The sequence below is a fragment of the Schistocerca americana genome, chromosome 2 (assembly GCF_021461395.2).
Source record: "Schistocerca americana isolate TAMUIC-IGC-003095 chromosome 2, iqSchAmer2.1, whole genome shotgun sequence".
In the NCBI taxonomy this organism is placed as follows: domain Eukaryota; kingdom Metazoa; phylum Arthropoda; class Insecta; order Orthoptera; family Acrididae; genus Schistocerca; species Schistocerca americana.
Window position 1 is genome coordinate 133,092,539 of NC_060120.1, and position 576,716 is coordinate 133,669,254.

At 42.8% G+C, this 576,716-nt stretch overlaps 2 protein-coding genes across 2 annotated transcripts in view; both read left to right on the plus strand.

Moving 5' to 3' along the window:
- Positions 1–1,084: 1,084 nt before the first annotated feature.
- On the plus strand, positions 1,085–344,659 carry LOC124596135 (cytochrome b5 reductase 4). The gene is made up of 10 exons (XM_047135155.1): positions 1,085–1,210; positions 36,768–37,000; positions 201,610–201,780; positions 223,312–223,412; positions 224,468–224,612; positions 238,986–239,477; positions 249,466–249,766; positions 305,132–305,221; positions 313,413–313,580; positions 343,547–344,659. Exons 2-10 carry the CDS (start codon positions 36,934–36,936, stop codon positions 343,599–343,601), a joined length of 1,590 nt encoding a protein of 529 aa, XP_046991111.1. The 5' UTR covers positions 1,085–1,210; positions 36,768–36,933; the 3' UTR covers positions 343,602–344,659.
- A 109,154-nt stretch (positions 344,660–453,813) lies between these two features.
- The window catches only part of LOC124593824 (sialin-like), a 538,743-nt gene continuing 415,840 nt past the window's right edge, over positions 453,814–576,716 (plus strand). The window contains exons 1-2 of the mRNA XM_047132173.1: positions 453,814–453,944; positions 557,030–557,200. Coding sequence (XP_046988129.1) covers positions 453,814–453,944; positions 557,030–557,200 — 302 coding nt within the window. The remainder of the gene's footprint in view (positions 453,945–557,029; positions 557,201–576,716) is intronic.

Here is a 576,716-nt window from a genome sequence, read left to right on the forward strand (position 1 = left end):
TGAATGTGATTCTGTACTACCTCAGATGACTATGTTGGTGAGTATGGTGGGGAACTGGTGTGTGGTCCCATTCTTCCAGTGTTTTGGCGAGGGACAGTGGTGTTACTCTTGGTGTCATGGTGTGGGGAGCAATTGTGTAGGAGTTCAGGTCATTGCTGGTAGTGATTGAGGTAACTTTGATGGCACTATGGTACATTGTGGACGTAATACATCCGCATTTGCTATTCTCATATGACAATATACTGGTGCCTTTTTTGAACAGGGCAGTGCTCATCCAAACATGGTGTGCGCTTATGAACTATCTGTGTGATGCCGAGGTACTCCTGAGGCCAGCAAGATCCCCAGATCTGTCTCCGATAGAATATGTATGGGACCAGCTCGCAGGTCAATTCCCTCCCAGCGGCAGTCTCCTGAATATCAGGGACCAGTTACAACATTTGTGGACCAGGAGAAGGTACAACGACTTTATGACACTCTTCCCAACCGAACAAGTGCATACATCCAAGCCAGAGGGGTCCTAAAGAACAGAAAGTAAGTATTCGTATCGCAATATTATGTGTGGAATTCCTTATTATGAGATGAATTCAGCTTCAAAAAATTTTACGCTTATTACAAGTGTGGGAAGTGGGGTATCGGCGTTGTGATTTCAGAATAGTGACACAGAACAGAGATACGATTTCCACACTATTTATTAATAAGCTCCTATGCATAACACACATAACTCGTAAGTGTTAACTGTTATGAGCGTACTGGGCATGCTCCCTTCCAATCCCTCACCGGGCAGCGATCCTCATTTACCGGGTCAGAGATGTTACGCCGCCACAGCAGGATAAATAATCACATAGGGATTATACCATGGTTGTCATTAATTCCTGCATTGTTTTTGACATCACTTTCTTTTTTCTAATTCATGAGTTGATACGAAACTGAAATTCATATTCTAATCTTCAAAGAAACGTACGAAGTGCTGCAATGATAGTTGTTCGGCGCATTTCGATCTATTTACAATTCTATCGATACTGTGCAGTTTTCGATAACCAATGCAGTTCGAATGTCAAACGCGGAAGATTGACAATGTGTTTAGGTTGGTTGTCGTCTGCAGTAAACAACTTGCGGCGGTAAATTTTTGTATCTTAAAAATAGATTAGTGGCGCTGTTGCAAAGTTAGTTCGCTGTTTGTGTTATCCAGCTCTCAGCGTGATATATCAAAGTAAGTAATGCAAAGAGCTAGTGCAATTAATAATAACTGTTGCTTAAAGACTTGAGTTATGAAGTTGTCCGGAGTGCCCCGAAAACGTTGTTTTGAATGTTGACCAGATACACATCACACAGAGATATTTAATAATTCCAAGCAGTCTTTTACTTAAATAGCTTTTGTGAGTTTTTTGATGCAGTTAAAACATGTTACAGAACTCACAGAATCGTGCAATTAGTCTACATGTAGCATAACTATCTTTAGGAGTAATAAATAAATATTATGTAAATTGCTGTAGAAGGAAAATGCGGGATGAATCATTTGTTCGGTATTAATCAGATCAGGGAACTGAAATAGTTCATTTGTACAATGAACGAGATTGTTTGGAAGAGCAGCAAGCCGGTTGGCACCTCCTCAGCAGGCACTAGAAGCTGGTAACTGGCGGTAGTGGGTGATGAAGCTCAACAGTGATGAAATGCATTCTCGGCAATTTATTTTCGTGGATATAATTCCTGTGTTTCTCTTTTACAGTGTTGTACAAAATCCCATTACATGGCGTTGTCCATTAATGTAAAGGCTTTCACCCAGCTCTCTGTATGCAGCAATTTTGGGCCATTGTATTGTCAGCATAAGTGGAATGTGATCTGTAACTTTTTTTAATCTGAGGTGTGATACTGCACTGTACCAAAAACCTGTAATCACTACCAATCAGCTATCAAATAACAAACAAGCAATTAAATATATCCTTCAATACAGGAACTACTACACACAGAAATAATACATAATAAAAAAAATATTTAAGGAATGTATGTAACAGAAGTGGTACACACTCAAAAAATTTGCAACACAGGTAATGAAAAGCCATGAAGCACACTCCACATAGTGAAACCAGCAAACTGAAGACAGCACACATGGAATCATCCCATCCCTCCTTCCCTCCCTCTCTGCATACAAGAAGCAAAGTATAACATATTTACTTGCTATATGAGAATTGTCTACAAATTGGCCTATTATCTTGTTGAAATATGAACATCATGAAGAAAAGCGTTCTGTGTAGACAACATAACATAGAAAACCTTAGAACACACTAATACATAGTTTAAACATGCAACAAATTCAAAACAGTATTTGAGTGGCCAAGAACCCTAAATAGAAAAAGTTCATATTCCACATCAATGAGTCATTTAGAGTCCACAACCATTACCGACATAAATGTAGATACACTGTCAATAATTTATACATCTATCCACAATCTACACAGAAAACTCGCCATTGAAGAAATTCCCACGTAGAGAGAGCACTTTAGTAGTCGGGAAACTTATTTTAAATGAATATATGAAATTCTGAAAGAGAATACTACTCAACACATGAAAGTGATCATACATGAGACAGACAGCCCATGAAATTACACTCAAGGTACTAGATAAAAACAATTGAACAGTGAATGCAGTGGCATATACAGTAAGAATATAAACTTTTGTTGTATGAAATTTGTCTCCAGTGAATCAAAGTGCCATTTATAAATAACATGTGCAGTGTTTTTGATGAACATGTGCACAAAGAGAATAGCACTGAAGAAACTAAATATCTACAGAGAGGGAAAAAATACATACAGTCTAATATAAATGGTTTGTGATTTTCATTACTGTCACCTGTCTTACAGAACAACCACGTTGTTGCAGATGAAAAGCTACATAGCAGCAACAATTGAACATCACATCCTTCTCAACCAATAGTCGTAAAAATTACAATTGTAACACTAAACAAGCTTAGGCTTAAGTTTTCATCAATATTGTTACTTTTTTAAATATTAAAAAAAGTTCATATAATACAGAGGTGCTGTAACGTATACTATTGAGTCAAAACATTATGACCATCTGCTTAATAGTGTGTTGGTCTACATAGTAAGCTTCGATTTTGTGTGGCATGAAATCGACAAGACCTTGGTAAGTTTATGGAAGAATGTGGCTCAAGATGTTTACCCACAGGTCACACGTTTTCCTCAAATTGCATACTGGTGATTTGAGGATACAGAGCTGGTGCCCAAATGTGTCCCATCAGGTTAAGATAAGGAAACTTTAGTGGCCGAGACATCATCAACATAAGTTCTCTGTAGTGTTTCTGAAACCATTACAACAGAATTCTGGCCTTGTGACAGTTATCTTGCTGGAAGATGCCATTGCTGTGAGTGAAGACATTATGTGTGACGGGGTGAAGGCAGCCCCAATAATATTCATGTAGTCCACAGCTGTTGAGGTGCCTTGAATTTATGGCAAGCCTAAGTGAATGTACCTCATAGCATAATGCTTCACCCATTGGCCCATTCATGGTGCAGTGCATGTTTTAAGCAGCTGTTCACTTGGATGGCCACTTATCTGGACATGACCATCAACTTGGTGTAACAGGAACTGATTCATCAGACCAAGTGACACACTTGAAGTGATCCATTGCATATGTAACTGATGATGTCAACACAGGAACACATAGGGGGTCATAAGTGGTGGAAATCCTTGTTCAGTGATGTTTGCTGAATGGTGTGCTTCGAAACACTTGTGCCTTCACTAGCACCATACTGTTGTCAGGCCTGCCACAGATCACCACTCTTGTGTTATAGAGCAGGCAGGCCTCAGACTTCTGTGTTCCATGAAGTGGTGTGTACAGCCAATGCATTGTTACCTACTTATGGTTTCTCCATCTGTGAAACACTTCCCATAGATACTGACAATAATAGCACACAAATAGCTCACCAACTTCATGGTTTCTGAGATGGTTGTTCCCATGTGCCAAGCAACAACAATCTGCCCTTTGTCTTCCAGGTGGCTTCCCCTTTTATTCTTTCCCCCAGTGTATTTTCTCCTACTGTTTTTTTTTCCATCTCCTATCAGAATTAAACTTTTGCCTCCCTTAACTATCTCAATAATTTATTTTATCTTCTCATACAGTATTTCAAACACTACATCTGTGAAGCTAGTACTGTGGTGGGTGTTGAGTTCATGTCTATCTAGGCTATGATAGTTCATTCACTGTGCTGTTCACAGTAGTTTACCTCCATTATTATTTTATTACCATTAGACCTACTCTTGCATTATTTGATTATTATTTGATTTTGTTTTTATATCCCTGTACCATACTCGACTGACCAGAAGTCCTATTCTTCCTGTTATCACGTTTCACTAGTTCTCACTCCACCTAACAGGAACATGTCAATTTCCCTTTTTAAATTCTATAAGCTAACTACCAGAATCAGAATTTGATTGTCTTGTGATGTACATACATAAATCATTGATTTAAAGTCCAGGAGACTCATCAATATAGATAATATTCCAGAGATACATACAATGTGTCAAACGAAGAAAAGAAACAATCTTAATTTACAAAAGTTATTACAAATTTGTTCAGTCGCTCTACAAAAAAATCTTTATTATCCTCTAAAAATTCCGCGAGTGAATAACAACATTACTATATTAGGATGGCATGTAATCTTATTTTCAGTAAACCGAGTCCCACACTACGAAAGTTTTTCATTTTTAATTTATTATAACTTTTGACAGCCATTTAATGAGGAATCTCGGAGTAGTGTTTTAGGCTATGGGATGGCAACATTAAGGTATAGTTGTTTCTTGTGTGACACAAGTGTTGAAAATGATTTTCTATAAATAATTGTGGATTGTTATTATTAGAGACAAACAGTTCATAAAGGTGAACAAATGAAATGGAAATTTTTTTAGATCCTTGAGTAAAGGTCGACATGATCTGCTAGCCTAATGTTAAATACATTTCTAATGACAGCTTTTCAAAGTAATAATATTCTATTTGCACTACTTGCATTCCCTCCAAAGATTATTCTGTATCGTTCAATGGTTTCAGAATATATGTGGTAAGTAACTTTCCTAGTGTCAGTGTCACTTGCATAGGACAGTATTGTCATCGTGAATTCTAGACTGTTCCAGCTTGTTTGCCAAGTAAATTATAGGCTATGCAGAGACCAAGCAAATTTTTTTTTTCTATGAATATCCCCAGGAATTTGACAGATGCAGATTCTTATGGTTAGTTCGGAAGTCACTTGATTTTGACTGTTTAGTTTTAAACTGTATCAGATGTTTTTTTTTCCCTTGTTTTAGCTTCAATCCATTTACATCAAACCAATGTTCTAAACTATTTATGGTGTTAATAACTCTTTGAGCAATTTGCCTATGGTCTCACTTTCAGTGATTACATATGTGTTGTCTGCAAATATGATTGAGTGCGATGTTATATTTAGCTGTAAATCACTTAGATAAAATAGAAACAGCATTGGATGGAACCTTGTGGTATGCCCAATGAAATAATTTTTCATTTGAGAAACAATTTACTGTACTTGATGTTACAACTAATCTTTGATTTCTACCTGTTAAATATGGTTTGAACCATTTCAAAGCACTACCATTTATTCCATATCTTTCTAATTTATATAACTATACAGAATGGTTTACACAGTTAAAAAGCCTTCATAAGGTCACTCAAGATTCCTGTGACATTTTGGGATTTACCCAGAGATGAGCAAATTTTCTCAACAAATTTGTTGGTAGCACTTATTGTAATTTCCCCTACTGGAAGCCAAACTGATTTAATGTGATAGATTTTGTCATGAAATTTCGAATCTGGATTGCAACAACTTTTTTGAATACTTTTGAAAATATTGGAATGAGACTTACTGGATGGTAGTTTGCATCTTCCTTTGAGTGTTTCTTAAATAAATGCTTTACTACTGCATACTGTAGAGCACTGGAAAGCATAGATCTTCAAGTGACTGCGTTATTATTTTAGATAGGGTTGCTGATGTTACACTTGAAATATTTTAATTGCCCCAGTGGGTATTTCAGGCCATCCAGTCAAATTTTTATTTTTAAGGAAGGATATTACAGTTTCTACATCTTTAGCTTTAATTTTTTGGAGTTCAGTTATAACTTGCTTTTATCGTGACTGACGCCAGAGGGTGGGACATTATATAGGTAAAAACTTACATTAACATCTGATTTTTGATACATTTATGAAAAACTCATTGATACGTTCTTATATTTCTGAAGGATTTACAGTGGATTGCCACCTACCTTAATTTTGGGAATTATTGGTCTGCTGGATATTACACCAAGTTCAGGTGTTCAGCCTTTGATTTATCTGTATGGTTCAGAATGAATTTGTTGTGTGCCATTTCTTTTGCTGCCTTTACCATACTTCTAAATACAGTTTTATACCTTTTTACATAGTTTATAAAATCTGAATTCGTGCAGTTATCTATTTCAGTTTGCTTGTTAGTTTTTATGCAAACTGTTGGGGGAAATAAAACCCAATTAAGGAATATAAATTCCACACACCCACCCCCACCTCCACCTTCCCCCCATAGGGTACCAGTTATCTTTCTCCTGATGACATCATCCTCCTGTCCACACCCAGAGAGCCAAATGGGGGACTACTTAACCTTTGAAATATTTTACACAGCAGGATGCCTTCATCAGTAAGCCATAAATTTAGACCTGCATACTGTCAAGAAAAATAACACTGCAGTATCCCTCCAACTCTTTCAGTCAATCACAATACAAACATGGCAAGGCCATGGTGGCTAATGTTAGTAGCCAGATCAGTCAGTCATCCAGACTTTGCCCCTGTTCAGAAACCACAAGTTTTTCTGGTGTCTCCACAAATACCCCTTCTTTATTGTTGCACCTAAGGTACTCCTATCTGTATCTTTGAGGCATACAAGCCGTGTCACATTTTTTAGGTCTGTGCTTCATGGTGGGACGTAGTTTGTGTGGAAAACATTGGGTGTTTTAAATATTATCTTAGCAATTACAAATCATTTATTACTGGCCAGAAAGATACTATTTTCATAAAATCTAAGATGTCGTTGTTGGGGTCTTCAGTCCTGAAACTGGTTTGATGCAACTCTCCATGCTACTCTATCCTGTGCAAGCTTCTTCATCTCCCAGTACCTACTGCAGCCTACATCCTTCTGAATCTGCTTAGCGTATTCATCTCTTGGTCTCCCCCTACGATTTTTACCCTCCACGCTGCCCTCCAGTACTAAATTGGTGATCCCTTGATGCCTCAGAACATGTCCTACCAACCGATCCCTTCTTCTAGTCAAGTTGTGCCACAAACTCCTCTTCTTCCCAATTCTATTCAATACCTCCTCATTAGTTACGTGATCTACCCATCTAATCTTCAGCATTGTTCTGTAGCAACACATTTTGAAAGCTTCTATTCTCTTCTTGTCTAAACTATTTATCGCCCATGTTTCACTTCCATACATGGCTACACTCCATACAAATACTATCAGAAACAACTTCCTGACACTTAAAGCAATATTCAATGTTAACAAATTTCTCTTCTTCAGAAACGTTTTTCTTGCCATTGCCAGTCTACATTTTATATCCTCTCTACTTCGACCATCATCGGTTATTTTGCTCCCCAAATAGCAAAACTCCTTTACTACTTTAAGCATCTCATTTTCTAATCTGATTCCCTCAGCATCACCTGACTTAATTCGACTACATTCCATTATCCTCGTTTTGCTTTTGTTGATGTTCATCTTATATCCTCCTTTCAAGACACTGTCCATTCTGTTCAACTGCTCTTGCAAGTCCTTTGCTGTATCTGACAGAATTACAATGTCATCGGCAAACCTCAAAGTTTTTATTTCTTCTCCATGGATTTTAATACCTACTCCGAATTTTTCTTTTGTTTCCTTCACTGCTTGCTCAATATACAGATTGAATAACATCAGGGAGAGACTACAACCCTGTCTCACTCCCTTCCCAACCACTGCTTCCCTTTCATGTCCCTCGACTCTTATAACTGCCATCTGGTTTCTGTACAAATTGTAAATAACCTTTCGCTCCCTGTATTTTACCCCTGCCAACTTTAGAATTTGGAAGAGAGTATTCCAGTCAACATTGTCAAAAGCTTTCTCTAAGTCTACAAATGCTAGAAACGTAGGTTTGCCTTTCCTTAATCTTTCTTCTAAGATAAGTCGTAAGGTCAGTATTGCCTCACGTGTTCCAATATTTCTACGGAATCCAAACTGATCTTCCCTGAGGTCGGCTTCTATCCGTTTTTCCATTCGTCTGTAAAGAATTCGCGTTAGTATTTTGCAGCTGTGACTTATTAAACTGATATTCGGTAATTTTCACATCTGTCAACACCTGCTTTCTTTGGGATTGGAATTATTATATTCTTCTTGAAGTCTGAGGGAATTTCTCCTGTCTCATACATCTTGCTCACCAGATGGTAGAGTTTTGTCAGAACTGGCTCTCTCAAGGCTGTAATTAGTTCTAATGGAATGTTGTCTACTCCCGAGGCCTTGTTTCGAATTAGGTCTTTGAGTGCTCTTTCAAACTCTTCATGCAGTATCATATCTCCCATTTCATCTTCATCTGCATCCTCTTCCATTTCCATAATATTGTCCTCAAGAACATCGCCCTTGTATAGACCCTCTGTATACTCCTACCACCTTTCTGCTTTCCCTTCTTTGCTTAGAACTGGGTTTCCATCTGAGCTCTTGATATTCATGCAAGTGGTTCTCTTTTCTCCAAAGGTCTCTTTAATTTTCCTGTAGGCAGTATCTATCTTACCCCTCGTGAGATAAGCCATGTCCTCTAGTCATCCCTGCTTAGCCAATTTGGACTTCCTGTCAAACTCATTTTTGAGACGTTTATATTCTTTTTTGCCTGCTTCATTTTCTGCATTTTTATATTTTCTCCTTTCGTCAATTAAATTCAGTATCTCTTTTGTTACCCAAGGATTTCTACTAGCCGTCGTCTTTTTACCTACTTGATCCTCTGCTGCCTTCATTGTTTCATCCCTCAAAGCTACCCATTCTTCTTCTACTGTATTTCTTTCCCCATTCCTGTCAATTGTTCCCCTAATGCTCTCCCTGAAACTCTGTACAACCTCTGGTTTAATCAGTTTGTCCAGGTCCCATCTTCTTAAATTCCCACCTTTTTGCAGTTTCTTCAGTTTTAATCTGCAGTTCATAACCAAGAGATTGTCATCAGAGTCCACATCTGCCCCTGGAAATGTCTTACAATTGAAAACCTGGTTCCTAAATCTCTGTTATACCATTATATAATCTACCTGAAACCTTCTAGTATCTCCAGGGTTCTTCCATGTATACAACATTCTTTCACGATTCTTGAACCAAGTGTTAGCTATGATTAAGTTATGCTCTGTGCAAAATTCTACCAGGCAGCTTCCTCTTTCATTTCTTAGCCCTAATCCATATTCTCCTACTATGTTTCCTTGTCTTCCTTTTTTTACTTTTGAATTCCCGTCACCCATGACTATTAAATTTTCGTCTCCCTTCACTACCCGAATAATTTCTTTTGTCTCCTCATACATTTCATCAATTTCTTCATCATCTGCAGAGCTAGTTGGCATATAAACTTGTACTACTGTAGTAGGCATGGGCTTCATGTCTATCTTGGCTACAATAATGCGTTCACTATGCTGTTTGTAGTAGCTTACCCGCATTCCTATTTTCCTATTCATTATTAAACCTACTCCTGCATTACCCCTATTTGATTTTGTATTTATAACCCTGTATTCACCTGACCAAAAATCTTGTTCCTCCTGCCACCAAACTTCACTAATTTCCACTATATCTAACTTTAACCTATCCATTTCCCTTTTTAAATTGTCTAACCTACCTGCTGATTAAGGGATCTGACATTCCACGCTCCGATCCGTAGAACGCCAGTTTTATTTCTCCTGATAACGTCGTCCTCTTGAGTAGTCCCCGCCCGGATATCCGAATGGGGGACTATTTTACCTCCGGAATATTTTACCCAAGAGGATGCCATCATCATTTAATCATACAGTAAAGCTGCATGCCCTCGAGAAAAATTACGGCTGTAGTTTCCCCTTGCTTTCAGCCGTTCGCAGTACCACAACAGCAAGGCCACTTTGGTTAGTGTTACAAGGCCAGATCAGTCAGTCATCTACATCCACATCCACATTCATACTCCGCAAGCCACCTGATGGTGTGTGGCGGAGGGTACCTTGATTACCTCTATTGGTTCTCCCTTCTATTCCAGTCTTGTATTGTTCGTGGAAAGGAGGATTGTCGGTATGCCTCTGTGTGGGCTCTAATCTCTCTGATTTTATCCTCATGGTCTCTTCGCGAGATGTATGCAGGAGGGAGCAATATACTGCTTGACTCCTCGGTGAAGGTATGTTCTCGAAACTTCAACAAAAGCCCGTACCAAGCTACTGAGCATCTCTCCTGCAGAGTCTTCCACTGGGGTCATCCAGACTGTTGCCCCTGCAACTACTGAAAAGACTGCTGCCCCTCTTCAGGAACCACACGTTTGTCTGGCCTCTCAACAGATACCCCTCCGTTGTGGTTGACCTACGGTACGGCTATCTGTATCGTTGAGGCACTCAAGCCTCCCCACCAACGGCAAGGTTCATGGGGTGGGGGATCTAAGATAACTCCCATTACTATCCATTACTAGTGTCAATAACAGATTATAGAGGAGGGGGTGGGGGGGAATTGAAATATTTGTTCCAGGTAAATATTTCAGATCTCACAGGTAGCTGGGGTCTGCCTTGCCATTGTTTGATTTAGCCAAAATTTTTGCACAGATTTTTTTATTGGTGTAAGGTAATTCCATTGTCTGGCTGCTGTTAGTCTCCAATCAATGGTGTGGCATGACACAAAATGTTCTGAGGAGTCCATTACTTGTTCTTGGATGGCATGTGCAGATGTGACGGGGTTATGATGGGCTTGGTGCCCGATATGACTGATTTCTTGTAGTAGTCAGAAATGGTTGCCAGGAATGTTAAAAACCAGTATACTTACATTCACACACAGTTCAACATTGGGCCACTCACATCAAAATGCTCCACAAATCTGCATATTGCATATTAGACCAGCAAGCCAAATAGAGATACAAATGAGGCTGTCTTCAAAGTGTCAGGTATCGACACGCTGTCTCACATGAGTGTGCAGCATCTCCATGTCCTTAACAGTGAACATTCATCAGATGCTGTTCACACTCCATATATACCCTACTATGACTGGTTGAGTTTGATGATGTAGTCCATTAATGAATGGAAATGTACAGAATAAACTGCTTGCTTTGTTTTTAAATCACCTGTAGCAGTAGTTGTATGCATGCACTATATTATTTTAGGCAGTGGATTTTCCATTTAAAGTTGTTAAATATTCCTAGTTCCAAAAATATAACACTTTCTACTGCTTGTGTTTCATTGTTTGAGGAGATATTTTTTTTTGTGCTTTATGGAATTCTATGAAAAGTTCTTGTGGGAATGAAGTGGTTTCTGCTGCTATGGTGAAGATAGTAGCATTACAGAAATTTGCGTAACTTCTCTTATAGTAATTAAGAGAGAGAGAGCAGATAAGATAGGTACTTTGTACATTCAGAAAAATTTAAAAGCAATTGTTGCATCTTTGAAGAGTGTCAAATGACTTCAGAATGGCACTCCACTGGCTGAAAGAGTTAAATCACAATAAACACAAACTTTTAGGGTCAACAAGGTATGATGGCTACTCTAGAATAACTAAAACACATAGGGGTAGCCACTTACAGCAATATACAGCAATACAAAGGAAACTGACTTAAAAGGAACTTCAAGAAGAATAGTGAAATGTGTTACACAGGGAAAGAACATTTTGAAGAAAGTAAATGGATCACTATAAAAAACAGCAACTTTTTTATTTATTTATTTTTACTGTCCTCTCCCATACTACCAGTGCATGTCATAGCTGAATTTATCAAGTTCAGAGTTAGACCTCATAACAAGCCCTGTTATTGTGATCTTCAGTCTGAAGACTGATTTTATGCAACTCACTGCACTGGTCTCATGTGCTAGCCTCTTCATCTCTGTATAACTACTGTACTCTACATCCATTTCAACATGCTTGCCGTAATCGAGTCTTGGTCTCCCTCTACAATTTTTACACACCATGCGTCCCTCCAACAATAAATTAATGACTTTGTGGTTCCTTAGGATGTACCCTATCAACTGATACCTTCCTTACATCAAGTTGTGCAATGAATTTCTAACATTATGAATTGTTTTAAAAGCCAAAAATTTGGACATGGAACTCTTTATTGTGACTGTGAAGCTGTGTTATGCGGATCTGGACGGAAAGACCTTGAAGCAAATGAATTCTGTCTATCTCGATTAAAGGCTGTAAGTTTTTCAAATGAACATCCATTTAGAACAGGGATTGCTATCTTTATGGCGAGGTAAGAAAAAATAGGGAATTGAAGATGATTGGGGAGTGACTTGTGTGATGAGCCCACGAAAAGGAGTGAGACTTTCGGGGAAAATTTAAGCCTTCATCAGAAAAGGTGATAAAACACACACACACACACACACACACACACACACACACACACACACACGGCCGCCGTCTGTGGCAGTTCAGACTGGAATGCCATAATAGTCCAAGCTGCTGGAGATGGCGGTCATGTGTGTGTGAGCTGTGCTTGCTTGAGTGAATGAATCTGTGTGTGTTTCTCTTTCTTTTTCTGACAAAGAACGAGACCAAAAGCTAATGTGTAAGTGTCTTTTTATTGTGCCTGTGTGCAACTTCACATCATTTATATGGTATGTAGCAATCTGTCTTTTCCTTACAGTGTTGACACTCAAACCTGGAGATTCCATCGTTTAATTGGATCCTTCTATAGGCACACCTCCTGATGTAAATGAAAATATTAGAGAAAATCTCAGTTTGATAGTAATCAGGTTTCCACGTCCAGAGGAAACTTTGGATCCAACAGTCAGTTGGGATTATTACTGTTTTGGTAGCGGTGGGAGTGAAACATCACTGAATGCCTTTTCTGAAAATGACTTGGAACAAATGATTCAGAGCTCCACTCAAGATGGAAATATATTGGATCTAATACACCTGACATCTTTGAGGTACACATTGAAACTGGTCTTAGTGACCATGAGGCAACTGTAGCAACAGTGATTATTGAAGTACAAAAGGCACGTAAAAGAAGGAGGAAGATTTATATGTTCAGTAAACTAGATAAAGAAGCAATAATGTCATATCTCAGTGTGAAACTTGAAGTTTTTAGCCTGTGACAAGAGCATGTAGAGGAGCTATGGCTCAAGTTTAAAAGAACAGTTGACCATGCCCTTAATAGATATGTACCCAGAAGAACAGTTAGTGATAGGAGAGACACTCCTAAAGAAACAGACTACTGAATAATGAGTGTAAAACAAGGCAGAGAGCTGAAACTTCATGGCAGATTAAAACTGTGTACTGGACCAAGACTCGAACTCGGGACTTGTAGGAGACGAGGTACTAGTTGGAAGTAAAGCTGTGAGGACAGGTCGTGAATTGTGCTTGGGTAGCTCAGGTGGTAGAGCACTAGCCCGTGACAGACAAAGGTGCTGAGTTCGAGTCTCGGTCTGGCACACAGTTTTAATCTGCCAGGAAGTTCCATAGCAGTGCACATTCCACTGTAGAGTGAAAATCTCATTCTCAAGGCAGAGATATGTGGGATGAAACATGTGTGGTGGCTCTGCATCACAGGGCCCCGTTTCGATCCCCAAGCAGGTTGAGGATTTCCTCGGGAAAGCACCGAGACTGGACAGTTCTAAGATACGGAATTTGTATGTGTGGGTACTGATAACCACGCAGTTGAGCACCCCACAAACCAAACATCATCATTATGTAAACACGCTTGGCTGCCAAAAGAGCGGTGTGTTGAGCCTTCAATGACTACTGCAGCAGAATATTTCAAAAAATTTTCCTCACTACCCAAAGACACAATAGTGGTATGTAAAGGCTGTTAAGCAATTGAAGTGTTAGTGACCTGTCAGTTGCGGACATGACATGAATTTAAATTTAGGACAGCAGAGCAAAGTTCATCATATGTTGTAATGGTGGCATGCAGTAAGTTGGAAAGATGCACTCACTGGTGCAGTTTCATTTTGTCTGTATGGTAATGTACTTACATCTGAACCTGAATTGATAAGGTAGCAATGGTTTACTTGCTTGTACATAATGTTAAAAGGCATGATAATGTAAACCAAAAGTGCTTGATTTGATGCCTGTGTGGACATGGTCAATTTGTCACTGATAACAGGGCCAATTTTGAGGGTTGTGTCTTGTTTAATTTTGTTTGTGTCATCAACAGTACTTCTAAGACTAATGATGGCTCCTGCATTTATGGTTGGTGCTTTTGTGAAACAGTGTGGCCTGCTGCACCTACTGCAGGCAGCTGAATCTGTGAATGTGCATGGAGATGTGCACCTTGTGGTGTGGCTGCCAAGATGCCTGTGGTACCCACACACCTGGGAATGTTGTTTCTCCTGTGCCTTTTGACCATACATTTGTCTCTGTTGGCAGAATGATTGACTATCTGCTATACCTTACCTGGTGCGGGACCACTTTTTTACTGTCAATGCAAATAACTGCTTCTGAAGTTTGTTAATTTGATACTGCAGACTTCAGAGCTGTTCGTTAATGTTTATTTGCTGCGTATGTTGTATATCGGTGATCTCACCCCAGCCAACATGGTTAGCTGCTTGTGTCACCACTCAAGTGTTTGTTCCATCATAACATGAACTTTTTCTGCTACTGATAGTAAAGGCTTAACATCATTTTTCCTCATGACTGTTTTTACGTGTAACGGTAGCTGTACTAGCCAACAATGACATTGCATTGCATCCAACTTTCCTTCTTTCTCAACAATGTTGCTTAGGCGGCACAAAAACATCTGATAGTGTTCTGTTGCCGAAACGTTTAACCAGAATATTTGTTGAAACTTCCTGGCAGATTAAAACTGTGTGCCCGGCCGAGACTCGAGCACTTGCCCGCGAAAGGCAAAGGTCCCGAGTTCGAGTCTTGGCCGGGTACACAGTTTTAATCTGCCAGGAAGTTTCGTATCAGCAACACTCCGCTGCAGAGTGAAAATCTCATTCTGAGAATATTTGTTGCTTGTGTTGATTCATTGATTTACACATTTGTCTAAGATTTCCCTCAAGTGGAAATATTGCTGTTATGGGGGTTGCTTTAATACAATATCTGAAACCATTGTGAGTACTTGGGCATCTAAGCTGTGATTTCTAGTAACTTTTCCATGAATATCGAATCTAACGTTACGAACCGGAGTTCTGGTTTCTCCAGTAGGAATTTTGGAATTTGTACTGTCATTTGCAATATAGAATCTACCAATGGTTTCGGCAAGTGAATTGTTGTCATATTTGTGATTTGTACCACTGCTTGTGGGAATAACTTAATGTCACTGCTTGTTGCAAATTGAGTTTGGAGACCACTAATCTGATTTTACAGTTCTTCTTGTAGTCGTAGAATCTGTCTTTCCATTTGAACCCATTTGAAGTCACTAGAGATCACTGTTTGACTTTGTGTGTTGCTTGGGATGTGTTCCTCTCTACACGGTAATAATTCAGTAACATGCATGTAACTGAATAAACTGATTCTGTTCTTAAGATTATGAAGATAAACTGTGAGAATAGTAAGTGAACATCTTAGTCAGATGAAAGTGTAAATCAGTAAATCAACACGTGCAACAAGTATTTTGGTTTGAACTTATTGGTTACAGATCTGTCAGAATTTTTTTTTGCCACATAAGAAATATCATTGAAAAAGAAGGAAAGTTGGATGCAAAGCTGTCATGTTTAGCTAACACAGCTACCATTACCAATAAAAAGAGTAATGACTACATGGGAGGAAAAGTGACACTAAGCCTTTACTTTACGTGGCGACACAAGCCTTCTGACTGGTTTGATGCAGCCCCCCACAAATTGCTCACTTGTGCCAACCTCTTAATCTTAAAGTAACACTTGCAACCTATGTCCTCAATTATTTTCTGGATGTATTCCAATCTCTGTCTTCCTCTAATGTTGCCCCCAGTACCATGGAAATCATCCCCTGATGTCTTAACAAATGTCGTATCATCCAGCCCATTCTCCTTGTGAGTGTTTTCCACATATTCCTTTCTTCTCCAATTCTGCACAAAACCTCATTTTTTATCTTATCAGTCCACCTTATTTTCAACATTCATCTGTAGCACCACATTTCAAATGCTTGAATTCTCTTCTGTCCCGATTTTCCCACAGCCATAAATGCTGTGCTCCAAACATATATTCCCAGAAACTTCTTCCTCAAATTATGGCCTATGTTTGATACTAGTATATTCTCTTGGCCAGGAATGCCCTTTTTGCCAGTGCTAATGTGCTTTTGATGTTGTCCTTGCTCCATCCGTCGTTGGTTATTTTGCTGCCTAGGTACTAGAATTCCGTAACTTCATCTACCTCGTGACCATCAGTCCTGATGTTAAGTTTCTCACTGTCATTATATCTGCTACTTCTCAATAACTTTCATCTTTCTTCAGTTGACTCTCAGTCCAAATTCTGTACTCATTAGATTATTCATTCCATTCAGCAGATCCTGTAATTGTTTTTCACTTTCACTGAGGATAGCAATTTCATCAGGAAATTGTATAATTTATATTCTTTCACCTTGAATTTTAATTCCACTCTTGAATTTTTCTTTCATTTCCATCACTGCTTGTTTGAGGTATAGATTGAACAATAGGGGTGAAAGACTACATTCCTATCTTACTCCGTTTTCAATCCGAGCATTTTGTTCTTGGTGTTCCACTCATATTATTTCCTGTTGGCTCTTATACATGTTGTATATTACCCAACTCTCCATGGTTTATCCCTATTTTCCTCAGAGTTTTGCGGATCTTCCACCTTGTGACATTGTCAGACACATTTTCCAGGTTGACAGATCCTTTGAATGTCTCTAGATGATTTTTTTCCCCTTGCTTCCATTATCAACCGCAACATCAGAAGTGCCTCTCTGGTGCCTTTACTTTTCCTAAACCCAAATTGATCGTCATCTAACACATCCTCAATTTTCTTTTCCATTCTTCTGTATATTATTCTTGTCAGCAACTTGGATGCATGAGCTGTTAAGCTGACTGTTTGATAATTCTTGCACGTGTCAGATTTTACAGTCTTCTGAATTGTCTGGATGATATTTTTCTGAAAGGTAGATGGCATATTGCCAGACTTATACATTCTACACACCAATGTGAATAGTGATTTTGTTGCCACTTCCCCTAATGATTTTAGAAATTCTTATGGACCGTTGGAAACTCCGTTAGGAATATCAACAATGTTGGAAAAGACATATTGCTACTTACCATAAAGAAGATATGGTGGAGTTGCAGACATGCACAGTTAAGACGCTCACACAAAGCTTTCAGCCACAGTCTTTGTCAATAAAAGAGAAACAGGCACCATTCATACACACAAGCAAGCACACCTCATGCACACTTGACCGCCAACTCCAGTATGTTGGGCTGGAATTCAACTATCATCTGGGACGCAAGCAGCAATCTGGATGGAGTGGGGAAGGGGAAGGTATAGTATTGTATGGGTGGAGAGATAAACGAATGCTGTCTGGTAGAGTGTGCATGGGTTAGAGTGCCAACAGGTGCAGTGTCAGGAGGTTGTGGATCAGGGAGGTTAGGAAAAAAGGAGCAAAATAGAAGATGAGTGGGCAAAGATGGGTGGATGCATTGGTAGAGGACAGCAAATAAACAAGTTAGGAGATGAGAATGGGAAGGAAATGATAGGACAGAGGGGGTGGAAACTGTTGGATGGAACGTGTGGGGACAGTATGTTACCACAGGTTGGGAGCAGAGAATGTGTTGTAAGGATAACTTCCATCTTCACAGTTCAGGAAAGCTGTAGTGAAGCATCCAGTGAAATCTATTGTTTTATTTTCATCTGCATGCTGTGCCACAGGATGGATGCCTTACTTTGCTCTTCGCCATTATTTGGTGGTGGCTGTTGGTAGTTGTACCAATATAAAAAGCTGAGCAATGATTGAAGCAGGGCTGGTAAATGGCATAGCTGCTTTCACAGGTCACCTGGCCTGTGATGGGGTAGAATGAAGCTGTGACAGGATTGAAATAGGAATTGCTGGGTAGGAGGATTGGGCAAGTTTGGCACTTGAGCCTTCCACAGGGATATGATCGTTGCGGCAGGGCGCTGGGATTGGGAATGGCATAGGGATGGACTAGGATGTTGTGGAGGTTGGGTCGGCCACAGAATACCACATTAGGGTAGATGGGAGGTATCACAGGTAGGATGTCCCTCATTTCAGTGCCCTGACAAAAGATGTAGTTCAGTTTTTCCAGTCCGGGTTGGTACTGGTTGATGAAGGGAGGAGAAATGGCATGGGAGATCTATTTGCAGACTAGGTCTGGGTAATAGTGCCTGTGTGTGAAGGTCTTGGTGAGACCCTCAGCATACTGATGTCACTGCAGATATGCTGTCCCCAGGTGGTCAGGCTGCATGAGAGGGATTTTTTGGTGTAAAGGGATGACCGCCTTCAAAATGCAGGTACTGTTGGTGGGTTTAATGTAGACAGAGGTGCGGACGGAGCCATCAGAGAGGAATAGGTCAACATCTAGGAAGATGGCATGCTGGATTGAGGACGACCATTTAAGTGGATGGGAGAGAAGGTGTGAAGTTGTGCGGGAACGAAGGTAGGGTGTCTTGGCCCTGAGCCCAGATCAAGAAGATATCATCAATAAATCTGAGTCAGGCTAGGGGTTTGGTGTTTTGGGAGGCTAGGGAGGTCTCGAGATGGCCCATAAATAGGTTGGCATTGGAGGGTGCCATGCAGGTGTCCATGGCTGTATTTCTGCCTGCATGGCACCCTCCTATGCCAACCTTTTTATGAACCAGCTAGAGATGACCTTTCTAGCCACCCAAAACATCAAATCCTAGCCTGGTTCAGGCTCATTGATGATATCTCCATGATCTGGACTCAAGGCCAAGTCACCCTATCTTCATTCCTCCAGAACCTCAACACCTTCTCTCCCATCTGCTTGACATAGTCCTCCTCAACCTAGCATGCCACCTTCCTAGATGTTGATCTCCTCCTCTCTGATGGCTCCATCTGCACCACTATTCACAATAAAGCCACAACCAACAAACAGTACCTGCATTTTGACAGCTGTCATTCCTTTCAAACCAAAAAATACCTCCCATACAGCCTGGCCACTTGGAGACGGGGTATCTCCAGTGACAAAAACTTCCTTGATCAGGATGCTGAGGGTCTCATCAAGGTCTTCAAATACAGGCACTATCCCGCAGACCTAGTCCGCAAACAGGTCTCCTGTGCCATTTCCCTCATACTCATATACTCCCACCATCCCCAAGAACCAGCCACAAAGAAGCGTCCCCTTCATCTCTTTGTACCACACCAGACTGGAATCACTGAACCATATCTCTTGCCAGGGCTTTGATTACCAATTACTATGATCTCCCCATTCTCATCTCCCATCCTGTTTTTTTTTTTTCCTGCCCTCTGCCAATACATCCACCCATCTTTACCTGCTCCTCTCCTGTGTTGCTCCTTTTTTTCTCCATCTCCTTGCTCCACAAGCTCCTGATGCTGTGCATGTTGGCACACCACCAGACAGCATTCGTTTCTCTCCCCACCTGTACACATCTATCCCTTTCCTTCCCCGCTCCATCCAGATTGCTGCTTGCTTTCCACGTGATAGTTGCATTCCTGCCCAAGATGCTGGAGTTAGTGGTCAAGTGTACATGAGGTGTGCTTGCTTGTGTGTATGAATGGTGTGTGTCTCTCTTTTACTGATGAAAGCTGTTGCCAAAAGCTTTATGTAAGTGTCTTTCAAATTGTGCCTGCCTGCGGCTTGATGTGTCTTCTTTACAGTAAGTAGCATTATGTCTTTTCCTACAGTGTTGATGAATGTAGGCTATCCAAGGTGCCTTATTGGATCTTAAGTCACCCAAAGCTCTTTTAAATTCTGATTCTAATACTGAATCCCCTCTCTCTTCTATATCAACTCCTGGTTCTTCCACTATCACATCAGACTAGTCTTCTCCCTCAGAGACGCCTTCAGTGTACTCTTTCCACCTATCCACTCTCTCATCTGCATTTAACAGTGGAATTCCATTGCACTTTTAATGTTATCACCCTTGCTCTTCATTTCACTGAAGGTTATTTTGACTCTTCTTTATGCTGAGTCAGTCCTTCTGACAATCATATGTTTTTTTGATTTCTTCACATTTTTCGTGGAACCATTTCACTTTAGCTTCCCTGCACTTCTTGTTTATTTCATTCCTAAGTGACTTGTATTGCTGGCTGGGGTGGTCGAGCAGTTCTAGGCACTTCAGTCTGGAACTGCGCGACCGCTATGGTCGCAGGTTCGAATCCTGCCTCATGCATGGATGTGTGTGATGTCCTTAGGTTAGTTAGGTTTAAGTAGTTCTAAGTTCTAGGGGACTGATGACCTCAGATGTTAAGTCCCATAGTGCTCAGAGCCATTTGAACCCTTTTTTTGACCTGTATTTCTGTATTCCTGACTTTTCCTGAACAATTTTGTATTTCCTTCTTTCATCAGTCAGCCGAAATATTTCTTCTGTTACCCATTGTTTCTTCTCTGTTACCTTCTTTGTAACCATGTTTTTTTTCCAACTTCTGTGACTGCCGTTCTTAAAGACATCCATTCCTGTTCAACTGAAGTGCCTACTCAGCTGTTCCTTAGAAAACTTAGTGTCTCTCTTCATGCCTTAGTACATTCTTATAACACTTCTTTTCACATTGATTCTTCCTGGCTTGCCTCTTGAACTTCAGCCTACTCTTCATCACTACTACATTGTGATCTGAATTTAAATGTGCTCCTGGATATGCTCTTTCAATCTAGTATCTGATTTCAGAATCTCTGCCATACCAAGCTGTAATCTAACTTAAATCTTCTCGTATAGCTTGCCTTTTCCAAGTGTAGCTCCTCCTCTTGTGATGGAACTTACGGGTGCTCAGTGGATAAGTTATTAGTGTCTTCTTGTCATTATTGAACAGAGTATTTGCTATTACTAGCTGAAATTTATTGCAGAACTCAATTAGTCTTTCTGCTTTCTCATTCCGAATACCAAGCCCATATTCTCCCGTAGCCCTTTCTTCTATTCCTTCCTTTACAACTGCATTCTAGCCCTCATGACTATTAGATTTTCATCTCCCTTTATGTACTGATACCCATTCAGTATCCTCACATACTTTATCTCTCTCTTCATCTTCAGCTTGTGACATTGGTAACGTGTACTTGAACTACCATGGTTGGTGTTGGTTGGCTGTCAGTTCTGATGAGAACAACCCTGTCACTAAACTGTTCACAGCAACTCACTATCTGACCCACCTTCCTATTCATAATGAACCGTGGGCCCGTTGTACCATTTTCAGCTGCTGTTGATATTACCCTACATTCGTCTGACCAGAAATCCTTACCTTCCTTCTACTCCAATCCGCTGACTATCACTAAATTTAGCTTGAGCCTTAGCATTTCTCTTCTCTTATTTCCTAGCTTCCCTGCCATGTTCAAAACTCTGACATTCTGTGCCCCAACTTGTAGAAAAATATCCTTTCATTGGTTTTCTATATTCAGTATTCAGGAACAGTATATATACTTTTAATTATTACCAAAGTCAATGCTTTTCACAATAATAATAACTTCTCGCACCAACTTATATAGGGTATCATTCAACCTACACACTTGTTTCAGTCTCTGTGGAGTGAACTATGTAGTGGTTCCGCCTGGTTTATTTTCTTTGTTGTCCTCGGTGTCGACGTACTGCGTTGCTACACTGCTGAAAAATGGGATTTGTAATTTGGACACTGACTACGGTAAATATTGTGGCCAACAAGTGCACAGTTGTGTATCACAGTCTTTTACTTTCGCAACCCCCCAATAACAAACAGTTATATACAGGGTGTTACAAAAAGGTACGGCCAAAATTTCACGAAACATTCCTCACACACAAAGAAAGAAAATATGCTATGTAGACATGTGTCCGGAAACGCTTACTTCCATGTTAGAGCTCATTTTATTACTTCTCTTCAAATCACATTAATCATGGAATGGAAACACACAGCAACAGAACGTACCAGCGTGACTTCAAACACTTTGTTACAGGAAATGTTCAAAATGTCCTCCGTTAGCGAGGATACATGCATCCACCCTCCGTCGCGTGGGATCCTTGATGCGCTGATGCAGCCCTGGACAATGGCGTATTGTATCACAGGCATCCACAATACGAACACGAAGAGTCTCTACATTTGGTACCGGGGTTGTGTAGACAAGAGCTTTCAAATGACCCCATAAATGAAAGTCAAGAGGGTTGAGATCAGGAGAGCGTGTAGGCCATGGAATTGGCCCGCCTCTACCAGTCCATCGGTCACCGAATCTGTTGTTGAGAAGCGTACGAACACTTAGACTGAAATGTGCAGGAGCTCCATCGTGCATGAACCACATGTTGTGTCGTACTTGTAAAGGCACATGTTCTAGCAGCACAGGTAGAGTATCCCGTATGAAATCATGATAATGTGCTCCATTGAGCATAGGGGAAGAACATGGGGCCCAATCAAGACATCACCAACAATGCCTGCCTAAACATTCACAGAAAATCTGTGTTGATGACGTGATTGCACAATTGCGTGCGGGTTCTCGTCAGCCCACACATGTTCATTGTGAAAATTTACAATTTGATCACGTTGGAATGAAGCCTCATCTGTAAAGAGAAAATTTGCACTGAAATGAGGATTGACACATTGTTGGATAAACCATTCGCAGAAGTGTACCCGTGGAGGCCAATCAGCTGCTGATAGTGCCTGCACACGCTGTACATGGTACGGGAACAACTGGTTCTCCCGTAGCACTCTCCATACAGTGACGTGGTCAAAGTTACCTTGTACAGCAGCAACTTCTCTGACGCTGACGTTAGGGTTATCGTCAACTGCATGAAGAATTGCCTTGTCCATTGCAGGTGTCCTCGTCGTTCTAGGTCTTCCTCAGTCGTGAGTCATAGGCTGGAGTGTTCTGTGCTCCCTAAGATGCCGATCAATTGCTTCGAATGTCTTCCTGTCAGGACACCTTCATTGTGGAAATCTGTCTCAATACAAACGTACTGCGCCACGGCTATTGCCCCGTGCTAATCCATACATCAGATGGGCATCTGCCAACTCCGCATTTGTAAACATTGCACTGACTGCAAAACCACGTTCGTGATTAACACTAACCTGTTGATGCTACGTACTGATGTGCTTGATGCTAGTACTGTAGAGCAATGAGTCGCATGTCAACACAAGCACCGAAGTCAACATTACTTCCTTCAATTGGGCCAACTGGCGGTGAATCGAGGAAGTACAGTACATACTGACGAAACTAAAATGAGCTCTAACATGGAAATTAAGCATTTCCGGACACATGTCCACATAACATCTTTTCTTTATTTGTGTGTGAGGAATGTTTCCCGAAAGTTTGGCCGTACCTTTTTGTAACACCCTGTATAGCCAGTGCACTATTGTTCAACTTTTGATAAGCCTCATTACTAGTTTGCAGGCAAATCTACATGTACTGCTACTATAGTTTACTGTTAAACATCTACGATCAGTAAAAACATATCCACAAAGTTCACAATTCTTTTGGAACAATCAGGTATGTATGGAAACATACACTGTCATTGCATTAACACGTGGCCTATTGGTGTTACACTTATTTCACTGTTGAGTTGATACATTGTTGTCATTCTAACCAACACAGGTTCCTCATCTGAAACTCTGCCATGGACTGACTGACTCATGGCCATAAATCGGGCCCTTATGTATCATCACAATAATAGGTGCTGAAACTACACTTTGAAGCTTAATTTACAGAAATTGCAATTAAAACTTAACTCATTAAATTAACTGGCTACATTGAAAAGTTACGTCTTTTTAACAGTTTCTTCTACTACAAGGGTTCAGCCGAATTATTTGTTTACTTCATGAAATTAACAAATTTAATTACATAAACAATACTTTTGACAAAACTTAATTAATTTGAATTTAATTAAGGTCTGGCTTTGCCCACTGTGGGCCCGGGGGTTAGAATAGGCCCTAGGTATTCCTAACTATCGTAAGAGGCGACTAAAAGGAGTCTCTCACCTTTTGGCCTTTATGTGATGGTCCCCTGTAGGGTTTGACCTCCATTTTTCAAAATTTTCCTGAAGAGCAATCTAATTGGGGAAGGGTGCCGTACGTGGTGCATCATGCCCATCATGTATTGAGATCTTTAGCCTACTTTCTTGTCACAGCATTGCACGCCCACTCATCCTCCATCTCTTGGGCGAGGACACCTTCCTGGGTGCATTTTCCTCCATCCACTATGCAGTGTCTTTTCTGCACTGACGATGACCATGGAATTCTTCGCACCTCATATCCAGTACAGTAGCCAGTCCGTTGTTATGGGGCCACCACATACGCTATTGGTTGTAGCCCCCTGACTACACAGGGATCGCTCTGCTAATGCTTGCCTATTAACTCCCCATAGGGGAGGTGGAAGGCTTAATCAAAATGCAATCAGGGTCAGTCTTAATAAAAACAGCATCCTCTGACCAGTCACGGGCATTACTCACTTGTGACAAGCTGGGGGGTGTTTCCTTTACCACCATACCTCATAAGAGCCTAAATATGGTCCAGGGTATTATATTCCACAGGAACCTTCTTTTGCAGTATGATGACGAGCTGTGCTCCAGCTTAGAGTGACGAGGAATCCATTTCGTCCGGCACGTCCATTGGGTTCTGAGGGATAATCAGGTTGTCACCAGTGCCTTCATTTTGGTGTTCGAGGGTGACACATTACCTGAGAAGGTCAAGGTGATGGTCTGTCGCTGTGATGTCAAGCCATATATCCCTTTCCCAATGTGGTGCTTTAAATGCTGGAAGTTCGGTCATATGTCTTCCCACTGTACTTCCAGCATCACCTGTCGAGATTGTGGACGTCCATCCCATCCCAATACTCCTTGTGCCCCGCCTCCCATCTGTGTCAGCTGTGGAGAGCATCTTTCCCCTTGCTCACTAGACAGCGGAATTTTACAGCGAGAAAGGAAAATCATGGAATTCAAGACCCTGGACCAACTGATCTACACTGAAGCTAAGAGGAAATTTGAGCACCTACATTCTGTGGCTATGACCTCCTCTTATGCCACTGCTATGAGAACAGTTGTAGCCCCATCAGTTCTGTGAGTTCTAGTCAGCTCTCAGAGCCGGAAGACTACAGTTGCCCCCTTGAGGGTGGGGGGCACTTCCCTCCCTGTTGCTCCCATACCCTACCTAGGGAGAACTATCCCCCAACCATCAGGGACACCAGTCCCCACTTCTCAGCCAGAGAAGCGTAAGTCTTCTTCGGCTCCACTTGCTAGGAAGGATCCCTTTGGGTCACTCCCTTCCCAGGTTTCTGGTAATGGGAAAGATGACACCCGCCAGTGGCTGAAGTGCCCAAAGGCAGCTGGTCGTAGGGCTTCACGATCATCCTCTGTCTCGGAGATGGAATCAGTGAAGCCCTCCCAGCCAGGGAAACCCAAGGAACAGCAAGAGAAATCTAGAAAGAAAACCCCCAAAACCAAAGGAATTGCGGTGGCACCCACACGATCACTGCCTACAAGCTTTGCGTTTGAGGATGAGGTGAAGATTCTGGCATCTTCTGAGGACCTAGATCTCGCCAGAGCCTCAGACACAATGGATATAGCTGTTCAGGAAATAAGTCTGTGGCAGCAGGTGACCCTGAGGCGTAGACTGCCTCATTGAGTGTTTCATGCCTTCCCAGTCTCACGATCACGTCATCCTCTAATGAAATTGTGGCAGTTTTTTCCACTACCTGGCAGAGCCACGGCAACTGTTAAGCTTTACGCCTGCTTTCTGCATTGCCTTCCCCGCAATGTGGACCCCTGCACTTCACAGTTACAGGGGATGTTACAAGAACTGTAGTGAATATAATAGTGTGTCAGGTGGAGTTTGTGTTTATGTCCTGAACTCGGTACGCAGTGAACCTCTGCCCCTTCAAACTCGTCTTGAAACTGTGGCTGTCAGGATACAGATGACGCAACGTATATCTCCCTCCAGATGGTGCGGTACCCCTGAATGTATTGGCTGCACTGATTGATCAACTCGCTAAAACTTTCTTACTTTTGGGAGATTTTAACGCCCATGACTCCTTGTGGGGTAGCACCATGCTTATTGGCTGTGGCAGAGATGTTGAAAACTTACTGTCGCAAATCGCCCTCTGCCTTTTAAATAATGGGGCTGCCATACATTTCAGTGTGGCTCATGATAATCACTCGGCCATTGTATTATCAATTTGCAGCCCAGGACTTCTCCCATCTATCCACTGGAGAGCATATGACGACCTGTGTGGTAGTGACCACTTCCCCATCTTCCTGTCATTACACCGGCATCATGCGCACAGATGCCTACCCAGATGGGCTTTAAACAAGGCAGACTGGGTAGCCTTCACCACTGCTGTCACCGCTGAATCTCCCCCATATGGTGGCATCGATGTTGTGATTGAGCAGGTCACTACAACTATCATTTCTGCAGCAGAAAACGTGATCCCTCATTGTCTAGGGTGCCCCCAGCAAAAGACAGTCCCTTGGTGGTCACCGGAAGTTGATGAGGCAAGCAATACAGCGACATAAGTGGCACCCTTCAATAGAGCACCTAATAGCCCATAAGTGTCTCCATGCTCGCATTCGCCTGCTTATAAAATGACGGAAACAGCAGTGTTGGGAGAGGTACGTGTCGACCATTGGGTGCCATACGTCACCTTCCCAAGTCTGGACGAAGATCAGACGTCTTTTGGGATACCAGCCATAACAGGTGTCCTTGGCATTAACATCAATGGTGTGCCCTGTACCGACGCAGGCGCGATTGCCGAGCGCTTTGCCGAGCGCTTTGCCGAGCGCTTTGCCGAGCGCTTTGCCGAGCGCTTTGCCGAGCGCTTTGCCGAGCGCTTTGCCGAGCGCTTTGCCGAGCGCTTTGCCGAGCGCTTTGCCGAGCGCTTTGCCGAGCGCTTCGATCGAGTCTCTGAATCGGAGACCTACCCCCCAGCCTTTCACACCCTCAAATGGCAGATGGAAGAGAAAGTCCTCTGGTTCACTACACACCACAGTGAACCCTATAACACCCCCATTACAGAGTGGGAGCTCCTCAGCGCCCTTGCACATTGCCCCGATGCAGCTCCTCCGGTTCCACAGTCAGATGATTAAACATCTCTCATCTAACTACAAGCGACATGTTCTTGTCATATTCAACCGGATCTGGTGCTATGGCATCTTTCCATTGCAGTGGTGGGAGAGCTCCATCATTCTGGTGCTAAAACCCAGTAAAAATCCGCCTGATGTCGATGACTATCGGCCCATCAGCCTGACCATCGTTCTGTGAGCTGCTGGAACATATGGTGTGTCAGCAGTTGGGTTGGGTCCTGGAGTCTTGTGGTCTACTGGCTCCATGTCAGGACAGCTTCCGCCAGGGTCGCTCTACCATTGATAGTCACTCTACCACTAATAATCTTGTGTCCCTTGAGTCTGTCATCTGAACAGCCTTTTCCAGATGCCAGCACCTGGTTGCCGTCTTTTTTGACTTACATAAAGCATACGACATGACCTGGCGAGATCATATCCTTGCCACATTGTATGAGTGGGGTCTCCAGGGCCCGCTCCCAATTTTTATCCGAAACTTCTTGTTGCTTCATACTTTCCATATCCAAGTTGGTGCCTCTCATAGCGCCCCCGCCCCCCTCCCCCGTATTCAGGAGAATGGCGTTCTGCAGGGCTCCTTATTGAGAGTATCTCCATTTTTATTGGTCATTAATGGCCTAGCAGCAGCTGTAGGGCCATAGGTCTCCCCTTCTCCATATGCAGATGACTTCTGCATTTCGTATTGCTCCTCCCATACTGGTGTTGCGGAGTGGAGCCTACAGGGAGTCATTCACAAGGCTGAGTCTTGGGCTCTAGCCCACAGCCTCCAGTTTTTTCAGCTGCGAAGTCATGTGTCATGCACTTCTGTCAGCTTTGTACCATTCATGCGGAACCAGAACTTTATCTTAATGATGATCCACTCACTGTAGTGGAGACATATCGATCCTTAGGACTGGTTTTTGACACCCGATTAACTTGGCTACCTCACCTTCATCAGCTTAAGCAAAAGTACTGGCAGCTCCTCCATGCCCTCCACTGCGTGAGCAACAGCAACTGGGGTGCAGATTGTTCTATGCTGCTGCAGCTCTACAGAGCCCTCGTTCAATCTTGCTTTGACTATGGGAGTTTGGTTTATGATTCGGCGGCACCCTCAGCATTGCGTTTACTCGACTGAGTGCACCTCTGTGGATTCGCCTAGTGATGGGAGCTTTTAGGGTGAGGCTGGGGTCTCCCCGCCCCCCCCCCCCCCCGCCATTGTGGATCCAGCATGCATAACTGCTCACCAGTTATGTTGCACCCATTCTTAGTTCTCCTCAGCATCCGAATTACCGTCTCCTTTTCCCATCCGCAGCAGTTCATGTCCTGCATTGGCAGCCCAAGTCAGGGCTCATGATTGCGGTTCATGTGCAATCCCTTCTCTCCGAACTGGAGTCCTTCCGTTTACCACCTCTGTTTGAGGTTCATTCATGTACAGCTACATGGTGTACATCTCACCCGAAGCTTTGTCTGGACTTTTTGCATGACCCTAAGGACTCCGTTAACTCTGCTGCTCTCTGTTGTCTCTTTCTCTCAATTCTTGACATGTTCCATGGCTCTGAAGTTGTTTACACTTATGGCTTGATGGCTGATGATAATGTTGGCTTCGCCTATGTCCACAGAGGCCATATTGAACAGGTACATCCATTCCTGTTCTGGTGAGTCGTTACTTCTCTGTTCTGACTCCTTGAGCAGCTTACAAGCTATTGACCAGTGTTACATTTGCCATCCTTTGGTAGCGAACATCCAGGAGTTCATCTCTGCCCTGGAACAGTCCAGTCGTTCAGTGGTGGTTGTGTGGACCCCAGGACACTTCGGAATCCCAGCCAACGAACTTGATGACAAGCTGACCAAACAGGCTACGCAGAAACTGCTCCTGGAGATGGGAATCTCTGAAACTGACCTGCATTCTGTCTTACACCACAAGGTTTTTCGGTTTTGGGAGATGGAGCGACATAACAGTATGCACAACAAATTGTGTGTTGTTAAGGGGACTGCGAATATGTGGAAGTCTTCCCTGTGGGCTTCTTGCAGGGAATCAGTTGTCCTTTGTTGGCACCACATTGGCCATACGTAGCTCACACATGGTTATCTCCTCTGTCGTGAGGACCCACCTCAGTGTCGCTGTGGCTCTTGCCGGACTGCCCACTTTTAGCCACTCTGCGGTGGACTTTTAGCTTTCCCAGCACCCTACCTTCGGTGTTGGACAACAATGCCTCAACAGCAGCTTTAGTTTATATTTTATTCATGAAGGCGTGTTTTATCATTTTATCTGAGTTTTATCGCGTGTTCTTTGTCCCTCTGTGTACTACACCCTAGGACTTTTAGGGTGGAGGTTTTAATGTGTTGCAGAGTGGCGTGCTTGTCTTATTTTATTCTCATGGTCAGCCAGCCATGGGTATCTGCTTTCTTTTTTTGAATCTCTTCTCCCTGTTTCTTGCGTCTCTTTGTGGTTTTCTTGTCCTGTTTTGTCCATTGTAGTGTTTGTTGTTCTTCTGTCATTTTTCTGGTTCTTCCTTTCGCCTGTTATTGTGCTGAATGTCTTCTTTGTTTTCTTCTTTCCCTTGGGTAATTGTTCTCCTGGGAACAAGGGACCGATGATCTCGCAGTTTGGTCCCTTCCCCCCCCCCCCCCCTCCCCCCCTTTAAACCAACCAACCAAGGTCTGGCTTTGCTAACATGTTTTCAAATAGAGCTAAATAAATACTTTAAGAATACTATTAGTTGTTCCTCCAAATGCTTATAATTATTACAGAATTTATATTTATTTATATGTCAACAATAGAATGTAAGTTATGAAACAATTATTGATTTCACCCTATAACAAATGATACTAACTAGAAATAGTCAAAATAAATTGGAAAATCAATTACATACCTAAAACCAAGAACAAAATTAGATCTCTTGTTATATTCTTTAAAACTAAGGGCCAATCTTTCTCTTTCATTGAAATGTAGATTATACTCATGTTTGTTAATGGTAATCAGTTAAAATCGAAAAAATGAATTTAAGGAGGCAGATGGCAAAACGAAGGGGATTAAAAATATCCCAGCCTGCTTCATCACAACTGTTCTAGGTTGTAGCAGTTGCAGCAATTACTCAAGCAGTTTATACTCCATTCTTATTACTCTTTTGTAAACAAACACTCAAGTGCCCTTAACTCACCTGAGTAACTTATGCCATTGTTTCTTAAAAGTTATGTTTCTGTTCAGTGTGCATTTTGTTATTATTTTATGAGCCACTTTAAATCTCCTCATAAAACAAGATATCCTGTGCCAGGTGTCAATCTCACTTTATTCTTACAATTATTTCAGTCAACTTCCGTACTGTGCAAGGAAACACTAGCTTCAATGTGTTGCTATAACTGTAATGGAGGAACTAAATTTTCTTTTACAGTATTTGTCTTGCTGATGCTCTCATTCCAGATTGTGGCCAAGTGAACCAACTTAGTATATATTTGATTTAACCCTTTTGTGAGTGCGTTTTTTGTAGCAACTCAATGAAGATAATAATTCTGGCATTGTGTTAGAATTGTGATCAGTTAACTGTCTACTTTTTAAAATTTTACTTTTGTGATTTAGGACCAGAAACTATGATGGTACATATAGTGAGATGACAAAAGTCATAGAATAGTGATATGCAGATGGAGGTAGTATCATGTACACAAGGTATGAAAGGACACTGGATTGGCAGAGCTGTCATTTGCACACAGATGATTCACATGAAATGGTTGCCGACATGATTATGACTGTAAGATGGAAATGAAAAGGGATAAATGTGGAGTGGTAGTCGAACCTAGATGCATGGGACATTCCATTTCAGAAATCATTAGGGAATTCAATATTCAGAGATCAACAGTGTTAAGAATGTGGTGAGATTACCACATTTCAAGCAATACCTCTCATCACAAACAACGCAGCGGCCAGTGGCCTTCACTTAACAACCAAGAGCAGCGGTGTGTGCATAGAGTTGTGACTGCTAACAGGCACGCAACACTGTGTGAAACAACCACAAAAATTCATGTGGTATGTATGACGACATATCCGTTATGACAGTGCAGCAAAATTTGCCGTTAATGGGCTGTTACATTAAACAACCGATGCGAGTGTCTTTGCAAACAGCACTACATCACCCTCCTGTGAAGACTTCCTCCGTCCCTCCAGCCAAACACCGCCCGAATCTTCCTCTAACCGGAAAGGCTCAAAGAAGTCCACTAAAGGCAAATGTTCTTCTCCTTCACCAACTCGAAGATCCTGTTAGATGGTGTCGCCGCATAGTACCTTAGCCCGGCCGACCTCTGTCTCACCAGTGCACACCACCAACCGTTTTTCAGCGTTGGACTCCATGGACCGACCACACAAGCACCCCATGGAGCAGGATCCTCCTGCCTCTGTGCCCTGTAGTAGTGACTACACACCGGCTGTCACTTGTCGACTGTTGAGTTGAGACCCCTACATCTCTTCCTCCTCCTGACTGTCCTCCAATGGAATGTTCACGGCCTTCGGTCCCACAAAGAGGATTTACAGCTGCTTTTAGCATCACAGCATCCCCTTGTACTCTGCCTTCAGGAAATGAAATTGCGCCCTCAGACAGATTTTAGCTTTCACATTACTTACTGATTACTTTTGACCTTCCCCTGAGGTCGATATTCCATCTCATGGGGGTGTCATGGTGCTCATATGGGATGACATTCGTAGTCAGCCCATCTCCCTGACTACCCATCATCAAACTGTTGCAGTTCACTTCTTCCTTCCTCCGTTGACTTTTTCCCTCTGTACCATTTATTGTCCCTCTGTCATTCACTGTCACTTCAGCTTATTGTGCAGCTACCTCCCCCATTTCTGCTACTTGTTAACTTTAATGCACATCATCCCCTTTGGGGTTCTCCCAGGACCTGTCAGAGAGGTGCCCTCTAGGCTGATCTTAATGAGCTCAACCTCTTCTACCTTATGGCTGGAGCACCCACCCACCTTCCTTTCAGACTCCTTGCACACTTCTGGACTTATCCTTCTGCACTGCCCAGCCTGCCCATCATCTTGCGTGGTCCATTCTTCCTGAAACCTACAAAAGTGACCATTTCTTGTATGCTACCCGTTTGCTGACCCCTACCCCACATAAATGGCAGCTTACTAAGGCTAACCGGTGGTTTTACTCCTCCCTGGGGACCTTCGAAGAAGAAGATTTCCCTAGTTCTGATGACCAGGTGGAATAACTCTCAAATGTTATCCTTACTGCTTCAGAACATTCCATTCCTCGCACTTCCTCTTTACCACACTGTGTCCCAGTCCCTTGGTGCATGCCGGGACACAATTTGCACTCGAAGATGTGCTCTCTGCGTTTTTAACTGCCATTCTTCAATGGTAAACTGCATTCATTATAATCAGATGGGTGTAAAATGTTGTTGCATTCTTCGTGATAGCAAAAAAGTGAGCTTAATTTCGTTCACTAGTTCTTTCCACAGTTCCATGCTTTCCTCTGTCGTGTTGGCCAACCTCCAACGGCTCTCTGGGACCAAGATCCACTCCTCAATTTCTGGCCTGACAGTAGCAGATGATGTCATCATGGACCCAATTGCTATGTCCAACAACTTAGGCCACCATTTTTGTGTAAATTTCATGCACTTCCCACTATCACCCTTCCTTCCTCCATTGGAAACGAGCAGAGGCGGCTCGGGCTATACACTTCTCTCAGAATCGTGAGTGCTACAATGCCGCCTTTACTACGAGGGAGGTAAATCATTCTCGCAGTTCATCCCGATCCTCCGCCCCAGGGCCGCACGCCATCCACGTTCAGATGTTACAGCACCTTTCTCTTGCGGGCAAGCACTTTCTGCTTAACACGTATGACCACATCTGGACGGAGGGCATATTTCCTGGATGCTAGCATGAAGCCACCATCATACCCATACCTAAGCCCGGAAAGGACAAAACCCTTCTTTTTAGCTACCGGCCCATCTCTCTTAACAGCTGTGTTTGCAAGATGATGGAACGTATGATTCATGGCCGGCTGGTATGGTGGCTCCAGTCTCGCCATTTACTAATGAATGCACAGTGTGGATTTCATGCATAACGTTGTGCAATTGATCATCTCGTATCTTTGTCCACCCATGTCATGAATGGTTTTCTGCAGAAGTCCCTGACAGTGGCCGTGTTTTTCGATTTGGAAAAGGCCTATGGCACTTGCTGGAGAACGGGTATCCTCCATGCTCTTTACATGTGGGGCTCCTGTGGTTGCCTGCCCTGTTTTCTTCGAGCATTTTTATAAGACCAAGTTTTCAGGGTGTGTGCGAGTTCTGCCTTGTCGGACACCTTTATCCAGGAAAATGGTGTGCCTTAGGGTTCTGTCCTGAGTGTTGTCCTCTTTGCTATTGCCAATAACCCTGTAATGGCCTGTCTCCCACTGGACATCTCCGGTTCTCTTTTTGTTGATGATTTTGCCATCTATTACAGTTCTCCATGGACCTGTCTCACTGAGTGGCGCCCTCAGCACTGTCTTGATCATCTTTACTCTTGCATCATTGATAGTGGCTTCAGTGGCTTTCACTTTTGCACTGAAAAAACTATCTTTATGAATTTCTGGTGGGGCAAATGGTTCCTCTGACCATCTCTACATCTTGGGCCTGTTGACCTTCCGTTTGTTGAAACTACGACTTTCCTGGGGCTCATGCTTGATAGGAAACACTCTCGGTCCTCACATGTGTCTTATCTGGCAGCCTGCTGTATGCGGACCCTCAATCTCCTGTGTGTCCTCACTGGTACTTCCTGGGGTGCCGATCGAACTACTCTCCTCCGTTTGTACCGGTCTGTTGTCCATTTGAAACTTGACTATGGGTGCTTTGTTTATATGTCTGTATGACCATCATTCGTATGCCGCCTCAACACTATCCACCACTGTGTCATACATTTGGCCATGGGCACCTTTTACACCAGCCCTGTTGAGTGTCTGTATGCTGAAGCTGCTGAACTACCACAGTCCTATTGCCGTGGCTTTCTCCTCAGCAGGTATGCCTGTCATTTGTCTACCATGCATGGCCACCCATCCTATGCCGCCTCCTTTGATGATTCCTTTGAACACCAGTGTGGGGCACATCCCTCTTCTGTTGCCTCCTGGAGTCCGCTTTTGGCACTTGTTTCAGCAGCTTAACTTCACACTACCTGCAACTTTCCCAACAGATGTGAACTCTTCACCACCTTGGCTGCGTGAAGTGGCCGTGTTAACCTTGGCCTTAATTCACTTTCTAAAGACACTATTTCAGCCTCGGTCTATCACCTCCAGTTTCACAACCTTAGCATGGAACTTTGTGGTAGTACCTTTGTATAAACTGATGGCTCTCAGACCAACCTTGGGGTCGGGTGTGCCTTCATCATTGGCACTCGTGTCTTTCGATATCGACTTCTGGCACACTGCTCAGTATTTACAGCCGAGCTCTTCGCCTTGTATCAGGCCGGGGAGTACACCCAGTGACACAGCATTTACAATTGTGTCCTCTGATTAGACTCATTCAATGCCGTTCAAAGTCTATGTGCACTGTACAGTGCCCATCCCTTAGTGCAGCGGGTCCAGGAAACCTGTGACTTGTTCACTGTTGCTGGAGCCAGTGTCATGTTTCTGTGGGTTACTGATCATGTCGGTCTGCCAGGAAATGAGGCTGCTGATGCTGCTGCTAAGACTGCAGTCCTTGTACCTCAGCCCAAGAGTACCTATATTCCCTCCGATGATCTCTGAATTGCCGTCTGTCAGGAGGTGGTGTCCCTTTGGCATCGCCAATGGTCCTCCCTTCACAGGAATAAGGTTCACCTTATTTACACCTCTCCCACTGTTGTTTAAGCCTCTCCCACTGCCTTAGACAACTTCCTCTTGGCTCTCCCGCCGGGAGGAGATTATTTTAACTCGTCTGCCTTTTTAGCCATCGTCATTTGCTCATTGGCGCTACCTCACCGCTTTGTACACATTAAGCACAAATTTTAACTGTCCACCACTTCCTGCTGGACTGCCCTTTTTTTAACCATTTATGGTCCAGCTTGGGTTTGCCGCCTGATTTATCAGCCATTTTAGTGAATGACACGCAGGCTGTCAATCGCGTTTTTCTTTGTATCTGCCAGGCAATATGGTGAAGGCCATTAATTTTTAGTTTTGGACCTCCATTACTGTATGGTGTTTTAGCCCTTTTTCCATGTGCCTGTTTTTAGCTGTCTCCTATTCTGTCTATTGGGACTGATGCACAGTCATTTAACTCCACTCTGTGTTTGTGTTCTCTTGTTTTGATTTGGGTGTGTATGACCCCAGCTGTGTTTTTGCTTCCTAAAGCAAAACTAAACAAACTCTTCCTGGTCCTTGAACGTATCAGTTGGATGCTAGATGACTGGAAAACTGTGGCCTGGTGAGACGAGTCATGATTTCACTTAGTGAGCTGATGGTAGGGTTCGAGTGGGTGCAGGCTCTACAAAGCCATGGAACCAAGTTTTGACAACCCATGTGCAAGCTGGTGGTGGCTCCATAATGGTGTGGACTGTGTTTACAAGGATTGGATTGGGTCTTCTGGTCCAACTGAACCAGACTGGAAGTGGTTATCTTCAGCTACTTGGAGACCCTTTGCAGCCGTTTATGAACTTCATATTCCCAAACAACACTGTCATGTCACTAGGTCACAGTTGTTTGTGACTGGTTTGAAGAACATTCTGGACAATTAGAGCAAATGATTTGGTCACCCAGATCGCCCATCATGGTTTCCATTGGAACATAATCAAGAGGTCAGTTTGTGAAACAATAAAGTATTCTGCAGAAGCAAAGCAATGTGTTCCAACAACGGTAGTGATTCCATGACAGTTTTCATACAATTGGTGCAGTGAACTACCACAAAATGCAGGCATATACAGTGGTGGTAAGACGTATTTCTAAACGCCTTGACATACCCCTAAGTTGGTATAAGTACACTGTCTAAGGACCGCAAAAGACAGATTACTTTTAGGTAAGTATACTTCTCAAGCCCCTTTCAGAAACTACTTTGGTGGTAAGCATACTTCCCATGAACCCTTAAAACACAATTATTTGGTTGGATATGGTTGAATATATGTTTCCCACAACCCTAAGAGCTATATTCCACAACAAACAGAAACTACAGCTGGTGGAGTGGACTACCACTGTCAGGAGCACACAGTAGAGAAATATAGTTAGTGGGAAGTATATCCCCTACGGCCCGCAAGTGTTCAAAATAGTTCGTCTGGCTATGGTTCTATATCCATCATGGTATGATGTACAATCTAAGTTCTTTAACACATAGAGCTAGGTTAACCTGTAATAAAGATTTTTGTGGAGATTTTTCTAAGATAACAATTTATCCTGTACTTCTGAGGACTCTGAGAGAAACGTTGGGCACGATAACACCTTTCATAATATCAAAATGACTTTTGATAATGTCAGAACGAAGAATTATATAAATATTAAGCTTTTATGTAATATCTCTGTTCAAAACCATTATTATTTTTTTCCAGAATAAAGAAAATCAGATGTCCTTGCTGTGACAAAGCCAGTTTTAATGGATGTCATGTGAGACTGGATTGAGACATGGAATTTCTTCTTTTCTGAATGTGACAAACTTTTAAGTGATTGTGACTATATATTTAAAAAAGTCCTTGAGGTGCCAAGGTATCTACCATAATGTCTGAGAAAGAAAAGCAACGACTTCCACAGAGCAGCAAGAATGAATCATCAGGGTCAGCGACAGGTAATTTTCTAACATTTTTCTGTAAGAGACCACTGTTTCATGACTCATTTATAGTTTTAGTGTTAGTAGCTGTTTTGACTGTGATGTGACAGACTATTGCAGATTTTCAGTAACAGCTTAGTATTGATCTTTGTATTTTAATGAAAGAATGTGTCATTTACCTCTAAGGTGTGCTTGCACTATCAGTTTGTACCAGTTTTTAATTGCAAAGGTCTGTATCATGTATTTGATTTTGATAATTACATGTTGCAATTCTGTGTCCCTACATTACAAATCACCATAGCAAAAAGGGGTGCTTCCTATTGCACTATGTATGAGGGTTTCTTCTCATTCAATTCACATGTAGAGATGCGAAGAATGGCTCATTAAATCCCACTGTGCACTGCGTCATTTATCCAAGGATTATCATAGTGATATAGGACAGGTCAACAGTTATACAATGAAAACCAACCATTCAAAAATATACATACATGCAGCATACTGTGTATACTTTATGAGGCCAGGAGAGGTATTTGGCCATGGTCTCTATGAAGGAACCATCCTAGCATTTGCCTGAAGTGATTCAGGAAAACCACAGGAAATCTAATCAGGATGGCCGGGTGGAGCAAACTCCATCTTCCCGAATATGAAGTCAGTGTCTGAACACCTGCTCTGCCTCATTCAGTTGGGCTCTATTGTGAAATGTTCTTTGATTTATACACATCTTACTTCAGATTACTTGTAATAACTTGAATACATGGCATTAATAACATCAATACCTACAGTGGAACATCAATTTTATGTTCTCTCCGATTTTACATTTTTCATGATTCTATGCCATAAATTCATGGCACCCATGAAAAACCATAAGATTAAGGCTAAAAATTCCCTGATTTTAAGTTTCTCCCTAGTAAGGTTTACCTCGATTCTACACTCTTACTGAAGTCTCGTTTGACTTCATCCTGTCGTCTTCCTATTGATATTTAATGTGACTGAATGAGCTAGAAGTGCTACAGAAAACAGATGGTTTGCACCATGAAGTTAAGGGAATATTTTAGGCCGTTGTAGAGAGGGGAGACATGAGAGAGAGGAAATGCTGATGTAATCCATGATCTGTGTTACCAACACAACTTGCAACACATAGCTTCATCGCGCGATCATGATAAAACCACTGCTAGGTTGTGGCAGCAATGGAAAAACAGGACAGTTGACACAGTGTCCCAGACTGAACCAATGTGTGATGAAGGTGCCCAGCCACCACCTTTTTTTTGTGCCACTTATAACTCAGCATCATCTTTTTGCATGGATTTCTGATGTACTGTATTCAGCAACAATATCGATCATCAACCTTTTAAATTCAAACACCGAATATCGAAGGATATGTTGGGTCAGAATCAAGGAAATGTCAGCCATTTCCACCTAGTGAGCTCTTATTGGCTGGCGATTTGTTACATCATCCAATGGCCAGTGCAGACTACTCACCACACTAACACATGTAAAATGAACTTTCCTGCTGGATTTGTGGAGAGCGGGAGTGGCTCTTCAATGATGGGAGTGCATCAGGGGTGAAAGTATTTTGTGAAGTGCTGAAAATCCACTTTTCGTATAGATCATATGCTGTGGCAGAGATGTCACCGAGAAATAGAGCAAGGGTTTTGCGACAACACATTTTAAAGACTTTAGTGGTCAAATGTGACATGATACAGTTTGCAACAACTACATACACTACTCATTTATTTACTTTGCACTACACACAGTAGATCGTAAAGATCGGAGCAGTTACAGAAGACATGAAGCAAAACTTTAGTGCCTGAGCTTTCTTCTAAATGTACATTTTACACAGTATACAGAAATTCACTGAGCTGACTTCTAATAAGCTTCTAACATCAATTGGGGAAGTAGACTCATTTTTCACATCTGTTTCTCTCATCAAGCCTAGAATAACACAGTGATAGTGTGCACATTTGCCTTTCTGTACCAGCCAAACCCACTTTGTTTAGCTCGCTACATAGTAAGTTTGCAGACCTTACCCTACAAAACATTCGAAATTCCTAAAGTACTGGAGTATAAAGTACAAACAGGCACAGAAGCTATAAATCGAAGTTGGTGCAAGAATTTCATTCTCCTCCTCCTAGGAAGCAATTTTACCAACGCTTGTAACATCAACTGACATAACCAGATTGCAAATCCATAAACAAACAAGAAAGAAGTTTCAAAGTATTATGTCATCTAATAGACTTACTAGGAAAAAAATGTGGATTTTGCCATTAGTAAAACAAGGATACGTAACCAGTTGATCCATTTCCCAACACTACTACCATAAATTATACTTTACAACACCCAAGTTTGATGGTTCTTTCATTTTTTGTTCACCTCAAAAATAGTAACAAAATTGATAGCCTACATGGTAAAATAAGCTGAAAACTGTGAAAAACAGTGAAAACTGCTGAATTACATCATCTCAAATGTTTGTAACAGATCGGATGTTTGTTTTCCACCTGCAGCCAATAGCTGTATAGCATAGTGATGTTATGCTAGAGCTGTGGCGTATAGCATGATAAACAGTGAGCTTACTTGGTGGCTTGTTCCAAAGTATAGCTGATATGATTGGTGTATAGTAAATGGAATGACTGCAGCTTCCACTTAGGTATGCCCTTCATTATTGTGCATTAATTTTACTTACAGTACTTCTGCTTGTAGCCTGTTGACAGAATCCGGAATGTATCATGCCTCTACCAACTGCAGCCGATGTAGACTACTCCATTTGCTATGTGCAGCACCACAATTAATAGGAAATGTTCAGTGAACAGTTACTGGTATAAAAAGTTCCACATGTGAAGGAAAACTTGTGCATATATATGTGCTTTCACGAAACCTGAACAAAGTTTACAAGCAATACGTTAGAGGTCACTGCTCTCAAGTAACCAGAGTATGCTGCACTGCCATTGGTTACAGACGGAAAACACCTCCCTCCCTCCATCCCTCCCATTTTAGATTCCAATGCCTTTCACTGTAGTTGACAGTGTTTGGTTTAATTAATCATGTTCATCAATTTTTCTTTTTTCTGGGTGAGCATAAAGGAAAGATTTCACATAAATACATGTTTTGATGTGCAATTTGTGGTCGTAGCACATCGGAAAATAGCTCAATCACCTTATACCTAGGTACCAATTTCAGCCTTTTGACGAGTTTTTACTTGCTGTTATACAATTGTGATTTTTTAAGGACTGATGAAATTCATTACCACAAATTATTGTATAAATATTGTATTGTACATTTAATTTCCTGCATTTACAAAGATTTTATACACTGTATTGGAGAGGATTATGATCTTTAATCATATATGCCAATTACGTATGTTTCTGCTCTGTTTTGGAGGTTTTAATGTTTTCCTCCTACTGCATTTTTCTCAGTTTTGTGCTTTTTAAGTCTGGACAATACGAAATGGTAAAATAGGGATTTCACTGTCCAGTCTGCTTGGAAAATGGATCCAGAAAAATCCAAAGTAGGAAATAGGGAACCAGACATATAGTACTGCAGTCTTGGTTTTCAGGATGGCAGTTATCCAGCAGGGACATCCACTGGTCACCGTCACTTTGTAGCAGATGGAGCTTGTTCAGATGGCTCTTTGAGAAAGTCGGGGGGGGGGGGGGGGGGGGGGTGTTTGGACAAGCCCAGGACCAAAATTCAGGAGGGTCTATCTAGACTAAGGTGCCTTTATCTTTGTCTGTGAGGGGATGGACTCAGTGGAGTGGCTTGAGGAGATGTTACCCAAGATATCTCAGTGGAAGGAGGTGAAACTGCTGGTCAAGACAGTGGTTGAGCTCTTCAAGACTACAGAGGTAACAGTTTGGGCACCAATACTTCATAAGGATATCCCCCCAGGAGGCTTGCCACTCATTGGCGCGTTCGTGCTTGGCTACCATGGGGCCCCAGCCTTTGCAGCATCTTTTCCCTTCCATGCTGAATGTCTATCCTCTTGCTATTCTTTTTCCCTTTCCCATGGGGAACATGTCTGGGGTGTTATTGGTAATGTTCCATGTTGTCTGTCACTGACATAAGAACAATCTCACTGCTGTTTTTCGTTCCAGTTTCCTTTCTCTGTTTCTCTTCTCCTCTCATTCCTCCGCTTTGGTGTTTGAGGTTCCTCTTTTTCTTCTTCCTCCCTGTGCTCTCCTGAAGGCCAGCCCATGTGTCTGACATGTAACAGGTGACTGGGTAACACGTAATTCCCAGCCCTGGGTCAATAGGTATGGTTCGAACATACCCCCTGGTACAGGCCAGGCCAATGGAGGGGTGACTGCCTGAGTTGTAACCTTCCCAAATTGCCGATTGGTCCCTCCATCAGGTATTCAGGAGGTGTGGTCTGAGGTGTGAACAATCACCGAAGGCGGGTGCGCCCCCTTGTGAAGGACCCACCCAGTTGGAAGGAGTGCACCATCAGAGCCACTGGCAATAATGGGGCATTTTCTTGCAATGAGCCAATCATCTTCACAACCAACATCTACAAAACATAAATGGAATGAGGCTACTGATTCAAAGACCCTTCCAGCTGCACCACAGTTCCTCATGATTTCACATACTGAAGACAGTCAGTCCTTCACAACTGTAAATCCGTTTATTATTCAGAAAGGTGTTGGTGCCATTGCTGGCCCTGTGAAATCCTGCTCTCATTTATGGAATAGCACTTTGCTTTTGGAGACTACTTTTGATTCTCAAGCACAACAACTGCTTGCCACCTCAATTCTCCACAGCTGTCCTGTTCGTTTCGAGGCCCTTAGAACTCTGAATTCCTCCCGTGATGTTATTTACACTAGGCTACTCAACAGTCTGACGGAGGCCTACATCCAGTCTTACCTCTCTGATGAGGGTGTCATTGCCATCCATCAGGTGATGCGGAAGGTAGATTCCTCCTTAGTGCCCACCCACACTCTTTTTCTCACCTTTGATAGAGTGCTGCTTCCGTCCAAGATCAAAGCAGGCTATTAAATTATCACAGTCCAGCTGTACATTCCGAACCCGATGTTCTCCTACCAGTGTCATCGCTTCAGCCACACTATAATGTCTTGTCGACATACAGCCAAATGTGTAACCTGTGGGATGGATGTGCATGAGGGCGATTGTCCTCCTCCTCCTCCTTGCTGTATCAACTGTAGTAGTGGCCATGCCACCTCCTCTTGGGATTGTCCCATGTATCTTGATGAGCGGGCTGTCCAGGAGATCTGGGTAAAGGAAAAAGTGCCTCACCCAGTCGCTCTCAAGTTTTTGGCTAGTCTCAAACCCTGCATTCTTCCATCTGGCACTTACAGTTCTGTTCTTGTTACCTATCACTCCACAAAGGACTGGACCATGCAGACATACAACCTCAAATTCAGCTCTGGGGTTGAGAAATCACCCAGTGTCAAGGTATTGTCGCCATCCCTCTGTTGAGCTGTGCAAAAAGCCATCAAACTCTTGCCTCAAAGGGCAAAGCCACCAGCTACACAGCTGGTAGGCCGGAAAGGTCAGGAAGAGTACTCTTGTGAAGACTTCTACATTCCTCCAGCCAAACAACACCTGAGTGTTCCTCTACTAACCAGAAAGCATTGAAGAAGTCCAACAAAGGCAAATGGTCTTTTCCTTCACTGGCTCGAAGATCCTCTTCGACGGCGTAACTACATGATACCTTAGCTCGGCCCACTTCCATGTCGCTGGTGCGCACCACTAACTGTTTTTCTGCATTGGACCCTACAGACCGACAGCACAAGCAAGCTGATACTTCTGTGGACCTCATGGAACAGAATAATCCTGCTTCTGTCCCCTGTAGCAGCAAATTTTTGCAGGCTGTCACTCGGCAGCCACCGAGGTGACACTCCCTTAGCTTCTTCATCATCATCTCTCTCCTCCAATGTGATGTTCACGGCTTTCAGTCCCACAAAGAGGATTTACGGCTGCTTTTAGCATCACAGTGTCCCCTTATACTCTGCCGTCAGGAAACAAAATTGTGTCCTCATGACCACTTTGAGCTTTCACATTTTTTCCCGGTTCATTTTGATCTTCCACCTGGCATTCCCTCTCATGGGGGCGTCGTATTGCTCATACAGAATGACATCCATAGTCAGCCCATCTCCCTGACTACCCATCATCAAGCTGTTGCAGTTCACTTTTTCCTTGCTCCCATGACTTTTTCCCTTTGTACCATTTATGTCCCTCCGTCATTCGCTGTCACTTCAGCTTATTGTGCAGCCACCTCCCCCATTTCTGCTACTCCTTAACTTTAATGCACATCATCCCCTTTGGGGTTCTCCCAGGACCTGTCAGAGAGGTGCCCTCTTGCCTGATCTTAATGAGCTCAACCTCTTCTACCTTAAGACTAAAGCACCCACATTCCTTTCTGACTCCTTGCACACCTGTTACCTTCTGGACTTATCCTTCTGCACTGCCCAGCTTGCCCATCATCTTGAGTGGTCCATTCTTCCTGACACCTACTAAAGTGACCATTTCCTGTACGCTACCCGTTTGCTGACCCCTACACCACATACATGGCTGCTTTCTAAGGCTGACCAGTGGCTTTAGTTCTCCCAGGGGACCTTAGAAGAACAAGATTTCCCCAGTTGTGACGACCAGGTGGAATATCTCTCAAATGTTATCCTTACTGCTGCAGAACGTTCCATTCCTCGCACTTCCTCTTTACCACACCGTGTCCCAGTCCCTTGGTGGACTGAGGCATGCCAAGACACATTTTGCGTGCAAAGACATGCTCTCTGCATTTTTAATTGCCATCCTTCAATGGTAAACTGCATTCGTTATAATCAGATGGGTGTAAAATGTTGTTGCATTCTTCGCAATAGCAAAAAAGTGAGCTGGATTTCATTCACTAGTTCTTTTCACAGTTCCATCCTTTCCTCTGTCGTGTGGGCCAACCCTCGACGGCTCTCTGGGACCAAGATCCACTCCTCAATTTCCGGCCTGACAGTAGCAGATGTTGTCATCATGGACCCTATTGCTATGTCCAACATCTTAGGCCACCATTTTTGTGGAAATTTCGTGCACTTCCCACTATCACCCTGCCTTTCTCCATTGGAAACGAGCAGAGGCGGCTCGGGCGATACCCTTCTCTTCTCAGAATCGTGAGTGATACAATGCCGCCTTTACTATGTGGGCACTAGATCATGCTCTCAGTTCATCCCTATCCTCTGCCACAGGGCCAGACACTGTCAACATTCAGATGTTACAGCACCTTTCTCTTGCGGGCAAGCAGTTACTGCTTAATAGGTACAACTGCATCTGGGCAGAAAACACGTTTCCTGGACATTGGTGTGAAGCCACTGTCCTACGCACACCTAAGCCCAGTAAGGACAAAAACCTGCTTTCTAGCTACTGGCCCACCTTTCTCACCAGCTGTGTTTGCAAGGTGATGGAATGAATGATTCATGCCCGGCTAGTATTGTGGATCGAATCTCGCAATTTACTGATGACTGCGCACCGTGGTTTTTGAGCATAGCGTTCTGCAGTTGACCATCTCTTACTTTGTCCACCCATGTCATGAATGGTTTTCTGTGGGAATTCCAGACGATGGCCACATTTTTCAATTTGGAGAAGGCCTATGACACTTGCTGGAGAACTGGTATCCTCTGTACTCTTTACATGTGGGACTTCCTTGGCCACCTGCCCTGTTTCCTTCAGGAATTTTTAAAAGACCAAATTTTCAAGATGCGCGTGGGTTCTGCCTTTGTGGGATGCCTTTATCCAGGAAACCGATGTGCCTCAGTGTTCTGTCCTGTTATGGACATTAATCCTATAATGGCCTGTTTTCTGCCGGGCATCTCTGGCTCCCCTTTTTGTTGACAATTTTGCCATCTATTGCAGTTCTCCATGAAGCTGGCTCATTGATGTATCTTCAGCAATGTCTTGATCGTCTTTACTCTGGAGCATTGACAGTGGCTTTCATTTTTCCACAGACAAAACTGTCTGTATGAATTTCTGGCAGTGCAATTGGTTTCTTCAACCAGCTTTACGTCTTGTTGCTCTTCCATATGTTGAAACTAAAAAATTCCTGGGGCTCATGCTTGATAGGAAACACTCTTTGTCCTCCAATGTGTCTTATCTGGCAGCCCGCTGCACATGGTCCTTCACTGTCCTACATGTCCTCAGTGGTGCTTCCTGGGGTGCAGATCGAACCACACTCCTCTGTTTGTACCAGCCCTTGTCACGTCGAAAGTAGACTGTGGGTGCTTTGTTTATGTGTCTGCACGTCCGTCCCTCTTAAGCCGTCTCTCTGGTACCGAGCGCCGCGGGTTTTGAATCTGCATCAGACAGCAAGTACCTTGATTACCACTAGAGGTCTCTACAGCTATCATGCCGTAAGCCGTGGCTGCGCACGTTCCTGGTGGCTCATTTATAACATGAGGGCACCACAGTGGAGCATGTGGCCCCAGCAGCCAATAGCGATGTACCACATCCTGTATATAAGTGCCTGCCTCTCGCTCAGCTAGGCAGTCTGAAATTCGTGGAATCTGTTGATATCTCAGCAACAGACAACATGTTTACAGTACTTTGTTTTCGTGACTAGTGGACTTTGTGGATTCGTTTGGTTGTCTTTTGTCACCCTGTTGCTTCTTGCGTGTTGTTGGCGTAAGGTCTCACTCAGTCGTCCATCGTTGTTCGTGTCCGTTCCTTCCCGTTCATTTGTTGTTTCTCAGGTTGCTCCCATATGGTCCCGCCGCTCTTCATTCTCAGTAATCCTGCAACCATAATGGTCACGGTTACAACAGTCTCAACACTATCGACCATTGTGGCATCCCATTTGGCCACTGGTGCCTTTTACACTAGCCCGGTTGAGAGTCTGTATTCTGAAGCTGCTGAACTATCTGTCATACCACTGTGACTTTCTCCTCAGAGGTATGCATGATGTTTGTATGCCTTGCATGGCCACCCATCCTATACCTCCTTCTTCGATGATTCCTTTGAATACCAGTATGGGGCCTATTCCTCTTCTCTGTTACCTCCTGGAGTCTGCTTTTGGCACTTGGTCCAGCAGCTTAACTTTGCACTACCTGCAACTTTTCTGGTGGATGTGAACCCTTCACCACCTTCGCTTTGTGAAGCAGCCCATGTTAACCTTGGCCTTCATTTGCTTCCTAAGGACACTACTCCAGCCTCGCTCTATCACCTTCAGTTTCACGACGTTCACAAGGAACTTACTGATAGTATCTTTGTGAACACTGATGGATCTCGCCCTGACCAAGCTGTCGGGTGTGCCGTTGTCATTGGTACCCACGTCTTTCGATATCGTCTTCCGGCACACTGCTCAGTATTTGCAACTGAGCTCTTTGCCCTGTATCAGGCCACAAAGTACATCTGGTGACACAGACTTTTCAATTGTGTCCTGTGCTCAGATTCTCTCAGCACCCTTCAAAGTCTATGTGTGCTATACACCGCCAATCCCTTAGTGCAGCGGATCCAGGAAAACTGTCACTTGCTCACTCTTGGTGGAGCCACTGTGATGTTTATGTGGGTTCCTGGTCATGCCGGTCTGCCAGGAAACAAGGCTGCTGATGCTGCTGCTGACAAGGCTGCAGTCCTCATAACTCTGCCCATTACTTCCTACGTTACCTCCACTGTTCTCTGTACAACTTAGGGTTCTGTAGAACTTAGGGTTCTCACAGTTTGGTGTCAGGATAATCAAAGACCCCAGAAGTGACCAGGAGGCGGTGTCACTTTGGCATCGCCAGTGGTCCTCCCCCAGATTATTAAGCCTCTCCCAGTGGCTTGGACGACCTCCTCTCAGCCCTCCCGCTAGGAGGAGCGTTTTAACTAGGTTGTGTATTGGGGACTGCCTTTTCAGCCATCATCATTTGATAAGTGGCATTCTCTCACCTCTTTGTACACATTGCGACCAAGTTTTAACTGTCCTCCACTTTTTGATGGAATGCCCATTTTTTAACCATTTACGTTCCCACCTGGGTTTGCTGTCAGAGTTATCAGCCATTTTAGCAAATGATGCATGAGCTGTCGACCACGTTTTACTTTTTATCTGTCAAAGCAATATGGCAAAGGCCATTTAATTTTTAGTTTTGGACCTCTGTTTCTGTATGGTGTCCTTAGTAGCACTTTCTCCACGTCCCTGTTTTTAGCTGCCTTCTCTTATGTCAGTTGGGACTGATATATAGTCACTTTTTAATTCCTCACTGTCTTCATGTTCTATAGTTTTGACTTGGACATGTATGACCCCCAGTTGTTTTTGTGCCACAAAACAAAACAAAACAAAACAAAACAAACAAACTTCGTAAGGATATTCCTCCAAAGACTGGCAAAATAATGGTGCAGAACCAGAAGGTCTTGCCAGAGGGATTGGATGGTAATTAACTGAAAGGGATTGTACTGGACAGACAGAAGTCAGGGAAAAATTCCTGATGGCAGAGCAAGAACAAGTTCTTAAATTGTACTTAGGGTTCTCACAGTTTGGTGTCAGGATAATCAAAGACCCCAGAAGTGACCAGGGCAGTAAGCTGGAGGCTGCAAGTGTGCAGCTAAACCTGCAACACAGTAAAGGGGCAACTGCCACCCTGAATCTGTTTTCTGGGAAGACAGAAGGTGGATGTGGCCCTCATGTAGGAACCATATCTATATTCAGGTAAAAGGGGGCATTTTGGGCCTCGGAAAAACTGGAGGTAAGATGATTTATGCTAGAAGTCTAAAGAACTCCAGAACATCCATTTATGTGAAGAATGGAATTTCATTCATGCAAATGACAGACTTAGTGACCATCAGGATGAAACAAAATGAGGAAGGAAGCACGAGGGAAACTGTATTGGCCTCAGCTTACCTTCCTTGAGAGTTCAGTACTACTTCTTCCCAGGAAGTGAGCAGACTGGTAGATAGCTACTCACGGCAGAATGAACAACTGCTGATTGTGATGCCAACGCCCACAACCTCATGCAGGCAAGCAGCGACACAAACAGTGGATATGAGCACCTACCAAAATTTTTACTAGATAATAATCTGGATATCTTAAATAGGGATAGGGAACCTATCTTCAAGAATAGGAGGAGGGAAGAAGTACTTGACATAACTTTTGGGTCCACCCTGATGGACCCACACTTATACAATGACATGTATAGTAAGTTTGAGGTTAAAATGGGCACTAAATAGACCAAGGCCTATAAGGTTCCTAACAAGGGAACCTCCCCATCGCACCCCCCTCAGATTTAGTTATAAGTTGGCACAGTGGATAGGCCTTGAAAAACTGAACACAGATCAATTGAGAAAACAGGAAGAAGTTGTGTGGAACTGTGAAAAAATAAGCAAAATATACAAACTGAGTAGTTCATGGGAACATATCCAACATCAAGGACAATAGAATCGCAGGAGCGCCATGGTCTCGTGGTAACGTGAGCAGCTGCGGAACGAAAGGTCCTTGGTTCAAATCTTCCATTGAGCGAAAATTTTATTTTTTATTTTCAGTTTATGTGGCAAACTCTTATGTTTCCATCACTTTTTTGGGAGTGATTATCACATCCACAAGAAAACCTAAATCGGGTAAGGTAGAAGAATCGCCAAGTGTACAAGTTAGGTGGGTCAACAACATATTCCTGTCATGTGGTGCACATGCCTCCTGTGGAGGAATCGGTTGACCTATGACCTTGCGATCAAATGTTTTCGGTTCCCATTGGAGAGGCACGTCCTTTCGTCTACTAATCGCATGGTTTTGCGATGCGGTCGCAAAACACAGACACTAAACTTATTACAGTGAACAGAGACGTCAATGAACGAACGGACAGATAATAACTATGCAAAAATAAATAAAGTAAAATTTTCACTCCAGGGAAGACTTGAACCAAGGACCTCTCGTTCTGCAGCTGCTCACGCTACCACGGGACCACGGCGCTCCTGAGTTCACATTGTGCATGATGTTGCCTATGTGGCCCATGGACTACTCAGTTTGTATAGTTTGCTTATTTTTTCACAGTTCCACACAACTACTTCCTGTTTTCTCAATTGATCTGTGTTCAGTTTATCAAGGCCTATCCACTGTGCCAACTTATAACTAAATCTGAGGGGGGTGCGATGGGGAGGTTCCCTTGTAAGAAAATATGCTACAACTCTTACAGGAAAAACCTATACTCACAGTTACTTGAAGTCACAACTGCAATAAGGAACCCAGTAGATTTTGAGGAAGTGGCATATGCAGCGATGTCTGCCATTATAACATCATATTTAGAAAACTGTCCAATCACAAAGAAGTGCACGAACAAAAATGTACCTTGGTGTCTTGAAGTGCAAAGGAAGCAGGTAAGAATTTTCAACCTTGCAAGATTGGAAGGACAGTGTGTAATATATCAGGAGGTTCTTGTCAAATACAACCTTGTGATCAAGGAATTGAAGCTATCCCTCTGGAAGGCATTCTGTGAGGAAGTGAAAGGCACAGCTACTTGTACTACGCTTGATAAAATCCTCACTAGATTACCAAATAATGCAGGAGGTACTCTAGGGGAGGAGGATGGTGAGTATGCAACGACAGCAATTTAGATGCTGGATGTGCTCCTCTGGACTTATTTCCCTTGTAGCCTACCTGTTACCTGTACAAATGTCCTCGGTAAACGTGCATCTCTTGAACCTAACTGAAAAGTTGATGATGAAAACAGGCTATTGTCAACAATGTTGCACTGTCTTTCAGATTTAAGAGTAAAATCAGTTTGAAAACAATGTGCACAGTAATTGTCATTGTCGGTAGTCGTTAATCGGTTGATCTCCTGCCTACCATCAGATAGGTCTCAGCCCCTGGAGCTGCCTGAGTATTGAACAGGAAAGCGGATCCCAAGAGGCACCGTTGCTGGCTTCTTCGTTGAAGTTCAGTTCTGGCAGCACCCTGCAATGTGGTGTTGTCGGAAGACAGTCAGTTTCCCCATCAGTAGATGGTAGGCAGCGAGGAGCATGGAGTTCATCAAGTGAAAGCCATGATCTCGAGTACATATGCCGCTAGTTCATGGACTGTGCTGGAGCATCTAGGACACAGATTCGCTACAGTATTGTAATTTCAAGGTGTACCCAGGAGCAGATATAGACACAGATCACAATGTAATAGTGAAGAAGAGTAAGCTGGAGCTGAAGACATTAGTCAGGAAGAATCAATAAGCAAAGAAGTGGTGTACAGAAGTACTAAGGAATGATGAGATACGCTTGAAGTTCTCTAAGGCTATAGATACAGCAATAAGGAATAGCTCAATAGGCAGTACAACTGCAATGGACAACTCTAAAAACGGTAATTACAGAAGTTGGAAAGAAAAACATAGGTACAAGGAATGTAACTGTGAAGAAACCGTGGGTAACGCAAGAAATGCTTCAGTTCACCGATGAAAGAAGGAAGTACGAAAATGTTCAGGGAAATTTAGGAATACAGAAATACAAGTCAATGGGCAGTAAAATAAATATGAAGTGCAGGGCAGCCAAGACGAAATAGCTGCATGAAAAATGTGAAGAAATCGGAAAAGAAACGATTGTCGGAACGACTGACTCAGCGTAAAGGAAAATCAAAACAACCTTCGGTGACTTTAAAAGCAAGGGTAGTAACACTGAGCGTGCAACTGGAATTCCTCTGTTAAATGCAGAGGAGAGAGCGCATAGACGGAAAGAGCACATTGAAGGCCTCTATGAGGGGGAAGATTTGTCTGATGTCATAGAAGAAGGAACAGGAGTCGATTTAGAAGAGATAGCAGATGCAGTATTAGTTCAGAATTTAAGAGAGCTTTTGAGGACTTAAGCTCAAATAAGGCAGAAGGTATAGATAACATTCCATGAGAATTTCTAAAATCATTGGGGGGAAGTGGCAACAAAACGACTACTCACATTGGTGTGTAGAATATATGAGACTGGCGACATACCACCTGGCTTTCGGAAAGAAGTCATTCACACTATTCCGAAGACTGCAAGAACTGACAAATGCGAGAATTATCACACAATCAGCTTAACAGCTCATGCACCCAAGTTCCTGACAAGAATAATATACAGAAGATTTGAAAAGAAAATTGAAGATGTGTTAGATGATGATCAGTTTGGCTTTAGGAAAGGTAAAGGCAACAGAGGCAATTCTGACGTTTCGGTTGGTAATGCAAGCAAGACTAAAGAAAAATCGAGACACATTCATAGGATTTGTCGACCGGGAAAAAGGTTCGACTATGTAAAATGGTGCAAGATGTTCGAAATTCTGGGAAAAGAGGGGTAACTGTAGGAAGAGACGGGTAATATACAATTTGTACAAGAGCCAAGAAGGAATAATAAGAGTGGACGACCAAGAACGAAGTGCTCGGATTAAAAAGGGTTTAAGACAGCGAGGTAGTCTTTCGCCCTACTGTTCAATCTGTACATCGAAGAATCAGTGATGGAAATAAAAGGTAGGTTCAAGGGAGGAATTAAAATTCAAGGTGAAAGAATGTCAATGATACGATTCGCTGATGACTTAGCTATGCTGAGTGAAAGTGAAGAAGAATTACATGATCTGCTGAATGGAATGAACAACCTAACGAGTACAGAATACGGATTGAGAGAAAATCGAAGAAAGACGAAAGTAATGAGAAGTAGCAGAAATTAGAACAGTGAGAAAGTTAACATCAGGTCTGATGGTCGTTAAGTAGACAAAATTAAGGAATTCTGCTACCTAGGCAGCAAAACAACCAATGACAGACGCAGCAAGGAAGACAACAAAAGCAGACTAGCACTGGCGAAAAGGGCATTCCTGGCCAAGAGAAGTCTAAAAGTATCAAACATAGGCTTGAATTTGACGTAGAAATTTCTGAAAATGTGCGTCTGGAGTACAGCATTGTATCGTAGTGAAACATGGAGTGTGGGAAAACCGGAACAGAAGAGACTAAGCATTTGAGATGTGGTGCTACGGACGAATTTTCAAAATTAGGTGGACTGATAAGGTAAGGAATGAGGTGGTTCTGCGCAGAATCGGAGAGGAAAGGAATATATGGAAAACACTGACAAGGAAAAGGGACTGGATGATAGGACATCAGTGTATGACTTCCCTGGACTTAGAGGGAGCTGTACAGGACAAAAATTGTAAGGGAAGACAGAGATTGAAATGCATCCAGCAAATAATTGAGGACATAGGTTGCAAATGCTGCTGTGAGATGAAGAGGTTGGCACAGGAGAGAAATTCGTGGCGGGACGCATCAGGTCAGTCAGAAGACTGACGACTCAGAAATCGTGATCATGGAATCGAGTGCTATTACTGTGAGTGCCATGGATCCCTGACGAGAGCTGGGGAACTGAGGTATTTGAAGGGAGCTCGGTTCGTAATGACCACATGTGTCACCCTTATTCTGCTATATTCACTAAACAAGCTGTTAACTGCTGTGTCGCTTCCTTGCCATGTGCTCTTGTGAAAGTGTGCGTTTCTTGCACCATTTCATTGCTTGGCTCGCTTCCTGTGGTTTTCTGCCGCAGTCTTTCTGCTGAATGCGTATCCTCACCCAGCAGTGTCGGTGTGTAGACTACCTGACCCACTTAACGATAAGTTGACTCGCTTCCTGCTTCCACCTTTCTGGCGTGATTTGAGTTTGCCTGCGGCAATGCGATGAGTTTTAATAAAATTTTGTGTTCGCTACTCCTTACTGTTCTGTGCTGCTAACAGTACTGACCAACGAATTCTTCAGACAATTTATCGAGGGTGCAGTTGTTCGTGACCGCTCCGTACGTAACTCCAACGACGATTCTCAGCTGCACAATAAACTGAGCGGTCGACAGGTAGCACATGGGCGTTGTTGTCAAAAAGAAGACAGTGTCCATGCCAGAGCAAATGCGCCAGCGAAGAGTAAGGAAGACAACATCGCTACGTCATAACAAGGTCTTCCTGCATTTCGTTGCAGTGTTCTTCTGTTGCAACCTCACTACTGGAAACTCTACCGTCTGCGAACAGCGTGATGGGACTTCCGATGCTCAAGTTAAGCGGTATTTCATTCTCTTGTAGCTATAAGGAATTTACACTTCGTTTTTACCTCGATTGACGTATGCGTAAGGTTGCCATACGGGACCTGGGACCTCGGACCTCGTCGGGACACTCTGAATGGGGGTGTAGAAATAAAGTAAAAAAATTAATACAACTACTTTTTATTTAGAACACAGTTACGTAGAACTTCTTGCTGCAGAAATAGTTGGTACACCATATTTTTCAGAATAATTCACCTTTTTCAGTACGTTCTTGTATATATAAAACTCCATGCAAGTCAGCCTGTAGCTAACTGGCACTGTAAGATTGATTCCACAGTTCCTGGCAGCAGTCGATTTCTTTCATCATCCACTGGCCCACATCAGCGAAAATACACTCCACAGTGGCGTAGTGTGCGGGAATAGAAAACAAATGCTCGCACAATTTTAGCACTTGGCATTTGCGTTCAGGATTTTCGGTTTCCTGAGAAATTAATTCTACCTTTCTTCCACGGAGTGTTTAGACTTCCATTCTTTCAAGTCACATTTAGTTTCCAAAAAGCTCTTCAGATACATATATTCCTGAAGACAATTGTAGCCTAAAATCTTCACACTATTTTTAGTTCGGTATACAAGTGTTTTCAATCACCACCCAGTATGGGGTTTCAAATAGCGTCATCTAATCAAATACTCTATAGTTATTAAAAGAAATACCTCATTTCTGTAAGTAACCAAATGCTGTGGTATAGACAACCATTGTCTCTTCCTGAGATTTCGAAATCAAATGAATTATTTCTTCGTTAGGGTTCTCATTCTTGAATTTGTGCAGATTCATTCTGGTTTGCATGCCAGTTAAATTGGCAGCCTTCCTTTCATTCAAACATCTTTGAGCGTCCATTAATATATTTTTTATTTCATTTATCTACACTGTATTCTTCTCCGCGTTTTTTTTTTTTATTTTTCAGACGGAGCCGAGTTTGACTGCAGAAACATTGAAGTAAATTTCAATGAAAAAATTTGAAGTTATTTTAGGTGGTCTGTCTTCGGCGTCAAACTTTTCTAATGGAGTCCAAAGCTTAAGAATTCTCTAAACTGCGGCCGTTAACGACAGCCATCTTGTTTTTTAGTGAGACAGAAGAGTCTGATGATTGATATTAACGTATAAGCAGAACTCTTTCAGCTTCTGTCCTCACCGTAAATAGTAAAATATTTTCTTGCTGATTATTTCAATGTCGACAGCAGCGATTGATATTTGTGGAGAATATGGGCAGGGCATGCAATTCCTTCTACATTTTTCCAAGTTCTTTTTATTTTGGTGAAACACATTCCGCTGGCCTTGTCGATGGAGCCCTCCGAAGTTGGTACTAGTATTGCCTCCACAAAAAAACATTAATTTTTCTAATCGTATGTCTAGTTTTCTTACAGTGTGTAGACAAACCTATGGACTCTGTCAGTTTCAGTGAAGTTTTCAACTACTAAAAGAAACATCTTTTCAGCCTTGTGGTTCGATGCATCGGTCCGTATGCCGTGAAATGAAATTTCTTGCCATTGTTTTATGCATTCGGACGCGGAGTGTGATGCGAGAATATTTTTAACAATCGCTGTGGCTCTGGTCCTGGCTGTAGACTACTTTGCGGCGACTTTGAGTCAGGACGCATTGCGGCATTCAGTTTTGCCATACAGTCAAGAGAATTGAAGGATTGATGATGCTTGACAACTTTATAAGCTGTTGTTAGTTCTGCAGCAGCAACGAGAAATTTTTCCTGGGTATCGTATTTAATCATGAATGTAGGAATAGGCATGATGTCAACGCTACCGCGTATCTGTTTGCATGATTCTTTGTAGAAATGTGATACCCCACATCTACCACACCTCCTTTAGTTACTGAGATGAAACGGCTACAAATCTCACACAACGCTTCCTGATCCGTACGACGTCCTTTCTTGACGAAAGACCGCTCTTTTGTGTATTCATTTGAATAGTGACACTTTCTCTTTCCATACTTACGCAATTTCGTAAGTTATGATAAGTGTATTAGACGGTAAACAGTAGACAGTAACACTTTCGTCATAGAAGTACACATCACTGTACACTTTACGCCCTTCGTACCCACAGTAAACACTTCTCAAACATTACTTACTTGCATTCGTTGTTCGTATTACGTTTGGAAAGAATCGTCTTATCAGATCGCTAGTCAAATGGGAACTGCTCGGTTCTTCCGTGTGCGCAGCTTAAATAGTTCCAGCCCCGTACTACTGGAGAAGTATGGTATTTTCTCGTATGATTGCGCTAGATCTAGAAGATACTTGCATCGTCGATACAGGATACGCAACGTGCAATACCATGTGTGAGACGACCGTGTCAACATAAGCTTGTTGATATAAATAAAATTAACTGAGGCCGCATTTACATGTTGCGCTATCGGATGGTGTAACTTCAGTACTTGAGCCAAGCTCGCAACAGTATATTGCAAAATCGAGACAAAATTGGGTCTTGTCGGATGCCGGTACAAGATGATCAACGCCGACAGTTTCGATATATTGGAACGGGTGGCAACTCTACGTGTGCGGTATTTTGTGAGCTTCACTTTCATTGTTTCGCTGTAAAGAATTGGGTATATATATAAAACAGGTCGCGCAAGGTACGGTGGCCGATGCGCAGTGACCACAGCGCTGTAGTCAAGTAATGGGATACTTTTTGCTCGCAAAAAAACAAAGTGGAAGATTTTATTTCTTCGTCTTGGGCATCTAGATGGGGTTACATTGAATCCAAGTTTTCGATCTCCAAACCCTCGGAACAACTTTTGTGGCCAAAAAAACCAATAAATGTTGACACTTTCCTCAGGTTTTCGCCTGTTGTTCAGAAACTATGCTTCCTACTGAAAATTTTAGTATTACCAAAATGAAGGAGCGCTAAATTTTGCGTTGAATGACCTACTTAAATGTCAGAATCGGTGCAGCCGTTTGGCCTCAATCAGTTGTCGAAGTTCATTTATTTTTACCAACTTGGCGAAAAATGTCAGCTCCAAAGCCTGTAACTAATAAACGGCTACTCCAAATGAAAAAGTCAAGTTATCAAAGCTGTTCACCATGAAATTTCATGTTACAAAAGTATCCCAAGTTTTTCAATTTTAGGCACTATCAAGCATTCATACACTTGAAAGTCAAAGTAATTCCATTTTATTGTTTTTTTTTTTAATATATATGTAAGTCAAAGTTATTCAGTGAAATGAAATTTACAGTGGGAAGACGGCTCTCTGTTGAGCACATATGTGTTTTCTCTGTATATTTTTTAATTTTTTGCAGTTATGTGAAATTTTATTCATTTATATTTTTATTAATTTTTATCCATGCCTTAAATGGTGAGAGTGGGTTGCTAAAATGAAAACAAAGTACATAGTAATGCCCAATATGTATATACATACAAGTTATATAAAAATTTGTACAAATGAACTAATAAAAGGCCATGGTAATATTAAAAAACACAGTTTAAATATCAGTAAGAAGTAATATGACAATACCCGTTTCACAATGGGACATTGGTGACGGTCACCGACAGAGATACATTCGTTTGAACTGCTTTCACACCGGGACACTACACTGGCCCACCGAGCCACTGTGACGCAGCAGTGACTCCCCTCGCCACATGTGACGGACAAGATCACTGTGTTCACGGCAGTCACCGCCGGATATGCATTAGTTTGAATTGGAGTGTTCGCACTGGGACACAGATCACAGACCAGCGCTGCAGATTTGCCAACAGACGGCAGTCATTTTTGAGACAGTGACGTGAAACATCCATTCTACATTGTACTGTACACATTGTAGCCATGAGTTCAGATTTGATTAACACGGAAGACTTTATAAATGAAGTAGAAAGTCGTCCTGCTATATGGGATGTCAAAAGCGACGACTATAGCAACAAAGTGGTGAAAACGAATGTTTGGCAAGAAATTATAACGAAGTTTATACCTGATTGCCATAAAAGAGTAGCGAAATTTAGTTGTTACGTCTGTAAAGGCTAGATGGGTAGTAACCTTCAAGCACATTTGCTCCCTTGCCCCTTTTCGTTTGCATTTACCAGTTTTAAGTGTACCTTTACGCAGTCGTAATGCGATAAGAAGGGACAAAATGGATGAGCGTGGAAACCATGAACTCACACAGGGCGAATGAAGAAGAAATTAAAAAAAAAAAATACTTATTTTTCATAATTTTCATAACAAAATTAAGTGTGCATCTTGTCGTCGGCTTAATGCGCTCCGCCTTATGGTCCGAAAAATACTGTTAAAATATTATTGTCCATTCCTGTAATTTCTTCTTTCACCTCTCTTAGTAGTTCATCAAAGAAGTTATCGACATTCGAAAATACTGAAAAAACTTCTTATATTCTCTCAGATCAACATAAAGAGTATAAAACAATATTTTCCCCAGCCGATCTCATAGCAGTGGATGTAAGTGTAATGAACGTTTTGTCCTCATTCTCCCCCCCCCCCCTCCTCCTCCTCCTCCTCCTCCTCCTCCTCCTCTTGATTAGGAGTACTAAAAAAGTTCCTCCTCGCTCGAAATCCACTTCACTAACTAATCAGTTAGCAATACCTACGGTGTCGGACACCAGTGATCCAGGAGAGTTCATCACAATTACCTGTGACAGTCGCTGGAGACTGTCACCAGTTTTCCAGTGTGGAAGGGGCCTTACTGCTCTAGTGGACCCATGCCCACTCAAAACTTTATCCAGACCATTTTCAGCAAATATTATGGCCAGGAAGTCTCTCAAGTCACTTCCTGCCATGATTATATCGATACACCCCAAGAAGGACTTAAGAAGGTGAACCCACATGTTCTAATCACTGCCTTCGCTTCTTACAAAATCCATCGCCTTCACATAAAGTGGCCGATCGAAAGTGACAAACCATCACCTTTGACCAGTTTTATGCGGTTTTTCAATGCTGTTTGAAGAGATGTACCTGTTGTATCGTACAAAGTTGGAGGATAATTTTAGAATGGGAGGCACTTTATTTTTGAACGAACCGACTGTCGGTGATTTGTGGCTTCTTCCATGAATCCATTCCACTATGGCACGTCAGTGAATTTCTTCCACTTTCCATAAAGCCACAGATCTCATATCCAGAGAGCGATAACTTTAAGCACTCAGGGTCGTCGAAATTGGGATCGCTTATAATAACACTGTTTAAGCCAACATCATTTGCTTTTTGACAGGTGACGAGCTGAGGTCCACCAACTGCAAAGATTCAGAAGCTGAACGTCTTCCTTCCAGATCAGTGTTCTTGTCAGACTCCATAGTTGTGTAGGGAGTGACTGCCATGATTCCTCCCATGAATTGGAAAGTATTCAACCCGCCAATCATGCAGATGTTAAAATCGACATTATCAAAGAAGAACGCGGATGAATCCTTTACTGCTTATATTAGTATGCTCAGGTCATACAGTCGAGGGCATATGGAGCTGCGAATATAATTGGACTAAGAGCGTGGACGATAAGTCTTCATCAGAATATTTTGTACATGAATGTACTGAGCTCAATCAATGGTGAAGACAGAAATGACCGTGGTCTTACTGCAGAACTCAGTGCATGTGACAAAGCAACACTTTTTTTCGATTTATCCAGAGTTCCTCGTTCGGTTTTCAAAATCAACGTCTCAGAGAAATGGAGCAATGATTCAGGGATCACTGACTGGACATCAGACGAGAAATCAGCGTGTGTGTGTGTGGGGGGGGGGGGGGGGGGGCGCTTATTGCACTGTATCATAGAGTTGTGTACAGATGGCCTCACGCAGTAAATCTGCAGCAGCGCGGCCAATTCTCAGACGCTCGTCTCGTGGATGTGATAGCTTGCTATGATAGAAACTATCAGACAGTATCTTACAGCCTGTGCTTTTGAAACACACTACTGTGTTCTTTTTATGTCTGTCAACAATAATTATTTCTGTGGTATCGATAGCTGCGATGCCACAACGTAAGTGCGCTCTCGTAGGCTGGCACTACGAGAGCGGACGAACGACGCCGACCACAGCGCCCTGTAGCCGACGCTTTTTTTTTGTGGTTTTAGGGCGCACAACTTCAATGGTCATTAGCGCCCAGACTACGTTAGGAATGCACCGCGAGGCGCAAGTTTAAAACAGCAACTAAAAGGGAAAACACGATAAAAGATTGACAGGCATAGGATTAAAAAAAACGGCAGAATCAAATGTCCTTAGACAGGTGTGTCAAGTTAATAAAACGAAGAACGCGAGCAGCTGCTCCTGGGTCATCCACTAAAATGGCATCGAGAGTACATGGTAGGCCAAGATCAAGACGCAGTGTAGTAAAATCCGGACAGGACGTTAAAATGTGGCGGACCGTCAGCAATTGCCCACATGGGCAGAACGGCTGCGGCGCAGCCGTCAGCAGATGGCGATGGCTGAACCGGCAGTGTCCAATTCGTAACCGGGCCAAAACTACCTCCTCCCGCCGAGAAGGGCGTGAGGAGGACGTCCAGGCCGCGGGAAGAGGTTTCAAGGCCCGAAGCTTGTTGTCTGTAAGTGCAGCCCAATCGGCATGCCACAGCGATAAAATGCGCCGACAAATGACCCTGCTACAACCTGATGACGGGACACAACAAGAAGCTGTCCAAGACTGGAGGACCGCAGCCTTGGCCGCGGCATCTGCAGCTTCGTTCCCAGGGATACCAACATGGCCAGGAACCCACATAAAGCTAACCGGGGAACCGTCGTCCACCAGCTGCTGAAGAGAGCGTTGGATCCGGTGCACGAAAGGGTGAACCGGATACGGATCACTGAGGTTCTGGATGGCGCTCAGGGAATCGGAGCAGATGACATAAGCAGACTGTCGGTGGCGGCAGATATAAAGAACAGCCTGGTAGAGGGCAAAGAGCTCAGCTGTGAAGACCGAACAATGGCCATGGAGCCGGTATTTGAAACTTTGTGCCCCGACAATAAAAGAACAACCGACCCCGTCATTGGTCTTAGAGCCATCTGTATAAATGAAGGTCATATTAATGAACTTCGAAGTTCGACAAAACGGGAGTGGTACACCGAACCGGGGGTAACCTCCTTTGGGAGCGATCTGAGGTCAAGGTGAACACGAACCTGAGCCTGGAACCAAGGTGGCGTGTGGCTCTCGCCCACTCTAGAGGTTGCAGGGAGTGAAAAATCAAGGTGTTGAAGGAGGCGACGAAAGCGAACTCCAGGGGGTAGCAGGGCAGAGACATACAACCCGTATTGACGATCGAGAGAGTCGTCAAAAAAGGAACGATAAGACGGGTGGTCGGGCATTGACAGTAGCCGACAGGCATACCGGCAAAGCAGTATATCGCGCCGGTCGGTCAGTGGCAATTCACCGGCTTCAGCATGAAGACTCTCGACGGGACTAGTATAAAATGCTCCGATCGCAAGACGTAAACCCCGATGTTGTATGGAGTTGAGGCGGCGTAAGATGGACGGCCGTGCAGAGGAGTATACGAAGCTCCCATAATCCAGCTTTGAGCGGACGATCGACCGATATAGGCGAAGTAGGACGGTTCGATTCACTCCCCACGACATACCACTGAGAACACGGAGGACATTTAGAGAACAGGTACAACGGGCAGCCAAATAAGACACATGTGGAGACCAGCTAAGGTTCCTGTCAAATGTAAGACCTAAAAATTTTGTTGTCTCCACAAATGGGAGAGCAACGGGACCGAGTCGTAAGGACGGTGGGAGAAACTGTTTGTAGCGCCAGAAGTTAATACAGACCTTCTCGGCAGAAAAACGGAAGCCATTGGCGACACTCCGGGGGTAAAGATGGTCAAGAGAACGCTGAAGACAGCGCTCCAGGGAACATGTACGCTGCCCGCTGCAATAGATGGTAAAATCGTCCACGAAAAGGGAGCCTGATACATCAGCTGGGAGGCAATCCATTATTGGATTGATCGCTATGGCGAAGAGAGCGACGCTTAAAACTGAGCCCTGTGGCACCCCATTCTCCTGGCGAAAGGTGTCTGACAGGACAGAACCCACACGTACCCTGAACTGTCGATCCATTAAAAAGGAATGAATAAAAAGAGGGAGGCGACCGCGAAGGCCTCATGTATGCATGGTGCGGAGAATGCCCGCCCTCCAACAGGTGTCGTAAGCCTTCTCCAAATCGAAGAACACAGCCGCGGTCGGGCGCTTCCGCAAGAAGTTATTCATAATGAGGGTCGACAAGGTAACCAGATGGTCAACAGCAGAGCGGCACCTACGAAATCCACATTGTACATTCGTAAGTAGGCGTCGAGATTCGAGCAGCCAAACCAAACGAGAGTTAACCATTCGCTCCATCACCTTACAGACACAGCTGGTAAGCGAGATGGGTCGATAACTGGAAGGCAAGTGCTTGTCCTTCCCCGGCTTAGGAATCGGTACAACGATAGACTCGCGCCAACATGCGGGAACATGTCCCTCAATCCAGATGCGATTATAAGTACGAAGAAGGAAACCTTTACCTGCAGCAGAAAGGTTCTTCAGCATCTGAATATGAATAGAATCAGGCCCTGGAGCGGAGGACCGTAACCGGGCAAGTGCATTTTCGAGTTCCCGTATGATGAAAGGAGCATTATAACTTTCACGATTCGAGGAGCGGAAGTTAGGTGGCCTAGCCTCCTCTGCCTCTTTTTCTGGGGAAGAAGGCAGGGTGGTAATGAGCGGAGCTCGAAACCTCTGCGAAAAAGCGGCCGAAGGCATTGGAGACATCCTCAGGGGCCACAAGGACGCCATTCGCGATCGTCAAGCCAGAAACTGGTGAGTGGACCTTACTGCCAGATAGCCGGCGCAGGTTACCCCAGACAACAGAAGAAGGAGTAAAACTGTTGAAGGTGCTTGTGAAAGCAGCCCAGCTGGCTTTCTTGCTTTCTTTAATAATACGACGGCACTGCGCACGTAATCGTTTATAGGTGATACAATTCGCCACTGTAGGGTGGCGTTTAAAGGTGCGTAAAGCACGTCGACGAGCACGTAAAGCGTCTCTACATGCTGCGATCCACCAGGGGACCGGTACGTGACGTGGAGAAGAAGTAGTGTGAGGGGTGGAATATTCAGCAGCAGTGAGAATGACTTCCATGAGGTGTGCGACCTGACGATCGCAGCTTGTGAAGGTTTGATCCTGAAAGGTCGCCCTGGAAGAGAAGAGCCCCCAGTCTGCTTTGGAGAGGTTCCAACTAGATGAGCTCGGAGAGGGGGTATGCTGCAGGAGATGGATAACACACGGGAAGTGGTCGCTCGAATATGTATCAGAAAGTGCATACCACTCAAACCGGCGTGCAAGTTGGGTAGTACATATAGAGAGGTCTAAATGGGAATAGGTGTGAGATGTGTCCGAATGAAAAGTAGGGGCGCCAGTATTGAGGCAGACAAAATTGAGCTGGTTGAAAAGTCTTGAGCTGGTTGAAAAGATCTGCTAACAGGGAGCCCCTTGGGCAGGATGCTGGAGAGCCCCAAAGGGGATGGTGGGCATTGAAGTCTCCAGTTAAAAATGGTGCAGGTAGCTGAGCAATAATTTGCATCATGTCTGCCATGGTAACGGCAGACGACGATGGAGTGTAAACGGTACAAATGGAAAATGTAAGAAGTGGGGAGAGTAATTTGGATAGCAACTGCCTGCAGGCCGGTGTGCAATGTGATGGGATCGTAGTAAATATCATCCCGGACCAGCAACATAACCCCTCCATGAGCCGGAATACCTACGTAGGAAGTCTGCACGGGACGGTTCCTTCTTGAAGGCCCGTGCATCTGACTTCTGGGTCTTCGTCTTAGCAGAAGCTGATGAAGGTGCTTGTGTCTAAGGGGTGACGGGAGGAAGAGGAGACGTCGACTGCGCGATCTTAGCACTGGCCGAACGGACGACTGTGGTGCTGAAGGTCAGATCGCATGTCTGTGTCGCCACCTCCCTGGTAGTCCAAGGAGAGGCGAGGACAGTACTGTATTTTCCCGCTGGGAGCAGCGTGCGCTTCCTACTAGCAAATAGCTTGCAAGCAGCCGAGGTGGACACTTTCTCTTTGACCCAAATTTCTTGGATACAGCGTTCTTCCTTGTAGATGGGACAGTCGCAGCAGGAAGCTGCATGGTCACCCTGATGGTTCACACAACGAGGAGATGGAGGTGGACAGTCACCCTCATGGGCATCCCTGCCACAAGTGACACATTTAGCCACATTGGAACAAGACTGGCGAGTGTGATTAAAACGCTGACACTGGTAGCAGCGCGTAGGTGTCAGGACATAGGGGCGAACAGAAATAACCTCGTAGCTCGCTTTGATACGCGATGGCAGCTGAACACTATCAAAGGTCAAGAAAAGTGTCGGGGTCGGTACAAGGTCATTGTTGACCTTTTTCATGACCCTATGGACAGCCGTCACGCCCTGCTCAGCGAGGAAAGACTGAATCTCCTCGTCAGTCAATCCGTCGAGTGATCGAGTATAGACCACACAACGAGACGAATTCAAAGTGCGGTGAGCCTCCACCCGGAAAGGGAACGTGTACAGGAGTGTGGCCTGAAGCAGTTTTTGTGCCTGAAAGGCGCTCTCAGTTTCTAGTAACAAGGTACCATCACGCAACCTGGTACACGACTTGACAGATCCAGCTATGGCATCTACGCCCTTCTGGATAACGAAAGGGTTGACAGAGGAAAAATCCTTGCCGTCCTCAGATCGAGAAACTACGAGGAACTGTGGGGCAGGCGGTAGCACTTTTGTCACTGGTGGCTGGTCAAGTTTCCGTTTGTGGGCAGAAGTCGAGAGAGAAGAAGATGAGAAATCCATTGCGGAGGAATCCCCCATGATTGCCAGCGTCTCCGATGGCGCGCACCTTCTTTGTGGGGACCCTCTCAGAGGGCACTCCCACCTTAGGTGAATGTTTGCACCTCAGGTCACACCTCCCGAGAAACAGACGGAGGGACCAATCGGCGTGGTCAGAAGGTATCAGCTCAGGCAATCACCCCTCCCTGGGCCTGGCCTTTACCAGGGGGTACGTGCGTGCCTTACTTGTCTACCCAGGGGGGGGGGGGGGGGGGATTACGCGTTACCCCGTCACCGGCTACGCGTGCGAACGCGTGGGTCGGCCTTCAGGCGCACACAGGGAGGAAGGAAGAAGAGGAAAAAGACGAGAGAGAGGGAGAGAGAGGACAGACTGTCTCAAACGCCGAGGCGGAGACCAGAGAGGGCAAGGAGAAGAAGGCAACGGAAAGAGTAAGGAAGACAGTGAGATGGAGAAGAACAAAGTAAGGAACCAACCAAAGGAAGGAAGAAAGAAACGAGAAGAAGTGAAAAACCAAAATGACCGCAAATATAGGTGGTGGAACCGTCCGTCTCCGGACGCAGGCGCTAACTACACCCTTGAGGGGGAGGGACTCCTTTTAGTCGTCTCTTACGACAGGCAGGAATACCCCGGGCCTATTCTAATCCCCGGACCCGCAGGGGGGGGGGGGGGGGGCTAGCCGACGCTGTGGAGCTCGACGATCGCCGCTCCACATTCAGCCCATTGGATCACGAGTAGAAGACCAAGCAACATTGTTTCTATTTCATAGTAGGCGAGCCACTACAGATTTGCCTTTGTGACTTCTAGGAGCTGTTAGCTTTGATACGTGAACGGTTTTCACCTACGTGCTCATCTGTACGCAAAGTTAAGTAATATTATAATTTGTATATGTTTATACACCAGTAAAAGAGCTTTAACTTATACGCACTATCGAAATACTTCACCTTCTCCTGCTCCTGCTCCTACTCGCGTCCTTCACTCTCGGCCTATTTTGCTGAAGCAGTTCACAGGAGCAGATCCACACGCCGCCTATCCAGGCGGGACACAAACATTCTTCACCATACTTCGAAAGAGGCGGGTTTTCATGGCCCTTACATCCGCCTCCCAGCCATTCGACAGTTATCTCTTAATTCAAGTTTCATCACTTTATAAACAATATTTCACTTTTCATGGGGAAGTCTGCTACGTTTCTCACAGTTAGCATCGATTTCCTCACCACAGCAAAAGCAGTGTTTATTCAAATCAAATACCTTCTATGATGATCGACGATTTGACACCGATGGTGTTTGTCAAAGATGATCTAATTAGTTTTGGGTTGTTTTACTTCTTCTGACTAGCACCGTGCACTTCAACTTCAGCCAGACTAGTTAAAGATTTTGCTGTATGACTATTATGCAAAACTTCATTATCTACCGTGCTATTCCACTAACCACAGATTTTTCCGATGAAATAATGTAATTTTTAAGGGCCACCGATAGCTGGTGAAACCAGAAATGCTACTTGGAACGACGTAAGTCAAGTCATTACACATTTATTTTGTACTGAGGATATGCTTTTTCATACGATGATGGACCTTATTTTTCCTCAGTTCCTCACTTAATAAACCACTGTTTCAGAACTCTCTCGCAATTGCGTCTGCGCAACATGGTAATGAGGTGAGACTGCGTAAACTCTGCTGAGTTTTGGTAAAAGAAGCAAATTTTAAAATGGTAACGATGTGTAGGTTTTACTCAAAATTCCCCGCTAGTGACACCTCTCTGTAAGTTACAAATGGTTAACAAGGCGAAACTAAATCGCTGGATTTTTGGCAGAATTCTTTTTAGATACTAACCGAAGAAGAGGTCACAGATCTTTTTGAATGCTCACCTTGCAAGTGTGGTCATGAAGGAGCCCTGCTTAATATTTGCGAAAAATGTGAGTGTAGGCTTCAGTTTAGGACAGCACTTCCCCTCCAGCGCTCAGCATTTGCCCTACAGTGCCTGCCCACGCAGCCCCCATCACTACCGCTCTCTCCACACGTGCCCTGCGGTTTGCGCATCTACCGGCCACGGTATTCTGCGTGCAATATTTAAGAACAGGTGCGCTGAGTCAATGCTATACGGAGGGGGTGGGGAGATAGGTCGTTATCCCCCTCCTCCCCCACCCCCCAGGCGTATGGGTACACACGGCTGCCAAAACTGACCGATGAAAAACTGGAAAAAAAAGACGATTTAAGAATGAACCGAGCGAGCTATTCGCATGTAGAATAATTTGGGGGGGGGGGGGCATTTATTGGTACCAGGAGTACCCTCTGCTAGAGACACCGTCGGATGCCTTGCGGAGTATTGATGTAGATGTAGCTTCGTGAGCTCTCCTACCCGTCCTGTTCCGCCACCCATGATAAGAAACCCTTCTGTCACCCGGTGACTGTAAATGCACACTCTTGGCACACTTTCGATAGTGGCATTTCGTCCTAGTAGCATCGTCGAGAAACCGCTACTATCGAACAGCCACGTGACGCTAACATTGTTAGTGGCAATAATGTCGGTTCACGAACAAGCTGCCTATACAGCTCGCTCGTGTTCAACAATGGAGGTCTACTGCCAGTGTTGCCAGGCCCTCTGGAATTTCGGAATATTTTCCGATTTTGTGAGTTACTCCAAAAAATACATTTTGTGTTGTTGTTGTCGTCGTCTTCAGTCCTGAGACTGGTTTGATGCAGCTCTCCATGCTACTCTATCCTGTGCAAGCTTCTTCATCTCCCAGAACCTACTGCAACCTACATCCTTCTGAATCTGCTTAGTGAATTTATCTCTTGGTCTCTCTCTCTCTACGATTTTTACCCTCCATGCTGCACTCCAATGCTAAATTGGTGATCCCTTGATGCCTCAGAACATGTCCTTGTCAAGTTTTGCCACAAACTCCTCTTCTCCCCAATTCTAATCAGTATCTCCTCATTAGTTTCATGATCTACCCATGTAATCTTCAGCATTCTTCTGTAGCACCACATTTCGAAAGCTTCTATTCTCTTCTTGTCCAAACTGTTTATCGTCCATGTTTCACTTCCATACATGCCTACACTCCATACAAATACTTTCACAAACGACTTGCTGACACTTAAATCTATACTCGATGTTAACAAATTTCTCTTCTTCAGAAACGCTTTCCTTGCCATAGCCAGTCTACATTTTATATCTTATCTACTTCGACCATCATCAGTTATTTTGCTCCCCAAATAGCAAAACTCCTTTACTACTTTAACTGTCTCATTTCCTAATCTAATTCCATCAGCATCACTCGACTTAATTCGACTACATTCCATTATCCTCGTTTTGCTTTTGTTGTTAATCTTAAACCCTCCTTTCAAGACACTGTCCATTCCGTTCAACTGCTCTTCCAAGTCCTTTGCTGTCTCTGACAGAATTACAATGTCATCGGCGAACCTCAAAGTTTTTATTTCTTCTCCATGGATGCCCAATTTCCAATAGCGTTTTTGTTTTGCTTGTTGGTAGTCCAGTTGCTATGGGTTTATTTATCTACTGTCATTTTTATTTGTAGTCCATTGTAACCATTTGAGTTTACATATTGTCGTTTTGTCATTTGGAGATAGTGAGTGGAGCTGTGGAAGGTAGAAAATGAAATGCAATGTGGAGAAAATGATTATTTCTGGCATATTCTTATGTTTGAGTTAATTAGAGTGGTGATAGCAGCGGAGGCAGCCAGAAACATTTGGGCTGTGTGTGGGGGAATGCCACTGGGCAGAGCACTGCAAGCAAATGGTGTTCCCGTTTTAACCTTTAACTAACGTAGTGGCAGACATGGGACACTTAACACCCTGGTGCGGTCAATCTGACTTAATTATAGGTGGGTGTAATGTTAACAATTTGAATCCCTTTGAAATTCTCTGTTTTGCATATGGCAGAGTTTTTAATACAATGTAAATAAACATGAAAAAACAAAAGATTAACATTAAATAATTATTGATAAACTGGCATTCAGATATGTTCAATACACGTCTCTTAAACTAATACATTTATATGTTTTTCATAAGCTAATAACGAAATTAATGCTTCGATAGATTTTGTATTTCTTCTTGAAGAACTAGCGGAACAAAAAATGTAACTTTTTAACTTGAAAAAGTACCTCATGAAGAATCAGAGCCGTCCAAATCACAATTTTTCACAACAGTGCTTGCAGACCTGGGAACAGCATTGCATGCTTTTTGGTCTCCTGCAGACGTAGCAAACATGCGAATTCATCCTTTTCTTGCTGTCTGGGCAGATTCTGCACGTTTTCCAATTCAGAGGGCCCAATTCTGCTTCCACTGCTTCTTCTGTTGGAGCATCGGTGCCTAAAATCCGGCGTGTCATTGATCGTAACTCCTGCAGAAGTCGTGGGTTCTGAGCTCGCTTTTGCGTATGTTTCAGCACAAGACTACGGGTCAGCTCTTTCAGGAAGATACCTCTGTCGACAGGAGCTTCATATGATCCACTCTTCTGAAGAACATATGCATGTACCGTGCTGATGTCCTATAAACGGTAGAATAAACACATCGGCCAACGTAGAGTTCTTCGACTGCAGGAGTATATGGAGCACTTTTTGTCAAGTTCATCGGCACCTCCTTTAGTGGCATCGTAGTATGATATTATTTCTGGTTTCTGAGAAGTCAAATCCTCAGCTGGGCTATGATGTATGGAAGAGACAAGAAGAACCGCTTTGTTTGTCTTTGGCACATGCAGCAACAGAGTGGTGCCTTGCGTAAAACCGTACAAAGACGAACCAACTGGCCTATGCTTATTTGGTTGGAAAGCTTGCGGAATCTCTTATTCTTTTTTTAGAGTTTCGACAAAAGTCAATGCTCTTTCCCTTAACTCTTCTACAGTCTATACTGAGCTGAACCAATTGTCAGCAGTAATGTTGCGATTACTGCCATAGATTGGTTTACACAATCGCAACAGAGACTGCTTTGGTATCATCAGTTTCTTATCATTGTCCGGCAAAGTATCGCCATCAGAGCCTTTTCCAGAGTACATATACCCATTATAAAAGTAACTGGTCCTTGCGTCACACAAGGACATTATTTTTAAACCGTATTTACCAGGCTTCTTTGGCGTGTAGACCACAAATGAGCATTTGCCAGAGGAAACTAGTTGCTCATCTACAGTAGCACATGTGCCTAAGTTGAAATATTTTTGGGAATTTTCCACAATTTTTTTTAAGAGAAAAGAGGCTGCTGCCATTTTGCTAACTTTGAGACACTCTTTTCTAGTTCGAAAGTCATCAAACAGTAAGCAGTTCAACAACATTAGGAAACTGTTCCTAGACATGACACGTTTGAAAATTTCCCGACCTGAACCATCAGTTGCAAATTTATAATTTACATTTTCGTGGGTCGACTTAAAGACAGAAGAATATATCAGAAGTCCTAAAAAATCCAAAAGTTCATCCAAATCCAGGTTCTGAAGTTCAGCTTTGCTTTTGTCAGAGTACTTCTGCCTGACGCAATCCATTTTAGCATTTGTCCATAGTGCTTTTCCCCATTTGTACTGATTCTTGCCATAGAAGTAATTGCTTATCCGTTGCTCATAACATGGATCACTACTTTCACCAGAGTAATTTTCTGTCGCACTTTGTTCTGACAAAGTGTCATGCTCACTTACAGTGGGTTCAGTTTCTTCAGGATTATCGTCACAATCACTATCGTCTGATGCCTCCAACCCTCTGCTCACAGTTTCCGCAAAGTTTCGGTCTGAAGTGTTCACACGCTGTCTGCTACTTGCATCAGACCCTTTACCTGTAGAATTACTAGGTTCCGCCATTATTTCAAATGCTGTGAAATGGAAAATATGGAGAATATGTAAGGAAAGTAATTGCAGAAAAAGTTACACAAACAACGTAGTGCGGTCAAAATGACCACGACTGATTTTCAAAAAGATGTCATATCTGTAATAAAACCACATGCGTTGCTGGTCAACTCGAAGCTAACGAGCCTACAGGCGCAATAATGGGCAGGCAACTGGCTAAATCGCAATTGTTGACAAAAGCACGCGGTCAAATAGACCGCACCACGTTAGTTAGAGGTTAAGGAGGATTGTTTTGACATTACTGACTCTCCACGTTTGGGAAGACCTTCGGGGTTTGGTGAAGACTGTTCAAACTCATTAAAACCACAATGATCACCATCAGTATACACGAGAACCGGCACATTTGATGAATTATGATTGTTCCACCATTGTGCGACATTTACATGCACTGGGGAAGGTTCAAAAATTGAGTGTATGGGTACTGCACACTGTAAGCCAAATATCACGAAAATTATCAGGTCGCTATATGTGCATCTCTGCTTGCTCTTCATCAATTGGTCTGTGGACCCCCCCCCCCCCCCCCCCCCCAGGGGGCCCACAGTCCCTTTTGTGGGTACGTGTGTGGTGCGCACAGGGCCTCGAGCTACTGCAGTCTTTTTTCTTTTTCCAGGCTGCATTACTGTCCCTGTTCCCCTTCTTCCCTGTCTTTGCTCCTTTCTCCCTGCCCCCTCCCTTCCCGTCTTGGTGGACTTCTGTATATCGACCTGGCTATCCTCCCAGCCTTGTTTTGGCATGTGCTGTTGTTTAGTTTGCTGTTTCCATCTCCTTTTGACCTCCATTTCCAATGTTTTCTGTTCAGTGTGAGCCATTTGGGGATGAACTCACAACCTAGTTTCCATGGTGCAGGCTCAGCTCCCCTCCCCCTCCCCACCCCCCTCCTCTTCCCCTCCCTTTTCTCCTTGCACCCTGGCCCCCTTCCTGTTAGGTCACCAGCATGGTAGCCAGTCCGTGTGGGGGGGCTGTTAAGTACCCACTTGGCTGAGCCCCCTGACAACAGAAGGATCACACTGCTAGTACCTGAGCTCTTACGGCCTCGTGTATGCTAAGGAGTCAATGCTCATCACTTTGGGGCATCAGAACCCCTAGCAATGGCTGCTGTGCCAGACGGCCCTTGCTATGGTTGGGTGGCGCCTACAGGGTGAGCCCCTGTTCAGAGTGGGTGGTACTAGGGTGGACACCTTGCACATGAAGCGGCAAAACGTCAACATCCTGGCCATTCTGTGGCCGTCTCTAAGAGTGATAGAAGACGACACTCCTTCTTCTGATCCTTCGGCCTTCCCGTCCTGGGCCACCCCAGGGAAGAGGGTCAAGCTCGCTGCCTTGGGTTGAAACTTTTCCCTCAGTACCTGGTTTGTACCAGGACAGATGGCGAAAGTTTTGCCACGACCAAGTGTGCTTGTGACCATCTCGGTGACATCCCAGTCTCTGTCACACCCCACCAATCTTTGAACTTGGTACGGGGCATCATTTTCCAGTGGGATCTTCTTCTCCAAACTGACGAGGGGGGGATACCCTCCCAGAGAAGGTAAAGGTGATAGTGTATTGGTGTGATGTAAAACCTTACATTCCACCACCAGTGAGATGCTTTAAATGCTTATGGTTTGGACACATATCTTCCTGCTGTACCAATGATCCCCTCTGTGGTGACTGGGCGCCCCCTTCATGAGGCGCCCCCTCCCAGGACTCCTCTTCCTGGCAGCCCCCTGAAAGGCAATCTGCAGCTCCACATTGGCTGTGCAATCTGCAGCCAGTCTGTGCCAAGATTGCCAGGTGTGATTCTGTGCCTGACCTCGCTGCAGGCTGCCCTTCTCTTCCTTCACAAGAGAAGAAGCAGAAACACAAGAACAAGGGCAAGGCCCTTGCGGTACCCCTTGAGGTGCCGCCTTCCCCTCCTCCAGCCAATGAACCAACAGAGTCTGCCCACCTATATGGACATTACCCCATCCTTATATGTGACGGATCGTGACTCGGTGGTGTGACCAGCTCCGGTCCATTCGCCTCCCATTTGGACTCCAGCTTGAACATCCTCCAGTGGAATTGTAATGGCTATTTGTGTCACCTCCCGGAGTTGCAGCCCCTTCTGTCCTCCTACTCTGCCGCTTGCATTGCTCTCCAGGAGACCCATTTGTCAATTCTTACTCACGCACCCTTCATGGGTTCCACGCTTTCTGTCAGAACCGAATTGGCCCCTTGCAGGCTTCTGGTGGTGTTTGCACCGTGGTCTGCAAGTACATTGTTAGTATATGGGTTCCTCTCCATACCACTCTGGAAGCAATTGCTGTCAGGGTCCAACTGCCAGTCCAATCACAATTTGTAATCTCTACCTCCCACCTGACAGGCCGCCCACATCCCTTGCTCTAACCACCCTTCTTCAGCAACTCCCTTCTCCCTTCCTGCTTCTAGGGGACTTTAATGCCCACAACCCTCTCTGGGGTAGTCACATGACTACTGCCCTGGGCAGGACAGTTGAAGCTGTTTTTGCAAGGCTTGACCTCTGTCTCCTAAACACTGGCACTCCCACACACTTTATTATTGCACATGGCACTTTCTCTGCCATTGACCTCTCCATCTGCAGTCCCGCCCTTCTTCCCTCCATTCAGTGAGGTGTCCACGATCACTTATGTGACAGTGATCATTACCTGATTGTTTTGACCTTCCTTCAGTATATTGCACTCTGTCACCCTCCCAGGTGGGCCTTCTCTAAAGCTGATTGGGGTGCCTTGTCCTCTGTTACCATCCCCCCCCCCCCCCCCTCGTACTACCCCACAGCAGTATTGATAAGCCTACACAGACTTTGATTAGGTTTTCTATGATTTCCCTAAATCGTTTCAGGCAAATGCCGGGATGGCTCCTTTCGAAGGGCACGGCCAATTTCCTTCCCACTCCGTCTCTAATGACCTCGTTGTCGACAGGACGTTAAACACTAACCACCACCACCTCCTTTACCTAATCAAATTTCAGAAATGGGCTTTCTGCGAACGACATGTGCCTGCCATAGGACCGCACACCCCCTCTTCACAAGTCTGGAAGAAACTCAGGCAAATTTTTGGCCATTGTCCTCCCACCGGCATTGCAGGAATTTCTGTGCATGGTGTTGCCCTTACCCATCTGGTCTTTGTCACAGAGCATTTCACTCAACACCTTGCTCAAGCCTCTACATCAACCCAATATCCACCCATGTTCCTCCTCCTGAAAGAGCACTTGGAACGACTGCCTTTGTCTTTCGTTTATCGCTGCTTGGAGCCTTATAATGCCCCATTTAGCAAGTGGGAATTCGCCAGCGCCCTCACCCTTTGTCTCGGCACGGCTCCTGGACTGGACTGGATACACAACCAAGTGCTCCAACACTTAACGATGGCTGGCCACCGTCGCATACTGACCCTTTACAAATGTCTGTGGAGTGAGGGGCTATTTCCTACCCAGTATCAGGAAAGAATTGTTATTCTGGGGTTGCAGCCTGGGAAGCCCCAGTTGGATAGCTACTGTCCAGTTAGCCTTACCAACTCCCTCTGCAAGCTCCTTGAACACCTGGTGAGCTGACAGCTGTTTCGGGTCCTTGAATCCCGTGATCTTTGTCATCGACTCAAGATGGTTTTCGCTGTGGCCGCTCTATGGTGGATAACTTGGTCCACCTGGAGTCTGCTATCCGGTCAGCTTTTGCCCATCAGCAGCACCTCATTGCAGTCTTCTTTGACCTGCATAAAGCCTACGACACCACCTGGCACCACAACATCCTCACCACCCTTCACGAATAGGACCTTCGTGGCGCTCTGCCCGTTTTTATCCGTAACTTTCTTGCTTGTCGCTCTTTCTGGGTCCAAGTTGGTTCCTCCTACAGCACTTCCCATCGGCAAGGAAATGGTGTTCTACAGAGTTCCGTGCTGAGCACCCCTCTCTCCCTCGTCGCCATTAGTGGACCGGTGGCAGCTGCTGGGCTGACAGTGCCCCCTCTTTGTATGCTGACGATTTTTGTATCTATGTCGCTTCCCCCAACATGGGCACTGCAGAACGCTGTCTACAGGGGGCAATCTACTGGGTACAGTCTTGGGCTCTCTCCCATGCCTTTCAGTTTTCGGTGGTCAAGTCATGTGTCATGCATTTCTGCCGTCGTTGTACAGTCCATCCCCATCCAGACCTGTTCCTTGATGGCCAATCCCTCGAGTTGGTGGACACCCATTGCTTCTTGGATCTGGTCTTCGATGCCTGGTTGACATGGCTCCCTGATTTTCGCCAGCTGAAGAGGACATGCTGGTTACATCTCACTGTTCTTACATGTCTCTGCAATACCACCTGGGGTGCAGACCGCTCTATTCTCCTGCGATTGTTCAAAGTGGTGATCCGGTCTCGTTTAGACTACGGGAGTCCTGTCTATGTTTCTGTGTCACCTTCGTCATTGCAGATACTTGACCCCCATCCACCACTGTGGGGTACGACTTGCGACTGGTGCCTTCCGGACTAGCCCCATGATTGGCCTTCTTGCAGAGGTGGATATTCCACCGCTGCGAGTTTTGCGCCAACAACAGCTGATATCTTACGTGATCTGCATTCGCTGCACCCCAAAGCACTCTGATTATGGTCTTATTATCCAGACATGGAGATCAACCTCTCACGGCAGCAGCCACGATGTGGGCTTACCATGGCAACCCGCATTCAGTTGCTCCTTCTGAGCTCAAGAAGTGATTTATACTGATGGCTCCATGGTTGCTGGTCACACTGGTTATGCTTACACCTATGTGAGACAAACGGAACTTCATACCTTGCCAGATGGCTGTAGTGTTTTTACTGCAGAATTGGTAGCCATCTTCCGCACACTGGACCATGTCTGCTTCTGTTCAGGACTGTCCTTCACTATCTGTAGTGGCTCCTTGAGCGGTTTGCAAGCTATCAGCCACTGCTTCCCTCACCACCTGTTGGTCATAGCTATCCAGGACTCCTTTTTCTCGTTGCTCAACGTGGATGCTCAGTGGTTTTCATTTGGACCCCATGCCATGTTGGGATCCCTGGCAATGAACTTGCCAATTGACTGGCTAAATTGGTTACTAACGGGCCATCTCTTGCTATTGGCATTCTGGAAGTATACCTTCGCTTGACATTATGTCTTCAGATTTTGGGACTGTGGAATGCAGAATGGCACACTCTTTCGTCGCTGAACAAGCTCAGGGCGATAACGGATTCTACAACTATGTGGCGGTCCTCCTTACGGACCTCTCGTAAAGCCTCTGTCGTCCTTTGCTGGCTCTGCATGGCCATACTTGGCTGACTCAAGGTTATCTCCTCCGTAGTGAGGATCCTCCTCTCTGTCGTCATGGATCAATGTTGACTGTGGTTCATCTCTTACTGGACTGTCCCGACTCATCCACGATGTGACAGACTTTTAGCTTTCCTGATTCGCTACCCCTGGCGTTAGCTGAGAATGTTTAAGCGGCTGATCTAGTTTTTCGATTTCTTCATGATGGGGGTTTTCATAGCTTTATTTAAGGTTGGGGCCTTCAACCTTATTGGTGGGTGGAGGGGGATGGCAGGCCGTCTTGCTCCCCTCTTCGCCCTAATTGGACTGGCTTCGACTGGCCTTGGTGGTTTCCTCCCACCCTTTGCCTTCCCACTCCTTTCTTTATGGGGTCTATTTTATCTTGAGTGTTTATCTTGTCTTCCTGTGCTTCTTCGTTCATGCCCCTGTCATTAGTCACTTTCTTTCCCTCCTCCCTTCATCCGCCTTCTTCCTTCCTTCTCTGTCAATAATTTGTAATTTTATGGCCATTGTAGTTCCCTCTTACAGTGTGAGGTTTTACCAGTTTTAGTTATTCCAAGGTCAGAGGGACTGATGACTGCGTAGTTTGGTCCCTTCTCCAATCCAACCAACCAACACCACCAGCCATTCCTATCTTGTTCCGTTAGTGGTGACGAGAAATGGTGTCTTTATGCTAACACTAGCGAAAGAAGGGTTTGGTTGAGCCCAAACAAAGCAGCACCTCCCCATACAGACTTACGCACATCCATGGAACAGTGATGGTGTCTACGACATATTGCTTCCCCCAGTTGTAACTATGACTGCTGATATTTGTCAACAATTGAAACGTCTTGCAGATGCAGTCCAAGTACAACTACCAGGAAGACTGCATGAAGTGAAGTGATTCTGCTCCACTATAACACCCTCTCGCATTCTTCTAGAGTGACAAACACAATACAAGAGTTGAATTGGGAAGTCATTCAGCACACTCCTCGTTCACCTGATCTTGCACCCTCAGATTTTCACCTTTTCAGCTATCTATGGAAGAACCATCAAGAAACTTCATTTCTGGATGAAAGTGTGCTCCGAACATGGCTCGATGAGTTCTGTGCCTCAAAACCATGTTATTAAGCTTACGGAAAAACGCTACACATTTATGCACGAGCCCAATATATGCTGCTACACAACACATACGTGATCACAATGAGACACTGCCTTAACAATGACTACCGCTCTACTAATACAGGATTGTTTAGGCGCAAGGACCGGCAAAGGCATGAGAAACAAATATTGCCCAGCTGACGTATTCAAATTTTGTCGTTGCAGCAAAGGAGCATACGGCTAACAAAGTGAGTACAAGGCACTGGGCACTTCGTGACTGTCACAGGGTTACGCCATAACCTTATGCAATATAGTCGGATTGTAAGGCTGCGGTGAAAGCGCGTAAAACGGTAAAATGTGCTACGAAATATAATCCCAATGGGAAAAATAAACAGTTTAGTGTTTGGATCAGAAGCTGCAAGAAAGGCCCGTATGATGTCTGCTGCTCTGCATGTAATTGTGGTCTGAAAATAACGTCTGGTAAAATTGATATAGTAAAGCATGCAACTCGTAAGAAGCAAGTAATTAATTATGGTGCCCAGCTAAGGCAACTTAAACTTACTATTACGTCATCAGTTAGTGGCTACTCAATATTACAAAAAACAGTTTAGGCCAGTGAAATTCGCCTTTCTAGTTTTGTTTCATAGCGTGATTTACCACTTCTGGTTATTGAACATGTACCAGAACTCACCCAGGCAGTGTGTCGTGATTCACAAGTTACAAAACATAATCAGTGTAGCAAACAAAAGTAGGTAGAGTCATAAATAATGTTACAGGCAAGGTGTACGCTGTTCACTTACAGGCCTGTGGCCCTGTGTTAGTACATTTAGTTTTGAGCGTGTAGTGCGAGAGGACTCAATGTCTTCCCCTTGTTTCCACTCATAATAATTAGACCAAAGACAACCTTGTTGATTCATAAACACTCTCTTCCGTATTACTTTATAGGTGCAATATATAAAAAGTGCACAAGGTGCCCGCGAGCTGCGGCCGCCGGCCGGGGTGGCCGAGCGGTTCTAGGCGCTACAGTCTGGAACCGCGCGACCGCTTTGGTCGCAGGTTCGAATCCTGCCTCGGGCATGGATGTGTGTGATGTCCTTAGGTTAGGTAGGTTTAAGTAGTTCTAAGTTCTAGGGCACTGATGGCCTCAGAAGTTAAGTCCCATAGTGCTCAGAGCCATTAGAACCAGCTGCGGCCTTGGCTGGACGAGACATACGTCTGCTCGCTGCAGAGTTTCTGGGCTACCTGCTGGTTGCTTACAACAGCCGACCAGCTTACTTGCGCGCACAAAGGACCTGGGAAGTCCACTCCTGCACACACAGTTACAATGTTGCCCAAAAGGGAGCAAATTATACCAGTGAGTCTAACCTGCCCAGTTTTCAAACTGCCGCTGATGGCTAACAGTGGCAAGTGAGTTATTCAACTCAACATACTCCTACTCTAAAATGAATCTCCTCATTTTACAAATAGACATAAATTTAGCAAACAACAAGGTTCAAAACAAGGAAAACAACAAATATAATACTAGACAGAAAATCCGGGTACATAAATATGGAAGGCACAAACTTTTGATTGCACAAACCAACCACTGTTACTGTCATACGGGTGACAGACATTAAACACAAAAGCAACAAAATATTACTATCACACTGTATATGAAATATATGAAGTCATTACTGAGAACAGTCAGTCCACAAAAGAAACATGCACATCGTCTCAAGCTGATATTATGAATTAAGGATTTGTTCCTGTAAATAGCAATTTGGTAATGGATCTTTATCGTGTACCACCACACAAACCTGAGGGAACATTTAACTGAGTCACTGCTTAGGCACGGAACTCAGTTTTGGTGTAGGCCTTTTAACCTGCCCATTAACAGTTTTCACCATCAATACACGCACATGATTATCAGGTCCAGGAAACATCTGCTCGATCACGCCCAGCCTCCACACCCCTCCACACCAATGGAGGCAAGTTATCCTCCTTGATTAGGACTGATCGCGTATCTGGGGCTGCCATGCTACTTCCGATTTCCATTTACTGCGTTGCTGCAGTTGATGCAGGTACTAGTTGGACCACCACCTCCAAAAGGGCTAATGCAGCTGCAGTACAAGTTGCCACCTGTGCACCCTTTTCGCAGGAATCTCAAGGACAGAGGATTCGGGATGGGCACAAAGTGGTTGTCCAGTGAGGAAATGTCCAGGAGTGAGAACAGATGGAGAATGTTTGTCATCAGAGGGAGCACACAGTGGGCTTGAATTTAGGCATGCTTTTATTTAATACTGTAGTTAGTTCTTCAAAAGTCAGTACTGTGTTGCCAGCGACATGTTTGAGGTGTGACTTCATACATTTAACTCCTGCTTCCAACAGTCCACCAAAGTGAGGGGCACAAGGTGGAGTAAAATTCCAGTTGATATCCTCTGAGGTCGAAAAGTTCACCCCACCTTCAACTGTAGCATCATTGCAGAAAAACGTTTAAGCTTATTGTGTGCACCTACTAATGTAGTACCATTATCACCATACACATGAGAAAGTTTTTCTCTCCTCGCAATGAAACTCCCGAGGGCAGCCAGAAATGAGCTGGTTACTAAGTAACTCTAGATGGATGGCTTTGGTTGCCATGCAAATGAATAAGGTAATATAGGCCTTGGTAGTAGCCTTACCCTGTCTTCCACGATGCTTCACAGTAACAGAGCCTGCATAATCCAATCCACAGTGCTGAAAAGGATGAGATTGTTTTACTCTAGATGCTGGTAGTTGACCCACAAGTTGAACTGCAGTCTGTGACTTGAACCTAAAGCACTTCAAACATTTCCCAATAACTCCCTTGACTGTGTTGGGCCCATTGGGAATCCAAAACCTCCTATGCAGCATGTTCAGCCAAAGCTGTGACCCAGCATGCAACAGATTTGCATGTTCATAAATGATGAGAGAACTTTTTCAGATGGTGCTTCCTGTATGCTTGCCACAATCTAGTGTTGTTAGCAAACCTCAGTGCATAAGCCAAAACCTTTTAGATTTTCTTGAACGAGGAATATTTGCACAGCAATTCATCATCAAGGTTAATAAAGGACAACAAAGAAACTTGCACACACCTCCTTTCAGGCGCTTCTTCTACCACAAGTGAAGGACAACTGCTGTGGTCCAAGTCAGAATTGGATAGCCATGAAGGGCCAGACCATCACTGCACAAGTGACCTCAAATGTGCTGGACTATTGCCATGTGATAAGCGGTCAGCAGGATTGTCTTTTGATTTGATGTCTCCAGTTGGGAGCTGAACTATGTTCCTGAATTTCAGTGACTGTTGGCAACAAAAGTTTTCCAGTGACTAGGATTACGTTGCAGCCAGCAGAGCACTATTGTGGAGTCTGTCCACAGATGGATATATCACTATTGTTTATGACGTCTAAGGCATTGGCTACATTATAAGGAGTCGAGCAAGAAGAATAGTAGAGAGCACCTCATAATTCCAGTCGTGGAAGATGTTTCAGTTCGATAGGAGCTACACGAGATTTGGCTGCAGCTAATGAAACTACAACCTTGTTGTTGCAAAGAGCACATTTGACATATACGCAAGCACCATTTGCCAGCTGTGAAGCATCACAAAAACCATGAATTTCGAGTTTATTTAGGACAGGGAACGATCTTCCTTCCGATCGAAATGTCTTTTAGGGAAGGTACAGGGTGTTTCAAAAATGACCGGTATATTTGAAACGGCAATAAAAACTAAACGAGCAGCGATAGAAATACACCGTTTGTTGCAATATGCTTGGGACAACAGTACATTTTCAGGCGGACAAACCTTCGAAATTACAGTAGTTACAATTTTCAACAACAGATGGCGCTGCAAGTGATGTGAAAGATATAGAAGACAACGCAGTCTGTGGGTGCGCCATTCTGTACGTCGTCTTTCTGCTGTAAGCGTGTGCTGTTCACAACGTGCAAGTGTGCTGTAGACAACATGGTTTATTCCTTAGAACAGAGGATTTTTCTGGTGTTGGAATTCCACCACCTAGAACACAGTGTTGCTGCAACAAGACGACGTTTTCAACGGAGGTTTAATGTAACCAAAGGACCGAAAAACGATACAATAAAGGATCTGTTTGAAAAATTTCAACGGGCTGGGAACGTGATGGATGAACGTGCTGGAAAGGTAGGGCGACCGCGTACGGCAACCACAGAGGGCAACGCGCAGCCAGTGCAGCAGGTGATCCAACAGCGGCCTCGGGTTTCCGTTCGCCGTGTTGCAGCTGCGGTCCAAATGACGCCAACGTCCACGTATCGTCTCATGTGCCAGAGTTTACACCTCTATCCATACAAAATCCAAACGCGGCAACCCCTCAGCGCCGCTACCATTGCTGCACGAGAGACATTCGCTAACGATATAGTGCACAGGATTGATGACGGCGATATGCATGTGGGCAGCATTTGGTTTACTGACGAAGCTTATTTTTACCTGGACGGCTTCGTCAATAAACAGAACTGGTGCATATGGGGAACCGAAAAGCCCCATGTTGCAGTCCCATCGTCCCTGCATCCTCAAAAAGTACTGGTCTGGGCCGCCATTTCTTCCAAAGGAATCATTGGCCCATTTTTCAGATCCGAAACGATTACTGCATCACGCTATCTGGACATTCTTCGTGAATTTGTGGCGGTACAAACTGCCCCAGACGACACTGCGAACACCTCGTGGTTTATGCAAGATGGTGCCCGGCCACATCGCACGGCCGACGTCTTTAATTTCCTGAATGAATATTTCGATGATCGTGTGATTGCTTTGGGCTATCCGAAACATACAGGAGGCGGCGTGGATTGGCCTCCCTATTCGCCAGACATGAACCCCTGTGACTTCTTTCTGTGGGGACACTTGAAAGACCAGGTGTACCGCCAGAATCCAGAAACAATTGAACAGCTGAAGCAGTACATCTCATCTGCATGTGAAGCCATTCCGCCAGACACGTTGTCAAAGGTTTCGGGTAATTTCATTCAGAGACTACGCCATATTATTGCTACGCATGGTGGATATGTGGAAAATATCGTACTATAGAGTTTCCCAGACCGCAGCGCCATCTGTTGTTGAAAATTGTAACTACTGTAATTTCGAAAGTTTGTCTGCCTGAAAATGTACTGTTGTCCCAAGCATATTGCAACAAACGGTGTATTTCTATCGCTGCGCGTTTAGTTTTTATTGCCGTTTCAAATATACCGGTCATTTTTGAAACACCCTGTAGTTGCCTGTAGAGGACATCCCAGTCATCAGTTAGATTGGGTGGCAGAACTTCATCCCAATCAAGGGTTGGCTGCCACAAGCGCTGCAAGAATATCTGTCCTGCAGTAACCTTGTGACTACTGGAACACCATTTCCTCAGTGGACCCCCCCCCCCCCCCCCCCCCAGAAGCAAATAGTTGAGTCTGCTGGATTTGAAGTTCCTGAGCTTCAGTTTCTGTAGCTGATCCACCTAAGAAGCCATCCATATAAAATCTAGACAACAGCGCTTGTGATACCACTGGAAACCTGTCTTAATTTTCCAAAGCCAACTGTTGGAGACATGTAGCCACAAGAAAAGCAGCAGGAGCGGTTTCATAGGTGACTGTAGACAATATATATTCCTGCATCGGTTCAGGCGGTGATTCCCGCCACATAATTCTCTGGAACTTCCTATCATCAGGATGGAGAGACACGTCGCGATACATTTTTGTTATGTCAGCTGGCAGAGCCACATTAAAGGATCGAAATTTTATAATAATGGAAAATAAATCTGGCTGGACGGTGGGACCAACCGTCAAGATATCATTGAGAGACACACTATTAGAAGTGGCAGCATAGCCATCAAATATTGCCCTTAACTTAGTAGTGGAGCTGCATTCCTTGAAGGCAGCATGATGTGGAAGGTAGAAACTTGGACCAACAATATCCTGAGAAAGAGAGACCTCCATGTGTCCTAGTTCAATATACTCGTGCATGAATGCAGGATATTCCCCCCCTCACGCTCGGTTGCCTCTTAAATTTACTCTCAAGGTGCTCCAGTCTCCGAGAGGTCTGTTCTCGTGATTCGCCTAAGGGTTTGCAGTAAGGTTTCACTGGCAGTTGAACCACAAATCTCCCGTCTTCATCTCGAGCTGTATGGCGCCGAAAGTGAGCCTCTCACATTTTATCCTGCTTACTCGTCGTCTTGATAGAAAGTTCCTCTATCTCCCAAAACCTATGCAGTTTGGCATCTAAATTATGACTCCTATTAAATCACGAGGTCACTGTGGAATGAGGCATGTCGCATGAAGTTGAAGGAATGCTACCAGACAAAATCCAGCCGCATTTAGATTCAGTCAGTAATGGATGATTTGGTTTCTCCAGCCTTTCCATTCGAACATCGAAGAAAATCTAGCACCAAGAATTAAATATACTGTGGCAGGCTTGTTGAACTCAGGATCAGCAAGTGGTGGCTCAAGTGAGACATTCCAACTTTTTATGTCTATATAGCTTTGCTGGTTGGTCACAGGGGACATTTTCAACAATAGCAGAAGTGGTTCTGATATTAAAGTCGCTAAGCCTAGACGACAGTTAAACATTACACTGAGGCTGCAAAGGCATTGTTTATGCCATTCACAGGAACTGACTTTATTTCTTTTCAATTTTAATTTATCTGCTATACCCTTAGATATAAAGGACAGCTGGCTCGCACTATCTAGCAGCACCCTAAAAGACCACTGCCTACCCATGCTGTCTTTAATGTTGACAACAGCAGTTGCCATCAAAGCATTACAATTTGTGTTACATCTCCCCTTTGTAGCCTGGTGGACAAGGAGGGGTTCCAGATTCATCAGTCTGTCTATCTGTTGAATCAGCTGACTTGGGGAGCAGTATATTGTGCCTTTTCTTACAGGTCTTACAAGGAGAAACTTCGCATTTACCCGAGAAGTGACCAGGGCACACGCACAAAAATTAAAGCTTATTTCTTGTTACAAATGCCCGTCGCTCTTCTAGTGCTTGAAATACCTTGCATTTGCTGTTAGCATGAGGTTCATTACAAAATTGTCATGTCGCCTCAGCATCGGCATTAGGCAGATTAGCCTTCGTCACATGCTTAGTTTGATTTGAGTTACTGGCATTTCCTTCTTTATTACGTGAGGTGATGTCCGATCAACTCAAGAGCCTGACATTTTGTTTCCGAAAAATCCATCAGTTGATTCAGTGTGGTGAACGCGGACCCAGACATTTTTACCTCCCACTCATACCGGTCTGTGGGTTGCAAAACAGACAAAATTGCTTCAGAAAGAATCACTTCATTAAGTGGGACTTCAGGTTTAAGAGCTTCTAAGGCCTTCAAATGGCTATATATCCGATTAATTAATTGCCTATAGTCGATTGCTGTGCCATGGCCGACTACGGGCAGAGTTAACAAAGTCTTTGCATGTCTGGATGCAGTTATTTTTGGATTATCATACCACTGCATGGTAAGTCCCCAAGCAGTTGATAGATTTCCTGACGTTACAGGTATATGTTGTAAAAGGTTCCGTGCTTCACCTCGCAAGGAGGAGTTTAGATAATCAAATTTATGTACGTCATCAACTCAATTATTGTTCATAATGAGACTTAAGAAGGATCTCTGTAGGACTACCACTTACGGTATTCCCCTTCCAAATTCGACAAATTAATGGCAGGTAGTTTTAAAGTACTGGCACTGCTTGTCGGACTCGACTCCATAGGCTGTAGCTCAGCGTGCCCCTTGATTAAACCCTTGATAGTCGATTCAATCAACTCCCACGAATCTTCGAATTCTTCGCTGTCCTTGCTGTGATCTGCGGATTCGTCTTCAATTTCCAGCCGACCTTGAGACGATTCGGAATGGCTGATGCTGCGTCAGTCTGCTTATTTTGCCTCTAGCATTTCAATGCTACCACTATCTGCATTCTGCAAAAAGGCACTATGCGTGCTAGAGCGGCCTTAGCAATCCCTCTCTGTTTGACTAATTTTCTTCTCTCACAGGAACACTTTTTAGGAATGGGCATGTTGCAGCGGAAGTACAGGACAGTACGAACTGGAACAGCAGCGGCATCACGGACTTTGGCAGCTGGCGTGTCAGGGGCTGCAGTCTCCGATGGCGCGAAGTTACGGCGAGAGCAGAAGGTGACGTCACAGATGATGATGACACCGTCCGTGTCTCTACTTCTCGCGTGTAGAGCTCGAAATGCATTAAACATCAGTGAAAAATGTCTCCGATCAGCGGTGCTAAGGCTGCTGTTATCAAAGTTCCGAACAGACCTTGGAACACTCCATAGCGCTTACCGACGAAACCGGAGCCTGCGAAACTCACACGTGGTTATCTTCTCGCTGTATTTTATGCGTTCACAAATACCGGAACGAACACGCGCGCGAACGTAACTATTCCGCGTGCTGACAGTATCCGTCTCGGAGGATCAAAAACTGTACGCAGTTCACTTGCAGACCTCTGGTCCTGCGTTAGTTCGTTTAAGTTTTGGGGCATGTAGTACGAGAGGACTCAATGTCGTCCCCTTGTTTCCACTTGCAATAATCAGACCAAAGACAACCTTTTTGTTATACAGGGTGTAAACGGTATAAGGCGCCAAAATTATACAGATGGTACATCTTGGTGTGCTTGACAAAAAAGTCTTATGACATTTTCTTGAATCGTGTACTTTATTTTTGTATTATTAAAACCTAATGTTCGTAGGATAGATAGTATACGCATTTCTGTTTACGTAGTCAACCGACAGTACACGGCGTACCGAGCTTATTGCCTACAATGACGGGGCGGCCAGAGAAAGGCAACGAGCCGACCAGACGATTGAAATCATTAGACGTGTACAACGACGTGGTGTGATAATCAGGTGGTACCGGAAAAAGGAATGTAAACGGTTTTTGGGTTGTCAAGAATGTGTAATTCGCTTTACGTGAATTGAATACAACCAGTCTGTTTCTCAACAAGTCGATAACGAAGGTCTTAGTAGTAATGACAAGCTAATATCAAACACAATGTATTTCCATTAGTAAAAATTCAGTCACCAAGTAGATAGTTGTGCATTAATTACAATCAGCTGTTTCATCTTTTTACGGCAATGCCATAACGAATACTAAATTCACATTATTTTCCTTCTGTACAACAACATCGTAACGAAAAGAAAACCCATTACTTCGTTTCCTCTTACACCAATACTACAATAAATGTTCGAAATGACCACCATTCGCTGCTACGCGGCGAACCCAGTTTCGTCGCACTCGTTCACACACATGCACATTGGCCTTCGTGGTATTGGCAGCATCTAAAATCTGCGTCAGTTGCAAAGTGCGATGAACGACAGTGTGCGATATACCCATGTGGCGGGCGATGCTTCTAGTACTCTGAGAAGGATCCTCCTGGATGCGGTCCAGAATTCTTTCCTCAGCTTCCAATGTACGATCGGTGCGTTGTGGGCCTCCGCCTTCTGCGCGGGGCAGTAAAGAGCCAGTATCTCTCAATCTAAGGGAATTAAATACGTACTCGTCAGTTGTATTCTGTCATGATGTAACAAAAGCGGAAAGCATATCAGAACAGAAGATACGTTTCGCATGCGGACGAAAATTTACAAAGGTGCAGATAACTACTGTACTTTATTAAGACGTAAATGCATAATAATCGCATACAAGTAGAGAATTACAATGACACAAACCTTTGGTGCACAGCAGCAAATGTCTTTCGTGCAGGAAGTCGTCGTTGTGGGAAGCATTCTCGATAAATTCGTACAACTGCCCTCGCAACACCTTTTGCCTCGCCATAAATTAAATGCATATCGCATAGTTCAGCTATAGTAAATCTCCTTTCCATCCTAACAGTTAACAGAGTTGCAATAACGTATGCACAGGTTACTCGCCTATTGTCGTCGCTCGGTGTATTACAATGATGCAGCCAATCAGGCCGCAGTTGCCTATGTGTTTACGATTTACGCTCGCGATGTCAATACGCGCAGCGGGCAATAGCAGGAACCGATTGCTTATTTACGTGCACGGCTAAGTATCTAATTTTCCAAAACCATTACCCTGAGACGAACTGTTTTTTTCTGGGACAACCGTAGGAAATACGCAAACATGTTACTAGACTTTTTTGTCAAGTATTGCGAGATGTGCCATCTGGTTAATTTTGGCGCCTTATACCGTTTACACCCTGTATATACACTTTATTCCGTATTACTTTACAGGTGCTATTCAGCAATATTTAACAAGTGCACAAGGTGCCCGCGAGCTGCGGCCCTTGGCTGGACGAGACGTAACGTCTGCTCGCTGCAGAGTCTCCGGGCTACCTGCTGGATGCTTACAACAGCCGACCAGCTTACTTGCGTGCACAAAGGACCTGGGAAGTCCACTCCTACACACACAGTTACAATGTTTCCCAAAAGGGAGCAGGTTATACCGGACAGTTTGACCTGCCCAGTTTTCAAACTGACAGTGGATGGCACTTACTGTGGCAAGTGAGTTGTGGAACTCAACACGAGGTAAGTTTCGTGAAATTAATTTGCTTGAAAAAATAAATTTAGCCTCGTTGTTGATGAATCAACAGATAAGAGATGCATAAAACATTACTATGTTTAGCAGCCTGTGTTCTGAATGAACAAAACGAAATAACGGTAACTGATGCCTTTCTAGTACTGAATCAGGTTATTGATGCTACTAGTGATACTTATGTGAGGAGGTTTTCAAGTTTTTCTGTGACAGTAATATTCCTTACAAAGAGAATATGATTGGTTTCGCAGGGGATGGAGGGATTACTATGTTAGGGGCCTATCATTCCTTATACTCTTCATTTAAGCAAGATATTCCAGAGCTCTTCATAATAAAATGCATTTGCCATTCATTTGTGCAATGCGCCTCTTACGCTTGCTTAACCCATCCTAAGGGCATAGAAGACCTTGCGAGGGATGTAATTATTTTAAGTGAAACCCTAAACGTCTTGGTAAACTGAAAGTGTTTCAGAACTCCGTGAATGTGAAACAGCACAACTTACTTCATCGCATCGAGAAACGCTGGCCCTCTTCATAATTATGGTTGTGTCCACGCATACGATTCGCTGGAATTATTTTTATCGATGCTGTGGTTAGTGAGAATTCTGGCAATTTCTACGTAAATAAATGATAATACTACAGGGCTTTTTCTTAATTTTCTGGATTTTGTGTAGCCTGTCACTACACTTAATCTGAAGATGCGATCAGTCTCCTCAATTCCACACCATGTATCGGAACGTTGAGGCAAACCTGAAAGTGGTGTTAGAATGTTACAAGAAGGAAAAATATCCAGAATCTGGATATTATCTAAGCCCCTTGAGAGAAGTTCAATATCGAATTGCCACTGATTTTAAATCTCCCAAACTGTATTTAGGAGCAAGGCTTTCTTTGAACATTGATAAACATATATGTTTGATTTGTGGCCAGTTGAAGAGCTTTAAACTTCAGTACTTAGACTTTTTGACTGAGAGTACTCAACAGATATTAAACGGTTCCCTTTCAGTGATAATGTTGTAAAAGATTCGGAGGTACAGTACTTGACCCATTTAGCGTTAGAGACAAGATTCCGTCGTATTGCCGGTCTTACATCAAAGTTTCCAAGTGTAATTAAAGATGGCATTCTAGAAAGTAACACTGAATGGGGCCTGTTGAAAAACGCAGGACTAGGAACGAAGAACACAGATCCGGCTGTATTCTGGAATGCTGTCCGTAAGCTGGAACACGGAGATGGAACACGTATGTTCCCTAATTTACCAGCCATGATGATGTCGCTGTTGTGCTTACTCCATTCATCGGCGACTGTGGAAAGAGTATTTTCGGCAATAAACAGAATGTAAACCAAAGAAAGAAACAGGCTCATCACCGGAATGATAACCGGACTTCTCCGTTCCAAAAGGAATTAGAGATTTGTTCCGTGTCAAGACTTTCGTATTGACACTGAATTTCTGCGTTTCATGACTAACGACATTTAGCAGGTTGGTGGGGAGAAGGAAGCAATGAAAATTACAAAAATATGTCTTCTCTCAGCTTCCGGAACTTTTAGCTGCATCTTCCGAAAAAAAAAAAACGGACCCAGGCAACACTGCGCTAATGCTGTTTCGCTGCGGTATTCTAGGGCCTCACAGGCTGACGAGCGGGATACGGATGCAAATATGCTACATATTTGGTCAAAGGCTCCCAAGTTTTGCTGATTTTTGCCGACTGAGGGCTGGAAGCAGATGCGGCCGTGGATGAACCATAAAAATAAAAAGGTAGAAGGGATATGTAATTTCCTTACCCCTCCAGGCAGTACTTTTGTTGCTCTTAGATTTCGTTTGGTACGATCTGGTGTGCAACAGATAAATAATTCAAGAATAATCCTTCTGTTGCTGATTAATGAAATTACGGGAGTCGTTAGTTGTTGTATGTTGACAGCAATAGTCCGTTCATCGTGTGGATGCAGTTTCAGCAGACTAAGGATGGTAAAAGAACGGCATACGGTCGAGTATCGGTGAAAGCAGACCTAACAAATTTAGATATGTTGTCGAGAGAATACGGCAATGCTGCTAATCTTGACTTCATTGACACAATCAATGAGATTTTCGCATAAAGCAACGTGAAATTATAATAAAAACACAGTTCCTGGAAAAGGATATTCTCTTAACCTCTAATTACAGACATTGTTTTATTTCTAATCAATAAATTGAGGAGCAGATGAAATCTGATATTAAACACATACCAAAACCAATGTACACTATCTGCAATAAACAATAAGATATAGATTTTGTTTTACTTTACATTTTTTAGAACGTTTATAAATCTTGTATTTCTCTAATGTGCCACATTTACTTTGTTGTGAACAATATTTTCATTAATATAGTTCACTTAACTAATATTTTTCAACACTGCTAAATTTTTACGAAACCAACTTGCAGAATTATAAAACTGGCTAAGTCTGCGTAGAAAACGTTTCGGGACGGTAGGTTTGGTGGAGGATGGCGGGGGGGGGGGGGGGGCGTAAGATTTGGCAGTTTGCCAGGGCTGCAGGACACATCGGTACGGCTGTGTCCAGGGCGGCCGATTGCCAGATTGCCATAGGAGGTTAAGGGGAAGGGACGACTCGAGACCGATCTTCATATATCGCCACGGGCTGAGAAACCGAGCTGGGGGTTGGGGGAACAAGCCACGTTTGTCTACAGCAGTTGTTGCAGTTCAGGCATCTTATGCTGGCTTCATGCTCCCGCAAAAGCAGAAGTCACACACGGAGGTATAAATCGCGTGAATGTTCGTAATCTAAACTGATGTCGTCATACGCACTGACATCTTTAATAAAGACCGTAACTGCAAAAAATTAGGTACACTTGTGAGAAGCAAAGGAAACAGCACAAAATAAAGTTCAACACAGTAGATAACAAAGGCTCTCACACATAGTACCATCAGCTAGGTAAAGTTGGCTTGAGCCAAAAACAAATGACTTTGGCCGAAGCCTTCAGATTTCTACTTTAGGGATGGCGGTTATCGCCGAAAGAACTGGTGTCCGGCTACAGTGCGTCTTTTTGTCTCCAGTTTTAACCTGACTGTTAAAACCGCTCTAAATAAGTTTTTCGGATATCGTTGCTGTTATTTTCAGTAATAAGTAGATTTCGAACAAAGATTAAAAAATTGTAATGAAGTTGAAGGAGTAAGACATCAGGGTCGATATGAGGTTGAGGCTGCGGTAGAAACTGGTCTCATTGTCTCAAACAGAGATTGCGAAGGTGGAGGAGACGGGCGTGGCGACAGCGAGAGCAAAAAGTCCCAAGTCGATGACTTCCGTGCAGCGACACTTTTGAATGGGGGTCAGTTTTCGTCGTGAAGCGACACAAAATTAGGGGTTCAATTATTATGCCGAGTTTATAGCTCGTCAATAAAATTACAGATATGTTAATCAAATTTACCTTCTCTTCCAAAGAACATTGTGGATAGTTTCTGCTTACATGATCTCGCAAGTTAGTTGTTCCCCCTCCCTTTTTTAATCTTCTAAAGCAAATGGAACGCTGTAATTCGTTCCCACCACACTTCGTGAAACACTTTCAAGCAAGATATGGTACCATTCCGGAATACGACAGATGTCTGAGGACGACATTGAGAAATCACAGTATAGATCACGTGGGGACAAGTCTTGCACACAGCGCATCGTCTAATAGACAACGCCATACGGCAGCAGTTACGTTGTCTCCGCAATGATGTACCAATTCTTATGTCATGTGTTTGTTGCTACTTTCTAACTATGGGCGTCGTAATTATTTCTTTATTTTCTCAACTTCTATAACAATCCTGTATATCAAAACAAAGAAAATTTTACAAACAAACATTACTCGTTTTTTAAAAAATTATTAAAAAAAATTTAGCAGTGTCTCATTAGCCACAGCATCAATAAAAACAGTTTCAGGGTATCATATTGCTCAACAAGCCTTGGCGCAACCATATTTACGTAAAGAGCGCCCAGCGTTTCTCGATGAGATGAAATAATTTGTGCTGTTTCACTTTTATAGGGTTCTGAAACACTTTCATTTTACCACCCTTAGGAAGAGTTAAGTAAGCGTTAAGAGGCGCATAGCAAAAATGAATGGTAAATGCGTTTCATGACGAGCAGCTTTGGAAATCTTACTTAGACGAAGTGCATAAAGAATGACGGGCCCCTAACATAGTATTCCCTCCATCCGCTGCGGAACCAATCATATTGGTTCTCTTTGTAAGGAATATTACTGTCAGAGAACAACTTAACAATCTTCTCATGTAATGTATCACTAGTAGCATCAATAAGTTGAATCAGCACTAGAAAGGCATCAGTTACTGGTATTTCGTTTGTTTCACTCAGAACACGTACTGCCAAACACAAATGGTTTATGCACCTCTCACCTGTTGATTGATCAACAACGAGGCTAAATATATTTTTATTCAGTGTGACAATTAATGCCACGAAACGTGCCTTGCCTGCAACATTATTTATGATTTTAACTGCTCCTGTTCTATTACAGTGAATGTTTTGCATGTTGAGAGTCAGGACACACTGCCCGGTTGAGTTCTGATAAATCTTCAATAACCAGAAAGGTAAATCAGGGCCAACTGGTATGCCGGTTTGTTGACCCAGTTATAAAAGAATGAGAAAAATGTATCACCGAGAATAGATAGATACTGAAAAACCGGTTATTCAGAACTAAAATACTGGTATCAGTTGTTTTAACCGGTCTGTTCTTCCCATCCTTACTTCCACCAAGTCGGGACTAGGAAGCGGATCGGTCAATGTTCAGGTGAGATATTTTATGTGTTTAGTGGGCTATATTGAGGTAACTCTCAAACGAATAAGAATTCTTAGGGACACGCCAAAGATAGTCCCATTGACACACATTTAATGCAGCCGTGGAGGGAGAACTTCCGGAATACCGCCACCTCTCTATAGGGTTGTGTGATGCGCTGTGCCGAAGGACAGGTGTTCTATTTCTGGCGCCGTCGGTGCCGGTGCAGCGCAGGACCAGCTGCGCGCCCTGAAGCACCCTCGAGGGCACGTGCTGTTTATTGGCGGCCGCCGCTGAGTGCTCCCAGCTGCCGCCCTGTAAGTGTGTGTGTGTGTGTGTGTGTGTGTGTGTGTGTGTGTGTTCGCTTCCCTTGACGCGCTGCTCCGCTGTGCTGGGCTGTCGATAGCACCCAGCAGTCCACTTTCTTCATCCGCCAGCGAAGCATCTCGCAGGGCGAAGAATACAAAAATCATACAGTCCCATTTTTTACGCAAGGTTTACAAGACTCTCCTTAGCTTACGAGAACCGCAACGAGAGAATGAAGTTGAGGGGTGGGGCTATTTCCAATAATACGTAATTAGAATAAAAATTTGAAAACTACGGTAAGCAGTAGGAAATCTAATCCACGAGAGCCGCAATGAGTCAGGAGCAACCCATTGTTGCAGTTCCGATTCCATCAGTGTAACAGAAACGACTGCGTGTTCGTAATCAGACTCTACACCACATGTTGCCGTATTGTGACGTCATTAGCGACTACCCCTTGCCCACAGCCAGTACTTCCGAGGTGGACATCATCATTGTTTCGCTTCGATAACGTGCCGTTATTGAATTCATTGTTAAAGCGAAAAAATGTTCTGCCGAAATACACCTCAGACTTTAACGTACAGGTACCTGTGGAGTTGTCTGCATGGGTGCCAGCAGTCTTATGAGGTGGTGAAACATTTCAGAGACGGAAACACGAGAATCCACGGTCAGTCTCGCAGTGGTCGCCGTCGAACTGCCTGCACGGAACGCAACAAGGAAAGATTCTGACTGATATTTCTTGAACCTGGACGAACCACAAATCCTGCCCGCTACATTTAGACACTTTCGAAACACCGTCGTCTATTCCGCGATAAACGGCCTGGCAAGATGATCATCTTGCAGGATAATGCGCGTCCCCACACTGCTCGTGTCATTGTGGTGATCAGGACAGTTGGATGGGAAATTCAACATCATTCCTGTATTTCCGATTTGACGCCGTCCGACTTTCAACTTTCTGGTTCTGTTAAGGAAGACAAGCGAGACCAACGCTGCGAGACGATGGAGGATGTTTGACAAGCAGTGCGCCATTGTCTTCGGGAAGCTGGAACGTAGTTCTGTCGTAGCAGTATTTTCGAACTTGTAAAAAAACAATGGGTAAAACGTGTGCAAAGAAAGATTATGCTGCAAAATGACAAAAAACAGGGGTGCGCAAAAATATGAAAACATCAAAAATACATTACCATATGTGTAGCAAAACCGTTGGCACTCCAAATTGCTTCCAACCGTCTCGGAATGGATAAATAAAAGTCCATTATGGTTTTCAAGAGAATCATACGCCATTCTTCCTGCAAAATACTGACAAGTTCAGGGTAACGATGATAGAGGTGGATAGCGATCACTCACCCTTCTCTCCACAGTAGACCACAAAGGCTCAATAATATTCAGAACTTGTTACTCTGGTGGCCGGGGAAGACGAGACAATTCATCCTCGTGTTCATAAACCAGTCCTGTGAGCAGGACGCCCGTCGCCTCAGAACAGAGCGTCGCCATTGGGGGACCTAACAGTGTACATTGGGACGAACCTGATCAGCCAAAAAATTGTCACATACTCCTTGGCAGTAATGCGACCTTGCAGAGTACACATGGGGCCAAACTAATAAATGATATGCCTGCCCAAATCACTGCCGAAGCCCCACCGTGTTTCATTATTGGGGCAGAAGTTGTAATCAGTGTGAAACAAGACCCATCCGATCAAATGACTTCTTTTGTTGCTCCACAGTCCAGATTTTATGGCTCCGGCACCACTTGTACTGTTACGGGCATTTGTATCCCTAATAATTGACTTTGGAATTCCAGCTCCACCTGCAGTTCGCAGTTTCTGGAGCTCCTTTCGTGTTGTCTTGGTGCTGACAGGTTCGCGAGTGCGACATTCAGTTCTCCACTGACTTTCGCAGCTCTTGTCCTCTTACTTTTAGTTACAGGCCTCTTCAATGACCATCTGTCATGGTTACCCGATGCACACTTTCGTCCGTGTTGTGACAGGGCGGATGATGTTTTTCGCTTTCTCGCGGTGTTTCCATATTTTTTGCCAACTCTGGTATGTAGATTAGTATGATGTACTAGGTTTGTCTAAAAACAAAGGTTAGAAGTTTTAAAAATTGTTGCTCATTACTTCCAGTACGGCCCTCATGATGTGGCTGTAACTGTGTCAGTAAAAAGTAGCAGATGCAGATTATTGGATGGTGGTGAAGATGTTTATTTCTTAATAGCAGTTTTTTTTTAGCTCACTGTTGCACTCCAATTATAAAACAGACTGTTTTGGTCTATATGTCTGTCTCCAGATATGTGGTCATCACAAAGTAATCCTTTACAGTAGGAAACCCTGTGGCCGATAAATAAATAATACCTGTATTTTTATTGGGGATACCCTCTCGTCGCCTTTTAAGTTGTTATAGCTGCCTGTGAGTGCTCAAGTGGTGTATATTTCATTTAGATGTGGCATTGCTTGCTTCAGTATCAAGTTCAGGGTGTCACGATCAAGACAGTGGTCTCGTGTTTGCGAGGACTGAGGCTCACGACCTCACTAAACCATCTGGATTTTAAACGAATTTCTAAACTAAGCCAGAATGGTTCCTACAAGATTACGACAGCAAATTCCAAATTTTTTCCCAGTCAGAGTTAGTGCACCGTTTCAAATGAACTGGCAGTCGAAAAGACACACTTTTAACATTAGCTTCTTTTTTATTTTGAGAACACAATGTGAAGTAGTGGGGGCGGGGGTAGGTCGCAAGAGAGTCTGTTAGAGTAAAAGAAACTTCGTTATATGATGGAGGAGCAACACATGTATCGGTATTTTTCTTGAGCGTTTCTTTCTAAACTTTCGAAGCTGAAATATAATGTAATACACAATCTGTTAATGTTTTCTATAACTGAATTTGCAAGTTTTCAAGAACTTTGGATTTTTCCTTGGGTTTTCTTTCGGTTTTATTGTCGCTGCTTCGATTTCCTCTTAAGTGTTTTTAATGACTGTTTCCCTAGCATACTACTCGGACTGCAAGGATTTGGGCTCTTAATGATGAGCAATGTGTAATTTATGTATCATTATCATCTACATCTACGTGCATCGACTAGAGAGACTCTTCAGATAGTTTTGACATACCGGCCATCGTCCCGTCATCGTACTGCAATGGAGAAACCCTTATAGGGTCTTCGTTTCGTATTCCTGTTTCTCTCAAATATTTTTTCTGCTGTTTTTATTAGTAATTTTCCAATTTTTCTAAGCATACTGCTGCAGAATTACTTTACTTTATTACGAGGGGTATTCATGAAGTTCATTTATTACCTCAAAGCAATAAAGTAACGTAACTAATTTTTATTTGCTGTCCTGGTAATTACTGAAATCACCGCGCCACAGTAATTACAAACACTAAAGAGGAGATCGAGGTAGCGGCAACAAAATTGAAAGAAAACCCTGGAAAAAATCCATAGTTCTTGAAAAATTGCAAAGCATATCGTGCCTTTATTGAAAACATTAACAGATTCTGTACGACTGGTGAGGGTACTTTATATGATGGAAAACAAGCAAGGCTATATTCATTTTAAAGAAATATGCCCCATACTTAAGTGGAGAAAGTGTTCGCGTGAGTACGTGTATAAATTCACAGAGCACCCTGGTCTGATATAAATATCGGAAAGGCAAGTTTACTGAAGATGATATCCACCTTTTACTTCCGCTATGTCATCTGTTTCAAACTTAGGCAAAATTTTAATATTCTGTAAGTAAAAACTGTTTAATTTATAATAAATTTTGCGAATTTTTAACGCGCCCTTAGAAGAGTCAAAGTAGCGCTGCCAGTTAATGAAGTGCAGTGTCGTGCTGTAATTTTTCTGCATTTTAAGGAGAACACCGCTATGACAATTGATGCTCAGTTGGTGAAAGTGTACAACAGTGTACCACCATATAATACAGCAGAATTAGGTGAGATGGCGCAGATGCTCCCAGAGAGGTTAAACAAGTCCGAATAACAAAGAACGGAGAGGCAGAGGATGTGTCTAAGAAGAACCGAGAATCGCAAGAAAAGTGGAGCCTTGTTGCTAGAAGGCCTGAATGTTACAATGGAGGTGACAGTGGGAAAATGAAAATCTCTCAAGGATCAGTTTTAGCATCTTGAACGACATTTTGAACATTACAGCGGTCTCCACCAGCTGGTTCCGCGACTGCTCACACCCAATTGAAACAGCCTCCCGAACCGAGATATCAGCGGTAATGTTGCAGCTGAGACAGATGACTTCTTTAGCAGTCTATTCGCAAAGAACGCATGCTGGTTCTATGACCATGGCCTCGAGACAACGGGACAAAAAAAAAAGGCATTAGGAACACGTCGATTTATCACCGCCAAAAATCTGAAGACCCAACCATCGCCGGCAATATGATGCTGGGAGTTTTTTTTGCAACTGCCGTAATGTGGTGCTGACATTTTTGTCATAAGGAACAATCAGCCGTAGGAGCATACTACCGAAATCTGACGTCGTCACGGGAAGCAGTCCAAGGTTGTGTTTTTGCTCCACAACAACGTTCAGTTTTGCTTTGGGCTACCTATCAAATTGTGCCTTACACCCTGTGCCTTTCTGAAATGACATCCAGTGAGTTCTTATTCTTTCCTTGGATGACGAAGCCATTACGTGATAGGCATTTCCACAATGAAGAAGTAGTGATATGTCAAGGTGGAACGTTTCCTGAACAGCCCACGTGTAAGCTTCTACAAGCAAGGTCTCCACCAAGTCTCCCATGTTGGGGAAATATGTGTCTCATGCAAGGGTGAATATCTGGGGGACTAACACTATCAGCAAGTTTGCTGATCGCAGCTTGATTTTTTTCCTCCTCAGAGGCGATAATTAAAACTTTGACGACAACTTTGACGACCAATCGTATTTAGTGGTTATTGTGACCTTGCACTCTCGTTTATTCAGTTAGCGGTCGCCGTTCTTACTTCGTGTACTGATATTTGAAATTCAAGGATTCACCGAGTGTCGCATTCTTCAAGAAGAATCGCTTAATTTTCAGTTGTTTATCGCTTCTGTGAGGTTTAGGCTTACAGGTCGACGTTCTCTGATCATGTAGAGGTGGTTTGCTTTAGTCTTCGTAAGTATTTTCCGTCCTTGGATGGTGTTCATTCACTCGTGTCGTGCCCTCCTCACTTACGAGTAGGACAACACTGTAATCACTCCAGATGAATTACTACAGACTGATCGTACGGTTATATTGGAACCGCCAGAGAAATAGCGGGCGTTTTACAATTAAAACCAACCAACGAAAATTTTTGAAAGATATTGAATTATTTTGTAACTATTTTCTGACAGCGCTTCTAGTACATCGTCGCTCTGGAAATTCAAACGACTAATTTTTCTGTTCCTTGTGTCTTTTGCAACCAGCTGTTTGAGACCCACCTCTTTGAGGCCTTCACCAGCATGAAAATATTACCCTCCGAAAAAGTCATACAGATTTGTAAAAGACTAGATTGTGCTGATCGAACATAGAAATTTTGGCATCGAAACTGTAGCGGATTAGTGTTCTCGCGACAACACGAAGTATGCCCTGGTTGCAATAATATTGCTCGTGGGCTTCTCTGCCATCGTTTTCAATCCCATACGTGATTTCCAAGTGTTATATGCCCTCACGTTAAATTCAAGGCTGTGGTCCGGTGCATCGGAATCGGGAGAAAGTAAGTTTCCGCTGTGCGTTGTTTAGTTTGTAAGGACGTCTATGTACGCATTTTGTTGCAGGTCTTGGGCACTCATCATTAAAGTTCAGCAACAGAACGAAGCGGTTGTTTCCTTCCCAATGGAAGTTTGACGCTGTTGATTGAAAGATGATCCTTCACTAACGTTTTCTCCATAAAACTCATTAATTTGACGATGAACAGCAATCGCCCCTACAGATAAAACCACGTATCTCGCTTTCCAAGAAGAAGTGCTTTCAAATTTCTACGACACACACACACACACACACACACACACACACACACACACACACAGCGTCTGTTGAGACCTGCTTTCTGAACATGTTGAATTAATGATTTTCGCTACTCAACTATCTTGTGCAATTGAAAACAAATTGCTGCACCTTTGTATGTATTTGTCTTTGTCTTTTCTTTTGATGATCCAAACTACTTATGTCATCGACGTCAGCCGCTATATAAACAGCGTGTTGCATCTCTACCTAGGGAAAAATTTGACTTCTTACTGAGCACCTAGAGCTCGAAAGTGGTTTCTATAACACAGTTAAATTGAGAGGCTTTGTGCGAGGCGGGGAACAACAAATTTTTGGAACTATGGTAATATGGCTCCAGTGAAGGAAACTTACGACAGAGCTTTATAGTAACTTTTTTTCGGTGTAATTTTACCGCACTGTGATGTTGAGTCCGCCGGAACATGTAGAGGAGAATGTTGTACCTAGGAACACAAGATATTTTCTGGTCGGTGTTTCAATCTAGTGGCCGATTTCAGAATAACACGGACGAACACACAACAGAGTACCATAAACAGTTTCTGGAATTTTTTACAGTTTCCTGTTGTAAAAAAAGAAAAAGACGCAACATGAAGGAATTATCCGAATGGGGCGGAAGGAAAATGTGATGTACATTTACGGACAAACAGGTGATTGCAATTAAGAAAAATTGAATAATTTATTCAAGGGTAAGAACCTTACAAATCGAGCGAGTGAATAACACATTGGTCCACCTCTGGACCTTGTGAAAGCAATTATTCGGCTTGGCATTCATTGATAGATTTGTTGGATGTCCTGAGGAATATCGTGCCAAATTCTGCCTAATTGGCGCGGTAGAGCGTCAAAATCCCGAGTTGTTTGGAGGACCCTGCCTGTAAGGCTCCAAATGTTCTCAGTTGTTGAGAGATCTGGTGACCTTGCTGGCCAAGGCAAGGTTTGACAAGCACGAAGCCAAGGAGCTGAAACCTGCCGAATACGGGCTGAAATGTAAATCCAAGATTGCCATGATGGACAACAAAATGGTGTGTAGAATACCGCCAACATACCGCTGTGCTGTAAGGGTGCCGTTGATGACAACCAAAAGGGGTCCTGCTATGAAAACAAATGGCACCCCGGACCATCACTTGGGATTGTCGGGCCGGGCCGTATGGTGGGCTACAGTCAGACTGGTATGCCACCGCTTTCCGGGGCGCCTCCAGGCCTAAGTCATAAACTGCAATTGACTTCCTCAGTTTCTTAAGCTCTTTCCCTGGATTAAATCATTAAGTTTTTCAGAAATAGTAATCACTTGTTTCTGTTCATGTGAACCTACGGATTTCCGTCCTATTCGGATAATTCCTTCGTTGTGCGTTTCCTTTTTATCTCTCTTCTCTTAGAATGTACCGCGCGCGCCATATACACTCCTGGAAATTGAAATAAGAACACCGTGAATTCATTGTCCCAGGAAGGGGAAACTTTACTGACACATTCCTGGGGTCAGATACATCACATGATCACACTGACATAACCACAGGCACATAGACACAGGCAACAGAGCATGCACAATGTCGGCACTAGTACAGTGTATATCCACCTTTCGCAGCAATGCAGGCTGCTATTCTCCCATGGAGACGATCGTAGAGATGCTGGATGTAGTCCTGTGGAACGGCTTGCCATGCCATTTCCACCTGGCGCCTCCGTTGGACCAGCGTTCGTGCTGGACGTGCAGACCACGTGAGACGACGCTTCATCCAGTCCCAAACATGCTCAATGGGGGACAGATCCGGAGATCTTGCTGGCCAGGGTAGTTGACTTACACCTTCTAGAGCACGTTGGGTGGCACGGGATACATGCGGACGTGCATTGTCTTGTTGGAACAGCAAGTTCCCTTGCCGGTCTAGGAATGGTAGAACGATGGGTTCGATGACGGTTTGGATTACCGTGCACTATTCAGTGACCCCTCGACGATCACCAGTGGTGTACGGCCAGTGTAGGAGATCGCTCCCCACACCATGATGCCGGGTGTTGGCCCTGTGTGCCTCGGTCGTATGCAGTCCTGATTGTGGCGCTCACCTGCACGGCGCCAAACACGCATACGACCATCATTGGCACCAAGGCAGAAGCGACTCTCATCGCTGAAGACGACACGTCTCCATTCGTCCCTCCATTCACGCCTGTCGCGACACCACTGGAGGCGGGCTGCACGATGTTGGGGCGTGAGCGGAAGACGGCCTAACGGTGTGCGGGACCGTAGCCCAGCTTCATGGAGACGGTTGCGAATGGTCCTCGCCGATACCCCAGGAGCAACAGTGTCCCTAATTTGCTGGGAAGTGGCGGTGCGGTCCCCTACGGCACTGCGTAGGATCCTACGGTCTTCGCGTGCATCCGTGCGTCGCTGCGGTCCGGTCCCAGGTCGACGGGCACGTGCACCTTCCGCCGACCACTGGCGACAACATCGATGTACTGTGGAGACCTCACGCCCCACGTGTTGAGCAATTCGGCGGTACGTCCACCCGGCCTCCCGCATGCCCACTATACGCCCTCGCTCAAAGTCCGTCAACTGCACATACGGTTCACGTCCACGCTGTCGCGGCATGCTACCAGTGTTAAAGACTGCGATGGAGCTCCGTATGCCACGGCAAACTGGCTGACACTGACGGCGGCGGTGCACAAATGCTGCGCAGCTAGCGCCATTCGACGGCCAACACCGCGGTTCCTGGTGTGTCCGCTGTGCCGTGCGTGTGATCATTGCTTGTACAGCCCTCTCGCAGTGTCCGGAGCAAGTATGGTGGGTCTGACACACCGGTGTCAATGTGTTCTTTTTTCCATTTCCAGGAGTGTATTTTTATCCGACCACTCCGTAAACATGTGTGTCGACTTGAAACCTCCATGATTTTCAAATACAGTTAAAAGGACTGTGAGACGTCGACACTTGCCGTTAACGGAATCATGTAAAGTAAATCAAATTAACACACACCTACAAGGACTCATTTCGTAACCCTTAAAATGCCCGTAAGATATTGTATCTCAATCCGTGTTCATAAAAGCACGTCTTTGACGATGGAATTTATTGCATCTACAATTCTTCTGCGGAGATCGCCAGTGTCACGCATAGGAGAGGCATTCACATTTTCTTTCACATAGCCTCACAGGAAAGCATGCGGAAATCGCGGTGGCTAGTTGGCTTAGCCATCGCGTCCTATCCATCAATGAGGAAATGTTAGGTCCTTCGACTACAGTCTGTAAAAAATACACCATGAAGCCATCATAAAGGAAATGCAACGTATTCCAAATATGATACAGTGATCCAAAAGAGGATGCTGTAATGCGCAGAGAATGATTAAGCAAAATACAGTGTAAAAATTATTATTACGAAGCTACTACAGTTAGATGTGGTTACGTCACATGTTCTTGTTCCGAGGAATGTCATACGCTATGTTTGAAATTTGGTTGCACTGTTTGGCTAAGGGACGTCCGCCGGAGAACATCTTCAAAGGGCTCCATGCAAGGTGAAGGGCAAAGCCAAAGCAGAAAACTACTGCTAGCACTCAGAAAAACCAGCGCCGCTTAAGCCCCTTATACATGAACGACTTTCTTAAATCGACAGACTAGTCATAATAAGTGAATCTGTTGTAGCACCCCTTGTGTGTTATTGCTGTAACTACACTCACTTGTCAAAAGTGGTCGTTATTATTTAAACATGGACGCCAAAATTTACGTGTGAGTGCTGTTTGTGGTGCAATTTGGCACCTGAATGGTGAAAGTGAGGTTATGAGGGACCATCCTTCTTACAAAAGATCGAAATAAAGTGACAGTTAAGGAACTAGCAATTATAATAGGGAGAAACACATTTTTTGTCATTTGTTTTTATTTTTGTGACTTAGGCGTCGAATTATTATCCCATTGCCTAGTATTGCCACGAGTAGTCGATCGAGACAAGATAGTACATAATCCTGACCAAAGTCCTCGGATTATTCACTCGGCATTTTTGATGAGAAAAAGTGTAGACAGTATAAAGTATTGGAGGCCCATAGGATGGTGTTACTGCTTTAAGAATTAAATGTTGGGAAGACAAGAAATGTGTGGTCCATACAGTAACAACAATATCTAGATATAATGAACTCTTATCATGCTATAGAAAGTGTAACAATTGGCTCAACAGTTTTTTCCCCTCTAATCGTGTTTCACCATGTATCCGCAGTGCACTCTATAAAAATAATAGAGCTTTTTATTAAGCAAAGGAAAATTTACTTTGGATGTACTTCATAAAGAGCGTGTGGTAAATTTTTCACACTGCTGGGGACTAAAAGAATATGAAAAGTGTCATCTAAACAGTTCAAGACCTCATTTGATTTTACGAGAAAATGTATGCAATAACATCAAACAAGTCTGTTAGGAGTATATAGCGAGTTTTTACTTTATCTTGTGAATATCAAATAACACCGAACATAATTTTTTGCTTCAGTAGAGTAGATTTTCTCCCTGTTTAAACAACTTCCATTAAAAAAAACGTTTTTCGTCTATTTACATTCTAATTTATGCACAGTGTAAGCATTTTCTTCGCCGAAGTATTGTTAAACCTGAATAACTTTTTACTTCCAGGTATTATATACCTCTTGGGGAGGAAACGCTATATATATATAATATTCCTCGTGCGAGCTTTCGAAGAGGGGAAAACATAATAATAATAATAATAATAATAATAATAATTTAATAATAATAATAATAATAATAGTAATGAAAAAATCCGTTACTTTGAGCGAGCGAGGCGAGAGTTGGTGAACTTCCGATATTCGCTGACGAAGTTGCTCTCTGTTTCTGCGCATGCGCAGTTTTTAGCAAACTCACAATTGATAAAACTCTGCACAATCAGTTGATCATAGACGTGACCGAACTACTTGCGACACGATTGGCGTCTGACAACCCTTGCATGTGAATCACACCTGTCACGAGTCGCCTAATTTGATAGAAATTCATTTGTGCAACACAGGCTTTAATCGCTTTTTTACTGTCCATGCTGATATTGTCCGTACTCTGCACGATGAAGTATTGTGGCAGCAAAAATATCGGTAGGTGGAATGAATGTGAGGATCATCCTGACAGCAGTTCGTGTTGCTGCCACAGGAACTTAACGATTGTTTCATATAAACGTAATGTTAGCATCATACGATGAAATGTCGTAGCATCACCAAAATTGGCTCGACTTACATACCATGTCAAATATCAGTTACGACACATTTTCCTAATTGTTCGTTAAAAAAAAAAAAAACGGCGGATTTAGAAAACTGCCGGCCAGGACTAAGAACGTACGAAGAGGCGTCCAGTGTCAATCGATGAAAGATGAAGCGAACACCGACACTTTCGGCTTCTCTCAATGTTGCAACCACTTATCACTTCTTGCTATTATGAAATGTTTCGACAATCGTAGTCTGTCTCCTTTATCCACGCTTTCCCGGGAACTCTTCTCCGTGGCGTGCAGCGCGCTCCACTGTAGTCATAAGCGAACTCGCCCGTCAGCCTGAGGCACGCGCGCGCGCCTATCGCAATCAGTCGAAGTGCGATATTGATCTAGGCGGCGGTGGAGGCGCGCAGGTGGGCGGAGCTGGCGGCGCGCTGTCCTATTGATCTAGATGGCGGTGGCCGGGCGGGCAGTCGTGAGGCGGCGGTCATGCCGTGGGGCTGCTGCGGCCAGCGGTGGGGTGCGGACCGGACGGTGGCGGAAGCGGAGGAGGAGGAAGCAGCGGCGGCGGAGCAGCAGCCGCGGCGAGAGCAAGGGGACGTGCAGCAGGCGCAGCCCCTGCCAACAGGTTGGTCCGGCCGGCGGGTAAACACGGGTCGCGTGGGCGCAAAACGCCCGCAGCATCCGACCATCCTGCGCGCCGATTACGTACCTGCCAACGCCGTGGCGACGGAATTTGCGGTTTCCGTTAGAGCAAGCAAACAAGTGTGTTTTATGCCACTGTGCCGAGGTTTCGAATGAGCTCCGCAGCACCGGACGTTCGTTTCAAATATCTTGAATGCTCGGTGCTCCGCAGCTTTCAGATATTTTTTAAAGACATTCTATAGACAGTGAGCTGCAATAGAAATGTTTTGTTTCCAAACACCGGGTTTGGGTTTATAACCCATTATCAGTGGCATCTGATACAGAGGAACAAACAAGTGTATTGTGCATCGATTTCTACAAAATAACTGTGCAAATATAGCAGTAATACTAGTCTACTTAAATTATCCACTTTTATAGCAGTGACATGCCTGCCAGTTAATACTACAGGCTCTGAAATATGTCCTATAACATAGCACACAGATTGTTATGCATGTTAGGGCTGGCAACTTTTAGGCAGTAACAGTTCTTCGTCTGTGACTTAACTAAACACGAAACTGACAGGTCAAGGGGTGTAAATTACCTGTCTTTTGTTATTTCTAAAATTATATTTATATGTGTCTATGACACATCATATAATTATGTAAATTATCGTTTTTCACAATTGGTATGTGAAGGTGATACATACAAAAGGTATAAGATTGCAAAATGAACCAATGGAATAAGATGTGTGTACAAAATTACAACAGTGTTTTAATTGAATAATTTTGATTTGGAGTCTGTGTCCTGTCTAATTTGGCGTGATATGTTGGGTCATCTTGCAATGTTATACCTCTTGTATTTCTATCTTCACAAGCCAGTTGCCAAAAATTGTAATTTACATAATTATATGAATGTATATCACAGACGAATATAAATATGATCTTGGAAACTGCGAAAGACAGGTAATGTACACCCACTGACTTGTCAGTTCCGCGTTCACTCTATATGACAGTTATGTCAAACGTTGTCAAGAACTGTCACTGCCTAAAATTTGACAGCAGTAGCATATGTGATAAATTGTGTACAATGTTATAGCACATATTTCATAACCTGTCGTATTAACTGACAAGCATGTCATTTCTATAGAAGTGCATAACATAAGTAGACTTATATTTCTGCTATATATGTACAGTTATCATTTTGTAGAAATAGACGCAAACACTGTTTTTGGTTCCTCTGTATCAGATGCCACTGACCTTTCTAGTGCAGCTCATGTTGTTCGGAATATGTCTTTTAATGAGTGTTGTAGTGTCTCGGTGTATTAAAAGTTGCTTGAAATTGCCCCTTTTGAACCATTCAGAAAAGGTGTATCTGATAAACTGATTCCTTTTTCGAGTTAAAGCAGCGTAAAATTCTGTTGTTTATATCGCAGTCGTCTTTTTTATTGTTTGTAGTGTCTTCCACGATCAATTATTATACCCTTTATTACTTCAAAGCGCCAACTAGCCAGTTTTTTTTTAATATAGCTCTATTCGTGCGAAGACGCGTCCGTGTAAATGTATTACAGCGACTGAAAATGCGTGAAAGCCCTAAACGCGCCTCGGCGTGAAGAAAACCATACAAAAGTGGTTATTTTCTTTATTTAGTAAAAACTCAGTCCACAGCCACGGAGCTCAACCACTATTAACATGGACGAATTACTGTTATACCCTTTATTCGTAAGACCGTCCTTGTGGTTGGAATTTATCCAGAAGTGTTTTGCGTTTATTTTTAATTTTCGATTCATCGGTGGTGTGTCATACTCGACAACAATTAATGTACTCAGATACGTGTGAAATAAAATTTTGTAGAATGTTTTACATTTAGTTTATGGCGATACTCCATGCTTTGTTTTAATCCACTTTATGACGCACATCTGTCTCAATTGTTGAAGGGCTGAGTGATGCGAATTAGAGATCCAACAATGTATTCATCACAAACGGAATTAGACATGAAAAAATAGTGAAACTAACAAGCATTCTTTGGCGGAAGTTCTCTTTGCAAAACACACATATTTCTCGTTGTTACGCTTCATATAAATGTTGACTAAGCTGCGTAATCCTCAGCTGAGCGTTTTTTATATAATGAACAGAAGAGAGATCCGCAATGATTACCGTAAAGAAAACGCAGAATAATTATGGCTTATATCTTAAGGAAAATTTGTTCTTTATATCCTCTTTCTGCAAGCCGCCCGCCCCTGGTAGCTGAGTGGTCAGCGCGACAGACTGTCAATCCTAAGGGTCCGGGTTCGATTCCCGGCTGGGTCGGAGATTTTCTCCGCTCAGGGACTGGTTGTTGTGTTGTTGTCCTAATCATCATTATTTCATCCCCATCGACGCGCAAGTCGCCGAAGTGGCGTCAAATCGAAAGACTTGCACCAGGCGAGCGGTCTACCCGCGGGAGGCCCTCGTCACACGCCACTATTATTATTATTATTATTATTATTATTATTATTATTCTGCAAGCTCTCTGTTGCATATCACTTCATTCCCTCTCTCGTCCTGCAGAGGTGCTGGTCTAGGGGTCGGTTGGATCTTGTCGCTGTCCACTCCATCATCCCCTTGCCGCCCCCACCCCCTCCCACCGGGTGTCACTTCGGCTGTGAATGTGCCATAGATGCCTAGGAGTTTTTTAATAATAATAATAATAATAATAATAATAATAATAATAATAATAAAACTCTCAATATTTTATCTTCTTCGTATCAGTCCTTAGTACGTTGCTTTCCCATAATATACTCCGGTTCAAAATAAGACATCAGTTGAAACGCATTTGTTAGAAAATTTGAGAACTACATGTACATGGAAACGGTTTGAGAACTGTAATAGGAGGAAACTGGAACAATATCTCTAGTGTATGTGCTTCCCTTGAAATCTTGGATGTAGTGACAGTGATCTGCAGCGTAGCCTGATGTCTATGCTTGCATACTTTTTTACGCTCTTTGCCGTGTTTAATGTAATTTTCGTCATAAACACTTAAATTGCGAGATAAATTCAGAAATCCCATATTAATAATGGACGAGACTCCCATGACTTTTCCCCCCAGGGGCTCAGCATTCATTTGCTGAGTACGGGCTTGGCGACCCCGGGGTCCTGAGCTGGGGACTGGTCAGCGCCGCCAGTCTCCTGTCACCGTAACCCCCGGACATGCTTCAGCGACCACCGTATAGCGCGGCGGTGGAATGTTGTGTGCTGCGGGGAATGGTAATCTTGGCTTGACCGCCTGGATTGCGAGGAAGGCCAACCTCTATAAAACCCCTCAATCTTACGGTGTGCTCCGCGCCTATGAGATGCATGGCTGTTGGGGTGGAACAGTCGCAAGCGGGCAACCTCTGGGGCACCTGCCGCACCCCAGTTGTATCAGGCTTACTCAGGCACGCGGGGCTCTGTCTGAGCGGACCATTAGTTCCCTAGCTGTTCGTGGGACTGCAATGGACCCTTCGACCTCTACATTTCCCCCTACCAGTGGATTGGGTGGGCCACTGGTAGGAAAACACACCCCTTCGAAAAAGCGACTTCGTGATGCGAGTCCTCCAGCTCCTGGTGTTGCTAGAGGTTTATCAGACTGTCGCAACAGAGCACATGCTGCTACTCAGAATGTGTTTTTGATTATTAAACGGAAGGAGGGTAGCTTTGAGAGGGTTTCTCCCTTTTACATCCACAAGCGTCTTGAGGGTATTGCAGGAACACTGAAATCTGTGAAGCGACTGCGCAATGGGACTCTGTTAGTTGAGACTTCTAGTTCCCGTCAAGTCGCTTCTCTTCAGAAAGCAACCTGTCTCAGAGAGTACGTTATCGAGACCGAGCTCCACTCCACTTTGAATTACAGTAAGGGTGTTGTGACATGTAGGGACTTGGTGGATATCTCCACAGAAGAGTTAAAATCTGAGTGGGCTGACGAAGGTATTGTTGACGTGCAGCATATTATGAAACGAGTCGATGGGGACCTCGTCAAATCCGACTCGTTTATTCTCACGTTCAGTTGCCCGAGACTCCCGGAGCATGTTAAAGCGGGGTTCTTACGTTTGCCAGTACGACCATATTTCCCCAACCCAATGCGCTGTTTTAAATGTCAGCGCTTTGGGCATACTACGTTGGGGTGAAATGGGATAGCCACTTGCGGTAAATGTGGTCAGCCTGCCCATGAAGGAGCCGATTGTTCATCGCCTGTGAAGTGCGTGAATTGCTCTGGGAGTCACCCTGTCTGGAGCCGGGTCTGCTCCATCTATCTCGAAGAACGGAAGATACAGTAGATCAAAACATCTCAGCGTATCCCCTATGGTGAGGCCAAGAAGCTCTTTAAGGCCATGCAACCTCCTGTGTTTACGACATCTTTCGCTTCCGCTCTGAAAAAACCGGTACAAATGGCCACTGTTGCTACGCAAACGGAGGTTGCTAGTGTTAGCACTAATACCTGCGTTTGCCAGTGCGCTTGTGCTGCTGCGGTTGTTTTGAAACCTGCGGCTCTCTCCGCAACGTCGGACAAGGCCGTGGTTGCTGACATTGGGGTACTTCCTGCCTCTTCCCATATGGCGCCTTCTACCCAGGCGAGTAAAGCTCCAATTGCTGACAAGGCTCTACATTCTAAGCCCCCCAGACAAAGACGCCGAAGGTGAAGGTTTTGCCACCTGAGGAGACTGGTCAAGGTCGGTCCGATGACGAGGCCATCGTACTGTCTGACATCTCCTGTGGGTCGTCATCGGAGCTGATGGACATTGATGTCGACCGGGGGCGATCTTCTCGCTCCAGGAATAAATCTCCGGCCAGTACGGGCTCTCCTCCAAAACACAGAGGCAGGGTGAAAGTTCAGCCACGCTGATCACTGGCTCCCATATTACAGTGGAACCTGAATGGGTTCAGGACGCATGTGGCCGAATTACAACTCCTTGTACGAGAGTGCCCTTTGTGCTTATGTCTCCAGGAGACACATTTTCGGGCCACTGATGCTCCTTCTTTACGGGGCTATACCGTATATCGCAAAGATGATCTGACGGGGGAAAAGGCAAAGGGTGGTGTTGCGGTTTTTGTCCGTGACATGCACCCCTCATCTGAGCTCCCTCTCGTTACAGACTTGCAAGCAGTTGCAGTTGACCTTCTTGTGGGTCGGTGGCTCACAGTCTGTTCACTTTACTTCCCACCTCAGGATGCGATAGACTCTCAGGCTCTCGCAGACCTTATTAGCCAACTCCCCCGCCCATTTCTTCTTCTGGGGGACTTCAATTCTCATAATGTCTTATGGGGCTCTTCGACTACTTGCCCCAGGGCTCGCATTCTGGAAAGCCTCATGATGTCTGAAGAACTGTGCATCCTCAACTCTGGTGCTCCCACTCATTTCTGTACTGCTTCTGGGTCGTCATCAGCTATTGACCTTTCCTTTTGCTCTCCAGCACTCGCGGATTCTGCTCGGGGGAGGTTGCTGCTGACCTCCATTCTAGTGACCACTTCCCCCTTTGGATTCACCTCCTGGATGAGGCTATGGGATTACCAGTGCCGCCCCGGTGGCACCTCTGCCGTGCTGACTGGACACTTTTCAGCCAACTGGCTATTTTGGAACACCGTGCCAGCGTCCACGAATGGGTAGACCATGTTACAGCCGTGATCTCCCATGCTGCTGAATTGTCAATCCCACGGTCATCCGGTCATCCCAAGAGGCGTCCTGTCCCTTGGTGGACCACTGAGTGCCGCTCAACCATCCGAGCCCGCCGTGCAGCTCTGCGCCGCTTCAAGTGCCGTCCCTCAGCTGACAATCTTGCGGCCTTTCGGGTGGCAAGGGCCAAAGCGCGGCGAGTGATTAAAGAGAGCAAACGACGGTCATGGCAATCGTTCTTGAACTCCATCTCCCGCTCCACTAGTTCTACGAAAGTATGGGAAGCCATCAGGAGGATTTCCGGGAAACTCTGCCAGCTACCTGTCACGGCATTGCTGCATCAGGGAAGTCTTCTCACGGCGCCGAGAGACATTGCCCAGACACTGGCCATGCATTTTGCGGCATCTACCGCCACTATTAACTGTGATCCAGATTTCTGCCGCTACCGCACTGCCATCGAGAGGGGTCACTTGGACTTCCGGTCTCCAAATTCTGAACCCTACAACTGCCCCTTCACAATGTGGGAACTGGATTCGGCGCTGTCTGTGGCTCATGATACTGTGCCTGGTCATGTTCAAATCCGGTACAGCATGCTGCAGCACTTGTTACTGCCTTCCAAGGAAGTTCTCCTGAATTGTTTTAATATGATATGGTTATCCGGCACGTACCCTGACTCGTGGAGGGAGGCGATTTTGATTCCCCTCCTCAAACCGGGGAAGGACCGAACGCATCCCAGTAGTTATCGGAGTATTGCTTTGACGAGCTGTGTCGGGAAGCCGTTGGAACGCATGGTCAACCGTCGCCTGGTTTGGCTGCTCGAGACCAGGCAGCTCCTTAGCCCCTCTCAGTGTGGCTTTCGGCGATACCGTTCCACTATCGACAACTTGACCCTGCTTGAGGTGGCCATCCAGCAGACCTTCCTACGTAACCAGCATTGTCTAGGTGTATTCTTTGATATTAATAAGGCGTATGACACTACTTGGCGCCGCCTTATCCTCAATCAACTCCATCAGTGGGGCTTTCGTGGCCGTCTCCCCATCTTCATTCGGTCCTTTCTTTCCCACCGCCTCTTTCGATATCGGGTTGGTACTGTGCTTTCTGATTTGTACGTGCAGGAGAATGGTGTTCCTCAGCGAAGCGTTTTAAGTGTCACCCTCTTGGCCGTCGCCATTAACAGTATCGCGTCCACTATCCGGAGTCCTGCCCAATGCTCCTTGTTTGTGGACGATTTTGCTGTTTTCTGTTCTTCCTCTAGTCTTGTCACTGCTACTCGGCAGTTGCAGCTTACGATAAAGCGATTAGAGGCATGGACTGCGAAGACGGGTTTTACCTTTTCTGCAGACAAATGTGTGTGTGTTCATTTTAATCGTTCTCGACGTCTTTTTACCTCCCCTGAATTGCGTCTGAGGGACACCATTCTTCCTTTTCAAGACACTGAGGTTCCTGGGCCTCACTTTTGATTCCAAGTTGTCGTGGTTGCCTCACCTTAAAGACCTCAAGGTGCGGGCCCTGAAGGCACTGAATATTTTGAAGTGTCTAAGCCATCGGTCCTGGGGAGCAGATCGGGCGCGTCTGCTGCAATTTTATAGGGCTTTCGTCAGATCGCGTCTTGACTATGGTTGCACCGTGTATGGGTCAGCAAGGCCTTCGTATCTGAAGATTCTTGACGCAGTACACCATGAGGGTATCAGGCTGGCCACTGGTGCCTTCCGTACTAGTCCCATTCCCAGCCTGTGTGCTGAGGCAGGGGAACCGCCGCTCGCCATCCGGCGGAAACTCCTCATGGTGCGACGGGTGTGTCAATTCCTTGCCTGTCCTACCTCCCCTGCGTACCCTACCGTTGCCCAACCGCCTATGGAACGTCTCTTTTCCAGTCGTCCCAGCGCAACGAGACCATTTGGGATTCGTGCCAAGCATTTGCTTGCGTCCCTTGGTGTGGAGCGTGTGGCCCCCCAACGACTGGGTTTTACCCGTCTCCCTCCCTGGTTGCTCCAGAGGCCCAGCGTCCTTTTAGACTTGTCGGAGTACCGGAGGAGCTGCACTCCTGCGTTTGTTTTTACCTCCTTATTTTCCAATATTTTACACCAGCATCCGGACCATGTACCAGTATTTACGGATGGCTCAAAACAGGGGGACTCTGTTGGTTGTGCTGTTGTTTTCCCTGATCGAGTCGTCAAGTTACGGCTTCCTGCGGCGTTTACCATCTTTCATGCCGAATTGTTTGCGATCCTGCGGGCATTGGAGCAGATGAGATGTGTTCCCAGTCGTAAGTTCCTCATCTGTTCTGACTCCCTGAGTGCCCTTTCAGACCATGAAACACTTGTACCCAGCGGATACGGTCGTCCAGAACATCCATGATGTCATACTCCACCTGCAACGGCAGGGGAAGGTGGTTTCTTTCTGCTGGGTGCCGGGGCACGTGGGTATTAGGGGAAACGAACTGGCGGATGTGGCTGCCAAAGATACATGTTCCCTCCCTCACGTTGTTGAATGTGCCGTCCCCCTCCATGCTGTTACCTCCCTTTTGCGTTTTCGTGTTATGCGTCAATGGGAAGAGGAGTGGCTGGCAGTCGGTGAAAATAAGCTGCGTCTGGTCAAGGCCACCACGTGGTCATGGCGTACGTCCTACCAGCCATGCAGGCGGGATGAGGTTCTCCTCACTCGCCTCCGCATCGCGCACAGTCCCTTAACGCACGGTTTTTTACTCCGGCGGGAAGATCCCCCAATCTGCAGTGCTTGTGGCGTCCAGATTACTGTCCGCCACATTTTACTTGACTGTCTTTTATTCTCTGACCAGAGGGCGGTGGTTTCTTTGCCACCGGATTTGCCCTCTATTTTGCAAGACGACGCAACGTCTGTGGTTAAGGTTTTACGGTTTTGTGTCCTGTCCAATTTGTTGCCTCGGATTTTAGGGAGAGGGTTTTAATGTGCTGCTGGATGACTGGCTCACCCAGATTTTAGATAAGCGGTCCGCCAGTCACTATTACCTCCTTCTTTCCCTTCGGTTTCTGTTCTCTTTTAAATGTGTTTGCTTTCCTTTTTAGTGCGTTTCTTCTACTCTTGCTTTGCTTCTGTCTGTGAGGATATGGCACTGCGTCAGGTCTGTGTCTTTTAGCCGTTCTCCTTGTTTGCTGTCCGTCTTAGTCCCTTCACTACCTCTGTTCCTGTTTTTATGCGTTTGGGCGCTGATGACCACGCTGTTTAGCGCCCGTAAACCTCAAACACCCCCCCCCCCCCCCCATGACTTTTCTTGCTTACTATGTACATAAACTGCGGAAAAACGCAAGGAAGGTCCGCTACGTAACTTTCATGAATAATTTTCCGAATGTCGTAATTTACCCGATGTAATCCAGATGTGCACCCCATTAGCAGTATAAATCGCACTAAGATTGAGAATTGAAGTCTGCCGACTGCGACTATGCGAGTATATAACAGTAACGTTGGAGGGAGGCGGTTATTTTCACTCTTTTCCACGTACTCTTGGGGAAAGTTCGCGTATTTTTTCCTTAGAGGATAGTTTTTGGCTTTCTACCTTGCCTTGCTCAACTTAATGTTTCTCTGCTCTGCCAGTGGTATCACGAAACATGGTGACTGAACACCCCCACCCCCTTACGTGGCTTGAATGCTTTCTGTCGCTTGTCAGGCCGCAAATCCATCCATGTGGGCCAAACCATAGGCAAGGTCTGTAAAGTATTCGGTTTTAAACATAGCTTGAAATTATCTAGAATGCTGTTTTGCATTTGGATAGGACTTGATCCGCATGAACACCCTCTTCTTTGGATCCGCGCTTGGTTCTGAAGGGGGCGAGTGTTTGTTACAGTATGATGTGGTCAAATATATCGAGGCACTTGTAACGAAGACATTGACCTATTTCCATGTCGCGCTCCTAATAAACATTTATTCATAGGTCGTAATGTATCTCTTATTGCCATGCAGTCATCTCTGTTCGCCTTGTCAAATAAAGAACATCCAACGAGAGTGACACTAACGGAAAGTCCATTTGTATAGTAACTATCCCATTCGTTTCCCAACGAAAGAATGAAGAGTTGTAGAATTCAGACTTTTCTCAGGGAATCCCATTGGACAGTAAGTCGGCGAAAACTTCCAGTTCTGTCATTTAAGACCCGTGGAAAACGTAACGAAATATTCTCTTTAAAAGCACGAACGTATTCATTTGGTAGCGGTTTTAATGGAACTAAAAGCCAGACGGTTCTGCACATTATCAGTGAAATCAATCAGTCCATTCCTAACTATCGTTAAAATCCAAACACAGATCATAGGTAACTTAGAAGCATTATGGGTACAGTGGTCACTGAATCGAATATGAGGTCTGTTCAAGAAATTCTGGAACTTTGCCCACAAAATTTTTCTAAGCTTAGCTTTTACTTATTGTACATGATCTCCTAAATACTCTCCTCCCCAAGTGATACACCACACCCAACGCCATTCCAATTCCCGAAGCAGTCTTGGTACGCATCTTGCTGGATCGCGCGAAGCGCCGTCTGCGAATTTACTTTTAACTCGTCTATCGTTGCAAAGTTTCGTCCATTCAACGGGGTTTGCAGGGTCCAGGTCTGGAGAGTACGGAGGATGGGCGGCTTATTGATTTCTTTTTTTTCTTCTGTAGTAGTCACGCACCAACAGGGATGAATGTGCGGATGCGTTATCATGATACAAGAGCCATATCTGTCTCGCCACGTTTCAGGCTGTTTCCTTCTCATATTCTCTCGCAGGCGTCGCAACACGTTCCGATAGTGCCATCGATTAAAAATTCGTCCCTGTGACACATTCATGAAAACTATCAGCATGACTTTGACATTTGACCTGACCTTGCGAGCTAACATCCTAGATTTGTTCGGGGTCACATGCGGTTCCTCTTCGTCGAAATGTCTTGGCTCAAACTCGTGTAGAGGTTGAACCGCACGTGCCCCATTACATGCCCTAAATTAGACACTTGTGACCCTTGGGTTAAATTGTCTGGCTGATGGCAAGTTTGCAAAATACGAAGTTAATATAAAATATGTAACAGTAATAATAATATCGGGAACTAAATTAACGAGCCATAAATGATGTAGGCCACGCAGTTGAGATTTGATTAGAATAGTGTTTATTCGGAAAGCGAACTAATCGCGAAAGTGGTCCTATTTGGAATTAATATTGCACTCGAGCGTATATCCATTTGACGCAATTCGATCATTCAGTTTCATCGTGAATTAAAAGCCCAACACTTCATCTCGTTAACTATGCGAAATGTTTAAGAGTTCACAAAAGGAATGCGGCTGCTTACCGCTCAGAGACTAAGTCCCGCGATACCACACAACGGGGAATTTTCTAAGTCGTTTCACTTCCTAGCTGCCTAAAGACCGACTGTCCGCTTTCGCGTCTCAATCCGTACTGTACTCTTTGGTGTCTCCAGCCGAACTGTCCGTTTTCGCGTCTCCATCCGAATTGGTCACTTCCCTGTCTCGACCAGAACTGCCCGTCTCCGACCGCCTTTCCCGCGCGCCGAACATATTCGCTCAACTGACTAGTGCTGTTCCCTTTCCTGAAGCTGTCCATCTGATTGGCTACAGCTTATTCTACATCACTTTACATTTTAACATATTTAAATAATGACCACTTTCACGTTCTAAATAAAATAACAATAATATCCATTACATAATAAACGTTAAATTCTTTTACATAAAACCAATACAATTTCCTTCGTCACTTTGAATCTCACGGCCAGTAGGCTTGCACCAATGTGCTCTCTGATAAATAATAAAAGTAACTATTATGCACTAAACTTTCCAACAAATATTCTGTTATCAAATGATACAATAAGGTGTCACGCTGTCATCGTTCAATATGTTGTGTGTGGGGGAAATGATGATCTGATGCTTAACTGAAAATACTGATAATTTAAATTTACTGTATCTTTTAAACAAATAAAGTTACAGAGTTGATATTTACAACGTTTGTCATTTTAAAGATGCGCTTCTATATGAAATGTCGATCGTTAAGATCGACGAAAGCGCTCAGATTTTAGCATTCAGGTCTTTGTTACAAAACTTGTTAATTTCACTTTAACAGTAAATCCTAAACTATTATAGATATGATCAGTATTAAAGTTTTCTTGGGATCACCAGGAAAATTTATGGAGGATGGCAGATTAAAATTACTGTGGCTTGATTCCCTACACTGCTACAGAATTAAATATCCCTGTGACGCAGGTTCTCGTCTCACTCGCACACTACAGCTCTTAGGCCTCAATAGATAAACGCCTGTGAGTTTCCCCATCTCGTGATGAATCTGCGCCCTTTGTGGCATCCGGTCCTGGACGACAGGGTTCGTTTCACAATTCCTGAAGGCTGACTCTTTCGTCCATATACTTAAATGAGAGCGAAATGCTCGTTAACTCGCAACCTGACGAGCTTTTTTGGTCTTGGAGAATCTCTCCCGACACATTGTGAAGATTGAATCTTAGTCTCAACATCATAACCGCAAAGTCATGTTTCATCACCAGTTATGATTCTCTCGTGGAACATCTCGTTCTCATTTGGGCGTGACCCAAAAGCTCTTCACAGATTGCGAGGCGAAGGTCTTTCTGGTCTTGACTCACGAGCCGTGGGACTAGCTTGGCGGCAACAAGATGCATGCCAACCTGATGTCAGGATTTCACGACATGATCTAACTGAAATGTTACATTCTTCTGCAGTCTCCGATTGGCACGCACAATTTCTTTGGCGTTCCTGACATGAGCATCGTCGGAGGACGCGAAGGGCGTCCAGAACGAGAATCATCTTAACTTCCGTGCGGCCATTTTTAAACCTTGTAAACCATTCGTAACACTACTCACGCAAAATTTAATGCAGTCGCGTTGCTCGTCTAACTCTTCCATCTCAAAATTTGCAAACAGCTCGACCCAACGTTCTGTTCAGTACAGCACTGAACTATAACTAACAGACATACAACAACGAAATTTCTGGCTGTTACACATTAAACACAGGAGTGTACGTAGATGCCAACCGCATTTCGCTCCAGCACACCATTGGCGTGGAATTACGAATGTTATGGATTTTTTTTAATAGACCTCGTATGTTCCTAGACCTATCCTGTAGGATGAGATTTTACTGCTGAATGTTCCATGTGTGACTCACATTAAACTCTAGAAAAATTTCTTTAGTTTATAATGTGTGCGATCAGTATTTTATATTTTACGGCGCAGGGATGAAGCCACAACCACAAAGAGCACTTTTTTTAGTGGAAATGAAGGTATAGAATATATTACAATGAAATGAATACCCATAGCTGCATACATGCGTTAGTATGTAAACGGGGTCAGTTGAAAATGTGTGCCCCGACTGGGACTCGAACCCGGGAACTCCTGGTTACATGGCAGACGCTCTATCCATCTGAGCCACAGAGGATAGTGCGACTGCAGGGACTTATCTGTGGCACGCCTCCCGTGAGACCCAAATTCCCAACTTATTGTCCCGCACTATATTCATAGTGCCCCTGCCCATTATACTCGTTACTCGCGGCTTTTTGCCGATTCCCTTAAGAGTTTGGGCACTGTTTGTGCATCCGTACAGATGATGATGGTCAAATGGCCGTTGAGCCTTAATTATATATAATGAAGATGGTATCTGTTCTTTCGGAAAGTGGTCCAACTAAAACATTCATATTTCTTTACGTACTACACGAATATGTAATAAAAAATGGGGGTTCCTATTTAAAAAAAAACGCAGTTGATATCCGTTTGATCTATGGCAGCGTTATCTAGCGGGCCAACCATAGCGCCAGCCATCTGGTTTCCCCCTTCAAGCTAGACAAGTTTCGTTCTTTGTAGTTTTTTCGTTTGACGCTTATTTCGTGAGATATTTGGGCTGGTCACTATCAATGGACCACCCTGTATGTATTTGAAAAAAATCTATTCCTTTTTGCATATTATATGGTGCACATGCATTTAGTGCTTGCCTTCAAATTTTTTTCATAGTACCGCTACTTTCCTTTTTGCAACACCCAACTTCTGCCACTTAGTGATAAATATCTGCAACTGTGGAAAATTTTAATATCGGTACTATTCACCCGTAACCTTTGTAGCACTTTGTCAGTTTACTAATACCTTTACAATATCTCAAAGCGATAATTAATTTGTCATAAATCCATATCGTGTCGCAGTTAATGTATGGTTAATAAGCTATACGTCCGAGCTTTTTCGGGTGATACACGTTTTCGCCAAACCATTAAGGACGATATATGCATCTTACGGCTGTGGCTCACTTTTGTCCGTATCTGTTTTAAAATAAAGAAGCTTTGAAAAGCGCTCAGTCTTGAACAAATACAATTTTCTTATTTTTCATTCATATATGTTCCGGTGAAGTACCAAAATATTTGTATACCATAGTACAGACGTAAGACAGCTGAAAGAACTTCAGAATATGCTACTATGAGAATAAAAATGAACCTGATGAGGAAGATGAAACTTTACCGAAATTTTTATGAGTGAAAAAGAAGAAAATTGGGTTTGCTCAAAGCAGAAATCTTTTCTAAACCAGTAAGAACAAATTGAATGGTTAATCTCACGAATTCTGGGATATGTACCAAACCGAAGGTAACTACACACATTTTAGGCTGTCAAATAAGAAGATGGTTAAAACTATTACTTTAATAAGAGCTCTTAAAACTGGTTTTGTTTTGGAAAGTTTGTTGTTATATTGCACCAATTCGATGATACCGTCAAAATAACCTTACTGTCACTAACCGGTCGAGTAAAACAAAAGGTAAACAAAAGTTTTGATCTCTCAAGTTTTCCCAGCGTTAGTAATAAATGCTGTGAATTCGGATGTTCAGTCGCGTTGTTTCCATTTTTCTGCAGTGCAATCAAAAACTCCAGTGAACACCCGAAAACGCACCATTAAGCAAAATTTTTGATGGGTAATTGACTGGTTTGATGTTATAATCAGGGATGCTTCTTTCGTAAACTTCCTGTTTCAAGAAGAAATTTTTCATTTTAACAGTAAAAAATTAATTTTTGATGGTAAATAATAGTTGTGTTGAAATTTTTTAGAAAACTCTGCCTTCACCTCGTTAGGCTACAGTCTATTTAAGGCGATATTTTCCAGGTTTATGTGTTGAGATTAGAGACCACAGATCAGTTGCCTAGATTACTTTTTAAGCAGACACATTGAGGATTAGTATCGTATGACGAGAGATATTTACGTTTAGGGGCCAAAGACTGGAGGTTCGAATGTGCTTCGAACAAGCCGAAAATTTCAATATTTGCTGCAGTATACCAAAACAAACACAAACTAATTTAAAATAAAAAAAATCGTGGGTGTATTACTTTTAAAATTCGAAAATGTCATATTTAAGCAGAAAGTGCAAGAATTTTTTCATCACCACTAGTTTAAAATTCGTATATTTAAGCTCAGTCATCATACCAATGTTTGTTTTAATTCACTAGTCCTAGGAAGGTTATTTTGATACTGCTGAATTTATGAAACATTTCAAAACTTTTTCCAGGAAGAATATGTTCATTTTTTCGGATTATTTTCACACCATCCATGTTTGCTTCAGTTTCCAGCAGATTTCAGACAATGCGACACCAGACAGTTCATCTGTAAAGTTTTGCATAACTGGCATTTTCACCGAAAAAAAAGCTTGCAGTTTTCGAGTGGCTGGTCGGGAAGTTCTGGGTACTCTCTCTTTAGCGTCCATTGCCGCATTAACTCGCTACGCCGAGAACCATTTATGTTGACTGGACAGCATTCTCCAATGCACTTAGTGAAGGTAATTGTCCATGCCATTTAAAGTGCCATCAGCGCCAACAGGCTCGAATTCTGAGCAATCCGTAAGCTTTCAAAAATATTGAGACTCCATGTTCGTATTTACACTCGGTGTCTAGCAGGAAAAGTGATACTATCGTAAAAATACTAAAATTGCCTTTCAGTTACACTTTAAATGGCAGAACTTCGGCGTAAATTGATTTTACGAGTAGTAACTGATTAATAATGTTAAATAGGTCTTGTGGGTTGTTATTTGTGAGCCTTCCCTGGGAGCTTCAATTAGAAAATACTTTTGCTTGGGATCATGACTTACACCATATACAAATGTCGTGCATCGAGACACTTCTCTCGCATAACTCATCAGTTAACGGGAGCTTTTTAAAACATTTCTGCCAGTTGTTATGTATTGTGTTAGTGATTCCGTAGAAAATAACGTTTTATGTGAACTTTTTACCCAGGCCGTTACTGTATTTGCGAATATACGTTGTTCAAAAGAATTAGGGGAACACGTGTATCAACGTCCGATATGTTAAATTACTTTAATACAGGCGCTACCCTGTGGTCTTATTGCATGGTTTCAGATCTTCGCTTTCAGTGCAGGCAACAATTAAAATCATTCGCCATCTGTTGGCTGTATTATGCATTACAGTGTCAGGGGGCGTCTCAGAAGGGAGTGACTACCGGTTTACCAGTGTTTTCTAGTGAGGTACATAGATAGCAATTGTCATTTGTGGACGTTGTATTCAAGTAAGCACTTGTAATACAACATCGTACTGCAGTGAAAGTTGCAAGGGCAGTCTGTTTGATCTAAAAAGGTTGGACATTCGTTCGTGTTGCTGCAGATGCCAATGCCTCTCCATGTGTCATCCACAGGTTTTGGACACACTACAGGGAGAAAGGTCAGTACACAAGGCGAAGTGGACAAAGTCGCTGATGCTTTACAGCCCCATGTGAAGACCGATATCTGGCCATCTCTGCGTTGCGACATCGTACGGATACCGCCAGAGCACTGAAAGACGATCTCAGAATGGCCACTGGAGCCTCTATGGCCGAGCAGACTGTAACGAACAGGTTACGAGAAAGGACCGTACGACCTAGACGTCCTGTTAGAGTACCCCGCTTGACACATCGTGCCGCTAACCTTCAATTCTGCCGTTCCCATGTCAACTGGCAACTTCGTCAGTGGCGAAACGTATTATCCACAGACGAGTCCAGATATCCTCTGAGGCAAGGTGATGGCTGTGTGCGTGTGTGAAGGCCCGTGGTGAGAGGTGTCTGACAAATATTGTCCAGGAAATCAACAGTGTTTCAGGGTTCTCTGATGTTGTGGGAAGGCTTCAGTGTTTACAACGATACGGATTTTGTCGTTGCCCATGGTCGCCTTATCGCCAGACAGTACATTGAACAGATTTTGTTCGACCATGTGTTGGCTGCTACATACAGTAGTGGCCTTGAATTCCTTCTAATGCTGGGGCCATGTGGAGGTCGTCAGCAGCGAAGTCTTGCAAAGTCTGGGCGTTGGAATATTGGAATGGCCAGCGGTGATTACCACCTAACCACTACCGAGCACATGTGGGACATGTCTGAAACATGTATTTGTAGTCGTCCTGTTCCACAAAGAATTCTCAAGGTCCGTCACTGAAGAACGGGAACGGATGCCACAGGATGACCTCCGTAGACATATGCGGAACATGCCACGTAGGTGCCAGGCGGTGGTGAACTCTTACGGAGGGCATACGAGTTGTTTGGATGCGTTAAACATGAATATCACTATTAAAGTAGTCTCCTAGCTCAGTGTTACAAGTAAGTTAGAACTGTACGTTTCACGTTTTTATTACTTTAATCAACAGGATCTATACATTAATTGAACTTACCTAGTTTATTCGCACCGGGTGTTTTTATTTTCCTTGCTGTTGTGGATGGTTTATGCAGTACTCTGTAGCATCCAGCAGGAATCGGCCAACATAACAATAGTCCACTGTCCTGTGTACCACTGTTTCATCAGAGAAATGTTCTGGTGGAACCACTTGCCATGATCATCACTCAGTGCACCACAGAATTCTGAGAACACATAGAGGTGGGAGTAAAGGAAGTGCATCTTCACGGTCACGTTGCTTGTAAATATCTGAATAAACATGAATCAGTTCGTACACAACTTCCATGTAATTTTCGATTCTCATGTCTGAAGTCATGCCACGTTACAAAAACAGTGCCATGCAAGAAGGTGATCAGGGGTTAGAGTGGACTCGTGTGTGTCCCTCAACAAGTGGGGTATCTCGATCTCTGTGCTGCGTCGTGAAAACTTCATACAGAAATACTGAACGTCTCTTTCAATCCTGTGCGTAGCATTAAGAAATACTGTTGCGGGTCCCAGCTTAATGTGCAGTGAAGGGAGAACAATTTTGTTTGGATTAACTAGAAGTTCTTCGACAACATTTTTTGATCCAGGCACCAGTGCTGTTCGTGGAGGACATCACCTCTGTATGTAGTGTTTTTCTCTAGCGCGACTGTCCCATTTACACAGATAGCAACAATACTTCATGTAATCCCCCTTGCAAACCAAACATCGTCGCAACGAATTTGAAATCTCCATATACCAGCCAGTCATGCTTATTGTAATTAACACAGTTTACAACGGATTCAAACATGGTACAACTTTCTCTAGGTAAGGCACCGTATGCGACAGGGGTATATGGTCTTTCATTCCTATTATGTAACAGTTCTGTCTTCAAGCTTGTTTGTGAGCTGTCTATGAAGTCTCTCCACACGTCTGATTTATATGTAATGTTCAGGTTATAAAAATGACTTCTTGTTTTTAATAATATGAGCATTTATATGTGTGTTTGGAGAGAGAGACTTTTTATTGAGATTTTTTATTTTAAATCGTAACTGGTACCTGAATTTTGCTTACTGCCCCCTTGAATGATCAGCTAGCTTCTGCACCAGTTGGTGTCGTATTACAATTTGGAGGAAGTTATTGTTCTTTAAGGTTTAAAATACGACTCTGTTAGTTACTTGGCCGTATTGCGGAAAGCTTTGAGCCCAAGTTTTCGTAGCGTTTCATACCTAAGGAACCACTGTTGTAAGTAAATAAGATCAAACAGCAATCTGCTTTTCGTGAGAAAAGGAGATTGCTTAGCACACAAACTTCCTTCAAACTACACGTACAGCTACATCAAAATTGGTCAGTGGAGTTCAGCACCATACTATTGTACAAGAACATAATCCAATTACTGTAATTAAGAAATTATGAGAGGTTGTTACTTATTGAATGAAAACTATAGAGAATGCATTTCTTTTCCTGTATTTTAGTGAACTTTGTACACTTTTTAAAATTCTGTCGATTGACAGACGGCGATGACAATGTTCACCTCCTTTTCCAAAACAAGATATTTCTATTCCTCACTTGCAGAAAATTTGTATACGTAAATGTTTGGCAACTCTTTCACATACTTTACTCGGTTTTATCACTAAGATATCAATTTTCATTAAATGTAACACTACGTTCTGAGCGACGGCCTAGCAACACGTCCTCTTTCCACAAGATACGGATTAACAATCCTTTTTTTTTTAAATATATCTTATTGTCTCTTTTTTTTTAGAGACGAAACTCGAAGATTCACAACTACTATCGTTGCGGGGATGCGCGCTAAGGAGTTTCTTGCTGTTCAGCTGCGCTTCACTTCAAGTACTTTTTGAATCACATTTACATACGGTATTTACATACATTATCGAGCTTCTCAGAATAAAATCAGGCACAAATTAGTTAAATAAAAAACAAAAAAAGTGAGACACACACAACATTACAAGGTGTTCCGACAAACCGTCAAAATCGCTGCAAAATGTAATGTCGCCTTAAGTACTGAAATGACGTTAAAGGTTTTTTTTTTTTTTGACGCTCCCGAAACACAAACACACGTACTGTGTCGGCGAGGAGATTCTACTGCTGGAGTCGTGAGGCCGAACGGCTTTACGCTTTAGAAGATCTAAATCTCTTATCAGGTTATTTAGTTCACATTTTCATGTGTTAACCTTTGTTATAAGTTGAGACATTGAGTTTTTCTTTGTTCTCTCTCCAGTTCCCTCCAGCTTTAAATGTTTTTGCAAAACTGAAAACGTGCTGTGTTCTGTTAACAAATGGAATCTTTCATTTAATTGTAAGATTGCCGTGTGAAGTAATAAAAAATAAAATTTTACTTTAAATTACGCTTTGGGTCTAATATGGGCTCATCTGCAGCTTTGTAATTAAAAAGTTGTTTCCGAGGACGTGGACGAGCGGTATCCGTGAATTCAGGTTGACGTTCCAAATCTCTGAAGGAATATTTGATCTTTGCAAAGTTTTGTTTATAATGTTAATTTTTGATAAAATGTTGTACCATTACAACTGAACATTCATGAACTCGCCATGTTTCTTGCGTCACGGTCATACCTGTTGCTGATAGAAGTAGCTCATAATGCACAGTAAATTTTATCCATATTAAAGCGAAGAGCTCTTAAAGCATCAACTCTACTTTCCCATCGCGTATTTGAAAGAGGCTCTAATGTCAGTGTAGGTATATGGTTCATAATGGTGTCCAACGTGAATTTGATGCCGGAAAAAATACATATTTTTCATGAACAGCAGAAGAAATTTTCCTATTTTTGCCTCATCATCATATCCTTGGCCTCGTAAATCACCTAGTGCAATAATTCATGATTTTAAGACATCTGACAAATAAGTTGCCAAGACTTGTCCAGTAGTATCAGCGAAAAGTGAAAAATCCAAAAAAATGTTCTTATCTCAGCAAGTTTTGTTGACAGATTAAAATAAACGAGCTTTACTATAACAGTAAATTGTTCTACTTGTGAAATGTCAGTTGTACATTGTAGAGTCACAGAACAGCATGTAGATTGTTTTAAAAGATCAACTGTAGTAGTTTTAATTTTTTCAGGAATTAGATTAATCCGTTTCGAATATTATGGCCAAGATAATGGAGCATGCGACTTTGAATTCGTCGATGTGTTCTGATAGTACAGGGTTATTACAAATGATTGAAGCGATTTCACAGCTCTACAATAACTTTATTATTTGAGATATTTTCACAATGCTTTGCACACACATACAAAAACTCAAAAAGTTTTTTTAGGCATTCACAAATGTTCGATATGTGCCCCTTTAGTGATTCGGCAGACATCAAGCCGATAATCAAGTTCCTCCCACACTCGGCGCAGCATGTCCCCATCAATGAGTTCGAAAGCATCGTTGAAGCGAGCTCGCAGTTCTGGCACGTTTCTTGGTAGAGGAGGTTTAAACACTGAATCTTTCACATAACCCCACAGAAAGAAATCGCATGAGGTTACGTCGGGAGAGCGTGGAGGCCGTGACATGAATTGCTGATCATGATCTCCACCACGACCGATCCATCGGTTTTCCAATCCCCTGTTTAAGAAAGGCCGAACATCATGATGGAAGTGCGGTGGAGCACCATCCTGTTGAAAGATGAAGTCGGCGCTGTCGGTCTCCAGTTGTGGCATGAGCCAATTTTCCAGCATGTCCAGATACACGTGTCCTGTAACGTTTTTTTCGCAGAAGAAAAAGGGGCCGTAAACTTTAAACCGTGAGATTGCACAAAACACAATAACTTCTGATGAATTGCGAATTTGCTGCACGAATGCGTGAGGATTATCTACCGCCCAGATTCGCACATTGTGTCTGTTCACTTCACCATTAAGAAAAAATGTTGCTTCAGCACTGAAAACAAGTTTCGCACTGAACGCATTCTCTTCCATGAGCTGTTGCAACCGCGCCGAAAATTCAAAGCGTTTGACTTTGTCATAGGGTGTCAGGGCTTGTAGCAATGGTAAACGGTAAGGCTTCTGCTTTAGCCTTTTCCGTAAGATTTTCCAAACCGTCGGCTGTGGTACGTTTAGCTCCCTGCTTGCTTTATTCGTCGACTTCCGCGGGCTACGCGTGAAACTTGCCCGCACGCGTTCAACCGTTTCTTCGCTCACTGCAGGCCGACCCGTTGATTTCCCCTTACAGAGGCATCCAGAAGCTTTAAACTGCGCATACGATCGCCGAATGGAGTTAGCAGTTGGTGGATCTTTGTTGAACTTCGTCCTGAAGTGTCGTTGCACTGTTATGACTGACTGATGTGAGTGCATTTCAAGCACGACATACGCTTTCTCGGCTCCTGTCGCCATTTTGTCTCACTGCGCTCTCGAGCGCTCTGGCGGCAGAAACCTGAAGTGCACCTTCAGCCGAACAAAACTTTGATTTTTTTCTACGTATCTGTAGTGTGTCGTGACCATATGTCAATGAATGGAGCTACAATGAATTAATGAAATCGCTTCAATCATTTGTAATAGCCCTGTATATTATAAAATTTAGAAATTCATTCTACTAACTTTAAAGAATTTCCATTATTTGATTCGAATCTAAGACTTGAATTTCGACCAGTTAAAAACTTTATAATGTAGATTACCCTCTACAGAACTGCTTTCCACCTCTTTTTCTCGAGGTCTTTTTGGGCTTGAGCTTGATTTACAGTGTCTACTGTTTGCCCTTTAACTCACTTTTTAGATCTAAAAATATTTTTTGAAGTAAGTATGTGATTAGAACTTTTTTCAAGCCCTTCTTAATTTCTCGATAAATGCCTCCAGTCTTCAAGACCAATCTGACGATTAAGACAGTGGTATTTATATTAAAAAGCTTACATTGACGATAAAATACCGAATTTGTAGATTTTGAATAAACAAGTCAATCAAGACGGATATTTTGTTATAAAATAACTTTTTACTATAATACTTATCGTTGAATGATGTATTGTTATCGGCAGAATATGTAGATATTTTAATATGAACTGGTGCATTTTCTATTAAAATCAATCATATTTTGTCGGGTATTGTGTGTTGCCAGAGAGCAGGATCATTCACCCTTTTAGTGCCAAATACGATCTGATCGTGATCCAGATTTTCGGCGAAAAATGCCAGTAACGATCTGATTGTGATGCCTTTCTCATTCGCTAGGAAATACTAACAACTTTGCCTTCAAGCGCGGAAAAAATTAATGAGAAAGGCATCACGATCAGATCGTTACTGGCATTTTTCGCCGAAAATCTGGATCACGATCAGATCGTATTTGGCACTAAAAGGGTTCACGATATTTTCAGAAAATCGTGCATCCAATGAAAATTCAAAGGTCACGACTGATTAATCTGGAGCAGGCGAGGTACTAGGGGAGATAAAACCTTTTGAAATATGAGTCCTTTCTATTGAAGTAAGTCTCTCTCTGAAGTAAGTCTCTTCTGAAGAAAGTATCTCTTCTTATTGTCCAGTTTACGAAGATGTCTCTGAAATGCCAAATATCGTAAATCAACAGTTTGGGCAGGTAGCCAAATCTATCTTAAAGGGCCACCGCTGTTAAAAACCGAGAAAATACGGAAATATGACGGGCAATTTCGTATTTGACTATTTTCTTGAAATAATCTTAAACGGTTAATTACGTTATTTTATGCGCATAATAAGCTTTTTTCCCGATAATTACGTATTTACAACACAAATCGAAAATGAAATCAAAATAATTTGGAAGCCTACAAAAATGCTTCCCTCCTGTCATGTGATACCTTTGACGTAATTTTTTTTATTAGGTTCTGTCTGTACTGTGGAAGCAAAGCCGATACACAGTAGTGGCATGTTTTGGAATTTACGCTGTAAAAAATGATTTACAAATGGTGTCTGGTACCACATTGTTCAAGTACATATATAAAAATTCCGGAAATTTCTTTTTAAAATTGCAAAGAATGGGAATATAATTATGTAAAATATGCGTACAACTTGTTCATAGAGATCCAAACGATGTAGCCGACGTTTCAAATATTTGTGCATGTGAGGATAATTTCGATGTGTAGGTAACCACTTCGGTCAACTCATAAATCTGTTTAATTCTCTATTAAGTACTTAGCTATGTTACTGCAGAAGTGACACACACACACACACACACACACACACACACACACTAGTTGAGTATTTGTTTACATATGCGAAGTGGTCCTTTCCGGCTAGGAGCGCTAACGATTTACGTTTAAGAAACGGCATTTTCGAATGCACGTAACTATCATAAAAATTCATGTTGTGTTAGTAGTATGTAGGTATAATAAGTGGAGATCGCACTTCGGTCCTTCGCTGTGCTCCGCCTTGAAACCTGCTGCCGCATTAGATACTCCACAGCATTAGCAGACACTCTTCACGATAGCTTCTTATTTACTGTTGTGTACACGCAGCTGTTACTTTAAATAGTAATGTTATGGTGGTTACGTGAATGCCACCGCGTCAGGGAAGCATTTTTTGTTCCCTAAGCCCCGCAGTTAAACTATATTGAAGAAAAAAGGCACCTGCTCGTAAACGTCTGTTTGTATATCAGAATTTACGTCCTTCACATTAAAAAGCGTTGTTACGAAATATGTTATACTAGAGTAAGTCTTTTTATGTAAAACAGCATAACACCGCACGAGAGACTAGATAACCTTGAGCGCGCAGCGAAACAAAAGAAACATCGCAGCACGGTAGTCGCGCGATCGACATGTGCTGTGAGCCAAGCGTGCTACAAAATTACCAAGACCTCATATTACACTAAATAAGTAACAGATTATTAATCTTATTTGGTAATTTTCCAGTCGGGGAAAATAAATATAGCGCCTACGCATATGCGTCTCTTTCATATTACGATTAGCGCCATCTTCTGCGCCTGTTTTACACTAAAAGTTGTTGTTTCATTGTGATTAAACAGTGCAGCAATAACACTTACGAAACACTCAGACGGGAGTGATAATCACAATGAAAAAAAAAAAGCGCACACGAGCCACACTATTTCCTCCGCAGGAAAATTACCTAAAATTTCTTTCTACCTATCCAATCATCATAGACAGCCTACCAGAAAAAAATGTATCCAAATCCAACATATATATCACACAGTTTGTTTTAAACTTAACCAAAATGAACTTACTGGATCGAAAAAAAAGTTTCAACCAGAAAAACATATTTTTCTTCTTTCTGCAGTTATCTTTTTTTATTTTGAGCATCCTATAGTTTCTTTTAACCACCAGCTAATTCGGACGTCTACCAATAACAACCAAAGCAAGCACGATAAAATATCTCCCACAGATTATAAATAAAATGCACAGTTATTAAGATGGGTTTCATATTGCACAGTCCTCGCCTCGCTCAAGGAGAGACGTTGCGGAGAGCCCGGCTGACAAAGAGAAGCGTGCCGGGAACTGATGGGCACCTGCAGCCATTAGGACGGAACGTCACGAATGTAAGCGCGAAAGCATGTGAGTTCTCCTTGCACGGTGACAGTCATTTTACCTGCTTTAGAAATCAGGAATTTGCCAATTCCAGCACCCCACGGTCACAGGGAGGAGCGTACACAAAGCCCGAAGAATTCGCGCAGGAAGGCGTGTGAAAGAAGTCAGCTTTCTTAAGATGTTTTTCTCGGCAGTAAGGACCTTCCTTATAAATCAAGGACGCCAGCCGCAGAGAGAGCGGTTACAAAGAAGTGTTGTGTAGGTACCTTCAAACACGTTCCGAATGCAGAAAAACATCGTAAGAATGTGAAACCTTGAGAAAGATGCCAATTCCTGAGACACACACCAGCCTGCGCCAGATAGGAAATTTCCACCTGTGGGGAGAGACGTGGCCATGAAACGGCGACCGGTCTTTGGGCTGCACTGAAAATTTTGTCCGCCAATGACAACGCCGAAAGGAAGGAAAAATTTGGAAGAAGAGTTGAGCTGAGAGATGGATTAGGAGCGAAAGGAGGGTGGGGGGAGGGGAGGGCGTCTTCCGACACCGTAAAATCACAGCTTCGGCCATGCAACCGACAACGGGCAGATAACCCCGTCGTAAAGCCCGCGCCGCAGAGCTCCGAGGCGACGCGCCATACCGAAGCAGCGCCTGCCGCTGACAGCACTACACGACGAATGATAACGAAGAATGGTGAGACGATTCGTCCTCCCCCCTCCTTCCCTTAATAACTGAGTCGTATCCACGTCCAGTCAAATCGGACCTGAGATTTTTAATTGGCTTTGGTTTGTGTAAACAGCACTGAAATAAATAAATTTCGATCATATAAGCAATCTCTTCTACTCTCCATTTTATGTCCAACAGCAGAGAAGAATTCTCAGTTAACCGTGTCATATGATGTCTTCAACTGTCGGCGGTCTCTGTCAGTCAACAGACGAGGTCGGCCTGTACCACTTTGTGCTGTACGTGTCTCTTCACGTTTTCACTTCACTATCACATCGGAAACAATGGACCAAGGGATGTTTATGAGTGTGGAAATCTCACGTACAGGCATATGACGCAAGTGACACCCAATCACCTGAGCATGTTCGAAGTCCGTGAGTTCCGCGGAGCGCCCCATTCTGCTTTCTCATATCTAATGACTACTGAGGTCGCTGATATGGACTACCTGTCAGTAGGCGGCAGCACAATGCACCTAATATGAAAAAGTATGTTTTTGGGCGTCCCGGATACTTTTGATCATGTAGTGTATATTATGAACACACATGCACAACGAAATTTACGAAATCCACATGCAGATGGTGCCTGTGGTGATCCTCCAGCAGGATAAATGGCATTTGTTGCAACAAGTGTAGCAGGAGGGGGGAGGGAGGTGGGTGTTCGATCCAACGCGGGCACCAACTTCGTGGGGGTGACAGAACTTGGCAGCTTCTGAGGCACCAATAATAAAAATATTTTTTGTCTTGATCTCATTCCTCGTAATATAGCGATGAACTAGAAAGCTTATGGACTGGACCTGACCTTTTCGCATGCGTAAGCGCATATTACCCCTAAAATAGCACACAAATAAAAAAAAATTCTCACATAGTATTCGAGACAATGATGTCAATTATTTTATCTATTTTTTTTTAATGGGGCACTGTTACGTAGTTTCTGTCACTAACCTGTTTTTATGATTTGCTTGTCTATGAAGATTTTCGTGTTGTTGTTATGTGGTAAGGAGATATTGCCAATTGTGAAACAAAGAAAACCAATGCTTTTTTAGCGAATGTATCTTCGAGCGTACAGAAATTGAGGTTGTAGACAGAGATATCCGATTTAGGGCCTTCTGGATTAAAAGAAAAATGTTTTTTCTACAAAACGTGTTGCAGAATATGTGTAACGATGTAAGTGCCGGTATATTAAATTATGCATTTCTTGAAGGTCAGATACTGTTGTCGATTGTATGTGCTTGTTAAATCGTGTAACTACTATAGCACTCTCTAGGATTCAGCGTTCTTTATACAATCGTTTTACATTTTTTAAATTATGTTACGCAGGTAGATACTTGCGTTGGATCAAAGTAACGTGAGAGAAGTTTCTTTTGCATATTCCGAAACTTTTTAACATCTCGCGCACGAATCAGACCCGTGAAGTCAGTCGCCACGTTCACATACAAAACATAAAAATTGAAGTAAATGGTTCATTTGTAGGTTATTTGGACCAAACTGGAAAGAAAGCCGGTAGCATAAAGGAAGATAATTTGCAGGTTACTGGACAGAATAGTCTGGATATTAAGTGCGCTGAGGTCAAGGATGCAACAACCCTGCTGCAGTGGCTGGAGTTCAAATAAGAATTTGTGAACTTAATCCTGAGGCATTATTTAGTGTGGCATTATCTGTATCTCTGCGAACTACTCTCTCGATCTGCGGGGATTACAAGCTTTTGCAACAGTTCCATTATGTGTGTGTCTTTTTGGAGCGCTTCGAAAGTTTCTACGTGTTATACTCAGCTTCTACCCACAGATGGGCGACCGTTATGAAAGATGTTGGATTTACAGTTAAGATTGTTTCAGATACACGACGGAGTGCTCATACAAAACTGTTAGGATGGTGTTTCAGTGCTTTAAAAAGATTACCGATGTCCACTGACAACTTCTATGGAAACCACAAACTTGCTTGCATTGTCGTTTTCGGAGTACTGTTTTAGAAGAAGCAAGTCGTGCTCGAAAGTATTTAGGGATTCTTGGAGTCAGCTTCGGAATGTGTGCTACGAAAGTGGTAAGTGTAAAGCTCTTTTTAAAAGACAAGAGAAATTATCTTGTTCACGAAGCACTTCAATTTGTGAAGGACACATGTAACAACATGGGCATTCCTGTGAAGAAAGTAGAACTATCAGGAAGGAGAAAATCATGCCTGTGCCTAGAAAGAAGGCTGCAAATGAGACGGTGACTTCGCACCAGTAGTTAAGAAAGTCAATGTTAGAATTCGTCAGCAGCTTCCTGGAAGAAATCAAGACATGTCGCAAAACCATGGAACGTAGGGGTTCTGCTGCTTTAGAGCCTAGTAGCCTGGTTAACGCCTCAGAAACTGATCTTCCCATGATTGTAAAACGTTTGGTTGACAGTTGTGGTGAGACTCCTGAATATGATACCCTTGCGCCTAAGATGATTTCTGCAAGCTGCCAAAGTCAAAGTTCTCAAGGAAGAGTCTCTTGATTGCACATCTTTAAGGTTCTTACAGGTCGTGAATGGATAAGAATTTTCCAAATTTGTTCCCATCCTCATTTGTTAAGGTTTCCCTTAACTTTGTGCGTTTCCGTAGAGTCATGTGAGAATGAGTTGTGAAAGCTCACTCATGATGGATTGTTTTTGTTCCATTACGAGTCAAGCACGACTCTCTAGTTTGGCAGTTTTGTCGATCGAAATTGTGTAGCTAATGGTATCGTATTGGCAACACAATTTCAAAATTTTTAGCAGAAAAAGTTCGAAGCAAGAGATTCTTAGCTATATGTTTAAGTCAGCTATCACCGAGAAGACATTTGATTATTTGTGCTTCTGCATTAATAATCAGTTACACTGTACGATTTATAAAAGTGCGGTATGCTTACTTGTTTCGTACCGTAAAAAGCTGTTTACAAAATAATTTTCATACTTTACTTACTTAACCACATGTATAAAAAAACTACTTCCCCAAAAAACTTATTTGATGTTTTTGTGGGCTTGGCGGGTTGACAAGTTAAAACTCTGCACTGGGTGCCAAGCTACTTAGCTACACCACTGGCAACAAAAAAGGCTGTCGGATACAAAGTAAAATTAAGTGCTTAATCATGGTGATTGCCTACCTTTTGCAGACATGCTGTAGGCAGAACAAACGTGTAATAAGAAAGAAGAAAAAAATCGACAAAGGGTGCAAGAAAGTGAGAACCGTACTACAGCACATCAGTAAAACCTTCCCAACTGACAAACCGTAATCGATGCATAAAACTCTTTATTAACGTTTCCTCTCCATCTGCGGGAGACTACTTCAGAGATGAAACTGGTAACTAGCGGTTTTATTTATGAAAGTATTTTTCTTTGATGGGAACAAAACGTTAGTAGTTTTATACATAGACCATGCCCTATCAGCCCTAAATTTTTAATTGTAGTAAAGATCGGTTGTGAAAGCATTCATTGTATTATAGTTTTACAGCAGTTACAGAACTGTATAGTTAAGTTTTACGTTACTTTAAACAAGTCTAAGTTCAGATATGAATCTTGGTCCATTATAGATATAGCTTAATGCACCGCGTAACTCTTATTGGCCGCAGTATTTTGACGTTGTGTTTTACAGTGGCCATCACTGACAGAGTATGCAGAAAATATAATTGCCTGACCTTTAGCACAATGGGCCTCACGTACGCGAGAAGCATGGCTAAGGAGAGAGGGCTCATTTGGTCGTCGTCCACTTGAGGCGCTGCTGCCATTGTCTTCCCTAAGCGGCGACAAATGAACTACGCGCTGTGTTTACCGCTCGCGGCCAGCAGTCAGTCCGCCCTTATGGATGCAAAGCAAATGTTGCGCACGAAGCAATTTCTCTGTAGCCAGGGCCGTAATTACTGTTTTGTCCGCTTGCCCGTAATAATAGAATTTTCCATGTTTCCTTTGACTCAGTCCGGCGCTTTGTGACTGGTTTCACAGCCATTCTGCTCTGTCCTCGAAAATTCTTACCGTATTTACGTCTCCTAAAAGCTTATTGGTTTTCCAACGCGCTGGAGCCTACATGTTGTCTGCTTTTCTTTGGTAAGATCTGATTGACGTGTTCTTAATATTTCCAGAGATGTATGGGTTTAAATGAAAATACACTGTGACGAAATTAATTGGATAGTGATATACACTTCTACAGATGACGATCCTCCAGATGACGATAGTATCGCGTACAAAAGGTGAAAAAGGGCAGTACATTGGCGAAGCTGTCACTTGCACTCAGGTGATTTATGTGATAAACTTTCCGACGGGGTTATGACCACACGATGGGAATTAAGACTTGAATGCGAAATGGTAGTTGGAGCTAGACGCATGGGACCATTTCGGTGATCAATATTCCGAGATCCACAGTGTCAAGAGCGTGCCCAGTATACCTAATTTCTGGCACTGCCTCTCACCGCGAACAGTGCAATGGCCGACGTCCTTCACTTAACGACTGAGAGCTGTGGCCTTTGCGTGGAGTTGTCACTGCTAACAGAGAAGCAACATTGCGTGAAATAGCCGCAAAAATCTGTCTGGAATGTAGAATGAACGTATCCGTTAGAACAGTGCGGCGAAATTTAGCGTTAATAGGTTGAGGCAGTAGACGACCGACGTGAGTACCTTTGCCAACAGCGCGGCATCGCCTGCAGGGTCTCACTGGGCTCGTGACCATATCGGTTGGATCGTAGACGATTGGGAAAACATGCTCTGGTCAGGGAGTCCCGATTTCAGTTGGTGAGAGCTGTTAGTAGGGTTGGAGTGTGGCGCAGCCTCCATGAAGCAGTGGTCCCAGGTTGTCAACAAGGCGCTGCCCAAGCTGTTAGTTGCTCCATAATTGTGTGAGTTGTGTTTATATGGAATGGACTGGGTCCTCTGGTCCAACTGAACCGATCTTTGACTGGAAACGGTTATGTTCGGCTACTTGGAGAACGTATAAAGCCATTCATGGGTTTCATGTTGCCAAACGACGATGGAATTTTTGTGGTTGACAAAGCGCCATGTCACTAGGCCAAAGTTGTTCGCGATTGGTTTGAAGAACATACTGGACAATTCGAGCGAGTGAATTGACCACATAGATCACCTGATGTGAATCACATCGAACTTTTATGGGATATAATTGAGAGGTTGCACCGGCAACGCTTTCGCAGTTATGGACGACTAGAGATTCAGCACGGCCCAATATTTCTGCAATAGACTTCCAGCGACTTGTTTAGCTGAGCCCACGCCACGTCGAGTTGCTGCACTGTGCCGGACAAAAAAAGGTCCGACACGGTATTAGGAGGCACCCCTGACACTTGTCACCTCAATGTACAGGGTGAGCACAAAGTCTTGTTCTGATTATAACAATTTATTACAGAATAACTGTTTGACATAATTTACATTTGATGCCGTTACATAGGCTAGTGTTATTAGTTTTTTTAAAGACCACTTACACGTTAGTAAACCTCAACTTGTGCTCCCTTGGTAGCTCGGAGAATGTCGAGGCGGTATTCCAGTTCCCGCCAGGTGTTTCGTAAGGTGTTCGGTCACGGTACCCACAGCAGCTTGTATTCTAGCCTTCAGTTCGTCGACGTCAGCAACTGGTGTGACGAAGACTTTGTCCTTGATATAGCCCCCAGAAAAAAAGTCAAGGGGCATAATGTCTGGAGAGCGGGGTGGCCAGGGTGTTGGGCCATTCCTTAGAATCCACCGATCCGGAAATGTTTCATGCAGGAAATCATGCACTATCAAAGCCGAGTGGGGGTGCTCCATCTTGCTGGAAAAGTATCCATGGTTGATATTCTTTTAACTGTGGGGCAATGAACTGTTGTAAAACGTCTAAGTAAATGTTAGCTGTAATGGATTTTTCCGCGAAGAAAAGTGGTCCAAAAACCTTGTTATGCATGAGGCCGCACCAAACATTCACTTCTTCGCTGTCTCGCTGTACAGTAACATGTGGATACTGTGAACCCCATATACGGATATTATGCCTATTTACCATTCCACTGACATGAAAGGTGGATTCATCGCTAAAGCATATGTGATTTAAGTTATCGTTAGCGCCATCAGTACTGTTGAGAATCTCTGTTGCAAATTCAGCACGCGTCAGCAAATCGTTCGGTTGCAAGGCCTGCACGATTTGTAACCTAAGCCTTTCATGAAGAATCTTCACCACACTTGCTGGTGATATTTGAAGCTCACGTGATGCTTGACGAGTTGATTTAGACTGACTCCGCTGAAACGATTGCCGAACACGATCAACAGATGCATCACTCACACGAGGCCTGCCACTTCGAGGACGATCTTCAACGCTGTCTGTTTCGTTAAACTTTGCGTACCATCGCTTTATTGATTTAACGTCAGGAGGGCTGCGTCCATAAGAAGCCCGAAACTTAGGCTGAACAGTGATGGGCGAGGGCGATTTCGTTTCGTGAAACCAAAGCACACATTGCGCTTTCTCCTGCTTCGACGCCATTTCGCCAGCAACTAACGTGACCTAACAGACCGCGACGGTGTTGTGGAGCACTTGCGCCATCTATTGGCTACAACAACTAGCAACGTTAACCTATGTAACGGCATCAAATGTAACTTATTATGTCAAACGGTTATTCTGTTATAAATTTTTATAATCAGGACAAGTCTTTGTGCTCACCCTGTAGAAATTCATAGGCATTGCAAAGCATACTCCTCGTCATAAGAATACGATGCGGGTCCCACAAATCATGTCATCTTTGAGGGAGGTGGGCTCTCGTTCACAGAAAATTGACTCTAGATTACAAGAGAGCAATAGATGTGCGACATATCTGTATTAAAAAATCCTTAGAAAGTTACTGCACTCTGTCATGGCTTTTCATTCAAATTAATTTCCTCGATTTGTGTCGTGTCACTAAATTGATTGTATGTTCATTGTCTTGGAAATTGTGAAATACTGAACTTGCCGATACAGTCCATCTGTTTTGACACAAGACTCGTCAAAATTGCATACATAAACCACTCATGGAAATCCAGTATACGAAACTTGTCATAAGAAGAATCATAGTTATTCTAATAACACCTTTGTTGGCTGCACCAACTCATAACCACTCATAATCTTGATCTCGGACTGCAGTAAAAATTACCTCACCACAAGTAAGAGTTCCGTTCACATTCTTTGGCCAACTCCCAATCTTCCAAAGTAACCTAGTGTTACGCCAGAGTTTGTCGCCATAGCCTACATTAAAAAACAGATAATACAGAAGCAGAATAAGTGTTAGCAGTAGTCAGTTCTTCTCTTCTTGAGCACGTATGTTACTTGCCACAACATGATTACGTCACGGCTGGAAGCTGACGTCTGAAATTGGAAATGTAGATTTAGTCGATTAATTCATTCAACCACACATTGGATCCTGTAAATCCCATAGAGCCTTCAGGTATGTGGAAACAATAACCTCCACACCAACAGGCTACAGCAGCCACTGCAGGCTACGTCTCTACATTGACAACGATTCTGGTTGGAGTACACATACGAGAGTGGTTTGATAAGTCTGGTAAATTTCCATGAAAGAATGGAACGCTTTGGTTGCGCCTCCATGCTTGGTAAGCTAGTAAGAACAGTGTACAGCGTACAGGTCGTTGTTGGTCAGTGTATCGAATGCGATTAAAAATGGAAATAAGAGTTTCGTGCTGCTTTTAAACATTTTCATTTGAAGGGACGGACTGTTGCACAAATCGAAACACAATTGGGTGAAGTTCACATGGACTTTGTGCCACCACTGAAGAGCATTACTTTTGGATTAATGAATTTAAACGTGGGCGGACAAGCACTGAATACGCAGTTCGCTCTGGCCGTCCAAATGAGGTATCACAAAGGAAACCACTGACAAAATCCAAAATATAGTACTGCAAGGCCGCGGAGTAAATATTTGTGAGGTTGCTGAAACTAGGATCTCTATTGAGCGAGTGCATAATATCCTGCACGGAGAATTGGCTGTGAAGAAGCTGCGTGCGAGGTGGGTTCCAGCGATTGCTCACTGTTAACCAAAAGAGCATCCGGCACATTTCAACACAATATCCGGCGATGTTTAATCACAATCCACAAGACTTTTTGCGCCGATTTGTAAATTTTGGTGAAACCTGGATCCAGCGTTAGACACCAAAGTCGAAATGGCATTCAAGTAAATGGACGAAGGCTGGTGAAAGTGCACCAAAGGCAAGACCATTTTGTCAGCTGGTAAGGTGATTGACAATGTTTTTGGGCTATCCAAGGAATAATTCTCAGATAGTACTTGGAAAAACGCAGAACCATGACTGGATCGTATTATGCTTCATTGCTGTATCGTTTGAAACCTACGGTGGGTGAAAAAGACCAAGGTAGGCACGCAAGAAAGTGCTCTTTCAGCAGGAAATGCACTATACCATTAGCAATAACATTTGCGAAAGTGCGTGATTTGGGCTTTGAATTGATTCCTCATCGACCTATCACTGGTCTTAGCTCCAAGCGACTTCTTCCTGTTCCCTAACTTCAAACCTCTGGTTGCTGGGAAGAAACTTTCATGAAATGGGGAAGTTGATAGTTGCAGTCAAGGAGTATTTTGCACAGTTTGACAGAACCTACTTTTTCGATGGGATGAAACTCTGGAGGATCACTGTATCAAGTTATATCCCTCAAAGGAGGCTATGTCGAGAAGTAAGGTGGATTCTGTACGAAACAAACATTTTTTGTTACTTTTTTACCAGTCTTATCAAACCCTCGTAGTACAGCTCGCGGCACTTCAAGAAGGCGACTGTGCCCAAATAATGTGCTAAAAACCCAGAGACGCACCATTAATAAGAACTGACTTATTACAAAATCTGCTGCGAAAGAAATATTTGTTTTATCAGATTTATTTAGCAATGATGTAAACGCAAGGATGGAAACAAGAAACAAACTTACGAGGAAGCAACCATTCTCCTGCACATTACTGATGTTAAACATGCAGTGAGTGGTATCTTAAAACACACGTTGAAATCGTGAGACGTTAGTGTCTAAGAGACCCTGAATTGTCAGCCGCCGCTTAATCGGAAAAGTTTTTTTCTTTCTCGCTGGTAGGAACCTTCTTTCGGGAAGCGTGAGAGTTGTCGCAATTATTCATATTCGATTTAGATGACTGTCACGAATGCTTGTAGATTTTATTATTATTGCTGTTGAGTAAGGGGAGGGATTTTAACTCGTTTTCGCGAATAGCCAAATCTTCTAGAATATCTCCAAGCGACCCTTCGAGCTTAACGTCGCCATCCGACGAATGAAAAAAGCAGCATTCTCTTTCACATCCCCGCACTCCGTGAAAGGCTGCAGCACGATTTGAAATTTTAACCATGGTATTATCGTAGTTTCTAATGATGGATAACTTCATGCTTCCATCTCTCCTCCCCTTTCTGGTTAAAAGTTTCACTACAGGGAATCGAATCGTATACCTCCGATCAGTCACCCAAGAAAGAAAATAGATACGTTCATTCGATTTGAAAGTAATCAGCATTGTTTACAATAGAGTTGTGACAACCTGTATAAAGCTTCTGAAAATTGAAAAGGCAACTTTTGAAAGCGATTATAAAATTGATGTCTCACGTATTGGGAGGACTTTCGTCAAAATATCATGTACAAACAACTGTGCTCTGCGATTCCAATGCATGCCCATTTACTCTTGATTGAATTCTTATTGCCCATCTCATCCCCTATGGTGATAGCTTGCAGGAAAAGTTTACAGTATTTCGGGAACATACATCAATGGAATTGTCATTAGTATTCATCGGTGTTGTCTTCTCTATTTCAAGTTTTGCAGTACAATTCGGGAGCAGTTTTTCCACTTACTCGTATCTTTGTGACTGACAGATGTTTGCAGTGCCACAGCTAATCTCACCTTCCTCCGATATCGATCTCACGTTGTCAGACGTAGTGAACGATTTGTTGCGAATCTCTGTCCCACATGGTCGGCTTTTATATCGTTTCGTTCGTTGACGGTCTATGCAAAAATGTACTAGCAACGGTTTCCTTTCCGTTTCGAAAATCTTTGACGCCGTCATAAACTCTGTTTTCTTCGTTATTCCTGTGCAGTGCACTGTAGATGAGTCTTCGGCAGTTTTTCCTGATCTACCAAAACTTCATACGCTTCACTGCACTGTGACGAAAGTCTTTCACTCTCTCCCCGCCCCGCCCCCCCCCCCCCCCCCCCCCTCCGCTCTCTCTCTCTCTCTCTCTCTCTCTCTCTCTCTCTCTCTCTCTCTCTCTTTCCGCATGCGAGTCCACATGTTTTAACAAATTTTGGCATATAGATATCGGTCCATTCCCGAGTCTTTTCTGTACAGCTTGCATATGTGAATCAGTAATTAAAAGGGGAGCGATACGGGCTTGTAGCATGTCCCCTATATTATTCATTTGTGCATTAAGTAATAAAATGAAATTAAGAAAAAGTTTGGGAAGTTTATGGGAAAGAAATGAAACCTTCAAGGCCTGCCGATGACATTGTAATTTTGTTAGAGACTGCAAAGAACTTATAAGATTAGTTGAAGGGAACGCGTAGTCTCTTGGAAAGGAGTTGTGAATATCAACAAACGTAAAACAAGGGTATCATAATTGAATGTAGTCTCATTAAATCAGGCGATGCTGTGGAAATTAAATTGGGAAATGAAACTAAAAGTAGTAGATGAGTTTTGATGTTAAGCAGCAAAACAAATGGTAATAGCAAATAAAACTTTATTGAATAAGAGAAATCTGTTAACGTCGAATATAAATTAGTGGTGTGAAATATTTTCTGGAAGCATTTGTGTAGGCTGTAGCCTTATATGGAAGTGAAACACAGGCAATAAATACTGCAGAGAAGGAGAAAATATACAAGCTTTCGAAATACGATGTTAAAGAAGAATGGTGAAGATTAGTGTCTAGAATAACCAATGATGAGGTGCTGGATAGAGTCGTTGAGAAATTATGTTTATGGTGCAACTTAACTAAGAGGAGGAGGGGTGCGAGGACACATTCTGAGGCATGTAAGAATAGTTAAATTAGTATTTAATGAGAACGTAGGGGTTAAAAATTGAGGAAAAACCAAGTTCAGCTGTAATAATCAGGTTAAAGTAGATGTAGCTTGCAGTATTTATTCAAATAGAAGAAACTTGTGCATGAAAGACTAATTCGGAGAGCTGCATCAAACCGATGTTCAAACTAACAGCAAAAATGTCTTCATTCGGTGAGTGTCGAGCGTTTCGTGGTATAGGCGTGACACGTATACTCGATATGCCTGCCGTGTCTTTACGAACTTCGACGAAACTATAATACTGCAGGGAAAACCAGGAACACAGAGAAAGTTAACTCGAAATATTAAATGAATAATCTGCCCAAAATACTACGAACTGTTGAATGATTCCTGAAAACAACGTGCTGATATCGATTGTTACCGGTATTGAAAAGTCTAGGGGAATCTTACTTGAAGAACTGTAAATCATATCTTCAAAGCAGTGGAATTAAGTTCAGACCAGACCACAGTTTCCCGGCCCCTGCGTGACGCTGGAAAACTATAAAGCTCGATACTTCCTTTCTCATGAACATTACACGACAGTCTTTAACACACATTCTCAACACTCCCGCTTATTTTTGTTACACTGTGACAGCAGCGTTCCAAGCGGCCAGCAAGCTACACTTACGAATACGATATCGGATGAGTGTGAATAGTATCGTTTATATTGATCTTTAACATAGTTTTTAAAATGGGGGGCGTGTGTAGTGCCATAAAGATGTAGAGCCATAAAAATCAACAATAACATAATAAATGGTCCCACATTGTTTGTCTTCAGTTTCCGGAGGGCACTAGGAGGTATGAAACTGTACATTAGAGAACAGTTCATATAAGTAAATGTGAAACGTAGGGAACCTGTATGCAATACAATACATGTATTATTTAACGTAACAAGTAGGCAACCACAACTATAGCTGAAGGGAGAACCACATAGACGTGATAAAACAAGAAAACTGTTTCCCAACGCAGAAGAAACCAATCCCACTATTGTTGCTACATTTTAGCCACAGTCGGCAAGATTGTTAAACACATTATCTTTTGAAACAAAAGTGGTTACATTTACAAAAATACTCGTGTATTGGAAAGTCGGTACTTCGTACTAATGTGCGGATCGTTAGACTCCTTATAAAGTTGTCACGTGTCAACGAAAGTGTCTGTCATAATAAGAACAGACAACAGGAGAAATATATGTTTCTCATGCACGAAATTTGTCTATATTTTCGCAATTCAGCGGTATAAGCTGCAGTTATACGCATATTGGAATGTTTTCCTTCATGAATTGTTTGTGGCCTCTGGCACAGAATCATTGAAATTCAGCTGTTGTCACATTTATTTTACGATCGGTCATATATTTCATAATTTTCTGGCGCTTAGAACGGAAAAAATAAAACTATTCGTTTAAGTTGAAAAATAATTAAAGACAAAAGTAATCTTACGGCCATTTTCTCGCCGCTAGTGTCTTTCCAACAGTCAGACGGTGACAGTTTTAGCAGCAATGAGTGTCGCTACTTTATATGTTAAGACTGTGCGCGTGCTTGGCACGAAGACTAATCCTTTGCTGCAGGGCTAGAATCGTGCCCGGTGGAGCACTTCATTATTCACCCTTAAAATTCGTCGGAGTAATAAATGCAGCGAAGTACTGCCCACTGCTGGACGAATTCCACAAATGACAGCGAACAGAAAGAAAGGTTACGTGCTACAAGAAAAGATAAAAAATGTTTGGCAAGTGAATAGCGTAAAAACTATTCCTGAACGTCCGCTTCCTGCTTCAGATTCTCCACTATTTGACTACCACATTTTAAGAAGCATTGTTACGGGTTTTGGCAGCGGTTCTAATGCTTCATACTGTACGTTTGACTTCAATACAGAAACTGTTATCACACTTTTGCGTCAGGCAGCGTAGGAAGTGAACACTGAACTCTTGTTACACCTGCAGGTCACAGAGATTATAGCGCTTCCTTGGATAGTGAAGGTAATTGTCCGTAGCGTCCGATAAGCGTCGTGCCAAACGGCTTGTACATCAGGGGACTGTGCCAGTTTTGGCTAGATAAGTGTTTGACAAATTCGGTTCCTGAGTAAGGGCACGTGAACATGTCTGGGGGTTTTTGCTGTAAACGCTGAAGATGCTATAACGGGCTTCAGGCGATGCGGTACTGGAACGTTGTGTTTTGCAAACAACGAGTATCTTCCTTACTTAAAAAACCTCACGATGCGCTACGTTTACGTAGGAAGGGTGGCTGTTACGGCGGTCCGGTCGTTAGCCGGCTGTCGCTGGGGCACGTGCCGCAGCCCAGTTCTCTGGTGCGCTGTCTTCGTTCATCGGGGCTCTGCCTCGATTGACTTTTAATTCCCACATGATGGTGAGGTAAAAGCGACAACCATTAGGGCCTGGTTGCCTACCGGTAAAGCGCTTGACTGGAAGCAAAGTGGTCGTGGGATCGAATTCTGGTAATTTTTCAGTTTGCGTTTCAACGCAACCTTCACCTCCCAACGATGTGAGGACTCGCCAGGAACGACACGCAGTTCGGATTTCACGTTAAACTGTAGGTCCCGCATCCCTGGTTGGATAAATGGGGTGTGTTTGGGACACGCAAGTCGCCAAAGTGGCATCCAGTTGAAAGACGTGCACCAGGACAGTCAGCCATACGAGATTATCTTCCCACCCAGAAACCTTAAGAGTTGCTCAGGTGGACCCCTGCTTGAAAGTGGCGCTCAACTACCTAAAACAGCTTCACAAACTAATTTTCCGAAGAAATCAAGAACTGAATCTAAATCTGTCATTAGTAACTAGATGTACCTGGATGAAAATGCGTTCATTATAATAAAAAGGGGAGAAGGGAAATTTTATAGCATGTCATGTTTATAAATACAGTGCAAATTAAAAATGAGACTGCTTTGGTGTAGTGTGCTACTTATTGAGATGACGGGTAAATAAGCTCCTTAGCTGCCGTAACAGCGATACCCAGCTGTGGTCGAAAACAGTAGTAAATGTGTTCTCCTGTGGGGATATTACCAATAATGGGACACACAGAACAGTAAAAGGAGTGACAGGATGAATGGGTAACTTCATAGTGATGGACACGGAAATCTTGTGAAAGTGACATTCTGCTATTGGAAGGTGGTAAGTCAGTGAAATCGGCCGTTTTACATTTTTAGGACAGAAGCTAGCTCAAAACCGTAATTGGAAGTATCATGTTATAGGTCTTATGCAATAATCTCCGCTGTCTCTGACACTGAAATACGAAGGCTTGTTTACTTTCCTTGCTTTGACTCTGTTTCCCCAGTGGTATCAAGTATTGGGTCAACGCTGTGATCTCACTAAGAAGAGTGTTAGCCCAGTAAAGGGCGGTCAGTCAGATCTCCAGTGTCACTTCGCGAACTTCGTGTAGGTCATTGTTCAGGTGACTCAGAATTCTAGCTCTGCTAACCCTGTACATACTGGCCGGCCGCTGTGGACGAGCGGTTCTAGGCGTTTCAATCCGGAACCGTGCTGCTGCTATGGTAACAGGTTCGAATCCTGCCTCGGGCATGGATGTGTGTGATACCTTTAGGTTTAAGTAGTTCTAGGTCTAGGAGACTGATGACCTCAGATGTTAAGTCCCATAGTGCTCAGAGCCATTTGAACCCTGTACATACTCTATACTCCATAATGGTATTTGTTTTTGACAATAGTGACACATTCAGAAGGAATTGCAACATTCATTCAGTGAACACTATACTTGGATAACATTTCTTGAACCTTTGTGCAGAAAGGTGTGCACTTTTCAGCAGATTTCATTTTCAGTAGGTTTCCAGCAGAACTGAAAAAGTTGAAAGGTTTCCATGTTGCACTCTACTCCTATTTCGTTCAGGGAGTTTCTCAGAGCACTTGAGAACTTTCCTTTGTAATGTCTTTTCGTTTACTTCCTCGCAATTTTTTTGTGCTTAATTGATTCTTCATTTTGTTCTTAAATTTTTTAGTCAGCGTTTTGTAAACTATACACTGACTAATTCATTGACCAAGTAGGTATTGCTCGCATGGTCCCACGGAAGCTGATAAAGAAACAAAACAGCTGAAAGCGATTTAACGACGATTTCGAAGAAACTTATGCTTTAATTATAACCTTTGTCTCGCCACATTAGTGGGCATACACAAAGCCGACGCTAGTAAGAATTTTGGCAACGTTTGGTGAACATGGCGAGGCAGCAGGTTTCACATGCTCGCTCACAGTATCTGCGTCAGTTGCTGCGCCGATCGCAGAGCATGGAGCCGAAACTGCTCGGTGTACAGGAGGCAATCACTAAGGTGGGTGCAGTATCACCCACATTCACTTCGTTCTTTGTCTCCGTGGTTAGGACGCCATTAACCAATGTCTGTGTTTGTCCTCTCGGATGCAGACATACAGCGCAGTCATGAATACGTTCTTATGTATGTATAGTTGTAAGACAATCTTTCCTCCCGCTCAGGAGTATATCCATCAGTCGTGCAATGTGTCGAGACCACCAAGAAATTGCAATCTATTTCGATACTACAGCGAAAAAAAATGAGTGAAAAGGAAACAAAAGATGACAGAAACTATCAGAACGTACTACGCATTGATGAATACGAAGAGAACCCTTCAACGAAAAAGTTGCAATGAAGTTGCCAGGAGAGATTCAACCAGTTTGTCCATTTTGAAGGTCCACGGCTTCATATGTTGATTGAAGTGTTCGTTTTTTTAACTTCGTAAATAACAAAAGGTTTGCTTAATATTTATCGTTGTCCTGCACAAAAACATGAGGTCGATCCACTGAAATATCTCGCTGCCTCGTTGTTGCTACCGCCATCCTAGGCAGAAACAATACAGCGCTATCGTCTGCTGAAGCGTCAGGCACCTACAGTCGTCGATATCGTGTCAGGACTCTCACCGCAACGGCTGAGGCTGCTGCTTTTGTTACAGTGACTAGTGATGTCATTGCCATGGCGTCAGAGGATCCCTCCGTCAGAATTACTAAAAGTGTGTGATTCAAATTAAGTTCAGTATATAATTATTTCAATTATTCTTATGACTTGTCGTAGAGAGAGATTAGTGCATTCAAATGACATTGGGAGTCCCTCACAAATTGTCGGTTGTGATCACGTGCAAATCGTATTTATAACGACACACTGACTGAACGGTACTGAACGGTACTGAAAGATGATAGAACATCTATAAACATAGGGAAACAAAAATCACTAGAAAAATGTCAAAATAAAAATCAAATGATTTCGAAATGCGAAACTGACACTGGATTTGTTTAGGAAAAGTATTACAAAACTTATCAGTATATTTTTATGATGTTCTGATTATCAGTAATTAATATTTCATATTTTAAGTATAATTATGTTTATAGCCCTAGGCGGCAAGTGAAAATTAGTATCAAGGCCGGCAATCGAACCTGTGTCTCCTGCTTACTAGGCAGGTGCGTTGGCCACTAAGCCCACACTTGCACAGCGGTTCACACAGCTGCACAGATTACCCTGGCACGCCTCCCTCCTTGATCCAAATTCTCACTGTCGCAATCAAATTCTCACTGTCGCCCCAGTCTACTTTAAATTCCCCCTTTCCACACGAACAGAATTGCCGAGCCTCTCCACGTTCTGGAATAGCACCTCAGCCTCGAACACGAATGGGGGATCCAGCCTGAAACGCAGGTGCAGGTTCTTATACAAATGAAATGACACAATATCAGAGACTTTACATGCCTCATACAGATATGATTTTATTTATGTAGACCTAGAGGATCCTTAGCAATTCTGTTGGTGTGCAAAGGGGGAATTTAAAGTAGACTGGGGCGGCAGTGAGTATTTTGATCGAGGAGGGAAGCGTGTCAGGCTAATCTGTGCAGTTGTGTGAACCGATGTGCCAGTGTGGCTTAGTGGCCAACGCCTGGTAAGTAGGAGACCCGGTTTAGATTCCCGGCCTTGGTACAAATTTTCACTCGCCGTTTTGGGCTGTATACATAAAATCACAACTGTATGCGACAAGTAAAGTCTCTGAAATTGTCATTTTATTTGGACATTTAATTGTTATAATCGAAGTATGTCCATCTCATGCTTCGATTGAAATACATCAATCGCTTCAAAAGGTTTTTCTTAAGTGTCTCAGAAGTAAGATTATTCGTGTTGTTATATCAAATTTTGCAGGATTAATTGATGAAACAAATCTCCTACGAAACCTGTTATGTCACTTCGAATAAGAGATTTTTGAATTGCAGTACATGTTAGTAAAGCCGGGGATCGTTCCAGATACGAAAACTGTAACAGACGAAGAAAGCTGATAAAGTAAACATAGGTAAAAGGTTCGGTATGGAGAGGTACTAATCATTCAAGCTGTTTTATACAGTGACCGAAAGTGTCTGTTACATCAGAACCATCTTTTGTTCAAAATGGTTCAAATGGCTCTGAGCACTATGGGACTCAACTGCTGTGGTCATAAGTCCCCTAGAACTTAGAACTACTTAAACCTAACTAACCTAAGGACATCACACACATCCATGCCCGAGGCAGGATTCGAACCTGCGACCGTAGCGGTCGTGCGGTTCCAGACTGTAGCGCCTTTAACCGCTCGGCCACTCCGGCCGGCCCATCTTTTGTCACACAGAATTTAAATTATGACGAATAAAGTAGTTTTCGTTTGACACAATCGAGTTGGAAAAGTAGAAAGGTCGCAATCGGGCTAGGGTTTATGGAAATAGAGGCGAGTTCAGTGTATAATAATATCACTCAGACCCTCCTCAGAACCATCGGCTGCCTATTCTCACAGTCTAGGCAGCAGCAAAAAGGGACGACTGTGGAAAATCCTAACACACGGAATGACCCCCGTACTGTTGTGGAACGTAGATGGGTTCATGCGAAGGCGGTGATGCTGTTACGAAAGGGGAGATCCTTGGGACTAGCTCGCCAAGACACGCATGTTACAGACGCTGACGTCCCTGTGCCAACTGCTTACAGATTACTGGAAAAGTGACCTCATTGGGGGGGGGGGGGGGGAAGTTAAACGCGGTGTAATCTTTGATCGTCATCTGTACTCTGCAAGCCACCGTGCAGTGTGTAGCGGAGGGTACATAATAACCAGTCTCACTCCAATTCACCCCGACATCTCCATTCACGAATGGTACGCGGGAAGAAAGGCTGTCGATAATCCTCCATAGGGCCCGAATTTCCCTAATTTTCGAGTCGTCCGCATTACCAACAACGTATGTGGTAAGGGGTAGTCTGTTTCTTGACTCATCTTGGAACTTAGACGAGCATTTCCGTAATGCTCTCACGCTGATTAACCAGATCCGCGAGATTCGTGCAGCTCTTCTTCAACTTTTGCTATCTCTTCCGTTAATGCAACTTAGTAAAAAAATACTCGAAATAAGGTCATGTAATCTATCGCTTCCGAGCGTGAATTACACTTCTTAAGCATCACACAATAACTCTGAATCTGAAACCTGCCATCCTCACGGCTGCATTTACATGGCTGTTCCGAAAAATCGCTCCGAACAACTCCTAATTTGTGACTGGTTCCAGTAACTGATCACTGATGACAGCCAAACTGTCAGAGCTTTTCTTCAAGAATAAATGCATGTACCGATGTGTGTGAAAATATCAGCTGTTACTCTCCGCTCAAGGTGTTGACCACCTGCAAGTTCGTTTGAATTTCGTAACTAACGGTATAACCACCCAGAAAACAACTGCATTGTTTGCAATAGCTTAACAGAATTAGGCAGTAGCCTCCAGGTAATTACATTAAGGCATCGCACCTCATGCAACCAGAGGCTGCAATACCGTACGTGCCATATAGATTTCCAATGTTTCCTATACTAGCACCCTAAAGGCACTGTAGACGTGGATGCTCATACTCAACTCATCGCTCAGCTCCCCCACAGATTACTTTGTTTCAGGAACTTTGATACTAGTAATGAGGTACTGTGTTCTAACTCCACTTGTCCCTGGAATCGAGCTGTTGATAGGCTTGTTGTCCTAGAATGTGTTTCCTGTACGCTGGGGAGAACTTCCCAGAAGTTTGGAAAGTATGGCAGAGATACTAGAAGTGCCTCAAATGTGAGGTCGGGTTGTGAGCCGTGCTTGGATAGTTCAGTCGGTAAGGGCATTGCCCGTAAAAGGCAAAGCAAAAAACCCAAGCTCCACGTTCTGGCCCTCATGGGCTAATCGGAACGGACCGGTCCTCTACCAGTGGCATCATCGAATGCAGCATGGAGAGGCGTGAGGGTCAGCGCACCGCTTGACCTTGGAACCGCTACTTCCCATTTAAGTAGCTTGACGTAAAGAGGCTGAGTGCATCCAGTCCTCCTCCCAAGGAAATATCCCAGTCAGTACTGGTAATCAAATCCAGGTCATTCCCATAGCAGCCAGACACGGTGATCGCTGGGTTAACTGAGGCAGACCGCACAAATCGCAAGGTAGTGGTTTCGAGTCCCAATCCTGAGAAAATTCTGACTGCGGTGTTGTATTAGTACTCCCACCTCCTAACACATTTTTGTCGTATATAAAGACGAAAGAAATATCAACTGCACCAGCATGTGTTGGAACAACTGATTGTAAAAGCGCCTGTAGACACTTTTCGAGTGATTAAGGATTTGTACATCTATAATGCTGTTTCTTGTCCACATGAGAGGAATTGGTCCAGATTTCAGCTAGTTTCTAAATTTGAGCTAGCTAGATAATTGCAGACTATAAAGTGCGTGCTAAGTGCCAAAATGAAGCAGTTGAGTAAAAAGTAAAATACCTCATAAAAACAGCAATTTGGGTCCATTTTCAATTTTTCGCCTTATTCTGTAGAGACTTATCACAGATTGACCATTCATTTTTTATATTCATGAAAATATTTTTTCTGCAAAGAATAGGAATAGGCATGAAATATATCGACAGTTGCATATATTGACAACCGATAGCTGTATAGTGGAATGACGGCAATGGAAGTGTGTCCTGGACCGGGACTGGAATGTGGATTTCCTGCTTTACGCCTTAATCGCTGCGGCTATCATAGCGCGACTCGCGGCCACATCCAGACCTCCGTATGCCGTCGTCTGTGTTACACCTTCACTCCTACAGCCCATCGGTGTTATTCCCCTACAGGGAGACATTTTATTTGTAAGTAGGAGGGCCAGTATCGGCCGATAAATACGAAATTGCAGTGCTTGTGCTGTGAAGAAGCACGATTCAATGCGCCTTCGAAAATGTTTAGATGTGTGTGAATTCCTAAGGGACCAAGCAGCTGTGGTCATCGATCCCTGGACTTACACTACTTAAACTAACTGCGCAGTGGTTAGCACGCTGGACTCGTATTCGGGAGGACGACGGTTCAATCCCGCGTCCGGCCATCCTGATTTAGGTTTTCCGTGATTTCCCTAAATCGCTCCAGGCAAATGCCGGGATGGTTCCTTTGAAAGGGCACGACCGAATTCCTTCCCCGTCCTTCCCTAATCCGATGAGACCGATGACCTCGTAGTTTGGTTTCTTCCCCCAAAACAACCAACCAACCAACCAACTTAAACTAACTTGTGCTAAGAACAACACACACACCGATGCCCGAGGGAGGACTCAAACCCCCAGTGGGAGGGGCCGCGCAATCCGTGACATGGCGCCTTTAACCGCTCGGTCCTCCGAAAATGCGTGCATGTCTGAAGGAACATCGCATCGTAAGTCTTCACAACACGAGCACTACAGTTTTGTAATCAGAATAGGGGTTTGTGCCGTAACCTATACCGTAAAAACCGGCGTAGGTCCAAAATTCAAATAAATAGAGGGCCAAGTGCGTTTATATTGTTATAATAACGTCGAAAACATTTTTGTATATTGTTCATCTCAAGTTGTCAGCAAAAAACAGGTTAACGTTTATTTTAGAAAAATCTGTAAATAGTTTTTACTTTATTACAAATAAAAAATCAGCGTTAATTTTCCTTAGAAGGTAACATGTTAAAACGAAAGTGCACAAAATCTGTCTTAAAAATAAAACACTGTTATTGACCTCTATAAAAAGTTTTTCTCCTTGGAGGTAAAGAATAAACTTTTCAAATCTTCCGTTTTCCTAGTTTTCAAACTCCAATTTACAACAGTGATAGTTCCAATCCTTTAGTTTCCCTTTTAATTTCTTTTTGAACACATTTTTCTTCCCCTATGATTCTACTTTACGAAAAATTATTATTATTATTTTTTTTTTTTTTTTCCTCAGTAAAGACGATTCCAAGGTTAGTCTTTGATAATTTGATCCAAGCAATCTTTTTATTTTCCAGATTAATATTGTTGAGATAATCTTTTGCTGCTTTGTCCAGCTCAGAAAAATCTCCGTTTTCCATCGTTGTCAGAAAGGGCCCGTTTGTGACAAACTTAACATAAAATTATGACAATATACAAGGTAGCCTCTTAGTTCTCAACCCTTTTTCGTTTTTCAACTGTAGCAAAGGAGCGGTCAGAGCTCAGGTGTAAATGACCGGAGATGACATATTTGCGATGATTTTCGTCAAAATAATAATTACAAATTAGATAAATCCATAAGAACTACATCATTTTTTTTCTGGCCGTAGCAGTTGCGACTCCATACAGTCAGTTTGTTCTTCTGGCGTATTTTATTTTTGACGTCTCTTAAAATGGAACTCGCAGTGCCATCTCCTCCCCTGCCACTCATGCCCTCGTGCCAGAACAACATAAAACCTTGATTATTGTCAGCGATGTGCAAACCTAGGTTATACAGGACAATTTGCGTAGATAATAGGCTTGACATTGTTAACTGTGGGTAATGATAAAATTTGTTATAAGTCTATATATATTGTAGAGGTATCACTTGTAGAAACCGTTGACTCTTCCTTGTCACATTTCATTTGTTCCCTGGCTTCCTCTGCTTTCCTGTGGCGAACCTCTGGCAATTACGATAGTCTGCGTTATTTTGCCAATCGTTTAACATCTTACTCCTCAGTAAATCAGTGTTACTCTGGAGACATATTGCGCAAGCCACAGTACAGTGCATGACGGGAGGGCAGACCGTACCACTGCTTGTCATTTCATTTCTTGTCCGCTCGCAAACAGAGCGAGGGAAAATTACGATCTATATGCCTCGGTATGATCCCTAATTTCTCATATCTTATCGTCGTGGCCCCTAAGCGAGATGTATGTTGGAGGCAGTAGAATCGTTCTGCAGTCAGCTCAAAATGTCATTGGTCTAAATTTTCACAGACGTGTTCCTCGGGCGGTGAAAGCTTAAGAGTTTGTTCTTTTAGTATTTCTTTTTTCATAAAAATTTGTTGGAACTTATTGTGTTGTGGTCAACAAAGGAGTCATACATTCTTTGATAGTTCAAATCTTGGCTTAAGTACAGAAGTGAACTCTTGGCTCCTGTGTAACGACTTTCCTCTTGGACTAAACTTTCAGTGCGTCTAGCTATACGCTGTACATCGTCAGCTGTTTATTTTCTCTCTCCGCTTTTATTGTCGCTACGTCAAAGTAGGTTACGTTACCACACTTTTTCGGTTTAGAAGGGTTTCTACCATACGTCTCGTAATGCAATGGATTTACAGCATAGAGTACTCTTATGATTTCCAGAACTGTTTGCTTGTACACTTGTCATCATATTTGCTTTCAGCAACCGTAAAATAATACACTCGCTGCCTTCGACTTTCTTCCGGATCCGTGTACGACCTAAGTAGTCTACGTTTAACTTCACAAATTCTTAAGTTTTTCCATTGGATAAGAATTTTGCTTGACATTACCTCCTAGTTCATAAAACTGGTAAGATGTTCAGTTTTTTTTCGAAGGCAGTGCCTGTGAATTGATATCGGCACCAGCGTGCAATCTACAAAACAAAATAAAACAAAAATGAAGTGGAGGTTGTTTTTCAAGTACTATACTGTTTTAGTTGTTCTTGTAGGATTTCCCTTCAGCTATTCTTTAGTTGAGGAACAGTTGCTTCACATCTTTCATGACGTTTCTTTACCACATCCGTCACAGGAAAAGTATTACACGGCTCTAAATAAACTGTTTAGCAATAAATAAAGTTACTGCTTGCTGCTGCACCATGGAATTGTTAACCGAAACTAACAGCAACGCTCACGTGGTCGCGCTGGGTCTTTGGCACTTAGCCCAGATTTTACTTCAGAACTGGTGGCACATAGACCTACGCGCATTTTGTGGCGATTATTTGATCTGCTTCCACAATGGACGCTAAACACCCTGGTGTTAACTGAGTAGTGTCAGGTACATAGCTCATATTTTTATATTAAACTGATATTTTTCAATTTTGGCACCTATTACGGATTTCGTGTTCAGTCTACAGTTGGTACTGGGAGGAGCTGAAGCCTACCGGAAACGCTGTAAAAGAGTGCTTCTGGCCACGTCAGCTCTGTAAAATCGTAAAGTCAGTTCATTGTCGCAAGTGATTGTAGTCATCATAAACTCAGTTTCGCACATCTTAAAACTTTTGCAGGTATGCTTGTAATATTTTTTCATAGTTTGTGTGTTCACGAATAGTCTACTCTGTAGTATGCCGTGTTAAGGTCAGTCGTAACTTTGAGAATATCTTTAGTTTTAATAGCTTCTGTTTTTCGTTGTTTTGAAATTATACTAAAAATTACGTAGTAGTAATGGCCTAAATTCGGGCTGTTAATTATGGTCTAAATTTGGCATATAGCCAGATTTTGGAGCATTTTGTCAGTACGACCAGTCTATGCCGTATTCGTTCAAAGTCAAAACATATCTCGTAGCGATATGCAGTCACAGAACTCTAGGGACACTGAAGAGGCTTCTAAAATGTGTAACATGTGGACAAAAAGCGCAAGAAGATAGTTCATATGAAGCACAGATAGATGAACTGGGTACACCATTCTTTGATGACTTCAACGGTATAGACGCCCCTGCTAGAAAACAGCAAGCCGCGAGACACTGACGCAGAACGTATTTTTTGTGATGGAAACTTTTCTGATGACATGCAAGGAGACCTACGTTGACGGGAATGGAGTGCTGTGGGTTACGTACATCATCTGTAATATGTGGGCGCACAACAGATCTGCAGGGGCTGATAAAAACTTTTATATTTCTAACTTTTTTAGTAATAAAATGTTTTAAATTATGCGACCACATTTTTTTTTGATAAACCACAATGATTTAAAAATAAAGATGTGCCATATTATTTTTTGACAGCATTATAGAGTATTTCTAACAATTCATTCTTTAAATAAACTGTTTTTTATGAGCCGTATTGAACTGTTTCAATGATACCTCAGTGTTTTCAGGACTAGTCCAAATTTAGACCACAAATCTTAAGTTGTCAACTTGATAATCTTTTTTAAAATCCAGAATAAGAAAAGGTAGTGTTACATATCACAGTAATGCCTCAAAGCAGGATACGTCAAAGTGTTGTTTGCTGCAAAATTCTTTAACATAATTTCAACAGAACATGAGTTACGTCATAAAAAGTAACCGATAGCTCAAATTTGGACCATTTCCTCTGCTATACTGTGAGATTTCGTGAAAAAAAGTTAGCTGGCTTGTTATCCACGTTCGCTCTACTCAACGAGTAGTACGGAAAGCAAGATAGGTTAAACATTTTACAACCAGTGAGTAAACTGCAGCGGAAACTCGACGCACCGAGGAGGAACGGTGACGCAGTGTTACAAACTTTATAGCGTGGACGTACTCAGCAGCGCGACAACAGCCGAAACCAATTATCGGGATTCTATTCCTGCTACGGCAAAGCGCTGGGATCTGGTCCACACTCAGTTGCAGTGCGTTCCATTTTCGGCTGCTGTAACAGCGTGGCTCCGATGATTTTTTTTTTATTTTTTATTTTTTTTGTGCTGCATTCACGGACCCAGTGCAGCAAAGATTGTGCGACATAGAGTTAACAAAAAAAAAAGAGCCAGGTGGTGCAGTGGTTAGCACACTGGACTCGCATTCGGAAGGACGACGATTCAAACCCGCATGCGGCCATCCCGACTTTGGTTTTTTCGTGATTTCCCTAAATCGTTTCAGGCAAAGGGCGGGATGGTTCCTTTGAACGGGCATGCTCGATTTTCTTCCTCACCCTTTCCTAATCCGAGCTTGGGCCCCGTATCTAATGACCTCGTTGTCGATGAGACGTTAACCACTAATCTCCTCTTCCTTTCCCCAAGAAATAGAAGAAAAATAGCAAACATTTTTGCGGAAACACTTTTCTTATTATAGCGTTCGTAGAGCACTACAAGAGACCGATTTATTTCTTCAGAAAACACATTTCCAATTTGTGTTAGCACTCGTCCCCAGCTTAATAACATCACCAATCGACGAAAATTTGCCTTCTCCTGCACCCAAATAACCGTTTTTGCGACATAAACACTTGTGACCACATGGAAAGGTGGGGAGGGGGGAATGGAATGTTAAATGAAAACCTATTTAGCATCTCACCTCTTGAATTTAAGCGATCGATGTGTGAGCAGGCACATTTTCTTTTAACAGGAGCACATTTGCACTAATTTTGAATGTTGATGCTTCAACCCAGCACAAGAAGAGTCCAACAACAAGCTCCAGTAGGAGAACACTGTCGTAGGCTTTTCAAACACTCAGTCGTATGTCAAGGTGATTTCCGCGAAAAGCAATATTCTTGTTTAGAGTCCCGGTCCAGAAAAATTTTAATCTGCTAAGAACTTGTAAAACAACGTACAATCCGCTTTAGAGTTACAATTGATGCTGGACTGTGGTTAAGTCATTTCTCAACAATATCCTTTCCTCTAGGAGTGCTGGTTGTGCTGGGTATCCCCGCTGCGGGTCGGGGGGTTAGAATAGGCCCGAGGTATTCCTGCCTGTCGTAAGAGGCGACTAAAGGAAGTCTCACACTTTTCGGCCCTATACGTGCAGGTCCCGTTTTATGGTTTGACCCGCCACTTTCCAAATTATACAGAAGTGCTGGCCATATGGGGAAGGACGGCTTATGTGGCACATGGGTTATCCATAGTGCCCATCGATTCGATCTCCTGAACCTCTTCTCGTCATGTCTTTGCATCTACACCTAACGTTCATCTATTTGGGCGAGGACACTTTCCGGGGTACGTCATCTTCTTCCGTCGTCTCCTGTCCTCTTCCGCCCCCATGACATTATTGGATTTCTGTGCACCCAATATCCAGCACGGTAGCCAGTCCTTCGTGGTGGGGCCATCATGTACCCATTTGGTGGTAGCCCCCTGACAACACAGGGATCGCACTGCTGATGCCTGAGTTGTTAACTCCCCACGTATGCCAAGGAGTAGATGCCTGTCTTCTTGGGTATCAGGACACCCGGCAACGGCCATCATGCCAGGTGGCCTTTTCTGTGGGTGGGTGGCGCCCATTGGGAGAGCCCCTGATTGGAGTGGGTGGCACCAGGGCCGATAACTCGCAATGAAGCGGACTAAGTCATCTATTACTGGAGATCGAATGGCCCCAGCAATCTCTAAGAAAGGAAAAGTTTATTTCAGTGCTAACAGGTATGACCCTAAATCGTTCCCTCCCTAGCAACACCTTGGTAGGAACGTAGGGCTTCAGAGAGACAGGATCCGTATTCGACACGTCACTTAGTGTGCAGCGGAACTGATGGGTACTCCTTTCTGGAAACGAAGCCTCTATTTTACGTTGAGCACATGGAGGATAAGTTTGGGGAAGTGACACTGCTGTCCAAAATACGCAATGGGTCGATTTTGATTAAGGCGGCATGGCCCACCCAGTCCCAACCGTTACTCGCCTGTGACAAGCTGGGTGATAATCCTGTTTCGCTCACTCCCCACAAAAGCCTCAATATGATCCAGGGAATTATTTTCCATAGCGACCTCCTGTTACAATCCAAAGACGAGCTACGCGCCAATTTAGAACGGTGGGGTGTTCATTTCGTCCAGCGCGTTTACAGTGGAGCCAAAGACAATAGGGCTGCCACCAATGCCTTCATCTTGGCCTTAGAGGATTATTCATTACCTGAGCTCAAAATTATGGAGTACAAGATTCTGGACAGGCTGTCTTACTGCGAGGCTAAGCTCAAATGTGAAAGACTTAACCCTGTTCCCATGCGGCATCGCCATCAGTGATGATACACCCATCATCTCAGGCTACTCCAGTGGGCCCTCAGGGCCGCACATCTTCCTCCCCCCCCGTCCAGTTGGCTGGGGGCATATCTTCTTCTGTTGCTCCCAAAGCTTCTACTTTAGGAGCATTGCCTCCCAAAATGCCAGGAACATCGATCCCCTCCCCCAGCTGGAGAAACAATGGCCTTCTCCAGCTCCTCTTATGTGGGCCCCCAGTGGTCCAGTGGACACTAGCCAGTGGTTGAAAGAGCTATTGGCTGCTGGTCGAAGGGCTTCAAGGTCTTCCTTTGTCCCTGAAGCGACTTATGAGAAGCCCTCCCAGCAAGCCCATAAGGAGTGGCGAGTGGGCAAACTTTCAAAGAAAAAGTCGACTAAGAAACGGGAGCTTCTAGTGCCCCCTACACCAGCACTTCTCCACGGCTCTGCGTCAGAGGACGAGATGGAGATTCTGGCGTCCCCTGAGGACCTAGACCTCGTCATCGCCTGGGGTGCCATGGTACTGGATGCCAACACTCACCTAGTGGTGACAGGTGTTGATGAGGCCTAATTTGCCTCCTTGGTCACTCCATGCCACCCCAGAAGACAGAAAGTGTCATTCTCCAGTGGAACTGTAGCGGTTTTTCTTCCCATCTGGCTGAGTTACGTCAACTTTTAAGCAGTATCCCAGCTTTTTGCGTTGTTCTTCAAGAGACCTGGTTCCCTTCAATGTGGACCCCCCACACTTTGTGGTATCAGGGGTACTACAAAGACTGCCCTGCCTACGACAGACTGTCAGGTGGAGTATGTACACTCCTGGAAATTGAAATAAGAACACCGTGAATTCATTGTCCCAGGAAGGGGAAACTTTATTGACACATTCCTGGGGTCAGATACATCACATGATAACACTGACAGAACCACAGGCACATAGACACAGGCAACAGAGCATGCACAATGTCGGCACTAGTACAGTGTATATCCACCTTTCGCAGCAATGCAGGCTGCTATTCTCCCATGGAGACGATCGTAGAGATGCTGGATGTAGTCCTGTGGAATGGCTTGCCATGCCATTTCCACCTGGCGCCTCAGTTGAACCAGCGTTCGTGCTGGACGTGCAGACCGCGTGAGACGACGCTTCATCCAGTCCCAAACATGCTCAATGGGGGACAGATCCGGAGATCTTGCTGGCCAGGGTAGTTGACTTACACCTTCTAGAGCACGTTGGGTGGCACGGGATACATGCGGACGTGCATTGTTCTGTTGGAACAGCAAGTTCCCTTGCCGGTCTACGAATGGTAGAACGATGGGTTCGATGACGGTTTGGATGTACCGTGCACTATTCAGTGTCCCCTCGACGATCACCAGTGGTGTACGGCCAGTGTAGGAGATCGCTCCCCACACCATGATGCCGGGTGTTGGCCCTGTGTGCCTCGGTCGTATGCAGTCCTGATTGTGGCGCTCACCTGCATGGCGCCAAACACGCATGCGACCATCAGTGGCACCAAGGCAGAAGCGACTCTCATCGCTGAAGACGACACGTCTCCATTCGTCGCTCCATTCACGCCTGTCGCGACACCACTGGAGGCGGGCTGCACGATGTTGGGGCGTGAGCGGAAGACGGCCTAACGGTGTGCGGGACCGTAGCCCAGCTTCATGGAGACGGTTGCGAATGGTCCCCGCCGATACCCCAGGAGCAACAGTGTCCCTAATTTGCTGGGAAGTGGCGGTGCGGTCCCCTACGGCACTGCGTAAGATCCTACGGTCTTGGCGTGCATCCGTGCGTCGCTGCGGTCCGGTCCCAGGTCGACGGGCACGTGCACCTTCTGCCGACCACTGGCGACAACATCGATGTACTGTGGAGACCTCACGCCCCACGTGTTGAACAATTCGGCGGTACGTCCACCCGGCCTCCCGCATGCCCACTATACGCCCTCGCTCAAAGTCCGTCAACTGCACATACGGTTCACGTCCACGCTGTCGCGGCATGCTACCAGTGTTAAAGACTGCGATGGAGCTCCGTATGCCACGGCAAACTGGCTGACACTGACGGCGGCGGTGCACAAATGCTGCGCAGCTAGCGCCATTCGACGGCCAACACCGCTGTTCCTGGTGTGTCCGCTGTGCCGTGCGTGTGATCATTGCTTGTACAGCCCTCTCGCAGTGTCCGGAGCAAGTATGGTGGGTCTGACACACCGGTGTCAATGTGTTCTTTTTTCCATTTCCAGGAGTGTATTTTCGTCCTTACCTCTGTCTGCAGCGAACCTGTGCCCCTTCATACATCTTTAGAAGCTGTGGCTGTCAGGGTGAGGACAACACAAGGAACTACTGTCTGTAACATCTACCTCCCTCCAGATGGTGAAGCACCACCCCATGTTTTGGCTGTCCTCATTTTGCAACTCCCCCACCTTTTCTCCTTCTGGGTGATTTTAAGGCTCATAACCATTTGTGGGGTGGAGCCAAGGCTAATGGCCGTGGCAAAGATGTTGAGAATCTACTCACTCACCTCGACCTTTGCATCCTCAATACTGGTGTCCCCCTTCCCACACATTCCAGTGTGGCACATATTTGGCCATTGATCTTTCGGTTTGCAGTCCTGGCCTTCTTCCATCTATCCACTGGAGAGCACATGACGACTTGTGTGGTAGTGACCACTTCCCCATCTTCCTGTCACTCCCCCAGCGTCATGCCCACGGACGTCTACCCAGATGGGTTTTAACCAAGGCAGATTGAGGCAGATTGGGTAGCCTTCACCGCTGCTGTCAACGTTGAGTCTCCCCCACATAGTGCCATCGATGTGGTGGTTGAGCATGTCACTACAACGATCGTTTCTGCGGCGGATAACGCGATCACTTGTTCCTTAGGGTGCCCCTGGCGAAAGACAGTACCTTCGTGGTCGCCGGAAGTAGCTGAGGCCATTAAAGAGCGTAGGTGGGCTCCTTTCTCTGGAGCACCTAATAGCTTTTAAACGGCTATGTGCCCGCATTCACCAGCTTATAAAAAGATGGAAACAGGAGTGTTGAGAGCGGTACGTCTCTACCATTGGGTGCCATACTTCACCTGCTCAAGTCTGGACGAAGATCACACGTGGTTTTGGGTACCAGACCCCAACAGGTGTCCCTGGCGTTAACATCAATGGCGTGTTATCTACCGACGCAAAGGCGATTGCTGAGCACTTTGCTGAGCACTATGCTCGAGCCTCTGCGTCGGAGAATTACACACACACCCCCCCCCCCCCCTCAAGCCTTTCGCACCCTCAAACGGCGGATGGGGAAAGACCTCTCATTCACTACACGCGACTGTGTCCCAATAACGCCCCATTTACAGAGTGGGAGCTCCTCGGCGCCCTTCCACATTGCCCTGACACAGCTCCTGGGTTGGATCGGATCCGCAGTCAGATAATTAAACATCTCTCGTCCGACTACAAGCGACATCTCTTTGTTACCTTCAACCGGATCTGGTGCGATGGCGTCTTTCCATCGCAATGGCGGGAGAGCACCATCATTCCGGTGCTCAAACCCGGTAAAAACCTGCTTGATGTGGATAGCTAATGGCCCATCAGCCTCAGCAAAGTTCTTTGTAAGCTGCTGCCATGTATGGTGTGTCGGTGGTTGGGTTGGGTCTTGAAGTCACATGGCTTACTGGCACCATGCCAGGGCGGTTTCCGCCAGGGTCGCTCTGTCACTGATATCATGTGTCCCTCGAGTCTGCCCTCCAAACAGGCTTTTCCAGACGCCAACACCTGGTTGCCGTCTTTATGACTTACGGTAAGCTTACGACACTACCTGGCGACATCATATCCTTGCTACATTATATGAGTGGGGTCTCTGGGTCCACTCCTGATTTTTATCCAAAATTTCCTGTCGTTCCGTATTTTCCGTGTCCAAGTTTGTGCCTCCCTTAGTTCCCCCCCCCCCCCCCCATATCCAGGAGAATGAGATCCTGCAGGGTATTGAGTGTATCTCTCTTTTTAGTGACCATTAACGGTCTAGCAGCAGCTGTAGGACCGTCTCTCACCTTCTCTGTATGCAGACGACTTTTGCATCTCATACTGCTCCACCAGAACTGGTGTTGCTGAGCAGCGCTTACAGGGAGCCATCCACAAGGCGCAGTCATGGGCTGTCGCCCACAGCTTCCAGTTTTCAGCTGTGAACTCGAGTGCACTTCTGTCAGCGTCGTACCGTTCATCCGGAGCCAGAACTTTACCTTAATGACGTTCCACTCCCTGTAGTGGAGACATGCCGATTTTTAGAACTGGTTTTCGACGCTCGGTTGACCTGACTTTCTAACCTTCGTCAACTAAAGTAGAAGTGCTGGCAGCACGTCAACGGCCTCCGCTGCCTTAACAACACCAACTGGGGTGCAGATCACTCTACGCTGCTGCAGGTCTACAGAGCCCTTGTTCAACCCCGCCTTGACTATGGGAGTGTGATTTATGGTTCGGTAGCGTCCTCGGCGTTGCGTTTAGTACGACCCAGTGCACCACTGTGGCGTTCGCCTAGCGACAGGAGCTTTTAGGACGAGTCCTGTGACCAGCGTCCTGGTGGAGGCCGGAGTCCCTCCATTGTAGTTTAGGCGTGTACAATTGCTCGCCAGTTACGTTGCACACATTCGTAGTTCTCCTGAGCATCCAAACTGCCGTCTCCTTTTCCCATCCACAGCAGTTCATCTCCCGCATCAGCGGCCCAGGTCAGGGCTTATGATTGCTGTTCGCGTCCGATCTCTTCTGTCTGAAGAGGAGTCCTTGCCTTTCCCACCTATACTCGAGGTCCTTGCTGTACACATAGGCTGAAGCTTTGCCTGGACCTCTCGCACAGCCCAGTTAACACCGCTGCTCTCCACTGTCACTTCCTCTCGATTTTTGACATGTACTGGGGCCATGAAGTGGTTTACACCGGCGGCTCAATGACTGATGGTCACGTTGGCTTCGTGTATGTTCATGGAGGACTTACTGAACAGCACTCCTTGCCAGATGGCTGCAGTGCTTTGATTGCAGAGCTGGCGGCCATTTCTCATGCTCTTGAGCGCATCCGCTCAAGCCCTGGCGAGTCATTTCTTTGTCTGTACTGACTCCTTGCGCAGCCTACAAGCTATCGGCCAGTGCTACCCTGCCATTCTTTGGTAGCGACCATCCACGAGTCCATCTAATCCCTGGAATGGTCCAGTCGTGCATGGCGTTTGTGTGTACCCCAGACCATGTCGGAATCGCAGGAAATGAACTTGCCGACAGGCTACACAGAAACTGCTTCTGGAGATCGGCATCCGCATAACTGACCTGCGATCATTATTACGCCGCAGGTTTTTCAGTTTTGGGAAACGGAATGGCAAAATCTCAGAACGCACAACAAACTGATTGCCATTAAGGAGACTACGAATGTGTGGAAGTCCTCCTGGTGGGCCTCTCGTAGGGTCTCTGTGGTTCTCTACCGGCTCCGCATTGGCCATACGTGGCTAACACACGGTTACCTCCTCCGTCGTGAGGACCAACCTCGGTGTCGCTGTGGGTCACAAATGTCGGTCGTCCACCTCTTGCTGGACTGCCCACTTTTAGCCGTAGCGGACTTTTAACTTTCCCAGCACCCAACTTTCGGTGTTAGGCGAAATTACTTCAACAAAGCTTCGGTTTTACGTTTTATTCGCCGCCCTCGAGATACCAACTTCGATGCCACTTTTCAAAAAATTATGCAAATTTGTAGATAGTTCAGATGAATGTCAATTTTCACTGCTCGATTTGTTGCAGAAAGTTAATGAATGTCTCCCAGAAGATGAGACAATGACTATAAAAACGCTGAAAAACAAACTGACTGAACACCTCGGTGATGGCATCTTTTTTGCCACAATGCAAAAAAATCCCCCTGTTGTATGTTTTCGTGGTAATGGCCACAAACTTTTGAGTCAGTGCTGTAATGAGCGAGCTGTTAATGAAAAAGATGAAAGAGGATAGTAGAAGCAGCAGCAGCTATCATGTGTGAGTATATAAGAATGACTTTACAGTATTGCCGATTATCCAGTTATCAATGACTTGACAGAGAATGCTGAAGTTGTGGTTCCTGACACTTTACACGAATTTTTTAAGGATGTGATTTTGTCAAAAAAAAAGGTAGTGCACAATCCCCTTTAAAAAAATGTGCAGCAATATCTCATGCGATTTTGTCAGCTACCACTGCATTTCTCTCTCCCCCCCCCCCCCCCCCCCCTTGCACCGCAGTGTACTTGTTTCGTAAAGTGGGATCAAAAAACATTGTAGAAATTGTCTCGAATATGGTTTTCTACTCTTCATATAGCACTGTGGCTTTGAGGCTTCTGCCGTTCAGTTCTGGAAACCAAATATTTCAAGTAATTCGTTCTCGTAATTCGTTTTCGATAATGCTGACATTATATTGCAAAAATGACGGGCAAAGGTATATTCCATGTTATGGTTGGAATCAGGTGTGTGACTTCTGAAAGAGCGATAGAACATCAGAAAGGAACAAAACTCTGTCATGCCGAGCTCCACTGAAACAGTAAGTGCCCAAAAAATTACTCTGCTAACATTCTGAAGGCAGAATAGAGTTGGAATTGAAGAAATTGTTCTGCAAAATGTCTACTCAAAACAGTCATTCACTAAAGCAACACTGGCTACCAATCAAGATTTTACGTGGACAATGGGAAAGTTTTTACAACTTTCTATTCCTACATGGCAAGGTTTCATGGAGAAAATCACAACTGTAGAACGTTATACGCAATCAGATGTATTAGCGCTTCCATTCTTCAACAACCTGCCCACAGATTATAGTACTATTTTAACTGCTTTAACTTTGCCATCACGGAGAGTTAGATGATCACACAGCAAAAATGTATCGTGATGTTTGATCAACCACTCCATATGAAAGCTAAAGATGTAGTTGCAGTAGAGGCTAATGTCGGGAATGAGCTATTCACTAAAGTAGTTATTCGATTAGGAGATGCCGCCACAGGATCACGGGGTCCTGGGTTCGATTCCCAGCCGGATTGGGGATTTTCTCTGCCTAGGGACTGGGTGTTCGGTTGTCCTCATCATTTCATCATTATCATCATCCTTCGTGACAGTTGCTAGATTGGATTGAGTTAAAAATTGGACTGTGTAAAAATTGGAACTGTATGATGTGTTGGCGAATGTGCCAACACCTTGTAGATAGAGGAGGCCGAAATGCACGCTATCTAACGCAGACGGGCGTGAATTCTGGAACAGGATAAATAGTGAATGTTAATAAGAAAAGTATGCAGCTCCTCGAATACTTAATTTTTATTTATCCTTGTGGTACATCGCTATTGACGATACAAGTGAGACTATCTTCACATTACGGTTAATGGCGCCTTGCTAGGTCGTAGCCATGGACTTAGCTGAAGGCTATTCTAACTGTCTCTCGGCAAATGAGAGAAAGGCTTCGACAGTGTAGTCGCTAGCAAAGTCGTCGTACAACTGGGGTCGAGTGCTCTTCCGTATCTCGAGACCTGCCTTGTGGTGGCGCTCGGTCTGCGATCACACAGTGGCGACACGCGGGTCCGACATGTACTAAATGGACCGCGGCCGATTTAAGCTACCACCTAGCAAGTGTGGTGTCTGGCGGTGACACCACATTCCTCCCCCGCAAGTAGGCGAACGGTCGTGTGATAAGGCTTCCGCCCGCCGTGGGGAGGACCCCATGGTGACGTATGCGATGAGGTAGAGAGCCTAACAACAGGCGAGGCTGTGCCACCCGCACCCGGCCATTCGGTCCGAGGGGAGCTAGGAAACGCCTGAAAACCTAGTCCAGGGTGCACGTCAACGTGCGGTGTATGCGCCCGTAAAGAGACAGGAGGGGCCGAAGGGTCGACCTCCATTGCGTCGGGGTAACCGACGCGCGATGACGTCATGGGGTCCGGAGTGGGCAAGAGTTCCATGGCGGAGGACAGCTGGTCACGGGAAGCGATCGGCGGCGCGTGACCCAGGGAGGCGTTTGGCGGCTGCAGCGAAGCGTCGAATGCGGGCGGCGCCGGCGGGAGAACAGGCGGCGGCGGCGGCGGCTGCGGCGGCGCGTCGCCATGGGGCAAAATGGAAAGCATCGTCGGTAACACCTGGGGATGAGGCGAGCCAGTAGATGGGTCCCCAGGGCGCTGACCGGACGGCACCGTCGCTGAAAGCAGACGGGGAGCGGCAGAACCCGTGCGACGACAGAGGCGCAGCTGATTGAGATGCCGACGCACCTCACCAGAGGCCCCCAAAACCAAATACATCGCGCGGCCGAGGCAGCGAAGAATGCGCCCTGCGAGCCAACGCCGTGAACCTCGATAGTTGCGATAAAATACAACGTCGCCTGGAGCAAAAGCAGGAGTCTGCCGCTGCACAGGAACCTGATGCGGCGGATGCAGCAAAGACATCAAGGTTCGATGAGGACGGCCGTGGAGCAACTCAGCCGGCGAGCGACCATCTCGGGGCTGAGAGCGATACGATGACAAAAAGAGCAACAACGCGTCCTCCCGAGAATGCGACTCTTTCAACTTCAACATCTGAGACTTGAAAGTCCGGACTAATCGTTCAGCGGCACTGTTTGACTGAGGCGAAAACGGCGCGGATGTCAGATGTTGAATACCATTGGCCTGGCAGAATGACTGAAATTCGGCGGACATGAATTGTGGGCCATTGTCGGAAACAATAGTCTGCGGAAGACCTTCAATGCAAAAGATAGCAGACAACGCTTGGATGGTGGCAGATGACGTCATGGAAGACATCCGGACAACAAAAGGAAAACTGCTGAAGGCATCTACCAGAACCAACCATCGAGCATTCCAGAACGGACCAGCAAAATCAATGTGCAAGCGTTGCCAAGGGGAAGTGGCTTTTGGCCATGCAAAGACTTTCCGCGGCGGTGCGGATTGTTGTTCGGCACACGCCAAGCAAGAAGAACACATATTCGTAATCGCAGCATCGATTCCGAACCAAGTACAGTGCTGACGAGCAAGTTGTTTCGTTCGCACTATACCCCAATGTCCTTGGTGAAGAAGCCATAAAACAGAGGACTGTAACGAACGTGGGACCACGACTCTGGACTGATCATTATCAGAACGCAACAACAAAACACCACGTCGAACAAAAAGTCTCTCCTTGTGAGCAAAAAATCGGCGAACCAACGGATCCTCGATCCGAGACTTTGACAAAGGCCATTGCGTAGCAACAAAACGCAAAACGGTAGCAAGGACAGGTTCAGCAGCGGTGGCTGTAGCTACATGACGAAAATCAATCGGAAACGATTCGACCACTTCATCAGTTTCCGAATCAATGAACATGCAAGCAAGCTCGGAAGAATCGAACGCTCTATCCTCAGCAACAGGCAAACGGGACAACGCATCGGCGTTTCCTTGCTTAGCAGTGGACCGATACAAGATATCGTAGCGGTACTGCGACAGGAAAATAGACCAGCGAATGAATTTCTGCACTGTACGCGGAGGTACAGGCTTGTTCGGATGGAAAAGCGACGTTAAAGGTTTGTGGTCTGTGATGATGGTAAAGTGACGACCATACAAGAAATCATGGAACTTAATAACACCAAACACGAGAGCCAAAGCTTCTTTCTCTATCTGTGAATAATTTCTTTGCGCAGACGAGAGCAATTTTGACGCAAAGGCAATAGGGCGATCATCCGAGCCAACTTTGTGCGCAAGCACAGCACCGATCCCGAAATCCGATGCATCTACCATCAACAAAAGGGGTTTTTGGGGATCGAATGGCGTAAGGCAAGTATTTGAAAGCAACGCCGATTTCGACTGGCGAAAGGCGCGTTCGCATTCCGTCGTCCAGACGAACGGAACACCCTTACGGCGGTAAGCTATGAAGCGGAGCTGAAATGGAAGAGGCATTGCGCAGAAAGCGATGATAATAGTTAATTTTACCCAACACACTCTGTAGCTGCTTCACATTTTGCGGTGAAGGCAATTCTTGTATGGCACAGAGGTGCTCTGGACTCGGATGTATGCCTTGGGCATTAATGACATGTCCCAGGTATGGTAAGTCACGAGCAAAAAACACACATTTGTCCTTCCTCAAGCGAAGACCATTTTGTCGCAAGACCTGAAATAATGTTCGTAGGTTCGCAAGATGATCTTCTTCTGTCTGTCTGGAGATCACTATATCGTCCAGATAATTTGCTGTAGTAGGGACCGACGCACAAATAGTTTGTAAATATTGCTGAAACAATGCAGGGGCGGATGCACACCCGAATGGCAGTCTTTTGAACCTGTACAATCCAAATGCGTGTTAATCACCAATACGCGCTGGGATTCGTCGTCCACTGGTATTTGCAAGTACGCATCGGCTAGGTCCAACTTTGAAAAATATTTTCCCGGGCACAGTTTATCAAAAAGATCTTCCGGGCGGGGCAAAGGAAAAGTAGCAGTCACTAGTTGTGGATTCACTGTGGCCTTGAAGTCCACGCAAAGTCTCAATTTTCCGGAAGGTTTTGGCAAAATTACTAAGGGCGAGGCCCAGAGAGAAGCTTGCACACGTTCAATTACACCTTGTGATTCTAAATCGTTTAATGTTCTTGCGACCTCATCACGCAATGCGTGGGGAACATTGCGCACTCGGAAAAATTTCAGTTGCGCGTTGACTTTCAGTTCCAAATGTGCTGCATAGTTTTTAGCGCAACCTAAGCCCGGTGCAAAAATGTCTGCAAATTCTTCACATAAGCGAGAAACACTGTCCGAAGGCACAGTCTGATTCACTGATAGGACCTGATTTACGATAGACATGTTAAACAATTGAAATAAATCTAAACCAAACAAGTTCACTGCAGTTGAAGAACGAAGAACGTAAAATCACACAAGTTTTGTTTGTCCCTTGTATGTTGCAAGAAGAGTGCACTGTCCTAACACAGGGATCTGCTGTCCGGAATATGTAGTGAGCTTAACAGTTGCGGCACGCAACGGAGGTTTGCCCAGTTGTTTGTACGTGTCGTGATTGAGCAATGAAACTACAGCTCCGGTATCGAGCTGGAATGGTATGACCTTGCCATTAAAGTCCAAATCTACAAAAAGTTTATTGTCCTGCTGACGACAAGAGCGACTGTTTTGTGCAATTTGAACAGATACAGGTACAGCATCACTTGCTAATTGACGTGATTTCCGTCGACGTCGACGTACACTTTTTGTGGGACGAACAGTGTCACTGTTAGAGAAAGTGGCACTGGACGAAGTGGAATTAACTACATGAATGTCCATGGGGGAAGGTCCATGAGCCTGAGTGTCCTTGGTTCGATTCCGGCGCGCAGCAAAGGGACTGGAATGGTTGTGATTGTCTGATCTGAGCTTTTTCTGGCAAACACTTTGAACATGTCCTTTCCTATTGCAGAAAAAGCAAATAGCTTGGCGTGACGGGCAATGTTCACGCGAATGTCTAGTAGCACACCGCGGGCATGATTTCACTGCATTTGTGTGCTGGCGCGGGACACCTGGTTTAGAGCGTGGCGGCAGCTGTGTGGACGTGCGCGAGGGCAGTTGACCCGGCCGCGCAGCGCGCCCGGCGGGCCGGTTAATGTTACACACGGCTGGCGAAGTTTCAAAAGATTCCTGAGCAAAGTCAAGCGTGTCTTGTCTATCCAATATGTCTATCACTTGCTGAAGGGAGGGATTAACTAGTTTTAAAATTTGCTCCCGTATGCGAACATCAGAAACGTTCTGTGCTATTGCATCACGTACCATTGTATCTGAATGAGGGAGTCCACAGTCACATTCAAATGCACAGTCCCTAGTAAGTCCTTGCAAAGTTGCAACCCACTCGCTATTAGTTTGACCGGCTGTACGTTTTGTATGAAAGAACATATACCTTTTTGCAACGACATTGACTGTGTCTTTGAAATAGGCATCTAAAGCAGACAAAATTTCTTCGTATGACAGAGTTGCTACGTCGCGTCGGGGAAACAATTTCACTATCACACGGTACGTTTGCACGCCGACACAAGACAATAAGTGAGGCTGCCGCTCGTTACCTTGAATTCTGTAGGCGGCGAGATGAAATCCAAACTGGCGTGACCACTCTGTCCAAGATTCTTGCACTGGATCGTAGTGCCTAAAAGGCGGTGCAACTGCGAGTTGTGGCTGCGGTAGCGGTGAAGCTGCGGCTGCCGCATCGGTTTGAATGGCACGTTGACCCTGGACGAGCTGTCCAAGGGCATCCAATAACGCCTGCGTCTGCTGATTCTGCAAGCGATAAAATTCGGACAGTACATCTGGCGAAGCCATGACACCAGTAAATGTAAGCAATTAGAAAGAACACGTTTCCCTCGTCGCCAATGATGTGTTGGCGAATGTGCCAACACCTTGTAGATAGAGGAGGCCGAAATGCACGCTATCTAACGCAGACGGGCGTGAATTCTGGAACAGGATAAATAGTGAATGTTAATAAGAAAAGTATGCAGCTCCTCGAATACTTAATTTTTATTTATCCTTGTGGTACATCGCTATTGACGATACAAGTGAGACTATCTTCACATTACGGTTAATGGCGCCTTGCTAGGTCGTAGCCATGGACTTAGCTGAAGGCTATTCTAACTGTCTCTCGGCAAATGAGAGAAAGGCTTCGACAGTGTAGTCGCTAGCAAAGTCGTCGTACAACTGGGGTCGAGTGCTCTTCCGTATCTCGAGACCTGCCTTGTGGTGGCGCTCGGTCTGCGATCACACAGTGGCGACACGCGGGTCCGACATGTACTAAATGGACCGCGGCCGATTTAAGCTACCACCTAGCAAGTGTGGTGTCTGGCGGTGACACCACACTTTATACGGGCGCTGATGACCGCTCAGTTGAGCGCCCCTCAAACCAGTCATCATCATCATTGTCGTCATCGGTTAGGAGGCTTTCACTTGACAGTGTGTCCTCTAGGAGGAACAGGATTCTTAATGAGATGCAGTGGACTCTCCCAACTTTTGGAGACTGTATATGCGACAGCTTCTGTTCCAAATATATTTTCTGGTGGTGCATACACGAGGGCAATTCAGGCTCACTTTGCAGTAATGTGTGCTATTTCCATCATAATACTGGAGGAAATGGCAGTCATGGAGGAGGAGAAGCAACATATTAAAGACTGTATTTCTGATTTGAGTGGAAACGGTGCATCTTTCGGCGATTTGAAAAAAGATAAAGTGATAGAAAAGCTGAAAAATAAATTTGTGAACACAATAGCTGATATTAAGCAAAGAGGGAAAACATCCCAGTTAGGGATACAACACATTCAGCTTGTCATCGTGGCATTGCATTTCATCCTGACAGAGCATATGGGGAATCGGGAGCACCATATAGAATGTGTGAGAGCTATACTCCCAATATTCCATGCGATTGGACACTTTCCTTATGCTAAGGTGTATCATTTGTACCTCCAGAACATGGAAAAATTGAAAGAAACCGTGAAACCCACCGAGTTCGATAAAATCACCAAGTACACCTTCTTCACGGTTCGACGCTCTGATAAGTATTGCTGTGGAATATGGACCGACATGGGGATAGAACATACGCTTATAAAGAACCTGAAGTGTGTTGGAGGAAGAGATTTCACTGATAGTGTGTTGAACCGATGGATTGCGGTATACCAATAGCCTATAATATATGTGAAGTTATGGAACTTCTGCAATTTACGTTCGGGTGATCAACATGTTGAACTGAGGAGTGGGAGGATAGAAATTGACCAGAAAATTTGCAGAACATTTCATCTGAGGTTGCAACAACACACCTTTGTTTATAAGGAGTAATTGTATTTATTAAGATCTGGATTAGTACCTTCTCAGGAAGTAAACTGCTGCAAAGCTGTGTATGTTGGTGAAGAAGCTCTTCGAACAATATTTACTCTCTCGCCAAAATTTGGTTCTCTGAAGCTTAAGCGATCCAGCATGGTTAGGGCAATGGGCTTTTCAACTGTTAGGCTTGGAAAAAAAAAAGAACTGAAGTAGATACAACGCAGTTATTTCAGAGAATTCAGATTTTCATTCACCTGATGATTTAAAGGATTGCTTCACGTATAAATTATCCATTGTACCAATGTCTGTTCGACAGCAGTGGATTGATGAGGAAAAAAAAAAAGTCTTTGCTGTACTATCTTTTCAATCAAGCACCTGAAAGGAATGTTGATAATAATGAATCGAAGTTCTTTGTTACTGATGGAGGGTTTCGTATCCACCATGTCGTGTGGCCCGAGAAGGGAACTTTGGTGACATTTATAAAACCTTATTAGCCTATATTCAGAGCCATTATAAAGTTGATGCTGTTGTATTTGACGGATATTCAGAACGTTCTCTGAACATAAAATCTATTGAACGCCAAAGGCGAACGTTGAACCGGACCTCACGAGAAATTTTCTTTAATGACGAGATGTTATGTGTTGAATCAGTCCGCCTTTCGTAGTAACCTCAGCAATAAGGAAATGTTTATTACATAGCTTGTGCAAAAACTAGACAGTTTTGATATTAAAATTAGGATTGCGGATGACGATGTAGATGTTGAAACTGTTGCAAAATCAATAAATGCCTCAAGACTTTACCAGCAAGTGATTATAGTGGGTAAAGACGGAGATCTTCTTGTGCTGCTTTTCGGTCTTGTTCCAGACAACTCGGACATAATAATAAGGAAGGTAAACGTGGCAGCAAAACGAAGTGTTACATTTCTAAAGATGCACGTAACTATAACCCTTTCATCATAAGAATAAACCTGATGTGGCAAATACAAACGCGATGATTGGTCACAAGCCGCAGCTCACGTACGCTGGTGCTGTTACGCTCTTGAAGTAGGTCCTACTTCTGTATTAGATATCTTATTACTAAGTTACGTTAAATAAAACTTCAAGACATTCAAATGTATTAGCAGCCATCAACGTTTTTTCATAATCACGCTTTAGCTACGTAGTTTTTATTCCAAAAATCGTGTACAGTCACAGCCTCTGTAGCGTTGTTCTCTGATTGTCGCGCTGTTAATGCGCAGTATGAAAATGGCTGAGGCCGTTTTCTGTTCCGTAGAGAAACACACGCGTGGAACACGGTTGAAAAGTGCTGAGGAATGGGCTGTTAATGTTTTTCATAAATTTACGGAGATAATCAGCTTTGAAGTTTCCCCACCGTTGTAAATAATGCAGCCGATACAGAAGCAGCCCACATTGAACTTGTGGCGCAGTCGGTAGCGTATTGGAATGTAATGAAAACCCGGATATACGTGCGTTGGTTCAAATCTCCATAGTTTAATTTTTGTTCCGCTTTCAGTTTGAAATACCTACATCTCATAATTATAAAACTCATCATCTTTTTTATATCTAATGCACGTCGTCTTGTTTCTAATTACAATTGGACGCGAAATTCCTGTTTCTGTTTCAAGTACAAATTCTTAATTATCGATATTTCATGAAAGACTATTAATAAAAGTTGTTTAAATTAAGGAAACATAACAATTTAATTTTTAAGGCAAAGTGAAAAACCAAATCCTCTTTATTTGGACTGTGTCCATCATTTTATACCACTGAGGTAGATAAATGTCGTAGAAACATGAAAAACAACCATTTTCACATCATCGAACTACAAATGCTGCAGTTTTACATTTGCTACTGTACCATAACAATATGAACCAAACAGAACTGATCTGGACCCAAGCTGCGGGATTTGGCCCGTGAAGTAACAAGACTGTTTAAGCTGACAGACGTACTGGAACTAACGCACGCAGCTTTTTCACACGTCACTGCCAAACGCTGGCGGGATATAGAACGGCTCGTCATAAAAGAAGAACAGAAAATGCTGCGACTGGTTGGCTTCGTGGATTCTGTTGTTGGCAGGCTCGTTATCAGCGTAGCAGGTGACACTTCCAAAACTGAAATGTATTTCTCGGATTCGGATAAGGAAGGAGCTTAAGAGATTACTAGACGACTGACTGCAAGTAATACCTTCAGTGGCATCAATATTAAATTATATGGTGAAATACTTCAATACTCTTACGTTACATACAGCTTTATGCAGAAAAATTATCCTCTGGTTAAGTCAGGAATTTTCATCATTCTTATTTTGAAATACAATAGTACGTTAGCGAAAAACGATAACGTTTTGCGGTTTTCGTGTAGTCGTCTAAGGAGAGTATTGTGGGAGATTTGCAGTGTATTACTTCATTCTGCTTAAAACTTAAATGACATTCGAAGATGTGTTGCTCCTCTGCTCGTCTCTGTTTACGTTGAACTGCAGCTGGCCACGTCACTGCAGGCTAGCTGTACCAGCTGACCGGCCAGTGCTGTCAAAGTTAAATGCGCAGGTAAAGCTGTTGTCCCTATTATAGCTAAATCGATGTGCGTAACGCACAGCACAAAACATACCCTTATTGTCGTACTTGACAGTACTCGAGACAACTTGGCTGCAGTCCCACGTGAAACGGAAATCCAGTGAGGTTCCAGCAAACGCGGAAGAATACATAGCTGATACCGTTGCAAAAGCAGGAGAGAAATTTATACTGTCTCTCTACACAAAGACAGTAGAGTGTCCTGATGATAACTTAAATGTCATTCGATTTAAATGTTTTGATGTACTTGTGGATCAGGCAAACAATGCTGTCATACACCCTCGTTGGCCACCCACTACTGATGCAAGACGCCTCCACTCTTGCCGAGTTCACCTACAAGACCAACTATGGCTGGGGAATAACTTGGATACAGAAACTGGGGCTGGAGGGAATCAAACTCATCCCTCTCCACGATTCACATGAAACGACCACCTGCTCCAGAGAAAATCCGGCTACTGATTTCATGCGGCTGCACTGAAAGCTGCGGAAGAAAGCGCGAATGTGTGAAGGGTGAACTACACTGCACAACGATATGCAAAAACTGTCGTGGACAAAGCTGCACTAATGTGCCTCACAGTGATTTGACAGAAGATTTGGGTAATGGTTGTATGTAAAAAGAGAATACAAGAATTTGTTTGTTTGATAGATATTGTGGTATTTTCATTGTCTACATGCTGTACACATGATTGTAAATATATATTACAACAAAACTAATTGTTGATTAGTTTTACAGTAACTCCTTATTTTCATGAAAAATGATTTTCATTCCAATAATTTAAGTTTGCATAAATCAAAAGTAAAAGACTATAAAGCAGAATTGTTCCGTATGAATAAGTCTGTGTTAAAAGAAATTTCACTTTTTTTACCTTCAAATTTTAGTACCCATAACTAATTACCTTGCTGAAACATGCATTTGACCTTCTCTGAGTAGAGTTTCGCCAGAAATATTTTCTATCATTTAGATAACATCGTTAAATGAACCATTTTTCGCAAAGTTTGAAAAAAAGGAAAATAAATTACATTAAGGAGTGGGAGAGGGGAAAGCTTCTCCGGTAGGGGAGGGAACTTTTGTGTTTTTTACTTCTACATCCCCTGAGAGAGTTTGCCCAAAGTTTCAAAACTTTATAAGTTTTTTCTCCCATTTTTCCTTATTTGCCTGGTGTAGCAAGTTCGTGACTCGTACTTAGACTGGTGAGCCGCCATGTTAGGTTATGACATGTTCAATATGCCTGCCATCATTGGCGCAGACGAGTAGCGAAATTCTGCATGACCCGCTTAAGTGTGTGTGTGAATCTGTTGGTCGATTATGGAATAACCGTGCTGCGGGGCAGCCCGACAGCTAACACAAAGAGTGTGAATCGGCTTCAAATTCACTTAATGGGAGATAATTACTACTTGCAGTACTGGAATTAAAGCATGAATTCTTGTTGAAACTAGATTTGGTGCCATGATCAGTCTTACTCGCAGCATAAGAAAAATATAATACAATGTACCAGTACTGAACTCACACAAACCGTATTTTGCAGCAAACGTGGTGTTCAAAAGTATCTCAACAATCTGAATTTTGCGCCATCTTCAAAATCAAGCGATTATTTATCAGAAATACGTAAAGATATTGACAATACTGCGGTAAATTGGCACTACTGATCTAACATAAAGGTAAGCAGCATTTGTCAAGTGACCTTAGTTCGATCTCTATACCAAACTTGGTGCAAGGCACAATGGAACGCTCAAATATTTCTACATCCAAATTGTCTGTATTATTTATCATAAATAAATAAATTGCATGCGCGTACACATTCCACTCCCGCCCCCCTCCGTCCGCTTTTTATCTATTCTAATAATGAACTGCTTAGTCCAATAACAACTGAAAAATATATGAACTGCTATGTCTCACTTTGACATTGCAGCAGCTAAACTGTTAAAACTGGCAAGAGATTGTCTCCAACAGCTGAAGTATTAAGTCTCATGGGAAAAAGGTATGATTGAATAAAACATATTGCAATGGAACTTTTAACAATATTATTTATTGGTATGCATGTGACAGAATGTACCACCTGTGTTCCAAAACGCCGAGCATACATCGGTTTCTTTTGGTGGTAGAAACGTAGGGACAAGTGTTTTGGATAGGTCTTGAGCTAGGAACCATTTGTATACCCAACAGAAGGGTTGTCATAGTGCCACTGTCTTACAGTGCAGCATCAAAATATGAATATCACACAATTTCTCCTGCTTATGCAAATTTAGCAAATCGGTTGCATCTTTTTGCTATTGATGTGGTGTAAGGGACCATCAAGGGGCGTACGGAGGCATCATTAGTTAATGGGCGGTTCCGTAGAAAACCTCCAAATAGGGTTATTTTACAAGTTTTTGTAGCAAAATCGAGCCGCGGATTGAAAGTCGGCTACGCACAGCAAATGGCTGATTTTTTTTTTTTTTGCGATATGTTCGTAAGACCCAAATCTCGAACAATGTTGCAAAATTTTCTTGATATCCATATCCATATCCGTTTCCGTGATACAGAGGTTTAAACATACTCTACTTATACACGTAAATTCTGATTGAGGCGAAAACCTAGTTTATAAAGTGAAATAGCGAGGAGAAATATGTTGTGTCTCCGTTATCATGAGAAGGTTTCTGGAAACTGCAAAATTTTTGTCCACGTATAATATGGTCTGAGGTTGAAAATGGGTTTTACTTTTTTCAGTTTCACATGAGTAATGTATCAAAATTTTACTAACCCATTAAGTTCTTCTCATATGAGTGATATATCCTGCTGTGCCAAGGAAAAGAAGGGAACCAAAGGAAAAATGCTCTTATCGAAGCAGAAAACAGACCAGAAGCGAGGTAGCAACTCACCTGGCACCTTTAAAAATTTTCCTGCACATTTTGGCATACAGACATATTTATGCTGTTTTTAACTTGCAACTCACCTATCACTCCCACAAGTTCCCTAATAGTAACTCGTTAAAATGCACTAGTCAACCACTCTTTAAGTCCCACTCATTCAGCTCAACTCTACCTGTAACACTTTGTCGTGTATTGCATGTTAATGCGATATTGATATAAACCGCACAGCTACACCATTCAAACTTTCGCCCAGGTCTTTCGCCCAGGTCTTTCGCCCAGGTCTTTCGCCCAGGTCTTTCGCCAGTTGCAGTGTTGTTGTTGTTGTTGTTGTTGTCGTCTTCAGTCCCGAGACTGGTTTGATGCAGCTCTCCATGCTACTCTATCCTATGCAAGCTTCTTCATCTCCCAGTACCTACTGCAACCTACATCCTTCTGAATCTGCTTAGTGTATTGATCTCTTGGTCTCCCTCTACGATTTTTACCCTCCACGCTGCCCTCCAATGCTAAATTTGTGATCCCTTGATGCCTCAAAACATGTCCTACCAACCGATCCCTTCTTCTAGTCAAGTTGTGCCACAAACTCCTCTTCTCCCGAAATTCTATTCAATACCTCCTCATTAGTTATGTGATCTACCCATCTAATCTTCAGCATTCTTCTGTAGCACCACATTTCGAAAGCTTCTATTCTCTTCTTGTCCAAACTATTAACCGTCCATGTTTCACTTCCATACATGGCTACACTCCATACAAATACTTTCAGAAATGATTTCCTGACACTTAAATCTATACTCGATGTTAACAAATTTCTCTTCTTCAGAAACGCTTTCCTTGCCATTGCCAGTCTACACTTTATATCCCCTCTACTTCGACCATCATCAGTTATTTTGCTCCCCAAATAGCAAAACTCCTTTACTACTTTAAGTGTCTCATTTCCTAATCTAATACCCTGAACATCACCCGACTTAATTCGACTACATTCCATTATCCTCGTTTTGCTTTTGTTGATGTTCATCTTATATGCTCCCTTCAAGACACCATCCATTCCGTTCAATTGCTCTTCCAAGTCCTTTGCCGTCTCTGACAGAATTACAATGTCATCGGCGAACCTCAAAGTTTTCATTTCCTCTCCATGGATTTTAATACCTACTCCGAATTTTTCTTTTGTTTCCTTTACTGCTTGCTCAATATACAGATTGAATAACATCGGGGATAGGGTTGTAGCCTGTCTTACTCCCTTCCCAACCACTGCTTCCTTTTCATGCCCCTCAACTCTTATAACTGCCATCTGGTTTCTGTACAAATTGTAAATAGCCTTTCGCTCCCTGTATTTTACCCCTGCCACCTTTAGAATTTGAAAGAGAGTATTCCAGTCAACATTGTCAAAATCTTTCTCTAAGTCTATAAATGCTAGAAACGTAGGTTTGCCTTTCCTTAATCTTTCTTCTAAGATAAGTCGTGAGGTCAGTGTTGCCTCACGTGTTCCAGTATTTCTACGGAATCCAAACTGATCTTCCCCGAGGTCGGCTTCTACTAGTTTTTCCATTCGTCTGTAAAGAATTCGTGTTAGTATTTTGCAGCTGTGGCTTATTAAACTGGTTGTTCGGTAATTTTCACATCTGTCAACACCTGCTTTCTTTGGGATTGGAATTATTATATTCTTCTTGAAGTCTGAGGGTATTTCGCCTGTTTCATACATCTTGCTCACTAGATGGTAGAGTTTTGTCAGGACTGGCTCTCCCAAGGCCGTCAGTAGTTCCAATGGAATGTTGTCTACTCCGGGGGCCTTGTTTCGACTCAGGTCTTTGAGTGCTCTTTCAAACTCTTCACGCAGTATCGTATCTCCCATTTCATCTTCATCTACATCCTCTTCCATTTCCATAATATTGTCCTCAAGTACATCGCCCTTGTATAGACCCTCTATATACTCCTTCCACCTTTCTGCTTTCCCTTCTTTGCTTAGAACTGGGTTGCCATCTGAGCTCTTGATGTTCATACAAGTGGTTCTCTTATCTCCAAAGGTCTCTTTAATTTTCCTGTAGGCAGTATCTATCTTACCCCTAGTGAGATAAGCCTCTACATCCTTACATTTGTCCTCTAGCCATCCCTGCTTAGCCATTTTGCACTTCCTGTCGATCTCATTTTTGAGACGTTTGTATTCCTTTTTGCCAGCTTCATTTACTGCATTTTTATATTTTCTCCTTTCATCAATTAAATTCAATATTTCTTCTGTTACCCAAGGATTTCTACTAGCCCTCGTCTTTTTACCTACTTGATCCTCTGCTGCCTTCACTACTTCATCCCTCAAAGCTACCCATTCTTCTTCTACTGTATTTCTTTCCCCCATTTCTGTCAATTGTTCTCTTATGCTCTCCCTGAGACACTGTACAACGTCTGGTTCTTTCAGCTTATCCAGGTCCCATCTCCTTAAATTCCCACCTTTTTGCAGTTTCTTCAGTTTTATTGCAGTATATACTCGTTAACTGAAGTCTACAAGTCATTCACGGTGGTCCGTATATTCGTTATTGAAGAGAGTAACGTTCTCCCATGTGAATCTTCTTTGAGAACCACAACAGGAATTAGAAGATTATGGCGCTTACTTGCGTGTGAACACACAAACTTACTGTAAACTGTTAAAGCTTGTAACCCCAGAGAGAGGAGATAGTGTCACGAGGGCGGTTATAGTTGACTGGAGCGTTAAGGGTTTCAACGACTGGCTGGAGCTACAAGGACCTTGAATATGCAGAAAATATTTTACGGATAGATTAGTGTGTGCATACTTTTAGGTATCATTCCCGGTGTTAGCAAAGTATTTAGAAATTCCTGGTAAGCTCGAGGAATTGTCTGTCTTCATTATACAGGATGTATCAAAAAGAATCATCAGACTTGGCATGGCTACATTTCTGAAACTAGTAAACATATGCAATGAATTTTGTTTTTTGATGAACGGGCAACTCAAAAAGTTTTTTCATACCTTTTCAAAGGTGTTAAATATGCCACCCTTGAGTTGCACGGCGTATTTCAATGCGGTATTCAAATTTTTCCCACACTGCAGTGAGCATGTCTTGAGTTACAGCTACCACAGCTGCTGTCATGCGATGTCTCTGTTCATTTATTGTTGTTGGTAATGGAGGCACATAAATATTCTTTTATAAACCCCACAAGAAATAATTACATAGTCAGGTCCGGTGACCTTGGAGGCCAGTAATGTAAGGCTTGTAAGGCTGAATCATTTGGTCCTTTGCGACCACCGAGCCATCGTTCAGTAATTCTTTTATTTACAAATTTCCGCACTTGATGCCAGTGTGGCTGTGCCTCATCCTGTTAGTAAATGTAGTCATTCGAATCAGTCTCCAACTGTTGGAAAAGAAAGCACTCAAGCATATCGAGATATGTGATTCCTGTAACAGTGTTCTCGGCAAAGAAAAATGGACCACATATTTTGCCGTGAAACTGCACAGAACACATTAAATTTTGAAGAGTCCCTCAGACTGGCAGCAGAGCTAAATATGAGCGATAAGAACTGACATGCGTCTACATGCACAGACTTGTCGGCAGTCTTACATGTACACAAAGTTCCAGCCCATGACCCTTTTGCGACTTTGTCAAACTTCATTTAGTTCATGCAAAACTGTTAAACTTCCTTTATACGTAACATTTTATTTGACAAATCTGGCATGATCGTGCAACACTGATGGGAAAACGTGCGTGTAGACCAGCCTTAGAAAGACACAGATACTAACGATGAGTTGGGCTGAATGAGTGAGAATGAGTATGGGCGACTTGCAGTGATGGATTAATGGGTGTGAGCGAGTTACTGTTAGGGGAGCTTGTGGGAGTGAGGGGTGAGCTGCAAGTTAAAAAGAGCGCGAATATGTTCGCATGCCAAAGTTTTTGGGAAAATTAAAAAAGGTGCTGAGAAAGGTAGAATGAGGCAGCTGGTACTCCAGCTTCAGCGTGTTTGTCTCTTTGTGTTCCCGTAGGAGCATTTGTCCATTGTTTTTTTATATATACAATGAGGTGACAAAAGTCATGGGATACCTCGCAATTCCGTGTCAGGCGTCATTCTGCTCAGCGTAGTGCAGCACCTCGACGTGGCATGGGCTCAACAAGTCGTTGAAAGTCCCAGCAGAAATATTCAGCCTTGCTGCTTCTACAGCCGGCCATAACTGAAGGACCCAGTGGAAAAGGGGCACGTGCCACCAGAGAATGTTGTCAGGAAATGGGAATTAAGGGAATATTATTTTGTATAGTAATGTGAACTCCCGTTGTGATACCAGCAGTTGTTACAGCAACTAGATGGTGTTTTGCAAATACTATCAAATACTTAAGCCACGTTATTACAATTTAAAGTGCAGAAAATGAAATCCTTGTCATGTAGACACATTACGTCATTAATAGTCATCATCAGTGTTTCCTGATCCATTGTATCATCACTTTTCAATGACTGATAAAAACTTGAATATATTGGAGGCACAAATTGCAGTAAGCTTTGAAGGTCCTTGAACTTTTATGCCTTAATTTGACGTCCATTTGGATACTTAGGAACTAACTGGCAGTCTGCAGGCTTCGCAAATCGTCCACTACTCTTCTATAAACTAACTCGCACAGGTTTCTAAGTTTGATTGTGTGAATATTTGATATATACATAATGTTCACCGCTCACTAATCCAAGCACCATTGCGTTTCTGATGTCTGCAGGGTTTTTGTCAACACTAACGTTACGTTTGACGATATTGTTCATTATAGACGACGAAGACACGAAGTCGTCGTTCTTCATTTCAACCACAATTAATGGGTTCTTTTGCTTGCTCTTTCTTATAAGTTCAACCCATTTTGCTGGAGTGTACACAGCCTCTCTCTTTCTTTTCAGCTTCTCAGTAACTCCAAAATCCCTGTCACATGGTAGGAACGTGTGACTACGGAGGAGAAATTTGTGCTCAACAACATCAAAACATTTTTTATCTAGGAGGTAACAACCACAGAGCTAGGATTATATAAATTTTATGTTGTACAATACACGAATCAGAATAAATGATGAGCCTTCTGTGACGTACTTCCTTCATTGTGTCTAAAGCCTTTAAAACGCGGCTAGCTACTTCATCGGCCCCTCTAGATCTAACATTCTCGGACCAGACGCACATGACAGCCTTCTCATCACTACAACGGTGGACACACAAATTATATGTCAAAAGTTGTCTCTTATTTTAAAAAAAATAAAAAAAACTGTTTCCGTTGAAATGTATGGCGTTGGCAGTGGTTGTTGTAAGCCCATGCACAAAACGAGTGCATCACTACCATCCTGTTGTGACTCATTTGAGTCACTTTTCAGAGCACTATACGCAGCTTCAGCTTTCTCAAGGTATAGTTTGATGTCTGTGGATTCGGTGTTATTATGTGCCTTAGCAGAATCACAAATACGACATGTATCACTCGGCGACAATTTAAAAACAATATTATATTCCGTGTGGAAAATGGTTTTATTTGACATGTTGCTTCACTAGGACTTACTCTGAATTTCTAAGATCTTCACAGTACAAACGATACATTCCAGCAATCGAGTGAACAGAGGTTATGTAGGGCTTGTTCGGATTCTCCTTTCTACTATAATGTGGTGTGTATCTTGGAAACATTTCGATGTGATTTCAAACCTTATTTTTTTTCTTTCGTTATCAGTGGCATGAGGCCTGTTAGAATGCTTGCCTCTTCTATTCTGTCTAGGTGTATGTACAGATACATGTGTTGTGGATGCATGACTCTCCGTGTCACATTCTTCATTGCTACTGACAGACCTCAAACGTTTAACAGAAGTGAAGGCAATCCTTCAACCTCAGTAACTTGAATAGTGGCGGGGGGACTAAGAATGTAATGGAATAACTGAATAACAATTCGCTACTTAAATAATTAAAAGGAAAATTTTGAAAGAGTGATTGAAGAAAATTGGAAGGTAAACATGTCCTGAGTGAACTTTAACTGGCTCTAATATAAACATACCTTCAATATTCAGTACACATATTTAGCATTTAACATTCATAAATTTACGTACATCCTTTTCTTGGTTCAAATGTCTGTGAGCACTATGGGACTTAACTTCTGAGGTCATCAGTCCCCTAGAACTTAGAACTACTTAAACTTAAGTAACCTAAGGACATCACACACATCCATGCCCGAGGCAGGATTCGAACCTGCGACCGTAGCGGTCGCGCGGTTCCAGACTGTAGCGTCTAGAACCGCTGGGCCACACAAGCTGGCCATCCTTTTCTTGTTACCCCTATTGTGCATGGAAATTGGTGTGACAATACTGGTTCCGGATCGCCCCTCCTCTGTTCAGGCATATTATTCTTGTCTGCTTCGATCTTGTTGGTGCAGGATTCTCAGCGCGTCGCGGAGAGGTGAACAGGCGGGTATCATCGCCATGAATGAACGAATAAACTTCGCTATCTCGATAATTCTTTTTAATACTTTCTAATGCACAATTGGAATACACACACTTTTGAGCAATACCAATGCGGCGGAACTCGTCACACGCCCACCCGCTACCACTTACAGCTACAGACAGAGGAATCCAAAGCAATTAAAAAATTGAAGAGAATCTTTCTACCTCTTTTATTTGTATGTCAATGTTATCACACACACACACACACACACACACACACACACACACTATAAACTGGAGTGTCACGAATAAAATACCTGAAAGAAACCTTCCTCGTGTTTGGATACACTTTTTTGCCTTATTAGGTCGCACTAATCCAAATAAATAAGCATTTTGCTTATTATAATCTCCCAACCGATAAAACTCAGTAAATATCGCCACCTCTTGTTCTTCATTCAATGTTGAGTATTTTCAAAAACTAGTTTTGGAGCATGGAGAAACACTTTCTCGGGCACAATCTTACTTTTTCAGGATTTATATTCTTTTCCATTGTTTCTTAACCTCTTCCTTTAATTATCTTTCCACTCATTCTCTTTAGGAATTCTCTCTTTTTTCTTCTTTTTTTACTGTTGCATTTTCCTCATGAGTAACTTTAATAGTGGCTCTGAGCACTATGGGACTTAACATCTGAGGTCATAAGTCCCCTAGAACTGAGAACTACTTAAACGTAACTAACCTAAGGACGTCACAGACATCCATGCCCGAGGCAGGTTTCGAACCTGCGACCTTAGCGGTCGCGCATATCCAGACTGAAGCGCCTGGAACCGCTCGGCCACACTGGCCGGCTCCGCGCCACACTCGAACCCTGCTATCAGCTTTTACGAAGTGAGCTCAGAATGCATCTGACGAGACCACAGTTTTCCAATCGTCGAGGGACCAACCGAAATTTATTTATTTATTTATTTATTGATTTATTTAACCTGGCAAGATTAGGGCCATCAGGCCCTCTCTTACATCTAACCAGGCATTCTACTTATTTTACATTCATATGTTTTAGTAGGCATGTTAAACTACATCTAGTACAAAAAGTGAAATAAACAATTTGAAAGGTACACCTGGAAAAATACATACATATAGAGTTTATATTCTTAGGTCACAAGTACTGTTATAATTAGACATTATTGAAGAGACAGATTTTAGATAGGAGTGCCGGCAGCACGGAGTATGAGGGAGACTCATGGTGAAGGGAGGAGAAGAATAGAGACATGATGAAACATAATTAAGGAAATATAAAGGAAAAGAAGATTGCGTGGCTAATAGAGAAAGATGAAGAGGAAGGCATCTCAGGAGCAAGATAGCAGACGCTAGCTTTGCTATTTGACAGATGAGGGGATTGTCCTTGTACATTAATTTTGTGGAGAACTTTGTGAGGATGATAGTAGGAAATGCTTCAACTTCTTCTTAAAAGCAGCAGGAGATCGAATTTTGCGCAAGGTAAGGGGCAGTTTGTTCCATAGGCGGACAGCGGCAACTGAGAAGGAGTTTGCAAAAGTTTTTGTTTTGTGAGTGGGCACAGTTAGGATACCAAATAAGAGTGACCTCGTGTTTCGATTATGATGACATGACAGGTTTTTAATCTCTGAAGCAAGGTACTGGGGTGCTTGCGCGATGAGGAGTCGGTGGAGTAGACATAGAGTGTGGTAGTCACGCAATTTGTCCGGCCGCAGCCACCCTAGCTCGGAGTATGAAGCACTAACATGATCATATCGGCGAATGTTGCAGGTGTAACGCGCACAGGCATTCATGGTTAGCTCTAGCCGTCTTTTGTTTTCACTACTCATGCCTTGTTGAATCACATCACAATAGTGGAGGTTCGGTAGAACGAGTGCTTGAACGAGCTGGCGTTTCAAGTCCTGTGGAAATATGTTCCGAAACTTTTTGAGAGCATAGACCATTGACAACAAATTTCGCAGCAGTGCCCTAACGGAAATGTTTTGCGGTTATTTCACGCAGTGTTGTTTGTCTGTTAGCACCACAAATCTGCACAAACGCCGCTGCTCTCGGCCGTTAAGTGAAGGGCGTCCGCCACTGCGCTTTCGTGGTGAGATGAGATGTAATGCCTGAAATTTTGTGTTCTCGACACGCTCTTGACACTGGATCTCAGAATATTGAATTCCCTGACGATTTCCGAAATGGAATGTACTATGCGTCGGGCTTTAACTACCATTTAGCGTCAGAAGTCTGTTAATTCCGGTCGTGCGGCCATAATCACGTAGGAAACCTTTTCACATGAATCACCCCAGTACAAATGTCAGCTCCGCCTATGCACATCCTTTTATACCTCGTGTACGCGATATTACCGCAATCTGTATAAGTGCACATTGCTATTCCATGACTTTTGTCACCTGAGCGTATGATTTGTTACAAATTTTATAAACTGTTAATATACATTTTGCACTCTCTTAACTGCAGAAAAGAAACTATCATGAAAACATTTATTCTTTTTATTATACGTCAACCCCATTTATTATCCTGCAGTGTTTTCCAACAAACGTTTTTTATGTGCTTTAAATGCAGCTCACTCAATGCGAGCTGCGTATACTTCAATTACTTACTATTCAACAGCATAAATTAATAAAGTTCGCGCCATATTCCCGCTTGACATAACCTTCTCAGAGTATGACTTTCGTCCGAAATATTTCATAGTAGTCTTCCGATAATGAAAGTTCGTACAACCCTGTAAGTTCGAGGGATGTCGGAAATATTTCAGTGTCTAACTACAGTTGAACACATTCAAATGTCTCGCAGCTTAGCGGGCTTCTAGAAAGCCTCCAAGCCTTCTCTCTCTCTCTCTCTCTCTCTCTCACGCACGCGCACGCGCACGCACACGCACACGCACACGCACACAGTCACTTCCCCGCTCATTTCCCGACAGATGGCCGGTGAAAGACTTCGTGCTCAAGCGCCCTCATTGAGGGAACTAGATTTGTATTCGTCGGAAATTATTTAGGAATCCTATAGAAACATCTGATGTCAGCTATGGAACGTAAAACACACTAACTGTAAATACTCTGTGATGTGTTGCTATCGTGTTTGCTGAGATTAAATCTGAGTGAGAAACTACGTTTTGCGTACACGTTCAGTAGTAGGAGAGCAGATTTAATGCAAAATTATATATATCTCCAAGATTTACAAAGAAAATTCACTGGCTGTGGTACAGTATTCTTGAGTTTCAGCCAAAGAATTGAATGGTTTTGACTCAAAATTCAATGATTTATTATATGTATGCACTTAACTCTGTGTATCCACATTGTCTTCTTTCGTTTTGGGTAGTCGAATTTCTTCATAACTGTCTGTGGCACAAGGAGATAAATATGTTACTGTTGTTTGAAGAGGACTCATGTTGAAGTCAAGAAAATTTTACATATGTGCCTGCCATGTAAGTTCACCAAAAACACATCTTGCTAGCAAATAGCAGCAACAATTCACACCAATCAATTGCGAGCATCAAGTCCTGGTGCATGTCAGTATCTTTGCTTCCCGCTGTGGCGTCGTTGGGCTCCATTCTCTTATAGTGGATAGTATTGCGTTTCCATGTGTTGCTGTTGGCTGCTCCCTGGCCTACAGCGTTCATCTTCCATCCGTCAGGTGGGATTGTGCTCTGTGGCTGATGGTGGAAGAGTATTTTTGTTGGCACCACACTCGAGAGATGTTACTTTTGTGACGTCCTTAGGTTAGTTAGGTTTAAGTAGTTCTAAGTTCTAGGGGACTGATGACCATAGATGTTCACTCCCATAGTGCTCAGAGCCATTTTTGTTACTTTTGTCACAAGCATTTGCAGCGTTCTTAGTGGTTGCGATTCACCTTGTCAATTCGTGTAAATGTGTTTGGTTCTGAAATGTGGTAGATACAAGGTGGATGCGGGCTTGCTATTGACTAATTTGATTTGTTTAATACATGAAATGTATTCGCAGTTGCGAATGTGGATAACCATCAGCTGTGTAATGGAATGACGGCAATGAAAATTTGTGCTGGACTGGGACTCAAACTCGGATTTCCTGCTTATCATGAGCGTTCGCCTTACCATTAGGCTATCTGAGCATGATTCAGCGCTTGACCCAAACTTCCATGTCATCAACCCTGTTTCTGCAACCTACACTTGTACATCCATTACGTATAGTCCCGTACAGGGAAGATATTATACTTGAAAGTCACATGCCTGTGTTATTCCGAATAACAGTGGGATGTTCCTCTGGACCTACATGCATGTCCGACGGAAGAGGCACTGTGGAGACTACAGCCACTATGAAATATACGAAATGTATTCGTAGTTATGAATATGCAAAACCATCAGCTGAATAATGGAATGAGGACAATGTCTCCCATTTACGGGAATACATATAATGGAGTACAGGCTATAGACACATCGTTGACGACGTTGGAATTATCCTTGGGTGCGTGCATGCATGCATACATGCAATTTTGGAATAACACAGGCACTTAGATATATCGGAATTATTTAACTGCTGCCACGCATTAATTTTTTGTGGTGAGTAGTACCTGAGGACTGCGCATCTTCAGGTTTTTGAATTTCCTTGCAGATGTTGGTGAGGGCTATTTTTCATTTTATGCGTGAGCACGCTTTCCACATTTTCAAATTTCTCCACCATTTTAACTGAGGTCACATTGGATGTGACTGCAGTGCCACCAACAACATACTTGTAGTGGAAAATGTTGCACTTCATGTTGTATTCGAGTCGGCAACAAGCATTTAGTTTCCTGCGGTGGCTGTGTGTCACTGACTGTGGTGGTGCAGACAGGCTGTGGCACAGTGGTCTATGCTGAAGAGACTCGTCACGTATTTTTTATTTAAATACAAATGCAGTTGTTGCTATCCTATACCAGTGGTGATGGTAACAGCACAAGTGGGCTGAAACTGAATTGGGGGAAACAGTTCAAGCATTAAGTATGAGCATAGCTCAAGTGAACTTAGGACATGTCAGCTCTTCTGGTCCAAACTTAGGGTGGCAATTGTTTGAACTGAGGTGAGGGAGATTGCTTAAATTCGCAAGCTGTGATGTCAGAGAGGTGAGGGAAATTGTTTAAATGTTATTTTAAACTGGGTTGTTTGAATTTCCTACCATTTTAAACTTAGCATAAGTCAGTTGTCATAGGAGAGGGGAAACCAATGATTAGGGTTTCCTGCCATAGGGCAATGAGCCTATGATGTCAGAGAGGTGGAGAATTCTGACAACCATGCAGGCTGCGCCAGTGTCCTCTGGCTCGCCATCTTGGGCTCTGTACTTAGCGCTTCGATTTCCCATCACTGGGATATTTGCTAAACTTGGATTTATTTTTAAATTTCCCCACCAATTTACGCTTAGGACAGTAGAGCTGTGAGCTATGACATCAGCGGGGTTAGGGGAAAACATTGTATCATAAGTGGTTGTTTTGAATTCCTGCAGTTTTTTTAATTTCTTGCTACTTTAAACTAGGGTTGTAGGCTTACGATATGAGAGTGGATGAGGAGAAATGAGGAAAGTCTTAGCTTTCAGTGAAAGGGAAAAATGTAGCGTATCTAGGTGCTCTTCTTTCATGAAAAGATTTAAGTCAGTATTACACTGGTCGGATCTGAAATTTTTTATGGCTACTGGTTTAAAAATGCCCCATACCCCCAGGTCTAGGCGCTCCCCACCCCTCCCCCCCCCTCTCCACCCCTACAGACTATTGTATGGACCTCCTTGCGGGACAGGGGTGCGTATTTATTGTCCAGATAAGCTTGGTGCCCCGGCCTCTCAGGATATTGGCATCGCGCCCAGAGTCCATCCTTCTGGCTGCTGTTCCCTGCAGCTATACAGAAAAGTGCAGAATATTTCAGCCGCACACGTATCTGCGAGAAGAGAACCTCACAGTGGAATATATTCATGTATGGAATGTAAAAATGTTACATAAGCAATATTTGGTAAGCAAGCCTCTGTTTTCCAATATCTCACCTGACCATTTTACCCTTAATAAAATCTATATTATCGTTTGAAAAACCATACTCGCACATTTTCATGATAGGACGTATTCCCATTAGTGGAGTAGTGAAATGCTACATTTGTTTGAAGCTTTGTGAGGTGAACCGCTTTATGTTTTTAAAAGTGAAGGGCTACTTGTCAGATTTTTAGCAAGACGATTTTTTTATTTCAAATGTAGCAGCAAGTTAAAGGTTCTTTATGTTCATAATAGTAAGGAAAAACACATTTTAAGGCACTTCGTGCTGTTGTTTCAAAATGGTCGTTTTTGGAAGGAAAGAAAATAAAATAAAAGTTGGATTGCAATGTCATTGGAGACTTACATATTAACAAGCTCCAATTGAACGATAGTAGAGGAAGTTATCGGCTGGGCCCTTCCTAAGGAATTCTGCCATCGTTGTTGTTGTTCCTTTAATCCGCTGAATGTCTACGAACCCTGTCTTGTGTCTTAAGGATTGTTTCAATGTCAGAAAGGAAGTAACCAACATTTGAAACCGGTAATGTGACTTATGAAGGAAAGAAGCCATGACAGTGTGCCATCTAGGAGGATGGATGGATGGATGGATGAATGAATGGATGGATGGATGGATGGATGGATGGATCGATCGATCGATCAGGGTTGCCTTGTTTAAGCAGCCGTTCATTCTTGCACATGTTTGAAGTGTTTTAGGGAAACGCCAGAAAACTTAAATTTAAAACTGAAATTACTTTTAGGATTTAACCTTCGTAAATCACCCCAGCCAGGCAAACTCACCTAAATAGTAATTCTGAAGTTATTGCAGAACCTACGCAAACAAAATTTTCTTGTGATAGACCTGCCAGTGGTTTGTTGACTCATTAATTTCATTACAGATCCCATAACTCAATATTTTTCTAACAAAGCCATCTCTGCATTAGGTTTTCGAAATTTTATTCTCTAGACTTTTGAAAGTAGACCTAAGGATATACAGGATGTCCATAAATTATCTTTACAACGTGAGACTTGAATACTTTTAAAACTATACGAGGTATTAACAAATAGTTTGCAACAAGATGTCTCATTTAGTTTTGTTTTCGTATGCGTGCACCCCTAGGTGGCACGGATAATGTCTGTGTCTAATCGGAATTCCATTTCTCTCCTCTTTTGCGGTTAAAGATCTCAGTGATGAAACTTTTAAACGCATTGCGAATGCTTGGCTACAAGGAATGTAGATCTCTAACTTTAGTTAGGTACACCAGGTCCTTTACAAAACCCCACAGGAAGAAGTCCGGTGATATAAGGGTTTTGTTTCAATTGGGTATCAGACGACGTCTGTATGGACCAGGCCACACACTGAGCTTTCTCCTGTGGCGTCGACATTTATCATGTTTTTCAGGTTCACTTTTGCGTTAAAATTGCGTCACCTGGGAAGTAAAAAATTTTGAATTATCACATATTAAAAACCATAGTTTAGTTTCGAAGTTATTAACATCGTAAGTTATGAAGATAATTTGTGGACATCCCTAATAAGAAATTCTTGGTGTTTGTCATTCATCAAATCAAAACTACCCCTCAGGGGTCATCCCGAAGCGTCGGGACAGTGTACATATATAATGCCCATCACCTGTATCAAAATGATATAATGATCGTTGGGCCTATAGCAAATAGTTTGAAATGAGTTACGTTCAGGAAACACTATTTTTTTCGTTGTGGTTTGCCACAATTTTATGTCGGCTAAGATTCTTTTGTTTGTATTTCCATATTTCCACCAAGAATTTGATTGCATCCCCCCCCCCCCCCGACCGCTGTCACCGCCTATCTCTCTCTCTCTCTCTCTCTCTCTCTCTCTCTCTCTCTCTCTCTCTCTCTCTCTCAGGCGCAGATTTCACGTTCGTGGAGCAAATTACAGAATGAAAAGCCGTTGGCGTTAAGAAATGACCGTCTGCTGAACAATTTGACAGCTGGCGCGTCTGGGTTAGGTTATAGAGCGTTTGAGAAGGCTGTTTATTTTCACTCTGCGATCCATTTCCTTGCGTAGGAAGTTGTTGTTGATCATTTCCAAAACCGAGATACTTGCAGCTGCTGCTCGGTGTTCGGTAGAAACCGCGTTTTGCGGTGGACCCCCTACTCCAACGCGTAATATTTCCTTGTTAAAAAGCCTTTGAGAACAAAGTTGTTTGTCTTGTGTTTTTTATTTCCTCCGACCTTCGGACGATTTATTTATTTCGTCGGGACACACTTACGTCATCGCGATTATAGTATTCTCAGATTTTTTTTCTTTTGATGGTTCTGGAAATTTATTTGGTTGTGGTGTGATCGTGCACAAAGAGGCGATGAAATTATTTTATATGATATAGCATCAATATATTACACAGTTCAAAAGTAGCTTGTTAAAGTTTCAACAACATATATGTGTACACACACACACACACACACACACACACACACACACACACGCACTCACTCACTCATTGACTAAATTTGTATGTAGTGCTTCCTAGCTCCAAGGCCTGCATAATGTGCAAAAATAGCAGATGTTGGTACGAGGTATGGTAAAAATGCAAGAACGGAAAAGACTTAACGTTTAGCCATTGTCTAGCAATCTCCCCACCGCGACGTCTGAGCTCTAATCAAGCGACCAATGAAACGTCGGGACTGAAAGGCCAGTCAAAAGGACGGTTTCACCCGCGGGCAGGCTTAAATTTGTAAACTGAGTTACATGTGCGTTGTACTCTCGCTTTGTTTTTACCTGTTTGAAGCTCGCAGGAAATTCACTTTAAGCTGTGCTCTTAGGGTCCTGCCTAACCACATCCTTCGAATTCGCGACATATTCGGAAATAATCAATCAAGTATTTGTGACAAACGAGATATATAAACGTCATTACTGCTCGTTTCACTCGCTGAAATTGTAGCTGTTGGGTCATACTTTACGGCAATATTTGGCCGCAATAACATTGCCTTCAATATTGCTACAGTGTGGCTAGTAGACGGCAAATTTGCGGTATGACTGGACAGTGCTGCTCATGTCACAGGTTTGTTGCAGATATTTGCCGACATATTGCTGGGAGTTTGCAGGTATTGTCTGCCGAGGGTGGCGAATATTTCGTATTGCAGGACAAAATGTGTATCTTTCCTTGCCTGTAAACGGTTCTCTCTCGCTCTCACCTTTGTTTCCTACTTCTCTACCGACAGTGTTACAATCAAAAGTGTGAGCAAAAACAGTATGTGTGTCCAACAATGGAGAATAGGACTAACGAGAGGACTATGAATGTTATAAATGCAGTTCGTTTGCAACCAGAGCTATCTGTAAAAACATTTGACAAGCTGAAACTTCCTGACAAATTAAAACTATGTGCCGGTCCGAGACTCGAACTCGGGACCTTTGGCTTTCGCGGGCATGTGCTCTATCGACTGAGCTACCCAAGCACGATTCACGACTCTTCCTCACAACATAAACTTTCGCCAGTACATCATCTCCGACCTACCAAACTGTACAGAGGCTCTCCAGCGAAACTTGCAGAACTAGTACTCGTGGAAAAAAGGATATTGCGGGCACATGGCTTAGCCACATCCTGGGGGATGTTTCCAGAATGAAATTTTCACTCCGCGGTGGTGTGTGTGTGTGTGTGTGTGTGTGTGTGTGTGTGTGTGTGTGTGTGTGTGTGTGTGTGCGCGCGCGCGCTAATATGAAACATCCTTGGCTAGCTCAGTCGGTAGCACTAGCTCACGAAAGGCAAAGGTCCCGAGTTAGAGTCTCAGTCCAGCACATAGTTTTCATCTGCTAGGAAGTTTCATATCAGTGCACATTCCGCCGCAGAGTGAAAATTACATTGTGGAATTTGACAAGCAGTTGTCAATGAGCTCGGAGTCACGCTTGATGAAGCATACAGGAAAGTCCGAAGTCTTCGAACCTGTGCTAAATGCGAGGCAGAAAAACTGCATAAGAAGAATGGAGACGCATGTGGCTCTTCATCCACACGGTTTGCATCTGATGGCGTGATTTTCATAGCATCTCAAGACATACCTGAAGTAGGAATTGGCAGTGTAAACAATGGTGTGTGTCGATGAACAAAAATAAAATAATAACGAAAATTGTAATCTTACTTCAAACGTCCCTTAATGAAATCTTCCAGTCCTTCTACCAAGGCATTGCATACTTCTGGTAGCAGAGGTTATCGATGAATGGTGAACTTGAAAGAGGGACATTTGACTTCTGTACGAATCACCAGTAGCTAAAAGCCGAAAGGTGGTAGTCATTTGTTGTAGCTAGTATACACTGTGTTAGTTCTGTATCGGTTTTAGCAATCAAGGACAGATTACTTGTATGAGATATTCGGAGTCGTATTCCGACATTCGGGCAGTATTCTGGAACAGGTGTGTATTCAGCATAAGTTCACTAGTTACATTTTCTGAAGAATTTCACCCACTTAAATAAGAACACAAAGCCGGCTTTGTCTTGTTCTTCCCAACTTGATTCCTTGTGTAATGCGAAAGTAATTGGGCCGCAATGACTTCACTAGTTCGCCATTCGTCCATTTTGTGGTAATAGTGTAGCCCCTTGCAAAAACTTCCGGCTCAGCAATGTATTGCCGTATACACCGCTGGGAAATAGTGGTCGATAATGTTATAGTTGTTGTATATATGGCTGCAATTAGTGCGTCAACATTGTCGCAGATGTCGAAGTTTCTTTTTATGATCGGACAACTTTTTCCTATCTTATTCTTCAGTGATAGGAGATGTATATTAGGAGATCCATTTCATGTGGTGCAAACAGAAAGCCTCCACCAACTGCCGCCTTCCTTGCATCCAGCATCCATTGATAGTGGCCCTGTGTCTGTGCTAATTTCTGCCCATTGTGATTTGTAGTGAAATATGTGGATTAATGGCTTCTCTACCCCAAATCAAAGATATGGTTCTGAGTGCTATGGCTGCTCACCAGTTATACACTGGCAGAAAAAAAATTGCAACACCAAATGATCATTCATATAGAGTAACAATATTTCAGGAATACGTTTGTCTAGGTAACATATTTAAGTGATTAACATTGCAAGATTATAGGTTAATGTGGCCGTGAGAAGCCTTTGCATATGTAAAGTGCTGGTACATTAATAACTGGTGTAACTGCCAGAATATTGAATGCAAGCACGTGAAGGTGCATGTTTAGAGTTATGTGGGTGCCAGATGTCAGTTTGTGGGATGACATCCCATGCCTTGTTGTACTTTGTCAGTCCACACAGGGACGATTAATGCTGTTTGTGGATGATGCTAGAGTTGTCGCCCGGTGATGTCCCACATGTCCTCGAATGGAGACAGATCTGGTGATCGGGCAGGCCAAGGCAACATGTTGAGTCTATGTGGTTCATATTGGGTTACAACAGTGATATGTAGGTGACTGTTGTCCTGTTGGAAACACCACCCCCTCCCTCCCCCAGAATTCTGCTCATGAATGGCAAGTCACCGGTTCAAACCACTAGACTGACCTACAACTCTGCAGTGAGGGTGAATGGGATAATTAAGAGAGTGCTCCTGTTGTCACACAAAATTGTGCCCCAGACCATAACCCCAGGGTAGGTCCTGTGTGTCTAGCATCCAGACAGGTTGTCTGCAGGCTGTCAACTTGCCTCCTCCTAACCAACACACAGCCAATGCTGGCTCCGATGCAGAACCACCTTTCATCAGGAAACATAATGGACCTCCACCCTGCCCTCCAATGAGCTCTCACTTGCCACCAGTGATGTCACAATTGGCAGTGGTTTGGGGTCAGTGGGATGCATGCCACTTGGTGGCTTCGGGCTGTCTTTGAAGTAACCAGTTTGTAACAATTTGTTGTCATTGTGGTACTTACTGCTGCTCAAATTGCCGCTGCAAAGCAGTATGATGCATCAGAGCCCACATCAAACATGATGGTCTTCTCTCTTGGTAGCGCCACGTGGCCATCCGGAGCCCAATCCTCGTACAACTGTACATTCTCTTGACCACCACTGCAAGTAGTCATGTACAGTGGCAACATTCGTGTCAAGTCTTTCTGCAGTATCGCAGAAAGAGCATAAAGCTTCTCACAGCCCCATTACATGACTCAGTGGCTTGTTGATAATGGCATCTTTGTTTCCTCAAAGGCATTATTGACTAAAATCAGCTCACCACATCCAGTCTCAAAGGTAACTAATGCCCAGACCATTACAGCATGTATTTAAAACAAACCTGATTTGCATCCTCATAGTGGCACTGCTAGTGCCACTCTTAGGCAAGTGTCACGGAATTGGAGTAGACATCATCTTTCAAATGTAGAAGCATACCTACCAACTTTCATTTGTGTCACACAACTCTTCCTTGGTGTTGCGTTTTTTCTTTTGGCATTGTATTTGTGTGACATTGAACTGGCAAGAGATTTGCTCCTCTAAGCCCCATATATGTGGCATTGCCCTGGCAGCTGACTTAGGTAGTCAATTCTCTTTGAATTAAGATACTCAAAGTATGCCTGTGCCTTAGTGTCATTTGAATTGCTCAATTTTTGTAAGATCTTGCAGATCTTGGAAAGATGTCATTTGTATGTCTTAAGCGTATATACTGTACTCAACTGTCTCACTGACAGCTAGTACATGCTCTGATAACATCGAGTTAACCGGTAGGTCATAATGCTGTACAATGGCTTACCTGATCATATGTGTCTGGACACATAGTACTAGACATTAATATGGGGTGTGTCCATTCTTCATGTATGTGATGGCCTGAACTCTATTGAGGATGCTTTCGATGAGGTGTGCGAGTGTTTGTGGAGATATGGGAGCCCATTCTTCCACAAGAGCCAAAACCAGGGAAGGTAGTGATTTTGGATGCTTGGGTCTGGAGTGAAATCATTCTGATTCATTCCAAAGGTGACCTGTTGGGTTCAGGTTTGGACTCTGATCATGTCAGTCCATTACATGGATCTTACTGTCCACAGACCATCGCCTCACAGATGCTGCTATATGACAGGGTGCTTTGTCATGCTGTTGCAATGAACCATCTTTCCAGATTGTTACTCTACTGTACGAAGTACCCAATACTGTAAAATGTGCTTGTATCCTTCTGTATTTATGTTTTCTTACGTGCAATAAGGGGACTTCAGACTAACAACAAAAAACAGCTCCATACTGTAACATCACCTCCTCCATACTTTGTTGTTGAATAGGTTTGTTAAATAATAAAATGTACTAAATGTTATAATACAGAAATGATTATGTGCTCATAATAAAATTCATGTATACTCAGCATATTCATTATTTTATTTAGTGCTAATACTGTGAACACAGGTCTGCAGACCATGGCTATGAAAATGAAATGATGTATAGTGTTATTGGATAGGATACCCCATCTGGGACTGGTCGGCCACCTGGTGCAAGTCTTTCTTTTTGAAGCCACTTTTGCAACTTGGTGTGTTGATGAAGGTGGGAGAAAATGGTTGGGACAACACAAACGCCCAGTCCCTGAGTGAAAAAAATCTCTGACCTGACAAGGAATTAAACCCAGGAGTCTGTGATCTAGAGGCACTGACACTAACCAATGGACCATGAACTGCGGACATGCGAATATTTAAGTGGGAATAGTGCTATTCATTTTAGTCATTTCTGGCTGTTGTTGGGAAAGTCAGTGTTTGTTACTTTTCCCATGGTGGAGACCCTATCCATTTCTGTCTTGCCTTCCTCAAATCCATGTGATCTGCTGGATCTACTTGTGGACTGTGTCAGATTTGCTGCTGGCAGCAGGTACAGTCAGCCCATGAAGGGGAGCTTTTATAACACTATTTAATAATTTCGTGTTGTCCATATTTTATTTTAGTATTGTCACCATTACTCATCGTGACAAAAGTAGTGTTAAGATTAAACAGCTAGTGGTCTTTTGGCTGGAGTTTCTGATCCTTGATCATGGAGTCCTGGGTTCTATTCCCAGTCAGGTTGGATTTTCCCCACTCGGGACTGTTGCTGGATGGGGTCTCCTGGTCAACAAAGTCATAAGCACATTTCATTTCATTTTGATGATATACAAGTGTGGCAGTGGGAAAAGCTAGCCTTAACTAAATTTGAATTAGTTTGTTCCATTGCTGTGATATTTAAAGTGCCTTTGGTGTCTTCATATGACAATTTCACACTGTGGAACAAAATTTCTAGGGTATTATTCCAACCATATTCTGATCTGTGCACAGTGTCTGTCATTACGGTCATTTCCTCTCTCTGTTTTTCTCAACTGGTAACTGTGTGGGAAACTTGAGCAACTCCAGCTGCTGAGGCCACTCGCATGGTATTATCTGGCAGCAGCTGTCTGCTCATCTATTGCCATCATACTAGCAGAAGGCAGGAGATGTTCACCTACAGTACTCTCACTTCATATTGAACTTAACATGCTAATTGCAATATTAAGTCACACCAAATACCAAGTGCAGAATTTAAAATAATTTTCTCTTACTTGTGCCAGTGCTGCACTCAGAAATTTCTCCAAGAATTTCCAGTGGTCTGTCGAAAGGAATTAGCTTATTCAATTAGTTCTGACAGAACTCCTTCAAGCTCTCCTTTTGCAATGTTATAGCTTAGTCCATTCAAAAACTAATTCTGTCAATCAATTTTGCCTCTCCTTATGTAAAAACATAGTTTCAAAAGGCAAAAATATATAAACTGCTCACCTTGTTAAAAATTAGCCCAAATCTGAACTTCTTGTTAAGAAAATTTATCTTTGCAGCTTCACTGATGCATATAATGAAACTGGCCCTGCATGCTACCAAAAAAATTAGTAGTATGAGATGTAATGATAATTAAATGAACACCCTAGCTGCAACCAGGCATTGATATACTTAATTGGGAACATGTTGAAAATGTGTGCCCCGACCGGGACTCGAACCCGGGATCTCTTGCTTACATGGCAGACGTTCTATCCATCTGACAAGGAAAGTACTTGGGCTCGAACAAACACAAATACAGCAAAATCGTGTGAGAAATAATGTAAAGGTCTCTTATTGCACTAGTGATACTCCCGCATCTGCAAAACTCTGCAGTCGTCCGTTAGAGGCCTCTGCGTATGCCATGCCGCATTGCACACTGACCTGCCAGTACACCAGTCGGGACCAGTAGGGATGGTGCAGTGTGCCTCTGAAGTTACATTTTGTGACATCATGTGTATTGAAGCGTCAGATGGCTCGACGATTGGTAATCAATCCTGCTAATGTATTGTGATTGGTTGAGATGAAGTTACGAAGAACCCTTCTTCGTGAAGATGGTATTGGTGTAGAAGATGAATCATTCGCATGTTTTCTGGTATCTATTATAGTGCAGAAATATGAGCAGAAGTTAGAAACAGATACTGTTGTAACACTAACACATAATGATGATGATAGGGATGATAATGACGAACAACTCATTGCAAAAAGTAGTGCTACGCCAAGTGCGGGAAGAGGCGATGGAAGCAGTGACAGTGAATACCAACCGTCTCCCAAGGAGAAGGTTAAAGTTGCAAGTATCATCATGGCGTTTGATGACAACACACTAGAGAACATGTACGATGATTATTATGTAAGAGGTTTCGACACATACGACAAGCTTCTGAAAAGATACCCTAAACTGAAGTCTAAAAGCAATATTAAAAACATACTGGATTACGTAGCAAAGAAAAGAGAAGGAAATACAGTTTTCAAAGAAAATCGTACACTGCTTTTCGAGACCATCAAGGAGCGTGTAATGGCGAAATACAATGAAGCGCGAGAATGTAGTTCCGCCGTTAAGTATTGGCATTTACAACATTGGGCATTGGACGTAGCCAGAAATCTCGGGTGTACAAACTTTACAGCTTCACTAGGATTTATTAGTAATTTGAAAGAGGAGTTTAGGATAACATCATGCCGTGTTACTATGCTCCAAGCATGAAAAGATAAGGATGACGAAGAAGAGCTGATTGAAAGAGCTCAAACGTTTGTTGCTGATGTCAATGAGCATATCACGAGAGAAAACATTGATATTAGTTCTGTATGGAACTGTGATCAGAGTCAGTTCAACTATGAACTTTCTTGTGACAGAACACTATCCATGAAAGGGGAGAGAAACACAGTCGCAATGTTGCAATCAGTTAACTGTGCAACACATAGTTACATGACCGATGTTGCTATATCAATGGCTGGATGATTGGCAGACAAACTCTGTATTTGCTTCCAAGAATCCAGTGGAAAGTTTGGACCCCGTGTGTCAAGGGAAATAGAAACGCGGTGCCCTCCAAATGTCGTCGTCGATGCAAGTGAGAGTGGGAAGATGATGAAACAACATCTGAAGACGTTTCTTCTGTCAGTTTTGAATCCACATTTGTCGAGAAAGTCGTTAGAACTTTGTGACTCCTGATCTGGACGTAAGGATGAACGAGTTCTACTGGAAGCATCTGGCGGAAAACATGTAGATTTAAAAATCATTCCGCCTAAAACTACAAAATATGCACAACCTCTGGATGTGTATTTCTTCAGGCAATATAAAATATATGCCAAGAGAATAACAGACTTCATTAAACTACGTTCCAGTAATATGCAGTCGAAATTGCATGACAGATTCTTTATCATGAATATGCATTCTGTCATTTACAATCAGTTATCTGCGGGAGTATACAGACCAATGCTTCATTACGCGTGGCAGAACGCTGGCTACGATATTGGTGAACCAGTGAACAACTTCAAAAGTGTCATTGACGTGGCATTCAACACTGATATTATAGAATGTGCAAATACGCCATGCGATCAACTCGCATTTCTTCACTGTGCGTTTTGCAGTAATTCGTATTGCTCGGAGCATTTTATTGACATATTCCGCATTTACATTTATAGTTAAGATTGCTGCATTGCGTATGGTGTCTACAATTACATCTACAGTGATATCTAGAGCATGACTGCAGAGTTTTGCAGAAAAACGACACCCACCAGCACATTCAGAGGTACATAATGGTCCTGTAACCAAACGTTCATACAGATCTGTTTGTTCGAACCCAAGTACTTTCCTGGTGAGCCACCGAGGGCACAGAGGATAGTGCACCCGCAGGGACTTATCCCTTGCACACTCCCCGTGAGATGAACATTCCCAACATGTCCACACCACTACATTCGTAGTGCGCCTAATAGATGTTTGCCCATCATACTCATTACTCATGGCAGATTAATCTACCAACTATCTGGTTGCAGCTAGGGTGTCCATGTAATTATCATTTCATTCTAGCAAAAGCTGCATGTTCATCAACTGTAACTGTTCTTTCGGGAACAGATACTACCTTCATATATAGTTAAAATATGGCTTCCCGGCCATTGACCTTCTTGTGCGAACGCACACGCTATGCCCAAACTCTTATGGGGCTTGGTAGATTAATCTGCCACGAGTAATGAGTATGATGGGCAAACATCTCTTAGGCACACTTCGAATGTAGTGGTGTGGACATGTTGGGAATGTTTGTCTCACGGGGAGCATGCAAGGGATAAGTCCCTGCAGGTGCACTATCCTCTGTGCCCTCAGTGGCTCAGATGGATAGAGCATCTGCCATGTTAGCAGGAGATCCCGGGTTCGAGTCTGGGTCGGGGCACACATTTTCAACATATCCCCAATGAAGTATATCAACGCCTGGTTGCAGCTAGGGTGTCCATTTAATTATCATTTCATTCTAGAGAAAGCTGCATGGTCATAAACGGTAACTGTTCTTTCAGGAACAGATACTACCTTCTTCTTCTTCTTCTTCTTCTGCTTTTACGGCCTCATTGGACCACTTCAGTCAATCATTTCTGGTCCTCTTCTTTGGTTTTTTCCCCTTCCGAGTGGCCCAGTATCTCTTCATTCGTCCCGATGCTTTTCGTCGTTCCTTATCTGTAAATACCCTTTTCATTGTATGTCGTTTGTCAATTTTTGGTTTAAATCTTATTTCTGTGTCCCTCAACTTCTTTAAATTTGGCGTTTTGTTCTGCAAATCATCCAGAGTTATTTCCAGTTCTTCCATATCCTCTCTTATTTCCTTAAGCCATCCTCCTTGTTGTTTCAAATTCCACAGTTTCTCAATAATTTTCCTTGATAATCTGGTTTCTGGTGTCCTCAGAATGTGACCACAAAAAGAGATCCTTTTCTTTCGTATAGTATCAGTGATGGGCTCCAGTTCTCTGTATACCACTTCATTTGGAACTATCCGCCATTGCCCAGCTTTTTGATATTTCTTATTTATGCACGTTCTAGCAATTCTTCTCTCTACTTTTAAAATTTTGTCAATTCTGTTTTTCTGGGTGACTTTAAAAAGAGTTTCACTTCCATATGTAACCTCTGGTTGAACCACCGTCTTGTAATGTTTTATTTTGTTTTAATTGATAGACATTTTTTATTGTACGTAGACCATGTTAGTTTTTGAGCTTTTATCATCTTATTAGTTCTTGCTCGCCATGCAGGTTTCTCGTCTAATTTATGTGTTGTAATTTCACCCAGGTATTTAAATTGTTTCACTATTTTAATTTCCCTATTATTCACTGTGATGTGATCTATTACAAGTGGATCCGTTACCATTATTTCAGTCTTTTCAAATGATATCTGGAGTCCTAATTTTTGTGCTATATTTTGTAAGCTTGTTATTTGTTTCGTGGCTTCCTGAATATTATTAGCTAGTAATGCTAGGTCATCAGCAAATCCCAAGCAATTTAGGTTTATTTTATCTTTCTTAGTTCCAATTTTAATATTCATAGGATTTTCCTTGTACCATTCTCTCATTACATATTCAAGAGCAAAATTGAATAGCAATGGTGATAAACAATCTCCCTGTCTCAACCCTGTTTTAATCGTAAATGGTTCAGATATTTCTCCTCTAAATTTTACTTTGGATTTGGTGTTTGTTAAGGTTAACTGTATCATTTTTATTAATTTAGGATGAAGTCCAAAATTCCTTAATATTTTCATCATTGAAGATCTATGGATGCAGTCATACGCCTTTTTGAAATCTACAAAGGTTATGACTAGTTGTTTTTGTCTTCTTTTGTAGACATCCATAACTAACTTCAAGGTGATTATCTGTTCTGGGCAGCTTCTCCAGGATCTAAATCCTCCTTGATATTCTCCCAGTTCCAGTTCTAGTTGATCTTTACAGTGGTTGTATAGTATTCTTGACATGATCTTATACGTGCAGTCCATAAGGGAAATTCCTCTATAGTTGTCTGGATTTGATTTTTCTCCTTTCTTATGTAATGGATGTATTATAGCAGTAGTCCAATTTTCTGGTAATTTCTCTTCATTCCAGATTTTTACTATGCATTGGTGTAATGCTATCTTTACTGGTTCTGCTGCATATTTCCAAGATACTACCTTCATATATAGTATAATATGTATTTTCCCTGTTAAAAATATTTTATACTACATAGCTTATGTCCCATGGAATAACATTCTAATACATCAACTTGTCCAACAGCAACATTATTTATTGATCCCTTTAATTTGTTCATCTTCCTTTCTCTGTTACCTATTGCTGTCTATATCTTCCCAAAGTTCTCTTGTATTCACTATTTCATTTAGATACATGTTCATTTTTACATTTTATCATTGTATGGGTTTATGTGTCCTATTTCTCACAAATTAGATCTTGTGCCCCTAGATTGCTTTCTACAGCTTTCACCTTTGCTGTTAATGCACTTCCCTCCTCAGTTACGCACTCATTTCTACCCATCAAAACTTCTGGATTATCCTCAATTTGATCTTCCTTTCTCTTAAATCAACATTCCGTCAGACAAAAATTTGTACTGATAAGTGAATTCACGAATTTTATTGTGAAACTCAGATTCTAAATCCCAGAAAATTCAGTTCTGTTTTATCAAAATCTGACTTCCTCATCCTCAAATCCGTTCAGTGCAGTCAAAATTAAAGACAATGGATTTCCTACCAGCCATTGACTGTCTACAAACATTTCATCCTTTTGAATTCTAAGACTGCCAGAGTTACTGCCCTCCCAAGCATAGTCAGTCAACAGTTGCTTAGTGTCCTCGTCCATGGCTAATGGTCATAATACACACCAAAGAGCAAAGCCTCTGCTGTCTATACTTAAACTGGTAAGGGAGCATTTGCCATATGCCGGCACTTCTGTTTTTCATTAGATATGAAGTCATGCCACAGTCTGCGAAGCATTGTTTATCCTAGACTCCCATGTCCTAATCCAGACTTGAAGTGATGTGATGTTTATCCATCATATGATATATTTAGACACATCACCGGCTGACCCTGCGGTCTTTCAGCATGCCTTTGCTGACACTGCTGTGCGATGTGCACAATTGATGTTGCTGCACCCATCATAACTCCAGTGTTTCTGTACACCAATATATGTACCCATACCTAACATCCACAACTGTCTGCGTGCCACAGTGGTATGAAGTTCTAGCTCTCAGCCCCCCTTGCTAACTACTTATTTTCCTACATATGTGGATCAGATAGTCTGTGTGGGATACCAGATCTTAAACCTGAGACGTCTAACTGTCTTAAGGATAAATTTCCACTTCCCCTTAATAGTAGTTAACTGGTAAAATAAATGCAGCCAAGTTATTTTAAGAGAATACACACATAAAAGGTAAGGTCAACGCTGGTGATATTTATGCTTTCTGTTGTTTTATTTGCAGGAAATCCACGCAACAAAGTGGTATTGCGGCCTGGTCATTCCCTGATGGACTGGATACGTCTTGGGCAGTCGGGAACCGACCTCACCGGTGTAGGCGGTGTAACACAGGATGTAACTGTTGCTCAATTGGCACAGCACAACACTAAAGACGATGCCTGGATTGCTATTAGAGGTTAATTGATTTTCACTTGTATTGGGGTTTATCACTTGCTTGCTGTTGCTATATGTGTTATGTAAAATGATAAATCTTTCTAAATTAGGTACCACACTTGTGTAATTTGTGTACACCACACTCGTTCAGTGTATGGTTTCTTCTTGTGCTGCCTGCATGTAATAGTAAAAGACAAAAGTGAGTAATCTGTGCACAGATCATTTTGAATATTCACAGAAGATTTTGATCAATATTTACATACTTGATACAGGCACTTCTTAAAATGGGCTTCATTCATGTCAGTCCTCCATCACACACCATAAATCACTGCTCAATATGTACAGCTGAGCTCTTCACCCAGTATCAAGCCACATAGTACATCCACCGACACAGACTTTTTGGTTGTCATCTGTGCTCTCTCTCTCTCTCTCTCTCTCTCTCTCTCTCTCTCTCTCTCTCTCTCTCTCTCTCTGTGTGTGTGTGCCCTTCAGAGCCTCTGTGTGCTGTACACAGTCCATCCCTTAGTGCAACAGGTCCAAGAAAGCTCTCACGTGCTCACTCTTGAGGGATCCACTGTGATGTTTATGTGAGTCCCTGCTCACATTGGTCTGATGGGAAATGAGGCTGCTGTTGCTGCTGCCAAGGCTGCAGACCCCCTCCTCCAGCTCACTAGGTCTTCCATTCCTTCTGTGATTATTTCCATGTTGCCATGTGTCAGCAGGTGGAGTCACTTATGCGTAACCACTGGTCTTCTCTTCATGGGAACAGGTTCTGGGGAATTAAACCTCTCCCAGCTGCTTGGGCGACCTCCTCTGGTCCCTCTCACCATGAGGAGATAATTTTAGCTAGGTTGCGTATTAGGTACTGTCGTTTTAGTCATTTCCTGACCAAATATCCTTTTTTTTTAAAAATCACTTTTGCTTTAATGTCTGTTTGCCGTGTGCGTTATCGGCCATTTTAGCGACTGACGTGTGGGCTGTTGACCACATTTTACCGTTTATTCATCGTAGCAATATGATGGAGGAGATCTGATCTTTAGTTGAGGACCTCTGTTGTCTCTACGGTGTATTTTAGGGACCTTTCTCCAACCGAAAGTCATTGCTTTTAGCTGTCTTTCCTTCTGTTGATTGGGCTTAACATATAATTGCTTTTAACTCCTTTTACATCTCAGTGTTTTAAGGTTCTGATGTGAGCACATATGTCCCGAGTTGGTTTTGTGCCCTAAAACAAAACAAAACAACATACAGAGGCATCTGGGATTGGAAAACTTGGTTGTGGAGAAAATGTGAGGGTAAAAATCAGAGAAGCAAACAAAAGCTTGAATACAGTGAGCAGGTTCAAGTGAATGTTTGTTGCCATAAATGATTAATGGGAATTCTCATATAAAGATATGAAACAAATACTAACAAAGAGATAGAGGGGCTGGCCAGTACTTACCTCAGCTCAGTACAGCCGATAGATACAGAAAAAACAGAACCGAAAATTTACGTTCCTAGCTTTCGGAACAAATGTTCCTTCATCAGGGAGGAGAGGGGAAAGAAAGGGAAGAAGGGAAAGTAGATTCAGTTACTCACAACCCACGTTATGAAGCAACAGGGAAAGGAAAACAGGGAGGGTAGCAAGGATGGAGGCATGGTTGTCAGAGGGAAGCCAAAGATATTCTACTGTAAGTACTGTGCCAGCTTCAAACCAAAGAGGATGCATACAGAAGTAACGAGGTATACGAGGTGTGGCTAGAAAAAAACCGGACTAGTACTGGTGAAACAATAAAACGAATGCAATAAGGCTGAAAGTCGCGTGGCCTGTCACGTGACTCTCGCTCCGCCTACTGCTCGAGTTTCATCTGCCTCCTGCACTCAGTCTGCCCGTGGCGTCTGTTTTAAGTAGTTGACGTTTTGTCTGTGCGTCGGAAAATGTTGAGTGTACAGAAAGAACAGCGTGTTAACGTCAAATCTTGTTTCAAACTAGGAAAATCTGCAAGTGAAAAGTTTGTAATGTTACAACAAGTGTACGGCGATGATTGTTTATCGCGAACACAAGTGTTTGAGTGGTTTAAACGATTTAAAGATGGCCGCGAAGACACCAGTGATGACACTCGCACTGGCAGACCATTGTCAGCAAAAACTGATGCAAACATTGAAAAAATCGGTAAACTTGTTCGACAAGGTCGCCGTTTAACAATCAGAGCTGTGTCTGAGTTAACAGGAGTTGGCAAGGAAAGTGTTAGGCAGATTCTTCATGAAAGTTTCAACATGAACAAAGTGTTTTCAAAAATGGTTCCAAAGTATCTCACAATTGAATAGAAGGAACGCCGAAGAATGATTTGTTCTGACATCCTGGAAAACATTGAAAGTGATCCCACCTTCTTACAAAATGTTATTACTTGCGATGAATCGTGGTTTTTTTACTTACGATCCCGAAACTAAACGCCAATCGATGCATTGGAAAACTCCTGGTTCTCCACGACAAAAAAAAAGCACGAATGTCAAAATCGAAATTCAAGGCAATGATGATTGTTTTTTTTTTGACATCAAAGGGATTGTGCACATTGATTGGGTACCAGAGGGACAAACAGTGAATCAGCATTACTACATTAGCGTCCTGGCTACCCTACGTGAGCGAGTACGGAGAAAACGGAACGATTTGTGGAGAAAAAAGTCATGGATCCTTCACCAAGACAATGCCCCAGCTCACAGTGCGTTGTCAGTGAAGACGTTTTTGGCAAAACACAACATTCCCATCTTAGATCATCCACCCTACTCACCTGATTTGGCCCCCTGTGACTTTTTTCTTTTCCCTAAAGTCAAGTCAGCTTTGAAAGGAACTAGATTTGAGACTGTTGAAGCAGTAAAAGAAAAAGCGACGGAAGTAATGTATGGACTTACCGAAAATGATCTGCAGCATTGCTATGAACAGTGGAAAATTCGTATGGAGCGGTGTAGAGACCGAGGAGGAGAGTACATTGAAGGAGATAACATGAAATTGTAAATAATTGTAAATAAATGTTTTTTCCAGCATCAGTCCTGTTTTTTTCTAGCCGCACCTCGTATAGTATAAAGATAAACACAACTATGTAGGATGACAAGATGCGTGAATGGCTAATTAGGAAAGGGAAAGAGGAGAAGACTGAAGAGTAAATGGGAGTGAGATTGTTTAATGTAGGTTCAGTCCAGGGGGATGACGGCACGAAAGGATGTGTTGGAGTGCAAGTTCCCATCTCTGCAGTTCAGAGGGACTGGTGTTGGGTGGGAGAAGCCAAATGGCACATACGGTGTAGCAGGTTCCTAGGTCCCTAGAATTATGCTGGAGGGCATGCTCTGCTACTGGGTATTGGACATCTCGTAGGTGGACAGTTCATCTGTGTCCGTTCATGCGCTCAGCCAGTTTAGTTGTTGTCATACCGATGTAAAAGGCTGTGCAGTGCAGGCATGTCAGTTGATAAATGACATGTGTAGTTTCACACGTGGCCCTGCCTTGAATTGTGTATGTTTTACCAGTAGCGGGGCTGGAGTAGGTGGTTGTGGGGCAAGGCATGGGGCAGGTTTTGCAGTGGGGTCGGTTACAGGGATAGGAACCGCTGGGTAGAGAAGGTAGTCTGGGAATATTGTAGGGTTTAACAAGGATGTTACGGAGGTTAGGGGGGTGACGAAAGGCAACTCTGGGTGGTGTGGGGAGAATTTTGTCAAGGGATGATCTCATTTCAGGGGTTGACTTGAGAAGGTCATATGCCTGGCGGAGTAATTTGTTGATGTTTTCAAGGCCAGGATAATATTGGGTGACAAGGGGGATGCTTCTGTGTAGTCTGGGGGTAGGAACATTGTTGTTGGACGGGGAGGAATGTATTGCTCGGGAGATCTGTTTGTGGACAAGGTCTGCAGGATAGTTGCAGGAAAGGAAAGCACTGGTCAGGTTATTGGTGTCCCCCCAGGGATCCACAACTCTTTTGTGGATACGTGTGTAGCGAGCACGGGACCCCGAGCTAATGTGGCCTTCCTTCCTTTCCGGGCTGCATACCTTCCCTTTCCGTATCCTTCCCCATCCCCCATCTTCGCCCCCCCCCCCCCTCACCTCTGGCTCTTTCCTTCCCTTCCTCCCCCTCTGGGAGTATGTATGGTTTGTGCCTACGTCCGGAGACGGACGCTTGTAAATGTACCGCACTCTTCGCCTTCCTTGCTTGTATGTCTTCATCTTTCTTCGTCCTTCTCTTTTCCTTACCTCTTCTCTTTACCTCTTCTCTTTACCCTTTTCTCCGCTGCGGCGTTTGAGACCTCTCTTCTTTCCTTTCCCTGTCTCTTTCTTCCTCCCTGTGCGTGTCTGAAGGCCGACCCACGCACTTCCATGCGTAGCCGGTGACGGGGGTAACGCGTAATTCCCCGCCCTGGGTAGACAGGTAGGACACGTACGTACCCCCTGGTAACGGCCAGGCCCAGGGAGGGGTGATTACCCGAGCTGATACCTTCCGAAAGTGCCGATTGGTCCCTCCGTCCGTTTGTCGGGAGGTGTGACCTGAGGTGTGAACAATCACCTAAGGCAGGTGTGCCCTTGGTGAGGGCCCCCACAAGTGAGGAGCGCGCCATCGGAGACGCCGGTAAACATGGGGGATTCTTCCGCAATGGTTTCCTCACCTTTCACTATGTCTGCTCACAAACGTAAGTTCACTGAGTCTCAGCCACAGACGGTTCTTCCATCGTTGCCACAGTTCCTTGTTGTTTCTCGGTCTGACGAAGGTCACGACTTTTCCACAGTCAACCCTTTCATTATTCAGAAAGGTGTCGACGCAATTGCGGGTCCTGTAAAGTCTTGTTCCCGATTACGGAATGGCACCCTGTTGTTGGAAGCACGCAGTGCCCTCCAGGCTCAAAAATTGCTGCGTACTTCTCTGCTCCACACCTTCCCTGTCCGGATGGAACCGCACCGTACCTTAAATTCCTCGCGTGGAGTCGTTTATACACGCTCCCTCGATGGATTGTCTGCCGAAGAAATTCAGCACTACCTGTCTGACCAGGGCGTCACAGCTGTTCATCGGGTTATGAAAAGGGTTGACTCGAACATCATTCCAACCCGCACTGTCTTCTTGACATTTGACAAAGTTCAACTCCTATCAAAAATCAAAGCAGGCTATGAGATAATTTCCGTTCGCCCTTATGTCCCAAACCCTACGCGTTGCTATCGATGTCAGCGGTTCAATTACACCAGCCAGTCCTGTTCCAATCCGGCCAAATGTGTTACGTGTGGCAAGGATGCCCATGAGGGTGCTTGTCCACCTCCATCCCCTCGCTGCATCAACTGTATGGGTGACCACGCTGCTTCCTCTCGAGATTGCCCCGTTTTTAAGGACTAAAAACTCATCCAGGAAATAAGAGTGAAGGAAAAGGTGTCGACCTTTGCTGCTCGAAAGTTACTCGCCAGTCGACAGCCCACTGTGCCTCAGAAAGGAAAATACAGCACTGTCCTTGCTTCTCCTCGGCCAACAAAGGAGGCGGCCACGCAGACTTGCGACCTCACCTTTAGTACCACGGTCGTCAGATCGGCCAGCGCAAAGATCGCCCGTTCAACCTCACCTCTTTCGCCTGCCCACTCTATGGCTCACCCTTCGTCGGGTTCTGCTAAATCTCGAGCCCAAAAGTCAGACGCCAAGTCTTCGAAAAAAGAGCATTCTCGTGAAGAGTTTTTACGTACCGCAACTTCACAACCATCGGTTCCTCCTTCATCTAAACATCATACTTCCAAGAAGGCTACGAAGAAACACAGTTCCTCTCCTTCTCCGCCAAGGCGTGTCCCATCTACAGCACCACCTGGCGGAAATCGCCCTCGGCCGTCTTCTGTGTCGCCGAGGCGCACTGCTGGTGGCCGGTCAACTGGCCGATCGTTGGTGGCTGGAGGTGCTCCTGACCAACCTATGGATCAGGATCTTCTGCCTTCGACTGAATGCCATTCCATGCTGTCAGTCGCAAGCTCTGAGCAGTCGTTGAGTTGACAGCATCCTTGGTCACGTTCCTCCATTTTCTGTTCACCCTATGTCCATTATCCACTGGAATATCCGCGGCATTCGAGCCAATCGGGATGAATTGTCGATCCTCTTACGATCCTACTCGCCGGTCATCTTCTGTCTTCAGGAAACAAAGCTGCGTCCCCATGACCGCTTTGTTCTCCCTCATTTTCAGTCCGTCCGATATGACCTCCCCTCTGTTGAAGGCACTCCAGCCCATTGAGGACTCATGATTCTGCTCCACGATACTCTCCATTATCACCAAATCCCCTTAAACACTTCCTTCCAAGCAGTCGCTGTCCGTCTGTCTGTTTCTAGATACACCTTCTCTCTTTGTACTATATACATTCCATCGTCCACACCAATGGCACGAGCTGATCTCCTTCATCTTCTTGGTCAGCTTCCACCCCCCTATTTGCTGGTTGGGGACTTCAATGCCCACCACCCGCTTTGGGGATCTCCACATCCTTGTCCACGTGGCTCACTATTGCTAGACGTCTTCCACCAAGCGGATCTAGTCTGCCTCAACACTGGGGTCCCCACATTTTTGTCTGCCTCCACGACAAATTTATCTCATTTGGACCTTGCGGTCGGTACTGTTCCGCTAGCTCGGCGCTTCGAATGGTTCGCCCTTGATGATACACACTCGAGTGACCACTTTCCATGTGTTCTTAGACTGCAGCCTCAACTGCCATATATGCGCTCGCGACGCTGGAAGTTTGCCCAAGCCGATTGGACACTTTTTTCGTCTCTAGCGACATTCAATGACCGTCGCTTTCCCAGCGTCGACGATGAGGTCACACATATTACCGACGTTATTCTCACAGCTGCGGAACGTTCAATACCACGCACCTCCGAATTGCCCCGGCGCCCCCCAGTTCCTTGGTGGAACGAGACATGCCGTGACGCAATACGTGAGCGGCGACATGCTCTTCGCATTTTCCGTCACCATCCAACTTTGGCAAACTGTATCCGATATAAGCAGCTCCGTGCGCGATGCCGTCGCGTCATCCGCGATAGTAAGAAGGCAAGCTGGAAATTCTTTATTAGCTCATTTAACACCTTCACTCCCTCCTCGGAAGTTTGGAGTCGGCTTCGACGGTTCTCAGGCGCGCCTAGTTTCTCCCCGGTCTCTGGGCTCAGTGTCGTGCATGATACCTTAGTGGACCCCGTCGCAATTTCTAACTCATTGGGTCAGCACTTTGCTGAGATTTCGAGCTCTTCAAATTACCCGCCAGCGTTTCTCCCAAAGAAACGTGCAGCGGAAGTGCGACATTTTGCTTTCTCCTCTCAAAATCACGAAAGCTACAATACTGTTTTCTCCATGCGGGAACTCCAACATGCCCTCTCTTCTTCTCGCTCCTCCGCCCCAGGACCGGATGGTATCCATGTCCAAATGTTGCTGCATTTATCAACCCATAGCCTGCGTTACCTCCTTCGCCTTTACAATCGAATTTGGACCGACAGTACTTTTCCCAGGCGATGGCGGGAAGCTATTGTCGTTCCCGTTCCGAAACCTGGAAAGGACAAACATCTCCCCTCTAGCTATCGCCCCATTTCTCTCACGAGTAGTGTCTGTAAGGTTTTGGAGCGTATGGTGAATTACCGTTTAGCGTGGTGGCTGGAATCCCGCAGTCTTTTAACACCTGCCCAATGCGGATTCCGAAAGCTTCGTTCTGCTGTTGACCATCTTGTTGCTCTCTCCACTTATATCATGAACAATTTTCTCCGGAAACGCCAAACGGTAGCAATATTTTTTGATCTGGAGAGAGCATACGATACCTGTTGGAGGACAGGGATCCTCCGCACACTGTTCTCTTGGGGCTTTCGAGGCCGGCTGCCCCTTTTTCTTCGCGAAGTTATGGCAGAGCACACATTTAGGGTGCGGGTGAACACTACTCTCTCCCGTACTTTCTCCCAAGAAAACGGGGTACCCCAGGGCTCCGTGCTGAGTGTTGTACTGTTTGCCATCGCCATTAATCCAATTATGGATTGTCTCCTTCCTGATGTCTCGGGCTCCCTCTTTGTGGACGATTTTGCGATCTACTACAGTTCTCAACGGACCAGCCTTCTTGAACGACGTCTTCAAGGATGTCTCGATCGCCTCCACTCGTGGAGCATCGAAACCGGCTTCCGTTTCTCACCCAGTAAGACCGTTTGTGTTAATTTTTGGCGACGTCAGGAGTTTCTTCCGCCCTCCTTACATCTAGGTCCTGTCAACCTTCCGTTTTCCGACGTCGCTACATTCTTGGGTCTTATGTTTGACAGAAAACTGTGCTGGTCCTCCCACGTTTCCTATCTTTCGGCTCGCTGTCTGCGTTCCCTTAACACCCTCCGTGTCCTGAATGGTACCTCCTGGGGAGCGGACCGAGTGGTCCTTCTCCGCCTCTATCGCGCCTTAGTGCGCTCGAAATTGGATTATGGAAGCATAGTCTACTCCTCTGCTCGGCCGTGTATTCTTCGGCGTCTCGACTCTATCCACCACCGTGGATTACGTTTAGCGTCTGGAGCTTTTTACACCAGCCCTGTGGAAAGCCTTTATGCTGAGACTGCTGAACCTCCGCTGTCCAATCGGTGGGCAGTCCTTCTGAGTTGTTATGCTAGCCATCTGTCTTCCATGCCTGCTAATCCAGCCCATGACCTTTTTTTCGACACCTCCTTTGATGTTGGGTATGCAGGCCGCTCCTCCTCCCTACTACCCCCAGGAGTCCGCTTCCGTCAACTGCTCCATTCTCTCTCCTTCCGCTTTCCTAAAACCTTCTTGACAACTTGGGGGTACAGCACCGCCTTGGCTCCATCCTCGGATCGACTTGCTCAGAGACCTATGTCAATTTCCCAAGGATGGTACCCCTACACTTGTCTACCGTCGGGCATTTGATGCTCTCTGTGCACAAATGACGGAAGCCACATTTATTTACACCGACGGCTCGAAAACATCGTTAGGTGTAGGGAGTGCCTATATTGTTGGCGACACCCCAAATCACTTTCGGCTTCCCGACCAGTGTTCGGTTTATACTGCGGAGCTTTACGCTGTTCTCCAGGCTGTCCACTACATCCGCCGCCATCAGCGGATACAGTACGTAATCTGCTCAGATTCTCTCAGCTCTCTCCCAAGTCTCCAAGCTCTTTACCCTGTGCACCCTCTGGTCCACCGGATTCAGGACTGTCTGCGCTTGCTCCACCTGGGGGGCGTCTCAGTGGCGTTCCTCTGGCTCCCAGGACACGCTGGTATCTGTGGGAATGAGGCGGCCGATATAGCGGCCAAGGCTGCAGTCTCTCTTCCTCGGCCAGCTATTCAGTCTCTTCCGTTTACCGATCTACGGAGCGGTTTATGTCGCCAAGTTGCTCATTTATGGCATGCGCATTGGTCAACACTTCCCCATAATAAATTGCGGGAAGTGAAAGCCCTTCCTTGCGCTTGGACCTCTTCCTCCCGAACGCGTCGTCGGGAGGAGGTAATTTTAGCTAGACTCCGGATAGGGCACTGTCTTTTTAGCCATCGACATCTTTTAAGTGGTGATCCTCCCCCAATCTGTCCCCACTGCTCTCAGCTGTGGACGGTCAGACACCTTTTAATTGAATGCCCCTATTTTAATCCGTTACGCTCCCGTCTACAGCTATCGCCTGATCTATCGTTGATTTTAGCAGATGACACGCGCTCAGCTGACCGCGTTCTACAGTTTATTAGTGACAGTAAAATGACGTCAGTCATTTAATTTTTTTTTTTTTATTTTTTTTTATTTTTATTTTTTTTTTTTTTTTTTTTTTTTTTTTTTTTTTTTTTTTTTTTTTTTTTTTTTGGGACAACCAACCCCTTATTTGTCACTGGAGCAGATACGTTTGCCACGAATACCTAGGCTGTAGGGAAGGGAGCGTTTGATGTGGAATGGATGGCAGCTATCAAAGTGAAGGCACTGTTGTTTGTTTGTTTGTGGGTTTGATATGGACAGAGGTGTGGATGTGAGCTTCAACAAGATGGTCAACATCCAGGAAGGTGGCTTGGGTTTTGGAGAAGGACCAGGTGAAATTCAGATTCGAAAAGTTTCTTTCCCCTCTCCTCCCTGATGAAGGAACATTTGTTCCGAAAGCTAGGAACGTAAATTTTTGGTTCTGTTTTTTGTGTATCTATCGGCTGTACTGAGCTGAGGTAAGTACTGGCCAGCCCCTCTATCTCTTTGTTAGTATTTGTTTCACATCTTTATATGAGATTTTCCATTAATCATTTAGATCACCTATATGGTCCACATCCTTCATTGTTTTGTCCCTTTTATTAGCTATCACTTACATCTGTCATATTAACACTTTCTCTTCTTCAGTGTTTTATATATACATAAATAAATATTTTCGTCACGAACTGTGCTAGTTTCATCTTCCTCCTATTATCTTGTTCCGTTTATCGTCCACTTTTCTTTTTTTATTTATTGATTTATTTATTAACATTCCATAGTTTTAACGTTCGTTATTCGCTGCTTTCCAGCCAACAATCACTGCCAACAATCTCTTCCACACCTACTAGTATCATCCATTTCCGTCGATTTCGTGTTGCTGGCGATATTTTTGTGCCATTGGCTATCTTTCTCTGCCACAGGAAAATTTTCTTGGGATATTTCTGCGCCACCCGCGATCTTTTTTGCGCCACCCGCGATCTTTTTTGCGCCACCCGCGATCTTTTTTGCGCCACCCGCGATCTTTTTTGCGCCACCCGCGATCTTTTTTGCGCCACCCGCGATCTTTTTTGCGCCACCCGCGATCTTTTTTGCGCCACCCGCGATCTCTTTTGCGCCACCCGCGATCTCTTTTGCGCCACCCGCGATCTCTTTTGCGCCACCCGCGATCTCTTTTGCGCCACCCGCGATCTCTTTTGCGGCACGCGCGATCTCTTTTGCGGCACGCGCGATCTCTTTTGCGGCACGCGCGATCTCTTTTGCAGCACACGCGATCTTTTTTTCGCCACTCGCTATCTCTGTTTTTGAGCAACGTGTGTTCTTTTCCCCTGACCTGGACATACTTGCTTGGTCTGGTCAACTTTTTCCATATTTTTCTTATTTAGTGGTCTCCCTTTGGTATTGAACATTACCAACACAATTTCTTTCTTTCTCGTCCTTCCTTCCGTGTTTTATTCCTTCTTATGATTACTATTTTAACTTTAGTTATTTAATTTCCCTACCCACCAGTTACCCACTATGTACCCTAATCCTATACCACATTATTTACATTCATTCCGAAAACATGCATTCACCGTAGCCAAACTGCAATCCCACATACTTTTCCTGCGGTCCTGCTTAACCTTTGGAATTACCCCTAAAGGACTTACCTTAAAAGTTCCCATCTCTGGGTGCAATTCCTCCTTCCACCAGTCTCTCCTGGACTTCCAGAACCTTCAATCCTTAGCCCTTACCAAACTTGTCCTGAATCTATACACTACTTGATGTAACCACCACTCCCAACAGCTCCTATCTCTCTTCAAAGTCCTCCACCTCTCAAACCCTTGCTTGGAGAACACACTCAGGAACATCATCCTAGAAGCCAGCTGCAAACTTGAGTTCCTGAGTTCCATGCCACACACCACCTGAAAAAACTATCCACAGTGCTAGTGCAACACCTAAGAAGTGGGGTCCCTCTCCCTATCCCTCACAAACACCAGCCACAACAGAACCTTCAACAAACCCCCCTCATAGCCAACAAACCTAGCCTAGCCACCCTACTCAATCTCCCCATCCCAGCACATACCCCACACAGACCAAATCTCAACTATAACCACAGTCCTAATTCAGTTCTAAACCTCTCATCCAGATCCCTCTGTCCTCCAGAGACATCTGTTCTATCAAAAGGCTTAACCTTTAGCCCCACGCCTAAATTCAGCCACACTGCCTTGGTTAAAGATCTGCTCTCATTCACCCAGAACCTCAGCTGGAAATATCACTTCACTACCCAAACACAGCCCCCAAATGCTAGACCCAGTGTTGAACCCTGTCTAGAACAGTTCCGACTGCCTTCTCAAAGGGATCCTCCTCCCCTCCCCCAAAACCATTCCTTGTAGACATTTCAGGAATTCCTCACATCCAGTGTTGCCTCCCAGTCCTTCTTGAAGAACATCCCGACAACCCCCAACATCACCCCAGCTGAATCCCGTGCCATTAAGGAGCTGAAAATAGACCCCTCTATTGTCATCCTCCCGGCAGATAAAGGCTCCACAACTGTCGTACTTGACCGTGTGGAGTATGTGGCAGAAGGACTGCACCAACTCTCCGACACCTCAGCCTACAAAGCTGTTACCCAGGATCCCATTCCCTCCATCCAGACTGAGCTGCAGAAAATCCTAAAAATCCAAGGTCCCTCACAAGGCCTTACAACGGCTTCCATAGACTTACTCACTCCACCTAAGCCACGTACCCCTACCTTCTACCTATTACCCAATATCCACAAAGAGAACCATCCTGGCCGTCCCATGGTAGGAGGCTTCAAAGCCCCAACAGAACATATCTCAGCTCTGGTAGACCAACACCTCCAACCTATCACCCGCAGACTCCCATCCTACATCAAAGACACAAACCATTTCTTAGAGCGCCTCAAATCCATTCCCACTCCTCTCCCACCTGAAACCTTTCTTGTCACCATAGATGCTACATCCCTTTACACAAACATCCCACATACCCATGGTGTCTCTGCCCTTGAGCACTACCTCTCCCAACGCCCACCCGAAGATCTTCCAAAAACCTCGTTCCTTATCACACTTACCAACTTCATCCTCACCCATAATTACTTCACTTTTGAAGGCCGGACCTACAAACAAATGAGGGGAACGGCCATGGGAATCAGGATGGCTCCGTCCTATGCCAACCTCTTCATGGGCTGCATGGAGGAGGCTTTCCTGAAGACCCAAGAGCTGCTTCCCCTGGCCTGGTATAGGTTTATAGAGGACATCTTTGTGGTCTGGACTCATGGTGAAGAAACACTCCTTAATTTCCTCCATAACCTCAACTCCTTTTCGAATCTGAATTTCACCTGGTCCTTCTCCAAAATCCAAGCCACCTTCCTGGATGTTGACCTTCATCTTGTTGAAGCTCACATCCACACCTCTGTCCATATCAAACCCACAAACAAACAACAGTACCTTCACTTTGATAGCTGCCATCCATTCCACATCAAACGCTCCCTTCCCTACAGCCTAGGTATTCGTGGCAAACGTATCTGCTCCAGTGACGAATCCCTCAACAATTACACCAATAACCTGACCAGTGCTTTCCTTTCCCGCAACTATCCTGCAGACCTTGTCCACAAACAGATCTCCCGAGCAATACATATGCGGAGTTGGCAGGTGCCCATTTGATGTATGGATTAGCACGGGGCAATAGCCGTGGCGTGGTATGTTTGTATCAAGACGAAGGTGTCCCGACAGGAAGACGTCTTAGGGAGTGCGGAACATTCCCGCCTATGACTCGCGACTGGGGAAGACCTAGAACGATGAGGACACCTGCAATGGACGAGGCAATTCTTCGTGCAGTTGACGATAACCCTAATGTCAGCGTCAGAGAAGTTGCTGCTGTACAAGGTAACGTTGACCACGTCACTGTATGGAGAGTGCTACGGGAGAACCAGTTGTTTCCGTACCATGTACAGCATGTGCAGGCACTATCAGCAGCTGATTGGCCTCCACGGGTACACTTTTGCGAATGGTTCATCCAACAATGTGTCAATCCTCATTTCAGTGCAAATGTTCTCTTTACGGATGAGGCTTCATTCCAACGTGATCAAATTGTAAATTTTCACAATCAACATGTTTGGGCTGACGAGAATCCGCACGCAATTGTGCAATCACGTCATCAACGCAGATTTTCTGTGAACGTTTGGGCAGGCATTGTTGGTGATGTCTTGATTGGTCCCCATGTTCTTCCACCTAGGCTCAATGGAGCACGTTGTCATGATGTCATACGGGATACTCTACCTGTGCTGCTAGAACATGTGCCTTTACAAGTACGACACAACATGTGGTTCATGCACGATGGAGCTCCTGCACATTTCAGTCGAAGTGTTCGTACGCTTCTCAACAATAGATTCTGTGACCGATGGATTGGTAGAGGCGGACCAATTCCATGGCCTCCATGCTCTCCTGACCTCAACCCTCTTGACTTTCATTTATGGGGGAATTTGAAAGCTCTTGTCTACGCAACCCCAGTACCAAATGTAGAGACTCTTCGTGCTCGTATTGTGGATGGCTGTGATACAATACGCCATTCTCCAGGGTTGCATCAGGGATTCCATGCGACGGAGGGTGGATGCATGTATCCTCGCTAATGGAGGACATTTTGAACATTTCCTGTACCAAAGTGTTTGAAGTCATGCCGGTACGTTCTGTTGCTGTGTGTTTCCATTCAATGATTAATGTGATTTGAAGAGAAGTAATAAAATGAGCTCTAACATGGAAAGTAAACGTTTCCGGACACATGTCCACATAACATATTTTCTTTCTTTGTGTGTGAGGAATGTTTGCTGAAAGTTTGGCCGTACCTTTTTGTAACACCCTGTATAAAGTAAGGGCTGAATCTATGAAGTCATTCTGTAAGTTTACTGAAACTGAATACAGAACTGTACTTGGTCACGCAAGACAAGGTGGCTATCTCTGCTACCAGCATTGGAAAGAATTGTAGAGATATTTCCTGCTTTGAAATCATATTTCATTTCCCTTGATAAGTGTCCTGTTATCCTTAAACAATTCTTTGATAACCCTGTGTCTATTGTTCTTCTACATTTTCTTGTTAGCCAGCTAAAACCTTTCTCCACAGCAATTAAATGTATTGAGAAACAAGAAATTACAATAGTGGAAGTTTATCAAGAAATAAACAAATTATTGGGCGAATTACAATGTAGAAAATCTGAAAGATTTCTCACATCCTTTGTACATGAGACTCTAAGAAAGCTGGAAGAGGAGGGTGAAATTACTGTAGAACAATTTCATATTTATGCTGACATCATCTATGACTCTTGCATTGAGTATATTAAAGGATGGTGTTTACCATTTCTCTCACCTTTTAAAGCATTTGATTGGGTTAATACTAAAACGGAGCAGCTACAGTGGAAGGATATTCAGGACTGTTGTGCTTTTGTTAAAAGTATTGTAACAAATTTTCCTGTTGATGAAGACGAACTGTTCGATGAATTTTCATGTGCACAGAACTTCATAAAAAAAGTGAAGAAGGAGAAAGAAAGTGTTAGTGCAACGTGGTGTAAAATATTTGCTTATTTTAAAAGTAAAAACATTAACATGAAAAACATTATTCATTTGGTGGAGTTATGCCTGGCAATTCCTGGGTGAAATGCTGTTGTGGAACATGTGTTTTCGTTAGTGAACTCTTTGTGGTCAGATGAAAAAAACAGAATGAAAGTTGAAACAGTGAGGGCCTTGCTCATTGTCAAAACACACTTTAGTGGTGTATCTTGTACTGAATTTTATGATACAATTTCAAATGAAAATGCACTTCTTGATAAAGTACATAAAAGTGAAAAGTACGGTGATAGTGTGGCAGAATAATTGTAAAAAGTGATTTGGGATCATTTGAGTGCACATTGTAAAGGTAAACTTGTATTTGTATTAAATTTAGTCAATACAATATTTATGTCCCATTTTTTTTTTTTACTTCATTGTCCCTGGTTTTTCGCTAATTTATTTTAAATGACCCCTTTTTCAAGGAAAATGAAATGGACACCCTAGGTTAGGTGTACTGGCCAGCCTGACTGTGAACCTTTGGCAGTTTTCCACATCCACCGAGGTAAATAATGGATCTGGTTCCTGCATCCCATCTCAGATACATGACTTGCAAACACTTTGAAAAACATTATCCCATGAAACCACATGATATACACTAGATGCAGACAAAAGGGCTGCATGTATTTCACCCTGGCATTGATGGTGGGGCTGGTAGTAACTTTAAAATTCCTTTGAGATTGGCAACCCCATCTTAATAAGGGCCTATATAGAGCATCCTTGGAAAAATGGTTATTATTCAGGGATATGAGAGGAATGATCATTCAAAGCAAAATAGTCCAGTAAACTTGCTCTCCAAAATGCATACCTTAAGAGCTGTGAGCACTTGTTTAGTAGAAGAGATATTTTACACAGTAGTGGAGATCAACAACTGCTCATAGCTGTTACAAGGTATGCACTTCAGAGCCTTTATTTACTAGACTTTTTTTCCCTTTTTTTAAAAAATATGCTGACCATGCACAGAAGTATGGTTGGTTCTCCATTTCACATTAGATGTACCATACCAGTCCTGACCCGACTCTGGCTGTCAGATACTGTAACTTTGATTTCTAATTGCTGACTATAAAAATTAGACGCTGCAAAAACTGTCAAATATGGCACATTAGCTATTAATAATTTTGGCCCTGTATGGCTTTTGTACAGTGTATTCTGATATCCCTGTGGGACTATAAAAATTGTAGCTGGACCAGTAGTATGGTTTCAAAGGAACATTCACATAATTGCTTTATATTTCTATTACTTTTATTATGAGATACATGGAGTGCAATGCTTTGTAGTTGAAATTTTTCAACTGCTCTGAACTTCATATGAAGTTGCACATTTATATTGTAATAACAGTAATAATAATAATAATTTATTAATAATACTGTAGATGTATGTTACTATTTTCCCAGTATTGCACTCGTCCTGAGCAAGATGGGCAACAGCAGAGCCATCTACTGGTGAGAACCTGGCTGGTCCAGAGATGCCACTGGGCACCAAAGATATCATGCACTTAAACTCCAGTCAAAGTCCAACAATAGCAATGAATATTATGAACTCCATACAGAATTAAAAGATACTCCATTGTCCATAGAAAAATGGTCTGTTAGTTTTACAGGAGCCATTCACTGGAATTCAGTGACGTGTAACATGCTATATATCTATGTTAACAGGCTGAGAGATACGAACTCTGAGTGTGTTTTGAATCTCAGGTCAGACATGATGTTTGAGTATGATTGGCACAGTGTTATGAATGGTCATATTGTGAGATCTTTGATGATAATTAGAAGGCAACTCCTGTAGAGAAAAGTCTGTTTTTGTTTGGTAGGTTGAAAAGTGGCAGTGCCAAATATGACTAGCTCCGATTTTTATTTAATGTTTTGTGATAAGTAAGCTCAGTTTGGAAATGTTAGGAAAGTTGGGGCATAATTAAGATTTTTTGTTTTGTTTTCTTTTTGACTCAGCATCACAACAACTAGTCTACAACTTTTGATGAAAAATAATATTATATTTATATAATAATAAGAGAGAAGTTTATCCTTTTTACATTTCTAACATTTCTAAGTAGGCTCTACAACAAATTAAAGTAAAATTGCATCACATTATACTCAACACAAAATTCAACAAAAACTCACTCATTCCTAATACAATCTGCAAGTCTTTGCATGTGAGTATAAACTATGTCACCTGCAGTTCAGTATGCCAAACATAAAGTGGAAAGGTATTAGTAGAAACTAGAAGTTTGATAATAGATTTCAAGAATAAGAGTGTTAAAGATTTTCCTAACAGTAAAAAAATGGAACATCAAACTCAATAAATCAGTCTGGATTTAAAGAACAAATAGAGCAAACTTGATTTTTATTTTGCCATAAACTGAAAGAAACCATCTGTGACCATAACTTTGACTCACCAGAAGCCCCTGTGTATTTATTTAGATTTTCTTTATGTGGAGCCATGGCTTTTGCAAACGTCAAACTTAATACTATGGTTATATTTACACTTATAAAACACACTATATTTTGTAGCTGTTTCTTCTTATGTCTATTTTTTACATTTATCACATTACAACTGATATGCTAATGCCTCATGTTACAATCAATATCTTAAAGTTTGTTGAAAGAATATAAACATTTTCTATTAGAAAAGATTTTAATTTTGTTTTAAAAACATTACTCATGTATGTTCTTAGAGCGTTTGGTAGCTTGTTATACCAAATCAAACCACTGGTATATGGACTTCTATCATTCATTTTTAGCGTTGTTCTGTTACGGAAATAGTTACACTTTGTTCTAGTGTTGTGATCATGTACATCATTGCCCTTGATAGCTTCTGTTGGTTGACTTATAAAAAATACAACTATTTTGAAGATGTATCGAGAATATATTGTCAGATATTTGTACTGCACAAATGCTTCACGACATGAATCTCTATCTCCCATCCCATGTATATGTCTTATTGCTCTTTTCTATAGTAGTAATATTCTTTTTAAATGTACATCTGCTACACAGCCCCATAGTTCAATTCCGTAATTGAGAAAGGGCTAAAATGTTCCATAATATACTAATTTCAGTGCTTGGCTAGGAACTATCTTTGCGAGCTGGCTGAGGAGATATATGGCACTACTAACCTTTCCGCGTACGAGATTAATGTGGTATGTCCACTGCAAATTTTCATCAACAAACACACACAGGAATTTACAGTTACCATTTTCTGTTGCGGAGATATTACGCACACTGTTCATGTTGATGTGGTGAGAACTGCCTGTTTTAAATGTCAGTAATTGAGATTTGGTGACATTCACCTTGAGTCCCTGATCATTGAAGTATTTTGTTACTTCTGTTACACCACTAGTTGCAAGAGATTCTAGCTCATTAGGTTCACTCCCATAGAATAAGATTGATGTGTCATCTGTGTAGCTTACAATGTGGTAGTTAATGGTTTGTGCAATGGCGTTAATATATATAAGGAAGAGAGAGGGTCCAAGGATTGAGCCGTGTGGTACACCTTGTAATACAGATTCACTGGTGGACTGGGAGTTCATGATTTTATTATCTAGTCTGTATGACAGTTTAGTGTTTTGCTTAAGATTCAACAGGTATGTGGTTAGAAGGTTCATGGCTTGATCCCCAATACTATAAGATTTTAGCTTTTTAAGAAGTACCCTATGGTGTACCAGATCAAATGCTCTTGTCAGGTCCAAAAATATACCTGCAGTCTGCATCTTCTGGTCCAACAGACAGTAAACTTCATGGATGAACTGTGTAACTGCTGTGGTTGTACTTAGCTCTTTTCTGATGCCATGCTTGGAATATACAAGCAGTTTATGTTTTGTGAAAATAGCACTTAGCTGAGAAAGGATAATGCTTTTGAGTATCTTACTAAAAGTGGGAATTAATGATATTGGTCTATAGTTAGAGACATCTTCCTTACTTCCCTTTTTATGCACTGGTTTCACTACACTCATTTTTAGAACTGTTGGATACATGTTTTCTCTAACGCTGCAATTAATGAGGTGAGTAAGAGATTTAGAGATTTCTTTTAAGCACACTTTAGTAATAGCACTGGATATTCCATCCCATCCAGATGAAAATTTTTTCTTTAGCATGTATATTGCCCTGCGAACCTCCTGCTCATTCACTTCCAAAAATTCAGATTCGGTACACTGCGTGAGATGGCATCGGGTCTCTATCTGTGAATCTATAATATGGGTTGATTGTTCGCCATAAATGTAGTAGTTATTAAAAATATTACATATAGTATCTGGGTTTTTTATAATGTTACCATCATGTCTAATGCTGAGTGGTTCCATGTTCATCTTGTTGGATCTTTTTGGTATTTGTCGATCAGCTTCCAAGTTGCTTTGCTTACGTTATCAGACTGCTCTATTGTTTTGCTGTTAATCTGCTGCCTTAGGTTGACAATTTCAGTTTTAAAAGTTTGCTTGGTTCTATTGTGTTTTTCTTTGAAAACCTGCATAGTAGTAGCTTTATAAAGCTGGTTTAGATCATGTACTTGCTGCCCGAGCCTAATCAGGTTTGGTGGGAGTTTTAGTCTAGGATTACTTCCATTTTTACAGTGTTTAACTACCTTCTGGATTTCTTTGACTGGACAACTATATTCATAATGATGCAGTAGGGTTGAGTAGAATTCATTCCATTTCTCATCCAACCCTTTTACCTGGTACTCAGAATCCCATTTCTCATTCGCTAGTTTGTCTTTAAGAGCATTAATATTTGAGGTATTCAGCATTCGTTTCTGTAGCACAATTTTTGTTATTTTAGGCACAATTGAATTTATGTATTCTATCATCTGACAGAAGTCGTCAGAATAAAGAAAATCTAAGTTGTTGTAATTTACCTTATCTATAACGCCTTTGTTGATTATAGCATAAACTATTCTAGTGGAACATTTGTCCGTCACTCTGGTGTCAGAGTTCACCATATTTACAAGATTGTATGAGGTCAGTACATCACTGAGTTTCAAGTTTACTATATTGTTTGAGTTTGCATCTATACTAAAGTCACCTAATATAGTAAGGTCATTAGAACCGGCCTGACCAACAACACTACTAAGTTCATCCATAAATAGCATTACATCAGCATTTGGTGGCCTATATACTCCAATCCCTTTATGCTTTGGTAACTTAAGATCATTGCTGTGGAGTACAATACCTGTCATTTCAATTGATCCTTCTTTGGTGTAGTGTCCAAGAAAGGAATTTTTTTTAGCTTCTATATCCTTATTAACATAAACTGCCAACCACCACCTTTATGGTTTTGCCTGCAATAACCATTTGCTAGTATGTAACTTTCTAATCTATAATATATTATTTCACTGCATTTTAGCCCATGTTCCATTATTGCTAGTACATGTGGCAAGTGTTCCTCTATGAATATTTGTAGAATGTTTAGTTTGCTTCTGAGATATTGCACATTTAAGTGCATTAACTTTAAGGGTGTTATCCCTTCTTGTTTATTTACCATCTTGCACAAATCAAAATTGTTTGAGTTACACTTTTTACGACATTTTGCATACTCTGGTTTTCTAGAACTGTCCTGCAATGACTGATCACTTATTTCACAGCCCGGCTTTTCTTTGCGTGAATGGGACTCAGTCATATCTGAAATACATCCCTGAAAACTATTATTATGGTCCTTTATTCTAAAAAAGTCTTGTGGTTGTAACCCAGAGCAATTGGAGCTTTCTCCACACTGTCCTTCTTGCACAGTTTGCTTATGTGGGAAACTAGCTTGACCTTCCCTTTCCTGTTTAAGTGGAATCCGTGTTTAGTGTGTTCATCACGACTCATCTTACTTAAGTCTGTCAAATGTACACGACTAAATTTATCACACAGTTTCTTTAGTTTGGAATTGTAGTGTCGAATCTCTTTGTTTACACACTACCATAGTCGTAAATCATGTCGCACTGACACGTTTGTGATGACAATGTTTGTTTGAAATAGTTTTGATAATATGTTACGGAAACATCGCAGGGCTGTTGTATACGTCGTTGCCACTGCCAATAATCACAACGTGAGTGTCTTTGTTCAGTTGACTTGTTTCAATTGTAATATTCTCCACCACTGCATTTAACATTGCATCAGGTTTGATTTTTGTGCAAACTGAATGCAAACATAGTATTTATGAATGAACTTTCTTATTAGGGATATAGTTGGGCCTGATATTATGCGTTGATGAATTTGTAAGTGTAATGTTAGATGTAAGTGCAGTGTCTTTCTGAAAAAATTTTCTTTGTTGCTTACTAACGCAAACTTTTTCTTTTTGCTTAAAACTTACACAATGTGTTTTCTATGTTACAGGAATAGTTTACAATGTGACACGTTACATGGATTTCCACCCTGGTGGCTCTGAACAGCTGATGAGGGGTGTAGGTAAAGATGCAACAGATTTATTTAATCAGGTAACTTTATTAGTTGATTTGCTTCATATACAGATTAAGGATATATAAAACAGTGGTATGTTTTGTTGGCTACTCATTATTTAGAGCAAAATTTTCAAAAACAAACACACAGCTATTGAAAAGATTACATGAATTTTCACTTTCACAGAGGAGAGACAAGGCCTCTTAAAGTTAGTTAAAAGCTGCAGGAGAATTTTGATGATGATCATCACGGAATGTCTAGTACACTATACTGGATACTGTTGTGACCTGACCCTGAACAGTGATGTTTCTTTGAGTTTAGATAAGACCTTAACTCATCAGCACCATAATTATTATATACCTCATACTCATCTCATACACATACTTCTCTGCCTGGCATAATCCTCAATGTATCCTGTAGAGTGATCAGTTTAGCAAACCAGTCATTATGGTCATGAAATCTAGTTATGGTCTTTGTTTTATTCTCATCAGTTCATCAGTAACATTTCCTACTTGTAAGACAGATAGCTACGATTTTATGCACTTCATTCAGTCTCTCAATTCTCACTCAGATGATCACAAATTAAGTGGTTCAAAATTCATTCCAGTAAGACACAGACTGCCTTGGGTGATAATATAGATTTTTTGATCAGTAATTCACTGGACCACATGTATGTTTGATACTGAGCCATTTTTCTGGAAGCTGTCTCAAACTACCCCCAGTTTCCATGCCTGCAGAGTAAATCATTGTCTCATTAAATCACAAAAGTTCCCTCCTCATTACCTAAATGAGACATTCATCCTTCACTTTGCTCCTACAGCCTTCCTCCTCCCAGTCTGGATGAATGTCTTACTTAGGTAATGAGAAGGGAATGTTTGCAATTTAATGAGACTATAATTTACTCTGCATGCATGGAAAATGGAGATACTTTTAGAAGCTGACCATATTATTTGAAGAAAAAAGATAAAGAAAGGAGGAAGAGAACTTCATGATGGTGACATTCTCTCTGCCTGATCTTCACATGCAGTAGTGTGAAGCACTTTTGTGATTAATATATTGAGAGTCTTGTTCATTAACGCTTTTTATTATGCAGGTACATGCTTGGGTGAATTATGATTCTATTCTCAAAAAGTGTGTTGTGGGGCGCCTGAAGCGAGGAGAGAGCAGAAACGAAGACCTTCGTATGCATCTGTTTGGAAGTAATAAAAAGAAACCACCAGTTCCTGGTTTTCAAAATGGTGAGCACCCTGTTACAAAATATTACTTAGGTTATGTACCCTGTTAATGAATTGTTTCTAGGTTCCAGTGTTAGTCTTCTAGTTGAAACAATAATTATCTGAGTAGTTCTACAAAATTCAGATTCAAACAAAGAAAAAATGCAGCCCTGATGTTAGTCAGTATTCAGTACAATAATTGAAAACAAATTTATTGAAGAAATACTACGTGTTGTATGGTTTTGTTTATGCCAAAATGTGTCCGAGGCATTCACCCATTTTCAGTTAATGTAATACATTGATATTTTGGTTAACACAGTGTATTTGTCTAATTCATTTTAAACAATGCAGCTGCCTCTTATTTTGTAACCAATAGCTCCAGGGTGCCATTCAGTGTGCTTCTACATGGACACTCTTGCACCATTTTCAGTTCTCCCCCCTTAAATCAAAGGTGGAGCATTTCTGTTAACCATACTACGGTCCATCCTAATCTAGAGCTCTATCTTGACACCCAAAACCTGACTATGGCCCCCCCTGTTCAGTTTCTTGGGTCTTCTTTTTGACAACAAGCTTACTTGGTTGTCTCAGAGTGCCTTCTGAAAACTCAATGTCCTTCGCTTTCAAGCACACTCCTCTTGAGGCACAGATCATTACATTCTTCTCCACGTTTATCAGGCATTAGTTCTGTCTTGGGAGGACTATGGTTGTCAAGTTCATGGATCAGCTGTTCCTTCCATAGTACTCCTCGTGGACCTGGTTCCTCATTGTGGTATCCATTTAGCCACCAGTGCCTTTAGCATTAGTCCTGTCGATAGTCTTGTGATTGCCACTGGGATCCCTCCCCTTTTGGTTTGGGAGTCCCAGCTCCTAGTTTTCTATGCCATCACTACTATCTGCTCTTCTCCTGTACCACCACTATTATCTGCTCTTCTCCTGCTCACCCATCTTACTCTATTCTTTTTGCGGATTCTGGACGTTGCCCTCCTGCTGCCCGCCCTCAACTAGGTTTACTGGTTGAGCTCCCTCTCACATCTCTCTGGCACAATTTCCATCTTCCCACCTCGTCCTCTTTGTTGTGTTCTCTCCTGGCCACTTCTTCTTGGTTAGTTCCTCAGCTGCAGTTTTGGGTTTTTTTTTTTTTGACACTGATGACTCTAAATCTGTCAGTCACATGGGGTACGCTGTCACATCTTCTGTTGGCATGGAACACCATCTTTTGATGTCTATGTATGAGGTCTTCACCACAGAACTGATGCCTATTATCAGGCCCTCTATTACATGAAATTGTCCTCTGTCACCCAAGTTTAATTATGTATGGACTCCGTGAGTGCCCTTCAGATAATCACTCAGGGGTTTTTCCTTCCAACCCTTTCTCTCTGCCATCCATGACCTTCTCACCAATCTTGGGACTCCTGCTTGTTCAATTGATTTCCCTTGGGTTCCTGGAGATGTGGCATCCCGATAATGAAATGCTGATCGGCCAACTATGTCTCCATGACATCTCTGGGGGTGGATCAGCAGCTTTACATCAAATCCTTTTTGTTCAGGTGTGGGTCGACTCTCGGGAGGCTAACTTCATGCAATCAAGGAGACTCCAATCACGTGGTGTTCTTTCCTCAGCCTCTCCCAGTGGGAATCTATCATCCTCTGCTGTCTTTGTATTGGTTATACTAGATTGACCGAGGCATTTTTACTTCACTGTGAGCTGTTCCCCATTTGCAGTTTCAGGGCCCTGCTCGTGGTGATCCATATTTCAATGTGCTGTCCTTTGGCCCTTCACATTACTAGTGCCCTCCCAGCTTTCTTGTCCTGGGTGTTAGCGGACAACTCTTGCATGGTTGTATCTGTACTTGGTTTTCTTTGTAAAAGTGGTTTCTCTTCCCAGGTTTAAGTACCTGAATTTCTCTCTGTAATTAGAATCTGCTGGTTAATGTTGGTTTTGGTTATGGAGACCTCAGCCTTGCGTCCGCACCAGGCAGGTTCTCCACCCCCCCCCCCCCCCCTCCTCCCCTTTTCCCTATGTTTTGTCTGGTCTTTCGTGCCGTTTGCTTCCCCTTTTTGTGTATCTTCTTCTCTTGGTGTTGTCCCAATTGTGTTGTGATCATGGTACCATGCGGAGATCAGGAAGGGTGGCAGTGGTGCTGGTGCCCTAATATGTGTATAGCATCTCTGGGGTGACCCTGTTCCCCTGCCTCTTTTCTGTTCTTTACTTTTGCTGCTGCCCCAGTGTTTCTTTCACATCTTTGTTTGCCCATTTTCCCTTCACCTTGACTGGACTGTGCTGTTTGTGTAGCTCCTCCGTTGGCTTCTGCCACTTTATAGAACTGATGACACTGCTGTTTGGTTCCCTTCCCCAGTCAACCAACAAACAGATATAATTACTCACCAAAGTCCACATGTGGCAGACATATACTTAATATAGTCACTGAATAAATTTCAGAAATTGTCCTTCAGATCCAACAGTCTTACCAATAAAAACATTATTTGCACAGTAATTATCATTTAGAAGCAACACAGTTCATAATCTGACCTTAGTGTCATAGGTTGCACAAGTCATCGTTGAATTTTAACACTGTCAATAAAAATAGTTAAGCTATTGATTAAAAAAATTCCTGGACATGAAATTTAGGTGAAATATGAAGCTTTTCCAACTAATACTTCGTCTCAATCAACTGTGGTATATTTCGCCGTATTGGCGAACAATGATGTTGCTCCATTCAAGCTCACTGTAGACTGAACAAGAACTGAACGAAAATGGATTTTAACGTGTTCCTTATGTAACTTTACAACCTAATTTGCCTATTGGTGTTCATCAGATTTTCACTAATTATAATTAAAGTTTTACATTTCTGTATAACTGAATAGTGCATGGAGATTTGTTTGTACATGAACTTTCAGATACTGTAATAATTTATGTTGAATTGTGGCTAAATTGTGCAAATAATGTGATTCTATTTCAGTAAAATAAATGCCATGTGACTAGGGCCTCCCGTTGGGTTGACCATTCACAGGGTGCAAGTCTTTAGATTTGATGCCACTTCGGCGACTTGCACATCGATGGTGATGGTGATGGTGATGGTGATGGTGATGGTGATTAAGACAACACAACACCCAGTCACTGAGCAGGGAAAATCTCCAACCCAGCCAGGAATCGAACCCGGACCCTTAGGATTGACATTCTGTTGTGCTGACCACTCAGCTACCGGGGGCAGATTCTATTTCAGTAACACTGTTTTATCTTAAGATATTAATTACTTCCAAATTAATTCAGTGCATATTTTTGTTGCTGATTATGTGAATACGTTACTTATTTCTATAACTTTTTTTTTAATCTATTTTTTCAGGAAGTCAGTAATTGGGTATATTTTTACGTATGAGCAATGATAACAAAATCTGAAACTATTGATACTTTGTATTTAGTACTGTTTTCAGCCAAAGTAATCACATTGACTGAGAAAAACCAAAGTAAGATAATGATAATAATAAAGTTAAGTTGAATTAACCCTGAGTCAATGTTCGAAATTTTAATGTGTTAGGCACATGACATACAGATGACAATGTTAAAGATACCACAGAAAGTAGCAGTAGAATAATAATTATAATTATTTGGGGGAGGGAAAGAAACATAACAGGTGGATGTAAACCAACTGCTTTGTCACATATGCACTTGTGTGTAGAAAAGTATTCACCCAGTACTCTCCTTGCCAATGGATGTAGACTTGATACAAATGGAATTTTAAGAATGTGTTTATGAACAAGTTCTTGTGTGATTTCCTTTTTTTGCCATTTCTGATATAATTTTGCAGTGTAATTGTGACTCTTTCACATTAAACTCATATCTCATTCAATTTTTGACATGCACCCATGAGGTAATTTAATTGTCAACTATTGATAATTAAAGCAACATCGATTGTGACAACTGGCAACAGATTGCCTGACTCTAACCTAAATTGATATGATCTAAATTCAGTTTTTTGTACATAAAACATGTTTATAACAGCACATCATTGCTGATTAATTGCTGATTCCATACATACTCCCTTGCAGTTGTAGGATAAAGCACTTATTGCAGGTACTTCATATTTCATGCTTTGGATCAACTGCATGAGGGTTTGTGTTGTAAAGTAAAAGAGTTTGCAATCACTTATTTTCACATTTTGCCAGAGGGTTGAGGATTTTTTTTAATGTAATGATGAATTATCTCTAAAATGTTGCATTTTATGCCTTCTGACTGTTGCTCCAGTATAGTGGCAGTATTCCAGATATTCAGTGCCCTTCATCTTGAGTTCCCTTTACACTGTGTGGGGCAGCTGGTGGAAATTTTAGGTTGCTGTTATTTAATGTTTGGTTTGTAATGTAATGTAGAAAAGAATGCATTTCCCTGCCGTTTAACCATATGTGGGGCGACGGGTGGAATTAATTGTTATATAAATGTTCCTATTAATTATGCTGTCTTTTGCCGTTCTCAACACTGGCTCTCTAACTACAATATTGGCAACCAGAAAGTGATTAGCAAAACGTGAAGCCTGTAATTAGAATTCCTAGTGCCCACTTCATCTGAGAAATACACTTATAGCTACAGCTTATAGCTCTGAGGAGATTGTCTGGGATTCATAATCAAAAATGATCATGAAAAAACGTTCGCTATATTCTGAAAGTCACAGATGAAAAAAAAGAATCCACACAATCCAACTACCAGAGCAGTTCAGAGTCTAATGCGCTGATGCAACTATAACTGTCCAAATTAAATGTTTAAGTGAATGCTCACCATAATTTGATGATAATGTTCATCAAACGCCACGCTAAATAATGGTAGAATGTTTGTCCCGCGACGGCACGTGAAAATACGACATATGCAAACTGAAGATAGATCATTAAAGTCATCCCAGAATTAACACTTCACTTGAAAATGATTTCATGGTTACGCGTAACCCGAGTAACTTAATACGGCATCCGAGGCTGTTTATAGCAATGATACCGACGCGATGCGACTCCCGACACAGATGGCATGCTATTCAGCATCTGGAGAGAACTGGGGCCTTCCTTTGTCGCACAACGTTCTTATATATAAAGCCGCGGTGCGGATGGCTAAGGGAACGCCTGATCAAATCGGCTCTCCCGACTAGCCGTTGGGTTAGTAATGCACCACTTTAAGTTATTGAATAAATCATTGCTTCCTTTTCTGATGGCCGATTAAGCTCTCAATTTAAATGTCCATTCAGCACACAGGTAAGTAATCATAATAAAAGTCTGACGTGGCTAAGTCAAATATTTTGGGCGAGAGAATTAATTTAATTACACTACACGCAGTAGACGAGCTCTGAACTTGCCCTTTGGAGATATGCTATCGCTATAGTTTTATAGTTATTCAAATGAAACTTCTCACATCTTTCTGATTATAGCGGATCTCCCTTCCACTTAAATTTAAACACCCTAGCCTTATTTATTAGCCTACTTAATCTATCTTGCTTCCTTAATTTTTAAGACAAAAACCATAAAATCATGAATTTCAACTAAAATCTTAATTTGTGAGATCCAAAGTACTGTTTCTATTAAATTATTATGAAAAAGGACTCTAATAAATGTAAATTTTTAAGTCTCTAGCTCTTTTCTGTTGCGCCAATGATTTTTACAGAAAAACGTCCAAATTTCGAAACTGGTAAAGTTATTGAACTGATATTCAACACATATTGATTTAGTATTACTCCTGACATGCTAGAAACGTTTCAGGTAATTTACTTGATTTTTAAAGTATTGCGCAACATTTGTGACATCAGAGCTAGTTACAGCGGACTAGGCTGGCACACAATGGAAAGACTGATGAGAATTTTATACGGCGTGAGTAGGCTGCTTCCCTACAACTGGAACAACTGGAAATGAACGCAAATGAGTAGATATTTGCAGACAATTTGCTAGTGTTCACTACCATTCAGTTGTATCTGTGAACAAGCATTCACACTAGAGAGAACCAAAGAGAACACAAGATAATGAACATAGCCTATGAAAGTAGCAATGTTATTCTTTGGCACTAATAATTGGCACATGGGATACACCACCATATACACTGAACAACAAAGAAACTGATACACCTGCCTAATATCTTGTAGAGCCACTGCAAGCATGCAGAAGCGCCGCAACATGATGTGGCATGAACTTGACTAATGTCTGAAGTAGTGCTGGAGGGAACTGACACCGTGAATCCTGCAGGGCTGGCCATAAATCCGTAAGAGTATGAGGGGGTGGAGGTGTGTTCTGAAAAGCACGTTACAAGGCATCCCAGACATGCTCAATAATGTTCATGTCTGGGGAGTTCAGTGGCCAGTGGAAGAGTTTAAATTCAGAGGAGAGTTCCTGGAGCTACTCTTTACCAATTCTGGACATGCAGGATGTCACATTGTCCTGCTGGAATTGCCCCAGTCTGTCAGAATTTGCAATGGACATGAATTGATGCAGGTGATCAGACAGGATGCTTACGTATGTGTCACCTGTCAAGAGTCATATCTAGACGTATCACGGGTCCCATATCACTCCAACTCCACATGCCCCACACCATTAAAAAGCCTCCATCAGCTTGAACAGTCCCCTGCTGACATGCAGGGTCCTTGGATTCATGGGGTTGTCTCCATACCCATACACGTCCATCCGCTCGATACAATTTGAAACGAGACTCGTCCAACCAGGCAACATGTTTCCAGTCATTAACAGTCCATTGTCAGTATTTACTGGTCCAGGCAAGGCGTAAAGCTTTATGTCATGCAGTCAGCAAGGGTGCATGAGTGGGTGTTCGGCTCTGAAGGCCCATATCGATGACGACATTTGTTGATGGCCCAGCGTTGAAATCTGCAGCAATTTGCAGAAGGGTTGCACTTCTATCACACTGAACAATTCTCTTCAGTCATCATTGGTCCTGTTTCTGCAGGATCTTTATCTGGCCGCAGCAATGTAGGAGATTTGATGTTTTACAAGATTACTGATATTCACAGTACACTCATGAAAAGATCTATGGGAAGATCCACACTTCATCGCTACCTCAGAGATGCTGTGTCCCGACTATAACACCACATTCAAATTCACTTAAATCTTGATAACCTGCCATTGTAGCAGCAGTAACCAATCTAACAACTGCGCCAGACACTTGTTGTCTATAGGGTTGCCAATTGCAGCACTGTATTCTCCCTCTTTACGTATCTCTGCATATGAATACGCATGACTATACCAGTTTCTTTGGCACTTTGGTGCACAATGCAAAACTTTCATATTTATAGAGAATTATTTTCTGCTATGACAGCCCAGTGATATCAAAAGCCTGTTGGAAGGCATGGACCTTGACGACAGCTGCTAGGAGGCGCTACTATAATCTGTGAGCGCTGATGCCACAACTGCATCCTTGGCTATGGAGCCACACCCATCCTACTGGCCTACCATTGCTTGTGGCTACCCTTTGGGGCTAGCAGCGCAACTCTGTCAGTTAGTAATGATTTTACAACACTCTAGTATTGGTCTCGCTACACAACGTTCTTTTTCATTCTAGATTTGCTGTGTCTTAGGCTTTCGATCTTCATTTACTTGCTGCACTTCTTACTCTGCTGTGCCATTTCTATTGTTTCTATCCATCTGTGTACACTCAGGTGAACTTGCTGTTGTTGACCTTGGTCAGTCATCCATCTTCGGCTGATTCTTCAGTCATTGTAATTGTCAATGAAGTAAAAGGTTAGCAGCATCCCACAGATACCAAGCTCATGCAACTGGTGCAACAGCAACAGTTGCACTTGCGGCAGCAGCTCCAGCAGCAGTTTCAATGACGACAACGACGACAGCATCAGCAGCAGCAAACTGATTCACCCCATTAGGAAATTCAGCTTTTGAAGGGTCAGCTACAGGTTCAGGGTAACCAACCCATCCAGTTCGTGGTCAATACCTGGGCAGAGAGCTACCCATGTTTCCACTGTTTAACAATGCCAAAGAAGATTGGGATGCATACTTTCAGTTGCAGAACCAGTACTTTTGGGTTTCTGTTGATGCTCTACAATGGTCGCTTTCCCTTTCTTGGGCTTCCCCAGAACCATTTTTCTTATTAAAGATGTTGGAACCACTCTAGAATCCTGTTGCACTTATGATCGAGATGATCTGTTCATCGTTTTTGAAGTCCATATGGTAACTATGCACCTTGAGTTGCACCAATACCTCAAGCAACCCGATGAGTCACATCACTCATTGGTAACAGATCTGCAAGGGTTAAGTTTCTGTTGTGATTTCACATGTGCAAACTGGTTTGCAAGACCACATACGCAGATTCTTTGACTTGATAAGTAGTGATCTAGTTGGCTTCTGGTATGGAAGTGCATGCTGTGACCCTCACACTGGACAGCTCTTCCTTGGATGAAATTTTGAAAATTTCACTCTCTTTTGAGATTACACAAGTAGCAAATGAATCCCCAATTGCTTGGCCACAAGTATCAGCGATCCAGTTCCTGCCTCGGGCAGAATTCTCGTAAGCCTTCTCCCTGTTGACGTCATTGTGATTCGTTGGTTTCTGATATGTCAATGACTTCTGAACAGCCAGTCACACCCCATCAGGGTAAGTATGTGGGTCTTCCGACTTACCCTGATTGCTTCGCAGCAAACACATCTATGGACTGTCCTGTTTGTTGGCTGCACTGCACCCATTGTGGAAAAGATGGGCATTTCCAAACTGTGTGTCGTAAAGCATTGATACAGTCGGGTTCGGCTCGCCACATATGCCAAGGGATGGTGCATAAGCTCCAGGCAGTTGTTTGCCAGGGCGATCCTTCTGTTACTAAGTTGTTTTTCAACCTTAGAGCTGCGAACAAGGATGTCCGTTTCCACTTGGACAAAAGAGCTACTGTTTCCTTGATCGACTTTCAAACATAAACTCATCAGGGTTCTCCTGACTTGACCCTGTCCTCCTGTACATTGGTTGCTTATGATGACAGTTTGAATCCTTCATAGTCAATTCACAATCACTGGTGCCTAGAAAAAATGTCGCACACCTGATCACACTGTCTGTTGTTTACAGTCACTCTGCTGGCATCCTTTTCAGTCTGGATGCCTTCTCTCTGTTTGGATTCTCCATCACCGATGAGGTTCAGGCCATCTCTCAGAGTTTCCTTCCAGGAACTTGATAATCTCTGCACTGCCTTCGTGCCTGCATTCAAACCTGGCCTGGAGTGTGCAACTAATTTCTAGTCTCTTGTATCCCTGCTTCTACACACAATGCACTGTTTCTGTCAGGTACAGCACATTCCTGTCTCCCTACAGACAGCCATTAAGCAGGAGATCGATCGCCTTTATGAAGTTGGTGTGGTTGAACCTCCAATCGCCTCCACAAAGTTGGGGTGATTGAACCACCACAGCTGCATTCTTGATGTTTCTTAGCATACGGCACCACTCCTGTCTGCAATTATAGCCTGGCAGAGCTACTCCATGAGCAGCAGCTGCGTACTCTCTTCCATCTCCAGGCCTAACAGCCTAAGGAACCATGGACCCAAAACGCTGGGTGCTATTGGCCTGCTGAGCTGTGTGGGTATATTCATATGGGGCAAAACCCTTATGGATGCTGGCGATAGTGGATGTCACTCACGGGCAGTGCCTTGTGGTGATTAATCTGTGAGGGGATTTGGAACAACAGAATACCAACCAACTCTGTTCGTGCCTTCTGACTGCTGCTGACAGCAGTTCATTTGGATCTTGAAAGGCTGTCTTTGTCAATACTACACCCACACAGGAGCTTACACTCTAGTGCACCTGAGGCAGTTACTGTGGATACGGGTAAGGAAGTGGAGGTGTCACTGCAGCTCCCACTGCCTTGGCCATCATCGCCCATCCGTGTCCTGCTGGCCTACCAGCACTCTTGGCTGCCCTTTAAAAGCCAGAAGCACAGTGACTCAGTCAGTCAGTTATGATTTCCCTGCACTCTGGTATGGAACACGCTACATACCGTTGCTTTGGTTCTAGATTCGCTACATCTTCAGGTTTTCAGTTTTGGCATACCCGTTGGATGTGTTATCCTGCTGTGTCATCTCAATTCTGTCCCCCTCTTGTTGTCCACCTGTTTACTTTCAGATGACTTGCTGTTGACATCCTTGTCCGGTTGGCTAGTTACTGCTGGTTGTTGAGTCATTCCCAGTCGTTTCAGAATTCAGTCGGTATGTACTTTGCATGGCAAAAGTCCAGAATTTCCCACATATGTCAGTTAACACTATTCGTTGGCTTCAAATTACATTTAGGAGGAAACTTAAAAACACAACACTAATTACTGATGAACAACATAACCTGAAGAAAGCATAGTATTTACACTCTGATTATTAGCAACTTGAGACATGTACATTAGTGACTGCTTCACATTTTAAAAGCTGCTATATATCATATAATGTATGATGTCTGCAATGACATAGGTGAAGCAATTTCAGGATTCCGCCTTGATGTCTTCCACATCTCCCAAGTGCCGCCCCTGAAGCACCATTTTGCATTTCAGGAACAGGAAGAAGTCACATGGGGCTAAATCGGGTGAATAAGGCGGGTGCTCTGTCACGGTGATTGAGCTTTGGGCCAAAAACTCGCGCACAACGAGTGACATGTGAGCGGGTGCATTGTCGTGATGAAGGATCCACCTGCCCCCTTTTGCCAACTCCGGTCGAACTCGGGCCACAAGAGCTATGAGACATGTCAGAACTTCAACGTAAAAATTTCTGTTCACACTCTGGCCGGAAGGGACAAATTCCTTGTGAACAATGCCCCTAGAATCAAAGAAAACAATCAACATTGTCTTCACATTGGACCTTGATTTTTCGCGACTTTTTTGTTCTCGTTTCTCCTGCTAGTTTCCATTCCTTCCTTTGAGATTTGAGCTCCACATCGAATTCGTAAAACCAGGACTCGTCTCTAGTGATGACTCGGTTGAGAAAGTCCCCTCGTTCCTCTGCTTCCAACCAATCCTCACAGCACTCAACCCTCTATGCTTTCTGTTCTGGCATCAAGAGCTTCGGTACGATTTTCGCACACAATTTCTTCATTTCAAGTTTTTGTGTCAGGATTTTGTGAACAATTGTTTTGGGTATTGACAGCTCATCAGCAATCATTCTGACTGTCAATCTACAGTCTTTAAGAACACAAGCCCGAATTCATTCAACATTTGCATTGGAACTCGATGTTGACGGGCGTCCTGGGCGAGGGTCATCGTTCACTTCTTGTCGGCCATTCCGCAACCTTTTTAACCACTTGTTGACGGTTGGTTTCTTCAGAGAATTCTCTCTGTAAACCTGTTTCAAACACTCAAAAATCTCACGGCCATTCTTGCCTAGCTTTGCAAGAAACTTGATGTTGACGCGCTGTTCCTCAATCAGGGAGAGCTCCATGCCGACGGCAGGTGAAAGAGGGTAACTGTCAACAAGCTGCCGCACACTCCCACCTTCACGCAGAGTGCTCTGACTCGAACTGAGCGTTGATGGGATTGGTTACAGCAGTAGTCCCACCTGGCGGTGACTGCAACCTGTAACATAAAGACATTATTTAACTTTTATATGTATTTTCCGGACAAACCTCATATATAATTTGTCACACAGCCTACTTGTTATAATCTGTTATGCTGTTTGTTAGAGGACAAACAGTGGGATCCCATGTAAACTACTATTATTTATCATCGTATGTCTCTGACATAACAGTGATATATCATCCATGTAAGTAATGAGCATAATCACATCGTTCATATATTTTTAATATATTTTAATCAACCAAATAGAAACATATTTACGCTTGTTTCTTTCAAGTAAGTGTATTGTGCTTTTCATTTTCAATAAATACTATTAAAAAACTTGTACTTACTCGCTTGGTTCCCATCTAATGACTTGATTGTCTTTCTCACACCCCCAGTAGGACCTCAGAGTGCTTCAACAGTTTTATACCAATCATATTTGGTATTTGTGCTGTATATCTTTTGGAGCCCAGAAAAATTTTCATTGCAGTACTCCTTCACTCATGCAACTCGTGTAACACAAGCAAATGTGTATCATATATGACTGGATGCCATTTACTCATCCATGCTTAGTGATTAAACAGAAGAGAATTCTTGTTCACTGTTGTATGTTCACTTGTATTTGCTTCAGCACAAAGGGTGCATCAAGATATACTGCACAATCTAGTCATTCAAATTTATGTACATGAGGGGGAGTAACACATTTCTTAATATCTGAGCTCAGATTCCTTATTACATCGTCACATGTAATAAATTTGATAATTCTGTACATACCATCGCAAAAGAATTTATTAGATCTGTTAACAGCAGATGATGCAGAACTTTGTTTTTCAAGTATTTTGCTATTTTAGCTATGATGTTTCTGAGTATTTTTCTGTGGCTAGTAGTATCTACATCTATGTCTGCATACCACTATAGTGTGTGCCTTTGTACACTTTATTTACTACTTGTAGTACATGTATTCTCTGTTTTTCTGATGATGGTATCTTTACTTATTGTGAAGTATATGCTTAAATATTGCTCTGTGACAAAGACTGGCATATTGATGTAGAAGCTGTTACAAAACCTGTAGAATCAGAAAAGTGGTTACAGTATTGTAAATCTCTCTCATTATATGAGATATGTACGGAAAGTAAGTACTGTTTTGGAAAACTCGTAAAACATTTTTCTCGACGAAAATTTATTTTTACAAGGAAGAACATTTCTTATACTACATTTCTAAATAGTTGCCACCATTGTTCAGACATTTGTCATAGTAGGAAACCATCTTTTCTGTGCCCTTTTCACAGAAAGATGCCGCCAGTGAAGACAGCCATTGCTGAAAACAGTTTTCATTTTTTTATTCTTTGCATTGTTTCTGCTTGTTGAGTTCCTTCCCAGAGGTGAAACCATCAGTGTGGTACTATACTGTGACACTTTGAGAAAACTTCGGTACACAATTCAAAATGAAATGGAATGGAATGCTCAGTCAGTGCATTGAGTTGCTTCATGACAACACACATTCCTATTTTGCTGGAGTCACTCGAAACCATATTCAGCGTTTGGCTGGGAGCAGTTTGATCACCTGCTGTACAGCCTCTATCTCTCACTCAGACTACCACTTGTTCTTGAACTTCAAGCAAGATTTTGGAGAACTGGCTTTGTCAATAGTGATGATGCAAAAACATTGTTTAGCAGTCTCTGCCTGCAGTTTTGGCATCTTTCCGTGAAGGAGGCATAGAAAAGTTGATTTCCTGTGATGAAAAATTTCTGAACTATGGTGATAATTATGTAGCAAATAGTTTAAGAAATGGTTTTTCTTGTAAAAATGTGTTTTTATGAGTGTTTTGCCCAAAACGGGTACTTACTCACTGCACATTGTTCATACATACATTTATCTAATTTCGAATTTTCCTTTTGTCTTAAATTGGAATCCATGTGGGTCAGTGAAATTTGCTTAAAAATTGTACATTTTTCAATATCTTATGGGAAACTAAACTTTCTGAATGTGTTACCTGTTTGTAAACATTTGTTTGTCACAAAAGTGTCTCCATGTGTTGTGTATTCATGAGAATTATCAAGTGTTTAGGTGTTACGCATTCCACACGGTTTGTAAGAAATTGACAGTTGTGATGTATGTTTGTGCATTCTTCAGATTTGATAATAGTACATTATTCCTGATATTTTTGCTACCTTGTTACTGCGTCATACACCCTACCCTACTCCTACAGCTGCAGCTGCTCTCTCTCTCTCTCTCTCTCTCTCTCTCTCTCTCTCTCTCCCCCTCTCCCCCTCCCCTCTCCCGTTCTCCCCTCTCCCCTCTCCCCTCCCCCCTCTCCCCTCCCCCCTCTCCCCTCCTCCTCCATCCCCCCTCCTCCATCCCTCCCAGGTTTCTTTCTTTTTTAAAATGTTGTTGTTCAGTTTGATGACTGGTTTGATGCAGATTTCCATGCTAGTCTATCCTGTGCCGCTTCCTCTCTTCATAACTGGTGCAGCCTACATCAATTTGAACCTGCTTGCTTACGTCAGGCTTTGGTCTTTCTCTACAATTTTTATTCCCCACACTTCCCTCTATTACCAAATTTACCATTCCTTGATGCCTCAGGATTTATCCTACCAACTCATCCCTTCTGTTACTCTAGTAGTGCCGTAAATTTCGTTTTCCCCTATTTTCATTCAGTACCACCTTATTAGTTACTCAGCCAACCCATGCAGTCTTCAGCATTCTTCTGTAGCACCACATTTCAAAAGCTTCTGTTCTCCTGTATTCTGAACTATTATGTACAGTAAAAAAGTGTTTTGGATGGTAGACAAATTTGTTATCCAGACATCTTCTGTAGACGTTAAGTTTGGTTAGTGCTCATAGCTAGTTTCAGTACATGTCATAATATTTTTGATACTCATTTGATATTTTGTTTCGTTTGTAGATTTGGTGAATGGAAAAATCCCACAGGCAGAAGTGAAGAAAGGTGTTCAGAGACCACGCATGGACTGGTATCAGAAGCTTTCATCGCTTAGTTTAATTTTCTATACTAAAGTACTGTTCCCATATGTAAAGGTGTGTCTTAGTGGTGAGAGAGAACTTAAAGTTATTATCAGAATCGGTGTGGATGTACACTTCTGGCACTACAATCTTTTAGAGGATGTTGTGTGGCCGTGTTCTGTTACTGCAAGTAGGGAAAAGGTAGAGATACAGTTCCAGAAAAGGACAGAAAAAATGTGGCCAAACTTCGGAAGACCGTGTGATGACAACGAAAGCACAAGTACAGTACAAGGTGAATCAGAACATGATATGATGAACATAGAGACTGTATTACCAGTATCCCACAATACCAAATTGTTTGTGTTATCTTTTAAGAAGAAGATATACAGCCTGTTTCCATTGGGTCATCACATAAAACTTCATGCAGACATAGAAGGTTGGCATTGCCCTTGATTACTGTATTGATATTTCACAGGTCACATCAGTCTTAAATATATGAATTTGTAGCAAGTAATAATTAGCACAAGAAGTCATAACTTGTGTATACAAAGTTGTGTCAGCACAGTATCAGTAACTAATCTGTCACTCAAAAAATCTGTTTACTGCATTGTAATGAAAAATATCTTCTTTTTTATCTTCTCAGTTGAAGTCTATATTCTTATGAAACCATAGTAAAAAGCTATACCAAATCAGTGGGAAGTCAAAGACTGGATAACAGTAATATGGAAAGTGTACACTGCTACTCACTGTGTATAGGAGCTGTTGAGTCCCAGACAGGCAGAATCAAAAAAAGCTAGAAATACTTGATGAAAGCTCAACTCCATCTTTAGAAGGAAAAACACACACACACACACACACACACACACACACACACACACACACACACACACACAAATGATTTGCACACGTATAGCAACTGTCAACAAACACTAAGGCTTGATTGCAACAGCAACTCCACCTGATGAGGGAAACAGTCTAGTTAGGGTGGGTAGGAGGTGCAAGGAAGAGGCGTGGTGCAGGGAGCTGGAGAGATTACAGGGCACATGCGGGGAAGACGCTAATGCAACCTGTGGGAACATACAGAGATGTGGGTGGCTAGGCTGTATGGAAGGGTCTTCTTGATGTGGAATTGATGGTTTCTGTTGAAGCGAAGGTATTGTTAGTGGGGTGCGATGTGAATAGGGGTTCTGATGCAGCAATTCTTAAAGTGGAGATCAATATTGAGGAAAGTGGCTTGTTGGGAAGAGGAAGACCAGGTGAAGCGAATGGGAAAGAAGGTGTTGAGGTTCTGGAGGAATGTCAGTAAGCTCTCCCCATCTTCAGGGTAAGTAGCTGTTTATCTTTTCATACATTGTTGCCACAGTTCTACCAAGATATGTGAAAATATTTACATTCTCAACCCTCTCCCCCTCCAAAAATAAGTTATGTGTAGCGTGTGCTCTACTAGTTCGCATTGTCACAGTCTCGTTTTGCTCACAGTTAAATTAAATGCTTTGAATCGGTGTTCCACAGATCCAGTTTTCTCTGTACTGTATAACATCTCTCATTGCTTGTCATCTTGTAGAGATATTCTTCTCCCATTTTTCTAAAGGGGGATGTGGTATGAATTCTGAAATCGATTTTAATTGATTTCAGGAAATTTTAGATAGATAATTACCATTTATTGTTATTTTTGGCTTTCTCCACTACAACAAGACTGAACAGAATACTATAGGCCACTGCTTTCAAATGAGCTATCTGACTAGTAATTAAATTAAACCATGAACCATTTTGTATGAATTTTTATCATTATCCATAGGTAAGTCAGATTGTTGTGATCGGCCCATAGAATCATTCACTATGACTTCTTGCCAAAAACCCACTCACTGCTGTAGCCAGAGATGCAGTTTTACTTACTCTCACAAATCACTGAAACTATTGTTCACTAGGCTCATATGCACATCTCAGTATTTGGATGAGCCGTGAGAACAATAATATTATAACTTCCATATTGGTTTTACCCCAGATGGTGACTTCATTTGCAAATACAACAGCATTTAGGTCTTCTTTTTCCACTTCTTTGATGTCTTTTGAGTGTGATGTCAAGTAATGGTGGAAAGGAAACTGTCCTGTTGCACATTTCTCTTTTTCGTAAATCATTTTGGCTTTCTGTCTCCTGCTTGTACACTGCTCACACAGTTATCACACAGCATCTGAGATTTTGTTATTAGAGATTTTAGTGGTATTTGATTTTTCCATGCAGTCACATATTTTATACCTTGGCATACCGTCATGTGCCTTTTCTATATCTAGGAACGCTACTATCAGGTCCTCTCCTTTCTCCTAAAATTTTTCCGTCATTTATTGGAATGCAGAATTAAGGGCAGTTGCTCCTTTATTAGTTCCAAATACATGCTGATCTTTTGCAGCTTGCCTTCCTAGGATAAGTCTCAGTGTCTCTTCCTGAATCAATTCCAGTATCTGTAGGGAGTGTGGTAATAATGTGGTCCACTCCAAGTGGAACACTTTTTCATATTTGCTTTTTTAAATGTGGGTATTTAAAATCCCTTTGTACAGTCACTGCGTACCCAGTTTTCTCTCCATATCCCTCCCCGGATTCAGTGCAACAACTGTATTCCATTGATTGCCACAACTTTTATCATATGTGCAATTAACTGATCTGTTGTGGGAGTCAAGAAGTTGATTTTTTTTCTTTTTGAGGCTCAGTCTGTGATTGAAAGCTGTTTAAACATTTAATCCTCAGCTGGATTCCTATAGTCTGATTTAAACTAGTTGTCAATTGACTTTTAAGTTCCAAAGTTGCAGCATTATCACATCAAGTAAAGTCTGCAGGCAGCCACCACAGTGCATCACTTTCTGCAATGATAAAAAAATCACTTGAAAACCTGTGTCTTCCACAAAAATCAAGTAAAACATCTCAAATTCGCTTACGATATAGACCTGTACAGTGTGTCTCAGCATGGCAGACGTCTATCCTTAATTTTAATTGATGAAAGAGTAACGTTAAGTTTTTGAAACAGATTAAGTTGTACTGTTCATAAACAGCTTCAAACTTATCATGTCATATTTAAAAAACTAACACTTCCACAGCAATAGTATTTTATTTTTGTTGGTTACTAAAATATTTCACTCAGCAACAAATCTTTTGAAATTTTTATTCTGTGTTGTGCATGCTTGTGAAAAAGGTGTTTTTACATACTTGTGTTGGTATTTAACTCATAACAGGGATGAAATTTAAAGAGTGTGTCACCTGCAAAAATAATGTAAAAATCCTGCAATTTACGTATAGCATTGATCTCAGTGGTATCTCTAAGCGTGTCAAAAATCTTTTCTTAATTTTGGTTAGTGCTGGTGTTACGTTGTTTATTGAAACAGGAAAATTTTCATATCCAGTAAAGTTTCCTTGTTATCATTGCATATCTCGAGAACTATTATGAACATAAAATAATGTTTTGGTGTCTACACAAAATGAAATGTAGTTAAACTGCAGACTAACTTACCATAAGGAGATGATAGGAGGTGGTTGAACAGTATTCCTTAGCCTCACAACAAGAAAGAGAAACTGACGTCAATAAAGTCACAAACACAAGATGTAATGGAAGTAAGATTTTCATTAAAGTACACTATACACTGCATATTAATCAGACAATGGGAAAACACTGCTTAATTCAGAGTCCAAGCCAGTGAAACTATCAGTGTTACTGCTCATAGTGACAGATACTATCAACTCTTTGATGCACTGTTGTCACACACCTTCATTGTTCCATGCTTCCTGTATCACTCCTTTCACATGGTTCACTACATTTTGCCTGTCTTCTGGTGTCACTGTTTTAGCTGCATCCTTCAAAAGCCTCTCCACTTCGGTTAGTGTAGTTTTTTAGTTTTTGCTGCAATATAATTTTAACCTGAGCTCAAATCAGTTCTGTTGTACTGAAGTGGCGCTGGTAGGGAGGAAGCCTATGCACTTTATGCCTGTAATTTTTTTTGCTATTCCAACCGCAGTGTGAACAGAGTTCTTTAGCTTGTATTTTGAGACAAGTTCTAATAATTTTGCCATTGTTGGGTAACTGCCAAACATACCTTACATTTTTCTTGCCAGCAAACAATGTAGTTTTTCTTTGTTGCCTCTGTATGCACCTTGTGTTGTATAACAGAATGATGTGGAGCATTATCCATGACAATGATAGTCTTTCTGTTAGGTTTTGAACAACTGTGTTTCCAGATCATTTCACAAAATTATTATGGTTCATCTCTTTGTGGTAATCGGAGGCCTTGTTTAAAGTTAACAGTAGCAGGCAATTAGAAATAAAACCTTTCGAATTTCTGGCATGTGCTACAATTATTCCTTTCCTTGTGCAGATTGGAGTTGGTATACTGCAGCTGATGGTATAGTCTGCTCAGCAGTTTTTTGAACTGTCCCACATTCACCCATGTTTTATCAAGCCAAATGATATCAAAATCCGTTCCTACTAATTCTCTAAAAAAGTAGCATTGCCAGGCTGCAATATCCATTAATAACTTGTGGCCAGAAATGGATTTGTAGAGAAATCCTAACTTTTTCAAGACACTTAACAAGGATGATTTACTACTCTGAAATAGGTCTGCTGCTCCAAGGGTAGCATGTACCTTTTTGAATGTTTGATACTCCTTCCTTGAATAAAATATAATTTATATATTGTAATGGCGATTAGATGGTACGGCTTATCATTTGGTGAGAGAAGGTAACTCCAGAAGCCTGAGGAGAAGGGAAGTGAAAAGATAAAGAAGACTAAGCCATTTAGTATCTGCTCTGGACAGTAACTCTGAACAAAAGAGAGCCCTCAGTCCCAAAGGTCAGGTGGTTCTGCTGCGTGGTTTGATTGGCAAGGCAGTTTTGCTTATAATTTGGCCTGTTCTGTTATGATCCAGTCAGTTGTTGTTATGTCAGCGGAAAGCTTTTACAAATACTGTTCCAAAATCATATCATGACAAGCAAAGAGCTTAGCGAGTTGCTTTTGACTGAAACAGTGTCTCATATTTGTGCTGAGACCTACTGCAATTGAGAAGTGAGATACACTAATCGTGGCCTGCACCTGAATAGTAGGGGGAAGGAAAGATTAGCTGAACACATTGCAGAAACGGTAAGGGGGGGGGGGGGGGGGGCAACTAGCACAGAAGGCAAAATCCATGTGATTGCTGGAATCAAAGGACAATCTTTTAGGTTATAAACAGATTACACTTCATTTATTTTTATGCTGTCCTAAACCCTGAAATCTGAGAAGTGCTAGCTGACTGTGTCTTAAGAAAGTATGAACCCAGTATGCATGCTGAAAAAGTCTACACATTGACTTTAGATGAGGTTGTCATTTGTTCAAAGAAAAGGTCTACATGATGGGTATCATACTAGCTACAGAAAGATACCAGCCACATCCACTGTGTATTCAAAAAGATTCACTCTGCACTTAATAACCTAATCTTACAAACAATAGATTTTCGTATGCAAGCATCACTTGGTAGGATTTATCTTTGATCTACAAAAGCTATACGTTAGCATTTGGAGGTAAAGCATTTTATTTAATCCACCTGACGGGTCTTAAAAATTTGTATCCATTATTCTTCAGTCCTCCTTAATTCAATGGTACTTCAACAAGATGTATTTAAAGTGCAACATTGTGTGCATGCAGGCAAGTGTGCACAGGCAGTGCTGAACGTCACTGGTCTAGATTGTGGTGTGATTCTCTTATATCTAATTTCTTCCTTGACTGCTAATCCTGCAAGGATTTTTGTTTAGAAACTTCTTGTTTGTGTGGCATAAATAAATTCAATACTTCCTTGTGTTACCAAAATAACTCTTGCAGGGACTAACATAGGGCAATATAAGGCTGTTAGTTGCAGCTTTGGGAGACTCAGGAGGCTGTGCTGGAGGGGTGAAGGGAGAGAGGGCAGAGGGAGAGAAGGGGAAATGACTTGCAGGTGTGTTAGTGGGAAAGTCGATGTGACTGGGAGCAGGGAAGGGAATAGACAAGTGGGAGACGGACTAGTGGAGGTTTAGGCCAGGGGGTGGGGATTATAAAAATGAAGGATATGTTGTGGAGAGAGTTCTTAGCATGTGCAAATCAAAAATGTCAGTGTTAGCAGGAAGAATTCAGGTGACATGGATTGTGAAACGGTCATTAAAAAGTGGAACACATAATGTTGGGTGGCATGTTCAACAGCTGGATGGTCCAGTTGTCTCTTGTCCTCAGTTTGGCAGTGGCCATTTATGCAAACAAACAGCTATTTAGTTGTCATGACCACATAGAAAGCAGCACAATGTTTGCAGTGTAGCTCAAAGGTCACATGGTTGCATTTACAGATGCCCCTGCCATTTATGCGATAGGAGATGCCTGTAACAAGACTGGAGTAGATGATCGAGGGCAAATGTATGCGACAGGTCTTGCATTGAAGTCTATTCCAAGGGTATGATGCACGAGGCTCGTGGCAGGGAGCAGTGGTGGAGTAGGGATGGGCAAGAATATTGTGAGAAGTGTGAGGAGGATACTCCTCGTTTCAGGGCACGATGACAGTTAGACAGAACCCCAGCTGAGAATTTGATTCAGTTGCTCTAGTTGTAGGTGGCACTAAGTCAAGAGAGTGGATGTGTGAGAGGTGGTAGGTGACTGGAAGAGACAATACATGGTAGATATGTTTCTGGACAAGAGGGGAAGCATACAGCCATCCTTAAGGTGGATGTCAACGAGGAAAGTGGTATGTTGGTTTGAGGAGGACTGGGGGAAGCATAGGGGGGAGTTGATGAGGTTCTGGAGGAACATGGATAGGGCTTCCTTACCCTCGGTCCTGATCATGAAGATGTCATCAGTGGATCTGAGCCAAGTGAGGGGTTTGGTCTTCTGGGTTGTTAGGAAGGATTCTGTAGGTGGCCCATGAATAGGTTGCCGTAAGATGGTACAATGTGAATGCCATTTGCTGTAGCACGAATTTGTTTGTAGATGATACCTTGAAAGGAGAAGTAATTATGAGTGAGGATGTAGTTGGTCATAGTTACCAGTAGGAAGCAATTTGGTTTAGTCAGTTGGGGATTTGGAAAAATAATGTTCAGTAGCACAAAGCCATGGGCATTGGGGATGTCAGAGTAGAGGGAGGTGGCATTGATCATGACGAGCAGGGTGCGAGGTGATAAAGGAATGGGAACTGTGCAGAGTGGGTGAAGCAGATGGTTGATGTTTTTTATACAGGAAGGTAAGTTATAGGTAATAAGCTGCAGTGTGGATCATTCTGTCAGTGGTGGCACAACAACCAGTCACAATGGTGCATCCTGGGTGGTTGCATTTCTGAACTTTAGGAAGCATGTAGAAGATAGAAGTACAAGGAGCAGTGGTGGTGAGAGGGGGGGGGGGGGTCAGGGAGGAGGGGGGGGGGGGAGAGAGAGAGAGAGAGAGAGAGAGAGAGAGAGAGAGAGAGAGAGAGAGAGAGAGAGATGTTCTAGAATGGACCTAAGGATTCGAGGAGGGACTGAAGATCTTGCTGGATTTCTGGAAAGAGGTCACTCCGGCAGGGTTTGTAGGTGGACGCATCTGATAGCTCATAGATTCGTTGCATTAGGTAGTCCCTGTGGTTTGAAAGCACACTGGTGGAACGTATGTCGGTAGTTAGGATTAGAGAATCAGTTTTTAGGTTGTGGGTTGCATCACCTACAAACAATTCTGAGGTACAGGAATGGACACTCATATGGCACCATCCTATGCCAGCCTATTCATGTGCCATCTAGAGGAATCCTTGCTGACTGCCGAGAATCCCGAATGCCTCACCTAATGCAGATTCCCTGATGACTGCATCATGATCTGGACTGAGAGTTTAGGATGACCTATCCACATTCCTCCAGAACCTCAACATCGTCTCCCCCATTCACCTCAACTCATTCTCTTTAACCCAACCTTCCTTGATGTTGACCTCAACCTCATGAAGGCTACATATCCACCTCCATTCACATAAAACATGACAACAACCCATTTTGACAGCTGGCACCCATTACATATTGAGAAGTTCCTTCTGTACACGCTAGCCACCCATGGTCATTGCATCAGCAATGATGAGCAGCCCATCTCTAAATATGCCAAGACTCCGATAGTGGCCTTCACAGACAGAAATTATCATCCCAACCCTGTCCAGAATGCTGTGCCTTATCTCTCCAGTCACCTACCACCTCCCACATACCCGCTGTCTGGCCACAAAGGAGCACTCCCATCATTACTCAGTAGCATCCATGACCAGAGCAGCTGAATCACATTCTCCAGTAAGATTTCAGCTACCTCTCATTGTGGCCTGAAATGAGGAATATGATATCCATAATCCTTCTCACATCCATGCACTGTACCTATGCAATATACTTGTCCATGCCTATTCCACCCCTGCTCCCAGGGCCTTGCTTCATAGCTGATATCCTTGCCATAGCTCTGAATGCAAGCAAGACCTGTTCCATATGTCCTCCCAGTACCATCTACTTCAGTCCTGTCACTGTCATCATCTACCCTGTTAAAGGCAGGGCCACCTGTGAAAGCAGCCGTGTGAGCTGCCAATTAAGCTGCATCCACTGTGCCACTTTCTACGAAGGCATGACAACTAACAACTAGACTATCTGGATTAACGGCCACTGCCAAACTGTGGCAAAGAGACAGCTGGACTACCAAGCTGCTGAACGTGCCACCCTACATGATTTGCTTCACGTTAATGACTGCTTCACAGGTCATACCATATGGATTCTTACTATTAACACCAGCTTTTTTTAATTGTGCAGGTGGGAACTCTCCCTACACTATATCCTTCTTTGTTGTAATCCCCATGGCCTAAAAATTCACTAATCCCAGCCTCCCACTTATCCCCTTCTGTGCCTCTACTCCATCTATGAGTATACAGCCAGCACAGCAACAAGTCCATTCGCCTTCTCTACCTCTGTCCTCTCCTTCCTCCAATCCAGCACAGCCTCCCAGTTCCCTAGTACACACACCATCTAATATGCCAGCACAGTAAAACTCTATTACCCTTCTCTACCTCTCTTCCACCTGTTCCCTGGTCCCTTTCCTTTCCCTCCTTTTCCCTTCCCTCCTTTTCCCTTCCCTCCCTTTCCCTTCCCTCCCTTTCCCTTCCCTCCCTTTCCCTTCCCTCCCTTTCCCTTCCCTCCCTTTCCCTTCCCTCCCTTTCCCTTCCCTCCCTTTCCCTTCCCTCCCTTTCCCTTCCCTCCCTTTCCCTTCCCTCCCCACCCCTTTCCCTTCCCTCCCCACCCCTTTCCCTTCCCTACCCGCCCCTTTCCCTTCCCACCCCTCCCCTCTCCTCCCCACCCCTTTCCCTTCCCTACCCGCCCCTTTCCCTTCCCACCCCTCCCCTCTCCTCCCCACCCCTCCTCTCTCCTCCCCACCCCTCCTCTCTCCTCCCCACCCCTCCTTTCTCCTCCCCACCCCTCCTTTCTCCTCCCCACCCCTCCACTCTCCTCCCCACCCCTCCACTCTCCTCCCCACCCCTCCACTCTCCTCCCCACCCCTCCACTCTCCTCCCCACCCCTCCCCTCTCCTCCCCACCCCTCCCCTCTCCTCCCCTCCACACCCCTCCCCTCTCCTCCACACCCCTCCCCTCTCCTCCACACCCCTCCCCTCTCCTCCACACCCCTCCCCTCCCCTCTCCTCCCCACCCCTCCCCTCTCCTCCCCACCCCTCCCTGCCCCGCACCTGCCCCCTCCCTGTCCCGCACCTCACCTCCCCTCCCCTCCCCTCCCCTAACCACACACTGCACAGCCCCCCAACACTGCACTTAAAAGCCTTATCTAGCCCCTGCACACTGTCAGGCAGCACTAACACCTTCCCCCACCTACACTCTGCTGTCCTGCTTCCTGGCCCCCCCCCCCCTGCCCCCTCAACCCACCACCCATCCGTGATTGTTGCTCCAATGAGATGCGGTCACACAGTCAGGACCGTGAGGCAGTGGCCACAGGTGTGCGAGTTGTGCTTGTCTGAAGAGTGTGTGTGTTTGTGTGTTTTGTGTTTTCTACTGCAGAAGAAGGGCTTTTTGTGAAAGCTTTAATATTTTAGTGGGCTTTTTCATTGTGTTTGTCTGTGACTCAATGCCTCCTGTATATGGCGAGTAGCAATCCATCCTTTCCATATTGTTGTTTTCCTTTTATTGTCACTTATATGTAAATAATCAGCTTGTGGCCATATTAAATACAAATTATGTTAAATAACTTTCTTAATGAATTATTCCATGGCTTCATGATGTGTACTAGTGGTACACATAAGGAAGCCTAGCCAGACCAGTCTAAATGATCTTCCACTGTTTATTATTTTGGTTGGTAAATAAATGAAGCATCTTTGTGTAAACTGGACTTAATAGATAGCTGTTTTTTGTTTTCTTGATATTTTTAATATAACAAGACACTGAGATGAAAACATTGCCAGGTTTGCAGGTTACACGCTGTTACACTCCAGTACCACCATCATTAAGTCTGGAAGAAATTCCTCCACAGTGGAAAGCTGAACATATATGCCTCATGGTTAAAGAATATGCAAATGGACAGCTTACTCCATGGTTATGCAATCTGGCCCCTGGTAATACCTTGGAAATAAGTGGTCCTGAAGGCTCATTTGACCCATCAAGGTTATTGACTGTGTCTCATTTATATCTTCTGGCAGCAGGGACTGGAATCACACCAATGCTGTCTCTAGTGAAGTGGGGAGTTGATCCATCTAACAGTATATGGTAAGCCAGTTAGATTTTCCATTTGTTAAAGTCTAAACATGAACAGATTTTTTTTTTTATATTCTTGATGTGTGTAATTTGTAATAAATTCATGCTTAATAATTTCCTGTAAATATACATGTAGAAGGAATATGTTTTTATATAAATAATATAAAATGCCATCTACATATTTTCACTATGAGTATTCAGCATAATGATCTTTATTTCACGTTATGATTGGCTTGGATGTGGGTTAGAACAGTCGTCCGCCTGAATTCGAGTCCGGTGTGATAACTACTGTGCCACCTTGCTTGGTCATGTTTGGTACTGAGAAACTGCACTATGAAACTTTGAATGCTTGTTGATGAGTTTTGTGAATTTCTGTGGAGTAAAGTGAACTTTGCTTGCATATGTTTTCCTGTATTCGATGCTCTGCTTGCACCACGTAGTTCAATTATTGTTAATTGTTTTTTAAAATTTTATTTGAATCTGCAGTTTAAAAGAAGTCACCATTCACATGTGGATGAACATATTAAATAAACACTTGATTTAAACTCTAACCATCCAGTTTGATCAATAACATTAATCCTACAGGATTTGTGAACTATAGCCTCTGGCTGCTGAGGCTGGATTAGCGGTCTGGCCTCTGCATCGACAGACTGGGGTCGTGTGTGTGTGTGTGTGTGTGTGTGTGTGTGTGTGTGTGTGTGTGTAGGCTATTTCTGAAGAAGGCCTTGTTGGCTGGAAGCTTGTTTTCTAACAGTCTTTTTGTTGTGCCTGTCTCTGCCTCAGCATCTCCACTATATGGTAAGTAGCAACTGTCGTTTTCATTATGTTGTTTCATTTCATCCTGGATTTTCCATTGTTATGTAATTCACTCGCACTAGGTTGTGCACTGCCCACGCTGATAATGGCAAATAAAAGAGCTGGTTCACATGTGTATGGTTGCTAGGTTATGACTCGGTGCCACCTTCAGTTTTGAAATTGTTGGACTCTGTTCATTATTGTGTATAAAGACTGGCCACTGGACCCTTGTTTCATAGACAATCTTCTCATTGAAGTGAGGATCTTACCTCTTAAGGTCTGATTGTATCAATTCTTACTTGCTTACACAATCCCTGTATGAGTACACTCCTGGAAATTGAAATAAGAACACCGTGAATTCATTGTCCCAGGAAGGGGAAACTTTATTGACACATTCCTGGGGTCAGATACATCACATGATCACACTGACAGAACCACAGGCACATAGACACAGGCAACAGAGCATGCACAATGTCGGCACTAGTACAGTGTATATCCACCTTTCGCAGCAATGCAGGCTGCTATTCTCCCATGGAGACGATCGTAGAGATGCTGGATGTAGTCCTGTGGAACGGCTTGCCATGCCATTTCCACCTGGCGCCTCAGTTGGACCAGCGTTCGTGCTGGACGTGCAGACCGCGTGAGACGACGCTTCATCCAGTCCCAAACATGCTCAATGGGGGACAGATCCGGAGATCTTGCTGGCCAGGGTAGTTGACTTACACCTTCTAGAGCACGTTGGGTGGCACGGGATACATGCGGACGTGCATTGTCCTGTTGGAACAGCAAGTTCCCTTGCCGGTCTAGGAATGGTAGACCGATGGGTTCGATGACGGTTTGGATGTACCGTGCACTATTCAGTGTCCCCTCGACGATCACCAGTGGTGTACGGCCAGTGTAGGAGATCGCTCCCCACACCATGATGCCGGGTGTTGGCCCTGTGTGCCTCGGTCGTATGCAGTCCTGATTGTGGCGCTCACCTGCACGGCGCCAAACACGCATACGACCATCATTGGCACCAAGGCAGAAGCGACTCTCATCGCTGAAGACAACACGTCTCCATTCGTCCCTCCATTCACGCCTGTCGCGACACCACTGGAGGCGGGCTGCACGATGTTGGGGCGTGAGCGGAAGACGGCCTAACAGTGTGCGGGACCGTAGCCCAGCTTCATGGAGACGGTTGCGAATGGTCCTCGCCGATACCCCAGGAGCAACAGTGTTCCTAATTTGCTGGGAAGTGGCGGTGCGGTCCCCTACGGCACTGCGTAGGATCCTACGGTCTTGGCATGCATCCGCGCGTCGCTGCGGTCCGGTCCCAGGTCGACGGGCACGTGCACCTTCCGCCGACCACTGGCGACAACATCGATGTACTGTGGAGACCTCACGCCCCACGTGTTGAGCAATTCGGCGGTACGTCCACCCGGCCTCCCGCATGCCCACTATACGCCCTCGCTCAAAGTCCGTCAACTGCACATACGGTTCACGTCCACGCTGTCGCGGCATGCTACCAGTGTTAAAGACTGCGATGGAGCTCCGTATGCCACGGCAAACTGGCTGACACTGACGGCGGCAGTGCACAAATGCTGCGCAGCTAGCGCCATTCGACGGCCAACACCGCGGTTCCTGGTGTGTCCGCTGTGCTGTGCGTGTGATCATTGCTTGTACAGCCCTCTCGCAGTGTCCGGAGCAAGTAGGGTGGGTCTGACACACCGGTGTCAATGTGTTCTTTTTTCCATTTCCAGGAGTGTATTTTTGAAGCATCGGCCTTCTCAGATCCTTCATTCTAGGGAGTGTTGACTCCGTTACATTTGCCCAAAGGTGGTTTATCAGTTGGAATGTGTCATGAGGTGTTTGGAGAAAGGGGGGGGGGGGGGTGGGGTAGGAGGCAACCCTGCCTCCTCTGTCAACTGCTTTGATCATCCCTCTTTTACCCTGGTGTAATAACATTTAAATGTGGTTAGTCCTTTTTAGGATTCCATTCCTCAACCTGGAAAAAACGAAACCCATATAGATCCCCTTGTCTGTCTGTGCTGTTTGTCAGACTGTTAAGAACTCATTTTCTCAGGGATAATTAGACATATTACAGTTCAAATTGATGTCACATATTAAGGTCTAGTGTCTCATGCTAATGTAAAAATTTCAACCTTCCAAGACAATGCAGTCAAAAGATATGGCCATTTATGTCACACAATTTGATACTCGAAAACTCGCTCATCAGGGCCTAAAGGGTACTGTCCATTGACCCAGAATCATGAAATTTGGCAAGAAGCAAGGTTTCATAGTACAAGTAAAGGGAAAAATCTGGAACTGTTAATTTTTAATTATATCACACAAAAAATATTTCTTATATGGTATGTGACTTCAAACTTGCATTCTGAAAACTCTTGGAATCTGTGGGATTGATATCTTGCCAGTATCAGTGTCAATAACAGGCAAAAATTCCTCAGTTCCTGAAATGGACAAACTGTCTCTATATGTAATTAAGTTTGTACAGAATACTCAGTGCGGGAGTCGTTCTCGCACATTGCCCCTCCCCCCCCCCCCCCCCCTCTCCTTGATGAAGTCAAGATGTCAAGATTTCCTTATATCTTTAATGTTAACTGATAATGAAGGAACATCTTTAACACTTTGGCTGTAATGGATAAGAGATGAGAAACCTGTTGCTGCATTCTATTCTGTGGGGTATGTTGGATTGTGCCCACTTAGCTACTGACCTGATTATTTCTCTCGCCTTATTTTACTACTAGCCTTATCCCTGTGCCTTTGCCAGTGTAATGTCTTCCATCTGCCTTGTGCACCACCCCTTCCTCCGTTTTCTCTGTTCGTTGCCTCCTCCCCACCACTGTGTCCATCCACCCCCCTGCCCCCTTTTCTATCCATCTCAGACTGTCCCCAGCCATGTTCATTGGCACTTACATCCCCTACAGTACAGTTCAATAAGCAGGCTGCTTCTACACCCTCGACACATCTGTCCCGCAGGCAGTCTACATGTCGCAGCCTGGAAAACTGTTTCTTGCTCCTGACATGAAGGCTGCCCTTCAGACCATGTTGATTTGGCAGGCCAAAACTGTTCCCTTTTCACTTTTACTGTTACAAGTATTCCGGTTAGGAGAAGTTATTTATTCCATTACTGGTGTGTCTTGCATCAGATTAATGGGAGGTGAGAAGTGGGGGGGAGGTCCCTCTCAGTGTAGATAAGCCCTCTGGGAGCCCACATCTGCTCCCCAACCTGCAGACTGGCCCAGTTCATATACTTTTACCTCTTTATCACTAAGTTTTTCTGCTCTGAGATTGACCATGTTTGCAGATGAACATTGGTGGTATAACCACCTGTTATGCAAAATAATGTTTTTCCATATTGACTCAAATATGTTTCAGCACCTTTGTGTTGTTGTCAGTGGGTTTTCTTTATTTAAAATTATAAGAGTTGAAGATGTTTTAAGTCATAATTAATCTACAAAAATGAATCCAAAATAGTTTCTGTCTGTTGTTGTCATTCCCATTATTTTACATTGTAGGGTTATGCAGGACCCTCTGTACATTATCTTGCACAATCAACCAGTCCAGAGATCAGCAACATAGCGAATTGAAGCAGTCTAGGAATGCTCTTACTGAGCTCTGTCTGGTGTACAGTCATGAAATAGGGAATAATGCAACAAATATTGTGTTTGGTGTTTCAAATTTTGTGAAAGCTCAGTTAAGAAGCTCATTAAAATAAAAAAGTTTAAAAATTTCATCACAGGGAAGGAGACTTCAGTTTAAATAGGACTTGAACTACGGCAATAAATATAAGATGTTGCCACCTACTTAACTGATCAAAGCCAAAAATTCTCACTGATTACAGGTTTGCATTGTAGGATAGAAAACAAATGTCCGTCAAATGGAATCTCTGGTGCCAGTTCTTGAATTTTGGTATAAATGGCTGTGTATTGATACCTTGGTCTGGTTGGAGTTAATGCGGTGAATGCAACAATACATTCTACAAGTAACACTACCCAAGATCCACTCATCAATTTTGATACACTTCGAATATGTTGTAGTCTGGTCAAAACATGAGACACGCTTTATTTTTATTTGTGACCCCATATGGACATTGAAGTGGTGAAAATCTTCCCGAAGAAAACGTGGTTGTTATCTTTATGAGTACATATCATTGAAACAGTGGGAGATGTAACAAGATGTTCAACATGGTTGCTACTGTACTTTACAATTGTGCACTCACATCTTTAAGTATTTTGATATATTTTGAAATCCTCCCTTCACCTCACAGTTTTTGAAATGGTAAACAGTTTATGTGTAGTAAATCTAATACTATGTTTAACAACAAATTCAACCTTATATGATAAAGTTGCATCCCAAAGTCGCAGTGGTCAGATACAAGTTGGCAGTACTCCTATATTCTGCTATATGAGCACTCTGTCCACTTTACAATGCTTGTCATACCTGGCGATAGTGTTGTTTGCAATTTCACAGTGCAACCATAAGAGACTGGCTCCTGAAGGATTTAATTGAAACAATAAAGTGTTGCTCTCTGTCGAGTCTGGGAACAAACAACGTGGTTGTGGCGAGAGGCTACTCCATTTTATTTTTTCATGGTTTTGTTTTATTTGTTTGTTTTTTGTTTTGTTTCATTTCTTTGGTTGTCTGATTTTGGGTATTACATTTGATGTCTACTTTGTTATTTTACAGTATTTAGGTTGTGTTGCATTATCTTTGGTAGTCAGCGTAATTATGAGGTGACATTGTATTATCCATTGCAAAGAAATGCTGCATACACACACACATGGTGCACCATGCCCATCTGATTATTGTAATATTATTGCCCAATTTACAGCATGTATCACAATTTTTAAAGCAATAATTAACAGGAGGTTCACTTTTATCAGGTTTTTCTGTGATGTACCCACTCTTAAACCAAGCATACCTAAAGACGTTCACAAATCGAGGGGATAGAAAATGATTATTAATCAGAGATTGAATTTTCAGAATATTATTCCTCTGGAGCAAATTTATATCAAAGGCATTTTAGAAAATTATCCACAGTCTGAATGTGTAAACATAAAGTGGCTGGCTTATGCTGGTTGCTCCAGGAGCAATCATCATAATTTTTGTGTCCTTATTACATTCGTCTATGTTGCTAAATTTCTTTTCCATTTGTCCTATCCAGGAATCCAAGCACAGAACACATCATTAACCAAATGCAGGTAAGTGAACATCTGCAAACCATTTAATAGTGAGATCTGACGTTAATTTACCAGATGTTGAAGCAAAAGAACATCTTGAAGATGGGATTGGCTCTATCTTGTAGCTGTGGGTTAACAAATTCAATGATTGAGCGAGACATTCAATTTTTAGTGTTCCTTTAAAGGATGGGGTATGACCTGTGTGCCCATCCAAATTAAATCCAGATTGATCCGAACTGTAAACATTGTCCTCCCCTAATGATACAATATTTGATTTTGCGTTTACCACAAATGCAGTAGCTTGTTCTACTAATTGTTCTTTATTTGTTAAATGCTTTTGAGTAACAAATTTATTAATCTTCCTGGAAATAATTCTATGTCTTACTTCAAAGTGGTGAACCCATTTTGTAGCTGCCGTGAATAAGTGGCACAACAAATAACTTCATCTCTTGCCCTCAAAGCCCATCATTTCATGTCCAAGTCATGAACAGGTTGTGATTTATCGCATGCCTTCTGGAACTGTTCCAATACATATTTGTTAATCTGTAATCATGTGTTGCTTCATGCCCCATCTTCAGTGACTTGTTGTGTTTCTCATCGTCAGTGACTTGTGTTCCTCACCTGTATAGTGACATTGTATCCTTAAGCTTTCTGAAATTATGTTGGACTGTTTTTCACTCTTATTTCTCTTCTTTTCATGCCAAAATGTAACTGCCTTTTTTTTGTATTCCAAATGTATAACATTTTACTCTTGCCAGTATCTCGTCTCCTACCTTCCAAACTTGTAAGGACCGGGCGTGAGTCGTGCTTCGGTAGCTGAGATGGTAGAGCACTTGCCCGCGAAAGGCAAAGGTCCCGAGTTCGAGTCTCGGTCGGGCACACAGCTTTAATCTGCCAGGAAGTTTCATATCAGCGCACACTCCGCTGCAGAGTGAAAATCTCATTCTGGAATGTTACTCTTCTTGCTGTCTTCCACAACATCCTCACAATCCCCTTCAAAAACTTCTTCCTCTGCAACAGCCTCAGGAAATACACTTTCGGCATCATAGTTCAAAGCTCTATAACTGTCTACAAATACTTCATTGTTGATGGATTCTTTTATCAAATGTAATGCGAGCAATGTTTCTTTGTGAGTAATGATAGAGTTTATATTGTGTTGTGGCTGAATGAAGATTTTGTATAATAGATGTAATACATTTTTTGGATTCATCATGCTGCATTCGGAGTAAACATGTATGCACTCAGTCTGTTACACTATAAATGCTGTTATTGAATTTCAGTCCGACATTCGGCCTGCAAATTCTGGCCGCCTCTTTATGGGTATGGTAATTACCAAACGATAATATGTGCACCTGTAGGCACACAGTTGAAATGCATGCATATTTTAATGCATACCCATCATACTGTCTGGCAGTCCAACACTTCCTCATCACAGTGTTTGCGCTGTGCGGTTCAGTGTCCATACCTGCACTGCTGCATGATGTGGGTTGTTGGAAACATGAGGTGACCATACATGTGAGTGCGGAGGTAAACTGAGGGCATCATGCTCTTTGTCGCCACCCTCGTCCCAGTGTATGTGGTCACAGCATAGGTCACAATATACATGTGCTCAGAATAAGTCCATATTAATGCTTCCTACATGGTCACAGTTACCACAGCCTTTGTGATAATTTATAGTGTAAATTGGTCTTTCCCATAATACCCTCTTCTGGTGATCTATCACAAATATATGGAATAAGGAATATGGACATGCAATGTATGATGATTTCCTGCTGGAAGAACTGGCATAATCCAGCAACTTGATGTTTACACATTCATACCGCGGAAGAAGTTTCTAAAACAGTCCGATGTAATTCTACTATATGGCTAAGATGTAAATTTGGGAGTAATATCCTGATAATTCAATCTTTGATTCATAATCAGTTTTCATTCCCTCGATTTGTGAACATGTTTAGGTCTGCATGGTTCAAGAGTGGATACATCACAAAAACTTTGATAAATGTGAATCTCCTATTAATTATTGCTTTTAAAAATTGTGATACATACTGTAAATTTGACCAAAATATTACATTAGTTAGATGTGTGTGATGCACAATGTGCATGTGTATGCAACACTTCTTTGCAGTGGATAGTACAATGCCTGCTCATTATTGTACTGACTATCAAAGATAATGCAACACGATCTAAATACTCCAAAATAACAAAGTATATGTCAAACGTAATATCCAAAACCAAACAACTAAAGAAACAAAACAAAACAAAACAAAACAAACAACAAAGAAATAGAACAAAGACCATGAAAAAATAAAATGAGACTAGTCTCTCGCCACCTCCACATTGTTTATTCCCAGACTCAACAGAGAGCTGGACCTTATTGTTTCAATTAAATCCTTCCAGAGCCCCATATTTTATAGTTGCACTGTGCAATTGCAAACAACGCTATTGCCATGTATGACAAGTATCTTATGGTGGACAGTGCGCTCGCATAGCGGAATGTAGGATACTGCAAACTTACATCTGACTACTGCGACTTTGGGACTTAACTTTATCATATGTGGTTGAATTTGTTGCTAATTTTACTATTGTTTAATTGAGCAGATGAAAAATATACTCACCAAGAGGTGGCAGAACACACACATAAGACTGTTGTGATTTGCAAGCTTTCGGAGCCAGTGGCTCCATCAGGCTGAAGGGTTGACGGGGAAGGAAGAAGGGTGAAGGAAAATGACTGGAGAGGTCTAGGATAATGGGTAAATTTTGGGAAAGTCCCCCAGGATCGTGAGTCAGGGGACACTTGCCATACAGGATGAGAAGCAAAAAATGATTGTTGGAGACTGCATCGGATGAGATTTGGAAACCTGAGAGCTTAAAGGTGGAAGATAGGATAATAAGTAAGACAGAGATCACTACTGAAACTTGTGCATGAGTTAATAAGAGCGAGAAGCTAAGTGCATTGTATGTAGCAGAGGTGGGAGGCAGCGGTGAAAAATAGACGGGAAAAACAGTGAAAGATATAGAAAATTAAAATGGAGTGAAGCAAAGAGTAGTTACAGTGAAGAAAAGCTGAGACGGAGGAAATTAGCGTAAATTAAGACCAGGTGAGTGGCAAGAACCAATGACATGATGTCGTGCTAGTTCCCACCTGCGTAGTTCTGAGAAACTGGTATCTGGGGGAAGAATCCAGATGGCACGTGTGGTGAAACAGGCACCACGGTCACGAGTGTCATGTTGTAGAGCAGACTGTGCAACAGGATATTGTGAGTTGCCAGTATATACCCTCTGCCTATGCCCATTCTTCTTAATTGATAATTTGGTGGTAGTCATACTGGTGTAGAAGGCTGAACAGTGTTTACATAATAGCTGGCATATAACGTGTCGTTTCACAGGTGGTTCTCCCTATGATAGTACATGTTTTGCTGGTTACAGGAGTGTTATAGGTGGTGATAGGAGGGTGCACAGGCGAAGTCTTACTCTGGAGATGGTCACAGGGATAGGAGCCATAGGTTAGGGAGGAGGGTGCAGAAGGAGCATAGGGTCTGACAGGAATATTGCAGAGATTGGAAGGGCAACAGAAAGCTGTTCTAGTTGTGGTGGGCAAAATTTCAGACACAGTGGATGTCATTTCAGGGTATATTTTAGGAAGTCATGGCCCTGTTGAAGTAGCTGATTAACACATTCCAGACCAGGATAATACTGAGTCACCAATTGTGTCCTCCGAAGCTGTTTTGTGGAACTATCAGCAGTACCAGGATTGGATGTGATGGCTCAGGAAATCTGCTTTTTAAGTAGCTGGTGGGGTAATGCAGTGCAGGCCGCAGTGAAGGCTGCGAAGTGACACACATGACCTTGGTGCCTCTTTCACCACACACGCCATCTGGATTTTTCTGCCAGACACCAGTTTCTCAGAACTCTACAGGTGGGAACTAGCATTACAACATGTCCTTGGTTCTCAGCACCCACCTGGCTTTAATTTACATTAATTTCTTCTGTATCAACTTTTCTTCACTGTAACTACTCTTTGCTTCACTCCGTTTTAGTTTTCTATGTCTCATGGTCTTTCCCGCCTCCTACCTCTGTTATGTGCAATGGACTTAGCTTCTCACTCTTATTAACTTGTGCACATGTTTTAGTAGTAATGTTTGTCTTGCATATTACCCTGTCTTCCACCTTTAAGCTCTAAGGTTTTCAAATCTCACCCGATGCAGCCCCAACAGTCAGTCTTTCCTTCTCATTCTGTATGGTAAGTCTCTCCTGACTCGAAGTTCTGTGTGACTTTACCAAAATGTACTCCATTCCTAGACCTCTCTAGTTCTCTTCATTCACCCTTCTTCCTTCCCCTTCATCCCTTCTGCCTGAAGGAGAAGCCACTGGCTCCGAAAGCTTGCCAATTACAGCAGTCTTTTATGTGCGTTCTGCCACTGCTTGGTGAGTAGATTTTTTAATCTATCCAATTAAATAATTTTATATAAAATCAAAGATGAGGTGACTTACCGAACGAAAGCGCTGGCAGGTCGATAGACACACAAACAAACACAAACATACACACAAAATTCAAGCTTTCGCAACAAACTGTTGCCTCATCAGGAAAGAGGGAAGGAGAGGGGAAGACGAAAGGAAGTGGGTTTTAAGGGAGAGGGTAAGGAGTCATTCCAATCCCGGGAGCGGAAAGACTTACCTTAGGGGGAAAAAAGGACAGGTATACACTCGCGCACACGCACATATCCATCCACACATACAGACACAAGCAGACATATTTAAAGACAAAGAGTTTGGGCAGAGATGTCAGTCGAGGCAGAAGTGTAGAGGCAAAGAAGTTGTTGAAAGACAGGTGAGGTATGAGTGGCGGCAACTTGAAATTAGCGGAGATTGAGGCCTGGCGGATGACGAGAAGAGAGGATATACTGAAGGGCAAGTTCCCATCTCCGGAGTTCGGATAGGTTGGTGTTGGTGGGAAGTATCCAGATAACCCGGACGGTGTAACACTGTGCCAAGATGTGCTGGCTGTGCACCAAGGCATGTTTAGCCACAGGGTGATCCTCATTACCAACAAACACTGTCTGCCTGTGTCCATTCATGCAAATGGACAGTTTGTTGCTGGTCATTCCCACATAGAATGCATCACAGTGTAGGCAGGTCAGTTGGTAAATCACGTGGGTGCTTTCACACGTGGCTCTGCCTTTGATCGTGTACACCTTCCGGGTTACAGGACTGGAGTAGGTGGTGGTGGGAGGGTGCATGGGACAGGTTTTGCATCGGGGGCGGTTACAAGGATAGGAGCCAGAAGGTAGGGAAGGTGGTTTGGGGATTTCATAGGGATGAACTAACAGGTTACGAAGGTTAGGTGGATGGCGGAAAAACACTCTTGGCGGAGTGGGGAGGATTTCATGAAGGATGGATCTCATTTCAGGGCAGGATTTGAGGAAGTCGTATCCCTGCTGGAGAGCCACATTCAGAGTCTGGTCCAGTCCCGGAAAGTATCCTGTCACAAGTGGGGCACTTTCGTGGTTCTTCTGTGGGGGATTCTGGGTTTGAGGGGACGAGGAAGTGGCTCTGGTTATTTGCTTCTGTACCAGGTCGGGAGGGTAGTTGCGGGATGCGAAAGCTGTTTTCAGGTTATTGGTGTACTGATTCAGGGATTCCGGACTGGAGCAGATTCGTTTGCCACGAAGACCTAGGTTGCAGGGAAGGGACCGTTTGATGTGGAATGGGTGGCAGCTGTCATAATGGAGGTACTGTTGCTTGTTGGTGGGTTTGATGTGGACGGACGTGTGAAGTTGGCCATTGGACAGGTGGAGGTCAATGTCAAGGAATGTGGCATGGGATTTGGAATAGGACCAGGTGAATCTGATGGAACCAAAGGAGTTGAGGTTGGAGAGGAAATTCTGGAGTTCTTCTTCACTGTGAGTCCAGATCATAAAGATGTCATCAATAAATCTGTACCAAACTTTGGGTTGGCAGACTTGGGTAACCAAGAAGGCTTCCTCTAAGCGACCCATGAATAGGTTGGCATACGAGGGGGCCATCCTGGTACCCATGGCTGTTCCCTTTAATTGTTGGTATGTCTGGCCTTCAAAAGTGAAGAAGTTGTGGGTCAGGATGAAGCTGGCTAAGGTAATGAGGAAAGAGGTTTTAGGTAGGGTGGTAGGTGATCGGCGTGAAAGGAAATGCTCCATTGCAGCGAGGCCCTGGACGTGCGGAATATTTGTGTATAAGGACGTGGCATCAATGGTTACAAGGATGGTTTCCGGGGGTAACAGATTGGGTAAGGATTCCAGGCGTTCAAGAAAGTGGTTGGTGTCTTTGATGAAGGATGGGAGACTGCATGTAATGGGTTGAAGGTGTTGATCTACGTAGGCAGAGATACGTTCTGTGGGGGCTTGGTAACCAGCTACAATGGGGCGGCCGGGATGATTGGGTTTGTGGATTTTAGGAAGAAGGTAGAAGGTAGGGGTGCGGGGTGTCGGTGGGGTCAGGAGGTTGGTGGAGTCAGGTGAAAGGTTTTGCAGGGGGCCTAAGGTTCTGAGGATTCCTTGAAGCTCCGCCTGGACATCGGGAATGGGGTTACCTTGGCAAAGTTTGTATGTGGTGTTGTCTGAAAGCTGACGCAGTCCCTCAGCCACATACTCCCGACGCTCAAGTACCACAGTTGTGGAACCCTTATCCGCCGGAAGAATGACGATGGATCGGTCAGCCTTCAGATCACGGATAGCCTGGGCTTCAGCAGTGGTGATGTTGGGTGTAGGATTAAAAAAAAAAAAAAAAAAGAACCTTAATCCTACACCCAACATCACCACTGCTGAAGCCCAGGCTATCCGTGATCTGAAGGCTGACCGATCCATCGTCATTCTTCCGGCGGATAAGGGTTCCACAACCGTGGTACTTGATCGTCGGGAGTATGTGGCTGAGGGACTGTGTCAGCTTTCAGACAACACCACATACAAAGTTTGCCAAGGTAACCCCATTCCCGATGTCCAGGCGGAGCTTCAAGGAATCCTCAGAACCTTAGGCCCCCTGCAAAACCTTTCACCTGACTCCATTAACCTCCTGACCCCACCGACACCCCGCACCCCTACCTTCTACCTTCTTCCTAAAATCCACAAACCCAATCATCCCGGCCGCCCCATTGTAGCTGGTTACCAAGCCCCCACAGAACGTATCTCTGCCTACGTAGATCAACACCTTCAACCCATTACATGCAGTCTCCCATCCTTCATCAAAGACACCAACCATTTTCTTGAACGCCTGGAATCCTTACCCAATCTGTTACCCCCGGAAACCATCCTTGTAACCATTGATGCCACGTCCTTATACACAAATATTCCGCACGTCCAGGGCCTCGCTGCAATGGAGCATTTCCTTTCATGCCGATCACCTACCACCCTACCTAAAACCTCTTTCCTCATTACCTTAGCCAGCTTCATCCTGACCCACAACTTCTTCACTTTTGAAGGCCAGACATACCAACAATTAAAGGGAACAGCCATGGGTACCAGGATGGCCCCCTCGTATGCCAACCTATTCATGGGTCGCTTAGAGGAAGCCTTCTTGGTTACCCAAGTCTGCCAACCCAAAGTTTGGTACAGATTTATTGATGACATCTTTATGATCTGGACTCACAGTGAAGAAGAACTCCAGAATTTCCTCTCCAACCTCAACTCCTTTGGTTCCATCAGATTCACCTGGTCCTATTCCAAATCCCATGCCACTTTCCTTGACATTGACCTCCACCTGTCCAATGGCCAACTTCACACGTCCGTCCACATCAAACCCACCAACAAGCAACAGTACCTCCATCATGACAGCTGCCACCCATTCCACATCATACGGTCCCTTCCCTACAGCCTAGGTCTTCGTGGCAAACGAATCTGCTCCAGTCCGGAATCCCTGAATCAGTACACCAACAACCTGAAAACAGCTTTCGCATCCCGCAACTACCCTCCCGACCTGGTACAGAAGCAAATAACCAGAGCCACTTCCTCGTCCCCTCAAACCCAGAATCCCCCACAGAAGAACCACAAAAGTGCCCCACTTGTGACAGGATACTTTCCGGGACTGGACCAGACTCTGAATGTGGCTCTCCAGCAGGGATACGACTTCCTCAAATCCTGCCGTGAAATGAGATCCATCCTTCATGAAATCCTCCCCACTCCGCCAAGAGTGTCTTTCCGCCGTCCACCTAACCTTCGTAACCTGTTAGTTCATCCCTATGAAATCCCCAAACCACCTTCCCTACCTTCTGGCTCCTATCCTTGTAACCGCCCCCGATGCAAAACCTGTCCCATGCACCCTCCCACCACCACCTACTCCAGTCCTGTAACCCGGAAGGTGTACACGATCAAAGGCAGAGCCACGTGTGAAAGCACCCACGTGATTTACCAACTGACCTGCCTACACTGTGATGCATTCTATGTGGGAATGACCAGCAACAAACTGTCCATTTGCATGAATGGACACAGGCAGACAGTGTTTGTTGGTAATGAGGATCACCCTGTGGCTAAACATGCCTTGGTGCACAGCCAGCACATCTTGGCACAGTGTTACACCGTCCGGGTTATCTGGATTCTTCCCACCAACACCAACCTATCCGAACTCCGGAGATGGGAACTTGCCCTTCAGTATATCCTCTCTGCTCGTCATTCGCCGGGCCTCAATCTCCGCTAATTTCAAGTTGCCGCCACTCATACCTCACCTGTCTTTCAACAACTTCTTTGCCTCTACACTTCTGCCTCGACTGACATCTCTGCCCAAACTCTTTGTCTTTAAATATGTCTGCTTGTGTCTGTATGTGTGGATGGATATGTGCGTGTGTGCGAGTGTATACCTGTCCTTTTTTCCCCCTAAGGTAAGTCTTTCCGCTCCCGGGATTGGAATGACTCCTTACCCTCTCCCTTAAAACCCACTTCCTTTCGTCTTCCCCTCTCCTTCCCTCTTTCCTGATGAGGCAACAGTTTGTTGCGAAAGCTTGAATTTTGTGTGTATGTTTGTGTTTGTTTGTGTGTCTATCGACCTGCCAGCGCTTTCGTTCGGTAAGTCACCTCATCTTTGATTTTGTATATAATTTTTCCCACGTGGAATGTTTCTTTCTATTATATTGATACAATTAAATAATTTTATCAATAATTGGTTGTCTTCATAAATATATATATTTAATACACACAAACTTTTTTCCGTTTCAAAGATTTTGTGGTAAGGGAAGGATTTCAAAATAAATTAATATGTTTAAAGGTGGTTAGTTGTAAAGTACGGTAGGACCACGCACATTATGTTTCAAAGTTTTTGTTATATCTCCTACTGTTTGGATGATATGTGCTCAGAAATACAACTGCGTTTTCTTCGGGTGGGTTTCCAGCACTTCAGTGGCTGTATGGGCATGTATAAAAAATACGTCTCTCATATTTTGACTTAGACTAAAACATATTCGAAGTATACTGGAATCGGCGAGTGGCACTGGGGTAGTGTCATTTGTAAGAATGTCGTTTGCAATTATTGATGAAAATAAGAAGGTCAATACTTTGAGAAATAAATAAATAAATAAATGCAATGTTGTCATGTAGGTGCTAACTATGCCTAGTCAACTTTTCTAGGGTTTGGCTCTGAACTGAGAACATACTGGTTACAGCTGTCCCAGAAATACTGGTGTATGGGTCTGAACCCCAACATCACAGTGGCTAATTGGGGGACATCCTGTAGGTATAAGAGTCATATTGGCAGTGGGTGGGGATTACCAAATCAGCAACTAGGGACTAACTGTGGAGCAATGGCAAAGTCCAAAGGCTACATCTTTGGATGTACCCTATCTTTACCCTCCTCCCCATGAATCTTCTGACTGCTTTGATGTACTGTATTAATCTACTTCTGCTGTGCCATCCTCTTAATCTTAGAACAGCATTTACACCTAACATCCTCAATTATTTGATAGATTTATTCCAATTTCTGCATTCCTGTGCAGTTTTTGCCTATTGTGGTGCTGTATAGTACATATTCCTCAATGTCTTAACAGACATCTTATCACCATGTCCCTTCTTCTAGTAAGCCTTGCCTTCATTACAAGCACAATGATGTAAGAACTGCTGTCCCGGTGCCTTTACTTTTCCTCACAAATTTTCCGGAGGACTCATATCATATTTTACCAGTCCACTTTCATCATCCTTCTGTAACACTACATCTCAAATGCTTCAATTCTCTCTCTCTCGCCCTCTCCCTCTCCCCCCTCTCCCCCTCCCCCCTCTCTTCCTCCCCCTCCCCCTGCCCCCTCTCTTCCTCCCCCTCCCCCTGCCCCCTCTCTTCCTCCCCCTCCCCCTGCCCCCTCTCTTCCTCCCCCTCCCCCTGCCCCCTCTCTTCCTCCCCCTCCCCCTGCCCCCTCTCTTCCTCCCCCTCCCCCCGCCCCCTCTCTTCCTCCCCCTTCCCCCCGCCCCTCTCTTCCTCCCCCTCCCCCGCCCCCTCTCTTCCTCCCCCTCCCCCACCCCCTCTTTTCCTCCCCCTCCCCCCACCCCCTCTTTTCCTCCCCCTCCCCCACCCCCTCTTTTCCTCCCCCTCCCCCACCCCCTCTTTTCCTCCCCCTCCCCCACCCCCTCTTTTCCTCCCCCTCCCCCACCCCCTCTCTTCCTCCCCCTCCCCCTCTCTTCCTCCCCCTCCCCCACTCTTCCTCCCCCTCCCCCTCCCCCACTCTTCATCCCCCCTCCGCCTCCCCCACTCTTCATCCCCCCTCCCCCTCCCCCACTCTTCATCCCCCCTCCCCTTCCCCCACTCTTCATCCCCCCTCCCCCTCCCCCACTCTTCATCCCCCCTCCCCCTCCCCCACTCTTCATCCCCCCTCCCCCTCCCCCACTCTTCATCCCCCCTCCCCCTCCCCCACTCTTCCTCCCCCTCTTACACACACACACACACACACACACACACACACACAGAGTCAGTGATTCATTTCAACACAATGCTGTACTCCAGAAGTACATTTTCAGAAATTTCTTCTTCAAGCTGAGGCCTTTGTTTCATACAGGTAGGATTCTTTTAAAGAGTAATGTGCAAGTCTTACTTCTTAATATCCTTCTTGTTTTGTCCTTTGTGCATTATTTTGTTTCCAAAATGGGAAGAATTCTTTAACTTCATGTATTATATATATATATTACAAAATATATTACAAGGAAAAGATTATCCTATCAGATAACAAAATAAAGACAATATGGGATATAGTGAAGGAGGAGACCGGTAGAACCAGATATGAAGAGGGGCAAATAGCATTAAGAATGAATGATTCATTGGTGACAGATGTGTATAGTGTTGCAGAACTTTTTAATAAACATTTTATAACTGTTACTGAAAAGATGCAGTTGTCAGGTTCTGTAGATGCTGCTATGGGATACCTCAGACCAGACATTTCAGGTAACTTCCATAATATGAATTTGACCCTCATTACCCCAGCAGAAGTAATGTCTATCATAAAAACTTTAAAATCAAAAACATCTAGTCGGTATGATGAAATATCAATAAAGTTAAAGAATGTGATTTGGAGTTAAGTGACATATTAAGTTATCTGTGTAATCAGTCATTTATCAGTAGAATATTTCCTGAGTGGTTGAAACATGCTAAAGTTAACCACTGTTTAAGAATAGAGGTAAAGAAATAGTGTCAAATTTCTGTCCAATTTCGCTTTTGCCAGCATTTTCAAAAGTTTTAGAAAATGTAATGTACAATCGACCATTAAGGCCTTTGTCAGCAATAGACACACACGCACAGTCACACACTCACACACACACACACACACACTCCCCCTGCGGGTCCGGGGATTAGAATAGGCCCGCGGTATTCCTGCCTGTCGTAAGAGGCGACTAAAAGGAGTCCATCCACCTCACGGGGGTAGTTCGCGCCTGCGTCCGGAGACGGACGGTTCCACGACCTATCATCGTGGTCCTTTTGGTTTTTTCACTTCTCGTTTCTTCCTTCCTTTTGTTGGTTCCTTTCTTTGCTCTTCTCCACCTCACTGTCTTCCTTACTCTTTCCCTTGCCTTCTCCTTGCCTTCTCGTTGCCTTTTTCTCCTTGCCTTCTCATTGCCTTTTTCTCCTTGCCTTCTCATTGCCTTCTTCCCCTTGCTTTCTCATTGCCTTCTTCTCCTTGCCTTCTCTGGTCTCCGCCTCGGCGTTTGAGACAGTCTGTCCTCTTTCTCCCTCTCTCTCTTCTTTTTCCTCTTCTTCCTTCCTCCCTGTGCGTGCCTGAAGGCCGACCCACGCGTTCGCACGCGTAGCCGGTGACGGGGTAACGCGTAATTCCCCGCCCTGGGTAGACATGTAAGGCACGCGCGTACCCCCTGGTAAAGGCCAGGCCCGGGGAGGGGTGATTGCCTGAGCTGATACCTTCTGACCATGCCGATTGGTCCCTCCGTCTGTTTCTCGGGAGGTGTGACCTGAGGTGTAAACATTCACCTAAGGCGGGAGTGCCCTCTGAGAGGGTCCCCACAAGGAGGGAGCGCGCCATCGGAGATGCTGGCAATCATGGGGGATTCCTCTGCAATGGATTCTACTCCATCTCTTTCGACTTCGACCCAAAAACGGAAACGTGACCAGCCAACAGTGACAAAAGTACTACCGCCTGCCCCACAGTTCCTCGTAGTTTCTCGAACTGAGGACGGAAAGGATTTTTCCTCTGTCAACCCTTTCGTTATTCAGAAGGGCGTAGATGCCATAGCCGGATCTGTCAAATCCTGTACCAGGTTGCGTAACGGCACCTTATTACTAGAAACTGAGAATGCCTTTCAGGCACAAAAACTGCTTCGGGCCACCCTCCTGTACACGTTCCCTGTCCGGGTGGAGGCCCACCGAACTTTGAATTCGTCTCGTGGTGTGGTCTATACTGGCTCCCTCGACGGATTGACTGACGAGGAGCTTCAATCATTCCTCGCTGAGCAGGGCGTGACGGCTGTCCATAGGGTCATGAAAAAGGTCAACAATGACCTTGTACCGACCCGGACAATTTTCTTGACCTTCGATAGTGTTAAGCTGCCATCGCGCATCAAGGCGGGCTACGAGGTTATTTCTGTTCGCCCCTATATCCCGACACCTACGCGCTGCTACCAGTGTCAGCGTTTCAATCACACTCGACAGTCTTGTTCCAATGCGGCTAAATGTGTCACCTGTGGCAGGGATGCCCATGAGGGTGACTGTCCACCTCCGTCTCCTCGTTGTGTGAACTGTCAGGGTGACCATGCCGCATCCTCCCGCGACTGTCCTGTCTATAAGGAAGAACGCTGTATCCAGGAAATTCGGGTCAAAGAGAAAGTGTCCACCTCGGCTGCTCGCAAGCTATTGGCTAGTAGGAAGCCCACGCTGCTCCCAGCGGGGAAATACAGTACTGTCCTCGCCTCTCCTCGGACTACCCGGGAGGTAGCAACCCAGACATGCGATCTGACCTTCAGCACCACGGTCGTCCGTTCGGCCAGTGCTAAGATCGCGCGGTCGACGTCTCCTCTTCCTCCCATCACCCCACAGACACGAGCACCTTCCTCAGCTTCTGCTAAGACGAAGACACCGAAGTCAGATGCACGGGCCTTCAAGAAGGAACCATCCCGTGCAGACTTCCTCCGTACCTCGACCTCCCAGCCTTCGACCGGTACTTCCACTACACGTCCTTCCAAAAAGGCGCATAGGAAGCACAGTTCTCCTTCCCCGCCACGGCGCATTTCTTCTCTTGCGCCACCCAGCGGCTGCCGCCCCAGGCCGTCATCCGTTTCACCTGGCCGCACCGCTGGTCGCCGTACATCTGGCCGTTCACTGGCGGAGGAAGCTCCCCCTCCCGGCCATCCTCCCGAGATGGCCGATGACCCTATAGACCCAATGGACGATGACTGTCCGCCTACTGATAGCGGCGGCAGTGCTCGCTCGAAGCCAGGCCCTAAGCGGCCTTCGAGGTGACCACTTCTCTCATCTTTCTTTTCTTACGATGGCACTTATTCACTGGAATATTCGCAGCATTTGCTCCAACCGAGAGGACTTGAAGTTGCTGCTCCGCTTGCACCGTCCGCTTGTCGTAGCCCTCCAGGAAACGAAGCTACGCCCATGCGATCAAATTGCCTTGGCACACTACACCTCTGTGCGTTTTGACCTACCCCCTGTGGTAGGTATCCCAGCTCATGGAGGGGTTATGTTGCTGGTCCGGGATGATATTTACTACGATCCCATCACGTTGCACACCGGCCTGCAGGCAGTTGCCATCCGCATTACTCTCCCCACTTTTACGTTTTCCTTTTGTACCATTTACACTCCATCGTCATCTGCCGTTACCAGGGCAGACGTGATGCAACTTATTGCTCAGCTACCTGCACCATTTTTGTTAACTGGAGACTTCAATGCCCACCATCCCCTTTGGGGCTCTCCAGCATCCTGCCCGAGGGGCTCCTTGTTAGCAGACCTTTTCAACCAGCTCGATCTTGTCTGCCTCAATACTGGCGCCCCTACTTTTCTTTCGGACACATCTCACACCTATTCCCATTTAGACCTCTCTATATGTACTCCCCAACTTGCACGCCGGTTTGAGTGGTATGCACTTTCTGATACATATTCGAGCGACCACTTCCCGTGTGTTATCCATCTCCTGCAGCATACCCCCTCTCCGTGCTTCTCTAATTGGACCATCTCCAAGGCAGACTGGGGGCTCTTCTCTTCCAGGGCGACCTTTCAGGATCAAACCTTTACAAGCTGCGATCGTCAGGTCGCACACCTCACGGAAGTCATTCTCGCTGCTGCTGAATATTCCATCCCTCACCCTCCTTCTTCTCCACGTCGCGTACCGGTCCCCTGGTGGACCGCAGCATGTAGAGACGCTTTACGTGCTCGTCGACGTGCTTTACGCACTTTTAAACGCCACCCTACAGTGGCGAATTGTATCAATTATAAACGATTACGTGCTCAGTGTCGTCGTATTATCAAAGAAAGCAAGAAAGCCAGCTGGGCTGCTTTCACAAGCACCTTCAACAGTTTTACTCCTTCTTCTGTTGTCTGGGGTAGCCTGCGCCGGCTATCTGGCACTAAGGTCCACTCACCAGTTTCTGGCTTGAAGGTCGCGAATGACGTCCTTGTGGCCCCTGAGGCTGTCTCCAATGCCTTCGGCCGCTTTTTCGCAGAGGTTTCGAGCTCCGCTCATTACCACCCTGCCTTCCTCCCCCGCAAACAGGCAGAGGAGGCTAGGCCACCTAACTTCCGCTCCTCGAATTGTGAAAGTTATAATGCCCCATTCACCATGCGGGAACTCGAAAACGCACTTGGCCGATCACGGTCCTCTGCTCCAGGGCCAGATTCTATTCATATTCAGATGCTGAAGAACCTTTCTCCTGCGGGTAAAGGTTTTCTTCTTCGTACATACAATCGCATCTGGATTGAGGGACATGTTCCCGCATGCTGGCGCGAGTCTATTGTTGTCCCGATTCCTAAGCCGGGGAAGGACAAGCACTTGCCTTCCAGTTATCGACCTATCTCGCTTACCAGCTGTGTCTGTAAAGTGATGGAGCGAATGGTTAACTCTCGATTGGTTTGGCTGCTCGAGTCTCGACGCCTACTTACCAATGTACAATGTGGATTTCGTAGGCGCCGCTCTGCTGTTGACCATCTGGTTACCTTGTCGACCTTCATTATGAATAACTTCTTGCGGAAGCGCCCGACCGCGGCTGTGTTCTTTGATTTGGAGAAGGCTTACGACACCTGTTGGAAGGCGGGCATCCTCCGCACCATGCATACATGGGGCCTTCGCGGTCGCCTCCCTCTTTTTATTCGTTCCTTTTTAATGGATCGACAGTTCAGGGTACGTGTGGGTTCTGTCCTGTCCGACACCTTTCGCCAGGAGAATGGGGTGCCACAGGGCTCAGTTTTGAGCGTCGCTCTCTTCGCCATCGCGATCAATCCAATAATGGATTGCCTCCCAGCTGATGTATCAGGCTCCCTTTTCATGGACGATTTTACCATCTATTGCAGCGCGCAGTGTACACGTGTCCTGGAGCGCTGTCTTCAGCATTCTCTTGACCGTCTTTACTCCTGGAGTGTCGCCAATGGCTTCCGTTTTTCTGCCGAGAAGACGGTCTGTATTAACTTCTGGCGATACAAAGAGTTTCTCCCACCGTCCTTAAGACTCGGTCCCATTGCTCTCCCAATCGTGGAGACAACCAAATTTTTAGGCCTTACATTTGACAGGAAACTTAGCTGGTCTCCACATGTGTCATATTTGGCCGCCCGTTGTACCCGTTCTTTAAATGTCCTCCGTGTTCTTAGTGGTCTGTCGTGGGGAGCGGATCGAACCGTCCTACTTCGTCTATATCGGTCGATCGTCCGCTCCAAGCTGGATTATGGGAGCTTCGTATACTCCTCTGCACGGCCATCCATCTTACGTCGCCTCAACTCCATACAACATCGGGGTTTACGACTTGCGATCGGAGCATTTTATACCAGTCCCGTAGAGAGTCTTCATGCTGACGCTGGCGAATTGCCACTCACCTACCGGCGCGATATACTGCTTTGTCGGTATGCCTGTCGGCTACTGTCAATGCCCGACCATCCGTCTTATCGTTCCTTTTTTGACGACTCTCTTGACCGTCAATACGGGTTGTATGTCTCTGCCCTGCTACCCCCTGGCGTTCGCTTTCGTCGCCTCCTTCAACACCTTACTTTTTCCCTCCCTGCAACCTTTCGAGTGGGCGAGAGCCGCACGCCACCTTGGCTCCAGGCTCAGGTCCGCGTTCACCTTGACCTCAGCTCGCTCCCAAAAGAGGTCACCCCCGGTTCGGTTTACCACTCCCGTTTTTTGGAACTTCGTTCGAAGTTCATCGACATGACTTTCATTTATACAGATGGCTCTAAGACCAATGACGGGGTCGGGTGTTCCTTTATTGTCGAGGCACAAAGTTTCAAATACCGGCTCCATGGCCATTGTTTGGTCTCCACAGCTGAGCTCTTTGCCCTCTACCAGGCTGTTCTTTACATCTGCCGCCACCGACATTCTGCTTATGTCATCTGCTCAGATTCCCTGAGCGCCATCCAGAGCCTCAGTGATCCGTACCCGGTTCACCCTTTCGTACACCGGATCCAACGCTCTCTTCAGCAGCTGGTGGACGTCGGTTCTCCAGTTAGCTTTATGTGGGTTCCGGGCCACGTCGGTATCCCTGGGAACGAAGCTGCAGATGCCGCGGCCAAGGCTGCGGTCCTCCAGCCTCGAACAGCTTCTTGTTGCGTCCCTTCGTCCGATTTTAGCAGGGTGATTTGTTGGCGCATATTATCTCTGTGGCATGCCGATTGGGCTGCACTTACCGACAACAAGCTTCGGGCCTTAAAACCTCTTCCCGTGGCTTGGACGTCCTCCTCACGCCCTTCTCGGCGGGAGGAGGTCGTTTTAGCCCGGTTAAGAATTGGACACTGCCGGTTCAGCCATCGCCATCTGCTGACGGCTGCGCCGGCGCCGTTCTGCCCATGTGGGCACTTGCTGACGGTTAGACACATTTTAATGTCCTGTCCAGATCTTAACACACTGCGCCTCGATCTTAACCTGCCAAATACTTTCGATGCCATTTTAGCGGATGACCCACGAGCAGCTGCTCGTGTTCTTCGTTTTATCAATTTGACACACCTCGCTAAGGACATTTGATGATGCTGTTTTTTAATCCTATGCCTGTCAGTCTGTCTTTTATCGTGTTTTCCCTTTTAGTTGTTGTGGTCAACTTGTGCCTCGCGGTGCATTCTTAGAGTAGTCAGGGCGCTAATGACCATTGAAGTTGTGCGCCCTAAAACCACAAAAAAAAAAAAAAAAAAAAAAAAAAAACACACACACACACACACACACACACACACACACACACACACACACAAAAATGCAACTTGCACACACATCTGCAGTCTCAGTTGAAACCACACTGCGAGCAGCAGCACCAGTGCATGATGGGAGTGGCAACTGGGTGAGGATAAGAAGTCTGGGACGGGGAGGGGGATGGGGATAGTATGGTGGGGGTGGCAGACAGTGAACTGCTGCAGTTTAGCTGGCCGGTGTGGCCGAACGGTTCTAGGCGCTTCAGTCTGGAACCGCGCAACCGCTGTGGTTGCAGGTTCGAATCCTGCCTTGAGCATGGATGTGTGTGATAGTCCTTAGGTTAGTTAGGTTTAAGTAGTTCTAAGTGACTGATGACCTCAGATGTTAAGTCCCGTAGTCCTCAGAGCCATTTTTTTTTGCTGCAGTTCAGACAGGGGGCAGGAGAGAAGATTGGGGTGGGGTGGGGGAAGGTAGTGGAAAGGAGAGAAATAAAAAGAAGAAATTAAAAGAAGTGTGGTGATGAAATGACGACTGTGTAGTGCTAGAATGGGAACAGGGTGGGGGCTGGATGGGTGAGGACAGTGACTGACTGACTGTCCTCACCCATCCAGCCACCTCCCTGTTGCCATTCCAGCAGTACACAGCCGTCATTTCACCGCCACACCCAGTCTTTTAATTTCTATTTCTTTTTATTTCTCTCCTTTCCGCTACTTCCCCCTTCCCCTTCCCCCCCCCCCCCCCCTTCCCCCCCTCATCTTCTCTCCTGCGCTCCGCCGAAACTGCAGCACTTCACTGCCTGCCACCCCCACCATATTATCCCTCACCCTCCCCACCCCAGCCTCCTCCTAATTCCCACCCAGTTGCCACTCCCATCATGCTCTGGTGCTGCTGCTCGCATTTTGGTTTCAGCTGTCTGAGACTGCAGATGTGTGTGTGTGTGCAAGTTGCATTTGCGTGCGTGCGTGCGTGCGTGCGTGCGTGTGCGTGTGTGTGTGTGTGTGTGTGTGTGTGTGTGTTGCTGACAAAGGCCTTAATGGACGAAAGCTATAATTGTGTGAACTTTTTGGTGTGCCTATTGTGGCTCAGCATCTCCACTATATGGTGAGCAGCAAGTTTCCTTCTCTAATATTGTTACATTCCATCCTGGATTTTCCATTGTTTGATTAATTTAAAATCGGCTTTATAACCATCTTATCACAAATAACATACTGCCAAAGTTGCAGTTCGGATTTCTAAAGGGTTCAGACATTGAGAATGCTATCTACACTTACAGTGAAAATGTATTTAATTCATGAGACAAAAAATTGCAGGCACCTGGTATATTTTGTGATCTGTCAAAGGCATTTGACTGTAAATTAGAGTATTATGGTGTAGCAGGAAATGCTGCAGAATGGTTCAAATCTTATATCTCTGGCAGGAAACAAATGGTGTTATTAGGAGAGAGACATGTATTAAGCTATCAGGCATCATCTAACTGGAAACTAATTACATGTGGGGTCCCCACAGGTTCCGCCTTAGGGCCCCTACCTTTTCTTTTGTATATCAGTGACCATTCATCAGTAACGTTACCAGATGCCAAGTTTGTTTTGTTTGCCAATGATACAAACATTACAATAAAAAGCAAATCAATTGTAGTCTTAGAAAGATTGGCTAATAAAATATTTGTGGATATTAATCACTGGTTCCTAGCCAGATCTTCGTCACTAAACTTGGGAAAAACACACTACATGCAGTTCAGAAACTGAAAGGGGTGTCCCACAAGTATGTGCCTAACAAGCAGATAGAAGAAGTGGGCAGTGTTAAATTCTTGGTATTACAGCTTGATTATAAATTCAACTGGGAGGAGCGCACTACAGAACTGCTGAAGCGTCTTAACAAATCACTACTTGCAATGCGAATTCTGTCAGACATAGGGGATATAAAAATGAAATAGCTGGCATACTATGCTTACTTTCACTCCATAAAGTAATATGAGATTATTTTTTGGGGTAATTCATCAAGCCAAGCTAAAGTTTTCCGAGTACAAAAATGTTCAATAAGTGTTATATGTGGTGAGAACTCAAGAACATCCTGCAGAGGCCTGTTAAGGGAACTAGGGATACTAACTACTGCTTCCCAATATATTTATTCCTTAATGAAATTTGTCATTAAAATATATCACTTTTTCAAACCAACAGCAATACTAGAAATAAGAATAATCTCCTCAAGGATTTCAAGTCACTTAGTCTTGTACAAAAAGGTGTGCATTATTCGGGAACACACATTTTCAATAATTTTCCAGCAGCCATAAAAAGCTCAACAGCTAATTAAATTCAGTTTAAGAGAAGCCTAAAGGATTATATTGGTGGCCAACTCCTTCTAATCCACTGATGAATTTCTCAGTGTGAGAGAGAGAGAGAGAGAGAGAGAGAGAGAGAGAGAGAGAGAGAGAGAGAGAGAGAGAGAGAGAGAGACAATCATTCCACTAGGGACCTGTGGAAGGTACATTAGCTTATTTGTTTTAATTGTAAATATTTGTCATGTATGATTGTTCTTCTGACACGTTCTAAATCTTGGAGGACCACCTCACTACGGATTCATTGGAAGGAAAGTAAATATAATCTACTCTAACCAGTTGTTAAGTGAAGGCTGTTGGCCACTGCATTGTCCATGGTGAGAGGTAGTTCCCGAAATTTAGTATTCTTGGTACACTCTGGGTGCTGTGGCTCTCAGAATATTGAATTCCCAGATGATTTTGGAAATGGAATGTCCCATGCATCTAGCTCCAATTACCATTCCACATTCAAAATGTGTTAGTTCCCATCACGCGGCCAGAATCGCATTGAAACCCTTTTCACCTGAATCACCTGAATACAAATGACAGCTTTGCCATTGCAGTGCTCTTTTGTAAGCAGTACTACTGCCATCTGTATATGTGCATATTGCTACCTATGACTTCAGTCACTGCAGTGTACAGATGTATCTGCGTATGCTGATTCATATCATTTTATCATACAGGCTGACAGTCATTGAATTATATGAAAAAAATGTAAATTAGTCACAAACTACAACAGACTTTATTCAACATGTAAATGTCATTACAGATATTTGGATTTAGGTTAAGACATGTTTTATGTGTCTGCCATCTTTAGTGACAATGTGGCACAGATGAATAGTGAAATTCTGCAAGACCTGCTGAAGCACCGGAACATTGATGCTGTTGATGACGTCTTGAATGGCTGTTTTCAGCTCAGCTATGGTTTTGGGGTTATTGCTGTACACCTTGTCTTTAATATAGCCCCACAGAAAAGGATTTGCACGTGTTCAGATCTGGAGAATATGGCGGCCAATGGATGCCCATGCCATTGGCCTCTGGGGTACCCAGAGCCACAATGCAGTCCCCAAAGTGCTCCTCCAGGATATCAAACACTCTGCTGCTTCGAAGGGGTCAAGTGGTGTCTTGCATGAAAATCAGGGTCACTTTGGATAATGGGGATGAAATCATCTTCCAGAACCTTCACATACCATTCAGTAGTTACTGCACCATCAAGGAATATCACACCAATTATTCTGTGACTGGGCAATGCACACCACACAGTCACCTGTTGAGGGTGAAGAGACCTATCGATCATGAAATGTGGATTCTCAGTCCCCCAAATGTGCCAGTTTTGCTTATTGACGAACCCATCCAAGTGAAAGTGGGCTCTGTTGCTAAACCAAATAATATTACGCACTTTAATTTCCATCATGACCCATGGCCTACTATACCATTCAGAAGTTATGAAGATTTTATTTCGTATAGTTCAGTAATTGTCACCCTGTGTCTTATATCAGTGTAATTGTATTACTTTTAAAATATAAATCTGTAAGGCATACAATAAATAAATAAATAAATAAAACATGGGTGCAGATGTGAATGTTGGGGATCCAGTTGTGTTGTTGCGGTCTTCATTCCAGATACTGGTTTGATGCAGCTCTCCATCCTACTCCATCCAGTGCAAGCTTTTTTATCTCCAAGTAACTAATACAGCCTACATCCTTCTGAATCATCTTAGTGTATTCATCTTTTGGTCTCCCTCTATGATTTTTACCGTCCACACTGCCCTCCAATATTAAATTGGTGATCCCTTGATGCCTCAGAACATGTCCTACCAACCGATCCCTTCTTCTAGTCAAGTTGTGCCACAAACTTCTCTTCTCCCCAATCCTATTCAATACCTCCTCATTAGTTATGTGGTCTACCCATCTAATCTTCAACATTCTTCTGTAGTACCACATTTCAAAAGCTTCTATTCTCTTCTCGTCTAAACTATTTGTTCTTCATGTTTCATTTCCATACATGGCTACACTCCATAAAAATACTTTCAGAAGCGACTGCCTCACACTTGAATCTATACTCGATGTTAACAAATTTTTCTTCTTCAAAAAATGCGTTCCTTGTCATTGCCAGTTTACATTTTATATCCTCTCTACTTTGACCATCATCAGTTATTTTGCTCCCCAAATAGCAAAAGACATCCATTACTTTAAGTGTCTCATTTCCTAATCTGTTTCCCTCAGCATCACCTGATTTAATTACACGACATTCCATTATTCCTGTTTTGCTTTTGTTGATGTTCTTCTATCCTCCTTTCTAGATACTGTCCATTCCATTCAACTTCTCTTCCAGGTCCTTTGCTGTCTCTGATGAATTACAATGTCATTGGCGAACCTCAATGTTTTTATTTCTTCATGTATTGTAATTTCTACTCCAAATTTTTCTTTTGTTTCCTTTACTGCTTGCTCAGTATACATATTGAATAACATCGAGGATAGACTACAACCCTGTCTCACTTCCTTCCCAGCCAGTGCATCCCTTTCATGCCCCTCAACTCTTATAACTGCCATCTGCTTTCTGTACAAATTGTAAATAGCCTTTCACTCCCTGTATTTGACCCCTGACACCTTCAGAATTTGAGAGAGAGTATTCCAGTCAACTTTGTCAAAAGCTTTCCCTAAGTCTAAAAATGCTAGAAATGTAGGTTTGCTTTTCGTTACTCTATCTTTTAAGATGAGTAGTAGGGTCGGTATTGCCTGACGCATTCCAACATTTCTACAGAATCCAAGCTGATCTTCCCCAAGTTCAGCTTCTACCAGTTTCTCCATTTGTCTGTAAAGAATTCATGCTAGTATTTTGCAGTCGTGACTTATTAAACTGATACTTAGGTAATTTTGACACCTGCTTTCTTTGGGATTTGAATTATTATATTCTTCTTGAAGTCTGAGGGTCTTTCACCTGTCTCATACATCTTGCTCACCAGATTGTAGAGGTTTGTCATAGCTGACTCTCCCAAGGCTATCAGTAGCTCTAATGGAATGTTGTCTACTCCCGAGGCCTTGTTCCAACTTAGGTCTTTCAGTGCTCTGTCTTCATGCACTGTTGTATCTCTCAGTTCATCCTCATGTACGTCCTCTTCCATTTCTGTAATGTTGCCCTCAAGTACATTGACCTTGTATAGACACACTATATACTCCTTTCACCTCTCTGCTTCCCCTTCTCTGCTTAGAACTGGTTTCCATCTGAGCTCTTGATATTCATACAAGTGGTTCTCTTTTCTCCAAAGGTCTCTTTAATTTTCCTGTAGGCAGTATCTATCTTGCCCCTAGTGATATATGCCTCTACATCCTTACATTTGTCCTCCAGCCATCCCCGCTTAGCCATTTTGTTGTTCCTGTTGATCTCATTTTTGAGACATTCGTATTTCTTTTTGCCTGCTTCATTTACTGCATTTTTATATTTTCTCCTTTCATCAGTTAAATTCAATATCTCTTCTGTTACCCAAGGATTTCATCCTTTTAACTATTTTCTCCTCTGCTGCCTTCACTATTTCATCTCTCAAAACCATCCATTACTCCTCCACTGTATTTCCTTCCCTCATTACTGCCAGTCGTTCCCAAATGCTCTCTCTAAAACTCTCTACAACCTCTGTTTCTTCCAGTTTATCAAAGTCCCATCTCCTCAAATCCCTACATTTTTGCAGTTTCTTTAGTTTTGATCTACAGTTCATAACCAATAGATTGTGGTCAGAGTCCACATCTGCCCCTGGAAATGTCTTACAATTTAAAACCTGGTTCCTAAATCCCTGTCTTACCATTATACAATCTATCTTAAACCTTCCAGTATCTCCAGGCCTCTTCCATTTGTACAACTTTCTTTCATGATTTTTAAACCAAGTGTTAGCTCTGATTAAGTTATGCACTGTGCAAAATTGTACCAGACAGCTTCCTCTTTCATTCTGTACTCCCGTTCCATATTCACCTACTTCTTTTCCGCCTCTTCCGTTTCCTACTATCGTATTCCAGTCCCCCATGACTATTAAATTTTTTTTGTCTCCCTTCACTAGCTGAATAATTTCTTTTATCTCATCATATATTTCATCAGTCTCTTTGTCATCTGCAGAGCTAGTTGGCATATAAACTTGTACTACTGTGTTAGGCTTGTGCTTCATGTCTCTCTTGGTCACAATAATGCCTTCACTATGCTGTTTGTAGTAGCTTACCTGTGCTCCTATTTTTTTATTCATTACTAAACCTACTCCTGCACTACCCCTGTTTGATTTTGTATTTATAATCCTGAATTCCCTTGAACAGAAGTCTTCTGCCTCCTGCCACCGAACTTCACCAGTTCCTGCTGTATCTAACTTTAACTTATCTATTTACCTTTTTAAATTTTCTAAACTACCTAACTAATTAAGGGATCTGACATTCCATACTCTGATTCGTAGAATGCCAGTTTTGTTTCTTCTGATAACAACGTCCAAATGGGGGACTATTTTACCTCCGGAATATTTTACCCAAGAGGACACCATCATCATTTAACCATACAGTAAAGCTTCATGCCCTCAGGAAAAATTAAAGCTCTTCATTTCCCCTTGCTTCCAGCCATTCTCAGTACCAGCACAACAAGGCCTTTTGGTTAATGTTACAAGGCCAAATCAATGAATCATCCAGACTGTCGCCCCTGCAACTATTGAAAAGGCTGCTGCCCCTCTTCGGGAACCACGTTTGTCTGGCCTCTCAACACACACTCCTCCACTGTGGTTGCACCTACAGTACAGCTGTCTGTATTACTGAGGCAAGCATGCCTCCCCACCAACGGCAAGGTCCATGGTCCATGGTGGGGGGGATCCAGTATTAGTAAAAATTTAACTGTGGTTTAAGAGTGAGATGGAAGGCATAGATAACATTAATTTGGAATTTTTAAAGTAGTCATTGGCGACCAAACGACAGTTTGAGTTGATTTGTAGAATCTATGAATCTGGAGGCATACCATAAAACTTTCAGAAAAATTGAGGATTTGTTAGATGGTGGTCTGTTTGGCCTTAGGAAGGGCAAAGATACCATAGAGAAGTTCTGACATTGTGCTTCATAGTGGAACCAAGACTAAAGACTACATCTATACTCTGCAAACCACTACAGAGTGTATGGCAGAGGATACGACACATTGTACCAGTTATTAGGGTTTCTTCCCATTCCATTCCATTCATGTATGGAGCACTGGAGGAATGATTGTTTGAATGCCTCTGTGCTGTAATGGTTCTTAATCTGTCCTCACAATCTATTTGTGAGTGATAGTTGGGGGTCGTAGTGTATTTTTGGAATCGTCGTTTAAAGCTGGTTCTCAAAATTTTGTTAGTAGACTTTCTCGGGATAGTTTATGTGTATCTTCAAGAGTCTGCCTGTTCATTTTGTTTAGCATCACTGTAACACTCTCTGATGGGTCAAATAAACCTGTGACCATTCATGCTGCCCTTCCCTGTATATGCTCAGTATCCCGTGTTAGTCTATTTGGTACGAGTCTCACACACTTGAGTAATATTCTATAAAGGGGCACACAGGTTATTTGTAAGTAATCTCCTTTGTAGGCTGATTGCATTTCCTCAGTATTCCACCAATAAACCAAAGTCTACCACCTGCTTTATCCACAACAGAGCCTATGTGATCATTCCATTTCATATCCCTACAAAGCGTTATACCTAGGTATTTCAATGCATATGCCAATTCCAACTGTGACTCATTCATATTATAGTCAAAGGATGCAGTGTTTTTTCATTTTATGAAGTGCACAGTTGCCAGTCTTTGCACCACTTTAAAAACTTATCAAGATCTGACTGAATATTTATGCAGCTTCTGTCAGACAGTACTTCAGCCTAGGTAATTGCATCATCTACAAAAAGTCTGAGGTTACTATAAGCATTGTGTGCAAGGTCAATAATATACAACATGAACAGCGAGGGTCCCAACACTTCCCAGGGGGCACATGTAGAGTTACCTCTACATCTGAAGTAAGTTACCTCTACATCTGAATTTACCTCTACATCCACGATAACATGCTGCATTGTCTCTATCAAATAGTTCTCAATCCCAGTCACAAATTTCACTTTTGACAGTAAGTGTAGGTATGGTACTGAGTCAAATGCTGTTCAGAAATCAAAAATACTTCTTCTACCTAACTGCCTTGATCCAAAACTATTAGAATTTCATGTGAGGAAAGTGTGAATTGGGTTTCAAATAATTGCTGTTTTCGGAGTCCATGCTGGTTGCCCTGGAGGAGGTAATTCTATTCAAGCTATCTCATTGTGTTTGGGCTCAGAATATCTCCTAAAATTTTTCAACAAATCGATGTCTAGTACATTTGACAATATTTGTATGGATTACTTCTACTACCCTTCTTGTAGAGGGGTGTGACCTCTGCTTTCTTCCAACTACTGGTCAAGGATTTTTAGGTTTGTGGAATCTATAATAGGTTCTAAATAGAAGAGGGACTAATTCGGCCACAAATTCAGTGTAGAATCTTACAGAGATTGTCAGGCCCAGGAGCTTTGTTAATTTATAGTGATTTCAGCTGTTTCTCAACATCATTGACACTTACACTCATCATTTCAGTGTTATGACAATTAAATTGGGGCTATTCTTGTAGGTTTTCATTTGTAAAGGAACATTTGAAGATAGAATTAAGCATTTCCTTTTCTCACAGTACTATCCTGACAGCTAAATGTGTTTCATTCAAGATCTCTCTCTCTCTCTCTCTCTCTCTCTCTCTCTCTCTCTCTCTCTCTCCCTCTCCCTCTCCCTCTCTCCCTCTCCCTCTCTCCCTCTCCCTCCCTCCCTCCCCCCAGGGGGTCCACAACTCTTTTGTGGATACGTGTGTAGCGAGCATGGGACCCCGAGCTAATGTGGCCCTCCTTCCTTTCCGGGCTGCATACTTTCCTTTTCTACATCCTTCCCCATCCCCCATCCTCGCCCCCGCTCACCTCCGCCTCTTTCCTTCCCTTTCTCCCCCTCTGGGAGTATGTTTTGTGCCTACATCCAGAGACAGACGCTCGAAAATGTAACACATTCTTGCTTTCTGTGCTTGCAAGTCTTCAGCCTTCCTTTGTCCTTCTCTTTTCCTTACCTCTTCTCTTTACCCTTTTCTCCGCTGCAGCGTTTGAGACCTCTCTTCTTTCCTTTCCCTTTCTTTGTTTTCCCCTTTCTCTTTTTTCTTCCCTGTGCGTGTCTGAAGGCCGACCCACGTATTTCCATGCGTAGCCGGTGACGGGGTAACGCGTAATTCCCCACCCCGGGTAGACAGGTAGGACACGTACGTACCCCCTGGTAACGGCCAGGCCCAGGGAGGGGTGATTACCCCAGCTGATACCTTCTGAAAGTGCCAATTGGTCCCTCCGTCCGTTTCTCGGGAGGTGTGACTTGAGGTGTGAACAATCATCTAAGGCGGGAGTGCCCTCAGAGAGGGCCCCCACAAGGGAGGAGCGCGCCATCGCAGATGGCGGTAATCATGGGGGATACTTCTGCAATGGTTTCCTCATCTTCTACTATGTCTGCTCGCAAGCGTAAGTTCAATGAGTCTCAGCCACAGACAGTTCTTCCATCGTTGCCACAGTTCCTTGTTGTTTCTCGGTCTGACGAAGGTCACGACTTCTCCACAGTCAACCCTTTTATTATTCAGAAAGGTGTCGACGCAATTGCAGGTCCTGTAAAGTCTTGTTCCAGATTACGAAATGGCACCTTGTTGTTAGAAACAGTCAGTGCCCTCCAGGCACAAAAATTGCTGCGTTCTTCACTGCTACACACCTTACCTGTCTGGGTGGAACCGCACCGCACTTTGAATTCCTCACGTGGGGTCATTAATAAACGCTCCCTCAACGGATTGTCAGACGAGGAAATTCAACACTACCTGTCTGACCAGGGCGTAACGGCTGTTCATAGAGTCGTGAACAAGGGTTGACATGAACACCGTTCCAACCCGTACTGTCTTCTTGACATTTGACAGAGTTCAACTCCAATCGCACATAAAAGTGGGCTATGAGATAATTTCTGTTTGCCCTGTGTTGCTACCGGTGTCATCAGTTCAATCATACCAGCCAGTCCTGTTCCAATCCGGCCAAATGTGTTACGGCAAGAAGGCCCATGAGGGTGCTTTTCCACCTCCATCCCCTCATGGCATCAACTGTATGGGTGACCACACTGCTTCCTCTAGAGATTGCCCCATTTTTAAAGATGATAAGCTCATTCAGGAAATCAGAGTGAAGGAAAAGGTGTTGACCTTTGCTGCTCGAAAATTATTCACCAGTCGAAAGCCCACTGTGCCTCAGACAGGTAAATACAGCACTGTCCTTGCCCCTCCTCGGCCAACGAAGGAGGTGGCCACGCAGACTTGTGATCTCACCTTCAGTGCCGCGGTCGTCAGATCAGCCAGCACAAAGATCGCCCGTTCAACCTCCCCACTTTCGCCTGCTCACTCTAGGGATCACCCTTCATCGGGTTCTGCTAAATCTTGAGCCCAAAAGTCAGAAACCAGAACTCCCAAAAATGAGCCTACTCACGAAGATTTTTTACGTACCCCAACTTCACAACCATCGGTTCCTCCTCCATCTAAACATCCTGTTTCCAAGAAGGCTAATAAGAAACCCAGTTCCTCTCCTTCTCCGCCACGGCGTCTCTCTTCTACGGCACCACCTGGCGGTAGCCACCCTCGGCCGTCTTCTGTGTCGCCGAGGCGCACTGCTGGCGGCCGATCAACCGGCCGATCGCTGGTGGCAAGAGCTGCTCCTGAACAACCTATGGATCAGGACCTTCTGCCTTCGGTTGAATGCCGTTCCACGCTGTCGGTCGCAATCTTTGAGCAGTCGTTGAGTTGACGGCAACCTTTGTCACATTCTTCCAATTTCTGTCTACCCTATGTCCATTATCCACTGGAATATCCACAGTATTCGAGCCAATCGGGATGAATTGTCGGTCCTCTTTTGGTCCTACTTGCCGGTCATCTTCTGTCTTCAGGAAACAAAGCTGTGTCCCCACGACTGCTTTGTTTTCCCCCATTTTCAGTCAGTCCAATTTGATCTCCCCTCTGTTGAAGGCACTCCAGCACATGGAGGACTCATGATTCTTCTCCATGATACTCTCCATTATCACACAATCCCCTTAAACACTTCCTTCCAAGCAGTTGCTGTCCATCTTTCTCTTTCTAGATACACCTCCTCTCTTTGTACTGTATACATTCAATCGTCCACACCAATGGCACGAGCTGATCTCCTTCATCTTCTTGGTCAGCTTCCACCCTCCTATTTGCTGCTTGGGGACTTCAATGCCCACCACCCGCTTTGGGGATCTCCACATCCTTGTCCACGTGGCTCACTATTGCTAGACGTCTTCCACCAAGCAGATCTTGTTTGCCTCAACACTGGGGACCCTACATTTTTGTCTGCCTCCACGACAAATTTCTCTCATTTGGACCTTTCCGTCGGTACTGTTCCACTAACTCAGTGCCTCGAGTGGTTTGCCCTTGCTGGTACACACTCTAGTGACCACTTTCCATGTGTCCTTAGATTGCAGCCACAACTGCCATATATGCACCTGCGGCACTGGAAGTTTTCCCAAGCCAATTGGACACTTTTTTCGTCTCTAGCGACATTCGATGACAGTCACTTTCCTAGCGTCGATGATGAGGTCACTCATATTACAGACGTTATTCTTACAGCTGCGGAATGTTCAATACCTTGCACCTCCAAATTGCCCTGGTGCCCCAGTTCCTTGGTGGAACGAGGCATGCCATGATGTAATACGTGAGCGGCGACGTGCTCTTCGCGTTTTCAGACACCATCCTACTTTGGCCAACTGTATCCGCTACAAGCAGTTCCGTGCGCGATGCCGTCGCGTCATCCGCGATGGCAAGAAGGCAAGCTGGGACTTCTTTACTAGCTCATTTAACGCCTTCACTCCCTCCTCGGCCCCCCAGGGGGTCCACAACTCTTTTGTGGATACGTGCGTGGCGAGCACAGGGTCCTGAGCCATTGCAGCCTTCTTTCTCTCCCGGGCTGCATTTCCTTTCCCTTCCCCTCCTTTCCCCTCCATGCTCCTTTCCCCTCGCCCTCTCCTCTCCCTCTATTGGTGTCCTTGCTTATGTTGGCCCCCGCTATCCTCCTGGTTCTGTTGGTTTTACACTCCGGCTTTGTTGCATAATCATCTCCTCCTTTTGGTATTCCTTGGTCCCCCTCTGGGGTTTGACCTCCATTACAAAATTTCTCCTCCGTAGTGTGAGCCATTTGGGGAAGAGCACCTTACCTAGTGTCTCCGACGTGCACCCTCCTAGTACATTCCACCTTTTCTTTCACGTCGTTGTCTGATGCTAGGGTGCATAGCCAGCACGGTAGCCAGCCTGTGTGGTGGGGTCGCTATGTACCCTTTTAGTTGAGCCCCCTGAACACACAGGGATCACACTTCTGATACCTGAGCTGTGACCTCCTCATGCATGCCTTGGAGTGGTTGCTTGTCATCCTAGAGCATCGGAACTCCCGTCAATGGCCGCCGTGCCAGACAGCCCTTGTTGTGGCTGGGTGGCGCCCGTGAGGAGAGCCCCTGATCGGAGTGGGTGGTATCAGGGCGGACGCTATGCAGATGAAATTCATACGGGTCCAAAACTCTGGCTGTTCTTCTGCAGCCGTCTCTCTGCGTGGAACTGATTCCTCAAGTGCTGCTTCTCTTGCCCCTTCGGCCTTCCCTTCCATGGCTACCCCCTGGGAAGAGGGTCAGGCCCGTGGTCTAGGGGCAAAACCTTTCCCCCGTTATCTAGTTTGCACCAGGACTGATGGAGATACTTTCACCAGTGTCAAACCTTTATTCTTTGTGGAAAACATTGAAGACAAGTTTGGCGAAGTGGACTCCGTGAGCAAGATGCGGTCGGGTTCATGCTGATAAAAACTGCTTCAGCTGCCCAATCTGCAGCCCTTCGTGCCTGTACCCATCTTGGCACAATTCCTGTGTCCATTACCCCTCACCAGTCTCTAAATATGGTACAAGGTGTGATTTTTCACAGGGACCTCATCCTTCAATCTGATGAGGAACTTCGGGACAATCTCGGACGGCGGGGTGTTCACTTTGTTCGGCGTGTTCAGAAGGGTCCTAAAGATAATCGTATTGACACTGGTGCCTTTATCCTAGCCTTTGAAGGGGATACCCTTCCTGAGAAAGTTAAGATTATGGTCTATCGCTGTGATGTGAAGCCGTACATCCCACCTCCTATGAGGTGTTTTAAGTGCTTGCGTTTTGGCCACATGTCTTCTCGCTGTTCCCAGGACCCTTTCTGTGGTGACTGTGGACGTCCACTCCATGAGGGGAGTCCCTGTGTTCCCCCTCCTGTATGTGTAAATTGTCATGGTAGTCATTCTCCACGTTCACCAGATTGCCCAGTATATAAGAAAGAAAAAAAGATACAGGAGTATAAGTCCCTCGATCGTTTAACTGACACAGAGGCCCGTAAGAAATATGCACGACTGCACCCTGTGTCCATGACATCTAGTTACGCCTTGGTTACATCTTCACCCCTTCCTCCCCCTTCCTTACCCCCATCCCGGACCCCTCTCCTCCCCCCCTCCCCTGCGGCTCCCAAACCTTCTCCTATGGGCGCTGCTCCCCCTCCCCAGCTGGAGAAGTGTCCCACTCCTTCGGCATCTGCCGGTCAAGGGCGCCTCTCCCGGGATGCCCCTTCCCGGCACCTTCCAGGTCAAAGGTCTGCTGCCGCGCGGCGACCGCGTGAGCTGTGGTCTGTCGGCCCCCAGGTCGCCCGGTCTCTTTCTGTTCCTGGTCTTGCTGCAGTTGGCTCCTTTATGCCACACAGCCCTCCTCGATCTCAGCCTGAAAAGAAGAAGAAACATAAGTCCCGGGACAAAGAGCCTCTGGTGTCACCGGAGGTCACTTCCCCGACTTCACAACCGGATTCTTACCTGTCGTTCATGGATGTCGCCCCCTCCTTGTCGGTGACGGGTGGGGACCCGGCGGTATGACTGGATTTAGCATGTTCAGCCCTCATTTAAACCGTCATTCTGTGGTTCTCCAATGGAATTGTAATGGATACTATCGTCACCTTCTGGAATTGAAATCCCTTCTTTCGTCCTACTCTGCAGCTTGTGTGGTTCTCCAGGAATCTCATTGTACTGATGCTCACTCACCGACCCTCCGTGGGTTCCGTGTTTTCTGTCGAAATCGGGTCGGACCCTTGCAGGCTTCTGGTGGCATTTGTACGTTGGTCCGTACAGACATTGCTAGCACGTGGATTCCTCTCCAAACTACATTGGAAGCGGTTGCTGTTAGACTCTGCAGTCACAGTTTGCAATCTTTATCTCCCTCCTGACAGGACTCTTACACCTGCAGCCTTAACCACCCTTCTTCAGCAACTTCCTCCTCCCTTCCTCCTCCTTGGGGATTTTAATGCTCATCTTCCTTTGTGGGGCAGTGCCTTTCCCTCTAGACGAGGTCTTCTTATAGACCAATTTATTGCAGACCACGACCTGTGCCTTCGTAATGATGGCTCCCCAACTCATTTCAGTGCCGGTCATGGTACCTTTTCTGCCATTGATCTTTCTCTTTCTTCTCCCTCTCTCCTCCCTTCATTACACTGGTCGCCACACGATGACCTTTGTGATGGTGACCATTTCCCGTTGATTATCACGCTCCCTTCCCGCTCCCCGATGGACAGGTTACCTCGTTGGTCTTTCCACCGCGCCGATTGGCCTCTATACACTGCACAGGTCGAGTTTTCTCCCTCTTTGTCGGGTAGTATTGATGACGTCCTACGTGACGTGTCTGACGCGATTGTTCGCGCTGCTAACCTTGCTGTCCCGCGCTCATCTGGACCATTTCGTCACCGGCAAGTCCCGTGGTGGAGTACGGCCATTGCCATTGCCATCCGTGATCGCCGTTGAGCTTTGCAACATTTTAAGAGGCACCCATCCGTAGCCAGCCTTACTACCTTTAAACGCCTCCGTGCTAAAGCCCGTTATTTAATCAAACAGGGTAAGTGGATATGTTGGGAACGATTCGTTTCTTCCCTTGGTTCTACTGTCCCTCTGTCACAGGTATGGGCTACACTTCGTTCTCTCCAAGGTTGCCATCGGCAGTCCACCCTCCCAGGCCTTCACCTCCCAGATGGCATTTGTACGGACCCATTAGTTCTTGCAGAACATCTTGCGACCCGTTTTGCAGTGGCGTCAGTGTCAGCCTCCTATCCAGCTGCTTTCCTTCATCAAAAACAGCTGACTGAAGCTTCCACCTTATGTTTCACCCCTTGTGAGTCTGAATCTTACAATGAACCTTTTACTGAATGGGAATTTCTTTCTGCTCTATCTTCTTCCCATGATACGGCCCCTGGCCCAGATTCCATTCATAACCAACTGCTTCAACATCTCAGTGCTCCACAACGGAAACATCTTCTTCGGGTGTTTAACCGTATCTGGCTCCAGGGTGACTTCCCTTCTCAGTGGAGGGATAGCATTGTGGTTCCTGTCCTCAAGCCTGGTAAGAACCCCCTATCTGTTGACAGCTATCGGCCAATTAGTTTGACCAATGTTGTTTGTAAGTTACTTGAACGGATGGTGGCCCGTCGGCTCAATTGGGTCCTCGAATCTCGGGATCTATTGTCGCCTTACCAGTGTGGCTTTCGAGAGGGACGATCTCCAATCGATCATTTACTTCGCTTGGAATCCGCAGTTCAGCAGGCTTTTTCCCAGCACCACCATTTGGTTGCAGTGTTTTTTGACCTTCGCAAGGCCTATGACACGGCCTAGCGCCATCACATCTTACTTACCCTTCATTAGTGGGGTCTTCGGGGCCCACTCCCGATTTTTATCCACCAGTTCCTGATCCATCGGCCATTCAGAGTTCGAGTTGGTACTGCTTTTAGTTCTCCACGGACCCAGGAGACGGGCATCCCACAGGGTTCTGTCTTGAGTGTCCTTCTTTTCCTCATTGCTATCGATGGACTTCCCCCCCCATGAACCATGGACCTTGCCGTTGGTGGGGAGGCTTGCGTGCCTCAGAGATACAGATAGCCGTACCGTAGGTGCAACCACAACGGAGGGGTATCTGTTGAGAGGCCAGACAAACGTGTGGTTCCTGAAGAGGGGCAGCAGCCTTTTCAGTAGTTGCAAGGGCAACAGTCTGGATGATTGACTGATGTGGCCTTGTAACAATAACCAAAACGGCCTTGCTGTGCTGGTACTGTGAACGGCTGAAAGCAAGGGGAAACTACAGCCGTAATTTTTCCCGAGGGCATGCAGCTTTACTGTATGATTAAATGATGATGGCGTCCTCTTGGGTAAAATATTCCGGAGGTAAAATAGTCCCCCATTCGGATCTCCGGGCGGGGACTACTCAGGAGGATGTCGTTATCAGGAGAAAGAAAACTGGCGTTCTACGGATCGGAGTGTGGAATGTCAGATCCCTTAATCGGGTAGGTAGGTTAGAAAATTTAAAAAGGGAAATGGATAGGTTGAAGTTAGATATAGTGGGAATTAGTGAAGTTCGGTGGCAGGAGGAACAAGACTTGTGGTCAGGTGACTACAGGGTTATAAACACAAAATCAAATAGGGGTAATGCAGGAGTAGGTTTAATAATGAATAGGAAAATAGGAATGCGGGTAAGCTACTACAAACAGCATAGTGAACGCATTATTGTGGCCAAGATAGATACGAAGCCCACACCTACTACAGTAGTACAAGTTTATATGCCAACTAGCTCTGCAGATGACGAAGAAATTGAAGAAATGTATGATGAAATAAAAGAAATTATTCAGATAGTGAAGGGAGACGAAAATTTAATAGTTATGGGTGACTGGAATTCGAGTGTAGGAAAGGGGAGAGAAGGAAACGTAGTCGGTGAATATGGATTGGGGCTAAGAAATGAAAGAGGAAGCCGCCTGGTAGAATTTTGCACAGAGCACAACATAATCATAGCTAACACTTGGTTTAAGAATCATGAAAGAAGATTGTATACATGGAAGAACCCTGGAGATACTAAAAGGTATCAGATAGATAATATAATGGTAAGACAGAGATTTATGAACCAGGTTTTAAATTGAAAGACATTTCCAGGGGCAGATGTGGACTCTGACGACAATCTATTGGTTATGACCTGTAGATTAAAACTGAAGAAACTGCAAAAAGGTGGGAATTTAAGGAGATGGGACCTGGATAAACTGAGAGAACCAGAGGTTGTACAGAGTTTCAGGGAGAGCATAAGGGAGCAATTGACAGGAATGGGGGAAAGAAATACGGTGGAAGAAGAATGGGTAGCTTTGAGGGATGAAGTAGTGAAGGCAGCAGAGGATCAAGTAGGTAAAAAGACGAGGGCTGGTAGAAATCCTTGGGTAACAGAAGAAATATTGAATTTAATTGATGAAAGGAGAAAATATAAAAATGCAGTAAATGAAGCAGGCAAAAAGGAATACAAACGTCTCAAAAATGAGATCGACAGGAAGTGCAAAATGGCTAAGCAGGGATGGCTAGAGGACAAATGTAAGGATGTAGAGGCTTATCTCACTAGGAGTAAGATAGATACTGCCTACAGGAAAATTAAAGAGACCTTTGGAGATAAGAGAATGACTTGTATGAATATCAAGAGCTCAGATGGAAACCCAGTTCTAAGCAAAGAAGGGAAAGCAGAAAGGTGGAAGGAGTATATGGAGGGTCTGTACAAGGGCGATGTGCTTGAGGACAATATTATGGAAATGGAAGAGGATGTAGATGAAGATGAAATGGGAGATACAATACTGCGTGAAGAGTTTGACAGAGCACTGAAAGACCTGAGTCGAAACAAGGCCCCCGGAGTAGACAACATTCCATTGGAACTACTGACGGCCTTGGGAGAGCCAGTCCTGACAAAACTCTACCATCTGGTGAGCAAGATGTATGAAACAGGCGAAATACCCTCAGACTTCAAGAAGAATATAATAATTCCAATCCCAAAGAAAGCAGGTGTTGACAGATGTGAAAATTACCGAACTATCAGTGTAATAAGTCACAGCTGCAAAATACTAACACGAACTCTTTACAGACGAATGGAAAAACTAGTAGAAGCCAACCTCGGGGAAGATCAGTTTGGATTCCGTAGAAACACTGGAACACGTGAGGCAATACTGACCTTACGACTTCTCTTAGAAGAAAGATTAAGGAAAGGCAAACCTACATTTCTAGCATTTGTAGACTTACAGAAAGCTTTTGACAATGTTGACTGGAATACTCTCTTTCAAATTCTAAAGGTGGCAGGGGTAAAATACAGGGAGCGAAAGGCTATTTACAATTTGTACAGAAACCAGATGGCAGTTATAAGAGTTGAGGGACATGAAAGGGAAGCAGTGGTTGGGAAGGGAGTAAGACAGGGTTGTAGCCTCTCCCCGATGTTGTTCAATCTGTATATTGTGCAAGCAGTAAAGGAAACAAAAGAAAAATTCAGAGTGGGTATTAAAATCGATGGAGAAGAAATACAAACTTTGAGGTTCGCCGATGACATTGTAATTCTGTCAGAGACAGCAAAGGACTTGGAAGAGCAGTAAAATGGAATGGACAGTGTCTTGAAAGGAGGGTATAAGATGAACATCAACAAAAGCAAAACGAGGATAATGGAATGTAGTCGAATTAAGTCGGGTGATGCTGAGGGAATTAGATTAGGAAATGAGACACTTAAAGTAGTAAATGAGTTTTGCTATTTGGGGAGCAAAATAACTGATGATGGTCGAAGTAGAGAGGATATAAAATGTAGACTGGCAATGGCAAGGAAAGCGTTTCTGAAGAAGAGAAATTTGTTAACATCGAGTATAGATTTAAGTGTCAGGAAATCATTTCTGAAAGTATTTGTATGGAGTGTAGCCATGTATGGAAGTGAAACATGGACAATAAATAGTTTGGACAAGAAGAAAATAGAAGCATTCGAAATGTGGTGCTACAGAAGAATGCTGAAGATTAGATGGGTAGATCACATAACTAATGAGGAAGTATTGAACAGGATTGGGGAGAAGAGAAGTTTGTGGCACAACTTGACCAGAAGACGGGATCGGTTGGTAGGACATGTTCTGAGGCATCAAGGGATCACCAATTTAGTATTGGAGGGCAGCGAGGAGGGTAAAAATCGTAGAGGGAGACCAAGAGATGAATACACTAAGCAGATTCAGAAGGATGTAGATTGCAGTAGGTACTGGGAGATGATGAAGCTTGCACAGGATAGAGTAGCATGGAGAGCTGCATCAAACCAGTCACAGGACTGAAGACCACAACAACAACAACATCGATGGACTTGTGGCCTCTGTCAGTCCCTTCGTCGCTCCTGCCCTGTATGTGGATAATTTCTGCATTTGGGTTAGTTCCTCCTCGATGGCATCTGCAAAGCGGCAGCTACAGGTAGCTATACGGCGTGCCTCTGCATGGACCCTCTCACACGGGTTTCAATTCTCTCCTTTAAAATCGCGAGTGGTCCACTTCTGTCGCCGTACTACGATCCACCCTGGTCCAGAGCTCTATCTCGCTGCACGACGATTGCCTGTGGTCCCACAGTTTTGTTTCCTGGGTCTTCTTTTCGACAACAAGCTCACTTGGCTGCCCCATATCAGACTCCTGAAGGTAGGATGTTTCCGTAAACTGAATGTCCTTCGCTTCCTTGCCCACTCGTCTTGTGGTGCGGACCGTTCCCTCCTCCTCCATCTTTATCGTGCTCTAGTTCTGTCTCGCTTGGACTATGGTTGTCAAGTTTATGGTTCAGCTGCTCCTTCCACACTGCACGTGCTGGATCCAGTCCACCATCGTGGTATCCGTTTAGCCACCGGTGCCTTCCCTACTAGTCCTGTTGATAGTCTCCTGGTTGAAGCTGGTATCCTCCCCCCTTTCTGTTCGGCGGTCCCAGCTTCTGGTTTCTTATGCACTCACTATCCGTTCGTCTCCCACTCATCCTTCCTATTCTATCCTGTTCCCAGACCATGGACGTCGCCCACGTCACTCCCGCCCTCGGGCGGTTTTACCGATTGGGCTGCGCCTTGTGTCTCTTTGCCGTGATTTTCAGCTTCCTTCTTTGTCCTGTCTTCCTCGCTCCCTTCCCTCCACCCCTCCTTGGTTAGTTCCTCGGCCTCGACTTCGGATGGATCTCCGCCGCGGTCCGAAAGATTCCATCCCCCCGGTGGTGTTCCGTTCCTTTTTCCGCCAAATTTTGTGGGAGTTTCGGGATGCTGTTGTTTTTTACACTGATGGCTCTAAATCTGCTGATCGTGTTGGGTATGCCTTCACGTCCTCTGTTGGAACGGAAAGTCATCTGCTGCCACCTACATGTGGGGTGTTTACTGTGGAACTAATGGCAATTTCCCAGGCCCTTACCTTTATTAAACAGTCCCAACACAACCGCGTTTTGTTATGCACGGACTCGATGAGTGGCCTTCTTGCTATTGACCGGTGTTTTTCGCGGCATCCCTTGGTCTCTGCCATCCATGACCATCTCGCTGATATTCACCGTGCTGCTTGTTCTATTGACTTCCTTTGAGTCCCTGACTATGTGGGTATCCAGGGTAATGAGCTCGCTGATCGTTTGGCTGGGGGAGCAGTTACTTACCCCCCCGTTTTCTGTAGCCCCTCCTGCAGCGGATTTACGGCTTCACATCAAATCCCACTTCGCACAGTCATGGGCCAATTCTTGGGAGGCTACTCCCCTGTCTAATAAACTTCGTGCAATTAAGGTGACACCAGGCCCGTGGCGTTCTTCCTTTCACCTCTCCCGAAAGGCCTCGACCACACTGTGTCGTCTCCGCATTGGCCATACTCGGTTGACGCATGGTTTTCTTTTGCGTGATGAGCCATCCCCACTATGTGGTTGTGGAGCCTTCCAGTCAGTAGCCCACATTTTGGTTGAATGCCCCCTTCTTTTGGCTCTGCGTGCTAAGTACAGGCTGCCCCACACTTTACCTTTGATGTTGGCTGACGATTCCCGGATGATCTCTCTGGTTCTCGGTTTCCTCTGGGAAAGTGGTTTTTATTCTCAGTTTTAAGGTTTTTAATCTCTCTCTCGTGTTGGGGCGGGGCGGTGAGTGTTTGGGTGTCTCCCACTGTAAGCAGTGTTCGGAGATTCCTGATTCACCTCCCTGACCGAATTCCTCTTTTCTTCCCCTTTTACTCTGTTTTTACCTCTCTCTCTCTCTCTCTCTCTCTCTCTCTCTCTCTTTTTTTTTTTTTTTTTGCTTCAGCATAGTGTTGGGTTCGTTCTCTTGCCGACTTTCCTCATTTTGTTTTTTACCAATGACAACATGACTGCCTTTTTACGTTTTTTCCCTTTTTCCGTTTTATTGTTCTGACTTTACTGAGTTGTCCTATTAGCGGAATGGCGCATATTTGAAACAAGGGACTGATGACCTTGCTGTTTGGTCCCTTAAACCTCAACCACCCACCCACTGCCTCCTCGGACGTTTGGAGTCAGATTCAACGGTTGTCTGGTGCGCCTAGTTTCTGCCCGGTCTCTGGGCTCACTGTTGCGTATGTTACATTAGTGGACCCCATTGTAATTTCTAACTCGTGGGTCAACACTTTCCTGAGATTTCGAGCTCTTCAAATTATCCGGCAGCATTTCTCCCGAAGAAACATGCAGCGGAAGTGCAACCTCTTGCTTTCTCCTCTCAAAATCACTAAAACTACAATACTGCTTTCTCCATGCGGAACTCCAACATGCACTCTCTTCTTCTCGCTCCTCCACCCCAGTACCGGATGGTATCCACATCCAAATGTTGCTGCATTTATCATACCATAGTCTGCATTACCTCCTTCGCATTTATAATCGAATTTGGACCGACAGTACTTTTCCCAGATGATGGTGGGAAGCTATCATCGTTCCTGTTCCGAAACCTGGAAAGGACAAACATCTGCCCTCTAGCTATCGCTCCATTTCGTTCTGCAGTTGACCATCTTGTTGTTCTCTCCACTTCTATAATGAACAATTTTCTCCGGAAACGCCAAACAGTGGCAATATTTTTTGAGCTGGAGAGAGCATACGATACCTGTTGGAGGACAGGCATCGTCCGCACACTGTTCTCTTGGGGCTTTTGAGGTCGGCTCCCCCTTTTTCTTCACGAATTTATGGCAGAGCGCACATTTAGAGTGCGGGTGAACACTACTCTCTCCCCTACTTTCTCCCAAGAAAACGGGGTACCCCAGGGCTCCGTTCTAAGTGTTGTACTGTTTGCCAATGCCATAAATCCAATTATGGATTATCTCTTTCCTGATGTCTCGGACTCCCTCTTTGTGGATGACTTTGCGAACTACTACAGCTCTCAATGGACCAGCCTTCTTGAACGACGTCTTCAAGGATGTCTTGATCGCCTCCACTCTTGGAGCATCGAAACTGGCTTCCGCTTTTCTCCCAGTAAGACCGTTTGTGTTAATTTTTGGCGTTGTATGGAGTTTTTTCCACCTTCCTTACATTTAGGCCCAGCCAACCTTCCGTTCGCAGACGTCGCTAAATTCTTAGGTCTTATGTTTGACAGAAAACTTTGCTGGTCCTCCCACATTTCCTATCTTTCTGCTCGCTGTCTGCAATCCCTCAACACCCTCCGTGTTTTGAATGGTACCTCCTGGGGAGCGGACCAAGTGGTCCTTCTCTGCCTCTATAGTGCCTTAGTGCGCTCGAAATTGGACTATGGAATGTATAGTTTACTCCTCTGCTCAGCCGTCTATTCTTCGGCGTCTCGACTCTATCCACCACCGTGGATTACGTTTAGCGTCTGGATCTTTTTACACCAGCCCTGTGGAAAGCCTTTATGCTGAGACTGCTGAACCTCCGCTGTCCAATCGGCGAGCAGTCCTTCTGAGTCGTTATGCTAGCCATCTGTCTTCCATGCCTGCTAATCCAGCCCATGACCTTTTTTTTGACGCCTCCTTTGATGTAGGGTATGCAGGCCGCCCCTTCTCCCTACTACCACCGGGAGTCCGCTTCCGTCAACTGCTCCATTCTCTTTCCTTCCGCTTTCCTAAAACCTTCTTGACAACTTGGGGTACAGCACCGCCCTGGCTCCATCCCCGGATCTGCCTGCTCCGTGACGTTTGTCAGTTTCCCAAGGATGGTACACCTTCACTTGTTTATTGTCGGGCATTTGCTGCTCTATGTGCACAAATGAAGGAAGCCACATTTATTTACACTGATGGCTCGGAAACATCGTTAGGTGTAGGGAGTGCCTATATTGTTGGCAACACCCCAAATCGATTTCGGCTTCCCGACCAGTGTTCGGTTTATAGTGCGAAGCTTTACGCTGTTCTCCATGCTGTCCAATACATCCGCTGCCATCAGCGGATACAGTATGTTATCTGTTCAGATTCTCTCAGCCAATTCCTCAGTCTCCAAGCTCTCTACCCTGTCCACCCTCTGGTCCACCGGATTCAGAACTGCCTCCACATGCTGCACTCGGGGGGCATCTCTGAGGCATTCCTCTGGATCCCAGGACACTTTGGTATCTGTGGAAATGAGGTGGCCGATATAGCGGCCAAGGCTGCAGTCTCTCTTCTTCGGCCAGCTATTCGCATGATTACCTTCGCCGATCTACGGAGTGTTTTATGTCGTCGTGTTGTTCTTTTATGGCATGCACATTGCTCGACACTTCCCCGTAATAAATTACGGCACGTGAAAGCTCTTCCCTGTGCTTGGACCTCTTCCTCCCGACCGCGTTGTCGGGAGGAGGTAATTTTAACTAGACTCCGAATAGGGCACTGTCTTTCTAGCCATCGACATCTTTTAAGTGGCGATCCTCCCCCCACTCTGTCCCCACTGCTCTCAGCTGTGGACGGTAAGACACCTTTTACTTGAGTGCCCCTATTTTACTCCGTTACGCGCCCGTCTACAGCTGTCGCCTGATATATCGTCCATTTTAGCAGGTGACACGCGCTCAGCTGATCGCGTTCTCGAGTTTATTAGTGCCAGTGAGATGACGTCAGACATTTGAAGCTCTTTTTGGGGACCACCAACCCCCTTCTGTAGTGGTTTTTTAAGCTTTCCTTCTGTTTTTAGTTTCTACAATTTTTTGAGTTTCGTTCCCATTGCTGCTGGTTTCCATTTTCGTTTTTTTACCTTTTCCTAAGTCACAGACCGGGCACTAATGACCATTAGCAGTTTTGCGCTTGCGCCCTAAAACCATAACAAAAAAAAAAAAAAAAAAAAAATATCTCTCTAAGCCTATACTTAGTTTTGCACCAATTATGCAGTAATTTCTGTTTATTTAGGATTTTCTTTTAAGTGACTGTATACCATGGAGGTTCCCTCCCATTATGATCTGTTCTGCTGGAAAGGTATCTATCCAGTGTGGGGTCAACTATTATTTTAAATTTGAGCCATAGTTCCTCTACATGCTCTTGCCCTGTGCTGAAAGTTTCAAGTTCCACATTGAGATATAACAAAAAAATGGTTCAAATGGCTCTGAGCACTATGGGACTCAACTGCTGAGGTCATTAGTCCCCTAGAACTTAGAACTAGTTAAACCTAACTAACCTAAGGACATCACAAACATCCATGCCCGTGGCAGGATTCGAACCTGCGACCGTAGCGGTCTTGCGGTTCCAGACTGCAGCGCCTTTAACCGCATGGCCACTTCGGCCGGCTGAGATATAACATTATTGTACTGAACGTATATATCTTTCTGCTTGTTTTAGTTGTGTGTTCTACTTTGGAAGTCATTGTTGCCAAAACCTCCTCATGGCCACTGATACCACTTTCAATGAGGAAATCCTCAAAGAGTTCAGGTCTATTTTTTGCCATTAGATCCAATATATTTCCATCATGAATGGGGTTCCAAACTATATGTTCTATGTAGTTTTGGGATGACATTTAATTATGTTTCACAGGCTGTCTTATCACAACAACCACTAACAAAACTGTAGTTTTCACAATTAATTGTTGAGTGATTAAAGTTTCTATCAGTGATTACAGTATGAATGGGGAATTTCCATACAAGAGAACTGATGTTTGCTGTAAAGTTTTCCGATACATGAGATGAGTCTGGTGGGCAGTAAAAGGATCCAATTACCATTTCATGTCCACTACTCCTGAACTGAGTCATGCTCAGTCAGTCTCACATGCAACTTCAGTTTCTATTTCAGAGAATTTGAGTTTCTCATCAGTTGTGACAAATACACCACCTTGATTTCCCATTAGGCTATCCTTTTGATATACAATTAAATGCTCTCCAAAGATCTCGCTGCTATCAGTTTCAGGTTACAACCAGCTTTCTATACCTAGTGTTATGTGAAGATCACTGCTTTTCAGGAGCACTGCAAACTCTGGCACTTTGTTGCAAATGATTCAACAGTTAATCACTAAGATTTTAATACTCTCACAGGTGGGAGGCATTTCTTTCGAGCTTTCACCGATACTTGTGGGTTTCCTACTGCTGTCATTATATGGATTGGATGGAGAATCACCAATCCAAAAAACCCTTGTGTGTAACCCATATACAGTCAGCTACCTGAGTAACAGCCTCTGATGTGAAGTGCACAGCTGACCCATTTAAGGGGACCATACAGTTCTCAACCCTATGGCATGAGTCCAGGAAGTCGCAACCTAGCTTGTCACAGAACCTTCAAAATCTCTTTTCAGTCCTCCTTCCACTTGACTCAGGACCAAGAGGCCACGATCAATTCTGGGGACAATGCTGCAAATTGTGAGCTTTGTTAAAACTCCTTGCGCAAGGCTAGTCTTCTCAACCTTCTCTGCCAATTGCTAGAATGATCCAAGTATGACCTCAGATCCCAGACGACAGGCATCATTTGTTCCTTCGTGTTCCACGGTTTGCAGTTGGTTGCATCCTGTTCCCTCAGTGGTTGACAGAATAGCCTCAATAACGTGTTGAATGAGGCCCCCAGGCATACACATTGAGTGCATCTGGTGTCTTTTCCTGTCTCTTGCTGCTGTTTCCCTAAGGGGAACTATCATTTGCCATATGTTTGCACTGCCAATGATTAATAGACCCCTAACCTGTTGTGTGCCACCTCCTTGATGCAGGACAAAATAGGTTTCTCCAAAATGGATGAAGTTAGCCCCACTGGATCATTTTTGGTTTCAGTGAAAGGCAGCACCTTTAACTTGTTGGTTAAGGGGATCAGTGAAACATCCTGAGTCCTCCCTGGTCTGTGTGTACCCTGTACAGGATGCCTAGATCTACCACTGAAATACGACTTGCAGTCAGGTGGATGAATAATGATAGCTCCCTTAATTCCTGCAGAGGAAACAGGATCGACAGAAGAGTTCTTGAGGTACCTTTGGTACCAGTGCCATTGGTGCATGACTCTCGGGAGCTCTTCCAGCACACAGATTTGCGACAGCTGCCAATTGTTTGATGATAGTGGGTGATTTCTAACTGCTTAGAAACATCAACCAGCTCATCCTGTGTTCAAGAATAGCATTCACAGTGGGGCTGCATTTGGCTGGACCAATATATTACAGGACAGCAAACAAATAATGTTAAACTGAGCCTGCTGATCATCTTTTAATCTGTTGAGCTACAAAATTACTAATTCTGTTTGAGAACTGAATCAAATATGTGAAACAAGATTCCTGTTAAGGCAACAGAAAAACCTGTAGTTAAAATTGCTAGTTTCCTGAATCTTTTTGAGGTAAATTATAGTTGTTGGCAAACTAGAAAATAGGAGTTAATTTATAATAAATGTATATAATACATACTCCACTTTAAGGGAAAACTAGATGTAACACAGTGTTAGTTACAATATCTGCTACAGGACCTAAATTCCAAATGCTGCTTTACTGCAAGAGGGATTAAAGTCCCCATCTGTATATCCAGCTTAAGATTTTCAGTAATTTCCCTAAAACTCGCTAGGTTAATGTTGGAATGGTGCTCATTGTTAAGTTTTTACTTCAAAAGATTTATGAATCTATCCTAGTTAATAGAAGCTTTGTATAGTTGCAATGCTTCCCAAGGCTATACACTTGATGAATTGCAGACATCTGTCAACTGCTCCAACAGCATATATGAGTTTTTTAATTGCACATAGTACAGACTTTTTGCTAACCATGTTTTATGAATGCCACTTTGTAACACACACATTAGATTTTAAATATGACAGTGGAAAACCCACCAAATAACAGTTTTAAGTAATAGCTGTTGAGATATAATTGTAGACTCATACCACATATATGTACACATAGCTATGAACACTGGAACTGCTAACTAATGCAGTTCCAGGGAGTGAAGAGCATTCAGTGTCCATGACGTGGTAATTATCTCTAGTGTTGCAACAATATATGAGCATTCTGTAATCACTTCATGAAATTTTTGACTGGGTTATAAAAGTATACATTGTAAGGTAGACACAACAGTGTCATGATTCATTGTTATACACAGAAGTGGCAAAGAAACTGTTGTAGGCATGTATATTCAAATACAGAGATGTGTAAAAAGGCACAATACAGCTCTGCAGTTGGCAACTCTTACGTAAGACAGCAAGTGACTGGTGCAGTTGTTATATCGGTTACTGCTGCAACAGTGGCAGTTTATAAGATTTGAGTAAGTTTGAACATCACAGCATCTCCGAGGTGGCGATGAAGAGGGGATTTTCCTGTATGACCATTTCACGAGGGTACTGTGAATGTCAGGAATCTGGTAAAACATCAAATCTCCAACATCGCTGTGGCCGGGAAAAGGTCCTGCAAGAATGGGACCATTGGTGACTGAAAAGAATTGTTCAGCATGATAGAAGTGCAACCCTTCTGCATATTGCTGCAGATTTCAAAGCTGGGCTGGCTTGGACAGGATTTGTGATTGGTGTAAAGAATGGCAGCTAACTCTAAATATAGATAAATGTAAATTAATGCAGATGAATAGGAAAAAGAATCCCGTAATGTTTGAATACTCCATTAGTAGTTTAGCGCTTGACACAGTCACGTCGATTAAATATTTGGGCGTAACATTGCAGAGCGATATGAATGGGACAAGCATGTAATGGCAGTTGTGGGGAAGGCGGATAGTCATCTTTGGTTCATTGGTAGAATTTTGGGAAGATGTGGTTCATCTGTAAAGGAGACCACGTATAAAACACTAATACGACCTATTCTTGAGTACTGCTCGAGCGTTTGGGATCCCTATCAGGTCGGATTAAGGGGGACATAGAAGCAATTCAGAGGTGGGCTGCTAGATTTGTTACTGGTAGGTTTGATCATCATGCGAGTGTTATGGAAATGCTTCAGGAACTTGGGTGGGAGTCTCTAGAGGAAAGGAGGCGTTCTTTTCGTGAATCGCTACTGAGGAAATTTAGAGAACCAGCATTTGAGGCTGACTGCAGTACAATTTTACTGCCGCCAACTTACATTTCGCAGAAAGACCACAAAGATAAGATAAGAGAGATTAGGGCTCGTACAGAGGCATATCGGCAGTCATTTTTCCCTCGTTCTGTTTGGGAGTGGAACAGGGAGAGAAGATGCTAGTTGTGGTACAAGGTACCCTCTGCCACGTACCGTATGGTGGATTGCGGAGTATGGATGTAGATGTAGATGAACAAGTGTTGGTGTGCGAACCATTCAATGAAACATCATTGATAAGGACCTCCAGAGCTGAAGACCCATTCATGTACCCTTGATGACTGCATGACACACAGCTTTACGCCTCACATGGACCCATCAAGGCTGTCATAGGACTGTTGATGACTGGAAACATGTTGCCTGGTCTGACGATTCTTGTTTCAGATTGTATTGTGGGATGGATGTGTAAGAGTGTGGACCCTATATGTCAGCAGGAGACTGTTCAAGATGGTGGAGGCTCTGTAATGACGTGGGGTGTGTGCAGTTGGAGTGACATTGGACCCCTGATATGTCTAGATATGATTCTGACAGATGACACATACGTGAGCATCCTATCTGATCACCTGCATCCATTCATGTCCATTATGCTTTCTGGCAGATTTGGGGAATTCAGGCAGGACAGTGCGACACCCCAAATGCCCAGAATTGCTACAGAGTGGCTCCAGGAAAACACTTCTGAGTTTAAACACTTCCACTGTCCACCAATCTCCCCAGACATGAACATTATTGAGCATATCTGGAATACTTTGCAGCATGCTCTTATGGATTTATGGACAGCCCTGCTGGATTCATGGTGTCAGTTCCCTCCAGCACTACTTCAGACATTAGTTGTGTTGTGGCACTTCTGTGTGCTTGTGGGGGCACTACATGATATTAGGCAAGTCTACCTGTTTCTCTGGCTCTTTAATGTATGTTACTATGTATGTACATCATTGCTGGTGCTGCTGCTGTTGCTGCTGCTGTTGTCACGATTGTTCCTTTCCAAAAAAACCTGCTTTGTTGTAGTAGTGAAAGTTTTTGGTGTAGATTAGAAAAAAAAGATGAGACTCAGAACACAGTATGGGTAGGCCTCTAGTCTGCCACCTTTAGCAGCTGGGCCAACTTCGCTGCTTGACTGCTGCTGCTTTCCTAAGGTATGAAAAGGCTCATAAAATTTTGAACCCACATTTTGCAAAAGTACTTGAGAAACACATTGTACTAGAGCAGCGTTTTTTACGTTTAAGTATGTACTGCAGTTGTGTAGAAGATGTACAAAATGGATGTATGCTTCCCTTGTCAGAGGATCTGAACTGAAGGGATACTCATTATTCTACAGTCATATTATTTTATGTAAGAGGAATACACTACCAGGTGGAGAATACAGTATTGTGTGTGCAGCTTATAGTGTCATTTATTCTTCATGTAATTGCATGCTGTGGAGTGCTCTATGGGAAACACATATTGTGAACTCTACTAACATGGCATCTATCTTACTATAAGATTTTATCACTGATGTATTGATTTATTTGTTATTACTTCATTATGCAGTTGTTAGTTTTTATTAGTCTTTGCAGTTAAAGCATATTACAGTGTTTAAGTAGAAATTGTTTTTGTTTACTACAGATACAAGAATTTTTCTCAAATGTCGCAAGATAATCGTGGAGTTATCCCAAAAAAGTTTTCAATCATGTGGAAAAATTGCATGTTTGTGAAATAATTACCACTGTCACTTCCACCAAAATGTAAATACTTCATTCCTGTAAATGTGTTTTGCTTATAATGTAATGTGTAACTTGTGGTCTGATAATTGTAAGGTTTTCTTTTTGAGTTCTGTTTGGTTTTGGTTTCTTAATTATATAAAGGACTGTATATTTCTGCCCTAGTGCATGTGAAACATCATCTCATCTTACTAATTAGGCTCCTTCTGTAAGGATAACGTTCTGATTTATAATAATGGAAAATCCAGGATGGAATGTAACAACATTATGAGAAGGAAAGTCGCTACTCACCATATATCAGAGTCAGGCAACTGAAACCACACTGGGAGCAAGAGCAAAGGTGCATAATCGGCATGGCGACTGGGTGGGGGAAAGGAGGCAGCTGGGGTGAGGAGGGGGAGGGATAGTATGTTGGGGATGGTGGACAGTGAAGTGCTGCAGGTTGGGTGGCGGGCAGGGCAGAGGGGGGGGGGGGGGGGGGGGGGGACATTTTTTATTTTCCTCTCTATGTGTCTCCTTTTCTGCTTCTCAACCTGCAGCATTTTGCTGTCCGCCATCCCCACCATACTGTCCCTCCCCGCCCCAGCCTCCTCCTTTCCCCCACCCAGTTACTGCTCCCATCATGCACTGATGCTGCTGCTCGCAGTGTGGTTTCAGTTGCAATTTGCATACAAACTCAGATAGTTTAATCAGTGCTGAAAATAACATAACAGTTTGGCAGTCAAATTGAAGTGGCCCCAGTGATTAAAACCTAAGGTTTGCTGTTTCCTCTTTAATTCTTCTTATTTCTATGAAATTTTAGTAATGTGTGTATACTTGAGGTCTGTAAATGATTCTCAAAATAATTCATGTTTTTATAGCATTCTTGTCCTTCTGTATTTCACAAGAAAATGGGACGAGTTGAACTTATCAACGCCAGACTTAGGCTATGACCTTTAACATGTGGTGTGTGACATTGCAGTGAATAGACAGAGATAGAAAAGGGCACAGGCAATATTTATTTTGCTTCTGTATTCTTTTTTGGAATAAAGGTTGTGGTGAAGACTGATCTGTAGTGTAGCCATAGTTTATGTTGTGTTGTAAAGTGATAGCTTGATTGGTAGACAAAGCTACAGAATTTGTTGTCATAAGACTTGCTGTAATTCTTCCTATGGTACATTTTTTGTGCATATTGAGCTTAACCGAGTACTTCATGACCACAATTTTGATGACATCCTGGATCAAAACAAGTTTATTGTAACATGGATTTGGCATATGTTGTAAAATTTCGTTCATCAAATTCAGTATTGAAAAAATCCTAATGAATTTTTAATTGTTGTAGCCAGCAAGTTAACATGATGTTCTTCAATTGCAAGGAGAGAGATATATTATGGAGAGAGCAATTGGATACTTTACAGAAAGAAAATAACAGGTGTGTAATTACTTACATATTTAAATTATTCATTTTACTAATCTTACATCACTGACTTTAAGAAACCTGTTTGGTATTTCATTAGATGTAACATTCATTCACAGTGAATTGGCATTAATCCTTTCAAACCTATCATGTAGTAGACACGGCTTTGTGATGTGGCTGCTGTTTGATTATAAACAGTATGAAGTGAAATACCTAATGAAAGGGGCAGAATGAGGGAGCTTCATTTGTCAGATTAAAACTGTGTGCTGGACCGAGACTCAAACTCAGGACCTTTGCCTTTCGCGGGCAAGTGCTCTACCATCCACGACTCGTGCCCCGTCCTCAAAGCTTTATTTCTGCCAGTACCCCGTCTCCTACCTTCCAAACTGTGAGGACGGGGCATGAGTCGTGCATGGGTAGCTCAGATGGTAGAGCACTTGCCCGTGAAAGGCAAAGGTCCTGAGTTCGAGTCTCGGTCCAGCACACAGTTTTAGTCTGACAGGAAGTTTCATATCAGCGCACTCTCTGCTGCAGGGTGAAAATCTCATTCTAGCTTCATTTTTGTCTTCTTTTACTTTTTTAAAAAGTATGAATGTTACAAGACTGATACATATGTACAAAATGATAGTAAGTTACCAGGATGTGTGTCAATAAAAGAACACCATGTGCTTGTTATGTAATAAGATAAGAATCATGACACTAAAACAAAGAACTATTTTTTATAGCTAAATGAGTGTTGTTGCTAATCTAAGAAACCAGGGTTCCAGATTTCAAGAGCCTGTCTAGCATATAGCTTTTTTGTCAAGTCTTTGTAGTTCATTATCTTTCAAGTGTTCAGATGCATGGTGTAAGCCCCAAGTAGGCATCTTAGATAATTTTTTGATGATAATGTGCATAGAATTTGGAGATTGCTTTTTATGTCCGTATTTCAAAAATTGATAAGTAGTTCAATAAAAACTTAAAAATTCAATCTAAAAAGCTGTATCACAGGCATTGCACCTTATGTAGACTTTTTCATGAACCAGCTGTTCTTCAGTAACTTCTCTTTTCTGAGATGCTACATGCGAGAAACTGTAGAGTTCCTTTACACTTTGTTTGCACTGTCTGTTCACTGTGATTCTCTCGGCAACAAATTCATGACAAATTACTTTAAAAACAATTGAAGAAAATGGGTAGTAAAAAACAAGTTAATGTGTAATTTCTACTTACTAATTTCTGTCTGCCAGAGAAGTGATATCTCACAGTATTTTATACTTTTCGCATTTATCCTGCAACATACTGATAGCATTCACGCATATCCCTAATAATAACCCATTTGCAACATTTAATGGCCTTAATCAGTTAGAAGAGGAGTACCTACAAAATAACACTACAAGCTATTTGGCAAAATCAAACAATGGAAACTTCAGGTTGGAATACCAACAATATTAGGAAAAGTATAGTTTGCTACTCACCATAAAAATAACCTTTGAGTTGCAGACAAGTGCAACTAAAAGACTGTTACACTTAATAACTATCAACCAAAGCCTTCTCCAGCAAAGAACACACACTCATATGTTCACACAAGTGATAACACTTCATGCACACATGATCGCAGCCAGCAGCAGCTCTGACTGGACTGTGACTGTCTTGTGAATAGAAATCTAGAGTGGTACAGGGGAAGGGAGGGATATCAGGGTATGGGTAGGGAGCAGATGAGTGATGACTCCCACCTGCACAGTTCAGAAAAGCAGGTAGTGGAGAAGAGGATCCAGACTGCCCAGGTTGTGAAGCAGCCATTGAAATCAAGCATGCTATGTTAAGCACACAGAGTGGTCTGCAGTGCTCTTGGCCACAGTTTGACAGTGGCCATTCACCCAGGTGGACAGCTGGTTGGTAGTCATACCAGTAAAAAAAAATGCTGTTGTGTGTGTGTGTGTGTGTGTGTGTGTGTGTGTGTGTGTGTGTGTGTGTGTGTGTGCGCGCGCACACGCGCGCGCTCGTGTTTTCCTTTGCTAAAGAATGCTTTGGCTAAAAGCTATAACGTGTAAAAGTCTTTTCATAGTGCCTATCTGCAACTCAATTGGTCATCTTTATGGTAAGTAGCAATCAATCCTTTCCTAATAAGTTGGTATAAATAAAAATAAGACTTAAAAAGATATGGAATAGCTAGTCAGTAATTACCTTAATTTTTGTGGGACTGAGGGTTTTTGAGGTCAGATTGATTACTGTGACTTTTCTGTTTAGATGGAGAGAGGAAGCTCTGGTGGATCTTTAGTAACTGCCCCTCCTCCCACCTATAAAAAATAAAGAAAAGATTCTTCCCTCTCTTGACTCCTTCCATTTTCCCACCACCCACTCCAGACAAGGCTGTTTCTCCATTTAGGGAAGGAGTGGGACAAGAACACTTTGTGTGTGTGTGTGTGTGTGTGTGTGGGTGTGTGTGCGTGTGAGAGAGAGAGAGAGAGAGAGAGAGAGAGAGAGAGATGTTGATTTTATGATAATAGAAGGGAGAGGGGGAAACTAGGTGCCAGCGCACAGCCTACTCTTGCGAATAGCACCAAGGGCACCACCAGGTTTAATGTCCCACCCAACGGACGGATTACCATCAACAGTAACTCTAAAATGTTTCTGTTTGATGATGACATTAGCTTGGTAGTAAAGGATGTTCTGTGCAACATTCACTTGGTTTGAAATAGTGCAGTTCATGACATAAGTTCATGGCTTGTAGGAAATAAACTAACGCTGCATCACAGTAAGGCTCAGTTTTTACAGTTTCTAACACACAGTTCAACAAAATCCAATGTTTTAATTTCAGAAAATGGGCTTATGATTAGTGAAACTGAACAGTTCAAATTTCTAGGTGTTCTGTCATGGAAAGCCCAAGTTCAGGATCTTGTTCAGAGACTTAATGATGCCATTTTTACTATTTGAACGGTATCTGAAGAAAGGAATCATTCGACACAATCATTAGTCTACGTTGCTTATTTTCATTCGCTTGTGTTGTATGGGATTATATTTTGGGGTAACTCTGCCCATTTTGAAAGGATATTTTTGGCTCAGAAACGGGTGGTTCAGGCAATACGTGGTGTAAGTTTGCTAACCTCTTGTCAGCCCCTGTTCACTAGTCTGGGTATTTTGACATTGGCCCCTCAATATATATATATTCTTTACTGTCGTTTGTTGTTGACAATATCAGCTTATTTCCAAGAATAAGCAGCTTTCACTCAATTAATACGTGGCAATTGGATCGGACTTCCTTAAATCTTGTGCAGAAAGGTGTGCAATATATTGCTGCATCCATTTTTAATAAGCTACCAGAAGAATTCAAAAATCTTAGCAATAATTCACATGCTTTCGAATAGAAAGTGAAGAGTTTCCTCATGGGCCACTCCTTCTATTCTGTCGAGGAGTTCTTTGAAAAATTAAGCTGATTCTTATGTTGTATTGTTGACTGCATTTACTTAAACTTATGGCTTGACTTTTTTTGGGTTCATAAACATTTTATTTTTATCCGTCATTTCTTTAACGTTGTGATTTCATGTGTTGTCATGTTCTATGACCTTGCCTAAATTTGGTCCTTGGAACTTGGCATGTAAATGAAATAGAAATAAATTATCATGTGCCCTCACTTTATGAGACACTGCGGAGAGGTTTGGTATTGAAACCGGGATGTTGGCCCATAGTCTGGTGATCAGAAACTTCACACCACCACCTCTCCTGCCCTTCCTGACCAAATACAGGTACTGAAAATTTTTTCCCTCTCCAGGATTTTAACTGGCTTACCCACAAGTCGAGCACCTCTGGACAAGCTTTGTTCGCGACCTCGACTGTGGAGGTGAGGGTTGGTGGCCAAGTGTTTCCGTTTCATGTGTGTGTTCATGATGTGTAGGTTGTGGACACTCTCATCTTGTAAGAGGACAGCAATCATGTTTTCGATGCTGCACACATATATTCCTGGTTTGATTAATACTCTGTAACCGTGTTGTACCTCAGGCTAACCACCAGGTCACCCAATCATGAATCCAGTATGAAATATCTGGGGCTATTCGGAGTAGTGGGTGAAGTGTGAAACTTTGTTAATAGGCTTCATTGGGATAGATTAGATCTATCTACAAGAGTCAGTCCCTTCAGTACCTCTGTGACACTCTCCCACAGATTAAACAAACCTGTGGCCATTCATGCTGTCCTTCTCTGTATAAGTTTAATATCCCCTGTTAGGTCCACCTTGTATGGGTCCCACACACTTGAACAATATTCTAGAACTGTTTGCATGAGTGATTTATAAGCAGTCTCCATTGTAGATTGATTGCGCCTCCCTATTATTCTACCAATAAACCGAAGTCTACCACCTGCTTTACCCATGTCTGAATCTATGTGATCATTCCATTTCATATCCCTCAAAGTGTTTCACCCAAGTGCTGTACGAGTTGACTGATTACAACATTTTTTAATTTTGTAAAGTGAAAAGTTTACATTTCGGAACATTTAAAGCGAGTTGTCAATCTTTGCAACACTTTGAAATCTTATCAAGATCTGACTGAATATTTATGTGGCTCCTTTCAGATCGTGCTTCATTATAGATAACTGCCTCATCTTCAAAAAGCCTGATTTTATTATTAATATTGTCTGGAAGGTCATTAACATACAATATGAACAGCAAGGGTTCCAACACACTTCCGTGGGACACACCCATAGTTACTTATACATCTGACAATGACTCTCCATCCAAGATAACATGTTACGTCCTCCCTACGAAAAAGTCCTCAATCCAGTCACAAATTTAATTTGGTATCCCATATTATGGAGTGTGGTACTGAGTCAGTTTTTTTCCCCCCCCTCTCCAGAACTTAAGAAATACAGCATCATCTGATTGCCTTGATCCAAAGCATTTAGTATGTCATGTGAGAAAAGCGCAAGTTGAGTTTAACATGATCAATGTTTTTGAAATCCATGCTGGTTAGTATTGAGATGGTCATTCTGTTCAAGGTACCTCATTATGTTTGAGCTCAGGATATGTTCTAACAAGATCAAGAACAAATCGATGTCAGGGGTATTGGATGGTAATTTTGTTGCTTCAGCTAGATATGACATTCCTCAAGAAACCTGAGGACCCTTGTCACTGCTGAACAGAGCAGCAGTGTTAGACAGTTTCAATATTATGTCTCATGGGAGTGACTAAATTTTTGTCAGGTTTGCTTATCTGGTATTAGTTTTTGAACACCGTCCAAAAATATCTTAGAGCACTGTGGTGCTATTACCACAGTTTAATTTTGAACACTGCTTCATGTACTTCATTGTTACCAACAGTAAATTTCTCTCAAAAATAATTACAAATCGTAATTGCAATATGAGAATTAAAACCAATATCTGCTTAATGACTTTAACATTAATTTAGAAAGAAGTTAATTGTATGAGTACGGTTGTTTTCAGCAGTTTGCCAGAGTTTGTTTTGTATCTTGTGGGAAATATTGTGTATAAGAATGCATTGAAGAACTACTTTTGATTACTACTACTACTATTAAAACTATTAGTACTACATTAAAGAGCATCTGCACAGTAAGTAATATAAAATGAAGTAAATTTCTTTCACAGTGGTTATAGTGTAATTCTTATAAGTATGTTATAATATTTAACAACTTTCCTTTTGTATTGTATTTCAGAAATGTATGTCTTTGACTTACTTCCAAATACCAGAGCTTCTATTGGTGCAACGTAATACAGTATGGTTCTTGTAATGCAGGAATTAAACTGCAGGTCCTTGTGTATGATAATGATCTGATATTCCTGCAATGCTCCTTAATGCTTCAGAGATAGAGCAATAGGCATTCAAATGCCATTTTGGTGGTATGGATTTACTTGTACATGAAGTTGTTCCAAAGTACACTGCACAACACAGTTGATGGACCACTTTCTCAAAACTCCATAATTGTCTCCCATTGCAATGCATAATTTTGAAATTTGATACAAAGGTGTGTAAAACTTTCCTCTGTAACAGTGCAAAAGTGTGGCCTGCTGTGACGTCAGCCTTGGACACAGCAACGCTTCAAACAGCAAGGTGTCAACACGCAAAAAAAAGGGCAGAGCTCATAAGTTCATGTGAGATGTGAGGAGGGTTAATGATGTCATATTGGCACTAAATTTCACCACACTTCTGCTCAACACCACCGTGCACTGCTTCTTACCCAGATTTCACCCCTTATTTTGATGCTTCTATGACAGAGGTCGGAACCACGACACCTGGTATTGAGGGAATGCGTCTTTCTTATGGGTGGCTGAGGAAAACATTTCAGACACACCGCCTCTCAGGTTTGACACTAAAGGTCTTAGGGGAGGGCATAAAAGGTGTCAATGAAACCAACCCTTCCATTGGGGCAGTGATTCCCACACATTTCACTAACAAAAAGACAGTTTGCAACAGGATGACATTCTTGGCAACTTTTGACACTGCTGACACCTTTCAGATGATTCACCCCTTCTCTAAGGACATCTTAGGCCAGCAAACCCATGGAATGTGATCACACAACAGCACATGCAGTGCATGCACAATTTTTGCTCTGGTGTACTGTGTGGGACCACTAGAGTTTGTTCAGAACCATTCAATGAAATCTGAATGTGACCCAAAGCAGCAAAGTGTGACATTGACACATGTGAATGAAATGCCAAGGGTCCCTCTAAGACACCCCAGTACTGAAACACCCTCACTGACACCTGCTCATCTTTGTTGAGCATCCTGAAAATGTACTTGCAGAGGCACAATCTGTGATGAGTGTCCTAATCATCTGCAGGCAGGTTAGGTTACTGCTGTTATGCCTGCTAATAGGCTTCCAGATTCAGAGAGTTGTCAAAGGGGTTGTCAGTCTACAAGCACCTAGGACTTCATCACAGGATGTCTCTAGTCAGGTACATTCTTATAGTGTTTAACAGAGAGCGGCAGGCAGCACTAAGGGCTTTACCAACTAGGGTATCTTAGAGAGATCGATCGCCATTTTATTCGTGCATTTGTTAATGGCACACTCCTTCATGATCATGCTACAGGAGCTCATGAAACAGGAGGTCTGAAAAAGCATAAATGCACTTTGTTGCTTCTAACCATGTTCGAATTTTGTTGAATGGTTTTTAACTGTCTGTAGTAGCTCCACACTATACACGAGAGCAAAAATTGTGGTGGCACAGCACTTGAGAGGGGTGCAATCATGTTCCATGGGGTTGCTGGCCCACAATGACCTTGGAGAAGGGTTGAATTGTCTGAAGGCTGTCAGCAGTATCAAATGTTGTCAAAAATGTCAGCCTGTTGCTCACAGCACTGCAAACTGTTGTTTTTGAAACTGAAATATGTGGGAATGAACACCCCAAAGGAAGATGTTGGTGCATTGATGCCTTTTATCCCGATCACTAAGGTCTTTTCGTGTTGATGCCAAGTGATGGTGTGACTGAAATTTTTTCCTCTGCTGCCTGTAAGAAAACCACGTTCTTTTAATGGTGGACTTTCGTGGTCATGACCTCCACTCTGAAGGCATCAAGAGAAGTGATGAAATGTGGGTAAAAGGGGGTCTGATGACCTTCTCATCCTGTGACATGTCGATGGTGACATTGGTCAGAATGGTGGAGAAATTTGGTGCCAGTGTGACATCATTAACCCACCTTGAACTTCTGAGCTCTGGCCTTTTTCTTGCATGTATTGACAACTTGGCGTTAAAAACGTCACCATGCCAGAAGGCAACATCACAGGGTGCCATGCTTTTGCATCATTACCGAGGAAGGTTGTTACCACCTTTGAGCTAAATTTCAAATGTATGCTTTGCAATGGGAGATGATTATGGTGTTTCAAAAAAGTGATCCTTCAGTTGTGTTGCACAGTGTATAAATTCTCTTCCTTTTCCTCTCCTTCCAATTCTTCTGTCTGAATACACCATAGCCTTCTAGGCATTGTCCTTCTTATTGCTAGCTTACAAATTTTCAAGGGCATCTTTTAATTTTTTCATGCACTCCTCCTCCTCCTCCTCCTCCTCCTCCTCCTCCTCCTCCTCCACCCACCTCACCTCCAACTTGCACCCTGCCACCCTCCTGCACACCCCCACATCCACCAGCCCCAACTCAACCCTTCCTTGGCATGTAACCTGTGTCCCACCTGCTTTGCCTGTTTGTCTACATATGCTGTTTCTGCTGTGTTATGAAGTATTTGTTTAGTGTCATATTGATCATAAATAATTTATTTTATTTGTAGGTTCACAATCATTAATGTCTTGTCAGAGGCAGAAGCTGGGTGGAATGGTCAACGAGGTCGAGTAGATCTTGAATTACTTCAGAATTTCTTGCCCTTGACAGGCAATGATTCTGGCAGTTACTATGTCTGTGTATGTGGACCAACAGCTTTTACCAGATTAACAGAACAGTAAGTTTTAATTACCTCTCTAGGATAGATGTACTATGAAGATTGTGTTACAGAAAACAGGCTAGATTTTGATTCACTGGCCGTATTAGAAGATATTTTTGTCTGTGTAGTGTTAAAAGTGAAACAGCGGATCCTAAAAGATGTCTGCTTGTGGGAAGTCCTCATTATGTTATACATACAAATTATATTATGGCATTTTGGTGTGGTATACTAAATGTGACAAGAATTGCTTTGACGTAGTACAAAAAAGAAAAATTTAATATCTCGTTATGCATTTAAAATTGAATTCAGAAACATATGTTTACAATATTTGACACAAAAAGCTCATCAAATTACCAACTAGCAAAAACAAAAATATGTGGGAATAAATAAATAAAAACTGAAATTGGTCAGAGAGAGAAACGGGTGGGGGGGGGGTTGTATGTTTAGAGGAAGAGAGAAAAAAGTATAATGGATTGAAACTACAGGGATAAAGAACTACCTCTCATTGACACCACCTGAAAGACCATCCAAACAAGTATGACTAACAGACTGACAAAATACATTAACACAAGGAAGAGCTATCACACATATAGTCAGTTATCAAGAAAGAATCTAAAATGAAACTATATTTTGACTATAGAATGTGGTGACCCCTATAGAAACAGAATACTTCATGCTTATCATATTCTTGGACATTCAGTCTGGTTTTTACAAAGTATGGTCTGAATGGACTACTACTCATAGACAGCAGGAATAATATATATAAAAGACTAGAAGAGAGGCTACATTATACTGCAGCAGGGGTCAGGAACAGCTGATGAAAAATCAGGATGGAACATTATCTTACCATCTGGATGTGGGTTACAGTTGTGGTGCTGACAGAAATCATATGACAAACCATCAGTAAAACATCCTTGGTTATAATAGTTCTTTATTCATATGAGTTGTAGGGATGGGAAGATGGTTAGTGGTCTGTGTGACGTAGGTGGTTGTGAGTGTGCAACATGTTGGCTTCAGAATTCTGCCCACATGGCAAACAGGTGCAGGGTGCTGCAACTTCTGACATCCTTGTGGCGGGGGACTCCTGACCCAAGCACCACACAGACAGTGGTAGATGATCTCGACTTGGTTGCTCCGTGGTTGCATCAAAAATGCGCCAAGCTAGGTGGTGTTCAAACTGAGATGCTGGACGTGACCAAAGATGATGGCGAGCATGCATCCTGGGTGAAAGCAATCAGTTATGTCCTGGCCCACTGGGGAGGTGTCCAACAACCACAGATAGTCACCCAGCAGGTGACCCAATGGAGTGGTGGCATCAAGTTGACTGTATGCAGACCTCAGCTCACGCAAGAACCTGTGGTACTGGTAGCAAAGTCAGCGACAAGAATGGTGGATGGTTTCATCATCTTGCACTGCAAGTGGTCTCTGTCTCGTAGACATCAGTGTTGTAGACTGTGTGACACGATGTAATGTATGAACCTCGATGCTGCAGGATATGACTAACATTGGAGTGAGAATCTGATTTTGGAGGGTATACATGTGAGCTGGTTAGTTAGTATATCTTTAAAGGCAGCACTCCCACTTCGGAACTCATAGCAGACTGGAGCGGCAGGGGTGTTGAAACTGGGAAGCGATGAATTGTACCACATTCCTCCCTCCTTTGAAAAATCTGGAGCCTGGATTGTGACCTGTTCACAGTCTTTGACAAAAGGTGACCCTTTCACAGTCTTGGACAAAAGAATCTTAACACACTTCTTAAGTTGACATGAAGAATACAGTATGCTCCATTTTTCCATATTCTAATGTAGCATAAACTGAATGGTTCATTGGCTGTATATTAATCTAAATGTAACTTTGAATCATTACCCAACATATTATTAAAATACAACTATGAAATTCCCTCTTCTGAACAAATTTCTTAACAATGATTCAACAGCAAATGTTTCTTCACAGTAACTCGTGCTTGGCATTCCTACTTGTTTAGCAAATGTTTTCTCATGTGCTACTTTGGTATGTCATCTGGAACTTTCTCTTTGAAACACAAGATTCCCTAACATTTTTTTAGAAAACACGTCTTTGAAACTATGCTCAAACAAAACTACAAAGAAGATGTTGGTCAGTAGTTCCATTTATTTCTTTTACTTTGAAGCTAGTTGGAGATGACTACTTCTTGCAGTGCTTCTCCTCATACCATCTCTTACCCAAAACAACTTCCCTGCACCCTGCAACAATTCCTCCTGTGGACTGAATCTTAATGATTTCATATGCAGTTTAGTTGAGCCTGCCTTTGTGATGGGACAACCTTGTGATGGTGTATCATCAGCAGCAGTCTTTCTTGGTTGAATCCGTTTCCTTGAGTTTAACGGTGCACTGTGAAAGGACAATTCATGACTCTTTTTATCATCTTCAGTACCTATAACATTGCAAGAATCATCAACTTTAAGATCCCTCAATCATCGGGCACAGATTTCTGAAAGGATTCAGCTTTATTGACCCAATCATCAACCTTACAAGCACTTTTCCTTTTCTCCCTTCCTATCCCCTTGTGAAGACGTGGCACAACCACATGTGGCACTGAATTTGCGTTCTTTAGAAATAAGTACATCTGTGCATCCTGTGCAGTGTCTACAACAAAATTACCATTCTTCACAACACAAAAATCATTGGCCCATATACTTCCTTATACATCAAGCTCAGGCCCCACTCTCTCTGCTCAATACCCATTATCACCCGATGTGGTAGATACTAATGCACCTAAATCAATATCACTCATTCACTCTCACATTTATTTACTTCAGTAGAGCAAATTTTCACTTTATGTGGCACTACAGTTAATTCAGACGTGTATTTTCACAAGATATTTGAGCTGATAGTTTTACTCTTCTTAATTTCCACAATGTTAGTACTTTGCACTTCAACTAAACTCGCACTGTTAACTTCTTCCTCCTTACATTCTGCTTCTATGCAAGAACTACTCTTTTTTAACCTCTCAATAATCTGAACAGACCTATCATATCTTACTAGTGGATGACCATACAGGTGACTATTCTCAACCTGCCACTTGTCCCATTCTTGCTGTATTTTCTCCGCATCCTCTGGAGTAACTCTACTGCACCTAGTTATGTCCTTCTCTTCAACCTTTATTTGCTTGGCTCCCAGAGCCTCTGTTCCCTCAGACATGTTCGCATTGTCTAGCTGCAATCATGTTACTTTGACTGCTAAAATTTGCAATATTTCCTCTAGAGTAGCCTTCTGTGGTATAAAAGATGCCATTCCTCCTGAATGGCTGCTCATGCTTACTTAATTACATGCTTCAGAACAGTGAACCATTGTACGTATTGTATTGTATGTTAACCGGGGACCTAGAAATGATGGAGAGGCTCCGTCCCCGCCACAGCCGCAGTGGTCCACAACCCCACGATGACTTCTGCAGTCCACTTCACCCCTCTGCCGCCCCACACTGAACCCACTGAACCCAGGGTTATTGTGCGGTTCGGCCACCGGTGGATCACCCCCCCCCCTCCCCCCCCCCCCCGCTCGAGGGAACATCTCACACCAGATGAGTGTAACTCCTATGCTTGCGTGGTGGAGTAATGGTGGTGTATGCGTACATGGAGAACTTGTTTGCGCAGCAATCACCGACATAGTGTAACTGAGACGGAATAAGGGAAGCTATCCCGCATTTGCCGAGGCAGATGGAAAACCGCCTAAAAACCATCGACAGACTCACTGGTTCACTGGACCATGACACAAATCCACCGGGCGGATTGGTGCCGGGGACCAGGCGCTCCTTCCCGCTCGGAAAGCCATGCATTAGACCGCACAGCCAACCAGGCGGGCTTTACAGTGAACCATATCCCTGCGCACAAGATAAATTGCCCGTTTCAAGTGGTACAAACTAAGATGTAGTTCTTACAATTTTCAGAACACTGCCTGTGTTTATTTTCTTCATACTGCACATAAGCAGTTAAGTACCTTGCATTTGTGAAAACTTTATCCACTAAAAAATATAATATAATGAAGAACACACAAGAGAATGTAAATAGCCACTACAGGCACTCAAACATAACACAAAATGCCCTCAATTCTTCCAACAAATCGTATGCCACCTTGACTCTGAACACTGATGAACCTCATGCCTATAATGTTGGCACATACTACATGTCACAGATAATTAATGAATAAAAAGCAACTCATGACCTCACATGTTACCCTGCTTGCATATCACTGGCCATAAATACTCTTCTATACTGATCCCTTAAACTGAGATGAATCTGCAGGTTGTTCTTCTTTCACAAACAACACATGTAGATTCCTATAACAGCGATTTCTCCATACCACATCTGTGCACAGAAACAGAAGTGGGCAGAAAAAACACTAAGTTCACTCACCACACCCATACTGTTGAAACTCTGTTGATGCTGGAAATCTTTTGACATCAAAATGTTGGAGTCAGGACATGACCTGTACAATGGTGGGTGAATTGGCTGATGGTAAATCTAATTGAGCACCTTCTTCTTTTTTGGATGTGGGCTGTGGGGATGTGGTGACTGGAATCGTAGAATGTATTATCAGTAATCCCTGGTTACAATAATTCTTCATTCACATCACTTATAAGGATGAAGCCAGAGTTGGAGAAGAGTTTAATGCCCTCAATGATGTAGATGGCCATGAGCAGCATGTTGGTGTTAATGTTTCACCGGCCTGGCACGCAGTGTATCTGGGGATTCACAGCTACAGATATCCATGTGGTTTCAGAAACCTGGCACAAGTGCCGCGCTGTCAGTCCTGTGGCCACAGTGACAGCACCAGGCTAGACGATGATTAAACTAGGATGCCCGGCATGATCAAAGGAGATGGCATAAATGTGCACTTGGCAGTTGCCAGTAACAGTGTAGTGTGACTGAAATGGCTGAAATTTTAACAAACAAAAGTAGTAGTTCTCATTGTCTACCTGGGAATGATACTTCATCTCCTTTTGTCAGTAAGTGTGCTTTTAAAATAATAAATAATAAAATTTGTTCCTGATATAATGAACTGGACAAGCAAATGGTTACTAGGCTGTATATAGGTGTAAGTTACATTAAATAATGAGCCGTAACAACAGTATTTAAATTTTAACTAATAAAAGTCTGTCCGTGAATGTTCACACCTTAATTCACATGCTGGTGAAAACAGATTAGATTAGATTAATACTTGTTCCATAGATCATGAATACGACACTTGGTAATGATGTGGAATGTGTCAGGTTAATAAAAGGTGTCTATACACGATATTACATTACACAAAATATTACATGACACTAATTTGTGTGTGTGTGTGTGTGTGTGTGTGTGTGTGTGTGTGTGTGTGTGTGTGTGTGTGTGTGAAATTCTTTTAATTTTCTTTTAAATGCTATTTGGCTATCTGTCAGACTTTTGATGCTATTAGGTAAGTGACCAAAGACTTTTGTGGCAGCATAATTTACCCCCTTCTGAGCCAAGTTAGATTTAACCTTGAGTAGTGAAGATCACCCTTTCTCCTAGTGTTATAGCTGTGTACACTGCTATTACTTTTGAATTTGTTCGGATTGTTAATAACAAATTTCAGTAGTGAATATATATATTGTGAGGCTACAGTGAAGATCTCTAGCTCTTTAAATAAGTGTCTGCAGGATGATCTTGGATGAGCTCCAGAAATTATTCTGATTACACGCTTTTGTGCAGTGAAAACACTTATACTCAATGATGAGTTACCCCAGAATATGATGCCATACGAAAGCATAGAATGAAAATAGGTGTGGTAAGCTAATTTAGTGAGATGTATATCCCCAACATTTGCAATGATCCTAATAGCATACGTAGCTGAACTCAAATGTTTCAGCAGATCCTCAGTGTGTTTTTTCCAGTTCAACCCCTCATCAATGCACCCAGAAATTTTCAATATTCTACCTTAGCTACCAATTTCTAATCGAAGTCTATATTTATTAATGGTGTCATTCCGTTTACTGTGTGGAACTGTATACACTGTGTTTTGTCAAAGGTTAATGAGAGCCCATTTGCAGAGAACCACTTAATGATTTTCTGAAAAACATCGTTTACAATTTCACCAGTTAATTCTTGTCTGTTGGGTGTGATAGCTATACTTTTATCATCAGCAAAAAGTACCAGCTTTCCATCGTGAATATAGAATGGCAAGTCATTAATATATATTAAGAACAGCAGAGGACCAAAGACCGAACCTTGCGACACCCCACTCTTGATTGTTCCCCAGTTTGAGAAATCGCCAGTTTTTTGCATATTATGTGAACTGTTTATTTCAACTTTCTGCACTCTTCCAGTTAGGTATGATTTAAACCATTTGAGCACTGTCCAATTCATACAACAGTACTTAAGCTTATCTAGAAGTATTCCATGATTTACACAATCAAAAGTCTTTGATAGATCACAAAAAATCCCAACGGGTGACTTCCAGTTACTCAGAGCATTTAATATTTCATTAGTGACAGTATATATAGCATTTTCTGTTGAAAAACCCTTCTGGAAACCAAACTGACATTTTGTTAAAAGTTTGTAAAAATAAAGGTGTGAAGCTACTCAACGATACATTACTTTTTCAAGAATTTTGGATAAGGCAGTCAGAAAAGAGACTGGGCAGTAGTTGTTGACATCAGACGTATCCCCTTTTTTATGCAGTTGTTTAACAATGGCACGCTTCAGTCTATCTGGGAAAATGCCCTGCTTCAGAGAGCTATTACATATGTGGTTAAGAATCCCACTTATTTCTTGGAAACAGGCTTTTATTATCCTGCTGGAAATGCCATCAATTCCATGTGAGCTTTTATTCTTGAGAGAGTTTGTTATCTTCTTAATCTCAGAAGGAGAGGTGGGTGGAATTTCAATTGTATCAAATGGTGTGGGTAAGGCCTCTTCCATTAACTGCCTTGCTTCTTCTAATGAACATTTAGATCCTATTTTCTCTACAACATTTTAAAAAATGATTATTCAAAATGTTTTTGACTTTCGGCTTGTTGTTTATCAAGTTTCCATTTGCTTTGATGGTGATGCTGTCATCCTGTACTCTTGGTTGCCCTGTCTCCCTTGTAATAGAATTCCAAATTGTTTTGATTTTGTTATCAGAGGTATAAATCTCAGATATGATGCACATGCTTCTTGACTTTTTAATAACCTTTCTTAACGTAGCACAGTAGTTCTTATAATATTCAGCAGTTCCTGGGTCATTACTCTTTCTTGTTGTTAGATACAGTTCCCTTTTGTGGTTACAAGATATTTTTATTCCTTTAGTAAGCCAAGGTTTTTTTCATAGTTTCTTATAATTAGATTTAACTACTTTCTTGGGGAAACAGTTTTCAAATTCTCTTACAAGTGTATCATGAAATAAGTTATATTTTAAATTAGCATCAGGTTCCTTGTACACCTCATCCCAGTCTAACTGCCGAAGATTTTCTCTGAAATTTCTAATTGTTGAGTCATTAATTGAATGCACAACTTTCGAGGGTAGTTTTGAATTACTGAATGGAGCTATGTCATATACTGTAACTAGCTGAGCATCATGATCAGAAAGGCCATTCTCAACAGGACAAGAATTTATGTTTTTAAACCTATCTTGGTCTATAAAAGTGTTATCTATCAATGTGGTGCTGTCCTTTACTACCCGAGTAGGAAAATTAATGACAGATGACAAATTGAAAGAACCGAGCAAGACTTCTAGGTCATTCTTCCTATTACATTCTTTCAGTGAATCAACATTGAAGGCCCCTACAAATAATAGTTTGCTTTCCCCTATCTGACAGATAGCACAACAAGGCATCCAAGTTTTCCAGGAATAAATGAAAGTTTCCTGAAGGGGACCTATATACTGTTACAATTATAAAAGAGCCCTCCTCCAGTTTAAGTTGACAGGCACGTGCTTCTATATGTTGCTCTAGACAAAACTTTTTTGTATCTAAGCTTTCTACACAGTGATAACTTTTGACATATATGGCAACTCCTCCACTCACCTTATTCTCTCTACTCATATGTGCAGCTAGTTTATAACCACTAATATTTACCTTTCCCATATCAGACACAATGTGATGCTCAGACAGGCATAGTATATCTATTACATTATCAGATTCAATGTCATCTAAACAAACCAGGAGCTCATCCACTTTATTCTTCAACCCCGAAATATTCTGGTGAAAAATGGTAACATTATTTTTTACTTTACTTTTGTGAGAATCTACTTTTTTCTTTAATCCACCAATATTTTGGTTAAATATGGTAACATTATTATTTACTTTCCTGTTGTGAGAATTTTGTGAGTTTTGGACCTCTTTAGCACCTGCCTGCCTGAGCTTCACATTGGACTCTGATATTAGTGTAGATAAGAGGTACAGTTATGCTACTAAGTGATTTAAAGAAAATTACTCAAGCCTCAAATGTATGGGTTATAGAATCCATTACATAAAATAAATTAATTTAAACAGCAGTTGGAAAACATAGACCACTCACTCTTAACTTCAGTCTGCGACCTCCATGCTGCTGCTGGTTTGGAGAGAATGACTGCGTGCATCATGTAGGTTGCTACTGCTGGGCCGGCTTGAGGACAAGGACTGCTTAGTGTGCTGGAGACAGACCCTCAGTGAGAGAGCTGCACTATGCTGAGTCAGTGGGGACACAACAACCATGTGACAGCTGCTGTGGCGCACTGGGGCAGGTGTAGACTGCTGCTTACCAGTGATGGACATGTGTTCACGATGAAGTGGATGAACTCGCAGTCATTACTTCTGAGTAGGCTTTGGATCTAGTTGCCTAGCACTCTAAATCATGGAATCAAACCCACACCTGTGACTTAAAATGGGGCTGAGTGTTTAACAAAGAATGGTGACTGACAATGATGGCTTTTATCTGTTCGGGGATGATATTTGGTCTCTTTTTGCCCTTAAGTGTGCTTCAAAAATAATATAAATAATAAATTCGACCCTGAAGTCAATATCAGTCAGGAAAATGTTACACTAGGCTGTACATAGATGTAAACTGTGATACATAATGAGCTGCAAAAACAATATTTAAATTTTAACTAATAAAAATGTGCTGTCCATGAAATTTCACTTAACAACTTGCAGGCTGATGAAAGCAACTACACTACTAAGTGATTCAAGGAACATTACTCAAGCCCCAAATATATTGCTTATAGAACTCACTACATAAAATAAATTAATTAAAAAATACTGGAAAAAACAGGCTGTATTCACAGCTAAATGTTAACTGAAGGCAACCTCTCATACAAGCTCATACCTGATCACAGTCCAACCAACACACGATACTGTAACCTAAATGTCAATTAATAGCAAAATATCCTAAGGCACTCATTGCCAAACTAAGTTTAAGTCCAGTCTCAGTGCCCAGAATCAGAGCCCAAAGTCATTTCACATGAAAAATGACAAGTTTTGCCTGGCTGACAGCAGAAGTAAATCAGTCCTGACTAGTGCAGAATTATTCTTAAGCCCACAGTGAAGCCATGTGAAAAAATATTTCTAAGTGTTGTGACTGACAATGTGAAAATTTCTCTTAACATCAAAAACGTGTATTGCTGGAGCACCAATCAGGCCAGCATAGACATTGCCTCAGTCCAGTCATAAAGCACACTGTCCTATTGCAAGATGGCTGGCACCCTTTTATGGCCTGGGACCACCTTTCCAAGGAAAGTCCAGCATCGGCGTTGCTTAATGGATCTGTAATTTCACCAGCCTAATTTACAAAATGTGATACATAAATAATGATAGCACCATTAGCTGCATGTTAAAATTTTAATTAAAACTGATGTCCTACACCTAATTTAATGTGCATTAGTTTGTCCAAAATTTATGGTTAAACAAGTGCAGAACTACATTGCAGCACTTGAAATATCACAACAGATGTGTATATGACACCATTTTCTTATTGGATGTTTACTCCTCTTTCCATTGCACTATTCAGAATTGTGATATCCATAATAGTGTTCAGGTTATGGTCAAAACCTACGTGTGTGTGTGTGTGTGTGTGTGTGTGTGTGTGTGTGTGTGTGTGTGTGTGTGTCTGTCTTGTATCAGATTTATATTGATTTTTAATTTAAAAAACAATTAAACTGCATCTCACAACTTAGTTATTTTGTTACAAACATGTGAGTAGCTCGATCATTGTGCATTACTGAGAGCTACAGTTTGCGTGCTCGATTTCTTTTATAAATTAAATAAGATTAAAGTTATATCACTTTGCTGAATTATGGTTACAGAAAACTTCTTGGTGCTGTATCTTTTCACATATATTGACTTATAGTTTTTATCTGCATACTGTCAGAATTGTATTGCTCTCCTCTCCAATTTGATGTACTGTCCTTCACTATATTTTGGTTTGCACTGTAGATGAGGAAATGTGAACAATGTGTAGGAAGCCATTGTTCATGCTAGCAGCAGAACTGAAGTCATATCTGCTGGTTTGAATTTTTGGGCATGTGGCTTGGTCAGCCACTGGTCATCCATGCAGCTCACTGAGATCTGCCACTTGGTGGTTGCCACCACACCCCACCCATGGCCAGCCTTCTTGTGCTGAAAACCCATTACTCCTGCTCAAATAATCCATTGTGCCACAATAGGCCTGTACAGGCTGGATTGCAGTGACAGTGTCGCTTGTCAGCAAGGCAGCCTTAATTCAAACTCTTGGCCCACCAGGGAGGTGGTCAACAACTGCAGGTAGCCACCTTTTACCAAGTAGGTGATGCTTTAGTTTCTCAACTTTGCCTTTCAAAGGCACTGGCTGGCATCTTACACTTTGTCATTGTCCTAAGTGAGTGCCTGTGGACTTTTGAGTATGCTTTCTTGTGTAATGATGACTGGGATTCAGGCTGATGATTGATTCTCTCTCTGACATCGTTCTGCTGACTGACGCAGGAACAGTTCATTTTCCAGGTAAAGTTGAGGCACAGCAATTCACTGTACACAACAGACATGTCGCTATGACAAGATCTAGAGGAAATTTGCAACCATTTGCAGACAACACAATTTACTGGTGCCCTCCATTTTTGACGTATACCATACCATACTGAAAATCATGATAGCACAGCCAATGACTACAGACATTGATTCAAAAGGGTTTATTAAACCAAATGCCGACACAATTCTGATGAACTGTGATAAGATTCAGACCTGTCCATAAAATATAAACTCTGGATCACATCAGTAATACTACGAGACAAGCAAACATGCTAGAATTAGCTTCTATACTTACATAAATATCTTATTATCAAATTTTATTGCAGCAGGCAAAATATTATGCAACAACTTTAAGGACGATTCTCTGGTCACAGTGACATGACAATCGCTCTCTCTTACAACATATGTATTACAGGTTTTGAACGTCCTAGTGTTTCTCTTGAAATATGACATACAGATAAGAAATTAATGAGGCAGTGAGTATTAGAAACAAAAAGGAAACCTTATGGATGATAAAGTTGAGACCTCTGACAAAGCCCTGATGAAGAGTAACCAGAAAATACATTTCCTTCTAGGAAATAGTACAAAACATGATAGCCAGCATCGAAAATTGGCAAACAAACTTCAAATCTGGACTTGAATGTCCCTATCCGACAAAACATGAATTAGTCCTCCATGACTTCATGTCACTATTCATGCCATCTGTTCCAACCACTCACAACAGGCTGAAGTTACCAACACTACTAAAACACCTGTGCCTCACTGACAATTAACTTGTTATATAGTTGCAATATTTATTTTCCTCACTCTTTTGTCCTCTAGTCTTCCTACTTAAATTTTGGATTTTAAACTTATATATGCCTCTATTTTTCTTTGCATTGTTATCAATGGCCATATAAGTACAAAGTTGCTGCTGTAATATGAAATCTGGAACAAAATATTACAATTCTTTAATTTTTATAGAATGTAAGTAAAAACTCTGTGTTGACAGATCATATCTGAACCACCTCACTTTTGCAGATACCACTGTACGGCAGCAGTGACAAACTTCTTCAGTGAATGAAAAAACTTAATAGAGCATTTACTTTCACTGTGGTTGTCACAACATTTGCATGGTATTTATTGTAGGACAACAGATTTGTCACGTAATTTTCTGAGGAAGAATGATCAATTTTTATCACTATAGATTGAATGTGTTTCAAAACAAAAAAACTTGGAAAGGGCTACAGGCTGAAACTGGTAGTGGAAAAAGTTGGTTATCATACCTCAGACATTTGCTTGAGGAAAACATTGTCATTCTGTTAATGCTTATTTGAAAGTAGTACTAAGATCAGTCATAATAAGATTAATTTGTCGTATAATCAGTATATCAAAAAGGAAATAATACAAATTGACAATGGCGCCAGTTGAATTTTTATATTTAGAGCAATTGAAGACAAGAAGATGGATAGAAAAAGAAATAAATAGAAGAATAAAATGGTCTGGAGTGCTTTTGGTAGAATAAATATATTTCAAACCAACTTTCTGATGCCTGAAGCAAAACACAGTTTAATGTAAACCTGGAGAGTACGAAAAGTAGGTGTCAATGAAAGAACAGTCTAATCCAGGGGTATTTCCTGGCAACTTGTTTATTTAATATATGCACAAGTTACCAACCAACACCAGACCACACTATCGTCTACTGGTGATCTGGCTATCACTGCACAAGAAAAGGGCTTTGAGGAAGTAGCAGGAAAACTGGAAAACTCATTACAGATAATACCTGAATATTACCAAGAGAACTCCCTTAACCGAATCCCTCAAAGACATAAGTTAGTGCTTTACACCTTCTCTCAAAACAGGCAAATAAGAAGCTGAATGTCACGTGATATGATACGGACCTCGAGATACAGACAAGCCAACACACCTGGGTGTCATGCTGGACAGATCACGACATACAAATATCGTTCTGAAAAGAACTGCCGAAAAGTTGATGCCGGGTACATTATCTTGAGAAATACAGTGAGTAGTAAATCTTGTAATCTTACAGTGGTCCCCTTTGTTGATTCATCATCATCATCATCATCATCATCATCATCATCATCATCATCAACAGTTTCCAGCTACAGGTCGGGTCTGTTTGTTACATAAGCCTCACAATCTAGTCCTGTTATCCCATCATCCTTCAGTTTCATTCTGGTCCAGTCCTCACCTTCTTTTATTCAACTCTCTCCTCCATACCTTTCAGCCACCTATCCCTTTGTCTTCCTCATGTTTGCTTCCGTTGCATCTCCATTTCATATACCTTCTTGAGAATCTTCTTGTTTTCCATTCTCTTTTAAGTGCCCTTTAAGTGCCCATACCACTCTAGTCTTCATGTTTCTGTCTTGATCTGCAACGGTTCCTCCTTCACTGCTCCCCTTACCCTTTCATTCCTTATGCTATTTCCCCTTGTTACCCCTGTCCTCTCATTGAGGAGTTTCATTTAACAGGTCTGTAATCTGCTTGCATCTCTCTTCTTTCTTATCCGTGTTTCAGATACATAGGTCAATATTGAGATGTAAATTCTGCATTGAAGCATCAAAGAAACTGGTATAGGTATACTTATTCAAATGCAAAGATATGTAAACAGGCAGAATCTGGTGCTGAGTTCGGCAACACCTACATAAGGCAACAAGTGTCTGTCACAGTTGTTAGATTAGCTACTGCTGCTATGATGGCAGGTTATCAAGATTTGATTGAGTTTGAATGTGGTGTTATAGTCGGTGCATGAGCGATGGGACACGGCATTTCCAAGGCAGCGATGAAGTGGAGATTTACCCATACAACATATTTCAAGAGTGTACCGTGGATATCAGGAATCTGGGAAAACATCAGATTTCAGATATTACTGCAGCCGGAATAAGATCTTGCAAGAACAGGACCAATGACGATTGAAGAGAATCATTCAACGTGACACAAGTGCACCTCTTCTATGAATTGGTGCAGATTTCAATGCTGAGCCATCAACAAGCATCAATGTGTGAACCAATAAACGAAACATTGTCAATATGGGCTTTTGGAGCCAAAGGCCCACTCGTGTTCCCTTGATGACTGCATGACACACAGCTTTACACCTCACCTGGGCCTGTCAACACCAACATTGGACTTTTGATGACTGGAAACGTGTTGCCTGGTTGAACGAGTCTTGTTTCAAATTGTATCAAGTGGATGGATGTGTAGGGGTATGGAGACAACCTTATGAATCAATGTCCTCTGCATGTCAGCAGGGGACAGTATGAGCTGGTGGAGGCTCTGTAATGGTGTGGGGCATGTGCAGATGGAGTGATACGGGAACCCTGATACATCTGGGTATGACTCTGACAGGTGATGCGTACATAAGTATTCTATCTGATCACTTGCATCCATTTATATTCGTTGTGCATTCAAACAGACTTCGGAAATTCCAGCAGACCAAGGCGACAGCCCACACATCCAGAATTGCTACAGAGTGGCTCCAGGAACACTTTTCTGAGTTTTAAACACTTCCACTGCCACCAAACTCCCCAGACATGAATGTAATTGAGCATATCTGGAATGCCCTGCAATGTGCTGTTCAGAAGACATCTCCACTCCCTCATACTGTTATGGATGTATGGACAGCCCTGAAGGATTCATGGTGTCAGTTCCCTCCAGCACTATTACAGACATTAGTTGACTCGATGCCGTGTCGTGTTGCAGTACTTCTGCATGGTGTGGGGAGCCCTACACAAGATTAGGCAGATGTACCAGTTTCTTTGGCTCTTTGGTGTATATATCACTACTTTGCTTTTTTGTGGAACATCTTGGTTCCAAACCAGGCTCGTAATACTTCCCAGGAATGCTTCTATCTATCTGCCACATTCACTGATCTCTTTCTAATTTCTTCCATTTTCCTCTATCACACTTCCCAAGTAGGAATTTTGGACACATATTGAAGTTCCAAGTGATCTTGTGTTTCCAGTAATGTGGACACAACTAAGGGGCACCACAGAATGGAGATCAATAAAAATCAGGAAAGAAGTATTTCTTAGAATAAATATTGGTCATTTTACATATTTTCAGTCAATGTTTTTTGTACCACAGATGAATATGAAAGTGTTTTCGGGTAATGACTGGATTTACATATTATGGTAGTATAAGCTTTGAGGAAAAGACTGTGACCATGAAGAGTGATGGAGAAGAAATGACAGTTTCGCTGGGGAGACTATAAGGAACACAACAGACAGAAGAGACTTGCTAAAGAACTTTTTTCAGATATGTCAATGTGGATAAACAAATAGCAGATTAATGTGCAGCAGTATAACATTTGTTCCACAACGATAGACAGAATTGAACGATTGTTTGACAGTTCATACAGTGGTTTTTTAATGAAACTGAATGTAATGTCCATTGGTCCATTGCAGCTGTATTTGTTCGGGCCATTTTATAAACCCACATAACTGCTTTTATAACTCTTAAGTTGTGTCTTCTGGTGCAAATATAAATGCTATGTCATAGGTTACAGAATGTCACAGAATAACAACTTATGTGGCTACATGAAGTTCTCAGCCCTCCTCAATTGACAAAAAATGATTGTCAATTGATATAATAACCATCATAAATGATAAATGTAGTGCCTGCATTAAGTTGCAAATTGTGCACTTTCCGATTAAAATATGCTCTTGTCAGCCTACATCAAGCAGTGGAATGCCCCTCATAGATGTTATTCAGAGAAGTACTTTGCCTTGTAGTGACATAAGATGACATGCTCATGTGTATTTGCCACCAACATAGCAGCTGACAACATAATCTATAAGTGTCCTATGAGTTGAAGTGTGTGCTGTGGCTGCTGCCTATAGTACCTGACGACAACCACAGCACATGATTCGACACCACATGGGACACTCATAGCTTATGTTGTCAGCTGCTATGATGGTGGCAAATACACATGAGCATGTCAGCTTGTGTCAGCTTGTGTCAGTACAGGGTCCAGTACTTCCCTGAACATTATTTATGAGGGGCATTCCACTGCATGACATAGGCTGGCAAGAGCATATTTTAATCAGGGAGGGTACACTTTCTAACTCAACACAGACATGAGATTCATCAATGATGACTGTTTTTTTATCAATTGACTATGTTTTTTTATCAATTGAAGAGGGCTGAGAACTTTACCTAGCCATGACAATTGTTACTCTGCGGCATTCTGTAACCTATGACTTATCCTTTTTATTTGCACCAGAAGAAGCAACTTTAGAGTTGCAAAACTGGTTGTGGGGATTGCTAATTGACCTGAACAAATTCAGCTACAGCAGACATTTTAATAATTTTAACATCTAACTTTTAATGAACTGTTCACAGTATGAATTGTCAAGCAATCACGTGTAACTATTATAGTTGTGGTTGCTCCAGTTTTAAAATTATTTTTTGAAATTATCTGGACGGAGTTACATTTGGGATTTTTTCCCTTTAGTTTGATCATGAACACGGCAGGCATTTCAGTGGGGAGCAAGAACGTGAGAGTCTTTTCTGTAACTGAGAATGACTAAGATTTGTGGACGGTAATCATTTACTGAGGTAGCCTGCTGAAAGAGAGTATTCATTAGATGACTGTTGATTGGTGTGAGAAAATTTTTGTGTATGATGTGCATCACCTATAGGAGATTTATTTTAAGTAAAGTAGATAAGGGGAAGATTTAAATAAGTTGATTATGAGGAAATACAATTATTATTCTTAAAGAATGTTGAACATTATGAATAGCAGCATAAGAAGGTTATTTTGATGAAAAACAGTGCTGAAGGGTGTGAATATGAATAGATATTCAATAGAGTGGTCCTAGTGTCTTGAAGTGGGTGGTATGAAGTCAATGTGTGTTTGGAAGTGTGAATGGTGTGATTTTCCAGCTACTGGAGGTTCAGACTACCTCATAATAATTTTTTTCTTTCCCAACATTGAAATGCCTGCAGGAAGAAATTTGTTTCCCTGCTAGAGATAAAAATTCTTCTCCCATCATTGTTTTGATGATTAGCTGATACATACAATATAACTATAGTAAATACTTACTGCCCATAACCCTTGTCACAATACTTCCATAACTATAAGTATGTACTGAAATCCTGCAGATACTCTTGGTAGGAGTCCATAGAAATCCTATAGCCACAGGATCCCAAATTAGTCCTGGAACTATTGGGTAACATTTGTATCTATTTGCTTAAGTCCTATATTTACTTTTTACACACAACTCACAAGATTTTACAATTGTCCTTATCCCTCAAGCCATTCCCTTGAAATAACAATATTGTCTCATGTGATTTAGACACTTTTTGACCCCAAAGTGACCATACCACATATGGATATATGTGGTCATATGTATCACATACTCCTCAGAAATGCATATTCACCAATATGGTATTTCTGCCTGCAGATCACTAAACAGTGTGCCCTCATTAAGTACAAATTTCATCTCCTTTACTTTTTGCCTAAGATTTTTAGCTACCTTCTGCATTTTCTTACCAATCCAGGGATAAAAAGCTTGCTTTTCTTTTACATTTTGTTAATAGTAGATTCGTGTAACTGCTATCTGCACCTCCTTCATGTTCAATGGCATTCTCTAAAAGGTGTCAGCCACTAAATTGTGATTCCTGCTAATGTGTGTTTCTAAGTTGTGTTGTAGTTTCATTGACAGGCAATTAGCAGTCTGTTAGCAAAGTTTCTATCATTTGGTAAATCTCTGTGCCCAGTCCACATCCTGAAGAATCACAGACAGTGTGAAACTCCTTTGTGAAGTTGAGAGTGTGCAGTCGTACTTAATACTTTTGATATTCTGAATTTTATTATACATTCAGAGGATCAGTACCATGATACAGCTTTCTTTAATGGAAATGGAAATGAAGTCACATGCTTCTTGATAGAGCATAGGGGAACAATGCGGGATAGCCACACCACCGTATTAGGCAAGGTCCTAATGGTGGTGCCTTCCTCCGACCATAATGGGGATGGATGATGACGATGATGATGATGATGATGATGATGATGATGGTGACACAACACCACTCAGTCATCTCGGGGGAGATGAAAATCCCTGACCCTGCTGGGAATCGAACCCAGGACCCTGTGCTCAGAAAGCGAGAACGCTGTCACGAGACCATGAGCTGAGGACAGCTTTCTTTAAAGATTTGCTAAATACACACTACTTAATGTCTGATCTGGAATGATATGCTGGCAAAACCCTGCTAAAGCTAGAAATGATTGTTGCTTTCTGTTCCTCGGTTCTGAATTTTGAAAATGGCTTCGACCTTAGTAGGAGTTGATCTTATACTTTCACTGTTTGTAATGAGTCCTGAGAATATTATTTCACCTTGGCTAAATTTGACCTTTTCCAGATTAACAGTAATATTCTTCTCCATCACCTGTTCCAACAAAGCTCGTGTAGTGTGAATATTCTCTTCCCATAATGAAGGTTTCTCAGGGCTCCAGCTGGGTGGTAGCAGTGGTTTATCGTAACATTTCGGGAAATGTCATACTACCTATCTTCGGCTAAGTTTTCCTCCATTTCCATAATAAAATTGATATTCGGATGGATGCTGTTGAGGTGCTCCAGAAACTCATCTAGTGCCTGTTTGCCATGTCCCCACATGACAAAAGTGTCATTGGCATAGCGGAAGAAGTGCTTTGGTTTCTGTCTGGCAGTTTAACGGGCCACCTCCTTGAAATGTTCCATATAGAGGTTTGCAATCACAGGATCCAGTGGGGAGCCCATGGCCACACAGTTGATCTGCTTGAAGAATTCCCCGTTGCACTGAAAGTGGGTGGTTGTTAGTGCATGTTCGAACAGGTTGACTGTTTGTGGTTCAGAGTGCTGAGCTAAAAGTGCCAAGGAGCCTTTAAGGGGCACTTTCATGAAAAGCGACATCATGTCGAAGCTCACGAGTAGGTCCTCCCTCTGTAGTCGCATTCCCTGAGTATTTTTACAAATTCGGCTGAGTTTCTCACATGGTGGCTGCAGTGTTCCACAAAGGTTTTGAGCAGTTCACTAGGTATTTAGCTAGTCCGTAACTGTGAGATTTGATGGAGTCCACAATCTGTCTCAGAGGCACCCCTTCCTTAGGGATCTTGGGGTGTCCATAGAGGCATGGTATCGTGATAGCGGCAATCTGTTGGGAGCGTGCCCATCAATGTCCTCCGCCGCAGACAGAATGCTTACACCGAAAACCGAATGTGGCCGCCGGGGGCAACCGCTACACCCACGACTGTGTGCATACTGCCAGTCCATCACAGCCTCCCGAGGTCTAGTGGAGGGGGGTGACCACGCAGATAAATACCCCATTCTCTGCGAATCTTGATACTTCACCAGAAGATAGGTAGTATGACACTTCCTGAAATGTCGTGATACACATATGCTACCACCCGGCTGGAGACCTGAGAAACCTTCATCAACAGTTCACACCAGGAAAGCCTACAGTCACATATTCTCTTCCCATGTTTGAGTTCCAGTGAGAGTCATCTATATACAGAATGATCCAATCTATTGTTTCTTGGCCTAATGCCTGGTAAATTCTCTAAAGAATTCTTACATTGACACTTTCAATCCAAAAAGCAAAATGCAGTATTAAACACATCCCTTCAAATAAGAAAGCAGTGTACTTACAGGTTTCAGGAGCCAGTAGCACCTGCCAACACCCCACAATAATGTCCATGTTACTGAAGTACAGTAGAACCTCGCTTGACGAGCATCTCCCTTAACACACAATGTGCATAACAAGCAAAACAAATTGTAAAAAATGACTCGCTTAACGAGCAATGTTTCACATGGCGAGTGATGACAATAATGTGATGTCAGCAGCCATTCATGTGCGGCGGTCTAAACGTTCAACAGTATGAACACCTTTCACTGTCGACAGTGACATATGAACAATGGTTTTAGTACATACTGCAGTCTGGGTTGAGCACACTTTCTGCTACCGTCTTAGTGCAGCTTGTGATCACACATTTTTCTAAACTTGTTTTCACACAGTGTTGTTTTGTGTGCATATTTTAATAACCTTGTAGAAATTTCCTCGAAGATAAAGCCACAAGAGGACAACCACAAGAGAAAGAAAATGAAGCTAGAAATGAAATGTAAAACAGAAAAACATGAATGTGGTGTGGGTGTTGCTGACTTAGAATGCACTTACAATCAGTCTACAGCAACTATTTGCACTGTCCTCAAGAACAAGGACAAGATTAAGGAGATAGATGGTTCAAAGAGAGTGACAAGAGTATCTTGTGGTGTCACCGCCAGACACCACACTTGCTAGGTGGTAACCTTGAAATCGGCCCGGTCCGTTAGTATACGTCGGCCCCGCGTGTCGCCACTATCAGTGATTGCAGACCGAGCGCCGCCACACGGCAGGTCTAGTGTAGAAAGACTCACTAGCACTTGCCCAGTTGTGCAGCTGACTTTGCTAGCGATGGTTCACTGTCTACATACGCTCTCAATTGCAGAGACGACAGTTTAGCATAGCCTTCAGCTACGTCATTTGCTACAACCTAGCAAGGCGCCATATTCAGTTACTATTGAGATTGATATTGTGAATCATGTACCTTCAAGAGCGACGTTCGTCATTAATCCATTAAAGTTAAGTATGAAACTAATTACATCTGCTTTCTGAATTCTCATTCCTTGTCATGTTCCAGACCTCACGTCAGTATACTTTTTTCCCTTCTCACGCCAGCCTGCGTGAGCTAAAACGCGTGCATTTTGGCCTCCTCTAGTAACACGGTGTTGGCTCTTCTGCCACCCCAACATATCTAAACAGTGGTTTCATATTCTGGATGACGATGAAAAGTTGCTCCTTATATGGATAAATGAAAAGCAAGTGTAAGGCAACACTTAATGAGAACATCATTTGTGAGAAGGTGAGAATGATTTTTGCTGACCTCGTTAAGAAGGCGCCTGGATCATCAGAGGTCAAAGAAGTGTTTAAGGGAAGCCATGGGTGTTCCAGCAGTTTAATGGAAGAATCGTCATCCACAGCATTGTGAATCATGGCGAAGCAACTAGCTCTGACACAAAGGCAGCAGAGAACTTCATCAGCAACTTCAAGATGCTTATAGATTCTGAAGGCATCTGCCCAACAGCTTTTTTAATCGTGATGAGACGAGTCTATTCTGGAAAAAAGATGCAGAAGTGTACTGTTATAACAGCAGAGGATAATGCCTTGCCCAGTCACAAGGCAATGAAAGACCATCTCACACTGCCATTCTGTGCCAATGCAAGCAGCGATTTGAAAATGAAACCACTGCTCGTTTACCATTCAAATGTGATGTGGAGGTCCAACAATAAGGATTGGGTGACACAGGATCTTTTTTGTGATTGGATCATGGAGTGTTTCGTCCTTTGGTGAAAAAATATTTGTTTGAGATGAATAGGCCACTCGTTTCTTGGTTGTTATGGACAATGCCCCTGCCCATTCCCCAGGCCTTCCTTGAAGAATGTCAATTCATCAAGATTCAATTTATGCCTCCCAAAACCCCTCCATTACTCCAGCCTATGGACCAGCAGATTATTTCTAGCGTTAACAAGCTCTACCCTAAAGAACTCCTCAAACATTGCTTTGAGTTGACTGAAGCCACCAATTTGTCTCATACAGCTTTGGAAATATCACTTCAACATTGTTTCCCATGTCAAGATGATCGAAAAGGCATGGGAATGGGTTACCAAGAGAACTCTCACATCTGCTGGGAAGCAGCTTTGGTCGGAGAGCATTGTCTAATGTGACTTGAGGTGTTTGAGTCAGTACTTGTGGAGAAGAGTTCTTCAGAAGCGGGGGCAGTAACAGCAATATTCTGGCACAATAAGAGAAATGCTGAAAGCATGGGAATCGGTTGCATTGTACGAGGGTCAGTCAAAAAGTAATGCCTCCTATTTTTTTTTCTACGTTTAATTGTCAGGAAATTTAAATGCAATTACATAGGTTGAAAACCACAACATTGAGGATCATTTTGTCATTTTTCAATGTAATCTCCGCCCATCTCTACAGTTTTGGTCCATCTTTGAACAAGGGCATGTATCCCAGCACGGTAAAAATCACAGCTCTGCTTCCTAAGCCATTGACGCACGGATGTTTTGACGGCCTCCTCATCTTCAAAATGAATCCCACGATGAGCTTCTTTTAGTGGCCCAAACAGATGGAAGTCTGATGGTGCCAGGTCAGGGCTGTATGGGGGATGAGGCAAAACTTCCCATCCAATTTTGACAATCTCGTCAGAGGTGTGACGACTGGTGTGTGGTCTTGCATTGTCATGCAAAAGAACAACATCTGCCATTGATTTTGTTGGGCGAACTCGCTGAAGACGTGCTTTAAGTTTGTTGAGGGTTGTGACGTATTGAACAGAATTTATTGTGCATCCCTGCTCCAAAAAATCAACCAGAATCACACCCTCTGTATCCCAGAAAACTGTTGCCATAACTTTCCCTGCCGATCGCACAGTTTTGAATTTTTTCTTCCTCGGCGAGCTTGTGTGACGCCACTCCATTGACTGCCTCTTTGATTCGGGTTCAAAAAAATGCACCCATGTTTCGTCCCCGGTCACAATTTTTTTCAGAAACTCATCTCCCTCCAAACTGAAGCGCTGCAAGTGTTGGGAGGCTATTGTTTTCCTTGCCTCTTTATTCTGATCGGTTAACATTCTTGGAACCCACCGTGCACAAACTTTTGAGTACCCCAATTGTTTAATAATCGTGATCACACTGCCTTTACTAAGAGAAATAATGCGACACACTTCATCTGCAGTCACCCGACGGTCACCACGAATGATGTCATCAACGTGCTGAATGTTGTGTGGAGTCACTGCACTCACCGGCCTGCCGCTCCGCTTTTCGTCAGTCAACGGTGTTTGCCCTTCAGCTTCCTTACAACGACGAACCCATCGTCTAACAGTGCTGACATCCACTGTCACAACACCATACACCTTCTTCAGTCTTTCATGAATGCGTATGGGCGTTTCACCTTCTGCATTCAAGAATTCAATCACACAACGCTGTCTCAAACGAACATCGATGTCGGCCATCTTACAAACTTCTGCTGTGCTGCCACCTGTTGACACAGAAAGTTACTACTGCAGTGGATTGCAGAAGAAGGTTTGAGGAATGGCGCCAAATTCAAATTTTTCACTTAACTTAATTTCTTTAAGTAGAAAAAAAATGGGAGGCATTACTTTTTGACCGACCCTCGTACATTGAAAACCATCATTCTCATAATCAGCAGCTTTGCATGCTACAAATTTGACGTTAAATCTGTGTCGCATTTTCGCCAAGTGTAGAAGGGTTGGTAGAAACAAATGACTATAGATAGCTTCCTAGTAAAAAAGAATTAGTTAAGTATTGTGAATATTAAAGTATGTAATAGTGTATTTATAATTTTCTTTGAATAAATGGCATGAATAAGATAAGACTTTTATCACTTCTTCTGCATGGAACGATTACCACATTTTACATTAATTTATATGGGATAAATTGTTTCGCTTAATGAGTGTTTCACACGAGTAAAATTCTGGAATGAATTATGCTTGCTATGCGAGGTTCCACTTTATTGTATCCCACCCATCCCACCTCTCAAGAAATAGACAAAATTTCTTCAGTATTAATTAGATGGTCTGACTCTGCCTTGTAATGCCGAGTGACTGCCCTAATGTCAAACACTACTTGTATTTCACCACTGGGTTTTTGAGTAGGTACTGTGGTGGTGGTCTGTTGATTGTTAGAATGACTGGTGTGCTAAGATATTTTGTTCAGCTTGCCCTATTACAGAATCCATATTAACTACACAAGTTGGTCTTAGCATTCCTCTTGCTCCCTGTACATCTCTATCAAATATGTATGGTTTCCCTGTCCTATACCATTCTGTCCTACCCTTATTTGGTTCATAATTCTGTTTTTGCCACATATTTTGATTTCTATAAACTGGATTTCTCTAATACCTTCCATAAATATTACAATCACTGTGATAGTGATCAACCACTTGATAATATTTTACTTCTTACGCATAATTACCCCAATTTTGTTCATTTTTATCTCTACTGAGTTCCATAACTCCACTCCTATCTAACATTATCACTTTCCTATGATTTTTTAAATAATAAAACTGATTTAGCAACTCCAACAGTCACTGATTATTCTCCCATGTTTGGTAAATTAGGTTTCCTTTCTACTGAAGTCAATATTCTAGTAAGTGCTTCCGCAAAATTCAGTTCACAAATTGGTTCATATAAATGCCTAGATTGGTCAAGATCCCATTCTGCAAAATTATATACTGGTAATCCATCTCATGGGTTATTATACAATCCTGATCCTAATAGCTGTAACCTTAGTCTCTGCTATGCCCCACTTGACCAATATTTTGACTTCAAATCTCTCCCAAATTGGGTAGCTACATTAAGCAAGTCCCACTGACGTGCATTTCCCTTCAAATGATTTGCTACAGATGCACTTGTTTCTGTTCACCCTATGTATTAGATACTGCCCAATGGAATGCCTTTAAAAATAATACTGGATGTGTCTTTCCCTGTGGATCAAATGTAAGAAACTTTTGGGTTACTCCCTTACCCTACCCAAAATGAAAATCTTCCCAGAAATTGTTGTTATTAACTAACCCTGTATTGGTTTGATATACTGTGCCCATGATGGTGCTGGTTTGCAAATAAGCATTTTCATGTTCTCTAGAATTCCAGTCAACATTTGCTCCCAGATGCCTTACACATCTCATTCTTTAGCTATCCTCTTCATGTTTCTCATAGGATGATGGTGTCTACCGACATGCAATTGTATGCTTTGCATTGTTTTACATGTAAACTACTGAAACTCAGTTTGTATACTCAAACTTCATCCACACAATTTCTTGATAATCCAAGTTTGAACACCTGCTATTTCTTTTTCCAGTTTCTTGTCTAGTGATTCTAGTTCTTCTCTGACCTAGTGATTTTCTCTTTTGATTTTCACATTTTCTCTTATCTGATGTACCACAGCAGCTGTAATGTGGTTTAAATTTTCATAAACCTTTGCACCTGTTCATCAAAATTACTTTACCTTCAGTGTATTCTTAGCGTCCTTCATATTGTCATTAATTTTTTGTGTTATATGTTCTCCAGTCTCCTCCTTAAAAATAGATAATTGGTGCTTCCAGCACTCCACATAATCTTTTCTTTCTTTTGCCCATTATTACTTCTCCTTTTCTCTCAGTTTTTGTAGACTCCTGTCTTCCCCTTCCCTCTAAACCTTGCCTTTATTTTCAATTAATATCTGATTCGGCATTGAAGCAATTGGTATCCCACAATTCAGTCAGCATCTTTTAAACAGGTGCATATTCACCTTTTTTGCTCTGATAGGAGTATTTTTCTACTGGTTTCCTTCTTTTCCCTGCTACAGCAGGATGTGGTACTCGTGTGAGAAAGAAACTTTACGGGACCATAAAATTTTTATAGTTACTTATGTGAAACTGCGCTAATGCAAAACTAATTTTACGCCCCAGACCGGATTTCACGTGCGCAAAAATTTTGCATACACCAAGTACTACAACATGGGTTTTCCAGAACCCTTCTGATGAGTACTGAGACACTTTATGGCATATTTATCATTGCTACATCACTTTATAAACTATATTTTAGCCTCACACTGGATTTTACATGTATATTTTACATAGACAAGTAGGTTAACTGTGAACCTCTGTATGTTGGAAATAGATAAAGGTATCAAGGTTGGTTCTTTCACCAACTGACTTTCTCCATTTCTCTAAGCAGGAGTATGTGTGTATTCTTCATACTTTGATTTCATACTGTAGGATAGTGACACTAAGACAGTCCTTCTGTTGGGTATACAAGTGGTCCCTAGCTAAAGGACTATTTGACTCTACTTTTCGATCACCAATAAGGACTGAGGGTTGAGCCCCAAAAGAATAAATTTTTTACACATGGCATTGTGAAACATATTAGGTAGTGCTTGCTGTCCGATGCATAAAGTAGCTACAGTCCCTGCTGTGTGGTTCTCAAATGAAGGATCAGTCAAAGGTCTTTGCAACCACAATCAACAATTCAATTCAGTTACAGTAATTAAATAGTTTAAGTTGACCCCCAAAGACTCCTTTAATACAGTATCTAAATCCACCAATGCACATATGCACTAAGATATACTCACTGCTCAAGTATTGATGACAGTTTCTTTGTAACTCTTCAGGCTTTGCCGGCGATCTAATGACATCTTGGGTTGTCGGGTGTTCTGCCGGATACCAGCGTCGTACTTGCACGATATTTCGATCACATAGCTCGTGACCTTCACCAGGTGCGACCTGAGACTGCTCCTCGAGTGGACCTGGTCCAGTATTTATGCCTATGGCCTTCCTCTGTGGTCCGCGCCCATTCCCTGCGACCTGCTGGAGTGTTGCTGCTCCGTTTTTCGTCCGCTGCGGTTCTAGGTGTTCCCTCTGCAGTCCGCGCCCACCAAACCCGCTCCTGGGGGTTTCATCTACGGTCTGGGGTACCAAGCGTTCCCCCTGCGGTCCGCACCCACTCACCATGACCTGTTGGAGCGTTGCCACTCTGTTTTTCGTCCGCTGCGGCTCTGGATGTTCCCTCTGCGGTCCGCGCCCACCAGTCCCACTTCTGGGTGTTCCATCTTTGGTCTGGTGCACCTGATAGTCCATCAGGGGCTCGTTTTCCATCTCCATGTCTCTGGTTCTTCTGTTTGTGTAGTGTTGCAGCTGTCCCAGTTGCTCCATTAACAATTCCAGAGCCGGATCCCAGGCTCTGCTTAGCTGGTACCCTGTGTCATGGTTCATAAGATCGTCAGCCATTTTAATTTCTATCGATTCTCTTATAACACTGTCCCAAAATCTGGGTGTTTGTGCTAGAATCTTGGTATCCTCATACTTCATGGCATGATCTAGTTCTAGACAGTGTTCAGCAATGGCTGACTTAGTCACCTGTCTTAATCTAGTGTGCCTCTGATGTTCTTTGCACCTGATCTCCACAGTTCTTGTCGTCTGGCCAATGTAGGACATGCCACATTGACAAGGTATATTGTAAATCCCTGGTTTTTGTAACCCCAGGTCGTCTTTGACACTCCCCAGCAGTCCCCCGATCTTGTTGAATGGACAGAAAACATACTTGATATTGTGTTTACGGAGGATCCTACTGATTCTGGCAGAAATAGAGCCAGCATAGGGCAGATATGTCACCTTCTTTGCTTCATCTTGGTCTTCTTCAGGAACCTGTGGCATAGTGGCTGGTTGGAGTGCCCTCTCAGTTTGTCTGTCCGTGTATCCATTCCTGGAGAAAACTGTTTTGAGACGTTCTATCTCTATAGGTAGATTCTCTTGGTCTGACAGGGCGCGTGCTCTGTGGACCAAAGTCTTCAGAACCCCATTCTTCTGTGCAGGGTGGTGACAGCTGCTGGCCTGCAGATATAAATCAGTGTGTGTTGGTTTTCGGTACACACTGTGGCCAATTGATCCATCTGCTTTCCTCTGGACTAGTACATCCAGAAATGGCAGCTGGCCATTCTTCTCCAGTTCCATGGTGAACTTGATATTAGGGTGGCATGAGTTAAGATGTTCAAGAAACTCATTGAGCCTGTCCATCCCATGTGGCCAGATCACGAAGGTGTCATCCACATACCTAAAGAAGCATGTGGGTTTAAATGTGGCTGTCTCCAATGCCCACTCCTCAAAACTCTCCATGGTTGGTTGCCAACATTGGTGGAGGGGGAAGGCCATAGGCATAAATACTGGACCAGGTCCACTCGAGGAGCAGTCTCAGGTCGCACCTGATGAAGGTCACGAGCTATGTGATCGAAATATCGTGCAAGTAAGACACTGATATCCGGCAGAACACCCGACAACCCAAGATGTCGACAGTTTCTTTGTTTAGTCCTGAGAAGAGTTTCAGCTCGTAGTTTCAGTATCAGTACTGCACCTCTTATTCAGTGTCCATTGGTGTCCCATCATTCGCCACTGCATGTGAGTCCTTCCTGTCATTTTAAACAGTGTTCCTGTTCACTTGCTGGCAGCAGTTTGATTATTGTCTTAAGTATTTGCAGATGCAGTATACCCTGTAGTGTGTACATAAGCAGCAGTACTTATTCCAACAAATGATGTGCAATTTACTTTTATATTCTCTGAAATTCAACTCCGTGCTGAGGAATTTCATTACATTGGGTTGTTTTCATAATTATGAAAATGTTGGAAAATGTACCCAACATATTGAAAAAATTATGGTCAGTACTCCAGAATATAAATCTGGCAATTTTTGCGGGTGGCAAAAATCTGTGTAATGTTATTTAAAAACATTACACAGTTCTTAATGGAAACAATTGGTGTAACAACTTGATGTCCTGATATCGGGAGATGAAAAGTATGAAGCGATGACAGAAATATCTGCCTTGATGTTTGTTAGTGGCAATTCTGTTACTAATATGCGTACTTCTCTTGACAGAGGTATTTGTGAATGGCTCAAAATAATAACCATGCAGTGACACATCCCAATGTTTCTTAGGCAGACACTGGTAGACCAGACCATCATGGTGTGTGTGGGAGGGAGGGGGGGGGGGGGGAGGCGCACTCACATACATGAACTTTTTTTTTAATTAACAGCAAACTTCTTTGTCATGTTGGTACAGTGAATTTCTGATGGAAAAAAATCCAGGCAGTATTTTTTAGTCTTTCTGTATGTCAATTCAAACTGTAAGTGTTTAGTCATCGCTTCTAGTTAAGGTACTGCACAAATAACAAATTGCCACAGAGTTAATAATTTGAAATGTTAATGAATTTCCACCATAAGTAAGAACAAATTTACTTTTTTACTGTAAATATGTAATTAGTTATTACAATTTTTTTTCATGTTCGTATGGCTTACCCTCTAAATAGGTAAGAAACAAAGAAGAGCTCTATACAAAATGTCCAAACCTGTAAAATTTGTTTCACTGATATATTCCCCCCCCCCCCCCCATTCAAAGATAGATTTATTACCCATTACTAATTTTGAAGGATTTTGTATTTTTTAAACAAGTACAGCTGTTGTCTATTCATGTTACCCATCTGACATCAGAAAAATGTTTTGATTGGTTTCTGGCAGTGCTGCTAGAATATATCATTGTCTGTTCGCATCCGTTCTTATAGAAGAAAATGGAAGAAAATATGACAGCATCAATATATGCTCTTACAGCTCATCTTCTACATTTAAGGGGTCTAATTGTACTTCCAAATAAGTCTTTGATGTGCATGTTTTGCGACAGTCAAGCAGCACGAGTAGGATCAGTAAGAAACCACATAAACATACAGACACATAAGAAAAATTAAATGATGCATTTATACACCAGCTGGGTAAACTTTAACTTTAAGACTCCCCCCTCCCCCCTCACGACCACCACTTCCTCAACAACCCAGTCCGCTCCCCTCCCATCCCCTCCCCTCCTTCCACCACCACCACCACCACCACCACCACCACCACCACCACCACCACCAACAACAACACTGCTGAAGTCCACAAATAGCAAATTTACTTTATTGTAGCAATAGGTTGTAATAGTCATGTGGAATGTCCAGAATGAAATGGTCTTTATGAAGTTAGGTCACTACGTACAAAATCGAAGAGGGCATTAAGTAGCAGCCAAACATATATATAAGTACATTGAAGCCGAGCTGGTAATCCTCCTTTTATACATGACAGCTGCTCAATGTTACTTCTATTCCATTTGCTGTGAAATATAAAATCCCTCCATCTGTGTGAATAAACTTGTTCCTCTAGTGACTATTCACAGTTGTGATGATGATTGTTGACATAAAGGTTTGGTCTAGTCCTCGTCAAAGTGCATTTCAGAAAATATGTTACAGATATTTGAACCCTCTTTCATTATTTTTAGACTTCTTCTGTCTGAGTGTAGTCTGTTTACTGAAATAAATAAATTGGGATGGTAAGATAACTAATTAAAAATTTGCGTTCTGCTTTGTCAGCAGAAGAAATGACTCTTCTCATTAAACCATGTAAGACAAATTGTCATAGTACATATATATCTTTGTTTTCCAGGTTTCTGAAGGAAATGAATTGTGCAGAAACGAATTATCATTGCTTTGTTGGATGAAGTACTGGATTCTCACAGGCATGTCACACCGTCTGCAACCAAAAAATGTATGGTAAAACAAAGGTTTTGCAATCAGGTTGCTCTTAACAGCTAAGCAAGTGGGAACATTTGACAAGACAGCTTGAAGTGCAGTGAACTTTTTTCGTGGCAGTGTAGACTAATATCTTAGTTTTTTATTCCATATTTTTGCTATATGTGAAAGCTGTGTGAGAGAGACAGTGTTTTAAAAATATGCAACTGAGTACATTTTTAAGAATATGAAAACAAATGAAATAATAAGTAAAATTTGACGGGATGAGATTTGACTTGTACAAGAGATGTCGACTTTACTAAGCAAAGTAGATGTGAAAATTTAGATTTTGAATGAGTTTCATTTACTGTGCTTTTGATAATCTCAACAAAACAGTTGTGGAAAGGTAGGAATTGAAGGGGCAAGTAGGCAAATCGTGACTCAACTACTGTTTAATGAATCTATCTGCATGAACAGCGAAATGGGAATATTTACAGTCAAAGAATTTTATGTTATTAATGAATGTACATTGAAAAAACATTGTCTTCAGAAAGGAGAGTAAAATGATGATCAGGTGAATGTTAGACATAGCAACCCAGTTACAATAAGCGGTGGACATAAATTGTGAGAGGCATACCTGACAGTAGTTGTAATAAATTTATATTTTATGAGTGAAACTAATTGATTTGTGGAACAGCTGATGCAGCAGTAAATATACTATATTACTAGGTTATTCATAGCTGTTTCAGTGGGTTTTTAAATGCAGAATCAGAAAGGGATCCAGTATGTACTTCCATGTTTATAGGTGTACAAAAATCCTGTCATAATATTTGATAAGTTTCAGTGTATATGATTTGAAAAGTTTGTGTCTGGTTTCCTATCTCATATACTTTATAACTTTACAATTACTACTTCTTCCTGTTTACCTACTTACACTGTTTTTGCATATGGTTTCCCTCGTACATCCAAAGAGATTTTTAATTTTCTGTATTTCGTCCTTTCATTTATATTACTCCTCCTAGTGTGTGTGTGTGTGTGTGTGTGTGTGTGTGTGTGTTTTGCTAAATATGATTGATGACTGTTATATCTATTGAGAAGAAAAAGTTCTAGATGCTCCAATAGCACTTAAAAACACAGTATTCTTGGTAGTTATTACTAAGAAATAAGCAAATCTATATGTGCCTCTGAAAACTGCTACCTCCTACCCTTTATTTTAGAAATCAGACTCACTATCATGCTGGTTTACTGTTTATTGAGTTTCATCCAATACTTCCATAATTTCTTTCATGGAAAAAAATTATAATATATTGATCAAAGTCAAATGTGAGATATTGAGTTACCCACTATGTAAGCACAAATAAGTCTCACAGACTGAGCTCAAAAGTCACTTAATTTCATTTTAAAGTATTTCATACAGTTCAGGTAATTAAGCCACAGAAAATCTCATTTATCTGTCCCTAGTAAACATGTATACTTTACTATTCTTCACATGATATTTTATCGCTTCCTTTAGAAGTTTGTCTTACATTTGTTTCACATTACTGTGATGATTTTTGTTAGTACTTTAACAAAATTAATAGGCAAATTCAGTGGTTTTCCCTAATTATTGTTGAGGAGACAAAATGTCCCAATATTGTTACAGCAATAATATGTTCGCATGGCTCTTTGAAAGATACTCAATTTTAGCAGTTATACATATGGATATGTAAGTCTTCAGCAAAGGTATAACCAGTGGTGGCCAGTGATCATGTGCTAATGAGCTGCAGCACACTGTAAACATCACACTAAAAGTACACCATTTCTCTTCAAATGTGTACTGGTACGCGAACAAAATAGACAAAAACATGTTTTATAGCACTCACTCAGTGGTAACTAGAAATCAGTGTCAAGTGCTGAAATGATGGTCAGCAATGCTACTGTCAACTCACAGAAGGGATGCAGCTGTCTGTTTTTGACTGTGCATGCTCTGATGTGACATCATTCCAGCCGGCACTATGGGTGCTATGTTGCTCGCAGCAATGGGTCAGTATTTTTCTTCAAAAGTACGAGTAGAATATTGTGCAGGCAACATAGTGAATCTCTAGGTGATCCGCTGAAGAGGCACTTTTCCTGTATATCTTTTGAGGAGAAAGTGAGAGTTAAAGAACTGGTAGACCTGCTCCAAATTCAAATCTATCTAGGGGAGGGCATGGGACAGGGCTCAAACTATGTAAGCAGCAGGTAGATGATGCTTTTAAGTTCCTAGAATATTTCACCCAAGTGAGTTATAAGAAAAGGTAAAACATACCGTAAATATTTACAAGTAGAGCATGAAGTATTTTTGAGTGACACATGCCTTGTTGGTGCTATAGCGCAATGGTCAAGTGCACCGACTCACGATTCGTCAGCTCGGGTTCAGTTCTTGCTGCTACCACTATTTTTTTTCCATTTTATTTTATTCATCACAATCTTAAATTATTAATTATAAAATTTAAATGTATGTAAACAATTTTATATATGTAAAATTAACGTATTCAATGTGAGTCATGGTTACTACCTTTGTAAGTAAAAAGGCTATAGGTGGCAGCAGAAAAAGCAGTTTGGATCTGCAGGCGTAATGCTCGCAATACAATTTTTTGCTTTCCACGTTTGTTATCTGGGAAAGTGATGTGCGGGGTTCAGGGGGAATGAAACATCCAGGACATGCATTAATAAAAAAAACATAGCAAAAGTCATAAACTTATAAACAACATAATTGATATCAGTACATTAGAGAAAGTTAATACCATAACAATATTAAGCTGCGCGTTTACTGTACTCTTGCTGTGTTGTAGCATATCGGTAAAATCATGCACGAGCCTCCACTGGGTGAAACAGTACAAATTATTAGATGACATTACCACTTTATTTACTGATGAAATAAACAGTTTATGAGTTCTAAAAGTGTCTGACTGTACTACATTTCCAATGTACACTGCTCTTCATAAGCCTGGTTTTCATAAAACGTGTTTAGACACTATTACTGCCCATCTTTATCATTTTTGAAAATTTACACATTAATGCATTGTGGCCACAGCCATCCGTAGAATCACATTTAAATCTCAGTACATGGTATCTCATCAGTTCACATGTACACTTGTACCATGACTAGTCAGTTGATCAAGATGGACAATTATATTCACTAATAAAAACAATCACAGACTCATAAATGACTGTATTTATAGACAGAATGTGTTTTATTATTATTTACTTTATCTCACGATGTACAGCTATACTGCTGCTTTAATTTACTATACTCTTTTGTGTATTTTTTTTATCATTTCAATGATTATGAATTATGTTTATAAACATATTCCCCATTTTCGTTCAATCCAAAGATTTACATAGACCATGACATGTGCATAACTGTTGTATGTAACAACTCTGCATGTGGAATTAGCTTATAGCTTTCTTGTTTATTTTATTATTTAATTTTTCTACTATTTTACTGATACCATGGGAAGTTATCTAAAAAAGGAATTATTGTCTAAATTTGAAGATTTTTTATTGAATGACCATGGCACAACATAGGCATGAATCGCACTGTTTTTCCTGTCGGCCAAATTATTTTGCTGTTACAACCTGATTAAAATTGTTTACATGAGTACTATAATCACAACCATATAATGAATTATATTATAAATAATCTGCAGAGATATATAAAGTGCTGATATACCGTATCTTCTGTGTGGAGCATGCATATGACTTTCCTTATTGAGGAGGAACAAGAAGAGTTCACATAGTGCTTCTATCTATCAATTAAATCTTTGATTCAGTTGCACAAATTGTTACAGTTTATCCTGATGTACTTGACAAAAACAGTTAAATATTGAAAAATGGAACAAATAAAGAAAAACTAATTCCACTTTTAAGATGATGTAATGGGAATCAAATCTAGATATTTGAATTTGACTACCATGATTATTATGGCATATTTTCATTGTTTCCAAATGTAGCATATACGTTAGTCACAAGTAAGTGAATATGACTCATTAATGGTAGTTGTAATCTCTGTCAGATCGCATTCGCATTAGTTTCTCTCATAGTGCTAGTTCCGCTAAGAATTGCAAGTAGATTGTCGAAATAAATTGAGTAGAGGGAACATTCATTAAAATATTCATATGATTACACATTCTGTTGTGTTAATGTCTTCATGAAGGAGATCTCTCAGGGATTTGCAATAGTGAACATAATACATTAACACTGCAGCCTGCATCTGTGAAGCATGCAAATAAGCAATTCCAATTTAAGTGCTAGTGTACTCACATTGCTCATTACGGGACCTACTTCTAAATTAATATTTTAATGCATTTTAAATGGGGGTACTGCGTATCCATTAGTAGAAAAGGAGCTACTTTGAGAAAGATCGTTATCCTTTTAAAGGAGACTACTACTGTACAGTGCAGACTGCAGATCTCTTCCAGCCAAATATCCAGATTTGATTCAAATCAAGTATAATAAATTGAGCGCTTAACTTGCAAGGAGCAATTGTGCTAAAGGTCTAATAGTGATTTTCTAATTAATAGTCCTTTTAAAGTAGCAAAACTTGTTCATTTAATGAGTCTGGAGTCCATGGAGAGTTCTCGTGTGAATACATGTTGTTAAAGCAGTCTCATCCAGATTATGTTTCCAGATTTTCAGGTTGTGCTGTATTTAAAAAGAAGTGTTATGTATTGAATATTTATGTATGTATTTATTAAAGTGCAGGTGGTGTGTGTATGACAATCTGAAAGAGATAACCATGTAACTTTTTAAATACTTTATTTGTTATGGAGTGGAGCTGGAATGCAGTGTGTGACTTTCAAGACAGACTTTAAAAAATGTGCGTTTCTTTTTTTTTTGCCTGTTCCAGCTGTGTATCAGTTGTAATTCCTAATGAAACCTTTTATAGAAAAGGCAGATAACTTTAATCTGCTTCATAATTTGTGATTCATTTGTACTTCACTAGCCATGGACTATTTTTGTGATATAAAACTTTATTAACTGAAATATATGAACCACAAAATATTTTTTGGAATATTCTTTCTTGTAATGAAAAATACAAGAAATCTAGCAACAAACATTCTTCTCTCTTTCATTCCTGGCATTTAGTATGTTATGTTAAACCATTTCTGTACCAGTGCATTTTACATATCATTGTGAAGTCTTGTATTTTTTTTTTTTTTTTTTTTTTTTTAGGAAAGGTGGAAAAAGGCTTATTACTTTTGCTGTTGAAAGTTCATCAGAGTAGCTGCTGGCCTTTAGAATGGAAGGTACTAAAACAATAAATATCAAGTAACAATGTGTAACAGAGACTGAAATTTCTATCCATTTATTGTGAAATCCTGTATTGTAGAACAACAAAACATTGCTTTGGGCATTGGTATTTGCCGGGAGAACTGTTTTATACCAAAGAATCTGATTGCCCAGTCTTGGATTCTGCATTCTTGGCAATGTGGCTGTTGTTTTTCCATTCATGCCCTGAGAAATCAGGAATTAGAGATGATTACCAGCATCCAGGAAGCTTGTCATTCATTGCAAAACAGCATAAGGGAACTGTGGCTGCAGTGTTCATATTGAGTCATACAACAGTGCACCCACACACCCACCCCTTCCCCAACTCCCAGAAAACTTGCAGAATATTCTTTACTGCAGATATATTTACGCATAAACTGAGTGGTTAAAGGTCTTGGTAGCTGCCTGTTTGAAGATGTGCCATGTGTGACCCTTGTACATTGGGGCTAGGTTTTGCATGTGGCAAGAATGTGGATACAATATCTGAGTAGTCTGTTGCAGACATGTGTAGTAAATATGGCAGTACATTGAGAGTGAACCAGTTTTGAATGTGGTCTTGGTGCAAAATAAAATTGTCATAGCATATCAGAGATTACAGAAGAATTTAGGCTTCTCCACGTGAAATATCACATATATTGCAGTAATCGCTTTGTCAGCTCTGCAGTGCCTTAAGGCCAATTGATGGTATGCTGCAAGTCAAAGTGCCACCAATTTCAATGTGTAGAATCAGAAACATTTCTAAATGCACCATATGCATCACATAGGCCTCAACAGCTGATGACTGAAGGTTACATCCAGTGCCTTCCATGATTTTTGGCATTTTGATATATATTAGAAAAAAATGAGGACATGCTTGTAGTGTCTGTATGCACACTGTCATTGAGAATAAGGCATTGCTGTAAATATTGTAAAATATCTTCATTTGATCTGTGGTCAAATGCACTAGCCACAATACTTTCGTGATGAATTTCTAATGTATAGTTGTCTAGGATAAAGTTAAAAATTCATTATAAGCACACTGTTTTGTGATACAATCTTAGCAAGTATTACTTCTTGTGTGTTGTTGCATTCCACATCAACATGCATGCTCATACCATGCACGTGCATTCTGGAATTGGTTAGCTTATACGTCCATTGATGAGACAATGGAAACTCTGTGTAGGAATATCAACAACGTAAGAAAAGGTAGACTGGTTCTTACCAAAAAGATGACACGCTAAGTTGCCAGCAGGCACAATTAAGACACGCGTAAGCTTTAGGCCACAGGCTTTATCAGAAATAGAGAAACACACACTGTTCATTCACACAATCAAGCACACCTATGCACACATAACTGCCAATTCTAGCAGCCGAGGCCAGAACAACTATCATGTGGGACAGAAGGGAGAGAGGAGAATTGTCTGGTGGGATGTGCAGGGAACTGAATGCCAGCAGGCATCAGGAGGTTGTGGGCCATGAAGTGGGGAAAACAGAGCTAAAAAGCACTGGAGTGGGGAAGGGAAAGTGCATTGGCAGAGGGCGGCAAATGTAGAAAGTGGGAGAAGAGACTGGGGAGGAGGTGAATGACAGAGGGGGTGGAAACTGTTGGGTGGGGACAGAAAGTTAGCAGGTTGAGGCCAGGATAATAATGGGAGTGGAGACTATGTTGTAAGGATAACTCTCATATTTGAAATTCAGAAAAGCTGGTGGTGGAGGGGAGGATCCAGATGGCTTAAGTAGTGAAACAGCTGTTGAAATCAGTGTTCAGCTGCATGTTGTGCCACAGGGTAGTCTGCTTTGCTCTTGGCCACAGTTTGGAGGTGGCTGTTCATCCTTGTGGACAACTGGTTGGTAGTCATACCAATATAAAAAGCTGTGCAGTGGTTGCAGCAGAGCTGTAAAATGACATGGCTGCTTTCAGAGGTGGCCCACACACTGCTGGGGTAGGATGAACCTGTGACAGGATGAACCTGTGACAGGACAGGAGTACAAAGTGCTGGAAGGGTGGATTGGGCAGATCTTGCAAGTGGATCGTCCACGGGAACATGAGCCTTGTGGCAAGTGGTTGGAATTGGTGTAGGGATGGTCCAGGACGTTGTGGAGGTCGGATGGATAGGTAATCAAAGCCACAGCGAAGGATGTTGTTTAGTTGTTCCAGTCAAGGGTGGTATTGGGTAATGAAGGGGGCACTCCTTTGTGGCTGGTTCTTGAGAGTGGTGATAGGATTGGGGGTATGAAGGGGAATCGCATGGGAGATCTGTTCGCAGACTAAGTCGGGGGATAGTGCATGTCTGTGAAGGCCTCAGTGAGACCGTCAGCATACTGGGCAGGGGAGTCCTTGTTGCTGCAGGTGGCCAGGCTGTAGGCTGTATGGGAGGGATATTTTGGTCTGAAAGGGGTGACAGCTGTTGAAATGCAGGTTCTGTTGGTGGTTGGTGGGTTTAATGTGGACAGAGGTGCAGATGGAACCATCAGAGATGAGGTGGTCAATGTCTAGGAAGGTGGCATGCCGGTTTGAGGAGGACCAGGTTAAGCGAATGGGACAGAAGGTGTTGAAGTTGTGAAGGAATGAAGATAGGGTGTCTAAGGCCAGAATCCAGATCATGAAGGTATCATCAATGAATCTGACTCAGACTAGAGTTTGGCATTTTGGGAGTCTTGGAAGGTCTTCTCTAAATGGCCCATAAACATGTTTGCATAGGAGGGTGCTATGCGGGTACCTCCACCCAAGTCTAAAGAAAAATTCAATGTTTTATTAAATCTCATATGCAGTAACATATTATGTAATACACCAACCACAAAATAATAGCGATCCCCATTTTTCATTGCATACTTGTTCGAATTTCTCAAAGTGTCGCTCTTATACTCAAATATCACAATAACTGTGACCATTAACTAAATGGTGGACAATTCGTCATGAAGCTGACATATCAAGCTATAAATAACACAGATATGATTTTTTTACCAAATATTTTCTGTAAATTGAGAAAGACTATTGGGTGTGTGCCTCAATTCTGCCTTCACAGCCAGATGAAAGTGAGCAGTGTTGACCCATCCTTGCAAACAAATGAATGAACTCGCCCAGCACTTTGGATGAAAATTGGTCACTGCGCATTGTCCACCATATCCTGCGTAGACTCTAATACAGCCCCGCAGGAGGTCCACAAGTCTTTTGCGGATACGTGCGTAGCGAGCATGGGACCCTGAGCTAATGTGGCCTTCCTTCCTTTCCGGGCTGCATACCTTCCCTTTCTGCATCCTTCACCATCCCCCATCTTCCCCCCCCCCCCCCCCCCCCTCACTGCCTCTTTCCATCCCTTTCTCCCCCTCTGGGAGTATGTTTTGTGCGTACGTCCGGCAACGGGCGCTCAAAACTGTAAAAAATTCTTTGCTTTCTCCGCTTGCAAGTCTTTATCCTTCCTTTGTCCTTCTCTTTTCCATACCTCTTCTCTTTGCCCTTTTCTCTGCTGCGGCGTTAGAGACCGCTCTTCTTTCCTTTCCCTTTGTTTTTTCCCTTTCTCTTTTTTCCTCCCTGTGCGTGTCTGAAGGCCGACCCACACATTTCCATGCGTAGCTGGTGACGGGGTAACGCGTAATTCCCCACCCCTGGTAGACAGGCAGGGCATGTACGTACCCCCTGGTAACGGCCAGGCCCAGGGAGGGGTGATTACCCGAGCTGATACCTTCCGAAAGTGCCAAGTGGTCCCTACGTCCGTTTCTCGGGAGGTGTGACCTGAGGTGTGACCTGAGGTGTGAACAATCACCTAAGGCGGGAGTGCCCTCAGAGAGGGCCCCCACAAGGGAGGAGTGTGCCATCGCAGACGCCGGTAATCATGGGGATACTTTGGCAATGGTTTCCTCATCATCTACTATGTCTGCTCACAAGCGTAAGTTCAATGAGTCTCAGCCACAGACAGTTCTTCCATCGTTGCCACAGTTCCTTGTTGTTTCTCGGTCTGACGAAGGTCACGACTTCTCCACAGTCAACCCTTTCATTATTCAGAAAGGTGTCGACGCAATTGCAGGTCCTGTAAAGTCTTGTTCCAGATTACGAAATGGCACCTTGTTGTTAGAAACAGTCAGTGCCCTCCAGGCACAAAAATTGCTGCGTTCTTCACTGCTACACACCTTCCCTGTCTGGGTGGAACCGCACCGCACTTTAAATTCATCACGAGGGATCGTTTATACACGCTCCCGTGACGGATTATCAGTTGAGGAAATTCAACACTACCTGTCTGACCAGGGCGTAACGGCTGTTCATATAGTCATGAAAAGGGTTGACACGAACATCATTCCAACCCGTACTGTCTTCTTGACATTTGACAAAGTTCAACTCCCATCGAAAATCAAAGCGGGCTATGAGATAATTTCCGTTCGCCCTTACATCCCAAACCCTACGCGTTGCTATCGGTGTCAGCGGTTCAATCACACCAGCCAGTCCTGTTCCAATCCGGCCAAATGTGTTACGTGTGGCAAGGATGCCCATGAGGGTGCTTGTCCACCTCCATCCCCTCGCTGCATCAACTGTATGGGTGACCACGCTGCTTCCTCTCGAGATTGCCCCATTTTTAAAGACGAAAAGCTCATTCAGGAAATCAGAGTGAAGGAAAAGGTGTCGACCTTTGATGCTCAAAAATTATTCGCCAGTCGAAAGCCCACCATGTCTCAGACAGGAAAATACAGCACAGTCCTTGCCTCTCCTCGGCCAACAAAGGAGGAGGCCACACAGACTTGTGATCTCACCTTTAGTGCCACGATCGTCAGATCGGCCAGTGCAAAGGTCGCCCGTTCAACCTCCCCACTTTCGCCTGCCCACTCTATGGCTCACCCTTCATCGGGTTCTGCTAAATCTCGAGCCCAACAGTCAGACACCAAGACTTCGAAAAAAGAGCATACTCATGAAGATTTTTTACGTACCCCAACTTCACAACCATCAGTTCCTCCTTCATCTAAACATCATGTTTCCAAGAAGGCTAATAAGAAACCCAGTTCCTCTCCTTCTCCGCCACGGCGTGTCTCTTCTACGGCACCAACTGGCGGTAGCCACCCTCGGCCGTCTTCTGTGTCACCGAGGTGCACTGCTGGCGGCTGATCAACCGGCCGATCGCTGGTGGCAAGAGCTGCTCCTGAACAACCTATGGATCAGGGCCTTCTGCCTTCGGCTGAATGCCGTTCCATGCTGTCGGTCGCAAGCTTTGAGCAGTCGTTGAGTTGACGGCAACCTTTGTCACATTCTTCCAATTTCTGTCTAACCTATCTCCATTATCCACTGGAATATCCACAGCATTCGAGCCAATCGGGATGAATTGTCGGTCCTCTTATGGTCCTACTTGCCGGTCATCTTCTGTCTTCAGGAAACAAAGCTGTGTCCCCACGACTGCTTTGTTTTCCCCCATTTTCAGTCAGTCCAATTTGATCTCCCCTCTGTTGAAGGCACTCCAGCACATGGAGGACTCATGATTCTTCTCCATGATACTCTCCATTATCACACAATCCCCTTAAACACTTCCTTCCAAGCAGTCGCTGTCTGTCCGTCTGTCTGTTTCTAGATACACCTTCTCTCTTTGTACTATATACATTCCATCGTCCACACCAATGGCACGAGCTGATCTCCTTCATCTTCTTGGTCGGCTTCCACCCCCCTATTTGCTGGTTGGGGACCTCAATGCCCACCACCCGCTTTGGGGATCTCCACATCCTTGTCTGCGTGGCTCACTATTGCTAGACATCTTCCACCAAATGGATCTAGTTTGCCTCAACACTGGGGACCCTACATTTTTGGCTACCTCCATGACAAATTTCTCTCATTTGGACCTTTCTGTCGGTACTGTTCCGCTACTTGGCGCTTCGAATGGTTCGCCCTTGATCATACACACTCGAGTGACCACTTTCCATGTGTCCTTAGACTGCAGCCTCAACTGCCATATATGCGCCCGCGACGCTGGAAGTTTGCCCCTAGCGACATTCGATGACCGTCACTTTCCTAGCATCGACGATGAGGTCACTCATATTACAGATGTTATTATTACAGCTGCAGAATGTTGAATATCACGCACCTCCGAATTGCACCGGCGCCCCCCAGTTCCTTGGTGGAATGTGGCATGCCGTGACGCAATATGTGAGCGGTGACGTGCTCTTTGCGTTTTCCGCCACCATCCTACTTTGGCCAACTGTATCCGCTATAAGCAGTTCCATGTGCGATGCCGTCGTGTCATCCGCAATAGCAAGAAGGCAAGCTGGAAATTCTTTACTAGCTCATTTGACACCTTCACTCCCTCCTCGGAAGTTTGGAGTCGGATTCGACGGTTATGTGGCGTGCCTAGTTTCTCCCCGGTCTCTGGGCTCACTGTCGCACATGAGACGTTAATGGACCCCGTTGCAATTTCTAACTCATTGGGTCAACACTTTGCTGAGATTTCTAGCTCTTCAAATTACCCGCCAGAGTTTCTCCCGAAGAAACGTGCAGCGGAAGAGCAACCTCTTGCTTTCTCCTCTCATAATCGCTAAAGCTATAATACTGTTTTCTCCATGCGGGAACTCCAACATGCACTCTCTTCTTCTCGCTCCTCCGCCCCAGGACCGGATGGTATCTACGTCCAAATGTTGCTTCACTTATCAACCCGTAGTCTGCGTTACCTCCTTTGCCTTTATAATCGAATTTGGACCGACAGTACTTTTCCCAGATGATGGCGGGAAGCTATCGTCGTTGCTGTTCCGAAACCTGGAAATGACAAACATCTCCCCTCTAGCTATAGCCCCATTTCTCTCACGAGTAGTGTGTGTAAGGTTTTGGAGCATATGGTGAATTGCCGTTTAGCTTGGTGGCTGGAGTCCCGCAGTCTTTTAACACCTGCCCAATGCGGTTTCCGAAAGCATCGTTCTGCAGTTGACCATCTTATTGCTCTCTCCACTTATATCATGAACAATTTTCTCCGGAAACGCCAAACAGTAGCAATATTTTTTGATACGGAGAGAGCACACGATACCTGTTGAAGGACAGGCATCCTCCACACACTGTTCTCTTGGGGCTTTCGAGGTCGGCTGCACCTTTTCTTCACAAATTTATGGCAGAGCGCACATTTAGAGTGCAGGTGAACACTACTCTCTCCCCTACTTTCTCCCAAGAAAACGGGGTACCCCAGGGCTCCGTTCTAAGTGTTGTACTGTTTGCCAATGCCATAAATCCAATTATGGATTATCTCTTTCCTGATGTCTCGGACTCCCTCTTTGTGGATGACTTTGCGAACTACTACAGCTCTCAATGGACCAGCCTTCTTGAACGACGTCTTCAAGGATGTCTTGATCGCCTCCACTCTTGGAGCATCGAAACTGGCTTCCGCTTTTCTCCCAGTAAGACCGTTTGTGTTAATTTTTGGCGTTGTATGGAGTTTTTTCCACCTTCCTTACATTTAGGCCCAGCCAACCTTCCGTTCGCAGACGTCGCTAAATTCTTAGGTCTTATGTTTGACAGAAAACTTTGCTGGTCCTCCCACATTTCCTATCTTTCTGCTCGCTGTCTGCAATCCCTCAACACCCTCCGTGTTTTGAATGGTACCTCCTGGGGAGCGGACCAAGTGGTCCTTCTCTGCCTCTATAGTGCCTTAGTGCGCTCGAAATTGGACTATGGAATGTATAGTTTACTTCTCTGCTCAGCCGTCTGTTCTTCGGCGTCTCGACTCTATCCACCACCGTGGATTACGTTTAGCGTCTGGATCTTTTTACACCAGCCCTGTGGAAAGCCTTTATGCTGAGACTGCTGAACCTCCGCTGTCCAATCGGCGAGCAGTCCTTCTGAGTCGTTATGCTAGCCATCTGTCTTCCATGCCTGCTAATCCAGCCCATGACCTTTTTTTTGACGCCTCCTTTGATGTAGGGTATGCAGGCCGCCCCTCCTCCCTACTACCACCGGGAGTCCGCTTCCGTCAACTGCTCCATTCTCTTTCCTTCCGCTTTCCTAAAACCTTCTTGACAACTTGGGGTACAGCACCGCCCTGGCTCCATCCCCGGATCTGCCTGCTCCGTGACGTTTGTCAGTTTCCCAAGGATGGTACACCTTCACTTGTTTATTGTCGGGCATTTGCTGCTCTATGTGCACAAATGAAGGAAGCCACATTTATTTACACTGATGGCTCGGAAACATCGTTAGGTGTAGGGAGTGCCTATATTGTTGGCAACACCCCAAATCGATTTCGGCTTCCCGACCAGTGTTCGGTTTATAGTGCGAAGCTTTACGCTGTTCTCCATGCTGTCCAATACATCCGCTGCCATCAGCGGATACAGTATGTTATCTGTTCAGATTCTCTCAGCCAACTCCTCAGTCTCCAAGCTCTCTACCCTGTCCACCCTCTGGTCCACCGGATTCAGGACTGCCTGCACTTGCTCCACTTGGCGGCATCTCGGTGGCGTTCCTCTGGCTCCCAGGACACGTTGGTATCTGTGGAAATGAGGTGGCCGATATAGCGGCCAAGGCTGCAGTCTTTCTTCTTCGGCCAGCTATTCGATCGATTCCCTTCGCCGATCTATGGAGTGTTTTATGTCGTTGTGTTGTTCTTTTATGGCACGCACATTGGTTGACACTTCCCCGTAATAAATTGCGAGATGTGATAGGTCTTCTCTGTGCTTGGACCTCTTCCTCCCGAACGCGTTGTCGGGAGGAGGTAATTTTAACTAGACTCCAGATAGGGCACTGTCTTTTTAGCCATTGACATCTTTTGAGTGGCGATCCTCCCCCACTCTGTTCCCACTGCTCTCAGCTGTGGACGGTAAAACGCCTTTTAATTGAGTGCCCCTATTTTACTCCGTTACGCGCCTGTCTACAGCTGTCGCCTGATATGTCGTCCATTTTAGCAGATGACACGCGCTCGGCCGATCGCGTTCTCGAGTTTATTAGTGCCAGTGAGATGACGTCAGTTATCTGAAGCTCTTTTTCGGGACAACCAACCCCTTTCTGTAGTGGATTTTTAAGCTTTCCTTCTGCTTTTAGTTTCTCCAATTTTTTGAGTTTCGTTCCAATTGCTGCTGGTTTCCATTTTCATTTTTTACCGTTTCCTAAGTCACAGACCGGGTGCAGTTTTGCGCTCCAAAAAAAAAAAAAAAAAAAAAAAAAAAAAAAAACCTCTACGACAGGGATTTAAAAAAAAAAAAAATTTGCACACCATGAAGGAGTTGTGCAACGTAAACAAATGTTGGTAGACATGTTTCTAAATCTGAAAGGTGATGTCTATTTAAATTTCATGCCTTCCACATAAGAGTGGTGCTAGTAGCACGCCTATGAGGATGCAAATCAGGTCTGCTTTAAATGGATACTGTAACAGTGGTGAGCATTAGTTACTTTTGAGACTCAATGTGGTGAGTTTATAGTCAATAACATCTTCACCAAGTGACAAAGACACCATTATCAGCACCTCGCTGAGTTTGAATGAGGTCGTGTAACAGGATTATAAGAAACTGAAAGTTCTTTCTGCGATACTGCAGAAGATTTGGTGAGAATGTACAGTTGCAAAAGACCAGGCTCCACACAGTCATTCAGCACTTCTGAAAAGGAAGACAATTGTGTCCGGTGGACAACACCGCCACATTGTACTGCATCTGCAGCAGCAATTTGAACAGCATTTGGCACCACAGTGACACAACAAACTGTTACATATCAGTTACTTCAAGGACAGCTCTGAGTCAGATGCCCTGCAGTTCCACTGACCCCAGACCACCACCATTTGCAACTTCAGTGGTGTTGAATGAAAGTTCAGTGGAGGACAGTGTGGAGGTCTGTTGCTTTTTCTGATGAAAGGTGGTTCTGCCTCGGTGCCAGCGATGGCTGTGTGTTGGGTAGTAGGAGGCCATTTGAGGGCCTGCAACCAAACTGTATGTATGCTCTAGACCTACACCTGGAGTTACGGTCTGTGCTGTGATTTTGTATGACGGCAGGAGTACTGACTGCAAATTTGTATGTCAGTTTGATGATTCAATAAGTTGTGCTGCCATTCATGAACAGCATTCCAGAGAGTGTTTTCCAACAGGATAACATTCACCCGCATACTGCTGTTCATGTTGCCTAGGCCTGCTTGATCACCAAATCTGTCTCCAGTCGAGCTCGTAGGTGATATCATCGGACAACAACGCCAGCGTCATCCACAAACAGCATTAACATCTCTGTATTGACCAGTTGGAAGGAGCGCACCATTGGAGATGTTGGCAATAATGAGGGATTTACTCGCAATCAGCCAGTCATCTTCTTCACAGCCAACATATACTAAACGTAAACAGAATGAGGCTAACGATTCAGAGACCCTCCTAGCTGTACCACAGTTACTCGTGGTTTCACATACTGACGACGCTCATTCCTATGCTAAGGTAAATCCATTTATTATTCAAAGAGGTGTTGATGCAATTGTTGGCCCTGTGGAATCCTGTTCTCATTTACACAATGGCACTTTGCTTTTTGAGACCACTTCTGATTCTCAAGCACAACAACTGCTTGCAGCTTTGCTCCTCCATGGCTATCCTGTTCGTGTCGAGGCCCATCGAACATTGAATTCTTCCTGTGGTGTTGTTTACACTAGGCTGCTTGATGGTCTGATCGAGGCAGAAATCCTAACGTACTTCTCTGATCAGGGTGTCATTGTAGTCCATCGGGTGAGGAAAAAGGGAGATGTATCCTTAGCACCCACACGCTTCCGTCAAAGATCAAAGTAGGTTATGAAGTTATCACATTCTGACCATACATTCCGAACCCAATGTGCTGATACCAGTGTCATTGTTGCAACCACACTCTAATGTCCTGCCAAAGTCCAGCCAAATGTGTAACTTGTGGTAGGAGTGCTCATGAGGGCAATTATCCACTCCTACTCCCCACCGTATCAACTGCAATAGCGACCATGCCACCTTTTCCTGAGATTTCTCCATGTATCTCGATGAGTGGGATGTGCAGGAGGTCCAGGTGAAGGAAAAAGTGCCTTACTCTGTTGCTTGCAAGTTGCTGCCTAGTTGGAAACCCTGCGTTCTACCATCCGGCACTTACAGTACTGTTCTTGCTGTATCTTGCTCCAAGGAGGACATGGCCACGCAGCCATGAGATCTCAAATTCAGCACCATGGTTGTGAAATCCTCAGTGTCATGGTAGCATCCCCGTCTCCTCCTCCAGCTGTGTATCAGGTCACCAAACTTTCGGCTTCACGAGGCAAAGTCACTTGATACACAACCAGCAGGCCAGAAAGGACAGAAGGAATAGTTCCATGAAGACTTCTATGTCCCTCCAACCAACAAACATCCGAGTCTTCCTCTGCCAACCAGAAGGGCTCCAAAAAGTCAAACAATGTCAAATAGTCTTCTCCTTCACCAAATGGGAGATACTCTTTGACGGTGTTGCCATGTGATACCCTTGCCTGGCCAACCTCCGTATCGCCAGTGCAGACCATAAACCATTTTTCTGCCTTGAACTCCACAGACTGACAGAACAAGAAGGGGCAGAATAATCCAGCCTGTGCACCCTGTAGCAGTGAGTTTTTGAAGGTTGGCACTCAGAAGCCACTGGGATGACACCCATTCATTTTTTCCCACCTCCCCATTCCTCATCGTGATTCTCCTCCAAATGAACATTTGTGGTCTTTGATCCAACAAAGAGGATGTAAGGCTGCTCTTGGAATCGCAGCGTCCGCTTGCTCTCTGCCTCCAGGAAACAAAACTACATCCTTATGACTGCTTTGAGCTCTCACATTTCTTCCCAGTCCACTTTGACCTCCTCTGCTGAGGACAGCATTCCATGTCGTGGGCAAGTCACACTGCTCATCTGGGATTATGTTCATAATCAACCCACCTCCATGACTACCCAGTTTCAAGCTGTTGCTGTCCGCATTTTCATTCCTCACTGGACCATTTCCCTTTGTACTGTTTACATCCCTCTGTTATTTGATGTCACTAGGCAGACTTCCTCCAGCTTATTGAGCAGCTTGCTCACCCCTTTCTGCTGCTTGGTGACTTTAATGCATGCCATCCCCTTTGGGGCTCTCCCAGAACCTGTCAGAGGGGTGACCTCTTTGCTGACCTTCTCAGTCAACTAAACCTCATGTGCCTTAATACGGGAACACTCATGTTCCTTTCAGACTCCACTCACACCTATTCCCATTTGGACCTCTCCTTCTGCACAGCTCAGCTTGCCCGTTGTCTTGAGTGGTCCATTCTTTCTGGCACGTACTCGAGCGACCATTTCCCATGTGCTCTCGAATTGCTGACTCCTACCCCATCTCTGTGCACACCCAAATGGCAGCCCTCTAAGGCCAACTGGAGGCTTCCTTCTCCACGGTGACCTTCAACAAACATCATTTCCCCAGCTGTGATGACTAGGTTGAATATCTTATAATCGTTAACCTTACCACCACAGAACTTTCCTTTCCTCACGCTTCCCCTTTACCACACTGTGTCCCGGTCCCTTTGTGGACTGAGGCATGCCGTGATGCAATTCATGCACGGAGACGTGCTGTCCGCATTTTTACCCATCATCCTATAATGGCAAACTGCATTCATTACAAACAGTTGCATGCACAGTGTTGTCGCTTTCTTTGGGACAGCAGAAAAGCTACCTGGATTTTCTTTACTAGTTCACTTAACAGTTCAACTCCCTCTTCTGTCAAGTGAGCCAACCTCCCATGGCTTTCTGGGACCAAGGTCCATTCCCCAGTTTGTGGCCTGACAAGTAAAGATGATGTTATAGTGGACCCTACTGCTATCTCCAACACCTTGGGCTGCTATTTTGCCGAGATTTCAAGCTCCACCCACCATCACCCAGCCTTCCTCCATGGGAAACGAGTGGAGGGGGCTTGGGTAATACCTTTCTCTTCTCAGAATCATGAGTGCTACAATGCTGCATTTACTATGAGGGAGCTAGATCATGCTCTCACTTCATCCTGATCATCCGCCCAGGTCCAGATGGTGTTCACATTCAGATGTTGCTGAACCTTTCTCTTGCTCGCAAGCACTTTCTCCTTCATGTGTATAAAAGCATCTGAGCAGAGGGCACGTTTTCCAGACACTGGTGTGAAGCCACTGCCAAATCCATACCCAAGCTTGGTGAGGGCAAACACCTTCCTTCTAGTTATTGCCCCATTTCTCTCACCAACTGTGTTTGATGGAACGCATGATTCATGCCCGGCTGGTATGGTGGCTCGAATCTTGCAACTTCCTAACCACTGCACAGTGTGGATTTCAAGTGTGCTGTTCTGCAGTTGACCATCTTGTCACTTTGCCAACCCACATCATGAATGGCTTTCTGCGGAAATACCAGACTGTGGCTGTGTGTTTCGATTTGAGAAAGCCTATGACTTCTGTTGGAGTACTGCTATCCACCATACTCTGTACACATGGGAGTTCCGGGCACCTCCGGCTCACTTCTTATTGACGATTGTGCAATCTATTACAGTGCTCCATGGACTTGTCTCCTTGAGTGGCGTCTTCAGCGATGTCTTGACCGTCTTTGATCGTGGAGCACTGACAGTGGCTTTTGATTTTCCACTGGCAAAAACCGTTTTTATGAATTTGTGGCAGCACAATTAGTTTCTTCCACTGGCTTTATACATTGTGGACCTTTTGCTTTTCTGTTTATTAAAACTACGAAATTCCTGGGGCTCGTGTTCGATAGGAAACTTTCTTGGTCCTCCCATGTCTTACCTGGCCGCCTGCTATATGTGGTCCCTCTGTGTCCTATTTGTCCTCAGCAGTACTTCCTGGGGAGCAGATCGGACCACCTTCCTCCATTTGAATCAGTCCCTTGTCCATTCAAAACTAGAGTGTGGGTGTTTCATTTATGCTTCTGCACGTCTGTCCCTATGACGGAATCTCAATACTATTCACCATCATTGCATCTATTTGGCTGCTGGCACGTTTACCGCTAGCCCAGTTGATTGTCTGTATGCCAAAGCTGCCAAACTACCGCTGTCATACTGGGAAGACTTTCTCCCAAGCAGATACACATGTTGTTTGTCTGACATGCCCTTCCACCTATCCTATGCTTCCTTCTTCGATGTTTCCTCTTGTCGCCAGTGTGGAGTGCATCCCTCTTCTCTGTTACCTCCTGGAGTTCAATTTCAGCTCTTGCTCTGGCAGCTCAACTTCATGCTACTTGCCGTTTTTCTAATGGGTGTGAACTCTTCACCATCTTGGCTTCATGTGTCGGTCCATGTTCACCTTGGCCTTTGTTCACTTCCTAAAGACACTACTCGGGTCTCGCTCTGTCGTCTTAAGTTTCACAACCTTCACATGGAACTTTGCAATAGTACCTTTGTGTACACCAATGGCTCTCAGACTGATCATGGTATGGGGTGTGTCTTCGTCATTGGCACCGACGATTTCCGGTATCAGCTTCCAGAACACTGCTTAGTATTTACAGCAGAGGTCTTTGCTCTGTATCAGGCCCTGTGTGGCCTGATTTCCAGCAACACAGGCTTTTCAATTGAGCCCATCCCTTAGTGCAACAAGTCCAGGAAAGCTGTCACTTGCTCACTTTTGATAGAGCCACAGTGATGTTTATGTGGGTTCCTGGGCACCTCAGTCTGCTAGTTCTTCCATTCCCTCCGATGATCTCTGTGTTACCGTCTGTCAGCAGGTGGTGGCAATTTTGCATCACCATTGCTCCTCGCTTCGTGGGAACAAGCTCCAGGGAACTGAGCCTCTCCCAGCGACTTGGACGACCTCCTCTTCTCCCTCTCGCCATGAGGAGATCATTTTAGCTAGGTTGTGTATCAGGCACTGTCTTTTTAGCCATAGCCATTTGTTAAGTGTTGCTCCCTCACTATTCCATGTTCATTACCCTCGACCTCTGACAGTTCACCATTTCTTGATGGAATTCCCTTTCTTTAACCACTTACATTCTCATTTTTGTTTGCCATCTGAGTTAACGGCCATTTTAGCAAATGACACATGGGCTGCCAACCACATTTTACTTTTCATCCTATGTAGCAATATGGCAAAGGACACTTAATCTTTAGTTCAGTACCTCCGTCTCTCTGTGGCCTATTTTATGGATCCTGTATGGTTTTCAAGGGAATCTGTACCTTTTTTTCCTGCAAAGTAGTGGCAAGTTCGGATAATAGTGATGGGGGTGGATAGCGATCTCTCTCACTTCTTGCCAAAGTAGACCGCAAAGGCTCAATAACATTGAAATCTGGTGACTGTGGTGGGCAGGAGAGATGTGATAATTCATCCTTGTGCTCATAAAACCAGTCATGGATTATGTGAGCGGTGGTGTCAGGGCCCTGTCATCTTCTAACGCAGCATCACCACTTGAGAAAAAACAGTGTACCATGGGATAGACGTGATCAGCCAAAATGGTCACATAATCCTTGGCAGTAATAGCACCTTGCAGAGTAAACATGAGGCCATTGAAATACCATAAAATGGCTGTCCATATTATCAATGAACCCTCTTCATGTTTCACTTTTGGAACATAAACTGGACCAGAAGTTGGAAACTATGGGAAACAAGACACAAAATGACATTCTCACATTGTTCCATCTTCCAGCTTTTATGGCTTTGGCACTACATTTTCCTGTGAGGGACATTTGCCTTACTAATAAGTGATTTTGAAATTCCAGTTTTCTGTGTAATTCCCAGCTTTTGGAGCTCCCTTCATGTTGTTTCAGTGCTGACGGGGTTTTTGATTGTAGCACTCGGTTCTGCAATAACTTTTGTAGATGTTGTCCTATTATGTTTGATCACAATCCTCGTTAGTGACAATCCATCATGACTACTCGACACACATCCATGTTGTGACTTAGTGGACGATGTTTTTTTGCTTTCCCTGTATGCATTATAATTCTTTGATTTGGTTTCCCGTAAAACACCAAACACTTACGCCACCTTCACTATGGAAGCACTCACCATATGAGCACCAACAATTCGCCCATGTTAGAATTCTCTAGCTCTCACATAATGCACTCACAACTACACAGAACACATTTGATCATGACTAACACTTGCAATGTATTGAGGACAATGCACAGATGCCACTTGTGATCAGAAATAACAGCAAAACCTGCAGGCTTGGCTAGCATCTGCATTGACGTTCAAGTATGCATTTCTCATGGATTTCCATATTTTTGTCCAACCCCTGCATTCAGCCATCTTTCAGTTTCCCCTTCTTTGCTTAGTATTGCTTTTTCATCTGAGCTCTTGATATTCATACAACTGCTTTAATTTTCCCCCAAGGCCTCCTTATTTTTTTGTGCTTTTCCATCTGAGCCCTTGATATTCATACAATGGCTTTAATTTTCCCCAAAATCCTCCTTAGTTTTCGTGTAGTCAGTCCCTGTCTTTCCTTATTTATACATGCTTCTATAATGTTGCCTTTGTTCTCTAGCTATTCCACTTTCTGTCACTTATTTTTTAGAGGTTTGTATTCTCTGTTGTCTGCACCATTTCCTGGAGTTTTAAATGCTCTCCTTTCATAATTTGAATTCAATATATCTTATGATACCCTAGGACTTCTAGTAGATCTAGTCTTTTTACCTATTTGATCTTCTGCTACCTTCACTATTTCATCTCTCAAAGCTACCCATTCATCTTCTACTGCATTCCTTCCCCTTGTTCTAGTCAATCGGTGCCTAATGCTCCTTCTGAAACTCTCAACAACCTCTGGTTGTATCTGCTTATCCAGGTCCCATCTCCTTAATTTCCTATGTTCTTGCAATTTCTTCAGTTTTGATATAAAATTCATAACCAGTAACTTATGGTCAGTCCACACCTGCCACTGGAACTGCCTTGCTATTTAAAATCTTATTCTTTAATCTTGATCTTACCATTATTCAATCAGTCTGAAACATTTCAGTTTCCCCAGGTCTCTTACGCATATACTACCCTTTTTTCATGATTTTTAAAACAAATCTTAGCAATGATGAAACAATACTCTGTGCAAAATTCTACCACACAGGTTTGTCTTTCATTCCTTTCCCCCAATTCATATTCTCCTTCTAGTTTTCCTTCTCTTCATCTTCCTTTTATCAAATTCTAATCCCCCTTTACAATTAAATTTTCCTTGCCCTGTTGTTGTTGTTGTTGTTGTTGTTGTTGTTGTGGTCTTCAGTCCTGAGACTGGTTTGATGCAGCTCTCCATGCTACTCTATCCTATGCAAGCTTATTCATCTCCCTGTACCTACTGCAACCTACATCCTTCTGAATCTGTTTAGTGTATTCATCTCTTGCTCTCCCTCTACGATTCTTACCCTCCACGTTGCCCTTCAATACCAAACTGGTGACCCCTTGATGCCTCAGAACATGTACTACCAACCGATCCCTTCTTCAAGTCAAGTTGTGCCACAAACTTCTCTTCTCCCCAATCCTATTCAATATCTCATCTTTAGTTATATGATCTACCCATCTAATCTTCAACCACATTTCGAAAGCTTCTATTCTCTTCTTGTCTAAACTATTTATCGTCCATGTTTCACTTCCATACATGGCTACATTCCATACAAATACTTTCTCAAACGACTTCCCACACGTAAATTAATACTCGATGTTAACAAATTTCTCTTCTTCAGAAACGCTTTCCTTACCATTGCCAGTCTACATTTTATATCCACTCTACTTCAACCATCATCAGTTATTTTGCTCCCCAAATAGGAAAACTCCTTTACTACTTTAAGTGTCTCATTTCCTAATCTAATTCCCTCAGCATCACCCGACTTAATTCGACTACATTCCATTATCCTCGTTTTGCTTTTGTTGATGTTCATCTGATATCCTCCTTTCAAGACACTGTCCATTCCGTTCAACTGCTCTTCCAAGTCCTTTGCTGTCTGTGATAGAATTAGAATGTCATCGGCGAACCTCAAAGTTTGTATTTCTTCTCCATGGATTTTAATACCTACTCTGAATTTTTCTTTTGTTTCCTTCACTGCTTGCTCAGTATACAGATTGAATAACATCGGGGAGAGGCTACAACCCTGTCTCACTCCCTTCCCAACCACTGCTTCCCTTTCATGCCCCCCAACTCTTATAACTGCCATCTGGTTTCTGTGTAAATTGTAAATAGCCTTTCACTCCCAGTATTTTACGCCTATCACCTTCAGAATATGAAAGAGAGTATTCCAGTCAGCATTGTCAAAAGCTTTCTCTAAGTCTACAAATGCTAGAAACATAGGTTTGCCTTTCCTTAATCTATTTTCTAAGATAAGTCGTAGCGTCAGTATTGCCTCAAGTGTTCCAATATTTCTACGGAATCCAAACTGATCTTCCCCGAGATCAGCTTCTACCAGTTTTTCCATTCGTCGGTAAAGAATTCGCGTTAGTATTTTGCATCCGTGATGTATTAAACTGATTGTTCAGTAACTTTCACATCTGTCAGCACCTGATTTCTTTGGGATTGGAATTATTATATTCTTCTTGAAGTCTGAGGGTATTTCGCATTTCTCATACATCTTGCTCACCAGATGGTAGAGTTTTATCAGGACTGGTTCTCCCAAGGCCGTCAGTAGTTCTAATGGAATGTTGTCTACTCCCGCGGCCTTGTTTCGACTCAGGTCTTTCATTGCTCTGTCAAACTCTTCACGCAGTATCTTATCTCCCATTTCATCTTCATCTACATCCTCTTCAATTTCCATACCATTGTCCTCAAGTACATCGCCCTGGTATAGACCCTCTATATACTCCTTCCACCTTTCTGCTTTCCCTTCTTTGCTTAGAACTGGGTTTCCATCTGAGCTCTTGATATTCATACAAGTGGTTCTCTTTTCTCCAAAGGTCTCTCTAATTTTCCTGTAGGCAGTATCTATCTTACCCCTAGTGTAGTAAGCCTCTACATCCTTACATTTATCCTCTAGCCATCCCTGCTTAGCCATTTTGCACTTCCTGTCGATTCATTTTTGAGACGTTTGTATTCCTTTTTGCCTGCTTCATTTACTGCATTTTTGTATTTTCTCCTTTCATCAATTAAATTCAATATTTCTTCTGTTACCCAAGGATTTCTACTAGCCCTCGTCTTTTTACGTACTTGATCCTCTGCTGCCTTCACTATTTCATCCCTCAAAGCTACCCATTCTTCTTCTACTGTATTTTTCCCCCCATTCCTGTCAATTGTTCCCTTATGCTGTCCCTGAAACTTTGTACAACCTCTGGTTATTTCAGTTTATCCAGGTCCCATCTCCTTAAATTCCCACCTTTTTGCAGTTTCTTCAGTTTTAATCTGCAGTTCATAACCAATAGATTGTGGTCAGAGTCCACATCTGCCCCTGGAAATGTCTTACAATTTAAAACCTGATTCCTAAATCTCTGTCTTACCATTATATAATCTGTCTGAAACCTGTCAGTATCTCCAGGGTTCTTCCATGTATACAACCTTCTTTCATGATTCTTAAACCAAGTGTTAGCTATGATTATGTTGTGCTCTGTGCAAAATTCTACCAGGCGGCTTCCTCTTTCATTTCTTAGCCCCTATCCATATTCACCTACTACATTTCCTTCTCTCCCTTTTCCTACTACTGAATTCCAGTCACCCATGACTATTAAATTTTCGTCTCCCTTCACTATCTGAATAATTTCTTTTATTTCATCATACATTTCTTCCATTTCATCATCATCTGCAGAGCTAGTTGGCATATAAGCTTATACTACTGTAGTAGGCATGGGTTTTGTGCCTATCTTGGCCACAATAATGGATTCACTATGCTGTTTGTAGTAGCTTACCCGCACTCCTATTTTTTTTATTCATTATTAAACTGACTCCTTCATTACCCCTATTTGATTTTGTATTTATAACCCCTTATTGGCCTGACCAAAAGTCTTATTCCTCCTGCCAGCGAACTTCACGAATTCCTACTATATCTAACTTTAATCTATCCATTTCCCTTTTTAAATTTTCTAACCTACCTGCTCGATTAAGGGATCTGACATTCCACACTCCAATCCGTAGAACGCCAGTTTTCTTTCTCCTGATAACGACATCCTCCTGAGTAGTCCCCTCTCGGAGATCCGAATGGGGGACTATTTTACCTCCGGAATATTTTACCCAAGTGGACACCACCATCATTTAACCATACAGTAAAGCTGCATGCCCTCGGGAAAAATTACGGCTGTAGTTTCCCCTTGCTTTCAGCCTTTCACAGTACCAGCACAGCAAGGCCGTTTTGGTTAGTGTTACAAGGCCAGATCAGTCAATCATCCAGACTGTTGCCCCTGCAACTACTGAAAAGGCTGCTGCCCCTCTTCAGGAACCCCATGTTTGCCTGGCCTCCCCGCAGGTACTGTGTTGTGGTTGCACCTATGGATCAGCTATCTGTATTGTTGAGGAACACTAGCCACTCCAACTTGGCAAGGTCCTTGGTTCATGGAGGTTGGGCCTACAAGTTATGAATATAAATAATTGGCAAGTTTTTTATAACTGTAAATAATTACATGCCTGCAGAGAATACACACATACATGTGACAAAACATAATGAAAAGTGATTTAGAATACACTGAAAATAAAATAGATACTAAGTAAGATGAATGAGTTAGACCAGACCAGACAATATGGAAAGAGTATTATTAAGCTGAATTTGATGATTTAAAAATGAGTCTTGGCTCTGCACCATATATACACTATGTGATCAAAAGTATCCGGACACCTGGCTGAAAATGACTTAAAAGTTCGTGGCGCCCTCCATCGGTAATCCTGGAATTCAATATTGTGTTGGCCCACCCTTAGCCTTGATGACAGCTTCCACTCTCGCAGGCATATGTTTAATCAGGTGCTGGAATGTTTCCTGGGGAATGGTAGCCCATTCTTCACAGAGTGCTGCACTGAGGAGAGGTATCGATGTCAGTTGGTGAGGCCATGCATTATGAACGGCTGCTCGATCATGTTGATGGATGGAGTTGCCATCCCTGAATTGCTCTTCAACTGTGGGAAGCAACAAGGTGCTTAAAACATCAATGTAGGCCTGTGCTGTGATAGTGCCACACAAAACAACAAGGGGTGCAAGCCGCCTCCATGAAAAATGTGACCACACCATAACACCATCGCCTCCGAATTTTACTGTTGGCACTACACACTCTGGCAGATCATGTTCACACCCTGTCATCAGATCACCACATTGTGTAACATGATTCATCACTCCACACTGTTTTTCCACTGTTCAGTCATCCAATGTTTACGCTCCTTACACCAAGCGATTTATCATTTGGCATTTACCGGCTTGATGTGTGGCTTATAAGCAGCTGCTCAGCCATGAAACCCAAGTTTTCTTACCTCCTGCCTAACTGTTATAGTACTTGCAGTGGATCCTGATGCAGTTTATAATTACTGTGTGATGGTCTGGATAGATGTCTGCCTATTACACGTTACAACCCTCTTCAACTGACGGCGGTCTCTGTCAGTCAACAGATGAGGTCGGCCTGTACGATTTTGTGCTGTACATGTCCCTTCACATTTCCACTTCACTATCACATTGGAAACAGAGGAGTTAGGGATGTTTAGGAGAGTGGAAATCTCGTGTACAGACGTATGGCACAAGTGACATCCAGTCACCTGACCACGTTTGAAGTCCTTGAGTTTTGTGGAGCTCCCCATTCTGCTCTCTCACGATGTCTAATGACTTCTGAGTTTGCTGATATGAAGTACTTGGCAGTAGGTGGCAGCACAATGCACGTAATAAGAAAAAAACATATGTTTTTGGGGGTGTCCAGATACTTTTGGTCTCACGGTGTATGTTAATCTCAAGAGATTCCAACACTGTCAGTTTTCGCCTTTTATTTTCTAGCAAATTCAGTCCTCTGTTCTCCACTTCAGTAAGAAATTGCATGCAGTGAAGCATCAGACTATGGTAATCTGTGACACACTCACTAGCATCCTTTGTCAATAAGGGAGGAAATTGTGAAATTGTCTTCTTGCATAGCATAAAAATCCCTAGACTTTGTCAAGTACAAATAAAGCAAGCACTTATGATGAAGTATCTAGATTATAATTTTATGATATTGCAGATGTACTGCAGTTTAGTTCCAAGGCATTCGCACTGTTTGTTGCCGAGCTGTCCTGCAAGTTGCTTGAACAGATGAAACTTCATTAAGGGAACTATTTTCTTGCCCACTTTCTTGCATTCTGAAGAATAGGTGAATGAAAGGTAGTGAACAGGTCGACCAATGATACTAGTGGAGGACAAACTTTAACATGATATGTCATCTCTTGCAGGCCATCATCTCACAATTGAGGCAATGCAATTCTGCATTAATAAGGGACTGGTAGTTTTAAATGAAGGACAAACAGTTAAGTTGCCTTTGTGTGTGTATGTAACATGCTGTCACTCCTTGACACACAGTTGAGAGATTTATGATTAATCAAATGACTAACAGTGGTTCGTGGCACCCTCCAACATGCAGTGCGTGCTGGCTTGCAGAGTGTGAAAGCAGATGTAGATGTAGATGTAGCCTAGAATATTGCCACGCAAGCTGGTGCTCTGGAATTACTGTCCAAAGTGGTGATCAAACATTTTCATCTCCAGGACTTGAAGCTGCTATATTGAATACCATTTTGGTACTGTTTGTTAGCAACATCGACTACACAATAGCTGTCGGTGATGTGAATTTCAGTATATCTCAGTCTCAGCATGTAACCATTAAACAAGAACAATAGAAGTAAATGATTCACAAACCATGTTTGTGTAATATTCACATTAGAGGTAGTGCCTATAGGGAAATAATGTACTGATCAACCATAACACTATGACCACCTACCTAATAGCCGGTATGTACACCTTTGGCACGGATAAGAGCAGCGACACATTATGGCATGGAAGCAATGAGGCCAAAGCTGCTGGAGGGAGTTGGCACCACATCTGCACACATAAGGTACCTAATTCCTGTAAATTCCAGGGAGGGGGGTGATGAGCTCTGACGCCATGTTCAATCACATCCCAGATGGGTTCGATCGGATTCAGATCTGGTGTGCTGTGGGCCAGCACATCAACTGGAACTCAACACTGTGTTCCTTGAACCAATCTATCACACCCCTGACCTTATGACAAGGCAAATTATCCTGCTGAAAAATACCACTGCTATCTGGAAACATGATTGTCATGAAGGGTGTACGTGGTCAGCTACCAGTGTACGACACTCCTTGGCCATCATGGTGCCTTGCACGATTTCCAATTGACCCATGGATGCCCACATGACTGTTCCCCTGAGCATATTGGGCCCCTCGCCAGCTCATCTCTGTCTCACAATACAGGTGTCAAGGAGCTGTTTCCTTGGAAGAATGGCTGATTTGTACTCTCCCATCAGCATGATGAAGAAGGTATGGGGATTCATCACACCATGCAATGTTCTGCCACTGTGCTAACGTCTAGTGTCACTGGTAATGTGTTTACTTCAGATGCAGTTGCCGACATTGTGGTGTTAACATTGGCACATGAATGGGTCGTCATTTGCGGAGGCCCAATATAAGGAATGTTTGGCACACTATGTGTTCAGACACAATTGCACTCTACCCAGCATTAAAGTCTGGTGTTAGTTCCACCACAGTTCGCTGCCTCTCATGTTTTAAAAGTATGGCCAGCATATGACGTCTGACATCTGTAATGAGGGGTGCCCACCCAACCCCATGAAAAAAATAAAAAAAATGGCTCTGAGCACTATGGGACTTTACAACCCCATGACATCTGTATGTGGTTTCACCTTATTTTTGCCACATATTGAAGACACTCTGTAGTGCTTCGAGAATTTCCGTGTAAATTCTAGAACTACTCATCCTTCTACCATCTCATACACATGATATTTTTAATATAAGTGGGAGAGTGGAAGCATATCTACTGCGCCACCTGTTTCTGTGTGCAGGTTGGAAGATTGTTATGAGAAGACTTAAGTGTGGTGGTCCACTGACGCCAAGTGTTTTCCGCTAGCACCACAGATGCTGTGTGAAAGAACATGGAGTAATTATAGGCTATTCTTTGCTGTGTTAGTGTATGAGATTATTGTAAAAAGACAAATGAACAATTGATTATAGACTTTTAACTTACTTCATGTCTTAGCTCTGAATGGGGAAAAATGCATGTGGTGATCACAAATTATTTGGTTGTCAAGCCAATGCAATTATGAATGTGTTTAACTGAGTGTGATGTTTGATGACTAAGTTGACTTGCAGAAGTTTAAATGTTTGTAAGAAAATTGGTAAAGTTGTTTCCTGTGACAGTTTAAAATATATTGTAATTGAACTGAAAGTATCCTGCGAGTACCCAATTATTTCAAGAGTAGAGAAATAGCCAAATAAATTCCTATAACCTGCTATAGTCTTTGGAGAAGAAGCTTTTGGGAGATTGACGTAGCTGATTATCCAGAGACGAGGATCAGCTGCACACACCACGTAAGTCAACTGATGAGAGTGAGGTGTGAATTGTGAATACAATCCAGTTGTGCACCGCTTCTCGTGTTATCAAAATGTTAGAACTCACAATAGCACTCCTGAAACGCATGACAAGTTGTGCAGTTTCCATAATGCTCATACCGAGCTTCTGGGCCATCACACTCTGCCTTCAGTGAAATTCAAACAGATCATGCACCTTCCCCATTATACATACAGACAGCACACTTACTGATACTACATGCACTGTGCTTGTGTCTGACTAGCAGTCATTCCTCACTAGGTGATGCTGCTATCGCCTGGACAGATTTATATCAATTGTAGGTCAGTGGGTGTTTGGGTGATTAGTGTACATATCTATCAATAGACGAAATGACTCATAAAATTTAAATTAACAGTTCATTTGTCATTGACAGTTCATCCGCACACTACTGCTGGGGTGGCTGCTTGTGCTATGTAAAGTCTGCAAAATGTTTTCATGGTTGAAAGTGGAGATTAGTCTCGATATTGCTTGCTGTGTCCATTGGCCTGGTATTCATAATATGAAGAGCCCAACTGAATGTATTGTAATGCAATAAGTGGGATTAGCTCATATTTGATGATAAATAATAATATTATTAAATCTGCCTGACTCCATGATGGGGAGATGATACCACTACACTGTAGCTGTCACTAAAAGAAGAAATAGATACAGGAACTTTTTGCCACTTGAAGGTCTTTAGCTGTAACGAAAAGCACGTAACTGTAAGTGTGTAACATATACAAGGGTGGTCTGATGAGTATGGTAAATTTCCATGAAAGAACAGAACATTGTTGTTGCACCTTCATGGTTGGTAAGCTTGATTATACCAAGACTTGTATAAAGAACCTCAACAATGGGCAGTGTACATTTCATTGTTGACAGGTATCTGAATTGGTCAGTGTGTTGGCTGCAGCTGAAAATGGAAAAAACTGAGTGTTGTACTGTTACTAAACATTTTCATTTGAAGGGAATCAAAATAGAATTGAATGAACTTCACATGGGCTCTGCACAGTTATGGAAGACCAGCTACTCATGAATTAATGAATTTAAACGTGATCGGACATGCATAGAAGATGAAGAAGCATGCTTCAGCTGTACAATTGAGGTCACCACAAAGGAAACTATTGATGAAATCCATGCTTCGGTATTGGAAGACTGCTGGATAAAAATTCTTGAAATTGGCAAGACTGTAGGCATCCCAGCTGAACAGATGCATAATATCCTTCATGGAAAATTGGCTGTGAAGAAGCTATGTTCAAGATGGATGCTGTGATTGCTCACACTTGACTAAAAGTGCTAGCAGCAGAACATTTCAGCACAATGTGATTTTTAATCACAATCTGCAAGACTTTTTGTACCAATTTGTGACTGTTTGTAAAAGCTGGATCCATCAATATGCACCCAAGTCAAAATGGCAGTCAGAACAATGGACAAAGGCTGGTGAAAGTGCATTAAAGAAGGCAAAGGCTATTTTTCAGCTGGTAAGGTGGTACTGCTTTTTGGGATCACAAGGAATACTTATCAAAGTTTACTTGGAAAAAGGTAGACCCATAAATGCACCATATTATATTCATTGATTGATGGTTTGAAACTTGTATTGGCTGAATAACGACTGGTTTGAAATGCAAAAAAAGCACTCTTTATTATGCTCATACTCAGATTAAATTATATTTTAAATATTCCTTGAAAATTTGTTAATATTTCAGTTTGTTGTTGTTATGCTAATTAAAAATTGTTATTATTATTTCATGAAATTGCCTATGTGTGACAGAATATTGTTACAGTTGATAAAACAGTAAAAACAATCTAACAAGGCCATGCAAATTCTAAGCCACATTTGATCGATATCTCACAAACACATTAAAACACAACTAAATGCATCTTGATAACTAGTCATGAAAATAATATAGTCTTAGCCATCACTCTGTTTTTCAGATTTCTGGATCAAATATAATGTTCAATCTTTGAAATGAAAGTCATCATCCTTTAGTCATAGTACAGTCCAGGACCTAATTGCACACAATACCTTAAAATGACGGCCAAATTTGTAATTAAACTGCCTGGTCAAGGTCTTCAGCAATGCTAGAAGAAAAATTAGTAAATAATCTGCACTGTTAGGTAATACCTGGAAAACATTGATGTAAATTTCAAATTTGCTGCATAATGGCAGCGGACTGCAGCTCCTCAGCAATACTGTTTCCTGTCTGCTGCAGAGGATGCTATAATTCTGAAAACTAGGATTATTTGATATAGGTTTAACACTTCTACAAATAAAACCCAACTCACACTTTAACTTATTATCTATTTGATAACAGCTCAGTAAATTACATTACAGACCTCGTTAAGCAGCATACTTAATAACACTTTGGAAGAACGCCCGAAAGAGAGAGAGAGAGAGAGAGAGAGAGAGAGAGAGAGAGAGAGAGAGAGAGAGAGAGAGAGAGAGCATGCCTTTACATACATAAATCATTTGAAGACTGCAGATGAATATTTATTAATGATAGCATTTATTTTTCAAGTACATCGTTATTGTCTTTTGTTTTTTTCACTATTATTTTCGTAATTGTTTGCATGAAAAACTGTTGGCATTCCATGAGCGTAACTGTACTACAGTACACTTGTCATTATTCCACTAGTGGCCGTAATTTTGTTTCAGTTTTCACGTTATCAATTTACATTCATGTCAGTATTGGTTACATTTGTTTAACATATTACTTTACAAAAATTTACATTATGATCATTGCAGCTGGTAGTCATACTAACATAAATGGCTGAGTAGAGTTTGCAACAGAGATAGTCTATGACATAGCTGCTTTCACAGTTGGACCGGCCTCTGATCAGGTGGGATAAGTGTATGACAGGACTGGAGTAGGAGGTACTGGGTGGGTGAATGGGGCAGGTCTTGCACCTTAGTCTGCCATAGGGATACGATCCCTGTAGCAACAGTCTGGGAGTGGGATAGGTATAGGGATGGACTAGGATGTTGTGTAGGTTGGGAGGGTGACTGAACACCACTGTAGGAGGGGTGAGAAGGATCTTGGGTGGGATGTCCATGTCAGACCAGGATGAGAGATAAAGCTCTGGCAGGGGTTGAAGTTCGTTGTTCCAGTCCAATGCAATATTTGGTTAAAAAAAGGGGGGGGGGGCACCTTTCTCCTTTGTAGCTGATTCTTGGGGGTGGTGGGAGGACCATGAGTGTGTGAGGATATGGCATGGGTAATCTGTTTGAAGATTAGCTTTGGGGGATACTGCCTGTCTGTGAACACCTTTTGTCTCTTATATATACAGCAAACCACTACGAGTCTGTTTATCATGCCTGCAAGACTCCGTTCAGGAAAAGTTCTTGGTATAGTGGTTCTGACTGCACTGTGTTGAGTCTGGCAAATGCTGTTCTAGTCTTATGGCAGCAAGAATGAATATAGGCGACACTAAGATTTTGTTTCTGTACATTTAGGGCCTGTTGTGTGTTCCTTAGGAGATACTTCTCCATGATTTAAATGAATATTGCAGCAACATTAATCATATAAATATTTCATGTTGATAATACCATCATCTATAAAAAGTCTATAATTGTAAGAGTATTACCATAATTTATTAATGAAGAGTGTTAATAGTAATAGTTATGTTGTACATCCTTGAAGCACATTACATTTTCTACATCTACATCTACATATACACTCCACTAGCCACCAAGCAGTGTTTGGTGGAGGACGCAATTCGCACCAAAGTCATATTTCCACCCCTCTGTTCCACTCACGGATCACACAAGGGAAAAACGACTGTTTAGTACAAGCGCATTTTCCCTTATCTTTGAATGGTGATCACTGCGCAATTTGAAAGTTGGTGGTTATAATATATGCTCTACATCCTCGGCGAAGATCGGATTTCGGAATTTAATGAGCAGCCCTTTCTGTTTAGCGTGTTGTCTATCTGCAAGTGTGTCCCACTTCAAACTTTCTATGAGATTTGTAGTGCTCTCGCAATGGCTAAGTGTACTAGCTATGAATGTTGCCACTCTTCTTTGGACCTTCTCAATCTATTGAATCAGACCCAACTGTTAAGGGTCCCATACAGACAAACATTACTCTGAGACTGGATGAACTAAAGTATTGTAAGCAATTTCCTTTGTTGAAGGACTGCATCACTTCAGGATTCTACCAATAAATCACAGTCTAGAGTTCGCCTTGTCTGTTACTTGTGTAATCTGATCATTCCATTTGAGATCATTTTGAATAGTCACACCCAGATACTTGATGGATGTTACCGCTTCCAAAGACTGGACATTTATTTTGTACTCGTACATTAGTGGGGATTTTTGCCTTGTTATATGCAGTAGGTTACACTTACTAATATTGAGAGATAACTGCCAGTCATTACACCATGCATTAATTTTCTGCAAATCCTCATTGATTCGATCACAACTTTCGTGTGATACTACTTTCCTGTAGACTACAGCATCATCGGCAAACAGTTTAATGCCGCCATCAATACCATCAACCAGATCGTTTATGTAAACCGTAAAAAGCAGCGGACCTCTTACGCTGCCCTGGGGCACACCTGAAGTTACACTTGTTTCTGTTGAAGTCACCCCATTCAGGATGACATACTGCTCTCTGTCTGTTTTGTGTCCAGGACAAACCACTATGAACAACTGTCTTCTTTACAGAATGAATTTACACTCTGCAATGGAGTGTGTGCTGGCGTGAAACTTTCTGGCAGATTAAAACTGTATTACAGGCCAAGGCTTGAGCCTGGGACTTTCACTTTTTGCTGGCAATTGCTATACCAACTGAGCTATCCAAGTTTAACTCATGACTCTCCCTCACAGGATTACAGCTTTACTTCCACCTTCTCCTCCCTTCCAGACTTCACATATATTCATCTGCATACCTTCCTGAACTAGTATTCTAAGCAGAAAGGATATTGTTCAGGACTGGCTTAGCCACAGCCTGGGGAATAGTTTCAAAAATGATTTTACACTCTGCAGCCAAATGTGTAGTGATTTGAAAATTATTGACAGATTAAAACTGTGTGCCAATTGGGGCTCAAACTTGAGACTTTTGTCTTTTACAGGCAGACTGAAAATTCTTTCTTGAAACAACCCGCAAGCTGTGGCTAAGCCATTTCTCTACATTGTCCTTCTTTTTGTTTTTTAGTCCCAATCTGGCACACATTTTTTACTCTGCCAGGATGATTCAAACACTATAATGTTTTTGCTAGGAAATATTTAGTTCAACCACAAACCTTGTTAGATACTCCATACAAATGTAATCTATTTAGTAGGCATCAATGTGGTACTGAATCAGAATTTTTTCAGATGTCTAGAAAGACCAGTCATCCAATTACCCCTAACCATCGGATTTAAGATACTTTGGTTAAGAGCATGAGTTGGGTATTGCATGATAAATGTTCTTAGGATCCATCCCATGGTTTCCAGGAAGTAAGTCATATGCTCCATTTAGACAATGATGTTTGAGCTCTAAACATGTAAATTTGTTATGGGTATAGTGTTGCATAAGAAAGTAGTTCTGTGGATGAATGATTCATTTGCAGTTCTGTGTAGTGTTTGGTGGAAGTATCTTCAGATATTTATTGCTTGTCCAGTCTTAGTCATTTCAGCTACTTTTCGTCACTGATAACTGACCTGACCTATTCAGCAGTATGACAATTGTGTGATGACAATATTTCTTGATTTTTGCTTGTGAAGAACCAGATGATGATGGAATTCAAAATTTTGCTTTAATTTGCTGTTATGTATTTTGTTCCTGTCTCATCAAAAAGGGTGTATGCACTAAATTTCAGGCCACTGACTACTTTCGCCTGGTACTACAATCTCATCATACCACATTGGTTACTTCAGGCTTTATGACTCCACTTTTAGTAGCCATGCATATTTCAATTAATATGTTTCTAACTGTGGATTTAAGCTTTGCTTTGTACCAATGTGCAGTAAGTGTTGTTTCTTACAAAGCTTCTTTATATTGTTTTCACACCATGGGGATGTCTAGCATGTTTGAGTATTCTGCTGGTGCAATCCCTGTCTGAATTTCAAATATCGATATCAGCTTTCACGAGTTCATTAGTTATGATGGAACAAGTGTTCATGAAAAAATTTTGTTACTGCCATTGGCTTCCCTGTAATGTGTGACTTCATTTGATTGTGATACAAGGTGTCTTAAGCTGGAAAGTGAGTATTAAATTGACATCATGTTCTATGGAAACGAAAAATACTGACAGACAAAGCTGAATTGGTATCTGATTGTGGAACTATGTGCACACATAAAAATTATTGCTGCCAATCTGAGTCTGTTGCTACATCACTGGATTAGTGGAATAATTGGATCTGTACCCTCTTTAACTGGCCTGTAGGAGGTGTAACCTGCAAGCTCCGTGAGCTACTATTTTGGATGAGCAAACCAACTGTGTGCTCACTGAGTTCCTAATAATAGCAATTTTCAGTGATTGGGCAAGCATACAACCTCCAATAATTCTGGTTGGTTATGTGTAAGGGTTGGTTGTGTGCCTTTTGGCCAAAATAACATTCACAAAGATTTAGAATCAGATTGATAAATTTAAAAATAAAATGAGGCACTGAATCATGAAGGATTATGATGTAGCCTAATCCACACATTTAAATTCATCTTCTAAATTTATTACAAGTAAAAGAACAAGAAAAAGGTTCAAGAAGTTGGCCATATAATTCTAAATGGATTTACCACAATTATGGAAATATACTGATCAACAAAGCAAAACAAAACAGTAGAGCGACATGTGGAAGTTACAAACACTATCTGTCTCACAGTTCAAGGAACATAAATCACAATTCTAATTATTTGCTGTGTTTACAAAACTTCCATAAAAAGCTCGCTGGAGGATGGAGAGGATGGAGGTAACAGAGTCACAGCTATCTGTTCAACTTCTCACTTGCATAATACTATACTGTTCCATGCAGTCACATAGAAACGGCACTCAATCTGTAATATGACTCTACTGAACAACTTTAACAGACGTGGCTCAATGACTGCCTAACCTTACCTAGCCTACTGATCATGACCTCCCAACTGAAGACCGCAAGGCACACTCCATCTGCTTATTCTAGAACCTGGTCACATTACCAACTACTGCAGTCAAGACTACTACTTTCTGTGGCCCACCTTATTGAAATAATACACTTTTACACTGATTTGTGTATGTTATGCATAGTGAATAAACATATTCATATGAAATTTAAAATTTCCCAGGAACAGATTGTTCCATGAAATTTCAGGTCAACTGATTGCCAGATGTGATGAACTTCAATATTTGAGATCTCACTGGCACATGCATCATGTAGCCAGTTGACACTGCACATGCACTGCTTGAGCGCATGTGCTTCTGTTGCAAGTCTGTGTGCTGCTCTACATCTACATCTACATTTATACTCCGCAAGCCACCCAACGGTGTGTGGCAGAGGGCACTTTACGTGCCACTGTCATTACCTCCCTTTTCTGTTCCAGTCGCGTATGGTTCGCGGGAAGAAAGACTGTCTGAAAGCCTCCATGCGTGCTCGACTCTCTCTAATTTTACATTCATGATCTCCTCAGGAGGTATAAGTAGGGGGAAGCAATATATTCGATACCTCATCCAGAAACGCACCCTCTCGAAACCTGGCGAGCAAGCTACACCGCGATGCAGAGTGCCTCTCTTGCAGAGTCTGCCACTTGTGTTTGCTAAACACCTCCATAACACTATCACGGTTACCAAATAACCCTGTGACGAAATGCGCCACTCTTCTTTGGATCTTCTCTATCTCCTCTGTCAACCTGACCTGGTACAGATCCCACACTGATGAGCAATACTCAAGTATAGGTCGAAGGAGTGTTTTGTAAGCCACCTCCTTTGTTGATGGACTACATTTTCTAAGGACCCTCTGTGCTGAAAGCGCACCTCATCAATACCAAATCGATCGTATTTACATGGAAAAATTGCAGAAAGACACCAATTACTTAGAGCATTAAGTTTTTTTGTGACAGGATTCCATGCAGAATCTACTTGGCAGCCATCCGTATTAATAAGGGACTCAGGTAATCGTATTTCCATTGATTCATTGATGATGGATCTCCAAAAGTTTGACATATGTGCCACAATTTTTGTTTCATTGTATTTTATCAAATAATAAGCAGAAATATTGTTCAGCAAAGTGGAGTTAAAAGTATGCCGTTGATGTTCCACAATGAAATCCTGAACAGCACGCATTGTCTCCCCTATACAGGGCGATTCAGCTGCCTCTATTGATGGGCTTTAGGCAATCCACAACGCCTTCAGAAACCACATGCGAGATTTTCATACTCTCTCGCTCACTGCTTGTAAACTTTTAGTCGTAGTGAAAAAATGAACAGGACCTTTTTGTGGGAAAATTAATGTAATTAAATTTTGTGCTGATAGGTGGTGCATTAAACGTTGGTATAAACAGTTTAAAGAGAATGGGTGTTTGTGCAAAGGGAAAGGTTCTGGATGGCTGGGTACAAGTGATGAAAATGTAGCACGCATCCAGCAAGCATTTGTTCGCAGCCCAGGAAAATCGACTCACAGAGCTAGCAGAGAGCTGCAAATTCCACAATCAACTGTATGGAGAGTCCTACGAAAAAGGTTAGTTATGAAACCTTATCGTCTGAAATTGGTTCAAGCACTGTCTGCAGCTGATAAGATTAAAAGAATCGATTTCTGTGATTTTATCCTTGCTCAAATGAAAACAGATGAATCTTTCATTTCAAAGATTGTGTTTAGTGATGAAGCAACTTTCCACACTAACGGGAAAGTCAACCGTCACAATGTCTGTATAAGGGGCACTGAGAATCCGTGGGAAACAACTCAGTATGAACGTGACTCGCCTATGGTGAACGTTTTCTGTGCCATTTCAGCCAATAAAGTTTTTGGTCCCTTTTTCTTCGAAGGTGCTACTGTAACTGGACTACAGTATCTGGAGATGTTAGAGAATTGGCTGTTCCCTCAGCTCGAACAAGAAGCACAATAATTCATATTTCAGCAGGATGGAGCGCCACCACATTGGCACTTATCTGTCCGTAACTACCTGAACGTCAACTACCCGAGGCGATGGATCGGCCGCCAGGCAGCCCGTGACAGAGCACTTCATCACTGGCCTCCAAGAAGCCCTGATCTTACCCCCTGCGGTTTTTTCTTATGGGGCTATGTTAAGGATATGGTGTTTCAGCCACCTCTCCCAGCCACCATTGATGATTTGAAACGAGAAATAACAGCAGCTATCCAAACTGTTACGCCTGATATGCTACAGAGATTGTGGAACGAGTTGGAGTATCGGGTTGATATTGCTCGAGTGTCTGGAGGGGGCCATATTGAACATCTCTGAACTTGTTTTTGAGTGAAAAAAAAAAAACCTTTTTAAATACTCTTTGTAATGATGTATAACAGAAGGTTATATTATGTTTCTTTCATTAAATACACATTTTTAAAGTTGTGGTATTCTTTTTGAATCACCCTGTACATTAAATCTCCTGCAAGAGGGTCCATAAATTTTTTCTCTAGGACTAACAGTTAGAGTGTAGCGAGCGAGAGAATATGAAAATCTTGTGCATAAAGGAATTGCGAGGTGCATAAAACCCCTGGATAGGGGCAACTGAATCACCATCTATAAAATTTGCAACATTTGCATGCATTGCTGTAATTAACAGTTGCCTTGTGCAACACTAAGTCATCTTTGGTAGATTCCAAGAGAGCCATTATTTTCGAAGGACGACGAGAGATCACTTTAACGTTATGTCTTTTTAACATCCTGTCTCTTTAACATCCTGTCTCTTTTCGTAGAAACATTTCCAAAATATAGTAGATAAGCAGTCGTTTCGAAGGCCTCATCCTCTTACTTGTTCTGTAATTTGTATTTTTATAGGACTCTCTGTATGTGCTTATACGACACAGTTTGTAGGTATTCCAGTTGTATTTGCAAATTATCAGCATCTGAGCATGGTATGGGCACGGTGGGTCTTCATAACACACCATCGTTTGCGCCATATGGCAGGAACCTGTAGCCTATAAATGCAGATTTGTATGAATGATCTTCCAAAGCACCCAATATCCAAGTGCTTCATTGCTCTTGCGTCGCACCAAGATGTCTAAAAACGGCAAACAATCTTCTATCTCTATCTCTGTAGCAAATTTTATGTTTTTTTCTGTAGAGTTCTGATGCTGAATGGGCTCTTGGAGACTCACCAAACCACGAAGCTAAATTATAAAACTGTCATCAACGTACCGCCGAAATACTGCTGGTTTCAAAATAGCTGAGGTAAGCGCTCGCTTCTCAAAATCTTCCATAATGAAGCTGGCCACCAGAGGGGACACAGGACTCCCCATGGCGGTGCCGTCAGATTGTTCGAAAAACTCGTTGTTAAATGAAAGGTCCATCAAGGAAAGAGAGTGCTCCAACAGAGCTGTAATGTCAGCCCCAAACCTTTTGCCGATGAGATGTGGTGTGTCCACTGGAGGCACATTTGTAAAAACCTGAACATCAAAGCAGACTAATAAATCATGGCTGTCCAGCGTAAGTGACTTTAGTCTGCATATAGAATCAATAGGATTGCTTATACTATGTGGACACTTGCTTACAATGGTTTTGAGTAACTATGCCAAGTACTTTGCCAAATCATAGGCATCTCCAATGTTACGTGCAACGTGATGTAGAGGGCACACCTTTATGGACTTTTAAGAGCTACTTTGGTAGAGAAATTCTAGATACTTCTGCTATTTTATCATCACTCGTTTGGTGATACCCTTTGTCTGCTTTGAGTACTACCCTATCCACATCCGCTCATAAGTTACTGAGGGTTTCTCTCTCCATATGTGAAATGCTGCTCTTCGATGGTGTGGTTCTCATCACCACGTGACAAAACAACTGCTTGTCTACCATATTTCGGAAATGTTTCCGTGAAAATGGGCAGAACATAAAGAAGACATAAGTTTAAAGCAATCTTTTCTTGCTTTTTTCCTTGAAAATATAGTCTATCAAAGATTACTTAGAGTTGCACAAGGCATGTGCTTACAAATCTTACAGAGGTCTAATGATGCATTCGGGTCGCATTGTGGAACATCGGCTGTATAGTGACAGCCTCCAAAACAATTCCTGGTATCCCTGAACACTATATTTCTTCTGGTCATTTGATGAAATATAATGAAACAAAAATTGTGGCTCATACGTCTAAGTTTTGGTGCTTCATCATCAATGAATCAGTTGAAATATGACGTGTGTGTCGGTTTTCTATACTTTCTGTGTCCCAGGTTTTCACAATTTCTCTCAAGCAGCACATCTTAAAATTGGTGTTGCCGGTCCTCTCGTACCTGCTTAGTAAATGTTATGTTGGCCTTGGACTGTTCAGGTATCTTAGAAAGTCACCGAGCTGCCCCTCACCATGACTCCACACAACAAAGGTACTGTCGACGTACATGTAACACACCTAAGCTTTACAAGGTGCCAAGTCCAGGGCCTGTCTTTCGAAATGCTCCACGAAGAAGTTGGCCACCAGTGGACTACTTATGGCAATGAGTTCCAACTGTTCGCAAAAATTGACATTGCACATGATATAGGTAGTGGTAAGAAACGCGTGAAAGAGCTTGGTGATGCCATGCGGGAAAACAGAACTGATGTGCTCCACAAAATACTGAGTGGCACTTTGGTAAAGAAAGAACCACATCAAAGCTGATCAGGACGTCGTTTTGTTCAAGTTTTCATTTCCTTTGCTTCTCAGTGAAATGTCTCGGATTCTGTATACATGTATCAGTTTTCTCGCGTTGGCTGAACCATAGAGGCCAGTGCTTTGCCAGTTTGTACACTGCTGAGCCAGGAGTGCATACGATCAGACTTAACACTACTTCATTTTTATGGATTTGTGGTAATCCTTACAGGTAAGCTGGTAGAGTTTCTGTGTTGTGCAGGTCTCTCTGTATGTCCGCTAAGAGAGAAGATTCCTCAATTAACCAATATATTTTCCGTGTTAACTGCTGCGTCGGATCTGCATTTATCTGTCGGTACGTTGTCATATCTAACAGGTCCCGAATCTTCTGTTCACAATCCTCAGTCTTGATTACAACTGTCTCATTTCCTTTGTCAGCAGGCAGCACTGGTGTATTCTTGTTAGTGTTAAGGTCCTTGATAACTTGTAACTCGTGCTGACAAAAGTCTGAAAAATCGTCAAAAAAAAGTCGACTGAGAAACCCAAATCAGAAACACACAGCCAGTGGCCACAAACGCCTCAACAATTTTCTATTACGCGTCTATTGGCAGGAGATATCAAATTTAGACTGACGCCTTGATCAGTTACAGAAGAAGATCAATGCCCAGTTCCTGTCCTCTCTCGGCTTTCTCTTGCGGTGCAGTGATGACTAGTTACACCCAAGTTCTTGAAATGTAAGTGCCTAGTCCCCACCAACTGGGTGCATTATATCTAAGACAGAATGGAATGAGCTTTTCTGTGGGAGCGAATTCATACAACATGCAGAGATCTGGCAAGAACTATCCACTAAGTGCCAGAATCGGCAGGGACAACTGGGATAAGATCCACGGCATCATTCATAGGAGCCGGCAGAACGAACTCTGTCGCTGCACTGAACAACAGAAGAATGCAGGCTGCCAAAAGCAGACCAACAAGTCAGTTCTCGACGTGTCATGCAGTGGTCAACCCCAGTGAATGATCATCGACCGCAGAGGTATTTCAAAAAGGGGAGACTTTCGCTATCACCCCGAGAACTTTACCTATGGAGGTCATCACTGATAATGCCAAAGTGACCATCCAGACTCTTCCTTGTGCAGAAGCTACGGAAATACGCACAGAAACCGACAGGGCACTACGCCAAGCAGAACCATCAGCGTGTAACCCTAAAGAAGAAAAGCTAGAAACTATCAAGAGTCTTAACGCCAACAGGTGTATATTGGTACTGGCTGCCGACAAGGGAAATCGATCGTTAGGTGATGAAGACCAAGTACTATGAGCAGAAGATTAAGGGCGTGTTAGATCTGAACACATACCGAAGGTAACAACAGATCCAATGCAGCAGGTCACACAGAATTCGAATCAGTTAATTGAGACATATTCTGTCTTGGTGGTCATGTGGAGGAACCTGTGCAATGCAGAAACTGTGCCACGTAACTGCAGTAGGTATAGATTTACTACGTAAAGTGACATATGAAAATTTGTGCTGAGCGGTACTCGAATCTAGATTTCCTGTTTATTGCAAACAGTCGCTTTAGCACTTAGGCTATCTGAGCACACTCTATGCACTGAACCAGACTTTCTCATGTCACACAACTGTGTATTTCTTCTCATACGTTATTAATTCTTTTACCCTCAGCCACACTTGCTGATGTCGTGATTCTTGTCCAGGTTATAGACTCAAGACAACGAGAAGTCATAGACTTTTTGTCTTCATCTCATATACATGGTCCAATCACGTTTTCCAATGCCTTTTTTCGGTACCAACATGTAATAACCACTCGCAGAACGCAGGAAAACAGAGCAGTTATCGTCATAAAGTGGAAACGGATTGATTTACCTGACGTCCAAATGGCTGTGGCCATTGGCTTTTGGGACAATGGTGGCAGCATTTCCGAAGCTGCTAAGTCTGTAAAGTATTCATGTGCCACTGTGGTTAAAGTATACTGTGAGTGGCCAAATGGCACACTCTAAAACTGGTGCCAAGACAACTGTGGTGCACCCCAGATCATAGCTAATAGTGGTGAACAGTGACTTTGGAGATGTGTGTGGGTGAACGGATGTGAAACTGTTGATCAGCTGACCATCCAGGTGAACTACCCATGTCTTCTCAACAACTATTCAGTGAATATTGCTGTGTATATGCCTCTGCAGCAGGCATATGGTTCGTGCACCCATGGTAACTGCTGTTCATAGGCGATAAAGAGTGGAATTGGCACGCCAGTATCGCAATTGGACGACCACTGAGTGTAGACAGGTGGCCTTTTCAGATGAATCACATTTTATGACCCATTGGACAGATGGCCATTGGCGTATATGACTCTGCAACAATTGTCATAAGGGTCCAGGCCAGAAAAGAAGAGTGTAATGGTCTGGGGAAAGTTTCTATGGCATCCACTAGGTGAACACGTCATTCTGGAAGGCGCAGTGGATCAACACAAGTACGCATCTATCCTTGGGGGCCGTGTTCACCCCTACATGCAGTTTGTTCTTCCTCGTCACGATGGCATCTACAAGCAGGACAGTGCAACGTGTCACACAGTTCATAGTGTACATTCGTGGTTTGAAGAGCACCAGAATGAGTTCACCATATTCCTCTGGCAATCAAACTCTGCCAGTTTAAACTCAGTGGAGAATCTGTGAGATCATCTCAATTGGACTGTTTACGTCATAAATCATTCAACTGAGAAACGTAGTGCAGCTGGCGGCAGCACTACCATTCGCATGGCTCCACAGCACTACATCCCTGTTGGTACCTTCCAGAACATCATTGACTTTCACTGCACGTCTCGCAGTGCTCCACACTGCAAAAGGTGGTTATCAGACTTTTGACAGATGGTCACGTTAATGTATCTGAACAGTGTATATTTATATTTGATGACGAACTACAGTTTCAGATATTGATATTTATTCCTGAATATCAACTTTAAACTTTAATAACTATACATGTGACACGTAAATTACAAGATACATAAGTGTAGGTAAATGAATTAATAATCTGTGAGAAGAAATAGCTAGGTGTGTAACATGTGAAAGTTTGTGTCAGTTCAGGGAGCATGCTCGTATAGCCTAAGTGGTAAGGAGATTGTGATAAATTGGAAATTCGGGTTCGGGGTCCTGGCCTGGCAGAAATTTTCATGTCTCTTTAGGAAATACTTTTATACCTATTACAGTTAAGTTGAATTTCAGGAATAAATTTCAATATTTGAAATATAAATATGAACCTAGAAATGTTTATTAAATGGGTGAGAGGTCAAATAAGCAGTGCGAAAGCAAGTAGTGTGCAGAAAAGCCAGAAACTAGAAGAGTAGTTAGGGAAGTGACAAAAGTGCTTAGGCAGGGCCTAGTATCCATTGAGAAAGAGTGTAGAAGTCAGATTACTCTGTTTGAAACTGCAGTATCTAACCAAATAGGGACTTTTCATAATGACTGTCAGAACAGGACCAAAGAAATTGTAAAGCACTGTGAGAGTAATGGAGCATCTCCAGAAGCAAGTAGAAGCAATTACAGCAAAATGTGTGGTCTTAGAATCTCCTGTCAATCAACTGAGTAATGTATGTATAGTAAATAATGCTTTACAATCTGATAACATGTTGATCACAAGAAGAATCACAAGAGGAGGAGGTATACTTGGAAAAGGCCGGGAGATACGGGAAGATTTCAATTAGATTACATCATGGTCAGACAGAGATTCCGAAATCAGATACTGGATTGTAAGGCGTACCCAGGAGCAGATATAGACTCAGATCACAATATAGTAGTGATGAAGAGTAGGCTGAAGTTCAAGACATTAGTCAGGAAGAATCAATACGCAAAGAAGTGGGATACGGAAGTACTAAGGAATGACGAGATACGTTTGAAGTTCTCTAACGCTATAGATACAGCAGTAAGGAATAGCGCAGTAGGCAGTACAGTTGAAGAGGAATGGACATCTCTAAAAAGGACCATCAGAGAAGTTGGGAAGGAAAACATAGGTACAAAGAAGGTAGCTGCGAAGAAACCATGGGTAACAGAAGAAATACTTCAATTGATTGATGAAAGGAGGAAGTACAAACATGTTCCGGGAAAATCAGGAATACAGAAATACAAGTCTCTGAGGAATGAAATAAATAGGAAGTGCAGGGAAGCTAAGACGAAATGGCTGCAGGAAAAATGTGAAGACATAGAAAAAGATATGATTGTCGGAAGGACAGACTCTGCGTACAGGAAAGTCAAAACAACCTTTGGTGACATTAAAAGCAACGGTGGTAACATTAAGAGTGCAATGGGAATTCCACTGTTAAATGCAGAGGAGAGAGCAGAAAGGTGTAAAGAATACATTGAAAGCCTCTATGAGGGTGAAGATTTGTCTGATGTGATAGAAGAAGAAACAGGAGTCGATTCAGAAGAGATAGGGGATCCATTATTAGAATCGGAATTTAAAAGAGCCTTGGAGGACTTACGGTCAAATAAGGCAGAAGGGATAGATAACATTCCATCAGAATTTCTAAAATCATTGGGGGAAGTGGCAACAAATTGGCTATTCACGTTGGTGTGTAGAATATATGAGTCTGGCGATATACCATCTGACTTTCGGAAAAGCATCATCCACACAATTCCGAAGACGGCAAGAGCTGACAAGTGCGAGAATTATCGCATAATCAGCTTAACAGCTCATGCATCGAAGCTGCTTACAAGAATAATATACAGAAGAATGGAAAAGAAAATTGAGAACGCGCCAGGTGACGATCAGTTTGGCTTTAGGAAAAGTAAAGGGACGAGAGAGGCATTTCTGATGTTACGGCTAATAATGGAAGCAAGGCTAAAGAAAAATCAAGACACTTTCATAGGATTTGTCGACCTGGAAAAAGCGTTTGACAATATAAAATGGTGCAAGCTGTTCGAGATTCTGAAAAAAGTAGGGGTAAGCTATAGGGAGAGACGGGTCATATACAATAAGTACAACAACCAAGAGGGAATAATAAGAGTGGACGATCAAGAACGAAGTGATCGTATTAAGATGGGTGTAAGACAAGGCTGTAGCCTTTCGCCCCTACTCTTCAATCTGTACATCGAGGAAGCAATGATGGAAATAAAAGAAAGGTTCAGGAGTGGAATTAAAATACAAGGTGAAAGGATGTCAATGATAAGACTCGCTGATGACATTGCTATCCTGAGTGAAAGTGAAGAAGAATTAAATGATCTGCTGAACGGAATGAACAGTCTAATGAGTACACAGTATGGTTTGAGAGTAAATCGGAGAAAGACGAAGGTAATGAGAAGCAGTAGAAATGAGAACAGTGAGAAACTTAACATCAGGATTGATGGTCACGAAGTCAATGAAGTTAAGGAATTCTGCTACCTAGGCAGTAAAATAACCAATGATGGACGGAGCAAGGAGGACATCAAAAGCAGACTCGCTATGGCAAAAAAGGCATTTCTGGCCAAGAGAAGTCTACTAATATCAAATACCGGCCTTAATTTGAGGAAGAAATTTCTGAGGATGTACGTCTGGAGTACAGCATTGTATGGTAGTGAAACATGGACTGTGGAAAAACCGGAACAGAAGAGAATCGAAGCATTTGAGATGTGGTGCTACAGACGAATGTTGAAAATTAGGTGGACTGATAAGGTAAGGAATGAGGAGGTTCTACGCAGAATCGGAGAGGAAAGGAATACGTGGAAAACACCGATAAGGAGAAGGGACAGGATGATAGGACATCTGCTAAGACATGAGTGAATGACTTCCATGGTACTAGAGGGAGCTGTAGAGGGCAAAAACTATAGAGAAAGACAGAGATTGGAATACGTCAAGCAAATAATTGAGGACGTAGGTTGCAAGTGCTACTCTGAGATGAAGAGGTTAGCTCAGGAAAGGAATTCGTGGTGGGCTGCATCAAACCAGTCAGTAGACTGATGACCAAAAGAAAAAAAAAAACATGTTGATGTTGTACAAACAATTTTGTAAATTTGACATTAAAGGTGATGTTCTTCGCGTTGAATTTATTAAAATTTTTGGTGGTACATTACCATCATGTAAATAAAGCGAAAATTTCATTTATAGAGCCACTTAGGTGAGCTGTTGTTGTGGCCAACTCATGTCAAACTGTAGCCTAGTTCGAGGGCAAATACTTGGTGGAATTTTGGTCTGAAGAACAGCAGCACACTATTTTAAGAAAATTTGTTTATGGCCAGAAGCACGATCCTCATCAAGAGACTTAAAAATCATTTTGTCAATTGTGGGCAGACAAAATCGAATTGTTAGGTAATAAGTTGGATGCTGAATCTACGATATTGTATTTAGGGAACAAGGAGTATTGGATAAGAAGTAGTCTGTGGTGTGCAGAGAGGCCTCTATTGAGAGAGGTAGTCTACGGAAATTTTTTGAATGGATGAAGAGTTGTCTGGATGAAAAAGTGAAAGAGAAGCTGCATAAGCTGTAAGGGGAGTTGCTGTTATAGAGTAAAGAAGTAGGGGAAATTTACCATAAGGTGAATAGTCATAGATAAGATATGAGTCTGTGGGTGTATTTGTATTTTTCATTGATGGAAGCAAAGTAAGGAGAATTTCTGTGAAGATTGCATAACAGAGAGTATAAGAATGAGTTTATCTGTTTAATAACAAAAATAATACTTGTAGCTTGTATCACATTAAAGCAATTGCACATATGTTGATGGCAGTAATGTATGAATGATCTGGAAATGAAGATAGCAACAACAATGCAAAAGTCTGTGGGTGAGAGCTAATAATGATGGCAGCTGAAGCACTAACTTTTTCACCATGACATTGCTCGCATACATGTTTGACACATATATTTCACACATCTTCTGCTCCCCCGTCTCTCTGTCCACCACCTCATCCCACCTCTCTGTGTCCCTCTCCTCCTTCGCGCCTCTACATGTCCATCTCCTCCACCGACTCTCTCTGACCGTATCCTACATATCCATCTCCTCCACCGACTCTCTCTGACTGTATCTTCACTCCTCCCTCTGTCCATATCCTCTTCCCATTCTCTCTGTCCTTCTGCTCCTCCCCCTCTTCTTTTTCAACTGCCTCTATTCCTTTATATCTTCACCTGCTTCCTGCATCTCCCCTTCCTCCTCCCTCTTTCAGTCCATCTCCTCTTCCCCCTCTCTATGTATGTTTCCTTTCCACCTCTGGCTGTCCCCTCTCCACTCTCTGAGACCATCTTCTCTGCTTCCCTCCCTCTGCCCACCTTGTCCTTCTTCACATTCTCTCTTACCATCTTCTCCTCCACACTCTCTCTGACCATCATCTCTTCCCTGCTGTCTCTGTTCGACCCCCATCCCCTCTTTCTGTCTATACCCTCCTCACCCTGTCCCTATTTATCTCTTCCTTCTCCCTCCCTGTCTAACCATCTCCTCTTCTCCCCTCTCTGCCCACCAGGTCTTCCCCCCTCTCCCCTCTCTGTCCACCAAATCTTCCCCCCTCTCTGTCCACCAAGTCCTGCCCCCTTCATCCCTCCCCCTCCTTATCTATCTATCTATCTATATAAAGCAAGAGTCCTAAGCGCCAATGCATACAACTATGGCTATGTCTCCCTTAGTTGTATATTACATGATGACATGATGCAGTACAGGTAGCCATATATGAAGTAATACACGTAAGTTTTTGAGATACAGTAATCATATAAACTTTGCCACAACGTGTTATGAGACTCCCTTGATACTACAAATTGATCTTTCCATTCGATATTTATAAAAATAGTACTGATATTTTTCTGTAAGCCAGTTGTGAGAACCACTACTATTTCATCTTTCCTAAATTGCGGATGGGAAAAAGTTTTTTCTGAGATTTATGTTGCTTTGCTATGAGAGTCAAGTAGAGCTGAATTTATAAGAATGGTAGTACATTTTTACAATTTTATTACTAGTCTCTGTTTGATTAGATACAAAAAAGTAGTTATGTACTTGTAGTTAATGGCAAGAGAATGTTGTGAGCAAAACAATATACCTAATTATTTAAATAATTGGTGAGTCAATTTTTGATGAGGGCAATATAGTCAAGTGTAAGCTGTGTTAAGAAAACGTGAGTGAGGCTCAAGCGCTAATGCCTGGTGGTACTTAATTTTCTGCTGCGCGTGAAACCACTAGTGGAAGCAAGACAGGACAGTGTAACAAATCAAGACCTGAAGGAACTTTTATTGCTTACAGAAATCTACGATACCACTCACGCTGTGGCCTAATTTGAACGCACTTTTTTCTGTAAATTATGAAATCCATGATTGTAGATGTTAACTATGTTTTTTAAACCACTAGAATGAAACTGCCACAAATATGATTTTTCGTTTATACGTCGATATCTTAAAAATTTCAATACAACTCTAGGAAGATTAGTTTGCAAATATATGACAAACTGCTAATAAAAGAAAACTATGCCATTTCTTATTATTTTACCGTGTAATTTTTAATATCAGAGAAATGTATTATTATTGCAATTCTATCGATACTCAATGTTTCATTTGACATGAAGTTAACAGCGTTAAGAATATTTTCAATGCCTTTGATGACGTGAAACCTTTAGCATCAGCTATTACTCTCAAAAATCCTCAAAGGAATTGACACGCTTGATAAATATCTACTAAAAGAAAGTTGAATTTTAATATGAAATCGGGAGCCACAATGCATGATTTGCGAATAATTAACATGGTCTACATTATCACTGCTTGGCGCCTTTTTGCGTCAGAACTCGTCTTGTTGTTGAAGGGGTTAACATCATGTAAAGCTCCTCAGAGATTGTGGTTTTAAGAAAGGCAGTGAAGCTGTTCTCGGGTCTTTATCCTCTTTAGTCCTGGTGTCCCCTATGCGGGACATATCACATAGCATTATTTGAAATTTTTCCACGAGCTCGTATCATGTCGGCAATACTGAAATGTATTTTTTGAAGGAATTTCAGAGACGGTAGCACCTCATGCAACAGCAGTTCATCACAGTTGTGTTGAATCACGTTGTTGCCAGGCAGAATAGAAAACACCCTACAGGACAAAGCATGTTTTCCGTGGAGAGGCTCTTTGTAGGTATTTTATTACTGCTTTATTCTATTTTAATTATTATAACTTATGTGGGATAATGTAAATGAGTAGTCAGAGAATAATTATTCAATATTATAATTTTAATAATTTTACAATTGTCTTTGAATAATCTACTGAAATTCGAGTGTAACCTGTAGGGGACATCAGGACTTGGTGTAATGGATAATGTGATTTGTCAGCAAAATATATTTCATCTTTTTTTACAAAAATAATGTTTTAATTGTTCATTTTATATTATGTGGTGAATATTAGATTAATATTAATTATGTTTCAGGAAATTGTAATCTACAGGTGAACAATTTAACAATTTTTAGGCTTAATTTCCAATTTTTTTTTTCAAATTCAAAGGCATTTGAAGATTAGGAAAATAAATTGACACCAGATGTTAGTTAACTGGAGCTCTCTGATGATAGTGATGATGATGATGATGATGATGATGATGATGATGATGATGATGATATCTGTACAGATCCAGATTACAGTGTTAGTAATGAACAGGAATTAGATATAGCTGATGAAGATGAAGCTGAAGATAGAAACGATAGCTGATCTGAAAGAATATGTTCTAGTCAATCTACCACCGATAGGACATTTTGGAGGAAGACTTTGGATTTTTTCCCCTTACCACCTGCACCTGAACATGAGGAACAAGTGGCAGTCGTGTGAACTTACCACCTCATGGTTATGTGAGTAAATATCTGCCAGAAAATATTTTTATCACCCTTACCAAATATACAAACAGAAGGTATCTTAATAACACTGGGAGAGAGCTGAAATGTACTGTAGATGAAATGAAAAGGTTTATCTCTGCAACAGTGATGATGTCATACTTTTGTTATCCTAAGATTAGAATGTTTTGGGCCAAAAGGGTGGAAGGTATTGCTAAAAAAATTTCTGTGACAGATATTTTACAAATAGAAAACATCTGAAACTTGGTTACAATGATGAAGTGTCCGTCGAAGTAAAATAAAATAATAAATTTTGGAAAATACAACCTATTCTTGAAAGTGTACAGAATGGTTGCGGATTGAACTCCAGGCTCACTAACGTTTCTGTTGATGAATAGATGATTCCATTTTGGAGTCACAGACCAGCAAGACAAGTCATCAAATCTAAACCTAACCATTGTGGACTATAGAATTTTGCACTAGCTGCAACTGATGGCCTTTCTTTAGATTTCTTCTCTTGCCAACGGAAAGGTGATCCTATAATGACTGACACTCAATATTAAAATTTGGATGTAGGTGGGAAAGCCGTTATAAAACTGATAGCCACTCTTCCTCCTGGAGTGACCATATACACATCGGAGTCACTTTTAGACAAATTACACAGTGAAGCTGAGTGTCAAGCTACTGAACATTACATAACTCCAGAATTCCAAAAGCTTCCAAACTATCATTGGACAAGGATATGAAGAAAAATGGTAGGGGATCCATTGATCAGTCAGTGAGAAGTTATGGCCAAGTTTGTGTAGCAAAGTGGTTTGACAATCGTCCTGTTATATTCATGTCCAGTAGAGAAAGAGTAAATCAAGTTGACAAATGTCGCCGCTGGTGCAGGAAAGAAAAAAAGTACATTCAAGTGGATCGTCCCGCAATTGCAAGCACCTACAATTCAAATATTGGAGGTGTTGACTTCCTTGACAGGTTGATCAGCTATTATAGAATGAGTGTCAGAACTAAGATGTGGGCTGTAAGAGTGATTATGCACTTCATTGATTTCGCTATTTGTGCTTCATGGGTAGAATACAAACGTGATAAAGCTGATTTGGGTACATTGTGAAGAAAGACGTTCTAACCGGCCTTGAGTTCAGAAGAAAGTATGAGGAATATGTATGACATATACGTGAACCTGAAGTGCTATCTGGTGATGATTCGAAAATCCAGCACCAAAGCATTCAAAATCTAGAGTTCATCATGCTCCTGATGCCCTTCGAACCAAAATTGTTCAACATCTACCAGAATTTCCTCAACTGGTTACCAAAAATCGCTGTCGATTTCCAGGGTGTCCAGCAAATAAGGCACACATAAGATGTTCCATCTGTAAAGTTTTTCTCTGCCTGCAAGATACATGCAACTTTTTCAAGCTTTATCTTGAGCTGTGAAGACTATATAAATTAAATTTGTCATCAGAAATAAATGACTGTGATAGACCTGCTGTACCCCGAATTTTTTTCTAATATACTTTTCTTTTGTTCAGTAGATATACCTAGGTACAATTTTGTAACAATAAAATGTATTTTTGTAGTAATTTAAATTGTTAATGCATCGATAGAACTAAAAATAATGGGTCATTCCATGCCAAGTGGTCTAAACCTTCCCACCATCATGTCTCCAATTTTCTTCAAATTTTATCTGTAGCACTAGTCAAGTGCTAAATTAAGTTTCTCAAGATTTCAAGCCTCTAGCTGCAATACTTGCTGATCTACACCCCCTTGTCTGAAGGGTAGTAAGTTCGCATGCGCGCGACATCAGACAAAATGCCATTTTTGGGGTCTCATAAAATTGAAACCAATTCATAAGAATGGTTAGTAAGATGAGACCCTGTACAGTTTTTTGTGCTGATTGAAACGAAATTAATTATAAGATTACTGATGCAAAATCCGGTCAAACAAGTCGACTCAAAGTGTACCCCTAATTCTGTCGTGACTTAATGCGACAAATTTTGACCAATATTCAGACTGCAATAATTTCCTTGCAGATAAAGATATGGACTTGAACTTTTTACCAAGTCTTATCTTTGTGCTGGACATAATACAGCTGGATTTCCAACTACCCAGGCTTTATAGTCGCCTTGCAAAATCTCTTCAAATTTGGCAGTGTCAGCGCAAATGGCTTTATTTACCAAAGTTCAAAGCCCATTACTACAAAATAGTCAGCCTGGATTTAATTGTGAATAGTATCATCTGAAAGAGAAACTCTTGCTCTACAAGATGGATATATTTTTCTTTTGCAACGCTTCCATTAAGTGCTTATTTACTCAGGTCAAAGTATCTTATATTTTGTGTGCGCAGTGCCCTGCGTTGGTCCATGATGGCTGAGCCATTACTGGTTATCACAATAAAACCAGCATCCCCATCGCCATAGGGGCCACGCCCGATAGCCATGCAGTAACAGCCACGGGTGGGTATCTTTACTGCAGGTTCCCAAGCCTGATTACAGGGTGTCTTTACCACAGGATCCCAAGCCTGATTGTGGGTTTCTTTATGCAGGTTCCCAAGCCTGTCTTCCTCAGTTACTTCATCATTCTGGAAGCATCGTTGATTTGCAAGAGAATGCTTTCAGGAAAACTGTATTGCCGACCAGATGATGTCACTGATGGAGCTGGAATAACACCAATGATAAGTTGTTCTGGAATCCAGCAAGTATCACGTCTTAAGGGCCAATAAAATGAACTTGCAGGACCATGAGGATGCATAAAGCTTATGAAAGCATCTTTCTGTTCGACTGAGATTTCAACGATGTTTCCAATCCACCATTTCTTTTCATAAATGCAAGCAACATACTGCCCAGGCTGAAGATCCATGACTTGAACTACTACTTCAGCAGCACTAATTTTGGCCAAAAAAGATGTCGCATCATTAGAAACTCTACTGACCTTAATTGTCGTCATATCAATGGGCAAAAAATGGTGGTTTTCTCTTGTGCCAGCTAGAGTGTGCCCTTGCAGGAATCTTTCTTCTTGAGAAGCTTTTTCTTCTTCAACTTCCTCTTTGCTGATGAAAAAGAATTTGATTCCATTGATATTATCATTGCAGAAGTTGAAAAGATCTTTGGGTGTTAGAATCTGGTTTTCATATGGACGTTGCAAACTTGCTCTTGCTGCCAACCGTTTTGTTGTGCCTCCAATGCCATCACAAGGCGACTTTCCATGGCTTGTTCCAAAGAAATTCCATTCTGCTGTTATTTCAAAATCTTCTTTGTGATAGCATAAGTTGAGAAAATTCTTGAAATTCTTATATTGTGCAGCTGAACCATCACTGAAGTAGTGGATGTGGCTTATTTTGGAAAATTGCATCTTCAGGTAATTGATTACTTTTCCAATGTAAACATGGACAGTAATCGTATCGTGTCGAAGGCAGTCACTAATAACACAAAGATTCACACATTGCACCTCTTCGTTTTCACAGTAGTAGACTACAAATGGATGAACTGTTGCTTGACTGTTTTCCCAGTGAAAGCCTTGCACTGCATCTTGAACAATAAATGAATAGTTTTCAGCAAAATCCATTAGTATTATGAATTCGCCTTCTTTCAAATCAGTTTTGAGAGCTTTCAGGTGCTGGCTTTGATGCTTGGCAATGTAGTGATGACAAGACAGGTTCCAAATTTTTGCTGCAATATCTTCAACATACTCTTCTGTTGAAAGCTGCTTTGTTTCTAAAGTATCCCTGTCGGTATGAATCCATTGTTTGTACTCAATCAGTTCTTCAGGGTCATTATCTTCAAAATATGTTGCAATAACTGCTTCTACACCTTCTGGACCAGGGCAGTTTTCACAACGATGAAGCATACAATCCTTGTTTTCCAAGCTGCAAACAGCTTTGCTAAGAATTTCCTTGTAGTCTTCATTGATTGATGCACCAGTGAGCATAAGCTTGACATTTTGGTGTATTGTACAGACACAAACTGAGTGCATTCCAGCAGAGCCAACTGTAACACACCATTTTGGTCTAAGCTCGCAAAACTTTGAGAAGCCAATTTCTGGTCCATTTTGCTTCTGATAAGACACGTACATTTCCTTCAAATTGCAAAGCAACAACCGCTTTTGCTTGTACACCTTTGTTCCTGAAATTCTCACAGGCACACAGTCTTTCTTCCCTGGACAAAGTCTGCTGAATTCGTCATCTTGAAAAAAGTCATGTACTTTCTGGACAACTTCATCTGAAAGCTTCCTTCCTTGCCGATTTGCTGGAAAAGCTAGAACACCTTGCTCATTCTTCAGTTTTCTCGCTTGCTTTACCATTCTTTCTGATACATTAAATGCTGTTGTCGTATCTTTAATTGTCCAGCTTCTTGGAACCAAGGTCAATATTTGAACTTTTGTCCTACGATTTGACACTTTACATTTTTCTTTCAACTCTTCTATAAGATTATCAAGATCTGCACAATTATTGCATGGGCGACTTTTACTTGAACTTGGCTGTTCATCGTAATTGATTCCTACAGCAGCAGCAATTTGATTCCCAATTAAACTTTGTGCATCCAAGATCTTTCTTTTTGCATAGCTTTGCTTATCTCTTTTACTTAGTTGTCTTCTTTTCAATGGTGAAGCACCAATAAATGATAAACTTTTGTTGATGGCTGGTTCAGTTTCATCCGTTGTGAAATCTTGTTCAGATTGGGTTGATAGTGATGATGAATCTTCTAGCTTTTGGTTCAGTGCCGACATGCAGCGAGGGCAAAGCTTCTGACCAGGTTTTATATCAATCACTTCTTTTTTCTTTAACAGGCAAAGTTTGGCAGCTGTTTCATTATCAAGCAGTCTAAGTCCAGCTTTTACATTGTGATTCCTCTTCTTGAATGGATTGCAACATTTCTTTTGCATCGCTTGATATTCATGTAGGAAGAGGGCTTCATGGTGGAAGCAAATGATGGAATTTTCGTCAAGTTTGGCTTCTGAACGCGAAACAAGCAATTTCTGGTCACATTCTGTGAAATCACTAAACGCTTTGAATCCAGTCTTCTTAGCATAGAAGATAACATGGCACTTCGATGCAGCAGCATCTTTTCCAATTGAACAGGGGGCCAACGATTCTTCTTCTTCATTAACTTCTGACATCTCTCACTGGCCAATCACTGAATAAAACACGAATGAAATATCCAATTATATCAGTAATTCTAAGCGACTATTAAGATTCAAATTCCTAGAAATGAAGAAAAATTAGTGCATCGCGCATACAAAATATAACAACTTTGATGTGAGTTAATGAGTACTTAATGGTCGCGTTGCAAAAAAAACAAATGTCAGTCTTGTAGAGCAAGAGTTTCTCTTTTAGGTGATACTATTCACAAGCAGATTCAGGCCAACTATTTTTTAGTAATTGGCTTGAAACTTTGGTAAATTTTACCGTTTGTGCTGACACTGCCTAATTTGAAGAGATACTGCAGGGCGACCATATGGCCTGGATCATTGCAAATCCGGCTGCATTATGTCTAGCACAAGCATGAAGCTTGGCCAAAAGTTCAAGTCCATATCTTCAACTGCAAGGAAATCATTGCAGTCTTAATATTGGTCAAAATTTGTCGCGTTGTGTCACGACAAATTTTGAAGTATACTTTGAGTCGAGTTATTTGACCGGGGTTTGCATGAGTAATGTTATACATAATTTCGTTGGAATCAGCAAAAAAAACTGTACAGGGTCGCATCTTACTAACCATTCTTATGAATTAGTTTCGATTTTATTAGACTCCAAATATGACATTTTTTTTATGTTGCATGCACACGGACTAAGTACACTTCAGACAAGGGGGTCTAGATCAGCAGCTATTGCAGCTAGAGGCCTGAAATCTTGGGAAACTTACTTCAACACTTGACTAAAGCTACAGTTAAAATTTGACGAAAATTGGAGACCATGATGGTGGGAACTTTTTTCAGTTTTAGACCACTTGGTGTGGAATGACCCTAATGTTCTTAATGAAATATGGTTTGTGAGACTTCATTACACATTGAGACCTAACGTCCCCTGTGGAGGGCATCCCTTTTTAGGACTAGGAGCAATTAATGATTTTTTAAAAGATTTTTCTTGTGTTTTTAGTATTGCTAGTAAACAAATTATGGAAGAAAATATAAAAAATTTAAATAAAAATTTTCTCAGGACTGAGGCGATTATATTCGATCTGATTTTGTGTTTTCTTGCGATATGAAAGTATGAGCTAGTTGGCATATAAACTTGTACTGCTGTGAAGGGTGTAGGCTTCATGTCTATCTTGGCGACGATGATTTGTTCACTATTCTGCTCATAGCAACTCAGATGCAATCTTATTTTCTAATTCATTATTAGGCCTGCTACTGCATGGCCCCTATTTGACTTTGTGTTGATAAACTGACCTAACCAGAAGACCTGTTCTTCACAACTCATTATTATCCACCATACCACCCTATCCATTTCCCTTTTTAAATTCGGTGACCCCTACCTACCAGATTACGGAATTTAACAGTCCACGCACAGACCTGTAAAATTCCATTTTTGTTTTGCCTGATAACAAGATCCTTCTGAGTAACCCCTGCTTGGATATCAGATGAGCGTCGATTTACCTCTATAATAGTTTACCCATAAGAATGCCATCGTCCTTAAGCCCTCAGGAACAAAATAATGTTGTAGTTTTCCCTTGCTTTCAGTCATTCGCTGGACCAGCACCACATGGTCATGCTGGCTAATGTTACAAGGTCAGATCAGTCAATCATTCAGACTCTTGTCCCCTGCTGCTACTGAAAAGGCTGTTGAGGCTTATCAAAAATGACAAGTTAGACCAGTCCCTCCACAGATACATCTCCATTGTGGTTGCATCTACAATACTGCTGTCTACACTGCCTAACAAAAAAAAATGTGAAGCACCCTGAAGGGGAGGAGGAAACGAAATGAAACTTCACAATTTGACACGGTATGTGCTGTTACTTCAGTAATTACAAAATCGAACCAAATTTACAAAGAACTGGATGCATGAGCCCACTTATCATTACAGAGTTGCACCCTCTGTGGCCTGTATGCATGCTCTTATTCGGTTGGGAATGTAATGATAAAGCTGTTATATGCTCCCCTAAGTTAATGTGGCCCTTAATTGTTATAACTGGTCTTTAATATCCTGGATAATGGCAATGGAGTGGAGCTGATGTCCAAGACGGTCCTTCACTTGTTTTATCCAGGAAAGATCTGGAGATCTTGCTGGCGGAAGTACCTCATCACAATGCAGACAGTTCATAGACAAACATGCATCCTGTTGAGTAATTGTGCCACCATACTGTCAGCAATGATTTGAAGTCATACACACGTCATGACACCAGGAGTAACACTGCTGTGACTTTCCAAAACACTGGAAGAATGAGACTTCTTCCCAGGTCCCCGCCACACTCGCCTTCATGGTCATCCAGGGTTGTGCAGGACCATGTTCCATTGCTGAACACAGTGCGACGCCATTCATCAACAGCTAATGCTTCCCGGTCATGGCGCAACTCCAAACTCAGCAGTTTGTGTTGTGGCATTAACGGCAGCCACACATGGGTCAGTAATACCCTGGTCTCACTGTTGCTATTCTCATACCAATGGTGTGAAATAATCTTGCAGAGAGTCCGTTACTTGTTCTTGGATTGCAGGGGCAGATTTGAAGATTATGAAGCGGTTGGTGCACAATATGGCAGTCACCCCTGTGGCTGCAGATGTGGTCCACCAGAACCTGGACGAGTACGCCTGTCCTCGCGTTCCCATGCAGTCCAACATCGTGGCACTGTTACACCCGAATGCCGCCCAAATCTGGATTTTGGACGATTCGACCAGCTGGCGAAATGGAGATCCACAACAAGGGTCCTTTCAAATTCTGTTAGGTGCTGGTAATCCCGTCTCTCAAGAATATTCATTACCTCCGTGTCCTTCACAGTGATCACTCAACACTAACGCTGTTCACGCATCTTATATACACTACCAGGCCCGATAACACTATGGTGGGAATTTTACCTGCCACAGAGAACTCCAGTGGTATACATGCCCACTGATTCTGTGTGTGGGTATGAAGTTGGGTTGACAACTGACTAGTTCTTCTGGGTGCTTCACTTCTTTTTGCCAGGCAGTGGATATCATCGAGGCATGAGATATCTCGGAAAGGTCCATGGCTCATTGAGGGGGGAGGGAGATAAACCTACTTCTGAGATCTTAATTAAACATTGAGAAAGTTCTAAATATGATATATTTTTGAAAATATTAACAATGTAAAATATTAATTATATTAAAAACTATCACCTAGTCACCAAATTCCAACTCTGTATCCTAGATTAAGTTTACGGAGCGAAAAAAGGAATGTTGAGGTTTGCTGATGATATCGTTATTCTGTCAGATGCGAGACATGTCTTGTGAGATAAGCTGAACAGAATGGACAGTGGGTTGAAAGAGATTACACGAACAAGATTAACGTTAACAGAAGTGATAGAAGGATAATGGAGTACAGTACAGTTGAATCAGGCAATGCAGAGAGAATTAGGTTAGGAAATAAGACGCAATAAGTAGAAAAGGGAGTTTTGGTGTGTGGATAGCATTATTGCTGAGTATGACTGAAGTGGGGATAATCTGAAATGCAGACAGGCAATGGCAGGATAAGGGTACACGGGAAAAAGGAACATTTTTAGCATCCTATACAAGTTTAAGTATTTGGAATCACTCCTGAATGTACACTGCGCAACAGAATTAAAGATCCAAGTTTTCGAAACACTGTAATTTTCTCCCATTGCGACGTATAATTATGAAATTTGGCTCAAAGGTGCGTCCAACATTGACAACTTTTCGATTCCGTTTGCCTGCCTGCAGGTGCCTAGGACTACTTTACAGGTTTTCTCTGAAGAGGTGCATTTTGAAAATTTTCAATGTAGGTGAGTGGGTCCCGCCGAGAGTGTTGCCGAACTGGGGTATCTTAGAGGAACCCTTTGCCATTTTCTTTACACACGTGTCAGTGTCGCAACCTCCATCATCACGCCAGTGGAGGGAACTAAACAAGAAGGTTGAAAAGGCGTAAGCATCGGTTGCTGTTTATGATCACGTTCAAAATTCTTGGAACGGTTTTCAACGGCCTCTAATTGTTGCAACCTATAAACAAGAGCAAAGATTACGGTTGCGCTGCACTCGAAAACCACTATGTCCTTAGAGAGGAGTTGAAACTTTAGGGGGTGTCAGTAACGTCAAAGAATGTCGAGAAAGTCGGCCTGTTACTAATAGCACTGAAAACTATCGAGAAAGAGGTAGTTTCATTGACACCCTTTATGCCAGCTCTTGAGGACTCTTCCGTATCTATTCTGAGCGGCGGTGTGTCTGAAATCTCTTCCTCGGCCACCAATAAAAATAAAGCGTGATTTCAGCAGAGGGTGACGCCGTCCTGACCTCAATCGCAGAGGTGTCAAAAGAAGGGGTGAAATGTGAGAAAGAGGGATGTGACGACCTTTACATCACGTGTCGTCCACGGTGGCAATGGGTAGGAAAGTGATGAAATTTGGTGACAACATAACAACATTAAACTACCTTCCACGTCATATGCACCTCTGAGCTCTAATCTTTTGTTTTCGCATGTTTCGACACCTCGCTATCTGAAACATCGTCGAGACTGAGGGTGACGTCGCTGGGCCACCTTTGAGACATATTTTCAAACTTATACGTCGCAACGGGATGCAATTACGGGGTTTCGAAAAAGCGGTTCTTTAACTGTATTGCATAGTGTATTTATTGGAATATAACCTTATAGAAAGTGAAACGTGGACACTAGAAGCGAATAGAAGCCTTTGAATTGTAGTGCTAGAGAAGACTGTTGAAGATTGGATGGGTAGATAGGAAAAGTATTGAAGAGGTACTGTATCGAATTACGGAGAAAGGAACATTACGAAATTTATGGCACTACTCGACTACAGTAAGGAGTGTCAACTGAATATACGAGTAGATTGCACTAGTTATGCAGAGATGAAGAGACTTGCACAGAACAGACTAGCTTCGAGGGCTGCATCAGACCTGTCTTGCGGCTGAAGAACACACCAGCAGCAACGGTTTTCAGCATTCTAAAAATCATATCTCAATTTTTAATGACAAACTAATGAACCACAATTATGAATTTCAGATGTTTAAAATATTCACTTTCGACCTTTTTTAAAAATATATCAGTCAACTTTTTCAAATATATATCTGTTATCGTACGAAAAGTTCTGAAAGATGGTGGTTGAGCATAATGCACTCGGCTGGCGCAGGGAAACTCCGTATCAGTGTGTGTGTGAAGATCGTAATTACTTCCCCTCAACACCTATGTTTTAGTATTCTGCATCTGAAAAGTGTCAGTTTTAAATATATATGTGCTGAAAGCGGGATATTTGTACCCAGTGCACTGTTTTTGTAAATATAAGTGAAAGCTACCACTTTGTGTGAACCGTCTTCAGTTCTTACCGTATCGAATTCATTCATATGGTTTTGTCAGACAGAACATGTAATAATAATAATAATAATAATAATAATAATAATAATAATAATAATAATAATAATAATAATTTTATTGTCATTCGGCCATTACAGACAACGTCATATACATACTAAAATACAATTAATAGTTTAAAAGAAACAACAGGTTTCTTGTTAACATTATAGTATTATATTACAGTTGATAAATTCTCTTATGTCATAGAATGGGTGGAGGACTAGCCAGTCATGAATTGTTTGTTTGAATAATTGTTCAGGTAATTCTTGAACAGATTGAGGAAGATTATTAAATAATTTGTACCCCATGATTTCGTAGCTGTTGAGTGACTTTGACAACCTGTGGTAAGGAATATAGAGGCACCTATTCCTTCTTGTATTGTGGCCGTGTACATTTTCTCTGGTTTTTGTTTCTGGAAATTTCTTCTTCGTATAAATTAGAACATAGTATATGTACAAGTTTATAACAGTCATGATTTTCTGTTCACAGAACAATGGTTTACAGTGTGCATTATATGCAGAACCAGTAATTATCCTAATAGCTTTTTTTTGCAGTATTAATATGTCATGTACACAGCTAGAGTTCCCCCAAAAAATAATTCCATATGATATTATACTCTGAAAGAATGAAAAATAGGATGTTCTAACATATTTTTCAGGAACACAATCCATAAGTCGCCTTAATAGGTAAATAACTCTTGACAATTTACCACTAATATATTGTACATGTTGACCCCAAGATAATTTATCATCAATGTATACCCCCAAAAATTTGACATAACTTGGATCATCTGACAGAAGCTTGTCTCTAAGACTACAGACCATCTGCTGTGTTTTGTTTTCATTCACCAGGAATCCATTTGCCTTGAACCAATAGGATGCTTGGTCAATTGTCTTTGCTGCACAAGTTTTAAGGCTATTGAAATCCTCACTAGCATGAAGAAATGTTGTATCATCTGCATACAACACAGTGGTGGACTTGATAAATGACGGCAGATCATTTATCATTATCAGGAACAAAAAGGGGCCCAGCACAGATCCCTGCGGAACACCTACCTTGACTTGCTCTATACTCGACATTTCTCTCCCTACACAAACAACTTGTTTACGATTCTGAAGATATGATTTTATTAATTTAAGGCTATTATGTCTAATGCCATAGAATTCCAGTTTTTGTAGGAGTGGCTTATGCTTTACACAGTCAAAAGCTTTGCTTAGATCACAAAATGTGAGTTGAGCGTAGCCCCTATCCTCAAACACTTGATGTAAGTATTTGACTACAAAGTCTATAGCACCCACAGTAGACAACTTTTTCCTAAAACCGTACTGAGATTCACTAATTATTCCCAATTTTTCAAAATAGACAGATAGCTGTTGGTAAATTACACATTCCAGTATTTTAGAAAAAGCTGGGACTATGGAGATTGGTCTGTAACTGCAAGGAGAGTCCATATCTCCCTTTTTATATATTGGAATTACTCTAGCCACTTTGAGTTCTTCGGGAAAATATCCTTCAGATATGCATTTATTTACACAGAATGTTAAGGGGTACACAATATAGTCTATTACTTTCTTTAGTAAATTACAGGATATGTCGTATATATCTACACTGTCTGAAGATTTCATCCGTTTTACAATGCTTAGGACATGACAAGGTGAGACCTCGGAGAACATAAACGTACCTGTGTCTGTTGGTGTTCTGCAAACATTTTTAGAAGGTAACTCTGATGAACTGATATCAGGTTTGATTATAGTATTTCCTACATGTTCAACAGATTTAATAAAGAAATCATTGAATTTTTGGGGACTTATATTAATTTTTTTGCTTCTTACATCTTTAGCAACACCATGTATTAATTTCCATGCAGCTTTGCACTTATTTGTGGAATTATCAATGGTATTGAAATTATGTGCTTTTTTGGCTTCCACAATGGCTTTTTTATACTCGTTCCTGCATTTTATATAGGATAATCTGGCATGTTCTGTTTTCTGATTCCTACATATATTGTGCAACACCATAACTTGGTTTTTCATACTTGATAATTGTTTAGTGAACCATGAATTTTGTCTGTTTGTAAAGCCTTTGTCAGTTAATTTGCGTTTCTTTATGGGGATATTGTCATTAAATTGTGTCAGAAATGTTTTAAAAAATCTCTCAAATAATAGTTTCCCTGACAAATCAGCACTAAGACTATAACTTGTGTCACCATGACATTGGTTGAACCAGTCTCTCTCAGCAAGGGACTTACAGAGCTGAACAATTTTGTCATCTGTGACAGGCCTGGTGATTATAACTTTTGGGACAGGCTTAGGAATATTACTATTATCAATACAGAACCTACTTGTATAGTTTAAAGATACAGAGTCATGATCTGAAAATGGAAATGCTGTAACAGCACATGACTCTTCTGTAGTTTTAAAGTTGACAAAAATATTGTCAAGACATGCTTTATCTCTTGTGGGCCTGTTATTGACTGAGTGCAAATTGCACTGTCTTAAAAGGTTTTTCAACTCAGTCACAGTACGTTTATGTGTTGTTATATCAAAATCTGCATTCAGATCTCCACCAATTACTATGTCATAATGCAACCATCTGGTCCCTCTTAGTACATCTAGCAGCATGTCCAATTTTTCTAGAAATACATTGATGATACCCTTAGGTGACCTGTAAAGGGATACTATTACTAACTTAAGACTGTCCATAACTATACCAGTGGCTTCAAAGTTCTGTTCCTCACATAAATAATCTAGGTCCAACTTAACAATGGAGCAGCTGAATGACTGATTAATATATATTGCCACACCACCTCTTATATGCAGTTTTCTACAGTAACTATTTGCTACATTATAGTTATCAAGTTTGACAACTGTAAGTACACTCTCAGTAACCCAATGTTCACTCAGACAGAAAATATCAAATTTGTTATCTAGTCCAAAACTGTTTACAATAAATTCTTTATCTATTAGTCCTTGAACATTCAGATAGCAAATTTTAAGATCATAATTGTTGTTTATTTTAGATTGAACGTTTTGGTGAGGTGTTATGAAATTTGTTACACTACTTATCTCCTGGGCTGCTTCATCTTGCTGCCTTCCACTAAAAAATCATTTAAACGGACAGGAGGTGCTGTTTTCCGTCTACCCGTAACACTAGATGCTGCTTCTCCTGCTGCAATTCTCATTTCTCCTTTTAGAGGCACTATAGTTACTGTTGCTGGTGAAACTTCTGCTGTTGATGCTACTGTTACTTCCTTTTCCATTGCTGCTACTGATAATGCCACTGGTGACTGTGACGCTTTACATGTTTGCACAGTTGTAATTTTTTCATCGTAGGGTGTATCTGCAGATGTTTCTTCCTCACATGCTGTTGGTGTACTTTTCTGTTGTCATTGGCAGAAAACCTGTTGCAGGTAGTGCTATTTTTACATAGGCATCCACTCCTGCTGTCTGTATCACCTGGAGAATTTCTTTGGCCAGCACTTTCTTGCCTAGGTTGTTTCTGTGCAGTCCATGTCTAGTAAAATGCTCTCTTACTGAACTCGTTGCTTCATGTAATTAAGTTAGAGTTGTAATGAAACTGGACATTGTCAGCAGTTACTTTGACTAAGGGGAGATATAGCATGAGAGATTTCTGATAGAAGTAATGGCAAGACATCTGTACTATAGTGGTTTTCTGAATACTCTGACACTTTTTACTTAAGTTTCGCTTTATTATTTACTCAAAAGTATTATTAATAGCTTCATATAGAGTGAATAAATAATAAATAAGTTTTACACAATTTCTTATTTTAACTCTACTGAAAAAGTAAAATTTATATTAAAATTAAGTGACACGAATACTCCAATGAACTAATAATTGTCAATTAGGAACTAATAATTGATCAGTATCTTGTACTTAAAATTATATATTATTTGAAAATTTGCTTTCTGCTATATATTTTACATGGAGTTTAGAATTGAATGGTTTGAAAAATTTTTAAAACATCACATTATTGCCAACAGGTTTATTGATAGTCAAATAATTACAAATAATAAAATAATTACATGTTACTATCAGTTCCAATTTTTTCATAAATTGCTTAGGAGAAACAAGACACTGTAAAGTAGCAGGTTATTGCTAGATGACAGTCGTAGCAGTAAGGCACGCAGCCGTTTGGTACAGTGGCTGCAGGTTCAGTCGATCCGAAGATTCATACCCTCTACGAATCTAAATAATCCATATTAGTTATTATCCGATTTTGTTCAAATTTGGTATACAGCCTTTTGTTGTTAATGGAATGATGCTGTTAAAATTTCAGAGTTTTATTTATTATAATTCCGGAGATAGAGAAATTTACCTAAAAGTCCTAAAGCCGACGCTTGTTTTTTAAAAGCAAGTCAGGAATAAATACAGACTGACTTTCATTATGATTTGAAGCCATTACAAATTTATCAGTGCATAAAATCGATTAGTCAGAATTTTCTTTTCAAAACTGTGGTCGCTATGCATTACGTAATATAAAAATCGGTCAAAATTATAATTTGATTATATTTTATTGTGTGAGTGCTTGAGAATGATTGAGAGAGTGTATGTGGGACACACGTTAAAACTTAATATGTCATTTTTCATAAAACCTTGTACAAATAGACCGTGGGAAACTTATGGTGCAGCCACGATTCAGATGATGTATGGTGGTGTGAGCTTGCTTTTGTATATAAAGCAGCCAGAATGAAAGTTAGAGACAGAATAAGTTTACTTATCAATTTGGGGAATAACTCGTACTTCGCTTATTTTGATTAAACAATATACTAGAAATTGAAATTTTAATGACGTTATTTACTAGCAGATTATTTATTGGATAAGGCAAGTTTTGCCGTGAGAATGATGTGGAAGGAACATTCTGATTGGTCGTTTAGATCAACAGCCAATCAGAATTAAGCTATTCCCGCGCAAATACGAGGGATAACACCATGTTAGATAGCTCCGTAAAAAATACTCTGAAAAATGAAGAAATAGTGAGTTGATTGCGATTCGAATACCTCGTGACTGAAACGACTAGAGTTATGACTATTGTAATGAAAGTTTCGTGTTTCTAAATTAAATAGTTTGAAAGTTAAGAGCGTGTGAACTTTCTGGTCGTAGTAACGATTTCACGTGGCATGTTTCATGCTCTGTACAGAATACTTTCGCGAGCACTTCTTTCGAAGACCACTGGAACGACCGAATGTTTAACTCGCGAATAGTTCTGGGTCGGTACCTGGTAGAACGTGAAAATTAGTTGGGTCGGACTTGCAAAAATTCTGGCTTCTTTTCGAGTGAAACTGTGTTGTACAGACAGTGAATTTTGAATGGTAGAGCATTACCACATTAAATACGGACTCGATAGCCATTTCACGTGTTTCTATATGAATTAAAAAGCAGATTCAGTCTAATTTTAAATGCCTTCTGCAAGTGGACTGCATCCACCATACGCCCGATTTAAAAAAAAAATGAACTTTCGGGAACTGACTCTCAACTTGAGTTATGCGGCCTCTGTGTGGTAGGTATTAGGTAGTGGTTTAATCAACGCTGCTTTACACTGCCTAGCACATATCTGCTACTACCGAGTGAAGGGACGTCGGAAAGAAGCATATCAAGGTAGGTGGACTTTCGATAAGTGAAAGAGAGAAGGCAGACGACCGACCCCGCCCCGCCGTAACACATATGAATTAATTACATTAGCTACCAGTGGGCAACGAAGAAAGTAAAAAACTTGTGCGGACTGCGTTTCGATCTCACGGTCTCCTGCTTTTTTTCGTCTTTTTCTCTCCTACACGTAATGAAGCAGTGCTGGCTCCATAACACAGAGCTCGCATTGCGGAAGTTAAGGCAGCTACCAGACCTCAGGACCACTACGAAGAACGAGGATGAGATCTTCTGGCCGGCCGGTGTGGCCGTGCGGTTAAAGGCGCTTCAGTCTGGAACCGCGTGACCGCTACGGTCGCAGGTTCGAATCCTGCCTCGGGCATGGATGTGTGTGATGTCCTTAGGTTAGTTAGGTTTAAGTAGTTCTACGTTCTAGGGGACTGATGACCAAAGATGTTAAGTCCCATAGTGCTCAGAGCCATTTGAACCATTTTTGAGATCTTCTGCATAAGCAGTGCAGTTGAATACGTGGCCATTGAGAGATATCCCAGACAGGCGTTGAGGTAGGTTGCAAGGCAGTGGTTCCATGGTGAAAGCATACAACAGTGCAGAGGATGTGAGTGGACTGCCTCAACACATTGAATGACACAGATCAAGGTGGGAGAAATGTGACGGCCATTGTAGAGTACACAAGCCATTGCTCTGGCAAGGAGACACATTACGACGTCGACGGTGGTATCAGGATATTCCATATTGCGGTGCACCCTTTTCAGGTTGTTGTGACTGACCCGATTGAATACTTGACTGAAGTCAAGAGCGGCCAAACAGCCAGGCACATGATAAGCGTGAGCGAGAGCGATTATATCCTGAAAGCGACAGAGGTAATTGCGGATGTTATTGGCACTTTCCAAAGAGGTTTGTTCAAGGGAAGCCACACGCTGGGCTATCTGTTTAAGCCATGCAGCGAACAGCTGGATAAAGGTTTTTGTGTCGATGTTGAACAAAGTCAGGGAGCGGTAATCGCATATCTTTGATGCATCCCAAGGTTTGTGGATGGGAATGAGGAGACTATGGATCTGGTATCTGGAAGAGGGGCAGTACAAGGCCCCAACAAATTTCCATCCACACCAGCGCCTTTAGCGGGTGAAATATCCGAGAAAGCTCTAGTGGGAGTCCGTCAGGGCAGGGCGACTTGCATGTAGAACCCGCCTGGATAGCATCATGGACTTCATCCCATGACTTCGGCGAGCAGATCCATGACTTCATCCCCAGGAACCAAGCCAAAGAACAGTCGGGAAACCGCCATAATGCGGAGTACAGCATAATGTGATGTGCATGGTGGGCAGGCTCTATACCGTTGGGTATCTAAGCGCCGCCCATCATAAGTCGTAAGAACATTATTCAAAGTCCTCTGATGAGGGTGCCGTTCTGTTATCATGTGGTACAGAGACAGACACTTCTGCGCTAACCCATCATCTGACCATAGCTCCTTCGGGGCGATGTGGAGAGTTGGCAATGAGCTATGCCTCGGCACAATTCACCACAACCAGATGCTCTGGCGAATATTACATAATAGTACATTCCCAGACAATAGTGAAGCAGAAATCCTGGGTTCGTCGCCATCATGCCGCAACCTCCCTTCCGTAACGAATCAAGCCCTTGTGGAGGGCAGGAACTCGTCATGATACGGCAGACTGATATGCGTCACAGCGTCGACGACAAGCTGTTCACATAGTCTTGATGAGCTGCCGGCAGTCGAGTGAAGTAAGATGGATTGTGTTCAGTTTCCACGATCCCTGGCTGTGCTACCACACTCGTATGCGGCAGAGACTGATGGCACAGATATGTGCGTCACGGTCATAGAATGCAACAGGGCAAACTTCAGCAGCCTGCACCCCACCAACTATATCGCGGGAGTCATAAACACGATCACGACTGGAAGGAAGCTAGTGAAATGCATAAACCTCGGGCGATCATCACGAACATGCTCCCAAGAGTGGTTGAGGTGTTGGGCAACTGCCACTAGTGCCATGCACGGAGAGTGACACGGCAGTTGGTCTTTGGGAGTCTGGGCGGAGTTGAAGTCACTTCCCATGATTAAGGCATCCTGCTTATCTAGAAAGAACGGCGTGACTGCCTCAGAGAAAAAAGTGCAACGTTCGCAGTGGCGACCCAAACCAGATGGCGCATTGACGTTGGATGATCCTGACGCCACTAATCGTGAGAGTCACAGCTCTGGCATCAGAGAGATGGAGAACTGTATCAGTGAGGATATCGTCACGTACGAGGATCGCCACCCCACTACTGGTAACGGAAACATGGGAGACATGCGCCGTAAAGCCATGGGGAGCACAAAAGGTTGCAACGTGCGCCTCCTGAAGGAGAGCGACGTAAACGTCCACAGCATTTCATGGAGTAATGGCACTTTATGGCGTGAGCGAATGGTATTGACATTGACTGTGACTATGCGATAAGTTTGTAACGTTGCCATCGACAGGAGGGTGGGCGATGCATACTCGGCAGGAGTGATGACCACTGCAGCATCCGGACATTGTGGTCACTGCACCTACACCGATTACCCTAGCATGCTTCCCGTCAGCAAAAATTCTCAGCGTATTCACTCAGTACTGCAGGATCGAAAACTGAGTCTGTCCTTTCAGACATTTCGAAAAGTACTAACACCATTTATATAACTTGGGAGGAAGTTGACATCAACACTGCCCGAGTCAAAATTATTACCTACCTGTTTTTCTTATTTACATTAAAATTGTCTGATTGTAACAAGAAAAATGATAGCTTATATGGACTAAATGAATCTAATATCTATGCACGAAAGGGAATTACGTACAAAATTGAAATGTTTTAATGCACCCAAATACTCGGGAACATTTATTGTGAACCCTCATCATATGTAATTTTTTTAGGACAGTTCCTCTCTGGACTTCGTGAAGACAAGACTCTTACATCATTATCGCGAACAATCTGATAAGCTGATCAGCCATAAAATCGGAACAAGAACAGATTTAGAGCAGTATCTACGAAATTTGTAACTAGAAATTTAAAAAGTGCCGGAACTGTTTATAACCTCATTGTACAATGTCCAATATGTAAAATATAATAGTGGAAACACAGAACGAAATTTTCACTCTGCAGCGGAGTGTGGGATGATATGAAACTTCCTGGCAGATTAAAACTGTGTGCCGGACCGAGACTCACTCCGCTGCAGAGTGAAAATTTCATTCTGGAAACAGGAGTGCTTGTTCTGCAAGATCTGCAGGAGAGCTTCTGTGAAGTCTGGAAGGTACGAGACGAGGTACTGGCGGAATTAAAGTTGTGAGGACGGATCGTCAGCCCTGCTTGGGTAGCTCAGATGGTATAACACTTGCCCGCGAAAGGCAAAGGTCCCGAGTTCGAGTCTCTGTACGGCACATAGTTTTAATCTGCCAGGAAGTTTCATTGTAAACACAGTATGTACATATTTCAGGCGACTGGCGGCACCTTTTCAATAATAAAGGGAAATGCGTATTTCACGAAAAATTCGTTTCATTCAGTTGTAATTAAACGGTTTCGAGGTGATAATAACTAACAGGATATTCTATAAAGACTTTAATGGCAGCTGATCGCTCTGTTCATTATTTGACGACAAATGTCACTCATTTAAAACAAATTGAACAAAATGATGGATTAACTGAAGAGTGGTAATGTCAAACGCTCAAAGTGCTTTTTTTTTTCTCAGAAAACACGTCATCACTGCTGTTGTGTTCTCGATACTTCGCCGTATGTCCCTTTCTTCAAGTGACAAATCATAGAAAAGCGTTTCAAAGATTCATTCCTCGATGGCACAAGGTTCAAGTGCCAAATAGTGCTTCCCTCTGGAGCTCTAAGTGCCATACGTCAAGCTCTTCTCAGCTTAGTTGATGCAGCACAGTTCGTATGGAGAGCAAAATGCATGTAATAAATCATTGTTTGTATCGATAAAACGTCTTTGTAATGGAAGGAAGGTTTTGCAATTTAGAGAAACTTAGAACAGTAAGCAAGGCCTTTCTCCAGCAAGACTGATACAAGATTTATATGTGCGGTGTCTTTTTTCCGACATGTCTGATAGAACAGACTCCACACATATAAATACATGCGCCTTGATGGCAATTAATGATCATTCAGTGCGGATGCACTCTTTATTCAACATCTTGTGGGAATCAAACGAGAGGCTGCGAGCAGTGAGGGTAATGGACAAGGGACGCTACGTACGCATTGTGCGACAGTTTGGGAATTTGGGCTGGACGGGAAGCGTGTTCGGATGGGCGAAGTGGTTTAAGTGACCGCGCGCATAAAGCGAGAAATTCGGGTTCGATTCCTGGTCCAGCACAAATTTTCACTTGTTGCCACTGAATTTATTTCACTGTCGGACTGCGGCTAATGTTCGAATTTCAATTTCGTGATTACACAAGACTGTTCAGTCACTTAAAGCTATGAACCCATTCCATCTCATTCCAGCGCGTACTACTGACTGATTTTATAGATGCCGCTGAAACACTGTTGTCAATGCAAGCGTGTAAGATCTCCATATGCAGTATTATCAAAGCGTCTCATGTTCGTCCATCTCAATTAGCAATCAAAAATTTTTGCTCTGAAACAGGGGAATGGAAAACTCAATGTACTCAAAAGAGGAAAGGCCATAGTTGATGTGTGGCATGTCGTACTCCATCTGAAAGACCAGCCATGTTTATCAGTTTCAAAACAGGAAGACCTGTCGGTGATGTTGCTATTTCTTCCTCAACAGCACCGGGAACGCTACAATAAACTTCGCAACATTTGAGCCAAAGAATGGAATTGTGTAAGAAATAGATATCAATACTGAGAGATTTGTTTCATGAATTTAATTTTTTGTTCTCTCGTAAAAAATTTAAAAGATAAGAGAAATGGTTTGTGTTGACTGCACTCCTAGTAGTTAAAAAACCGCTGCTGTATTTATAAACTTGTACTATCACAAATACAACGTAGTGCCTCAGTATTAATGGTACTCGAAACAAAAAATTCTTGTTTGTAATTAGAGACACTAAGTTCCCTGGTCTAACGTATAGAGCATTGTTAATCAGGTATTTACTTTCTAAAAATGGTTCAAATGGCTCTGAGCGCTATGGGACTTAATATCTGAGGTCATCAGTCCCCTAGACGTAGAACTACGTAACCCTAACTAACCTAAGGACATCACACACATCCATGCCCGAGCAGGATTCGAACCTGCGGCCGTAGCAGCAGCGCGGTTCCGGACTGAAGTGCCTAGAACCGCTCAGCCACAGCGGTCGGCTATTTACTTTCTAATTTGTCTCGATATTTTCTACAGTGTTGAGGTGGTATCAGAACATCTTCTCAATTTATCGATCCCAATAAGTTATGTGAAAAAAGTGATGCATTGTTTTTTGCTTCTCCTGACAAATGCGGGATTTGACGCTTAGAAAATTTGACATTCGCAGTCTTAATTTGTTGTGATGTTTAAATAATGCTGCTGACTCAAATCATTAGATTGATAATACTAGCGTTTTTATTGCCCAGCTGACAAAACAAATATTATCTGCTTCCAGTTTGCGATACGCATCAAACCACTCATCAGCGTAATTAATTTACAAGAGAAAGCAGATAATTAAAGACTGTGAGCTCGAGTACATAGAAAGCAATACATTTTACGAGAGGCATATTACCTTTTACGATCGTTAACAAGCTGAGAATTAGGAATGACTAGATAAAAGTCATCTTCTTCGAAATTACAATTCTCAGTATTAGAGCAGATAACTATACCAAAAGTTAACAGGTGTTTTATTTTTTATTCATAGGTGATATATTCGAATTTTTAGTGACGTGGTGTAAATCCTTGTTGTGTAGCAACTCCATCTGGCAATAAAGAGCAGTTCAACTGGACTCTGCCACGTGTCATTCAGGGAAATTCATCTAATATCACAAATGCAATACTGAAAAAGTAAAGAAAAAGTTGTTAGTATCGTCGTATTAGCTTAGATACAATGTAGATTGAGAGCAACATTGTTAAATAAAATAATATAGTTGTAGATGCATCAGCGTCCAAATGTATTGGTCAGAAACTGAAAGAAAAGGAAATGATACAATGTAAGTAATGAACACACACACACACACACACACACACACACACACACACACACAGATATATATATATATATATATATCACTCGACAGTGGAAAGGAATGTAATCAACGCACTGTCGTTAAAACTCTAGATAACGTCTGCTTGCACTATCTCTCACGGAGACTGGTTTATTAAATCATATATGAAGTGAAAACAACGTTAAGATTATCTGAATTTTGTGTTAAGGAATAGAATAATGACGATCATTTAAAAACAAAGCATGAGGAATTTCTCAGAATAAAATTCAATCATCAGTTGAAACATATTCTTATTACGCCTCATAGGTTTAGACAAATTAAGTCGTCATCTTTAGAAGCCTACAAAATTACCGATATCATAAATATTTAGACCACCGATATACATTCATGTGAAGTATATTACAGAAACCTACTTAGTATTGGGTTAGCATCTGTTAGTATCTTCTTCATAGAAGCACAGTGCCATGATTTGTCCAGAAACTTACATATTGTATCTGATTACTATAAACACAGACTGACAATTTACAGTAACTGAATCACATTTATGTATACGTCAAGCTGTTATGCTAGCAGAAATGAACATATATAAAAGTATATAAAAATGTAACCAATGTATGTAAAGAAATTTTATATAGTACATTTGAAAAAACATGACACACAGTTTTAATATGTAAAGGAATGGGTCAATTTTCAAATGTTATAAAAGATGATACGAAATCAAAACAGTGTGTTTTTTAATGTAAGCTGATCATTTAACAAATCTTCTGAATTTAGGGGGGAATGTTTATTTATGTCAAATTCTTCCAAAAGGTTTATTTTCCGGCCCTTGTCAACTATATGAATAAGATATCGACATCCGCTAAACGATTACTAAGTACATTTCCGGCACTGCTATTTATGAATGTTTAGCAATGGTCCAAGGATTTATAATATCCCAAACTTTGTAGGTTCCTGAAGGTGCCCCTAGGCATGCATACATCTTTCGAAACTGATAAGGCGTAATTAAAACATATAAGCAACTGACGAATAAATTTTGTTCTGAAAAATATGTACTACAGTTGCTGAATATTATAACTTTGCATAAAATAATCACTCTACTACGTGAAGAATTTCATTTGTGGAAACAACTTATCACATACAAATTTGGAATTTGTACCTGATAAGTTGATACAGGTGTATGCTAATTGTTGTAGCCGCCCTTAATATTCGAGGCATACTTCATTTGCATACATGCACAATAGGATTATATGAAAAATCAAAGAAGTAAAAAGGGAGAGGCAGGTTACTTATTCTAAATTAAAACTTTTTGTTTTGAGGGCATTTGACTCTTACCAATGCGCTCTAAACCACGATGAGAACAGAACTGGCATAAACAATGAAACCTGAGACGCTACACAGTAGTCAGAGTTCCTCGACGGCCGTTAATCCACTCTTAAAGCGCGCCTGCCCCGGCCCTGCCGGGAAGACCCTCAAAGTTTGCGTGCATTGCTCCTGCTTGCTATAAACGCACTGGCCAGCCCCAGAGGCTGCATATCGTGTCAGTGTCTGGCACTGTGTAGGGTGCGGTGCCGTTACTTTATACTGTACAGCTATTGCTGATTCTTTGGAATCAGAATTATTACAGTCTTCTTGAATCTGAAGATATCTCGCCTTTCTGATATATCTTGGACACGGATAGGAACAGTTTTGTCATAGCTGGCTCTTTCAAGGGAGTGTTGTCTACTGGAGAGTACTTGTGTCGTCTGAAATCTTTCAGGGCTCTCTCAAATTATTTTCGCAGTCTCCTATCTCATCATCATTTACTTCGTCTTATCTTTCTGTGATATTGTATTCAAGGTTCATTTCCCTCCTGTATAATCCTTCCACCTTTCAGGTTTCCCTTCTTTGTTTCGTATCTTCTTGCTATCTGAGCTTTTTACATTCATACAGCTATTTCTCTTTTCTGTAAAAGTCACTTTAATTTTGCCAAAAACAGCATTTCTGTTCCCCCTAGGCATGCATACATGTACAGCCGTACATTTCTCCTCTAGCCACGCCTGCACACATTTTTCATTTTCTTGTGCTGGGATAGAAGGATCTCGCACGTTTTGGCGATATAATTTTTTATGTTCGTTTTACTCTATTGAAACAGCACGAGGCATATAAAATATGGGAAAAGGAACATGTAAAAATTTGTAACATTCAGTATGTAATGTATGTCTTGTGTATTTACGCATATAGTCGAGTAACTTGTACAGCATGTTCGGGAGGTGGCGACAAGGATCATCCGTCAGTGAAGAGCGCTGGAGCCAGAGACCATCGAGCACCAGCTGGCCGCAAGAAGCACGAACGACGGCTCATCGATAATCGTTCAGGAATAATGGTAGGGCCGTACTTTTGTCCTCGAAATCGTTCAGCTATGGTTTTATGCCTGAGGAAACGCAGTCCCTATCGAGGAGCAGAGAGAGACACTTGAGAGTAATTAAGTTCGTTTATAGAGGGTCGGAAGGACCGGATGTTTTGTTGCTGGTTGTTCCGTAAGTTGAGATGATGCCATTGGCTATCGATATTAATTAATTAGACACTTTTATCGATTTATTGGACAGGTAGGAAGATTCCGCAATTTTAGAAGTATGTCTGAAAGTACCTGTATTTCGGTGAAAGATTGCAGTAACGGATATAGGGGCTGGATATCAAAGACTGAAGAGAATTTAATTTATCGCGCTCATCGATTTATTTTGAATTATCGCAGTGACTCATTCTTCAATTAGCTGAGTGTAGGTTTAGATTTTGTACTTGTAACTCGGTTTTCTGAGGATTAACCCCCCCCCCCCCTTCGCCTGTACCATGGACCTTGCCGTTGGTGGGGAGGCTTGCGTGCCTTATTGATACAGATAGCCGTACCGCAGGTGCAACCACTACAGAGGAGTATCTGTTGAGAGTCCAGACGAACGCGTGGTTCCTGAAGAGGGGTAGCAGCCTCTTCAGTAGCTGCAGGGGCAACAGTCTGGATGATTGGCTGATCTGGCCTTGTAACACTAACTAAAACGGCCTTGCTGTGCTGGTACTGCGAACGGTTGAAAGCAAGGGGAAAGTACAGCCGTAATTTTTCCCGAGGGCATGCAGCTTTACTGTATGGTTAATGATGATGGCGTCCTCTTGGGTAAAATATTCCGGAGGTAAAATAGTCCCCCATTCGGATCTCCGGGCGGGGACTACTCAAGAGGACGTCGTTATCAGGAGAAAGAAAACTGGCGTTCTACGGATCGGAGCGTGGAATGTCAGATCCCTTAATCGGGCAGGCAGGTTAGAAAATTTAAAAAGGGAAATGGAGAGGTTAAAGATAGATATAGTGGGAATTAGAGAAGTTCGGTGGCAGGAGGAACAAAACTTTTGGTCAGGCGAATACAGGGTTATAAATACGAAGTCAAATAGGGGTAATGCAGGAGTAGGCTTAATAATGAATTAAAAAATAGGAATGCGGGTAAGCTACTACAGACAGCATAGTGAACGCATTATTGAGGCCAAGATAGAGACGAAGCCCACGACTACTACAGTAGTACAATTTTATATGCCAACTAGCTCTGCAGATGACGAAGAAATTGAAGAAATGTATAATGAAATAAAAGAAATTATTCAGGCAGTGAAGGGAGACGAAAATTTTATAGTCATGGGTGACTGGAATTCGGTAGTAGGAAAAGGGAGAGAAGAAAACGTAGTAGGTGAATATGGATTGGGGCTAAGAAATGAAAGAGGAAGCCGCCTGGTAGAATTTTCCACAGAGCGCAACTTAATCATAGCTAACACTTGGTTCAAGAATCATAAAAGAAGGTTGTATACATGGAAGAAGCTTGGGGATACTGACAGGTTTCCGATAGATTATATAATGGTAAGACAGAGATTTAGGAACCAGGTTTTAAATTGTAGGACATTTCCAGGGGCAGATGTGGAGTCTGACCACAATCTATTGGTTATGAACTGTAGATTAAAACTGAAGAAACTGCAAAAAGGTGGGAATTTAAAGAGATGGGACCTGGATAAACTGACTAAACCAGAGGTTGTACAGAGTTTCAGGGAGAGCATAAGGGAACAATTGACAGGGATGGGGGGAAAAATACAGTAGAAGAAGAATGGGTAGCTCTGAGGGATGAAGTAGTGAAGGCAGAAGAGGATCAAGTGGGTAAAAAGACGAAGGCTTGTAGAAATCCTTGGGTAACAGAAGAAATATTGAATTTAATTGATGAAAGGAGAAAACACAAAAATGCAGTAAATGAAGCAGGCACAAAGGAATACAAACGTCTCAAAAATGAGATCGACAGGAAGTGCAAAATGGCTAAGCAGGGATGGCTAGAGGATAAATGTAAGGATGTAGAGGCTTATCTCACTAGGGGTAAGATAGATACTGCCTATAGGAAAATTAGAGAGACCTTTGGAGAAAAGAGAACCACTTGTATGAATATCAAGAGCTCAGATGGAAACCCAGTTCTAAGCAAAGAAGGGAAAGCAGAAATGTGGAAGGAGTATATAGAGGGTCTATACAAAGGTGATGTACTTGTGGACAATATTATGGAAATGGAAGAGGATGTAGATGAAGATGAAATGGGAGATATGATACTGTGTGAAGAGTTTGACAGAGCACTGAAAGACCTGAGTCGAAACAAGGGCCCGGGAGTAGACAACATTCCATTAGAATTACTGACGCCCTTGATACAGGCAGTCCTGACAAAACTCTACCATCTGGTGAGCAAGATATAGGACACAGGCGAAATACCCTCAGACTTCAAGAAGAATATAATAATTCCAATCCCAAAGAAAGCAGGTGTTGACAGATGTGAAAATTACCGAACTATCAGTTTAATAAGTCACAGCTGCAAAATACTAACCCAATTCTTTACAGACGAATGGAAAAACTAGTAGAAGCGGACCTTGGGGAAGATCGGTTTGGGTTCCGTAGAAATATTGGAACACGTGAGGGAATGCTGACCCTACGACTTATCTTAGAAGCTAGATTAAGGAAAGGCAAACCTACGTTTCTAGCATTTGTAGACTTAGAGAAAGCTTTTGACAATGTTGACTGGAATACTCTCTTTCAAATTCTGAAGGGGGCAGGGCTAAAATGCAGGGAGCGAAAGGCTATTTACAATTTATACAAAAACCAGATGGCAGTAATAAGAGTTGAGGGACATGAAAGGGAAGCAGTGGTTGGGAAGGGAGTGAGACAGGGTTGTAGCCCCTCCCCGATGCTATTCAGTGTGTATATTGAGCAAGCAGTAAAGAAAACGAAAGAAAAGTTCGGAGTAGGTATTAAAATCCATGGAGAAGAAACAAAAATCTTTGTGGTTCGCCGATGATATGGGTATTCTGTCAGAGACAGCAAAGGACTTGGAAGAGCAGTAAAACGGAATGGACAGTGTCTTGAAAGGAGGGTATAAGATGAACATCAACAAAAGCAAAACGAGGATAATGGAGTGCAGTCGAATTAAGTCGGGTGATGCTGAGGGTATTAGATTAGGAAATGAGACACTTAAAGTAGAAAAGGAGTTTTGCTATTTGGGGAGTAAAATAACTGATGATGGTCGACGTAGAGAGGATATAAAATGTAGACTGGCAATGGGAAGGAAAGCGTTTCTGAAGAAGAGAAATTTGTTAACATAGAGAACAGATTTAAGTGTAAGGAAGTCGTTTCTGAAAGTATTTGTATGGAGCGTAGCCATGTATGGAAGTGAATCATGGACGATAAATAGTTTAGACAAGAAGAGAATAGAAGCTTTCGAAATGTGGTGCTACAGAAGAATGCTGAAGATTAGATGGGTAAATCACATAACTAGTGAGGAGGTGTCGAATGGGATTGGGGAGAAGTTTGTGGCACATCTTGACTAGAAGAAGGGATCGGTTGGTAGGGCATGTTCTGAGGCATCAAGGGATAACCAATTTAGTATTGGAGGGAAGCGTGGAGGGCAAAAATCGTAGAGGGAGACCAAGAGATGAATACACCAAGCAGATTCTGAAGGATGTAGGTTGCAGTAAGTAGTGGGAGATGAAGAAGCTTTCACAGGATAGTGTAGTATGGAGAGCTGCATCAAACCAGTCTCAGGACTGAAGACCCAACAACAACAACGAATCGTGGATCGAAGAAGTATTGTTTGACTTCAGCGATCGGACTGAAGCTATTTGAGTCAGAGTTCCGGTTGTGGTGTTTTGGAGGACGCCTATAAAGTGGATATTGTGATTAGTTGCAAAAGTTGAGGAAGGCGTTTCATGAGGCATAGATTAACGGCAGCGAATGTATTGGATGGATCTGGTACTTGAGGTGACACGTGAGTATGATTTTGTGGGTACTGAATTATTTTATTGTCGAGCCGAGTTTTCAGTTTTTGAGGAGATTTGAAGCTGTTACCGGAACACCCAGACCGGTGATTTTTTTTTTTTTTGATAAAGTTTTGCCCACTCATAATCGCGATTTTGTTATTTTTTTTAAAGTCAAAACCTATTCCCCCGTTCTTATTTAGCCTAAAGTTACTAAACGATTGATATTTGAAGTAAATCATTCATTACGGCAGAAACAAGTGAAATCTTAAACCGTGGAATATTAACAAGTAGAAAATAGCTATCAAAGTCAGAGATTCTTGAGTGACAAGTGAACGCAAGATAGGTAATCCAAAGTATTTACGAGTTAAAGAATTTTCTCTTCATGATAATTTATTTGCTGAAATCATAATAAAATAATTAGGACAATTGTTTGTGTTTAAAAGCATGTAAGAGTTACTTATTTGTTTATAAGTACAGAAAATACAAGGGATTAGTTTATTTTTATTCTAAAGTTGAAAGTTTACATATCGTAGTTTCGTGACGTAAAGACAGAGACGTTGTTCATACTACTGACGGGCGTTGCCGTAGAAGCCGGCCGCAGTGGCCGAGCGGTTCTAGGCGCTTCAGTCTGGAGCTGTGCGACCGCTACTTTCGCAGGTTCGAATCCTGCCTCGGGCATGGATGTGTGTGATGTCCTGAGGTTAGTTAGATTTAAGTAGTTCTAAGTTCTAGGGAACTGATGACCTCAGATGTTAAGTCCCATAGTGCCCAGAGCCATTTGAACCATTTTTTTGACGTAGAAACAAAATAGATTGCTGACTGTATCTGTCAAAATTCACTCATTTGAAACGTATTTTTGATTTTTGGTGAAGGTAGTAAGCATAAGTAAGAAGGTAGCAAAATATATCAATCTTTACTGTGATTTTACTAAAAGCTAAATAGTGAAGTGAGTACATTTAAAGTTTGTGACTTATGTTAAAGAGCGGTCTGACTTATGTAATGGTAGTAGTGATACTTGCTACTCTAAAAGGTTACGAGAAAGAAAATTGTATTGTTTCTGTTATAGGAACAGTTCTGGAGCGCTACCTCTTACATACGTGCTTAGACAAAACAATTTCAATAAATGAAAAGCACCAGTTTGCTTTTGTTCCACAGTATTACGTTTACTGTGTTAACTGGTTTTCGGCTTACAAGGCCATCTTCAGACATTTATTGAGTATTGTCACCAAAAAAGTTACAATGTTTGCAAACAACATTGGAAGAGAAGTAACACGTCTAGACTGAAGCAGACACACACACACAGTAACATCTTTGACAGTGTGGTGGTAATGCAATGAAAATGTAAATAATTGAACAGTACGTAAATAAAAATCGAGTAGACAGGAAAAACTTCAACACCAAAATAGGAACTGCATGCCTACATACACTCCTGGAAATTGAAATAAGAACACCGTGAATTCGTTGTCCCAGGAAGGGGAAACTTTATTGACACATTCCTGGGGTCAGATACATCACATGATCACACTGACAGAACCACAGGCACATAGACACAGGCAATAGAGCATGCACAATGTCGGCACTAGTACAGTGTATATCCACCTTTCGCAGCAATGCAGGCTGCTATTCTCCCATGGAGACGATCGTAGAGATGCTGGATGTAGTCCTGTGGAACGGCTTGCCATGCCATTTCCACCTGGCGCCTCAGTTGGACCAGCGTTCGTGCTGGACGTGCAGACCGCGTGAGACGACGCTTCATCCAGTCCCAAACATGCTCAATGGGGGACAGATCCGGAGATCTTGCTGGCCAGGGTAGTTGACTTACACCTTCTAGAGCACGTTGGGTGGCACGGGATACATGCGGACGTGCATTGTCCTGTTGGAACAGCAAGTTCCCTTGCCGGTCTAGGAATGGTAGAGCGATGGGTTCGATGACGGTTTGGATGTACCGTGCACTATTCAGTGTCCCCTCGACGATCACCAGTGGTGTACGGCCAGTGTAGGAGATCGCTCCCCACACCATGATGCCGGGTGTTGGCCCTGTGTGCCTCGGTCGTATGCAGTCCTGATTGTGGCGCTCACCTGCACGGTGCCAAACACGCATACGACCATCATTGGCACCAAGGCAGAAGCGACTCTCATCGCTGAAGACGACACGTCTCCATTCGTCCCTCCATTCACGCCTGTCGCGACACCACTGGAGGCGGGCTGCACGATGTTGGGGCGTGAGCGGAAGACGGCCTAACGGTGTGCAGGACCGTAGCCCAGCTTCATGGAGACGGTTGCGAATGGTCCTCGCCGATACCCGAGGAGCAACAGTGTCCCTAATTTGCTGGGAAGTGGCGGTGCGGTCCCCTACGGCACTGCGTAGGATCCTACGGTCTTGGCGTGCATCCGTGCGTCGCTGCGGTCCGGTCCCAGGTCGACGGGCACGTGCACCTTCCGCCGACCAATGGCGACAACATCGATGTACTGTGGAGACCTCACGCCCCACGTGTTGAGCAATTCGGCGGTACGTCCACCCGGCCTCCCGCATGCCCACTATACGCCCTCGCTCAAAGTGCGTCAACTGCACATACGGTTCACGTCCACGCTGTCGCGGCATGCTACCAGTGTTAAAGACTGCGATGGAGCTCCGTATGCCACGGCAAACTGGCTGACACTGACGGCGGCGGTGCACAAATGCTGCGCAGCTAGCGCCATTCGACGGCCAACACCGCGGTTCCTGGTGTGTCCGCTGTGCCGTGCGTGTGATCATTGCTTGTACAGCCCTCTCGCAGTGTCCGGAGCAAGTATGGTGGGTCTGACACACCGGTGTCAATGTGTTCTTTTTTCCATTTCCAGGAGTGTAACTGTTTCTATTGATAAACAAAACTAATCTAGGTGAGGTATCACAGATTGTAGCCAAAGCACTGAAAGCCTGCAAGTATAGGCTTTTCTACTACGTTAAGAACACGACAGCCCATTTTATTTTTAATAGCAAAGATAAGATCCAGTTAGTAGCCAACAGTGGGGTATACAAAATCACCTGTTCTGATTGTGACAAATTTTACATCGGTCAAGCAGGCAGAGACATAGCAACTAGGCTGGCTAAACATGAACACAGCTTGAGGTTGCAGAATTCTGACTCCGCATTTGCTGAGCATGTACTGAGTGAGGGTCACAGCTACCAGCCAGTGTCCCATGTACTTCACTTAGCAAACAAAGACCATAAACTCAACCTGCTGGAAGCCATGGAAATTAACAAACATCTTGCTCACAGTCCAGATCTCATCCTAAATGACCAGACACAGCTCAACACTTCCCCTCTCCTAAACTTCATATAATCATCTTTGTTGTTCATTACTTCCCACACTCTCTCTTCCTACATATTCCCATTTTCCTGTATTCATTAAGTTCTTTTGTTTTATTGAAGTTGTCTATGTATTCCATATGGACTGTAGTTTTAATAGTTAAGGCTTTCTTTTAACTGGTACTTGTATTACTGTCCATGTATAACACCTCTTGTAGTTGTCTCATCAGATATTGTTTATATTGTACTTGGTTTATTTATTTAATGCAAACTGTTACACAGCAACAGTTTTGAATATAATGTTAATATTAAAATTCAGTACCACCACACTCTCAAAAATTGCATTTACTGTATGTTCCCTCAAACTCCTCCATTTTCGTGCATTTTCTGTTTATCTTATTGACATTGCTGAAGTTCCTGATGTATTCTGTGGTTACATTGACAATTGTTTCTTCTTTTAATTGGTTTGTGTATCACTTTCCACGTTTTATCCCTACTGATGTAGCCTTGTCAAGTACTAATTTTAGTTTATTTTCTTAGTTTTGTTTATTAATAGAAACTGTTATGAAGACATGCTGTTCCTATTTTGTGTTAAAGTTTTTCCTGTCTAGTCCATTTTTATTTGTTTAGTGTTCAAATTTTTTACTTTGTCATTGCATTACCACCACACTGTCAAAGATGTTCAGTCTAGACATGTTACTTCTCTTCCAATGCTGTTTGCAAAAATTGTAACTTCTTTGGTGACAATACTCAGCAACTGTCTGAAGATGGCCTTGTAAGCCGGTTAACACAATAAAAGTACTACTGTGGAACAAAAGCAAACTGGTGCTTTTCATTTATTATAATGTTGTTCTACCAAGAACCGTCGGAAGATTCTGTTAACATGTCAAAATAATTTCAGATTAATTACGAGCAGTTTATGGTGTCTGTACTTTGGTATTACTGGACAGTTTACGATACGCAGTTGGGTTTTTCCATCAGTGTGTTGACGTCATTATAGGAGAAACTACCTATTAAAAGCCCTGTTGACCTGAATATAATAATAATAATAATAATAATACGTAATGGAAACGTGTTTAAAAACTATATCGGCTACAATCTACACAAACAGCTGCCGTTTGTGTGCTCAACTGCAATTCCCCAGAAGCTGAACTGTGCAGCGACAGCTTTACCGCTGCGTTCCTTCACACTAAAAATCACAATTCTTAAGAATATTTAAATTTTTTTCTTAATATCGTCTCTTATTGGTGCCGGGTTGTGGCTGCTAGTTACAGAGCTAGTTACGTGAATTTATAGGCGGCAATTCGTGCACAGTGCATCCTGTCAGTCTCATGTTTAGGCTATTATATTCCCTTTTGTCTGTTTTATTTGCTGTTTTTTTATATCTTCCCCTTTTCGTCAACTAAATTCGATATCTTGTGCGTTATACAAGGATTTCTCCAGGCCCTTGTCTCTTTACCTATTTGGGCCTCTGCTTTCTTAACTACTTCATCTCACAAAATTACCTGTTCGTCTTCAGTTGTATTCATTTCCCCTGTTTCATTCAATCGTTTCCTAAAACGCCCTTTGAAACTCTCAGTGAACTCTGATTCTTTCAGTATCTTTATTCTGCAGTTTCCTCAGTTTTAAACGAATTAATTGTGGTCGGAGTCCACTCTCAGCCCTATTACTTGTATAAAAACGATGGTCCTTAGCTCTAAATTTTTAGTTGGAGTCACGGTCGAGTTTTATACAAACACATCGAACAGCTGTTATATTGTACTGGTACTATATCGTATGTGATAATCGAACAAAATGACTTCAGTCTAACCCCTGTCTGAAAATGCTCGTAGTGTTCGCGTCCGAGTTCATTGACTTTCGCTTTAGCTTCGTATGGCTTCTCCGTCTGGGGCCCCAGAAAGCTGCGGTCACAAAATATCTACATTCTTAAACTTAATGTGGATCTGTGCGACGTCCATCTGCTTAGGTTGGAACTCACTTAGTCTTACGTTACTGAACTCTCTATCTTACTCTAGGTATACACGTATGCTAGAATTCCATTAATGGGACATGGCAAGACCAGATGAGACGGAATTCATCTTTCTGTGTTTATTTATGTATTTTTAATGAATATTGATTATATTGTTTGCAGTATGGAAATTTTATACGATGGTAAGTAAATTATTATCCGCTATTTAGTTATATCTTTGTTTATTTTCTAGTTCTGTCGTTTTACGTTGATGACGCAAGCTTTGTTTATTTGTTGTTACATCATTGCAGTTTTCAAGCTGCTAGGCTAGTTTCGTTATCGCTGCCGTGTTGTTAATCATGGCTGCTTCGCTGTCTATTTGCACCAAAGAAGAGCAACGTTCAGTGATCCATTTTTTGTGGTTGGAAGGCGCTTCAGGGGCCGAAATTCATCCAAGACTTTCGGTACCGTATGGGAACAGTGTTTTGCCACAACGGAGTGTCTACGAATGGATTGAAAAATTTGAAAATGGTCGCACAAGTGTTAAGCACGATGAAGGAACCGGACGACCGTTTACCACCACAAATGAAGAAACTATTGAGCGTTCACGTAAAATGATTCTCCTAGACAGACGATTAACTACTGACGAAGAAGCACATCGTCTGCAAATTAGTCACGGTTCTGCCTACAGAATCATCCACAGTAGACTAGGGTTTCGTAAAGTTTGGGCAAGATGGGCCCCTAAACAACTAACACAGTTGCATGAACAAACGCGTTTGGACATTTGCAAAAAACATTGAATCGCTATGGTAACGAAGGGGACAACTTCTTGGACAGGATCATTACTGGTGACGAAACATGGATCCATCATTACGAGCCGGAGAGTAAACGGCAGAGTATGGAATGGAAACATCCAAATTCGCTGTGCAAGGAAAAGTTCAAGAACCAAACGTCCGCAGGAAAACTGATGCTCACGGTTTTTTAGGACGCACAAGGTCCAGTACTAGAACATTATGGGGAAAGGGACACAACAACAAACAGTGTACGTAACAGTGAGATGCTTGTTGCCGGACTAAAGCCTGCAATTCGAAGCAAACGCCGAGGATTACTGTCAAAAGGTGTTGTGTTGTTGCACTACAATGCCCGTCCGCATAATGCTGCTTACACTGTTGAAACGCTCCAGAAACTCAAATTTGAAATACTGGATCATCCTCCATATAGTACCGATCTTGCCCCTTGCGACTATGGCTTGTTTGGTCCACTCAAACAGGTATTAAGGAGCCGTAGATTTGCCTCGGACGAAGCAGTGAAGAAGCGATGCATTCCTGTCTTGCAGCTCAACCGAGGACCTTCTTTTATGAGGGCATCAGGAAACTTGTACAACGATGGCCCAAGTGCGTTTAAACGCAAGGAGACTACGTCAAAAAATAATGTTCTTGTAAGGTTCCTATTTGATTACAATACAATTTTATAGCTACTTTGCGGATGTTTGTACGCTTAGTGAAATTAATATCAATGTATACACGGAGGAATAGCGTGATAGAGACACCTCAATGTCAGTAGTATATGGAAGAATGCCTTATGACGTTTGTTGGACTGATTAATGATTCGATGGACGAGACAGGCACAAAAAGTTGCAATAAAGGACTCTAATAATTAGTTATTGGTGTGTGATGTGGTTTGAGGTGGATGAAGAAAGTTGTACAGCGTTGCACGAGGGAAGGGTAATGGCTTGCGTGAGATGTGTTAACGAGATGTTAAGCGAGAGGTACACAAAGGTACTATAGAAGTTAAAAATTAATCGTCTGTGTGGAAACAAGACTGTTGTCAGAAGGATAACGTTGAAAAAGAATTGCTTATGAGAGTAGACAGGAAGTTTGACGAAAATATGGAAAAACCGAGAGAAATGCGTTTTTGAACACACGATAAAAGCAGATTCCAGCCAAGTTTGCAGGTGGCCCTGTTGCATTTGACCACGAACGGCACCTGTGCAGTTGAAAGTCCCAGTCGCGATCAGAACAGTGTGTAATATTTCTGGCTTATTCAGCCATCATATTAGGCCCCATGAAGCTATTCCCAGGGCAGTGGAATGCAAGAAGCATAGAGATGACGCAATGTGGGATGAGGTACCGGTGACAGATGTTAGATTCGGTACCATTCCCGCGAGGAAGACCGCCTGCATGATGCTTCTGCTCTGTGATTGGCTGCTGTGTTCGGCGGTAGGGCGCGTAAACGTTAAACTTAAGTTGCTATTATTAATTAAACCTGTCATCCAAATTACTTCACTTTTTAAAATAAACATCTCTCAACAGCCAGCTATCAATCAGTCATTTCAAAATTATTAAAATCAAAGTATTACTAAAACAAAAGACTGACGATATTACTGCCGATGCACTTCGGTGGCGTTCGGGTCATGCCTTGCTGGCTTGGCGCGCGAAGTGTCTCGGACAGTCCGGCTCTCCAGTTCTGACCGTTCCAGTAGACAGACATGTTGTCTGTTATAGCAGTATTAGTTAAATGCAATTTTATTTACTACAGTTCCGACCGTCGCTAGGTACAGACATGTTGTCTGTAATAGTAGTATTTGACTCATGTAATTTTATTCTCCAGTTCTGACGGTTCCAGTAGACAGACATGTTGTCTATGGCAGGATGTATTTCATATAATGACTGTGGAAAGATAAGTTCAATACGTTGTAATCAAGAATAGTTTCTCGTGTCTATATCAATAGAAACGCGAGTGGCATCCCAAATGAGTTATAGTTTATTCGGAGCAGCAGTTACTTGCGAAGTTATTTCAGCCTCAAGAAAAAGAATCCAGGACCTGCGTGCTCTTTTCTGCGCTGGGGACATCATCATCATGAAGACAGCAGGCTAGTGAAGTGTACAAGAACTTATGTATTCCACACTGGGCAGTGGAAGCAACTAGGCACCTTCGTGTACTACATGCACGGTACAAATGTGCTCAGAGACACGTCATCTGCAGTATTGCAGAGGAGGTAAAGAAGGAAGAAAGTATTAACCCTATCTCACTGTTATTCCTTTTTTTCTTGCCGTAAGTGTTCTGTGTGGTTGTGTGTGGATGGTGTTGGAGCTAAGCGAGTTCGCCCGTGGGCTAATAGTTGATAGTCATATGGTTGGTGCTTCCATAACCAAATTAGCTGAAGTGTTTGGTATTTTAAGAGGTACGTACTGGGAAAGCGGAAAAACATCATCCACAAAGCCGCAACAGAGGCGAAATTGTATTGTGAGTGATCGTGACAAACAGTCATCGAAAGGGATATTGAAGAAATTTAAAAAGAGCTTGAAAAGTCACTGCAGAACTCAATATTGCAGTCGCGAACCCTGTCACCATCTAAATAGCACGAAGGGAGATCCAGAAGCGGGGATTGCCCGTAGGGTTGAGCTGGAATTCCAAAAACACACGTCTGTGACGCAAATACCCATAATACACTACTGGCCATTAAAATTGCTACACCACGAAGATGACGTGCTACAGACGCGAAATTTAACCGACAGGAAGAAGATGCTGTGATATGCAAATGATCAGCTTTTCAGAGCATTCACACAAGGTTGGCGCCGGTGGCGACACCTACAACGTGCTGACATGAGGAAAGTTTCCAACCGATTTCTCATACACAAACAGCAGTTGACCGGCGTTGCCTACTGAAACGTTGTTGTGATGCCTCGTGTAAAGAGGAGAAATGCGTACCATCACCTTTCCGACTTTGATAAAGGTCGGATTGTAGCCTGTCGCGATTGCGGTTTATCGTATCGCGACATTGCTGCTCGCGTTGGTCGAGATCCAATGACTGTTAGCAGAATATGGAATCGGTGGGTTCAGGAGGATAATACGGATCGCCGTGCTGGATCCCAACGGCCTCGTATCACTAGCAGTCGAGATGACAGGCATCTTATCCGCATGGCTGTAACGGATCGTCCAGCCACGTCTCGATCCCTGCGTCAACAGATGGGGACGTTTGAAAGAGATCTGCACGAACAGTTCGAAGATGTTTGCAGTAGCATGGACTATCGGCTCGGAGACCACGGCTGCGGTTACCCTTGACGCTGCATCACAGACAGGAGCGCCTGCGATGATATACTCAACGACGAACCTGGGTGCACGAATGGCACAACATTTTTTCGGATGAATCCAGGTTCTGTTTACAGCATCATGATGGTCGCATCCGTGTTTGGCGAGCTCGCGGCGACCGCACATTGGAAGCGTGTATTCGTCACCGCCATACTGGTGTATCACCCGGCGTGATGGTATATGGGTGCCATTAGTTACACGTGTCGGTCACCTCTTGTTCGCACTGACGGCACTTTGAACTGTGGACGTTACATTTCAGATGTATTACGACCCGTGGCTCTACCCTTCATTCGATCCCTGCGAAACCCTACATTTCAGCAGGATAATGCACGACCGCATGTTGCACGTCCTGTACGGGCCTTTCTGGATACAGAAAATGTTCGACTGCTGCCGTGGCCAGCACATTCTCCTCATGGCTCGTCACAATACGCCAGTCACTACTCTTGATGAACTGTGGTATCGTGTTGAAGCTGCATGGGCAGCTGTACCTGTACACGCCATCCAAGCTCTGTTTGACTCAATGCCCAGGCGTATCAAGGCCATTATTACGGCCAGAGGTAGTTGTTCTGGGTACTGATTTCTCAGGATCTATCCACCCAAACTGCGTGAAAATGTAATCACATGCCAATTCTAGTATAATATATTTGTCCAATGAATACCCGTTTATCATCTGCATTTCTTCTTACTGGACTTTTCATGTCCAGTAGTGTAGAAAAACGTGGTGTCGAAGCCATTAAAAACCTGGAATATGAAGCAATGGAAGGAAGTCATTTGGTCGGATGAGTTTCACATTGTTTCCAACTTCTGGCCGATTTTACGTGTAGCGAACACCATCCCAATCCCATGATGCAGACTGCTCGCTGCCAGTAAAAGTTACTCAACAAGGTCACATTACTGCTAAAGATTACGTCACCATTTTGCTGCTCCGGTCCATCCTACGGTACAATACTTGTTCCCCAATGGTAATGCTATGTTCCAAGACTATAGGGCCCCCGTCCACACAGCTCGCATCGTGGAGGGCTGGTTATATGAGCACGAAGATGAACTGTCGCTTCTCCCCTGGCCAACAAAGTCACCAGATATCAATGTTACTGGGCCTTTGTGGTCTACTATAGAGTGAATGCACCATCTCCCTTATCGTTATCTGGTCTTACCACTATTTTGCAGGAAGATTGCTTTGAATACCAGCCATGTCTTATGTTTATCCATTCTGAGAGGACGGGAAGCTATTTTGAATGCCAGTGGTTTTCCTGTAACGCATTTGGCGTTGTAATGCGTTGTTTTTTGTTGTTTCCATATTTTTGTCCACCCCATGCACATTCTCTGTGTTACTATTAAACAAGGAAGAACATTATTTAAAAGGGCATTTACACAAACAGTGTTGTGAAAGAAAAACATGTGCTAGAAATTAAAGTGTAAGGGCATAGAACGCAGAATTTAGTGCGTTTCGTAATCAATAAACGATCAGTCTTTTGTTCAAATAAAAAGTATGCGAATGACTAACACAAATGAAACCAATATATGTGTGAATTAAATATCCGCCTACTGTAATATCCACGTCTATATTTTATTCAGAATAATATTCACGACAGAATTGTATGATGCATATGACTGAACTTTGATGGTATTCTCGTGATACTGATAAAAGGGACTTCATCGTTAATAAAATAATAAATAATTATTGTCAGCGACATGATTTAGAATTTTGTAAAAAAAATATACCTCAGACAATGCCCATGTAAAAAGATAATGAATATCTCAATCTTTTGTTATCTATGATTTTTGAAGAAAAATCCTTCTTCTTGTTCGAACTGTTGTAATGACAGGATGTGAGAGATGCCTCGTAGCACAGAGGCCTGTAAAGAAATTGTATTACGTTGCTAACCAATATTTGAAAATAGAGTTTATGTGTTGCGGAAATGTTTCTTCCTTGTTTGGAGTTTTATTTCATTGCAATTCTGGTCCTATATAAATGTTAAGTTTTCTGCTCAGCTACAATAGAGCGCAGCCATTGGCGTTATTGATCTACAGCGCAGTTTATTAGTAAATAGTGAATATTAAACCATTAACATTGAGAAATATTTTCAAATGTTAATGCATATAGTGAAGGTGCAAGAAGTTTCTATGAATGCAAACTGCATCTTACATATAAGTTCTTATCTGCTGATGTATGAAACCTGGTTATTTCGTAACAACTTTAATGAAATATTTTGACGGGAAAATTCATTAGTGTTGTGTACATGTGGTATTGTGTGACAAAACTGTTCATTTTGCTTAAAGTAAAGTGTTGCCACCTGGAATAACAGTAGCGTTGGATTCGATAAACGATCTGCAACTGGCAAAGAATCTTTTAATCAACAACGCTGAAATTACTAAAATTCATTACTCTTGTTTAGTTCAGATTACCTATTATGCATTTAGCTTGTTTGCTGTTTATAAATGATTACTTTTGTGAATGAACTTAGTGACATGCTGCTCGACAGACAACATTGCTACATGTTGCCTGGTGGAGATTTCTTTAACAAAATAACAATCATTAATCAATTATTCAAAATGAAAGTCACAATCGCATTATTTATTTTGCCGCCAACCGGTTTCAACCGCGAAGGGGTCATCTTCAGGGCAATTGACACTCGCTGGAGTCGTTACCCTGCCTTTAACTGCCAACCGTACACAGGCAGGGTGACGACTCCAGCGAGCGACCAGGTGTAAATTGCCCTGAAGATGACCCATCGCGGGTTGAAACCGGTTGGCGGCAAAATAAATAATACGATTGTGACTGTCATTTTGAATAATTGATTATAAGTAAACCAATCGCTGTTACCTCCACACAACTATGTTGTCTAAAAGTTTAACGATCATTGGCCGGGAAAAGCAGTGATTAAATAAAACCTCATGTTACATTAATAATAAGTAACTAGTTTTATTGTAATCTTGCTGAAATTGAACAACACAAAACACACGTAAGTACACCACACGCCACATTACCGGAAACTGTACTACTATGATTTAATTTCCAGAAACTGCCAAATTACAGCGACAATCACTCGTTTATCTGTCATCTATAATCTTCGTGATATTGACTGATGAAGAGTAGCCTTATTGGACACAACAGAGACAGCGCAACCTGAGACTGCAGAACCAATCACCATATTTACACGTCATGAAGTAGGCACAGTTACACGTCATGAAGTATGCACAGCTAACTTGCATAATAGAAAAACTTGAGCACCAACAATTGGTTATAGAAGCGAACCAAAAATAAACGGAGTCACGTACGCATTCAGAGTGTAGCAAGTTCTCATCATCCGATTCCGACCAAGTTTATCTGGAGTTGTCCATAGTTATAAGGTAAATACCAGCTTGTCTCGCATATTGGCTGCAAAGTAGCTCACTCTCCAATGGATATTTACCCGAACAGCCTGTTCTGCATTTAGGAGAAGGTTATGGAAAGTATTACAAAAATGAAGAACGAATGTCGTGCAAGACATCGACTTTACATCGTATACTCATACACAAATACACGCTCATATGCGCTAGGATTTAATTTTATTTTATGTCTGGTTTTCATTACTCAAACTTTAACAGCTCACTTATTTTCCAACACCACTTACTGTGACGAATACGATGACAAGGAGAAAAGTTATTGATTGAACAGACAGATGACGTTACGTTGATATCAATTAATTCTTGTTACTATCTTCGAGCATGTTGTGCAGTGACGTAAGTAAAGTGTTACCTTTATCATAGAAATAGTTTTCTACATACGCCGTTTCAATGCGGTCGCGCCGGCCGCGGTGGTCTAGCGGTTCTAGGCGCTCAGTCCGGAGCCGCGCGACTGCTACGGTCGCAGGTTCGAATCCTGCCTCGGGCATGGATGTGTGTGATGTCCTTAGGTTAGTTAGGTTTAAGTAGTCCTAAGTTCTAGGGGACTGATGGCCATAGATGTTAAGTCCCATAGTGCTCAGAGCCATTTGAACCATTTTTTTTAATCCGGTCGCTGGTAAGTTGCATTCTAACGGATAAACTGGAATATCGTGTTTTTAAGGAAGCTCTTTATTTTCGGTAGGTTTTCGCCAACGGATATACATACAAAGCTCGTGAAAGGTGATAAGCCACCTACTTCATGAATTTCAATATTTAAGAAACAGGAGGATGAATTCAAGCGTGGATTACTTTTTTAATGTACAGCTTTGTGTTATATGTGTTATGTGGGTGTCGCCTTAGTTGAATCTGGAACCAAAGCAAATGATAAAGGAATTACTCAGTGATGTTTGCAGCATTTTAAAAAGACGTTAGATGGTTGTGTGAACCTGTTTGATTAAGACTTCGACTCACCATCTTAAACCAGAAACAAAACAAAAACTGAAGCAGTGTCCTTCTTCACCTTCATCTGTAGGAATTTGAAATATCATTTTTTCCTGAGATGGAAACCGGATTATTCCTACTGATTACATTACAAAGCATTAAGCTATAACTACACAATTTTATATGTATCTTAGGTGTCAACGAGGTTAAGAAAGGCCGACACACTGTGCAGCACCGTAGGTTATGCCTGACGATCATGCCATCTTTGGAATGTGGGTGCGCCAAAAAGCAACCACTACCATCAGAAAACTTTAAACGTAAGGGTTATACACATTCTTCATCTACTTCTAGCCTTATATTCAATGCCCAATCATCTGATCACTCTTTGAAATATAGCAGAATACGTTTTTACCTTGGTCTTTCCATTTGGTAGACGTGTTACCTGTTACAAATGTGCAGATCACGACCACTCAACAGTTGGTCCTTCACTAAATTTATTTAATATCGATGAACTGTGAACTCGGAAGAAACCTGGCAGATAATACCTAAGGAAAGCATCAGACTACAAAAACTTTCGGTTTGGCTACTTTAATCGAAATTGGTCAACTCAGTGACAGTGTACAAGCAGTTTACTTCAGAAGAATTTTTACGCTCCGCTGGAAAATGTTGTGTGCGACATTTCATGCAAAGAAACAAGGCTGATGCTGCAAACTTGTATACTGACTCAATATGACCAGCTACTGATGGGAGCCAACAAGGTACGAGTAACACTAACTTGCGTCCGCACATATCTGCATTCCTTGTGTCCTCTGCACCAAACATTTCCCCATGTCTTGTAGAAATTATTTATTTTTTATTTTATTTTATATGTCATGTATCAAAGAAATTATTCAGATAGTGAATGGAGACGAAAATTTTATAGTCATGGGTGACTGGAATTCGGTAGTAGGAAAAGGGAGAGAAGGAAACGTAGTAGGTGAATATGGATTGGGGGTAAGAAATGAAAGAGAAAGCCGCCTGGTAGAATTTTGCACAGAGCACAACTTAATGATAGCTAACACTTGGTTCAAGAATCATAAAAGAAGGTTGTATACATGGAAGAAGCTTGGGGATACTGACAGGTTTCAGATAGATTATATAATGGTAAGACAGAGATTTAGGAACCAGGTTTTAAATTGTAAGACATTTCCAGGGGCAGATGTGGACTCTGACCACAATATATTGGTTATGAACAGTAGATTAAAACTGAAGAAACTGCAAAAAGGTGGGAATTTAAGGAGATGGGACCTGGATAAACTGAAAGAACCAGAGGTTGTAGAGAGTTTCAGGGAGAGCGTAAGGGAACAAGTGGCAGGAATGGGGGGAAAAAATACAGAAGAAGAAGAATGGGTAGCTTTGAGGGATGAAGTAGTGAAGGCAGCCGAGGATCAAGTAGGTAAAAAGACGAGGGCTAGTAGAAATCCTTGGGTAACAGAAGAAATATTGAATTTATTTGATGAAAGGAGAAAACATAAAAATGCAGTAAATGAAGCAGGCACAAAGGAATACAAACGTCTCAAAAATGAGATCGACAGGAAGTGCAAAATGGCTAAGCAGGGATGGCTAGAGGATAAATGTAAGAATGTAGAGGCTTATCTCACTAGGAGTAAGATAGATAGTGCCTACAGGAAAATTAAAGAGACCTTTGGAGAAAAGAGAACCACTTGTATGAATATCAAGAGCTCAGGTAGAAACCCAGTTCTAAGCAAAGAAGGGAAAGTAGAAAGGTGGAAGGAGTATATAGAGGGTCTATACAAGGGCGATGTACTTGAGGACAATGGTATGGAAATTGAAGAGGATGTAGATGAAGATGAAATGGGAGATATGATACTGCGTGAAGAGTTTGACAGAGCACTGAAAGACCTAAGTCGAAACAAGGCCCCGGGAGTAGACAACATTCCATTAGAATTACTGACGGCCTTGGGAGAGCCAGTCCTGACAAAACTCTACCATCTGGTGAGCAAGATGTATGAGACAGGCGAAATATCCTCAGACTTCAAGAAGAATATAATAATTCCAATCCCAAAGAAAGCAGGTGTTGACAGATGTGAAAATTACCGAACTATCAGTTTAATAAGTCACGGCTGCAAAATACTAACGCGAAGTTTTTACAGACGAATGGCAAAACTAGTAGAAGCCGACCTTGGGGAAGATCAGTTTGGATTCTGTAGAAATATTGGAACACGTGAGGCAATACTGACCCTACGACTTATCTTAGAAGCTAGATTAAGGAAAAGCAAACCTACGTTTCTAGCATTTGTAGACTTAGAGAAAGCTTTTGATAATGTTGATTGGAATACTCTCTTTCAAATTCTGAAGGTGACAGGCGTAAAATACTGGGAGTGAAAGGCTATTTACAATTTATACAGAAACCAGATGGCAGTTATAAGAGTTGAGGGGCATGAAAGGGAAGCAGTGGTTGGGAAGGGAGTGAGACAGGGTTGTAGCCTCTCCCCGATGTTATTCAATCTGTATATTGAGCAAGCAGTGAAGGAAACAAAAGAAAAATTCGGAGTAAGTATTAAAATCCATGGAGAAGAAATAAAAACTTTGAGGTTCGCCGATGACATTGTAATTCTGTCAGAGACGGCGTAGGACTTGGAAAAGCAGTCGAACGGAATGGACAGTGTCTTGAAAGGAGGATATAAGATGAACATCAACAAAAGCAAAACGATGATAATGGAATGTAGTCGAATTAAGTCGGGTGCTGTTGAGGGTATTAGATTAGGAAATGAGACACTTAAAGTAGTAAAGGAGTTTTGCTATTTGGGGAGCAAAATAACTGATGATGGTCGAAGTAGAGAGGATATAAAATATAGACTGGCAATGGGAAGGAAAGCGTTTCTGAAGAAGAGAAATTTGTTAATATCGAGTATAGATTTAAGTGTCAGGAAGTCATTTCTGAAAGTATTTGTGTGGAGTGTAGCCATGTATGGAAGTGAAACATGGACGATAAATAGTTTAGACAAGAAGAGAATAGAAGCTTTCGAAATGTGGTGCTACAGAAGAATGCTGAAGATTAGATGGGTTGATCACATAACTAATGAGGAGATGTTGAATAGGATTGGGGAGATGAGAAGCTTGTGGCACAACTTGACTAGAAGAAGTGATCGGTTGGTAGGACATGTTCTAAGGCATCAAGGGATCACCAGTTTAGTATTGGAGGGCAGCGTGGAGGGTAAAAATCGTAGAGGGAGACCAAGAGATGAATACACTAAGCAGATTCAGAAGGATGTAGGTTGCAGTAGGTACTGAGAGATGAAGAAGCTTGCACAGGATAGAGTAGCATGGAGAACTGCATCAAATCAGTCTCAGGACTGAAGACCACAACAACAACAACATATGTCATGTTCCGTCGGACAAAATGGTCATGGAAGGGGTCAGTGTATGAAATTGTAACAGAAGAGTAATAATAGATAAAATGAACGCATTATGAGTCCTATGCAAACGACAAGCCGTACGTTTAAATAAACATAATCAACAACGCAACACAGGAATTAGCTTACTTTTCTAATTTTTTCGTGAGTTCTTCGAGAGAACAGAAGGCGTGAGCCATGAGGAGACTCTTCAGTTTAAGCTCAATAGTGCGCAGATTACTGCTAAGATTTTTGAGTTCTTGTGGCAGCTTACTGAAACTGCAGTAGAATACTGCACGCCTTTCTGCACAAGAGTCAAGATGTTGCGTTCCATCTGCAGATTGGATATTTGCTTAGTTTTAACTGAGTGAAAGCTGCTAACTCTTCGGAATAAGCTGATATTGTTAACAACAAACGATATTAAAGAAAATCTTTATTGAGAGGCCAATGTCAGAATCACCAGACTACTGAACAGGGTTGACACGTGGTTTGTGAATTTATATCACATATTGCTCGAACCGCCCGTTTCTGAGCCAAAAATAATATTTTTGAATCAGAAGAGTTACTCCACAAAATAATACCATAGTCACAACGAATGAAAATAAGCGAAGTAGGCTACTTTTCGTCTTGAACTATCACTTATTTCAGATACTGATCTAATGTTCAATAAAGCAGCATTTACTTTTTAAACAAAATTCTGAACATGGGTTTTCCACGACAGCTTACTATCTGAACGCCTAGGAATTTCAACGATAAAGTCTCACTAGTCATACTCCCATTATGTGTAATCAAAAAGCCAGTTTTGTTGAATTGTGTCTTGGAAACTATAAAAAGTGAATATTTCTGTGATTTAACATCGATGTACTTGCTACAAGCCATGACCTGCATTCTCAGATTTTCGCCGGGGTCACGTCGTAGCTTGTCCATGACATTTCGGCAAACAGTCTCGTTACCACCTTCATTCAGATGATTCATGATGACTGCTGCTCCTCCCACGTTGGCGTTATCCCCCAACACCCCCCACCCCTCCATCATTCGACATCCCACTCCTATCGCTATGTGCGCATTTGCCCTAGTGGGTGGTGTCGGTGGTGAGGGCAGCGGCGCAGGCTGTGAATTGTGGATCAAGTGCCCATGGGTTCGTTGTAAGGTGCGGACCTTACTGTACGGGAACGCTTCGCTTTTTCTAGACTTGGTACAGGCTTCCATGCCTGACTCAGTTGCACGCCACTGTCTTTGTTAATCAGTTAATCAGATCGTCTTGAACCCTAATTTCAATGGCCTTTTTAATCACGCACTCTCAGAAGGAGTACAATTGCTTGAGTATCTTGTTTTTTGTTTTTATTTTCTTTTTTTTTTTTTGTAGTCTACGGTATGGCTAGTTTTTGTGTTTGCACTGTTCTCAGCTACGGCTGAGTTGATGGTCTGGTGTAGTTCAGTGTGGTGTCTGTATTCACCGCGCATTCTCTTCTACCATGCGAACTGTTCGCGAACGTATGCCTTGCAGAATTGTCAGAACATTTGGTAGACCTCTGGTTTGCGAAGGCGTAGATCATTCTTTGCTGAACCTAGTGACAGAAAGAAAGGTGACGTCTCCGTGATATTTCCATGACAAGTAACTGCGATTGCGTAGGTCCGCTGTGTACATGAAATTTTGTCCTCGCAGAACAATTTGCATTGTTGTAAGAAAGTTCCTGCAATCCACACATCGTTCGAGATACCAGCTTCTGCATTACATTTATTATCAGTAAACACTATATATTCCTTAACTGTAATATTATTTGTTCGTTCATTATTATCAGTTTCTATTTATACTGGACGCTACACTGGCGACGGGTTTACAGCACTCAGTTACTGTGCATCTAATCTATGTGTTTTCTCTTTTTGCATGATACAAAATCGCAGTGGATGAGAGAATAAAGGATAGGAACGATGCAAGCCAAGGATATACAAAACGTGAGATTTTTAAGGCCTGTACAGAAGATGCCTTCCGACATTGCAGCGCTGCAAGTCTACTCTTTTCCTTTTATCGTGCGTTTTTGTTTTCGGGCGCAGTGGTGGCGTACGTGCAGATCGCACTCAGAATTTTTCAGATTCAGTAACATCACTCTGTGAAATCTGCAGTATTGCCTGTAATGGTGACAGAACGGCACGCAAAGGTTCTAGAAAGCAAAGCACTCAGAGATTATTGCACTGGCAGCCATTAACCGACATTTCTAAGAGAAGCTTCGTTATCGATAGTATTGCTTTTGTAATTTTGCGATATAGTAGCTACTCATTTTTATTTTGTGCGTTTTTATTAATAACAAATTTCAAAATGGAAATGCGCGAGCAAGGTCAGGCAGACATCAATCACGTGCTGCAAGATACACAAGCTAATTCCATAGAATAGGTTAACGAAATGTTAAGAAATTTGAAACTTTAACTGTTGCAATGAAAACAGTTTTGGCAAACCAAGTAGACAAAAAAAAAAAAAAAAAAAAAAACACGAATTGTTGATTAGAAATAAGCAAATTCCTTGTACATAGGAAGGATTATCGATGCGCAAACAGATATGTCAACTAAAACTGAACAAATTCCAGAACTGAAAGTGTTCTGCAAACCACCTCTGCTACAGTGAGAGGCATAGATCAAACGGTCGCTCTCGTTCTCACAGGCACTGCCCTCCGTGCGAGAGGCGAGAAGGACAAAATTACAATGGCGATCGTGCTAATAGGCGTGATCGTGTCTGGTACTTTCGCTCATCGAATAGACCGTGACAAAATAAACATTTTGACAGACGTGAGCACCGATCCAGAAGCCATCAGCCTGGAGTGAGAATAACCGAAATCACTCAAATTCGGCTCAGAAGAAGTCAACGAACTAAATGAGGCTGGTACATCTACATCTACATTTATACTCCGCAAGCCACCCAACGGTGTGTGGCGGAGGCCACTTTACGTGCCACTATCATTGCCTCCCTTTCCCGTTCCAGTCGCGTATGGTTCGCGGGAAGAACGACTGCCTGGAAGACTCGGTGCGCGCTCGAATCTCTCTAATTTTACATTCATGACCTCCTCGGGAGGTGTAAGTAGGGGGAAACAATATATTAGATACCTCATCCAGAAACGCACCCTCTCGAAACCTGGACAGCAAGCTACGCCGCGATGCAGAGCGCCTCTCTTGCAGAGTCTGCCACTCGAGTTTGCTAAACATCTCTGTAACGCTATCACGTTTACCAGATAACCCTGTGACGAAACGCGCCGCTCTTCTTTGGATCTTCTCTATCTCCTCTGTCAACCCGACCAGGTACGGATCCCACACTGATGAGCAATACTCAAGTATAGATCGAACGAGTGTTTTGTAAGCCACCTCCTTTGTTGATGGACTACATTTTGTAAGGACTCTCCCAATGAATCTCAACCTGGCATCCGCCTTACCAACAATTAACTTTATATGATCATTCCACTTCAAATCGTTCCGTACGCATACTCCCAGATATCTTACAGAAATAACTTCTACCAGTGTTTGATCCGCTATCATATAATCATACAATAAAGGATCCTTCGTTCTATGTATTCGCAATAAATTACATTTGTCTATGTTAAGGGACAGTTGCCACTCCCTGCACCAAGTGCCTATCCGCTGCAGATCTTCCTGCATTTCGCTGCAATTTTGTAATGCTGCAACTTCTCTGTATACTACAGCATCATCCACGAAAAGCCACATGGAACTTCCGACATTATCTACTAGGTCATTTATATACCGGGTGATCAAAAAGTCAGTATAAATTTGAAAACTGAATAAATCACGAAATAAAGTAGATAGAGAGGTACAAATTGACACACATGCTTGGAATGACATGGGGTTTTATTAGAGCCAATAAAATACAAAAGTTAAAAAATGTCCGACAGATGGCGCTTCACCTGATCAGAATAGCAATAATTAGCATAACAAAGTACGACAAAGCAAAGATGATGTTCTTTACAGGAAATGCTCAATACGTCCACCATCATTCCTCAACAATAGCTGTAGTCGAGGAATAATGTTGTGAACAGCACTGTAAAGCATGTCCGGAGTTATGGTGAGGCATTGGCGTCGGATGTTGTCTTTCAGCATCCCTAGAGATGTCGGTCGATCATGATACTCTTGCGACTTCAGGTAACCCCAAAGCCAATAATCGCACGGACTGAGGTCTGGGGACCTTGGAGGCCAAGCATGACGAAAGTGGCGGCTGAGAACACGATCATCACCAAACGACGCGCGCAAGAGATCTTTCACGCATCTAGCAATATGGGGTGGTTCTAATAAAACCCCATGCCATTCCAAAAATGTGTGCCAATTTTTACCTCTCTATCTACATTATTCCGTGATTTCTTAAGTTTTTAAATTTATACTGACTTTCTGATCACCCAGTATATTGTGAAAAGCAATGGTCCCATAACACTCCCCTGTGGCACGCCAGAGATTACTTTAAAGGCCTGTAGACGTCTCTCCATTGAGAACAACATGCTGTTTTCTGTTAGCTAAAAACTCTTCAATCCAGCCACACAGCTGGTCTGATATTCCGTAGGCTCTTACTTTGTTTATCAGGCGACAGTGCGAAACTGTATCGAACACCTTCCGGAAGTCAAGCAAAATGGCATCTACCTGGGAGCCTGTATATAATATTTTCTGGGTCTCATGAACAAATAAAGCGAGCTGGGTCTCACACGATCTCTGTTTCCGGAATCAATGTTGATTCCTACAGAGCAGATTCTGGGTTTCCAGAAATGACATGGTACGCGAGCAAAAAACATGTTCTAAAATTCTACAACAGATCGATGTCAGAGATACAGGCCTACAGTTTTGCGCATCTGCTCGACGACCCTTCTTGAAAACTGGTACTACCTGTGCTCTTTTCCAATCATTTGGAACCCTCCGTTCCTCTAGAGACTTGCGGTACATGGCTGTTAGAAGGGGGCAAGTTCTTTCACGTACCCTGTGTAGAATCGAATTGGTATGCCGTCAGGTCCAGTGGACTGTCCTCTGTTGAGTGATTTCAGTTGCTTTTCTATTCCTTGGACACTTATTTCGATGATCGTGCGAGGATTTAGAGAAGGAACTGCAGTGCGATCTTCCTCTGTGAAACAGCTTTGGAAAAAGGTGTTTAGTATTTCATCTTTACGCGTGTCATCCTCTGTTTCAATGCCATTATCATCCCAGAGTGTCTGGATATGCTGCTTCGATCCACTTACTGATTTAACGTAAGACCAGAACTTCCTAGGATTTTCTGTCAAGTCGGTACGTAGAATTTTACTTTCGAATTCACTGAACGCTTCACGCATAGCCCTCCTTACGCTAACTTTGACATCGTTTAGCTTCTGTTTGTCTGAGAGGTTTTGGCTGCGTTTAAATTTGCAGTGAAGCTCTCTTTGCTTTCGCAGTAGTTTCCTAACTTTGTTGTTGAACCACGGTGGGTTTTCCCCGTCCCTCACAGTTTCACTCAGCACGTACCTGTCTAAAACGCATTTTACGATTGCCTTGAACTTTTTCCATAAACACTCAACATTGTCAGTGTCGGAACAGAAATTTTCGTTTTGATCTATTAGGTAGTCTGAAATCTGCCTCCTATTACTCTTGCTAAACAGGTAAACCTTCCTCCCTTTTTTTAATGTTCCTATTTACTTCCATATTCAGGGATGCTGCAACGGCCTTATGATCACTGATTCCCTGTTCTGCGCTTACAGAGTGGAAAAGTTCGGGTCTGTTTGTTATCAGTAGGTCCAAGATATTATTTCCGCGAGTCGGTTCTCTGTTTAATTGCTCGAGGTAATTTTCAGATAGTGCACTCAGTATAATGTCACTCGATGCTCTGTCCCTACCACCCGTCCTAAACATCCGAGTGTCCCAGTCTATATCTGGTAAATTGAAATCTCCACCTAAGACTATAACATGCTGAGGAAATTTATGTGAAATGTATTCCAGATTTTCTCTCAGTTTTTCTGCCACTAATGCTGCTGAGTCGGGAGGTCGATAAAAGGAGCCAATTATTAACCTAGCTCGGTTATTGAGTATAACCTCCACCCATAATATTTCACAGGAACTATCCACTTCTATTACACTACAGGATAAACTACTACTAACAGCGACAAACAAGCCAACACCTGTTGCATGCAATCTATCCTTTCTAAACACCGTCTGTGCAATTGTAAAAATTTCGGCAGAATTTATCTCTGGCTTCAGCCAGCTTTCCGAACCTATAACGATTTCAGCTTCGGTGCTTTCTATCAGCGCTTGAAGTTCCGGTACTTTACCAATGCAGCTTCGACAGTTTACAATTACAATACCGATTGCTGCTTGGTCTCCTCATGTCCTGACTTTGCCCTGTACCCTTGGAGGCTGTTGCCCTTTCTGTACTTGCCCGAGGCCCTCTAACCTAAAAAACCGCCCAGCCCACGCCACACAAACCCTGCTACCCGTGTAGCCGCCTGATGTGTGTAGTGGACTCCTGACCTATCCAGCGGAACCCGAAACCCCATCACCCTATGGCGCAAGTCGAGGAATCTGCAGCCCACACGATTGCAGAACCGTCTCAGCCTCTGATTCAGACCTTCCACTTGGCTCTATACCAAAGGTCCGCAGTCAATCCTGTCGACGATGCTGCATATGGTGAGCTCTGCTTTCATCCCGCTAGCGAGACTGGCAGTCTTCACCAAATCAGATAGGCCGGCCGAAGTGGCCGTGCAGTTAAAGGCGCTGCAGTCTGGAACCGCAAGACCGCTACGGTCGCAGGTTCGAATCCTGCCTCGGGCATGGATGTTTGTGATGTCCTTAGATTAGTTAGGTTTAAGTAGTTCTAAGTTCTAGGGGACTAATGACCTCAGCAGTTGAGTCCCATAGTGCTCAGAGCCGTTTTTGAACCAAATCAGATAGCCGCCGGAAGCCAGAGAGGATTTCCTCCGATCCATAGCGACACACATCATTGGTGTCGACATGAACGACCACCTGCAGATGGGTGCACCCTGTACCCTTCACGGCATCCGGAAGGACCCTTTCCATATCTGGAATAACTGCCCCCCAGTATGCACACGGAGTGCACATTGGTTTTCTTCCCCTCCCTTGCAGCCATATGCCTAAGGGGCCCCATTACGCGCCTGACATAGGTGCTCCCAACTACTAGTAAGCCCATGCTCTGCGACTGCCCGGATCTTGCAGACTGAGGGGCAACCTCTGGAACAGGACAAGCAGCCATGTCTGGCCGAAGATCAGTATCAGCCGGAGACAGAGCCTGAAACCGGTTCGTCAGACAAACTGGAGAGGCCTTCCGTTCAGTCCTCTGGAATGTCTTTCACCCCCTACCACACCTCGAGACGACCTCCCACTCTACCACTTGTGAGAGGTCAGCCTCAATGTGGGCAGTATCACAGGCAGCCACAGCCGTAGTTCGATCTGGGGATGCGTGGGACGAGCTGGCCGTCCCCAACAAACCCCCATCCGGACCCCCACAATGATGCCTATTGGCAACAGCCTCAGGCTGTGTGACCGAAGCCAACACTGCCTGAAGCTGGGAGCGAAGGGATGCCAACTCAGCCCGCATCCGAACACAGCAGTCGCAGTCCCTATCCATGCTAAATACTGTTGTGCAAAGAACATCTGAGAGAGCACAAACAGTTCGACACAAAATTTAAACGGTTATTAAAATACAAGACTGCCTAGTAAATGCAGTAATGCTGCTAGTTGCGCACTGCTGACACACTGCTCGGTTGCGGAAGGCTAACTGTACTGTCAGTAACGTACAAAGACTATTTGAAAGGAATAAACAAATGACAGACGACTACACGACTTTACACGTCACAGATATTGAAATGCAAATCTGCCCCTGCTAAATACGAAATACACAATGATTTGGCGGATTTAACTAAACAAGTGCGCTAAGAACACTCAAACAAATTTTCAACTTGACTACAACACTTATATTAACGCTAAATAAGTCACTTGCTGCTACTTGCGCACTGCTGACGCACTGCTCGGCAGCAGAAGGCTAACACTCACACTAACACTCACCCGGTCTCAGAGAATAGTAAGGACACGCAGCATTCCATGAATTTACGAGTTATTACGAAGCATGCGTGATGAATTATGCCAGAAGCATACTGAATATGATAAATACCATGCTCAAATAATTACTTCTTCACCTAAATGGTACCTGTAACAATAATTCTCGACACTGATGTGCAATTGACTGCCATATCTGCCAGTCTGTTTAACTGAATCTGCGAGCAACGGAAAGCACTGACACTTCTTGTGAGCGTATACAATACTGTGGGAACAGTTAGCCCCAGATAAAACGCTGTGAAAATCCAGACTCTATTGCAGATCAGATTAGGAGAAATGATGTTTTCACACGTGTTTCTCGTCATGGAAGTTATGACAACGTGATGCATCACATGAATTGATTTTCTCAGCGAGAGGGATTCAGTGATCAATCTCTCTGCTGGAAAATTACATGTTAAAGTCATCATCTGACTAGGTATTTGATTACTGAAGTGACGCATTGTGATAAATTTTGCCAGGTAGTTGAGATTCGTTGGAGAGCTAGCAGATCCTAGCCAATAGAACGATGATAACAAGAGCGCACGTGTACGGCGTGTCATACATGAAAAAGTGAAGAAATCGGATTGTTTCCATGATGTACGAAGAACAGATTTAGAACAATTACTGAAACCCAATGATAACGTTTTTGAGGAACGTCCTGGTATTATCTGTGAATATGAATGTAAACTCGATGAATATCCTCATGAAACATACTGCCACGCTTCCTGCAGTATTCCCAGGGCCAAGTGACCAGTAGAAACTTCCAGGTGCTGTATGTATCCTATATATCATTGTATATAATAAACAGAGCTAGTTATATGTCCATTACCTGGGGACCACATGGTAAGTATTTCACTTTACGTTACTTGTAAGATGGTCAATGCGATGTGTCAACTTCAGTGAGAGTATTGCAGTTACAGTTTAACGAAAATTAATATTGTGCAATGTAATGCAAAATACTGTACTCTTTGATTAATTCGACATTTTAGGATGAGTTGATAGCTGCTTGGGGATTTTTTTTTTTTTTTTTTTTTTTTTTTTTTAAGCAGGTTAGTTGATTCGATGAAATGTGCATACACGTTCTCTCTCATATTTCAAATATCACGAACTTTACTGTACTTCGCTATGTTTGTATTCCAACAGATGCCACTGGCCCTCTACAAAGATTGCAACATATTGATGGAAGGAAAATTACATGTTTTCTTGCTAATCCAGGTCACATGTGAGTTGTATGCCTATATCAGACGGCTGTAATGGGGCATTAGTAATGTAATGTGACTATATTGTATATGTGTACAAAGGTGCACATATACTGTTATAATTTTATTGTCTTCGGGATTGTTCCTTATTTCTTTACTCAGTTTCATATGTCATTACTGACAAGTAGGTGGTGCAGTTTCTCAGTTTCCGTTATTTGGTGGAGAATCATGGGCAAACGGACGGAATTGTGGCACAAAGTTAATCTGAGCGCTGTCGACTCTGCCGTTTAAAAGACGCTGCGTGCACGCCTTGAGCAGTCTTCTGCATATAACTCGAGTGCTGTAAATTTTTTCTCACGAGCACCGTATTATCTCTGCAAATCCATATCGTATCGTTTCGAAATTCAAACACTATCTTTTGCATTTACACCTTACAATGCGCATAGAATTAGCTGCAAGACACATTGCTTTTCTGTCTTTCAGATCGATTTTACGCGTTACCAATTACGAAATCTACAAATGACAGTGTAAAGACGGAAAAATACAACGCATGTGGAAACCAACAGCGTTTTAAAAAATGGTGCAAATGGCTCTGAGCACTATGGGACTTAACTGCTGAGGTCATCAGTCCCCTAGAACTCAGAACTACTTAAACCTAACTAACCTAAGGACATCACACACATCCATGCCCGAGGCAGGATTCGAACCTGCGACCGTAGCGGTCGCGCGGTTCCAGACTGAAGAGCGTCATAAATACTTAAAAACAATACAATTCATAGGATCTTGAACTTTCTCTAGAAAGCTGTGCAAAAGCATCTGTTAAATACACGGCACTGGGCCCACAATGCGTCTGCTTGCAATACCAAAGGTGAATAATTTTTTTCCCACATTAGGTGTATTTCTGACGTTGAACTTGCTACGGAAAAGAATAGGTAAAATTCATGCCGAATGGAATTTTCAGTCCTGTGTTAATGAATAAGGTTTTTAAGCAACAGCGGTAAACGTGGGCTCTTTGCTTGCGTTTTGACCGAAAAAAGATATCTTGTACTTATCTTTAGACGCTAGGTATATGAAAGCGTTCTTGAGGAAAAAATGAGCCATAGACACACAAGTCGTTGAGTCTGGGTACCTTGATTTTGTTCGAGATACTTCGAGAGAATAGCAGCAGCCCAGATAGAGATTTAATTTTCGGAATTAACAGAGATGTGTCTCACAATTTCGAGTTCCAGTGGTTATCCATCATGCAAGGTAGATAGCAAAAGCTATTTACTGCTCGAACATATTTGTACTGTGACGTGTCACTTCAAACATGTAATACAGTTTATGATATTTGTATTTCTCTCGTTTTTATGGCAAGTAGATACATGTTTGTGTCACGTTGGTACATCTTTGGGGCAAGTTGACATATTTGCTCTCGTTGAAGCACGATTTTGTCCACCTCCATCTCAGTTTCTTAAATTACCTCCCATCTTGATGATGCCACACATTTAAGAGATCATTGATCTCATGCGATCTCACCAGGGTTCAGTGTCACTGAAGACGACACAGAAAAAGTACGTACACCAGGACATAAAACCAGGTCCTTATAATGAAGCAGAATGGGAGAGTATATAATGAACAGATCTATACCAAGCGTTTCAGACATTACGATACTATTGCATGATTTTCATGTGTTGTTACATGCACAAAAAAATTTTCATTTGTTTTATCCTACACATGCTATCTTATGAGAATCGATTAACTTATGAAATTTGATGCGTAACAGGCAAATATAATTAATTTATGGATATGCTGCTCTATAAATTCAAACTGCGTTAGGCCGTAAATACACACTGAATTTATTATTTGTGAGAATAGGATACGAAAAAGCAGTAGTAATAATGCCTGGACTCAACATAAAGACACTGAAACAATGCCAGAAAAAAATCGTGGTGTAACTACAAAGCTATTAGAGAACTAATAAATGAGTTGTTTACAATGAACACTTCATGAAATTTCGATGTGAAAAGCGATTTACTTCAACATACTGATAGATCAAACTTGTTCTCACTATGTGTGAAACTAAATTCTGTAATCAAGTCTCATGAAAGCACATAGATTTCAATTGTAAGCTTAATTATGTACAATTAAAATAATATTCAGAAAATTGTCGAATATTTTGATATTATATCAGCACCAGCTGCGGTGGCTGTATTATCTTATGCGCCTTGAATCACTTCTGTCGGCAGTAAATCCATATAAGTTTTGTCTGTGGTATGTTGCAACAAACGTGTTTTAAAAGTAATTTTTGCACTTCGACTACATTTTTTGTTGGTAAACAGCTGGTTACGTTTTAACCTCTATATCTGAATCACGTTTGAGGGATGTACTGATCATCAGACACTATGAAGAGTGACATAAACTGAGACGATTTCTTACAATAGATTCAGTTGTGACTGATCAATGCACTTTTCAACTGTCTCTCAATTCTTTTGAACGACAGAGTAGTCTTAAAGGTCGGATGTTGAAATCTCGACGAAATATTCACAGAAAAATGATGTTGCTGCAAAACAGGAAAGCTGAACCTGACTATATACTAGAAAATGTATTTAGACTCATTACTCGATGTATTTAGACTCAGTCTCTGTAGAGACTGTAGCAGTTATTCCATGAGGAGAAGCATACCAAGACGAAGTTAAGGAAAATAATATATTCACGAAGGCAGAAAGAGGAGTTGTTGCAGGAGAAAAAGAAGAAGAAGAATTAGAGGAAAGTGGATACGACGTGGAAGATCGTGGTGGTGGTGGTGCTGCTGCTGCTGGTAGTGGTGGTAGTGACGATGGTGATGATTTTTGTATCACATTGTGGGTGATGCATTCTACAACAAAAGAGATGTTCTCAGGCAACCAAGAACAATAAAACTATATTACTGATCCAGAGAATACAAAGTAACGTAAGTTCCTGTATGGCAGCTGAAGAGCTTCTCAATCAATCCAACTCAAAAATCGTCCTGATCTGACGTGAAACTGGATTACTCGATAACAGCGCTTGAATGTGTAGTTGAGTACACAATCTACCACAGTAAGGAAACACAGCCATCACACTGGAGTCCACAGCTGTGACATAGGTGTCAGCTGCAGAGGTGAAGCCATTCTGGAGAAGAAAGTGACTCCTGGAGGAAGGGGAAATCCTGACTTGGGACAGAGGTGACGGTGTGAGTGGCGTTCAGAAGGATGCTTGGACAAGGGCATAGCAGGTCTGTGGCTTGGGGGCTGCAAGCTGTGCCTTGAAGCATTGATGCAGGCTGTCCAAGAGGACGGTGGCAGAGCGCCAGAGGCTGACTGGAAACAGACTTTTGAAATAGTGGTGTCCGCAGCTCGTGGTCGTGCGTTAGCGTTCTCACTTCCCGCGCCCGGGTTCCCGGGTTCGATTCCCAGCAGGGTCGGGGATTTTCTCTGCCTCGTGATGACTGGGTGTTGTGTGATGTCCTTAGGTTAGTTAGGTTTAAGTAGTTCTACGTTCTAGGGGACTGATGACCATAGATGTTAAGTCCCATAGTGCTCAGAGCCATTTTGAACCATTTTTAAACTAGTGGTGGTCACTGGGATGTGAGGGTTCTGATGGGGTTGGCCACTCAGCAATGGCTGGAAAGGACATGATAGCAGCTGGGACCAGATGCAACAGTGTTAACAGAATGTCCTGGGATGTCGTCAGACACCATGTTGCCAATGTCAGGAAGAGGCCGTAGTAGGAAGACTGGCCACAGCTGCGAGATCCGGCAGAGTGTCAAGAAGTGGACGGTCAGGATCAGTGAGAGCAGAAAAGAGATGAGCGATGTGACCATTGGCTGGAGAAAGGGAGTCAGCAGAGTAGGTGGGTGCCGATGGTACAGGAAGTACAGAGGACGATCTGATGGAGAGAGCCAACGACTGGGATGGCTGCAGAGGTGCCGGCTGAGAAGGGCCAGGTGCAGAGGGGACAGATGCGCTAAAACTGATGACGCTGAAGACAGTGGTGCTGGAGCTGGTGGCACTGGAGTTGGTGCACTGGAGCTGGTGGTACTGGAGCCAACAGCACTTGAAGTGGTAGCACTGGAGCAAGTGGTACTGGAGCCATGATGCTGCAGCTGGTGGGAAGAGCTGGCAGCTTAGGAGCAGGTAGCACCAGAGCAGGAGGAGCAGGAGCAGGAGGCACTGGTGCAGAATTGCCGTAGCTGGAGGTGCCAAAGCAAGAAGTGCCAGAGCATGTGCTGACACAGTAGTTGGCGCCATAGAACATGGTGCTGGGGCCAGGTTGTGCCAGAGAAGGTGGCGTCCGGGCAAGAGGTAGAACCCATGATGCACAGACCTATGGGGCCTGTGGTGCAAGTAGAGGGGGGGGGCCATAGCACAGGCGCTGTGGCGCCCATGGTGCAGGTGCCAGCAGGACATGTGGAAGAGGAGCTGGCAGAGTCCATGGCAGAGGAACTGTTAGTACCCATTACCCAGGAACAGGTGGAGGCTGAGGCGCAGCTGCTGGCAGAGTCCAAGGCACACGAGTCAGTGACTCTGGAGCAGAATACACCAGAGGAGTGACCAACATAGGATGAGCTAGAGGTGCCAGGGCAGGAGGTGCTGGGACAGAAGCATCAGGTTAGGATTAGATGAGGTATTGATGGAGGCGAGTGTGCTAGAGGTAGATGACAGGAGGTTGATAGGGTGGAGGTGGCGAGGAGAGAAACGTCACGAAGAGCAGAAACATGAAGGGAGTGATCCAGAGCAGGAAGAAGGCGGACCGTGAGTCTAATGTGTTGTCGAACTCTAGAGTGAGTGAGGGCAGAGTAGCTAATTCCTGGGCAAGGGTTGAGTTGAGTTGGGCAAGTCACCATAAAAGTAGCTTGGTGGTGTGCAGTATGCGCTGAGCGTGATGCAGAAGCTGTGCTGTCCTGTCAGTTGCACGTTGAGGTAGATCGCCAAACAACCCTAAGTCAATGGTGAAAATTCTTACTCCATAACCAGACAAGCTGCAAGAGCGATAATTCTGGTGAAGAAGTATCTGTGGCAAAGGGGCGAATGGGATCAATGAGCTGAGGCTGACACGACCTCTCTAACCCAACGATGGGGCGGGAATGTCCAAAAACTGCAGTGTAAATGCGAAGTACAGAAAGTAGCAGTAACAGAGAACTGAAAGGCATAAAGACACGAAACAAGGAAGGACCACCTATAATTTGGAAACAACATACAGAAAAACGAACGAGCCACAGTACTGCATAATGGAAAGGAGTGACACAAAAGAAAAGCAAATAAGCCAAAGTAAACAGCCAACAACGACTGGTAGAAGTCTGAATGCAGGGTAGAATCACGAAAACGCCGCGTAGAGGGCATACAGGCGAAGAGAGGCAGGTTATCTGGGTGAGCAGTAAACAAGTTTTTTTTTCTTTCTTTTGTGTTCTGATCTGCTGAGAAACTGGACTGCTCTACAACAGTTCTTGAACATATAGTTGAGTACACTGTCTTCACAGTATGGAGACACTGTCATAAGCGTAGTTAGTTTCTGCTACACTTTAGGATTTTTTTGTTCCAACTGGCATGCACTGCACTCTGTTGAGCAGAACTTGTTGGACGTCGATGTCGAACTCACAAACTGGAAGCCGCGCACTTGTAGACAGATTGGCGAGCTGATGGTGGCATCTTATAAAGCCACCCGGTTTACTGCGACTTAATGATGTGTAACAGTAAGGTCTTTGAAGGTCAAGGAGAGTCAAAAAGGTGGCATGAACGTTCATTTACAGAAGGTGTTCAAAGTGATGACCATTGGTATCAATGCAGTGCTGCAATCTTCTTATCATGGACTGAGTAGTATTCCTTATCACTTCGGCACTTGTCGAAGCACATGCTCTGACAATTCTCTCTCGTATATCGTGCAAATAGTAAATATTCGCCGAATACGGAGTATCCATCTTACGTGCCATTGACACGTAAACACCATTCGACGGTTTCGCAATAAAACACTAATAGGAACGGTAAGACTAATACCGTCGAATCAAGCGAATGTGAACGATGTATTCCTTCGAAGAACAAGTCGATATACTGCTCATTCACGGAGAATGCCAACGAAATTCAGTGAGAGCTAAACTTATACGCTGAAAGACATCCTCAACGTACTCACCCTACACATCGTACATTTAAATATGTGTATGATAAATTGAGAACAACTGGATCTTTAACGCTTCGGAAACATATCCAGCAAAGGAAAGTTACTAACGAGGAAACGGAAATTGGTACTCTTGCCACTGTGTTTCGAAATCCTTTTGTTAGTTCGCGTCAAACCCTAAGGGAATCTGGCACGAACCAGAGTAGTGTTGTTCGTGTTCTGCATCGCCATGACTGTCATCCTTACCAAGTCAGTCTCCACCAAAAATTAACTGGTACAGATTGTATGTATCGCATCTGCATTCACGAACCATGGAAATGTTAATATGCATAACATGCATTATTGGGCAACTGAAAGTCCATGTTGCTGCGGCAAGTAGATCTTTGTGACCTTCCTTGACCTTCAAAGACCTTACTGTTACACATCACTGGATTCGTCTCGATAGCCCCTATTAGAAAATAAGTACCAAGCTATAGCACCCCATTAAAAAAAAACAATGTTGACCGTCATACCTCTGTCGGGACCCCACCTAGCAACAAAAATCTAGCATCGTCCCATGCAGTATTTGTCCCACAAATTTTTCAGCTACTATCATACTTTCGGAGCTATTCTAGGTGGCACTAGGTAGTGACTCACCCTGTATGCAGTTACGTTTTCTTCAAACAGTCCGCTCTGACCAAGTCCACTGAGGGTGAAATTATTGGTTTGCTTATTTATCTGCTTATCAATGAGATCAGTTTTCAAGCACACAGGATTCTTTTCAATTTCATGTAAGTTATGTGGCCTTGAGCTCAGCAGCACGTTTAGGTTGTCACTTCACGTTCCCAAGTTTGTATTTAAGATAACAGACACCAAGTAAAGGCTACTGACTTACACTGTGTTACTCATGTACTCATAATGCAAACAGAAAATTACGAACTTCAAGATGAGCACTGTACAGGGAAATAGAAGGAGATCCGACAAATCATCTCCAGAAAAGACCATTGGAATTTACGCAGTACCTTCAATGCAAAATCTGTCAAGGAATTTCGACGACGAGCTGCTACTCCTCTATATATGGTGACAAAAGACCACAAACAGAGAATCTCCTCATATCCATTGCGAGCAACATAACAGGAGCTGCAACATACGGGATGGCCAAACATCTGACTGCTCTCCTGAATCCAAGTGTGCGAAATGCCAGCATCACATCCGGAACTCGATTTATTTTGTAGATCTACAACAATTTCGTCTCAGTTTTAGTGACTCGCACGTAAGTTTTTATGTAGTGTCCCTCTTCACCAGGATACACTACTGGACTCCAAGGAACTGATAAGAAAAAAATTCAAGATCAGCCTAACGAGACTCTTCCAGACTTCCTGGCAGATTAAAACGGTGTGCCCGACCGAGACTCGAACTCGGAACCTTTGCCTTTCGAGGGCAAGTACTCTACCATCTGAGCTACCCACGCACGACTCACGACCCATCCCCACAGCCTTACTTCCGCCAGTACTTCGTCTACTACTTTCCAAACAAGCGACAAGTTGTTCGAATAAATAATTGGTAACTTCTTAAAATTAACTGAGCTGCTATTTAATTGAACAATATAATTTGCTTGAATTTTATGCTCCGTGTAGTAGTCACTCTCCCAATCATGTTATTAATCGATTTGGCACAAGCATCCTTGGAAACTGCTAATTTCCACAACATTGTCCAAAAACGATATTTTTAGGGCTCTAATTTTCTATGGGCAATTGTTTTAAAACATGTTTAGGGTTTAACTTTGAAAGTATTGAGTGATACTAGTTGGGAGATTAGGACAGAGGCCTTAAAGCCTTTGAGATTTCAATTGGCACATGTATACGACGCGTTGCTAAGCATTTACGAAAACCAAGAAACTGATAATTTAAAGAGACGAGGCGTCGTTTTTATTAAAGTTCATTAAAGATTTAAAGTTTTTGTGTTCATGACTTATTTGGCATAAAGTACTAAATTCCATTAATCCAATTAGCAAGCTGAAGCAAACAGGAGATTTTGATCTAGCCTTTGCACTTGATTTTTTACAAAACTGTAAAATATTGACTGCGAATCTTCTAACGGATTAGTTCTTCGATGAAACTATTACTGATCTAAAAGAACTTACTACCTAAATTGATGTGGATGCTAATTTTGGATTAACAAAAACACGACACTGCGTTAGAAAATAAAAAGGTACTTCTCGTACGGAGCATGAGATGCATCCATCAAAGATCCAAAAGAATAATATAAAATACATTTTTTATGTTACAATCGATCAAACACTAAATGCACTGGATACTAGATATGAACAGCTTAGTAATAACAGTATCTGTTTTCAGTTCTTATGTATTATATACGACTTAAATACCACCTCCAAAGAAATGCTACTAAAACACTGTAAGAACTTAGACTGTATTTTTACTGTTGGTGATTCTGTCGAGATAAAAGGGGTAGAATTAGCAGGGAAAATACAGCAGTATCTGCGCTTTTGTGCGAAAAAGAAAGCCTATGCAATGTACTGACCTTAATTCAACTTTAAATTTTGCCCAAATCTTACTATTGATTTAAGAATATGTAATACCAGTAACTGTGGCCAGATGGGGAAAGTAGTTTCTCGAAGTTAAAATTAATTAAGAACGTTTTACGTTCCTCTAATACACTAAATCGTCTTCATGGTGTGGGTATTTTGGCAATTGAGAGTGAAGTTGCTGGTCGAGTATTTTAAAAGACGTAATAAGGAAGTTTGTATACCTGAATATAAGAAAAAAAAGTATTTTGTGATTTTAGCATAGCCAATCTTACCTTAATTTTCAAAATAGCGGCATTTAAAAAAGTAAAATAAATATATGATTAGCAGTTTGTGGCTAGGCACAGTTATTTCTTAATTTCTGCTGTTTTGCACTGCTTGATTATCAATGTTATATGATTCGTTCTAGATATATGCGCTTATTAAAATTTAAATAAAATGAGCTGATTTTTACAGAAAATAAGAGATACGTGCATTTGTTTGAATATACTGGGTGTCTCTCCTAAGAGCCGTCAGGCGCATTTTCTCTGGTGTTTCGGCAGATATTTCCAATTTTGTTTTTGCAACTTGTAGCTGGAGTCAGCCCAAACAAGTGCTGCTCTCACGTCTTTCATGGATGACACGTTTGTCGTTTGGCCACATGGACGGGACAGCTTAGGTGAATTTCACCACCACCTCAACTCGCTTGACCCCAAAACACAGTTTAGCACGGCGGTGGAACAGAATGACATCCTCCCCTTTCTTGACGTTCTGCTGAAATGGAAACCAGATAGCAAGTTGGGACAAATGTGTTCAGAAGGCCAATACACACTGGTCTGTATCTACATACCTCAGTAGTTACCACAGCTCATTCACGAACGCACATGTGTCCACAGGGCGCGATATATCTTCAATGGTGACAGCCTTCCAGCTGAGCTGAAGCATCTGAAAACAACATTCCGAAGGGTACAGCAACAAGGAGACACGGCATGCATTCAGGCACGTCGTACCTAAACAACAACAGGAAGAAAAACAGGATTACAAATAACTATCGTGCAAATATCTCTGTAATAACTTTAGAAAAGTAAGCAGAATCATGGGCAACACAATTTCAGATATGTATTGCGTCCATCTCCTGAGACCTTGACACAATTAGGCCTTGCTGCAGTGGTGCCACCAGTTCCATCAGATTACCTGAATTAAGCACTGTCAGGCTTGGCTATCACTTGGTCGGGCGACTGCCCGGGTCTGCTGAGTGCTGTTGGCAAACATGGTGCACTCACCCCTTGCGAGGCCAACTGGGAAGCTACTTTGAGCTCCAGTCACGAAAACTGACAACAGCTCGGGGAGCAGAGTGCTCACAACCTTCCCCTCGACATCTACATTCAGTGACGCCTATTGGCTGAAGATGACATGGCGGCTGGTCGGTCCCATTGGGCCTTCCTAGGGGTGTTCGGTTGGAGAGTTTAAGGGAGAATCTAGGCCTTCGTAAACCAGTGGTCTACGATGCCCTCACCAATGCACCATGACATACGTTGGCGAGACTGCTTGCACAGCAGAAGAGAGGTACCACAAACATAGAGGCCACACTGAAGTACGTCAGACCACCAAATCAGCCGTGGCTAACTAGTACAGGAACTGGCCATACTATAGGTTACAAAAAAACAAAATATTTAGGGTTTTTCCCTCTTCTGGCGTTGTGTGATCAAAGAGGCTATTGAAATTAGGGTCTAGGCACAACTAACAAACAAAGATAGTGGCCAACAACTGAGTCAGGTCCGGAATCCTGTACTGAGTTTACAAAAATCAAAGCATTCCCTCGAGTGACTTCCTCGGACTCTAGAGAGCACAGTTTGATCAGAGAGGCCATTGAAATTAGGGTCTAGGACGAACTAATAAACAAAGACAATGGCCTACGACTGAGTCAGGTGTGCATTCCTGTGCTGTTTTTACAAAAATCAAAGCATTTCTGTAGAGTGACTTCCTCAGACACTGTAGAGCACAGTTTCCATCTGGACGCTGTTACCATCACCATCGCCACCACACACTGCGGCAGCTTCACAGATAGCAATAGGAGCGAAATGGTGGAGGGGGTAAAGGCTAAATATATCTAGGAGCCGACATGAGCAGAGCAGCAGTCATCAGGAATCACCTGCAGAAGGCAATAAATCTGTTTGCTGATTTATTGAGGACTACTTACACTGAGGTGATTAAAGTCATGGCATAGCGATATGCACATATACAGATGGTGGTAGTATCACGTACACAGTGTATAAAACGGCAGGGCATTGGCGGTGTTATCATTTGTGTTCAGTTGATTCGTGTTAAACGTTTCCCGACGCGATTATGCCTGCACTACGGGAATTATCAACTTTGAAATGGAATAGTAGTTGGAGCTAGATTCATGGTCATTCAGTTTCGGAAACCGTTAGGCAACTCAGTATTCCGATATCCACAGTGTCAAGAGTGTGCTGAGAGTAACAAATTTCAGGCATTACATCTCACTATGGACAACACACAGGCCGACAGCCTTCACTTAATGGCTGAGAGCAGCAGCATTTGCCTACAGTTGCCAGTGCTAACAGACAAGACACTGTGAAATAACCACATACATCAAGTAGGACATACGACGAATATAGTAAACTGTTCGCCAACTACCATTAAGTTATCGATTTTGACAAAACGTATTGCAGCAGCATAATGTCCCAGTTCAAGGTCGAAAAACAGCCAAACACTAATATGCTATGACAGACAGTTCCATACTAATACAAGCTTTTGTGTCGCAGCAGTAATTTGTACATATGAAGTTTATGGTGATGTGCTTTAAATCGGTGTAAGTGACTGGATGACATGGTATAGCGATTATTACATTTGAGTCATGGCATATGGAGCTCGGCTAAAATACATCTCTGATTATATGTTTTTGGTCAGTCATGGTGTTCTAGCAGTAAGTACCAGAAGAGTAGTAGTGCCATTATGTTAGGGCAGGTTGCATACATTCAGGGGCAAACCTGATTGAGTTATGACCCCCTCCTCTTAATCCACTGTTATGCTAATTGTTTTATGATCCCATAGGAGTTGATTTATAACATCCTTCTGAGAAGTCACCAACCCCTCCTGCTCCTTCATTCCCACTTCTCTGGGAATCCACACGCTGATACAAGTGCACTTTTGACATCAAATTATTTGACTAATTAATTAAATCGATAAATTAATTAACTCCTCCCCCTCTGGCAAATCCTCCAGCCCTCCCCATAACCCCCCCCCCCCCCCACCAAGAAAAAAATTGTTGGAGAGGAAGGAACTCATGATGTGAAATCGAAGTCAATGTCTATTACATAGCACAGAATATACTGTCTATTTATAAAATTGAATTTTCAGGGGTTGAATCTCTTTAGTTGGTGGGAAAAGCTCACATCTAGCAACCACATGTCCTAATTACAAGGGACTGCTGCAGATTGTAGCTGTTGTCTTGTTGGAAAATTTTCGTGTGTGTGCTCGCCTTGACATGCAGGGATCGACTGAGCTGGTGCACAATGCCATCATCACAGGACGTCCCATCCCGCCCCTCGCCCCCTTCCTCCCCCCCCCCCCCTCGCAGAAAAAACTGGAGAGAAGAAAACTCATTCTGTGCTGAAAACAAAGGATCTCACGACACGAAATTCATATCAATGTCAGAGGTCATTGTTGACAACCGGAATAAAATAATAATTGGATCCTTTTACCGACCTCCCAATTCAGACGATACATTTGCTGAAAGGTTCAAAGAAAACTTGAGTTTGATTTCAAACCCGTACCCGACTCATACGATAATAGTTGGTGGTGACTTTAATTTACCCTCAATATATGGGCGAAAATGCATGTTTAATTCCGGAGGTACGCATAAAATATCATCCGAAATCGTGCTAAACGCATTCTCTGAAAATTATTAGGAGCAGTTAGTTCATGAGCCCACGCGAATAGTAAACGGTTGTGAAAACACCCTTGACCTCTTAGCAACAAATAATCCTGAGTTAATGACGAGCATCAATACCGATTCAGTCAACACGGGCTTGTCGTAGCGAGACTGAATGTTGTAATCCCCAAATCCTCGAAAAATAAGCGAAAAATATACTTATTCAAAAAAGCAGTTAAAAATTCACTTGCCGCCTACCTGAGAGACAATCTCCACTCATTCCAAATTAATAATATAATTGTAGACCAGATGTGGATTAAATTCAAAGAAATAGTATCGGCAGCAGTTGAAAGATTTATACAAAATAAGTTAACACATGACGGAGCTGATCCTCCTTGGTACACAGAATGGGTCAGGACACTGTTGCAGAAACAACGACAAAAACATGCCAAATTTAAACGGACACAAACTCTTCAAGATTGGCGATCTTTTACAGAGGCTCGAAATTTAAAGCGGACTTCAATGCGAGATGCTTATAACAGTTCCACAACGACACTTTGTCTCGAAACCTGACAGAAAATCCAAAGGGATTCTGGTCATATGTGAAATATGTGAGTGGCAAGAAACAATCAATGCACTCTCTGCGCGATTGTAATGGAGATACTATCGAAGACAGTGCTGCCAAAGCAGAGTTACTAAACACAGCCTTCCGAAATGCCTTCACAAAAGAAGACGAAGTAAATATTCCAGAATTCGAATCGAGAGTTGGCGAAGTATTATACTTAGTAAGGGATGTGTGATAGATTCACTGGGATCAACAGACTTACAAAGTATTTGTTGTGGTTTAAATTTACTGGGGTCAGTGTTTTGATAGGTGCAAAGAAAAAGAGTATGTCCGGTCTAAGGGAGGTTGAATTTGAAGTGGAAAATTGCGATTTCAACACATCATTAACCATAAAGCTGATGAAAGATTTTACAAGGAAATTATGTCCAGTCATAAGGAGGATAAAGATATTGATATTTCAACGTGATATTCGTCCCAGAGCTACATCCAGCAGGCGGAGGTACAGTACTTCTAATACTTCGTTCATTATCTTGTGGTGTTGCAGTTCTTTTTATGTCCATGCTTACTATGAAAATAGGACGAGGAATTCCGCTTTATGCAAGACATCTTTTCAGTTTCGTTTTACCCAGACATGTTTCAGCACTTTTTGTGCTATCTTCAGTGGGTTATTTTATTTTCTTACTGTAAAATTGTTGTTCCACATTAATATTTAGAGAAACTTTTGGTACAAAGTATTTACAATTGTGTAAGTGATTTACTGTTTCCAACTACAGTGCCCCCGTTCCTCTCGATCTGCGTTCCTTGGTCCCGCAATGCTGAGGACACCACTTCGCTGTCTGAGAAACAGCTTGGCACGGAATGGCAGCCTCAGCGAACCGCGCACGCACTGCTGTGTGTCGCCCTGGTGTGGCAGCGGATTTGCGGCATCATCAGGATCCCGGCTTTAGACTCAGCAGTCTGCGTCCCTGCCGACTCAGCGCTACTTGGTGTGAGCCACAGGTGACCAGCTGCGTGGTTCTCGCTGGCGTGGCTGAGATCACGGCGACAACAAGCGCCTACAATCCGGCATCCAAATCTGCGGTCCTCACCTCGGAATGCCTCCAGCATGTGTTGGAAACCAGGACGCTTGCCAGCAGTAGCGAGCCGTGGAGTGGTCCGCCACTGGCTGGCTACGGACCCCGCGTCAGCCTCACAGGGTCGAACCAGCGACCCGCCGTGGACTGGAACGCTGGCACCCCATCTGCTGCTGTGTATAACTGGTGGTGTGACACGCCCTACCGTCCAGGAGAGCTGCCACACTTGAATGAGTCTCGTTAGAAGCCCGCACCTATTTACACGCAGCAGTGCGCCTCTGTTTTGCCATATGCGCGGCTCCGTGTTATGTGCTCATAACATGCTAGGTTGGCCAACGGCCCCTTCTGCCTGTGATTTGCGACATGCAAAACTGCTACGTTTACTCTTTCAGCAATTTGATGGCCCTGTGGCCTCTGTTCTACTTTGCAACTATTGGTATGTGTAACTCACTGCAATCTGGACCGCACCTGGCTGTAACTTGTGCTCAGAATATTGCACAAAACTAACTATCCCTATCCTAAACGGTGGTGCTGCTACAAAGTGCTGAAACATGTCTGGAAAACGAAACTGAAAATGTGTCTTCCATAAGGCGAAATTCTTCGTCCTATCTTCGCTCATTGGCGATTGTCACCAGATTGCAGCTGCAATTGTAATATTTAATTGCAATTACAGTGATAAATATGGGGCATGTTTGTTAGGATGACTCTGCCCGCCATTCCTGGTACACGGTTTAGGCAGCCGGTGATTGAAACAGATTGACATTTCCTGCTTAAGGCTGTTGCAAGCGGGGCTACAAAAAAAGTTCCAGCTGTCCACCTAGTCGGTTCTTGCCAAAAGCTGCAGGGACAAGTCTCGACTGTGGCGCCCTCTGGATAGCTGAATAGTGAACTAATACTCTTTATGTATCGAGTTGCCTCCATGATTGCGTGTCTTGTATGTATTCTCCAGTTTTTACATGGAAATTTGAGAAGAATCAATATCTGTCACTGACAAGTATTGCCGCTGGACTTATTAATAACATCGAAATTCCTACCACTCATTAGTGGTCTTAAGGGCGGTGAAAGCTTGTATGAGGAAATTATGTCTAGCCATAAGGAGGATATAGTCATTGATGTTTCAACGTGATATTTGTCCCAGAGCTACAGCCACCAGAAGGAGGTATTTCTGATACTTCGCTGATTGTCAAATGTCACCAAATTGGGGCTGCAATAGTAATGTTTAATTGTAATTACAGCAATAAATATGGACTAGTTTGTTAGGATGACTCTGCCCGCCATCTGGATACACAGTTTAGGTAGCTGGTGACCAGAACAAGTTGACATTTCCAGCTTAAGGCTGTTGTGAGAAGGGGGTACAAAATAGTTCAAATGGTTCAAATGGCTCTGAGCACTATGGGACTTAACATATATGGTCATCAGTCCCTAGAACTTAGAACTACTTAAACCTAACTAACCTAAGGACAGCACACAACACCCAGCCATCACGAGGCAGTGAAAATCCCTGACCCCGCCGGGAATCGAAACCGGGAACCCGGGCGTGGGAAGCGAGAACGCTACCGCACGACCACGAGATGCGGGCAAAATAGTTCCAGCTGGCCATCTTGTCGGTCTTGCCCACAGCAGTGGGGCCAACTCTCGGTGGTGGGGTCCACTGAATAGCTGAACTGTGAACTAGTACTCTGTATGCGTCAGGCTGCCTCCTTGATGTATGTATTCTCCAGTTTTTATTTGGATATTTGAGAAGATTCAGTATCTTTCACTGACAAGTATTGGCGCTGGACGTCATCCTGGACACCCTCCATGACCAGGCAATTCTCTTCAGCAGGCCGAGTCCGGCTGCAGACCAGGCGCGATCACTGAGACATATCGCCCATGACTGCAACAGTGATCGCAGCGGCAGTTTTCTCCGGCCTTTGAGCACTGGTGCTGGTGGTGTACGAGGGGATGGGCATGCTGCATGTACATCTCTGGGAGGTGATTGGACTGTACGTACGAGCGTTCTCAGCGATCTGAGGCATCTAGCCGTGACAAAACTACTAGGATCGTGGTTTAGTACTTCTCAGTACATTGCAGTGCACTCTGTTGTGCAGTGGTATTTGCTGTTGTTACTATCCTATCAGGAGGTGGACCCTTTCCCCATCCTCCTTCATCTTGTTGTAGCTGAATTCTATAGTCCTTCATAAAAAACACTTACCAGACCTGTAGTGGTCGAGGATTTCGCAACGGTAAGGGTTTAAATTCACACCGAAATTTTAAATTACAGCTATCATATTATATAGCGCAGCTCCCAATCACAACATCAAATTACTGATTGGCCAATTTATTGCTTCCAATAGTGGTACTGCGAGCACACACATTAATCCAACCCCTCAGAGATATTTTAAGTACATGGCATGCAATGAGCTGAAATTTGAAGTTCTCAGCCACATCCAACGTAGTGGACTTGCTAACAAACTATGTAAGTGTTCCAGTATCCAGCAATAGAAGACAAGGGAAAAATAAATCCAGATGGATTTGGAAATCGGGCAGCTGCGGGATCGAATTCCACCAAATATACCAGTCCTAGTATCCATCATTAGGATGCAAGTAAAAACTGTCCACACACAAAGGGTATCGATTTAATTAATTAGTCAATCAATCTGACAGAGTGGGAGAACATTTCCAAGATATCCACAGCTGGTGATTTACCAGGTATCCACTGCTCTGTTCAGAACAAAAGAGGGGTTAGTGTGCGCACGACAGATGCTCACTGGGGAGTATCCATTAGGGAGTGTGTGTGTGTGTGTGTGTGTGTGTGAGAGAGAGAGAGAGAGAGAGAGAGAAAGAGAGAGAGAGACAGAGAGAGAGAAGATAGAGAGAGTGAGCGTATGTGTGTCGACAGGAATTTCTCAGGTATCAATATCGAAGAGTTGCTGCCACCTGTTGCATTTTTCAGGGTCGCAAGATCAAAGGAGGCTGACATCTCGCCAATGGTCAGTGGTATTTAGTATCATGATCTGTAATTAGGACATTGGGTGGTTTTTGACCTCTGTGGTTGCGCCCAGACGGCAGACACACGCGCAGGAGACCCCAAACGGCAGCTACTACACCGCACGTAATTCCATTCCTCGGTGCTTACAGTTATCATGGGAAGTGGGGGTGCGGGTGTAGACGTGAGCTCTACTCAAGTGGGAGGAGCCCTTCTCCTGCAGACTGATTAAATACAGATTATTCGTCAATATATTATTGACATTGATTTGAATTTCGTGTTGTGAGATCCTTTCTCTCCAGCACAGAATGAGTTTTTTTTTCCACCAGTTTTTTCTGGTTGAGAGGGTGAAGATGGGAGCGAGGGATAGGGTGAGTCGTCCTCTGCTAGTGGCATCGTGCACTAGCTCAATAGAACCCTGCATGCCAAGGTGAACACATACACGAAAATTTACGAACAAACAACTTCAATCTGCAGCAGTGTAATTGCGCTATTAGGACATGTAGTTGCTGGCTGTGAGCTTTTCCCACAAAATAAAGAGATTCAATACTTGAAAATGGAATTTTATAAAAGAAAAGTATGTCCTGGGATACCAGTTCGATTTTACACAGAGTACGCGAAGGAACTTGCCCCCTTCTTGCAGCGGTGTACCGTAGGTCTCGAGAAGAGCGTAGCGTTCCAAAGGATTGGAAAAGTGCACAGGTCATCCCCGTTTTCAAGAAGGGACGTCGAACAGATGTGCAGAACTATCTCTAACGTCGATCAGTTGTAGAATTTTGGAACACGTATTATGTTCGAGTGTAATGACTTTTCTGGAGAATAGAAATCTACTCAGTAGGAATCAGCATGGGTTTCGAAAAAGACGATCGTATGGAACCCAGCTGACGCTATTCGTCCAGGAGACTCAGAGGGCCATAGACACGGGTTCCCAGGTAGATGCCGTGTTTCTTGACTCCCGCAAGGCGTTCGATACAGTTCCCCACAGTAGTTTAATGAACAAAGTAAGAGCATATGGACTATCAGACCAATTGTGTGATTGGATTGAAGAGTTCCTAGATAACAGAAGGCAGAATGTCATTCTCAATGGAGAGAAGTCTTCCGAAGTAAGAGTGATTTCAGGTGTGCGCAGGGGAGTGTCGTAGGACCGTTGCTATTCACAATATCCATAAATGACCATGTGGATGACATCGGAAGTTCACTGAGGCTTTTTGCGGATGATGCTGTGGTATATCGAAAAATTGTAACAATGGAAAATTGTACTGAAATGCAGGAGGATCTGCAGCGAATTGACGCATGGTGCAGGGAATGGCAATTGAATCTCAATGTAGACAAGTGCAATGTGCTGCGAATACATAGAAAGAAAGATCCTTTATCATTTAGCTACAAAATAGCAGGTCAGCAACTGGAAGCAGTTAATTCCATAAATTAACTGGGAGTAGGCATTAGGAGTGATTTTAAATGGAATGATCATATAAAGTTGATCGTCGGTAAAGCAGATGCCAGACTGAGAATCATCGGAAGAATCCTAAGGAAATGCAGTCCGAAAACAAAGGAAGTAGGTTACAGTACGCTTGTTCGCCCACTGCTTGAATACTGCTCAGCAGTGTGGGATCCGTACCAGATAGGGTTGATAGAAAAGGTAGAGAAGATACAACGGAGAGCAGCGCGCTTCGTTACAGGATCATTTAGTAATCGTGAAAGCGTTACGGAGATGATAGATAAACTCCAGTGGAAGACTCTGCAGGAGAGACGCTCAGTAGTTCGGTACGGGCTTTTGTTGAAGTTTCGAGAACATACCTTCACCGAGGAGTCAAGCAGTATATTGCTCCCTCCTACGTATATCTCGCGAAGAGACCATGAGGATAAAATCAGAGAGATTAGAGCTCACACAGAGGCATACCGACGATCCTTCTTTCCACGAACAATACGAGACTGTAATAGAAGGGAGAACAGATAGAGGTACTCAAGGTACCCTCCGCCACACACCGTCAGGTGGCTTGCGGAGTGTGGATGTAGATGTAGATGTAATTGACATTGACTTCAATTTTGTATCATGAGATCCTTCGTATCCAGCACAGACTGAGTCCTTTTCCTAACAATTTTTTCTTAGTGGGGAGGGGGCTGGGGATTTACCAGAGAGGGCGGGGTTGGTAAATTTATCGATTTAATTAATAAGTCGAGTGATTTGATTTCAAAAGTGTACTTGTATCAGCGAGATGATTCCCAGAGAGATGCACGAGGAGGAGTGGGAGGGGTGTTGGGGATTTCTCAGTGGGATGGATTATCCCCAGGGGTCATAAATCAATTAACGTAACAACAACTTAAGGGGGGGGGGAGGGTGTCATACATTTACAGTGTCTAATGACAGTAATATTAAACAGTTATTTTCTCCCGTGTTGAGCAGTATTTTATTTCGTTGCTATTTCAAGTCAGATACCGTACTTCCTCTTACGTTACTTTCTTGGTGTACTTCCGTATCGAGTGTCAGTTAAATAGTTTTCACTAATGACATCATTAGTTTCTTTTGACATTTTATTAGTTTCATGTTCATTATTTTAATTCAGCATTTCCTCAAGACACCATTCACATACGCAACACAGGACCAACCAACAGCCCGTTTTTCTCAGCGATTGAATACGGCACACGTTACACGAGGGGAAAGTTTTTGAAAAAAGGAATATTCAGTATTTCACATACAGATAAATTACCTAGAAACTTTACGATATAAAAATTCATTCAGAGTACCTTAGTATCCGTTCACATTAAATTATTCTACTACATAGATTGCATCATTAATTTTTAGATTACATCTAATTCTCGGTTTTGTACCTTAACGACTGTCGTCACACACGATTCATTGCTGCTGAATATTTATCTGCTCAGCTTACCCTTACATATAATTACGCATCGTAAAGTGTGAAGTACACCGTAAAAGAAATAAGAACCTGTTCTGCTAGCTTTCTAATCCTAATGGCGATCCTTCACACCTGACACGTTACTTGTTTGTGCCAATTGAGGAAGCTCGCATGACAGAACCATGTGGCTCCAGAACACTTGACCCGTTGCAAATTGTTAGAATAAAATGACTGACTTCGATGTACACCTATATGTGTACTATACTGAAGCATATAGATGCGTACACCATTACTGTAAAAGTTTAATTGCATTTTGCTGAATTGTTCAGGAACACCTCCGCCGACATATATTCTTAATATACGCTTTGACTCTAGAGGGATCAACTTATTTGTCATGTGTTTAATGGTTCCAATTGCTCTGAGCACTATGGGACTTAACTTCTGTGGTCATCAGTCCCCTAGAACTTAGAACTACTTAAACCTAACTAACCTAAAGACATCACACACATCCATGCCCGAGGCAGGATTCGAACCTGCGACCGTAGCCATGTGTTTAATGAAACGTTTGGGAATAGTAATACAGTCTTTTGTCAGCGGAGCTGCTTACGCATCCTCTTAAATAACTAGAAGTTATTGTTTGCGGGTAATGTGTCGTGCCTGCTTCAGAGCCGTTTTGAAGTCTCGCAAGACTAGCGCTCTAGCGAACTGAGGACCCCCTATTCTGCAATGTGTACTCCTACTTTTTTAAGCTTATTATTTACGTGCATCGAAAATGTGATGGTAATGTCTAATATAATTTTACTTTACTGTTTTATATACAATGGAATTGAGCAAGTGATCTGATTGTTCCCGTTTTCAATTGATGAGAAGAGTAAGCAAACTACTGTTTCAAGTTCTTAGCGTAGCTCGAATTAACGGCAAATGGTGCTGAGAGATGCCCAGCCTAAATTCAAGCTCCGACCTTTGTAGACTCTCTTCATTGATTACAGATCACTCTAAAAAGTAAATACTTTGTGTTATAAAGACCTCTGGGCAGAACAAAATTTCGCGACATATCATAAGACCGTGCTACACGTTGCGATCTATCGGTTCGCGTCTGACTCGGAACCTAACTGCTTCATTCCGCTGAGGAGAACGGGCACACTGGCGTATCGTAGTGAGTTCAACATGAATGGGTATGCACGCAAACTTAAAAGAAATGCACTCAAAATGATAAATCCGCTGTAAAGGTACACTGGCTGAACTAAAAGCTAGTCACAGAAACGTAAGCATACCAGTACACATAATTTAAATTATGACGGAACAGAATCCCCTCATTTAATCTTCCTACACTTAATGACCGTGTTCATGCAAAAATTTAACAAGATTTAATTGAGCTTTCGAATGGAAGTGAAATTTGGCGAATAACTTTAAAGAAAGAGGGAAGAAACCCGGTTCCTCATTAATAAAAGGCGTACATATCTGTCGTACGCAAGTTTTGGACTAAATAAAAAATTTATAAGATTTGACTGTTTCCACAATTTACCGAACAGTGCTCTCACTTTGTACTAGAAAAATCATTAACACTCATCAATAAAAGCAGACAAGTTCCGGCAATGGCTCTGGAATACTGCAATATGACTATTTTTCGATGTAAACAAAGTTTATTCAGCAAGAAACTACCGCATTTAGAGTTTTTCCCCTGTGTGGACGCTTTATCAAGTTTTGGTTGAGTGTTGGACATTGATGGACGAATTACTTAATGACTCTTGTGACGAAGTTACGTCAAGTGGTAAATAACAATGAGAAACTGAAAATTAATTCAACAAATCGAGAGTTAACGACTCTATGAATTGCAATTGCAAGTACTTATTCGAGAAGAGAGAACAGCTGTAAACACTTAGCTGTGAGAAACGGCGAGTTGTCCCTGGCGGCGGCACACAGTCACAGTATTGCGGTCTCTGATATGTGCCAGTATAGTTTTTTTCTTGTAATAAGCGGCGATCTGGTGAAGCTTCCATTAATGCTCTAAGGCTGAGCCTCCCCAAAAAATTCAAAAATAATTCGTCGAAACTGAATTTAATCCGATCTGATCACGTATCCTCGTAAATGTTTTCAAATATTTTACGTTTGAACTTCGTATATGCAACCACCAGTGAAGTGCATTACTCCTCTAGCTTTGCAACCAATAGGAGCTCGGAATTCTGTACTTGTCATGAGCATTCGCAATAAGCCCGTTTCTTTCACATGGCGGACTGGGGTTCTACACTGTGGACATGGTTTTTAGTTTCTACTTCTCACCAGCAGGTGAATACACGCCTAAATGCAATGACATGTCATTCAGCAGTTCCACAAAAGATAGCGCTACTTCGCATCGTCTAGCACGGTAGCTGCAAGCCGGTCAGAATGATAAACCATTAACTCTTAATTTTCCTCAGATTAAAATTTAGAAACCTGACTTATTTCAAAGGTTGGTAGTCTCATAGCGTGTCTGTACGTTTTCATGTCCATAGCACTAGATGTGCTTATCAGGAAACCTGGAACATGAATTTTGTAGTTAAATGTAGTAACCGGTGGTAATGATTAACTGATTAGTGAAGTATATTTCTGTGCGCCCTATCACGTGAACGGTTTCATTGTTAATTTGTCTTGTCATTGTGTTGTCGAAGGGAAAACCGAATATTTAGATCATTATCTTGTAACGCATGGTATTGCTGATTTCTTCAAACTATCATGGACATATTTATTTCATCACAAGATCCACTGAATTTTCCAACTGAAAATCATGCATTCTTCTCTTGTCTTTCCTTGGACTATAAACTCCTGGTGAAAGGACGAAAGCCGACGCCAGGTATATGTGTTAAAAATCTTATGGACAATTTGTAAGACGTTTCCAAAAACAATGGTATAATTCAAAACCATGGTTAAGTGGCAGCGTTGTAAGGAAGAAACCTTTTTTTTTTTTACCGTGAACTATTTGGAGCGGGTAATAACGGTTTTGAATTGTTTAAGTGGGGAGTAGGCGAAGGGAGTTTTGAAAATATCCTTTCGAATGATAAAATGCATGAATGTTTCATTTCGCATGTCACAGCAGCTGTTAAATACAATCAGCTACAATTGACCGTGTTCTTTCAGAAGCAACGCACCTGGAAGCTCTGAAATATAACGAGTAGGTTGATCAACACACAAGTATAATGAAGAGACTTATTTCGATCATATGCTTTTTAGCACGGCAAGAGTTAGCTCTTCGAGGTCATAACGAAACTGAGGTGTCAGTAAATAAAGGAAATTATTTAGAAATTTTGAATTTATTGGCAAATGAAGAACCATACATGAAAGATCATCTAGCATCCAATGGAGTATTTAAAGGCACTTCCTCTGACACACAAAATGAATTAATAGCTTGTATTACAAATGTCGTTAAAGAACAAATTTCAAGGGAAGTTAAGATTAGTCCTCTTATATCAGTACAAGCCGAAGAAACAACGTATGTCTCAACTCGACATCAAATGAGTGTAAGTTTTCGTTTTGCAAATAACGAATTAGGAGAAATGCAAGAGAGATTAGTAGGGTTTTATGAGGTATCCAGGACCGGAGCGCACAAGACATAGCCACTGTTTTGTTGAAAGTGCTAAGCAGTTGGAATATTGATAAAAACAAATTAGTATCGCAAATATGGTTCAAATGGCTCTGAGCACTATGGGACTTAACATCTATGGTCATCAGTCCCCTAGAACTTATAACTACTTAAACCTAACTAACCTAAGGACATCACACAACACCCAGCCATCACGAGGCAGAGAAAATCCCTGACCCCGCCAGGAATCGAACCCGGGAACCCGGGCGTGGGAAGCGAGAACGCTACCGCACGGCCACGAGATACGGGCAGTATCGCAAATGTACGACGACTGCAGTGCAATGGCAAGGAAAAAATGTGGTGTCCATTTTACTGTGGAACAAGCGTATCTTCGTGCTCTCTTCATCCGCTGCTACGCACATCTCTTGAACCTAGTTCTCCTCTATGCTAGTAAAAAATTACGGAAGGAAAAATTTTGTGGCAAATCTATCAGGATTTCATCCATTTTTAGCCGTTCCAGTAAAAGAAGTGAAAGGGGATTTAAAGTGCGACGTCCTTGTGAAACAAGGTGGAATTTTCATTCACGCGTTTTACAAACCATTATTCTTCACTATACAGACCTGAGAGCAGCATTTAATGATGTGATAAACAAGGAAGGGTGGGATAATAATTCTTTACATCAAGCAATTTGGCTAAATAGTATACTGTATGAACAAACTTTTCTTTCTCTACTGCAGCTGTACTATTCCATTTTTCGGCATACAAGTATCTTGTCTAGCATCTTGCAAAGTAAAACTGCGGACATAACACGCTGTAAGCTCGAAATTGATAACTGTATTACGGCTCTTGAAGGACTAAAATGCGAGGAAATTATTCTGAAATGAATAGTGGAAGCTAAAAGTATCTGAAATTAATGTTAACCAAACAGAAGAAATTATTCAGACATTGAGAAGCGTAGCGTTTCAAATATTTGACACAGTAGTAGTAAACATAAAACTACATTCCAGGACTTTCATAAAACAGACTTTAAAGAGCATGTAAATGAGAACAAGTTCTGAGGCTATAGTAGGCCAAACAATTTCCCGATACATGAATCTGAAAAACTATTTAGAACATATATTTCCTTTGACAGTGAAAAACTGAAAGGAGAAGTTACATTTATTTACAGTGAGGATAAACGTCCACAGCCTGAGGTCCTCCTCAAATCCATTATAAACAATGGGTTAAAAAACGTGTTCTCTGAATGTGTGAAATTACTGTCGTTGATTCTTGCAATTCCAGCAACCACCGCGTCTAGCGAAAGAATTATGAGTATATTAAAACGCGTTAAAACGTACCTTCGCAGCACAATGACAAATGACAGACTGTCAAACTTGGCGATTTTGGCTATAGAGAAGGGAACTTTGAAATCTTCAACGAAACGACAGGTGTTTATGTCTCGCATTATCAATGTTTACAGCCAGAAAAAGTGCGGGAGGATATAACTAATTTATAAAAAGATGTATCGGTGAGTTGCTATGTGTAGTACTTTTATTAATGTGTAGCTGTTTAACATTTTTATGGCATTTATTTACAACAATTACTGTAGTAGTTTCAGTTTAGTAGATATATGTAATGAAGTAACTTTTGCAGTGTTTCCATTTTACAAGCTTTTATTTTCATTTTTATTCGTAATTCTCAGCCTACCATAGAAGAAATGCCACGCTTCGCCAGTTGTAAGTGATCACTATTATGAAGATGATGAAAACATGCCTATAGTATTTGTGCTTGGAGTACAGTTCCCAGTATGTGCTCAATATTGATGTCAATTCCCTCGAAAAACCTGCATTTCTAGAGACATTGCTTTCGTGTTACTCCACAGTATATTAATTCACCATAAGAGACGCATTGACACATTGAAATTTTAACCTGGCAGTCCGCGTTGCGCACTACTCCAATGCTGCAGCTTTTATAATACTAAGCGGAAATTAAATCCAGAACTAGCAAGATTGCAACACACTTTGCCATTTATTTTCACAGCCCACAATGCACCTAAAAACAATCTGTATGTCTGCAGTTATAAATTCACCATCCAGACCCGTTCATCGGCAAACAACCAGTCCTTAGCTGCCGTCTTCTCGGTGTTATCCAAAAAACTCGCTTCTTGTCGATACATATCTAAGCTCTTACTCTCACAGAAAATTACCACAATTTCGTTAACCATTTTCAATTTATACGTATAGAAATGATCTTGAGATTACCTTATAAATAGTGTCATCATCACAAAACGATTTATGACTGTCCGACTGTTTTTGCTTAACGCCCTATGTCATTCGGTGCGAGAGTATATCAACAAATGATTTTTCGGCGAACTCTGTTACCAATTTAAAGCAAGCATTCTGTGTTAATGATAGTGTGTTAAAAGTTCGCAACATGTAAATAAAACTATTGTGCCAAATTGTAACCCGTAAAATGTGGCTTAGTATAATACAGGGTGTCCACAAGGAGACTCCAACATTTGAACTCATAAAAGCTGAGAGGAAAAACAATTTATCGAGCAAAAAATACAGGGAAATCATAGAGTAGCTCATCAAGTTTTCATACACAGGTGGACGGTTCAGTACACTTGAACATGGGTAGCGCGAAGAATATCAAGTCTATAATCGATTTCGTGCCATGTGTTGCGGAGCATCTGTTCAGTGACAGAGTCGATGACAATTCTCATGCGCTGTTTCAAGTGTTGCAGATCCTTTACTGGTGTAGCGTATACCCGGTCTTTCATATAACCCCACAAGAAAAAATCGAGGGGGGTTATGTCAGGCGAACGTGGCGGCCAAGGAATTGGACCTCCACGGCCAATCCATCGTTGCGGGAATGTGTCACTTAAAAATTTTCGGACATCAAGGCTCCAATGGGGTGGTGCACCCTTCCGTTGAAACATCACATTTAGCTGCAGGTCTGTTATCTGTGGCATGGCAAATCGTTCCAACATGTCCAGGTAGATGGCTCCATCCACAGTCGGCTCCTGAAAGAAAAACGGCCCAACAATGCGATTTATCATCAGACCACACCACACATTAACTTTCGGACTGTCGCGCATGCGTTCCCTAGGTGCATGTGGATTTTCGGACCCACAGATGCGCACATTGTGACGATTGACAGCCCCTGACACGTGAAAGGTTGCCTCGTCAGTAAACATCACGCGTGATAAAAATGTCTCGTCCGCGGCAATGCGATTAACATGACACATGCAAATTTTTCTCGCTTTGGTCGATCATCAGGTTTGATTTCTTGCACAGCCTGCACTTCATAAGCGTACAAACGTAATCGCTGATGAGCACTTTGTGCATTTTTGAACGTTTCATACGAAGTTCTCGTGCTGCCTGTCGCACTGACTTCTGTGGACTTTGTTCGAACGACCGCCGCACTTGTTCCACATGACGTTCGCTGATCCCAGGCTTACCACCACCATGCCCTTTCGCAACACTCCCAGTAGCCAAAAACTGATCACATCACTTCTTTATAGTCTTGAACGACGGGCGCGCTTTGTTGTAAACTCGACGAAAGTCTCTTTGCACTTGGGTCGCCGATTTTTTCTCTGCATACCACCAGACCACTTGTGCACGCTCCTTCATATCCTACATTTTGCTAAAACAATTGATAGCAGCTCCACTACTGCCACTTGGCGTACCAAATTTGCACACCACAAACTTGTTGAGTTGCTCCGTCTCCCCCTGAAATGAAAAAAGATATAGGATATTAAAATGTTGGAGTCTCATTGTGGACACCCTGTATAATAGTGACCAATGAATTGTTCAAACGTTCGAATATACAATCAGTTTCATGTTAATGATCTTTTATTTCTTGTATTGCACAAGCACGTGCGGCTAAAATGGCTCTCAGCACTATGGGACTTAACAACTGAGGTCATCAATCCCCTAGAACTTAGAACTACTTAAACCTAACTAACCTAAGGACATCACATATATCCATGCCCTAGGCAGGATTCGAACATGCGACCGTAGCGGTCGCACTGTTCCAGACTGTAGCGCCTAAAACCGCTCGGCCATACCGGCCGGCCGTGCGGCTAATCTTACAGAGTATAACTATTAGGTTGGTGATAAGTTCATAGCGTTTCTGTTTTGCATGTTGGTATGTCGGTTGCTATTAGTTTATTTATTTACATCTATATCTACACGGGTTCTCTGCAATTTACGTTTAAGTGCGTGGTAGAGGGTTCACCGAACCACCTTCACGATTCACTATTATTCCAGTCTCGTACAGCGCGTGGAATAAACGAACACCTATATCTTTCCGTGCGAGCTCTGATTTCCCTTATTTTATTTGATCGTTTCTCCCTATGTAGGTCCGCCCAAAAAAATATTTTCGCATTCGGAGGAGAAAGTTGGTGGTTGAAATTTCGTGAGAAGATCCGGCCGCAACCAAAAACGCCTTTGTTTTGATGATGTCTACCTCAAGTCCTGTATCATTTCAGGGACAATCTCTCCCCTATTTTGCGATAATACAAAATGTGCTGCTCTTCTTTGAACTTTCTCGATGTAATCCGTCAGTCCTATCTGGTAAGGATCCCACACTGCGCAGCACTATCCTTAAAGGGGACGGACAAACGTAATGTATGTAGTATCTTCAGTAGATCTGTTACACTTTCTAAGTGCCCTGCCAATAAGACGCAGTCTTGGTTAGCCTTCCCCACAACATTTTCTGTTGTGTTCCTTCCAATTTAAGTTGTTCGTAATAGTAATTCCTAGGTATTTAGTTGAATTTACGGCCTTTAGATTTGACTGTTTTATCGCGTAACCGAAGTTTAACGGATTCCTTTTAGCAGTTATGTCGATGACCTCACACTTTTCGTTATTTAGGGTCAGTTGCCAATTTTCGCACCATACAGATATCTTTTCTAAATCGTTTTTCAATTTGTTTTGATCTTCGGATGACTCCCAGATGATCTCCCAGATCGTTTATATACATAAGGAGCAGCAAAAGGCCTATAACAGTACCTTGGGGAACGCCGAAAATAACTTATGTTTCACTCTATGACTTTGCGTCAATCACTACGAACTGTGACCTCTCTGACAGGAAATCGCAAATCCAGTCACATAACTCAGACGATATTCCACAAGCACGCAATTTCACTACAAGCCGCTTGTGTGGTACAGTGTCAAAAGCCTTCCGGAAATCCGGAAATACGGAATAGATCTGAAATCCGTTGTCAATAGCACTCAACACTTCATGTGAATAAAGAGCTAGTTGTGTTCCACAGGAACGATGTTTTCTAAACCCATGATGACTCTGTGTCAATAGACCGTTTTCTTTTATGTGATTCATAATGTTCGAACACAATATACGTTCTAAAATCCTGCTGCATATAGATGTTAATGATATGGGCTTGTAAGTTAGTGGATTAGTCTTACTAGCTTTCTTGAATATTAATGTGACTCGTGCAACATTCCGGTCTTTAGATACCGATCTTTCGTCGAGCGAACGGTTGTATATGATTGTTGAGTATGCAGCTATTGTATCAGCATACTCTAAAATGAACTTAACTGGTATACAATCTGGACGGGAATACTTGCTTTTATTGCCCGCATCTCGTGGTCGTGCGGCAGCGTTCTCGCTTCCCACGCCCGGGTTCCCGGGTTCGATTCCCGGCGGGGTCAGGGATTTTCTCTGCCTCGTGCTGGCTGGGTGTTGTGTGCTGTCCTTAGGTTAGTTAGGTTTAAGTAGTTCAAAGTTCTAGGGGACTGATGACCATAGCTGTTAAGTCCCATAGTGCTCAGAGCCATTTGAACATTTTTTTTGAACTTGCTTTTATTAAGTGATTTAAGTTGCTTCACTATTCCGAGGATATCTACTTCTACGTTACTCATGCTGGCAGCACTTCTTGATACGATTTCTGGAATATTTACTTCGTCTTGTTTGGTGAAGGAATTTCAGAAGGCTGTGTTTAGTAACTCATCTTTGTCAGCACTGTCTTTGATAGTATTTCCATCGCTATCGGGCAGATAAGTAATTGATTGTGTCTTGCCTCTAGCATACTTCATATAGGACCAGAAGCTCTTTGGATTTTCTGCCAGGTTTCGAGACAAAGTTTCGTTGTGGAAACTGTTATAAGCAAGTCAGAGCTAAATTTCTAGCTTCTGGAAAAGATCGCCAATCTTGAAGATTTTGCGTACGTTTAAATTTGGCATGTTTTTTTCGTTGTTTCTGCAACAGTGTTCTGACCCGTTCTGTGTACCAAGGAGGATCAGCTCCGTCATTTGTTAATTTATTTGGTATAAATATCTCAGTTGTTGCCGATATTATTTCTTTGAATTCAAGCCACATCTGGTCTACAGTTACAATGTTAATACGGAAACACTGGAGATTATTTCTCAGGAAGGCATCAAGTGAATTTTTTATGTGCTTTTTTGAATAGGTATGCTTTTCGTTTATTTTTGGAGGATTTGGGGATTACAATATTCATTCTCGCTACGACAGCCCAATGTTCACTAATCCCTGTACCCGTTCTGATGCTCGTTACTAGCTCAGGATTAGTTGTCGCTAAGAGATCAAGTATGTTTTCACAACCGGTTAGTATTCGCGTGAGCTCATGAACTAAATCCTCGAAACAACTTTCAGAGAAAGCGTTTAGCCCAATTTCGGATGATGTTTTATGCGTACCTCCGGATTTATACATGTATTTTCGCCAACATATCGAGGGTAAGTTAAAGTCACCACCAACTATAACTGTATGAGTCGAGTATGTATCTGAAATAAAACTCAACAAGTTTTCCTTGAATTGCCGGCCGCGGTGGTCTAGTGGTTCTAGGCGCGCAGTCCGGAACCGCGGGACTGCTACGGTCGCAGGTTCGAATCCTGCCTCGGGCATGGATGTGTGTGATGTCCTTAGGTTAGTTAGGTTTAAGTAGTTCTAAGTTCTAGGGGACTGACGACCACAGAAGTTAAGTCCCATAGTGCTCAGAGCCATTTGAACCATTTTTTTCCTTGAATTTTTCAGCAAGTGTATCATCTGAACTGGGAGGTCGGTAAAAGGACCCAATTGTTGTGTTATTCCGGGTGCCAAGAATGATCTCTGCTCATACTAACCACAGGAACTATCTACTTCAATTTAATGTCCAGTAAACTACTTCTGACAGTAACAAACACGTCACCGCTAGCTGTGTTTAGCCCGTCATTTCGGAACACCGTTAGGTTCCTCGCAAAAACTTCGGCTGAACTTATCTCCAGGTTTACCAGCTTTCAGTGCCTATAACGATTTGAGCATCAGTGCTTTCTATTAGGGCTTGGAGCTCTGGTACTTTCCCAACACAGCAACGACAATTACAATTGTCATACCGATGGTTCCTATATCTACGTCCTTCCTGTGTTCGGCTTGCACCCTTTCTGACTGAAGCCCTTTTCGTGTTTTCCCGACACCCTCTAACCTAAAAATCGCCCAGTCCACGCCACACAGCCCCTGTTAGCCGTGTAACCGCCTCCTGCATGTAGTGGACTCCTGACGTATTCAGCGGAACCCGAAACCCAGCCACCCTATGGCACAAGTCGAGGAATCTGCAGCCTACATGCTCCCAGACCCCTCTGAGCCTCTGATTCAGATTCTCCACTCGTCACTGTAGCAAAGGTCCGTATTCGGTCCTTTCGACTATGCTGCAGACGGTCAGCTCTGCTTTCATGTCTCAAGCAAGAGTGTCAGCCTTTACCACTTCTGTTCGCCGCTCGAAATCTGAGAGAATCTCTTCTGATCCAAAGTAACACACATCATTGGTACCAACGAGAGCCAGCACCTGCAGTTGGCTGCACCCTGTGCTCCTCATGGCATCCGGAAGAACCCATTACACGCCCAGAATGACTGCACCCGGTATGTACCTGAAGTGCACATGGCCTTTCTTCCCCTTCTTGGCAGCCATGTCCCTAAGGGGCCCCATAACGTGCCTAACATTGGAGCTATCAACTATCAATAATTCCATCCGCTGTGATTGTCCGGATCTTGCAGGCTGAGAGGTTTCCTCTGAAACAGAACAGGGGACTGCGTCTGGCTGAGCGACTGTGTCAGCTACAAACAGCACCTGGAACCTATTTGTCTAACTGGGGAGGCCTTACGTGTGCCCACCTGGGAAGTCTTTCAACGCCTGCCACGCCCCGAGGCGACCTCCCACTCGACCATGGGTGACAGGTGTGGGACCAACCGCAGTGCGAGCAATAACTGGGTTGGCCACTGGTGAGGACCAGTCCGAGCACTCAGACGTCTTAGACGTCCGTAGGATACCCCGGCTCGCCCGCAACAGTGGTGCCCATCCACAGCAGCTTCAAGCTGTGTAACAGAAACCATCACAGCCTGGAGCTAGAGCGAAGTGTCACCAACTCGGCTCCATTACGCACCCAAAATCACAGTCCCTTTCCATTACTAATGACTGTAGAAATCTACATTACCCAGAAAAAAGGACTATCGGCATGTGCTGCGGAACTCTACTGTAAACACTGACGAAAACGCAAGAATTGTGTCTAATAAAATAGATTAATACGCAGAGATTCAAAAACTGAATTACCGAAGCATTCAGGTGAGACTAAATAATTCGCCCATGATTAGGAACTTGTAATACGTCACAAAATCGGTTTACTTTCCGACACAAACGGAAACACAAGAACTATGTCTATTGGATATTAAATTAACACACAGACACTCAAGAAATTAAACTATCACAGCACTCAGATGAAATTATACAATTTGCTCCTGGTTAGGAAGTCGTAGAAGTCACAAAATCGGCCGGCCGCTGTGGCCGAGCGGTTCTAGGTGCTTCAGTCCGGAACCGCGATGCTGCTACGGTCGCAGGTTCGAATCCTGCCTCGGGCATGGATGTGTGTGCTGTCCTTAGGTTAGTTAGGTTTAAGTAGTTCTAAGTCTAGGGGACTGATGACCTCAGATGTTAAGTCTCATAGTGCTCAGAGCCATTCGAACCATTTTGAACCTCATTCACCTGATGTTTCCCCTCAGACTTTCACTTTTTCCGCTCTCTATCGAACAACAACAAGGAACTTCCTTTCCAGATGAAAATGCGCTCCGAACATGGTTCGGCGTGTTCTTCGTCTCAAAAGCTCGTTATTTCTATAGTCACAGACTCGAAAAGTTACCCCAGCGTTGGAAGACAGTTATAAATAGTGAAAGAGAATATATTACTGACTAAAGTATATATTACGTGTATCTGTAGTGTTTATTGAACTTACGGAAAAACGCTACGAACTTATGCACCAACCTAATATTTTTGGTTCAAAACAGTTAAGTGTTACCTTTAACCAGAAATATTGTGCACTATGGTTGTGGAGCGCCTGGTAGCGCGGGACCGTAGCACACTCGCATGCTACGTGCTCTGTGGGTAGACAGCCTCTGACATGCTTCTCAATGAGTGGTGAGAGCGAAACCTCAGCTCAGCTCAGTTCTGGACGATCGTCCTGGATCAGTAATCAGGCTAATGGCCGACGCAATAATATCTGAGTTTAATTAGTAGATACAGTTTGTGGGACAGCCAGTTGTTATGTTCAGTGAAGAATCAGATCAACGAACGACCTGCTGTGGACAGATGAGTTGACCCCCACGCTACGAATTGGCAGCGAGAGCAAAGGGTAGGCAGTGTCGGAGCTCGCGATTAAATAGATGCCTGTCACGGAGTTGTCGATGTGACGTTGTAGCGTGAAACGTCCCCTTTGTATGTAAAGAATGACAGTGCCGGAAAACCTCTTACGTTATTTGATTTTCAATCAGCTGAGCAAAACTGCACGTACTCAGACATTTCTCTCTTTACTCATTCTGATCATCACTAAACTGACACACAATATTTTTTAGCGCAACGCAATCTGACTTTCAATATCCTTACAAAAGAATGGCCCTGACAAACAATAACCTATACCTTTCATGAATCACTTACCTCAGAAAAATCTTCGTTACTCGAACTACTGCATTACGGCGAGCGCCAATACTGTCAGCTAAATAAAAGATTCTAACTACTGAAGACACTAACTACTGATAGGCATAGTTAGCAAATGAAAGGTTTTTGATAGAGGACAAACAATATATTTATCTTAATAGTGTTCAAAAGTCGTAATATATATATACAATTTTGTGACATCCAATTAAACAAATTTCCTTTTTCCAACGGATACACGTCCAGATCGTCCGTTCAAAACTCTGGCATCTCTCTCCCCACATCCACCACTGTTGGCGGCTCACCTCCAACTGCCCAACGCTACGCGCTGTTCACATCCAACTGTACAACACTACACGAGCGAATATTCCAACAATGAGTCCAACCAGCCTCAGACCGCACACAGGGCAGTCAGCGATTTTCGTACAGAGCACTACGTGGTTTTACCAACATAAAAACCTAAGCAGCCTACTTACAAGCGTACCTTCCCTGAATGACAACTAAGACAGTAACTTATCTTTTCCCATGGAGACCACTACAGGCGCGTTTGAAGACAGTTAACTTAAACAGGATTATTATAGAAAGGAGCCCTTCATTTTCATCTCAACTGGCAAGGTAACTATGGACAGAGCTTTCAATTTCTTCTGTGTACTGGCCACCCAGATAATTTTACTTCAACATTTCTTGAATTCAAAGGCCATGATGTTTTCGAGACATCTGGGGCAAAGTATAAGAATTTGCAAAATGATTTCTGACGGTTACGAACACGGTTTGAAAAAGTTTCAGTCTTAAGTGTTTTAGTTACATCATTCTTTTGCTTCTATCTTATAGGGATGTAATAAGTGTATGTCATTAACTGATAATCTGAATGCCGATCCAACTTGTTACACATGTCTCCTTTCAATCGGATGAGTTTGAATGACTTTCTCACCAAATGACACGAAAGTTATAGCGTTACTAATTACCGGAAGAAATTCCACTCTCAAGTGTGCCGAAATACGTGTACTGACATACTATTGGATTACTCTGTTGTGTGTTCATAAGGGTATAACAACAAAAATGGTTCAAATGGCTCTGAGCACTTTGGGATTTAACATCTGAGGTCATCAGACCCCTAGAACTTAGAACTACCTAAACCTAACTAACCTAAGGACATCACACACATCCATGCCCGAGGCAGGATTCGAACCTGCGACCGTAGCGGTCGCGTGGTTCCAGACTGTAGCGTCTAGAACCGCTTGGCCACTGCGGCCGGCGTATAATAACACATCAGGACTCATGGTTCCTGTATAGAGTATAGGTAACCAGGAACACTGAGTGAAGCACCGTTCATTATGATCCTCATCATGGTCAACATCATAGTCAACAGCTATTTGGCCTACAATTATTAATGAAAGCCTCCTCTAGATTTTTTTCATGCATTGTGGTGATAAGGAAATAAACATTGATGGTAGCCTTGCACCTTTAATTAAGTTATCTATCGCCGGCCGTTGTGGCCAAGCACTTCTAGGCGCTTCAGTCTAGAACCGCGCTGCTGCTACGGTCGTGGGTTCGAATCCTGTCTCGGGCATGGATGTGTGTGATGTCCTTAGGTTAGTTAGGTTTAAGTAGTTCTAAGTCTAGGGGACTGATGACCTCAGATGTTAAGTTCCATAGTGCTCAGGGCCATTTAAGTCATCTATTCACGAAGATAATTATTCCTTCGAAAGAACTTTTTTAAATATTTAAGCTCTTCCGACTAGTTTTGTTTTAGTGCTAAACAATCACTGTTTTTTTCACAGCATACACAGAAACCGATGCTCTGCGCACTGTGATGGAAAGAGTAATCAGAGACATAGCACTTGCAGGTTAGAGTCCGAATAACTCAACATAGGCCAACCGAAACCAAATACCGTATGCAATCGCAGAGATTGTCTGATAAGATCCGTCCTGAATTACTTCGCTGACCATTATCTGCGTCACTGCTGAACTGCGGGCAGTGTACAGACCGTCATCTCACACTGCCCTTACCACACTTGCGCCCGGGGTAAATTTCGAGTGTGTTAACTTTGCAAATGTGGTTGAGAACTGTTATAAAATATGTATGATTTGCGAAAAAGTCATACTTTACCGCGACAGTAAGTGCATGTCCTGTTATATCTTTAAAAATAGTGGAAAACAAGGCAGAAATAAGGAAACACGTTGACGAAACTGCATGCTCACCTTCCACGTCGTTTTACGATCAAGGGTGTGTAAGGCAGGAATTGAATTCAAAACATTGCTACTGCACAAAGCCAGCGACTAAAGGCATTCGGTTACTTAAATACAAGGTGAAACTCCTTAATTAAATTATTTTACTTAAACTGCTGAGCGAAATTGAATGCAAGTGGACCTACTTTCTCTTTACTTTTTCTTATCATGTCAACACTGACCCACAATATTCAGCGCAACGCAATCTGACTGCTCAAGAAAAAAAAAGATAACCAGACTTCAAATAATTAATTCAAAAGAATGACCCTGACTAAAAAGAAATCCTAACAATAACATATACATTTCATTAAGCACTTACCTCACAAAAATCTTCATTATGCCTACTACAGTAATACAGCGAGCACCAATACTGCCAGCTAAATAAAAGATTCTAATTACTAAAGCCACTAACTACTAATAGGCAAGTGATTAGCAAAGGAAAGATTTTGTTGAAAACCAAATAATGTATTTTTTTACCTAAATAACGTGACATCCAGTTCAGACACGAATATCAGTCGTCATTGACATCTAGTACAAAGGTATATTATCATGAATAAGATTCAATCTCCAAGTCGAACATGTACAGATTGTTAGCCTACGCTAACACTTCAGACCTCTACCATCCATCAATGCTAACTTCTCACATTTAACAGCCATCACTGCTGGCTGTTCACCTCCAGCTGCCCAACAGTACTTCCACCACTGCTGGCGACTAACGTTTAACTGCCCAACTCTACTGGCCATTAACTTCCAACAACGAGTCCAGCCAGCCACAGAGTCTCTTACAAAGAAAGCGCAGTCAGAGATCCAATGCAAAGCGCTACACAGCTCTGCCAACACAGAAGCAGCCCACAAAGGAATTTACCTTCTCGCGTGTGCATAGGCGAATCTGATGCGAAAAATATGGCTATATCGTCAGTGCTACAAAAATGATTTAGACCTAAACTCGGAAAATTCCGTAGCAAAAACATCGTCCTGTCCATACTTCTGGACGAGGTACAAGTTCTGAGACGTAAATATGACGCATTGTCGGAGAAAAACGGATATAATGAATGTGAAACACTACACAAGGGTAATTTACAGTGCTTACCAGTATTGTTCACGGAATTTGAAACTGGTATAAAAGAAAAATAGCAACACGGGAACGAGCAAAATGAAAGATTTTGCTAAAAACACAGCTGATACAAGAGGGCAAACAGTCAGATACTTCACAATCGCGCTTAAAAATCAGTAGAACTCTCAAGGATGGCACAACTACGACAAACGAGGTAATGAAGTCGAAGTCTACTGGCTTCTAGCCACGGAGGTGGCTGTGCATCAGTCGTTAATGAGATATTATCCTCGGACTACAAAGCATTAGCAATAGTTAAACCAAATGCACATTTTAAAGATGTAGTGAAGGAAGCAGCTGAACTCATTGGTGACTTCACAATGAATGACTAAGTGATAGTTGTTGCAGGTGTTAATGACATTAACCAACATAGAAGAAACTTCAGTGCTGCTGTTCAGGAACAAATCTCAGTGATGAGCCACACCCTGCTCTTACTATGTACAACATCATATCGATGTGACAAGCCACATTTGAACAAATCCATATTTAATCTCAATAACACTATAATGGATATTATGCATGATAACGTCCATGGCAGTGGATATCAACTATTTTCTACAAATATATGATTATGCAAAACGTGGGTCACTTCTCAATGGGAGAAAAAAAACTTAATCTGTGCAGATAGCTTGCTGTTTCAGTTAAATGCGCATGGAAGGGAACAGATGTAATAAAAGTCGTTTCCAGTTCATAAAACTGGTTGAAATTAAATCTGAGGCATAGTACTCAGATGGTGGAATGCAGTGAGACTATTACACAGTCCTCTAATCCATCACAGCATTTCCAACAGAGAAGGGTGTCTGCAAAAGCCAACGCACCACCTGCAAATGTTAACTAAGATACATCTTTTTTCTCTGCTGAGAAGATGCAAAAATCAAGCAGCCGGACTGCGCCTTGCATCAAACAAGCTCCAGTACAGGTGTCCTCTAGTGCAAGAAAATTACCAAATAGAAGAAACGATTTTTTATGGTTAACTCCAGGGAATCTTCTTCATCACTAGCGCCAGGATCCAGCACGATCAAGTAGTTGGCAGTATGTTTGAGTAAGCCAACTCCAAGTAAAAGAAAAATTTACAAGGGATGATCACAAACAGATGTAAACTTGCAGAGCAATTTAGCCCCATCATCATGTAACAATGAATCTTTTCTATTCGTGCATATAAATATCATGTCTTTAAGAAATAAAATTGATGATTTGAGTATTCTTTCAGGAAAGAACAGAAATATCATTTTATGTGTTGATGAACTTTGTTTAAGTGAAGATCATTTGGATTTGTATTTACCACCTGGCTTTTATTTAGTCACAGGGTTCTGTGGAAAAACTCAAGTACATGGTGAATCTTCAGTACATATTAGCAGTGACCTAGATCTGCAATATAGGTCTTTAATGTTGGTGACTGCTGAGTAGAAAATGTGCTTGAAGAAGCTGCAGTGCTACTTCCAACACTAAAACTCATAATAGTATCAGTATACCATACTCCAGATAATCACAGTGAATTATTTACACAGGTCTTAGAAAAAAATAATCTTAGACTGAAATTAAAGAAATACAGAATATTAATCTTTGTAGATATAAACATTGTTAGAAGGCTAAAGGTGTCAAAGCACCTTTATCTGCAGAATATGTTAAGATCACGTGATCTGTATTGCGTTAATAACAATTCGACAAGGCAGTCATCCTGTCTTGATAATGTCATCATCAACGTTGAAAAAGATCTGTTTCATGTGATCAGCTGGAACTAAATTCTGCTTTAAAGTGAGATCGTTGAGAAAACATTTGCAGTTTTTACCAGTGTACTTGCAGACAGTTTTAAGACCTATTGCCCAAGGGTTTTGCAAGGAAATACAGCAACAGTTTGAAAACATGACTTTACATCCATTCTGCAGAGGCGTAGAATATTAGTTATGACTAACTATGATAAATAAAAAAAATTTGATGCAGGGAAAGCTAGCTATATTAAGCTAAAGAGTAAATACAGATCATAAATCAGGTTAGCAAAATCTAAGGCAAATGACAGTTACATTAATAAGCCCCACAATAAATGTAAAGCAGCTTGGAATGTTCTAAAGACTGATATGAGAAGAAGCAAGAGTTATAAAGGTGATAACTATAATGCTAATATCATACCAGATGAATTTAACGCCTACTTTGTTCATGCTTGTGACGTAAGTTTCTCTATTGCAACTGAGTCATATAATAAATGCGAGCAGGACCTAAATGAAGCTATTCCTTTCCTACAATATTCTGAACACATTTATTTTGCAAGTGAATGGAATGAGGTTCAGTTAGGTGATATCTTGAAATCAATTGCAAAACTAAGCAACTCAAAAGTGGAAGACATTTATGGTTCATCTAATTTTATAATTAAAAATAGGAGACATAATAGTATACCTATTCTGGTTATTTCCCATCATGTTTAAAAATGACAGTGGTCACACCACTACACAAAAAAGGAGATAAGTCTTGTCCAAGTAATTATGGAGCAGCATCTCTAATACCCATTCTATCGAAAGTAGTTGAGCACTACACGCAACTCCAAATCCATAAGAAATCTATCTGCCAACAACGTTATTAGTGATTCTCAATATGGATTAAGACCTTGCTTATTAACTGTGAAATCAGTGGAAAATTTTATTTCTTTCACTTTGTCCGCATTCTAATGCAGACTTTCTGTAAATACCATACTTGTAGACCTGAGTAAATCTTTCGACTCTGGTAGCCAAAGAATTCTTTCAAAAAGTTCTGTCTCTGATTACATCTTATCTGAATGAGAAAAAAACAAATTATGCGTTTGAACAAAAACAAATCAGACACTCTGAGTCTAACTTGAAGTGTTCCGCAAGGTTCCGATCTATGACCCTTGCTTTTCATAATTTATATAAATGATTTATCCAATATGATGTCACGTAAGTCCATACTACATGCAGACGACATTAACTTTGTTACAGTTACGGGGCCTTCGACACACTCGAGCATAAAAATGCAGAACAACTCAGAATGTCTAATACATGGCTCAGAGCAAATAAATTACAAATTAACCTCTCTAAAAATGTTAATATTCTTTTCAGCCTATGTAACAACAACTGCAGTGCCGTGAAGCTTCTTGGCATTCATCTTGGTACAAAATTAACTTGGAAAACACACTAATTATGTATGGAAAAAGTTAATCATAGTCCCGTGTCTGCTAACTAAACTTAGGACTTGTGTGACGGACGAGCTACTACTGAACTCCTGTTGTTCCTATTTTCACTGGCACCTCACGTATGCAATGGCGCTACGGAGCAGTTCCTCTGCAGTAAAAAGAATTTGTTTTGGCAGAACAAGGCCATCAGGTGCATTGCCGGAGTAAGAAACCATGTATAGTGTAGAGAATACTTTAAAGAGATCAAAATACTGACAACTGCATCACTGTTTATTCTCAGCTGCTTGGTGCATATCAAGGAAAACCGAGACAGCCATAAACTGTGAGAGTCTATACGCAACGCACGTCAAAGGTGAGTGACGGACATCCCAGTTACTACACTTAAAAAATCCCAAAATAGTTTTTTTTACTCATTCATAGGGATAAAATTATTTAATATGTTATCACCTACATAACACAGTATGTCACTGAAAGTCTTCAGAAGTTTTGAAAAAAGGTGGCTTGGAAGAAAAAGCCTTCTATGCGATAGAAGAATTTAAAACATGTTACAAAAATGATCTGATCTATTAAAGCTGCTGTATGCATCACTACTATATTTCTTGAGCTTTTCCAAAAATGTTATTGTCGCATACAGTTGTGCTTTATTTTCATAATGCATTTATACTTAATGATTAATATGTATCAAGCCTGTCACATTTATGTTTGTTATATTGTTTTTCTCAGCGTGTGTATTCTGTTAGACTTGCTGTTTCTTCTTTTCTCATTCTGCATTACTCATTTATATTTAATGATCCTAAATGTATCCCGTACATACCATATATATGCTTCAGCATGTTAAAATGTATGACTTACTATATAGCTGTATAACATATGTAAAATGACGACGTCAGTGATATGGAAAATGCCTAAAGACGGATCAATGCATCAAATAAAATCGAATAAAATCTTATACCATGGTAACATTACTTTTTACGTGTGTTTCCGATCGGCACCAGGAAGGATAGCTGAAAAGAAGAGGGACGAGCATGGGAGAAGACGATTTCCTGCTAAGTGGATATCGTGCACTACCCTCGGAGTGCGCTTCATTGGCCCGTGCCCGAGGAATGTCTCCACCTAACTTATAGATGGTAAGAGAATGAAATCTGCCAAACCACTCTTTACTTACCCTCTCTACTTCTAACTCTACTATCGTTTCAAACAAGCTTCCCTGATTGTCGCCTCCACCGTTACCATTCTAATGCATAATGTTGCCTTTCCATGCTGACGTCGCCTGCGTCTAAATCACTGCAACACTCAACTACCAATTGGATCTACTAACTCCGAGACGCTCTGTATTTCCTCCAGCCCTGCAACGTATGCCGACTTTACGTTCCTACGCGTTATAGTCGAATGTTCAAATGACGTCGCCGTCGAGTACGCTAACAAGGAACCCCTTGGATGCGAGGTCACAAGTATAATCATTACTACGGCGCATTTGAAAGTGTTGTGTTGTCAGTTATAACAGGAAAAATGTTAGCTGCTAATGACTCACTATGTGCATCAGGAGGGTGACAGAGAGCGAGTGTCCGGCAGGTGCAGAGATGAGACTTCCATGGGATTACACTTCACAAAATGGGCATCGTCGACATTCAAGAAATGTTCAAAACAAACCATTTACTTGCACCATGAACATCGAATGAAAAATGGCACGCCAAAGTGATCACAACGTTTCGCACCAGGAAGATCGAAGACGATCTCCTTGGGAGTTACAAACCGTAGAGGACGTTCAGCTAGGTATCGACTCTTAAGGAATGTAGATAAAATCATATTAATGTAACGGAGTGATGAGAACCGATGGATTGTAATGGCATGCAACCGAATGTGAAATAGTCTATCGTGGAGCTTATCGTGGAACTGGCTATTGTGCAAGGCATAGCTGCAGATAGTGCGATAATATGTTTTATAGGCACTGAAAAAGGAAACATTCAGAGGCTGTATTTGTCCGGTGGTTCCATGTGGTATGAACGGCAATGTCACACACTTTTCAGAAGGGATAGCAGACCATAAGCAGTGCTCAGCCACAGTTATAGTTCTCTCACGCCGCGCGGAATAAGCCGCGCGGTCTTGCGCACTGCAGTCATTGACTGTGCGGCTGGACCCGGCGGAGGTTCGAGTCCTCCCTCGGGCATGGGTGTGTGTGTTTGTCCTTAGGATAATTTAGGTTAAGTAGTGAGTAAGCTTAGGGATTGATGACCTTAGCAGTTAAGTTCCATAAGATTTCACACACATTTGAACATTTTTTGAGTTCTCTTACGCCGTTTTCACAACCTTGCTTACTGGGACGTAAAATATCATGTACACGTAGGAGACACAATAAATAACTTTCTATCGAATTTACCATCCAAATTAACATTCGGCAAATTGTATACGAAAGCGTTAAGTTATTGATGTTAGTTGCCCTTGATACAACTATTTTTGGTACTTCTAATTTCCAAGATTCCTTTCATATGTATTTCCCCTTCAAATCCCGACTGGTCACAGTTGAAAACGAATTCTTTATTGAACGACTGGATAAACGTGTTTACTTCATCTATTAATTTTCGAGCCGATTCCGTAGTTTGCTGTGCAACGTCATGTTGACGCTTTGCTTGACATTTCGTTATCTTACTTCTTCCAATTCTGTTGCACTGTTGAAGTTTGAAGTTATGCAAACATACACTCCTTCTATTGAAATCACTGTAACCTACGTCATGCGTAATTTGATGTACATAACGTAGTAAATCACTATCATGCACATCCTGTAAATTGTATCGAGCACCCTTGAAACATGCAAACACCAGTTTTTGTACCAAGTACGCCTTGTCCTCCCTTGAATATCCATAGTTTTCCTTATGCACTGCAGCGCCATATTGCTGCAGACTTATTATAATTCTGTTCATGATTGTATTTTTATTTACTATGACCTTCCATTTACGTAATTACGCTTACTATTCACTCCTTGGACAACGATTGTCCTTCACTACGTTTACTGGAGACGAGATTTGTAGCTCCCTGCCCGACAAGGATGAAGAATTCTATGGCTCGACGCCTGTTTCAGTACTAATTTCGCTTGTTAAGCACGTATTGCCATCATTGTGCTTCTCCGCTAAATTGATTGCACAGTCGAGCATATACAACACCACACGTTACACTGCCTCATCTTCCAGAAACATTAATATTTCATCTGTCACTTCTTTGTCACTCTGCGAAACTCCTTAGGTTCCTTTATAATGAAATGTCAACTTCTGGAACTGTTGTTGTACACTACTGGACATTAAAATTGCTACACCAGAAGAAATGTTGTTCGTTTTGCATTGTGAATTCGCAATTCTCGGAACAGTTGTATTCCTCCCCTGGCTAGCAGATGGCGCCAGTCAGCTCTTGTATTCTTGCTGCCATTGGAGGTGCTCATATCAGCCATATTTGCAGAAACAGCGCCATGCCGAGGTGAGGTGATATATGGCTACGTGTCAGCAGAGGGCATTCTGCTGACCGGAACTGTAGCGGCAACTCCTTGGTGCCAGCGCCTGGGGACCTTGTGCAGCGGCAGACAAGCCAAGCTTGGCACACCGACCGAGTTTGTTTGTGTATCGTCGTGGTTCGCCCACGGAGTGGCTCTTTGTATACTACTGGCCATTAAAATTGCTACACCAAGAAGAAATGCAGATGATAAACGGGTATTCATTGGACAAATACACTCCTGGAAATTGAAATAAGAACACCGTGAATTCATTGTCCCAGGAAGGGGAAACTTTATTGACACATTCCTGGGGTCAGATACATCACATGATCACACTGACAGAACCACAGGCACATAGACACAGGCAACAGAGCATGCACAATGTCGGCACTAGTACAGTGTATATCCACCTTTCGCAGCAATGCAGGCTGCTATTCTCCCATGGAGACGATCGTAGAGATGCTGGATGTAGTCCTGTGGAACGGCTTGCCATGCCATTTCCACCTGGCGCCTCAGTTGGACCAGCGTTCGTGCTGGACGTGCAGACCGCGTGAGACGACGCTTCATCCAGTCCCAAACATGCTCAATGGGGGACAGATCCGGAGATCTTGCTGGCCAGGGTAGTTGACTTACACCTTCTAGAGCACGTTGGGTGGCACGGGATACATGCGGACGTGCATTGTCCTGTTGGAACAGCAAGTTCCCTTGCCGGTCTAGGAATGGTAGAACGATGGGTTCGATGACGGTTTGGATGTACCGTGCACTATTCAGTGTCCCCTCGACGATCACCAGTGGTGTACGGCCAGTGTAGGAGATCGCTCCCCACACCATGATGCTGGGTGTTGGCCCTGGGTGCCTCGGTCGTATGCAGTCCTGATTGTGGCGCTCACCTGCACGGCGCCAAACACGCATACGACCATCATTGCCACCAAGGCAGAAGCGACTCTCATCGCTGAAGACGACACGTCTCCATTCGTCCCTCCATTCACGCCTGTCGCGACACCACTGGAGGCGGGCTGCACGACGTTGGGGCGTGAGCGGAAGACGGCCTAACGGTGTGCGGGACCGTAGCCCAGCTTCATGGAGACGGTTGCGAATGGTCCTCGCCGATACCCCAGGAGCAACAGTGTCCCTAATTTGCTGGGAAGTGGCGGTGCGGTCCCCTACGGCACTGCATAGGATCCTATGGTCTTGGCGTGCATCCGTGCGTCGCTGCGCTCCGGTCCCAGGTCGACGGGCATGTGCACCTTCCTCCGACCACTGGCGACAACATCGATGTACTGTGGAGACCTCACGCCCCACGTGTTGAGCAATTCGGAGGTACGTCCACCCGGCCTCCCGCATGCCCACTATACGCCCTCGCTCAAAGTCCGTCAACTGCACATACGGTTCACGTCCACGCTGTCGCGGCATGCTACCAGTGTTAAAGACTGCGATGGAGCTCCGTATGCCACGGCAAACTGGCTGACACTGACGGCGGCGGTGCACAAATGCTGCGCAGCTAGCGCCATTCGACGGCCAACACCGCGGTTCCTGGTGTGTCCGCTGTGCCGTGCGTGTGATCATTGCTTGTACAGCCCTCTCGCAGTGTCCGGAGCAAGTATGGTGGGTCTGACACACCGGTGTCAATGTGTTCTTTTTTCCATTTCCAGGAGTGTATATTATACCAGAACTGACATGTGATTACATTTTCACGCAAGTTGGGTGCATAGATCCTGAGAAATCAGTACCCAGAACAACCACCTCTGGCCGTAATAACGGCCTTGATACGCCTGGGCATTGAGTCAAACAGAGCTTGGATGGCGTGTACAGGTACAGCTGCCCATGCAGCTTCAACACGATACCACAGTTCATCAAGAGTAGTGACTGGTGTATTGTGACGGGCCAGTTGCTCGGCCACCATTGACCAGACGTTTTCAATTGGTGACAGATCTGGAAATGTGCCAGGGCAGCAGTCGAACATTTTCTGTATTCAGAAAGGCCCGTACAGGACCTGCAACATGCAGTCGTGCATTATCCTGCTGAAATGTAGGGTTTTGCAGAGATCGAATGAAGGGTATAGCCACGGGTGGTAACACCTCTGAAATGTAACGTTCACTGTTCAAAGTGCCGTCAATGCGAACAAGAGGTGACCGAGACAGTATAGCACTCATTCATTACACATCATTAAAAATGTATGGGAGTGACCGAAGAGAAGGATGAGAGTTATCAGTAATTAATATGTAGTTGCATAATCGGCGATTATTGCAAATTTGCTATGGAAACGGATTACAATACCGTGCAGAAAGCATTTAAAGATTTAGTTATCGGTGAAAGAGCAAAAAATTACGACGATGGACAGACGATTTTACGTGTTTCATTGTTCCGTACATCAAAAAGCACTTTGTGATAAATTTGCAGGCATGGAGCACGTGATGGAATTGATGGTAGGAGCAGTAAATTTGCTGAAGTTACTCGCATTATTACACTATCAGCTGCAACATTTTTCGATGGAATTGAACTATGACTCTGAAGACTTTATATAGGACTGCAAAGTACGTTGGTTACGACAAGGGGTATGTATGGAACCATTTTTCTATTGAAAGCCCGCTGTTGTTGAATTTACGAAGGAAAATGAAAGTAGGAATAAAATTAGAACATCCTGAATGGATTGCAGACCTCGCATTTGAAGCTGACTTGACTGTGCGCTGTCCACAGTAAGACGCTGCAAGGTGAGAAACAATTTATTCCTCAATTTATGGGAATTATTTAAAAAGAAATCGCGTTGTGGAAGGCAAATTCTGTCGGAAAACATAGTCAATTTTCGTAAGCTCATGGGGCGTTAAAGAAAAGGTGAATTCTGAATAATTCATTGTCGCGTTGGAAGAATTACAAGGATACTTTTCTAAACGTTTTGTGGACACTGCGAATCTTACATGTGTTTTTAATCTCTTCTCGAGACCGTTTGCCATTTGAATTGAAAGCACCCCTGTCCATGTGCAGGTGTAACTGACCGAACTGCATCGCAATGCCCGTTTGAAAGACAAATTTTTCCATATTGAGAAATGTGAAGAAGCTATCTATATATACTTTAAAGGTTTTTTTATAAATAAGAGTGCCTTCAAAACTATTTTTATTGACCCATTTCGACAGGTGCAACTCTTATCTTCAAAACGTTTTTTGGTTGTACATCATGTTCCTTTGTGTTTTCATTACTAATGCCATGTTAAGATGGCATGAGTAACATGGCTGGTGTAATGAACGCACAATGGAACATGACGTGCAACCAAAAAAGTTTTTGAAGATCTGAAGTAACAGTTGTGCCTGTCAAAAGCGGCCAATAAAAGTAATTTTGAAGTCGATCTTGAATATAAAAAGTTTATTTAAAATTCTTTTACGTTAAAACGACTCTACATTGTTTTCTTATGGGAAGAGTTTCCTCGTCTCCATAATGCTCTGCCACATGTTTTGTAGGTACTTTCAAAAACCATCGACAGTGGTAGCTGGAGGAACAGAACGAACAAGTTTGCTAACAGACCATGTCCCAGATAAGTTAGATGTGCGACATATCAGGCAAACGCGCAGGGCAGTGAATAAGAGTAACCCATCGTTCTTTGACGAAGGCTTGCACATTCCTCGCCACATGTGGTCGGACTTTGCCCTGTTGAAATATGGCATATGGAGCTGCCTGCGGGAGGGCAGTAACTCGGTCTCTAAAACCTCCGTGATGTAGTCGTTGCTGTTCAGATTGCCCTCCATAGGCGGGATCGCATGTTACACCCAACGGTGTACCACTTATGCCTCAATCACTGCAGGATAAGTTGAAGAAGGAATCGTCCGAAAACACTACATTTAGCCACCCAGCACACCTTAACGAAGTTCGCGTGCTCATTGCAATATGAAGCATTGCTGGCCTCTGCCCAGTGGAATCTGACCCAATGGTACGCATGCCACCAGTTAGAGTTTCAGCAGACGGCGTCGAACCGTCGACTCAAGCATGCCCACACTCATTGCAGTGCTCCATCGTTTAGCCAACGCTGTTTACGTAAGTGATCTGTCGGTTACGGCCATGTGGACAATATGTCGGTCATCCGGTGCGGTGGCGACATTGTTAAATCCAGCACCCGCTCGTCGTTGTGTACGACCGTCTTCTGTACACTTGCTGCAGACACGCACCACTGTCGTAGCAGCGTGCCCTCTACGAGCCGCAACGTCACAGTACCACAAACCCGTTTCCCCGAGACCAGTTATCTAGCCTCGTTCGAACTCACTCACATGCCGGTATTGCGCTTCTGACGTTGACGAGGCATACTGGTAACTAATAGCGCATTTACAAGTCTGCACGCACCGACTGGGCGTGGTGTATGACTGACCTCTCCTGTCACACAAAAGAGGGCGCAGCAGGGCCTCCGTGCACGCCACCTCTCTACAATTTTAGCCACTTCTCTTCTACACATCCCGACTATTCCTTGTCTGTGCTGCAGTTTTCACAAACAGTAGTGCACATTCATGTGAAGCACGAGTGTCTGGAGAGATTCAATAAAATTACAGTTAGCTGAAATGTTTCTGTGCACAGTTGAGGCGAAAAGAAGCCGAATGTTATTAAAAGAGATAAACAGAGGGCTTGGTGTGAAGTCGTTATTAGATTTATGCAGAAATTCGTAATTTTGTTCGTTATTGCAAAAATGGTTTACTAGAGCACTGATTTTTTTTAATTTTTAATTAAATAGTTGAAGTATTTCGACTGTAGATACGTCTTCAGGTGAAGAACACGAAGTCTCAAACGGAAAAGAGTATTATTACGACGAATTCTTTCTTTTGAGGTTATTCTTCAGTTAAGGCAGCAGAATCGCCTTGACGCATTTTTGCCGTATATCGGAAGAATGCCACGGAAAAAAAAACCGCGGCGAAAGAGTGTTTATGTTAATTCAACGAGACAATTTTTGACTTGAGAGATTAATACGCCTAGAAAGACCATCGATGTGGCGAGGAAGACTTTTTGAACAGTTTAATTGGTGATGAGAGATATCAATCAGTCAAGAAAAATGCGCCTGATGTACTGGAGATTTAAGTACCGCATAACACTTGCAGTGCACAGATGATTATAGAAAAATATGTTGCACGTTAGTGCACAGTTTAAGTAAAAGCCACAGCAATCATCAGTGGTCTTTGTTTTCTCGTCATTGATTACTAACGGACAAAACGGTTTTTTCTGTACAAGATTTTTTCTGGTGACAAAAGTAATGCCGTTATGTAGCATAAGTAACGAGCTGATTAACCCCTAAGGCTGCACGAATGATTGACCCCATCCGTTGTAGATCAATCCGTTGTCGGGTAGGGTACATAAGATGCAGTGTTTTATGGATGGCTTTCAAAAATGGAAACATGCGTTCGGACATCAACTATGAGCACTGCGTATAACGTGAGAAGCTGGGAATAAACATCATTTCATCAAGTGCTAATATAAAGCGGTAATACATGACTGGCCAGTGCCAACATGATGGAAGCTGTTATACTGGAGCTTGATGTAATTCCTCATCTTCCATATTCTTCTGATATTTCTTCTCGAGGCTTGCACAATATTCGTCAAGGGTGTAGATTTGTTTCAAAATTAGCTTCACGACTACAAATCACTTGCATTTTCCACTGATGGAATCTTGACGTTGCCCTAAAATTGAGAGTCATAGTTAATGGAATTGAAAACATTTTGGAGTCAGATTTCTATATTGTATTAATCTCAGATTAAATGGTTACTAACATCATCGCCGGCCGCGGTGGTCTAGCGGTTCTGGCGCTGCAGTCCGGAACCGCGGGACTGCTACGGTCGCAGGTTCGAATCCTGCCTCGGGCATGGGTGTGTGTGATGTCCTTAGGTTAGTTAGGTTTAAGTGGTTCTAAGTTCTAGGGGACGTATGACCTAAGATGTTGAGTCCCATAGTGCTCAGAGCCATTTGAACCATTTGAACTAACATTATCATCAGTTCACCAATTGACACTGGACTTCCATAAGAGAGTCGTGACCACTGTGGGCAATGTGGCTTCAGTTTATAAAAGTTTATTCATTAATAAATGATATACGAAAATACTGTAGACCAGGGGTTTCACCCGACCTACGACAAGATTAAACCCAACCTGCACTTGAACGAAAGCTTTTTAAAGTAGCCCGCTGCCCTTCCCCCTCGTTTAACTCCTGAGAGAGGCCGCTAGAAGAATTGCCTTCACTTTTTCATAAATATCAGAAATGCCACGAGGAGGCTCTGCCTGCAGCTGACTGTGATTTCCCCGGTGTGTTGCTATTTCAAGTTTTCTTTCTTTCAAATACGTGTGCAACATGCTCTTTGAAACTTCAAAGAGAGAAGCAGATAGCGAGGTCCACTAGAAAGACAGATCGCGGCACGTAAGTCGTCACACCACGAGACACTGCAGGTCTTACGAGTTCCAGCCAGACGTCTCTGGAGGGTAGCGAGTAACTCTTTCAGACGAATTTCATAATTCCTAATTGAACGTCTGGAAGCATGGAAGCTCTCGATAGCAGACTACAAAGTTAAGATTTTTAGCGGGTACCTTCTCACCGACTTATTGATTTCCCACGGGTTCTGCACGGCAAGTATGGGAGACAAATCGACTAGTGTGACATCACAAGTTCGTTGCGGGGCCCGTATTTCTCGTGGGCGCCAGTGGATACTGAGCCTCATATCTTCAATAGAACGAGGGTCGTGTGACAGTTCGTTATAGAGAAATACAAACGAACTGAAGTGCGTTATTTGTAGCGCAGTTATTGCTGCACTTAAATAATACAGTTTTCGACACCATTAGAAAATAAAGCATGGTGCACAGATTGACAAAGTCAAGGTCAAGTTACAATCGAAACATTGAAACGTGGACTTAATTTGTAACAAAAAGTGGAGCCATTACGAAGGTAAATCTACGAATTGCGAATGAAATCATCAAACAAGGCAAGCAAATCGCTGACGGTGGTTACATAATGAGGTTGAATATTACAGCTGAATAACTGTTTCCAAATGAAAACGAACAATATAAAGCGGTTACTCTTTCAGAAAATGCTGTGGCGTTTGGAGCTGAAGATACTGATTGTAGTTTATCGGATCAGTTACAAGAAAAAGCATCTGAATTTGCTTGGCGCTCAGTAGCGGCTGACGAATCTACGGACATCCCTAATACTGATTAAGTCCTGTTATTTTCTTTTAAAAACGGCTTCGACGTAAGTGAAGAACCACAGCTCTGAGTTTCTTGCATGATATAGCAACACTGAGGATATTTTTCAAGGGTACAGTTAACGTTAGCTGAAAAGTATACCCTTGCTTCGCTGGACGACTACAATCACAATGTGAAGCTAGTAGTGTTACTGAACCCTTGACAGCAGTCGATGACTCCGATAGTTGGCCGCTGTGAACATCGCATCAAAAACTCTTAGATGTTCATTGAGAAAATGAAACAGATTAGAGTTGGCCCAAACGATAGTCAGACAGGACGTAGTTGCGCTATTTGCAAAAGTTCCTGTGGAGGACACACTGAAACTGTTGACAGAGCATTGTCCTCCAGAAACGATAAAGTTGTTCAGACTCGTTATGACGACCACCTACTTCTTGCACAGTGGTAAATTTTATGAAGTGACGGACAGAATGGCTATGGGTGCTCTATTGTCTCCAGCAATGGCCAACTTTTTTATGAAACATTTTGAGGAACGTGCATTAAATTCGGCTTTCCTTCGTCCATCTTTATTCTATCGTTATGTTGACGACACGTTAATGGTCTGCCCACATGGCATAGAAGCTCTTGAGCACTTCCAGGGACATATGAGCAGCATGCACACGAACATTCAGTTCACTGTTGAGACATAGAAAGAGGGAAGGCTGCCGTTTTCAGATGTTTTGGTACAACGAAAGTCAGATGGACGTCTCGATAGAACGGCTATGTATCACGTGATATCAAGTCAGCTTTCTCCAAGAAAAGCAAATGTGAAAATGTTAAACATTCACGTGATGAGCTACTGATTGCATTCCTTCCCTTCTGCGTCGCTACGTACTGGGACGATGAGGTATCAGGTCTTTTTTCCGACTTTCTAAGAAGATAAAGCAGATGCTACGCCCTGTTAAGGACAGTCTCGGCCTCAGAATTCTTGAGATTTACAACATCCCATGTGAGTGCGGAAGCAATTACATCGGTCCGCACTTTTCCGATCGCTGTGCAGAACATCAACGGCATATTAAAGTCGAGAACTGCAGAATATGCAGTTGCTGTGCATAGCCTCACAAACAGACATAAAATACTGTCAGACGAAACAAAAGTTTTGTTCTAGGCTCCCAAATACTCGGACTCTATAATTAAAGAGGATGCAGAAGTGAGAAAGTGTGAGAAAGTCTTCAATAGTGACGGTTGTTGTAATTTTGGCGGTGCACGGAAGCGAGCTCCCGATGCAGAGAAGAGCCACAGATATTCGTCACAATGTGTACGTTACGGCGGGAGCTGTGACACCAGTGCAGACGTTGACACCATTTGCGACAACTTGGCGCAACTATCGGCCAATCAGAAGCCATCTTTGGTCTATACCAGGTTACCACACCAGCAATTTTTGAAGTCAGTTGCTCCTGACGAAGACGATGGTGGAAATCACAGAAAGCTCGAGATTTCACCCTGAACTGATGCGGCAAGAAATCCGAGAATGTTTTATACAGTATTACTTGTGACGTTTACATACATGTTAAGGCTTTCCGACAGAAACTGATACTTTTTTAACAAGTCATATAGAAAATTTTCTCATACTCCGCCTATTGCCAGTCATTGATGAACGTGGACCAAGTACCCTGTATTGCATACAGTGGAATTTCTTGATGGCCGAAAAAACTGTTCTCTTCCAGGTCCTCAGGGTTAGATGCTCGTTCCAGATGAAGACACAAGTTTTCCAGAAACACTTTTCTTGTGAAGCAGATGTTCAGGCAGTACTGAAATTAGAAATCATTGATCTGCAGAATTATGGCACCATGAAGGACAAGTTTTAAAAAGGAAATCTTGTTCATTTTGCATTGTGAATGAGCAATTCACGGCACAGTTGAATTCCTCCCCTGGCTAGCAGAATCTTGTTCATTTTGCATTGTGAATTAGCAATTCACGGCACAGTTGAATTCCTCCCCTGGCTAGCAGATGCCGCCAGTCAGCTCTTGTGCTCTTGCTGCCATTGGAGGTGCCCAAAAAAATGGCTCTGAGCACTATGGGACTTAACATCTATGGTCATCAGTCCCCTAGAACTTAGAACTACTTAAACCTAACTAACCTAAGGACATCACACAACACCCAGTGGAGGTGCCCATATCAGCCATTTTTGCAGACACAGCGCCATGCCGAGGTGAGGTGATATATGGCTGCGTGTCAGCAGAGGCAATTCTGTTGACTGGAACTGTAGCGGCAACTTCTTGGTGCCAGCGCCTGGGGATCGTGAAAGCGGCAGACAAGCCACGCTTTACACATCGGCCGAGTTTGTTTGTGTATCGTCGTGGTTCGCCCACGGAGTGGCTTTTTGTACACTACTGGCCATTAAAATTGCTACACCAAGAAGAAATGCAGACGATAAACGGGTATTCATTGGACAAATATACTATACTAGAACTGACATGTGATTACATTTTCACGCAATATGGGTGCATAGATCCTGAGAAATCACTACCCAGAACAACCACCTCTGGCCGTAATAAAGGCCTTGATACGCCTGGGCATTGAGTCAAACAGAGGTTGGATTGCGTGTACCGGTACAGCTGCCCATGCAGCTTCAACACGATACCACAGTTCATCAAGTAGTGACTGGCGTATGGTGACGAGCCAGTTGCTCGGCCACCATTGACCAGACGTTTTCAATTGGTGACAGATCTGGAGAATGTGCTGGCCAGGGCAGCAGTCGAACATTTTCTGTACCCAGAAAGGCCCGTACAGGATCTGCAACATGCAGTCGTGCAATATCCTGCTGAAATGTAGGGTTCCGCAGGGATCGAATGAAGGGTAGAGCCACGGGTCGTAACACATCTGAAATGTAACGTCCACTGTTCAAAGTGCCGTCAATGCGAACAACAGGTGACCGAGACGTGTAATCAATGGCACCCCATACCATCACGCCGGGTGATACGCCAGTACGGCGATGACTAATACACGCTTCCAGTGTGCGTTCACCGCGATGTCGTCAAACACGGATGCGACCATCATGACGCTGTAAACAGAACCTGGATTCATCCGAAAAAAAAATGACGTTTTGCCATTCGTGCACCCAGATTCGTCGTTGAGTACACCATCGCAGGCGCTCCTGCCTGTGATGCAACGTCAAGGGTAACCGCAGCCATGGTCTCCGAGCTGATAGTCCATGCTGGTACAAACTTCGTTAAACTGTTCGTGCAGATGGTTGTTGTCTTGCAAACGTCCCCGTCTGTTGACTCAGGGATCGAGACGTGGCTGCACGATCCGTTACATCCATGCGGATCAGATGCCTGTCATCTCGACTGCTAGTGATACGAGGCCGTTGGGATCCAGCACGGGCGTTCTGTATTACCCTCCTGAACCCACCGATTCCATATTCTGCTAACAGTCATTGGATTTCGACCAACGCCATCAGCAATGTCGCGATACGATAAACCGCAATCGCATTAGGCTACAATCCGACCTTTATCAAAGTTGGGAACGTGATGGTACGCATTTCTCCTCCTTACACGAGGCATCACAACAACGTTTCACCAGGCAACGCGGGTCAACTGCTGTTTGTGTATGAGAAATCGGTTGGAAACTCTCCTCATGTCAGCACGTTGTAGGTGTCGCCATCGGCGCCAACCTTGTGTGAATGCTCTGAAAAGCTAATCATTTGCATATCACAGCATCTTGTTCCTGTCGGTTAAATTTCGCTTCAGTAGCACGGCATCTTCTTGGTGTAGCAATTTTAATGGCCAGTAGTGTAGTTGGTGGATGATACATCCGCTGTTTCCATTGGACGGAGAGCCTCAGTGGAATGGAGTTTGGATGGCCAGTGAAGGAGAACATTACTAACACTAGCCTGGAATATAAGGACAGCCAAAACAGGATGGGTGGGGGGAGAGCATAGAGGCTGCGGGGTGGGCTGACGACAGAGGCTGGTGGTGGCAACGTTCCAGCTGGGGCAGCGGACTGTGGTTGGCTGCATGGATCAGGGAAACAGTGCAGCTGCAAGTGAAGAGTTGGTTGCCATGGCCTGTTTTCAATTACGACAGAGCAGAATGTGTTTAATGTGACTAGCTCTCGTAGTGCTTATGACTGGAGCTTGGCTGTCCTATGTAAGTCATCCACTAATTAAGTTTTTGGAACACAGTGAGTCCACTGTTGGACTAGTGAATTAAGTTCAAAAAGTTCTGTTTGGTCGAAGTGTGTCTAGTGAGAATTCATTTGCCATTGCTGTTAGATTGCATTGCTTTACTCTTCTTATCTTCTATGTACAGCAGAGCGTACTTCGGTAGCTTTTACTGTTGATTTTGTCCCTCTTGTGTTGCCTGTGTAGTATTGAGTAAAGTGTCGGTTTTGATCCGATGAATTTTAGGGTTTGGTTCTGGGGTAAGAACTTTTATTGCGCATTCTTATAGTATCCTGATGCTGTGTAATGTTATTTGTGTCTATTAATTCATGCTTCTTTTTTGTAATGCTGATTGAATTTGGAGGGGACGATTTATTCATACTCTGTTCTGTTGCACAAAGTATTAGTGTGTTTTTATTGGTATATAGATACGCGCCCCTGAAATGTGTCAGTTAGATTCGTTTCTTAAACCCTCATATCTAGAATACAGTGCTCCCAGTGATGAATTCGCGATGTGCATTACCCTGCAAGCTAAGAATCAGCCTCTGGAGATGCGATGAAACAATTTGTGCACTGTTGTCACTTGTGTAAGTCCTTTCCATTATCCATATATCCTATTAATGATTATCAATGAATGAATGAATGCATATTTGAGTGTATTTCTAACGTCTATGCAGGCAACCAAAGTTAGCACAAGTACACAATGTGATCAAAAGTATCCGACACCCCAAAAACATATATTTTTCATATTAGGTGCATTCTGCTGCCACCTACTGCCAGGTACTCTGTATCAGCGACCTCAGTAATCATTAGACATCATGAGAGAGCAGAAAGGGGCGCTCCGCAGAACTCACGGACTTCGAATGTGGTCAGATGATTGGGTGTCACTTATGTCATACGTCTGTACGCTAGATTTCCACACACCTAAACATCTCTAGGTCCACTTTTTCCGATGTGATAGTGAGGTAGGAACGTGATGGGACACGTACTGCATAAAAGCGTACAGGCCGACCTCGTCTGTTGACTGACAGGGACCACCGACAGGTGAAGAGGGTCGTAATGTGTAATAGGCAGATATCTATCTAGACCATCACACAGGAATTCCAAACTGCAACAGGATCCACTGCAATTACTATGACAGTTAGGCGGGAGGTGAGAAAACTTGGATTTCATGGTCGAGCGGCTGCTCATAAGCCACACATCACGCTGGTAAATGCCAAACGACGCCTCGCTTGGTGTAATGAGCGTAAACATTGGACGATTGAACAGTGGAAAAACGTTGTGTGGAGTGACGAATCACGGTACACAATGTGGCAATCCGATGGCAGGGTGTGGGTATGGCGAATGCCCGGTGAACCTCATCTGTCAGCGTGTGTAGTGCCAACAGAAAAACTGGGAGACGGTGGTCTTACGGTGTGTTGTTTTGCGTGGCACTATCACAGCACAGGCATACATTGATGTTTTAACCACCTTCTTGCTTCCCACTGTTGCAGAGCAATTCGGGGATGGTGATTGCATCTTTCAACACGATCGAGCACCTGTTCATAATGCACGACCTGTTTCGGAGTGGTTACACGACAATAACATCTCTGTAATGGACTGGCCTGTACAGAATCCTGACCTGAATCCTATAGAACACCTCTGCGTTGTTTTGGAACGCCGACTTCGTGCCAAGCCTCACTAACTGACACCGATACCTCTCCTCAGTGCAGCACTCCGTGAAGAATGGGCTGCCATTCCCCAAGAAACCTTCCAGCACTTGATCGAACGCATGCCTGCGAGAGTGAAACTGTCATCAAGGCTAAGGGTGGGCCAACACCATATTGAATTCCAGCTTTACCGGTGGAGAGCGCCACGAAGTTGTAAATCATTTTCAGCCAGCTGTCCGGATACTTTTGATCACTAAGTGTAGGTAATAAAACTTGTCAACTTAACCTGTTGAGGGTGGGTGGGGAGGGTGGGGTTTGGGGGGGGGGGGGCGAGGTACAGCAGAGAACGTGCAATGACAAAGACAAGCGGTAGGTCTAGGTGTCACTGATATGCAGTCACACATAACGGGGTTCTTTCCCCTTCACCTGTTCAAAAGTGGAACCGTTTCGGTCACATTCGTTTCTCGCCATTCTTGCGGAGTTTTCGGTAAGTTAACACCCGTGCTTTCGGCAGAAGCCCTGTCTAGCTGAGGAAGCGGGTATTTGAATATGACAGTGTAATCTGTAGAAGTACTTAATCCACTTTATTTCAGATTCGTTATGTTAAGGAAACGTTTTAGGACGTCTTTTTTATTCATTTGTTTAACTTCGTGTATTAATTTGAACTTAATGATGTTTGCTTTGTTCCTCATAAACTGACACCAAATGTAAACTTCATCTGAAAGGCAGTGTAAACTTCATCTGAAAGGCAGTGTGATCTCCCTTTCCGCTAATTTGAGTATGTACATGGTGCAGTCACATTAATGTGACCACCGTCTACATACGAGGCTATCGTGCAATAACCCCTCACAGACGATTGGTAGGAAACTAGCAGTGGAGGGTATGTAAAGCGTGCCAGGGTGATGTGGAAAACAGTGCAGACGTTGTCGTACTGAGGAAATGGAGTGATTTTTTCTGACGATCAAAAGAGCATGATCAAAGTTTTCTGACCAAGAGTGGAAGGATTTCCGAAATGTCTAAGTTTGTAAATCGTTCGCTTGCTGCCATGGTTTTTTTTTAAAGAAAATCTTTATTTCAATAACATCTATAATAGTTATACAAATTAACCCACCACCTTCGTGATTAGTGGGTCCTAATGTTAATACAATATTATATGTTATCAGCAGCTGTTATTGTTATTACAATGTTACAATATTTATTTATGAGCTACAGATACAGTACATGTTAATAGGCAGATTACAATCGTTAATCTATACGCTACTACCTAGTTGTTAATTTTCCTACCTACTTGTTAATTCCTAACTGCCTGCAGCGTTACAGGTGTGTCAGCCTAGATATAAACCTACTTCAAGGCTCTGCTCATCGAGCTAATCCCGATGAGCGTGCCCCTGACACCGGGCAGGTCAAAATTGCTTGTCGCTGCAGGTTCCTAATTAGTATCTACTTCTAATGCTACTAAGTACTGTACTAATCTACGTCAAATCCGGTGCTGTCTTAGTCAAGAATAGGTTTACCCGGTCCCCCTAGTCCTGCACGTGGCGTATTCCAACTGAAAGTCGACCTGTCCACTCACAGGCGGTTCAGGATTAGGGTACTAGGACACGTTCAGTGGTTGTTTCTAGTCGCGAAAGTCCCTCAGGTATGCAGTCAGAACTTTTAGTGATACCTCATTTGTCAAGTTGTTCAGAGTTTCGAAAGTCTCTTCGTGTCTTAATAGGTCGTATGTGTTGTTGTTTGGAAGTTGTTGTCTTAATGTAGCTGCTACGTCATCGCCATGGTTTAAAGTAAACCGTGCATGGGAAAATGGCGCTATCCGAAACTGGTGCCGAGGCGACTGTGGGGCATCACGGGCCATAGATGACAGGCGCGAACGACGGCTGCGGACATGTGTACGGCCGAACAGACGTGCAACTGTTGAGTAAGTGACTGCTCAGATGAACCGAGGGGATACAAAAAGTGTCTCATCAAGGGCCGTTCAGCGAACGTTGCTGAGTATGGGCCTCCGCAGCAGGCACCTGCTTCACGCAGCCACGCCGACTGCTGTTCATCGCCTCCTAAAGCTCCAACTTGCATGCTAATACGGCAACTGGACAGCCACTAACTGGCGACATGTGATCTTTGCACATGACAGATGGCTGTTGGCGTGCACTTCGCGAAACGTCTGAAATCAAACACCCGTCGGAAGGATCCAGGTTGGAGAAGGGAGCCTTATGGTCTGGGAAGCGTTTTCTTGGCATTCCCTGGGTGAGCTTGTCATTATGTAAGGCACAATGAATCAACAAAAATATGCATCTATCCTCTGGGATCATGTATTGTAAGTAGGCCGTTTAGGTTTTTATGTTGGTAACGCCACGTAGCGCTCTGTATGAAAATCACTGGCTGTGCTGCGTGCAGTCTGTGGCTGGTTTGCATTGTTGGAATATTTGCTATTGTAGTGTTGGGCAGCTGGATGTGAACAGTGCGTAGCGTTGCGCAGTTGGAGGTGAGCCGCCAGCATTGGTGGATGTGGGGAGAGAAATGGTGGAGTTTTGAGAGCGGATGATCTGGACGTTTGTCCATCAGAGACAGTAAATTTGTAAGACTGGATGTCATGAACTGCTATATATAATATGACTTTTGAACACTATTATGGTAAATACATTGTTTGTTCTTTATCAAAACCTTTCATTTGCTAACTATACCTATCAGTAGTTAGTGACTTCTTTTATTTAGCTGGCAGTACTGGCGCTCGCTGTATTGCAGTAGTTTGAGTAACGAAGATTTTTGTGAGGTAAGTGATTCATGAAAGGTATAGGTTATTGTTAGTCAGGGCCGTTCTTTTGTAGGGATTATTAAAAGTCAGATTGCGTTGCGCTAAAAATATTGTGTGTCAGTTTAGTGTTGATCACAATAAGTATAGAGAGTAATATCTGAGTACGTTCAGTTTTGCTTAGCTGTTTGAAAAGCAAATAATGTTGGAGGTTTATCAGCGCAGTCATTCATAAATTTTTCTAAGGGGACGTTTTAGTATATCAATACATGCAGTTTGTTTTTCCTCGACATGATGTCATCTGGCAGCAGGTAAATGCGACTTGTCACACAGCTGTCAGTGTACGTGCGTGATTCAAAGAGCACCGGTATGAGTTTACTGAACTCGGCCACCAAAGCCCCGAGTTTGGAAGCTATTGAGAAGATGTGAGACCTCCTCGATCGGACTGTTCGCGCTATGGACCTTCAACCGAGAAATCTATCACAGCTGGCGTGGTACTGGACTCGGCGTGGCTACACATACAGTCCACGCTGCGAAGTGTGGTTATTCAGGCTTTTGATAGGTGGTCCCATTAATATTACTGAACGGTGTATGACATCACAAACCGTGTTAACTGCATCGTTATTTTAACCGATGGACCATTGTGCCCACTGCCATCGCCTTTGTCCATTACATACCCATGTGTTAGTGCTCTCATAGTCTTCAGTGAAAGTCGCTATGAACTGTGTAGAACATGAAATAACAAGCATAGTTAGTACCCAAATAAAAGGGAAATTTTCTCTCATTAACCATTTTTCGATTTTAGACTATAATTGTGCGACCGTGCGTCTCTGTTACAATACCATTCACTGCCCCCTGTTCATTATTTGCTTGCGTTAATGGGAGCAGATTGTAGAATGAGACTTTATCCGCTTCTTCACTGCACTAATGCTTGGGAATTAAATGAATTTCATCACGTTATTGGTAACATTGATGTCTCGAAAACGAGGCCGATCCTTTCACAACAGAATCAGTTTCTTTTGAAACCCACTTTGAAGTGTGTTAAGGGACTCTCTATTTAGTAAATGATTTCGAAGGTTAAATCAGGTACTATTTTTCTAGATAGTTTACTCCAGTTTGCGTTTTGAGTATCCCGTATTATAGCAGTATTTTAAAATGTTTCTACTGGCATTGCTGTAACTGAGTCGCATAGGGTACAGCGGCTGTTCCGCTCATTTAAACTGTAAGCCCTATATAATACGACATGAAGCTTTTCAAAAATCTTCCAGCGTTATACAATTACGGTATATGGTGTGAATACACTCCAGTATATAAAAGGTCCAAATTACTTAATACAAACTAAGTCTTAAATAAACATCTAAAGACGGCAGAAATCACGGTATATAAAAATAGTGGGGCTATTCCACCCAGTCAAGAGGCTATTCCGCCATTGTATTTCAGTATCAAAATCAGAACATTTACCACGAATAACCATATTTAGTCCTTTTCGCATACACACACACTCACACACGCATACACACATACCCACAAACACAAACAGACTTGGTGAAAACAAGTAGCACATTGCTGGCACTTTATCCAGAGAAGCTGCCCACAACACCCCTTACTGCTTATTTCGTATCTTCCTTGGACCATAAAGAACTTGGATTTTCCACCTTTGTGTATACTTAACTTACCGTCTGAAAAGAAACCAAGAAAATGTGCTTTAGAATTTCACAGTAAAATGTCAAGTAAATTAATTTGACTGAGCGAAAATAACCTCATGTGTATTGGGTGAAATAGCTCCATGTGCAAGCACGGTGTAACCCGTGTTCTTATTCAAGTAACACGAAGAATTTTTAATTTCACGTTATTGTGCATCGTACACCTTAATTGGTTAGGAAGTATTCTTTAACTGGTAATAATTCATCACAGTTGGCTAGGCTCCAGAGTTTGTTCTTCTGTCCTGTCAATAATGCAGCAGGAAATATCATTACTACAGTCACATGCGGTGACATGGTGCACACTGAAGGCAAAACGACCTTGATTCAATGAGGAATAAGCGCACTGTTGCAACATTTCTTATTTAAGCCGGATTATCCCCTTGAGCGTTAATAGCCCCATTGTACCCTAAATTTTCACAATTCACGATCAGAGATTCCTTTCCCCCCTTTTTTTCCAAATGATGTTCATACTGCGCATTCAAATTCCTTCTTCTCACACAGCCCCCAAACGATCACTGTAAAGGAAACGCAGAAGTGTCTTGAAAAACATTAAGACTCAATTAAGAGACGAACCATGAAGTAAATTCTAGTGCAGCCTCCTTACGTTACTCTCACTTGCATGCCTGCTTAGATTCGAGTTAACCGTTGCGCAAAATCGTTATTTGTCTTGTTTAATGGGCCATGTTTATATATACAAGGTGTTACAAAAAGGTACGGCCAAACTTTCAGGAAACATTCCTCACACACAAAGAAAGAAAGTATGTTATGTGGACATGTGTCCGGAAACACTTACTTTCCATGTTAGAGCTCATTTTATTTCTTCTCTTCAAATCACATTTATCATGGAATGGAAACACACAGCAACAGAACGTACCAGCGTGACTTCAAACACTTTGTTACAGGAAATGTTCAAAATGTCCTCCGTTAGCGAGGATACATACACCCACCTTCCGTCGCATGGAATCCCTGATGCGCTGATGCAGCCATGGAGAATGGTGTATTGTATCACAGCCGTCCACAATACGAGCACGAAGAGTCTCTACATTTGGTACTGGGGTTGCGTAGACAAGAGCTTTCAAATGCCCCCATAAATGAAAGTCAAGAGGGTTGAGGTCAGGAGACCGTGGAGGCCATGGAATTGGTCTGCCTCTACCAATCCATCGGTCACCGAATCTGTTGTTGAGAAGCGTACGAACACTTCGAGTGAAATGTGCAGGAGCTCCATCGTGCAGGAACCGCATGTTGTGTCGTACTTGTAAAGGCAGATGTGCTAGCAGCAGAGGTAGAGTATCCCGTATGAAATCATGATAACGTGCTCCATTGAGCGTAGGTGGAAGTACATGGGGCCCAATCAAGACACCACCAACAATGCCTGCCCAAACGTTCACAGAAAATCTGTGCTGATGATGTGATTGCACAATTGCGTGCGGATTCTCGTCAGCCCACACATGTTGATTGTGAAAATTTACAATTTGATCACGTCCGAATGAAGCCTCATCCTTAAATAGAACATTTGCATTGAAATGAGGATTGACACATTGTTGGATGAACCATTCGCAGAAGTGTACTCGTGGAGGCCAATCAGCTGCTGATAGTGCCTGCACACGCTGTACATGGTACGGAAACAACTGGTTCTCCCGTAGCACTCTCAATACAGTGACGTGGTCAACGTTACCTTGTACAGCAGCAACTTCTCTGACGCTGACATTAGGGTTATCGTCAACTGCACGAAGAATTGCCTCGTCCATTGCAGGTGTCCTCGTCGTTCTCGGTCTTCCCTATTCGCGAGTCATAGGCTGGAATGTTCCGTGCTCCCTAAGACACCGATCAATTGCTTCGAACGTCTTCTTGTCGGGACACCTTCGTTCTGGAAATCTGTCTCGATACAAACGAACCGCGCCACGGCTATTGCCCCGTGCTAATCCATACATCAAATGGGCATCTGCCAACTCCGCATTTGTAAATATTGCACTGACTGCAAAACCACGTGATGAACACCAACCTGTTGATGCTATATACTGATGTGCTTGATGCTAGTACTGTAGAGCAATGAGTCGCATGTCAACACAAGCACTGCCGGCTGGAGTGGCCGTGCGGTTCTAGGCGCTACAGTCTGGAGCCGAGCGACCGCTACGGTCGCAGGTTCGAATCCTGCCTCGGGCATGGATGTGTGTGATGTCCTTAGGTTAGTTAGGTTTAAGTAGTTCTAAGTTCTAGGCGACTGATGACCTCAGAAGTTAAGTCGCATAGTGCTCAGAGCCATTTGAACCATTTTGAACCAACACAAGCACTGAAGTCAACATTACCTTCCTTCAATTGGGCCAACTGGCGGTGAATCGAGGAAGTACAGTACATACTGACGAAACTAAAATGAGCTCTAACACGGAAATTAAGCGTTTCCGGACACATGCCCACATAACATCTTTTCTTTATTTTTGTGTGAGGAATGTTTCCTGAAAGTTTGGCCGTACCTTTTTGTAACACCCTGTATAATAAACTCGTGACGCAGATGGAAACGCATATTATTCGCCAGTCTGTGCACAAATTTAAATTAAACACTCCCTTTTATGTGGTTCAGTGATCGGGGCCGAGCTCTGACACGGCCGCAGCGCCCGAAATGATATCTCGGCCGCACAGAGACCAGCGCTTCGAGCTCTACGTGAAGATCCTATTATTGTAATCTTACGGGTGGCTAAAGGCAACGCAACCGTTATCCTCTTCAAACAGATGTACTTAATCAAGTTGAACCAGTTATTGGATGGGTCTGCCTATCGTGGCTAGAAGACTTCGTACTCGGGCACCTGTTCCTCCCAGACTATACGGACTGCCTACGATTCATAAGGATCCCGTGCCTCTTCGACCAATATTTAGCAATACTGGGCCGCCATCTGGCTAAACATATAGCAGAGCAATTAAGTCCTTCAGACGTTAAAGCCCTCCCGGTTAGCCGTTCGGTCTAACGCGCGGCTTTCCGGATTGGGAAGGAGCGCCTGGTCCCCAGTACGAATCCGTCCTTCGGACTTCTGTCGAGGTCTGTGGATGGTTTTTAGGCGGTTTTCCATCTGCCTCGGGAATTCCGGGCTGGTTCCCCTTATTCCGCCTCAGCTACACTATGTCGGAGATTGCTGCACAAACTTCTCCACGTACGCGTACACCACCATTACTCTACCATGCAAACATAGGGGTTACACTCTGGTGTGAGACGTTCCCTGGGGAGTGCAACGGGGGCAAACCGCACAATAACGCTGAAAGAGTGGTTCGGTGTGGGACGTCGGAGGGGTGAAGTGGACTGCGGTAGTCGTCGTGGGGTTGTGGACCACTGCGGCTGCGGCGGGGACGGAGCCTCTCCATCGTTTCTAGGCCCACGGTTAACACACAATACATACAAGTCCTTTAGAGGGAAAATATGAGCATTGCATTCGCAACTCAAAGAATTTAGTCCGTCGGCTAAAGAACTAGCGACTTGAACCATCAGATATTCTTGTTAGTTTCTACTTTCACTCGAATGCCATTGCAGGAACCACTGTCGCACATTGGCGAGAAACTGGATGGGGAATTTGTTGATTATTTTAAGTACGTGCTCACCTCGACTTACTCTTTATTCAGTGACCAATACTTTGAGCATACTGACAGTGTCATAATGGGTAAACTCTTGTCGCCCATTGTCAAAATCTGAAGCATTTACCACAAGTAAACATTTTTCACCTTTTATGCACACACACACACACACACACACGCACACACACACACACACACACCACACTTGATGAAACCAAGTAGCACATTGCTGGCTCTTTATCCAGAGAAACTGCCTACGACACTTCTTACTGATTATTTCATGTCCACCCTTGGCCAACCTTTTTGTGGAATATTTCACAGTCAGTGAAGTTGAAACCTACGTGCATTTAGCCATATGGGGATGATACCTTCGTCATCTGGCCCCACGGCGCTTTATTGCCGGATTCATTTTTGTAACACCTCAATTCTCTTCATTTGAACTTCAAATTTACACTGTAGTTAGATAAAAACGGCGAACTACCGTCACTAGACGCGTTGGCCCGGAGGAAAGAGAACGGCACCTTGGGTCACGCAGCGTACCGTAAACCTACACAACGGATTTAATAATTACAGGGCACCAGCTGTCACCATCTTACATAACGAGGAGGCATGCTTAGGAAGTTGGTCCACACAGCGCGAGCCATATTGGACTCAGACAGCTTATCTGATGAGTTACGCCACCTCCATACAGTTGTTTTAGAGAATGGATATTGTGAATTGGAGATTCGCCATACCTTATGCCCGGCGCGTGCTAGACGAAATTAGGAGCTGGAAGAAAGTGAAGAATAAAGAGCAATGGTCGTTTTGCCAAACGTCGGCAATGTTTCTTCGAAAATAGGGAGATTATTTGAGAAACATTAAGTTAAAGGCGTCTTTAGTCCATCAACGAAACTCAGAGCCCTTTTAAGCCCAGTGAAAGATGGCCCGGTGTCTATATGATTCCCTGTAGCTGCGGGACGTCACATGTTGTACAAACTTGTCGCACCGTAAAGGATAAACGTGTCGAACATCGTTGACACACACGTCTGGAACAGAGCTTTGTCTCAGTACAGGACACGGTATGGAATAGAAAAACAACAATTTCTCTCGCCGACGTCTTCGTACTGGCACAGTGTCATTAAAGATGCAGTGGAAATGCGCAGCTCGACTAATCTGCTTAACAGGGACACGGATACCAACTCAGCACGGTATGGCATCCAGCAATGGCTATGCTAAAGTCACAGCGACCACGAAGAAGAACTGATGGTCGTACACGGTATGACGCTTCGGTGGCGACGCAGATATTCGGTTGACAATGCCGAGGACGGGCACACGCCAGCGCGGACACGTATTTCGGTTCAAAAATGGTTCAAATGGCTCTGAGCACTATGGGACTTAACATCTTAGGTCATCAGTCCCCTAGAACTTAGAACTACTTAAACCTAACCTAAGGACATCACACACATCCATGCCCGAGGTAGGATTCGAACCTGCGACCGTAGCAGTCCCGCGGTTCCGGACTGTAGCGCCTAGAACCGCAAGACCACCGCGGCCGGCACGTATTTCGGCACCGGGGCGCTGAGGCACAGGATGATTGACACCTGCGCGTGCTTCATCGCTCGACAGATTGCGTAGCTGTCCTTCTCGCTACCGATCAGCATATCTGCGATATTTATCATCGATTGTGCCGCGTTCACGCCTGCGTAGTTTCTTCTCAGGCTGGCATAAATGGGAGGCTTTGGTCACAACCTCCATTACCCTTCAACGGTCCCTACGCACCCTCCAAACCCACCTTGAACAGCTCACCACTTGGTGTAACCAGTGGTTCCTTCGTCTCAACCCTTCCATAACCCAGGCAATCATCACAGGCCGCACCACCCGCTCCTTACTTCTCCGTGATTTCTACCTCACCATTTATGGTCGTCCCATCCAGCTCACCACACCCTCAGATACATTTGCCTCACCTTCGACTGTCACCTCACCTGGACCCCTCACCTCCTGACCATCCAGCAGAAAGCCCATTCCCACCTCCGCCTCCTGAAACTCCTGTCTGGCCAGACATGAGGATTGTATCCTTCCATCATCATCCACACCTACAAATCCCTCATCCGTCCTATCCGCTGTTATTCCAGCATTGCCTGGATCTCTGCACCCACTCGTTTTTACAAGGCCCTCCAAATCCTCGAACGCCACACACTATGCCTTGCCTTCTGTATAGCCTTCCTTCACCCACACGGCTCCTGTATAACCTCATACCCTTCCCCCACCTCCTCCTTTTCCTCCAATATCTCCACATCCCTTACAATGCCGCAGGCTTGATCCCCCCACCCCCTGATTTCCTCCTTCCTCTCCACCCTCCGCCCGTTGCCGCACCTCTATCGTTGTGTCACTCCCTCTCTCCACCTCCACACCCTCCATCTCCTTCATCAGGGCAATTTTCAGCACCTTTCCCTCCCGGATGTTGAACTTCACTGTGACATCTACCCTTCCTTCGAACTGTAGCCTGGCCTTGTTCCCCCCCCCCCCCCTCCCGCGGATTTTTCTCCTTCCCTCCCTGAGTCCCTGCACTTCCTCCTCGACTGCTTCTCTCCCATGTACTTTCCTCCCCGGCCCTCTTTGGTACGCCCCCCGCCCATCTCCCCCCATCTCCTCCCCTCCCCTCCCCCTTCTTTCCTCTTCCTCCCTCTCCACCCCTCCTTCTTCCCTCCTCCCTCATCTGTATGCCCCTGGTAGATCCTCTCTGTTTGCTCATCGTCATCAGTGTACTACGTCAGTATTGTGTTTGGTGCTGTTCTCCTGTGCGACAAGAGCTGTGGTTTCAATTCTGTGCTGGACTTGTACATAGTGTTATTGTCAGTGATTGTTCTGTGCTACGCCGTCTGTCGATACTTTTATGATCCAGTGTGTGGTTTTGTTTTGTGTGTACTAATTTTTTATGGTTTTTATCTCCATTTTACAGTCGCCCCCTTTTTTCCTCTTCCATGTGTTCCCCATTTTTTATATCTATGTACACCATATTCTCTCCTTTATGTTATTTTAAATGTCTTCTATTGTATGATAAATGTCTTTCTGCTGACGATAAGCGCATTTGCTGCTGCCAGCCCGCCCCAGATGGGGCACTGAAATACAATAAAGGCAAAAAAAGAAAAACGCAACCTCCATAGTGTGTTTGCCGCACCTGAAGATGTCGGTCAGCTGCGCCGAAGAATTATTGTGGAAACTTCACACGACTCCCGACGTCTCGCCCGTGAACAATATTTAGAACTAACCCGTCGATAAAGCCTCAAGCAACACAATTTGAGTCACGTCTGAACTTAATCTGCAGGATAGTTTCATTTAGTCATTACACAGCTAATTCATATTTTACACATCTTTAAAAGTTTATGAAGTTACTATTACTGTCAGCCTAACTTGCTTGACCGAGTCTTCGCTTCTAACTGGCTAATCAATACAAAGATGCTTTAATTAAACCGAAAGTGGCAAAGGACACTAAAGTGTTTGTAAAATGGACTTTTTTAAAATATAATTTATTAAAAGCAAACGCTATATTACAATAGATGTTACGTCTGGCGCTACGGATATAATGAGCGAGATGGTTAGTTATAGAATATGGAGCTAAGCTTCCTTCACCAGGGCTGCTTCACTTCTAACGGCTCCAGTGCTGGGAGTGCGCTCACGTGGGGCAGCCCTTGTAAGCGCTTTCACGATTTCGCGAGTTTCGCGCTCCAGCCAGCGGTGGTTCTCCTTGGGGAATGTTGTAGGCCAGGTGCAGTCTTGGCGCAACAGCCTTTCTGGGACCGGTTATAAACGGCGTGCGTCCCTGAAGATAATTCGAGAACGCGCCCTGCTAGAGAAATTAGAATTAAGTATTTGCATAAGCTATTGCTGTACATACACTAGCCCAATGCAGGGTAGTCACTGACACTGAATGCGGTTTTTGGCTAAACCAGATGAGAATATGTACCCTGGGAGATTCGCTGATAGGTTTTCAGTAGAACTGTTCATGGTGGGAGGGACGCCGTATAGAATAGAGTCACTGTAAAGAAATCTTTAAAGAAACACAGACTTCTGCATAATACGTATGAAACAAACCATGGAGCTATAGATAGAGAGACGCTGAATAAAACATTTCGGCTGGCAAGAGAGCAATGCGTGAAGCACTCAGTGACTACAGTAGTAGAATATTGTCGAAAAATCTTTCACAAAACCTAACGAAAATCTGGTTACGTGTAAACGCTACTAGTGGAACCAAAATTAGTGTCCATTCACTCACGGACGAGAGAGGAACTGAAATTGAGGGTAGCAAAGCAAAAGCAGGAATGCTTAACTCTGCTTTCAAATGTTCTTTTACAAAGGAAACCCCTGATTTGTCATACCATTGAAAAGATGGGTAAAATAAATATTAGTGTCAACAGCTGAAATCGAAACTGAACAAAATCCCAGAGCCCAAAGAAATCCCTATAAGATCCTAATCGAATTTGCGACCGTGTTAACTCCTCTTCTAACTTCAGTCTGACGCAGATCCATCAAACAAACCATGCCCAGTAGTTGGAAGAAATCATAGGTCAAACCTGTCTACAAAAAGGCTAGCAGAAGTGCTCCACAAACTACCGTCCAATATCTATAACATCGATTTGTTGTACAATCTGAGAACACATTCCAAGCTCAAACATACTGAGATCCCTTGTACAGAGTGATCTTCTCCATGCCAGCCAGCTTCGATTCCGAAAGCAACGAGCATATGAAACAACACTCGCGTTTTTCTTACATGACGCACTGAAAGCCATGGATCAAGGCAGTTAGGTAGCTCCATTTTCTTCTCGATTTCCGAAAAGCATTTGACTCAGTACCACATCTACTCTTATTATGAAAAGTACGATCGTATGGGTCGCCAAGCGAAATTTGTGACTGGACTGAGGATTTATTGGTAGGGAGGACGTAGCAAGTAGCACCAGCGGATGTAGAAATAACTTCGAGGATGCCACAGGGAAGTGTCATGGGACCCTTGGTGTTCATGTTGTACATTAATGACCTTGCAGACAATATTACTAGAAACCTCAGAATTTTCGCAAATGATACACTTACCTATAATGAAGTACTGTCTGAAACAAGTTTTGCATTGTTCAGCTAGGTCTTGATAAGATTTCAAAGTGTTTGCTTGAAATGGTTCAAATGGCTCTGAGCACTATGGGGCATGTGAGGTCATCAGTCCCCTAGAACTTGGAACTACTTAAACCTAACTAATCTAAGGACATCACACACATCCATGTCCGAGGCAGGATTCTAACCTGCGACCGTAGCGGTCACGTGGTTCCAGACTGAAGCTCCTAGAACCGCTCGGCCACACCGGCCGGCTTGCTCGAAATGTTCAGGAATGTAAAATTGTGCACTTCACTAAACATAAAACGCAGTATCCTATGACTATAATATCAGTGAGTCACAGTTGGAATCGGTGATTCTTATACCTTGGTGTAACAGATTGTAAGGATAAGAAGTGGAACGATCACATAGGCTCAGTCTTCGATACAGTAGGTAGCGCACTTCGGTATAGTGGTAGAATACTAGGGAAATGTAATCAGACTACAAAGGAGGTTACTTACATATCACTCCTGCAGTGGGTCGTAGAATACTGCTCACAGGTGTGGGACTAGTACCAGATAGGACTAACAGAGGATACTGAACGTATACAGAGAAGGAAAGAACGAATGGTTACAGGCTTGTTCGATCCGTGGAAGAATGTCACAGATACGCTGAAGAAACTGGACTGTCAGACTCTTGTAGAAAGACGTGAAGTATCCCGAATTTCAAGAACTAGGTGCAAATAATGCCTCTAGGAGCATGCTACAAACCCCTACTTATCGCTGCCATGCACTTATCAGTGATTTGCAAAGTGTAAATGTAGATGTGTCTGTAACGTCACCAGTTTTAGCTTGCAACAACTGTGACATTCCACTCTCGTCGACAACGTAGGGCGCGTGTTTGTTCGCATATGACTAGGCTTTCCACTCTGATGTATACACTTTTTGCACATAAACATCTTCTTATGGTGAAACATGTATGTTGTGTGGCGGCGATGGCGAGGCATTGCAGAGTCTCTGACCAGAGAGCCATTTATCGTGGCTAGTTTGCGCTTGACCGCGCGAGAGTTGCGAGCGACACTCTGTCAGTAGTAGTCGTGCAGTACAGTTGCGAGCAGTCTGTCGGTAGTAGCAGCCCAGTGCAGTTGTGCGATGTAGTCGGTCCGCAGTAGTAGTCGAGTACAGTTGTGTGTGAGGAGTCGCCGGGCGTCGACATGGCACTCTGGTCAAGATTCAGGATGAGGTATATTATTTTTAAATGCGCTCAGCTAATAATGTAAATTAACTGTAACTAATTTGTGCAATAATAGCCCCAATAATAATTTTGGTTTTCAAAGCAATATTTTTAACAAAAGAACTATTTAATTGAACGAACGATTTCCTTCCATTTCCTTTAAAGAAAACTTTCAATTAAATTTCAAAAAAAAATATATATATATATAAAAAAAATAATACTTTCAATGCATTTCCTCCAAGCCGTGGCCAACAATAAGAGCAGAACTTTGACATGCAGTTTCGAATGAGGTAAGAAATTAATTATGATTTTTTTTGCACAGGGCTAAAGACCGATATTTTGGTTCAATTGAGTTTACATTGTCACTGAAGTCTCATTAGCATTGAATTGTTTTTCATTATTTTCGTGACAGCTTACAGCATGAGTCAGATTGCGATTCTCATTTTTATTGTCATTAAATTTAATTGCTAGGGAGGTTACGCTTGGCTCCATTTAAAAAATAATATCTTTTAAATTTTTGTGGGGAGGTTACACTTGGCGACACCCAGTCCAGGATCGTATTTCGTTGAGAATCTTTTGAAAAACAGTCAGATATCTGCTCTTATTTGCTTAGATATAATTAGGATTTGGCGCAACGCTTTTACTAATCTTGTGACTTTCTATCTACAGGTCAACGGCAATTCGTTGCTCTGTTGTATTTGTGTGTTGTTTTTGCATTGTGCTTATTTGTTTTGTGAATAATTGACTATTGTAAAAATGCCGCGAAAGACTGTGAATAGTGTATCGCGAGGTATTATGAATGAAACTACCGACTCGAACAACTTTACCGATAGGACATGTGACACGCAGTGTAATGATAACAATCCTGCGTTCACTGAGAATCAGTGCATTCCAACCGCTAATGATGATATTTATCTTAATGATGAACAAACGAACTCGGTTATGTCCTCTGTTGATTTGACGACAATTGATGACGCGGGGAGCTCTATTGTAATGAGCGCTGCCCAGCATAACACACCCGATTTGGAAAATTCAAGTAACGTACAGACAAATTTGTCTAATGAAAATGAACAGGATACACAAAGTATGACGGATTTATTTAATTCCGAAATAGTGAGTGGCAGTGTACGTCCGACTGATAATCCTTTTTGTAAATTGCAGAATGACCAAATGGTCACACAAAGCGCGAAAATTCCAGGTACACCACTAAACAGCACAGATAATAGAGTAGGTAATGTTACTGAGGATCCAATCATGGCATTGTTGCTACGAATTAATGCACGTATTGAAAAACTAGATAACGATTCCAAACAAATTAAGGAGGAGTCCAAACAACAGAGTGAAAATCTTAAACAACACTTAAATCAAAAATTAGACGACAATTCCAGACAGCTTAGTGAACAAATTAGAGTCGTTGCCGCGCAGTGTCATGACACTAAGGAACAGTTACGCGAGGAAATTGAGGCTTGTTCAAAGAAAAGTAGCGAAGAAATTAGGTCTGTTGCGCAAGAATTAAGGGAATTGCAAACAGCCGCAACAGAAACACTTAGAGCGGAAATTAGTACAGTCGCTAAACAATGCTCTGAAAAGGCTACACAATTACGCGACGAGTTTAAAACAATGACAGCAGAACTTTCGCGCACAATGGATGAAAAGATAGACGCGAAATTCGAGCAACAGAACTCTCAAATTAACGAACGTCTTAGTGTTCACATACAAAACAGTGATACGCGTTTCCGTAAATTTATTCAGGATCAAAATAAAGTAAAACGTCAAGTCATGGAAACAATCACCGCTCAGAGACAAGAAGACAAACGTAAAATGTTCGCGAAAGCGAAGACATATGTAGACAACAATATTGCTACAGTGTCTGACGAAATTAATTCCATCAAACAGTCGAACACAGAATTACGTGACGAAATTTCTGACCTTAAATTGAAAACAGACACATACACAACCGATTTTCAAACAGTGACCGACAGACTCGAACAATTAGAACTAACACAGGATTCCGATGTCGTCAAAACTGACGTTAAAAAACTGAACGAAACAACACGTAAATTGCAAAAACAGATTAATGCCTCTGATTCTAAAACCGATGATCAGGTAAAAATACTGACTAAAAAATATGATGAATTGGCCAGTAGTATTGATGTTATTGAAAGTACTAATGACAATAAATCAGACGATACTGCACCGGTTTCATTTAACCAAACACCTGAATTTCAAAATTTACAGCAGACGATTAATGAGATCGATTCGTCTAATAACACCTTACATAGAAAATTGACAAGTTTACAGCAAGAAGTAACAGAGGTGAAAAATATTTCAGTTAATAACACATCACAGCAGACGCCACTTTTCGAACATTTGCCAGACTCACGGAGCGCGTATAATTTGGGTAATCTACAGAGAGTACGGGACTTTGATTCCGAACAACCACAGTTCAATTACGAGAATTACGAGAACTCAAATTTTCCCAGTGTGACGCAATTTTTTGAGCACTTGGTGCAACAAAACCAATACCTGAGTGAACCGTACAGTGAATCTGCACTTATACAATTATGTATCTCTAAATTACCACGGTCATTAAGAGTGTCACTTCTGACGGGTCAGCAAAAAGAAAATATTTCGGCGTTCAGAGATCTGTTGCAGCTTTTAGAAGTGCAGCAATCTGATCATTCTTTTGTAAACAAAAACTTTTCGTATAATAAACAAGGTCAACAAACTTACAGTAATTATGACCAGAGACGTAATTTCAATAGGAAAAGTAACAGACGCTTTAGGAACGACAACTACCAGAACTTAAATCACAGACAAAATTCTGATTATCAATATCGTCAAAATTTTCAGCAACAGGAAGCACATTTTGGTAACAATAGAGGTGTTTCACAACAACAACATCAAAACCAGCCGGTTAGCATACCTAACCAACAATGGAATGCACAAGGTCAACCAGGCTTTAATGTTCCCCCGCGTGCACGTATAGTCCCTGATACAACAAATAGTAACGTACGGCAGCAAGGAAACAACTACGTACAAAGAAGGCAGTATTTCAATTCCTATCGTAATGCACCGTATAGGAATGACTATTACGACAGACGTAAAAATAATGAGAACAATTTTCAGCGTACATCTAACAACAGTCGGACATACCAACAGCAATATTATACACAAGAACCTATTCTCATGAATGAACCCGACAGTAGGTATCATCCAGAGCGGAATACGTCTGGAAGAAGTAATAGAACTGTTCAAATAGTAGAAATGCCACAGCATCCTCCTGATAATAATAACACGTCAGATATAATCTGACTAGGTACTGTACAGGTCGCATCTTCCAGTAACACGAGCACTACTGTAGACACGCAGAATGTTGTTCACGAAAATGCTATTACTTTTGACGACATCAGAGACACTCTTTTGCAGGAAAGACCAGTTGTTCAGAAATCCATTTCACATCCTGTCATCGAAATTAAAATTGGTTCATCGAAATTTTCAGCAGTAATTGATTCCGGATCACCTATATCAGTAATAAATGAGGAGACTTTTAACGAGTGCAACAAAGAGAATACGTATCCTGCATTACCATTAGGCAAAATGAAAGTAAAAGGAGCAGTATCGAGTAAAGGTGTAGAAGTTAAATTACAGACGCATTTATCATTTTGTATTGCAGGTCACACTTTTCACTCTAATTTTTGGATTGTTCCTTTACTGACAACAGACGTTATTTTAGGTACGGATTTTCTGGTACAATACGACGCAGTAGTTGATTTTCAGAATTCTTATTTAATGTTGAAGGATGAAAATATACAATTGGCTTTAGAATTTCAGCACTCATTATCTGCGGAAGAACAAACAATTAATCGCACAGAGGTCATTTCCGTGTCACGTAACATAGACTGTAATCCCACATTGTTCACGGATACGTATGTACACAACTATAACACTCCAGACGAAGCTGACTACGACGTAATACAGATGATTTCTGATAAGGTTAAAGAGAGCAGTGCAAATACAGACGACGAACGCACGCAGCTACACGAAATTCTTTTACAGCAAGCTCCAGTTTTCGACAACATTCCTGGTACTATGTCCGGCTTTATGTATGAATTTCAAGTGAAACAGCACGACACATTTAAAGCAAAGCATTATCCCATTCCATATATCCACAGAGAACAGGTTAAAAAAGAGTTGCAGGATATGCTTGATCAAGGAATTATGGAACCGGCAGTTAGTCCGTACATAAACCCGCTACATATTGTTAAGAAAAAAGATGGCTCACTTCGCCTTGTACTTGATTCACGTCACATTAATGACATTATTATTAATGAAACAGATCGACCACAGACTTTAGAGGAACTTTTACAGAAATTTCATGGTACTGCTATTTATTCTACACTAGATTTGAAATCGGGATTTTGGCAAATTCAGCTTCATCCGAACTGTAGAAAATATACAGCTTTTCTCTGTTTTGGCGACTGTTATCAATTTTGTAAATCACCATTCGGGTTAACTATTTCTTCTGCAGCTTTTATTCGCGGGCCGGCCGCGGTGGTCTCGCGGTTAAGGCGCTCAGTCCGGAACTGCGCGACTGCTACGGTCGCAGGTTCGAATCCTGCCTCGGGCATGGATGTGTGTGATGTCCTTAGGTTAGTTAGGTTTAAGTAGTTCTAAGTTCTAGGGGACTGATGACCACAGATGTTAAGTCCCATAGTGCTCAGAGCCATTTGAACCATTTTTTTATTCGCGGTTTGAACACAATACTTCCGACAGAACTTAAAGACAGAATTACGACGTACGTAGACGACATTCTTATCGCAGAAGCTAACTGGTCTGAACACAATATGATTCTTGAACGTCTGTTACAAACTTTTCATGCTCAAGGACTCACAGTTAATCTCAGTAAATCGCACTTTGGCGAAACTTCCATAAAATTTCTTGGACACGTAATTTCAGCAGAAGGCATTGCGCCTGATCCGGAAAAACTTCAAGCTCTACGTGACATTACTATTCCTACGACAAAAAAAAAACAATTACGCAGTTTTTTGGGCTTAATTAACTTTTTTCGTAAATTTATTCATCACTCTGCTTTAGACACAGCCTAGATTATGCCAATTAACAGGTAAAAACAGTATTTGGTCTTGGGATAAGCAAGCACATTCTGAGTTTGTGAACCTGAAACATGTTTTGTTGAATGCTCCACTTTTATCGCACCCAGATCTTACTAGAAATTTTTCCATTGCCACCGACAGTTCTAATACCGCTTTAGGCGTACACATTTTCCAGGAAATTGAAGAAGATGGTTCAATAGTAATTAAAAACATCGCATTTGCAAGTTGCATTCTGTCACCTGCTGAACGAAATTATTCCGTTACAGAACTGGAAACATTATGTGTAGTGTGGGCTTTTACGAGATTTCGGCACTTTCTTTATGGCAGACATACCACCGTCTACACAGACCACAGAGCGATACAATTTTTACTTTCGGCTAAGTTCACTCACAACAGATTAAGCAGATGGAAACTTTATTTACAGGAATTTAATTTTACGATAGTTCACATTCCCGGCACACAAAATGTTATAGCAGACGCACTATCGCGTTCTCTGAGCAACAATCAGCAAGACGTAGCAACCAACTTCTGCAAAGCAAATTTCAGTGTCATGTACATTCAACAAGTAGCATTTGAAAATTTTATTTCGTCGTCATTACAGGACATAGCACAAGAACAAAATAAAGACAACGTGTGGAAAGTAATTAAACACCTTTGGCAAGATAGGAATAATGTTACGATTAGAAACCATTACACTGTACGCAATGACATTCTGTTTCGCCGCTCTCATCCTGACAGCAACAACTGGTTATTATGCATTCCTGACGAACTGGTTAACAAATTAATCTGGTACACTCATTTAAGTTACGCACATTACGGAGCACGAAAATGTTTTCTTATACTGAGACAGAACTGTTATTTTACCAACATGGAGAAACGTATACGACGAGTTTTAGCGTCTTGTAAAATTTGCCAGAAAGCTAAGTCAGACACCACTTCACATATTCCTCCTTTATATCCCATTGTACCTGTTAAATTAAGACATATGGCCGCAGTAGACATTTTCGGTCCAATTCCGAGAACTAACAGAGCTTTTTGCTACATGTTTGTCGCTATTGAGCTCACTTCAAAATTTGTTACTTTCACTCCGTTACGCAAAGCTACTGCTAAAACTGTTTCGAAAGCATTTGTAAAACATTTTCTATTTCATGTAGGGCATGTGTTGAAACTAATTTCCGATAATGGATCACAATTTCGTTCTGCTACATGGACACGTATGTTACGAGCTAGAAACATTTCTCCGATTTACATATCCAAGTACCATGCTTCTTCGAACCCCTGTGAACGATTAATGAAAGAAATTGGTAAACTGTGTAGAATATACTGCCACAAAAGACACATTGATTGGGACACACACATATTCTCATTCCAAGATGTAATTAATTCCATTCCAAATGAATCCACTATGCTATCTCCTCATGTTATACTGAAAAACGTTGAACCACCAAACAAAATTAAAGAGTTAGTAAATTTCCCTACCTGTCGTCGACTAAGACACCACGAAATAATTGACATTGCGCTGAACAACATCAAACGTGCCGCAGAGCGCCGGAGAAGACAGCAAAAACAGGTTTGTAGACGCCGAGACTTTCACGTTGGACAGAAGATATTAGTACGTACACACTATTTATCCAGCAGAATAAAAGGTAAGTGCAGTAAATTTGAACTTCTATACGCAGGTCCATATCGGATTCGCAGCATCCCTCACCCCAATGTTGTACACGTCGAAACTTTGAGGACCAGAAAATCGAAAGGCAACCACCATTGGTCAAATATTAAACCTTTTATTGAATGAAGACACTTTATGATTCAACACACTATGATGCCATTTACTAATTTTTTTATGACCACTTATGCAATTATATTCACATGACTAATTATTGATGATTATCGTATTTTTCTTGGCAAGTGCCCGACAAGGTAAGGTTAGCAGGTCGCTTTTCTTGTCGTTACATATCAGACCGTGCATATTTTTCCAGATGAACTTACGTATTTTATGAATAATTATGCAATTCTATGTAATGACGTATTAATTTTATCAAATTCTCTCTCCATTAAAGTCTTTCATTCTCGCCTCTATTAACTACACTACATACAAGCTGAACACAACGAACGTCACATTTTGTCTTTTTATGTACGATTGTTTTCATGTTTTGTTTATATGCACTGTGAAATACACTCCTGGAAATTGAAATAAGAACACCGTGAATTCATTGTCCCAGGAAGGGGAAACTTTATTGACACATTCCTGGGGTCAGATACATCACATGATCACACTGACAGAACCACAGGCACATAGACACAGGCAACAGAGCATGCACAATGTCGGCACTAGTGCGAGGGCAGTTCAATAAGTAATGCAACACATGTTTTTTCTGAAACAGGGGTTGTTTTATTCAGCATTGAAATACACCAGGCTATTCCCCAATCTTTTAGCTACACAACACTATTTTTCAACGTAATCTCCATTCAATGCTACGGTCTTACGCCACCTTGAAATGAGGGCCTGTATGCCTGCACGGTACCATTCCACTGGTCGATGTCGGAGCCAACGTCGTACTGCATCAATAACTTCTTCATCATCCGCGTAGTGCCTCCCACGGATTGCGTCCTTCATTGGGCCAAACATATGGAAATCCGACGGTGCGAGATCGGGGCTGTAGGGTGCATGAGGAAGAACAGTCCACTGAAGTTTTGTGAGCTCCTCTCGGGTGCGAAGACTTGTGTGAGGTCTTGCGTTGTCATGAAGAAGGAGAATTTCGTTCAGAACACGCTGAAGTCGTTTCTTCAATTTCTGAAGAGTAGCACAATACACTTCAGAGTTGATCGTTTGACCATGGGGAAGGACATCGAACAGAATAACCCCTTCAGCGTCCCAGAAGACTGTAACCATGACTTTACCGGCTGAGGGTATGGCTTTAAACTTTTTCTTGGTAGGGGAGTGGGTGTGGCGCCACTTCATTGATTGCCGTTTTGTTTCAGGTTCGAAGTGATGAACCCATGTTTCATCGCCTGTAACAATCTTTGACAATAAATTGTCACCCTCAGCCACATGAAGAGCAAGCAATTCCGCACAGATGGTTCTCCTTTGCTCTTTATGGTGTTCGGTTAGACAACGAGGGACCCAGCGGGAACAAACCTTTGAATATCCCAACTGGTGAACAATTGTGACAGCACTACCAACAGAGATGTCAAGTTGAGCACTGAGTTGTTTGATGGTGATCCGTCGATCATCTCGAACGAGTGTGTTCGCACGCTCCGCCATTGCAGGAGTCAAAGCTGTGCACGGCCGGCCCGCACGCGGGAGATCAGACAGTCTTGCTTGACCTTGCGGCGATGATCACACACGCTTTGCCCAACGACTCAGCGTGCTTTTGTCCACTGCCAGATCACCGTAGACATTCTGCAAGCGCCTATGAATATCTGAGATGCCCTGGTTTTCCGCCAAAAGAAACTCGATCACTGCCCGTTGTTTGCAACACACATCCGTTACAGACGCCATTTTAACAGCTCCTTACAGCGCTGCCACCTGTCGGAAGTCAATGAAACTATACGAGACGAAGCGGGAATGTTTGAAAATATTCCACAAGAAATTTCCGGTTTTTTCAACCAAAATTGGCCGAGAAAAAAAATGTGTTGCATTACTTATTGAACTGCCCTCGTACAGTGTATATCCACCTTTCGCAGCAATGCAGGCTGCTATTCTCCCATGGAGACGATCGTAGAGATGCTGGATGTAGTCCTGTGGAACGGCTTGCCATGCCATTTCCACCTGGCGCCTCAGTTGGACCAGCGTTCGTGCTGGACGTGCAGACCGCGTGAGACGACGCTTCATCCAGTCCCAAACATGCTCAATGGGGGACAGATCCGGAGATCTTGCTGGCCAGGGTAGTTGACTTACACCTTCTAGAGCACGTTGGGTGGCACGGGATACATGCGGACGTGCATTGTCCTGTTGGAACAGCAAGTTCCCTTGCCGGTCTAGGAATGGTAGAACGATGGGTTCGATGACGGTTTGGATGTACCGTGCACTATTCAGTGTCCCCTCGACGATCACCAGTGGTGTACGGCCAGTGTAGGAGATCGCTCCCCACACCATGATGCCGGGTGTTGGCCCTGTGTGCCTCGGTCGTATGCAGTCCTGATTGTGGCGCTCACCTGCACGGCGCCAAACACGCATACGACCGTCATTGGCGCCAAGGCAGAAGCGACTCTCATCGCTGAAGACGACACGTTGAAACGTCCCCTTTGAACAATTTATACATGACTGTGCTTAAACTGACACACAATATTTTTAGCGCAACGCAATCTGACTTTCAAAATTCCCTACAAAAGAATGGCCCTGACTAACATTAAACTATACCTTTCACAAATCACTTACCTCACAAAAATCTTCGCTGCTCAAGCTACTGCAATACAGCGAGCGCCACTACTGCCAGCTAAATAAAAGATTCAAACTATGGAAGGCACTAACTACTGATAGGGATAGTTAGCAAATGAAAGATATTAATAGAGAACAAACAATGTATTTACCTTGATATCATCATATATAAATATAGCAGGTCATTACAAATTACAAAACTCCGCCATCTCTCTCCCCACATCCACCACTGCTGGCGGCTCACCTCCAACTGCGCAACGCTACACGCTGTTCACAGCCAGCTGCCTAACACTACAATGGCGAGTATTACAACAATGCAAAGCAGCCACAGACTGCACACAGCACAGCCAGTGATTTTCATATTGAGCGCTACTTAACATTGCCAATAAGAAAACATAAACAGCCTACTTACATAGCCCCCATGCTCCCCACAAAAAATTTTACAAAAATTTTTTGGGCAGTGGCCAATAATGATTTGATAAAATTTTTCATAATTACAATAACAAAGAAATCAAATGCACACACTTATTGATACAATGTTGGTCAAAAGCTAAAATTTTCTCACAGTCCATAAAGATAGTCCTGATCATTCATTACAGTAGAATAGCAGTGTTTTTCTCAAAGTCTGAGCAGTAAAAGAAAATGCACACGGAAGTAGTGGATTTCCATGCAGTCTTGAAGAAGTAGTGTTGTCCTTCCAACGGAAAGACAGTGCTGACTCTCGACATGCAGACAAGTATTGGGTCACAACAGAGCAAACCCACTGCAGAGTCAGTCGAAGTTTTGATGAATATTGGTAGGTAGGTCATCACAGAGCAGACCCACCGTAGTCCTGGTAGAGATTACGATATTGGTGGGCCACCAGAGGTGCAGACCTACTGCAGTCCTTGTAGAAATAATGGTATTGATGGATCATCAAAGATGTAGACCCACTGTAGTCCTTGTAGAGATAATGGTATTGGTGGGCCACCAGAGGTGCAGACCCACTGTAGTCCTTGTAGAGATGGCCAGCAGCCATCTGTTGCGATTGTGCAGGTGCACATTCACCATTGAAGAGTCTTGCGGAGAATATAGCAAGTCCATAAACCACCACTTGTGCACTCACAAAGTTTTTGGAATTGTCCTTAGATCCAGCAATGCTGTTATCCAGTCCCTTGCTGAATCATTAACACACGTGCAAACACTATCAGTCCCTACTTCTCACATTTTGTCCATGTACTATGACCAACAGAAACGTGTGAAATGTTACTTAATTTGAAGAACTGGTAACAATTACAATTTTATAACATGAGAATACAATAACAAAGGTACACAATACATCATTAAAAACATAACAATATAGATAACATTTGTAGTAATAGGGGCTTTACAAAAGAATAGAAATAAACATACACGTCAGTGTTACAGGAATTATGACATGAGTACATACATAGATCAGAATAATTATTGAAACATCAACTTCACACATGAGCATTTAAACAGAATGAATAATGTCTAACATCTTTACAAAGTAAATAACATATTATTAATGCCAATTATATTTGAGGATAACAGTATTCCTCATCATAGTGAATGTAGCTTAATATTAAAAGAGAAAAAAATTCTATGAAACTACATAGAGACAGGAAGAAAACAAATACACAAGGGTACACAAACACGTACTGGGATAACACAAAAGGAAAGGACAGGGTTCGTTTTCAGTGTAACATTTGGTACTGCAGTCCATCCCAAAACTTCATTCTATAGATCTTTCGTCTTATTTCAACCTTTGCTTCCACCAAAAAAATCTTATCCAAGCATGCTTTCTGTATTCTATTCATATTTCTTTCAAAATAATTATTTCTGATTGTACAATACTCATTTGGGCCCAAATCCTTTTTATATAACTTCGCAATGCATTCTTTACCTATTCTCCATAGTCAGTTTCTCATATAGTCTACCCCCTCTTAAGCTAACTTAAATCTACTGAGCTCAGATGCTAAACTAAGGGATGAGGCAATGCAGCAGCACGTAAAACAATTATTATAAACAGCAATGAAAAAAATGGAAAATTGCAAAGCAAGCTACAGTATAAATTAGCAAAAGTCAAATTCAATAACACTATGCCTAGCAAACAGCAGCAACTTATACCTAAACATGACATAGCGCAAGCAGAAAAAATATTACACTAAAATGGCCATGTCTAATACCTATGTCACATCTTAACATTAGAGTGATGCATCACAATTTATTCTACAAAAGAAATTACCAAGTACTTGAAAAGAAAATTATGAATGCAGTTCCTGTGAAGGTAAATGTCGCTTTGTGCTCCCTCATTTTTTTGAAAAAAATTATTATATACTCGATCTGTAGACAGAAGATATTTATATTAGTACATCTATAAAATTTTATTTTAACCAATGCTGCAGTGCAGCTAGAAACTTGATATTAAACAAAATGTGTAAATAAATACATAAAGCAAGCCATATGGCATTTTTCTTAACTAGCAAGGCAATAGCTGTGAAATGTTTCTCATCGTTTCATTAGGCATTTCAGTAAATATCATAAATTACGAGCTCCACAGTATGCTTTCAACAAGGAGATGTCAGTAGCGCGGACAATGGCCTTCCCTTTCTTTTTTTTCTACCTGTGCTTCTGACGAGGCACTCACACTAATGGCTTGTTCTCCAGGCGTCTGACACACCTGGGTGCCCACGACGCATTATGTGCAGGTGGTCACTTAACTTTCGTACGGAAATATTTACGACAGCAGTTTCCGCTACAGTGACAGTCATATATACAAAATTTCACAGGTCGAGAATTTACTTTGCAAATGTGTAGAAACAAAATCCTATGAACATAACAGTGTCCAAAAAAATTTTCAGTGGCGTTGTGATACATTCACACATGATTCACACATGTACACACATTTCATAATTCTAAAGTACGATTCTTGGTTTCCAACATCCTTTTCCATAAGTCAGAGTCCCTAATCACTATTCATTACTCCTTACCTTATTACACATATTTATATTCGTCGACACATCAACCTTGCGACGACACTTCAATATTTCATCATAATAAATACGTAGCATAACCAAATTCCTCATATAGCACCAGCTTATTAATCATAAACATACCTCAGCAGCATAATACACATCGTCGTCACAAAAAAATAACATCATAACACCTCAGTCAAATCTCAAAATCGTCGTAGCTTCCTCCAAGAATTAAAAAATTCTCTGCTCATGTCAAAAGTGTCATCTGCCTCAAACGTACTTTACAAATCATGAATCCATACCAAATACATCATTCAAAGCTCTCATAGTATCACAATGGTTCCGAAAAAATATGAGCATTTCACAAAGTACAGACAAAATACAATTTCATAAGTGTGAAGTTATCCAACTGCGTAATTGCGTAAACATGTGTCACTGACATAGTAAAAAGAATGTTTGTTTCTCTGTCAAATAATCAGATAGCTGTGTAATTCTGTGTTAGAGAAATATGGTACCGATGTGTAAAGTTGTATAAGCAAATACCATATTAGCTAGGGCTCCTTGTGCTTGCCAAACACATGGTACACAAAGCAAGCGTGTACCCCCCTGAGGATTAATGTAATTATACCCTCAGGTGTTACAGATTACAGCAATGCAATGAAATGTATCACGGAAAACTTTCTTTGTAATTCAAAAATCTTTAAAAATAAATGTTTTAAGTACAAAATTAATCACTCAAATACGTGTACTGTAGCGCTAAATGTGCGTCTTGTTGCAACATAATCTGTGTGGAAGTGTCGTAGTTATCGTCCTCCGAAAGCTAAGTTCTGCATAAGTCAATGTACTTACCTCATAATACACAAAAGTGAAATGCTTTGCGTATAGATATCGTAGTTATTACGCTTATTGTTGTAATGAAGAAAGTACTGTACAGTAACGTATTGCTATGCCACGAAAAAGGCTGTCTCATTGTTGCTATACCACAAAAGTTACTACTAAAACATGTTTTTCTTCCTAGAAGAATTCAGAAAACTGTGCAGATATAAAACAGATACACTGCAAAAGCAACATTGTGAATTGTCACTCATTAGTAGCGTCGTGATAACATCGTGTAGCTGTCACATAAACTAACCACTGTGTCCTCTGGTATCTCACAGAAAGTACTTTAAACCCAGAATGTATTTTCAAGTAAACTAAAATGTTGCATTAAAATCTCATTAGCAGTACCAGTATGTGTCCTAAGTACGTAAGCCTGATAGTCGTTACGTAATCGTGCAACTAACAAGCAAGAATGTACAATTAACAACACTGTGTCGTCTGTTCATTATAACAATGCATTCGTAATTTCTGTTTAAATAAGTTCTCTTGGTTCTTGACTGGATATTTCACTTCAAACATTGTTACATGTTAACAGATTCTAAATCTGACAAAGCATACTAGAAATGTGAAGTGAAAAGTTTGATGGCAAAGACAAAGTTAAAAAGCAGATTATCTTTCAATAAACGGTTTTACATGTGAAATGTGGTGTAAACCTTTACTCTTCCTAGTACGCAGAGTTTCAACTTCAACGCAATTATCATGTGGTATACGTCGGATTCTGTAAGGTCCATTGTAAACTAGAAAGAATTTGTGACTCAAGTGTTTCTTCTTATGTGACAATGAATGAGCTTTAATGAGAACTTTCTGACCAATATACAATTTCTTTGCATTTGCTTTACCGTGTAGTTTTCTCCTTTTGTCTGCTGCAGATTTTATATTTTTAAGAGCCAAATCAATTATGTCTTTGTGTCGAAGTTTACGTGTATTTGGGAAAGGTACAAGCTCTCTGATTCTGTTCGGTGGTTCTTCATTCTTTAGTACAAGAGTAGGTGGTAAAGCAGTGGAATCATGAGGCATTTCATTCAGCACATTTTGAAATAAGTGTAAATATCTGTCCCAATGCTGATGCTTTCTGTGACAATAAAGTCTGCAAAGCTTATTGATTTCTTTCATAATCCGTTCAGACGGGTTACAATGTGGTGAGTACAATGAAATAAAAACAGATTTGATTTTATGGTTGCGAAGCATGCGTGACCAAACAGCAGATCTGAATTGCGGTCCGTTATCTGAAATGACTTTACTAACGTGTCCAACTTCACGTAAGAAATTTTTAACAAAGGCGTTGGATACAGACCGTCCATTGGCTTTACGTAACGGTGTGAAAGAAACAAATTTTGAAGTAAGTTCAACAGCGACTAGAACGTACGAAAATCCATTAGATGTTCTGACAAGCGGTCCCAAGAGATCAACAGCAGCAAATTCTTTTAATTTAGAAGGAATGATAGGAAACAGCGGAGCACTATGGGAGATAGTAGATGGTTTCGTCTTTTGACAAAGTTTACAAATAGACAAGACTCTTCGAATTCTCTTTTCCATATTGTTAAAATAACAAGTCGTTCGAAGAATATGATAACATTTTCGTGGGCCAAAATGTGCGTAGCTGAAATGAATGTACCAAATGAGCTTATTAACAAAATCGTCGGGAATGCAAAGTACCCATAGCTTGTCATCAACAGTGCAGCGTTTGAAGAGTATGTTGTTTCTAACCAGGTAATAATGCCGAATCTGAGTGTGTGTCTTTTCATGCCATTTACTTTTGATGTCTCTCCAAATCGGATCTTTATCTTGTTCATGAGCAATGTCTTTTAAAGATGTGGTGATGAAGTTTTCAAAGGCGACTTTCTGAATGTAAAGAATACTGAAATTTTTCTCGAGGTTGCCTTCTTTGTTACTTTTCTCAAGCCCAGCCGGTGCGCGTGACAGTGCGTCCGCAACAATGTTCTCCTTGCCGGGAATGTAGACTATTGTGAAGCGGAATTCTTGCAGAAACAATGCCCAACGTTTTAACCTGTCATGATTTAATTTTGAAGACATAAGAAATTGTAATGCACGATGATCACTGTATACTTTTACGTGCTTACCAGAAAGAAAGAAACGGAATTTGTTAAATGCCCAAACGATAGCTAAAGCTTCTAATTCAGTAACGGAATAATTTTTTTCAGATTTTGTTAGCACTCGGCTAGCAAAAGCAATGGTTTTCTGAACGGTAGTGTCATTTTCTATGGCTTCTTGAAATAAATGGGCACCAAGACCGACTTTAGAAGAATCCGTGCTAAGGCAGAAATCTTGTGACAGATCTGGATGAGCTAAGATTGGCGCGTGAAGTAACGCTTCTTTCAAAGAATTGAATTCCAACTGTGCTTGTTCGTCCCAGTTCCAAATAGTATTTTTTCCAGTGAGAGAACAAAGTTTTGGTGTAACAAGAATTTGCATATTCAGAAAACGACGGTAAAAATTTACGAGAGCTAGAAAACTGCGGACTTGTCTTTTTGTGGATGGAACTGGAATGGCTCTGATTGCTTCTAACTTTTCAGGATCCGGCTGAATGCCTTCAGAAGAAATAATATGTCCCAAAAACTTCACCTTTGTCCTACCGAACTTTTCCAAGTTAACTGTGATTCCAGATTCTGCAAAAATACGTAACAAACTGTTGAGGATGCGATTATGTAGTTCCCATGAAGCTTCTGCTATTAGAATATCGTCCACATATAAGGTGATGTGACGTTTTAAGAACTCAGGTAATATCGAATTTAGCCCGCGAATGAATGCTGCTGAAGAAATGTTCAAACCAAAAGGAAGTTTCCGAAACTGATAACAAACGCCGAAACAAAGGAAAGCTGTGTATTTTCTACATTCTGGATGACGTTCGATCTGATAAAAGCTGGATCTGAGATCAATGGAAGACAACACTTTTACAGCATTAAAATTTTGAAGAAGTTCTTCCATCGTCTGCGGCCTGTCTGTTTCAGGAATAATAATAGTATTGATTTGTCTCGAATCCAAGACAAGCCTGATCGATCCATTTTTCTTCTCAACAACATGTAATGGCTTGTTGTATGAGCTTACTGCAGGCTCAATAATGCCCTCGTCGAGCATAGATTGTATTTCTGTTCTAACACGGTCCCTATAATGTGCTGGAATTACATATGGTCTAACACCAAATTTAGTATGCTCACGAACACGAAATTGGTATTGAAATCCTTGATTGTTCCTGTTTTATGAGTAAAAACTGTGGAATGTTCTTGTAAAATCTCAAAAAGGTCCTGCCTATCAGTGTCATTACCATTCTCAATTGTTTGAATTTTATTCTGAATTAACTTATTAGTGTCAAATGCGCCGTCGACATCATCCCTGTCAGTACTTGCAGAGTGATTGTTAGTGTCTAGTTCCGTAGAAAATTCCGAACTGTTGTCTAACAGAAGGTAAAGCCGATTGATTTCTTCGTCATGGTTTGAGAGCCAATCTTCAAATTTCAAAGCTATTGACTTACCTTCCTTCTCTAAACCTATTTCAGCATCGTGAAAGTTTAAGATTGCTTTGTATTCATTCAAAAAGTCTACTCCCAATATAATTTCCGTCGACAATAATGGAACAATGAGAAAGCTCATAGAGAAGCTGTGGCTTTGACAATAGAATTCTAAGTTGGTTTGTTGGCGTACATCTACACTTTTTCCAAAGATTGCACCTTGTAATTTAATCTTACGTAACGGAAGTGTGGGACAATCGTTCGATTTGTTGCATTTGCTAAAGGCTGTTTCACTAATTACTGAAATGGGACTGCCAGAGTCAAGTACTGCCGTAAATTTTACATCATTTACTGTAATGTGAATCACAGGATATGCAATATTGTTATGTTTTATGTCGTGTTCCTGGAGTAAGATGTCCCTAATGTCTTCCATTTTTACGTAATTACTAGCTACGGCAGCTGCGTCGTTAGTGTCATAAGAACGTTTTGTGGCTGCCAGCGGTGTGAGTCATGGCCTATTGTCTCTTTGTTGGCGAGCGTCGTTATTGGGATTTGGAGACCTAACTTCTACAAATTCACCGTGACGAGAGGGCCCTGCCCTGTTTAAATCCCGCCAGTTCTGATGCAATTCAGGTCTCTCGTTACGATCACATCGTCTGTCGTCATGTCGGTAGTTCCTGTAGTTCCTTTCTTGTCGGTTAAGTGGTGGAGAATTTCTCCCTGAATCGTAACTGCGCGTTGGACCGTTGCGTCTAAAGTTATTCTGTCTCCCTTGATAATAATTATTTTGGTTCCCAAATTGTCTGTTTCTCTGATTGTCTCTGTGATAGTCACTACCGCGGAGAGGTGTTCTTTCCCTGTAATTATTACTACTCTGCCAACGGTTGTAATACGGGTGGTGTCTGTTTCGGTCACGATTTGTGTTGTGAGAATAGCCTTGTCGCGTCCAGTTATTATTTCTTTCATCGCGGAATTGCGACTGATGTGATCTGTAATTGTTGTGCTCCTGTGTTCCGCGATTGTCAGTGTCACTTTCCAGTTCTTGTAACAGTCCCTGAAAAGCTTCAATGTCGTCCTTGCAACGTCCTGCCAAAATAATATGTCGTAAATGTTCAGGTAATTTGATTAAGCAAATGCGGATGAGTTCTGAGGGGCTGTATGGGTTTGACAGGTACTGATTCTTGTGCAACATGTCTTCAAAATATTTCACAAGACTGGAGAATTCAGATTGTTCGAAATGTTTCATCATTATGATGCCATGTTTTACGCGGTCTTGTGTGGCTTGAGACCAATATGCTGAGAGGAAGGCATGGTAAAATTCTCCTTCACTGTGGCAATCGTGAATGACCGATCGCATTCTTACAGCTGGTTCGTTCTCTAAGTAGCCACACATAAATTCTAATCTGTGCTCCAATGACCAGTTGGGAGGAAAACAATGAGAGAATTGATGGAGCCATGCTTGTGGATGAATGTCGTTGCCAGAATTCTTAAATGTTTTGAATTTACGTGTAGTAATGAACAGCTTATAGTCAAAATCATCATGTCGTCGAGTCGCATATCGGTCATTGTTAGGTCGTGTCGGCCGTTCCATCTCAAAATTCGGTGCACATTGCCAATTTCTTTCATAACTTCCGAAATGCCCTGTGTTATTATTTTGTGGCTGTTCCTTATTTCTGTGTCCCTCTTCCCGTATTGGGGCGCGAGTATCCTCCGAAATACGTAATTCTTGTATTAACTGTGTCAGCTGATCTTGTACTTCCCGGATTTCTCTTTGGTGTTGCGTATTAATCTGATTCTGATTTTGTTTGAATTTCCTAATTTGTTCGCACTCTTCAGTGTCAGTGAAGGCTACAGGTCTTGTGTCATTCAGATCATCATCTACCTTTGTAGATAAGTTAGTGAACTGATCTGAAAGTTCAGCTACTTTATCCGATAGTGAAATTATTTCCTCTGTATGTTTTTCTGAACCAAGTTTCAGAGTATCTACTGTGTCCTTTAAGTTTTCCTGAGTTTTTGCAAGTTGCGTAACCGAATCGGTAGATGCAACTGAGTCAATTTTAGCTTGCAAGGTGTCGTGATTTTCATGAACAATGGTTTGCAGTTCTTTTATGGCTGCTTCGTGATTCTGTAATACATTTTCATGCCGCGAAAAAATAGGTTGAAAATGCTCACAAATTTGTGTTTTTACGTCATTACAGACTTTTTGACATTTCGATTCAATGTTATGTAACTCAGTAGTTAAATCTTCACGTGTTTGTTCAAGCGTGGTGTGAAGATTTTGTTCCATTGCGTCTAACTGTTGCTGTGTTTGTCTCTGGTGTTGTTCCATTGTGTCTAACTGTTGCTGTGTTTGTCTCTGGTGTTGTTCCATTGTGTCTAACTTTTTAAGATTTTGTCCCATTTGTCTCTGATTTTGTTCCATTTGTTGCAATAATTGCAATAATAATGTATTAGTGTCTGGAATCTGTTTCTCTACGCTTTTCGGCAGTGCATTTGCACCGGCAACATTCACATTTTGACAAGCAGAAAATGTGTCTTGACTTATTTGAGAAAACGGTGATGACCCAAAACCTGAATCTACAGTATTTGCGATATTGTGTTCTGTCATTCGCGATTCCTGAGGCGAGCTGTTGCCGACCAATCGATCGATAACGCTTCCCTGTTCACTACCTGTTTCACTGTCTACACCATTGTTTGCCGCCCGCTCCATTTCCCTATGCGCAATTACCAAATTACTACTTTGAACATTAGTTAATTCATTACTCTGCGGCGCTAACATACTGCTTTCATTTTCACTGTCATTTCTCAGTTTACTTTGGAGCCTAGTATTACGTTTTTCACACGCCATTATTGTCACAGTATTTCACACGACAACACAGAAAAACACAATTTGAAGATCAAAAATAAGAGAACACATTAACATAGCACTGAAAATAATATCTAGTTAATTGCAGCTGCGAAATACTTGGTGCAAATCTACATGCATGCCACAACTGTTTTACTGTACAACAATGAAAGTCTGCAACTACAAAGGAGATTTTCTCTACAATTACGCGCTAGCAATAAACAAAATCTACACTAATTACACAAACTACAACAAAAAATCAGAAGATTCCAGTGAGGTATCCTTGGCTAAGGGTCGACATATGAAACGTCCCCTTTGAACAATTTATACATGACTGTGCTTAAACTGACACACAATATTTTTAGCGCAACGCAATCTGACTTTCAAAATTCCCTACAAAAGAATGGCCCTGACTAACATTAAACTATACCTTTCACAAATCACTTACCTCACAAAAATCTTCGCTGCTCAAGCTACTGCAATACAGCGAGCGCCACTACTGCCAGCTAAATAAAAGATTCAAACTATGGAAGGCACTAACTACTGATAGGGATAGTTAGCAAATGAAAGATATTAATAGAGAACAAACAATGTATTTACCTTGGTATCATCATATATAAATATAGCAGGTCATGACAAATTACAAAACTCCGCCATCTCTCTCCCCACATCCACCACTGCTGGCGGCTCACCTCCAACTGCGCAACGCTACACGCTGTTCACAGCCAGCTGCCTAACACTACAATGGCGAGTATTACAACAATGCAAAGCAGCCACAGACTGCACACAGCACAGCCAGTGATTTTCATATTGAGCGCTACGTAACATTGCCAATAAGAAAACATAAACAGCCTACTTACAACGTCTCCATTCGTCCCTCCATTCACGCCTGTCGCGACACCACTGGAGGTGGGGTGCACGATGTTGGGGCGTGAGCGGAAGACGGCCTAACGGTGTGTGGGACCGTAGCCCAGCTTCATGGAGACGGTTGCGAATGGTCCTCGCCGATACCCCAGGAGCAACAGTGTCCCTAATTTGCTGGGAAGTGGCGGTGCGATCCCCTACGGCACTGCGTAGGATCCTACGGTCTCGGCGTGCTTCCGTGCGTCGCTGCGGTCCGGTCCCAGGTCGACGGGCACGTGCACCTTCCGCCGACCACTGGCGACAACATCGATGTACTGTGGAGACCTCACGCTCCACGTGTTGAGCAATTCGGCGGTACGTCCACCCGGCCTCCCGAATGCCCACTATACGCCCTCGCTCAAAGTCCGTCAACTGCACATACGGTTCACGTCCACGCTGTCGCGGCATGCTACCAGTGTTAAAGACTGCGATGGAGCTCCGTATGCCACGGCAAACTGGCTGACACTGACGGCGGCGGTGCACAAATGCTGTGCAGCTAGCGCCATTCGACGGCCAACACCGCGGTTCCTGGTGTGTCCGCTGTGCCGAGGGTGTGATCATTGCTTGTACAGCCCTCTCGCAGTGTCCGGAGCAAGTATGGTGGGTCTGACACACCGGTGCCAATGTGTTCTTTTTTCCATTTCCAGGAGTGTAGTTAAGGTATAACACACCAGTTGATTTTGACATTCTTTTTGCCCTATGACATCTCAAGATCGTAACTGTTTTACGTTTTTTGCTGCTGCATTGTATTATTCTGTGTACATTTTTGCATCTGAACACTGTTAATGTCTTTGACATATTACGTTTTCTGTCATGTTATGCTGTATGGTTAATTAAGGCACCATAAACCAGTCATTATTTAGTGGGTATATGATTTAAATGCAAGACATTAATCTCTGTTCATCAATTTCAGAAAGAAATGATGCGTGTAAGGAATAAATTCAACAGAAATGGGAATTTCACCTACGGAATGATCGAAAGGAGATGCAATAACGTTATGAGGAAGAGTAAATGGATCAGGATTAACAAGCATTAACAAGAATATACTGTACTCATCGTAGAATAGCAGTCTTAACTAATTTTTTCTTTCAGAATACAAGGTGATTGATGCAGGCTGTCAGACAGAACTACACATCTTAGTTTTAGTGATGAAATATGCTAGAGATAAGGAATAGTTGTGTAATGAGTAATGAAGTGATTTTTTTGCAGATGATAATGAATGCTGATGAATAATGATGAAGAGTATGCTGCTATGAATAATGAAGTTTTTCTTTACAGGTGATGATGATAATGGTGTTATGATGAGATGTATAATGAAGATTTCTTTGCAGATGAGGATAATGTTGAAGTTATATTTATGCTATGTAGTTATTTAAGAATTTGTTGCAGTTCGTTTTGACAGCAGGTGTTATATTGCATAGTACAATGACTGAAGGTTTTGGAAAGGACAGCTATGGAACACATTTTTTTATACACATTTCACTACCTGTTAATTCGAAGTTCACTACTTTTCAGCATAAAATGCATTTCTCTTTTCAGCTTAATAATCCATTTTTATATATTTTTTTGCAGGAGAAATTATTTATGAGATTAATGTGCTATAAGCATTTGTTCACTAAATCTATGAATGTGGTTACATATACTCTACTTGTTTCATAATCTTGCCACAGCTGACTTATGACGGATGACGTTACACATTTTCATTTATACCAACAAACCAGAAACAAATTTTTTTCTTCTTGCTTTCCCTTATAATTACCCAAAGCAATGCATTGCTAGCACAAAAACAAAATGTATTGCCAGTCCCAAATAATGTTACTAGTTTAAGAGAATTCTGAATAATACTGATCAGCTCTGAATAGTATGTCACTTCAGTAATGACTTCTTAATGATACAAAAAAAAATACAATAATGCTTTGTAACTGGCAAATAACTGCCACTGTTTATTGTAATGAGACTACTTATAATGCCCATGATTATTAATGCTATGACTGTAATTAACTGATTTTTAATCATGACTTCTTAATGATGTGTATCACCAGTTTCAAATAATGCTACTCATTTAAGAGAGTTCTGAATAATACTGAATGATGAACAATGTTTTATAATATTCAATACTTACTGGCCACTGAGTGCCAATAATTAATCTAATTAAATGAATTATGACCTTTCATGTTTTGGTAACTGGCCAATGAGTGCCAATAATTAATGTCACTAAATGAATTACGTTAATAATTATGTCATTAATTAGCTCCTGTTTTCAATTATGACTTTTCATGTTCTATAACTGGCCACTGAGTGCCAATAATTAATCTAATTAAATGAATTATGACCTTTCATGTTTTGGTAACTAGCCAATGAGTGCCAATAATTAATGTCACTAAATGAATTATGTTATTAATTATGCCATTAATTAGCTCTTGTTTTCAATGTTGACTTTTCATGTTTTGGTAAATGGCCAATGAGTGCCAATAATTTGTATCACTCAATGTATTATGTTAATGCTAGGCCAATAATTGACTCTCCTTTTCAATTAAGACTTCTGATGAACATTATTCTGTCATGCTAAATATGCTTTGTAACTGGCCAAGGACTGCCACTGTTTATTGTAATACGATTACCCATGATGCCAATATTTTAATTTTATAAACATTATTCTGTAATACTACATACTTGGTACAGAAATGTTCAATAACTGGGCTATGAATGCCGCAAACTACTACTGTAATTCTCAATGAAGCCTATTATGTGACTTAATGTTCTTCCACTACTGACCTAACTACCCTGGATTACTGCAATATCCATTTTGTCCTGTCTATCCTAGTGATCATGGAGCACTATATTTGGTTTTGCACTAATTCTACATTGGTGTGCCTTGTAAGAGCGGGGTGTAGACACGACATGCTGTCCACCACCGTGAGCGATGAAGACGTTATTATGGTCCCACTGTTTGGTGTACCTAATGTACTGCCAAAATGAAAACATGGAACATTACTACGACAGTTCAGTGTCTTGGCTACGCTGATAAATTCTGATGGGGAAAGAACTTCAAATTGTGTCACTTGGTGTTGTACTTCTGTGGAAAGATATGGACTTTCAGAACAGCTGTGTGCAATATAAAGTGCTATAACCATGATGCAATCCTTCCCTTTCCTATCCTAATAGTGAAGATCATTTTTTTTTGGCTAACATCATTTATGTTCATGGGATATACATTTTTTTCGATTTGCTGAACTCCAGTGCGAGTACACTTATGTCACTTGTCGACATGATTTTTGCCATTATGTTTATTTGTTATGAAAATGCTAAAGACATTTTTTCGATTTGTTCTGAAGTACAGTATATGTGCACTCTTGTCTTTTATATTGTATATACATTTTTATTTTGATGATATGTTCTGAACTACAGTGCACGTGCACTTATATTATGTGTTAATATGTTTTCTACTGAACTTCAGTGCCTGTGCACTTTTCTCATTTTTCAATATGATTTGTACTATTTCTGTATGTTCAATACTTCAGTGCGTATGCACATATGTCATTTGTTACTCATTGGATATACATTTCGTCATTTGCTGATATGTTCCGAATTGCAGTGCATGTGCACTCATGTCACTTGTCAACATGATTTTTTTGCCATTCTATTTATTTGTTCTGAAAATGCTAAAGAATTTTTTCAGTGCGTGTGCACTTTGTTATCTGTCAAATAATTTGTATATACAGTTTTCTGATCTGCGAATAAGTTTTGTACTCACATTTTGTCTTTGTTTGGAATGTTTTGTACTCGGTGCATGTGCACAACATTTAATTCATGTATTTAAATATTCTGTAAATTCTAGAAGTTGATTAATTAAAGAAAAATTTTGCCGCGCTTGGCAAGTCCAAATGACTCACCATCGCTGCCAAATTTTTGCCCCCCCAGTGGAGGGTTATGAAACACGTATGTTGTGTGGCGGCGATGGCGAGGCATTGCAGAGTCTCTGACCAGAGAGCCATTTATCGTGGCTAGTTTGCGCTTGACCGCGCGAGAGTTGCGAGCGACACTCTGTCAGTAGTAGTCGTGCAGTACAGTTGCGAGCAGTCTGTCGGTAGTAGCAGCCCAGTGCAGTTGTGCGATGTAGTCGGTCCGCAGTAGTAGTCGAGTACAGTTGTGTGTGAGGAGTCGCCGGGCGTCGACATGGCACTCTGGTCAAGATTCAGGATGAGGTATATTATTTTTAAATGCGCTCAGCTAATAATGTAAATTAACTGTAACTAATTTGTGCAATAATCGCCCCAATAATAATTTTGGTTTTCAAAGCAATATTTTTAACAAAAGAACTATTTAATTGAACGAACGATTTCCTTCCATTTCCTTTAAAGAAAACTTTCAATTAAATTTCAAAAAAAAATATATATATATAAAAAATAATACTTTCAATGCATTTCCTCCAAGCTGTGGCCAACAATAAGAGCAGAACTTTGACATGCAGTTTCGAATGAGGTAAGAAATTAATTATGATTTTTTTTGCACAGGGCCAAAGACCGATATTTTGGTTCAATTGAGTTTACATTGTCACTGAAGTCTCATTAGCATTGAATTGTTTTTCATTATTTTCGTGACAGCTTACAGCATGAGTCAGATTGCGATTCTCATTTTTATTGTCATTAAATTTAATTGCTAGGGAGGTTACGCTTGGCTCCATTTAAAAAATAATATCTTTTAAATTTTTGTGGGGAGGTTACAATGGCTGACATAAATTTAAAGTATGTAGGGAGGGGCACCAGTTAAACACGACCGTGGCACGTGCCTACTCTTGAAAACCGCCACGAGACCGGTACAAAGTGCTCGAGATAAGTTAGGTCCATCACGTTGTTTGAATCAAGAGGCGGGTGCGACATCAGGGATGAAGAAAAAAAAATTATCCTGAGTTTGTGCTGTGTCACCTTACCTTTCGAGCACTGAAGTTTTGAATTTCCATTCTTGGAAACAAAAAATTGAGCAATTTCCACCTTATGTAAATCACAATTCATTTGTTTTTGTTTTACAAATATATTTTCAGCACTTTATGATCTGTCTTCAGTGGTCATTTTATCAGTCTGCTTCCCATAAGGCTGTCAGTTATCCTGTGCTGGCAGTGTACCATGGTTTCTGGTGCAGGCGTCTTGTTTACCGTTGCATTAGATGTGTTAAGACAGTTTTTTTGTACACTATCGCTGTTTTAGCTCTTATTTGCGCATATAATTGTTGTTTCATCACGATTCTGACGTCACCTCATGTATTACTCTAGTTACAAACATCTGAAGCTACGACAGCTGTTATATACGGAGGTGACGAAAGCCATGGGATAGTGATACCCACATATACAAATGGCGGAAGTGTCGTATAAACAAGATATAGAAGAGCAGTGCATCGGCGGAGCTGTCATTTGTGCTCAGGTGATTAATGAGAACAGGTTTCCGACGTTATTAAGACCACACGCCGGGAGTTTACGGATTTTGAACGCGGAATGGCATTTGGCGCAAGAAGCATGGAACATTCCATTTCGGAAATCGTTAGGGAATTCAATATTCCGAGATCTGCAGTATCAAGTGTTTGCCAAAATACCAAATTTCAGGCGTTACCTCTCACCACAGACGATGCAGTGGCCGACGGCCTTCACAGAACGACCGAGAGAAGCTACGTTTGAGCAGAGATCTCAGTGCTAACAGACAACCAACACTGCGTGAAATAACCGCAGAAATCACTGTGGGACGTACGAAGAATGTATCCGTTAGGATAGTGCGGTGAAATGTGACATTAATTAGCTATGGCAGCAGACGACCGACGCGAGTGCTTTTGCAACAGCACGACATCGCCTGCAGCGCCTCTCCTTGGCTCTTTACCACCATATCTGATGGACCGTAGACGACGGGAAAATCGTAGCCTGGTGAGATGAGTCCCTATTTCAGTTCATAAGAGTTGATGGGAGGGTTCGAGTGTGGTGCACACCCTACGAAGCCATGGACCCAAGTTGTCAACAAGGCGCTGTGCAAGCTGGTGATGGCTCCATAATGGTGTGGGTCGTGCCTGCATCGAATGAACTGGGTCCTCTGGTCCAACTGAACCGATCGCGGACTGGAAATTGTTACTTTCGGCTACTTGGGGACTTTTTGCAGGCATTCATAGACATCATATACACAAACAATGATGGAGTTTTTATCGATGATAATGCCCTATGTCACTGGGCCACAATTGTTCGCAATTTATCTGAAGAACATTCTGGGCAATTCGAGTGAATGTTTTGGTCGCAGATCGCCGAACGGGAAAATCATTCTGGGACATAATCGAGAGGACAGTTCACGCACAAAATCCTGCATTGGCAAACACTTTCGCAATTATGGACGGGTTTAGTAGCAGCATGGCTCAATATTTCTGCAGGGAACTGCCAACGACTTATTGAGTCCAGACCAGGTCGAATTGCTCCGCTACGCCGGGAAAAAGGAGGTCCGATACGATATTAGGAGGTATCCCATGACATTTGTCAGCTCAGTGAATGTTGTATATGCCACCACTAGCACAAAACAACTGCCATTCGCGAACGTGCGTGTTAAGTACGACTGTCGGTAAACGTCCACATTAGTTCCATTTTCTCTGATTTCTTAGTTGTGGTCATTTTGTTTTACGAGACATATTTGGTAGGAAGCAATATGTTGCCCTACTCTTCTTCGAACGTAAGGTATCGAAATTTCAACAGCAAACTTCTTGTGATAGACAATGCTTCTCTAGTAACATCTGATACAGCTGTTTGTTAAGCTTCTCCGTAAGATTCTCGTTCTTGCTACACGATCCCGTGACGAACGTACAGCTCATCGTTAGATCTTATCTGCCACTTCTTGTAATACAGACTAGTAACGCTCTTAGACCGATGGGTAATATTCGGGAATAGGTCTTACAGGTTTATTGTAAGCCACTACTTTCGTGGATGAATTAAATTTCCTTGAGATTTCTCAGTGAATCTCACCGGAGTCTCTGATTTTACTACAGTTAGTTTTCTGTGGTCATTCCACTCTGGGATGTATTTAAATGACCTAGTAGACCCAGTGCCTGTGTTGTTCAGAAATACGATGCAACGTGCCTTCGAACAAGCAGTATGTCCAATGGACCAGACACTGCGGCGACTACAGCCGTTATAAAATACATGAAATGTATTCGCAGTTACGAATACAGACAACGTTCAGATTAGTAATGGAACGACGACAGTGATAATTTGTGCCGTACCGGGACTCGAACCCGGATTTTCCTCTCATCGTGATCGGTCATCTTACTAATATGCTAAGCGAGCACCCAAACTTCCATATGTCGTCTACCATGTGTCTGGGACCTGTACTCGTACATATACAGGGTGTTTATAAATGAATATCGGTATTTTAACGCTTTGTAATATTTATTATATTAAACTTGTAAATGTTATATCAAATGAAAGAGCAACTAAAACAGTTTTACCAAGAACCTTATAAATGTTCAATGTGAGCACCATTTGTCACAGGGCACACATCATGCCTATAGCCGAGTTCTTCGCAAACGTTGATAAGTGTGTCTTCAGTGATTGTAGCAACAGCTGCTTCAATCCGGTTTCTTAATTCATGGAGGTCTGCTGGTAGCGGAGGCACATACACACGACCCTTGATGACGCCCCATAAGAAAAAATCGCATGGCGTTAGGTCGGGTGAACGTGAGGGCCATGCAAAGCAAGCCCTGTCATTGGGCCCCTTGTGGCCTATCCAGCGCTTGGGTACAGTGAAGCTCAACCAATCGCGTACTTTGCTATGCCAGTGAGGTGGCGCACCATCTTGCTGGAAAATGAAGTTCTCTGGCTCATCTTCTTCCAACTGAGGGAAGAGCCATTGCTCTAGTGTATCAAGGTAAGAAGTGCTAGTTACAGTAGGTTCAACAAAAAAGAAAGGCCCACAAACTTTCCGCCGGGATATGTCACAAAAAACAGTCACTTTAGGAGAATCTCGTTGCATTTGTACCACCTCTTGAGGATTTTCTGAGCCACAGATGCGTACACTGTGAGTGTTAACATGTCCACTAAGGTGAAAGTTCGATTCATCACTGAAGACAACATGATCCAGAAAATCTTCATCGTCATGAAACAACATTTCGTTTGCGAAGTTGGCACGCAATCCATGGTCTGCTGGTTTTAGAGTCTGTAATAACTGTAAACGGTAAGGACATAGTTGTACGCGTTTTCTAAAAACTTTCCAGACAGTCGCCTCGGGAACTTGTAATTCACGACTAGCCTCTCGGACTGATTTCTTTGGGCTACGTGTGAACGACTCTCTCACTCGCTCTACAGTCTCTTCACTAACTGTTGGTCGTCCTCTGCTCTTCCCTTTACAAAGGCAGCCGGTATCTTCAAATTGATGAACCCATCTACGAATGTTATTATCTCTTGGAGGATCACAACCGAACTTAAGCTGGAACGGACGTTACACAGGTAACTACAGATTCGGTCTTTGCAAACTGCAAAACACAAAACGCTTTCTGTTCACTAGTCGCCATCTTCGCTACTACCACTGTCTAGCGGATTGCGGCGGAAACATTGCGCACTGTGCATGCGCACTCGTGCCAAACACAACTGTTTGAGTTGCTCTTTCATATCACATATCATTAATAACTGTACGTTTAATGTGATACATACTATAAAGCGTTAAAACCCCGATATTCATTTATAAACACCCTGTATCATGTATATTCCCGTAGAGGGCAAACATTTTGATTGAAAGTTGCTTGGCCGTTGCTGGCAGATAAATATACTGAGGTGACTAGTCATGGGATGCATCCTGAAATCGTGTCGGACCTCCTTTTGCCCCCTGTAGTGCACCAGCTCGACGTGGCGTGGAGTTAACAAGTCGTTGGAAGTCCCCTGCAGAAATACTGAGCCATGCTGCCCCTATAGCCGCTCATACAGGGTGTTTCAAAAATGACCGGTATATTTGAAACGGCAATAAAAACTAAACGAGCAGCGATAGAAATACACCGTTTGTTGCAATATGCTTGGGACAACAGTACATTTTCAGGCGGACAAACTTTCGAAATTACAGTAGTTACAATTTTCAACAACAGATGGCGCTGCAAGTGATGTGAAAGATATAGAAGACAACGCAGTCTGTGGGTGCGCCATTCTGTACGTCTACTTTCTGCTGTAAGCGTGTGCTGTTCACAACGTGCAAGTGTGCTGTAGACAACATGGTTTATTCCTTAGAACAGAGGATTTTTCTGGTGTTGGAATTCCACCGCCTAGAACACAGTGTTGTTGCAACAAGACGAAGTTTTCAACGGAGGTTTAATGTAACCAAAGGACCGAAAAGCGATACAATAAAGGATCTGTTTGAAAAATTTCAACGGACTGGGAACGTGACGGATGAACGTGCTGGAAAGGTAGGGCGACCGCGTACGGCAACCACAGAGGGCAACGCGCAGCTAGTGTAGCAGGTGATCCAACAGCGGCCTCGGGTTTCCGTTCGCCATGTTGCAGCTGCGGTCCAAATGACACCAACGTCCACGTATCGTCTCATGCGCCAGAGTTTACACCTCTATCCATACAAAATTCAAACGTGGCAACCCCTCAGCGCCGCTACCATTGCTGCACGAGAGACATTCGCTAACGATATAGTGCACAGGATTGATGACGGCGATATGCATGTGGGCAGCATTTGGTTTACTGCCGAAGCTTATTTTTACCTGGACGGCTTCGTCAATAAACAGAACTGGCGCATATGGGGAACCGAAAAGCCCCATGTTGCAGTCCCATCGTCCCTGCATCCTCAAAAAGTACTGGTCTGGGCCGCCATTTCTTCCAAAGGAATCATTGGCCCATTTTTCAGATCCGAAACGATTACTGCATCACGCTATCTGGACATTCTTCGTGAATTTGTGGCGGTACAAACTACCTTAGACGACACTGCGAACACCTCGTGGTTTATGCAAGATGGTGCCCGGCCACATCGCACGGCCGACGTCTTTAATTTCCTGAATGAATATTTCGATGATCGTGTGATTGCTTTGGGCTATCCGAAACATACAGGAGGCGGCGTGGATTGGCCTCCCTATTCGCCAGACATGAACCCCTGTGACTTCTTTCTGTGGGGACACTTGAAAGACCAGGTGTACCGCCAGAATCCAGAAACAATTGAACAGCTGAAGCAGTACATCTCATCTGCATGTGAAGCCATTCCGCCAGACACGTTGTCAAAGGTTTCGGGTAATTTCATTCAGAGACTACGCCATATTATTGCTACGCATGGTGGATATGTGGAAAATATCGTACTATAGAGTTTCCCAGACCGCAGCGGCATCTGTTGTTGAAAATTGTAACTACTGTAATTTCGAAAGTTTGTCTGCCTGGAAATGAACTGTTGTCCCAAGCATATTGCAACAAACGGTGTATTTCTATCGCTGCTCGTTTAGTTTTTATTGCCGTTTCAAATATACCGGTCATTTTTGAAACACCCTGTATGTGTTAAAGTGTTGCCTATGTAGGATTTTGGGCATGACCTGACCTCCCGAGTATGTCCCAATTCGCTTGAATTCTCCAGTATGTTCTTCAAACTAATTACGGACAACTGAGTCTGGTGACATGGCACATTGTCACCCATAAAAATTCCATCGTTATTTGGGAACACAAAGTCCATGAATGGCTGCAGAATGTCTCCAAGTAGCCGAAAGTAACCATTTCCGGTCAGTGATCCATTCAGTTGGACCAGAGAACCCATTTCATTCGATGTAAACACGTCCCACAAAGGTACTCCCGTCGGTCATCTACCATAGCCAATTAACACCACATTTCACCGCACTAGCCTAACGGATACGTTCGCCGTACGTCCCAAATTCATTTCTGCGGTTATTTCATGCAGTGTTGCTTGTCTGTTAGCACAGACAACTCTACCCAAGCGCCGCTGCTCTCGGTTGTCAAGTGAAGACCGTCGGCCACTGCGTTGTCTGTGGTGAGACGTAATGCCTGAAATTTCGCATTCTCGGCACACTCTTGACACCGCGAATCTCGGAATATCTGCACCTCTCATAGCCCTCACGTCTTGTACTACTATCTTTGTTGTTTGATTTATTATGACATAGTTTATAATGGACTTGAGGTTAACGCTTGGTTTCGTCCATGTGTATTTGTGGATGTCCTTATGCTTGAACCATCCATTAGTAATTCTTAAGTCATTTTGCATGCAGAATTCTATCAATCTTTCACCATTATCATTTATGGTTTCTTCATCATATTGTCCCACTACGTTGTCATTAGCTTTCCATCCTGTTCTGGCATTTAGGTCTCCTAGTAAAATGACTTCTTTGCGATTCCCTATATTTTCAAGAGATCTTGTCAGTTGAGTGTAGAATAAGTCTTTCTTCGCTACATCAGCGTCGTCGTTTGGTGAATAGACCACAATAATCACCAGAGGATGGCCCTTTATTTTCATCTGTACTTGCAGAGGTCTATCACTGACATTTTCCCACGTGGTTAGGTTTTTCTTGAGTTGTTTCTTTATGGCAATGGCAACTCCACTTTGGGCTCGTTGTCCTTTGGCACGCCACTATAAATGTCTATGTAATCATTTGTCTCTTCTGTACCATGCCCCTTCACTTTGGTTTCTGTTAGGCTCACTATGTCGACATCAAGGCGTTTAATTTCTTTAAAGACTTCACGTTTCTTTGTAGAAATTCCCTGTATATTCCATTTGCAATTCTCATTGTCCTTTTTCGTGCCTGTTATCGTCTTCGTTTTGATCCATTCCGTTCCGAGGCTAAATTGGGAGGTTTTGCATTTGATTTCTTTTGCTGGGATGGAGTGCAGATCCAACGCTTAAACGCCTAACTTGGAGGACCAGGTGATTTTTATTCATGGTTTTATTCCACTAGACGATTGCCTTTCTGGGCTCAGGGACTCTGTCTATCCCTCCCTTGGGTTCCTCTAGGAATGAGGTGCCACTTACGCCAAGTCCGCCGTACCGAAGTCCATCTTGTTCGCCTTCCTTGCCGATGTGGTCTTCACCCGTAACCCTGGGCATGGGTAACGCGTTATACCCCGCGATACTGGGTCCCCAGTAGTACTTTGCCACCAGCTCGAAAGCCACCCTCGCGACATGGACGCTCCTACTGAGAATTACCCAAGTGCTCTTAGAGAAGGGGGCTCTAAGCACCCTGGGCCGGGTTAATGTACGTGTATGATTCCACGCACAAAGGCTGAATTCCCTAACGGTTTCCGAAATAGAATGTTCCATGCGTTTAGCGCCAACTACCATTCCGCGTTCAAAGTCTATAAATTCCCGTCGTGTGGCTTTAATCACTTCGCAAACCTATTCACGTGAATCACCTGAGTACAAATGATATCCGCCGCCCATGCACTGCTCTTTTATACCTTGTGTGAACAATACTTCCGGCACCTGTATATGTGCATTACGCTATCTCATGACTTTTGTCATCTCAGAGTTGGATATTACAGTGTCTGTGTTGTACGGAAATGCGATGCAATTTGCCTTCGGACATCTATGCACACGACCTGTGCTACATCCAGGATGTGGTGCGACATGCCGAAATGTGATTCATTACCGGTTTTCACTTTTTTCACTATCTCCTCGACTGTGATGCGACAGTTTTCAAGCACCATTGTCTTCTCTAGCTATTTCCAGTTCTTCACAGAGAGATGAAGCGCCACTTCGTACTTCGTCATTCGGACTTGTGTTACCGTTTTGGAAATAACTGAGCTATCTAGCCACTGTTTCTTACGGTTGGTAAAAATCAGACACTCCACGTTATCAGTTGGCTATCACATTTTGTTTCGCCTCCTTTCGCGAGTTGTTACAGTATTACAGCGCAGGTATTTAAGGGTGTACTAGGACTGAAAACATGTACCGGCAAATAAACGAAAAATTAATTACGTAATTTTGTTTTTTCGTATTGATAGTTGATATACATCTACATGAATACTCTGTAATTCATAGTTAAAGGCCTGGGAGAGGGTTCATCGAACCACCTTTAAGGTGCTTCTCTACCGATCCACTCTTGTACAGCGCAGGAGAAAAACGAACACCTGAATCTCTCCGTGCGAGCTCTGATTTCTCTTATTTTTTTATGGTGATCATTTCTTTGTAGATCGGCGCGAAAGAATGTTTTCAAATTCTGCCGACAAAGTCGGTGACATAAATTTCGTGAGAAGATCGTCCTGCAACGAAAATCGCCTTTGTTTCAATTAGTTCCACCCCCATTCGTGTATCATATCCGTGGCACCTGTTGCGGATCCCACACCGCGCAGCAGTACTCCAGAAGAGGGCAGACAAGCGTAGTGTAAGCAATTTCTTTGGCAGACCTGTTACATTTTCTGAGTGTTCTGCCAATAAATCGCAGCCTTTGATTTGCTTTCTCCAGAATATTATATATGTGATCGTTCCAATTTAAGTTGTTCCTAATTGTAATCCCAAAGTATCCAGTTGAGTTTACAGCCTTTAGATTTGTGTGATTTATTGTGTGACTGAAATTTAGCGGGTTCTTTTTAGTACTCAGATGGATAAATTCACAGTTTTAATGATTTAGAGACAATTACCACTATTTACACCATACAGATATAAATCATTTTGAAATTAATTTTGGTCATCTGATTACTTTACGTGACGGTAAAAACAGCATCACATGCAAACAATCTATGAGGTCTGCTCAGACTATCTTCCAAATCCCTTATGTAGATCAGGAACAACAGAGGGCTTACAAAAGTGCCCTGGGGAACGCCAGATATTAATTCTATTTCAGTCGGTGACTTGCCGTTAGTTATTACGAACTGTGACCTTTCTGACTGTGACCTTTCTTCTTGAGAATAAAGAGCTAGTTGTGTTTCACAAGGACAATATTGCCTGAACCCGTTTTGGCTGAAAAAAAAAAAAAAAACGCCCATGCCCGAGGCAGGATTCGAACCTGCCACCGTAACCGCAGCGCGGTTCCGGACTGAAGCGCCTACAACCACTCGGTCACAGCGGCCGGCTGTTGGCTGTCAATAAACCGCTTTCCCCGAGGTGGTTCATAAGATTCGAGCACAGTATACGTTCCAAAATCGACTTTAGTGATATAGGTCTGTAATTGAGTGGATCAGTCCTATTCCCTTTCTTGGGTATTGGTGTGACTTTTGCAACTTTCCAGTCTCTGGATCTTTGTACGAGCGAGCGGTTGTGTTCGATAATTATGAAGCTACTGTATCAGCATCCTCTTAAAGGAACCCGACCGGTTTACTAGCTGGACCGGAGGTCATGCCTTTAGTAAGTGCTTTAAGCCGCTTCATTTTGGAAGTTGATCTTGATTCGAATTCTGGAGTATTTATTTCGTCTTCTTTTGTGAAAGGATTTCTGAAAATCAAGTTTATTAGCTCTGCTGTAGTGGCGCTGTCATCATCAATATCACCATTGTTATCAATCAGTTCCCCCCCCCCCCCCCCCCCCACACACACACACACACCACAGAGTATTTATAGTTTGTGTGCGTTACGTTGCATAGCTGACATCCCTCCCACCACGAACCATGGACCTTGGCGTTGGTGGGGAGGCTTGCGTGCCTCAGCGATAGAGATAGCCGTACCGTAGGTGCAACAACAATGGAGGGGTATCTGAGTCAAAACAAGGCCCCGGGAGTAGACAACATTCCATTAGAACTACTGACACCCTTGGGATAGCCAGTCCTGACAAAACTCTACCCTTGAGGACAATATTATGGAAATGGAAGAAGATGTTGATGAAGATGAAATGGGAGATATGATACTGCGTGAAGAGTTTGACAGAGCACTGAAAGACCTGAGTCGAAACAAGGCCCCGGGAATAGACAACATTCCATTAGGACTACTGACAGCCTTGGGGGAGCCAGTGCTGACGAAACTCGGTAGAGCAAAATGGTGAGCAAAATGTATGAGACAAGCGAAATACCCTCAGACTTCAAGAAGAATATAATAATTCCAATCCCAAAGAACGCAGGTGTTGACAGATGTGAAAATTACCGAACTATCAGTTTAATAAGTCACGGCTGCAAAATACTAACGCGAATTCTTTACAGACGAATGGAAAAACTTGTAGAAGCCGACCTCGGGGAAGATCAGTCTGGATTCTGTAGAAATATTGGAACACGTGGGGCAGTACTGACCCAACGACTTATCTTAGAAGCTAGATTAAGAAAAGGCAAACCTACGTTCCTAGCATTTGTTGACTTAGAGAAAGCTTTTGACAATGTTGACTGGAATACTCTCTTTCAAATTGTGAAGGTGGCAGGGGTAAAATACAGGGAGCGAAAGGCTATTTACAATTTGTACAGAAACCAGATGGCAGTTATAAGAGTCGAGGGACATGAAAGGGAAGCAGTTGTTGGGAAGGGAGTGAGACGGGGTTGTAGCATCTCCCCGATGTTATTCGATCTGTACATTGAGCAAGCAGTAAAGGAAACAAAAAAAAAAAAAAATTCGGAGTAGGTATTAAAATCCATGGAGAAGAAATAAAAACTTTAACGTCCGCCGATGACATCGTAATTCTGTCAGAGACAGCAAAGGACTTGGAAGAGCAGTTGAACGGAATGGACTGTGTCTTGAAAGGATGATATAAGATGAACATCAACAAAAGCAAAACGAGGATAAGTCGGGTGATGCTGAGTGAATTAGATTAGGAAATGAGACACTTAAAGTAGTGAAGGAGTTTTACTATTTGGGGAGCAAAATAACTGTTGATAGTCGAAGTAGAGAAGATATAAAATGTAGACTGGCAATTGCAAGGAAAGCGTTTCTGAAGAAGAGAAATTTGTTAACATCGAATATAGATTTAAGTGTCATGGACGATAAATTGTTTGGACAAGAAGAGAATAGAAACTTTCGAATTGTGGTGCTACAAAAGAATGCTGAAGATTAGACGGGTAGGCCACATAACTAATGAGGAGTTATTGAACAGAATTGGAGAGAAGAGGAGTTTGTGGCACAACTTCACTGGAAGATGGGATCGGTTGGTATTGGAGGGCAGCGTGGAGGGTAAAAGTCGTAGAGGGAGACCAAGAGATGAATACACTAAGCAGATTCAGAAGGATGTAGAATGCAGTACGTACTGGAAGGTGAAGCAGCCTGCACATGATAGAGTAGCACGGAGAGCTGCATCAAACCAATCTCAGGAATGAAGACCACAACAACAACATCTCTCAGTTAAGATACTGGTTGCGTCTTACCACTGGTCTTCTTTACATACGACAAGAATCTCTTTTGGTTTTCTGCCAGATTTAGAGGCAGAGTTTCTTTGTGGAAACTTCATGACTATACCTCATACACTGGCGTAATACTTGCGCGGAGTAGTGACAGTAGCCCGGAATTCCGCGCCAGCGCAGATTAGCGCCCTCAAGGTCCTTCTGCAGACCGGTGACAGAGGCGGCGACGTCCATTCAGTGTTGTGCGGCACGAGACGTGGAGGGGCGGCCGGCGGTGGTTGGCGGCAGTGGCTGCGGCGGCGGCGGCGGCCCCTGGGAGCAGAAGGAAGCCCGCGTAGTCGCCATGGAGGACGCCTGCAGACCGGCCGTGCCTGCCCGGTGAGTACCCTGCCACCGGCTCTCTACGTGTCTCCCAAACATCCACTTCCCCTGCTGTCGCCACCATCTGTAGGCAACCGAAGTGTCCTCATTTATCTGCAGCATTCCTAACAGCCCTTCCGTGGCGTCCTTACGGTATAGCGTAATGGTGCAAGACGTAAACAACTCACATCTCACGACGAGCCGCAACACCATGTTTAGATAATAAACTTTTTTTGTTTCATTTTATTTCAAACAAATGTCACAGGAGAATAAAGCACATGCGTAACGTCCGTGTACAGGAACTGATGTCTACTACGATCTGATAAAAAAACTAAATTTAACTATTATGTGAATGGAATAGGAGAGGAAATCGTCAATATTGGTACGATGTACCATCTCCCATCCACTCTACAGGGACCTGCGGAATGTTTATGTAGCTGTAGAATAACTAAAACTATCAACAATGCTGGCGCGATGGCTCCTTTAACAAATGTGATACACCCAACATAAAATATCCTCAGGACGGAAATAAGTGGATGCTATTATCGCTCTAAGTTATTGAGCATTTATCCGTAGAGTATTACTGAAACATGATCGCCATCACGAATGTTTGCGCTGAAAAGACTTCATACTAAGTTTGCCACTATTCTCACCAATCAATTTATTCATACCGTTGATCTGTTTATAAAGGATATTATCCGCTCTACCTTGATCTACGAGAGCATGAGTGCTTGTCTAGTAATTGAGTAAATTGTAGTTATGTAACTATGGCCTGCACACTTATTTCTCCGTTGTAATGAAATACCTTATTAATGATCCATAACAGTTGTTAATGTCTTCTATTTCGCACGTATTTTCGCGTGTGAGTGTGTGTGATCGAGTGCGTTTACGGACGTGTGTGTGTTGCTAGCACAGGATGAACGATCGTAATATAGATTTCCTGATTTTTACTGGTTATTGTATCACAGCAAATCATGGCACATAAAAGAGGAAGTGGAGTGCAACGACGAGAAGAGAGAAGTTATCTTGCATCCCGATGTGATTTCGGTTCTGTTAACTATTCGTAATACGCATAAATACATTGCTGTCTGTCTTGACTGATATACCTAGACAGTGTATTGCTTAAGTAGCATACCGTAAGCAGACTTTACAAAATAGCCTCGTACTGCCATCGAGAAGAAGGAGGTAAAGGCTTGCAGGCGATAATACGAGTGTTTTTACTACTATTTTATCATTGATTTCAGCTGTGCAGTTCGCACCAGAACTATTCTCTAACTGATTGTTACGTGAAATACAGTGCTGATACTTGTCCTTTTCAAGGGGTCGAATGATCTATAATGGTGCACTGTCATGACATTCGTACTATGCTCCATCTGGAGCCGAAATAATTTCAAAAGACTGCCAGTCAATGCTGCTCCTTAGACACTCCACTCGTTCTTTGCTGGAAGCGTGAAACTTCGGCCTAGTTAGCTTTTCTGCAGGAAATTAGTCCCGTCTTCGTTTCGTCGAATTATTCACGACAAGAAGGAATTAAAGACATTAGCTGCCAGTGGGCACCGATTTATACTACGGGAGATATCGTAAATTGGTGCCGGATTCGAACCTGGGTCTTCTACTTACTAGGTAGATGCGCTGACCGCTACGGGATGCAGACACGGTGGTCACCTAAACTGGACGGAATACCCTATGACGCCTCCCGTCGGACCCAAATTCTCAACTCTTACCACACGCTACTGGTGTACTCACACTGCTCATTGGCCTCGTTACTCGCGGCATGTCGCCGACTCCCGTAAGAGTTTCTAGCTTGGTATCCATCTGCACTGGTCATTGGCCTTCAACGCCTTAATTGTGTATATGGCGTCTGTTCTTTCGGTCGTATCCGAAAGATCAAACATCGCGTATATATTGAATTATTGTTGCCAGTATTCTGCGCCCCCTTCGTACAGTGTGTTCCAACAGTTATCATCCGTCTTTGTTTCAACATTTCGAGTTTGACTTGCCCTGAATTTCTTACTTATTATGTGTAACATGTTGGCTCGCAGCTCTCGCCACGTTTAAATTGCATTCCAGGAGATCATGGTAGTCTCATTAAGTTGCTTTTAGATGGCGTAGTGTTCGAGTTTTTGTGCAATGTCCGCAATCATACACTTGTGATCTACAGTTCACAGTCGCTCTTAGAGAAAATGAGATTCTATGTGAAAGATATAAGCACAAGCTGCGAAATACACGTAATTCATGGGGGCACGTGTGCTGCTGACAGATGTGATGGACGGCTCATTATCACAACATAGGACGTTCATTTAGGTGCGGGCTGTGGCTGTGCAATAGTTAATACCGTTGATTTTGTTAGTAAAAAAAAACAACTTAATAGGAAAGAGAAAAACTCCAGTACAACACGTTTTGCCAGGAAAATGAGACAAGCGTGAAATTTGGCAGCTAACACGTTGCCACTTAGATATTTCTTGCAACTGTTATATAAGAAACCACTGAAGTCGTGAGTCAACCATTGAGCGACCTTTGCCTCTTATTGGACTCACATAATGTGCTTCCGAAGGTCGCAGTCAGGCGTGAGGCATCGTGCTGGCGTTTAGAAACACGCTTTTCCATAGATGCTGCCTTTTTAATGGTACAGTCACAGGTATAGCATTTCTCATTGAACCGTATGGATGAGAACGTAGACGTAAGTCACGCTACGTTTTGCGCGGTTTCTCTCCCCTTTCTAAAGAAGTTTGACGATTGTCAAGATGAAAGAACTGTCTTTTGATTATTGCAACAAATATGTCGATATTTTTGTGGCGTTATGGTTACATGTCTTCGTGCTAAAATGATTGCAAATATATATATATATATATGTATATATAGACGTGATGCTAGCAACAGGATATCTGTACAGTTATTGTCACCACAGAAGAGCTATGCAAAATGTGACGTGAGTAGATCAAGCAGGCTATGCAGCTGAAATCCTAAGGCTTCTTTCATCGGTAGACACCAAAAGCACCAAGTGAAAGCGAGACATTATCAGAGACAAGCAAATATTCGAAAAGTCTGAATTGCAGCCAAGTCAAGAATTAATATGTTGATTACGATATTAAAGAGCTAATACAAATTATACTATAGTCAAAAACATTTGTTTGGGGAAAAATATTTTACAACGGAGTGGGAGACGTTCACGAAGAGAATGACACTTTATTCGCTCTTTGACGCCGCTATGTTTCTCACAAAACCTTTAATAAGCTGAGGCAGGTGTTTGAGATGTAGACTCCACGTAAGTTGTTCTTACAGTTTGTCGCTCCAGGTCACAATTATTGTTTGTTAATATCTGGATTAGTTAAAAGTAACTTGCTGAAATGATTCTAGTAACCTCAGTTTTTCCGTCTCTGAGAAATGGTTGTAGGTTAAGGAGAAAAGTCCTGGTCATCGCATTACACCTAAGACTTCCGGTTTGCTCTCATTTCCTTAGCGAAAAGCCTTGCGTGTAACAACCCTAGTTTTTCCTCGACCTTTGTCTATTTATAACGATTCCGCAATCGACGAACTGCTGTTCACCATGTTGCAGAGCCCTGGCGTCTAAATTGTTGCAGTGCACTCGGGGAGCCGCCCGTTACGTAACAGCCGGACCTCCAGTCTAACGTCTGTTACGTAACGCTTCTCTCTCAGTTCATTGACGGTAACCTAACGCTAGTTTCCGTCTTTGTTAATAATATCTGAAATAAAGAACTGCCATTGCAAAATTGTTGAATTATACTCGTGTCGTGGGAACTTTGCCTCGAATCCATGTAGCCAGTCCCATTCATCGTAATACGACCAAGCAGCAGATGTGCAATCGGTTTTTCCTTGAACTCGACAAGCTTTATGAAAAGCTTTTCGGCATGGCTATGTTCTTCATACGCAGCGGGTCGTTTTACTAATCTCACATATAATACGTTATCTTATATAACAGGACATTTCATTAAATATGCTTCATTAGCTTACATGGTCCGATACCTTCCACTTTATTTACAATACTGGTTGACGTAATAGCAAAAAAAAAAGTGTTTCTGTGCGTAAGAATAGACTTCATTTGCGTACTTTTTACTTCCTGTCGTTGGTTATCTTATCAGGTGTTATAAGCATAGAAGAAAAGTCTGTGAAAATGTGATAATGTAATCCTAGAAAAAGGACAGATTAGTGAAGGCTTCAATAACCAATTAGCATGTCAGTGAAGGTGAAAAGTTAGAGGTGTAAGGGTAAGTCTAGAAATAAAGCTCGTTTTTTCCCTTATTTGATGCAGTACTAAGACAGAGACGAATATACCAGTGCAATACAGAGAAACGTGGAGAACTCAATCAGGTCAGTCCAAAGAATGACGATTAGCCTTTATGAAACAAGTACTGCGTCTGCTTGCGACAACCAGTGTTAGTTACAAGTCTAACGGATGGGTTTCATACAACTGCAGAAAGATTTCTGAAACCTCCGTCACTGATTTACCTTTTCACTTCTGCTTACTGTGATAAAGAAAAGCTACCCGCATTTGCCAGTTCACAAGCGCAAACACACACTACCACTGTATATGTTTACAATTAACTTGGGTTTATTGTTTGTGTTCCATATGTGTACATGCATTTCTGAACCTGCAGATACTGCATCTATATTCAATACTGTTCTGATCGTCATTCATCACACTTTGTAAAACAAAAGTTGTATTGTTAACTAGTAGGTAAGAATGGTGTACTTTATAGACTTTCGTCTCTAACCAGCCCTCTAATAGGAGTTTAATATATTTACTTATTCCATTTTGAAATGATAGCATTCACTTTATGTGAGTCGCAGTATTTTTCTGTAATGTGAAAAACTGCTCCAGGTATTATACGGCCATGTACCTAGGAACAAATATTCTATTCAAATTTAAAAGTGTTGCAACTGAGAAAATTCTTGTCAATACTGTGTTTAACATTCTATGTGTTACATTGTTACTCTACTAAACATCAGAAATTAGTAAGTGAAATCGCATTAAGTAGAAGAGCTACAAATATTTTGAATTATGTTATTGTTTACTAACACAAATTTTCATTTTAAAGATAGTAAAGGAACTCCGTTCATTTGTAAAGATCTCTTGTTCCATGGTAGAAGACCTTCCGTTCCAAGATACAACATGATGCACGACTGACGAGGTATGACTTAAGTGTTCGCATGCGATAGAGTAGTTTTAAAATGCAAACAGCTTTACTCATCATGAAACTCTGTAACTGAAGAATTACCGGCCGCTGTGGCCGTGCGGTTCTAGGCGCTTCAGTCCGGAACCGCGCGACTGCTATGGTCGCAGGTTTGAATTCTGCTTCGAGCATGGATGTGTCTGACGTCCTTAGGTTAGTTAGGTTTAAGTAGTTCTAAGTTCTAGGGACTGATGAGTTCAGGTGTTTAGTCCCATAGTGCTCAGAGCCATTTGAACCATTTCTTGAAGAATCAACAGTATCGTCGTAATAAATTCAAATGTTGTACAGCGCTTAAATATGTGTAACTCGTAATATTTACAAACGCTAAATCAAACACAACCTTATACCTATCTACAACAAAAACAGTAGAAAATGCCGGAAATTGCTTACGGCGGTCTCTAGAGCACAGTCCTACATACGATTCTAAAGTCGGTCACTATACCGAAACAGCGACCAAGAAACATCACCTGTTCTTGGTTACCCTATGCTCTTGGAACAAAAGTCTCCCCTGACTCCGAGTACAGCAGGGTCAGCACTTCATATCCAGGAGCTAGACCGGACGAAAAGAATTGATGTGTCCTTGTAATATCTACGAGAGGTGTTTGATAACTAATGCAACACATTTTTTTCTGAGAGCAGGTTGGTTTTATTCAGGATTACAATACACCATACACTCACTCTTTTGGCTACAAAACCCTGTTATTGAACACAATATCCTTTCAGTGCGACGGCCGTAAGCCACCTTACTGAGGGGGGAGGGGGGGAGGGGGGGGGGCGCTGTATGCCCGTAAGGTACCACCGCACAAGCGGCTCGTAGTGAAATTGCGTGCTTATGGAATATCGTCTCTGCTATTTGCGAATTCCTGTCAGAGAATTCGCAGTTCGTAGTAATTGACGGAAAGTCATCGAGTAAAACAGAAGTGATTTCTGGCGTTCCCCAAGGTAGTGTTATAAGCCCTTTGCTGTTCCTTATGTATATAAACGATTTGGGAGACAATCTGAGCAGCCGTCTTTGGTTGTTTGCAGATGACGCTGTCGTTCATCGACTAATGAAATCATCAGAAGACCAAAACAAACTGCAAAACGATTTAGAAAAGATACCTGAATGGTGCGAAAAGTGGCAGTTGACCCTAAATAACGAAAAGTGTGAGGTCATCCACATGAGTGCTAAAAGGAACTCGTTAAACTTCGGTTACACTATAAATCAGTCTAATCTAAAGCTCGTAAATTCAACTAAATACCTAGGTATTACCATTACGAACAACTGAACACATAGAAAATGTTATGGGGAAGGCTAACGAAAGACTATGTTTTATTGGCATGACACTTAGAAAATGTAACAGACCTACAAAGGAGACTGCCTACACTATGCTTGTCCGTCCTCTTTTAGAATACTGCTGCTCAGTGTGGAATCCTTACCAGATAGGACTGACGGAGTACATCGTAAAAGTTCAAAGAAAGGCAGCACGTTTTGTATTATCGCGATATATGGGAGAGAGTGTCACAGATATGATACAGGATTTGGGCTGGACATCATTAAAAGAAAGGCGTTTTTCGTTGCGACGGAATCTTCTCACGAAATTCCAATCACCAACTTTCTCCTCCGAATGCGAAAATATTTTGTTGACACCGACCTACATTGGGAGGAACGATCACCACGATAAAATAAGGGAAATCAGAGCTCTTACGGAAAGATATAGGTGTTCATTCTTTCCGAGCGCTATACGAGATTGAAATAATATAGAATTGTGAAGGTGGTCCAATGAACCCTCTGCGAGGCACTTGAATGTGATTTGCAGAGTATCCATGTAGATGTAGATGTACAAATCAACGTCGGAGCAAACATCTTACTGCATCAATAACCTCCACATCACCCACGTATTATCTACTGCGGTGTGCGTCCTTCAATGGGCCAAACAGTGGGACGTCGGAAGGTGCGACATCGGTCCACTGAAGTTTTGTGGGCTCCTCTCGGGTATGGAAGCTTGTCTGAGGCCTCGCGTTGTCATAGAGAAGGAGAAGTTCGTTTGCATCTTTGTGGCGACGAACGATCTGAAGTCGTTTCTACAGTGTCTGAGGATAGCACAGTACACTTCAGAATTGATCGTTGCATCATAGGGGAGGATATAAAACAGAATAACCCCTGCAGAGTTCCATACGACCGTCACCATGACTTTACCGGTGAGTGTGCGGCTTTGAACCTTTTCTTCCGAGGAGAGGTGATGTGGTATCACTCCATGGATTGCCGTTTTGTTTCCGTTTCGAAGTGGTGAACTCATGCCTCATCGCCTGCGACGACATCGACAAAAAATTGTCACTAGCAGCCTCGTAACGTGCAAGCATTTCCTCGTAGACGGTCCTTCGTTCCTCTTTGTGGTCTCCTGTTAGGCGGCAAGTAACCGAGTGGGCACACACTTTTCTGACCCCAACTGCATCAGCACCACCACCAGAGGTGTACTTGAGCAGCGAGGAGTTTGACTGTGATCCGTCGATCACCTCGAATGAGAAAGTGTGCACTTTCCAACACTGCACGAGTCGCAACTGTGTGAGGCCGGCCAGCACGCAGGACATCGGACAAGTTCGCGCGACTGTTGGCTCTGAGCACTATGGGACTTAACTTCTGAGGTCATCAGTCCCCTATCACTTAGAACTCCTTAAACCTAACTAACCTAAGTACATCTTCACACACATCCATGCCCGAGGCAGAATTCCAACCTGCGACCGTAGCAGCAGCGTGATTCCGGACTGAAGCGCCTAGAACCGCTCGACCACAGCGGCCGGCCACGTTTGTGTTGCCTTAGTCAAATCGATGGCGCCACTTCATTAGAGCTGAGCGTTGAATTCCATTTGATCCAAAGACCGCCACTGTTTGATGGTGACTCTGTCTGCAATTTAGTTTTGCCCACAAGAACCGCTCTTCAACTGTGGAGTTTGTCTTCATTCGCCGTGCAATTTCACTCCCACACTGTGAACCACCTGTTATCCATATTTCAGCAGAACTGTGTCTGCAGGAAACATTTTTGTGACAATGCTGCTTACTTGTTGCGCAGTGGTCCTATCGTGGTATGACATGAGTAACTTACTTTCTGAAGGCTTTGCATATGTTTAACTCGCAGACAACTGCACTCACGTTCAGAAAAAAACGGAACACCTTGAACAACTAGAGGCAGGAAGCCCATATTCACAGGACATGTATATTATTGTGTTCTGCAGAAATGGTTAACATTTGAACCATGTCGACCCGTGGGTTCAAGGTCAACATCGATATCTCGGCCCTGTAGCGTCGCAGAAAGGGCTTCAGACCCGGCTCCTCAACAGGAAGAAAATGGTTCAAATGGCTCTAAGCACTATGTGACTTAACTTCTGAGGTCATCAGTCCCCTAGATCTTAGAACTACCTAAACCTAACCAACCTAAGGACATCACACACATCCATGCCCGAGGCAGGATTCGAACCTGCGACCGTAGCGGTCGCGCGGCTCCAGACTGTAGCGCCTAGAGCCGCTCGGCCACCCTGGCCGGCCGCGCGACTGTTGCGATGACAGGCACCTCGCCCAACGATTCACCGTGCATTTGTTCACTTTCAGGCTCCGCAGACAATATGCAAGTGCGTATGAATATCTGCGATGCTCTGGTTTTCCGTCAAAAAATAATAACAGCTCTGTTCTTGGAATGCGCCTCCATTACAGACGCCATTTTGAAGGCTATGCACAGTCCCGCCACCTATCGTAACTTCATGAACCTATATGGGCTGGAGCAGGGTAGTCTACAATGCCCCACAAAAAATTCCGCTTGTCTTAAACGAAACTAGTCGAGAAAAAAATGTGTTGCATTGAGCCTCTACGCCTACATCTACATCTAAATCTACATTTGATTACACAGGGTGATTCCGTGATGATATTACGAACTTCCATGTGTGATAGAGAAGGGTAAATGTACCAATTTTAGACAGAAGACCCTGGTCTGGAAACGACCAAGCCGAAAGTTATAAGCCATAATCGTTCTGGTAACGGGCAGCTACCATCCTCCACACCTACAAATCCTTAATCCATCCCATCCTCTGTTATGCCAGTCCCGCCTGGGTATCCGCCCCCCCCCCCCTCCAAATTCTGTAAGTCCCTCCAGATCCTCCAGCTCCATGCACTCCGCCTTGCCTTCCATATACGCCTCCCGTCCCTGTGGATCCTCTACGACCTAATTTCTTTCCCCCATCTGCTCCTTTTCCTCAAACATGTCCACGTGCTCTACACCTTACACTGCCTTGATCCCCCTCATCCTCTGGTTGCTTCTCTCCTCTCCAACCCCCTCCCTCTGCCGTACCTTCACCATTGTGTCCCCCCTACCCTTCACCTCTACATCCTCCATCTCCTTTCCAAAGGTGGCTTGTGTCGACTACCCCTCCTGGGTGATGCCCTCTCTCCCTCCATTTATCCATCCTATCAACTCTGACCCTCACCTCCCCCTCCCTTCCTCTGTCCTTTCCCTGGGCTTCCTCTTCCCCCCTTCCATCCTGTTTTCTTTTCCCCCCCCCTACCCTCTCTCTGCCTCCCTTCTCTCCCCCAAGTCCTTTTGTTCTCCCTTCCCCTGCCTTTCCCACTCCTTCTCACATCTGCCCAGCACCCCCTTTTCTATTTTCCCCTCCTTCCATTGGATCCTTCTTTTTTTCTTTTATCTCCTCCCTTCTTTTTTCCCCTCTTAGGTCTGCCCCCCCCCCTCCATCTGCCTCTGTGTCGCCTGTATAGTGCTGTTATAAGTGAGCGTTCTGTGTTGTGCGCGCTCTGTCAGTGCTGCGAACAGCCACCATACTGTCTCTAGTTGTGGATTTTATCTCATGCGAACAGAAACCATACTGTCGTCGTGTTTTTTAATTGTGCCTTTCTCCTTGTGTATCTTCACCCACATCATCACCACAGTGTTTTTGTATTTTACATTCCACAACTTTCCGCCATTTTACAGTTTTTTACAATGTCACCGTTTTATTCGCCTGTTTTTTTGTTTATCTTCTCTTTATGTTTTTTAATTTTTCTGTAGGCTGTATAGCAGCATATTACACTGCTGCCAGCCCCCCCCCCCCCCCCCCTTGTGGGGAATTGAAATCATACCCTAATAGCTATGGGCACTTGTTTCAGGAGAAGAGATGTGTTTCACAATAGCCAAGATGAACAAGTGCTCATAGCTCTTAAACTATGTGTTTTTGATCCCATAGTTAATGGACATCTTTTTCTTATTTTGGTCCACATTACTACCTCTGAAAGTTGCCTACCCTGCAATCATAGCAACAACAGTACTGCGGCAAGCAACAGTAACTGCGGCAAGGTCGTTGGCCCTTCCATCCACTCCTCCTCGTCTACAGTTTGTCTAAATTTACCCAAAAGGATTTCATCAGAACTACTTCGCCTCTTTTCCCAGTGATTGGCACTGGCTATTGTTACTGGGATTTAAAATATTCTTTTGTTGTGCGTTCATTACAATTTCAGGATTTCAGCTTCATAGTTATTTTGAAATATGCAGCGTATCATGTAAAACTGGAACATCTGAACTATAGTCAATCCTTACATTGGCCGACCGGGGTGTCCGAACGGTTCTAGGCGCTACAGTCAGGAACCGCGCGACCGCTACGGTCGCAGGTTCGAATCCTGACTCGGGCATGGATGTGTGTGATGTCTTTAGGTTAGTTGTGTTTAAGTAGTTCTAAGTCCAATAGTGCTCAGAGACATTTGAACCATTTTGAATCCTTACATTGGTTGTAAATTGTTAAAACACATTGTTGGGTGGTCGAATTTTAAAATAAAACTGAACCAAGTGTCTCCTGGAAAGCTGAGACGTAAAATGCCACTTCAAAATATAGGAGCTTGATGTCACTTTATTTTGATCTCCGGCCATCCCACTGCAATTTTAACAACGCATGGTCAAAGTAAGCTTGGCTGTGACCCAAATGTCTCGCTTTGATAATGTTATGCTATATACTCGAAAACAGTTACACAGTCAAAACTTTGTAGTATTCAGGAATGCAGAACACAAGGGTATTTTAATCCAAGTAACGATAGCCAGTGCAGTAGAGTGTTGTCGTTCAGAAAATGTTTGGCTGTGTGCCCCGTTGCAGCTTAAACTTAACCCATTTAGGTTTTGCGAAAATCTCTGTCACACTTGGGTACACGCTACTATGACCTTTCCCGATCGTAACCCAGCGTCTCTGGAATTTTTCGATGTTGCGATCATGAGTACTTGATAAACATTCCAAGCGCTGTAGCAGTTCTCGAGAATCGGTCACACTCGTGTCTTGTATGCGACTGCGACAAATCCATTCGCCTTTCTTAGTACAGTTCTTACGTATCATCCCGTTAAACATTGCAGTTTGCCTTGTCCCTAAATACACTAAAAAAATCAGAATATGACGGAAATCGGTAGATGTGATGTACGGACAAACAAACGGTTACAAAATCTGAAATACTGGATGATTTATTCAAAATTGAGCAAGACACAATAATGCAAAGTTTTAAACATGGCTGCTTGTTTGAGTGAACATTTATAAATTGAAGCTGAAACAGAATGAGCCCTCGGTCACAATTTTTAGTCTTAGTAACCGGGTTTCAACACATCTTAGAGTGCTTCATCAGAATTGCAAATTTATGGGAAAAGAACATTTTTTTTAAAAGTGTAGGTACTGACTAACAATACAAGACAGAGACAGCACTTACAAGTCATGTATAACATAAATAACAGACCAGAAGGGCTTAAGTCACAATTTTTTTAAACATTTTGTGATTGCCCTTCTGACCTGTTATTTATTTTATACGTTACATGTGAGTACGGTCTCTGTCTTGTATTGTTAGTCAGTACTTACACTTCTATACACAAAAATTTCTTTTCCCATAAATTTGTAATTATGTTATAGGCCACTTTCAACATTTAAAATCTGATGAAGACACTCTTAGAAGTGTTGAAACCTGGTTAATAAGACTAAAAACTGTGACCGAGGGCTTATTTTGTTTCAACTTCACAATAATGCGTTGGTCCACCTCTGTCCGTTATGCAAGCAGTTCTTCGGCTTGGCATTGATAATAGAGTTGTTTGAAGTCCTCTCGAGGGATATCGTGCCAAATCCTGTGCAACTGGCGCATTAGATCGTCATGGTTGGTGGGTCCCGCCCATAAACGCTCCAAAGCATCCTCAATTGGGAGAGAGATGGGTTGCCGTGATGGGCAACAAAACAGGTCGGAGAATATCCTCGACATAGCGTTGTGGGATACCAACCTTATTGTCGCCCACCATATGGGCCGACAACCAGGAGTGATGATCTTGAGTGCCACTTCATGTCCTGGCAGGACCGCTTTGGTTTTCACCCTAGCAAGACAGCAGTACGTCGGCTATATTTTACGACACTCCATTTTGCTGCCCCTCATCGCAAGCCATCGTGGACTTACATTTCAACAAGATAATGCCCGCCCGCTCACGGCGACGATTTCTACTGCTTGTCTTCGTGCTTGTCAAACCCTGCTTTGGCCAGCAAGAGTGCGGGAGAACACTGATACCTTCATGAGCAGAGCCCTACAAACACCTGAGGATGCTCAGAATTGGACACAATATCCCTCAGGAGGTCATCAGACATGTCTGTCAATGAATGCCAAGCCGAATAACTGCTTGCATAAGGATCACTCGCGGACCTACGGGTAATTAATTTGCTCAATTTACGTAATACTTTCTTGTGAATAAATTGTTGATTTTTTGAAACTGTAATCATTTGTTTGTGTGTGCTCATACGTCACATCTACTGATTTCCGTCCCATTCTGATAATTACTTCGTAGTGCGTCGTTTTCCTTTTGTGTTTTAAGAGTAAATTTTAACGATGTAACGTGCTCCAGTTGGCACCCTCCTGATGTCCCGAAATAGTACTTCTTCATTCAGATATCGAACAGAGAATCTTATCTAGCAATCGCTTCACTACTGCCGGCAGCTACATGCGTGTGTCTCTTGTATAAAACATAGAAATGCCTCGCAGCAGCGCCAGGTTGCAAGGTCGCTATTTCAGGTCGGGCTTATATTAGCTGATTCTATTCAGCTTTGTCCTTGGCCCAATAACACCGCAGCTTAGCTGACTCATAACACAGACCATAATCTCCCAAATCTGATGATGAGGAAATGGGATACGTTACGTGTCAGATCGGATACTGTTACGAGAAACTGTGACTCGTATCTGGTTAGAACTTGTACAATAAGCGGGTATCTTTCCGCGATGATTCATATATTTGCAGTGTTTAAAATATCCAGGGCACAGCAAGTCTGACATTGCCCCTACACTCTTCTCTTCGATATACACTCCTGGAAATGGAAAAAAGAACACATTGACACCGGTGTGTCAGACCCACCATACTTGCTCCGGACACTGCGAGAGGGCTGTACAAGCAATGATCACACGCACGGCACAGCGGACACACCAGGAACCGCGGTGTTGGCCGTCGAATGGCGCTAGCTGCGCAGCATTTGTGCACCGCCGCCGTCAGTGTCAGCCAGTTTGCCGTGGCATACGGAGCTCCATCGCAGTCTTTAACACTGGTAGCATGCCGCGACAGCGTGGACGTGAACCGTATGTGCAGTTGACGGACTTTGAGCGAGGGCGTATAGTGGGCATGCGGGAGGCCGGGTGGACGTACCGCCGAATTGCTCAACACGTGGGGCGTGAGGTCTCCACAGTACATCGATGTTGTCGCCAGTGGTCGGCGGAAGGTGCACGTGCCCGTCGACCTGGGACCGGACCGCAGCGACGCACGGATGCACGCCAACACCGTAGGATCCTACGCAGTGCCGTAGGGGACCGCACCGCCACTTCCCAGCAAATTAGGGACACTGTTGCTCCTGGGGTATCGGCGAGGACCATTCGCAACCGGCTCCATGAAGCTGGGCTACGGTCCCGCACACCGTTAGGCCGTCTTCCGCTCACGCCCCAACATCGTGCAGCCCGCCTCCAGTGGTGTCGCGACAGGCGTGAATGGAGGGACGAATGGAGACGTGTCGTCTTCAGTGATGAGAGTCGCTTCTGCCTTGGTGCCAATGATGGTCGTATGCGTGTTTGGCGCCGTGCAGGTGAGCGCCACAATCAGGACTGCATACGACCGAGGCACACAGGGCCAACACCCGGCATCATGGTGTGGGGAGCGATCTCCTACACTGGCCGTACACCACTGGTGATCGTCGAGGGGACACTGAATAGTGCACGGTACATCCAAACCGTCATCGAACCCATCGTTCTACCATTCCTAGACCGGCAAGGGAACTTGCTGTTCCAACAGGACAATGCACGTCCGCATGTATCCCGTGCCACCCAACGTGCTCTAGAAGGTGTAAGTCAACTACCCTGGCCAGCAAGATCTCCGGATCTGTCCCCCATTGAGCATGTTTTGGACTGGATGAAGCGTCGTCTCACGCGGTCTGCACGTCCAGCACGAACGCTGGTCCAACTGAGGCGCCAGGTGGAAATGGCATGACAAGCCGTTCCACAGGACTACATCCAGCATCTCTACGATCGTCTCCATGGGAGAATAGCATCCTGCATTGCTGCGAAAGGTGGATATACACTGTACTAGTGCCGACATTGTGCATGCTCTGTTGCCTGTGTCTATGTGCCTGTGGTTCTGTCAGTGTGATCATGTGATGTATCTGACCCCAGGAATGTGTCAATAAAGTTTCCCCTTCCTGGGACAATGAATTCACGGTGTTCTTATTTCAATTTCCAGGAGTGTATTTCATCAGGCTCATTAAGCTAAGGTCATCTACGAACTTCTCCGCTAGATATTCTACCATCAACGGCCATCAATAGCATCATTGTTTTAACAAACAGAATACAGGTCTCGCTGTTACTATTCGCAAACAGTTGATTTATTTCAAAATGAATTTCTTAATGGTTATTATGCAATACATGGAATGTGATTTATCTATATGTGGAGTTTCTTGTTTATGAACTTCTCTATTCTATTTTTTTGGTGCGTGTATCCTGAATGACAGCTTCATGATGAAGCTGTCGCATTTTGTTCAGTACATGCCTTACAACGCTTCCTTTTTCTGCGGAATACTATAATTTTAGAAACTTTTGTTTGTTTTGAACCTTATGATTGACAGCAGTAACAGCTGCAGCGACGAGTAAACCAGGTGACAGGTACTGTTTGAAGCTTGTTTGAGTACAAGTTGAAACTGGTTACCGTAAAACGTACCGTAAATTCTTCCCCATTAGTTCTAACACGAATGCTGTGACATGCTTTCATCAGTTTTTCACTGCAATGTTCAAGGAAAGTCCCCCTTTCTTACCTCGGTCACGTGTTTAACCGAATCATGTAATCACTACGATGAGTCGTTGTGAAGTGTAGCGTTGTGTTTGTGTTGGTACGGTTTAGATGGAAATGAAAGGAAGGAGAAAGGGGAATCCCAGTTCCACTAGACAGTCGATTGTCTGGAACAACGCCAAGGTAGTCGCCGTAACGTCAACAGCGAACGAACGGATAATCAAAATCAATGTTGCGTTCCTCACCTGCGTACGATAACGCTGTGTATTTCTTTATGTACCTTATCATTGCTTCCTGATTCGTCCACATTATTGCAACAACGAGTAAAAAATGTCCGTGATAATGAATAAAAGCCTACGTTCCACTTTATCATTTTCATCTGACGAATGTACAATGATCAGTGCTATATTACTATGCCAGCTATTATGATATTTTCATTTAATGATTCCATTTTTGCCAATTCCTGCTTAGGATATTAAAAAAAACGTGATTTCGTGGATCACATTGTAGGGTTTGGGTTTTTGGTGGAAGTAAAAGTAGCAGATTAGCAATGAACCTCCGGCTGACAATGTTCTCCAGCAGATCGACCACCTGAGGATCTTTTGTTCCAAGCGTCGAACTTCGTATTGTCTGCAGGTGTTTCGTAGCTTAGTAAGAAACTGATTTTCAAAACGAATAATGGGGAAGCCACGAGCAATGAAAGTCGGGGTAATCTGGCGAAACATAAATTCAGAAGTGAACATACACTACTGGCAATTAAAATTGCTTCACCACGAAGATGACGTGCTACAGACGCTAAATTTAACCGACAGGAAGGAGATGCTGTGATATGTAAATGATTAGCTTTTCAGAGCATTCACGCAAGGTTGGCGCCGGTGGCGACACCTACAACGCGCTGACATGAGGAACGTTTTCAACCGATTTCTCATACACAAACAGCAGTTGACCGGCGTTGCCTGGTGAAACGTTGTTGTGATGCCTCGTGTAACGGGGAGAAATGCGTACCATCACGTTTCCATCTTTGATAAAGGTCGGATTGTAGCCTATCGCGATTGCGATATCGTATCGCGACATTGCTGCTTGTGTTGGTCGAGATTCAATGACTGTTAGCAGAATATGAATCGGTGGGTTCGCAAGGGTAATATCGAACGCCGTGCTGGATACCAAGGGCCTCGCAACACTAGCAGTCGAGATGACAGGCACCTTATCCGCATGGCTGTAACGGATCGTGCAGCCACGTCTCGATCCCTGAGTCAACACATGGGGACGTTTGCAAGACAACAACCATCTGCACGAACAGTTCGACGACGTTTGCAGCATCATGGACTATCAGCTCGGAGACCATGGCTGCGGTTACCCTTGACGCTGCATCACAGATAGGAGCGCCTGCGATGGTGTACTCAACGACGAACCTGGGTGCACGAATGGCAAAACGCCGTTTTTTCGGATGAATCCAGGTTCTGTTTACAGTATCATGATGGTCGCATCCGTGTTGGGCGACATCGTGGTGAACGCACATTGGAAGCGTGTATGCGTCATCACCATACTGGCGTATCACCCGGCGTGATGGTATGGGGTGCCATTGGTTACACGTCTCGGTCATCTCTTGTTCACATTGACGGTCCTTCGAACAGTGGACGTTACATTTCATATGTGTTACGACCCGTGGCTCTACCCTTCATTCGATCCCTACGAAACCCTACATTTCAGCAGGATAAAGCACGACCGCATGTTGCAGGTCCTGTACGGGCCTTTCTGGATACAGAAAATGTTCGACTGCTGCCCTGGCCAGCACATTCTCCAGATCTCTCACAAACTGAAAACGTCTGGTCAATGGTGGCAGAGCAACTGGCTCGTCACAATACGCCAGTCACTACTTGATGAACTGTGGTGTCGTGTTGAAGCTGCATGGGCAGCTGTACCTGTAAACGCCATCCAAGCTCTCTTTGACTCAATGCCCAGACGTATCAAGGTCGTTATAATGGCCAGAGGGCCGGCCGTAGTGGCCGTGCGGTTCTAGGCGCTGCAGTCTGGAACCGCGAGACCGCTACGGTCGCAGGTTCGAATCCTGCCTCGGGCATGGATCTGTGTGATGTCCTTAGGTTAGTTAGGTTTAAGTAGTTCTAAGTTCTAGGGGACTAATGACCTCAGAAGTTGAGTCCCATAGTGTTCAGAGCTATTTGCTATGGCCAGAAGTGGTTGTTCTGGGTACTGATTTCTCAGGATCTAAGCAACGAAATTGCGTGAAAATGTCAGTTCTAGTATAATATATTTGTCCAATGAATACCCGTACATCATCTGCATTTCTTCTTGGTGTAGCAATTTTAATGGCCAGTAGTGTGTAAATTCAGAGGTAGCCCTGTCGGAAGTATTCACAAACTGTTAATACGAAATGTGGCCGCTGGGCGAGCATACTTGCTGTAGGACAAGATGAAAGTATATAAGACTACTTAGAAAACCTTCCTCAGTATGAAGCCTAGTCCGCGGAGAGAGCACAGAAATGAAATAGCGGGTATCTCTAGAACCAGAGAAAGTAACCTTGGGTCACGCTAACAGCAGCAGGGGTCGCCCACCGCAGCTTCCTGCGCTACCTGCCGGTCTGCAGCGCCAGTATCTTGCGGTACGGACGCAGCACTAACGCAGTCGCAACCATCGTAACTGCGGACCGCTTCAGAAATATCACGAGTGGTTCCCGGACGACTAAATCTATGCAGTTCCCAGGGCAATGGGAAGCACTAGCCATTAAATGACGGTAACTGCCGTACACTGGACTTCGTGATATTGACTCTTCTGGAAACCGCAACGGAATGGGGCTGGAGAGCAGCTCTTCAGGTTATTTAAAGGCTCACTCGATGAACTACAGTGCACCTCCGCGGTACGCGAAAATGTCCTCGAAGCCAACCTAACAGGGGTGAGAGGTGGAACCGTTTCTGCTGTTCTGGCCGCGTGGAGTGGTAGAGTCCCGCCCCTCACGTTGGGTGCCCTATACTGGCGAGAATTCTCAGAAGGCGGGATAACCGTGAGTGCCTCCGCTAACGCGTGGCTCCGAAAACGATTGGAAATAACGGCCAGAACAGCAAGCTATATTTCGCCATATTGGGGGTTTCAATATTTGTTAAACGGGGATTGCTAAATTAGCCTGCCCCCTCTAACCGACGGTCCTGTATGTAGACAATAACTCGTAGTATCTGTGGACACGGGAAAATTAATTTAGTGGTATTAATTAATTGATCAAATTTGATGAATTATTAATTAATTATTCGAGTGGCCAAAGTTATGTATTTTATATGGCTCTGTGATCAGTATTGAAGGAATAATATTATTTCTCTCTTTCTTTGTGGTGAGGACTGGTGTGGGCTGATGCCGTGGCCTCGCCACGTGCTTGACGAGGTCACTGCGTTACAACTTCATCAGAATGTCGGGAGATGTCTGCGATAAGGCAACAACCGGTTCTCTTTCAGTTCCTGTTGAACTCAGCCCGGGATTTGACTCTCATGACTTGGACATCGATGAGTCCAGAATAACCTTGCACAAGATGCACAAGGAAAACATCAAAAGCAGGGCGGAATTAGCGTTTTTCAAGGTAATGGATTAGATGCTCATACACACATCAGGCATCCATATTTTTGTCCACAACACGGCGTCCCAGAAGTAAACTGAAAATAGCTCCAAACCCTTGCTTCCAAAATAGGCTTTCCGTGGTAGTAAAGCGAATTCTGGAGCAAGGAATCTCATCTCCATTCCCCCCCCCCCCCCCTCTCCTCCCCCGGCCAATACAAGGTTAGCTACCTAAGAAAGGACGCTCATAATATATTTGGAACGAGTTAACATATAATAAATAAACAAACACCGCCTGGATCACAACTTCTTTTTTAGCGATAACCAGTTTTAATCTGCGTTGCAGATCATCTTCAGATCTGGCGGCGCAAAGTTCAGTTTGTCAATAGCTGTCCTGACAGCGAAACAACGCAACTGTTGACAAATTGCACTTTGCAGCACTAGACCCGAAGACGATTTGCAGCGAATACTGAAAGCGGTTGTCAATAAATGAAAAGTTGTGATACAGTC

Coding starts and splice junctions, on each gene's coding strand:
- LOC124596135 (XM_047135155.1), top strand. CDS start 36,934: ATGTCTGAGAAAGAAAAGCAACGACTTCCACAGAGCAGCAAGAATGAA. Junction 37,001..201,609: donor ATCATCAGGGTCAGCGACAG/GTAATTTTCTAA, acceptor TTTTATTTGCAG/GAAATCCACGCAACAAAGTG. Junction 223,413..224,467: donor CAACAGATTTATTTAATCAG/GTAACTTTATTA, acceptor TTTATTATGCAG/GTACATGCTTGGGTGAATTA.